The sequence below is a fragment of the Lepisma saccharinum genome, chromosome 12, assembly GCF_977018435.1.
Source record: "Lepisma saccharinum chromosome 12, izLepSacc3.1, whole genome shotgun sequence".
In the NCBI taxonomy this organism is placed as follows: Eukaryota; Metazoa; Arthropoda; class Insecta; order Zygentoma; family Lepismatidae; genus Lepisma; species Lepisma saccharinum.
The window spans coordinates 43,680,527-44,194,415 of NC_139240.1; the positions used below are offsets into that span (position 1 = coordinate 43,680,527).

Genomic DNA, 513,889 nt, shown 5'->3' on the forward strand with positions numbered 1-513,889 from the left:
GTGCAGAGGTGGTCTTGAGGTGTGAGGAACAGAGTCACGTGGTGACAACCAATGTCTGGTACGCTTGGGAGTGTCGTAGAGGACCCACTTTTCGTCACCAGTGAGCAAGCGATCAAATATGGATGTGTTCAGGTGCCGAGGGAGCAAGGACAAACAGGCTGTCACTCGTTCCTTGTTGGCTGTAGACAATGTGTGGGGTACCCACTTACTTAACTTGTATGACTTCTTCCCTACCCCATGCAGGTGCAGTCTGACTGTTTCAACGGAAACATGGAACCTTTCTACAAGTTCATCACACGTTAGACCACTGTCCTCCTCGATGGGTGCTTTCAGGGCCTCGTCATCCAACACATGTGGTCGTCCACTGCGAGGTTCATCCGAAAGGCTCACATCTCCCGAACGGAATTTCTGGAACCAATGCCTGGCATTGCGTTCGTTCACGGCATTCTCCCCAAATGGCTGGCAAATGCGGCGACTTGATGCGGCACCTGACAGGCCCACTTTAAAGCCATACAACAAACACACGTGAACAAGCTGCTTTGATACCTCCATTTCTCTTTGACACTGGACGAGTTATGACTGCTGTGTGTGCGCAACATGCCTGTATTACTGACAGTCGATGGTCAGACTAACTCCCGATCGCTTGGCAGGCACGTGCGTCATTTCGTTTCCTCTCTGTGAGCGCATGATTAATGGGACGTCTAAAACGGCAAGAACGTTTTTGATTTCCTTGTACCTCTTTAATTTAAGAGCTTTTACCATTCTTTTCATGCCATACTACTGCATGAAGCCCAGTGAAATATTAAACTTTTTAGACCAGATGTACCTTACTGCACGACCCAAGTTTTAGATTTTTCACAACCAATTTAAGACTCGTCATGTCATTCAAATATTCTTATGTCATCAAATGTGAGGGTTGACCTGTTAAGGCATTCAAATGCCATCCTCTTCCATGTAGTACACCCTGGAACACATTTTCGCAGGCCAACGAGGTTCTGGCCCACGGCCCACTATGAGGATAATCTCTCTTTCTGACTATACATTCACGGTTTTAATTTTTCTTGAGTCATTCTCCGTAATATTTGTTCATTTAAATTGCTGTTATATATATATATATAAAAGCGAGCTTTCAGGCCAAAAAGGACAGGCAGCCTGTCTTGCTTGCAAACATTTAGAAATAAATTCACCATTTCATACCAAATTAACAAGAACTGCAGATGTTTTATGCTGCCTTGGTCTGTTGCTTGCTTATGTGCAGTGATCTGGTTTTCTACAGATTGGAGGGGACTGTGTTGCTTGTGATTTGGTGTGAATGTTTCCATGTAAAGAGAAAAGTGCAAATATCCTTAGTGCTTATTCAGTCATCATTATTGTTAAATATCTGAAATTCCAGTGTAGGGCATGAAAAGAATGGTAAAAGCTCTTAAATTAAAGAGGTACAAGGAAATCAAAAAAGTTCTTGCCGTTTTAGACGTCCCATTAATCATGCGCTCACAGAGAGGAAACGAAATGACGCACGTGCCTGCCAAGCGATCGGGAGTTAGTCTGACCATCGACTGTCAGTAATACAGGCATGTTGCGCACACACAGCAGTCATAACTCGTCCAGTGTCAAAGAGAAATGGAGGTATCAAAGCAGCTTGTTCACGTGTGTTTGTTGTATGGCTTTAAAGTGGGCCTGTCAGGTGCCGCATCAAGTCGCCGCATTTGCCAGCCATTTGGGGAGAATGCCGTGAACGAACGCAATGCCAGGCATTGGTTCCAGAAATTCCGTTCGGGAGATGTGAGCCTTTCGGATGAACCTCGCAGTGGACGACCACATGTGTTGGATGACGAGGCCCTGAAAGCACCCATCGAGGAGGACAGTGGTCTAACGTGTGATGAACTTGTAGAAAGGTTCCATGTTTCCGTTGAAACAGTCAGACTGCACCTGCATGGGGTAGGGAAGAAGTCATACAAGTTAAGTAAGTGGGTACCCCACACATTGTCTACAGCCAACAAGGAACGAGTGACAGCCTGTTTGTCCTTGCTCCCTCGGCACCTGAACACATCCATATTTGATCGCTTGCTCACTGGTGACGAAAAGTGGGTCCTCTACGACACTCCCAAGCGTACCAGACATTGGTTGTCACCACGTGACTCTGTTCCTCACACCTCAAGACCACCTCTGCACCCATGAAAGGTTATGCTCTCTGTATGGTGGAATTGTTGGCAAGTGGTGCATTACGAGCTCCTTCCACCTGGTCAGACCATCACTGCTGACCTCTACTCTCAGCAGTTGCAAAGGGTACACTGTGCATTGCGGCAGAATGAGCCGGCATTGGTGAATCACAAGGGTGTGCTGTTCCTGCACGGCAATGCCAAGCCACATGTGGCAAAGAGGACCCGGGAGACCCTTCAGCAACTTGGCTGGGAGACACTGTGCCATCCACCATATTCACCGGACCTTGCACCAACAGATTACCACCTGTTTCATTCCCTCGACAACCACCTCCGTGGGAGATCCATGCCAGCAACCCACCCTCCCGCAGTAACGTAGACCTGCTTGCTCCACGTGCTTCCCAATTGTCAATACCAAACTAATTTTGCGGCAGGTTTACCTGGCAATGCACAGAGACTACCATCATGGTGGAGTGGTTGGTTAGCACTGTATGCTACAACACCAGAAGTCCTGGGTTCAAATCCCAGCCTGGGCAAGGTTGTTCTTTTTGAGTGTCCCATCAATTTCATACCAGTGGACCTCTTCATTGCGATTAACAAAAAGTGAAGTAAAATAAATGAAAGCAAAGTTCAGAGAATATTTGCATTTTTTAAGTACCATTCAGCTTTCCATATGCATTTTCTTTCGAGTAACGTAATATGCTTTTGTGATTTTTTTTTTCTGTTTTTAGAATGTTAGCCTGTTAATGAAGAAACTCGATGAAACACCACACCAAACAATGCTGCTATAAAAATGATGTATTTTGTATTACATTTTTTTGGAGATAAATTCATTGAGCTTGTCATATGTTGCATGACATTGTTTTTATGTAGCTCTCCTGTTCCACAAACATAAAAGCAGTGATATGTGTAGAGTAGGTTAAACACGAATAATAAACCAACCAGCCTCAGATCTCTACAGATATAACCTTTAGTGGATCACTGGTTTCAAATGAAGTCACTCAAATTATGTCTTTTGGACCAAAACCAGCATCATGTAGCAACAATTAACATGCCATTTATTGAAAACTAGATTATATGTCGGTTGTTTTTTTTTAATATACATACATATGAATGTATGACATACTGGAATGATAAAATATATTGAGGCTATTTTTAACAAACACATTCTAAAAATTTAAATTTTTTCTTCCAAAAAATTATGCAATGTTGGTTAAAACAACAAATGAATGGGGTATTACTTTCCAACCACCATTTCTTTCTCTTATGTTTACATGTAATAATGACAAAATGAAAAATAATAGTTGCATATTTTATTTTATTTTTTTTATTGGGGAACAGGGATTACATGTCATCAAAGAGTGGTGTTTTGTTGTGCTTCCTTACAAATTTGGTGCATCCAGTGTCCGTAAGGTCGATGCTAGAACCGATTTTCCAAAAAATTGTTCCAAAACATGCCAACTGCTTTTCTTACACATTATTTTTGCCTCCCAAGAAGTGTGTACCTATGACATGATTTCCATGCTACGTAGAACATCTTCTCGTTCAATTTGATCTATTGTGGTGGCCATAGGAAAATAAGAGTTGTGTCATTCTGCAATTGGTACATCACGGAAAGTTCGATAGCATGCACCTGAAAAGGTCCTGTCCTGAGAGGTTACAGTGGACATTGGAAAGAGGTCCTTGTCCACTAAGGTTAAACAATTATAACATCACATGTTACGACTTTAATCACTTACACAGAATGGTAAAGTTGATAATTAGGGCTAAGCTGATGCGGATGCTCGCTCTGATTCCCATTGATACTGATAATTGAAAATTGAAATAATTAAAATTTGGTCAAAATATTAGTTAATATTCGTGTGTAAGTGCTCCACTAATTATTTGCATCAATTTACTTTTGCTTTAAAATATTCAAGAACCATCAGAGTATTAATTTACATGTTATGTTATTACAAAATTTAATTTTTTCACACAAAATGGGTGCAAAATATATGAAAACAGAATTTGGCCTAATTTCCAGGATAGTGTAGCGCCTAATTTTTGCGGAGTCTGTCAAAATGCTGGAAAAGTATCAGCCGGTATTGGTAAATAAATTCCGACTGATACTTTTCAATACCGATCGGCTCAGCCCTAATGATAGTTTTTAGAAGGTGCCATTAAACCTAAATGCCTAACCTACTCACCATACGGATTCTCCACTGATAATTTTTTAGAGAGTCCCGGTAAAGGTAGTGGAAAAATGTGTGTTGCAAGGTACGTAACCTTCATGTAGCCTACTAGGTCATTCAGATATGACCGGGACTGATATTTTTTTTCAAACAACGTGTCATGCGAAGCAGTTGTGGGTCCTTGGGAGAAAAGAGCCACAATCCCCACTCTGAGTGGACTCTTGAGGAAAGTACTTTGAAGGGTGACATGTGCAAATAAGTATTTGACAAAGGATTTGGTAAAGAAAAATCAGTCCCGGTCATATTTGAATGACCTAGTAAAATAAACATTTAAAAAACACTAGGTTTGTAAGTGGGTAAAATGTAAGGTAAACTTGTGTATACTGTAACGTTTTCAACCTATTCATGTTTTTGGGAATGAAATATATGATAGTATAATAAATTCACAGAAGCAAATTACAAATTCGCATGTGGATAGTGGCAGTGCTGTAGAAATTAGTGGATCTTTCATGGGAAAAGTACTAATTTGCTTTTGTGTATTTATTATACAAGGTAACCAAAAAAGTTCTTGCCGTTCTAGAGCAGTGATAAACAAAGAGCAATACAGTGAACGGTATGTACCTTTAGGTTTCAAAGTAATCTCCATCAGCATCCAACACCTTTTGCCAACGTTCCTGCAGCTGCACAATACCCTGGTGATAAAACTCGGCGGGCTTGGATGCAAAGTCCGTGAGTGTGTTCCGCAGGTTCACAGGTTCCTTCATTTGCGAAGGATCTCCCACGGAGGTGGTTGTCGAGGGAATGAAACAGGTGGTAATCTGTTGGTGCAAGGTCCGGTGAATATGGTGGATGGCACAGTGTCTCCCAGCCAAGTTGCTGAAGGGTCTCCCGGGTCCTCTTTGCCACATGTGGCTTGGCATTGCCGTGCAGGAACAGCACACCCTTGTGATTCACCAATGCCGGCTCATTCTGCCGCAATGCACAGTGTACCCTTTGCAACTGCTGAGAGTAGAGGTCAGCAGTGATGGTCTGACCAGGTGGAAGGAGCTCGTAATGCACCACTTGCCAACAATTCCACCATACAGAGAGCATAACCTTTCATGGGTGCAGAGGTGGTCTTGAGGTGTGAGGAACAGAGTCACGTGGTGACAACCAATGTCTGGTACGCTTGGGAGTGTCGTAGAGGACCCACTTTTCGTCACCAGTGAGCAAGCGATCAAATATGGATGTGTTCAGGTGCCGAGGGAGCAAGGACAAACAGGCTGTCACTCGTTCCTTGTTGGCTGTAGACAATGTGTGGGGTACCCACTTACTTAACTTGTATGACTTCTTCCCTACCCCATGCAGGTGCAGTCTGACTGTTTCAACGGAAACATGGAACCTTTCTACAAGTTCATCACACGTTAGACCACTGTCCTCCTCGATGGGTGCTTTCAGGGCCTCGTCATCCAACACATGTGGTCGTCCACTGCGAGGTTCATCCGAAAGGCTCACATCTCCCGAACGGAATTTCTGGAACCAATGCCTGGCATTGCGTTCGTTCACGGCATTCTCCCCAAATGGCTGGCAAATGCGGCGACTTGATGCGGCACCTGACAGGCCCACTTTAAAGCCATACAACAAACACACGTGAACAAGCTGCTTTGATACCTCCATTTCTCTTTGACACTGGACGAGTTATGACTGCTGTGTGTGCGCAACATGCCTGTATTACTGACAGTCGATGGTCAGACTAACTCCCGATCGCTTGGCAGGCACGTGCGTCATTTCGTTTCCTCTCTGTGAGCGCATGATTAATGGGACGTCTAAAACGGCAAGAACTTTTTTGATTTCCTTGTACCTCTTTAATTTAAGAGCTTTTACCATTCTTTTCATGCCATACTACTGCATGAAGCCCAGTGAAATATTAAACTTTTTAGACCAGATGTACCTTACTGCACGACCCAAGTTTTAGATTTTTCACAACCAATTTAAGACTCGTCATGTCATTCAAATATTCTTATGTCATCAAATGTGAGGGTTGACCTGTTAAGGCATTCAAATGCCATCCTCTTCCATGTAGTACACCCTGGAACACATTTTCGCAGGCCAACGAGGTTCTGGCCCACGGCCCACTATGAGGATAATCTCTCTTTCTGACTATACATTCACGGTTTTAATTTTTCTTGAGTCATTCTCCGTAATATTTGTTCATTTAAATTGCTGTTATATATATATATATAAAAGCGAGCTTTCAGGCCAAAAAGGACAGGCAGCCTGTCTTGCTTGCAAACATTTAGAAATAAATTCACCATTTCATACCAAATTAACAAGAACTGCAGATGTTTTATGCTGCCTTGGTCTGTTGCTTGCTTATGTGCAGTGATCTGGTTTTCTACAGATTGGAGGGGACTGTGTTGCTTGTGATTTGGTGTGAATGTTTCCATGTAAAGAGAAAAGTGCAAATATCCTTAGTGCTTATTCAGTCATCATTATTGTTAAATATCTGAAATTCCAGTGTAGAAATTGAGTCTTCTGATATAAATCATTAATTATTTAACAATTTATTCAAGTCACCATTGATATTAATTGTTATGTATGGGAAGCGTAACAAGCATTCAGTACATCAATTTGTTACTGCATCATGAATCATAGGGTCAAGTGCCCATATTTCGGATACTTAATTTCAAATTAGATTTTCAGTACCTAAATGTAAACAAAATAAGCCATAAATGTGTTGATAAACATTGAACATATATTTATTAATGTTTCTGAAAGTTATATTAACATTTATAAGAAAGACTTGGTATATTTTATGAAACAAAGAATTGTATGCATATTTTTAGTCTGACAAAAAGGATGCCTAATGTCGGATAAGGTATTGCCTAATTTCGGATAGGGTTACTAATGAGTATTTGGAAAGGGTGCACAATTTCGGATAGTCGAAATTCGGTACCCGTGTACCATCCGAAATTAGGAAACCCAGTCGCATATTCAATATGGCGATTCTGTGCGTTCCCCCTCTGAAATAATGTGACTGAAACTACGTAATAATGTTTGCTGAATCTCTCAAGATTATATAAAATTTAGACAGAAGTGAGTAAATACTAAACTTCCAGTTGTAGGTCTTAAGTTTGGATGGTGAAATATTACATCAAAACTCCGGAAAAGTCAGAAATATCAGCCACACACTAAAGAAATATTGCTCAAGGTCACGCACAGGGGTGAAACTTTGGGACGAAGTAGCGTGTTAGTTGGCACTATCTACACTTCGGCGCTGATGTTCTAAGGTGGAAATTTCTTGGTATCCGAAATATGGGCACTTGACCCTATCATTGTAAAATATTCCATTTCAGCTTTTCGTTACCAAGCAACTAAAAATCTTGGTTGATCACAGAAGGATGGAATTCATGCATAACAAAAATATTATGGCTTCAAGAATGAAATGACCGCAATCTCAACTGAAAAAGGGGAAAAAAAGTGGAAAATATTAATCATTTCCAAATTCTGAAAGTATTAATGATGATGAGTGCTGCAAAACAACAAAGAAAGCATTAAATTCGAAATAAAAAAAATATACTTACGTTTTGGCACACACAGATGTATTACAGAAAATTCAGCAAGAAAGTTCAGGCTAGACCAGGACTCGAACCTGGCTACCTGACATACTATGTCATTTCTTTCCCAATGGAGCTACGGAGCCAGTCCTGCTTTCACCTGATTTTTCTCTTGTCCCTGTTTCACCTGGCATGGTTGGTATATTAAATACTGATTTAACAACTTATGCTTGGTTTCAGTTACGAAACTTTTCTTTGCAGGTTATTTTGTTTAATGTGTGACTAATTGTGTAAAACAATAACTCAAAATATTAATTCTGCACATCTGTAACGCTGAAGCATGGCCTGGGATTACACATTATGACAGTTGCAGGGTCGGGTACCCTATTCTACACCCTCGAATTTTCAATTTTTTTTTCTTTCATTATGAAGATTATGTGATCCTAATTGTGAATTTAAAAAAAAATAAACTTCCGCGCTATTTGCAAACACTGTTATGAGGAACTAAATATTTTCACGAAAATATTTGAAATGTGCCTGAAATCGAGGGTGTAGAAAGGGGTACCGGAGCCCAGCTGTTTACCAAAGACAATGTCAAAATGGATTATTGACAGGTGGTTGTTAATTCCAGCTGATGTAAAGTAAAGTATATTTTCTTTGTTTTTGAGCATTTAAGCACAGTGCTAAGCATAAATTTTCGCAGGTACTGTCAACACAAAGCTATCACAATCAGTGGCGTGCCCAGGGGAGGGGGTTGGTGAGGGGTTAACCCCCCAATTGGTTTCGTCATTTAAAAAAAATCAAAGCAAAAGTGAAATAAATTTTATTTCATAAATGTGTTTGAGTACCAAATCGCCAAAATTGTAAAATGTTTACATTTGGCAATGAGAAATGTCTTTGCTTCTTCAATTACTTTTGATAATATTGGAGTTGAGTTACAGCAATGCACAGGCATTCATTCATTCCTTAGTCACTGAAAAGGAAAGAGAATTTCCCTCTCAGTATGATCAAGAAAAGAGCTGTAACCCTTGGAATGCGAACTGAAGGAATCCCTCCTCCCCTTTCTTTCACCCATGATGACCCTCTTAGGAGAATGACCCTCCCTTTCCTGCAGGCGCGTGCCCAGGAATTTCGTAAGGGGGGGGGGGTTATGAATCCAACACATTTTCCAGTTCACAGGTCAAATTTCTTGTAATAAATTAGATAATTAATATACTTGAATTTTACCCCAATGAACGCAATCAATGTATTTGCTATGGATGCTTCATGTTTTTATAGCATCATATAAAAGCACCTGCTTGAATATTTCCAAATTATTAATATTTTATATTTAATTGCTCAAATATAATTTTTAAACAAAAAATATGTACACTCAACATTGTAACAACATTAAAGAGATTAAGACTACTTGATGTCTTAAAGACAGTAATAAATAAGGTACCACAGTTCAACAATTTAAATTCTGAAATTTAGGCATCAAGGTTTCTGTGCGAGTTCTGACAAGTAACATGTAAGTTCGTCACAAGTAACTTTTATATCCCGGTGAATGTTCAGAGCAGCTAACCCATTTAATCTTTCTTCGCAAATGGTATTTCGAAGAAGGTCTTCAACCGTATCAAAATTGAGAATGATTTCTCATTTAATGTTGTTGTTACCGGGATTGTACATAATATGCGAAACGTGTGTTTACCCAGGGAAATATTACTTCACTGCACATACCAATTGCTTCAAGAGCATTTACTGGACGTGTTTGCATTGCTGCAAGATGACGATACCAAAGTCTCATTTCAGTGGGACCGTCGTCGCCTTGTAATCAAGGTGTCCCGGGTTCGATACCCGGTGGAGGCACATAGTGGTTCGGATCTCACTTTAAACTTTAGGCCCAGTCCCGATTATCCTCACTGTGCATAAAGTGGATTTAAAACATCAATTTAATGAACATTGTACTTGTTGTGGAGATGATTTTGCTAAATATTGTGTACATTTTTGGCATTGTATTATTATATTATTGGTCAAAACATTTGTTTGACAGTCGACAAACAAATACAAACCCTTTCAGTAATTAACATTTTCTACTACAGTGTCATTAATATGTCATATTCATTTTCATATTAGGTCTATGGAGAGGAATTTTGTATGTTGTTAACGTTATGGAACTGCGAAACCAACTGTTGAAGGGGCCACTCCCCCCTTCCCCTCCGAAGCCCAGTACCGCACCGCAGGATCTGTCACTGAGCCCGAAAAATCTTGCCAGACAGTGCTCGAAATGGAAATTCCTAGCCGAAAAGGGAGGGGATATTTGATCGATTTTGGAGATACAAGGGGGTACATCCTTGTATGGATCAACATGGAGATGGAGACAATACAGTAGGTGGAGGATGCTCAATATGCAAATTATTCTAATTGGGGGTATGCTTTGTGAAACTTTCTTAACTGGAGGCAGCATCCCCTACTTCGACCACTGATGCCAGAAAAGATGCTTTCAGAAAATGAATTTATTACTGCACACACATATTACTTATTGTATTTGTTGCCTTTGTACAAGAGAAATATTCAGAAGATTTGTAAAGAATATTTACATTTAATAGGATGCCTACCTAGTCTATCCCGTGTCGTAATACAAATTGTATCCCTTTCCTACAATAAAACTGTCCATGGCAACCGTGATTTTATAATGTGGTTGCATACATATATAGTAGCACCAAGCTTTCTGGGACCTCGGAAAATACGTGAACCACAGGCTTCCCCGTGGCGTTAACTAGCGACACTAGTGCCACTGCTCCGACGCCAGGGTTTCAAATGCCTTGGTGGACCAAGACTATAAGATAGTAATATCGTTTTTCGAGGGTTCGTGAACAAAACAAAAAGTAAATGGTTTTAAAGTCAATTTTATATTCAGATACGTTAATCGGGACTGGACTTAAAGTTTAAATCGGGATACGTACCACTGTGCAATGCACCTTCACAGGGGATCAAACCCAGGACCTCTTTGATTACACCACCATCGGCGAGGCCCCTGAAATCATTGAGGAAACTTGTTCATCTTCATGTTCTCTCGCCCTGTGAAAGTTTATTGGTGATATAGGGTGACATCCTACACACGTCTTCCAGACATACACACGCGGGCACCCCCCCCCCTCCCCTGCGCACACACGTTTGTATGCTTACAGCACATGCTGTGCCCTCCCAGAAAAACAATTCTAAATCCGCCTATGGATATATGTGCTATTAAATAATGAACGTCACTTACCTCGAGAGTTCCTTGACATAATTTTGCAACAAGGTTTCCAATATCTTCTGTTATGCCTTCTTGTTGAATATCAGAGTCTGAAAGTTCGCACGTTTCACTCTTGCAATTCGGATGGAATTCCTCTGAACTTAAATCGACCTTTTCTGACGTTCTATTTGTGGAAGGTGAAGCTTCAACTTCCATTTTTTGTTTATTTTGGAAATAATCTAATAATGTATTTCTCCTCTTTTCTCTATCCATCTTTAGTTCCACGTCAAAAATCTATTACACACGCAGAAACGTAACACACAACACAACCACTTCGACTTGCTACCTTGCAGACTGCAACTCGCTACAACCCCAGTGAACACCAGGACTTGGGACAAAGATACGGGGCGAGTGTTGGTGGGTCCGGGAAGTCGAATGTCTGAACCATACATCCAGCTTGGTCCAGCTCAAATTACGTCACCAGTGTTGACAGCAACCAGTAGTGTTTACAACTGCTAAATTATTTACGCAGAAATTCAAGTGAGATCTTTCACAAATGGTACAAGAAAATTTAATAAACTGAAGGCTGGAAATTGGTTGAGAAAAAAAATATCTAATTTGTAAAGAGCACAAATGTAAATCGTATAATATTTTGGCATATTAATTGTTTTTATTTTGTTTATGAAACTGACTGGGCCAGTTGGGCTATATAACTCATCCCTCACCCCTCCCTTCCTCCCGGCAAGCTATTGTACAAAACATCGCTTGCCTCCTTCGTAAAACCATGCTTCGCTACTGCCTGCAACAATTATTATTATTATTATAATTATTGATATTTTGAAATAAATATTCATCCAGATGCGATATAAGATTTTGACTTACTTTGCCTACTAATTGTAGCGATTCAAATCTCACAGAACTTTGCTCAGCTGGCATAAATGGTATAAGAAGGGGAAAGAAAGAAATGGGAAGTTAGCAGCACTGTCATAACAGGAAAGGGAGGGTCATTCTCCTAAGAGGGTCATCGTGGGTGAAAGAAAGGGGAGGAGGGATTCCTTCAGTTCGCATTCCAAGGGGGGTACGGCTCTTTTCTTGACCATACTGAGAAGGAAATTCTCCTTCCTTTTCAGTGACTAAGGAATGAATGAATGCCTGTGCATTGCTGTAACTCAACTCCAATATTATCACAAGTAATTGAAGAAGCAAATACATTTCTAATTGCCAAATGTAAACATTTTACAATATTGGCGATTTGTTACACAACACATTTATGAAATAAAATTTATTTTTGCTTTGAATTTTTTTTAAATGACGAAACCAATAAATTTGACCTGTGATCTGGAAAATGTATTGGATTCATACCCCCCCCCCACGAAAATCCTGGGCACGCGCCTGATCACAATCTAATCTATACCTTTACTTAAGTTCTGCAGAAATGAATCTACTTCCTATTATACAACAGTAAACAATTAATTTGTTTAAATTTGGACTTTGTAAGTCTTTCGGGTGGGTTGTTCTGGAGCCTCTTTCTAAATACCTCATTAGACATCATGGTGGGAGATAATTGCCTTTTTTAGATTTTTCAGGGTGAGGTCGCGATTACTGTTTTACTTTTGTGACCATTGCCGACCTATTGTTACTTTTAGACTTCTTGGGGGCGGGGGGTTCCCCTCAACAAGCATCATACCCAGGATTTTTTTCAGAGGGGGCTGAATTATAAAGGTGAATATTATGTATCTGCCTTTTTTGGACCTTTGCAAAATATTTCGTTATTAGCATTTTTAACCTTCTTTTTTATAGCTTGAATTGTTAAGTCCACTTCTTGCACAGATAGGATAATCGGGTCGGGACTGAACCTACAGTTTAAAGTGGAATTTGAATCACTGTTCCACAGACTAGAAATGAATGGGCAATATATGCCTCCACAGGGTATCGGATCCGGGATTCCTTGATTACTACGCAATCGGGGAGGTCCCCTTTATAAGTTGTTCAAAGACAAGAATTGTAATCGGGGTTTATTTTATGGCACAGAGTTCTTTAATGCTTTCATTTCAAAATTTTAATTATCTCAAAAATTCCGGATGGGCTGTAGCCACATCAACTCCCTGCTGCGTACGACATTCTAGAAGAAAGAACGGTAAAACTCGTTGCATGTTAGTTTACGCTTAGTCTGTTAAAATTATTTCTAATGAATACGAGTGTGAAGTCACAGTGCAATTTTCCCAGAAATTCGAACTGCAAGGAGTTTTCAAAGCAGGGATGCTTGTTTTGTGAGGTAAGTCCAACTCCCCCCCCCCCCCCCCCCCCAGTTTTCCTTCCGCTTTGCCATAGAAGTGAATGAAAGAGAAGAAACAGGAAAGATAAAGCTGCGATATAAAAGGTAATACAATATATCGGTCTCTTTAAGTATTGCACCGTGTTTCGATGCACTTGTGGGTAGTCTTCAAGGTCAAAGGAGTGACGTTAGCTTTTTTGTCCTCTGCAGTTTATGAAACGAAAATCTTCCACTGCGTAGCGAGATTGGAAGAGACATTGCGCCCCCTTTTTCTACCTGGATTCTGCGCAAATGAGTCTTTTTACAAGTTCTTAAAGTTGTTTCTGATAATGGGCCTGGTCAAAGCAAACTATTGTAGGTGGCAGCACCCCTGTTGCGTCCCCACGCTTTTGATCGGCAATTGTTCTCCCATTTAAATACATGGGGAATTTGGATGCCGAGCGTGCTGCTATTACATTAAATTGCAAGTTTAATATCATCTTAACCTCAGAAATGATGTCTGAACATGATAGTTGAATAATAAGTGCTGTAAGAGTAAGACTTTTGAAAAGACGATCGTCAACATTAGAAAAGATATCGGAACTCAAAGAAGCCTTAAAATTTGCTAAGTCACTTGCGATTTTCACAATTCAAGTGATCTATTGTTGAGAATCCGGTCAAGAATAATGCATAATAATTCCCCGCGACTGTACTTTTATTTTTGTAGTTGTTTTTAATAACCGACCTTTTTTTCACGTCATATAATACTTTTCCACGTAGTTAGTAAATATGGTCCTTTGTTTTATATACACACATTTATCGTCAAGAATTGTTATTACATAAAATATGTTTTCTTCTGTTTCATGTCTCGCAACCTCTAGGGCTATCTTATTTACAGGTATTATAATTTTAAAACTGTTGTTACCAAGAAAAAGAAGGACGAAAATACGAGGGGAGAATATCTGCTTAATACAATGAAAACATACGTTAATATTAAATTATCGGATAGGGCATAATGTCAGTCATAGTGTATAATAATATATATCATGCATTTACGCACTTAATACATTTTTCTTTATAATGTTGGAAGTTTCTTCGATTCCTACCCGCCGTTGAATTACACATGCTCGCAACCAGAAAAAAAAAATGCAAAGCATAGGTGTAATAATCAACGGAAGATAAAGATGATAATACTAAAGATGATTTTTATACAGAGTTAGAAGAGGTCTTTGATAAATTTTCTCAGTATGATATGAAAATTCTGTTAGGTGACTGTAATGCACAGATTGGCAAAGAAGAGACATTTAAACCCACGATTGGTAAAGAAAGTCTTCATGAATTAAGTAATGATAATGGTATAAGATTGATTACTTTTGCAACCTCAAAGAATTTAATTGTGAAAAGTACCACTTTTAAACATAAAGATATCCATAAATATACCTGGTCTTCTCCAGATGGTAAAACTCATAATCAGATAGATCATATTCTCATTGATAAGAGAAGGCATACTAGTATAATTGACGTTAGTACACATAGAGGTGCTGACTGTGCCAGTGACCATTATTAAGTAATTGCTAAATTAAGAGAAAGACTCTCAGTGATAAATCATAAGCAACAAAATTTAAAAGTTCTAAAATTTGATACAGGAAAGTTTACTGATGAAAGAATTAAGAAAGATTACCAAATTAAACTGTCAAATAGATTTGATGTTTTGCAGGATTTAAATGATGATGAAAATATAAATGAAACTGACGTAAATAAGAATTGGGATCACATACGTAATGCAATAGAATCAGCAGCTAAAGAAAGTATAGGATACCATAAACCGAGAAAAAGTAAGCCATGGTTTGATAATGAATGTCATAATCTAATAGAAATAAGAAATCAGGCTAGACTTAGGTGGTTAAATAACTCTGATGATACAAATCTAAACAATTATAATAGAATAAAGCGAGAAGTTAACCGCACGTTTAGAAGTAAAAAAAGAGATTACTTGAAAAGCAAAATTAACGAAATTGAAACAAACAGCAAAAATAAAAATATCAGAGATTTATATAAAGGTGTAAATGAGTTTAGAAAGGGGTGGCAACCTAAAGTAAACTTGATAAAAGATAAAGACGGTGATTTTCTAGCTGACCCAAGCGATATTCTAAATAGATGGAAGAACTACTTTAATGACCTTTTAAATGTCCATGTAGGAGATAAATCAGAAGTAAATGAAGTACACACAGCAGAACCTTTAGTTCTAGAACCTAACTTGACTGAAGTTAAAGATGCTATTAAAAGGCTAAAGAATAACAAAGCACCTGGCATTGATTTAATACCAGCTGAGTTAATTAAATATGGTGGGAATTCATTCATATGTCAAATTCATAAATTAATTTGTTTAATATGGAATAAAGAAGAAATCCCTCAACAGTGGAAAGAATCCATAATTGTTCCTGTGTTTAAAAAAGGTGATAAAATGAACTGCAATAATTACCGTGGAATTTCTCTACTCTCAACAACATATAAAATATTATCTAACATTCTTTTAACAAGACTAACCCCATATGCTAATGAAATTATAGGTGATTATCAATGTGGATTTAAACGCAACAGATCAACTACAGATCAAATTTTTCACATCAGACAGACACTTGAAAAAAAGTGGGAATATAATCAAAATGTCCATCAGCTATTCGTTGATTTCAAAAAAGCATATGATTCGGTCAAAAGAGATAAATTATATAATATATTAGTAGAGTTTGGAATACCTAAGAAACTTGTTAGTATGATAAAAATATGCACCAGTGAAACAGAAAGTAAAATTCGTGTGGGTATTAATATGTCTGACAAATTTACAATTCATGATGGGTTAAAACAAGGAGATGCATTATCTCCATTGCTCTTTAATTTTGCCTTAGAATATGCTGTTAGGAAGGTAAACGAAACTAAAGAAGGACTAAAATTAAATGGTGTGACTCAGTTGTTAGCATATGCAGATGATGTAGACTTACTGGGGGATGATGTGAATACAATTAAGAATAATGCTAAAATATTTTTCAAAGCAGCTAAAGAGATAGGTTTGGAAGTTAACAAAGAGAAAACTAAATATATGCTTACAGGCCGAAACCAAGTGTTAGGTAATAATCAAAATCTAATTATTGATAACAACTCGTTTGAAACAGTTTCCAAATTCAAATACTTAGGAGTAATATTAACAAATGAAAATTATATTAAAGAGGAAATAAAAAGTAGGCTTAATTCAGGAAATGCATGTTACTTCTCTCTTCATAAACTTTTGTCTTCTCGTTTAATATCTAAGAAACTAAAAGTTAAAATATACAAAACAGTAATTTTGCCTGTAGTATTATATGGGTGTGAAACTTGGTCCCTTACATTGAAAGAGGAACATAAATTGAGAGTATTTGAAAATAGGATCCTTAGGAAAATATTTGGACCTAAAAGGGATGAGGAGACAGGTGAGTGGAGAAGGTTACATAATTTAGAACTACATAATTTGTATTCATGTCCAGACATTATTAGAATAATTAAATCAAGAAGACTTAGGTGGGCAGGCCATGTGGCACGAATGGGAGAGGAAAGAGGAGTTTACAGGATTCTTGTTGGGAAATCTGATGGTAAGAGACCAGTAGGAAGGCCAAGACGAAGATGGAGGGACAACGTTGAGATGGACCTAAGGGAAATCGGTAGGGATGGAAAAGAGTATATAGATCTTGCACAAGATAGGGACAGATGGAAGGCCTGTGTTGCTGCAGCCATGAACCTTCGGGTTTAAGAAGGCTAGAGAGTTAGTTAGTTAGTTAGGTGTAATAATCTAAATTTTTGTATTATCAACTCATGGCAGCTCTAGAAGACCCAAATGACGTCAGGTTTCGTGTTATTTGTGCATAAACGTACTATATTTAGCACGTTTTCGCAACCATTCCGTTGCGCTTTAATAAATTGATTCTTAGGTTCAGGGGAATGTAATTTTCGGAAACTTATGACTGGCTACATTATCTTAAAGCCTTGCTAAACCCATTTTTATTATCGATTTACACGAGAAATTCTTACCTTCATTGAAAATAACGTTTGAATAGTCATCCCATCGAGCTCCAATGTAAAGCTTAAGGTAACCAAATGACTAACGAAATTATTTAGGGACGCAACGGGGGTGGCGCCGCCACCGGAATAGTTTGGCAATGAACAGCCCCATTGCCTTGAGTTGCAACCACTGGCATACGCAGGGTTTCTTTTCCCGGGATGGTCTGGAATTGTAAAGGTGCATAACTGCTTTCTTGAGGGGGAGGTTACCAATAAGATATTTCGTATATTTAAAACTTTCCACTCTCAAAAATGGCAAATTTTAAGAGGGGTTTGCATTTACCCATAGGAGAGAGAAAGAGAGATAGAAAGCGAGAGGGAGAGAGAGAGAGAGAGAGAGAGAGAGAGAGAGAGAGAGAGAGAGAGAGAGAGAGGGGTAAGACATCTCTTCATTAGTTTTGGCTTAAATGCATGAAAAATTCTCTTGAGGAAAAGAAGCGAGCACATTTGAGAGACAATTTGCATAATTTTTGTTGCTGGTTTATTATGAGGTGGATGAATTGATTATGTAATATATTTAATGTAAATAATACGTATATGCTGAACATTAAAGAAACTTTGAATACGTACACAATTTAGTTCAAAAATACAGTTTGTGTGCTTGTTTTCCATTATTAGTTAATGTGAAATTGATCGTTTTGAAACAAATGTTTCTTGTAACAACAAAATATAAGCAATTAATATTTACTTCTTATGTACTTTACTATGGATAATATGGAAAACACACAGAATAGCGAGTTCAGAATGCTTTGTCTCTTTTTCAAGAGATTATTACTCTATCTACACCAATAACAATATACGTGCAATAAAAGAAGAATGCAAGTCAAACATAAATATAAATTATAATAGTTTTGTATTAATATAAAAACTAAACAAAAGCTTCTAAGTAGTATAAAAGTATATACAACCAGGACAACAAATGATGAGCCCCCCTCAGGCAGAATTGGCCACACTTAAAACAAGCTCAACATGCCCATATGAGCTTTTTGCTTAAGTGTAGCACCCCGTCTAACCCAAGACTTTTGTAAAAATGCCCTCGGGAATTTCCCGAAGCTACAGTGTACAAATGATGAGCCCCCTCAGATTGATTTGTCCATACTTACAAAAGGCACTTCTGTCAGATTGTTGTCCATAAATTTGTTAAAAATATGCCCCTCTTGATATTTTTTTTGCCCACACCTAAAACTAAGCCAAACGTATTAACACACACACACCCACACCCACCCACACCCACCCACATACACACCTACACCCACCCACATACACACCCACACCCACCCACACCCACCCACATACACACCCACACCCACCCACACCCACCCACACACACCCACACCCACTCACACCCACCCACATACACCCACACACACCCACACCCACCCACACATATTTACTTCCGGTCCACTTGTGGCCTATTTCTGGTTTATTTATATTGCATCATGTTTTGCAACAAATTATTACCCAATATTATGCATTAGACATGTGTTGTTTTCTGATTGGTTGGTTATGACATAATGTGATGATGTGTTATATTCTGATTGGCTTATTGTTTCAGATGTTTTCAATGCGGTCCGTGCTTAGGGTATATAAAGAGATTTTGCATTGCATATCAGCCAGTATTGTGAGAGTTGTTAAAGAGTGAGGGTGTGTTGTTGCAGTGCTGCTCATATTTTTTAAACACAAAAATATTGCAGATTTGTATAAATTGAATTACAATTCTATTTGATTTAATATATAGAATTTTTGACAACCTGTCATAGGTTTATTAAGTATAAAGTTTTGATTTGAACCCCAAGAAATTTTATATAAATACCAAAGCCAAAAATATTAACACACATACACACATACACACACACACAAAATATACAAATCACACTGCTGAACCCAACTGATATTTTTTATTAAGCATAGAATTTTGATTTGGACCCCAGGAAATCTTATATAATAAACAACAACAAAAATGCCAAATCAAAAATATTGTAATCAATGCAAAAAAAATATATCCAGCCCCAATTGGGCTAAGCATCAAAGGAATTGTAATCCAGACAAATGCAGAACTCCCACAAAAATATGCCCTAAATGCCATAGAGAATATAGCATGCAATACTTCACATATACACATAAAGGTACTTGCTCTGCACAGTCATCAACATTGCCCCCACAACCATCTACATCTGGTCTGAAAAGGAAGCATGAAGCACCTGTTAATGCTAGAGCAGCAAAGCAGCCACGCTATGAACCCATCCATAGCAGTTTTAATGGCCAATTAAGGGATCACTGTTTTGTATCAGAGCCAAGATGTGGTATTAAGAATTTTTTGAACAGTATAAATCCAGATGTGCAGGCAATTCTAAATGCACAAAATGGCTCTTATAAGCTGTCTCTCAAATTGTTTTCACAATATAAGAAGCCAAATGGCACAAAATTTACACAGCCCCACATAACAGAAACTGTACCGGTATATTCAAATGCAAATTCAGACAAAATAATAAGCAGTTTAATAGATCAATTGAATATTAAACACTCTGAATTTGCAGAAAAAGAGTCTGGATGGAGCCTATGCGGATCTCCACACAAGTTATATGTTAATATTTCTGAATTCAGCCCATTACAAGGATCTACATATCTGCCATTACCTGCCAATATCAAAAACAAAACAGCCGTGGTTAATATAGAAAATACCGACCAGAAATGCTTTTTGTGGTGTATTTTAGCTGCTTTGTATCCAGTTTTAAGGCATCCTGAGAGAATAACTTATTATAAACAATATGAGCATGATTTTGATGAAGCAATGGAGGGTTTAGAATATCCAATGTCTGTTCAGAATATTGATAAATTTGAAAAAAAGGCCAGGAATATCAATGGAAAACAATTATCTATTAATGTATTTATTTGTTCTACTGGCCGTGGCAATTGCTTGATAGCACCTCTCAGAATCAGTACATTTGATGATGATTCTGCTGTTCCGATTGATCTGCTCTTAATTGAAAAGGATGGCTCATATCATTACACTCTAATACATAATCTTGAAGCTTTAGTCAGAACACAACTAGACAAAACTCATAGAATATTCAAGTTGTGCAGAAGATGTTTGTCTGTATTTGATGGTAGAAAAATGGTGAATGGGGTTCGTGAAAAAAATGCAGAAATTGCTAAAAACAAGTTAATTGAGCATCTGAAATACTGTGGCAACCATAAACCTGTTCATATGGTGATGCCAAAGCCAAGTGAAAATGCAAAATTCAAAACATTTGAAGCCCTGTTGGAACACCCAGCATATATAGTCTGTGATTTTGAATCAAATCTCAAACCCCTTGCATTCTGCAGCCCAGACCCTGAGGAATCTTCAATTACACCATACCAGTTACATGAACCTTCCAGTTTTTATTATGTGGTTGTACAGGATGGTGTTGTTTGTAAAGAATATTTATACATGGGACCAGATGCCATCAAAGAATTTGCACATAGAATAGAAAATGAGTGCCATGACATAGCATCTAATATTTTATTAAAATCAAAACCCATGTTGCCTTTAACAGAGGAACAGATTGAAGATTTCAACAAAGCAGAAAAATGCCCGGTATGTGATTCTGAATTTTCAGATACAAATATCAAGGTACATCACCATTCCCATACAGATGGTAAATTCTTAATGGCCCTGTGTAATAGCTGTAATATTAAGATCCAGAGACCAAAATTTGTCCCTATATTTTGCCACGGTGCATCCAATTATGATTTTCATCATTTGATCAGGTACGAGGGGTTTGACAAGCAGAATTTAAATATTTTAGCAGAAAATGATGAGAAATATATTGCCATTAGCAAAATAATTAAAGTTAATGGTGTTTCTATTCACTTAAGATTTCTTGATTCATACAGAATTTTATCGGCTAGCCTGGCTACACTGGCCACTCAATTATCTGATGATCAATTCAAAATCACATGTGCTTTGTTTCCAAATCAGGACCTGAAATTAATTAGGCGGAAGGGTGTATATCCATATGATTATGTTACAGATTTTTCTAAATTTGATGAGTGTTCTCTGCCACCACAACAAGAGTTTTACAGCAAAATCAGAGGATCTGGAATCACTGATGAAGATTATCACCATGCCCAATTGATGTGGAACAATTTAAAATGCCAGACATTTGGTGATTATCACAAGGCATATTTAAAACTTGATGTCACTCTCTTAGCTGATATACTGCAGGCATTCAGAAAATCTTCCATGCAAAATTATAAGCTGGATCCAATGTATTTTTACAGTGCTCCGGGCCTAGCATGGTCTGCAATGTTTTTAAACACTAAAATGCAATTGGATCTGATCCAGGATCAGGACATGTATCTGTTTATGGAGCAATGTATAAGAGGAGGCATGGTGCAATGTTCTCAGAGATATGCCAGAGCAAATAACAAATATATTCCTGATTATGATCCAGCACTGCCATCAAATTATATACTGTATGTAGATGCAAACAGCCTCTATGGTTATGCCATGATGAAAAAACTGCCATATACAGGGCTTGAATGGGTTGAAGATTTCAATATTGAGGATCTTAAGAATTTTGATGACAGTAACTATGGCCTGTTCTTAGAGGTTGATCTGACAATTCCTGATAATTTACACAACACATTTTCTGATCTGCCCCCAATTCCCGAGGTTAAGTGTTCACCTGGCTCTAAACAGAAGAAATTGATGATGACTCTAGAGCCGAAACAGGATTATGTCATATATTACAAAAACCTCCAGTTCCTGATGAATCATGGTGTTCAAGTGACCAAAGTTGGAAAAGTTTTGAGGTTCAGGCACTCAAGATGGTTGAAGCCATATATTGATACAAACACAGAGCTTCGAACATCTGCAATGAGCCAATTTGATAAGACCTTGTTTAAATTGATGGTCAATTCTGTGTATGGCAAAACAATTGAAAATGTCAGAAAACATATTGATGTTAAAATAATTACTGACCCCAGCCGGAGCAAAAAATTGATTGCAAAGCCCAACTTCAATTATAGAAGAATTTATGATGAAAATATGGCACTCTTCAACATGAAAAAAACAAATATTAAGTTTGATAAGCCTATTTATGTAGGGGCTGTGATATTGGAATTGGCCAAATTACACATGTTAAAATTGTATTATGATGTGTTGAAACCTTTTTATGGTGATTGTGTTAAATTGATGTACATGGACACGGATAGTTTTGTTCTTGATATTCAAACAGAAGATGTTTATCAAGATATGGCACAGCCTGAATTGTTTAAATACTTTGATACCAGTGAACATACAAAAATTAAACACCACAACAAAAAGGTGCCTGGCAAGTTAAAAGATGAGACACTTGGTGATGTTATTGTGGCATTTGCTGGGTTAAGGGCCAAGATGTATAGTTTTGAAACATGTAGTGGTGTTGTTGCCAAAAAAGCCAAGGGCATTGGCAGAGTGATTGTGGAAAAAGAGCTCCAATTTGAAGATTACAAAAATTGCCTCAAATCATGTAGCACAATCAGAACATCAGAATCCAGAATTCAGAGTGTGGATCACTTATTGACTAGCAATATTGTAAGAAAAGTGGCTCTGGACCCACATGATGATAAGAGATGCATTTTATCATGCGGCATACATACTCTACCATGGGGTCATTGTGATTTGAAAAATGGCAATCAATGCCCAATTACAGAGCATGATTTGAAATAAATAAACATGCCTATGAACTTATTTGGGTTCAAAAAACAGGCTATTATGGAGCTGCCAACACCACAACCCTCTTCTGATATAATATCTAAACTAAGTGGCTTGTTAATTATTCATCTGAACAGCATACTTACAGATGTTGATGATGAAACAGGTAAAACATTGTACATATTTAACAATAATTTAAATCATTACCAATTACCTGTAGGTGGGCAATTACAATTTATTACAACCCCTGAGGGTGATGTCAAGATTTCAGTAGGGAGAAATATTTATAGCACTCAAACATGATTTCTGGCACTGTATATACTGTTTCTGCTGGTGACTGCTTATATATTGAGGTCCCTGGGTCATATGACAAGCTTATACCTTTTTTTATAGAATTAAGAATCAGATATTCAATAATAAATAACCACTAAAACAAAAATGCCTAATGATATTTTTGGCCATACAAGGCATGAAGATCACAGTGATGAGATTCTGATGCTTGATGTCAGAGTCAAGAAATTAAGAAGTGATTTACAAGCTTTACAAACCACACTCAATGCCAGTCTTCAATTAGAAATTACAAATTTGCAATCACAATGCATGGACCCTCTTCTTAAAATTGATTCTGAACTCAAAGTGCTGCTTCAGAAATATACTGACCTGGCAACATTGGATAATTTTCAAAGTTTAGAAGAAGCTGTAGCAGCTCTTCAAGCCAAATTTAAGACCCAGGCCACCAACTCTGAGCAATTGAAACAGCAATTGGAAGAGCAGATAAATAATGTCCAGGCACAGCTCCAAACAATTGTCAAAAGAATAAAATCACAAGAAGATTTTGATCTAGTGATTTCCACTCTAAAGGAACAGATTCAATCACTCCAAATACCTAATCTGGACCCCTTGAACAATGCCATAGCCGAGGTTAAAGAAAAAATTGAGACACTTGAAAATTTTATGAACAACTTGCCATCTTCTGATGCTTTGAGTGCAATAACTCGGAGTGTTGCAAACATCAAGCTGCAACTTGAAACATATGAAGATTTTGGAAAAATTCAAAGTACCATAACCCATCTGGAGGGTACAATAGCAGCAGTGCCAAGTGATTTGACAAATGTACAAGAATCTCTAGAATCCCGCCTGCCCGGTATTGTAGATACCCTTGTTAGTATCCAGCAACAGATCACAAAACTTGAAAACCTCAACACTGAATCTGAGCTTTCACATTTTCATCACTTGATCGATGATATCCAAACAAAACTTGAAATTTTACAACAATCAACACCCACTCAGGCAGATATAGCTCTGCTCCAAAATGCTATGCAAAATGTGGCTGATGCTTCTGAATTAAATAATGTGAAATTGGCACTTGAATCTTTGCAAAATACTGTAACAAATCTGCCTACATCACAGGAACTTAAAAATATTAAGAGAGCTGTGAATCGCATATTGAAATCAGAAGATATCAAGAATATCCAGACAGAGATCAAACAACTCACTCAGACAGTGGCCACTCTACCAACTAATCAACATATTAATGAACTGCATGCCCTGTTTGAGGATATCAGAAGACAGGTCCATGATCTTACTGCTCAAAATTCAAAATTGGCAGTTATTGAAATTTGCAACAAATTGTAGCTGATATCAAGCAAGAGCTAGGGACCATGGAATCCAATCAAGCAAATGCTCTGTCTGTTTTTGCCACCCAGCTTCAAGAGATTGTGCAACAATACAAGAAACTTATTGTGGACATAAAGATCAAGCCAGGCCATGATGATGTTGTTAGGACCATCAATGAGCACCTTGAATCTGTAACAAGTAGATTGCTTACAGCAGAAAAAGAAATAACAGGCATAATCGAGAATCCAAAACATACAGTAATTCTTGAATTGTACAGCATCCCCAACAAAGAATATGATTCACCATTTACACCAGGTGGCAAAATATATATGCTGTCCCCTGCACAATTTTATTACCAGTTTTTTGTTGGGGGCACACTGAGACCAATCAAGATCAAATATTGGCTTCAACCACAGGCACATCACTACCCCACCTTATCAATAACAAATGCTGACAACAAACCAAAAATCACCAGTGTAGAGTTAGAGGATTTTACAGACCCCGATACATTAGAAACATCTTATGCTGAAGATGATGGATCTCTGGAATTTAAAATACAAATAGGGGACAAATTATATTTAGAAAATCCTGTAGTATCAGCTGCTGAACACCCCATACTTGCAATATTCTTGTTTTCATATTATGTCTAGACAAATTATTGTTGATGAATTACACAGACAAGCCAGACATAATTATAAGAGACTGCCAGTAGTCACAAAAGGCATAGATGATTTATGGCAAGGGGACCTGATTGAGCTGGCAAGTGGACAGTTGAAAAACTTAGACAAAATCAACAAGGGCTACAAGTATCTACTCACTGTAATAGACACATTTTCAAAATTTGCCTGGGCTGTGCCACTCAAATCCAAGACTGGAAAATGTGTTACAGAAGCCTTCAGGACAATCATCAATCAGAGTGGAAGATCACCGCACTATTTGCAAACAGATAATGGCAAAGAATTTTATAATTCTGTGTTCCAACAATTTATTAAAAGCCAGTCAATAAAACATTACTCGAGTTACAGTGATCTCAAAGCCTCAATTGTAGAGAGATTCAACAAAACCCTAAAAAATCTTATGTATAAACAATTTACACTTCAAGGTAATTATAAATGGCTTAATATTCTTCCAGAACTTCTACATAAATATAACAACTCGGTCCATTCCACAATCAACATGAAACCCTCTGAAGTAACTTCATCTGATGAGCAAAAATTGATCAGGACTGTTTATTATCCTAGATACCAGCCAACAACAAGAAAGGCCAAATACAGGGTGGGTGATCAAGTAAGAATCAGCAAATATAAGCACTTATTCAAAAGAGGCTTTACAAGAAACTGGAGCACTGAATTATTTACAGTGGTTCAAGTTAAACCTGGGACCCTTAACACATATATAATAAAAGATCACCGAGGAGAAATTCTCAAAGGCAGATTCTATGAAGAAGAACTCAGCAAAACTAAACAGCCTGACACATATCTCATAGAAAAAATCATCCGCAGAAAAGGCAACAAGTTATTTGTCAAATGGCTAGGACTTCCAGAACACAGCTGGATCGATGCAGACAAAGTGATCATATGAGCACCTGGGATGTTATAAAAAGGCTGCCAGAACCTGAACAGCAGATTAAGAGAAATGGCAAGTTGCTGCCTGAAAATATTAGATGTCTTATTGTTGGGCCATCAGCTTGTGGTAAAACTACACTAATGGTTGATAATTTTTTATTGGCACCCAACTGGTTAGACTGGAAAAACAGGCACTTGTATGTCTTTTCTAAGAGCTTGGAACAATTAAAATATCAGCAGCTGATGAAGCTATATGATGGATTGGATATAGCCACTTTTGATTCAGATGTTAAGCCACTTCATGAATGTCTCGATAATTCTGTTGTTGTGTTTGATGACATTATACTGGATAATCAAAACAAGGTTAGAAATTTCTTTACACAGGGCCGACACAAAAACATTGATTGCTTCTACCTGGTACAGACTTTTTCTAAAATACCGAAGCAGCTGATCCGAGACAACAGCAATTTTATATGTGTGTTTCATCAAGATCATACCAACCTCAAACACATACATGATGAATATGTAGGTGGGGACTTGAGCTACAATGATTTTTCCAAGTTTTGCAGTAGGTGCTGGAATCAAGACAGTTATGGGTTTGTCACAATTGATATGACAAGAAAACCCAATATTGGCAAATACAGAAATAAAATCAACAATTTTCTAGACATTGAAACATATATAAATAACCATGAAAAGGCCAATCATTGATGATCTTAAATTAAAAGATTATCTTGTAAAAAGATTTAAGGGATGGAAATCACAGAACCGAGGAATTTATGAACAACACAAACAAACAGAACAGCCTATCATTGATGCTATTAGTGAATTAGGTAAAAATATCAAAACTGTTACAGAGCAAAATCAAAATTTGATCACAGAGCTTGTACCTGTAGCTGCAAGGAACATATTAGATTATCCAATCACCCCACTTTCCAGTATTCATACACCTAGTCCTGTTGCTCCTCGAAGAATTGAAGCTACTCTGGATCCTATTGAATTGGGTCTTCTTGCTCAAAAATATTTAAGCACACCTAAAGACAACAAAGATGAGGTCTTTGGCTTATATGCTGACACAGAGCGTGATGGTAGCATCATACATAGAATTGGCAATTTCAGAGTAACATTTATGGGAGATGATCTCATTGTATATTCAGAATCTCATCTTGGACAAAGAGGTGGTTTTGTTAAATATCCCGGCACACCTGGGTTGTGGGAACTGATGACTAGGAAAAGGCCTGGCAGCTATACAGATCAAGACTATGAGCACTACAAAGAAATATTAATAAAATCAGATGCTCTATACCAGAACAGTGATCCCACACAAAAAAGAGTCAAGTCTAGCAGTGGAGCAAAATATAACAACTTAATCAAGCCCATATGGTCACAAATTAAGACTGGCAGTGGAATCAAACAATACAAGACCCTGCCTAAAGAATTTGTCTGGGTTGATGATGTCAGGAAACTTGTAGATAGGTTATTGGTGATAGCTGGGGAGGAAAATGCTGGCAACCACAATTTTTACAATGAAAAGGTTGGAATTATGGACATGATAAGCACAAAATTGTCTAATTTTATAGTGAATGACACTAAGGGGATTGGATATCTTATAAAAATTATTAATACTCTACCACCTAAATTTTGGAATATTTCTGAGGGCCGGGGGTTGGTTAATGACATTATAAACAAGCTGCCATTTGAACTACATATTCCAGGCTATCAGTATTGTGGTCCCGGTACAAAATTGGACCATAGATTAAACAGAGGTGATCCTGGTGTTAATCCCCTAGATGCTGCTTGTAGAGACCATGACATAGCATACAACACACATTCTGATCTTGACAAGAGACATGTTGCAGACAAGAAATTAGAAGAGGCTGCATTTGGTAGATTTGTAAGCAAAGATGCTTCTTTGAGTGAGAGAATAGCAGCATTGGGGACCACCATAGCTATGAACACCAAACAAAAACTGGGGTGGGGGCTGTGAATATGTATATAATAAACCTAGAATGAAGGCCAAGGGTGTTATGTATCAAATACCTTATGCAGGTCTTAAATCTCTTAAAACTATTGATAGTTTTTTAACCAAAAAGCAGCGCAAGAAAAAAAGCTCTTGTATTGCCAAGGGCCATGGTATGAAATTGTTGCTTAGTACCCCCCAATTAAAAAAATTACAACAATCCAGAAAAAAATCACATGTGGGGGGTTTCATATTTACTATCCCGGCCATCTTAGCAGCACTTGGGGCTGTTGGGAGCTTGGCTGGGGGATCAGCTGCCATAGCAAAAACAGTAATAGATGCCAAGAAAAATAGGGCAGAATTAGATGAATTGAAGCGCCATAACCTGGGCATGGAGAAACAAGGCAAAGGTGTTAAGAGAGCCATGAATAAGTTTAAAAAAAACAAGAGCCGCTTACAAACCAAGATATTGAAGCTTTAATCAAGCCACTGGGCATCAAAAATTTTAGAGGAGTGTACATGTCTGATTCTTTACCAGAACAACCACTCAACAAAGAGTGTGGCATTGTTAATTTGGATAAGTACAAAAATCAGGGCACACACTGGATCTGTTATCTTAAATATTTAAACAATGAGGCATTTGTGTTTGATTCATTTGGAGGTGTTCCACCTGAAAATTTAATAAAATATCTAAAATCAGCTAATCTTTATTACAATAATGCCCGTGTTCAAAACTTCAAAGATGTTAATTGTGGACATTTGTGTTTATCTGTTCTTAGATATATGTCTCAAATAAATAAACCATCAATTGAAGATTTTCAAAAAGCCTTGTGGTATTTAAAACATCATGGGGGTATTCCATCTCACCAGCCAAAATTCAATATTGAAACTCAAATTACATGATGATATAGTATATTCCAAAACAATAGCTCTCAGAGCATTTTATGGCATGTACTTGATCCCTAATATTACACACCACAACAACAAAATTGCAGTTGGTGATCAAAAAATTGTCATCACTCCAGGGCAATATAATCTGTCCACTCTAAATGCTCAATTACCCAGAGGTATAGTATTAACTCAAAATTCTGTCACTCACAGAGTAGAGATTGTATCTGCTACAGAAACAGTGGATCTGGGTACTATAGGAGAGCTATTAGGATTTGAGAACAACACAAAACTTGAACCGGCCATCAAACACACTGCTATTAATATACCTAAATTCTTAGCCATAGAGACTCTGAATATTCACTGTAATGTGGCCGAGGGTATGATCACCAAATCAAATGGCATAGGCACTCACAAACAAACTGGGATCATTGCAACATTTAAACCTAATTCTGAATTGATGGAGCCAATCATCTACACTCCATCCCCAACATTATATTTTCCTGTGTGCCATAATAGAATAGATAACATTGAATTGATGGTCACTAATGAAAAAGAAGAATTAGTTGATTTTGCTGGAGCCACAACAACTGCTGTCATAGAGATTAATATTTAAATAAAATTACATACAAGAAAAAATGGAAAATATTGAGAGTTATGAGCTACAATCATTCCCCCCAAACAGGAGGACATTTGCAAATTTAAATCAACCCAACACAGAAATTGAGGTTGATCTTGATGTAGGGGATGGCTTTATACACCCCCACAGAGCAGATCTATACATCAAATTTGATGTTGTAAAGCTCGATGGAACAGATTATCCGGCAAATTCAAATATAAGATTGGTAGATAATTTTGTGCCGCATCTGTTCTCTGAAATTGAGATCAGAAAGCATGGTGTTGTTATAAACAGAGTGGATTATCCCGGCATTACCTCCACAGCTTTGGCCACACTAAAATTATCCAAAACCGAGGCTTCTTACTACAAAATAGGTGGATTTGAGGCTGGTGATAAAATATTATCCAAGAGCCACACAGTGCTGTTCCCTATGCGCCTGTTGCCAGGATTCTTCTCAGATTACAAAGATATTATGTGGAAGGGTGGTTTAAGAATCACATTTAGAAGAGCTGCAAATGATAATAATGCTTTGATGAGGTACAGCACATTAAACTCTACAGGGGAAGCTCTGCCCAATACCCTACCTGATGAAGGCAAATGCATTATTCAGACTATGGAGCCAAGAATCCCAGTTGTTGAATATGAGGCCAGTTATGCTCTTAAATACAAAGCTGATATAATAAAAAATCCACAAGTACCTTTACAATTTTATACATATCAATGTGTACAGAAGCCTGCCGCTGGTACTTATTATGAGTTTGATGCTACAAATTCATTCTCCAGTATACAATATGACATGCCGGATTTTGTGGTGGTTCTGTTTCAGACTGGAAGACACAATAATCAGGAAAAAATTTCAAGTAGATTTGATAACTGCAACATCAAGAACATATATCTTAAAAATGGCAGAAATGAGGTATTCCCTAGAGAAAATTATAATTTAGACATTTCCAAGGATGATTTTCTTAAATTATATGAAGCATTTACAGCATACAAAAGGGTCACTACTGGCAATACTGACATGTATTACACACCAGATGAATTCAAAGCACAGAGACCCATGTTTGTAATCAACACTTCAAAAAGGAAACAAGTTGTGGTTAATGACAGGACAAACATTAAAATTATCTGTGAATTCCATGAGGCATTACCTGATGACACCATATGTAGTGTTATTCTCATAGGGGAAAAATCATATGTTTATGATGTAAGAAATGAGAGAGTCACAGAGCAATTCTAGAAAAATTACATTATCTTAATACTAGATATACAAGTTGAGCCTGGTGCCCAATTGAACTTAAACCGGAAGTAAATATGTGTGTGTGTGTGCGTGTGTGTGTGTGTGTGTGTGTTAATACGTTTGGCGTAGTTTTAGGTGTGGCCAAAAAAAATATGAAGAGGGGCATATTTTTGACAGGATTATGGACAACAATCTCACAGAAGTGCCTTTTATAAGTGTGGGCAAATCAATCTGAGGGGGCTCATCATTTGTACACTGTAGCTTCGGGAAATTCCCGAGGGCATTTTTACAAAAATCTTGGATTAGACGGGGTGCTACACTTGAGCAAAAAACTCATATGAGCATGTTGAGCTTGTTTTAAGTGTGGCCAATTCTGCCCGAGGGGGGCTCATCATTTGTTGTCCTGGTTGTGGTACCAAACACACTACTCTTCTACATAACACAACTATTTCGTAATTTATTGACATCTTTAACCAGTTAGTAAAGGAATTAATTTGCTACTTTACACATATCTAATGGAGCTAATTAATTACTTAGTATATTTAAAATGACCCCCTTTGCCATTTTTGAGAGTGGAAAGTTCTAAATATACGAAATATCGCACCCTGTACGAGGATAATAACGTCTTTGATACTACTACTACTAATAATAATAATGGCATTATTATTATTATTATTATTATTGGTATGTTTATCCTGTTATTTCCCCCCCCCCGGACAAAAATTCGTGGTTGCGCCTCTGACGTCAGCAAAGGTATTATGCAATTTAAATACCGTATTTCTTCGAATTCGAGGCGCACCCTTTTCTCGGGTTTTTGATCTTCAAAATTTAGGTGCGTCTTGGATTCGATGGCGTATTTATCCGAGTATATATTTGTATAAACAGGGGTAGGAAAATACAGGTCGCCATGTCGGCTGAATTTTCAAATTCAACGCTAAAAATACATGTTTTTTTTTAAATATTTCGAGTTTGCTTATGGAAATTTCCATTACCTTTTAAAAATAACGAGCACAGTATGTGTTTTTTAATGTTTGTGCATTTTCTCTATCACGTGTATAATTAAATCATGATAATAAACATGCCATTATAAATTTTTTCACTGTTGCTGGCCGAATTTTAAAATCCGCGGCGATATGGTAGAGTTGGCCATATATTAAAACTATTGCATAATTTTTCATGTTTCCAGCAGTTGAGCCTTGTTTAGGAAGGCCACTCTGGCGCAAGAATTGATTACTTTTAATCTAATCCAATTAATAAATTAAATGTTTTAAGATCAAATTTCAAAATGTGTAGCTTTATCTTAGTTAGATTCACGGCTTCCTTAGACCATATTTGAGAAAAAAAATAAAAGAAAACTGGCTCCTGAGAAAGAGGAGCTGGCGCCTGAATTAGTTTTAGATTTTTTCCAACCCTGAACATAAATATACCATGGTAGAAGTGTCATATGAAATGAAGTATTTGCAAATTTCAATAATCAAGTTTTCTCCTCGATGTTTTACCGAAGTACAGGTATTGGTAAAGAATAGTGTTGCCCACGAGACGAGACGAGACGAGACTTTGGTCTGTCCCGTCCCGTCTCGTGAAATTGCTGTCTCGTCTCGAAAATATTCGTTTGTCCCGTCTCGAAGGATTCCGTCCCGTCTCGTCTCGTCCCGTCTCGTTTTGTCTCGTCTCGTCTCGTAAAAGTGATCCGGGATATCATGCCAACAAAAGTCAAAAGTAGCAGAAACACGAAATATTTTTCCGGAAAGTGGGATAAAGCTCCAAATATTTTGTGAATCAAGTGGACTTAAAACCCAATATGAACCTTAAGAATATTAGAACCCACTAATTCACCCGCAGCTAAGTCAAATTTCACATATCCCTCTTCATCCTCGTTCATAGACTTCCTGCAATACTCTTTTGCATGTGGGTTGCATCCCACCAGGTGCGAGAAATGTGAAGAGTTATTCTTTCCCTGTACTGCGTTATTTCTGTTCATAAGAGTAAGGCTAAATTCTCGTTTTATCTGAACTTTTAAAAAATGTGCAAAATACGTCTCTATCTTTAAACAACCACCCTTTCTCATGTATGTGTAAAATAATCCCACTCTGTCTCAGAAAACCTCTTCCTACGATCAAATGAAGGAAACAACTCTCAAGTCTCAACAATTATAATTTTTTGCTTAAATTTCCTATAATTTATACAAACAGTAGCACACATCACGTCCTTTGGTGCAACACTGTCAACAGTTAATGTTACTTTCCTCATCCTAATAAATTTACTTCCAACCAGTGACGGCGCCAGGGAAATGTGACTGGGGGCGGGGGGCGGAAGGCTGGCAACAAAATATTGTAAGGGGCCAGTCACATTAAAACGCCAGAAAACACTACACATATATATACATATATAATATTACTTATAATAATAATTATTATTATAATTATAATTATTATTATTATATTCATGTATGGTGTTTTGTGTTTGTCTTTTATTTAGAGTGGACGTTTACTGCCTAAATTTACTTCTTGATTACGAGTTTATCTCCACATGATTCGTTTTAATAAACACATTAACTCTTTTTTATTGATAAGTTGCGTTGTCTCTAGTGGCCTATTTCAATATTGTGTAGAGATATGGAGATTATTAAACCGAGAAAACCTCGTCATGTTAATATTCACACTTGCTTATTTCCTGGACTTGTCCGACCAGCGAGCGATCCCAAGAATGCGCTAACTTGTAACTTTCGTAAAACAATGAACTGGAAAGGCAAACGCGTGGATCTAAACAGGATCTACCACGTTTGAAAGGTTTAACAACCTTTCGACGCCTAGAATGATAAAAGCAAGCTCCTACCCGGAGCTCGCTCTTTTTTGATTCTGACACTCATCGACGCTACATGGATAATTAGTCCGATACTTTACAACACATTACACTGCTGAACTACGACGAGTTACCGCTGCCTAGCATGCTACAAGGCGCAAGGGATCGCTTGGTTTGGTGAGCTGAGGGTCGCTGGATAGAACCTTGGAACTGTCACGATTCGGTCTGCGAGAAGCATCAGGACAAGACATCACACACATCTACCAGGTATGAACAAGCGTGAATAACCTTACACCAACTTTCCATATCTCTACCCTCCTAACGGAGCAGGTTCAGCCATCAAATATTATTAAGCTCTACCTAAATGTTTAAATGAAACTTCCCTGTGACCTCTCAGAGCCCAAGGAAAACGGGCTTACAACATGGTGGAGGTGCGGGACATTCATAATTTTATAATTCATCGTCTTTCTTGAGATGAAACTACTGATATAAATATTTTAGTTATAAGATAATAATATAAATGACGAAAAATGCTTCGAAGAGTTTAATTTTCTTGCAAAATAAACGTGACGTTGGAAGAAATGAATCTTCTTAAGTATTAGAAACAATGTGAGGAGGCACTTCTTCTGTAGGAGAATTCTGCTCTATGTGCTTTGGAGAACACATTGCCCACCTTTGGTACGTCCAGGACTTGACATTTCTTCTCAATGGCAAGAACAGCCAAATGAGGCAGTTTGCATCCAGCATCCTGTTTCGAGCAAGCCTTTTCAAAGATTTTAAGGACAACCATCTTCGTAATGCTGAAGAGTTTTGGGCAAAATGTGTGTTTCACCTTTCTGGGAAATGTTATCACAGGATAAAAAAATCAGACAAAGGTTACAGTTATCTCATAATTCAAGAAATATTCTGACCCTTACTCTACCACTCCAACGTATGTCTGTGTTACACAATTACAGGCACCTATGGGGTTCGTGGGAAGAAGTTCTTCGATTTTAATATGTACGAGAAAGAGCGAACCTGCATCCAATGATTGAAGAGTGGCAAATCCTAATAAGCGTTCTTTTACCTGCCCGCGATATGTTTTGAATCGAATTTTAAGTGTAATTTGCATTTTAAGGTTTATGTTCAATACATTTCCAAATAATATCCCCTCATTAACTTCAAGAGTATCGAAGAAATCCCCTTTGTTAAGGTTTCCTCAGACTCATCATCTCGAAATTCAAGTCCCTGAATAGTAAGAAACCGCGATGAATCCACAACAACTGACATGTAGTGTCGGGTTTTCTTCGATCACCTTTGGTCCTGAGTTCGATACCCAGTGGTAAAGCCGATTCGCTTTTCTGTGCATAAAGTGGACTTAAAACGTCAAATCAACCAACCAACCAAATCTTGAATCAACTTTGAATGTCTTTTAATAAGTAGCGTTGTCACTAACGACCACGATTAGAATAATTTGCCCGTACTACAGATGAGGTCTTGTGGTCCTGAAAATATTCGTGATGTTTTAAAACCATCCACATTCAACACTTTTTCCCAGTTCTCAAGACTGGTTAAAACTTAGGTTAATCTCGGCTATTACAGGACATAAATGAATGAGAAATCACCTATGCCCAGGTCGGCGCTCGATTCTTGAACGAAAGTCACATACACATAGCTATATATATACTAAACAAATTAATATTTGTTAATCAAGTTCGTATTATAAGCAGGAAAGTGATATCATGCAGAATACACCACTTTGAAAAGGTGAAAATCGTCATACTCTTATAAATGAACTCTCTTATTATTCGATATTTAATTAACTTCAGTTGGAGGGCCCGGGGGGGGTGGTGGCGAAGTGTCTGACATGGGGCGTCCCCCTGCCTCCTCTGGCGTCGTCACTGCTTCCAAGCCTCTAATAACTTCGCTGCTGATAGCCTCACCTTCGAAATGGAAGCTTGTGTGTCGGCGAATAATACAAAGAACTTGTGTTCACTGTCCCTCTTTCATTCAAAGTCTGCCGTTTTCCTTTTCAGCTTTTTCTGCAAAACTTTGTTACGTTCCCCGGAATATACTCAAAGGATCAACTTACGTTTATTCCTCGACGGCTAGCCTGAGACTTATAAGCCTACTATGAAGCCCTCAGGTTGTGGGAAATCAGATAAGGATATGTTAATGTTAATATATTACACTAGAACTCACAATTAAACTTCTTATTACAAACAAAAGTGTATTTCGATCATAATACTTCTCCACTACACAAATTAAAACATTCACATTTCCAAAATCACTTCCATTATTCCAGAAACATCCATAATATCTCTCTCTTCACAATTTACAGTTAAATGTTTTCAGGTTAGTCCATAACCATAAAAGTCTACCCAATTGAACAAAACAAATTACGTCATAATAGACAATTAACATTTTAAACATATTAAACACCTAAAATGATACCATAAGTGGGTGCGTATCATGGCATCCTCCCACAAACAAAAAGAAAATTAACAAAATGAAAATGGAGTAAATTTTCTTTTTCAAAACTCTAGGGCCATCCACTCAACTCAAAACTGCTTCTCAGTTTCTTGGAGTGTAGGACGGGGCAGACGTATTCCAAGTGGTAACATCTAATTGTTTAACACTAGTTTCTCCACTATCGAAATCTTCCGTCTGTGTAGCACTTTCTTTCCTCCTCCAATTGTAGTTACCTCTATACCGGTTATAGCGATGTGGGGAGAAATTATTATTACCATATGAACTTCTTCGGAATGGCGTTCTTCTTTCTTCTCCAGAAGATGGCTGTGATCCCTCGCAGTTCCTTCTTCTGTAGAACCTGCCTCTATTTTCTTCTCCTGAAGTATTGTTAGTTTGTCGAGCGCTACCACTAAAGTTCTCATTATCAGATCTTCCGTTACCAGCAGGCACCTTCGCTGAATCGGGTTGATTTCTGGAGAACGTCAATTGCCTAACTCTAGCTTGGTTGGTTCTTCTGTCCTCGAATCTCGGGTTTTCTGTCCTCCATCCGTCGAGTTGCTCCGAGGCTTCATATCTTCCCAAGAAACTGGTAAGTTGGTCCATGTTGCGTGGATCGCGAGTAAGTACCAACTGACGCACTCGCAGCGGTAGTTGACTAATAACCAAGTTCAGCGCTTCGCTTTGGTCAACACTATCCACAAGATTACAATAAGAGCCATATGTGTCCCAGCAATATTCTTCAAGTGAGAGGCCACAGCTCCTCGTATACCGTTTGTTTCTCAGAGTCTGCATTTCCCTTTGTTTGGCATCAGCAGAGGCATATTGTTTTCTAAAGGCAGAACAAAAGTGTTCAAAAGTCTTCCACTTCTTCTCATTTGCAACAAACCACGCCTTAGCCTTTCCTACCATAAGAGAGGGCAATAACTTCAATCTAAAAATCATAGGGACATTCATTAGATCCAGGTATGTTATTAGCTCTTTTAAATACCTCTCAGCAGAGACAGTATTAATCTCTCCAGCAAACTTTGAAAGAGCGTTAACATCAGACATGCGAAAAGATTTGTAGGAACTATTCTTATAGGCATTGTCACGAGATATCTCATCCTGTCCCCATCTCTCAGACTTTCCATTATTATGTCTCTTCCTGGGCTTTGTAATTTTCCTAGTTTCAGTTTCCTCAGAACTAGAGGAAACTGCAGAGCAAGAACTTGACGAGTAACGATTTCTTTTCCTCATCTTCCTCTTGGAATCACCTCTCGTTGTTGAACCGTTCATTCCCGGTTGAAATACAGCTTCACCATTTTGAGAAGGTTCTAGAACCCGACAGCCTGCCATTAACATCTGTAGTTGATCGACCTGCCTATCTACAGATGCGACTTTCTCCGTAACTTCTTCAAGTTTCTTTTCTTGCCTTCTCTGATTTAGCTCTAAATTATCAAGTAATTCTGAGGAACCTTGTGTTCCTTCAGGCCTTGCAATTATTTCAACACTCTCTATTCGTCCCCTCAATTTCTCAATTTCATTTTCCATTTCCTTTTCTTTAGCTTCTCTAGATGTTTTCTCCTGTGTCAAGTCTAAGTTCCACTTGTCATAATCCTCCTTTTGTTTTTCTTCCAGCTTTAGAATTAATTCAGCTACTTGCTGCCTCTCACACGCAATTTCCTTCCTCAGTGTCTCCTTAATTTCTCTACATTCCTTTCGCCCCTCTTCTATTCTAAATAATAATTCTTCCTTATCTTGACTGAGCAGCTTCATCAATTCTCCTCTTTCTTCATTCCTTTTTCTTTCTTGTTCATTTCTTATCCTTTCCTGTTCCTCTTTATCTTCTCTTCTGATTCTTTCTTGTTCATCTTTATCTTCATTTCTTTTTCTATCTTGTTCATTTCTTATCCTTTCCTGTTCCTCTTTATCTTCTTTTCTTATCCTTTCCTGTTCCTCTTTATCTTCTCTTCTGATTCTTTCTTGTTCATTTCTTATCCTTTCCTGTTCCTCTTTATCTTCTTTTCTTATCCTTTCCTGTTCCTCTTTATCTTCTCTTCTTATTCTTTCTTGTTCATCTTTATCTTCATTTCTTTTTCTATCTTGTTCATTTCTTATCCTTTCCTGTTCCTCTTTATCTTCTTTTCTTATCCTTTCCTGTTCCTCTTTATCTTCTCTTCTGATTCTTTCTTGTTCATTTCTTATCCTTTCCTGTTCCTCTTTATCTTCTTTTCTTATCCTTTCCTGTTCCTCTTTATCTTCTCTTCTTCCCATTTCCATTTTCTCCATCAGGGTTTGAAACAACTGTTCCAAACAAGGACTTCCTTTGTTACCCTTCTCTTTACAAATTAGACATTTCAATTCTTCCCCCTTATACTGCGATTTTGGCAAAGGATAACCAGCACAACGTAAGTGGAAGCTTCTTTTGCAATCATTGCACTCGACCTCTTCATCATCAGCTTTCCCTTTATCGGAACAGCAACTTAAAGTATCCATTTTTAACTTACGACGATCACTTCTTAAATTACGCTTCTGCATACCCTACTCAAACACATTTATCGAGTCCCGCGTTGCGGCGCCAAAAAGTTTAAACCTGTTACGTTCCCCGGAATATACTCAAAGGATCAACTTACGTTTATTCCTCGACGGCGAGCCTGAGACTTATAAGCCTACTATGAAGCCCTCAGGTTGTGGGAAATCAGATAAGGATATGTTAATGTTAATATATTACACTAGAACTCACAATTAAACTTCTTATTACAAACAAAAGTGTATTTCGATCATAATACTTCTCCACTACACAAATTAAAATATTCACATTTCCAAAATCACTTCCATTATTCCAGAAACATCCATAATATCTCTCTCTTCACAATTTACAGTTAAATGTTTTCAGGTTAGTCCATAACCATAAAAGTCTACCCAATTGAACAAAACAAATTACGTCATAATAGACAATTAACATTTTAAACATATTAAACACCTAAAATGATACCATAAGTGGGTGCGTATCAACTTCCTGTCAGCAAGCAAACCAAATTACAGAATTTTTATTACCCCTCCCTTGCATCAACCTTCATTCCTACTTTAGGCCTGGATTTATGGCACTTACCCGCTACTGCAGGTCAACCTCGCCCCTATGTTTGGTGTTTATCCCCTGAAGCAACGGTGTCCATTGTTCAAAGCGAAACCTCTGTCAGTGAGGAACGGCGAAAAATAGTCTCGGAATACACCCTGGCCGTAAACAGGCTCCCGCCACCCTGACATTGGTGTCAGCTTCCCTCTGAAGTTTGTTAAAACTACTTTGTGAAATTTGTTTAGTAACGATTGAAAATGTAGACAGTAGTTACTACATGTATTTTGCTCATAAACTTGAAGGCTAAATTCACAGAATAAAAAGAACAGCTACAACATTCCTTCATCTGATTACAGAAAGGCTAATGGGACTGGACCCACAGTTTAAAGTGGGATTCAAATCACCATGTTCCTTCACCGGGTATCGAACCCGGCACCCCTTGATTACAAGGTGACGACGCTACCACTGTTCCATCGGGGAGTCCCCATAGAACAACGTTTCCTTCTACGACGTTTATACAGAACTTAGTGCACTTCCTTCATTTGAAATCTATTTTATATCAGGCTCAGTATTTCGTTATTACAATCCAAGGAATAGTATTCTCCTTAAATAAGAAATAAATAAATGAAAAAAAGCATTGGAAATAATCTTCAAACGGACGTAAAAAAATCGAATCCAACCACCTGTAGAATGCCTGGGGGAAACAACAAGAATTTTCTCAACAAAGACATTTCCGAAATTTCCATAACATTCTAAAAATTTCGCAACCCGTGCAAATAATCACGTGGTAAAATCTTGTCATGGTTCCCTGTAAACACTAAAATCACCAAATTACTTCTTTCCATAACACCCGTATTTTCTCCTCCTCTTTAGCTCTCAGCTGTTCGGAGTGGGATAATGCAAGATTATTTGTCCCTAATTATCTCTTTCTCTTAGTCTTGCTTATATCTTGGACTTCTTAATAACTTTCTCAACAACTCCTTATCAATTTGTACTGCTATGTTTCTCACAATGTTTTTCCTACTTCCTAATAACATTCACTTCTGTACATCCTTTGATGTAAAAATTAAATAATAATAATAATAAACCCTATCCGTCGGTCCGTTTATCTTTCCAACCTATAGAGCTGAGACTATGTTTACAAGATGAATCTCGGACTCAGATACTCCACGATCTTTTGGCCCCTCCTTCCACCTTCTCTACCTTCCCTTTTACTTGATGTTATTCAGAATTGTATTAGTATCTGGAGTACTATCGTAACATAAAATTATTAACCTGGAATGAATTGAAAAATAAAAATGGGGAGTAACCCTGTGTTTCGAAAGAGTGTTGAAAATAAGTTTAGGTATTCAATTCATTCATTACTCTCTCTAGAATAGCCTTTTTTGACTTAACACGCGCTTATCAACGTTTCTAATTGAAATAACTTTTTCCAAGCAAACAAGTATTTGCAACTGATTAAATATTTTGCTTTTTTTTTTTTCGAGACATTCGAGACGAGACGAGACTTTTCAAAAGCCGTCCCGTCCCGTGAGCAACACTAGTAAAGAATCACCCATAACGAAATTTTATTTCCTTTAAATTTGTTTATTGTTTTTGTTTCACTTAAATTTGTTGAATTTTATTACAACAAATCAACATTTTTCACAACAATGAGTCAATCTCTTTTTAGCAGTGAATCACGAAAAGGAGGGAGAAAGAGGGTTTGTTCTTATGCTGTTTGCAGTGTATAGGTGGTCAGTGAGTCAGATTTTGTAAGGTGCACATTAAACGGACATTAAAAAAGGAGAGACAGAAGTATCCCTCATATGATGCAGAATTTAAACATAAAGTTATTTTTGTGAAATTTGGAAACCGTGAATCTGGTCGACGATTTACAGTAAGTCCATTTGCCATTCGTCGTTGGAGAGGTGCAATCTGTCACACAAGTCCTCGAGAGAGTTTATATCATAACCTGGACTATTCTTGTGACTCTTTTATTGAATTACCTTCTATTTCAATTATTACGTCATCTGCATAGTCTATTGTGCTTTTTGATTTCTGAAATATTTCCTAAGTTTTCGATAGGTGGCTCCAAGTTTAGATTCCACAATTCGGAACATAGTGTGGATTTGTGTTGTTGATTTTGAGGCCGTGAAGTTAGGACATCTGATATTCTTTCCTGTCGGCGCAATAGCTCTTCATAATTCTATCGATGGTTCTCTGGCAATCTAAGGTCTCTTAAGGTCCTGAAAATATGGGGCCAAGCATTGTTGGTACAAGTAGATGTTGGTGGAAAGCCTCACAACGCCGTCAACGTCTCTACCCTCTGTGAGGGCCTCTTTTTTTCAGTTGGAAGAGGGATGCAAGGCCATTTGTACCTTACAGCCTTGCGCCAGAGAACCAACTGCAACCGACTTGATATATCGATTGCAAATACACTCGATATAAATGTCAATTGCATCTGTGTATAACAAGATCTCGCTTTCTAGCGATCTCGTTCTTCCGTTTGAGTCTGCAAATACTGACATACCTAAATCTAAGGTAATAAAAATTGCATAAAGCACTTGAAATACAAATCACTCAACCTAACCTACAAGCTTCTCAGACCCAAAAGAAACAACCGTTAGTGATCTTACGTTACATACCTACTGTCTTCATACCTACATACTGGCTATCAAGACTTATTTCATTACTTGCCTACATTTGGCTGAAGTGACATTGGAAGATCTCAGGGATTACTGTTATTACTGTAATTGTACCGTGGTAAGCTGGTCAAGTTTACCCAAGCATAACAACAGTGGATGCTGACCAAACGTAGATCCTTCCCGAACCAGCAATATTCCAGAGCTGACGAACTCGTACAGCTCGGAAAACGTCATGTACTATCACACCTAGTATAGGGCAGCATCGCAGAGGGAGGCCCGTTGACCTAGGTGGAACTTCCACGACGTCTCCTACCAAACGGTAGGGAAAACCTTATCGGGAGAGGTTCTTCAGTTTTACTTGCCATCCAAATAACAGGAATCCATAAGATACAGGGTGGATACGTAACGTGTAAAGTGCTTTTAATTTTTAATAAAACTGCCTTGGTCAGCAACTGTAGTGTAGCTATTTAAGGTTTAATCGTGTTACCGCGAGACTCCAAGTTACTTCAGACAAATCCTGTGTGTTATATTTTGTACACTATACAATAAGCTACTGTCAACGATGAAAATAGCAGATAAAGAGATTAACTAGCATTCATCCTGTAATCTAATCTAGCAAGCTAGGCAGCAGCGGTAATGAGTTTTTGAGTTCACTAGGCGTCATCTCTGGTTGACTTGGCAGGCCTTGGCACTATAAGACTTGTTGGCTACAGGGTGTGTGTATTTTACAGACAAAAGCCCTTGAACATATATAGCACTAATCAGGGTCCCGGGTTCGAATGCCGGCCTGGGAATGGGTGTTCTTTGTGAATGTCCCATCGTCTTTATCTTCGCGAGTAGCCAAAAGCGAAGTAAAATAAGCCAAATCAGTAAATAAATGTAGCATTAATAACTTAAACATGCAGGCTCGGTGGCCGAGTGTGTTTAGTGGCTGGCTTTCGATCTTGCCACCGAAGTTCCCGGGTTCGAATCTCGATCTGGGCATGGGTGTACTTGTAAGTGTCGTTTCATTAATTTAATCACATCAATATCATCACTCATCCGCATCGTCGCTATTACCCAGAAATTGCAGAAAAGCGATTGAAAATAATAAAATTAAAAAACTTACGTACTATCCTGCACTGCCAGCATCTATCCACTTTTGAATGGAAATCCGATGTTAAGAACTTTTACCTTAAGTAAAAGTAGAATATATTTCTTTTTCGCGTCGGGCCGTCAGTTTTTGAATGTAGTTTCATAGCTACTGTAACGAGCTTCAACAATGAACAATTACTATCGAATGTTAAACATTGTTGTGTTTCAAATATAAAATTCTTAGGTCATACTTTTTCTGACACAGCAATCTTCAGCAACAGTGTTAACTTTCGAATGTGTACCTTCAAGTTACAAAATTATTTGCGGGATTTCCAGAGATGGAGGATGAAGATCAATCCTAACAAGAGTGTGTCTGTATTATTTACAAAGAAAAGTAAACTTGGACTTCTGAATCTCAGACAATATACCCAGGAAAGCAAGGCTAGGTACCTTGGAGTCCTCATGGACGAAGGTTTAACATTCAGGGAACGTCTCACAGATACCGCTAACAAAGGAAATGCTAGAATCGGACAATTGTATCCACTTTGGAAAATCACTGACAATTAAAAACCTAATTACATCGTTCAATGTATTAAAACGATCAATCCTTACGTATGCTTGTGTAGTGTGACAACATGGCGCAACAACGTATATAAATCGCATCCAAAGTGTACAAAACAAAACACTGCGAATAATAACAGCCGCAGATAGATATATTTCCAATATTCAGATTCGAGAAATGCTAGATCAAAAACTCTATTCGACTTCATGCAAAGATAATAATCAAATTTTCGACGAAGCAGCCTCAGCACCCAAATCCTACAATTCACAACATAGGACGAAGGGACCAAAGAAGACATACACGCGTCGCCGCGGTAGCTCAGTCGTAGTCGACCTCCGAGGCGGAGTGGTTAGCACAGCGCGCTACGAAACCGGGGGTTCCGGGTTCGAATCCCGGCTAGGACATGAATGTTTGCGTTGTCCGTAATGAGAAAACTGAGAATAAGAAAAAAATGATATGTATGAATATTGAGAAAAAGTGTGAATGGCGGGGGATCCCACCGTATAGCGTCTATCGTGCGAGGGGCCCGGGTTCGATCCCCGGCGGGATTTTTCCACCTGTTCAAACGTCCCCGGCTCCCACCCAGCGTCGTATGAAGTGGGTACCTGGGGGACACTCTGGGGGTAAAGGCGGCCAGGGGTGTGGTGCTGATCACATCACCCCCCACCCACTTCGGCCATGATGAAGAAAGTGTGGGGTCCTAACTCCACACCACCTATACATCTTCATGCACAGGGGTATACTTAAATGTAACATCACATAAAGTCAACCAGCATCTCTCCAGTATCGATGGATGGCTGACAATCAAGAATCAATATATCATGTTAAAGATTCTGTATACTATCAATTTATTATCTCAGTCTAAATGTAGCATAAATTGATTGGGTCTACACCTGTGTGTATCTGACTGTATCGCTTAATATCCTGGCCATATACTATACGGAAAAAGTTCCTAGTTCATTGAAAGGAGGGACTCATCAAGAATTTCTACGCAGCAAGCATATGGATGAAAGGCCAAAATTCATAACTCGAAATCAGGGCATCAAAGATGCTGAAACTTCAACCAAAATTAAAACGCCATGATAGTCTTGGTACTTGTTTAAGAAACACATGATTGATTGAGTTGGTGTTTTAAGTCCACTTTATGCACAGTAAGGCTAATCGGGACTGGACCTACAGTTTAAAGTGGGGTCCGAATCACTAAGTGCCTCCACCGAGTATCGTACCCTTGATTACAAGGCGATGACGCTACCACTGCGCCATCGTGGAGGCCCGGTTTAAGGAACACATGAAAAAGTTAGCATATAAGGGAAACAAGCGTTTTGGACAGCTATACCCATTATTTAAGAATGCCACAAATCACATTTTTCAAAATAATCTCGATGGGACGCGGGCCCCAGGCGCTCGGCCGCTTTGCCCACCCTTTTCTACGCCTCAGCATTACCACCCTGGTTTTTCTCGAGTTCTTCATTGCTTTTCTTTGAAAATGTTGATTTTCTCAATTTCGGATGGGGCTGTAAATCCAACATCCCCCCTCCTCGTACGCCAGTGGTTGCAAAGCTAAGAGATCGTTCAGAAAGTGGGCGTTCCAGGCTGACCATGAGGCAGGGTTTCCGTGTTTCCCCATAGTCATATCAAGTGAATGTGGTTATGGTACCTTTAGGCAGCTTTCAGACCGAAACAACAAGTGACACGTGACTCCTGTCGCTTGGAAACGAGCCAATGCACAGCATCGTCTTACACCGTAGCTGCATGACAAGCCATACAAGCCTGAGTTGGATTGGTGAAATATTTTTACGCTCGTACGCTTGTCGTTTCAGTATAAAATCTCTCTTAAATACCACCACAGACATTTCAGTGTCTCTGCATGTAGGCCAGTGACCAGTATTTATACATGTAACTTGCATGTCAACATAGGCACACCGAACAGGGTGTTAGAGGGTAGGAACGGCTTGCAGGATACCCTTTGGACTAAGAAACAAAAATCTCTGATTTTTTTCAGACGTGTGAGAAAAATTATGTTTCACGCCCCCTACTACTAAAGAAGGAAATATATGCTTGGAGTCAATAAATTAATTTATAACGTATTGTATCAGGTATGCTTATTATTTACTTTTTCGGTACAGTACACTTTCTTGTCCACAGTAGAAGACAGTTGAAAACAGTAGAATTTGTCTAGCAGTAGAAATTTTCAGCAGATTGTAGAGACTCAAATTGAGAGAGAAATACTGAAACAGTTTTGTATAATATTTGTCTTGCATTGCAACATTTGTTTCCGAAACGATAGCATGTGTTAAGGCATCTTCTAGATAAGCAAGATTGAGAGGTGGCCAAAATACAACTGTGATTCACATTCGAGGAATTTGGCACAACACGATAAGGCAACATGGTTTACTAATTCTTTGTTTACAGTGTGCGAAGTCTTGCTGAGAAGTGTGTTTTAGATATCTTGTGAAGGAGAACTTATTTCCGATTACAAGCGTCCGGATTACAGTAGCTACGCGAATTTCAGTAGAGTCATTCCATGCGAAATCAACACAGCCTTTGACCTGACCATCTCCGATTTTCATGAAATTTGGGGAATTGAAACTATGCATGGAACTTAGTAAGTATAAAAATTTTTAGTTTCGTGCGTCTTGTAATTGTTAAATTATTCAAGGTCAAAGTTAGCATAAATTGCCCTTTTTGAGCCCGCTTAGCTATACTAAATCTGCTGTAACTCCTCCCCTATTTCGCCTAGGAAGCTCAAATAAAGCTTATTGTACAGGGAATTGAACAAGCTTTCCAGTGATATATAACAAGCATACCTTTGGATAAAAATATAATTTTGTCACGTGACCTTGACATTTGACCTTGAATATTTCAAAACATGTCATCACCAAAAATCGTGAAAAAAATATATTTGGTCCCTCATACCATACTCTAAAACATACCAAAAAATCATTCTGGGACTGCAATGGGATCAGAAGATACAAAATAATATGTGTAACTATGTGACTGATAAAAGCCCCATTACATGAACTATAAAGAGTCAAATGTCCCTTAACACTCCCTACAAAATGTGAAGGAGTTATCCTGGGTATAATTGGTCATGAAAGAAATAGGTTAGGCACAGGGAGATACCTAGCCGTGTGTGTCAAGCGCAGGTCCGGCATATTGTTGACCGCCATATTGAATTCAACTCAAACATTTCGAAGGAAAGGGGGTGATGTGATATATCAAATGAGGCTAGAATTTCACGAGAAATGAAGTGACGAAGGATTTTCCAACGTATCTTACGCCAGCAAATAGTTATACACATATCTTTCACTTACGATATATGCACATTATAATGTTGTCAATGTTCCTGCGAGCACACTCGTTGACGTCTCTCACACTCGCATAGAACATTTGGTAATGTAGCATGTGCAACAACATCGCAAGCAGCAACTATGCCTTCTCTCAGATGGTCAATATCAGGGACTTTTAGTGCATGCACCATTCTCTTCAAATGTTTCTGAAGGTAAAAGTAATCCTAAGATGTTAGATCTGGGGAATGTTCAGGCCTTTTAATAGATCCCCGTGTGCCCATCAATCTACCTAGAAAATTACCATGAAGAAATTGCGAAAATGTCTACATAGTGTGGTCACACTCTGTCCTGTTTCAAAACTTTCGAAAAGTGCCATATCCCGTAAGCAAGGGTGAAAAAACCTGTTCACTTAACAAATCCAAGAAGCCCTCACCATTTAAGGTTCCGTTGTTGAATATGGACCAACCATTTCCGTTCGCCATACATTATTCCACATTATTAGCTTACCAGCAACAACCATTCGACTGAGCAAATCACAGGTATTGCATATTATTTTTATTAACTTCACCGTGAACATAAAAATTTGCATCGTCACTGAAGAATTTTTCATTCCAAAGGAAGTGTCACGTAATTGTTTGAGATACTTTTCCCAATATTCTTCACTATTCAACTATTTGGTGAATGTAGCTGATTAAAATCATATGCAATGGTGCGTATACTTCTTTCTCTCCCAAGATGTCAGCGTGATCTCGATGAGTTCCTAACACGTTAGGAGCATTCCAATGCTTTGTTTTTAACACAAAAGAAGAAAATGGTTACAAGCATGCAGTAATAAATTTTTGCTGGTTAAATATATGTTGGAAAATCCTTCGTCACTTCATTTCTCATGAAATTCTAGCCTGATTTGATATATCACATCACCCCCTTTCCTTTGAAATGTTTGCGTTGAATTCAATATGGCGGTCAACAATATGCCGGATCTGCGATTGACACACACGGCTAGGGATCTCCCTGTGCCTAACCTATTTCTTTCATGACCAATTATACCCAGGATAACTCCTTCACATTTTGTAGGGAGTGTTAAGGGACATTTGACTCTTTATAGTTCATGTAATGGGGCTTTTATCAGTCACATAGTTACACATATTATTTTGTATCTTCTGATCCCATTGCAGTCCCAGAATGATTTTTTGGTATGTTTTAGAGTATGGTATGAGGGACCAAATATATTTTTTTCACGATTTTTGGTGATGACATGTTTTGAGATATTCAAGGTCAAAAGTCAAGGTCACGTGACAAAATTATATTTTTATCCAAAGGTATGCTTGTTATATATCACTGGAAAGCTTGTTCAATTCCCTGTACAATAAGCTTTATTTGAGCTTCCTAGGCGAAATAGGGGAGGAGTTACAGCAGATTTAGTATAGCTAAGCGGGCTCAAAAAAGGCAATTTCTGCAAACTTTGACCTTGAATAATTTAACAATTACAAGACGCAGGAGACTAAAAATTTTCATAGTTACTAAGTTCTATGCATTTCATGAAAATCGGAGATGGTCAGGTTAAAAATTGCACATATCTGTGTTGATTTGGCATGGAATGACTCAGTAGCTACATACATAAACTTGAATGTACAGGGTGCCCCGGTAACCGAAACATAAGGTAAATTATTCGGTTACCTTTTTCTGGGCCACACTGTATAAATAACAATACAGGGTGACCATAAAGTCTATCCAACATTACAAAGCTTTATCACACTTTGTCACATTAATTCTTGTAAACAATAGATGAAGAAAAAATAAAGTTCTTGAACTTATAGAAGAAATAAATTCGTTTAGGATATAACTGAAAACCAAATTTCCTGAAATGACAGATTGATAGATCTTGTGTTTATATATTTATTTTTGATGCAATAATTATAATAATAACAATCAATGTTTTTTTCTCTGGCGATACGCAAAGATATGCTGTTTGATATACTTCGCTTTTCTGCCACTTTTGGCTAATCGCAAAGATGAAGATGAGTGACGATATGGTGGAAGTTATAAGGGAACACTCACAAAGAACACACATGTCCAGATCGGGATTCGAACCCACAACTCTGGCGTCGTAGCCCGCTGTGCTAAACACTCTGCCACGGAAGTATGTACAATGCTATACCGTATCGGCATATTTTTATGGGTGAGAATAAAATTAAAATAATTTTATTTAAACGAAAGGAGTGTGTGTGTGTCTACATAATCATTTATGAGCATAGCACAGCATTTACATTAGTTCTTACGATGAACACAATAATAAATAGTAATGAAAAACCAACTTCAAGAGTACGGAAACCTTCCTTCCAAGAAAATAAAACACTGATAATAACAATTAATAATTATAAGTACTGCTATTTTAATATATATTTCTGGCTGTTATTAGTGCTACCATTATGATTCATTCATTGACTTGGTGTTTTAGTCCACTTTATGCACAGTAAGGGTAACCGGGACTGGACCTACAGTTTAAAATGGGATCCGAACCTCTATGTACCTCCACCGGGTATCGATCCCGGGATCCCTTGATTACAAGGCGCCAACGCTACCACTACGCCATCGGGAAGGCCCTTATTATGATTATTATTATTACGAGGGTCACTATTTATATTTTGAGCCTTGGCAACACTGATTGAAGTTAGGCGCGATTTGACGTTTGCACGGAATCGTCTGGCATTATTGACCATAACGTACTTCAAATGTTTTGTCAATAGCTTCATTTGTGTTGTTTATATTGCCTTCGAGATTGCGCGACAACAATAAAATGGAATTAACTCGTGAACATTTTCGTGCGATGATTTTTTACGATTTTCGACGTGGATTATCAAGACATCAATCAACTTACTTCCACATTTGGCGATGAAGCCCCATCCTTTGCCACTGTGAAACGCTGGTATAACGAATTTAATCGTGGCCGCCATTCGGTCACGGACGAGATTCGCGAAGGTCGTCCAAAATCAGTTGTTGTTCAAGAAAACATTGATGCTGTGCAAAACCTAATACTGCAAGATCGTCATGTGACATACTGTGAGATTGAGGCAACCATAGGCATTAGTTCCACCAGCATATATAAAATATTACATGATCATTTAGCTGTGAGAAAGGTATGTTCTCGTTGGATCCCACACAATTTGACAAAAACTCAAAAAGACCTCGCGTCAATTGGTGCAAACAAATGCTCAATAAATACAATCTTGGTGCTTCAAAAGACGTATATAAGATTGTAACAGGTGACGAATCATGGATATATGCATATGAGCCGGAACGTAAACAGCAGTCGACTGTATGGGTGTTTCAAGATGAACCCAATCCAACAAAAGTTGTTCGCGCTCGAAGCACATCGAAACAAATGGTCGCCTGTTTTTTCGGGAAAACTGGTCATGTGGCAACTGTGCCTTTAGAGGAACGTAGAACGGTCAACTCTGAATGGTACACAACAATTTGTTTGACAGAGGTCTTCGGTCAAATACGGAAAACAAACAAACGCCGTTGGATCATTCTTCATCAAGACAAAGCCAGCTGTCACACATCTCGTCTAACAACCGACTTTATGAACAGTCAAAAAATGGAATTGATGGGTCATCCGCCGTACAGTCCTGATTTAGCACCCAATTAGTTCTTCTTGTTCCCGAATGTCAAGAATAAATTGCGTGGACAACGATTTTCGTCGGCGGAAGACGCCGTTGATGCGTTCAAAAACCATATTATGGAGGTGTCTCAAGAAGATTGGAAAAACTGCTTTGACAAATGGTTCGAACGAATGCAAAAGTGTATTGACCATAAAGGAGAATACTTCGAAAAACAATAAAGCAGTTTTCAATGCCAAATTCCTGTTTTTTCATTGTTAGGCTCAAAATATAAATAGTGACCCTCGTATTTATTTATTTATTTATTATTTATACATACTCCCCATAACAGAGCTATTGCTCCACTTACAACGGGGGCTTACAAGTAAATAAACTATGGTACATAATATCCATATACATAAACATAATATTAACATATACATAAACACAAATATTAACATATACAAACACATAAACCAATTGCATATACACAAATAATTAAATGATATTAATGCCTATTTTCAGTTTGTGTTATATTATATTGTATTATAAAATTATATTTAGCATTAATAAAATAACTAAAAATATAAAATTACAATTTTTTAGACAAAATACTAATTATGAATAAATTGTTTAATGACAGATAAATATCTCTCGTAGGACATAGCAAAATCAATATTAACATTATTTTGTATTAGTACATTATGAGCTTTACATATTTGAACCATTACTGAATTCTGATGTACAATATTTTTAGAATTAACCAAAGAAAATGGCAAATAAGAACGCAACGTTCTAGGTTTAATTGTGAATCCTATCAACTGAAGACAATCTTGAGCATCAATTAAGTTATTTATAAATTTATAAAGTAAAATATGTTTGGCTAGTTCTCTTCTTGATTGTAATGAAGAGAACCCAAATTCAGATAAAATAGTATTATAGGATATTCTTTCTAAATATGAAGATCTTTTAAATTTTTTGTAATATAAATATCTTACGAACTTATTCTGAACATTTTCAATTAAATCACGGTAGCATTGAAAATAAGGATCCCAGATGACACTAACATACTCTAACTTACTTCTTAATATCGAATTGTATATTGAAGCAATAGCTTGAATATTATTAATTTCTCTGGTAGTTCTAAATATAAAGCCTAAAATTCTAAATGCATCCGATACTAATGTTTGTACGTGCTCTCTGTAAGTAAGCCTTGAGTCGAGTAAAAGTCCCAAATCCTTTATAAGTTTAACTCTATTTAAAACTATTCCATTCATAGTATTATTATTATTATTATTATTATCATTATTATTAGCAGTAGTGGTGGTTATAGTACTAGCAGTAGTACTTCTTTCTATTTGTTTATGGTTTCGGTTATATACCGATTGAAATTAAAATTTTGGGTGCGTCATCACTTAGGCTATTTTGCATCCTTCACATTATACGGGGTCCAGCCCCTTACCACAACTATAATAAAACACGTTTCTGAGGATTAAAATATTCTTACCTGTAAACAGGCACTCAACACATATAAAGACGAAACAGGCACTCGGCACATATAAAGACAAAACACAGGACAACACACACACACACAGTCCTACGAAAATTATGCTGGCCATAGCTTCAGACGCCAGAGCCTCGCTAGTCTCCAAAATACAGTCATGGGTGTATGTACTACGTGGAAGTGAGGTTGACAATTGGATGTACTATGTGGAAGTGAGGTTGACAATTGGGTGTACTACGTGGAAGTGAGGTTGATAATTGGGTGTACTACGTGGAAGTGAGGTTGACAATTGGGTGTAGTACGTGGAAGTGAGGTTGACAATTGGGTGTACTACGTGCAAGTGAGGTTGACAATTGGGTGTACTACGTGGAAGTGAGGTTGACAATTGGGTGTACTATGTGGAAGTGAGGTTGACAATTGGGTGTACTACGTTGAGGCATCGCCCTTTACACCCCGGCTATGAACTAAAATCACTTTAAGCACTGAGCCTGCCCACTGCCATATTGTAGAGATCCACCGTGCAATTTCTCTTCCCTCTATATAATAGGTTGAAGTTCAGAGTAGAAGGGAACGCGAAAAAAGCGAGAAAGAAAGGTGAAAGCGACCACGTGAGCCATCACTCAAGGAAGCCCTTGGTGAAAGTTCTGACGGGCAAGAAAAGCAAATGGAAGGGGTTAAATCATGCTATCGATTTCATCTCGATTCGGAGAAAGAGTTCTCTGTGAAGCACCAGCTTGGACAAACAAGAGGAGATGAGGAGTGGTCCAACGGAGCCTCCAAGAAGATGTCAAAGTTTCTTCTACTTCGTTTATTAAGGATCATTTTGATTGATTGATTGATTTACTTGATTCGCGAGAATGAGCACGAGTGATCATATTATGAAAGTGATGAAGGGGCACTCACAAGGAACACATATACCCAGGCCGGGATTCGAACCCGGGAACCATGGAATCGTAGCGCGTTGTGCCAACCACTCCGCCACGGAGGTAGGTTAAAGGTCATTTTGGAATCTGAGTCTCATTATAGGTCGTCCGCAGGATTTTTCCGGGAGGGGGGGGAAACACTAAATATGTTTGCAAAGCAGGCTATATTTCAGTAAAAAACGCACTTGACATCTGACGTTTCAACCCTATATCAGGATTTTCTCAGACTCAGAACCCTGGATTTTTACTGAAATATAGACTGCCTTGGTCACCATTTTTTTTGGTGCTTTTATTTTCTCTCATGGAAACAAGGCTTAATCGTGTTTCTAAAGAATTGAGCGCAAAAATGCAAGAGCCAGGTCAGAATTCCATGTTTTGATATTGTGCCACTTAATCCAAAGAATAAATGGTATGAATTTTCCAAATTCCAGAAATGAGAATTTTATGGTAGAGGTCGCAGAACTTAATCACTAAAACTTCTCCCTAACATCCAAATACTTTTCTTGAACGAAGTGGGTAAGAGTTAATAAAATATAATAATAATGAAGTATAGAAAGTGAAGAAAGAGAGTCAGTCCGATGCATATTTACTACTCTAATCTGGTGTAGCGAGGGGGGGGGGGGTCGGTGGAATAACCGTGAAAGGGATTAAGCGCGAAACGTAATAAGCGCGAGAGAGCACAACCGCGAAACATAGCACAGGATTATACGCGAAATGAACAAAATCGGAACGGATTAAGTGCGAAGGAACAAGCGCGAAAAGTTTAACCGCGGAACGGAATAAACGCAAAGGAATAAGCGCGAAACGGAATAAGCGCGAACATGATAACCGGAATAAGCGCGAAAGGAATAACATCGAAACGGATTAAGCGCGAAACCCAAATTGAACACCAAATAAGAGCGAAAGGAACAGCCACGAAACGGACTAAGCGCGAAACCAAAATTGAACGCCGGAATAGGCGCGAAAGGAACAACCGCGAAAAGGATTAAGCGCGAAACCAAAATTGAAAACCGCAACAAGCGCGAAAAAAACAACCGCGAGATGGATTAATCGCTAAACCAAAATTGAAAACCGGAATAAGCGCGAAAGGAACAACCGCGAAACGGATTAACCGCGAGAATTTCACTTTCGCGCTTAATTCCTCTCGCGGTTGTTCTGGCCACCCGTATCGAGTAGATATCCCCAATATTATAATAATAACATTAATGATCGTTTGGCACCAAAATTATTTATAGTTATTAAAAGTTTATAACAATTATTATAGTTATTAATTTTTAATAATAACAATGATCAATTTTATTTTAACGGCCTAACCTTCTCTAGAAAAATTTCTGGTGACGGCCATGAGTACAATTGCTAAGTGCTCTCCGTGTTAAGAAGTCTTTGAGAAACTTTCAGAGCCTTGTCCAGAAATCAGAACCTGAATGAATAGATTATTTCTGTTTCTTCTTCTTCTTTCTCTGACCCTGCCAAACAACACACTGTCGACCTTTCTGTTTTAAAAAACTCAGCCTCGAAGTGCCTTTCGCATAAATGATGAAACGGAAATCGTTTTTCATTTTTTCCCAACTTCAGCTTTGTCCACAGAGGTCTCTGCACTCCACAAGTGGAAATTTAATTTAGCATGGAAAGAGAACGAAGCAACATAACGCCAAACTCCAGCCACAATTTCAATTGCCTGACTTTAATTTGATTTGGAAGCCACTCATTCATTTGCACCAAAGTAAAACCGGAAATAAGGCTATGAAACTCTCAGATATTTCCGAGAATTGTTGGAAGCGAAGAGGTGAAGAGTAGTGTTCCGTATTTATATCAAAGGAAAGTGATCAGTACGAACCTGCTTTCTTTCTCATTTGCAGCTCTATGAGAAATTACGAAACCATTAGGAATCTTCTAGTGCGAGAAGAAACTTTCTCTCTCTATGTAAACATTTATTAGTCTGTGTGTATAGGTTATCCTGTAATCATGATCATATTTGTTCAATCAATGTTACAGTGTTAACTGCAGTGCAGAAATATTGTATGATAAGTAAAACATTGCATCTTTTCGTGTTGGCAACACTGTTTGTTTTCAGTTGTGCATGCTGAAACATGACACCGCGGGAGTATACATTGTAAGCGTTATCGTCTTCATAAGATGCCGGTGATCTTGTGATTTTGTGCATGTGCAACAGTGGGTGAGCATTACCCGATACAGTGTGTTGGTGTGTTGAAATCAGAAACGTTTCAAGAAAAGTTATACAGGCAAGTTCGTGAATTAAGCAAACAATCTGGAGCACGATGCTGAAAGGTAAGCAATATATTACATATTACATATCCTCTTAATATAACTTCAAGAAAGTACTGAAAAGTTAGGCTAGGCTAAATGGTAGTGCCTTGCTCATCTAATCTGTATATGTTTACGCATAATAGCATACCAATGGGTGCCGGTTCAGCTCCATCCCCAAATGAAGAGTATGGAAAATATGAAGTGGCGACGTTAAGGTGGGGCTAAGGGAGCGCGGCCCCAAGAAATTTGACAGACTCCCATGGCCAGTTGGTCCCTTCAGGTTCAGATGCATGATGTCAATACGTAAGGAAGGACATTAATTCAAAAATATTATTACCATGTACACGTTCGGCATTTTAACGTTTGAATTTCGAAGTTATAAGTTTCCATTGAAGTTTACCAACTATTTTTTTTTTTTTTTTGTGCATATAAGTGCTACTGAAGATTAATTTCCTTCATGTATGACTTGTTTATTTCTTCTAACAATAAGGCATATTTTATAGATGCGTAAAATTGTTGTAAAGGGATACAGAGAAGCATGGCATGTAAGGGGGGTTCAACTATTGGTATGATTAAGGTTGCTGTATTTCATAAGTGAAAATCCTGGGCACTGCTGACCGAAAGCTTGTTGGGGAGCGGTGGGGGAGGGGTGCTGGATCCGACAAAGTTGTGTGTATGTACATATCCATTGTCATATTCTTTACACTTGTTAAAAAGAAACAGAAATCCACTTCGAAGTATATCATTAACCTTGAAATTCATTTTCCCTGCCATAATGAACTAAGCTGCTATCTCATAATTAAACCTTGGATTTTTAGGTTCTAAAAATCCGAAAATAGGTTCTAAAATCCTAAAATAGGTTCTAAAAACCTTAAGTAAGTTAGGCTCGAAAAATCCTGAAAAAGGTTGCAAAAAGACTTGATTTGGTACAAAATTCCTGAAAAATACTGATTAGATACAATCGTTAAAAACAAAATTTCACATGACCCGTAATAACCAAATATTAATTTTCTAAACAAATTTTCATTTCTTTATATCATTTTCAAAATTATCTACAAATTATTATAATGCTGCACTTGTGCTGTTAGAAAAAGTTGCTTGTTGATATGAAAAATGAATTACGTATAATTTGCTGCACAATATCAGGGTGCCTACTCATTTGGAATTCCTTGAATTCCGGGAATTATTGGCGCCGGAAATTATTCATGAATTTTGGCAAGACATGAAATAAGGTACAAGCGGATGTTTTCTCTATTACATTTTTTTTCTCCGTAGACGTGAAAAATTGCAACTTTTATTAATCCAAATCCCATTAAATTTATACAAGTTTATAAATTCCCTGAGGCAAGTTTCTCTCAGTTTAACTTTTATTTCATTCAATTTTTTGAGGATGAAAAAGAAAGCTACACAGAAAATAAAACAAAATTTTCTCAATCCCTTTACTTTGTTAGTGTCTTTTACAGAACAATCTATCTGACAAACGGAAGATTATTACAAAATAATATATCTTGAAGTTGGTTAGGTAAATTTTTTGTTACATTGGAATCATACAAACCCTTTATATTGTCAATATTTTTGTGTATGGAAGGGAGGGTGAGAGTCGGTAATACGTAGGGACATTGAATTTTCGCGATGCGCGAAATCGCGAAATGTGAAAAAAGATGCAATTTTGAACATTCTGCACGTAGCTGCACCCCCAATTATGAAATATGCATGAGTTTTTTTCGCGAAGTAATGCGAAATGTGTGCTTTTCCACGAAATGAACGCTTTTTCGCGAAATAACCGTGAACTATCATCAAATTAAGTAGAAAACACGCAAAAACCTGCAATCGAGGTTGTGCGCGCAAACTGTCGATTTGTAACGAAACGTTTGCCTAAAGTTTCCTACCACTTACAGCTGAAGAACGTTTTATCTTCCATCACATCAGGAAGACGCTGCAAATTGGGATTTCCCATGCACATAATCTCAGTTCGAAAACTTCGCCCCCTGTCAAGCTGCATTCTTTTCTTCCCCCGAATTTCTACTCAACTTCCAGTTTCATTGAACTTGCTAGCTGTAGCAGCGATAAGATTAGTCTGTTCCCGCACATCAGGGGAAACAATGGTGCCATTGGTGTTCAGTCATGAATGAATTTTGTTTATCATCATGTGATTTTCAACATGTGTTTGTGTATGTGCAGTAGTGATTATTTTATTTGTTGGACAGCAAGGATATCCTTTAAATACATACAATGAATAAATCACTTGAGATATGCAATTTAGAAATGAAGTGATTTTGTGCTGATGTTTTCTTTTTGGTTGGACAGCTAAGTACTTGTGTATGTGTACAGTATATAAAAATGAAGTAGTTTATCAATTTATAGCTCTTTTGTATGTTGTTTCCTCTCATAATGAAAAAGTGTGTGCCAATTTTATTTCCACCGCTGGTATATACCGTTGATCTAACATTTTATTTACCGCTCTCCTCAGTTTTTATTTACCATAAATTTGTCTCCCTAGTAATACGTAAGGTTGGAATAGCGAAAACATCTGCTTGTATCCTTGAATTTTTGGAAAGTTCACTTTGAAAACCAGGACTTATACTTGAATTTTATCATGGTCCTAGTGACTACCATGAATCTTTTTGCGATATCCACACTCAAACTCCACCTTTTGTCTGTGAGGATAATTTTATGTGCTGAATATTAGTATCTTTCAACAGAAACATAGTCAGTAGTGCTAATTTGAATGCTGAAATATTTCTTCGCAAGGCGTAAATGCCAAAAAGAACCAAACTGACGCGAAAGGGAGCAAGGACACACAGATCAGAAGTTTGAACTTGGGACTGTGCAGGCAGTAGAGACGATTGGGAGCCAAAACCGAGAATGGGGAGGAGGTGGGGGGGGGGGGCAATGACAGTTTACTTTATCTTAGTAGGCAAGGCTTAACATTATGAGTCTATAGTGCAGGGGTAAAAGTAGGGGGAACTGTCCCCTTTCGCCTCCACTGTCTGCAGATAACAATGTCGTCAGACATTTTTGTTTTGTTTAAAGCTTTGATAAACAACATATACTTGGAGGGAAGGAAATTGACAGAAAACATGTTTCAAACACGTCAGTCAGTGGCGGCGATTGGGTCCCAAAACCAGGGGGGCAAGGTGCCAAAACTAGGGGGAGGGGCAAAGACAGCACATTTCCCTTCGTAGATAAGATTTAGCATAGTCGGGGGCAAAAGTGTCGAAAACTGAGGGGCAACTGACGCCAGTCATTGAATTATTTCGCCACCAAACCTAGTAAATACCTCTGCGAGATATAAAAATCCTGTGAAACCTAAAAAAATATATAAAAACCTAAAAAAAGGTTTAATTTAGGCACATAAACCTAAATTCTAACAAGCAAAATAGGTTATTTTAGGCACTATAAAACTTAAGTCAGTTGTTTCATTTTTTTATGAAACGCCGATGTAACTTATTTCTTATTTACCTGCAAGGGAAAAAAATAGGTTAAAAACCTAAAAACCGACGTCTACTCATAATGTCGAAACTCTGTTTGAAAACTGCAGGCACCCAAGCACTGACTGTTACAGTAGGCAGTTTACTATGCAATGGAAGAGATTTGCAACTGAAATTTAGTGCTGCTAGCAGACGGCGGCGCTATCGCGAAGTCAAATATCTTTGCAGCATCTTCTTGTAACTCTATAACTCTTGTATTATCGAGAGGGAGCGGTTCAATGTACAGTTAGATTGTTTAGTAAAATGAGCATTTTAACATTACGCATTTAAATATAAATAATGTTGAGGAAAGTATAGTCTTAATCATTTCTTCTTTCCCACCCGATTGCAGGATATTTGTGCATCCCGAAGAAATTATTCGGGACACCAGGACAAATTATATCATTCCGGGATTGCCTATCAAAATCCAATCTATCAACCAGCCCATCCAACATTTTGACACACTGTTCCAATGAATGAGGGATAGCACTTTCAAATTTTTGGAATAAGTTGTTGCAATTTTGCAATGTGTTGACTGTGTTCAGAGAAACGTGAGTTCAATTCTACTACAAAATGATCCAAAAATGGACAACGAAGGTTTACTTTGTAATATTCTTTTGTGCTTTCCGCTGGTGAATTGTTCCCTCAGATTTAACGGCTGGGTGTTCTAGGTCTCTTCATTTCTTCATCATAGTTTCTATGCTTTGGAACAAATTTCATTAAAGTTCTCAGAACTCTCTCTTATTTTGTTTTATATAAATATCTATATTAGAATACTGACATCTTCACAGTACTGAAGAGTCCACCTTTTGACTGCACTGCATGAAAACAACTTGGTTAGAACAAGTGGAGATGTTTCAAACTCCCCACAGGTTACACAGCAAAGACCTTGCTGAAATATTTCTCTTCTACTAAAGGTCATTCCTACTGTTACGGTGGGCGCCCTACAGCTGGGAAGGGAAGTGGGGAGCAGGTAATATACGCAGAAGGCCAACCAGACAACAGCGGTGGCGCAGAGAATTACGACGTCGAGTGGAGAAAGTTCTGCCCACACCTCGTTCTACAGGCTGCTGCGTTTTTTATCGCGCTGGATTGGTCGCTTCCCCTTTCCAGCATGTAGGGCGCCCGCCGGAAGACTGGAAAAGAGTTATAGTAAATTGTAGTCTGTAAAGTTTCTACAATTAGTGAATATAACTCCACGTCACGCTACTTAGTATTGATACTTTTCTGTTCATCTTGTGTCAAACAAGTTGCGAATATTACGGCGTTTCCTTGGTTTTCTTGCACTGCGTTTTAAAAAACCAAATTCCTTTAAGAAGGCTCGAAGGAAAACAATTATAACTAATTTGACAGTCCCATTACAGTTTCTTATCGCATAAATTCCGAAAGTATCAGGAAATTGCAGACATTTGGTCTGCAGTCCCATCTGGTGTGTGGAATTACGTATTTTTCTTCCCATCCGTACCCCGTCCTATACGTCTGGAATTTAAGAGAATGAAATAAGTCCGAAGAATTTTTTATGAACAAGTGGATAGAACAGGGAATCTGGTATTTTTTCTGAACCAAAATGGGTGGGGGTGGGGTGCTTGGACCCGTTGAATCCCCCCCCTTAAATACGCCCATGCAAAGAAACATTATTAGAGTTATTTCAGTGCATTTCCAATTATTCCACTGTGCTTGTGTTTTTCTAATCTTCACTCCTAAGACCGTGATATACAGGGTGTATCAGAAGTCCCTTACCACCCCTTGTAAAATCCGCAGTGATGTATTTTCATGGAATTTTGTATGGGTGATACAAAATGGGCCTAGGGGACACCTTTTGCAGTATGTCACGGGTACGGCCGCCATTTTGGTTCCGCCATCTTGAATTCAACTTTTTTATTTAAAATGATAGGTGGGTCATGTGATACATGACCATAGGCTAGAATTTCGTCAGGATGTAAAATCTGAGATCAGATTTTATGTAACTTCATTTGGTGAAAGGTTATTGGCAACTGTAGTGCCAATAACAGAATGTGCTCCACATGTTGTCCGTGCTGGGCAATGCACGTGTGCAGACGCTTCTCCCAATGTCTGTGGACACCGAGCAAGGTATCTGGTGAAATTTGCTCAAAGGCAGCCTCGATACGTTGTTCCAGATGACGAAGGTAATGAATTTTCACACCATACACCATACCCTTAACGTGTCCCCAAAGGTAGAAGTCCATTGGAGTTAGGTGTGGTGATCGGGCAGGCCATTCAACTGGCCCACGTCGACCAATCCATGCCCCAGGAAGTTGTTCATCCAGGTACTGACGCACCTGGACGCCATAATGGGGAAATGTACCATCTTCCGACATCAGAGCTGGCAGTATCTGTTCCTGTAGTATCTCCAGGTATTGTTCCGCATTTAAATTTCCTTGAATGAAAAAAGGACCGATTATCCGTGTTCCCCATATGCCTGCCCACACCATACTTTTGCCTGCACCGGTCATTTTGGAGGGATCTGTGTGCTTCGCTGCGGTGACGTCGAGAAGGAGCCCAACACTCCCGTAGCTGTTGTTTCATCTGTTACTGTCCGCTTTCTGTCCAAGACCGTGCCCGTCTCCTCGAATTTGGTTAATAACTGTGCCACTGCAACATGTGACACAGGGTGACGTTCTGGATGACGCAGGTTTGAAATCGGCAGCCACTGCACGGGCACTTCTCCTACCCCACAGTGTGACGATCTGGATGCGTTCTTCAGATGTTAACGGCATGGTTCAACACCTGCAACAAACAGGTAAACATCACTTTCAGTTGCCAATAACTTTTCACCAAATGAAGTTACAAGAAATCTGATCTCAGATTTGACATCCTGACGAAATTCTAGCCTATGGTCATGTTTCACATAACCCACCTATCATTTTAAATAAAAAAGTTGTATTCAAGATGGCGTAACCAATATGGCGGCCGTCCCCGTGACATACTCCAAAAGGTGTCCCCCTAGGCCTATTTTGTATCGCCCATATCAAATTCCATGGAAATACATCACTGCGGATTTTACAAGGGGTGGTAAGGGATTTCTGATACACCCTGTATAATTGCTTAAGCGTGTCGCTATTTTGAAATCGGGTTAAGAGTGGGCAAAGTAGCGAATGTAATTGCAAGTATTCAAGTGCTACATACAAACAACACCCCACACATATATATAGTTATATAAATGTATACATAGTCAAAAACTGCTATGTAATATTTTTTTTATACAGGGTGTCCGAAAAATCACGCAACCGAGATTTTGAACGTGCGTGCCGTTTGTACAAAATGCGATAGAGGCAAGATACAAAGTACAAAAGATGGTAAAATGGAAAACTAACTAGAAAACATGTTACTGTTTAGAGAGGGATGGAACTGTAAATATGGGTGTTATAGGCTATAGGCACGTTCTGGGGGAGGGTGGATACACAATAAAATATTTAATAATACCATTTTTGACCTTCGTTTTAATAGTTGTTCAAAGACAAATGTGGTAATCCGGAGTCATTTTAAAGCCTGGTTTACATTGGAGCCAGTACTCGCTCCAGTAGTCAGGACAGTCGAGTGGCTGTCCACGGAGGACAACGACTCGACCGAGTAAACGCTTTCTGAGGGCAGTATAGAGTCTGTGTCAGGGGCGCCGACTTGTCAAAATTATTGGGGGGGGGGGGCTCTGATCACTGAAATAAATTAATGAATGACTCACTCTCTCCCTTTTATAACTTTGGCCTCAGTGTTCGGAATCTCATAAAAGCTAGAGGTGTGCGGGATCCCGAAGTCGGGACCGGGATCGGCAAAAAAATTTCCCGTCCCGATCCAGACTTCGGGAAATGATTTCCAGACTTTTCGGGAACCCGAGCAGTCGGGAAATGCCGAATGCTCATTTTAAAAAGTCGTTATTTCTCGACGTTTTCTGCATTGTCAATTTCTGGAACTTATCGTAAATTGTTAGTTTTTAATCCAGAAATCACTTAAAGTGAAAATGACGTGTAGAATTCGAGATTTTCAGAGCTTCGGGAAATTTCGAACATTTCCCGTCCCGAAAATTTCCCGACTTAGTCGGGAAATTGAAAATTTTTCCCGTCCCGATCTCGTCCCGCACACCCCTAATAAAAACCCATGAATTCCTCAAAAATATCAATTTTTTTATTCACAGTTCGAATGCAGAATATTAATTGTCCACGGATGGATATGTCGCAAGTTTCGTCAACCATAATAGCAAAATATTCCCGACTTTTAATATCTGCTACCACGGAGCGCAAAACAGATCTCCCTAATATATCAATGATCTCGTTCTGAATGTCATATGAGAGCCATTTGTAGCCCGAACGTCCCATCCACTACCCTAGTTCATGCACATCGTCTTTTGAAACTCTTTTTAGTAAAAATTTTAACAATACTCCTAATTACATACTTAGTACACTAGTGTCCAAAATTAAAGCAACAAACAGAAATCCTTTCCTCGTGTGATTTTTTTTGTTGTTGATAAATTTGCAAAGTTTAACCTGTTGTTATCGTGGTGCCCACAGGGGGGTTTTATGGCGCAGGCTGCGCCATCGAGATTTTTTTTGTCCCTTCAAATAATATAAAATTCAACATTTATATCTTTTCCAAATATATGTAAAAAGTTTACACCTTAAATGCACCACATTTAATCCATTAGATGAAGAAATGAAAGTGTTTAGTGCATTATCGAAGGGGGGCGGGTATCGAACTCCTATATATTAGGCCTTGATTGACACGTGGGTTCTGAGGAGGATTCTGAATTTTGGTGGGACAGTATCCAACTCTAGGTCTTAGATTATGGCGAGTGCTTTAGTTAGAGGGGGATTGAGCATTAAATTAAAGGGGGTATACAATTCTTGTGTATTACTTTGTCTTAGACTGTTGCGGAAATTCTGGTGTGGAGACTGAGAATAATTTTTTTGGAGGAGGCAATATCTACTCTTTAATATTAACAGTAAGTCTAAAATTGGCATGGAAATTTTGGTGGTTGGATTGAGTATGAAATTTAAAGGGGGAGATAGAAAGCTCTTGATAAAATGTTAAATGTTAGATTGTCAAGGGATATCTGTAGTTGAGAGAGAGTTCGAACATTACATTTTGGATACTGTATTTAGCGATAAGGCATCCACACGTTTTCGACCCCGAATGTGCCAAAGGAAAAGATGGAAAAGGAAAAGACTAAATATCTCGGGATCTTAAGAAGTATTGACACCCCATTAAATTAATATTCTTAAAAGCCTGCAAAGAAATGAATGCAAAAATTTTCTTGCTCGCTTCGCTTGCAATAATTTGTTGCTACAATGTGTGCTTGGTGCTTTAATGAGATGAATATGAAGTTCTTATACTAAAGCTGCATTTCAAGACAGGCGATATTCTCGATTGGGTTTTTTAAGTCCACTTTATGCACTCTAAGGCTAATCGGGTCTGAACCTACATTTTAAAGTGAGATCCACGCGATATTCTCGATTAAGATGAATGATTTTAGGGGTGGTCTTGAGTGATGGGCTCCCTGTTTAGGGAGGAGGGGCAGATAAATTATAATGTTCAGTAAAGCTAAGAAAAAGTTAATTTCGGTAGACACGCTGTCGTAATTAAATATTTTGTAGGGATTACGATATGGTTTAATGGCGCGAATGATATGATTTGGGGGAAACGCATGACATGATTTTGGGGGGGATGCGCCATTGGCCTTGGGGGGGATGGGCACCTCTGAATCCTGGCACATTAAGGTTAGTTTATTTTCTATTTTAAACCAGTTGTCTATGACATCATAAATATTACTATCACCTGACCGTATTATGTGGTCAAATGGAAAGAATTTCCGTTTGTTGCTTTAATTTTGGACATTAGTATATATAGTAATAAGTCATGTGTTTTGCTGTCTCTGGTCATAGCCTCCCCAAAGTTCATGGTTTATCGGTCTCAGCCCCCCAAAGTTGATGGTCTAGAAAATGTTAAATGTGTATTTAAAGTTAAAAATGTTAAATGTGTATTTAAAGTTAAGTTCATGTGGCACAATTCAGAGTAAAACTTTACAAGAGAAGCAAAATAATACATTAGATCCTCTTGAGCAAAATTATTTGAGGGACTATGCCCCCACATCGTTAATATTGGGGGGTGCTCGAGCCCCCCAAGCCCCATTGAGTCGGCGCCTATGGTCTGTGTTGTGTTGTGTCTGTGAGTGTCCATGGAATTTGTGTCGATTATAGCCTATAGGAACAAACATAATAAACTACGGGTGTATGGCGCAGGAGAAATGAAATTAAAAATAAGGAATTTACGTTCAACCAAGAATGATCGAAAATAGAAAAATCAAAGAAATTAGTTGTTTTTTTCCAAACATGTCCTTGTGCATATTGTATTCATTTCTCGTGCAAAAAAAAAGTGTGTAAACCGTTTCAGAACTTTTCTTTTTAAATCGACAACGACGTCGATGGGTTCATTCTGTGAAAAGAGCACCAAACAGCTGCAGCTACTATCCCACTTTGCTAGAGTTGAGTAGAAAGTGTGTAAACAGCTACTCGCCATAGAAGGGTCGAGTGGAGCAGACAGGCCAGTAACTCGTCCCAGTAACTCTCCCGCTCACTCGACCAATGCAAACCAGCCATAAGGGAGGGTATGTACAGTGCCGTACGAAAGTTTTTCGAAAGAGGGGTACGTGCACTTTTTTAGTAGCCGGTCCTCATTTTGCCATCTTATTGTGCCTTTGACGTTCTTTTATTTAGGAATATTGAGCCAAAGGGGGGGCTAATTCGTTCAATGTGACTTAAATGAAAGTAACATAATATCGCACTTTGTAACTTGCGTACGTTTTCCAGAACACCCTAGATTTATGATGCTAGAAAGAAGAATGTATGTACTTGTGTCATGTATTTATTTTATGTGAAGAGATCTTGTGTCCCTTGTCCTACCAGCCTCGAATTCATTCACAGGCAGGAATTTTCCATGACCTGAAGTGGCTACGTGCGTGCGTGTGACCCCCCGAACGCATTAGAATATCCCAATCTTTCATGCGTGCTGCAATATGTCAGGTTCAAACTCCCCTTCTCTCTTCCACAAAGAGCACAGCGCGCGCACCTGCCCAGCCTTAGAAATGTAAATAGTTTTTCAAAACAGCTTCTCCCCAGTTCTGCTTTCTTATTATTCCTATTATTCCTACATGAAACATTTAATGAATAAATTCCTCCCCCTACAATAGATCCGCCTCCCAATAAATATCTACTCGTAGAAACATTTGTAAAAATATAACCAACCTCCGTGGTTGAGTGGTTATCTATCACAGCTCAATACGACGCCAAGGTTCTCGGGTTCGAATCCAGGCCTGGACCTGGATGTTCCTTGTGAGTGTCTGTTCATGAATTTAATCATATTACCATTCATCTTCATCGTCGCGATTAGCCAAAAGTGGCAGAAAAGCGACGCTAAAGATCAATAATAACAACAAAAGTTTATATATACTATCACCATCACGTTTTAAAACTTAGCCTTTAAGAAGGGAATTTTGAGATGCATGGAATTTATATTTCTAGCTGTTATCTACATCCGTTAGAGGCTTAAAAATTGTTCACATATCCTGATTTTTGTCCATTTTGTTTTTTTATAAATGGCCGCCATCTTGAATGTTTATCAAGTCACCAATCGAAAAAAATTTTCGAGAGTATATTAGCGTTACAGTGCGCTATGAACTGACAAATATTTCAGGAACTGGCGAATGTGACCCTAACTTCTGTGGGCTGCAGATAACAAAATTACACATTGTGTCAATTAATGCATTAAAAGTGAAATTTTGTTATCTTTGAAATGATCTTGTCTGATATTCCAAATTGATGCATTTTTAGTGCATCACACGGAACACCAGCTGATAAAAATGCCCTTCTATGCATTTCTGTGTGTAATTTGACACACCAAACAGAGTACCATTTGCAGTTTATGCACGTTAATGTGTTATTGGAGTCAACATGTGTCAGACTGAATGGTATCTTATAACCAAAAAAATAGTAATTTAACAACTATACTTCTGATGAAGAAGTTAGTTGCTGGATCTCTTCTTCAAAACTTATAGTTTTTCCTCGCAATGACCTCCTGTCAGACTTGTATTAGATATATCACATTTTTCAAGCATAAAATACTGTATATTATAATTTTAAAAAATGAAGAATTTTCAACACGTATTGGGTTCTGTGTGTGGAAATGTCAATGTTGCCAAATAATATAAACTTTATATAACTTTGTACATTTAAAATGTAAAACATACATGATTGAGATACTTTAATTTACAAGAAGAACATAAGAAGCGTCGACTTTGCTGTAATTCCTAACAATGAGAAGTTTTTGGCAAAACCGGGCCCCATCTCATCAACCATAAAGAACAAAGTTTATTAATGGTTGTTTGTTCACCTACATCAAAATAAGTTCATAAATCTTTCTTATTGTCACAATTTCCCCAAAGACCTATGAAAGGCACGTAAAATAACTATATTGCAAATGAGTTGACTACTAACTTCTCATTTCAAGAACCTGCAAATAGCAAGAACACGCTTGGTCTGCCATCTACAGGATCGATCTGAAAGCTAACTGAACGACGAAGTTGTATTGCTGCAGGTCTTTGGCTGAAAATCAAAGCAATTAGCGCTCCTTCACCCAAAGAGAATTGCGGATCCTCATCCGAGTACGTTGCCAAGCAACTCACTAGGAGGGGAAGAAGTCTCTTTAATTGCGTTTTCCACCACAAGTTTTATTTCCCATTGACATTTCTTACTCCTGTCCCCTGGTAAACCATATTAAAATTGTCCTCAATATATTCATAGTTTTGAACTTGCAAGATATTTTGTCACAGGTGAGTTTGTGTGGTGGCGGGGGGAGGGTGAGAGGGTAAGTGCTGCGCCCCTTTCCGAACCCTCAATGTATTGTGATTAATTCACTTGTTATTTATAATGCTGCTCACAACAGGCATCTGCCCTTGTACAGTGCAAAGTCAATTTACTACATTTGGAAATGTATGTAAAAATGTAAAGATTTATAAAAAAAACATAAAAGTTACAGGTAATACAGAAGTTGTGCATACACACATATTGTGTGTGTGTTTAAATAATTCACATATAGACTAAGAAAGAAGTCGAATCCGATACTTCTTGATTACAAGAAGAGGCCGAGGCGTTGTCACCGCGTGGGCTGGGATGGGCTCAACCCCACCGTAAAATAAATTTAACCCGTCGAAATAGATGAGATATTATCAGAAAATGTTTACAGTAGAATTTCATGCAGAGAGAAGAATAAAAAGAGGGAGGACGAGAGACTGAAATAAAGGAATAAAATTAAGAGATAAAGAAAGATAAGAAGATGGAGAATTAGGAGTAAAAAGAGAAGGTAGAAATACATAGGAAGACAAGCGAAGAAAGAGAGAGAAATAAGATTGGGAAGGAAATAAAGAAATATAGAAAGAGGAAAGGATAGAGGAAGAAGGAGAGAACGGAAGAAAGAAATATACAAAAGAGAAAATATAGAAGAACGGAGGAAGAAAGAGAGAAAGAAATATGCAGAGAAATGGATGATGGAAGAAAGAGAAAGAAGGAAAATACAGAGAAATATGGAAAGATAATGGAACAGAGGAAGGAAGAGAAAAAGAAGGAAGACAAGGAGAGAAGAATATAAGGAGAAAATCTTAATAGATATGACAATCACACATGAGATGGCCTATATGAGATTATCTGTACCGGCAGGGGCACTTCATTCCCTTCAGATTACACACTTTTGATTGACCCATCAGTAAAAGTAATTCAATAAGGCTCCCCTGCTTGACATTTGCGCTCATCATAGATGAAAAATAATTCCAATAATTACAGTTGCTGGAGGTTGAAGAAATCTATATTTAGCTCTCCCTTCCAATTTTCTTTTGCACGCGGCACTTAAACCGAAAGCGCATTAAAGAAAGCCATAAAAGAATATGGCGACTCGTCGCTATGGTTACCGCTCATTCAATGCAAAAGACCTTTTTCTTTTGAGTTACCTTCTCGGAAACCACGCAGTTGTTCAATTGACCTCTACTTGCCTGGTTCTGTAACGTGTGACGAAGGTATGTGATATTTGCTCTCGCTCTTTTGCAATGCATTCATCTATTGCTACCACACGGTGTGTAAAACTGCGTTTGGTCCAAGCTGTTACCTTTCCCGCGCTAGAAGCGCCAAGATATGTGCTTGGGAAATGTGAGAACTACAGGTTTCCACGTAACACACCACCGCCACTAACTACAACTTGGCAATGGAGCTATTCACTGCGCAACTTTTCCGGTGGCGGCGCCACCCTAGAGAATTTCGTTCGTCATTTGTTCGCCCTAAACTTTACATTGAAGCGCGATAGAGAGTGGCTATTAAACTGTTATTTTCACCGAAATGAAGAGTATGTTTGTGCACTAGAGATCTTTAAAATTCACGTCATTTGAGTCTTTCCCAGCTGCCGTTCACTGACAATACAAGAAAATGAGTCTACACTACTTTTTACGTTTTTCTTTTCTGGTTGCGAGCATGCGCAATTCGACGGCGGGTGTCAGAATGGGAAAATGTTTCCAAATAATCTAGAAAAAATGTACACTATGCTCTCTCCAATAATTTAATTTTCACCTATGTTTTGCTTGTATTGAGCAGACATTTTCCTCTTGTACATTCGTTCTTTTTTGCTTTCAATATTTTCATAATTACAAATACTGTAAAAAAAAAGAACGTCCTAGAGGTTGAAAGCCGTAAAACAGAAGAACATATGACTTTTAATTACTATTCTTCTCGATAAATGTATATATAAAACAAAGGGTCATTTTTACTAATATATCGAAAAGTGTGATATCAAGTAATAAAAACCAGTTATTAACAGCAATTCTCCACTAGGTACATTTGCTTGAGAAAGTTCTTCATAAAAGTTTTTCAGACAATTTATTTGAGACCACGTCTTAGGAATAGTATTTTAGAATAACATTTAGAACGTTTCCTTATGCACTCCCTTGAGAACAATTCTTGACGTCAGTTCTTGAAAAACGGTTCCTGAGAACACCACCTTGAAAGTATGCAAGCAGATGTAGTAACGTTAAAGACGTTGATTTCTCTGTTTGTGCACCTTATCTCTTGGAAGAAGCCGTAATCGTTGACGCAAGTCTAGCTGACATTCGGGTAGAATAAACTAATTAGAACAGTCACATACCTTGGCGACGCGAAAAAGCTGTGAGCAATTGAAGGGGACGCCGACTTGTAAACTATGTTCTAAAGTTAGAAACAAGTCTCAGATGGGTTGATACGTCGTTTCGGAGTTGTTGTAAAATATTTCAACTGATCTCATGAGGTTAACTTTCGACTTGTGACGAGCACAAAAGTTCCAATGTTGAGTAATGATGAATTTACAATGGGAATTTCTGAACGTGCATGTCTAAAAAAAAAACTTACGATCGTAAAACGTTATGAACAGAACATGTATAATATACAAGTGATGAACAGTGGAGCCAACTTTTGAAAAACATTGGGTAGGTTGAACTCGGAGATTATTTTATAATTTTATGCAATAATATAATAATATATGTCATGAGTATGATTAGGATTTCCTTGGATAGAAAACGTAGGTTGTTACGTTTAAAACCCGTTACAGGCCATTTCTGAGAGGAATACATGAATTTTATAGTGACTCAAGAATTGAATTGGTGTTTTAAGTCCACTTTAGGCACAGTAAGGCTACTCGGGACTGGACCTACGATTTAAAGTGGGATCCGAACCGCTGTGCCATGTGCCTCCACCGGGTATCGAACCCGGGACCCCTTGATTACAAGCCGACGACGGTACAACTGCGCCAAATGGGAGGCCCTATAGTGACTCAAGAGTCTTACCAAAGATAACTGCGTTTTGAGTGCCTAATCAGCGAGAATTTTAGTACATATTTTGTATTTTTCGGTGCTTTTGCCTGCCTATTTTGAGTTATTTTATTTCCTATCGATCCATATCCTGGTTATAAGCTCATTATTAATAACGATGTGACCACGTATAGTATAAATAATATAGGACGTTAGAAAGTATTATATTGGATTGATTGATTTTGATTGATTGATTTGCTATATTTTACTCGCTTTTGTGCCACTTTTAGCTAATTGTAAAGATGAAGATGAGTTATGACATAATGAAATAGATGAATGGACACTCACAAACAGCCATTCTCAGGCCGGGATTCGAACCCGAGAGTATCATATTGGAGATGTAACAAATTATTATGATATATTATGTTGACACTCAGTGAGTAATTAAGTAGCGAGAATTCTTTAAGTGTATAATTGGCATAAAAGAGGCATTATGCAATAGAGAAGGCATTTCTAATATGAAAGAAAATATGAAACAATGACAATTTTAAAGGCTACATTAGTATTTTGTAGCCTACAGTACAGCATGTTTTTTTGTTTATTTTATTATTAATATTCTTTTGTAAATTGTCAGTTTGTGTACTGTTAATAACTTTAATAATGCTGCTAAAAACACTAAAAATGAAAAACCGGGGGAAATACTTTCAAGACCACTCTACTTAGCATTAAGCAATAAATTCTTAATCTTGAGATGATTCTACCTGTTTACTCGAAAACACTCCAAAGTCCCTCCTTTGATCCTTCACCACACGCGTCATTATAGCCCAGTAAACGAAGAATTTTTGTCAGAACAAATTAGGGGAAAGCGTGCGCGCTCAAACTTTACTTGCTACAGAGCAAATTTTAGTAGCAAGATTGTCGTTATTGGTAACAAATGAAAGATAATTATATACTCTACAACTTTTGTTCGGATAATTTTCCAATATTATCATTCTTGAACCTCTCTGTAAACTTGTTGGTTTTGGGCCTGAAGTGCTGAACCATTTTGTCGTGAATGACAGCATATGTTAGATTACATGTCATTTCAGGAGCCGTAATATAAAATACAGTGCCAATAAGAAAAAAGTAAGTATAAAAATTTACATTTTTCATTTTGTCTTAAAATTGTTCAAAAACCATTGGGAATTTTAAAAACATGAAGAGGACCAAATTTATAGAGAGTAATGTTGGCACTGAAATTAAGAAAAGAGCGTCCCGTTCAGAGATATAGACGTTTTCCTAAAACACTGCATATTGAATGTTCAGGAAGCCGTAGGGGGAAAGCTACGGGGGGATGGGTGGAGGATTTTGGGAAAATACATATCTTATGATGGTCCTAACAATACACTAAATTTCAGCTTTCCCTAATTATTTCCGACAACCCCCCCCCCCCCCATTGTTTGCCTTCGTTTCCTGGATTAGAACGTTTTGCAGAAACTATTGAATTATTGTCATTTGCAGCATGGTTCATATATTCACATATTTCTGAAGCTGATACTAGTCCACTAGTTGCCCTTCTAAACATTATATCCCTTTTATGAGAAATCATAGTATTTGGCCGTAATAAGCTCACTGGAGTGATGGCTAAATTATATAAATATAAACGAAATGATAGTGGAATGCATACCCATTGTAGCAAAAGGTATACTCTGATAAGTAAACTATACCAGAGGGTATAAGGCATATACCGCCGTATACTCTTCACTGCAGCCTTGGGTGGGTGTGTATACAGTGCTTTTCTCCTGCACTGCAAGGAACTGACTGGTGAAATGGCTGTCTACCGTCCAACTACGGTAAAAATGACGCTGTCCGTTTTTAAAATCATTTACATAGTAAACCTAATTAATGGTTGAGTTTTAAAATATATAGGGTGGTCCAAAAAAGGTAACCGAAATATAGAACCATTCCTTTGTTCGGTTACCTTTTTTGGGCCACCCTGTATATTTATGGATGTATAAAACTATAATTTACAATCACTATCTACACAAAAAAATATATTTAAATTTAAAAGAAGTTACGTCGCTGCGATGTATTCTAGATTTTACGGTAACAGTGTGGCGGTGTGCAATGGTACATCGTACCGGCACCATTTTCCCCAGAAATGTTCGTCTTTATTTTTAACTCGCACCAATCGTTGTCACTTATTGTCTCCTGCGTTCATTTTCGTTCGATATTTTAAATGAAGCTTCACGAGTCGCAGCTTCTGGCAAACTCAAAGTAAGATGATTAATGAAAAGGTTCTAAGATTTCAAAAGCCAACTTCTCATTTATCATTAGGGAGCTGAGGTGCATGCAAATATCTTCTGGCTGTTTGCCGAAAGCTACTTCTGCGAGGTGATATACTTGTATTCCATAAAGCTTCATCCCGTGCTTCTTCATGTTGCACAAATGCAGGCAGTGGCAATGGATGCAAGATGGGACATTGCCATGACATTTCATGTCTTGGCGCTGCCCAGTGCTCTCACTGATGAATAGAATGCTGTCAATTCTACAGAAGTTCCGGTCCGCTCTCGGAGACGCTTAAAAATCTGGACGAGACCAAGGCACATCTACAATATCTAGACAGCTCGTCCCGTTGGAAACATTTTCGATTCTCGAAAACTGCACAGTCGTTCGGATTTCACTTTCAATCGGTCCCGATTAGCATATCTGAGCATAAAGTGTCCTAAACTTTATCTTTGGAGATATTAGTACATTGGGATGTAAAGCATACTGTTTAGCTGCCTTAGCTGAAACCACGGAAGTGCGCATGCGTCAACTGGGCGTGTTTATTGGCAAAATAGGGGTGACGGCACTTTGGTCAAAAAGCGGGTACCGTGAAAATGGTCTGCTGTGGAAACAACAATGAAGTTTTAAACGTAGTAACATCGCCGCCAAAATACGAAGAGGTCTTTACGAATTATGTCAGGGTAGAGAATAAAAAAAATAGCCATACATATAGCCTACTATGTATATAAGCAAACAGAATATATCAGGAAAGTATTCATCACGTCACAGTAGTAGATAAACTTGTTTGTAAACCAGTAACTTTTTTTGGATCATTCAATTAAATTGATCTTCTTAGTAAATATTATAATTTAACACAAATGTACACAGCAGTAAGTGTACTTACAATTCATGATGGGTTAAAACAAGGAGATGCATTATCTCCATTGATCTTTAATTTTGCCTTAGAATATGCTGTTAGGAAGGTAAAAGAAACTAAAGAAGGACTAAATTAAATGGTGTGACTCAGTTGTTAGCATATGCAGATGATGTAGACTTATTAGGGGATGATATAAATACAATTAAGAATAATGCTAAAATATTTTTCAAAACTGCTAAAGAGATAGGTTTGGAAGTTAACAAAGAGAAAACTAAATATATGCTTACAGGCCGAAACCAAGTGTTAGGTAATAATCAAAATCTAATTATTGATAACAACTCGTTTGAACCAGTTTCCAAATTCAAATACTTAGGAGTAATATTAACAAATGAAAATGATATTAAAGAGGAAATAAAAAGTAGGCTTAATTCAGGAAATGCATGTTACTTCTCTCTTCATAAACTTTTGTCTTCTCGTTTAATATCTAAGAAACTAAAAGTTAAAATATACAAAACAGTAATTTTGCCTGTAGTATTATATGGATGTGAAACTTGGTCCCTTACATTGAAAGAGGAACGTAAATTGAGAGTATTTGAAAATAAGATCCTTAGGAAAATCTTTGGACCTAAAAGGGATGAGGATACAGGTGAGTGGAGAAGGTTACATAATTTAGAAGTACATAATTTGTATTCATGTCCAGATATTATTAAAATAATTAAATCAAGAAGACTTAGGTGGGCAGGCCATGTGGCACGAATGGGAGAGGAACGAGGAGTTTACAGGATTCTTGTTGGGAAACCTGATGGTAAGAGACCTGTAGGAAGGCCAAGACGAAGATGGAGGGACAACGTTGAGATGGACCTAAGGGAAATCGGTAGGGATGGAAAAGAGAATGTAGTACTTGCTCAAGATAGGGAAAGATGGAAGGCCTGTGTTGCTGCAGCCATGAACCTTCGGGTTTAAGAAGGCTAGGGAGTTAGTTAGTTAGTACACAGCAGTAATCAGGACAGTATTCACCAATAATAGTATTATAAATATAATAAAGAAAATGTAGTAACTGAATGGTTGTGGCATTGTGTATTATATCGAGGGTATTTTGTAGAATGTGCAACAGAGACAAAAACGTCACAGTTTTCTTTGTTCCACTTCGAATCAGTTTGTTACGAATTGGAAGAGATATCATAAACACAACACAGCAAGCAGTAATAAACACAACAAGCGGACCCATGCAAGCAAAATGCTACAGGGTGGTTTGGTGGGCGTTTTACCTGCTTTCCCCCCTCGCGTTTGGAATGGTATTTTCAAGCTAGTTTCGTTGCCTTGGGCGGACTGTACATGAACATTTCGCCTACGCTCTGTCCGTGGTGTCTGTGGAGCAAACGAAATAATTTCGTAGCTAGTGTCTCGAAAGGACTTGACCAATGAACGCTTAAAAATGGAGATGGATTGCTTTGGAGGGAGGGGTGCAACGTGGCTGCAGCTACCAGTCGTTTGCAGCAGCACGTACGGCTTTGCTCCGCCCACTCAATTTCTCCCCTTCTCTACCATTAGGCGCGGCGTTGCTCCACAGACTACTAGGACAGACTGTAGATCAGAAGTGTTTTGCTGTGGGACTTACTCAAACTTATTATTACTACAATAATTATCATTTCGCTACAGTCCATTGCTGAATCATGGTCGACTCCATGATCTCTTACCACCAGTCTTTTCTTTACCTTCTTAGTTTGTTTTAATAAGCAGTTTTGTCTGTTTTGTATATCGATTATTTCCAGACTCGATTCGAGATCGAGACCCAGCGAGAGCGAGGTATGTTTCCCTTTCGCTAGACGAGACGAGATTGCAACAAAACCAATTCCTTAAGCTTATTAAAAGTCAAAGTTTGTTTTGAGTCCACTGTATGAACAGAAGGTCTAATCGGGACTGGACCTACAGTTTAAAGTGTGATCTGAACCACTGTGTGCCTGCACCTGGTATTGGACCCGGGGTGCCTTGATTACATGCTGACAGCTTTACCATAACACCATTGGGGAGTCCCCTTTAAGCTGAAAGTAGATGGTTTACGCACACATCTCTTTGACAATCCGATGCCGTCCCCCTATTGTGACGCGGAAAGATTTCGCTTGCATCAAAACCCTTGATTAATTTCTTACTTTTTCTTTTACTATGACTAATCGCGAAGATCAGGATGTATGATGATAAGACGAACCTTTAAATTTCGGCCGCCAGACAGTAAGTCGAAAATTCCCACGTCTCAGACCTGGATCACCCACTCCTGAATTCGTTTAGTTTTATGTAGAAACACACGTGCACATGCACGCACAGACATTTCTCATATGCGTAGTGGTAACGTCGTTTCCTTGTAATCGTGGTGTCCCTAGTTCGTAAACCGGTGGGGGCACAAGTGGTTCGGATCCCACTTTAAACTGTAGGCCCAGTCCCGATTAACCTTCCTTTTCATAAAGTGAAATTAAAAACCAAAACTCAAAAATCATTTCTCACATGTGAGGAATCAAGTTGCATTTCAGGAAATTAACTTGCCAGTTCTCAATTAGGCAAACCCGAAGTAACAATCTTTAATTTTGCAATTATGTATATAGTTTCTGTAACGCTGCACAGAACTTCCAGGATGCAACGAAAAATAATGAAAACACATTCCCGTTCCATTCCCTTATCTTCCTTCTTCAATGTCATAATCATCATTAAGTTATTTGTCCATCAACGAACTTCGAATCAACAAAGGTTTATAACTCATTGTCTGTAATTTGGGTTGCCTAGGCATCAGGCGTCACCTAGCATCAGTGCTTCTCAGTTCCCCGGGATTTCACCTTCCTGAACGTCTTATCAGCGAACGATTCGGTTCTGTGCCATATTGAAGGAAGCATGGACTATCATTTGGAAAACCATCTCAATGAAAGTTTCGGGGAGGGATGTTGGATACGGTTAAACAATTGAGTTCATACACCCGAAGCAGACAAACTTTTTCTTGTTAAAATAACAGCATAAAATCTACATACAGCACATTAAACACATCAACATTTCTTAACAAATTGAAATTGATTTTATGTGGAAAATATACCTGACTGATTCCACGTCAAATCACCCAGGCCGTGCAACCTTTCAACATACCGATCCAGATTTCATGAAACTTCGTGTATTTGTTAATACTAACATGGTATGAACACATGCAAAATTCTTCTTCTCTAGATCTCATAGTTACCGAGAAACAGGAGACTAAAGTTTGAGAATTTTGCACGGATCCGTCATTGGAATCCTTCCTATTGCCCCTTGAAATCACACGCTACATTAAAATGAATAGATGCATGTTTTTTCGCTACTTTCAAATGACAAAATTCTGATTTTCCGTTTCATCACATTCCAATTGAGCTCGAAACGAGGTCTAGAGCTTTATATGGTTTGGAATTATCTGTTTTAAAATTAACCTTAAATTCTATAATAATAATAATAATAATAATAATAAATGTATTTGTGTAAAAAACAGGAAATCCGTGTGTGCTCTTTTAAAATGGAATTTTCCATGCCCAACATTACCGTATGTATACTGTATATATGTATGTGTATATACCTATGGAGGACGAATTTTGTACCTCGCAGATGAAAAATGTTCCTGCGCCACTGTTTATGCACCATCCAAGTTCACAAGTCCCCCCCCCCCCGAAAAAATCCTTCGTAATCCAGTGTTGATACTGTGCTTTAATGACAATCACTAGAGTGGAATTTCCATCACTCATCCCCATCTTCGCAAATTAGCCAAAAGTGGCACAAAAGGCGAAGTAAAATAAAGCAAATCAAATCAAATCAAAGCAATATTGTATCCTCACGTTCTGGCAACACTGGCTGCAATTCAAAGTGAAATTTGGTTCTGCAACCTGTAATATTCTCTGCTTTTTGTTACTTGTGACATGTTATATTTGCATTCAGTATTATTGTACTTTGTGTTACGACAATGCAAACTTATGTTATTGCGTGTTGTTTGCTTAAAACGTGCGTAATGACAAAATGCGAAGTAAAATTGCAATTAGATCTTTTCTAAGTGAACGAGAAATTACACTGTTTGTTCTTCAATGAAACTTCGTAAGGTATGTAACATATCCTGTGTTTTCGTCCAAAATACGTTAAAGCACGAAATAGTTAAGTGAAAGTGAATATTTATTGAAATGTTTCAGGTTAAGCAATTTCAGCCTTTGCTAGTACACGAATTACAGGATAGTAATCAGTCGAAGTGACTTCGATAACATTTATTTAGATAAAGAGCTTGCAGCGCCTTCTTTGATTCTTCATCACGTCATCACTGTTTACCTACAACTGATTCACATCTGGCCTGGGAATACTAACACAGGACAAAATCTAACTTATTCATTTGCTTATTTATGCTATTTGATGCATACATGTGTCGGTTAGGCAGATCAGATTTGGTGCTGTTAGCATAATATATGTGTGAGTGTTCAAATTGCTATAGGTGTCGTTAGCCGCTCGACACTTGGCAGCATGTAGTTCGCATACTTTCCGAGGGCATAATATCGTAGCGCTACAGTCTACTCGCAGTTTTGTTTCAATGAGGGCCGCGTCCGAATCGGCAGCAGATGTCACCTACAGCACCGTTCCATCCGGGGACTCAGCCAACCTCCGTTGTCCGAATTCGCGGCAGACGTAGAGTCGGAGGAGAGAGCAGCGAGGAGCGACAGATGCACGCTTGAACTCGCTGTGACGCTGCGCTTGGCAGCCATATTCTAACTTTCACTTTGTACAGACAACATTTACTGATTAGATGATGTAAAACTCAGTTATACTTTAACATTTTATCGATAATACTGAATGCAGAAAAATTGTAAATGATGAAATAGCGTGTTACATTTTTAATATGAGTAGTAAATAGTTGGAAATCATTGTGATGTTTGTTTGGCGTCTGCCTTCTGCTTCCGTGCGATGCGCCTGCGCCCCAGAGCGCGGTGGGTGAAGTTCGAGCTGACACCTGGCGGGAAAAGTGACAACCGTACTACAAGGGGACATGCAGATTCGGACGACTTGGACGTGACTTCGACGGCACGCGAGAGCAACGGGAGAGAACTGGACGGAGCGCTTGCCAATCCGGACACGGCCCAAGGATCCTAACCTCTTTCCCGTAAGAATAACGTTGATTTGACTTGTACCCCCTTTCAAAGAATTTCTAGGGTTAAAGGGGCAAGATTGAAATTAACTTCGCACATTAATTCGAACAAGCAAAATGCAATGAAAAACATTCTTATGGGTTTTAAGATATAGTAACTATAACAATAACCTTTGCTTCAAAAATATGTTCTCTGAAAGAATATAACTTTATTTACTCATTTGTTGAGACGGAGTCGTCTTTTTGCGGTATGCTGTTCTAAACAACTTAACCTTTTTACAACTTTGGATATGTAATTGCATTGGGATTAGGTACTAATGTAATAGATGGTTTAGAGCAGTGGTTCTCAACCTTCATTATCCATCACGGCCACTGTCCCGAAAGCATTTTTTGTTATCGCAGTGAAAACCCAAACGAAGGGCCATCTTTCCTGGTGGTTACCAGCTCGGGCTGCAAGTCGCAAAGTTCAGGAAAACCTCTTGCTACCCGGTATAACTGATGCCAGAGCCCTCTACCGGGCCGCGTCCCGGCTGTTGTCAAAGATTGATTTAGAGGAAGAAAACTTACTAACGTTTCTATAGGCTTTATTATTTCTCTCTACTTAAAATATTTTTTAAAAAATGTTAAATGAGAATGTGTATTTGGAGTGCCAAAACCATACTCGGCCTACTCCCTTGAAAGATATTGGGAGGGGGAAAAGCACTTCGCATCCCCCCCTCCCCCAAAGTCCTAGTGTAATGCAACTAAAGATCCACCAGCATACTTACTTGACCTGAGAGCGGTGGCGCTAGTGTCGAATATTTCAGGCACAGATCCAATAGTAGTTTTCCTTAGAAATTGTAAGGCCGTGTCCGAAATGCACAAGACCGTAATTGAAGCGAGCATCCTCCGAGTATGGTCTTGCAGTGCGGTCTTGAAGTCGTGGACTGGAAGTGAAAGTCTTTCGAATTGCACTTCGACTGCAGCGCCAAATACGATCAGTAGATAAAACTCTGTGTTTCTCTGAATATGTATTATTTCACCAGCAAGGATGCACATTCATTGGAATAATAAGACCTTAGAACAAGTAGAACAGTTTGAATATTTAGGAACCATACTAACTGCGGACGGGAAAATGGACTCTGAAATTAATCACAGAATTCAGAAAGCAAATAATCTGTACTATAATATTAGTAACACCATTATAGGTAAAAAGGAGATTAGTAAAGAAACAAAAATGAAAATATATAAAACAGTCTATCTCCCCACGCTATTATATGGATCAGAAAGCTGGATAATGCAAACTAAATTGGAGAGCAGACTTACTGCTACAGAAATGAAATTCTTAAGAAAAACTGTAGGAAAGACAAGGAGAGATATGATACGAAACACAACAATAAGAAGAGAATGCCTGAATCAGGAACCACTGATTGAAATCATCGAGAAGAGGGAATTAGGCTGGCTGGGACATCTTATTAGGATGGAGGAAGAGCGTAAACCGAAACAAATATTTGAGGCCCGACCAGAAGGAAAGAGAGGAAGGGAGTAGTTGTATTTACGGTACTATAAACCCGAGAAAGTATGAACCCCCCCTCAAGCAGATTTGCTATACTTAAAACAAGCTTAACATGAGCATATGAGCTTTTTGTTCAAGTGTGGAATCTTGTCTAATCTAAGATTTTTGTGAAAATGCCCTCGGGAATTTCCTCAGAAAGTATGACCCTCTCAGATTGATTTGTTTATACTTACAAAAGGCACTTCTGTGAGATTGTTATCCATAAATTTGTTAAAAATATGCCCTTCTTGTGGCCACACTTAAAACTGGCCATCCACACACATACACACACATACACACACACACACACACACACATACATACACACATACACACACACATACATACATATTTACTTCTGGTTTAAGTTCAATTGGGCACCAGCCTCAATTTGTTTATCTAATATTAAAACAATGTAATTCTTCTAGAATTGCTCCGTGACAACAGACCCATCTATGTGCAAATGCCTGAACTCGGTGAATACTTGGGAACAAGTCTATTTTTTTCATTATGTCAACATTTTTAACTTCTTTTGCCAGTAATAGGGAAATGGTAGCAAGCATTAGACAAAGTACTTTGGAGCTGAATATTCCTTTTCTTAGACGTCGTATATTACTAAAATATTTTCAATTCACATATTTCTCATACCGCTGTATCTTGTTCTATTAGGCCTCTTCGAGAACATTGCCTATTAGGACTCTTCGAGAACATTGCCTATTAGTGAAATAATAGGGCAAGCATATGGCGGTATGGGGATATGTGAATTGTTGGTTTCTTCAATTCAGATAAAAGGATTGAATAGAAACTAGGATATTTTGCATTTGTTATATTCAGTTTCTTTGTTGTAATCTGTTCATATATAAAATCAAGCCCCGAGAAAGTATAAGATCAATACTTGAACAATATGTGCGCATGACGGCCCCAAAGCGGTGGGATCGATACTTTCTGCACAGCGATCAGTTCATTTCGAGCCCAGCACCGGCGTGTCGATCAATATTTGGAGCAGCGATCCTTTACAAATTAGTTCCAGACAATTCCGCTCCCCTAAGCGTGGAGGCGCTGCGGTACGGATTGCATGTATGCTCAGCAGAAAAACGGGAGGTGCATTCAGAAGAAAGTACTTCGGCAAAAATGTTAGAGAATAGCTCATGTTTCTGAATGCACCCCCACAGTGTTTCTATTGGTTCTGTAAAACTATAAAAGCCAGGGCACAGTGCAGATTCTTCACCATTGCTGGATTGGAGACTTGATGCATATAATTTGGCGGAATAATCCAAGTAAGGTCATATATACATACACATACAAAGCACAGTGCTGAACCCAACTGATCCAGTATAGAGCTTTGAATTTGAACCCCAAGAAATTGTATATAAATACCAAAACCAAAAATATTAATACACATACACACATACACACACACACAAAGCACAGTGCTGAACTCAACTGATCCAGCATAAAGTTTTGAATTGAATCCCAAGAAATTGTATATAAATACCAAAGCCAAAAATATTAAGTGTATACACACATATATACATACACACATACGAAGCACAGTGCTGAACCCAACTGATATTTTTTATTCAGTATAAAGTTTTGAATTGAAACCCAGGAAATTGTATATAATAAACAACAACAAAAATGCCGAATCAAAAATATTGTAATCAATGCAATAAGAATATATCCAGCCCCAATTGGGCAAAGCACCAAAAGATTTGTAACCCGGACAAATACAGAACTCCCACAATAATTTGCCCCAAATGCAATAGAAAATACAACATGGAATATTTCACATATAAACATAAAGATACTTGCTCTGCACAGTCATCAGCATTGCCCTCTCAACCATCTACATCTGGTCTGAAAAGAAGGCACGAAGCACCTCTTAATGCCAGAGCAGCAAAGCAGCCACGCCATGAACCCATCCGTAGCAGTTTTAACGGCCAATTAAGAGATCACCGGTTTGTATCAGAGCCAAGATGTGGCATTGAGAATTTCTTAAACAGTATAAATCCTAATCTGCAGGCAATTCTTAATACACAAAATGGCTCTTATAAGCTCTCCCTCAAATTGTTTGTACAATATAAGAAACCAAACGGCACAAAATTTACACATCCCCACTTAACAGAAACTGTACCTGTATACTCAAATACAAATTCAGACAAAATAATAAGCAGGTTGATTGATCAATTAAATATCAAACACTCTGAATTTGCGGCAAAAGAGTCAGGATGGAGCCTATGCGGTTCATCACACAAGTTATATGTTAATATTTCTGAATTCAGCCCATTACAAGGTTCCACTTATCTGCTATTACCTGCCAATATTAAAAACAGAAGAGCCGTGGTTAATATAGAAAATACCGACCAGAAATGTTTTCTGTGGTGTATATTAGCTGCTTTGTTTCTAGTTTCAAGGCATCCTGAGAGAATAAGTTATTACAAACAGCATGAACATATTTTTGACGATGCAATGAAGGGTTTAGAATATCCAATGTCAGTTCAGAATATTGATAAATTTGAAAAAAGGGCCAGGCACATCAATGGCAAACAATTATCTATTAATGTTTTTATTTGTTCTACTGGACGTGGCAATTCTTTGATAGAACCTCTCAGAATCAGTACAATTGATGATGAATCTGCTATTCCGATTGATCTGCTCTTAATTGAAGGGAATAGCACATATCATTATACTCTGATACATAATCTTGAAGCTTTAGTCAGAAAACAACTAGACAAAACTCATAGAATATTCAAGTTGTGCAGAAGATGTTTAACTGTATTTGATGGTCAAAAAATGGTGAAGGGGGTTCGGGAAGAGAGTGCAGAAATTGCAAAAAACAAGTTAATTGAGCATCTGAAATACTGTGGGAACCATAAACCTGTTCATATGGTGATGCCTAATCCAAGTGAAAAAGCAGAATTCAAAAAGTATGAAGCCTTGTTGGAACACCCAGCATATATTGTCTGTGATTTCGAATCGAATCTCAAATCTCTTGCATTCTGTAGCCCAGATCCAGAAGAATCATCAATTACACCGTACCAGCAACATGAACCTTCCAGTTTTTGTTATGTAGTTGTACGGGATGGTGTAGCTAGTGAGCCATACTCATACATGGGACCAAATGCCATCAAAGAATTTGCACATAGAATAGAAAATGTGTGCCGTGACATAGCATCTAATGTCTTATTAAAATCAAAACCCATGTTGCCTTTAACAGAGGAACAGATTGAGGATTTCAACAAAGCAGAAAAATGCCCGGTATGTGATTCTGAATTTTCAGATACAATTATCAAGGTGAAACACCATTCTCATACAGATGGTCGATATATACAGGCCCTGTGTAATAGCTGTAATATTAAGATCAAGAGACCAAGATTTGTCCCCATATTTTGCCATGGAGCATCCAATTATGATTTTCATCATTTGATCAGGTACGAGGGGTTTGACAAGCAGAATTTAAACATTTTAGCTGAAAATGATGAAAAATATATATCTATTAGCAAGATAATTAAAGTTGATGGTGTTCCTATTCACATAAGATTTCTTGATTCTTACAGATTTTTATCTGCTAGCCTGGCCACACTGGCCTCTCAATTATCTGATGATGACTTGAAAATCACACGTGCATTGTTTCCAAATCAGGACCTGAAATTAATTAGGCGGAAGGGTGTATATCCATATGACTATGTTACAGATTTTTCTAAATTTGATGAGTGTTCCCTGCCACCACAAGAAGCATTTTACAGTAAAATCAGAGGATCTGGAATCACTGATGAAGATTATCACCATGCTCAGTTGATGTGGAACAATTTAAAATGCAAGACATTTGGTGATTATCACATGGCATATTTAAAACTTGATGTCACTCTCTTAGCTGATATATTGCAAGCATTCAGAAAATCTTCTATGCAAAATTATGGACTGGACCCAGTGTATTTTTACAGTGCCCCGGGCCTAGCATGGGCTGCAATGTTTTTCAACACCAAAAAGCCATTGGATCTAATCCAAGATCAAGATATGTATCTGTTTATGGAGAAATGTATAAGAGGAGGGATGGTGCAATGTTCCCAGAGATATGCCAGAGCAAATAACAAGCATATGCCTGATTATGATGCAACACGGCCATCAAATTATATACTTTATGTAGATGCAAACAACCTCTATGGTCACGCCATGAAGCAAAAACTGGCATATGCAGAGCTTGAATGGGTTGAAAATTTCAAGATTGAAGATCTTAAGGACTTTGATGACAGTGAATATGGCCTCTTCTTAGAGACTGATGTGACAATTCCAGATCATTTGCACAACAAATTTTCTGATCTGCCCCCAATTCCCGAGGTTCAGTGCTTGCCTGGCTCTAAACAGAAGAAGCTCATGATGACTCTGGAGCCAAAACAGGGTTATGTCATATATTATAAAAACCTCCAGTTCCTGATGAAACATGGTGTTCAAGTAACCAAAGTTGGTAAAGTCTTAAGGTTCAGGCACTCAGAATGGTTGAAACCTTATATTGATACAAATACAGAGCTTCGAACATCTGCAAAGAGCCAATTTGATAAGGGCTTGTTTAAATTGATGGTGAATTCAGTGTATGGCAAAACAATTGAAAATGTCAGGAAACATACCGATGTTAAAATAATTACTGACCCCAGCCGGAGCAAAAAATTGGTTGCAAAGCCCAACTTCAATTACAGAAGAATTTATGATGAGCACATGGCTCTTTTCAACATGATGAAAACAAAGATCAAGTTTGATAAACCTATTTATGAAGGGGCTGCAATATTGGAATTGTCCAAATTACATATGTTAACATTGTATTATGATGTGCTGAAACCTTATTATGAGGATCGTGTAAAATTATTGTACATGGACACGGATAGTTTTATTCTTGATATTCAAACAGAAGATGTTTATCAAGATATGTCACAGCCTGAATTGTTTCAATATTTTGATACCAGTGAACATACAAGAATTCAACCCCACAACAAAAAGGTGCCTGGCAAGTTAAAAGATGAGACACTTGGTGATGTTATTGTGGAATTTGCTGGGTTAAGTGCCAAGATGTACAGTTTTAAAACATGTAGTGCGGTTGTCAAAAAAGCCAAGGGAATTGGCAGAGTAACTGTTGAAAAAGAGCTTGTATTTGAAGATTATAAAAATTGCATCAAATCCCAGAATTCAATCAGAACATCAGAAAATAGAATTCAGAGTGAGAATCACTTGCTGACTAGCAATATTGTAAGAAAAGTGGCCCTGGACCCACATGATGACAAGAGATGCATTTTATCATGCGGCATGCATACTTTACCTTGGGGGCATTGTGATTTGAAAAATGGAAATCAATGCCCAATTACAGAGCATGATTTGAAATAAATAAACATGCCTATGAACTTATTTGGGTTCAAAAAACAGGCTATTATGGACCTGCCGACACCACAAGCCTCTCCTGATTTACAATCTGTAATGTCTAAACTGAGTGGCTTGTTAATTATTCATCTGAACAGCATACTTACAGATAATAATGATGAAACAGGCAAAATATTGTACATATTTAACAATAATTTAAATCATTACCAATTACCTGTAGGTGGGCAATTGCAATTTATTACAACCCCTGAGGGTGATGTCAAGATTTCAGTAGGGAGAAATATTTATAGAATTAAGCACTCAAACATGATTTCTGGCACTGTATATACTGTTTCTGCTGGTGACTGCTTATATATTGAGGTCCCGGGATCATATGACAAGCTTATACCCTTTTTCATAGAATTAAGAATCAGATACTCTATAATAAATAACCATTAAAACAAAATGCCTAATGATATATTTGGCCATACAAGGCATGAAGATCACAGTGATGAGATTCTGATGCTTGATGTCAGAGTCAAGAAATTAAGAAGTGATTTACAAGCTTTACAAACCACACTCAATGCCAGTCTTCAACTAGAAATTACAAATTTACAATCACAATGCATGGACCCTCTTCTTAAAATTGATTCCGAACTCAAATTATTGCTTCAGAAATATACTGATCTGGCAACATTAGAGAATTTTCAAAGTTTAGAGGAGGCTGTAGCAGCTCTTCAAGCCAAATTTAAGACCCAGGCCACCAACTCCGAGCAATTGAAACAACAATTGGAAGAGCAGATTAATAATGTCCAGGCACAGCTCCAAACAATTGTCAAAAGCATAAAATCACAAGAAGATTTTGATCTAGTCATTTCCACTCTGAAAGAACAGATTCAATCACTCCAGATACCTAATCTGGATCCTCTGCACAATGCCATAGCCGAGGTTAAAGAAAAAATTGAGACACTTGAAAATTTTATGAACAACTTGCCATCTTCTGATGCTTTGAATGCAATAACTCGGAGTGTAGCAAACATCAAGCTGCAACTTGAAACATATGAAGATTTTGGAAAAATTCAAAGTACCATAACCCATCTTGAAGGTACAATAGCAGCAGTGCAAAGTGATTTGGCAAATGCACTAGAAACTCGCCTGCCCGGGATTGTAGATACACTTGTCAGTGTCCAGCAACAAATCACAAAGCTTGAAAACCTCAACACTGAATCTGAACTATCTCATTTTCATCACTTGATAGATGATATCCAAACAAAGCTTGAAATTTTACAACGATCAACACCCTCTCAGGCAGATATAGCCCTGCTCCAAAATGCTATGCAAAATGTGGCTGATGCATCTGAATTAAACAATGTGAAATTGGCACTTGAATCTTTGCAAAATACAGTATCAAATCTTCCCACATCACAGGAACTTAAAAATATTAAGAGGGCTGTGAATCGCATATTGAAATCAGAAGATATCAAGAATATCCAAGCAGAGATCAAACATCTCACTCAGACAGTGGCCACTCTTCCAACCAATCAACATATTAATGAACTGCATGCCCTGTTTGAGGATATCAGAAGACAGGTCCATGATCTTACTGCTCAAAATTCTAAATTGGCAGTTGTTGAAAATTTGCAGCAAATTGTAGCTAATATCAAGCAACAGCTAGGGACCATGGAATCCAATCAAGCAAATGCTCTGTCTGTTTTTGCCACCCAGCTTCAAGAGATTGTGCAACAATACAAGAAACTCATTGTGGACATAAAAATCAAGCCAGGCCATGATGATGTTGTTAGGACCATCAATGAGCACCTTGAATCTGTAACAAGCAGATTGCTCACAGCAGAAAAGGAAATAACAGGCATAATCGAGAATCCAAAACATACAGTAATTCTTGAATTGTACAGTATCCCCAACAAAGAATATGATTCTCCATTTACACCAGGTGGCAAAATATATATGCTGTCCCCTGCACAATTTTATTACCAGTTTTTTGTTGGGGGCACATTGAGACCAATCAAGATCAAATATTGGCATCAGCCACAGGCACACCACTACCCTACCTTATCAATAACAAATGCTGATAACAAACCAAAAATCACCAGTGTAGAGTTGGAGGATTTTACAGACCCCAATACATTAGAAACAGCCTATGCTGAAGATGATGGCACTTTGGAATTTAAAATACAAATAGGGGACAAATTATATTTAGAAAATCCTGCAGTATCAGCTGCTGAACACCCGATAGTTGCAATATTCCTGTTTACATATTATGTCTAGACAAATTATTGTTGATGAATTACACAGACAAGCCAGACATCATTATAAGAGACTCCCAGTAGTCACAAAAGGCATAGATGATTTATGGCAGAGCGACTTGATTGAAATGTCAACTGGACAGTTGAAAAACTTAGACAAAATCAACAAGGGCTACAAGTATCTACTCACTGTAATAGACACATTTTCAAAATTTGCCTGGGCTCTGCCACTCAAATCCAAGACTGGAAAATGTGTTACAGAAGCCTTCAGGACAATCATCAATCATTCAGGAAGATCACCGCGCTATTTGCAAACAGATAATGGCAAAGAATTTTATAATTCAGTGTTTCAACAATTTATTAAAAGCCGGGCAATAAAACATTACTCGAGTTACAGTGACCTCAAGGCCTCAATTGTAGAGAGATTCAACAGAACCTTAAAAAATCTTATGTATAAACAATTTACCCTCCAAGGTAATTATAAATGGCTTAATATTCTTCCAGAACTTCTACGTAAATATAACAACTCGGTCCATTCCACAATCAACATGAAACCCTCTGAGGTAACTTCATCTGATGAGCAAAAATTGATCAGGACTGTTTATTATCCTAGATACCAGCCAACAACAAGAAAAGCCAAATACAGGGTGGGTGATCAAGTAAGAATCAGCAAATATAAGCACTTATTCAAAAGAGGCTTTACAAGAAACTGGAGCACTGAATTATTTACAGTGGTTCAAGTTAAACCTGGGACCCTTAACACATATATAATAAAAGATCATCGAGGAGAAATTCTCAAAGGCAGGTTCTATGAACAAGAACTCAGCAAAACTAAACAGCCTGACACATATCTCATAGAAAAAATCATCCGCAGAAAAGGCAACAAGTTATTTGTCAAATGGCTGGGTCATCCGGAAAACAGCTGGATCGAGGCAGACAAAGTGATAATATGAGCACCTGGGATGTTATAAAGAGGCTGCCAGAACCTGAACAACAGAATAAGATAAATGGAGTGCTGCTGCCTGATAATATTAGGTGTCTTATTGTTGGGCCATCTGCTTGTGGTAAAACTACACTAATGGTTGATAATTTTTTATTGGCCCCCAACTGGTTAGGCTGGAAAAACAGGCACTTGTATGTCTTCTCTAAGAGCTTGGAACAATTAAAATATCAGCAGCTGATGAAGCTATATGATGGATTGGATATTGCCACTTTTGAACCAGATGTTAAGCCACTTGATGAATGTCTCGATAATTCTGTTGTTGTGTTTGATGACGTTATACTGGATAATCAAAACAAGGTTAGAAATTTCTTTACACAGGGGCGACACAAAAACATTGATTGCTTCTACCTGGCACAGACTTTTTCTAAAATACCGAAGCAGCTGATCCGGGACAACAGCAATTTTATATGTGTGTTTCATCAAGATCATACCAACCTCAAACACATACATGATGAATATGTAGGTGGGGACTTGAGCTACAATGATTTTTCCAAGTTTTGCAGTAGGTGCTGGAACCAGGACAGTTATGGCTTTGTCACAATTGATATGACAAGAAAACCCAATAGCGGCAAATACAGAAATAAAATCAACGATTTTCTAGACGTTGAAACATATATAAATAACCATGAAACGACCAGTCATTGATGATCTTAAGTTAAGAGATTACCTTGTAAAAAGATTTAAGGGATGGAAATCAGAGAACCGGGGAATTTATGAAAAACACAAACAAACAGAACAGCCTGTAATTGATGCTATTAATAATTTAGGTAAGAATATCAAAACTGTTACAGAGCAGAATCAAGATTTGATCACGGAGCTTGTGCCTGTAGCTGCTAGGAACATATTAGATTATCCATTCACCCCACTTTCCAGTATTCATACACCTAGTCCTGTTGCTCCTAGAAGAATTGAGGCTAGTCAGGATCCTATTGAATTGGGTCTTCTTGCTCAAAAATATTTAACCACACCTAAAGACAACAAAGATGAGGTCTTTGGCTTATATGCTGACACAGAGCTTGACGGGAGCATCATACATAGAATTGGCAATTTCAGAGTAACATTTATGGGGGATGATCTGATTGTTTATTCAGAATCTCGTCTCGGAGAAAAAGGCGGTTTTGTTAAGTACCCCGGCACGCCTGGATTGTGGGAATTGATGACTAAGAAAAGGCCTGGCAGCTATACAGATCAAGATTATGAACATTACAAAGAAATATTAATAAAATCAGATGCTCTATACCAGAACAATGATCCCACACAAAAAAGGGTTAAGTCGAGCAGTGGGGCAAAATACAACAATTTAATCAAGCCCATATGGTCACAGATCAAGACTGGCAGTGGAATCAAACAATACAACACCCTGCCTAAAGAATTTGTCTGGGTTGATGATGTCAGGAAACTTGTAGATAGGTTGCTGGTGATAGCTGGGGAGGAAAATGCTGGCAACCACAATTTTTACAATGAAAAGATTGGAATTATGGACATGATAAGCACCAAATTGTCTAATTTTATAGTGAATGACCCTAAGGGGATTGGATATCTCATAAAAATTATTAATACTCTACCACCTAAATTTTGGAATATTTCTGAGGGTCGGGGGTTGGTTAATGACATTATAAACAAGCTGCCATTTGAACTACACATTCCAGGCTATCAGTATTGTGGTCCAGGCACAAAATTGGATCATAGATTAAACAGAGGTGATCCTGGTGTAAATCCCCTAGATGCTGCTTGTAGAGACCATGACATAGCATACAACACACATTCTGATCTTGACAAGAGACATGTTGCAGACAAGAAATTAGAAGAGGCTGCATTTGGCAGATTTGTAAGCAAAGATGCTTCTTTAAGTGAGAGAATATCAGCATTGGGAACCACCATAGCTATGAGCACCAAACAAAAACTGGGGTGGGGGTTGTGAACATGTATATAATAAACCTACAATGAAGGCCAAGGGTGTTATGTATCAAATACCTTATGCAGGTCTCAAATCTCTTAAAACTATTGACAGTCTCTTGACCAAAAAGCAGCGGAAGAAAAAAAGCTCTTGTCTTGCAAAGGGACATGGTATGAAATTGTTGCTTAGCACCCCCCAATTAAAAAAATTACAGCAATCAAGAAAAAAATTGCATACAGGGGGTTTCATATTTACCATCCCTGCCATCTTAGCTGCTCTCGGGGCTGTTGGGAGCTTGGCTGGGGGATCAGCTGCCATAGCAAAAACAGTAATAGATGCCAAGAAAAATAGGGCAGAATTAGATGAGCAGAGGCGCCATAACCTGGCCATGGAGAAAAAAGGCAAAGGTGTTAAGAGAGCCATGAGTAAGTTTAAAAAAAACAAGAGCCGCTTACAAACCAAGATATTGAAGCTTTAATCAAGCCACTGGGCATCAAAAATTTTAGAGGTGTGTACATGTCTGATTCTTTACCAGAACAACCACTCAACAAAGAGTGTGGCATTGTTAATTTGGATGAGTACAAAAATCAGGGCACTCACTGGATCTGTTATCTTAAATATTTAAACAATGAGGCATTTGTGTTTGATTCATTTGGAGGTGTTCCACCTGAGAATTTAATAAAATATCTAAAATCAGCTAATCTTTATTACAATAATGCCCGTGTTCAAAACTTCAAAGATGTTAATTGCGGACATTTGTGTTTATCTGTTCTCAGATATATGTCTCAAATAAATAAACCATCAATTGAAGATTTTCAAAAGGCCTTGTGGTATTTGAAACATCATGGGGGTATTCCATCTCACCAGCCAAAATTCAATATTGAAACTCAAATTGCATGATGACATAGTGTATCCCAAAACAATAGCTCTCAGAGCATTTTACGGCATGTACTTGATACCTAATATTACACACCACAACAATACAATTGCAGTAGGGGATCAAAAAATTGTCATCACTCCAGGGCAGTATAATCTGTCCACTCTAAATGCTCAATTACCCAGAGGTGTAGTGTTAAGTCAAAATTCTGTCACTCACAGAGTAGAGATTGTGTCTGCTACAGAAACAGTGCATCTGGGTACTATAGGAGAGCTGTTGGGCTTTGAGAACAACACAAAACTTGAAGCGGCCATCAAACACACTGCTATGAATATACCTAAATTCTTAGCCATAGAGACTCTGAATATTCACTGTAATGTGGCCGAGGGTATGATCACCAAATCAAATGGCATAGGGACTCACAAACAAACAGGCATCATTGCAACATTCAAACCTAATTCCGAATTCATGGAGCCCATCATCTACAATCCATCCCCAACGTTATATTTTCCTGTGTGCCATAATAGAATAGATTATATTGAATTGATGGTCACTAATGAAAAAGAAGAATTAGTTGATTTTGCTGGAGCCACAACAACTGCTATCATAGAGATTAATATTTAAATAAAAATACATACAATGGAAAATATTGAGAGTTATGAGCTACAATCATTCCCTCCAAACAGGAGGACATTTGCAAATTTAAATCAACCCAACACGGAGGTTGAGGTTGATCTTGATGTAGGGGACGGTTTTATACACCCCCACAGAGCAGATCTATACATCAAATTTGATGTTGTAAAGCTCGATGGAACAGATTACCCGGCAAATTCAAATATAAGATTGGTAGACAATTTTGTGCCCCATCTGTTCTCTGAAATTGAGATCAGAAAGCATGGAGTTGTTATAAACAGAATAGATTATCCCGGCATTACCTCCACAGCTTTGGCTACATTAAAATTATCCAAAACCGAGGCTTCTTACTACAAAATCGGTGGATTTGAGGCTGGTGATAAGATATTATCTAAGAACCACACTGTGCTGTTCCCCATGCGCCTGTTGCCAGGATTCTTCTCAGATTACAAAGATATTATGTGGAAGGGTGGTTTAAGAATCACATTTAGAAGAGCTGCCAATGATAATAATGCTTTGATGAGGTACAGCACATTAAACACTACAGGAGAAGCTATGCCTAATACCCTACCTGATGAGGGCAAATGCATTATTCAGACTATGGAGCTAAGAATCCCAGTTGTTGAATATGAATCCAGTTATGCTCTTAAATACAAAGCAGATATAATAAAAAATCCACAGATTCCTTTACAATTTTATACATATCAATGTGTACAGAAACCTGCCGCTGGTACTTATTATGAGTTTGATGCTACAAATTCATTCTCCAGTATTCAATTTGACATGCCTGATTTTGTAGTGGTACTGTTTCAGACTGGAAGACACAACAATCAGGAAAAAAATTCAAGTAGATTTGATAACTGCAACATCAAGAACATATATCTTAAAAATGGGAGAAATGAGGTGTTTCCTAGAGAAAATTACAATTTAGACATTTCCAAGGATGATTTTCTCAAATTATATGAAGCTTTTTCGGCTTTCAAGAGGGTCACTACTGGCAGTACTGATATGTATTACTCACCAGATGAATTCAAAGCACGGAGACCCATGTTTGTAATTAACACTTCAAAAAGAAAACAGGTTGTGGTAAATGACAGGACAAACATTAAAATTATCTGTGAATTCCACGAGGCTTTACCTGAAGACACCATATGTAGTGTTATTCTCATAGGGGAAAAATCATATGTTTATGATGTAAGAAATGAGAGAGTCACGGAGCAATTCTAGAAGAATTACATTGTTTTAATATTAGATAAACAAATTGAGGCTGGTGCCCAATTGAACTTAAACCGGAAGTAAATATGTATGTGTATGTGTGTGTGTGTGTGTGTGTGTGTGTGTGTGTATGTGTGTGTGTATGTGTGTGGATGGCCAGTTTTAAGTGTGGCCACAAGAAGAGCATATTTTTAACAAATTTATGGATAACAATCTCACAGAAGTGCCTTTTGTAAGTATAAACAAATCAATCTGAGAGGGTCATACTTTCTGAGGAAATTCCCGAGGGCATTTTCACAAAAATCTTAGATTAGACAAGATTCCACACTTGAACAAAAAGCTCATATGCTCATGTTAAGCTTGTTTTAAGTATAGCAAATCTGCTTGAGGGGGGGTTCATACTTTCTCGGGTTTATAGTACCGTAAATACAACTACTGAAGGGGACGACCCAGGTTGAACTGGAACCAGTACATTTATGGACTGGCACAGAAGAGAGGGAAGACACCGGACGGAGTGAAAAGACTGGCACAGGATAGAACTTCTTTCAAGAAGTGGCTGAAAGGACCCGACGCCTAAGTGGGCATAAGGGAAAAGAAGAAGAAGAAGAAGATAAAACTGAGGGCACGTTGCTTTCCCCGCGTTTAAACACTAGTTTTTCACCATAGAAATCACATAGCATTTTAAAATGTTCTTAGAAGAACTTTAACCAACAACTTGCTGGCCCATAAAGTATATTTAACCTGCGTTGCTGGCTTTCTTCCTCCGTGATTTTAAACAAATGAAAAACAAGTGCGGAAATCAAGTGACCTAGTTAGCAATGATCTGTGCTGCTAGCTGTGCACTTGTGTACTTCTGTACTTGACGCATTCGAACTGTACTAGGTGACGTCATTTCCGTCAAGACCATACTTCAAGTCTGTACTTTGTACCTTTCGGACAGAGCCAATATATCGAGACCAGAATTTCTCGCAGCTTTATGAAACAGGAATGAAACCCTCTTGCGTGCATGGGCTGTATTCAGAATCAGATTAGTCTTCTAGTGCAATGCACTTTCTTCAATCAGTGTTGCCATCCACAATTTCTTTTCCATGTTTTGTCTGGCATTTTGGCGTGAGAATAGCCATATTTTATTATCTGTCACTATGTCTATGTACATTCAAAATATATTATTAGTCACAGAAAGACAGATAACTTTTACACGTCTAAGGAATGGAGAGGCGCTCCTATTCATACTCTTGCTTTAGTTGAAGATTTAATGTAAATGTTGTGCGTCAAGGCGGGTGCTATTATATTGAGCAGCATGTTGTCGATAAACGCTAGGAATTTACAGTGGCATGCACAAGTATTGCTTGGCAAATTGTCCGTAACTATTATCTACACTTTTCCTCTTGCATACTGTATGATTTGAAGGAACGGTAGAAGTTGTTAAAAGCTTGTTTGGCATTTTGTTTCAATTTTTGAAGCTCTCATTGTGTAAAACTAAGAGAATAAACATGATACTGTACAATTTGTTTGGTAATATTTATAGCTACACCCCCAATCTACTCCTAAGATCAGGTCCGAATTTATATATGTGGAGACCTGGGCTAGCAACTAGCTAACTTAGAATGTACGCTTCTGATATATATATATATATATATATATATATATATATATATATATATATATATATACTTGGTGCATACTGAAAGTCGTGATCAACTTTTTTATTTCAGACGTAAATGTTCACGTAGAGTGAAGCGCAGCATAAGACAGTTAGAGCCATCTATTGTGACAACATACACTTGAAGGTGGGATGATCGGCGCAGTACGTATGCGAAGTAGCGAGTAGCGAGTAATGGCTACGTTTGGCACGTCGTTTCGCCAGCGTGCAGTGATTAAATTCCTGTTTAAGGGAGGTGCATCGGCATCAGATATCCACAGCCGATTGCAGGAAGTGTATGGTGATAGGGTTATCCTCCAACACGACAACGCCAAGCCGCACACAGCACAGCTAACGAGGTATGAAGTTGCCAGATTTAGGTGGGAACTCTTTCGACACCCTCCCTACAGTCCAGATCTGGCTCCTTCTGATCTTCACTTGTTTTCTTTTCTGAAAGAACACATGCGGGGAAACAGATATGACACCAACAAGGAAGTGGAACTTGCCGTTAGGAGAATTCTCAGAAGTGCCCGAACTTCCAGAACGTTGGCAAAAATGTGTCCATATGTGTGTGTGGGGGGGGGGGGGTAGGGGTACACACACACGCGGATGAAATACCTGATGAGACGATCATATATGAATCGCTCACTGCAGAAAGGCAACTAGTCCAATATTTACACATTTCCTTTTGTGTGACGATAATGGTTTGTAATAATTCAATAATTCAATGGATCGTTTACCGCAGAAATCACACCTGTCCGCTCGATAACAATGTGCATGGCAACGCCTTCAATTTTCCGTTTACTACAGAAAGGGAACTTGTCCCGGACTAGTTCCCTGTCTGCAGTAAATGAGATTTCGTAGTGGCGCTAAGGTGGCCAGTTTACGAACTACGCTCTGTTCTTTGACAGTACAGCTCAAACCCTCGGTGTGGACGTTGATTGCAGTGTTTTCTCTTCGTTGATTGTGAATCATATTGTGATTTCAGAAAATGAGCACCTCTGCTGACGAAGGAAAAGTAGTTAAGAAAAGGAAAGGAGTCTTGAACTTAGAAATGTACAGAAGGAATGTAATTAAAAAAGCAAATGCTTCAGGGAAAGAGCACGTCAACTGGAAAGGGCAAATCGTATCGGCTAAAACACCAGGGTCAAATGACTACAGTTCCTGGTGGCCTGAATTTTACAAAAAAAACTGTCTGAGCGATGACTCTTATGGTAAAAATGTCCCTAAATACCTGAAAAATACTTTCAGTATTTCAAAATACCGTGAGATGACCTCATCTCAAACTCCGCATAGTCTTAAGTGTAACATGAATATTGGTGACTTCATAGTGGACACTTTTCGGCTGAGGAAGTCTGCTGAACATTTTGAACTGCCTTCCAGACAAGCCTATAACTCTGTACTGCCCATAGACAACAACAAAATGGATGACATCACAAAAACTTTGGTCTACATACCTGCTGTTTTGGAGTTCAATAACATCATGGCCTATCAAAACGGAAACACATGCTGAAGACAAAGATGACTGAGTAATTTGCAGTTTTACAGCGTCAAATATTATTAAGGAATGTTTAAGAAATAATTTTTCTTACAATAAAGTAAGTTTATAAATTTCATTGTGTTTTTCTTTAATCGATTCAATCCAAAATTCGTTTGAACACTCAATTTACTGCAGAAAGGGAACATGTCCAAAACACAAAACAAACTCCCCCTCTATCCCCTTACTTCATACACAAATTTTGCATTCGTATTTTCATCACGTATACTTCTATTAAGAAAGGAAAAATACATGTCATGATGGAAATATCATAAAGATAGTTTTATGTAGTTTTTTGCCTCTCCTGAAAAATTGTGAAATGTGGACATGTTGCCTTTCTGCAGTGAGCGATTCATATATCCATGCCTTACTCGGGAGTCGAACCGTGCATATGGAACTCGTGTCTAACTCTGTTGTCAATGGACACCTCTGCTCAGTCCGCGAAACATTTCCGCTTCTAGGTTAAAGGAAGTTGTATCAGAAGTTCCTTGACGCTTTGTGAAGATGTTCGTTGACGTCACTTACAACCATCAATCACGGAGTGTCAAGTCGATTGGCTCACGTGTGGGCAGGGGACGCTGGCGGAATTTCGCTGTTCCTTACATCCTGAAAGCTCGATTTTGAAACAAAACCTGCAATTCTGAAATCTCACCAATAATTGTCAACAACGACATCCTCGTTTTTCATCCTTCCCGATATTTACGTTCTACTTCTCCTTCTATTATTTCTCCTTTCTTTCTCTTCTCTTCCCCTTGCATCCTATTTCCCATTTCTTCTATTTTCTTTTGACATTAACCCATTTCTCTCTCATTTGCTCCCTTTCTCCTCTTTTCTTCCATTTTCTCTTCAATATTATTCTGCCTTCTCTTTTATTTCTTTTCTTTTCTTTACTACATTATTTTTGTCTCATTCATTGTATTTCCCTCTTCGTGTCTTGCCTGCTTTTTTAATTTTCCCTTTTATTTTGCTCCCAGCCCTACTATTCTTACCTTTCTTCTCTTCCGTTGTGACGAAACCTTCCGAAATCCTAAACATATCTAATTTAGAAAGTGTACCATGGCGGTAATTAATTTTTCTACCTTAGCAGGATTAAACATATTGTACAATAAGTTGTAACTTCAGAAAAATCCATCTTCAGGGCTTCTACCCACCCACATCTTCGCCTTTAGATGTCAGCTGCTGATTAGGGTGGAGCCCCCTCCGAAATAAAATTCTTGCTACGTGCCTGCTGCTTACCTAAATTTATTTCTCAATCAATTTTTTGTTCTTGAAAACCAGTGTGTGTATGAAACTGGACAATGGTGATTTAGGAAACTAAGGCTTGAGAATCGCACACGCATCAACGGTGTGTGATCTATTTCTAGTTCATTTCCCCATAGTGAGTTTGTGAGTGAAAACACGCACTCCACTGGTGCATTGGTGCCGGGAAGAGCGAGGTGGAATTCTACTACAGAAGAAAAGGTCGAAACTTCTATTCCTTCTGCGCTAAATTCCGTAAATATCCGGATCCACTTTTTTCCGATAAGGAACAGTTGAAGATTTGTAAAAATGGTGGTAAGCTTTTCCGAAGTAAAGAGCAGCTTCAAGAACTGCAGAAATGATCCATTATAATTTTCTTTACGTTTCTTAATAAAGTGAAATTCACTTCGAGGTGTATATCATTAAGCAAGCACCTCCTTGTCGGTGCCATAATGAAGTGACCTGCTATCTCACAATGTCGAAACTATTTGAAAACTGCGGACAAGCCCCGTCCTACAATATTTTCTTCTTATGACATGGTTTGTGATATTTACATCCAGTGCCCCCACTCTAAGGCCCCTTACTGCTAAGCCTTCTCTACCAAGAAAGGTAAACTGTCCTTGCATCATTTCATCATATTATCATCGTCGTCGCGATTAGCCAAACAGTGGAGTGGATAAACCAAGCCAATTAATGTACCCGGTGGAGGCACATTGCACAGTGGTTCGGACCATGTCGATGTAACAAGCCACGTGACCTGGAAGAGATCCCATTGGTTGATTTCAACGACAACTGTTCCACATGAACGATAAGTAAAGCTATGGATGACGTGATTTGAGGATCAACGAATGAGGAAGCTTACAAGTCACTTGCACCGACTTTGCTCTTGCTCTGGACGGAGAATAGTAGCATCTATGTTAAAATTTGATAGGGAGGTAGACTGCTGCCTAACAAGAGGTGAAATGTAATACTGTACTTGGATATGTGGGTACATGGTATTATTCTGGGGACACCAATTTACTGTTATTCGCTGTTTTCCTCTTCCCACGGTGGAAAGAAGAAAATTGAAGGTTGTAGCTGCATCACGCGCGTCAATTGTAAATGAGAAGACTGGTATTTCCCACCATGCCAATGTGTCTATTTTTAAGCGGTATATTTTAGCATTTTTTTTTCTCCGTAAAGCAGTTAACCTACCCCACCACTTTTTGATTCGATTTTTTAATTTTTTTTATTAGTCTTCTCTGGGATGATCACTTTTTCGAAGTGGACTTGTAGTTGAGAGTTGGTGAATTCAAGTCCACGGCTGACACATTGCTTCAGCCACTACAGACGAATGCTTATCCAACAGCATACGCAAGATTTTTTTTTTTGAGGAATCTGGAATTGTAAAGGTGGATACACTGTAAAAAAATACGTAACTATCACTTTTAACCTTAGTTTAAAAAAGTTGTTCAAAGATAAAAATGGTAATCGGGGGGTAATTTTGTGGGGAGTTTGCATGTATCACCTGGGCTTTACCAGTGTTTATTACTGGTTTCGTTCAGTGGCGTGCACAGGATTTCCGAAAGGGGGATTACGTATACTTCTTTTTAGTAGTCAGCCCTCGTTTTGCCATCTTTCTTGCCTTTGATATTGTTTTTTTTAGAAATACTGGACCAATGGGGGTATGATCCCAATCCCCCCTTGGGCACGCCAGTCCTTTCGTTTAAAATTGTAGATTTTCTCAAATTTCCGGAAGGGCTGTAGTCCCATCAGCTCTCTCCTTACGTACGCCAATGGCCTTCACCGCAATTGAGTTAATGGTACAAATAAGCGACTTTAATTAAATTAACCAACCCAAATCAATAGGTGTGACGTCACAAACTTGCATTGTGGTTTCGAGCAGTCATGAGGCCAGTTCTTGTGAACATACGGATTTCAAACGGGAGTTTTGAGCCTTGTTGATGATGGTACATTGTGCAGTGTTCGTTTGTTCAAACAGAAACTCATGTTATTTCACGATATTTCACACGACAAACAAAATTGGTCGCGAACATGGCGGCTGTACGAATCCTGACGTCACATGAAACTCACTTACATTTATTTACAGTTTGATGCATGATAGGTTCATACCTATTCAGAGTAGAGGCACAAAGGTACGAATTAATTAAAAATATTGTAAAACTTAGTAGCTATTTTGGACAATTGTTTTCTGTCTTGAATCTAACGAGATTTTTCGTGGATCCTTATCTAAAATAGTTCGTATTAGCTCGTTGTTTCAAGGTGAACATCTTCCAAATTATAATGCAAAACGCATAGTTCTAGCTCTTCTCTCTGTTGACTCAGATATCAGAACATCATGCAATTTAACAATACGAAGTTGGTTTCCTTACTACTACAATATCAGTCAGATTTGAAAAGGGGCTTCATAATATTGTTGTTTTTCCTCATATCCCCCAGCGGCATCGCCAGAAATTTGTTCGGGTAAGCAAGCACAGGACATATTTTCTTGTAAGCCTTGTTTCGTTTATCAACAGTTTATCTCTTTATCTTCTTTATCTAACTTTCTTTGTTCATCTCTGTTCCTTTCTACCTCTTTCTTCATTCCTCTGTCTCTATTTCTTTATTTCATCTTTACTGTTATTCTCTCTCCTTTTCTCTTCTTTCTTTTCCCAATTTGTCTATTTTCTTTCACCCTTCTTCTCTTTTTCTTCTTTTTTCTGTTTCTACTTCATTCTTTTTATCTTTCTTTGGCTCCCGTAGAGGAGTGGTTAGTACATCGCGCTACAACGCCAGGGGTCCCGGGTTTGAATCCCGACCTGGGCATGGATGTTTGTGAATGACCATTCATCATATCCATCACTCATCCCCATCTTCGCAATTAGCCAAAAGTGGCAGAAAAGCGAAGTAAAATAAGGCAATTAATCATCTTTCTTTGCTGTTATTTCTCTCTTCTTTTTCCATTCCCTATTTGTCTCTTTTTCTTTCATTCTACTTCTCTCTTTCTTATTTTCTCTGTCTGTACGTCTTTCTTTTCACTTTTCTTTATTGTTAAGCCTCTGTCTCTTTGTCTTTCCTTATCCTGTATCACATTTTTCCTCCGTTTAATCTCTTTCTCTTTTCTCCCGTGCTCTGTTCGTCTCTTTTTCTTTCATCCGACCTTTTCCCCTTCTTCTTTTCTCTGCCTCCCCTTCTCTCTTTTCATCTTTCTTCACTGTCATGTTTCTCTCTTTTTCTCTTTCCGCTTCCTACTTCTCTGTCTCTTTTCCTCCGTTTATCTCTTTGTCTTCTTTCTCATACTTCTGTCTTTCTCTTTTGTTTCTATTCTTCCTTCTCCACCCTTCTCTGTTTCTTGTTTCCTCTGTCTCTTCCCTTCCACTTTTTTCTCCCTTGTCTCTTCCACTGTTCCTCACTTCTCCAACTCATTACCTTCCTCTCAGTTACCCCTACGTGTTACCTATACATGTTTACGCGATCTTTCTCTTTCCTGGTTCATTCCCTTTTCAGCTCTTTCTCTTGTTGTCATTTACTCCTCATTTAAATAAATATCTTTTTATTTTCTGACCAAGGCAATACACAAACAGTATATACTACTGCATGTGTGTGTGTGTGTGTGGGCGCTGTATGACAGCCATCTCGAATAAATGGGTGCAATGGGTCAATCCTTGGGGGGGGGGGGAGTAAAAGTGCAAGGAGCGTGGTGCTGAGCGTATCACCTTCATATATATGGCCGAAATCGAGAGTGTACGAGGGTCACTATTTATATTTTGAGCCTAACAATGAAAAAACAGGAATTTGGCATTGAAAACTGCTTTATTGTTTTTCGAAGTATTCTCCTTTATGGTCAATACACTTTTGCATTCGTTCGAACCATTTGTCAAAGCAGTTTTTCCAATCTTCTTGAGACACCTCCATAATATGGATTTTGAATGCATCAACGGCGTCTTCCGCCGACGAAAATCGTTGTCCACGCAATTTATTCTTGACATTCGGGAACAAGAAGAAGTCATTGGGTGCCAAATCAGGACTGTGTACCATTCAGAGTTGACCGTTCTACGTTCCTCTAAAGGCACAGTTGCCACATGACCAGTTTTCCCGAAAAAAACAGGCGACCATTTGTTTCGATGTGCTTCGAGCACGAACAACTTTTGTTGGATTGGGTTCATCTTGAAACACCCATACAGTCGACTGCTGTTTACGTTCCGGCTCATAGGCATGTATCCATGATTCGTCACCTGTTACAATCTTATATACGTCTTTTGAAGCACCAAGATTGTATTTATTGAGCATTTGTTTGCACCAATTGACGCGAGGTCTTTTTGAGTTTTTGTCAAATTGTGTGGGATCCAACGAGAACATACCTTTCTCACAGCTAAATGATCATGTAATATTTTATATATGCTGGTGGAACTAATGCCCATGGTTGCCTCAATCTCACAGTATGTCACATGACGATCTTGCAGTATTAGGTTTTGCACAGCATCAATGTTTTCTTGAACAACAACTGATTTTGGACGACCTTCGCGAATCTCGTCGGTGAGCGAATGGCGGCCACGATTAAATTCGTTATACCAGCGTTTCACAGTGGCAAAGGATGGGGCTTCATCGCCAAATGTGGAAGTAAGTTGATCGATGCACTCTTGTCTTGATAATCAACGTCGAAAATCGTAAAAATCATCGCACGAAAATGTTCACGAGTTAATTCCATTTTATTGTTGTCGCGCAATCTCCAAGGCAACGTAAACAACACAAATGAAGCTATTGACAAAACATTTGAAGTACGTTATGGTCAATGCCAGACGATTCCGTGCAAACGTCAAATCGCGCCTAACTTCAATCAGTGTTGCCAAGGCTCAAAATATAAATAGTGACCCTCGTATGTGGGGACCTACCCTTTACACCCCCTCATGGCAAGGTGCAATGCACAGGGCATTCATATGCCTTTATGTACGTTTGTGGGTAAGTGTGTGTGTGGCAGTTGAGTGTAATCTTATTGGGATCATGAGCTGAACGAATAAGTACTTTAGAAAGAAAGGGCAAAAAGATATCTCCTGAAATATGGACTGTAGGAAGTATCTTGCTCCCACCGTATGAAATTTGCTTGGATTTTTTTATGACGTCATTTTCTTTTTTAAATTCTGGAGTGTTTCTCCGTGCATAAAACATATGTGTAACTTTGGAACATGATGACGCTGGATTTATTGATAACATAAATGCATATGTTTACCACTATTTGCCTCAAAGTTATATTTTGACCAAAACATGGTATAGAAGCACATTTAGAATGTTTAAAATATTTCAACGGATATATTTCATAGAATTAAGCTTCTGTCGGTAACGTAAAAGAATTTCGATTGTCCTTGTTTTTTTTTTGCTTTTCTTAGAAATATGTTACGATTAAATGAAGGCAAATAACGAGATATACCAGAGATGTTTGTGCAAAAATATGAAAGCGGATGGTTGGTTTTTCTCTTTCTTCACCTAACGACTACAATCGGGCACAAATAGATTGGATATTTTATTGTTAAGAGAGTTTCCATGGTAACTAAGCATGAATATTACACATGGATTAAAATTTTTCGGATAAGCTGACAAAGAGCGTTAACCTGGTTCCATTGAGTGTAACATCACTTCTGTATTTTCAATACTAACGGAGATATGCGCGTTTGAAATTTTATAGAATCCTAGCGTAAGATGTGAGGCATCCGTTTGTATTACAATGTTTCAACAATCAAAATGGATATTTCAAATATTCAGGACGACGATTACAATCGGGCACAAATAGATTGGATATTTTATTGTGAAGAGAGTTTCCATGGTAACTAAGCATGAATATTACACATGGATTAAAATTTTTCGGATAAGCTGATAAAGAGCGTTGACCTGATTCCATTGAGTGTAACATCACTTCTGTATCTTCAATACTAACGGAGATATGCGCGTTTGAAATTTTATAGAACATTTGAACATAGGGCGATTAGTGTGTTGTGAAAGAAAAATAATGATTTTGTAAATTGATTAAGGAAGGCATGCTTTGATTTTCTTTGCAATATTTTTCAGGATATATTTTCAGTTTATAGATCATATTTTGGTGATGTTTATATGGGTAGCTCAATATATAAAATAAATCAAACTTGCAAATTTTAAATGTGTCCAGTTTTCGTTACGAGTAATGGAACTTTAATTGTCACGAAGTTATCTTACAACGGTCACATTCGTAAAGTTGTCGAAAAGTTTTTGAAAATTTGGGGTTTGCAAGTTCATTTCCGCAGAGAGGGAGAGGGGGAGGGAGACAGAGAGGATGAGAGAGAGATAGGGGAGAGAGCAAGAGAGAAAAATATATGGAGAGAGAGAGAGAGAGAGAGAGAGAGGGAGAGAGAGAGAGAGAGAGAGAGAGGCAGGCTTACAAATTCTACCCGGATAAGCCAAAAAGCCTTAACCCATTTTGAGAAAATGTCGAGAAAAATGAACAAAATGCGATTCACTTCTTGCTGTACCTTTAAACCCTCAGACATAACCCTATGATGTGTATGTGTTTTTCTAAATATTATTTAAAGGCGCAACCAAGGACGAGACGTACTGTGCTAATTTTCTCGAGATTTTCTGATATGAAGTTACTGTTTTTTTGTCTTGGCAGGACAGAAATGCACTTCCATACATAACTGAAATTCCATTGGCAAAAGGCATGTGGCTCCCAACACGTGAGCCCGTCAACCATTTGTCATTGGTTGCATCTCTATTTACCCGTTGACGTGCTTTAAGGTTTAGCTTAGCTTTGAAGATGGTTAAGAACAACGACCTTAAGGACGAATTTTTCGCCCACATGGGTTTAGTAGTTTTTGGCAAAGGCTGAGGAAAACGTATGCAAATTATTTTCCGGTAAAAACTTGGCCCTTTTTTAGGTTGTTTTTACCTCAGCGCGAGCCTTCCCAATTAATAATTACCGTCTGTATGCGCCAGTGTCTGGTAAGTGAAGGCACACCGGCCCGAGCGTACTAAAAAGTGTGTGCGCACGCGCGTATCAACTCAGTTCGCCTTTGGAGATCGGCCCATCCTCGCGCGCGAGCGAAGGGACGGTCAATGCACACGCCAGTTTTGTGTGAACCGTTGTGTCGTGGTGTTCGGTGCTCCCAGAGTCAAGGGGGAGAAAAGGTGCGATGTTCACGTTTGTGATGGAGAACTGACGGTGCACATCTCTGCGGCCTGCTTTTTCGGTGCCAGTCGGGAAACGAACTTTTCTCTTCTCCACCCGAGAAAAGCAGCCCCTTTCAATCAAACGACAGGCTTGAGATGATTATTTCGAAGGATCTGTTTCTCCTGGGTGACCAAGATTACCTGCGTCTCCCAAAGGACGATAAACAAGCTATGATTCGTCCGACAAAGAGGTAAGTGTATTTTCTTTCTTTCTTTGCAAGTTCTGTGCTCACCGTTACAACTATTTACACGCGTAAAAGTCCCACTGCCTTCAAACCCTGCTGCCTCAAAGCGCCAGTGACACACTACCCGAAGCGCGAGAAGCCGTTAGCAACAATGAGGCTCGATTGTCCATTGTTTCAGCAACAAACAAGCTTTTTTGAATTTATTTTCGCTGCTCGTGCTGTTACGAAATAATCTTGACAGGATTGTGAGCTGTTATCAGTAAGGGTTTATTTTTCTTATCAGTGTCGTTCGTGGTCTACCAGTCATTGACACCGGTACTAAATAAAGAATTAGTGTTTGTTGCAAACTGATGACTAATTTACGACGATAGTGTTTATATGTTTTAATCTTTTGTTGCTGCATCAACACTGACTATTTATTACAGTGCACAAAGAAATTGGAATTCTCCTTATCTACGTTAACGTCACTTTTAGTTACTAATTTCCTAGTGCAATTTTGTTCTCAGAAGTATCAATGCAACGCGAGTCAGTTGTTATGAATTGCCTGGCAAATACTATGTTCTTTCCATGGTTATTTCTCTACTCTTTCCATTGAACTCCAAATCGTAGTAGCCATTGCCACAGAAAGTCTGGCAGAAAATATGCACTTCTGGTTATAGCCGAAATAATAATAAATCTAGTAATTAATATCACATGAAAATCGGAAATTAATCGTAAATTATAAATATATTTTGATCCACCATAATTCTACGTTATATCTTACCGTTTTCATTTTCACTTTTCTCGTGGATTCTCTTTCTACATTTCTCTACTTACCGTTTTGTCTCCTTTTGTTTTCTAGTCTGCTTTATATCTTCTCGCCTACCTCCGTGGTGGAGTAGTTAGCACATCGCGGTACGACGTCAGGGGTCGTGGGTTCCAATACCGACCTGGGTATGGGGGTGTTCTTTGTGAGTGCCCCTTCATCAATTTCATCACTCATCCTCATCTTCGTGATTAGGCAAAGGTGGCAGAAAGCGAAGTAAAATAAACCAAACCAAATCAATAAATCATATCTCCTCTTGTCTTTATCTTGATGTTCTCTTCTTTTCTTTTATTACTTTTGTGTTCGTGTTCTGCGGCTCTTTGACGACATCGATTCCATTGCCGTATGTTTCAAAGGCTCTTGATTTGCCAGAAGTAATATAGAGAAAATTCACCTAATTGAAATGAAATCATTGAAAACAAGAGAGATACAAGATATATATAATAAATAACCTCGAATTTCTGTCGCCTTAGAAACATGTCCCACGGGCACCCACAGTTATTTTTCTCTCATTTTGCATAATGGCGAAAAACACCATTAGATTTCTCTCTCCCTCTTTCTCTGTTACTCCCATTATCATAGAGCACAGAATGGCAGTTAAAAATTAGGGCCAGACATGGCCCATTCAGAATAGAACCCTTTACAGCAGGGGTCTTTAACTCGTCAGATAGTGCGGGCCATATTAACAATTTCATGACGCTCGTGGGCCACGAAGCTACACTACGGTATTGAGAACTGTAAGATTCTGCCATCTACTACTTAATCCGGTTTTTATGTTAAGTACTTAATTCTTGAAACGGGCACGGGCCACGGCGAAGGTCTCTGCGGGCCACTTCTGGCCCGCTGGCCATTGGTTGAAGAGCCCTGCTCTACAGCTTCACCAACGCTTATAAAGTAGTATTCATACTGAGACAGAAAATGTAGAGCCTGCCCTAACTTTAATCGAAGTAAGCGAGCTTCAACATCCTTGAATGTAACAAAGAAGGCGCCTCCACCTAAAACTAGCCGAAATTCCCGTTTTTTTTTTGATGATTTGTGTAGTACTTATGATCGCAGGTCGTTGCATATAATCTTTGCTGAAGTATTCCTAATTAAAAGCGTTGCTTTATATCTCTGTGCATAATTTTTGATTGATGTGCTCCGTTTGAAAGAATCGAAAAGGCAAGATTATTACTGCAGTTTGCACGTTCGCCATTTTGCCCTTGCACAACGTCAACTTTTCATCTTTTGATTCCTTCCGTTGCACAAAAAAGTAAACATTTTATTGTTGATTGCGAGAGAAATGACATAAAGATCTTCATGCTGTCATAAATTGGCACATCCTTTACTTTATCTCTTGAAAAGTAAAAGTTCAGTAGCAGTGCTCAGCGTATGAATACTTGAAAGATTAACGAGATAATCGAACGAGGTGGACGAACATAAAATGCTTGATCAGTGTGTGCTGTGCAGTGGCAAGTTAAAAGACTATCGCTAAAGACACAGGTTTGTCTGCAAGTGTATCCTAATATCGAGTAACTTAACATGATTGATGACCTATAAAAGCATGCCATTATATCCAAGCAAGTGCAGCTGCAATTTTAAGCCGCAGCAGGGAGCATGGTTACTTGAGAGCGTGAGGTGGAAGTTATATTGCATCACTTGAACTTGGACTTGAAAGAAAATAGCACAAAAGGAAGGAAGCTAGATTAGCGCTTCAGGCCTTGTGCTTTTTCTTCCATTTGGAGGAGATAAGGGCTTCAAGCGATTTGGATGTCTGGCTCAGGGACTAAAATGTGCAAGGGCAAAAATGTACTTGAGAATGAGAGACTTTGCGTTCAAACCATTGATTTTCCTAAAAGGAACTCGCTTACGAATATTCACTGTAAAGAAACGTGCACAGATATTTAAGTAGTTGTTCAGATCACAACTGTCAACAGTTCAATTCAGTGGAGTTTAGTTTCAAAACATCAAAATGTAGTGTAATAAATTTATGTAAATATCGCAATCGGTCCTGCATGATATTAAAATTGAGGTTAAAATTGTCGATTTAAAAACTGGCGCCTATATATACAAAAAGTAAACTTTGTATCAGATATAAGATATGAAATTAAAAAGGCACCTAGTAGAACTGACATAAATCTGGGAGAGAATAAAGTTAAACTTCTTTTTTTGACTTTATCATTTCGTAATAATTGATAAGTTGATTAATGCAGTTCAGCGTCTCTGTACAAACGTTGTTCATATTTAATTTTGAACCGAAATGCTGACACCAGACTGATGTTTGTAACAACTATCTTTCTTTCAAACAAAAAATTAGCCAAATAAAGTTCAAAGGATGATCTCTAACCTAATGTTGATAAAGTGTAATTTCCGGATGTAAATCAAAATACATTGCTCATACATTGATGTTCCATTGCGAAGATACAATAATTGTACACAGATAAAGGGACTGTAGGTGTTTTAGTTCAGCGCTGTATATTGATCTAGATGTAAAAATGTATGTCCAGTTTACAAATAATACATTTCATTATATTCGTCCAGTGTCATGTCATGTTGTACGTGTCTTATTTGTGTATCTACTGACGTTTAGCATAAGGTCTAAAACACCGTAAGACCCGCGTATAAAGCGGATTAGAAAAACATTCCCACACGATTTTCCTCGACGATAAATTGATGCCATTGCAGAAAGATTAAAGCTCAGCGATTTTACTTCTAATTCTTATAGTAATTTAATTATTTTACGGCAAGCTGCATTATTGTTGCGTATGTGGTAGTTTAGATTATGCAAGTGCGCTCAAACTTCATAAGAAGAGAGACCTTGAGATACTGTATTCTGCACCCAACTCGCAAGTTATTCTGTGATGGACCCTCATCAAACAAATTTCTTCACACACTCAAGGCCTACTTATCTGATTAATGCACAAAATGCTTCCAAGAACGCAATCTTAACCACTAACACATGCGTGCCTCACACGGAATGCATGTTGATTCGCTTCAGGCACATCAGGGAACATGACATAGCGTCTACTACACAATTGGTTTTCAAAGGGGTAGTTCCTCCCTCTCCCACCTACCCTAGATCTGAACTTCACGTGCTGGGGGGAGAAGTGGACCCTGGAACTCACGAATACACTGCCAACACGCAATTACTCCTTTATCATTTGAACCGTCTTTTTTTTTTGTCACTGGAAGAAATGAGCCATTGATAGTGTATGTCGTTGGTTGCTGCAAATGTAGAACTGATGGCGACCTATTGGTAATATTTGCTGTTGTTGTTCTGTCAGTTTTCAAGTTCTGATAACTTTTCAAGTTCTGATAACTTTTCAAGGCCGCTGTCTGCATCTTTCTTGATAAGGCGTCACAGCGCGAACATCAAAAATAGTCAAAAGACAAAAATATGGTTTTTCGAACACAAGGTACAAAAACACGTTCCTCTTTTGTTCCTGATTGTGTTTGTGATTGAAAGCTGTTAATGGGCCCACACCCTGCGCAAGTGAAACGGAAAGAATGGTTCTTTGTCCTTATCATAGTACCTCAATTTGAAACTAAATATAGCTTAATAGAAATTACGATATTTTTACGATTTCACTTTCACAATGCAAAGTCCAAGTGCAATGTTCATTGGTTAGTTTATACTGAGATTGTTGAACTCAGCTGTTGACACATCTAAGCATGGGCGTCGCTAGAATATAGTAGAAGGGGTCGGGCAAATGATTAACGTTGAATAGTAGAAAAATAATTACCACGGTTATAAATGTTATTATACAATAATAAATATTATAAAACAAAAATACATTTTATTCGAAATAATAATAATAATATAAATTGGAAGAGAGGATCCACCAATCGAGTCAACACCAACACAACTATTTTCCATTATTTATTTTGCATTTTATGCAGTTAGTATCTGAAATGCATTTTGATATTAACTTTTGCACGTCTCGTTCAAGAAAAGGCTTTAAATGTTTTTTTCATAAAGTTTGTTGTGTGGCCTCTCACTTACAAATGTAATTATTAGAATTTTGAAAACTGTGGAACCATTTGTTCTTTGGATGAAATGGTAGAATATAACCTTGTTGCTGTATTTTTCACTCAATGTTTTCCATCCAATGCATTTTTACTTTGATTATTCTGTTCTAATACTAACTAAATGAACTTTATTTCTGTTCTTAACAATAAGAGTAACAAACTTTCGACTTTCTTGTATTTTTAAATGACCGATGTCAATTTCCAGGGGGGGGGTCCCCTGGACCCGACGCCCATGCATCTAAGATGAACTTAAGAACTGTTCTATATGCTTACTTGTTTCAATTATTTCCGTATGTATTTGCTTGTAACTGGTCCGTTCTGGTGTATTTTGACGTTACTTAATAATAAAGTACAACAACAGCAATAATAATAATAATAATAATAGAAAATCCAGAACTATGTTTACGTAGTGAACACATTTCTAAAAAAAAAATGTTTATATACTTCAAAATTACTCAATATTCAGATGATCGTGGGTTTAAATCATGGTTTTTAAACGTTCTACGTGCTTTGTTTCCTTTTATAATTGCCCTTTAATTCTAATGCGGCACGATTTCTCTGTCCATACTACAATTTCAACCAAAGTCTGTATCAAGCCGTCAGTGCATACATAGAAAAATTGTCCATTATTATATGCATCTAGGGCTCGGATAATTATGCATTTTGCATATTGCATATGCAAATGCATATTTAAGGATTTTTAACTAAAAATGCATATTTTATATGCAGGTGCATATTTGTATGAGGAAATAAGTTGATATTGTGCATATGTTTATACCCACAACCAATACCGAGCACATACTGTATTTATTTTTCTTCTCCTCGCTTTTCTCTTTTCTCTGTCTTTCTTCTTTCCTTGTATGAAATGTGGCAAGTACGTCATTCTCACCTCAACAATCGACTAAGCTGCCAATGCCGCGTGCAAAGGGTTATAACTTCAAACAAGCATCAACATTATAGAAGACATTAAAGAGGCCCTCGCCCAGGTTGAAGACTCTTTAGGCCTTGTAATTAAGGGGTCCCGGGTTCGATACTGTAAAGGGGCACTCAGCACATATATAAGAACAAAACACAGGACAATATACACACAGACTTAAAACACCAAATAATTGGATGCAGTATTGAAAAAGAGTTTTTTTCTGAGCCTTGAACCATATTAATTGAAAAAATCTGTGTAGCGAATGAGCATTCAGAATAATGCATATTTATTGCCTGGCATGTAATATTTCATAGTTTGTAATATACAGCATTTATAAATTAAACGGGTTTTAAAGTGCATATTTTACACTTTTTAGTGCATATTTTGCATTTTTTTAGTGCATAACTATTCGAGCCCTACATATAACTATACAGTTATTTTTCATAATTCTTGCAACAGAAATACTGAAGTTGAAGTTTTTCTACAGATAGTGGTTCTAAATTAGGCGAAGAGCTAGTAGGAGAAAAGGGTGTAATAGAGAAAGTTACACATATTGTTAGAAAATGGGGTTTCTAACAAAACACACACTCAATTTTAGTGTTTGTGCGTCTATGTCTAACTATTGATCAAATTTTCTATAATATACCAATTTCCTCCTACTAGCTCTTCACCTAATTCAGAGCCACCAGCCGCCGCTGTTTCATGCTTTATAGAGTCAGATCTTTTTCCCAATCAGTTACAATTCCAAAGTGAATAAGGTTTTGTGTAGAAGTGCTACTTGACTCGCCTTCATCTCAAACCTGGCAACATATACGGGCGTCACTGTACTTGGGGTGTTTTCTTACATAACAAAGGTGATATTTTAATAGAACAACCTGTAGATCATTCTAGGTTAATCTCGACGATGAAAATGTGATTGAACAAGCAGAGGCTTGTCCAGAGTTGGAACCTAGAACACTGTTTTCATAGTGCGTTAACATACAATTCAGCAATAGAAGGTATATATTGATGCCAAAAGTACTGAAGGGGAACACATAGGAAATGATGCCTCGTTTTCCTCCAATAAGAAATTCTTCAGTACGCTAATAGGTGAAAAGGAATTCATACGTTCGAAATCTTATAATGAGTCAAATACACTCTACTTGTATAACTTTATGGCTGTTAACAACGTTTGTGCATGGGCGCGTATGATTTGTTCTTCACCGTTACACAGTTATTTGGCAGAGAACTGTATTTTTGAAGTTACCCTGGTGGGTATTTCCCTCCATTTATGTTCCACTCCTTGCCTATGTGTGCATCATCATGCTAGTAGAGTAATTAATGATGCCACAATATCATTGGTAAATAAGTATGTGTTTAACAAATCAATTAACACACAACGATTCCCTTTATGTGAAAATAAGAGTAGGAAATATGTCTACAATACATTTATACGTTCGACCCAGGGTTGTAGTTGTGTGTATACGGCAGAATGCGCCGTATACACTCTGGCTAACCTTACTAGGCCGGATCTTTAGGTGAAAAAAAAAGGCCATAAGTACATTCATGTGTATTATAGATTTTTTTTCATTTTAAACATTACAAAGTCTTCTGAGAAATGAAGATATACCGGGTGTCCCAGAAGTCTTTCCCTGATTACAAACATTATTCATATCCGCTATACAATGTAGAGATGTGAAAGTGGTGCCAAAATGTTGGAAAACTTACCAAGTTTATTTGTTGCAGGTTTCAGTAATGTGGCTGTAGTGTAGCAGTGTCAGTGCCAAGGAATCCGGAATTAATGCTCTTGACATCGGGTGGCATCTTTCCATACAATGTTTCTTGGACTTGACAGGATTTGGGAATGGAGATAAATTCCATTTTTTAAATACCAACTTATTGATGGCAGATATTCTAGACGAAAGAATTCTGTACATTTGAAAGTTCCTCTGCACTGTTATTGGTGACTGAGTCTCGTGATACCAGAAGACACACTGAGCTTTTTCCTGATTTGTGAACATTTCCGGTTTTCTGGTCACTGACACTGCCACGTTACTCAAACCTGCAACAAAAAAACTTGGTAAGTTTTCCAACATTTTGGCACCACTTTCACATCTCTACCTTGCATATAGCGGATATGAATAAAGTTTGTAATCAGGGAAAGACTTCTGGGACACCTGGTACTTCGATTACATATACACTAACCAGTAGAGAAACCTTGAGTCTTTACCTTCACTCATCCCTGGCACTGGTTTCTGAATACAAAAGGAATGAGTTGTACTGAATTATGCTGTACCTTTCTATGTTGGTAAACTCAAATCTTCATCGTTTATTGGTCAGGAAGAAATTTCCTTTTTGTAGAATTATTGTAAATTTTCTGTATTGTTAATGCTTGAGCAAGAAACGTTAAAAAATGCACAATAAAGCGTAATTTATTTAAGGAAGATGTCGCATAATTTGCGTAAACGTATTTTTTTTTAGCTTTAAATTTCAATTTACATACAGTTTTACCAAATTTTTGCTTTCTGTAGTTTTTTTCGCAATGACACATTTAGAGAGATTGAAAAACCAAACTTTCTGTTCACATTTTTGAAGCACCACAATACACTAGACTGGAACAAGTTTAGAGAGAAATTTCGAATATCAAGAGAAAAAAGTTTTAGGAATTTAGAATTCTATTTTTTTTTAAATTCCTTACGAACTTTTGTCAATAGTTCTCAAAATAAGTATACAATACAACAGGGTGGGTCAAAGTCACGATCAGGTATTCATGGAATATTGTTGTGAAAAAGAGACATAAGGCAGGAACCAAATACATGAGTAACGCATATCGCCACAGAGTCGCTTTTAACTGCAGCATTACGACGGACCTGTATCCGAAAACCTGACTTCTTAACCACAGTTAATAACTTATCTCCATCAAAAAACATAGGTCTACACAAACTATAACTTTTTCCCGTCAATTTCGCTTGAGAATAATACGTTCTTGCACAGTAAAGAGTATCCGATCATGACTTTTTGACCTTTGGCTCACGGTGTACACCTCTACAAAAAAAGGGAGGGATACAATGATTGAAAGTTTGAATATTGAATTATGTGATAGATTCGCGTTTTGTCGTTTTATGGGAAATTATTAACTTATGTTGCTTAATAAGGAAAAATCGTTCCTTTAATAATGCGGGCTGTTCTGTTGAATGGTACAGAGCAGTGATTCTCAACCGGGGTGCCGGGGGAGAAGTGCCAAGGGGTACGAAAGATATTGAAGGGATAAACGAAAAAATATTTTAAAAAATGTATTTTTATTAAAGTATATTATCTTTCAATAAATTAATAGCATTAGTGCTGAAGTAGGTATTTATTGCAAACAAATTTAACTATCTCCTGATAACATATTTCACTTCGATTTAATATTAAAAATTGATAAAAATGTAACAGGGGTGCCCCAAGTTTTTAATCTCATTCCCAAGGGTGCCGGGAACGTTAAGAGTTTGGGAATCCCCGTAGTAGAGTATAGTGCAATTACGCACCTCAACCTAGTGATGTAACAACATGGCGATATTAAAAGTTAGATAAACTCTTGGAACCAGGATCACTGGAAATTGACCCTCCCTCTTTCCCCCTCAATCATCACGCGATTTATTGTCTAGGCTAGGAAAATTCTCGCTACAGCCATTCCACCGTCGCCATCTTAAATATTTTATGGCATCGAACTTTCCGACCAAACCCACTTCACAGAAATACTTTATACGGGCGGCGTGCATTCGTGCAAGTTGCATCGAACGCTAAAGATCCGGAATCCGCTATGAATCTGGCGGTTTCGAAATCCATTTCCTAGACACCGAACACGAACACCACAAGCACATTTCACGATAAAAGTTTTCCTCCCAAGGTCATCCTACACCCACACTTTCTTGACCTTAACGGCGCTTCAACCTTGCACGCTGAACAGAGACATTAGATTACGCGTCTGAGTGGGGTGGCGCTAGTGCATGCGATGCAATAATAGCGATTAAGAAAATAAAGAGTAACAGTTTCTTAACTTGAAACTTGAAACGATAAAAGAAAGAAGAAGAATGGTTCATTGATCTATTACTTACACGAGCTGTTTAGACTGCAGTACCACGATGTAGTTGAGTAGAGAGGCTAATTTTATTGACCTATAAGTCTAATAGCACTTCCCGCAAAATCATTACCAATTCAAACGCAACGTTTCATTCCCGAGAAAATTAGGTTCGTGCAATTTGCTTCGTTGAATGGAAGACGTCATTATTTGGCCTGCACGGATATGCTAATCTTCGGTCTTGTCCACACACTAACTAGCATTGTATGCAAATATACTGTGTGCAATTTTTTTATCATTCGTGTACAATTGTGTACGCTGATTGTACAACAGCAACGTGATAGAAAATCAAGCAAAAATGGTATTTGTTTCATGGCAAAAACAGTTCTCAAAATTCGAAAAAGTGGGGGAAATTATAATACAATTGTCAATTTCAACAACAAAAGAACTTGGTTCTTACATTTAAATGGTTCAAGACATCATTTTACTATTGCGTATGAGAACTAGTAGTTACAAGGGCACAAGATTTACACAAACTAAATATACATCAGTTTACATTATTTTCATGTGGACAAGCTGACGAAGGATAACTTTATGTAGTGTTTATTCTTTACAAAGAGAGAACTTAACAAAAATAGGCCATATACAATAAAACAAGCATAGAAAATTTATTACAGCATACGAACAAAACATCCAAGAGGAGAGGATAAATAAATTAATTAGGTTCTTAACTATTTCTTCTTTATTACAGTTCATGCAATTATGATAATTCAAATATTAATTTTATACCATGTTATTAGCTGTGTGATAAAATAGCTGCAGTTGTAATTCGAAGCATAAATAGTAATTATAATGATATTATTATTATTACTATTATGCCTTGATTTGTATGTCCCTATCTCAATTCTGGTACGTTCAGTTCGCTTTTTTACGCATCTAAATGAAAGATGGTGTGTAAGCCCATGATGGGAAAAGCGCAATGACACAGCCATGTCACAGCCTGGCCAACCTCCGTGGTTTAGTGCTTAGCACACCGCGCTACGGGACGCCAAGGGTCCCGGGTTCGAATCCCGGCCATGAAATGGGCGCTGTTCAATTTCATCATATCATTCCTGTTCACGATTAGCCAAAAGCGACAGAAAAGCGAAGAAAAATAACATGGAATTCGTAACTATAGCTCTCGCCACGAAAACAGTCCAGTCAAGGTCACGCCATCCACCTACAGTGTTGCCAATATGCAACAATTTCAACTTTCGTAATCAACCGCATACATACAACGCGCGAAGTGTCAATTGAGCAGCTTAGAAGAAGTGTTGCAGCCCTGGAGGGCGAGGGGTGTGGAGGAGGCAAGGGGAAGCTTCGACCTTGACTGGACTGTTTTCGTGGCGAGAGCTATGGTAGCCCTAGTTTCGTGCCGGGCAACACTAACCACTTCGTTACAGATATCAGCCTTCATGTGAATGTAGCGAATGATTATTCCCTATTATAGTGTGGATAAATATCTAGAGAGCCCTGAATTATGTGAGATGGAGCGGATTATATATTATTTTACATACACACGGAACGGAAATAGGGTAGACCAGGGCATTAGGATCAATTTTTCTTTACAACAGTTTTTATTGGCCAAGGAATTATGCTAGCAACAAAAAACTCTACCAAAAAATTAAATATAGTTTCTACTGCATGTGCTGCATTGAAAGAACCAGAAGTTGAAAATACAATTCAGAAAAAAATATTTTGTGAGACACTCTAATTGATCCGTATTGCCCTGATTTGCATATGCTCGACATATGTCCATTTAAATAATAACAAATAGGGTTAGTCATATCAAATACTGGCACATCGCAAAAACACACCCTACCTTATCACATGTTAAATTGTAGAGCACTTAAACCCCTACATTCTACAATGCAACCTTACCAAACGTCGAACAAAACTTACAATGGGTACTTTTCCTGCACTGTCTCCACCAACTTGCTTACAACAATCACTTGTCACAGACGCGTGCCAACTGCCACAGCGAACAAAGACAGGAAGCGAGTAAGCGGACAGATGGCAGCATGATCGGCTATATTTTTCAAGTTCGTGCCTGCAACAGTTTTCTTTGTAGGTCACGTGAACCTTACATTGATCCATAATGCCCTGTGATCCGTAATGCCCTGGTCTACCCTATAAGGTACAAGTATTGTAGAGCCCGGATCTGGACCTACAAAAAGATAATGGACGCTTCCATATATGGAGTCTCGCATCTTCTATATCGCTATGTAGACCCATTCCGTGGTACATTATTCCCCGCAATTTGCACCTAAAACACGCCTCTCCACCTAAAGATGAATTTTGCACCTATTCTGCCCTTAAAACATGGTTCCAGGGAGCGAATTAAAGTAAAAATGTACGATTTATATGTGACATTCTGTAAATCGAGTGAATTTTGGGAAGAAATGGGTAATTCTTGCCTTGTGACAGTTTTAGGCATGAAAATTCATCCTTATGAAGTAATCTTAATAAAGAAATAGAAATATATTTTTTTAAAATTTATAATTGACACATTAACTGAATTCAAGACAAGCTAATGACTCAGGTGGCATTTAACGAATATTCCATACATATATTCAGTCCTAATGGAGTGTCTGAGTACCTTGTTCTCATTCAATTAAGTCTGAAGATACATGTTGGTTATTTTTGAAGTTTCTACCAATTAAGTTGCCCTTTGCTCTTGTGAAATGTCTGATTATTTTGAATCAAACTAGGTGCAAATAACATTTGAATACAAACATGTTCTAATTGAGCTAATATCGCCCTTTTAAATACAATTTCCAAGGAATTATGCATTAACTTTCGAAATTATTTTATTATTTACTTAAAAATGTACATTTTTCTATCACAAATCACGGAGATTCATGTTAAATCTGTAAAATCACCAAAAAGAAAAAAAGAAAACGGAATTGTCAGTCATGCATCTTGTTCTTTCCATACGTTGTCCATTCATCTTACCGTCATGCTATCATAAATGAAGCTCTTAAAACCAGGGGCGACTCAAGATAAAATTAGTTTTAAAGAAACTGTTTATTTTAGGTGTGTTTATTTAATATGAGATCAAAATAACAGTAATCTTTTAGCTTAAATTAGTACATTATTTTGCAAAATACATGTTATTATGAAGCAGTGGCATTAATTAATTCTTGTGAACACTAAATCCAACTCTTTTTAAAACAGTTAGCCACTCACCCGATGGAGGCACCTAGTAGTTCGGATCCCACTTTAAACTGTAGGTCCAGTTCCGATTAGCCTTTCTGTGCATAAATTGGACTTAAAAGTAAACTTAATGAAACGAAACAAATAGTCACGCTTATGTAATCAGAAATAAGGTTTGGTGCTAATCAAGAGAGACGTAATCTCCCCGACGTAAGCCGCACCTGCTTAAAATCCTTTTTCATCTACAAAAAAATATATCTAGCCGAGTAGCAGGTCACGCCCTAATACAGTCATTGGATTTTGTACACAACGTCGTAATCGCCGTTCATCCACAAAGGCTGGACTTTTCTTCTAAGTCGAAATGTGCAGAACGAATTCACTAAGTTTGGGCCAATTTTGCATTGACGTTTATCTTTTTATTTACTTGGTAGAGAATTTTTATCTTTCAGCATGTCGCGAGGAAAGATAAAAAAAATATGTACAACTGTTATGACATTTAAAAGTCAAAGGTTCGGTGACTTTAATGTTTATTTAATGTGTTTCAAAGGCAGTCTCTTGCCGTCAAAGGAGACTGGAAGTTCGTTTGTTCAAGTTCAAACACTGAGCAGTATGAACGCGGTAATAAAGCACCTTATCTTATTCTCGAATTATAGGCCTTTCTATATTTGTCACCGGAGTTCATTACCTGATATGCTACATATTTGTCTGTTAATCTGATCGAAAGAAACCCGCCCCCCCAAAAAAAATTAAAAAACAAAAAGCATGTACAGCGTTAAACTTGCGTAACATTTTCTGAAAAAAAATTGTAGCGAATTTGAAAGATTTCTAACCGAGTCTCAAATGTACTTGATTACCATATAGGAAAAATATGAACATGCATCTCTTCACTTGAGATGAACGCTTTCGGCATTCGGATATCTTCACAAATCAAGATTTATATATCTTCAGAAACCAGGATCCGGACATCTGATCCAGATTTCGGCATTCGAACATTGGATCCAGAATTCGGATTTTTCCAGAATTCATAATTCGGACATCGGATCCATATTTCGGTATTTGGACGTCGGACCCGGAATTCGAAATTTGTATGCTTGTCCCAGCATGCTCATCCCTCGCTTGTACCAACACAACATGTGTATAAATGTGTAAAAAGTAATTGTACTGGGACAGTATTGTCGCGAGTAACTTTAATTCAAAAATGAAAAATGCCAGCCTCTGTGCCAGTGGTGGCGTGGTCCGTTACGAAGCTATGGGAAACGTTGAAAATCTTAGCTTACCATGGGCTTTTCGCTGCATATGGTTCCTGTTCGTTTTCATATCTTCGTTATGCCTCAACATACCATTACCCTAGGAAGGTAGAAACTACATAAAGTTACCGAAAATTGAACAAACTAAAAAGATCTTTACGACAATGAACTAAGCTCGTAACCCCTTAAGTGTTTGCAACTGGGGCATACAAAGAAGTCAAGTGGGTTGACGAGCTATCAGGCGGTAACGAGTCAGTCCTGACTCCTGAACGGGGTGCAGTAAGGTACGATTAGGAAAACAGAGAAGGATGGAAAGAAGCAGGACCATTTTTGGTCCACCATTGAGTCCAAGGGTATGCCGCGAAGGGGATTTTGGGGGTTTCAGTCTCCCCCGATACATCTTAGAAACAATAGTAAAATACGTATTAACAAAAATAAATCCGGCAAAATGTAGACATCAAACAAGCATCGCCATTTTGTTGCTACTGCCTGCCACTGAAAATGGGCGCCCACATGGCCGTATGTAAGGGGAGGGTTTAATGGGTCCAAACCCATTATTGATTTAGTAAACATTTTGCATTAATTGAATAATCGCGAGAACATTTGATCAAAACACTAATATTTGAAATCAAAACTTATAGTTCAGATGTGATCCACCGACATAATGAATATTGATTGATTGAGTTGGTGTTTTAAGCCAACTTTGTGCACAGTAAGGCTAATCGGGACTGGACCTACCGTTTAAAGTGGGATCCGACCACTATGTGTCTCCACCGAGTATCGAACCCGGTACCTCTTGATTACAAGCCGACGACGCTACCACTGCACCATCGGGGAGGCTAACATAATAATAGTCTTATATTCTTCATGTACAAAAAAATATTTAATCATATGTTCAATAAGCAATAATTAGTATGTTTAAATAAACTGTCATATGGCAGTAACTCGCAATATTTTTTTTAAAAAATAATAAAAAAACATATTTTGATATATAATTTTAAACATTTCAAAGTAAAAATCTAAATGTACATAATGAAAAATAATATTGTAATTGTTCTAATAACGTAGATATGTACACTGAAATATTTAGAAATATTAATTCTAGTTTGTTTAAAGACAGTAATTATGTAATTATTAACCAGTCACCATTAGTGAATAACATCCACAATCAATAGTTATCAATATTACAGGTATTTAAATTTTAGTATCCTCAGTCTACTGAATGTTGAATACCTTCCATTATTTCACTATAAATACAGCCGTGGGCGCCAAAAAAACTATTTTTGAGAATTTCTTCTCGCTGTAAGACGAGATAGAAACAGGGCTTTGCATTTTTTGACGGGTAACATTACCTACCTAACTCTAGCATTTTTAAACCCGAAGGTTTATGGCTGCAGCAACACAATCCTCCTAGCCTGACCTAGACTCACATTTGTGAAAATTTTACCTGTGGGTCTGGGAAACGCAAAGCGAAGTAATACCTCAAGGCCGGACTGACACAAAATAGCTGATATCTCTGAAAATTCAGAGCATTTTAAAGAGAAGAACGATCAGAGAGTGAAGAAGCGGATTAACTCAAATCAGGGACATTGATGTACGACTTACAGCAGGACCCATGCGCTCGTTAATTCGTTATTTACTCCCCGAGGACGCTCTTGGACTCTTGCAGCTATGGAAAATCTCCACTTGCTCATACTGACATGTCTGCAAGCGGCGGAAGGCCGTGCTTTTGAAGTTTTTGGCCTCGGCTTATCAGCAGAGCGGCTAGAAATTGAGGCCACCTCCTGCCACCGAGAGTCACGCACAGGTGTTGAATGACCTCTACCTTGGGCTTGGGGTGGAAATAGATACATGAGATTTACGTTCCGCAATACCGTTCTTACTCTTCGAAACGAAGCCGCTTTTTGGTTATCAAAGTTCCATGTTGATGGTATTGTAACAATTGAAAGTCGCTTCGTGTCCTTTTGTGGCATAAAATTATGTAATCTAATTACATGTTTCTATGTTAACATTTTTAGTTCAAGTCATTGAAATGTTGGCGTTTATTGTCAAATTGAGTCTAAAAGCATGCATTTTTAAAGTTGATTCAATTACATATTTTTATATTTAATACTTTAACACGCATATTTCCTGACATATTCGTATTTAATACGCATATATACCCGGCGGAATGTTTGACTGATTGAAATAGTTTATTTTCTTTCCTTTTCTGCCATATTTGGCTAATCGCGACGATGGAGATGAATGGTGATACGATGCGATGGATGAAGGAACAATCACAAAGACATAATTGGGACTGGACCTACAGTTTAAAGTGGGATCCGAACCACACCGGGAATCGAACCCGGCACACTTTGAGAATCACTGCTTTAAGTAAATAAATAAAGATAAAATTTGATGAATAAAGTGATAAATAGTATCCTAGTGCAACTTAACTAAATCGGCCTCTTTTTCTGGGTGCCGATATCCTTGGCGAAGTGGTTAGCACAGCGTTCTACGACGCCGCGGGTTCTGGGTTCGAATTCCGGTCTGGGCATGTGTATTCTTTGTGAGAGTCCATTCATCGTAGCCAAAAGTGGAAGAAATGCGACGCTAAACAACAAAATCAAGTAAAATCTTTTTCTTTACTTGGGTAAAAATCAGTTTATTCTGATTATTTGATCTCAGAAAGTTGACATCGTGAAGATTTAAAATTTTCTAAAGTTCAGGATCTTGCAAGTAGAAGTTGAGCTAGACATTGATGATTTCCATTCCCACGTGAGTTTGTCCATTGGAATTAATAATTACATTAAGTCTTAAAGTTTCTTTACAATGAACCAAGAAACTGTCACAAAATTTCAATCTGCCCGTGGTAACTGAGCATTATTAAAAATCTGGAAATTAACCCCATCTCTCGAGGAGTTTGGAGATGAAAAATTTAGTCAGCTCATAAACAAGTCAGTTTGTCTACCAGCATGCAACACCTGGTAAAGTCAGGGAATTAATTTTTTTCTGGAAATGCCTCAGAAATTTACTGTTATTCTGGAAAAATCAATATTTTTGTAGTAGTGAGATAAAACTAGGTTTTTGACCCCCAAAAAAGTAGAACAAGCAAGACATTTTAAATTTGTTGTGGGCAAACTGTTCTTCAGTTTGACACAATTGGTATTTCTGGTGTAGTTAATAGAAGTGTACATTAAATACTCCAGGAAGGATTATCATTTAGAAACCTACCACAATAAGTAGATGTTGGTTTTACTACTTTCTTGTTGCAAGTTTTAAAGGGTTGCAGCAGATAGGACTAGGACGACGTTTACAAACAATGAAGTCAGTGGCGGCTTGTAATCACACAGTGGCGATTATATCGAAAACGGCTCGTTTGCAGACCCATGTTTACTGAGACTCTTTTGCTTATATTATCGTGTACTTTCACCTGTCAGTGTGCGCTATTACTTTTGAGACACCCTGTATATACTAATTGCCCAAAAGTTTTGGTCTGGAATTTTGCTTTTACAAAATTGTAAACCTCGTGGCAAGTATGAAAAGCGCTTTCTTGTTGAAAAGCGAACAGAAGATGACAGCACCTTTCTTGTATGCGAGCCACAACTGTATCTTTATGCAGGTTCCACCTGTAGACACACCCCTTTATGCGAATTCTTTTTCTTCTTTTCAACCCGACCAGGTCCACATATCGAATGAATGGAAACTGGGTAGCAGTAAACGAAAGTAGATTAAATGGCTGCCGTCCCATGACAGCTTTATTCTCTAACGGTGACAAAACTGGTTAATGCTGCATAGAGGCGTGCGGTTAATAAAATTCTAACGAATATGTGGTCGTAAATTGCACAGGTCTTAAATAGCACTTCTTCCTAGAAGAAACTGAAGGTTATGTGGCGGTGGGAAATAATGAGGCAGAAATGAAATATTTCGATTGCTGGTATCCCAACGAGACAGGACGAGGTAGAGTAGCGTAATGTGAAGTCAGAGGTGCAAGGTTCGAATCCCGAGTAAGTAGTGTTTGTTTGATCGTCCATTTAATCAGTTCGATATTCATCCTCAACGATTGACCCAAGATGTAAGAAAGCAATAAATAAAGCAAAATAATACAGATTAGTTTCGGTTTGATTTCGTTATATTTGTGCTTTACCCTTGCGTTGAAAAACTATATCATGGCAGTATATAAGAGAGGGGTTTAACGGTTTAGTAAACATTTTGCACTAATTGTGTGATCAAATAAACAATGTCATAAAACTATGTTCGTTGAAAGATTAATATCACACGCACACATGCGCTCGCGCACACACACACAAAAGTTGTTTTTTTATGAGATTAAAGTCTTACTATAGTATAGTTAGAAATATGAGAGACAATATTGTAATGGTTAATTTAATTAATGTAGGCTCATAACAACCTAATATTTGTTACATTTATAGAAAAATGTATTGATTCTAAATTTAAGTCATTCGTTAATAATAATAAATATTATTAATAATAAATATTAACAATTAATTGTACCAATTAAAACAACCATCCTTGGTCTGTGTTAAGTTGATTCCCTCCCATTATTTCTGTATTGATTGATTTGATTTATTTTACTTCGCTTTCTGCCACTTTTGGATAATCGCGAAGATGAGGATGGGTGAAGATATGATGAAATTAATGGAAGTACATTCACAAAGACCAATCATGCCCAGGCCAGGATTCGAAACCGGGACCCCTGTCGTCTGCTAACTAGTCCGCCACGGAGGTCGACATTACTTCTCTACGGTTATGAATAGAGCCCGGAAGTTCAGGCATTTATTTTCGTTAAAATAGGCAGGCAAAAAGGCATTTATAATGTGGAAAATAGGCACTAAAAATGAAAAAAAGGCAAAATAAACCGAAAAAATTGCACATTTGGAAGTCGCTTACTTTTATATATAATTTCTGGCAACATGTTAAAATCTACATTGGGAAGAGCATTTCAATTTTCTCCGTCTTGATTGACATAACTACAAGGTGTTTTTTTAAGTTCTCAACATTCATTGATAGTCGTCTGTCAGAGAGAATGTTTTTCATAATAGAAAATGATCTTTCTACTTCGACAGAAGTTATTGGAGCATACATAGAACAAGCTAATGTAGCTGGACTCATTTTGGTAACAGCATTTTCATCTTTTAGAATATCACAAATTGTTTTCAATTGTTTCAAGTCCTTATTTGCACTCACTACCCGTTTGCACTTTTCCGCAACAGCTGACCCCTTTTCTCCTGGCACTTCCATCATCTACTGCATAGATTCCTCGAAGATTTTCATGGATGCTACAAGAGTCTCACCTCATTTTTCTAGCTTTGTAATTGTCTCTGGCAATGCACCATAATGTGCAAAAATAAACGACAGTTCATTCTTCAGTTCTGAATAGCACAGGAGTTTTTCACTTCACGAATTGAAGTCGCTTCATTTTCTGGATGAGCATCGATCACCTCACTGATTTTTTCAATGTTGTTAGCATAATATATTGCTTCTGATATCCAGGTTCCCCATCTTGTCAAGACCGGTTGCGGAGGGAAACTAAGCTCAGGCGTAACTTCCTGAAATTTTCGGGTTCGAGAGGGAGATTTCAGAAATATCTTCTTTGTGTTCGAAATCAACCTCTCCACTTCAGCAGTCAATCATGCACAAGGAAATGTTAACCGAAAGGCAATATCCTAACTCAGCATGAAATACTTTTTTCTCACACTTTTCTCCTTCAGCAATGTTGAAACATGTGTGAGTTCAATATTACTTAAATAAGGCGAAAATTATTCATGTAATGAACGGAAGAAAAATAAATGCCAACATTTTTTTTTAAAAAAAATGGTCAAATTTCATTGAAAAAGGCAGAAAAAGGCATTATAATTAAAAATAGGCAGTGGGGTCCCAAATAGGCAAAATAGGCAAAATGAAAAGGCTTCTAAAACATTCGAAACAACATAAAAAACGTATATCCGGAAAATTTTTATCAATATATGCAGTATATAAAAAGAGGCATTTTGCCAAACTTCCGGGCTCTAGTTATGAACTATATTAGTGACTTTTAGTAATACGATTTTCAGCTACTTATGTTCATCTGAAAGTTTGCATTAATTGCAAAGAGCATTACTATTAGACGATTTTGCACTAATTAATAATTTTTCATTAACATTTCGTACTTCTTTTATAAATAACACAATTTTTAACACTATTCTCTGTCCTCTGTAAGAACGAAGCCAATATATACAGATACACTTCTGAGAAATTCTGTTGGTAGTTCCAATGGCAGCTGTGCAAGATTCTTCCGCGTATGAATTATAGTGCATGTGAAAAAGTCATACCATGGCTGCTGCGTTGAAGTGGGAACTTATTACGAGCCGTACAGCAACATTCAATATAATCTTGGGCAAAATAACATTAGAACTTACACACAGGAAAGGAACTATTTGCATCAACTTCATTCTTGCGGTGGATGGACAATAAATAGTAGTTGCCAATAATAAAAAAATATGCTTGTCTTTGTAACATCATTTTGTAATGAATGAGTTCCATTTTTAAAATGTATCGCGAATTAACGTTACCGCATTATTATAGTTTCTTTTTTATTTCGCGACCGTATGAGTTTTTTAATGTGTAACTTATACTTGCACATCACCGATGGCGTTCCAGTTGTCTCTTGTAATCATAGGTTCATGGGTTCGATTCCCGAGGGGAGGGGGTGGAGGTGAGTTTCATTAGTTCGTACTGAACTTCAAACCACCATTCCAGTTCCGTTTAGCTCTGTATATAGCTACATAAAAATGGTCCCAAATGTTGACAAAATATCATACTTCAACTGGCAAAACTGCTATTTTACACAGCAAGACAAACCTTTTACAGGACAGTATCTGGTTCATTGTTCGAGCAATATTTTGCAAAACTTATTCCTACAGTTGCGACTTTCACGTACGTGATGTATCGACGCTATTAAAAATCATCACAAAAGGATTCGGGTTCGACGACCCGAGGTGTATACAAAACTATTAAGTTCCTACGCATTGTTTGGTTCATTGAACCCTGAAGTTGTGTCACTCAAACAAATGCCTTGAAAGCACAAAACAGTTCTGTTCACAGAGCAGCATATCTTAGTCCCCCGTCCTTTTTCTTTTATCTTGTTTATAAGAGCAGAGATGTCACATGACGTAATAACATGCACCGAAAGCGCATACTGTGCGAAAGGGAGTAGACACAATTGGAATATATTCATTATAATGGCTACTATATAGCTCTCGCTTTACACCTGAATGAGCAAGAATTAGCTGAGGCCGCAATGTCGTTCTTGTAAGACGGAAAATCTGTATAGTGCGGAAGATTATTGATCTAATCAAGTGCTACGGTGCATCTTTGAGTGCATTTACTTGCATATGTGCATATCTAGGTGTTGGGGGAAAAGGCACATAAGTAAAAAATTGCTATTTTCTTTTCCTTTCATTTAAGTCACACTGAATCAATTAAAGAAAATATTGTAAGCATAATTTTATATTTAGCATGTCTAACGATTCTAAACAGTGATGATCGAACATTTGTATCATGTCTGTAATGTTTGCTTTAAAATGATTAAACAAAGTTCTAAAACACCAACATGGAGTTTGAAACATTTTGTATTAATTTTATGCACACAAACTACAAATAATTAGTTATCGACTTAAACTTCTGTCAGCGCAACAGTCTATGAAAAACAGTTGCCCCATTCCCCATGCTAACATCTACAAAGCATTGTTAGAGGATTGTTTAGTGCACTAAAAAGAAAATAAATAATCTTGAATATCCAATAAGAAGAGAAAGGACATGTAAGTGTACTAAAAGAGGCATTTGAGCGCACTGGAATGAGAAAAAGAGGAACTTAAATGAACGAAAATATGCACTTATACAGAACTTAGAAGGCAATACAGTGAACCTTACAACAATTGCAGACAGAAATTAGCCACTTACATAGGTGAAATTGTCACTTAAGTGTACTCAAACATGCACTTAAAATGAACTGAGGAAGGACAACGCACGCTGCAAACTACATAGTCTCTAAGTATTTTCCTACATAGCAACAAGTTTAATGTAATGACAGGGAATCGGTTGGGAGATAATTGCAATGATTACATCATTCCAATGTCAGTTTCATGTTTGGTACGACGAGTCAAATTAAATTTGCCTTCGGGTACGCTTGTCAAAGACATATTGTAATTACTAGCGTGGCGATTATTATAGCGTTCACTTATTACAGTAGATGACAGGCCCATTCGGGACACTTAGCTTACAGAACATTAACGGATACACTACCACAGCGTATTTAAAAAACGTAGGTCTGGTGCAGTGCAACAAACCAATCCTAAGAGCTCTAAACCAGGCCCTCCTAATCTAACAATTCTGCTTAGGTCTAATAATGCATATGTGCCAGGTTTAGAGCCCTTCGCATTTAGTTTTGGTGTTTGTTGTAAGGTGGGTGTGCCCCGCACCAGACCTATATCAAAGCATGGTAGTACATAAGGGAAGGGTTTAAGGGGCCCGTAACCCATCCCATTGGTTTAGTAAAGGTTTTTAATTAATTACACAATCAAATTGACAATTAATCATTTCATTATAGCCTATTAGTTCGAAGAATTAAAAAAAAAAATGTTTATGTTGTAATGAAACCTCACATATTCTTCAATTCCAATTCTTCATAAACTAAGAATGTTTCAGGATTTGTTGTGGAAAAAATTACTGCAAATTGGACTTAATTACCGTAACTCAGCTTTTGATTACCTCAATTTCTGGCAATTTTCTCTGTTCTGAGATAGACTATTCCTTTTTTGCTTCCTTGCGGTGTGTGACGAAGAAGACAAAAATGTATTATTTTCTAGTTAGATTAGGTAAGTTTTTTGTTGATATTACTTTATATTAGAAATACTGTAAATTAATTATGAATTCAGTGATACAGTTTTTTCCTCAAAAATGTGTTCAAAAATGTCTTATGCGCCGGCATGTACGGTAATTGCATGTACTCTTGAAAAGTTAAAATTCAGACATATTACGATAGATTTTTCAAAAAATGAAAATAGAAATGGCGGCTATTAGGGGGGCGTAGGCGGCAGTTGCCCTCACTTCTAGTCACTTTTGCCCTCGCGCCATGGCTTCTTAATGCTATACCTTCTCAAGTAAAATAAAATGTCCTTAACCCCCCGTCTCCCAGTTTTGGCATCCAATCATTCTTACTGTTTTTACAATATAATCGTTAACATCAAGCAATGAGACGCTGCCATGTCGCGACTCTCAGCATATACAGTGCCAACGGTTCTTCTGCGCGGTGGAGTAATGATTCCTGTCAAAAGGTTATATTCCCATCGTTGACAAAATAAACCCAAAAGGCTACATGAATATGAGAGAAACGTAGCGTAAGAGTAGGTAAGAGTGAACTAGACAATGGAAATTGTACAATTAAATTTCTGTGCTGATCATACAATTGTTTAGTTATAATTAAATGACCGCCTTCGAGTATCTTGTCACTGCTGCAAACCTTATGGTATTCGCACAATAGGCTTAAGGCATTCGTCATTGTTTTGTCTTATTTTAGAGCAGCCTCTTTAGCATTTCTCATTGTCTCCAAGGAACAAATGAGCTTGCAAAAGCTGTACAAAATGCCAAATAGTACATTGACAGAAAAGTGAAATGAATTATTTATATTGCTATGTTCTTGCATTTGTAAGGCAAATTACTACTAGTTGTGACACGGAAAATGATGTACCCATTAGAGAAGCACTCGCAAAGTTAATTGATGTAGTTTCGGAGATTGATTCAATTGTATAGGGTCTACCAATTAAAATTAGAATGAAACCACAAGTGATAATGACATTTTTTTAAAAAAAATGGAAGAGCAAACAATGGCATTATGTTTTGAACAATATGTCGTTCAAATAGCCTCCTCTGCTTCGGTGGGTGGAATGGATTCTGAATGTCCAATTTTCCAGAACGTCTGCACACATATTGAGCGGTATAGCCTCAATGGTTCGTTCGATGTTCCGTTTCAGGTCACGAACTGTGCGTGGCTTAGTCTCATAGACCTTAGATTTGACATAACCCCATAGAAAATAATCCAGGGGGTTAGGTCACATGATCTTGGTGGCCAGTTCACATCACCCTTTCTGGACAGAACTCGTCCGGGGAGCTTTTCCTGCAATAATTCCATTGTTTGGCGAGCTGTGTGGCAAGTTGCACCGTCCTGTTGGAAAAACACATTGTTCATGTGAAGATTTGCCAGTTTAGGCCACAAAAACTGCACCACCATATTCCTGTATCGCTCCCCATTGACAGTCACGTGATTTTCATGTTGGTCCTCAAGAAAATAAGGCCCGGCCCGATCACGCCATTCCATTGGCCCAAAAACCACACCACACAGTCACTTTCTTAGGATGAAGGGGTACGTCCAGAATCACTTGCGGATTTTCATCTGCCCAAATCCTACAGTTTTGTTTCTTCTGTCGGTCGATTATGTTGACCATAAATTCCTCTCAATGCACGAAATGTCTGCCGAACTGAACACGAATTTTGATAATAAATGCGAATAATTTCTATGCGTTGTTGCATTCTGTATCTCTCCATGATAACTTGACACAGACTACTGCACACATATGTCACAGTTCCATCTCGTCATTCCAGTCAGTGTTGCCGTAACACTCTTTCAAAGTACTGACGTTCAAATTGGTAGACCCTATAGAATATAAATTTGTAAAATTAAACTACAAATATCAGCAAATCAAACAACGCTACAAGGTCGTGTATATATTATCCCATTTGATCCTTTTCACACTTCATTTATGAAATAAACATTTACATGGACACCATTGCTTCACAAACCATACCAACAACTACTTTTGTGAAAACGTTTAGGACAAGGATTCCCAAACTTTTTCCTTTCACGGCGCACTTAGTGTTTGAAGATTTTTCCGCGCCGACCAAATCAGAATGTATGCCTATCTAAAGCCTGAATCACACGGAACTGGATTTCCAGTAGGAATGCCCTAGTTGGCGCTGGACTGGCTACCCATTTGCTAGTTTTCGCCTCACACGATACTTGTTATAGACTTTTGTTCCCATAAGACATTGCGCAGAGTAGACAATCTGTAAAGATGGATGAGCAATTTGAAGAATGTTGTAGGAGAATTACTGTTTTGTGCTTTTATTAAAAATTAAAAAAAGAATAGTATGGACTAGAGATTGGCTCGAAAAAAATATGGTGTTCAATGCGTACCGAACAAGCTTTTTAATTAACTCGGGTATGCATATTTATAGATGAGATTCCAGGATTCATTCACAATTTTTTTTTAAAAAATCAAACATTTAATTTAATACACTTGTAATAATAAGGATTTTCATTTTCGGCTAATCATATTTGTCACGTACACATCTCATCGCTTTGCATAAATACCTAAATATTTCTGAACTGAACATCAATGCACTGCACGTCATCTTTTTCCTTATTTTTTATCAAGAAACTAACAAAAACAGCCAACACTCGGAAACCACAGACAGAAAACTCCCCTTTGCAAACTCACAGATTATCTTCACATGGCCAAACTTTGCTCTGATTGGCTGTTCCACAGAATCCAGTCGAGGAAAGCCAGTAGCAATTAGAACATGTCCTATTCCTCCAAACGAGCCAAGCAGTCAGTCAGGCAGCCATCACATCAGGGCAGGTAGCCAGTTCAGCGCCAACTAACTGGATATCCAGTTGCGTGTGATACGGGCTTAACATTTGCAATGATCAGTTAGTGTGGTTAGGTTGCTTGCCTTGAGTTACAAAATAAACACATATTTCAAATTCAGAAACATTTTATGTGTAATAAGTACTAAAACCATAACAAACAAGTGTCATTTCAGTGAAAATATTGAAACATTTCGCGGCGTCCCTGTAAGCCAGCCACAGCGCACACTTTGGGAATCACTGTTTTATGAGAATGTCGCGAAGAATTTTGGTGTTGGGATTATTGTGAATGCGTTCCACTTAAAATTTTGCATTAATTAATTGATTGATTGATTGATTTGGGTTATTTTATTTCGCTTTTCTGCCAATTTTGGCTAATCGCGAATGTACACTCACAAATAACATCCGTCGAACCCGAGACCACTGCCGTCGTAGCGCGGTGTGCCAGAATTTTTGGGTCAATAATTGTATGCCTACGTAGCTACTTAGGAAGGTAGCAAAGGGAAACTTCGTGCCGAATTTACCACACTTCAAATCTTAGAAAAATTAGGTGGGACGTTAGCGATCACGTTAATAAATTACTGGTCTTCATGGACGTGATCTCTTCAGTTTGTTTACAAGTTTTGTTCTGAGCTTCAGAAGGAACTCCTCTGACAAACAAGGTTTGGAACGATTCTGAAACATCCCACTGGATGTAAAGCTTATTGGAAACTTCTTGGGACGCCCCCACGTCTTGCCTTGATTGGTACTCACGCCATCGCGTTTAATGGCCGCTTCCATCAATCAAGAAAGTTTTGGCGGAAACTTTACTTTTCCCTTGCTTTGTTTGCTCGAACGGTACGATCGAATCTACTCCTTTGATTTTTTGTTTCCTTCACTTTTATCTCCGAGAGTTAGGCATAGAATCGAGACGATGCGAGACTTGTATGTGAGCAGATCCGTCTTGCCTCGTCTTCGTCTCGAAGATGAAATCTCGTTACGGTGTCACAGTGTACAATTACGCAGGATGTCACCAGATACGTATGTATAGCTCATTAAAGAAAAAAACTGTCCTTCATAACGTTTCTTCTGTTTGACGCATCGTCTTGACGCTGCGAACCCTCGAAAAAACGTGATTCTATAATGAAGGCATGGAATTAGGTTAGCAGTTGATACCATGGGTGTACCAAGACTGCCCCTCTCAATTCATCTTTACGCTCTTCAAACGGAACAATTCCGAATAAACGAAGGTTGCAAAAACTATTAGACGGTGAGGTGTTTGAATTTTTGTTAATTGGCGTCACTTTTCTTAAACAAAATACGCAAAAATTTATAATCTTTCTCCATAACAGTATACTCTTGGGAGAGACGTAAAGGTAAATACATAGGTAAAATTATCCCCTATCCGTTACACTGTGTAATAAAAGTAGATAGTGAAGGTGAGGTAGAACCTTACACATTCTCGATGTAAACCATGATGTAATCTATACCACGCTCATTCCGGCTTTACTCCCCCGGTAGAAACTAAGGTCCCACATGAGATCATCCATCCCGGGAATTGAACCCATGGCACGTGTATGGCTATCAGACACGCTTTGACTTAGAGACATACTATCAATATTTGATTGTTAATAGGAAGTTATATAAGAGATGAGATCACCAGGTTGAAAACAGTGAAAGTTTCAATATGTTAAGCAATGTTAACTTGGCCTTAAATTCAAGTTAGTGGTGTGTGAAGTCTTCCTCTCCATAACTGAACAACTAACTTCTCGTTACTTCACGCAGAAATTAGAATATGTGAATAATTCATATTTTCAACACGATTTTCGAGATTTCTTCTTTTCTATGGACGTTCCAGATAGTTCGTTGACACCAAAATCTGGTATTTCAAAAACAGAAACTAATCTCAGAATATTTTAAATACAAAATTTGCCTTAAGGATACGTACTTGTAAACTCCCGGTTTTTTCTTGTTTGTTTTTTTCCATTTAATGCCAAGTGCAATTAGCAAAGGTACATTTAGACGTTTTGAAAAATAAACTAACTGTATTCCTATTATTTGCATTTCTGTCTCAGTGTTAAATACATTCTGTCTCTCTTTTTTTTTTGTAAAAAAAAGGGTGTTTAATTACCATCCCTACATTTCGAAAAGTTCGAAGTGAAAGGTAAAAAAATGCACAGCTAAAAAAGACAGAGTTAAAATGCGGGGGATGGGGTGGAAACATTGTAAAGTGCTGTGGGATTTTTCGGTCGAGTTAACGCCACAGGATTACCCACCGTTATGAACCGAATTCTCGTGATGTCACAGTTCGTTGACTAATCGTTGAAGCTCTAAGTTCAAGGCCGCAGTGCAAACAATCTTTTTTATCTCACAACACGGCGAGAGGGTATTCATCCCACAAACGCTCAGGCAAATTACACACATTGCAAGAGGTTGCAGTATTTATTAGATAATGCACAATTACGATTTTTATTTTCGCCTAAGGTTTTGACACACTAGGCTCCATTAAACACTTTTCTGAACGTCTGAAATTCTGTTGAAAAATCGTCTTTTGAACACTGACACAGTAACATAAATTTAAGATTCCACTGGACGTTGGTGTTTGTAAGAATCTGAACACGTTAGTGTTTTAATTTCTGAATTAAATATATAAAACCGCCCCCATACATTGCACGGTGTGGAAATATAGCCGAAAACATAACACATCGGCCATACAGGAGATGCCACGTTTAACCTCCAAACCCAGAGTTCCCTATAGATGTTCTTTGATTAGAGGCTAGGTGAACCCCAGAACCGCTTGAGATCACTCCTACCTCACTAATTTTCAGCATTTTAAACTTCTTTCTCATGTACAACTTCAAACATGAGCAGAACTAAGCGCCTGAGATGGTACCATTCTATACAGCTATGTTTTTCAGCATGAAATTGCTCCCGCCAAAAGGAATATTTAAAGATTTCAGTGTGAAATTCTTAGCGCACGATCTGGCATCACTGTCTGGATTCGTGGTTGGTGCGCGTCCGAGCTCGCAAGCCTGACTGCAACCTTCAAAAAGTAAATATGCATAATCACGAACGATGTTTCGAGAACAATTTTCTTTCCCAGACCAAGGTAAGCCACAATACATTTATACCACAAAAGTTTATGAACATGCACATGAACATACAACTACAGTTGTATTTGTAAAAATGCATCACACATGATCTAGTTCTATGTGCATCATACTTACAGTACATTGATATTTGTTCTAGCAACGTTATACTTTTTTCGGTCAACATGCCCAGAACTGTTGAGCTTGTTTTTTTGGTGCTTTAACTAAGCTAGAAGACGTCCATTACTAAGTTAAGTTCTTCGTAGAATAGAGACATATTTCAACTATTTTTTTCAATAGCTGCTACCGCAATCATCCTTGCAGAGAAGTAAATATGCAACTTTTTGATATTTTTTTCAACATACACGTAAAAAAAAGGCGGGCGTATTATAAGTAGCTTGATATCGTAATTCTTTGTTCATGTACAGAAATGTGATGTTGTATTTATACTAAATACATACATTTTGCAACTTGGGTAATGACTACATATTTATTTAGTTTTTAGATATTGTACTCTTGTGTTTGCTTTTATGCAGAATTCCGAAACGTTCATCATATTTCCATTTTTCTTCTCGGAATACTGAAAGAGTACAGTTTACCAAGACGATATCCTTGATTCCTTATCAAACCTATTTTCCCTGACTAATGTTAAACGACACGCAGTCTGATACACAGAAACGCACAGGGAACTCGAAACGTTTATAAAGCGAGAAAATATTCGCTGAGAGAGTATTATATAAGTTCGGAATTCTTAAGGTTGGAAATACCGGATGTTACAAATTGTCGACTGTGGAAGTGACATAATAAGTAATGTTAGCACTTGTTTCCGTGAGATTACTTGTTGTAGGGTGCCAAGTTATAGTTATCTTGTTTGTTTGGTTTGTATGTTGCCATGTCACTCTGTTCATATTATTTCCCTTGCACATTCGACTCATTTCGCTTCTGTATACGTTTTTGTCCAAGGCGCAGTTTGACAATCATTGGACAAAAATGCTGTATAAAGGAAGGGATCACGGCACTGCCGAGGCAAATGTGCTTTATACAACATCTTTGTCCAAGGTGCACGGCACTGGACAAACATGCTATATAAAGGAGGGAATTACGGCACTACTAGCGAGGCGAGTGTAGTACTCGGGGTCATAAAACGAACTCCAAAATTAATATTATTTATATCCCTTATGTTAATATCAAGAGGTAATACATGATGAAAGGTTATTCTTCAGAATAGAATATAAGTTGTAGGACCATAAACGTCATTTCGGCCTTTCGTCCTTGTGATCAACTGTTGATATACATGCCTACCGCCACATCTTCAGGAGGAGAGGGCATTGTCCCCCGAAACCTTCACGTGCTCCCTAATGTGTCTCTTGCAGGGATTCGAAAAAGGTCAGTGTGTGATCTTTTATGTCATGAAAAGATTGACCCATAACCCACACTTCGATGTGCATGTTATGTTTTGTTGAAACCATTTGTTTGAAAGCTCTTGTTGTTCGTGTATATATTAGGTAAGAATGCATTTTAGATTCCTATTTTGGAAATTCCATATTACTCTATATTCTTCATATTAATAAGATTTCATATGGCACCTAAAATATATGTTTAATATATTATGTAATGAATGTCGTAATTATAAGCCATGTTAAGTTACGTATAAATTTGCCACCCACTCAATATTTCAGTCTAGTCCCTGGACTATTATATAAAAGGTAAGGAAAAGTTCCCCGTGTCATGAAGGCACATTTTATTCTCGATCTCGGCCATTTTTGTGTGTGATGTGATCAACACCACTTTCCGTCCGCTCTTTATTCCTCAAAGTTGCTCCCAGGTACCTATTAATTTGAGGCTGGATGAACCTCAGAGCCTCTTTATGCAGGGACAAGGCCGAGAAAATTCCGACCTATTCAGGGAACTGAACCCGTGTCCCCCGTGTGAGAGTCAGCCCTGCCACCTGTACCACCGCTATTAGAATCCTACTAATTCATTATTTAGAAAGCAGAAAGCCTATCTGTTCGTAACATTCGACAAGAGTAGAAAGCAACATCGGGAAGGAGATTTAGATTGATGTAAACAAGTGCATTGTCAGGCAGACGGAGTACAGCCCCTGATCCCTGGCTATTTACGGATCTGCTTGCATCTGAATGATTTTTTTCCCGCCCAAACAGCTCCATTACAGTCATAGAAGTGACCAGTAATCTGGTTCGCCTCAAATCAGCTGTTCGATCACAATAACACAACCTGGCGTGTCACTTGTCTTGAGAAAGCGGCAGGTTTCTTTCTCCATATTTCTAAAAGGGGGCGACGGCCCCCCTTGCGTAAAATGCAGCCCAGGATTTTCCAACAGCAAGATCCAAGGTTTTCGGTCAGTTGCCAAAATTCGCAGCGATCTGAAGACTTATCTTGTGTACTCGTACACGTGCTGAAGGGTTGTGCAATCTCGAAGATGCCTTGGGTCGAGCCAGGCTCTTCGTCACCGCGAGGGGAGGCAGCGAAGGGGGATACCGAGGGAGAGTGGGGGGACAGACAGGCCGGCGATGACGTGATAGAAATTGTAGCGGGGTCGTTGACCGAGTTGAATCTCTGTACTGGGAAATGTGTGTCATTCCCAAAGTTTCGAACGCTTACTGTGGTGTACACAGAGAGAGGGGAAAGAGAGAGGGGAGGGATAAAAGCGCTAAAATCGATAAGCTTACTTCACGTCGGCACATGCGCTCGGCAATCTTCGTGAACGATCGGCTCTCGGAGCTCGGTCGCTCGACCAGAACCCGTCTGCTTGCCCTCCCCCCTTCGCCCTCGGTATTTTCCGAGGTGAATAACCTCGAGCGGCAAGATGGCGGCGAGCCGAAGTTGTCGAGCACCGAACGTAGCCGATGATGGACGAAGACTTTTCGGGGCAGGCATGAATTTTCTTCTGCATAATTAAACTCATCCCCATGTCAAGTTAATTTGAACATTATTTGTAACGTTGCTTTATGGAAGTACTGTTTACTTGTTTTGAAGCAACTGTAACTAAAATAAGATTTACTTACTTCGCAATCATGAAATGTATGTTTAATCGATTTACTAGGGAGAACAAGGTTGATACATATTAAGGTGCAGCAATTACTTCGCTGAAATTCCGTCATAGAGAGTAAACAGTTTTTTCTGCACCGTTTATTGCGTTTATCGTCCGTTTTCTGCTCATTTGCGTAGTTGATTGGCATAAAATAATCATTGAGATGCAAGCAAGCCCGTAAATAAGCATACATCAGAGAGCTGACACCTCCTAACTTGTACTTGAATATTGTTGATAATACATTTTACATACAAATTAAGTTATACACGCGTGTCATATATTTCTTACAATCAGGGACTATAGATTAAAAAAAAAACTCATTCGATAATGTACAATGTCCAAGTACCTTCAAGCTTATAAAATCAATACGTACGAGAGCGACCTAAAATTACCGAAATGGAAGTAAAGGAAATAGAATTGATGCGATAAATTGGACCAAAAAATTATATTGTGGAAGACAAACGCAAATGAATGACATATTAGCTACCTGAAGGAAACATTTACATTCCAAAAGTTCAAAAAGAGTCTGAGTTTTCGCTTTAAGTCCACTTTATGCACAGATAGGCTAATCGGGACTAAATCTACAGTTGAAAATGGGATCTCCATCAGGTATCAAACCAACGACCCATTGATTACAAGGCGACGAAGTTACCACGACGCCACCGGAAGGCCAAATGTTCAGAAAGAAAAGTTAAAGCTTATGATTATAATAAAAACACTAAAATACACTTCCCCGTTCTCTCTCTCTCTCTCTCTCTCTCTCTCTCTCTCTCTCTCTTTCTCCACACACTACATATGTATGTAACATGACCGTGACAGGGCCGGGACCACTTGGGCAAATAATATACGCGAGGCGTATAACCAATATTTTTTTCATAGATTTTCCTTAGTCTAAATTACAGCCCTGTGTCACATATAATCATATTATAAACATTATTACAATTAGTAAACAATTAATTTATATATTTCGTATTATTACCTAAGAGCAAGAAGCAGAACATGTTAAAGGAGCCTAATAAAAGTTTCTGAATGAATGTTCCATATTTAATTACAAAACTGGGTATGTTCAATATCAAACTATAATTTTTACCTTTCAAAGTAATTTTTAATTATATCCAATAACATTCGCTCAATTGTTTAGTTTTTCATTAAATCTTGACGCTGCACTGTAATGAATTTAAATTATTTAAAATAAAATAGTATTTTCACTCCATGGTTTCATTCTGTGATTAAACGAATTAACTATTTGAACACAATTTTTATGTGGTACTTCGTTTACAGTATGATTCAGTACATTAAATTTTTGTTACTTTTAATTATGTCAGAATAATCCACGAAGTCAGGAAAAATCAAATTAGCTGCTTAATTGGAAGCCCCAGCGTTTCATAAATTCATAATATCTGCCGCGGGGCCTAAGGCGAGTGTCCTAGTTGCCTCTCCCTAGAGCTTGTTCTGGACCGTGGAGAGAATGAGGATAATGAATAAAAAGGAAGCGGAAAAACCTCGGAAAATGTCCAATGATAACACCATTAAGCCTTGTCTCCATGATAACCAAAAACTCTATATGCTGACCAAGGCAGGAATTTATTTTATTCTAAAACATAAACTAAACGTTTAGTTTATGGAAAAACTTTACTAATAAATCAAGCCAGCGACATTTAGTTTCTATTCCAGCTACAATATAACTCAGGCCCGTAGCTAGAATTGATCTCCAGGGGGGGGCTCACGGGTTATCAGGGAGGGCTTTGTAAAGGAAGCCCCTTTTTCAAAAGTTTACTAAATTAAGGTAAATTTAGTGCGAGGGGGGCATTAAGTTACATAGATTTAGAAATATCATACAAATACTATATCTATATCTTTTAAAACATCGGTTCAAGTGTTAATTGACTGCTACTGAAATCATCCCTTACTGCACACTCCATACTACTTTTGATGATACAGATATTTATATCACACAAAAGAAAATGCACAATATTCAATCATAGTGCCTATAAGTACATTCAACCACCGGCCGAAGCAATGAAACTCCCTTTAGTTTCCAAACCTTTGACGTAGATGTGGAAGGAATATGGATGATGACGTCAAAGTCACAGATTTCTGTCTAACCGGGAGGCCGCAACAAGGGCAGCGAAGGTACAGATAAAGAAGCTCCCGTGTGAAATAACTTTCTAAAGTCTAGAGAAGAGAATCTCCTAAATACTTGCCCCTACTTACACTCCTCTTTATAAATAATGAATGTAATAGCTGCTTCTTCATTTCCTGGGAATTTATCCTTCACCAAAAATATGAGCAAAATTATATCTGCTGTCTACATGTTCACTCTTCACTGCAGACAAATTATACAAAATAGTTTTACCTAATGCCAAGGGGGCTGACGGCACTGACAAGGGGACTGACGGCAGTTACAGCGGACTCAGCCCCCCTGACCCCTACCTGGCTACGGACCTGCCCGTAACTCTTAGTTCACCGGAGGAAGGGAAGGGGGTGGTTCTTAGTCTCCATACTGTGGCACATCTGCACACACATTCGCAATTTACACCTCTTAACCTTGACGGACATTCTGTTAGGAGGAGGATGTCGCAGGAATAATCAACCACATTGAAGGTCGCGTGAATGGTTTAAAGGGTGAGAGAGGAGGGAGGGAGGGGATAATCATCCCTTTCGGTGGCAATGCACTCTCTATCCCCTCCCCTTCATAATTGGAGGGTCGCAGGGCACATAATTGCAGCTTGTTCTTCCGTTCCAGGAAAAATAAAATAATGAAAATTTGCATTTTACGTTGCGGGAAAGGGTCATTCCCAGTTTATATTACACATATGCCATTCAGCTGTTCGGCTGGAAACTCAGCAGCGTGAAAAACTGAAACTTCATTGCTTCCTTCCTCCCCCTACCACTCGACTGTCATTGCTTTGGAAGGGAACGTGGATCATAGGGTGAGGCAAAAGTCATGTTACGTATGAAAACAAACGCTTGCATGAAAACCTACACATGATTGATATGTAATTGGTGACAGTTACAGTACATGTTCAATATGCGCGTCATCTGCTTGAATCCATGCCTCAATTCAACGCTCCCAGTTGCGTGAGGAGTTTGCTGGTTTGGTGGGGGTGGTTTTGGGAGATGACGCCTGTGATCCTTACTTTGAGGTGGTCCAAGTTCTTAAACGTCATTTACGTTTAAGTGAACAGATTTCATCTCAGCTCTGTCCCCACGTGTTACAGTGCTGCCGTGCTAAACTGTTATTTCGACAAAATTCTGTTTCCCTGCTGGCTGCTTCGGGGAGGAGGGTTCAAAGGTTGTAGCTTGTTGCCCAAGGAGGGGGCCAGCGGTAGGTCTAATTGGCTGTTTGACCGCAAGTTCCTTCGTAGGTAAACGCGGCAAAAGAGCGTTACTGCCATAAAGGCGGGTCCCGTGCCGGGAGATACGTCGGTTTCACTATAGATCTGGCTGCCGTGGTGGCCATTCACTTATGTAACCTGACTTTAGCATCACCCTGTGTATATTTGTTTGTGTGTGTATGTATGTATATACTGGGGTGTAAGGGGTGATGCTTCCACATAGCACACCCTGGACTACAGTTGCAGACTAACGAGGCTATGGCGTCTGGACCTACGGCCAGTATAATCTTCGTAGGACTGTGTGTGTGTGTTGTCCTATGTTTTTTCTCTATATGTGCCTAGTGCCCTTTTACAGCCTCAGCTTTTAACCAAGGTAATAATATTTTAATCCTCAGAAACGTGTTTTATTTTTGTTATGATAAGAGCCTGGACCCCGTATAGTGTGACGGGCGGAAAGTAGCCTAAGAGCTGACGCACCCAAAATTTTAAATTCAAATTCAAATGTATATACTATTTGTGTGTGTGTTTGTGTACTGGGAATATACTTGAATGAATATGGTGTGATCATTGTTTGCATAGCAAACATAATTGCACACGTAGATTGCACATGTTAGCGCATAATTCCTAACATTAACGATAACATTGATTATTACTCAACAATGCTACCCCAAAGAAAGCTGATTATAAGTGTATAAATGCATTGTTAGACACTTTTTCTGGCGCCCGCGTAGCCAAATTGTTAGTGGTTAGTGTTCTCGAATTTGGTGCGAACGATCCTGGCTTCCATGCCCGATGGGAGCCACCAATATTTCGGCGTTGACCCATCGTCGTCAGGACAACTGGAAAGCTGCTTGAAAATAAGAAGTAGCGGAGTCCGGTCACGAAGCCAGAAAACAGCGGCGATGGGACTCGATGCGCTGACCCACCCAATGACAAAGCTACTCTGGAATCTGGCACACCTTGGCCCTTATCGAGCTGCTAAGCATGAAGTTTAGTTAGACATTTTTTCATGACGAGAGACTCGGCCCTCTCGATGTTGAATGGTGAGCGAAATCTGCAAAATGGCCAAAATATGCAACATAAATATGCATCTCATTTCCTTACGTTGTTGTCAAAACATTCAAAAAAATCAATTATTTTTTTTTAAATATGCATTTGCATAGAAATACTCAGTTTAATCATTACACAGCCCTTGTGACGTAGAGCTCGCTTCTCATTGGTTGCAATACGGGAGATGCTAAGAAAAATATTTGACCCATTGTATCTGCGAAGTGCTAAAGATTTCTTCACTTTACACGGGTAGAATTCTCTCGTAGCAGAAATGCTAAGGGAAATACATTCGTCAAAAGCGAGACTAAGTGCGAGTCGAGCTCTGTAGCGACAGAACTGAGTGCGGTTATGCATTGTTCCTTTAGTTGCTAACTGCACTGTGATATTGCCCATCAGCAGCACTCAGCAAACAGTGGCAGATGCTGATTGGTGAATAAGAGATTACCGAGGTCTTTACCTCTTTAAGCCTTCTCTTTATCTCCAAAGGTACGATGCTCTTTGGGGCGTGCAGTCTTATCAGTCTGTGACTTGTTAGACACACTGTTCTTTGTGTACAATTGAATTAATCCGAAAATAATATTTTGTAATCTTCCGCTCTTTGGTAGTAAAAGATTAGCGGGAAGGTTAGTCACTTCCTGGGGCGAATTCTGGGAAAAAGGAGAAAGCTCTTGTTAGCTTAACCTTGTACGGTCTTCTGGGTTGTAACAATGCCATTATCATTCAGTGGAATCGTTACAAACCAGAATCTCATTTGGTATATCACCTAGTTTTAACGAAATAAACATATCATGGTTGTCATAAGAAAGGCTGTAAATGCTTGTAATATAACATACGAAGGCAATATTTCTGTTTCGGTTATGTTACGTCGCTTTTTTGGCCACTTTGCAACGGGGAGGATGATTGATTAACTGATGGAAGGGTGATGTTACGAACAGAATGATACTTTCATGCCTGACTAAGGTTCAAACCTGCTACCTTTAACTTGGTAATGCGTTTCACTGGCTACTCAGCCACGGAGGACCCCCCCCCCCCCCACACACACACACTGATAGGTTCGAGTGAAGGACATGGTAATGCAGGTTAATACTAAGTAGTTACACAAGTTAAAACCTGTGAACGAACAACATATTTTATTGAAACTCGACGTTATGTCCGAAACATTCATGTACAATGAATCACGACACAGAAAAGCTATACACAGAATATATGTTTATGGTTTCTCTTCCTCTAGCCCTGAAGGCCAAACCTAGTAATCATGGACTAATGCCTGAATAAGAGCTTTCCTAGGATTATTAATGATCCCCACTCCCTTCTGATTAATACAATCACCGACTTCTTTTATATGTAATATAATAATATCATAATTAGATAATGAATTCAAAACATTTCTAGGGGTATTTAACCATCAAGGAAGAACATTAATATTCATTAGCATATTTTCAATAATTCTATTTAATAATTTGAATTTGAATTTAAAATTTTGGGTGCGTCAGCACTTAGGCTATTTTGAACCCGTCACATTATACAGGGGCCAGCCCCTTATCATTACAAATGACAATTCTAACGTTGCATAACTAAAAATCTTAAAATCTTCTGACTTCTGTTAAAAGCTGAGGCTCTAAACGGGCACTCAGCACACACAAGGACAAAAAACAGGACAACACACACAAAATTATACTGGCTATGGGGCCAGTCGCCAGAGCCTCGTTAGTCTGCAGTCCAGGGTGTACTACGTGGAAGTGAGGTTGACTTTTGGGCGCCTACGTGGAAGGTCACCCCTTACACCCCAATTCTATTTAATAATTCAATAGGATCAGTATTTACTTTAACACCACTAGCCTTACCAATATGATTATCCTTTATATTATTTGGATGAATTAATAACACAAAACATATACCCACACTTAGTACCTATTATAGTATGTATTGAAATAATTTGAATTTAATTCGTCCCATAACCCTATCTGTACGACTAGCAGCAAACACACACACACACACACACACACATTTTGATTGAATTGGGTTAGTTTACGTCGCTTTTTGCCACCTTTGGCTAATCGCAACGATGAGGATGAAAGTACAACCACAAACACATATGGACGACACAAGACAATTCCTGTAGATGATCCTTGCTGCATGTTCAGACGCCAGAGCCTCGTTAGTCTGCAAAATACAGTCCAGAGTCCACTTCGTGGAGTGAGTTTGGTATTTGGGTGTCTTCTTCACAAAGGGCCACTTCTTAAACCCTCCCTCCCGATTTTGACGTGTCATGGAAAAAAGTACTTTCCCCATAGAGCCTTAATACCAGTAGTCTTATGGGGGAAGTATTTCTTTCCACGACTATAGTCCGATTAGTTTCGGAACATCTCCAGCTGACTGTGTGGATCTAGCTAGCGAGTCTACCAACAGTTCAGAGCGGGAGAAAGAGGTGTAGCGATAGGTGTTGCATTGAGATGGCGTCAGCGGCTCGCTTCTTGATTGGAGGCTTCAGGAGTTGAGACTCGCTTCCAAGCTGCAAATGCATAACAGCCAGAGATGTTACGGAAGTAATCTTACTCTACAGTAACGTATTTTGGAACCTATTGGGCGTTACCTTCCAGAAAATCTCCTGAAAACATAACGTTTATACCTAGGTATTATGTTGATAGTCAGTTTTTTTATTTTATATGAACCCCACCCCGTGAATTGAAATCGTAAATACGCCACTGTTAAGTTACTCACTACAAGTTCTGACGGGGGTAAGAAAACTTAAAATATGGCTAACGTGGCTGAGCACGCGTACAATATTTTATGTATCTGGGACTCCAGGTACCCTTAATGAGGGAATGACGTGTGAAGAGGTGACTTCAAAATGAAAATTTCGTACCAGGATATCACAACGACTCGCACATGCGAACACCGGAATATAATTTACGTACTTTTAAATTATGTAGAAGATAGCTGGATGAGTGTAGATTTGACTGGTGGAAAAATCGACAATATAAACAGAATGTAGACAGAAGTATAAGACTCTCATCACATATGCTGTTGGTCTGTTGCAGGGCACATCCAGATGCTAACAGTAAAAGCTAAATTCCCCCATGCATGAAGGCACATTTTAAGGAATGTGGGGTTAGGGCCCCATACATTCTCGATCTTGGCCATTTTGGAGGTGATGTGATCAGCACCACGCTCCGGCTACCTTTTAAAAAATAACCTATAAGTAAAAAGGGCCGGAAAATGCAAAAAAAAAAAAAAAGGTTTTCTGGTTCTAAATAAAGATAAAGGGACTACTATTAGCTTGAGGATTGTCTTCAAAGTTCAGAAAGATGACTATTCATCAACTACAGACCCCTGCTGATTATATTTAGCAAATATTGATGTAAGAAAAGATATCACATTTCTTGTTGGATGGAGATGGACACGTCAGTCACAGATGAAAGAACTCTCCTGGTCTATTGGATCTCGCCCGTTCCAAAAACTCCGCAGGTAACAATGCCATTATAATCCGCTGAACCCGTTAGGAGAAATTCCGTTACGCAGGGACTAACGCAACGCGGACGCGCTCGTTCCTAATTTTTTCTTCTTTTTACGTGCGTTCAATCTAACGGAAAAATGGTCTTCCGTTTGGGCGTGAACTGGTAGGGAAAAGAGAGGAGGTTTAAAAGTGCAAAGTAGAGATAAGCTACCAAAGGCCTGGTAGGATTCAAGGTAGGGCATACCAACGGGATTAGTTCAAACGCTCAAGTAAGGCTGTGTCGAAAAGTAGCTCGCATTTCATTTTATAGAAGTGTGTCTCTGCTGACATCCTGTTGCTCAGTTTTTGATGTTGCTAGTTGTACAGGGTGTACCAAAAGTCCCATTACCCCCCTTTGAAACCTGCAAAATGTTATTTTAACAGCATGCGTATGATGAGAGGATGCCATACCATTAAATCAGACCAATGACCACCATTTACTCCAGAGGATCTGTGTGCAAACCGCCATTTTAATGGCACAGTATTATTCGCCTCCAGGTGCGATGTGAAATCCTCCGTAACATGGCTGGCGTGAGGGAAGCAAACGCACTGTGAACAGCTTCTTGTTTTTCACCAGTTGTCTGATAACGATTATAGGCGACTTTCTGTTTGATGTGTCCCCATAGCGCATTATCACAAGATGTCAGATTTGGACTTTGGGGTGGCCATTTTAGAGGTGCCGGGAAATTTGGCGATCCTCGTCCAATCCATTTGTCTCTGAACACATCATTGAGGTATTCTCTTAAAATGGCCACCTGAAATCCAGATCTGACATCTTATGTTTTCACATCGCACCTGGAGGCGAATAATACTGTGCCATGAAAATGGCGGTGTGCGCACAGATCCGTTGGAGTAAATGGTGGTCATTGGTCTGATTTAATGGTATACCATCCTCTCATCATACGCATGCTGTTAAAATAACATTTTGGAGGTTTGTCTACAATTCAAAGGGGGTGGGGGTAATGGGACTTTTGGTACACCCTGTACAAGAAGAATATGTATGCGATGTATATTTGTGACTAGAAAATACAGGCAGAAGAATTTTAATTCACAAGTCTTTAAAAATGCAAGAGTGATAGGAAATCATGTGTTTTAGATATGTTCACAATATGCTCTCTCTTGCTTCGTCTGTGTGTGTGCCCCTTTTCTCTCTAGTCCACACTAGGCGAGTACCCCTTTACCACAATATCCTCCAAACCTCCACCAGTCGCCAATCTTTACATAGCTATTCCTCTGCCTTTCCATTCTCTGTATCCAGTGTTCGACGTGAGGGGGATGTGTGTGTGGGGGTATCGCCCCAGCTAGCAAAATTTTCACATCCCCCTAGATGCCTCATTGCCAAAACATAGGATCAACCCCCCACCTCGACCCAAGGCTCGATCAAACATCTCCCCAACTAGCAATTTCCGCTTGAAGCACTGTCTGCACCTCTCTCTCTCTCTCTCTCTCTCTCTCTATTTTTCTCTCTTTCTCTGCCTCTTTCTCATATTCTCTCTTTCTACCTATTTTCACTCCTCTCATTTTTTTGTATATATACATTCTCTCTTTCTCAATATGTGCGTGCGTGTGTTCATTTCTCTCGCAAGTTCTTCCATGGCGAGGCAGCCCTCCACTACAATCTCTCCCCCCCCCCCACCGTTTCTCTGATCCTCTCTCGGTTCCATACTTTACATACCCCTCTCCAATTTCCAAACTTTACAAGTCCTCTCTAGTTTTTAAGAGAGAGAGAGAGAGTGAGAGTGAGTGAGTGTGTGTGTGTGTCGTCGATTATATAGTCCTATGATAGTTGTTAGTTTTCGATTTCGCAAGGGGATGCATTTATTAAGATGTATAAGAAACTATTAGCAAATGTTAAGTGTAAAATGTCAATCCAAATTATTTTTTCACAATTGTTATTTTTCACTTTGAAATTTTTGGAAAATTTTCTCTGAAAATTTGGAATTATACCTGAATTTTATATACATATATAAGTACTCTCAACAGGTTGCCGTGAATCAATATATACCAATGTTAAAAATGTTACCATTTTACAGATGTATCAATATGTGACAATTGGATACTAATAACGTCTTTGTCCTTATTTCCTTACAGGTATGTACCATGGTTTATTGCTGTTTCAAATTCTGGTTCAAGAATGGTGAGTATCAAGTATACGAGACGAGATTTCGATGAGTTTCTTCTCGTTCCAGCTATCTTGGTTTCTCTCTTCTCTAGATTTTCGATTAGGAGCTAGCGAGATATCACAATTCGAGATCGCGGGTTACAGTAAGATATCAAAATATTATAACATAAAGCATTAATTTACCGTCCGGTTGACTCAGACATCCCAAAGTAGCTTGTTTGCTGATCACTTATACATTGCTTACGTGTGTTTTTAGTTTCTTTAATTATTGTTTTACATTTTTGTATGAATTATTTTGAGACTCTAGGGCAGATCCAGACTTGCTCGTGTTGAAATAAGTGACATTGGGTATGTTGGGAAAGGTATTCTGCCTCACTTGTGTGATTTGGGGGCGAGGAATAGAATCCCCCACCCCTTCAAAGTGGGCACATTTGCTTCAACATACTTAAAGCTTGTAGCTTCGACGCTACATGTTAAAAGTACAAATGCATTCTCCAAGAGAAAAGGGTCTGAAGCTGCCAGTGATCATTGGGTTACCATGGAAACGAGAACTTACCTGACGCCGTAGTGGTAGTCACCTTGTAATTAAGGACCGTCCTGGGTTCGATCACAGTTGTTCGAATCACACTTTAAATTGTAGGTCCAGTCTCGATTAGCCTATTTGACATTGTCCAACTCGACAGCTGCAACGAAGGGCCAATAGGGAGGGTTGGTAAAGCCAGCCTTACAAGGTGAAACCCTTTTCGGAACTCCCTTTGCACGAAGATTGGCAAATACTTTTCCACAATGAACACACGATGCTCCCTTTCGTACTTGGTCGCCATCTTGAATTGACGTCTTGCCCACATGTGTTTTCGAGCTTACCTGTACAGAAAACAAACAAATTAAATGGAGAGTTATTGTTCATTACTAAACAAACGATATAGTCTTTAAGGTCATTTATTAAAACCTTATAGCATCCCAAAACTGCTTACTTAATTCTGCCCCACCCTGTTCCTTTTTGGTGAAGCCCCGAAAAATTGCAGTTATATTTATGCTAAGAGGACTAAAACTAACAAGGGGGGCATTCCACGAAAAAGTGCCCCCGAACCTTCTTTTTTAAAATTAAATTCAATGCTGAAACTTTATCCTATCTTGTGAGTGAACAATATCAATTTGTATTTTGGATAAAAATTCAAGTATTATGAACAATTAAGTTACATATTTATTTTTACATTTTGATTTGCTTGTGTTTTCTATTGTGTCCCACCCGTGGCACCAAAAAGCAATTAATTTCTCTTTTAACTGTTTCATTTCCCCCTCAACTCCACTAGAATATTCAAAGGTCAATTACCTTCTCTCTTCGTCTTAAATAATTTATTTTTCATCATTTGATGATTTACAGAAATTAAAATAAATTTGATATTAAGTGAAGAGGCAGTGTTTCGTCTGTCCCACCCCTGACAAAAATTGTTCACTTTTAGCTACACATGTGGGAAAGTATTTTAAAAGTAATAAACAGTGATGAGTTTCTTATATTTCATTGCACAGAAACTGTGAGAAAAATGTTGCTTAACTATTAATAGAATAGTTACTTTAATATAAAAAAAACGTAGTCCGCGTGTCCAGTGGCGTGCCCAGGATTTTCGAAAGGGAGGGGTTATGTATACTTTTTGTTGGTAGTCAGCACTCATTTTGTCATATTTTCCTACCTTTGACGTCCTTTTTTTTATGGAATACTGGGCGAAAGGGGGGCTATAACCCCCTCAACCCCTCTTGGGCACGCCACTGCGCGTGTCCCACCCGTGACAATGGAATGCCTCGAGGGTTACCTGAAACAAAGACATTTCGCAATTACGTCAGAAGACGAAGGACGGGGCCTGACCAAATAGTTGCGCGTGTCTTGTGCGATCAGTTTTTCGCTCGCAGCCGAGAAGTCTCGTTCTGTTCTTTCGACGCATGCATTAGTCTCGTTCTGTTCTTTCGACGCATGCACTATAGCTGCTTACAGGACAGGGTAGTCCTCTTGCTACAAGCTACTGACCCGAAGCGAAAGTTCCATTCAGACTTACCCTAGAATTCAGAAATCGTCTACGTCCTCTTTTCTCAGAGCAAGAGATCGTGTTTCGCGAGAGAACATAACCTGTTCCCCATTCAAGGATATTAAAAGTATAAAAGAAGAAGAAGACGCTGAAAGTGCAAGTGAAAGCAACGACAAACAAGTAAGAAGAGAAACTACCAAAAGATCATATGAAGTACTTCCCCATATTCAACGCGAAAATACAGCTTGAAGTGGAGTACTGGACTCGCTCGTGTTTTAATATCCATGAATTCCAGCTTCAGTTGCATGTTCTTCCTTATGGCGCACGTTCACACTTGACGAAGAGCTTCGTATCATTTTGTTGGGAATTAAAACAACGGTTGTAATGAGATAACTGTAAAAGCTTATTTGAAAGAAGAAAAAAAAGGGCAAGAAAAGGATTTCGTGTTACATTTCGAGGAGAGAAAGTTGTTGTGGACGAGTCCTCTTCATTTGGTGATCTTCACTTTCGGTACACTGTTGCCAGATGTCTCAAGATCACCGGTCTAGTGTTTTTTACACAGCACGTTCGTGTTTGAAATCCACAGAGATTGTAGACACTATTCTCCGTCTACTGCAAGGATGAAGTTAACATGAACAAGTAGTTCCTTTCCTGTGTATTAGTTCTGGTGTCATTTTGCCCACGGATATATTGGTCGTAGACATGGACGTCCGCAGGATTTTTTCCAGGGAGGGGCAAGGAAAGTATTTTTTCCAAAGGGGGCAAACAAGGCACATTTTCCTCAATAATAGCGTTGTTCCCTCAAAAGAATAGCTTAAATTTGAATTTATGGTATTCATGCAATAATTAACACATATTATTGTGGATGAAATGAAATTATGTTTGGTTGACTTTCATTTTCAAGGGAGGGGGCACGGCCTCCCCTTGCCCCCCTTTCCGGACACCCATGGTCGTAGATGTTTACATGATTGTACTGGCCATTGGTCTAGACGCCAGAGTCTCGTTGGCGTGCAACATTGCAGTTACACAGGTGTACTACGTGGAAAGGGGGTTGAGATTTGGGTGTCTTCGGAAAGGGTCACCCCTCACAACCCCAACATAGCAACTATGTTCACAGTGGTATGGCTCAGAGAACAAGATTGATTGATTTGGTTTATTTTACTGTGCTTTTCTGACACTTTTGGTTAATCGCGAAGATGAGGTTGAGTGGTGATATGCAATTGATGAAGGGACACTCACAAATAACACTCATGCCCAGGCCGGGATTCGAACCCGGGACCCCTAACGTCGTAACGCGCTGCGCTAAACATTCCGCAACGGAGGTCGGCTCTGAGAGAAAGAGGAAAAAAGCAAGACATAGAGAGAGAAAGAGGAAAAAAGCAAGACATAGAGAGAGACTGGGGAAGAAAGAGAGAGAGAGATATATATGTGAAACAATTTTAGAAGGAGTAAAAAAGAGAGGATGAAATACGGATTGAGAGTGAGAGAAAAATAGTGAAAGAGAGGAGGAAAGAGAGAGTTAAGTTGGTGTTTGAAGTCCACTTTATGCACAGTAAAGCTAATCGGGACTGGACCTACAGTTTAAAGTGGGATCCGAACCACTATGTGCCTCCACCGGGTATCGAACCCTGGACCCCTTGATTACAAGGCGACGAAGATACCACTGCGCCATCGGGGAGGCCCAGAAGGAAAGAGAGAAGCAGGCCAAGAAGGAAGTAGAGAAAAATGAGAAGAAATGGAGAGAGAGAGAGAGAGAGAGAGATAGATAGTAAAACAGAGTAAGAGCCGCTTTAGACGAAAGTATTTTCCTTAGAATTTTTCTTAACATTTATGCCATGACCAAAATGCTACCATGTAAAGTTAAATCTTTTATGGCTTTTTCGATGCCATGGCATATTTCATGGCATTTCTCAAGGATAGGCTTGGTCCGTAGCATTTTTCGTAGCGTAACCAATCAGACGCGACCTGTAGGTCACGAGAGCAGTTGTAATGGCGGCCGAGTGAGATGTGAACAACGTATCACTTCACATTTTTAAAACACGATAATTATTCAACCGAGAGGAATTACGCTTCGTATTAAATGGTTTTGGGTAGAGAAGCATGGCACTGATTAAATATATACTTTACAACGTTTACTGTGCACGTGTGGAATAATATTTCAGTTTTTTCAATTGTAAATACTGTGCACTCGCCGCATATGGTGTAACTCGACATGCCTTTCATGCTGTATATGCATTGTAATCGCAAAAGCTAGCCGAAAAGTTACATGAAATGCTTGCGTGTAAAGTACTATCTCCTATAAGATTTTTGGAGGCTTTTACATAGCATTTATGCTAGCAAAAATGCTAAAGGAAATGCTTTCGTCTAAAGCCGGCCTTAGAAGGTATTAAACAGAGGAAGAAATTGGAAAAATTGGGGGAAAGTAGAAGGAAGGAGAAACATTGCAACCAAAGTCAAGCTCTACTGAAAATCTTTCGTCCACCCTTGAACCAATGGTAATCTCTATGGACACCATGTATTTTTGCCCTTCCAATTTTTCGGCTCGAAAATAAAAGAAAATACATTGTCGCTCCCGACAAGGGATTTTCCCCACTAGGTGTCTGTGCTGTCATATTGACACTGCACCAGAGTAAACTCTACTCTTTCTATTTGCTTATGCAGCCTTTATCAAACCCAGTCACCTTTTCGTTATCAGTTTCCCTGGTCATCGTGGATAAGGTGAGCAGATTTTGAAAACAACAAAGCTGGACATTTTCATATTTTCCTGAAGAAAAAAGGGACGGATAAATGTACACGTTTTAAACTGTTTCGTCACAAATTCTTATGTTTGAAAACGAATTAATTAAATAAATAAGTATTGTGTAAATAAGTTATATAATATGCACTGCACTCCAGCCAAGCGGTCCTTTAGAATTAGAAATCATTCATTGATATCTTGCCGATGAATGAATAATCTTCAGTACAGTCTTCTTTTCAAATAATATTTTGTAAAATTTATACATGTGTGATTAACGTTCACGTTATTAACCAACATAGCTTTCAAAGTTTGCACTGAAATATCGTTCTTGTCACTTGCCCACAAATAATTCATGTACGTAAACACTCGTTAGTGGGGGAATTAGTTCCAGGTGAACAGAGAAGAAACTCCAATGTTTTAAGAAAATTGGAATGTGGCCAGTGATGTGACGAAGACTATAAGTTTACGTCTACATGCGTTGTCTACACGTAATCTACGCGTAGATTACATTGGGTTGTAGTTTACATAGACTACGTACACAATCTAAATTGCATTAAAATTAATATTCAAGGCTTTCAACTATATTGGTTCCTAGGGAACTGAAGATAATCCAATTTTCAACAAAATTTCTCTTCTCTTCTATCATCAACTATGGAAGAAGATAAATGGTATGCAGAAAAGAACAACAGATGGTAGTCGTGAGGCAAAATTAGTCTTTTTCCCATAAAACACTAGAATATTTCCTATGTTAGGTTTTTCCTAGGTGAGAAATTGTTCGAATTTGGAAGGGAGGGTATGAAAAGTTCTCCTCACACATCAGCAACTGATACGTAGTATAATTTTGTTACTTCCACGGCGCCCTTTGCTAATTTATCAACTTTCGCCATGTTGTTTACGTAGATTACGTCATCTACGTGTATAAAAAGTCTACGTGTAGAATATAGACTATCGTTGTTTACGCGTAAACGCACAACACTGAATGTGGCACATTGTTGACATTGAAATGTGAACTAATTTCTACAACAATGAATGAGTTCATAATAATAGTAGAAGAGATGTATGTTTTCAAATAATTCTATGACGATAAGTCATTATCACAACAAATAGATATTCTGGCTTCCCGTTTTACATTTAAAAGGGGATATCAAGAAAATTATCCAAATTTTAAGAGGTCTAAGAATTTTTTCGAGCCAAAACTCTCCACTCTCATATTTCTAATTATATATTTGGGATGACTACTGCTATGAAACGAGTCGGTTTTTTTTATTGTTGTTGAATTAGGTTATATTACGTCACTTTTCTGCCGTGAGTTTGGTTACATGTAAATCTTTCAGGGGAACATAGCTGCATTTGCAATGAAGTGGGTAACGTTTTTGGGCGTTCCCTTGAACACAATAAGCACTACAAGCGTGAATTCTACATACACTACATAGCCAGAAGTCACCGAACACCCAGCTAAAGCTGAAAAGATGTCGGACCTCCCTTCGCTATTATTACAGCATTTACTCTTCGAGTAAGTTCTGGTATATTGCTGGTGGATTTTTCCCCCCTTCGTCCTGTAGCCTCGTGAATAGTTCGTGGGTGGTTTTCTGTCGAGTGTGTCTGGCACGCAATCGACGCTACAATTCATCCGAAAGATGTTCTATAGGGTTCAAGTCGGAGCTTCGAGCGGGCCAGCTAAGCACAACTACCTGATTGTCCTCAAACCACTATGCAATGGACACTGCTTTATGGACAAGTGGATGACGTGCTGATAGAGAAAATGGCCTACAACAGTGTGGGCAACATGCTATTGTCTAAAATGCCCTCATAAACACCACTGTTCATGTTGCCATTGACCAAAACTAATGGCCCGAGCCCCAGACCATGACACTACCGCCACGTTCACTTGGTAACCGGTGACTTTTGGCTACATAGTGTAGGTTTCTGGCCCACATCTACCTCCGACAGCAAGTTATACTGGATGTCGTTACGCACACGACTGAAATTGAAGTTTTGGCTCAATTCGTAGAGTACTAAGCAAATGTTTACCCTATTAAAAGTTCCATTACGATGCAAGTTAGAGCCTACAATGCATTGGAAACGTGTAACTGTCTTAACTGGTTGGTGCGCTTTCGCGGTGTTATCTTCCGAGTGGGTTGCCGGGAGAGTCAGAGTTGCCAGGTCCAACTCCTAAACATCGTTACGTTTTCCAAACTAGTTTCTCACCGTGAACACCATACAACGACTTTGATATTTGTGACATGCGCCGGACATTTTTGCAAGGAGTCAGACCATTGATAAAACTCGAATAGTATAAATAATAATATCAACCAGCTTTATTCCAAATTTATTATTATTATTAGTATATCCATCCTTGGGAAGAATCTTCCATTCGATCCACTACATGAGTAAACATCTGGCACAACTGTTTTTCAAAAAGTGCTTAGCACAGAGGAATTGGCGTTGGTTAGCACCAAGTTTGGTGCCCTTTAACATTCGATTAAGTGTTGTGTTACACCACTTTCGTTGTATCTAAGTTACTTCTTTAGATTTTCATATTTTAATCTTTGATATTTTACGTCGTATTTCTACCATTTTGGGCTAATCGCGACGATGAGGAGGAGTGATGATGTGATGAAATTGATGAAGGGAAACTCACAAAGAACACCGATATCCAGGCGGGGGATTCGAACCAGGGACCGCTGGAGTGTGTTAACCAGTCCACCACGCAGGCCGGCACTTATTTAGAATGTAAATCCAGCACCGTACTCCCACCCAAACTCACTTATGCGCACATTAATAGTTCTGCTGAAGGCAGATACCAATTAACATTACTTCTGTGGCTGCTAAAAAGTCTGTCGCCTCCACCTGGAGAACTATGAGTTATATTACCAATTAAAATTCAGAAGTACAGTCACGGACACTTATGGGTTGTAACAATCCAATTGATTTTCAATGGGATCATTAACAATCTAGAAGTGTCCGTGACTGTACAAACCCAACAGAAGCTGAGAAATCAATTCCCGACCGCCTCCAAACGGTAAGTTTTCCAAAGCGTTTTCCCATATCAAACCGGATTTCCTACGTTTAAACGCCAAACTTGATTCCCTTCATACGCGTTCAGCTCTCATACGTTATACTTGACACTGTATAAACTTGTAGTTACGTAAACAGAGGACATAAATATTTTTTGCTTCATTTTATCGAGCAGTCGAAACAAGTTCTATAATTAGCTCTGATGTACGTTGTTCGTTGATACTGTCACAATTCTCAGCTATCAAGAACGCTACCTTTTCTTTGATAGGGTTATATAACATTGTGTATATACACACAGTAGAGTCTTGCATGGGACCATTTTGGGTCGCTCGTAATCGTTTGTGTCTCCCACCCCCGAGCGTATACAATGGAATATCATTTTAATGTGACAATAGTCGTAGACACGTATGTGTAAAATATCCGTCTTGGTAGTTTCAGCCCACAATCATTGTGTATTGGTAAGATAGACTAAACTACATTTTAGAATCGAGATGTAAGTTTCAATTTCACTGCGTCTATCACTTCACGATCCATACTCGAGGGCCTACTACCACAGACAAATTACGGTTACACGTCTACTTCGAGTGCATACCGCTCGTTTTTGCCTATTCGGGGGTTATTCCTTCGAGCGAGGAAGCTCTCAATACCGTACGCTTTTTAGCGCCGTCCGTGCGAACTATTTGGCGCTGGAGCGAAACCCTCTCGCTGTAGCACTCCAATACACACACAACTTAGGTACTTGTTGAATGGCGTGGAGGCCTTCCTAACTAGGACCCTATCCTGAGCAACCCTTCATCATGTATTGCCAGTGACAGCGATTAGGCGGGGCCCCCGTACTTTTCGCGCCTTTGCCCCCGCACTATGCTAAACCTTATCTACGAAGGGAAATATACTGTCTTTGCCCCCCCTCCCCCCGGTTTTGGAACCCAATCGCCGCCACTGTGCATTGCCTTTGATTTTAATTGAAGGTGTGTAGTTTCTCTTGATAGTACAGGTTGTTTAATGTCGATGATAAAGAATCTATTACGTTGGTCGTTCTGTAGAAGCCACTTTCAAAGCATTCCCTGACATTCGCTACGAGACTCGGCGGCAAGCTGCCCGGCATCAGGGCTTGTCTTTCCCGGCGAACGGGTCAGCGACAGTCGCTAAAGTCGGCTATTAAAATTAGAGTTTTCATATTGTGTACTAACCTTGACTGCAGAAGGTGTTGACAATGATGTCCCTCTGCTGCAACACATTCCTGGCATATCCGAAGGAAATTGGCATTTACACGTGCAAGTTCGTCTACTGTAATTCTCCCGATTTTTCGTACAATACTCTCTTTTAACTCGCGGATGGTGTGCGGATTGTCTTTGTATACTTTATTTCCCCATTTTTCTTTCCACTTTTATTCAGAACTGACCCTGTTACTCTAAACTTTTTTTACGAGGTTTAATATAAGCGACTGTCGCAGACCCGTTCACCGGGAAAGACAAGCGCTGATGCCGGGCCCGTTGCCGCCGAATCTCGTAGCGAATGTCAGGGAATGCTCTGTAGTATGACAGGGTAAAATACGGTTCTAAATCGGTCACTTTGCCTAACATAGAATCCATTGCAGAATTTTTCGTAACCTGTACCTGGTGATAACATATTCAATTTATATTTCCTCTACATACAGACGTGCACTTGTAGCACATGCGTTGCCCCTGATGCAGCAAAAGAAGAACATATGCGTAACTGATTCAAGATGTAAACTCCATCTCCTAATATGCTCGGTTTTAATGAAATTCCGAAGAATTCCCAATGTATGACGGCCACAAATCATCAGTATCCTGTTATTTTTCAGATTTGAACCAAATTGTAATAGATAAAGATTTTTCAGTGCCTCGGGGCTTAAACGTGATTTGTTGTTGTTGTTTTAAGTCCACTTTATGCACAGTAAGGCTAATCGGGACTGGACCCACAGTTTAAAGTGGGATCCGAACCACTATGTGCCTTCACCGGGAATCGAACCCGGGATCCCTTGATTACAAGGCGACGACGCTACCACTGCGCCATCGGGAAGGCCAGGGGCTTAAACGTACATTAGCATATACGTACTTCTGAATTGAGCAGGCGAACGATTATTGAACGTATTTCAGAAATATGTTCACTTGCAATATGCACTTTGCTATTTCAAGGATGCTGCAATAACTATTAAACAACACCTAGTAGCTTATCACCGCGATTAACATCAAAACGTAAAAGGAGAAGTGTCAAAATAAGGATTCGCAGAAAGCAGCAAGCGTCTATCACGAAGTGACGGACCTAGATTTTTGTTAGGGGAGTTACGTATTTTGTAGTAGTCACTCCTATACTCTTGTTATCTTTTTGGGAGCGAAAAATAATTCCCAGTTCCGGAACAGGGTGGGGAATTTCCAGGTTTGCGCTGAAACACAGTTCCTTTTCGTGACCACTCGCTCGGACGTTATCGTCAAAGCGACCAGAAAAACCTCTGGAGACTCCAGCAGCGAGCAAAACACCGGCCTGCGAACGAACACTCGCGTTGCATGACAACGCAGGTCATGTGACACCGTCCACACTCACGCTTTCTAGAGCATTGACTCCGAACATGTCTAATAATAATTATTAAATCGCGGTTTTATAAATCGTGCTTTTTTTTTTTCCTTTCTTCGTTTTCGAACGCTGGCCGGGATGTTAGGTTGGGCAAACGCTTCCTACCAGGACTTTCAATAACAACGTACCAACCGTTTTCGTCGCACTGCCGATATAGATCATGTTGGAAATAGCGTGACTTAGGCTTGTCTTGCATGTGAAAGTTGTACTTCTTGAAGAGTAGTGTATAAGACGTTTGCAACAAGTACTTCGGTGTTACTTTTCATGACAATCTGCATCTTATATTGTTTATGGGAGTTTGAATTGTTGTTTTAAGTCCACTTTATGCACAGAAAGGCTAATCGGGACTGGACCTACAGTTTAAAGTGGGATCCGAACCACTATATACCTTCACCGAGTGTCGGACCCCTTACTTACAAGGCGACGACGCTACCACTGCGCCATCGGGGAGGCTCCATAGATTGTTTATGTTCATAGAAAAAGTGCCGCGGTGGTCCAGGCGTCCGACTGCCACGCGGGAGACCCGGGTTCTATTCCAGCTATGCTCCCTGCATGGAGCCTCTACTAAATGGGTACATGTGGCTAAAGTCGGCTGGAGCGCACTTGTATGATTGCGAATATATGGGGGCTCTGCCTCCATATCCTTCCACATGCCTTCACTGTAGGGGGTACATCATAGAAAACGCAAATTTAGAACTCTCACTTGTGCATTGAAACTGTACCATGAATGCACAGAAAGTGTGGAGATGTGCTCCACACATTCTCGACATTGGCCATGCATGTCATTAGCAGCACTCCCCCCCCCCACCCCAGGGTAAGTTTTGAGTAGAGACTAGGTTAGCCTCATAACTGTAGAGAGAATTTCGGGAAATTGCCACCCTATACAATGTAATTTCCCTTCAGTTCCCGTCACAGCTATCGTGGTCAGCGCATCGATTCCCATTGCCGCTGTTTTACATCTCTCTCTGTCGAGACAAGATACCGCTGCTTCTTTTCAAAGTTAAGTCAAAATTTGATTTAAGTCTGCTTTATGCACATACAGGCTAAACAGAAGTGGACCTACAGTTTAACGTGGGATCCTAACCGCTATGTGCCTCCACCTGGAACTGAATCCTAGACTCCTTGCTTACAAGGCGTTAGAGTTACGAGTGCGTCTTCGGGGAGGCCCCACTACTTCTCTACAAGTACAGGGTCAACGAAGTTAGTAGTAACGTGTGTTTTACACAGCGTATATTGATTTGTATACAGGTACATATTTGCAAATATGTATAAGGAAACAAACTACAGGAGTACTAATTGAGGTGAGTGTACAGTTTGACTAAAATAAAAAGGCTCCTGTGGCGCTGTAGTCGAATTTTCAACCACAAGCGAGCGGAGAGAGAGTCGGCGATGCAATCAGATGCTTGCATTGCTCCCGTGTTCCTACGTTGCCAAATTGTGCAACATTTCCAAAAAGCAGGAGAGAAAGGGATGCGAGAGGAGAAAACAAATGACTTTACGCTTTACTTCGCTAGTTTTCTAGGGGTATTCCTGTCTTGCTATTGGACCGCTAGCATCATGGGAAAACCGCAAACGATCTCACCCTGTTAACACTAGAAACAAAGCTGTCTTTTGGAAACTTATCTTCTCCGAAACGCTCGAACGCTCAACGGCGACCTTCTGGAGCTCTTCCAGTGCAATCGTCAACAGGTCCTCCGTCAAATTGTGCTAGCCAATGCAATTGACCCAGTGGCGGAGGGGAAAACCCTTTGATTTTTTCCTTTGAAGTCTAAATTTAGTGGGCGTTTTTCAAGTTCACGGTCGAACGGTTTTGGACGTGGACCGAAAGGAGAAGACAGCAGCGACCTGTGTTCCATTTCCTCACAGGCTGTGTTGCAACCTCGGATCGAAGGGGGCCAAAGAATTTGTCACATTAGGAAAGAGGAGTATTTTATAAAACGTGACACCTCACACGCAACCTGAAACATTGACGACATGGTAGCTCCAGAAATGTTACGTCACAGTTTTCGCCAGTTTGGAGCACGACTGGCCAATCCCGTCTTCACTGAGAGTGATCGAAAGGGACGGAGATGATTTTTTTTCTTCTCTTCTTGCTCTGATAGCTATTCGGCACTGCGATTGCAGTTAAAACAAGGTGTCTACCAGTGAAGAAAGTAATGAAAGCCCAGAGAAAGTAAAGAAATGAACAAGAAGTCAATAAAAAGTCAATAAATTACACAAATTACAATGACTGATTGATTTAGTTATTTTACTTAACTTTTCTGCCCCTTTGACTAATTGCGAATATGAGGATGAATGGTGGTAAGATAAGATAGATAAAGGGACAGCCACAAATATATAGGGACGACAACACGAGCCCCACATGAGATCATACTGGCTGTAAATCCAGACGCCAGAGCCTCGCTAGTCTGCAAAATGCAGTCCAGGATACATAGATAAAGCAAGTCTAACTCTCTTGTTAAATACAGCTTCAGTTGTCATCTTAACTGACCTTTTGGTAGGCGATTTTCATTGCTAATTTCCAACTTTACCTAAGTAGGGGTCGTATAAATAAAGGTTAAGAAAAACTAAAAGAATGTCATGATAAAGTCAAGAATTTTAGATTTATTTTGGTTGACACCCTGTAGAAGTGAGATAGGAACCACTGTGAATTGTGTTTCCAGCGGGTATCGAACCCGGGACCTCTTGATCGTAAGGCGACAGCGTTACCACTATATCATTGGCAAAGCCAGGAGAGAGGATAAACACAGTATGGAGAGTGGTAGTGTAGAGGAACTCATTTATGACGTGATGTAGACTTGAAACAAAACACGTGACTAATGCAAGGTCTGACATTGGCTAGACTTCTGAGCTGGATGAGCAAAGAGTTTGGCGTGGGAGAAGCCAGTGTTGCCACATGAAGGGAAATTTCCCTTTTTGAAGGGAAATTCTAACCGAATTTTGAGCCAGAAGGGAAAAGGGAATTTCGATGAAAAATACGAAAATTTCAGGGAAATTTCAAGATATCAGACTGAATAAAACACATTATATTAAGATCTACTTCCACATTCACAATTTTTTTTGCGTCACTTCTTATTTCCACTACATTGAGTTTAAGCCTTTATGGGCCTGGCCTGATTATGTAAGATTTCAGGATTGTTTAACGTTTTTCGTTTATACGAACATGGACCAATGAAAATGCTAGCCACTACTTATTATTATTATTTATTATTATTATTAAACATGATTTCTTAGTTGAAAGGAAAAATAAGTCGAAAAAGGGAAATTTTACCCCTTGCAGAGGGAAATTGTGCCAAGAGATTGTGGCAACACTGGGAGACACGAAGGACCCACCTGACTTAGGCTGAGTAGGCTGTAGCTTCGTATTCTTCCTTTTTGGCCTGCATGGCCTGTTTGTTCCTAGTATTTGTATATACCTTTAATAGATATTCTACTGGTTTAAAATTTGAAAATTAAATAAGGGTAGATTGCTCCGGATCATTTGGGCGGCGGGTTTGCAGTGCACTCGATATAGCCTCTATACGTACCGACTAATGGACTTACTGACTGTTTAATTGGACTGACTTCGTTATGTGTTATCCCTGTTAAACGAATGGATACGGTATTTAATGTCATGAATGAAAGGGGAGATTTCTTCTTGCTAATTAAATATCTAATGGGTCTTGGATGTTAGTTTTTGGAAATTATAGTTAAACAAGGATTTGTTAATGAAATTTGAGAGTGTATATTATGTTTTAAATTGACCAGCATAACTGTCTAGAGTATCCACTGCGTAGATTAGATAATCCCGTCTCACTCCTTAGTTTAATACAGGGTGTCCGGCTTAGAGCTATAAAAAAAGAAACGGTCCCAAAATCTGTTTGACCAATTTGGAATGAAGGTGTATCCTGATGCACAATACCTTGCCATTAGACATCACAAAATGAGAGACATTGGCTCCGTCCCTGTCACTAAGAACGTCTGCACTAGAGTCACGGACTTCAATTCGACAAATGATAACACACAGAGCACCTTCTGCTGTGGAGTCCACTCCGCCATGTTTGTTGATTGTGCCCATGTGCATGTGCGCGACACCGTTTCGTGTTTTTCATAAATGGCAACAGATGGCAGTACCGTACATACACAGGTTTTGACTGTGGCAGGTATTCTTAAACCATAGCGCATGTTTCTTTCATTATAGCTATAAGCCGGACACGGTATTCTAAGGAGAAATAAGAGTTGTAAGGGATTACAACACGCACACAGAGAAAGAGAGGAGTGAGAAACAGGCAGACAGAGAGAAATAATGAGAATAAGCGAAGCAAAGAGTGAAATATAAACACACATTCACAATCACAGAAAGATGGAGACAGAGGGGAAGGATGTTTAAAGAGAGAGAGAAAGGAACATACAAAGAAAAAGAAAAACCCACACTAAGAGGAAGAGAAACAGTGATAGAGAAAGAAGGAAAATATGAACAGAGAGGTGGGGGAGAGACGGGCAGCAGAATTAAAACACAGAGAGAAAGATAAAACTCCAACAGACAGACACAAGACTGAAAAAGAACTACAGATACCCGGTGGAGGCACATAGAGGTTCGGATCCCAGTTTAAAGGTAGATCCAGTCCCGATTAGCCTATTTGTGAAAGTGGACTTAAAAACTAAAATGGCCACAAGATGAAGGAAAGTGATATTTGAAAAGTGGTCTGTATATATTAAAGCGTTTCCCTTCACATTGCAAAAATCCATGGAGGCTTATAGGGGCACGATTGGGAGTAGGTAGAAGAGTTTCCAGGATTCTTGTTGGGAAACCTGATGGTAAGAGACCTGTAGGAAGGTCAAGACGAAGTTGGAGGGGTAATGTTGAGAAGGACCTAAAGGAAATCGGTAAGGATGGAAAGATTGGATTGATCTTGCCCAGGATAGGGACAGATGGAAGGCTTGTGTTGCTGCAGCCATAAACCTTCGGGTTTAAGAAGCCTAGAGAGTTAGTTAGTTACTTCTAATTCGTAGATATTGGAGGATTTTTTGTGCAAAAATAAATCTAGAAAAACAGACGGTCGGTTTATAATCATAATACATTTGTTTTGCTCTGTCTAAAAATTATGCGAACGGCGAGCATAGCATACTCGTGTTCAGATGGTCGTGGTTCAAATCCCCTGCGGCTTAACCACCGACTATGTCTATCTTGTTGCACTTTGCAGCGTTCATGAATCCTAATAAGCACGCAAATCATTGCTGCACATGCAACTCGACTGTTGCATCTTCCAAGTGCATTGACAGCGACACTTCAATTATGGCGTGACCTTCAGTCTCTCCACCTTCGCTCTGAATGGGGAGGCGTGTGCGTTCATTTGACGACCAGTTCATATTGTCTGCTTCCCTCCCCCCCCCACCCCCCGCCATCTACATGCTCCCTGGAGATCCGAACGTAATACACGCGCAGATTACTTGCAAATCACTATATTCCCCCTTGCATTCCCTCGGGAAATTAAATGGCGAAAAGGGGCGGATTCGCTGTTTGTTTACTACGTGTAGTTGCGAAAGCTCCTCCATCTAGCTGTCTAATTCCATGTATTGCCCACAGCTCCGGCTGTAAATAAAAGGAGAGAAACAAAAGAGAATCGCATACCTCAACAGAGCCTCTACATCATGGTTTGCAAACTTTTTTACATCATTGTTTATATAGCTACAAACATGAATAGTTTACAGAACGTATAAGTATTGGAACATTGCGAGATTCTGTGCTTAGCCCCGTCTAGTTCGCTGCACTGTTTGACACTAGGTGTAGTGCGGGTGTATCCCGGTGTCAGGCTGGGGCAAGGAAATGCTCAACCAAGTAGACGAAAAGCGGTGTTCAAGTTCAGAAGACTCAACCAATGCCTGTCTTCTGCTTTAAACGTTCATTTGATTAGTTAGCACGCACCACGTGATCCTGCACCACACGCTACACCGTTCCAGAGCGTAGTGCAGACACCAAGAACACCACTTGACACCAAATCAGTGTTGCACTTTGAAATCAACTAGACGCGACAGTGCAAACAGAGTCAAAATGTGCAGCGTACTGGACGGAGCTGTCGTTTCCACTTTAGACCGTTTGAGATACATGGTATAAACAGTCACGTTTCCATCAAACATTGTACTGTATATTGTGTGGGGCCATGAGCGTACCATGGGACCTAACTTGCTGGATGGGGGAGGAGGCAGAATCGAATTTGTGTCTTAACTTAATGCGAACATTTGCGGGAGGCAGTACCAAAAAATTTTCTAGCCCTTAAAATGGCGTCCAGAACTATTTGCCAAACAACTGTTAAACCTGCGAAATCATAACAAATTACTCGTTACTCTGTTTCTCAGGTCCGAGGGGATAGGGGCGGAAGTGCTCCCTTTGCAAGCGTCGAGTTACGCCTATGGTGTCAGCTATTAACCATACAATTGATATTGTTCTTTTCAGGGTAATATTAAAAATCAGGTAATAGACACACATTTTGGTTGAAAGCACTGCGCTGATAGACGATATATTTTGGCGAGGCACATATTTAGAAACGCCCAAAATTTCCGGGGACCATTACATGTAGTCAGTCGATGTTCATTCGTGTCCACCTATACACATTTGGTGATCTTTTTCTATCATATAGTCTTGGATTTGTTGGAACTATACCATGTACTAGCGAGATGAGGCGAGACTTAGCACTGCATCGTCTCGTTTTGTTGTCTCGTATTCAACCTCGTCCTCAATTGCCAATTCTTCTCATTCTCGTATCGAATCAATAGTTACACGAATGTAAAAAATGTATTAAACAAATTAAAAACATAAGTTTTGACACATTAATCATCACGTAGGCATCTATAAATATATAGATCTCCCACATGGCGTAATGGCGACGTCGTCGCCTTGTAATCAATAAGTCCCTGGTTCGATATCCGGTGGAGGCCCATAGTGGCACGGATCCCACTTTAAACTGTAGGTGCAGTCCATATTAACTGCTCTGTGCAAAACCGTCTGTGCACCGCTCCTCTGCCATGTGAAGCAACTGTGGATCGTGTTTGACAAGGTGGACGCATACAGCATGTGTGATGCGTGTACAAAATACTTAGAAAGTTTATCGTGTAGGCATCAGAATTACCACTGTCAGTTGTGTCGTTGTAGTTAATTTCGAATATGTTTCACAGACATAACTCACTCTGTAGCCGGCCGGCCTCCATGCCGCAGGTGTTAGCACAAAGACGCCTAAGGTCATTGGTTCGAATCCCGGGCTGGGCTTTGGTGTTCTTTGTGTGTTCATCATATCATCCTCATCTTCGCGATTTGCCAAAAGTGGCAGAAAAGCGAAGTAAAATAAGCCAATGCAATCAAAATAATCAACCAACTCACTCTGTCGCATTTTAACGGAATTTCATTGGTTGATTTATTTCGTTTATTTTACTTCGCTCTTCTGCGACTTTTGGCAAAGATGAGTATAAGTGACGAAACTGATGATAGGACAGTCACAATGAACATCCATGCCCATGCCGGGAATCGAACCCGGGACTCCTGACGTCATAGCGCGCTGTGATAACCACTCCGCCGCGGAGATCAGCTACAAAATTACACTTTTTCGGATATTTCCCTATTTTCACGTTATGGGTGCGTCTGATGCATCCAATCTGCCACGTCATCCTTAAAAAGAAATAAGAAAAAGAAATAGTTTCCGAAGGCCAGAGATACCGATCCAAGCTCTATCACTCGACGTTCGATTGACCTTCAGTAGGGAAGCAGCAGTCTACGATCCGTCTGGCTTCTGCCTGGTTAATAAGCACGTCCCAGGCGGTGAGTGTATGACTTCAATTAAGGATTGCAGCAGCGAATGTTACGTGTTCGAGTGCACATTGTTTACGTCACGACCAGACGGAACATGTTCGATACCGCTTGCAGATTATCTCGCTGTTACGGCATTGTTCATTGCAAATCGATTTTAGGCAATGCAGGACTGGTTTTGTTTTACCAGACGCAGACCTCCCCCTTTAGCTTCAGAAGGATATTTTAGATCGGTGACTGAAATAAGTTAGCAATGTGAGCGGAGCTCTTTGTTGTTTCTCTTTTAAGTCGTGCGTATTGGGTTTGTTTCTGTGCGCTGTTTCCAAACTGATTGATATAAAACCATGGAAACTCCCCGAACGGTGTTTAATGGGTGCCGCTTGGATATTCGTGTCAGACGTTATGAACATCCGCTGGACGTACATCGGGATATTTCTTGGATATTCGTTGATTGATTTGGTATCGAACCACCATGTGCCTCCACCGGGTATCGCACCCGAGATCCATCGATTACAAGCCGACAACTTTACCACCTTGGAGGACCTGATTTCTGCCTTCGGATATTCGTTTGAGATGTGTTTTAAGTCCTCTTTTATGCACATACAGGCTTTTCTGGACTGGGTTTACAGTTTATTGGGATCCGAACTATTGTGCAATGTGCCTCCACCGGGTATCGAACCAGGGACTACGTGATTACAAGGCGACAGCGTTACCACTACGCCATCGGGGAGGCCCATTCGGATATTCGTGTCAAAAGTTCTGTACATCCAGTAACCATACATTGGATGCTTCTAGGGTAATCATGTCAGATGTTCCGGATATCCATTAGATTTTCGTTGGATATCTATTTTTCCGTCCAATATGTCTTTTCTGGATCTGTAATAGATAGGCTATTTATAGATCTTCGCAAATTAGCCAAAAGTGTCAGAAACGCGAAGTAACATAAATCAAATCATTCAAATTTGTTTTTGTTTTTGCAAGCAGAGGCTAATCGGGACTGTGCGTATGGTCGAAAGTGGTATCCGAACCAGTGTGTTCCTCTACCGGTTAGCAGACCATTCGTGGATATGTTCTCGACATTAGTAAATGTTCACACGTTTCTGTTGGATTCAGATACGTTGTAGATACATTCTGAACAGAATTGGACACGAAAGAGTCATTCTCAGGTCTAGATTGGGACTTCAATTGCTCCACTTCGGCCATTTTCTGGATATTTTTTCATGCACAATAATAAAACATTCCTGGATCTATATTTAGGTATATCAATGAGATATCAGACTGCCTATTTGCGTGTGCGAGAAAACGAATAGATATCAACCACGGGTGTCGCCAATGACGGAACAGAGGTGACAATGGCTAACCCTATCATAATGTAATAGGCAAATTTCGTGATAAAAATAAAATAAAAGCGTACAGAAAATGATGGATCAGATGGGAAACCTCTGAAGATTCGAACCCGGGATCTCTGGTTTCGTTTGACACTCTGCTACCCCCTTGACCATGGAGGTCCACACTTCCTACTAATACACTAGACTGTTAATTAGCTTATATATTTTTTTAAATTATTATGCTGTTAAGTGCGATGGAACCTAATCTTTCAATTTGCACAATTTACGTATTTTTGTTTGAGTATTTAAACTTCCTGTTACTGGGTAATAAGTTCTTGTTTGGATTACGTAATACCAGTGCGAATATTTTTATTTGAAGATTTTTTTTTTAAATATGATGCCCTCCCAAATCTCTGACACGTGCCGTAAACACGGCTCCAACATGAAAATGTTCTACCCGTATCAGTGGCCTCGCCGCTGTGAATCTCTAATGAGCTTTTCAATGCTGATAACTTCTTTGGACTTCCCATATGCGAATTCCTCATACTCACTCGTAACATTTAAGTATGTAAGTAATCTCTCCCGCTTTCACTTCCATGTATGCTCCATATGGTTTTCCCTGCACGTTACCTAACAGTTCGTTAATCTTGTATATCTACTCCACTCTCTTCTTGGAAAATTATATTTGCCGATTCTGTTTTTTTTTGCACTGATATGCAAGCGTTGTTTCGGCAATAAAATTTGCATTTATTGTGGTCGTGTTACATTTATTACGCCGTGTATACCTTCGTAATTGCTGTAAATCTTTAAGGAATGTACTCGACGGGGTTTTGGTAATGTTCATCTACCATGCTGGTGTATGAAGACGGTCGCATCATGCAGGTCTTACCGATTCCTCGTCTTTGCGTTGTCTCTTTAAATTGAATTGAATTAAATTGTTGTTTTAAGTTCACTTCAAGCACAGGTAGGCTAATCGGCACTGGACCTACAGTTTAAATTGGGATCCGAACCACTGTGCAATGTGCCTCCACCGGGTATCGAACCCGGGACCTCTTGATTAAAAGGCTATGATGTTATCACTACGCCATCGGGAGGTTTCCGTTGTCTCTTTCAAATGTCCATTGTATGTGCCAAGGTCTGTCTTGTTATCGGCCTGGTCCCGAGTCTCGAAATACGTATACAGGGTATCCACAAAGGTCTGACGCATTGCAATAGCAGATAAAACATAAAACATGGAGTTGCAACGAATCTGATGGTACGAATGGATAAATTACGGACCTGGATAACACCCATGAACAAGTTTGAGGCCTACAAATAAATAAACTTTTCGATTCTATCTATAGCCTACATCCATTCCACTAGTTTCTTTGTATCTACATCCTTTTCTGTTTTATTCACGGTTAAATGTGTCAAACGTTTTGTAGACACCCTGTATATTACTGTAAGCAACCTATTACAGCGTGTCAGCTCACAAAGAGTATGGAGGCCGTTAAGGCAAACAACTGTTCTTAACTACCTTTCTGTTTAACGCCAAGTTTCGACGCTAGGAACCCTCTAATAGTTGATTTTTCTGAAAGTATGCAACTACGCTGCACAGAGTTGTTGCCATTGCAATTGCGATAAACGAAATCAGGTATATACATCCGCTGGGTATTTCTGAGTAAGGCTCATAGAATAATTTTGGTTTATGTAACATTTTAAGGGGTATTCTTGCATGGACCTGGTGATGAACTGTTTAAGGAGACCATCAAGAAATAGCCTATGATATCAAGATCCCAGACTTCACACTGCGCTGCGCTAACCACCACAGCGAACAGATTAGCTATCGGGGGTCTTGCGTTCTATTCACAGTCAGTTAGCCGACCTGCGTGGCTATCACAGCGAGTGTCCCTTCATAAGTTCCATATCATCATTCATCCTTAATCTTTGCGATTAGCCAAAAGTGGGAGAAAAGTTCGTAGAGATCAAATCTCTAGAGAAATCATCTTCGACCATCGGAGAAACGCGATCTGGTGCGTAAATTAGTGCACGTAGGCATTTGCATTGTCTCGTGCCTGCTGGCAAGGACAAGAATGATGTTGCAGCTCCCGTTCGGGTTTCCCGAACGCTCAGCTCACATGTTACCCTCCTTCACACACACACGATACCAAGACTCAAAAAGTCGACCTTGAAACTCGGTTTAAAGTGACGAAGTAGTTACGCAGTTTCGATTCAGTTTTCCAACCCCTGCCTCAATGCTGGGGGAAAGAGGCTAAGAGAGAGTTAAGGGAGAGATAGAAACAAATAGAGAGAGAGAGAGTTAAGGGAGAGATAGAGACAAATTGAGAGAGAGAATTAAGGGAGAGATAGAAACAAATTGAGAGAGAGAGTTAAGGGAGAGATAGAAACAAATTGAGAGAGAGAGTTAAGGGAGAGATAGAAACAAATTGAGAGAGAGAATTAAGGGAGAGATAGAAACAAATTGAGAGAGAGAATTAAGGGAGAGATAGAAACAAATTGAGAGAGAATTAAGGGAGAGATAGAAACAAATTGAGAGAGTTAAGGGAGAGATAGAAACAAATTGAGAGAGAGAGAGTTAAGGGAGAGATAGAAACAAATTGAGAGAGAGTTACGGGAGAGATAGAAACAAATAAAGAGAGAGAGTTAAGGGAAAGACAGAAACAAATAGAGACAGAGAGAGAGAGAGAGTTAAGGGAGAGATAAAAACAGAGAGAGAGTTAAGGGTGAGAGATAGAAACAAATAGAGAGAAAGAGAGAGTTAAGGGAGAGATAGGAACAAATAGAGAGAGAGAGTTCAGGGAGAGAGAAACAAATAGAGAATTAAGGGAGAGATAGAAAATAGAAACAGAGAGAGAGAGTTAAGGGAGAGATAGAAACAAATAGAGAGAGAGTTAAGGGGAGATATAAAAAATTGAGAGAGAGAGAGAGAGAGAGAGAGAGAGAGAGAGAGAGAGAGAGAGAGAGAGAGAGAGAGAGAGAGAGAGAGAGAGAGAGTTAAGGGAGAGATATAAAAAATTGAGATAGAGTTAAGGGAAAGGTAGAAACAAATAGAGACAGAGAGGGAGTTAAGGGAGAGATATAAAAAATTGAGAGAGAGTTAAGGGAAAGATAGAAACAAATAGAGAGAGAGAGAGAGTTAAGGGAGATATAGAAACAAATATAGAGAGAGTTATGGGAGAGATAGAAACAAATAGAGAGAGTTAAGGGAGAGATAAAACAAATAGAGAGAGTTAAGGGAGAGATAGAAGGAGAGAGAGAGAGAGAGAGAGAGAGAGAGAGAGAGAGAGAGAGAGAGAGAGAGAGAGAGAGAGAGAGAGAGAGAGAGAGAGATCAATGAAGAGGTAGGGAAGAAATGGTACCTATGAAAATAGAGAGGAAAGGAAGATATAGAAACAAATAGAGAGAGAGAGAAGGGAGATATAGAAACAAATATAGAGAGAGTTAAGGGAGATATAGAAACAAATAGAGAGAGAGTTAAGGGAAAGATAGAAACAAATAGAGACAGAGATAGTTAAGGGAGAGATAGAAGCAAATAGATAGAGAGAGAGAGTTAAGGGAGAGATAGAAGCTAAGAGAGAGAGAGAGAGAGAGAGAGAGAGAGAGAGAGAGAGAGAGAGAGAGAGAGAGAGAGAGAGAGAGAGAGAGAGAGAGAGAGAGAGAGAAGGGAGATATAGAAACAAATATAGAGAGAGTTAAGGGAGATATAGAAACAAATAGAGAGAGAGTTAAGGGAAAGATAGAAACAAATAGAGACAGAGAGAGAGTTAAGGGAGAGATAGAAGCAAATAGATAGAGAGAGTTAAGGGAGAGATAGAAGCAAATAGAGAGAGAGAGGGAGAGAAACAAATAGAGAGAGTTAAGGGAGAGATAAAACAAATAGAGAGAGTTAAGGGAGAGATAGAAGGAGAGAGAGAGAGAGAGAGAGAGAGAGAGAGAGAGAGAGAGAGAGAGATAAATGAAGAGGTAGAGAAGAAATGGTACCTATGAAAATAGAGAGGAAAGGAAGATATAGAAACAAATAGAGAGAGAGTTAAGAGAGAGATGACAAGGTAAAGAAGAAATGGGACGTATGAAAATAGAGAAGAAAGGAATAGATAGAAATTGACGTAGAGGAAGCAAAGAAAGAGAGAGAATGAGGGGAGACTGTGTGAGAGAGAGCGGGCAACGAGGTATTCCCTTTTTTCTCTCATAATGCAACTTGTTGGGGAATTTACATTATGTAACAAGGCAACTGGGCCACGAAGTTGTACGTGACTATGCCCTCCCCTCCAAGTCGAAGATTACGATGATACTTGGACAAACCGCCGCGAGGTGTCATTACTTGTCTTCCCCGTCCTCCCACTTGGAATCCGGTGAGGAGCGGTAAATGGGAACCGGCCTTGACCTTTTCCAAGGTGGAATAATAGGTCGCGTCGGTTCATCATTCGCGCTTGACGATCGAGCAGGACGTTAACTCGATTGATCGTAAACCGATATGATAAAAGGGCTATCAGTTGGTGGGATGGATCGCCTGGAAATTACACCCTGGTTGCTGCCATGTCCTGTTGTAGATTTCTTCGTGGAAGTCGTGTTATCATAACATACTCTAAACGAGTCCGTTTTCTCTGTTTCTCTCCCTCCCTTGACTCTGCCTCAAATTCTGTCTCTTTTCCACTTTTCCTGTTTCTCTTTCCTCCTTATTTTCTCTCTCGCTCCATTTTCCTCTATATTTTCTCTCCTTATCTTTGTCCTCTCTTCCTCAATTTCTATCTCTCCTTTTTCATACTTTTTGTTTCTACTTACCTCTTATTCCTCTCTCTCTGTTTTCTCCCTCTCTTTGCTCCTTCTTCCTCAATTTATCTCTCCTTTTCCTCTCCTTCTGTTTCTATTTCCCATTATTTCTCTCTCTGTTTCTCTCCCTCATCTGGCTCTACCTCAATTTCTATCTCTTTCCCTCTTTTTGTTTTTTATTTTCCCCTTATTTCTCTCTCTCTCTCCATCTCCCCCTTCCCTTTGCTCTCTCCCCAATTTCTGTTTCCCTTTCCTCCCTTTTCCCTTATTTCTCTCCATCGCGCTCCCTTTTCCTCTATCGGTTTCTCTCTCTCCCTTTGTTCTCACTTTCTGTTTTTATTTTCGTCTTTATTTATATCTCTCTCGCTCCATTTTTTTTAGAACGGGTAATTTTTCGCATGCTATGAGAGCTTTCAGACAGAAGCGACAAGCGGCACGTGTCCTTTGGATTGATTGATTTAAGTTTATTTTACTTCGCTTTTCTGCTACTTTTGGCTAATCGCGATGATGGAGATGAGTGATGATATGAAATTGATGAAGAAACACTCACGAAATAAACACCCATTCCCAGGCCGGCATTCGAACCCGGTTCCCCCCTCCCAATATACCGCCACGGCATTACAAAAAGCACTGTCAAGTTCTGAATGGCACTTTTAACTTCAACACAACTTCAACATCATGTCAATATTTGCTTTGACCTTGGATGAAGCTACTCGCAGACAGTTTCCTTTATTTTATTACAGTCGCCGATCTCTGTCGTGGAGTGTTTAGCACAGCGCGCCACGACGCTAGCTATCCTGGGTTCGAATCCAGTACTGAGGATGGGTGTTCTTTGCGAGTGTCGAAGGTGGTATGATGAAAGGACTCTCACAAAGAACACCCATGCTCAATCCTGGATTCGAACCCGGGACAGCTAGCGTCGTAGCGCACTGTGCTGTAGTGGGAACCGCAGGCAAAAGAGCCTGCGCAGACCCGCGACTCCTGTACTCGCGCGTGGAGGGGAGGGGCAGAATGGAGCATGATTCGTTATGGCCCGAGTTGAACGGATGAAGGAGAAGGTGCCCGAAGGTTCTTTGTTTGTAGTCGCTCTATAACCACTCCACCACCGAGAGGTCGGCTTAGAGCCATACATAACACAGCGGAAGAATTCTTATGTCACCTGGTTCCGTACGTGTGGATTTTCTCTCATGCTCCTGTGTCTGCAACTTGGCGCAAAAGTAGTCCACCCCCTCCCCCCTCGAATTAGCCAGGGGAAATCCGTTTTCCATCGCACAACAACATTCCCCTACCCAGCTTTACGACTTCTTCCCTGGAAACTTCCTGTCAGAAAATTTTTACCCGTCTGAGTATTCAAGTGTAACGGGTACGTTTAATGGCATTTGCCGCGCTTTCGGAGTTTTTTCCCCCACCTGTGTTTGGAACGCTTGTCTTGAGAGTGGAGTGAAAGCAACGTCCTGACCCCATTGCTCGCTATGCAACGACTGACGAGTCTTGCATTGCTTCCTCACATAAATCTCGTAATGGAGGCCATCTTCTTTTTCCCAGAATTCCCAGTTTTTGTGGAAGCCATGTTGAGTCACAACGTCTCGTTTTATACCACACTCTTCCGCTGTGAACATGGGCGTCACCAGAATTTTTTTGTGGGCCGATTGATAAAACTGGATTAGTAGAAATAATAACAACAATAATTATTACTACCACTGTTATATATGTTATTTTACAGTAATAACTATTGAAAACTATTACAATTGAAACCAGTTTTATCGAGATTCATTATTATTAATACTATTATTATTAGCTTGGATGCCCTAGAAGAACTGGAAACAGATATAATTATTCAGAATTTCGAACATTCAGAGCCGGCCCTAGGGGCAACTTGGGCACTCGTTCGAGGCCTCGCGCTTCAAGGGACCCCGCGTCAAATGTAAATAATTGTTTGTGTACTGTTTATTGTGAGTTTATAGGACGCTGGTGCTTACAATTAAGCAACTAATGTAATTTTTCCTGACTTCACGGATTGTTTTACATACTCTTGAAACACCCTGTATTACTGAAATCATATTCTCAACAAGGTACTACATACATAAAAATAATATTATAATATTTCAATTTAAAATATTTGGATTGATCTACTCGTTTAATTATAGAATGAAACCATGAAGTAAAAATATTCATTTATATGAAACATGTAAATTTACTACAACGTTAAAATTCATTGAAATGTAAACAAGAGAGATTTATGACAGAATGTTGTTGGGTATGATTAAAGATTGCCACTTTGAAAGGTAAAATAGTTTGATATTGAACATGCACAGTTTTGTAATTCAGTTTTGTAATTAAATATAATGATCGTCGCACCAGTGGCACATGGAAATGAAAAGTAACAATAGTTTATAAAGTTTTCTTAAACTCCCATAATTGGTTTTAACCATAAACATGTTCTTATTTCTCTTAAACAATACTACATATACAAAGTAATCGTAACAATGTTTGTACTATGGTTATAGAAGGACACCTGTACTATAGTGGAACCACACGGAAAAAAAGCCTGCGCAGAACCGCATCGCGCTCGCGGGTGTGGGGGAAGAGTAAGGAGGGACCTTCACGCGTGCAAGTCAGTGTTGCCAGGGCTATTGATTTCTCGGAAAGTACGACAATGAGGATGAATATATGTGTGTGTGTGTGTGATTTTGTATGTATATATACTGTATATAAATGCAGCAACATAGAGTCAGTATAACTGACGAAGAAGGCATGTGAGAGTTTTATCGGCTTGAAAATACTTAATTTTCTCTTTAATATACTAGTCTATACTTAAATATTTAATTTCCTACAAAATTACATGGGCAAGGACGTCCAGATGGAGGTGCGACGATGGCAGCCACGCCCCCCCCCCGGAAAATGAATGTTGACCTAAAAGTACCTATTATTTCAGACATATAAGTTGATTTCAGTCACAGTAATTTACATCCATTATTACAATGGGGATGCAGGAACGTGATAATTTCAAACTCAAGTGGTGTTTTCTGAGGGGACAACACTATTACAGGGTAATATGCCTAGTTTACTCCCCTGATAAATTTACCTTCCTTCCCCCACCCTGGTAAAAATCAGCGGACGTCCAAGATTAGAGGGCAATAGCCCCCTTGCCCCCACAGATCGTCGTTCATCCGCTACTATTAGGCCGGCTTTAGACGGAAGCATTTCCTTTAACATTTTGCTTGCATAAATGCTATGTAAATGCTTCCAAATATCTTGTAGCAGATAATACTTTACACGGGGGCATTTCTTGTAACTTTGCGGTTAGTTTTTGCGATTACAATGTATAACATATACAGCATGAAAGGCACGTTGAGTTACACCATCTATGCTGAGTTCACGGTGTTTATAATTGAAACAACTAAAATATTCTTCCATACGTGTACAGTAAACGTTGTAAAGTATGTATTTAAGCAGCGCAATTATTTTATACCTAATAACATTTTTATATGAAACGTTATTCCTCTCGGTTCAATAGTTATCGGCTTTTTAAAATGTGAGGTGTTTACATCATCAAAAATCTGATTTTTTTTCACATTTTATTATGCCAACACATCGTACTTTCATTTGAAATTCGGAACTTTTAATGTATTCCTAACTAATTTTAAACCGAATAATATCCACTTAAATGGGGATGTCACAAATTACTTAGAAACCTCATCACTCCTATGCTAATTAGACATAAATAAGACATTCTGTGAGTCAAAAAAGACAGATCTCTGAAAAATTGTGGACCGGCTCTGGGAATATCATAGCGGTATTTCGAAATTTATTTATTTATTGAGAAAATTTCAGATACAGCACAGGTGGCCATTTTACACTGCAATTGTCAACAATGAGAAAGCAATAATTATAATAAGCATAAAAATAAAAAAAATAAAAAAACATAAAAATATAAGAAATAATTAAGAGTAACAAAACAACATAAAAGTGAATAGCAAATGAACAAAAAAATAAGTAAGAGATGGCACTATGTGATATTAATTACAAGTATTTCTTCTGATAGAAGACCGAAAGGCAAACTCGGAGGAAAATATATTAATACTTGAGGGGAGATCATTGTATTGTGCTGCAAGTCTATAAAAGAGAAATCTTCTTTGAATTTCTAGTCTAGGTTTTTTTGTATAAAATAACCTTGTATTGCGAGTTGTGCACATAGGTACTCTAAAGTGGAATTCCTCAAGAAGTGTGTTGCAGCAGATTTTGCCATTCACAATTCTGTATAAATAACTGAAATCATTCTGCAAACGTCGCCGATAAGCAGTTTGTAAGTTTAGAAAAGACAAGAGATGCGGAGATGAAAAATTGCTTAATGAGGGAACCCTGTGACGGACTATAGCTAGGAAGAAGTGAAAGACTGAATCGATTCTGGAGAGGTGACTGGGACATGCCATGGACCAGACGGGAGAGTAGTATTCTATTATTGGGGAGATGAATGATTTGAAGTACAAAGTGAGGGCTGAGATGTCACTAATTTCAGTGAAACGGTAGAGTAAACCTAAGAGTTTTGCGGATGTAAATTCCATCTTACCAGAATGAGTAAGCCACAATATCACCCCGTGAGCGTTGCAGAATCCCCGAACAACGCTCTTTTACTTATCACCTTTCATAATGTGTCCTGCGCGAATATGCCGCGAGGTACGGCAGCACACGTGATTCCCAATGCCTCTGACAGCGCAACGTAAAGATGCTTCTGAGGACATGGACTGGAAGAGAAAGGGGGGGGGGGATAGACGGCGGATCCTGTTTGGAGAGGCCTTGAAATCCTCATGTTTGCCTCGGGCTGCTGCATCCTTCAAGTTTGATTGATCGAGGAATAGGACACGCTGGAGAAAGTACGACTCTGATAAAGGTTGCTAGCTACTCTATAAAAGTTGTGAAGGTCGTTCAAATGCACATAATATTGCTTTGCAAGGGTTGCTAGTAGCTACTGCCTTACTGCCAGATACAGCACTTTGTAGACTTTACATTTCTTGAACCCTGATGCACATGGCCGTATTTAGAGAGGGCGGCTTAGGGTTGAACCCCCCCCCCCGAAACTTCTGGCATATTGGATTAATGAAAGTTTAGAAACCAAAATTTGTAACACATTTTCAAAAAAATTATTCGCAGTTTCACAAAAATACAACAGTGAGACAATTCTGAAATGATCGAGCTGGAATTTTCACACATTCTGAATTCGTATATTTGAACGAAACGGGTTTAATTCTCAGAATCGCAGCCCACCCGCGGCCCCTTCATTTTCACTTCTGCTGTCCTCTTTCCAGTGCTGTTCCTGGATCAGATTGAAAATTCCCGTGTGATTTTCCCTATATTCCCGTTCCAACTTTTAAATTTCCTCTTCGATAAGGGTTTAAAACCCCCTTTATAAGAGTTCAAACCTAGGATATCCAGCTTCGTAGCGCATTACATTCACTACCCTCACCCAGCGATCGATATATGTATAGGTAGTAGTACATACATTTAACCTATTTGCGGTCTTATAAAGCATATACTTGTATAGTGCGTAGTAGTTGTATATAATGCTGTTTGGTAAGTATAGGAACAATATGAGCGTCAAAAAGTGGGATCGAACTGGTCCATAGAATCCCCATAGGCGTGTGCAAGGGGGGCATGGACGTCCGCAGATTTTATCCACGGAGGGACAAGCAAGGTATTTTTCCATGGGGCATATTACCCCGATTACAATGTTGCCCCCTCAAAAAACACCTCTTTTATTTGAAATTATTGCATTCCAGCATCCCCATTATAATAATTAATGTAAATTACTGTGACGGAAATCAAATTAAAGGTGTGAAATATATACTTTTAGATTGACATTCGTGTTTAAAGTGATGTGGCCGGCCATTCTTGCCTCCTTCCAGACGTCCATGCCCCTATGTTATTATATTTTCACCCACCTAGAAATTTGGGATAGAGGAATCTTATCGCCGTTATTAAACGATATTATACTCTTAAAGAAAATGAAGTATTTTCAAGCCGATGAAAGTTCAAAGCAACTAAGGGGGGAGGCGTGCAGTGGTGCGGAGGGCATTGCCCCTCAACCATGGACGGAAATCAATGTTTTCATGTCTTTCTTGCATTATGTCTTCCAAACGGCCAAGAGCACCTGTAGGGGGCACAGAACTGCAATTGCCCCCTCGATTATTATTATTATATTTTAAAAAATTACATTTTGTAAAATTTTCTTGCTCGCTTCGCTCGCAATGCCTGCTTTTCTTGCAGTCTTGTCAAGTTCAGAGCCATAGCTAGTGGTTGGCGGGAGTTGGCGCTAGACGCCGTAACGGTCCACAATAAAAAAGAATGCCATGGCACTCCATGAAAAATTTTACACTATGTTAAATCAATACTATTTTCATCTTGCAAAAGTTTGGATCTGAAAATTTTCTTCCTCGCTTTGCTCGCATTTTATTTTCTCTTTCTCTTAAATGCATGAACAATTGTTTAGAGGAAAAGGAGCGCACATATTTCAGAGACAATTTATAACATTTTTGCTGTTGGTTTGTTATGGGGCGTATGAATTGATTATGTATGTATGTATGCATATGTATGTAGCCTATGTGTGTGGGGGGGGTGTATACATACACACAATCATCAATGCAATAAAACTAAAACAGTGAGATAAAATTAGTTTTTCTTTCCCAACTGAACTTTCATCAATGCTTTTGCCCCCCTAATCAGAGGGTCTGCGCACGCCTATGGAACCACCCCTCCCCGAATTGACATCGTTTATTGCAAGTTACAAAATAGCAGAACGTTTGTTAGTTTTATTGTTAATAACGAAAATAAAGTCAAGTTAGTTAGTATTCGAACAGAATAACCAAAGAAAAATGGCGTTAGATCTAAAAATTGAGGTTACAATACAGGCACCAGGTTATGCTTTACCATTTAATCCAAAGAATAACTGGTTCAACAGTTTCCAAAATTCCACATATTAAGTTTTATGTAAATGGTCAAACAACATAAACTTTATGACTAAAATTTATCTACACGTATTACTTCTAAAGCTTTTTCTTGAGGTATCTAAAATTTAATAACAAAATATAATAGCTGTGCATTTCAGTACAAAATACATGAAACGTAAAAAGAAGAAGAAAAAAACAGAAAAAAGAACACTTGTGCTGCATATTCACACTTCTGATGGATAGAGGAGAAAAGTCTCCTCAAGGATATAAGGACAGCAATAATAATAATAATAATAATACGTTTGGTATCAATTAGTTATTTATTATGAATTTTTAGTTATTATTATTAATTGATGTTTATTATTGTTATTATTTCTATTATTCAAATTTCTTGCAATGCCATGGGAACAATTATGAGTAACCCCCCCCCCCCAAAAAAAAAATCCTGCCTACGGCCATGCTGATGCAGGATGGTAAGCAATATCCTGAGACATAGGCGGTATCAAAACTAAGTTTAGAAAGTTTAATACCCCCACCTCCCTGGGGGTTTAAATTTCGGCAACTCCCTTCTTGCTGGCTGCTTACGTTATAAGAAGAAGACACTCATAAATAGGAATAGGTTTCTAGGTCCAGGGGTTTGGGCTGTGCATTGAAGCCAGTGACTGAAGACAAACCTATCTTTCACTCACCCACTGGAAGAAAGTAACTTGTGGGCGTCTTTTCCATTCAGTGGCTCTTGAGTGACAATTAAATTACGGTCTGAAAAACATCAAGCTTTTATTTTCTTCCACAGATGGCAGCACAGGATAGTTATTTTTTGTTGGTTACAGAGAAATCGCATAGAGGTAGAAAGATTATCATATTAAGTGTCATTAATTTAATAATATTATTCGTAATTTAAATTTCAACTCTTCTAAATGAACATTTTTTCTGCGAATCTTCGAGCAAAGTTATGAAGTGAGAAGCTCACCAGTAAATTAGTGCTAAGAGAAGCTAAGGATAACTTGCTTCATTGTAGGTTTGTCCAGGGTTAATGCCCAAGGATAAAGGAAACCCTCCATGTATCCTTCCTGTCCGTATTATCCCTAGACCATTTATTTTAGGGTGGCGGGCTATTTTACTGAAGGGAACTCTAGTCGACCCCCCCGTGGAGGAATGGTAGCACAGCGCGCTACATGTCAGGGGTCCCGGGTTAGAATCCCGGCCTGGTCATAGGTGTTCTTCGAGTATCCCTGAATTTCATATCGTCACTGAACCTCATCGTCGCGATTAGCCAAAAGTGGCAGAAAAGCGATTCTAAATAAAAATCAAATCAAATGAGGGGCGTCAACTATTAAAATTAACCCGTCCTATTGGTGTTTCCGGTACCACCTTGCCGACCCTCCCAATCCCAAATTTGTGGCAGATGCTACCATTTAAGTACTCTCTATAATAGTGACCACTAAGTAACGAGTTTCGTGCTTTCTGAACACCACTTTTCATTCTACAAGTACATTCCTTCTGACGAGCAACATCTATGCCAGCCGAATGTGATCCATGCTAAGCGACATAAACAAGCAGACACCTTGGTTAAACTGGGGCACATGATGGAAAAGAACTGTCTACGATTTAGAAAGAGAAAAAAAAATATCTGATGATTCTGTGAAAAGTGATATTACGGAGTCACCGAGTACGGTTGTGAGCGCTATTGTGTAAATATGTTGTAATTGACACTGTTTCTCCTGTTCCCTCCTCCCCTCTCTTCTCTCCCTTATTATAAACATGGTGAGACGCATTCCTAGACCGTTTCTCGTTCTCTTGAAGAGACGTCAAACGCTGATGGTGAGCATCAAAGGCAACTATTTCTGAAACTTGCTTACCTTAAACATGACAGATTTTGATTTACCGCCTACCAATATGTACCAAGGGACTTATTTGTTCTTAATGCCCTAAATGCAGGGGCGTTCCAAGATTTACCCAGACTTCTGCGACAAGAATGACGACCATGTACGACTTGTCAGTACAGAAAATGCATAAATCACCAAAGTGGGCTCTGACAATAACTTCTGGTTCGTCAAAAGAAGGAAAAATGCACAGGCATCAACTGCTGGCTAGGTAGAATTGTGATTTTTGCGCACTGCCTAGGAAGATCTCAAGTCCAAAAATAAGAGATTTTCTGCGTGTTATGATAAACAGAGAGTCTCCTCAGTGAATAATGAATACTGCTCTACAATTGTAGAATACAATGTGAGGATACGCGGAAGGATACACATAAAGTTCCTTGATTTGAAATATGTCACAAGTGGATCACTTGAATTTTGTAAAACAATCCCGTGAAGAATATATATCTCTAAAAAAAACAGGCATTAAGTTTCCAAACTAAGGTAGTACTAAGGGAAAGTAAACAAATATTTTCTGTCCCATTTTACTATGTGCTAACATATCTAATTGGGACAGCAAGAAGATGCGCCAGTGTGGTAAAATGATGGAAGCCAAAATAATCTTATTTCAAGATTTAGTGAGAGAAGGGGTTTATTTTGCGAAAGTGAATGGTAAACCGCACTCTCCGTGTCTTATAGAGTTAGGTTTCAGATTAATATATTCTCTCGTCTCGTGTCGATTCTTCGAGGAGGACTCATTCGCCATCAACGCTGGACTGAGACAATCTTCATCCACCATTAGTGGCAAATAGCTAGGGCTGTCCAAGTTACCCATCACCAGCACTTTGAGGTGGAAATTGTTAGGGATGTTGACTCGAATCTTAAGAACAGGTGTGAGGGATGTTTGCTCGAGCCTTGGGAATATGTGTAGCTGAGATTTACTCAAGCCTTGGGGATATATATGTTTACTCGAGCCGGGGGGAGATGTGTGGGTGTTGTTTACAGCCTTGGGAATATGATGGGAGATGTTTTCTCGAGACTTGGTGATATATGTGGGTTATGTTTACTCGAGCTTAGGGGATATAGTGGGGAAATGTTTTCTCGCGACTTGGGGATATGTGTGCGTGATGTTTGTTGGAGCCTTGGGGATGTAGTGGAGATGTGTTCTCGACACTGGGGGATATATGTTTTCTCGAGCATCGAAGATATGTGTGGGTGATGTTTACTGGAGCCTTGGGGATATGTTGGGAGACGTTTGCTCGAGCCATGGGGATAAGTGTGTGTGTGGGGATGTTTGCTCGAGCCTTGGTGATAAGTGTGGGGGATGCTTTTTCGATAGGGTAAAAGAAGGTATGTTCGCCATGCTGGGTTGTGGTTTTTGTAATCGTAGATAGAAACTATAGGTTGGAAACACTCACTGATGCCTGTAGAAAATCAAGTAACATGTGCCTTGTTTCCACTGAAAACTACAGTGTGATGAGCGAACTAGCAAGCAAGCAGTACAGTTTGGAATACGCAGTTGCGTCTACACAGAAGACAAAGAAAGGTCCCGAATTTCAATACTACGTTGGAGATTGTCATTTTGTGGCAGATAAGAATTATTTTCCTTCCTTTTAATTATTGATATCGTAACCTCAAACCTCCTTTTAATTATTGATATCGTAACCTCAAACCTCCTTTTAATTATTGATATCGTAACCTCAAACCTTTAGAATGTCGTGAAAAGATTTGCTTTGGAGAGCGTGCATGTACAAGTAAACATAAGTTGTTTTCTTTCGACTATGCATTAGCTGGCAAATTCGCCAGAGTAACATAAAATGTGTCGAATTTCCCTTCTTACAGGCGATCTTTCACACACAACTTGTTCACAATGCATATGAACATTTGGGCCTATGTTTCCATGTTTGTGCTGTATCTTTTTAAGCAGTTTTATATTGTCATTTGTAGGTCTTTTAAACTTTGTTGTCTGACTTATTGGCAACAACTTGGTATTTCATACACTTAAACTGACGATAAAATGATAAATACTGGCGAATTTCCCAGCATGTAGCGGGAATTTCGCCACTTTTTCTAATTTGAGTATTTTTAATATTACGTCATAAGTATAAGTAACACAGTATTTATGTTACATTCCTCATAATTCACAATGACTACTTTTTGTATCGTATAAATTTTGTCCTTCTCCCCCAATTCGTTTAGAAGGAAAAAAATTAAAAGCATTTTGGTGGTGAACTTCCCCTCCTTTACCCTACTTGGGAATAGTTGTAGCGTCGCTTTCTGCCAGTTCTGGATAATCGGGGCGATGAGGATGAGTGATGATTAGATTAAATTAAATTGATGAATGACGGCGGCGAGATCGAAATTCGACCACTTAACACTCAATCATTGGCGTTAGATGTAGGGAATTCTAGTGTAGTTCAACATGGCGACAGTGAAATACGTAAAAAGTGAAGGAATTTTACGTTAATTTATCTAGCACTTCGAACACTACGCCAGGAATTGTCCCTTTGATGATGAGTGTAACTGTTTTTATGCTTGATTCGGAGTGAAGCTGATCAGGAAATAGCTATTGTCTTCCAAGTATGGAGCTTCCTGGTTTGTGATATACTCTTGCTGCTATTGGAGGATTTATATTTTCTTGTTCTTGTCCTCGATTGATGACACATACCCAAGTTTGTGTTAGATTGATAATGGATCGTCGAGGAAAAATGCAGAATTTTTCTTGGAGTCTTGTAATTTCTTGGTACTGGTGATGCTACAATGCGACATACCTTTGTGCAGGAAGGATACGTTGTACACACATGTATGCCTTGACTTTCAAGGTCGTGCACTGGTCCAAAAAAAGAAAAAGTGCGCATCGCGTCAGAACTCACCCATTCGTGCTTCGAACCTAGAGTCGGCACCATGGGAAAGACGAGATCTGTTGTGCGTACAGGTGGCGTGAGGCAACCGACCGTATTTGCTGACGCACCAGGGGAGAATCTAGGGCGCTGGTGGAATTTTATAGTGCGTGTGGCATGGTGGAAGAGGCAGCTTGCGTTGCTATTCCTGTTGGGAATCGAAGCAGGAAACGGGAGGCGAGGAGATGGATTGAGGCAATACATGCGTGCCGGGCGAGGATGGGACGTCGACTTCTGGAGTGCCCGGAGAACGTCGTGGGATACCTCGGCATGACGGTCCTCGAGTTCCACACCTTTTGGGAGATCCTGCGCCCGCCTGCGGTGCTGGGGCAGGGGACCCTGGTGAAGTGTGCCGTTGCGGAGGATAGGCTTACGTTAGGGTAAGTGTTCGGAAAGTTTCCTTTTTTTAAAGTAACCGAGTTAAAGTTGCAGTTACTTCATTGGGAAAGTAACTCAGTTACAGTTACTTCATTCTTAAAGTAACTCATTTACAGTTACTTCATTCTTAAAGTAACTCAGTTACAGTTAAAGTTACTTCATTCTTAAAGTAACTCAGTTAAAGTTAAAGTTACTTCATTCTTAAAGTAACTCAGTTACAGTTAAAGTTACTTCATTCTAAAAGTAACTCAGTTACAGTTAGTTACTTCATTCTAAAAGTAACTCAGAGTTACGTAGAGTTACTTCATTCTTAAAATAACTCAGTTACAGTTAAAGTTACTTCATTCTTAAAGTAACTCAGTTACAGTTAAAGTTACTTCATTCTTAAAGTAACTCAGTTACAGTTAAAGTTACTTCATTCTTAAAGTAACTCAGTTACAGTTAAAGTTACTTCATTGTAAAAGCAACTCAGTTACAGTTAAAGTTACTTCATTCTAAAAGTAACTCAGTTACAGTTAAAGTTACTTCATTCTAAAAGTAACTCAGAGTTAAAGTTACTTCATTCTTAAAGTAAATCAGTTACAGTTAAAGTTACTTCATTCTAAAAGTAACTCAGTTACAGTTAAAGTTAATTCATTCTAAAAGTAAATCAGTTACAGTTAAAGTTAATTCATTCTAAAAGTAACTCAGTTACAGTTAAAGTTACTTCATTCTAAAAGTAACTCAGAGTTACTTTATTAATAAAGAAACTGAGTTTCCGTTACAGTTAGTTACTTCAAATTATATACGTCAGGTATAGCTACAGATCCTTGAGAAGTAACTGTAAATTACTTTTACAGTTATATTCTGCTGGAAATTACAAATTGCAAACAAATTACACATCATTAATTGTAATAAAATAAAGACATGAAGACTTTGATATGTTTATTTATGTGTGTGGTAGGTATGCATATTCCTGTTCAGATAAATTGGCACATACTTCAAATGTTCAACCATAAAAAGAATGCCACTTGTGTGAACATAATCAACATAAGTCTTCACATATTCCGGGGAATGGTGGGAAAGCGCGCTACGACGCCAGCGGTCCCGGGTTCAAACCACGGCCTGGGCATGGGTGTTCTTTGTGAGTGTTTCTTCAATTTCATCATATCATCACTCGTCATCATCGCCGCGATTAGCCAAAAGTTGCATAAAAGCGACGCTAATAAAAATCATATCAAGGTTGATGTGCTTTTGGTGCGTCACTTGACGAATAAACGTTCAATTTTGCTTTCTCTTGAATTATTAAACTTCTCAGTTGATGCATTTTAGTGCATGACATGTAACAGTAGGTAAAAAGAAGTAGCATGTGATGCATTTCTGTATGTATTTTGATCAGGGTGCGAAATCATTGAAGACTGGTGGAAGAGAAAGATCTTAATCTACAACCTATCTCGATTAACCTATCTGTGCATGAAGTGGACTTAAAACAAAAAAAAAAGAACTTTATTACACCCGCAGTGTTTGTTAACTATCCTCTGTGTCGGAACGTGCAGAACAATATCTTTCACTGAAAGTACCCTGTTTTTATTAACATGATCAATTGTGGAGTGCCTTCAAAAGAAGAAAAAAGCAATTTCTTCCTCCTATTACCCAAATACCAATTTGCATATCGGGTTGAAATCGCATTCACTAGTGACAAGGACGAAAAGCAAGGAGTGTTTTCCTCAAGGTTTTACCTTTGCATTCCATCCACAATCTATTTTGCTATTCCAGCTCCCGCTTAGGCGAAAATTCTTAGTCTCTCGCCTATGGCACTAGCATTCCAATAGAATCTCCAAAATGTCGGCCTTGAACTAGCATCGTGAGGACAATTAGGGAGCTACTTGAAGGCAAGTCTGGTCTCGAAAGCTAGAGATGACTTGCCCTTGCCCTCGAAGGGCTGTTTCGCTAAGGAGTTTAATTTTTGTTTTGCTACTCCAATCCTAATTCAGATCATGCACGTTCCTAATTTTTTAACTGCCTATTTCTGCACGTAACAGTGCATTTATTGCCTCTCTATGGTACACGTTTTCAGTGCATCATAGGCACCATTGTGCAGCTAAAACTTCCCCGTAGAGGTGCATAGGGAAGTTTTCAACGTCAGATCTTCACTCACCATAGGACGAGAAACTCACTCCAAAGAATGGGAATTCCCGGTGCTCTGTCTTACGAAGCCATCGGAAGAGGGGAACACTCCCCAAACATACTTTTTTTGTTCTGTGCACGAGTCCATGCTTTACCGATACAACAGCCTTACTTTTAAAGTAATTCACACATTCTGCGTAAGTTTAGAAATGTTCATGAATAATGTCGACGCTTTGGCGACTGTGCTGTTACAATGTAATGAATCCGTTTTCGGACGAACTTTTACTCTGCGTGTTTGACTGAAGGACAGTTGTTCGATGTGGTGGTCACATCGGATCAGGATAATCGTCAGTATGCTGGTAATGTTCAACAGTGTTCGGAAAGTGATATCCGAATCGTGAATCCTCGATCCCATATCCAAGTCTTGAGTCTTGATCCGATATCCGAATCTTGAATCCTGGATTCGATATCCGAATCTTGAATCCTGGATCGGATATCCGAAACCCGAAAGTTGGATCTTTTCGAATTGTGAAAATTTCAGGTCCACTGCTACCTAGTGTGATTTCTCCATTGTTAACTCACCTTTTATCGTGTGTTGCTTAAGGGTTAGGATGCAATGACGGAATCAGCACGTTTACATTTGACAGCACCTCCATTTCGTTTTTTGGAAGTACTTTTTATAGTCAATAATAAACTCATGCATAATGTTACAATATAGTTCGATACCATAACTAATGCTTTGCTTTTTCCTTCCAGGTATGTACCATGGTTCATTGCTTCTTCAGTTTTTGACTCAAGTATGGTAAGTCCATCTTTTAATATCGTGCCTAGGTGAAATGAAAGTTTTTGTAGATATAGCCTAACGTGATATAGAAAATATGTCAATGGTCTTATTCTTCATTATTGTAACTCACGCAGATATTCATAATGGAGATTTATTTTCAATCCCATTTTGGAGAAAATGTTCTCCGGGACGTACCATCATATTGTGGTACCACAGTTTAACTTTGAGAAAAAGTAATGTTGCCATGACTTATGGCCCAGCCCTCGTATATAATGGAATTATCTGCGATAACAGAAATTTCAAGGTCAATTTTCTTTCTCACCAGATGCTCGGGTTTTTCTGTATGCAAGGTATCCAAGGAAAAGTGGACAACCACATTTCCTTGGATACCTTAAGCATAATCCTTTTAAGGATTTTGCTCTCACAAACGAGGGACGCTTTGTAGCAGGAAGGAAAGGTAGACAACGGTGAAAGGCATACTGGGGTTGTAGAATCGTGTTGCCAGATCTTATCAAGACCAGCTCCAAACGGCGAGATTGTGTGTCCAGGTTGGCGGGATTTTTTCTCTAAGATAAAGAGGGCGTTGTACCCTGTCACTAATGTCTGAAAGCCGCTGAAATTCTGGTACAGCTCGCTCAGCAAATCGACACCTCTTATCTTGCACACCGCAATTGCTTTAACTCGTATGAAGGCAGTCGATTTCCAGCTAGCTTGCTCCACGGAGCCTGTCTCTCCTGATTTTAAGTATCTCGATGCTCTTTCCAGTATTTCTGTAGATCCGTCACCACTATTATTGTTCTCTGTTACGCCACTGGCTTCGGTAAAACTGATATTATACCATGGCCGCTAAGGGGCGAACTGAGTCGTCGAACGCCCCTGGAAATTTTCACCGTTCATTTCAAGTTGTGAACGCTTTGATTTAGAGTGAAGGGGCTCGTGTCGCTTGCCGCTTAGGTGTGAAATCCGTTTGTCGCTTCGGTCTGAAAGTTTCCTATCCGTCTATGCGAGATTTCAGACCAGAGCAGCAAGCGACACTTGACACATGTAGCTTAGCAACAAGCTAATCAACAGCAACGTTTACAGCGTAGCGGCATGGCAAGCCGCAAAAGGGTTCGATTGACGAAATCCTGAAGCGACACGTGTTGCTTGTCGCTTCGGTGTGAAATCTCTCTGTAAGCAAGCCTTTACCGGGCATGCGCGAAAGAACAGACTGAGGCGACACGATGCATTTTGACGACCCAGTCCTTGTGACACGCAAGCGGTAAGCGACACTTGCAGCTTGTCATGTTCCGGTATAATATTATTGTTTGACTTGCTTTATTTTACTTCGCTTTTCTTCCACTTTCGGCTAATCGCGAAGATGAGGATGAGTGATGATATGATGAAATTGATGAAGGGACACTCACAAAGAACACTCATGCCCAGGCCGGGATTATATTGATGAGTTTTAGCGTAACGAATGCTGGTCAACCCAAGCCCTTTTGCGCGAAAATACCGCAACGTACACCAGCTTAACTTTGCATACAGCAGACATGTTGGCAAGAACATTGTTTTACCGCCATGCCTGATAACCAGCTGATTTCATTACAACGCTCATTTATCCCTTCGCGTATGCCCTAATCTCTAGTTCGCGTGACGAAACTAGTCGCAGTTACAGAAAGCGACGCCCACGCGAGCATAATGTATCAGTAGTGTGTCTGTGTACGTATGTATTGTATGTAAATTGAAACATCACTTGCAAATGTTTATGAACATGAGCCGTGCTTTTCCTCCAATAAGTGTTCCAGTGTTATTGCGTTGCTTCACTACACTATACAGACGTAACGGTCAGTTTAACGGTGGAAGTCAGTGAAGTAAGATGGAGCTCCAGCCACGGCACCTGGTTTCCAGCAAGCCAGTCGGTCAGTGATGGTGTGACAACTTCCTAAATACCGCTTTAGACGAAAGCATTTTCCTTAGCATTTTTCTTAACATTTACGCCATGATCAAAATGCTACCATGTAAAGTGAAATTTTTTATGGCATATTTCATGGCATTTCTCAAGGATAGGATCGATCCTGTTTCCGTAGCATAACCAATCAGAAGCGACCTCTCGGTCACGAGTGCAGGTGTAATGGCGGCCGCGCGAGATGTAAACAATGTATCACTTCACATTTTTAAAACCCGATAACTATTCAACATAGAGGAATAACGTTTCATATAAAACAATATTAGGTACAAAACAATGGCGTTCGATAAATATATACTTTACAACATTTACTGTGTACGTATGGAAGAATACTTTAGTTGTTTCAATTGTAAACACCCTGCACTCAGCATAGATGGTGTAACTCGACGTGTCTCTCGTGTTGTATATGTTATATATTGTAATCGCAAAAGCTTTCCGAAATTTTACATGAAATGCTTCCGTGTAAAGTACTGTCTGCTATAAAACTTTTGGAAGCATTTACGTAGCATTTATGCTAGCAAAAATGTTAAAGGAAATGCTTTCGTCTGAAGCGGGCCAAACGAGGCCTTGCGGCTTATTTTTTATTTGGTCGCTGCTATATTTTACCATCTTTTCACGCTCTGGGGTATATTTAAAGAGAATTTGGGTCCAAAGAGATGGAATCAAATGTTTGAGCAATACTCACTGATCAGACTGATAATTTACTTAATGGCTTTATTGTGTTTTGCTCATTGACCTTGGTGGCAGAGTGGTTAGCGTAACGGACTTTGGCACCAACGGCCTTAAGCCGACCTTCGTGGCTGAGTGGTTAGCACTAGTGATGGGCACCATCGACTAATTTCCACCATCGACTAATTAGTCGTTAGTCGAAACAAAATATCGACTAATTAGTCGAAAAAATTAGTCGACTACTTTTTCGACTAATATTAGTCGAATTAGTCGTTCGACTAATATTAGTCGAATTAGTCGTTCGACTAATATTAGTCGAATTAGTCGTTCGACTAATATTAGTCGAATTAGTCGTTTGACTAATATTAGTCGAATTAGTCGTTCGACTAATATTAGTCGAAAAAGTAGTCGACTAATTTTTTCGACTAATTAGTCGTTCGACTAATATTAGTCGAATTAGTCGTTTGACTAATATTAGTCGAATTAGTCGTTCGACTAATATTAGTCGAATTAGTCTTTCGACTAATATTAGTCGAATTAGTCTTTCGACTAATATTAGTCGAATCAGTCGTTAACGACAAATATTAGTCAAAGTGGAACTATATATTTTTCTTATTATTTTCAAATTCCTCCACTCTTGTGCTGAGCTGAGCCAGGCTAAATTGGACTGTTTATAAACGAATGTTTATAATATGTATGTATGTATGTATGTATGTATGTATGTATGTATGTGTATGTGTGTGTGTGTGTGTGTGTGGGCGCACAGAGAATAGACCCGGGATCTCTTCATTACAAGGTCACGCATGAGAACATTGAGAACAGTCTCTGTGGCCCGAAACGTTGAGTTGTGTACTCACGATGTCAGTCACCATCAAGGTTCCGGCTTCAAATAAAGACGTAAAGAAGACATAGGCAGGCCCATAGACGGGAATTATCATGTGTCTTGGGTGGGGGGGGGGGGGGGGCAAATCCTAATTGGAACAAAGAAAATATAATTAGTGTTCATTTTTATTAAAACTAATTTTCCCTTGCCTTGCGTGAGAACTGGTTGATTTTAAACTATATTCTTAAGTTTGACATTAGTTTTAAGTTTAAGAATATTTTCATTACGGTACAATGCTTTTAAGATAAGATCTCTAGTTCACATGAAGGCCATACATTGAGATTTAAATATTGCGATATCTTTCTTGCACCACTAATGATACCTGGGGATGGTTAGGTCTTTGAATTCCAAGAAATTCTCCAAGTCCTGAATGCGTATCTCTTGAGAAAAGACACCATTGTAAACAACAAATAGCCACATGAATGACTACAGCAGGGGCACCTTTCGCTTTCAATTTGGCATGCTGTGAGGCGGTACCGGAATTTTCCAGTCACTCACCTTTCCAAGAAATTAAATACACCTAGGCCATTCTCCCTCGCATCACTTCTTAGCGATAAGCCCTCTCTACTTCAGTGGTCTACGCTTCGTCTGGAAACGGAATCAGAATCAGTTGTGTTCGATTTCCACTGATATTAGTCGGAAATAAAGTCGATTTCGACTGAAATTAATCGTGTGACTATTTCGACTAATATTAAATGTGAGAAAATTTACTAATGTTGCGAAGTACTTACTTAAAAAAATAATTCTCTGCATCCAAAGATCATGTGTCGCCCTAACTGGTTTCGTGATCTGATGCGTCAATGCGTTAATGCGACGATTGCGAGATGAAATATTATGCTTTCATAGTGTTAAGCCTTGTCAATCAAGATAGAATCCTCCCCCTCCCCTCAAGTTTTGGCACCCAATCCCATCTATGTTTGAGGGCCTCCCCGATGGCGCAGTGGTAGCGTCTTTGCCTTGTAATCAAGGTTCAATACCCGGTTGAGGCACAAGTGGTTCCGATTCCACTGTAAACTGTAGGTCCAGTCCCGATTAGCCTTTCTGTGCATAAAGTGGACTTAAAACATCAATCAATCAATCAATCAAAACCATCTATGTTTGACTATCAATTAACCAATCATGATAATTAGATGTATAGAAAATGATATATTTTTAAATTAAGTATGTGATAGCAATGATACTTATAATGAAGAGCATGTCTGAACTCCACGAACTCTCCCTCAGAGTGCCCAGACATAAAACACGGAGCAAGGAAACTTTCCACACTGCAACGCCCAGACTCTCGCTCATACAGCGTTCAATATTCCAAAGGCTACCGAAACAATTCAACAACATCTCAAACCAAGTAGATATATTCACTGCATATTCCTCTTTTATCACCAACTTGAAAAACATTGTACATAAGTAATGCATTGTGTAAATAATCTGTTTACCTTGGTACTGTCTTGTCTTGTTTATTATTTATATTTTGTTTATTTTCTTTTCTTTATTATAATTTTTTAATTTTTTGGTCTTGTTTAGTGTTTAATGTGTTCGTTTTAACACCAGTGTACTTTTTACTGTTGTTTCTTTCCGGTTTAAAATGGCTTCTGCTGTACTGGAAATTTCAATAAATAATTAAATGAAAAAAAAGACATTTTTTCATCGTGAATGCAGTTCGAAGAAAGTCGGGACGGGGATTTAAAACAAGGACACTCTGGGCTGAATCCGGGCGTCTGATAGATATGCATCAATTAAACCTTTAAAGGTTATAATACTAAAATTATAAAATAACCAAATATTGTAGACTGCAGAGTCCTGGAGCCTATCTCGCTTCGCGAACAACCCATTCATTTATGTAAGAATAAAATCGAATTTCTTGCAAAATCTGAAAAATCGTCAATGTTATTTTCGTAGGTTTTACAGCTTCATATTAAAACATTTCATAGTTGGAGGGGGTAAATAACCCCATTGCCCCACCCCTTGAGTATTAGGCTGGACATGGATGTTCTTTTTGATCAATTCATCCTCATCGTCGTGGTTACCCAAAGTGACATACATCCTCTATCTTTCTTTATTATTATCCTCATTTTACATCGCTTTTATGCCTCTTTAGGCTAATCGGGATGATGAGAATGAATTGTGATTACAGGAAATGGATGAGTGGAAACTTACAAGAAACACCCATGTCCACCACAGGATTCGAACCCGGAGCCGTAAAAGGCGTGAATGTGAATGAACCACCCTGCGCGCTCTGCCACCGATGTTGCTGGCAAATTTGTACCCCATAAGGGGCAGAAAGGTAAATTAACATCTAGCGACTGCAGCAAGTTTGAGATCGTTCTGGACAGCGTATATTTTAGTATTTGCCCCACGAACATAATTAATGTTTATTTTTAATTAAATTAATATTACCTTACCTTCCATCAGAGCTGGTGGATTGTAAACTCGTCTCTTATATTCGACCGTTTTTTTAAGTTTAAGAATATTTCCATTCCAGTAAAATGCATTTATCATAAACCCTCTAATCCATCTGAAGGTCAGAAATGGATAGTTTTGCTTTTAAAATGTTGCGGTGTCTTTCTTGCACCAACAATGTGCACTGGCCTGTGAATACCAAGAAACTCTCGGAACTATGAATGTGTATCCCTTCAGAGAAAACAAAAATAGCGACATGAATGACGGTAGGCATCGCCCCCTGGAGATAGGGGGGGATAGAGCTACAGCAGGGTCAGCTTTCCCTTTGCATACCAGCTCTGTCGCGGCATCAAGGGATAAAATATTCCAGTCACTGACCTTTCCAAGAAATACCTACCTGCTTTGCTTCCCTTCTTGACAATAAGCCCTCTGCTCAAGTAGTCGATTGTTCGTCTGGAAATGAGACATGTTCGGTCATTTCGACTAATATTAGTCGGAATGTTCCCGACTGAAATCAGTCGAAATGTTTCCGACTAATATTAGTCGAAATGTTTCCGACTAATATTAGTCGAACGACTAATCCGACTAATATTAGTCGAACGACTAATCCGACTAATATTAGTCGAACGACTAATTCGACTAATATTAGTCGAACGACTAATTCGACTAATATTAGTCGAACGACTAATTCGACTAATATTAGTCGAACGACTAATTCGACTAATATTAGTCGACTAATTTTTTCAGTCGACTAATTTTCATTAGTCGATAATTTTTTCGATGGTTTTAATAATCGACTAATCGACTAATATTAGTCGACTAATGCCCATCACTAGTTAGCACAGGGCGTTATGACGCTAGGGATCCTGCTTTGGAACCCCAGCCTCGGCATGCATGACCTTTGTGAGTGCCCCTTCATCAATTTCGTCACTCATCCTCATCTTCGCGATTAACCAAAAGTGGCAGAAAAGCGAGGTAAAATAAACCAAATCAATCAAGAACCTTACGAACAGAATATGCGTTTCTTTTCTTTCATTCCTCGTCTATTAAATCTTATCATCTGTTTTCACCGTTACGGTTAACCGAAAAAAGTGTTTTATCATCGGTGACATGAGGTTATCGTTTCGGATCTCAACATGTTTTCTGTCTTTCGAGATAGCCATTATTGATTGCAAGCAGGTCCATAAATTGTCCTCACGATGTTGAGCCAACACCGCAAGTTTTTGGAGAAATCTAGGAACAAAGGCAATAAGGTAACAGTTTGGCTACCTATGCACAGTTAGGCCAGGCGGATATACTCCCAATGTTGAAATTATAGATGCTACTCGTATATACAGGGTGGTGCACGGTATGATCCCCCATTTTGTTCTTGGATGAAAACTATATTATAAAGAAGCTTTCAATGAAATACATATCACATAAAAGGCTAAACTTTGAAAAAAATGTACTACTGCAATACATGCTCAATATGACCACCGTTGTTATTTGTAACCTCAATCAAGCGAACACCAATGTTATCAGTTACCATACGGAAAATGAGTTCCGTAATTTCACTGCAAGCTTCGCTAACTTTTTCATGAAGACTCATGGAATTTCAGTTGCCCAAAAGTGCACATTTTGTTCATTAACCACACCATCCAAATGAAACTGTGCCTCAACAGTGTTGTGTTGTTATGCTCAGCCTAATGAACGAAGGCCCATTCTCTGCTGTTTGTGTTCATTTGTGAGTTTTTGCACCACGGTAATCTTGTACGGATAAATATGGAGATCATTTTTAAGAATGTGTTGAACAGAGCATCTTGATATCCCTAGTTGTATTTCTGCTTTTCTATCCGATTTGGCGGGATTCACCGGTATAGCAACTCGAACAGCTTCAATATTCTCAGGCGAACACACAGGATTGGGACGATCATGCTTCGATTCCAATACTGTTCCTTCCAATCGAAACTTTTCATGCAGTTTGTGGATCGTTTTTCTAGAGGAGGCCCACCGAGTATGGAAATGTGCACGAAAACGCCTCTGAGTCACAACAATGCTTTTTGTTTCAGCCAAAAATAGCACAATTACTGATTGCTGTTGCATCATAAGCAGTGATGTGCCGTAGACTATAAGTTTACGTCTACATGCGTTGTCTACACGTAATCTACGCGTAGATTACAATGGGTTGTAGTTTACATAGACTACGTATAAAGTGCATTAAAATTAATTTTCAAGGGTTTCATGAATGGAAAGTGACATTTGCAACTATATTTGTTCCTAACGAAATGAAAAGAATCCTATTTACAACAAAATTTATCTTCTCTTCTATTATCAACTATGGAAGTAGATAAAATAGTATGCAAAAAAAAACAGATGGCAGTCGTGAGGCAAGAGTGGTCTTTTTGCCATAAAACACTAGAATGTTTCCTATATTAGGTTTCTTCCTAGGTGAGAAATTGTTCGAATTTGGAAGAAAGAGTATGAAAAGTTCTCCTCACACATCAGCAACTGATACGCAGTATAATTTTATTTTAATTCCACGGCGCCCTTTGCTAAGTTATCACCTTTCGCCATGTTGTTTACATAGATTACGTCATCTACGTGTATAAAATAGTCTGCGTGTAGAATGTAGACTATTGTTGTTTACGCGTAGACGCACATCACTGATGATAAGTCTTCCTTTGTCTGCCATGTCTGCTCTAGCCCCTTAGCGACAGCATCATGATTTACGCTTCACATTTTATCACGAGACTTTTCCAATGACTACTGCAACTGCTGTTGACACACATGGCGTGATTCCTGATCTCGGACCCGAAAAAAATTTAAAAAAACAAATGGGGGATCATATCGTGTGCCACCCTGTAGAAGAGGAAATACTCTTCGATTTCATGCGTCTAATCAAACTAAAGTTCTGGACACTTCAGCCACACCATCCAAACCTAATCATTACTGAAATTGGATTGCAAAATCCACGGCGACACATATATAAACTGCCAAGGATGGACGACTATCTAGAACTGCTACAGCTTATCCTGCCATGAGAAGAAAAATAAGGAATTCCAAACCGCGACAGTTGCGGAGAGGACTAGAACATAAAGAAAATCATGCCATGCCATCAGCACAATGAAAATAATGAGTCAGAACCCAACAAACACAACTCGCTAAGATACTGACTTGACACTACGTGTCTCCACTTGGTATCAAACCCGGGACCTCTTGGTTACAAGGTGCCGATGTTACCACTACGGGGAGGCCCATAACCTTTTGATGAGCGAAGGAAAAGTTCGCTCAGTGAGCGAATACAACCACTAAGGGTTCAGGTACTTGACACACCTCAGACTTATTGATCTCGGGGCGACAGTATCACGCCGGTGGAGCGTGAACGTTCCCTGACTGGTGATAAGGTTTAATACCACGCCGTCTCCTTAGAGATCAACGTACTCGGCAGTCGTTGTGAAGTCGAGTGAAGATCTCCCTCAGTGCGAGTGAAAGTCCCGGTGAAAGTAATGCCACCTCTTCTCTAGAGATATCGTCTTCGCGATGCGAAGAAATGTGGCACATCTGAGTGTGCGATCTTCAGTTCAGATCGCTTGACGATACGCCCAGGCGAACACAACCCGTCAGGGCATCGAAACCGAAACTGATCTTGTTGCTGCATTACACGACTCAGAAAACATGTTTAGTTCTGAAGTTGATTGTTTATGCTTGTAATGTCTGCTAGAAGTCTGTCTCTCGCCTCGAAATTAGCTTACTGTCAGATGGAGTTTGTGTTTTAAGTTCACTTGATGCACAGATAGGCTAAACGGGACTGGACGTACAGTTTAAAGTGGAATCTGAACCTCTATGTGACTCCACAGGGTATCGAATCTGGGAACTCTTGATTACAAGGAGACGACGTTACCACTGATGCTTAGTGTCAGAGACTGATAAACTATAATGAGGGACATTTGGACACAAAAATTACTTTGCTGCGGATACTCGCCGGGCTCCGTGACGGGGTGGTTACCACAGCGCGCTACGATGCCAGGGGTCCCGGGTTCGAATCCCGGCCTGGGCATGGGTGTTCTTTGTGAGTGCCCCTTCATCAATTTCATCGTATCGTCACTCATTCTCATCTGCGCGATTAGACAAGAGTGGCAGAAATGTGAAGTAAAATAAACCAAATCAATTAGTCGATCGATTCCAAGCGGGTGTCTACCTGATTACAGAGAGAGGAGAGAGAGATGGAGAATTTGGAAGGAAGTGAAAAGTTGGAGAAAGTGAGAGGGAGAGAAAAAGAGGGAGAAAATGAAAAGGGGTGATAAAGTACGAGAAAGTGAAAGAAATAAGAGAAGAGAGGGAGCAGTGAAAGAGAAACTGAGAGGAAGGAAAAGAGAAAGAGGGAAGTATGGAAAAAGAGAGAGAGAGAAAGAGGGAAGTAGGGAGAGAGAGAGAGATAAAAAGAGGGAAGTAGGGAAAGAGTGAGAAAAAGATGGAGAAAGAATAGAGGGAGAAAATGAAAAAGGAAATTGAAACAATAGACGAAGGGAGAGAACGAATGAAAGAGGGAAAAGGTGGGGACAGAAAAGAGGGAGAAATGGAGGGGAAGAGAGATAGAGAAAAGTGTGAGAGGGAATCCTACTTTATTCTATTTTATACAATTTTGGAAATGTGTGGCTTTGGCATATATGAAGACAAACAAGATCTCCGCCTGCATGAAGATCTCCAGAGCTTTGGCAACAAGCTCAAACAGTCGTGTCAACCAGAGCCCACTTGGAACAACCAGGACCCTGGGGACATCCATTAGGCTGCCATTCCTTTTGTTTTGTTATCGCCTCAGACGTATACTTCAAGGACTCGGGTGTGTGTTTGGGAATTGGGAATTGGGAACTCGAAAACACGATTATTATTGAAATTACGGATTCATGTGACATTTTTTTCAACGGCCGTGGCCTGATTGGATAGACGGTCTCCCGAAGTCGTTCGACCGTAATGTTACGGTAAGGTTGTTCATTACGGTTGACTTTGTTTCTTGCCAAAGGTCCTCTCATATTTACAGCAGAGACGCTCTTCCTTGCTCCCAGGGGGTGGGGGTGAAATAGTCGTTGCTATGGAAACATTGTATTGTTGTTGCCAGATGCCGCAGTGAAGATGGATACACTTCTAAACTTGTGTATGTAAAGTACACTGGGGAAGTATGCACTACATTGATCTATTTGATTACCCTTGGGGGTAAAGGCGGCCTGAGCGTGGTCACATCGCTTACAAAATGACCGAAATAGAGAATATGTGGAGTTCCCCTGCATGGCACGGTGCTACGTGAACTTTACCTTACATGGACTGCACACAACACACGTTAGTCTACAAACTGTAGTCCAGGGTGTACTACACCCTCTGGAAGAGAGGGTGGTATTTGGGTGTTTTCAGAAACGGTGGTCCTTTTCACCCGAACAAGCACAACAGAGAACAGATGTGTGACTTGTATAAACAGTATCCTTATTGTTACACTTTACGTTTGGATCTGCAGTGATTATTGAACTGCAGACACCATGGAGGGAGACATTTAGGGGAGGGTGACGATATTGCCATTTACTTGTATGCTAATTGACCATTAATTACAAGTTTTAGACGTCCCAGTGACGTCACTTCTTCCACCCTCCTCTTTAATGTGCTCATGGATGTTGGTGGTTTTTTTCGGCCAAGTTCGGGTGTATTATCAAAATAATCTCTATAAACACATTTCTGAGACTTGAAACATGTCATATTGAACTTTTTCCAAATAGGAAAGTTGTTTTATCTAAAAAGATCGACAACAATCAAAACTTCTTTCGTTTTCAGTTCCAGTGCTTCCCCGATGACGTACTGCCTTGTAATGAAGTGGTTCCGGGTTCGATCCGTGGTGTAGGCACATAAGTTGATTCGGATCCCGGTTTGAACTGTAGATCCAGTACCGATTAGACAGCATAAAGTTGACTTAAACAATGCTTGATGTTTCCATTGTATTTACGCAGTTCAAAAGCTGAGTTGTATAAAATAGTTTGTACAAGCATGTTTAAGCATAAATGAACTGAAATAATTGTGCAGGACATATTTTTCTCTCACTTAAACTACAAGAAAATACAAGGCGGATACCTTAAGCGAGCAAGCCAAGCGCATAAAAGTGGGCGCTAACAACTCTCCATTTAACCTTCGGCGAGAGGCATGGTTTGAAGGTCAAACACAATTCCATTGCGATATTTCGCCCAAGGACGAAGTCATGCATGTTAACGGGAAGTCAACCACACACAGCCGAAGATAAGAGGAGATAAAAGATACCAGGACATCCCCCTGTCGCCTGACACAAAATTACCAGAAAAATATTTCAAGGCATATTTCATTCTCTGCAAAATCTCTACGGTCGTGTAAAAGAAATTGCAGAGTTCATTTACTGTGACAGCCATTATGAGATTTACGACACCACCTCTAATAAAAATTATTTTCTCTTAACAAAAAAAAGGGGATAGATAGCGCAGTGTTGTCAGATCTGATCGATAAATATTCTGTTGACGATCCGGTTTCACTTGAACCGTAATCACTGTTTTTTTAGTGAATATTTTATCGTTATAAAATAATCTTGTGGATTTTGTGGAGCGAAACGCTCAGTACTTGATGTGATCTGACAATTTTCCTAATTACGACGTAAGTTGATGAAATATAGATTTTGCAGGGGCGAGACGAGATCATTGTGAATATACGGAGGCCTCAGCCTGTAAAGCTGAAACAGCTGACGTCACCTATTACTCACTCTTCTGTGTACGTGTATTGCTGAGCAAATTGTCCATGACTACTATATTAATTTTTCTCTTGTATCTTACCTGTTTTTAAGGAATGAATTTTTACATATGGTGGTGCAGGGGTTGTTGTCATCAGCTTGTTTGGCGTTTTGTTTCAATTCTTTCAGCTCTCGTTGTATTAAACAAAGATAATAAAAATCTTGAGGGCAATTTGTTTGGTAAAACTTATGCACCCCACTCTACAACTAAGCTAAGAATTGTTTACAAACTGGCAGTATTTTTCAATCCCAGATTAACATTCTGCCAAACGACATGGGAAAAAAATGTATATTATCCAGAACGGTACAAATTTGATTTTATATTTGTTCATGTTATTGAAAATCTACGATGTTTTATTATTTTAAAAAAGAATTTGGAAATGAGTGCATGTTCTGAATAATTGGAAGGGGAAATTGAATTGGAAGATTGAATTGTTTTTGTCGAATGCTGAAAATGTATGAAAACAGACCAGTCATATCACACAAGCTGGTGCGAGGCGCATAGTTACGAAGGCCCTGGTTTAGAATGGGGAATTCAACAGAGAATAGTCTTGTTGTTATTTCTGAGTCTTGTATTGTACAGTCAACGGCAAAGATAATGGTAAGCAAATTGTCCACCGCTATTTTCATTACTTTTTTATTCTACATCCTGTGTTGTTTTAAGGAATGAAACTATGTTGGTTCAAAGCAGGCATTGTTCTCAGCTTATTGACGTCTTTATGTCAATTCATTGTCAAAACATTGTGTAATTCAGATCGAATGAAAATGGTGGTGGACAATTCGCCTACTGTTTCTTTCGCCGATGGATGTACAATTCCACATACACTTGGATTTTTTTAAAAGCTGTGATATGCAAGTGTAAGGTCCCAGCTTTAGTGTAAACTTGGACCAAATGTTTTGTTGCAAAAATTGAAACTGTACCGAATGGTAAATTCATAAATAAACTCTAACTCTGAATTATGTGAAAACAGAACTATAGATTGCAGTTTTTTCAGGACAATATGTTGAGCCTTGTTACATATTATGTGCATGTTCATATTTATTAATACACTTAGATATTATATTTGTATTACTGTAGTTGTATTTTAGTTCTTACGCGATCGATTATGACTACTTTGAAAGTACTTTCTTGGACATCTTCTACTGTAATCGCAATAGTATATGGCAGAAGTTCCCAAACTTTTTCGTTTCACGGCGCTCCTATTGTTTCAAGAATTTTCCGCGGCGGCCTAGTCAGAATGTGTGCCTATCTAACACTTGCAACGCTCAGTTAGTTTGCTTAGGTTGCTCTCCTTAGTTAACAAATATACACATATTTCAAATACAGAAACATTTTACTTGTACAAAAGTACTAAATAAGCAAATATTTGGAACAATCATATCATTTCAGTGAAGATATTGGAACATTTCAAACTTTTCGCGGCGCTCCTGTGAGCCAGCTACGGCGCACCATTTGGGAACCACAGGTGTATGGTAATCTCAAGGTTTCCTCGAGTTATAAGTTCAATTGAAATAAAGAACGGTGTTTCTTGGAAGATGCCATGCTCTGTGACGTAGAGAAAATTTAATTAAATTTCAAACTAATTCCATACAAGCATACAGTCAGAGAACTAAATGCATCATATCGATTGATGCACTAAAGTATGTTTTATGGTTTCTTCAAAGAATCAGATTCACATTTGATGCATTTGGGTGCATTTTTTGTATGTCGTGAAAGAAACACCAAAGTGCATCACTTGATTCAAGTGAGGATTTATTTCAGTCGAGATGCACTTCAATGCATCAGTTGATGCGTTTTGATGCACCTTGATGGATTTTGATACACCAGAATGCATCTTTTTTGATGAGGCACTTAAACATTTCGCCTGAGCTACATAAACTCGGAACATCAACTGATGCATTGAAGTGCATCTAGACTGAAATCAATACTCACTTGAATCAAATGATGCACTTTGGTGTTTCTTTCACGACATACAAAAATCCACCCAAGTGCATCAAATGTGAATCTGATTCTTTGAAGAAACCATAAAACACACTTTAGTGCATCAATCGATGCATTCTGGTGCATCAATCGATATGATGCATTTAGTTTTCTGTGTGTATGCGTCAGGAGAGGGCTCGAACCGCTCTGTCAGTCCTCTGGAAGTTGTCATCGTTCATTTTTAAGTTCCAAAGAGGAGAAAGCTTTTTACTTTACTTCTATTGTTAATAGCAGAAATATAGTTCAGTCAGTTAGTATTCGAACAGAATAACCAAAGTAAAAACCGAGCTAAAGTAACTAATTAAGTGGAAAATAGAAGAACCAGGTTATGTTATATCATTTAATCCAAAGAATAAATAAATCGTCGTATGAAAACCGGAGGAACGGAACTCCAAAAATACGATTTTCAGTTATGTTTGGAATAAACTCATTTGAAGAGTTCTGTTTGGAGTCACGGTAAGGTGAAGTCACGCACCTCAAACGTCCTGACTCTTTTTAAGAGTCAGACATATTCCTAAGAATGTATTATTTCCTCTCTCCTGTGAATTTGATCAATTGGAGTTACGTTCGAAATGATTCAACAGTTTTCAAAAAAATAAAAAATAGGCGTTTATGTGAAAGGTCACACAAAATAAACTTCATGATAATACCTTTTCTTGATCGAAGAGTGTAAAGGTTAAAAACAAAATTAAATAACTATGCATGTGAGTTCACTAACTGGTTGGCATGTAAAGAATAACGAAAAGCAGTTCTTCTGGATACTGGATGGAGTGGAAGAGTCTTCCACGGATATAATATTAATAATAATAATAATAAATTGGAATAAATGTGTTTATTTATATTGGTGTATAATAGTTATTACCGCATAATAATAATCACAACCATGATAATAATAATTATTAGTATTGTTATTATTTCTACAATTCAAATTTATCAATGGCCTAACTTCCTACAAAAAATTCTGGGGACTTCCATCACACACAACAGAGCTTATTTTCTGTCCGTACGCAACGGTATGCCATACCGGCAACTTTTTATAAGTGAGAATAATACTAATATGATTTTATTTTAATGAAAGAAACGTGTGTGTGTGTGTGTGTGTGTGAGTGTAAACTACATGGATGCATGATAATTTATGAACATATCTGGAACATTTCTTCTCGGAAATAAAGCACTGTGTATGTAGTATGTATATACCGTCGCGATTAGACAAGTAGTAAAAATAAATAAATAAATGTATATATCTATACTGTAACATGGACAATCTTCTAAAAGCAATTTTATTTGTTACATACATGTATGTCATATTAGCTAAAAACCTGAGCAATTATTCCACACTGACATGTGAAACATTGGAAATCGTTCTCATGTTGACGTCTAATCTTGCTCCAAAACAAATAGTTTTTATATTTTAGTATTTTGGCATCATGGTATGTATTCACCTTACTGCCTGTGAAGATATAACATTACACAGGCTTAGGGAAGAGTTCAAAATTTGAATGGAAGCTCTGCATTTCTCGGTTTTTGACATCAAGGAATGAGTTGGCATAAAGAGTAATGTTATGGGACTTTTTTTTGTGTGGTGTTTCGTAGATCGGTCATAAAAATGACGACGTTATATCGAATTAAATTGTATATCTTTTTTTCATATCGGGGTTTAGCATATGAACTGGCAACAGTGCAGTTGGTTTTACTAGCATTTGGTGGAAGAATACAACATGGCGCCTGCGTCAGTCGAGCTATTTCCGGCGCACTATTTACTCCGGCGCACACAGCCAGCCAACTTGACCTTCGCGTTGAACAGGCTGTTCACCCCTATCTGTGGTTTACTTTATCGCGAAACCGACCAGCTGGCTACAGCTCACAAATTACAGTGCACCGATGCAAGGGTAGATGGCGGGAGCGTAGTGCAGGCAAAGTTCGGGGGGGGGGGGTACGATAATGATGGAAGAAGGATTGGCGAAAAGACGGAATCGAAACTCTGGATGCAGACTTGGCTGAAGAAAGCCACCGTTAGGACACGACAACTTTCGATTTCACATTTTCACTTGACAAGGTAGAAATTACAACCCAGTGTTGTCAACTTCGTAAATTTATCCCTGAGATTGATACAAAAAAAAATACACACATACGTTATGCAGTTCTTAGTCCATCGATGGGTTTAGATATCCAAGAGAAGACACTTTATTATTATCTTCCTTTAACCATTCTAAACTGAAATCTTGTATATCTTAACTTGTTTTAGTAACAGTTACAACTAGTAAAATAAAGTACCCTCATACTTTATGACCACCCTGTATTTTTAGTTGTTAAAGTCTATTTTTTCCTACAAACGTAATTTTTAGCATTGTCGAAATACTGGAATGTGTAGATTAACCTTTGAGACTCTGCCTGATAGCCAATCTGTTTTATTGACGTACACCCTGCTGTGAATGTCTGATAGTCCTTTCCTTTAAGCAAACAATGCCCGTAAAGTTTCGTTATTCAGCAGGCTATACCAGTGTTGCAACATGAACGAAAATTTCGCTCGGCGCAGGGAATTTTATGGGGAAAGGGAAAAATAACATCAAGGGTCACTTGAGAGTCTAATTTTTGAGTTGGCTATTTTCGCACTTAGGGTTGGCAAGAAACAATGACGTAACAAGGAAATTCATAACTCAGAGTTATATTTCCATTTTTTGCAGTCAATTGTATAGTTTGTCTTAATATCTTGCATTTGACCTTTTTTTTTTAAGACAGAGACAAATTGATCTGAACATGTGTCACTGGGAATAATGAAATTAAAATATATAAATTAATTGATATAATTAAGACAATAATAATAATAATAATTATTATTATTATTCTGTACTAAAAATTTTCAATTTCCTAAGATGAAGGGAAAAAATTGAACAAAAGGGAAATTTTACACCTATTAAAGGGAAAATTGAAAGTGTGGCAACGCTGATCTCATTTTCATCGCTTTATAATATAATTGTGAGTAAAGTTAGAGCTCACGCTTAACCAAGTGATTAACGCTTCTGCCTTTGGTGTGAATGATTCCGAATTCGATCCACGGTGGAAGCTCCAATATTTCCGTGATGACCCAGCATGGTGAGGACAATCAAAAGCAGCGGGCTCCGGTCTCGAAAGCCAGAATACAGGGGCGATGGGACTCGATGTACGCGTCACCCAGTAAAAGGTCACTTGGCAAGCTTGGTCCTCAGAGGTTTATTGCACTGTGTAGTTTAGTTTCAATTTGATGTCTTTGCTATTTAGCGTCGCTTTTCTGTCAATTTTGGCTAATCGCGACGATGATGATGAGTGATGATATGATGAAATTGATGAAGAGACACTCATAAGGAACGGGACCCCTGACGTCGTAGCGCGCTGTGCTAACCATTCCGCTACTGAGGTCGGCATAGTTTTGTTTTAGTTGAGCAAGTGTTCGAATTGTAGAAGAAATTTCTCTAAAACTGGCTCTGGAGTTCGGAAAAAATAATTTTGCAAACATCCTTGTGGTCACCCTGCCGCGTTGCAGTTGGCAACACTTGCCACGAAACTTGCGTTGCATTCGTGACGCGTGAGGCACTCCCCCCACCCCCCTCTCTTTCGTTCCTTCCTTTTCTTCTTTTTATTCGCGTTTCGGATTATTTCCTGTGGCAGATTACGGTTTTGTTTCGCAGGTTCAAGGATCGGTCTCATGCATACTGCATTTCGCGGAAATGTGGAGCGTGTGTTATTTATTCTTTCTTTCTTTGCAACACAAATGTCCCACCCGCGTGCATTTGACACATGTTAGTTCATCGAAGGTTGGTAGCAGTGGAGCCAACTTTTGAAAAACACTGGCTGAACTCAACTGGGAGATTCGTTTTATAATGTTAGATTTGCCCTAAAATGCATTTTTTGTATCTTAGTCACAAAATCTAGGAGGCATTTATGTTTTAAAAACCATTTTAGGCTATTTCTGAGAGGAATACGTGAGTTTTATTTTTTTTGTATTTTAACTGGACGATATCGGAAATTTGATATCCCGATATATCGTCAAGGACGATACGATATTTTTTCCTATCGTGCTGTCGGCGATATATCGTCTCCATGATATGTATCGCCAAATATCGTGACGATATATCGCCGAAACCTCATATATAGCCACATATTGTGACGATCTATCGCCGACACGACATATACAGGGTGGCTCCGGGAATTATGCCTGAATTCTATGTGATTTTTTCTCCGTAGACGTGAAAAATTGCAACTGTCCTTGATCTAAATCCCATTGAATTTATACATATTTATAAATGGCCTGAGGCAAGATTTTCACAGTTTATTTTTATTTTTATCGAATAAGGAAAAGAGAAGAAAGCTGCGCGGAAAATGAATCTTATTTTCTCTCAATCCATTTACTTTGTTAGTGCCCATTGCAGAAATATCTATCTGACGGACGTAAAATTATTGAAGTTTGAAGTTTATTAGGTCAATTTGAGTGGAATTCTTATAGAATTAACACTTTTTCGTAGATTATATATATATATATATATATATATATATATATATATATATATATATATACACAAGGGTCGTTCAAGGTTGACCAGGACTTTCGTGCGTAAAATATTAATGAATCAATGTAGCGCTGCATTACTAGGGCAGGACAGACCATGATTCCTTGCGAGTAACCATGATCCTTTGCGACACATTTGGCGCATGCGCAGTAGTGTAAACAAAGATGGCGGCAAGTAGTGTATCTGTTGCTGTGGAACAGCGGTGTATAATAAAATTTCTCGTGAAGGAGAAGGTGAAACCTGCTCAAATTTGGCGTAGACTGCAAGCACAGTATGGTGAACAAACACTGTCACGGGCAAGAGTGCACGAATGTTGTCATAAAAGTTCCCCTCCACCCAAGAAAAGCAAAGCGCTGCCGTCTGCCGGTAAGATTTTGGGAACAGTCTTCTGGAACATGAAAGGTGTTATCCATGTGGATTTTGTGGAGAAGGGTGCCACAGTTAATGCCAACTATTACTCAACACTGCTTCACGGTGCTGTACGTGGGGCTGTTCGGAAGAAAAGACCTGGAATGTTGACAAAACACGTCATTCTTCTCCATGACAATGCCAGGCCCCACACGGTCCATTTGACTCAAACAACACTGGCCAGCTTGCACTGGGAGGTTTTACCACACAGTCCTTACAGTCCAGATTTATGCCTCAGTGATTTCCACTTGTTTGGGGCACTTAAAGAGCATTTGGGCGAGACGTACTTCCAGACAGATGAGGAACTCAAGAACGCTGTCCTGCTGTGGTTACGACACCAACCTACTTTTTTGTACGCCAAAGGCATCAAGGAACTTCCACAACGACGGCAACGGTGTCTGGACGTTCAGGGGGAATACTTTGAAAAACTGACATAGTTTGGTGCTTCTATGTATGTATATTTCCTGTCTAGAAATAAAAGTCCCGGTCAACCTTGAACGACCCTTGTATATATATATATATATATATATATATATATATATACACACACACACACACACACACACACACACACACACACACACACACACACACACACACACACACACACACACACACACGAACTGTTTAATTGTTTAATTGAATTGAAATAAAAGTTTTGATAAATTGGAATCTCACAGACCCTTTATATTGTTAATAGATTTATGTGGGTGGGTGGTGACAGGCTGAAATGGAGAAAACATCTGCTAGTACAATTGAATTTTTGGATATTTCGCCTTGAAAACCGGGAAATATACTTGAATTTTATCAAGGTCCTATAGAGTGGCCACCCTGATATATCGCCAAAATACCGTGACGATATTTTTTCAATATCGCGATATATGGTCGTCCAACTAATGTTAACCTATTTTAGTTATTCCTTAGGTAACGGATTTTTTAGTTCGTAACCAAGGGGCCCCGGTTTCGATACCCGGTCGAGGCACATCGCACAATGGTTCGGATCCTACTTTAAACTGTAGGTCGAGTTCAACCTGGACTGTGGAGCTTTTCTGTGCATAAAGTGTAAACATAAACAACAATTCAATACAATGATCAGTAATCACGTAGCAAAGAAGATGTTTCGCACAGAGCTCCTCTACAAACCGATCAGCATTTAGCATTGACTCGAGCACAGCCTCCATTGCTAATGGAACCTTCTTCAACTCACAAGGCTTATTTGTTTATTTACATTCATACACAATAAGAATGTTGCAGTAGCAATCGAAACCGCACCCACAAGAGAAGAAATTATAACCCATTTATGGAGGAGCTGTGTGCAGTTTATAAAGCGACAAATTGTGGTTTAACAACGGCAGATAGTAATTGAAAAAATACTCTTTTTGTCGAGTAAAATGAACAAAGGTTTCTTCTGACAATATAATATTAAAATTTCATAGTTTCTGTGAAAATGGACCGTGAAGTTTCGACAATTAGGCTAACATTGTCCTTGAGGTACGTACGTCCAAATAAATTAGTTTGCCCGCGCCTATGGTTGAATCATACAAGCACCCCCGCCTGCTTTTCTAATAATAATAATGTTACATACGTGAAAGATGCTATTCAATAATCAAGTCATAGCGCACTCCCTGAGAATTTTCTGCACAGGAGAAAAATATTTCTTTTCAACGACAACAACAACAACAAAAATAGTTTCTCGTGGCCAAATATTTGTTTAGGCAAACAATTGATTTTAGTAATCACACACATTTCCTTTTAATTAGCAAATAATTTAGTTAACATCATATTTGTAAAGGCTATCATTTTTTGTTTACGATTACCAATAAGCTCAACCAAGTATGCTCTTTTAATTCATAGCTACAAATGTTTTTTTTTTCCCTGTGTGTGTTTGTTACTGACATCTTACATACGTAAATCTGTTAATTTTGAGGAAAAAGAATGTCCTTTTCTCTCTTTCCCTCGTTCTCATTCTCTCTCAATTATCTTCTATACTCTTCCTCTATCCCGTTGCATAGTGCTCAAAGGGGTGACGTTAGCAGAGCAACCCGCTTTAGACGAAAACATTTTCCTGAGCATTTTTAATAACATTTATTGCATGACCAAATATGTAATCGTGTAAAGTAAAAAATCTTGTGGCACTTCAGATGCCATGGCAGGCATATTTCATGGCATTTCTCAAGAATAGAATCGGTCCTATTTCCATAACATTTTTCGTTGCATAACCAATCAGAAGCGACCTCTGGGTCACGAGTACAGACGTGATGGCGGCCGCGTGAGATGTAAATAATGTATCACTTCACGTTTTTAAAATCTGATAACTATTCAACCTAGGGGAATAACATGTCCAGGAGAAAGATTTTAGGTACAAAGCAATGGCACTGCTTAAATATATACTTTATAACATATACAGTACACGTATAGAAGAATATTTTAGTCGTTTCAAATGTAAACACCGTGCACTCACCATACATGCTGTAATTCGACGTGCCTTTCGTGCTGTATATATTGTACATTGTAATCGCAAAAGCTAACCGCAATATTACATGAAATGCTTCCGTGCAAAGTACTGTCTGCTACAATATTTTTTGGAAGCATTTATGCTAGCAAAAATGTTAAAGGAAATGCTTCCGTCTAAAGCGAGTGTAACATGTTAACTTTCCAACCTTCTCAAATACCATGCAAAAGTTAGAAAATATAGTAGCTGGTAAATGCTTTCATAAAATAAAAACTTTTCTTCAAAGCAAAGAAACAAATAACGAAACGCACTTATAGAGCAATGTGCGGACGTTTAAAGCCTCTTGTACCGCACAAAGGCGATTTGAGCCGTTGCCATGGGAACAGTCTGAAGCTAGTGACGTTGACCTGATGAATTCGCGAGCCTCACTCGCCTAGCCGGAGATATTCTATCATGACGCTAAGCCAACAAAGCGTCGTGTCAATCTTTTGTTCGTCTTTCGTATGACAACTGTGCAGCGGATGTATGTTGAGATCACTTAATTTTAGATGTTGAGATCGGGCGATCACACAATTTTATGGGTTCAGTTTGGGTTATCACTTAACTTTAGATGCCGAAGTGGACGTGGTCACTTGCAGATCTCGAGGTGATCACTTAATTTTAGACATCGAGGTGGGTGATGAAACATAGATATAGTTAAGAACTCGCGTAGCACTAGAGCCCCAATAGAATTTTACGTACAAACACACATAGAAAGTTAAATATCAATGTAAATGTAAAACTAAACATTAAACACATAGTAACTAGTGCTTAATAAAACTAAATCTTTATCTTCCTCTGTATGTATCTGACCTTATCTCGAACCTGTCTGAAAAAAATAATAATTGGAAATACCTTTATTTTTATCAAGATTCACAGAAGGAGTATTGTTATTTTAAGACGCAATCCATGAAGGTGATCGCTTTATTTTAGATGTCAACACTGGGTGATCACTTAATTTTAAATGTTGACACTGGGTGATCACTTAATTTTAAATGTCAACACTGGGTGATCACTTAATTTTAAATGTCAACATTGGGTAATCACTTAATTTTAAATGTCAACACTGGGTGATCACTTAATTTTAAATGTCAACACTGGGTGATCACTTAATTTTAAATTGCGATGTTGGGGAGATCACCCAATTTAAGATGTTGATGTGGTGTGATTATCTAATTTAGATGCTGATGTTTGGTGATCACTTACTTTTAGATGTCCAGGTGAAGTGATCACTTATACTCCGTCTCGGGTATTTCTAGAGCAAGCGAACGAAAGCAAGTCTCTGCGCAAGTTCTGACGCGAGATGGCTCCACCAATGAACACGTGAGAGGGAACGGGATTGCGTGGAGGTGGAAAAGCAACTGCGGTTACCAGCCTTCGGGCAGCGTGTACTGCTTCGCTCTCCCCACTCGATTTCCTTCCCTCCTCTGCCGGTATGCGCGGCCTTGCTCCCGGGGATAGAGTATAACGTTTAGGTGCCGAAGGGTGGGCTATCACTTAATTTTAGATGTCTAAATGAAGATGATCTTTTAATTTTAGAAGTCGAGTTGGTGTGATCGTTTTATTTCAAATCACTATTTACTTATATCAATTAACAATTTATTGTTTGCCTTAGATATCTCCACACAGGAGAGCCTTCACCCCTTTATCCACCCATGGTAAAATATTTATAGATACAGGTTTAATTCCATGCTTAGAGACACGATGCATGAATTTGCGGGTATCTCTTTCGTTCGTTCATACATCCCTGACCTTGTGTGATAATCTTTCCACGTGGTCGATCTGTGGAAGTAGATCACAAGGTACTCCCCTCCACTTCCGGTGCGCCATTATTGAGATCCAAGAATCTCCCAGCTGCATTCTCGATGGTTTCCAACGAACTTTGAGGTTTCGCTTCACGGCCGGTGAGCTGCGACCAAAATGACTTCGAGGAATTTCTCCTGTTCGCACACAATGTCAATAGATAGGATAAGGCCAAGTGACCTTCGTAACTGGAACAAACCGCAGTCGGTAGGGGTGGCTGCTCAAGAGGTGAATCTCCGTATCCGTTTCATTGGGAGTGAAGGGGGTGAATGAACTTCAGAAGGCTGCGTGAAGAAGTAGGTTCGACGAACATGTCGGAAACGAGAAGATAAAGGAAAGGTTATTGAGCGATAAAATTTCCATCATCTTTGTTCGCAAGGTGTCATTTCATCCTGATAAGGATTTGATGGCAGCTGCGTATGTGGGTTTCAAACGGTGGCGGATTTTTCCGATGACTGTGAGGACGAACCCCCTTTTTAAAATGGCGACATGGTGGTTGTTGTTTTAAATCAGAACGACACTATTTCAAAATTACGACGAGATCTGATTTTGCTTTTCAGTCCACTTTATGAACAGAAAGGCTACTCGGGACTGGACCTACAGTTTAAATTTAGATCCGAACCACTACGTGCCACCACCGAGTATCGAACCCGCGACCACTTGATTACAAGGCGACGACGTTACCACTGCGCCATCGGGGAGGCCGTTTCTATATATGTGATAAGAATGTTATTTTTCAAACTCGGGGTAGGCGACCAAGTAGTGTAATTGATGCTATTATAAAGCCGACAAATGAAGAGGTGTTTTGACTGTATAGAAATACTTAAAACTAAGGCAAAATGTCTATAAAATTTTATTGTTACTGTGTAAAACCTACGATTTTTGTAAAAAAATGCTTCCGAGAAAAGAAGACCCCCCCAAATTGATGTGACAAAACCTAAATTTGCTAAAATTGCTGTTTATAAATTTGTTAAAAATATGGCTTTTCTCAATATTGTTTTAACTACACTAAAAACTAATCCAAGATACTCATATGAGCCACACCTACACACATCTACCCACACACACACACATCTACCCACACCTATACTCACCCACACATACACACACACGTCTACTTCTGGTTACTTCTATTGCATCATGTTGTGCAAACAAATTATTATTCAATATTATGCAACAAATTATTAGACGTGTGTTGTTTTCTGATTGGTTGGTTATGACATCATGGGTGGTTCACTGTTTCAGATGCGATTTGCGCTTAGGCTATTTAAAGAGTTCTTGCACTACATATCAGTTAATATTGTGAGAATAGTTGAAGTGTATAGAGGTGTTGTTCCAGTGCTCTTCATATTTTAGCTCTGTTTGGTTTGATATACTGAATTTCTTATTATTTATATGAAACATATTTCTAGTATACTGAACAAGCATCTTATATTTTGTATAAAAAAGTCTGATATTTGTTACATCTAGTTGTAATTAGTTTATATTTAGAGTTTTGGCCTGCAGCTGTTGGAATCTGTTTCTGTGTGTTTTACAAGATCAATACATAGCACACGCTATTGGGTCACTGCCACCGACGTTCCTGTACTAACACGCAATTGAGGTAGGTCGCTGTTTTCCTGTGGATCAATACTTATTTCACCTTCGTGCACGTAAGCCATTGGCATTATAATATGTGATAGTTTTATTAAGTATAAAATTTTGATTTGAATCCCGAGAAATCTGATATAATAAACCTAGGATAAAAATTAATAATATTAACATATTAAATATATACAATAATTATACAAAGTACACTGCTGAACCCAATTCATATTTTATATTAAATATAGAGATTTAATTTGAAGCCCAAGAAATTTTATAACTAATAACAAAAATGCCAAATCAAAAATATTGTGATCAATGCAATACGAATATATTTAGCTCTAATTGGGCTAGGCACCAAAAAAATTGTAATCCCGACAAATGCAGAACTCCCACAAAAATTTGCCCTAAATGTCATAGAAAATATAGTCTGGAATATTTCTTATATAAACATAAAAATAATTGTTCTGCACAGTTTTCTACTTTATCACAGCCATCTACATCTTCATCTGGTCTAAAAAGAAAACTTGAAACCCCTATTAATTATAAACCACCAAAGCAGCTTCGCTATACACCTATTCATAGTAGTTTTAATAGCCAACTAAGTGATTACCGTTTTATATCAGCTCCAAAATGTGATATTGAGAATTTTTTGAATAATATCAATTCTGATGTGCAAGATATTCTAAATGTACAAAATGGCTCTTATAAACTGTCTTTCAAATTATTTGTACAATATAAGAAGCCAAATGGAACAAAATTTACACATCCCCACATAACAGAAACTGTAGTTATATATTCAAATACAAATTTAGACGAAATAATAAGTAGTTTGATAGATCAATTAATTATTAAACACTCTGAATTTGCCGCAAAAGAATCCGGATGGAGTTTATGTGGATCTCCACACAAGTTATATATTAATATTTCTAAATTTAACCCACTACAAGGTTCGACATATGTGCCATTACCTGCCAATATTAAAAACAAAAGAGCCGTGATTAACATAGAAAATAATGATGACAAATGTTTTCTGTGGTGTATTTTAGCTGCTTTGTATCCAGTTTTAAATCATCCAGAAAGAATAAGTTATTATAAAAAATATGAACACGATTTTGATGATGCAATGGAGGGCTTAGAATATCCAATGTATGTTCAGAATATTGATAAATTTGAAAAAAAAAGGCCAGAGATATTAATGGTAAACCATTATCTATTAATGTATTTATTTGTTCTACTGGTGCTGGGAATTGCTTGATAGAACCTCTGAGAATTAGTGCACTTGATGACGATTTTGCTGTTCCAATTGATTTGCTTTTAATTGAAGGAGATGGCACATACCATTATACTTTAATACGCAATCTTGAAGCTTTAGTAAGAAAACAAGTAGACAAATCTAATAGAATATTCAAGTTGTGCCGAAGATGTTTAACTGTATTTGATGGTCAAAAAATGGTAAATAGTGTTCGTGAAAAAAATGCAGAAATTGCTAAAAACAAGCTAGTTGAACATTTAAAATATTGTGGGAATCATAAATCTGTTCATATGGTAATGCCTATGCCAAGTGAAAATGCCAAATTCAAAAAATTTGAAGCTTTGTTGGAACACCCAGCATATATAGTTTGTGATTTTGAATCAAACCTCAAACCCCTTGCATTCTGCAACCCAGATCCTGATGAATCTTCGATTACATCATACCAGTTACATGAACCTTCTAGTTTTTGTTATATAGTTATACGGGATGGTGTAGCTAGTGAACCACAATTATATATGGGACCAAATGCTATCAAAGAATTTGCACATAGAATAGAAAATGAGTGCCATGACATAGCATTTAATATTTTATTAAAATCAAGACCTATGATGCCTTTAACAGAAGAACAAATTGAAAATTTTAAAAATGCAAAAAAATGTCTGGTATGTGATTGTGAATTTTCAGATACAAATATCAAGGTGAAACACCATTCCCATACAAGTGGTAAATTTTTAATGGCTCTGTGTAATAACTGTAATATTAAGATCCAGAGACCAAAATTTGTCCCGATATTTTGCCATGGTGCATCTAATTATGATTTTCATCATCTGATCAGGTACGAGGGGTTTGACAAGCAGAATTTAAATATTTTAGCAGAAAATTATGAGAAATATATAGCTATTAGCAAGATAATTAAAGTTAATGGTGTTCCTATTCACTTAAGATTTCTTGATTCATACAGAATTTTGTCGGCTAGCTTGGCTACTCTGGCCAGTCAATTATCTGATGATCAATTTAAAATTACTTGTGCCATGTTTCCAAATCAGGACTTGAAATTAATTAGGCGAAAAAGTGTATATCCATATGACTATGTTACTGATTTTTCTAAATTTGATGAGTGTTCTCTGCCACCACAAAAAGCATTCTATAGTAAACTCAGGGCATCCGAAATCACTGATGAAGATTATCACCATGCTCAGTTGATGTGGACCAACTTAAAATGCCAGACATTTGGTGATTATCACAAGGCATATTTAAAACTTGATGTAACTCTTTTAGCCGATATACTTCAGGCATTTAGAAAATCTTGAATAAAAAATTATAAGCTAGATCCAATTTATTTCTATAGTGCTCCAGGGCTAGCATGGTCTGCAATGTTTTTTAAAATTAAAATGGAATTGAATTTAATTCAAGATCAAGATATGTACTTGTTTATGGAACAGTGTATAAGAGGAGGGATGGTGCAATGTTCTCAGAGATATGCCAGAGCTAATAATAAATATATTTCTAATTATGATCCAGAATTGCCATCAAATTATATACTTTATGTGGATGCAAATAATTTGTATGGGTATGCTATGATGGGTAAATTGCCATATGCAGGACTTGAGTGGGTTGAAAATTTTAGTATTGGGGATCTTCAGGATTTTGATGACAGTCACTATGGTCTATTCTTAGAGGTTGATCTGATAATTCCTGAAGATTTACACAATAAGTTTTCTGATCTGCCCCCAATTTCTGAGGTTGAGTGTTCACCTAATTCTAAACAAAAAAAGCTAATGATGACTTTGAAAGCAAAACAGGATTATGTAATATATTACAAAAACCTTCAATTTTTGATGCATCACGGTGTTAAAGTAACTAAGGTTGGCAAAGTTTTGAGGTTCAGGCACTCAAGATGGTTGAAGCCATATATTGATACAAACACAGAGCTTCGAACATCTGCAGTAAGCCAATTTGATAAAACTTTGTTTAAATTAATGGTTAATTCAGTATATGGCAAAACTATAGAAAATGTTAGAAAGCATAGTGATGTTAAATTAGTTACCGACCCCAGCCGGAGCAAAAAAGTAGTGGCAAAGCCGAATTTTAATTATAGAAGAATTTATGATGAGAATATGGCACTCTTCAACATGAAAAAAACAAAAATTAAGTTTGATAAACCTATTTATGTAGGGGCGGTGATATTAGAATTGGCGAAATTACATATGTTAAAACTATATTATGATGTGTTGAAACCTTTTTATGGTGATAGTATAAAATTGATGTATATGGACACAGATAGTTTTATTCTTAATATTCAAACAGAAGATGTTTATAAAGATATATCACATCCTGAATTAATTAAATATTTTGATACTAGTGAATTGCCAGGCCATCTGAATATTCAACCCCACAACAAAAAGGTGCCTGGTAAGTTAAAAGATGAGACCCTTGGCGATGTTATTGTAGGATTTGCTGGGTTAAGAACTAAAATGTATAGTATTAAAACATGTAGTGGTGCTGTTGCTAAAAAAGCTAAGGGTATTGGTAGAGATACTGTAGATAAGGAGCTTGAATTTGAAGATTATAAAAATTGTCTCATGTCACAGAGGTTAATTAAAACATCAGAAAATAGAATTCAGAGTGTGGATCACTTGTTAACTAGTAATATTGTAAGAAAAGTAGCTCTAGACCCACATGATGATAAGAGATGTATTTTATCATGTGGCATACATACTCTACCGTGGGGGCATTGTGACTTGATAAGTGGTAATCAATGACCAATTACAGAGCATGATTTAAAATAAATAAAACATGCCAATGAATTTATTTGGATTTTAAAAAAAAGCTATTATGGACCTGCCGACACCAGCACCCTCTCCTGATATAATATCTAAACTAACTGGTTTGCTAATTATTCATCTCAATAGCATACTTACAGATGTTGATGATAAAACAGGTAAAATATTATACATATTTAACAATAATTTAAACCACTACCAATTACCTGTAGGTGGTCAATTACAATTTATTACAACTCCCGAGGTTGATGTCAAAATTTCAGTAGGGAGAAATATTTATAGAATTAAGCACTCAAACATGGTTTCTGGCACTGTATATACTGTTTCCGCTGGTGATTTGTTTATATATTGAGGTCGCGGGATATTATGACAAACTTATACCTTTTTTTATAGAATTAAGAATTAGATATTCAATAATAAATAACCCCTAAAACAAAATAAAAACAAAAATGCCTAATGATATATTTGGCCATACAAGACATGAAGATTACAGTGATGAGATTCTGATGCTTGATGTCAGAGTGAAAAAATTAAGAAGTGATTTACAAGTTTTACAAAGCACACTCAATGCCAGTCTTCAACTAGAAATTACAAATTTACAATCACAATGCATGGACCCTGTTCTTAAAATTGATTCAGAACTCAAATTATTGCTTCAAAAATATACTGATTTGGCAACATTGGATAATTTTCAAAGTTTAGAGGAAGCTGTAGCAACTCTTCAAGCCAAATTAAAAACTCAGAATACCAACTCTGAACAATTGAAACAACAACTAGAAGAGCAGATTAGTAGTGTCCAGGCACAGCTCCAAACAATTGTCAAAAGCATAAAATCACAAGAAGATTTTGATCTAGTAATTTCCACTCTAAAAGAACAAATTCAATCACTACAGATACCTAATCTGGACCCCTTGAACAATGCCATAGCCGAGGTTAAAGAAAAAATTGAGACACTTGAAACTTTTATGAACAACTTACCATCTTCTGATGCTCTAAGTGCTATAACTCGTAGTACCATAACCCACCTTGAGGGTACCATAGCAGCAGTACAAAGTGATCTGACAAATGTACAAGAAACTCTAGAATCCCGCTTGCCTGGTATTGTAGACACTCTTGTTAGTGTCCAGCAACAAATCACAAAACTTGAAAACCTCAACACCGAATCTGAGCTATCTCATTTTCATCACTTGATCGATGATATCCAAAAAAAACTTGAAATTTTACAACAATCGACACCTACTCAGGCAGACATAACCCTGCTCCAAGATGCTATGCGTAGTGTGGCTGACGCTAGTGAATTAAATAGTGTAAAATTAGCACTTGAATCTTTGCAGAATACTGTATCTAATCTGCCTACATCTCAGGAACTTAAAAATATTAAAAGAGCAGTGAATCGCATATTGAAATCAGAAGATATCAAAAATATCCAGACAGAGATCAAACAGATTACTCAGACAGTGGCCACTCTACCAACCAATCAACATATTAATGAACTGCATGCTTTATTTGAGGATATCAGAAGACAAGTCCATGATCTTACTGCTCAAAATTCAAAATTGGCAGTTGTTGAAAATCTACAGCAAATTGTAGCTAATATCAAGCAACAACTAGGGACCATGGAATCCAACCAAGCAAATATTCTGTCTGTTTTTGCTACCCAGCTTCAAGAAATTGTGCAACAATACAAAAAACTTGCTGTAGACATAAGAATAAAACCAGGCCACGATGAAATTGTTAGGACTATCAATGAGCATCTTGAATCTGTAATAAATAGATTGCTTACAGCAGAAAAAGAAATAACTGGCCTAATCGAGAATCCTAAGCATACAGTAATTCTTGAATTAAACAGTATCCCTAACAATGAATATAATTCACCATTTACACCAGGTTGGAAACTGTATAAGCTGTCCCCTGCACAATTTTATTACCAGTTTTTTGTTGGAGGTACACTTAGACCAATTAAGATCAAATATTGGCTACAACCACAAGCACACCACTACCCTACTTTATCAATAACTAATACTGACAACAAACCAAAGGTCACCAATATAGAGTTAGAGGATTTTACAGATCCCAATACATTAGAAACATCTTATGCTGAAGATGATGGATCTTTGGAATTTAAAATACAAATAGGAGACAAATTATATTTAGAAAATCCTGTAGTATCGGCTGCTGAACACCCTATAGTTGCAATATTCTTGTTTACATACTATGTCTAGACAAATTATTGTTGATGAATTACACAAACCAGCCAGACGTAACTATAAGCAACTGCCAGTGGTTACAAAGGGCATAGATGATTTATGGCAGTGTGACTTGGTGGAAATGGCCCCTCGCCTAAAGGCGGGACAGCTGAAAAACTTAGACAAGGTCAACAAAAGATACAAGTATATACTTACTGTCATAGATACATTTTCAAAATTTGCCTGGGCATTGCCGCTCAAATCTAAGACTGGAAAATGTGTTACAGAAGCTTTTAGGACAATTATTAATCAGAGTGGAAGATCACCCCGCTATCTACAAACAGATAATGGCAAATAATTCTATAATTTGGTGTTCCAACAATTTATTAAAAGCCAGTCAATAAAACATTACTCGAGTTACAGTGATCTCAAGGCCTCTATTGTAGAAAGATTCAACAGAACTCTTAAAAAATCATATGTATAAACAATTTACCCTTCAAGGTAATTATAAATGGGTTACTATTCTACCAGAACTTGTAGATAAATATAATAATTCAGTTCACACTACAATTAACATGAGGCCCTCTGAGGTAACTTCATCTGATGAGCAAAAATTGATCAGTACTGTTTACTATCCTACATACCAACCAACAACTAGAAAACCTAAATACAAAGTTGGTGATCAAGTAAGAATTAGCAAATATAAGCACTTATTCAAAAGAGGTTTTACAAGAAACTGGAGTACTGAATTATTTACAGTGGTTCAAGTTAAACCTGGGGCTCGTAATACATATATAATAAAAGATCACCGAGGTGAAATTCTCAAAGGCAGGTTTTATGAAGAAGAACTTAACAAAACTAAACAGCCAGACACATATCTCATAGAAAAAGTCATTCGCAAAAAAGGCAACAAAATACTGGTCAAATGGCTAGGACTTCCAGAACACAGTTGGATCGAGGCAGACAAAGTGATACTATGAACACCTGGGATGTTTTAAAAAGACTACCAGATCCTGAACAGCAGAATAAGAGAAATGGCAAACTGTTGCCTGATAATATTAGATGTCTTATTGTTGGGCCATCGGCCTGTGGTAAAACTACACTAATGATTGATAATTTTTATTGGCACCCAACTGGTTAGACTGGAAAAACAGACACTTGTATGTTTTTTCTAAGAGTTTAGAACAATTAAAATATCAGCAGTTGATGAATCTATATGATGGACTGGATATAGCCACTTTTGAATCAGATGTTAAACCACTTCATGAATGTCTCGATAACTCTGTTGTTGTATTTGATGATATTATATTAGAAAACCAAAACAATTTTAGAAATTTTTTTACACAGGGCCGACACAAAAACATAGATTGCTTCTACCTGGCACAGACTTTTTCTAAAATACCAAAACAGCTGATAAGAGACAACAGCAATTTTATATGTGTGTTTCATCAAGACCATACCAACCTCAAACACATACATGATGAATATGTAGGTGTTGACTTGAGCTACAATAATTTTTCAAAGTTTTGCAGTAGGTGCTGGAACCAGAATAGTTATGGTTTTGTCACAATTGATATGACAAGAAAACCTAATAGTGGTAAATATAGAAATAAAATTAACAATTTTCTAGACATTGAAACATATAAAAATAACCATGAAAAGACCAATTATTGATGATCTTAAATTAAGAGATTATCTTGTAAAAAGATTTAAGGGATGGAAAGTAGAGAACCGAGGTATCTATGAACAACACAAGCGCACAGAACAGCCGATTATTGATGCTATTAGTGAACTAGGTAAACATATTAAAACTGTTACAGAGCAGAATCAAAATTTGATCACAGAGCTTATACCAGTAGCTGCTAGGAACATATTAGATTATCCAATCACCCCACTTTCTAGTATTCATACACCTAGTCCTGTTGCTCCTCGAAGAATTGACGCTACTCAGGATCCTATTGAATTGGGTCTTCTTGCTCAAAAATATTTAAGCACACCTAAAGACAACAAAGATGAGGTTTTTGGTTTATATGCCGACACAGAACATGATGGTACCATCATACATAGAATTGGCAATTTTAGGGTAACATTTATGGGAGATGATCTAATTGTATATTCAGAATCTCATCTTGGAGAAAGAGGTGGTTTTGTTAAGTATCCTGGCACACCTGGATTGTGGGAACTGATGACTCGTAAGAGACCTGGTAGCTATACAGATCAAGACTATGAGCACTACAAAGAAATATTAATAAAATCAGATGCTCTATACCAGAACAATGATCCCACACAAAAAAGAGTCAAGTCTAGCAGTGGAGCAAAATACAACAACTTAATCAAACCCATATGGTCACAAATCAAAACAGGTAGTGGGATCAAACAGTGCAACACTCTGCCTAAAGAATTTGTCTGGGTTGACGATGTCAGGAAACTTGTAGATAGATTGCTGGTGATAGCTGGGGAGGAAAATGCTGGTAACCACAATTTTTACAATGAAAAAGTTGGAATTATGGACATGATAAGCACCAAATTGTCTAATTTTATAGTTAATGACACTAAGGGGATTGGATATCTTATAAAAATTATTAATACTCTACCACCTAAATTTTGGAATATCTCCGAGGGTCGGGGGCTAGTTAATGACATCATAAACAAGTTGCCATTTGAGCTACATATACCAGGATATCAGTATTGTGGTCCAGGTACCAAATTAGACCATAGATTAAACAGAGGTGACCCTGGTGTTAATCCTCTAGATGCTGCTTGCAGAGACCATGACATAGCATACAACACACATACCGACCTTGACAAGCGACATGTGGCAGACAAAAAATTAGAAGAAGCTGCTTTTGGTAGATTTGTAAGCAAAAATGCTTCTTTGGGTGAAAAAATAGCAGCGTTGGGGACCACCATAGCTATGAACACTAAACAAAAACTGGGGTGGGGGTTGTAATATATTAAGTAAATTAGTTACAATTTAATTGAACTAGTTAATCCCAGAATATGTATATAATAAACAAAAAAAATGAAGGCCGAAGGTGTTATGTATCAGATACTTTATGCAGGTCTTAAATCTCTTAAAACTATTGATAGTCTTCTAACCAAAAAACAGCGCAAGAAGAAAAGTTCTTGTCTTGCCAAGGGACATGGTATGAAATTATTACTTAGTACCCCACAATTAAAAAAATTACAGCAATCTAGAAAAAAATCACATATAGGTGGATTCATATTTAGTATCCCAGCTATTTTAGCAGCATTGGGGGCCGTAGGGAGCTTGGCTGGGGGATCAGCTGCCATAGCAAAAACAGTAATAGATGCCAAGAAAAATAAGGCAGAATTAGATGAACAAAAGCGCCATAATCTGGCCATAGAAAAACAAGGCAAAGGTGTTAAGAAAGTTATGAATAAGTTAAAAAAAAAAAAAACAAGTGCCGCTTACCAACCAAGATATTGAAGCTTTAATCAAACCACTGGGCATCAAAAATTTTAGAGGAGTGTACATGTCCGATTCTTTACCAGAACAACCACTCAAAAAAGAGTGTGGCATAGTTAATTTGGATAAGTATAAAAATCAGGGCACTCACTGGATCTGTTATCTTAAATATTTAAACAATGAGGCATTTGTGTTTGATTCATTTGGAGGTGTTCCACCTGAAAATTTAGTAAAATATCTAAAATCAACTAATCTTTATTATAATAATACCCGTGTTCAAAATTTCAAAGATATTAATTGTGGACATCTATGTTTATCTGTTCTTAGATATCTGTCTCAAATAAATAAACCATCAATTGAAAATTTTCAAAAAGCCTTGTGGTATCTGAAACATCATGGGAGTATTCCATCTCACCAGCCAAAATTCAATATTGAAACTCAAACTACATGATGATATAGCATATTCCAAAACAATAGCTCTTAGAGCATTCTAAGGCATGTACTTGATACCTAATATTACACACCACAACAATACAATCACAGTTGGTGACCAAAAAATTGTCATCACCCCAGGCCAGTATAATTTGTCTACTTTAAATGCTCAGTTACGCAGAGGTATATTGTTAACTCAAAATTCTGTCACTCACAGAGTAGAAATTGTGTCTGCTACAGAAACAGTAGATCTGGGTACTATAGGAGAGCTATTAGGAAAATATTCACTGTAATGTGGCCGATGGTATGATCACCAAATCAAATGGCATAGGCACTCACAAACAAACTGGCATTATTGCAACATTCAAACCTAACTCTGAATTTATGGAACCGATCATCTATACTCCATCGCCAACATTATATTTTCCTGTGTGCCATAATAGAATCGATTACACTGAGTTGATGGTCACTAATGAAAAAGAAGAATTAGTTGATTTTGCTGGAGCCACAACAACTGCTATCATAGAAATTAATATTTAAATAAAAATACATACAAAAAATAAATAAATAAAATAAAATGGAAAATATTGAGAGTTATGAGTTACAATCATTCCCCCCAAACCGGAGGACTTTTGCAAATTTAAATCAAGCCAACACAGAGATTGAGGTTGACCTTGATGTAGGAGATGGATTTATACACCCTCACAGAGCAGACCTATACATTAAATTTGATGTTGTAAAACTCGATGGTACTGATTATCCGGCTAACACAAATATAAGATTGGTAGACAATTTTGTGCCACATCTGTTCTCTGAAATTGAGATTAGAAAACATGGTGTTGTTATAAACAGAGTAGACTATCCTGGTATTACATCTACTGCTTTGGCCACACTAAAATTATCCAAAACTGAGGCCTCATACTACAAAATAGGTGAATTTGAAGCTGGTGATAAGATAATATCTAAGAACCACACAGTGCTGTTTCCTATGCGCCTGTTGCCAGGATTCTTCTCAGATTACAAAGATACTATGTGAAAGGGTGGTTTAAGAATTACATTTAGAAGAGCTGCCAATGATAATAATGCTTTGATGAGGTACAGTTCATTAAATTCTACTGGGGCAGCTCTGCCTAATACCCTACCTGATGAAGGCAAATGCCTTATTCAGACTATGAAGCTAAGAATTCCAGTAGTTGAATATGAAGCTAGTTATGCTCTTAAATACAAAGCAGATATACTAAAAAATCCACAGGTACCTTTACAATTTTATACATATCAATGTGTACAGAAGCCTGCCACTGGTAGCTATTATGAATTTGATGCTACAAACTCATTCTCCAGTATACAATATGACATGCCAGATTTTGTGGTGGTACTGTTTCAGACTGGAAGACACAATAATCAAGAAAAAAATTCAAGTAAATTTGATAACTGCAACATCAAAAACATATATCTTAAAAATGGCAGAAATGAGGTGTTCCCTAGAGAAAGTTATAATTTAAAGATGTCCAAGGATGATTTTCTTAAATTATATGAAGCATTTACAGCATTCAAAAGGGTTACAATTGGGAATACTGACATGTATTACTCACCAGATGAATTCAAAGCACAGAGACCCATGTTTGTCATCAACACCTCAAAAAGAAAACAAGTTGTGGTTAATGACAGGACAAACATTAAAATTATTTGTGAATTCCATGAAACACTCCCTGATGACACCATATGTAGTGTTATTCTTATAGGTGAAAAATCATATGTTTATGATGTAAGAAATGAGAGAGTCACAGAGCAATTCTAGAAGACTTTTGCATATTATATTGTGTTAAGTATTAGATAAACAAGTTGAGCCTGGTCTTGAATTAAAATATTTAGAATGTTACAAGTCAACATATTAATTCTCTGAACTTAAACCGGAAGTGGACTGGAAGTGGACCGGAAGTGGACCGGAAGTGGACCAAAAGTAAATATGTGTAAGTTAGTATAGGTGTGTGTGTGTGTGTGGGTAGATGTGTGTAGGTGTGGCTCATATGAGTATCTTGGATTAGTTTTTAGTGTAGTTAAAACAATATTGAGAAAAGCCATATTTTTAACAAATTTATAAACAGCAATTTTAGCAAATTTAGGTTTTGTCACATCAATTTGGGGGGCTCTTCTTTTCTCGGAAGCATTTTTTTACAAAAATCGTAGGTTTTACACAGTAACAATAAAATTTTATAGACATTTTGCCTTAGTTTTAAGTATTTCTATACAGTCAAACACCTCTTCATTTGTCGGCTTTATAATAGCATCAATTACACGTGAGATTTTTTTAAAAAATGTCATGACGCCATTTTTAAAAATTGAGGCCAGTACGAGTCTTTTTCAAAATTTTTCCTCGGACAATTTTCAAAATGGCGAAACAGTTGAACCCCTTAATACCACTGGCAAGGAACTGGCACGAGATTGATTGAAAGGATGTTGTTTGTTCGATAGCTCGAACCCATGCGACTTATCCATATTCCGTTTAGCTTTATCGACTTGTCTTTAAAACTAAACAGCATAATGCGGTTCAGGGATATAACTTGAACGAAAAGATAATCAAATTAAATTTCTTGTGATTTGTTCGTATCTCCCATCAAGTTAATGCAATCCATCCAGCACCACAACTATATATTTAATTAATTTAGGCGTGCAAATGGGTGAACCTTTCTGAAGACACTCAAATGTCAACCTATTTCCCACGTAGTACACCCTATACTGCATTTTGCAGACTAACGAGGTTGTGACGTCTGTATTCGCAGCCAGCATAATCCTATGTGGGACTTGTTTTGTATCCATGTGTCTTTGTGATTGCCCTTTCGTTCATTTCGTCTTATCAACATTCATTCTCATCGTCGTGATTAGCCAAAAGGGGGATAAAAGCGACGTAAAATAATAAAAGCATTACATTTTCTGCAGGTCCCGAATCACTTTATAAACGCTAGTTTATATGCTCAACTTCGGACGTTATGTACAGAGCCCTCTTCCCTGCCCTCCTCTCAACTTTGAAATAGTAACATTTTTAATTAACTAATGTGAAATATGCCTGACATACGGAAATTATAAGACTGCATTTGTGATTCAATTTTGATGTTCAAATTAATTGTTTGGAAATCAAAACATCTCGTAAACCCTTATATGTTCGCAACCTAGACGTACATAGAAGTCAGATTGGTTGTCTAGACTCCTGGATATAACGTAAGCCCCACAGAGCATTTTACTGACTGTGAGTCCACACGCCAGAGCCTCGTTAGTCTACAAAATGTTATTCATGGGTGTACTACGTGGAAGAGAGGCTGATATTTGGGTGTCTTTAGAAAGGTTCACCCCTTACACCCCAGTTCAAGAAATAAGGGGCTCTGTAAGTTTGGTGAAGTGTATCTCATTGTTCTTTTCTAGCCACAATTATACGTTTTTATCTGTTCCGGCAGAACTAACGTCCATTTTTAATTAGTGTATATTGATGCAATGCTTTAATTGTAACAGTGTTAGTAACCTTTGTGTTCCAAGTTTCGCCGGACCCTGTGGCCGAGTGGTTAGCACATCGCGCTGCGACGCCAAGGGTCCCGGGTTCGAATCCCGCTCGGGTTTTGTTGTTTGTGAATGTCCATTCATCAATTTCATCACTCATCCCCATCTTCGCAAATTAGCCAAGCCGCACAAAACGCGAAGTAAAATAAACTAAATCAATCAATCAATATGTTCCAAGTTTCCTGAAGTGGCCGGCTCTATCGCCAGATCAAAACTCCGCCCGATTTTTTTTAGGGTGTCCTTAAAGATCTTATACACAAGACCAAAACCCGCAACGTTATGAATTTGAAAAACAGCATTCGGGAAAAATTCGCAGACACCACTGTCAAATTATGTCGTAAGACTTGCTAGAGTGTGGTTGCTGGGGTGGGCACCATTTGGAACATTTAATCTAAAATGACGTATGGCGTGCTTCGGTGTGGTGGTGTGGTGTTATGTTCCATTATTACATGCTTATGATTTTCTGTAAGAAAGTTGTACAATCCTGGTCCTGTAATGCAAGATTTGGTGTAGATTAACAGCCCGTGAAAAAAACCATACACTTTTTGTTAGATGATATGCACCATGGAAGTGAATGAAACACAACCCTGTTGATTTCAAAGCAAGTTACACGAGCTTTCAGGGTCGTCTTACTTAACGTGTTACCCAACAAGATCTTGCCTCACACCCAATAGGTATCGGAAATTCTTGGAAACACTTCTCGTACGTAGATTGGTACCGTCAGCATCTCTCCCACGAGGAACAAACATCGTGAAAGCCTTGTAATTAACCCATCCCTTGGATGAATGCATCGCATTCGCACGCGCAAACCATTATGGTAGAGAACCACCCTGGCTCTTGCACAAATCGACCTTCTAGACTAATTGCTTCCTCCTGTGACACAATGTGAACTTTCCGTGGAATCCCTTAAGAGTAAACGGCTTGTTTACTGCCGACAGGATGGTTGTTAACGTGTAACTTTTCTGACCTTGTGAACGAAATCGTCGAGTGTCTCCTGCAGAAATCAGTCATCAGGTCGTCAAGTACATCTTGTTGTGACAGTCCCACCTTCGACACAGCTACCGTACTTATAATCTTCCTTGGAATCGCACCAAACCTTTCTTTTCTTCCTGGAATGTGTGATGAAATATTTGTTTTATTGCCTGTGGACGTACGTGGTTTCCAAGGGATGCATTACAAGGCGTCTTCCAGATCTACACGTATTTCCACGATTTTCTTGCGTGGAAAAATTCCGGGATTAGCTGTTACTTATCCAGAGAAATCTTCGAATTACAATTTCCGCAGTGGTTATTGGCGTCAGTACTTATGCATCACGTTCCGGTGTATGCTTGTTTGATTTGATTTGGTTTATATTGCTTCGCTTTCCTGCCACTTTTGGCCAATCCGAAGATGAGGATGAGTGATGAAATTGATGAAGGTCGGCAGTGGTAAGCCCTGACCCTCACGGCCTGTTGCCCCACGGTTTATTATTACACTTAATAAGAACAAACGGGACCCCTGACATCGTAGACCATGGAGACCGACGTATGTTTGTTTTGAGTCCACTTTATGCACAGATAGGCTAGTTGGGGAGTGAGCTTGCAGTTTAAGGTTGGATCCGAACCATTATATGCCTTCACCGGCTATCGAACCCGGGACCCCTTGATTACAAGTCGACGACACTACCACTACTTCATCGTGGAGGCCTGGCTCCAATGTAGCAGAGTGCTTAACACAATTGCACAGTAATGTATCAAGTGACACATGTTGTAATCAATGGTTGCCGGGTACGATACCCGGTGGAGGCTCATCCAACTTTAAACTGTAGATCAAGTCCTGATTAGCCTTACTGCATAAAGTAGACAAGCCCAAATGTGTTGACTCCAGTAATACATTAAAGAGCTTAAAATGCTAATGTTATTCTGGTGTGTCAAAATACAAATATATATTTTTTTAAACTTGTATTATTTAACTTCGCTATTCCTCCATTTTTGGCTAATCGCGAACATGAGAGTAAAGATGAAATTGTTGAATGGACCATCACAAACACACATGAATAAGAACACCACGTAAGGATTATACTGGCTGTAGGTTCAGAAGCCAGAATCTTGTTCGTCTGCAAGAATTCAGTCAAGAGTGTACTACGTTGATTGATTGATTGAGTTGGTGTTTTAAGTCCACTTTATGTACAGTAAGCCTAATTAGGACTGGACCTACAGTTTAAAGTGGAATCCGAACCACCATGTGACTCCACCGGGTATCGAACCCGGGGCCCCTTGATTACAAGGCAACGACGCCACCACTGCGCCATCGGGAGGCCGAGTGTACTACGTGAAAGAGAGGTTGACATTCTGGAGTTGTGTCCTAATTGCGAACAGTCCGAATTGCGAACACACAAAGGTGAGAAATAATTCTATGTCCTAATTGCGAACACATGGATCTGAAAACTCTGTTTTCAAAAACAAATAAGGATTGTGACTCAGAGAGACAGCTGTTTGGCTGCCAACAATAGCTAACCTGATTGACTTATAATGGTCTTATGCTTTGTGAATCTGTCGACGTAATGTGACTTTCATTCGAGTGCTGATGTCTCGAAAACCCCTCAGTGACAAATGAGATGTGGAACTGCTTCAACAGGAGACACCGGACAAATACAGCAATGGAGGGAAGGAACCACAAAATCAACAGTGAAGCTAGGTAGGCTACATGAAAAAGAATTTTCTATGTTCCAACAAAATACTGACCAGTCTCAAGTATGGAGCTGAGTCCCTTTAAAAAAATTGTTAAATGGACTCCGGAAGTGTGAGAGAAAGTTGTAGGTTCCAAGGTAGAATCCATATGTTCGCAATTAGGACACGTCACTTCGAGGTTATTCCTGTTGAGGCAGCATGTCTTCGCAAGAAAGACTGTTCGCAATTAGGACGACACCCATTCGGGTGCTTACGGGAAAGAAGATAACTGCTTTTTGAGTGTCTAATCCTGGAAAATTAGGAAATATCTGTCTATGTTAATAAATTTACATTTTTCAGTTCTTTTTCCCTGACTATTTTGACAGCTTTTAGTACTATCGTTCCTCATCCTGTTTATAAGTCCTTGTCCTTCTTTACTTTTATGATAACCAGGATGCGAAATCCCGGCGGGACGGGGGGAATTCCCCCCCACCAACAATCTTGTCCTGAAATTTCCCCCCCACCAAATTCTTCCGGGGGGAGAGTTTTTGTTTTAACAACAAACATAAACAATTAGTTTGGGATTGGAATATACTTGACTGGAATAATATCGAAAACAAACAAAAAGAAAAAACAGACAACAAAGAGCCTCATCTCTTAGGACACTGAACCCAGCAATCCCCAGAACACAGAAATTAGACCGATTTGTTATTTCTTCTCCATTTCTCATCGCCTTTCGTTAGCAACCACGAAGTATATAAACATATTAATAAAACACGTAATAGCATTTATATGTGAATTTGATACAGGAAACTATTATCTTCTTAATGTCTCTTAATTTTTTGCCCCTCCTCCCTTACGCAAATCATTGTTCATAGCATCAGTAGTACATTAAAATCTTCAATTTGCAATTACATTTTGAATGAAAGACAGTCGATATAATATATTGTATTATAATTTGATTATTTAATGATATATATTGTATGTGTGTGTTTGTGTGTCTGTCTGTCTGTCTTTCTGCTCCTTCCCTCCCCACCTATCTGCAAATCCGCAGTGATTTCGCAACCTGCGATATACATGGGACCACGGGTAGTGTAAAATAATATAGGACACTGAAAGGTATCATGTTGACGATGTAAAAGATTATTATAAAATATTTTGATAACAGTCAGTAATTAAGTTGTGCGAATTATTTAAGCGCATAATGATGGAATGTTTGGTTTTGTTAAGCGCGGGTACTTTATTTCAAATATAGAATATGAAAAGACAGGCAAATTTAGGGTGGATTCGGACACTACAGGCCCATATAAGTTGGTGTCACTGCATAACTGAGCCGATACCATTTGAACTGATACCAATGCTTGAAATTGTAAGAATTAAAAGGTGTTTAAAATATTGATTAATATTATAAGTATCAATTTACAAGAGTTTTGCTTCAAAATATTCCAAATATGCCTGTTGTGTAATAAAAAATATTGCTACAAAATCAGAGGAAACTTAGAATTTCACATAGCTTTCAGGATAATTATGATCAAGACGCCGGAAAATTTGATTTTGATTTGATTTAGTTTATTTTACTTCGCGTTTTGTGCCTCTTGGCTAATTTGCGAAGATGGGGATGAGTGATGAAATGATTAAATTGATGAATGGACATTCACAAACAACCAAGCCCGACCGGGATTCGAACCCGGGAAAGACGCCGGAAAAGTATCGGCTGGTCGATAAATAAAATGGATACTTTCGGATACCTATAGATCGACATCTGCATCGGCTCAGCACTAGAATATATGGGCTGTTTTATGTGCGTAACCACTGTGCAAATTCAGTGTTTTGCCCGGAAGAGGAAGGAGGGTGGGGGGGGGGGGTAGTGTGATTTAATTTTGGGAGGTAGGTTTTTTGGATATGCACATTTGTATATATGTTACCATTCAGCAAGGGGGGGGCAAGGACAGTTGCTCCCCATGATCCCCCTAATCGACGTCACTGCGAATGGTGCTAAGTACCTTAGAACATTGGTTCTAACCTACGTAATTTAGAAACACTTAGAATATTTATTTATTTCGTCTTCTTTTACATGGCGAAGTTAAGGCTGTGGAGCCTTTGCTTCCACTTGACCATGTTTACAAAAAAAAATTGAATGTGGAATATTGAAATATTGAAAAAGTAATACAAAGAAAAAATAAAATACATATAAGAATGGAAATCTAACCTATAGATACGGGCACACACACTCACACATACATATTCTTGCCCTTTCACATACACACATGTAAACATACGCACGTACAAGCAAATACATACCATTACACTTACTTAACCCATTAGTGCCCAGAATATTTTTTTTTCAGATATCTGTTTTATACTTGAATATAAGGCTATAGAGGGTCAGATATTATGCTTAACTTCAGTTTCGATATGATATCATTACTTGTTAAAGAGTGGAGGGGGGCCCACAAATGTGGGCACTGGGCACTAATGGGTGGGGTGTTTACTTGCCCACAAATGTGGGCACTGGGCACTAATGGATCTCCTGATATTTATTATGATAGAGCAATTATAATAAGTCACTCTTCTACAAGAGCTTTAAAGTAATTTATAATGCAAAGGTTCTAAATTTATGAAAGTACAGTTGGTCTGTTCAACATTTTATGCACTGAAGTATACTAGAATTTACATTATATCTCCTTGTATATATAATGGTAGATTTTTTTTCTTAGTAAATTACTCCCAAAATATTTCGTCTACATGAGCTTCAAATAAATTTATAATGCAAATTTCTGGATTTAGAAAAGTATCTCTTCGATTTTTCAAAAGTTTATTTTTGACTGTGAAACCGTTCAAAACATTTGATGTGACATCCCACGTTGCACTTTCTGCACTTTTTACAAGTATTCTTCTTGCACTCTCCACATCGTATTTGTGTTTTGTTGGTTTCTAAGATGTGAAGAGCACCATCTAGTCGAATATTATCGTCAACTCGTATCTTCCCAGTTGTGGATACTCGTGACTGCCTTGGACGCTCTTGTGTGTACCTAGACAAATAATTCTGAACTACAAAGCGGGTGAATGCGAGAAGATCTAGACCCTGCTGGTGTCCAATGGGTGTTTTTAATCTGTACAGCTGCCAAACATTATTCATTGTAACATTTAAAAAATAAGCAATGAGCTGCCAGTACCATTGTGATGCGGTAAGTAGATATGTTCTGATCCATTTGGTCTATTCCACTCATGTAAGTGTTGTACCTCGCAATGCAAGCTGGCTGATCTATAAAAATGTGCTTCTTTTCTGCTCGACACCATCTTTTATTTTTTCCCAATGGATGCACACCACAGCTCGTCAATGCTACAGTTACAACGTTGTTGTCATTGTATTGCACCAAAGTTATTGCAGATTTTGTGCCCGTGACCTGGTTATACGAACCACGGATTTCCTTCTTGAACACTTTGGAATTAATGAGAGGCGCCTTTTCAACTCGATTTACTCGATTGTACCAACTGCATCATGCCCTTTTTGAAGTAAGGAGTCAAACAATCTGAGGGACGTAAAGAAATTGTCCATGTACAGGCAATATGTAGTATCAGGTGGCATTTTGTTGACCAGTTTCGTAACAACAGAACCACCTACTCCAAGTTCAGGAATAGTATTACCTGCTGAGGCCCCCTGATATGGTTCCACATCGAAGCTGATTACCAGATAAATGTGTGATATCAAAATCTTCTTCAGAAGCGCTATCCTCATCACTGGCCAATGCATTTTCAGGTGGTTGAATATACACACCCGCATGAAGTACGTCGTCCTCTTCAAGAAGAGAGGGTCCCGGGTTCGAATCCCGGTCGGGCTTGGTTGTTTGTGAATGTCCATTCATCAATTTCATCAGTTCATCACTCATCCCCATCTTCACAAATTAGCCAAGAGGCACAAAATGCGAAGTAAAATAAACTAAATCAAATCAAATCAAATCTTCAAGAAGAGCTGCGATTTCTTCAACATTTACCCTGGAAAGAAAAATAAATGCTTGTATTTATCTGATACCATTAGATATAAACAAAATTTCATTCAACTTGAAAAGAACTAACGGCAAGGAGGCATTAAATGACAGTATTTCCAAGCCTACCTTTTATGCCCTTCCATTTAGAAAAAATCCGATGGCTATATAACAAAACATATACAAAGGAAATCCGTTTCCGCAATGAAGAAAACTCATAAACTTCAATCGTTTTGGTATATAATTTATAAATGCGATGTTGTAAATATTCTATGTTCCTCTTGCAACCAATGTTTTTTGTGTAAACTACAATTCATGTGAAATATAGGTCTACGGCTCAATGTTAAAAAAAAAAGCTACGAAAACTGCTGTAGAAGTTCACCCACCCTCTTGTGCCCAGTGCCAACAAAAGTGGGCAGTAAAAATTAAACCCTTACTGTTACTATGCTATGAAGTTCAAATAACCTTTTACTTTATAATAATAAACATAGATCATAGTAGTTTAAAATGACCCTAACAAATAATAGGTAGACCTGTTTGTAAAACTACTTGAACATTTGCAATTAAATCCGCTACTTTCAAAAAGCGAGTCTTCAGGAGAGCGAGAGAGAAATCTCTGCTAAATTCGCAACATCACAGGAGGAATCCCAACGCGTGCCAAAACGGACTTCCGACGTGCAGATTCAGCTCGCGAATGTTTTGTCAACAACCATCTCCACTTCCTACACGTTCCCATTGTTACAGAGACAATCTGCCATTGTGTTTCGTGCTACACTAAACAGAACAGGAATCCATTGTTTTAATCAGCGCCCGAAACCTCTTTGTTCGCAAAATGCTCTCCCTCCGACGAGAGAGAAAAAAAATGCTCATATTGCTTTCGACTCCACCTTTGGACACGCCGGACCCCGGTGTTCGTAGAATTCCCTTTTGATTATGGAAGCGAAAATATTAGTCTTTGCTGTGCTGCGAATATGTCGCTAAGTGATTGACGGTATCGCCTCGATGTGTGTGTGTGTTATCCCGTGCATTGGATTGCGCTAGTTTTTTTTTTATTGTGCCCCTTTGGCGGCGAAAAAGTGGACGAAGATGGTTCTGCTGAAGCACTTTCTGGAACGGGAAGCGTTTGCTCCCTGTATATGCATCAATAGGTAACGTAGATATATTTTTTGGTAGATATTTAACGTCAACAGTAACGTGGAAACTAAAATGATAAGGTAGAATAATGAAAGAATGGGAATTGGCAAAAGCGGTCACGTCCTACCTTTTTTACTTACTTGTAGATTTCCAGCTTCCTAGTAAAGTCTATGAATCTATATTTCTTCTTGCTTGCTCCTTTTCTTGATGATTTATTTTACTACTTTTCTCCCACCAGTTTTCTCTTAACTCTTTCCCTTTAATTTCTCTCTTTATCCGTTTTCTTCTCCTCTGTATCTCTATATCGCTTTTCTTCTCTTCTCTGACTCTCCACGTCGCTTTTCTTTCCCTCTCTGTCTCTCCATACCGCTTTTGTTTCCATCTCTGTCTCCCCAAATCTATTATTACCTTCTCTGTCTCTCCATATCGGTTTTCTTCCTCTCTGTCTCTGCATCTCGCTTAATCTTCCTCTTCTGTCTCTCCATATCGCTTTTCTTTCCTTCTCTGTTTCTCTATATTGCTCTTCTTCCCTTCTCTGTCTCCCCATATCGCTTTTATTCCTTTCTCTGTCTCTCCATATCGTTTTTCGTCCCCTATTTGTATCTTCTTATCGGTTTTTTCCCTTCTCTGTCTCTTCACATCGGTTTTCTTCTCCTCTCGTCTCTCCCTCTCCCTGTCTTTCCATATCGATTCTCTCCTCCTTCTCTGTCTCGTCTAATTCTAAAACAATCCTATTTTACTCTTACGCCAGGATAATGTGCCCTCGGAAGATATGCAAACTACGCGCTTTCAAACAATTTAAACGTGCACTGCTATAAATGTGGAGGTGGATCAACACGATGATGTTTCAATTTTGGGGTTAATTAGGTATAACAAATCAGTGGGTTTTTTTTTCTTCCCTGGATTGGACATTCAACTTCAGGAACAAATCTATATTATTAAAGTTCCAATGAGGCAGTATTTGGTTGGTGGTGTGAACAGGCTTTTCGTAAGCTGAATGTCACGTACAGGGGAAGAATACAGGCATCTTCTTTATAAATAAACGATCACAAGATACCTTTTTCACACAATGTTGATGCAATATAAATGGAATCTTCTAATTTTGCATAACTTCGAGGATAATTTGGTTCCGTGAAAGTGTTGCGTGGAATTTTTGCGGACCTGCGAGCGATCAAGACGCCGGAAGTGTATGGCCCGGTATTGGTAAACAAAATCCAATCGATGCTTTCCGGTAACTATATATATAAGCCGCGGGAAATTAGGAGGCACGTGGAACTTTCAGAAAGGGGCCAGTGCCCCCAGACCTCTTAATGATATCCCTGTTTTCGAACAATCCACAAAAGAAAAAAAAGAAGAAGATCCTTGACCTGTGCTAAGCTCTCTGGGCGCCATTTTGTTTTCAGCTTCACCGTTCGAAATCCCAAAATAAGCTGTATCGAACATTATTTCTCGTTAACTTGCTGGAGGCAGGCTTCGCTGCTGAAATAATGTTTACAAGAGCTGGCAATCGGCTGCCCTTGTTATGTTTATTTTATGGAAGGCATTCCTTGCAGAACGTCAATGCCAAGGGCAACGTGGTTTTAAACGAACACAGCGACATCTCTGTTCCTTTGGCAATGTTATTGTAACTCAGGTGACGTCATCGTGCGGCGAGGTCCGCCCACTTTGGCAACCGCGGATCGGGGTTGCCAAATTTAGACAGCCAGACCAGATATCGCAAACACAGCTGGTGGAACGCGATGTGTTATCAGTTATGGCCCATTGCAACAAGCAATTTCAGGACAAAATGTAAACAAACTCTTCTTATCTTTTTTTCTCTCTTGTCGGTCAGAAACTTCTTTGCCGGCGATAAGATATCTTGGCAGGAAGAATCTCGTATTTGCGCTCGGCATAGATCAAAATTCGACATGGACGACCTTGGGTCTCCATTGTTTGCCGTGATTCACGCATGGGGTCGAAATCGGCGAACATTCAGGAGGACCTTTCTGAAACGAAGTCTAAGAAGGCAGGCATGTATTAACAATATATTTTGGGGGGGTCCAAACCTAGTGCCTCAAAATAATAAAAATAAAATAATAATAATAATAATGTTTCAATTAAAATAATTATAATTAATAGTATTAATTAAAATATTTAAATTAATTAATATATTTTTATTACATGAATAGGTAAAGAGACCATAAGAATAGTGATATAACAGCACGTATTCATTATCTAGCTAAGTATAGCTAAGGCCGGCAAAATTGGTAAGAGAAAAAACCTTCCCTGAGAAGGAAATTAGTGTCAAATAGATAAAGAATTGAATATTTATTGAATATCAAAAAATGATGTTAGATCCCGTTGACGGAAAGTAAACTTCTTGGTAATATTTTATGCATGTTGTTACAAGCAGTAGCGTAACTAACACGCTCTGCGACCCCCCCCCCCCGCAACTTACAGTTGTGCGCCCTTAACTTAAAATTTATTTTCTAAAATATTAATCCTCTTCTGCATTTATATTAGGTATTTACAAATATGAAAATACATAATGTAATTTGAATCTATTTAAAAACTGGTACAAAAAGTTTTAAAAGACAAACTGTAAAAAAAAAAAGTGTAATTACAAATGAAAATGCACCGTTACTAAAAAAAAATACGATATTGTTAAATGCCCATTACCAGTCCTCTGCGTTTTTTTATGAAAGCAAATTCTTGTGCTAGTTTTCGTCAAGTCCAGTTTTCGAGCACGATCGCTTTCAATGCTCAGCAGCGTTCTTCTTTCGATTTCTGTTGACACTACATTCCGAAATGAAACAATTTCTGTAGCTATGGTGCAAGATCTTGTTTACATTTCTTCCAGAAATTTATAGCAATTCCCCTACAACGACTACGAAAGAAACAGCACAGTTTCATGAATCCTTGCTAAAACGTGCTTGTAAACTTAAACATAAATACTTCAGAATCACGTAGATACGTTGCAGATATGAAATTACTACATGAGATCATTAATGGAAACCTAAGATGTAGCATCCCACTCCACGAACTCTCCCTCAGAGTGCCCAAACATAAAACACTGAGCAACGAGACTTTCCACTCTGCAACTCCCAGACTATCACTCATACAACGTTCATTATTCCATAGACTACCGAACCAATTCAATATAATCTCAAACCAAGTAGATATTTTCAGTTCATATTCGTCTTTTATCACCAACTTAGAAAAATTGTACATAATGCATTGTGAAAGTAATCTGTTTACCTTGATACTGTCTTGGCTTGCTTATGTTTATATTTATGTTTATTTTATTTTATCTTGTTTCGTGTGTTCTTTTTAACACTAGGGTACTGTTTTACTGTTGTGTCTTTCCGGTTTAAAATGGCTTCTGCTGTACTGGAAATTGCAATAAATAAATAAATAAAAAAAAACATTTCTAGCACATTTCCTTGCCTGTCGTCTACCCTTCGGCGGCGACGTAATCTATGACTTGAACTATTCAGCTAAGGTTTTCTTCTGACCTGGAAATTCACTTTCTACTTTTCTAGAGATTAACATTTTCTGTTTGCAGTTTTAGGGCCATAAAGATATAAAAATATAATGTGTTCGGTTGAAGATATATTTTAACGCCGAAAGGAAAACTTTTGTGAACTATCGGTCTTCCTTAATTTTTCATTATTACTGCGCCCTCGCAGCTCGTGTTATTTACGCCTCTGGTTACAAGTAGTAATATGTCTTGCATAAATCTTCTTTGGTACTGTTATTCAAGTCATATGATCCCAATATAATCCTTGCCTTCCAATTATTTCGGAACAAATAAATAACCCTATATTAAACAAGTACATTTTCATTATTTAATTTTAGTACTTAGGAATTATTTCTGGGGGATCCCGACCTATTGGACCCCGCCGTCCTAAATACGTCCTTGTAACAAAGGTCAGTGAATTTATCAGTTTTTTTTTGTGTTATTTTATGTTATGAGTTTGTATTATTGTAAGATGGAACAATCCGTTATGCTGCGCCTCGCGCTTGAGGTAAGCAAGCAGTTGAGGTCTTGCTATTAACTGTGAAGGCGGTGCGCGGACTCTCGTGTTAAATAAGTTGCTTATCACTGCCTACGAGCGTGCATAACCCAACAAATTATAATTTTAACTTGTGCGAATCAGTATGTACGCGCGCGATTCGTGATCAAAGATTTTGGACATTTTAATTATAAAGTATTTGAATTTTATTTACTGTCAGGTGTCGCAATTCGGTGGTTTCCTTCCTGGAGGAAGGGTGGATCGTCTTAATCCCGATGCCTGGGTGAGAACTGGTGCTTCCAACTGACCAGCCGGAGCAAGGAGCGGTGTGTTGCCAATTCGGATCTCCATACCCTGAAGTTACGAGTGGTGGCACGTTGCACTCGAAAGGAATAAAAGAGAAATGGATTAAGCGTGAAAGGAATAACAGGGAAATGGTCTAAACTCGAAAAACATAACACCAAAACGGTTTAAGCTGGAAAGGAATAAACGAGAAATGGATTAAGTGTGAAAGGAATAACAGGGAAATGGTTTAAACTGGAAAGATATAAGAACAAAACTGTTTAAGCAAGGAAAGGAATAACAGCGAAAGGGTTCAAGCTCGAAAGGAATAAACGAATAATGGATTAAGCCGAGAGGGATTAGGGCATAGTGGATTAAACACGATAGGAATAACCGCAAATTTGGTTAAGGGAGAATGGAATAACGGTGAAATGATTTTAGCTCGATGTGAATAACCGAAAAATGAAGGAACGATGACAAAACGAACTCACAAAGGAACAACCACGAAACGTATTATGAGCGATTTGTTTTTTTCGATTCTTCCAGGAACTCTGAGCCAGAAAGAGCAGACGGGTTGGGGTGGGGGAGCGTTGGCAGGGAGGGCAATCTTTACCCGCCCCGTGTTAGCTGTGCGACCATTCATAGCACGTAAGGTACAGTTCAGGCATTCAAACATCATTGCACGCTGCACGCACCTCGTGAATTATGGAAAGGTTGTGAGCAGAAGGTGGTGGATGTTTCCTACTCTTACGATTCGTTACGAAGAGAGAAACCGGAAGCAGATCAGTCTATCGTGCGTATTCTCGTACAGAAAATGCTCTGCTTTGATCGCCAATAATCGTACACGTGAATGAAGAAAGAGGGTGACTGCTTTATCGCACAACGCGCTACCAACTTCGTGTTCTGACGTCAGACGATGATTGCCTACGTTGTTAGGTTAGGTCAGTTAGGTTTGGTTCTTTTAGCACAAATACACTACGAATGTGTTATTTATGCTAAGAGAACTAAACCCGAAAAAGCCTTCTGAACGCAAGGTTGGCAGCGCTTTGTGCGATAAGGGAAACCCTAATATCTCTCCAACAGAACGGAGTGAAAAAAGCGAAAAGATGGTAAGTAATTGAAGACTAAAATTGGTAAACGCTGTAAGTGCCACAATAATTCAAACACCGTTTTCCACGTTAGACTGTGAAATGTGCCATGCTTTATAATGTGGTAAACGTGAAATGTGGCTGGTAGCCCTCTAAGTAGTTCAAAGGGCGTGTACAGAGGTCGCTAGTGTGCACGTTCTTACGGGCTGATGTGCGGAACGATGTGATTTCCCAACACTTTCGCTTTTGGCACTTACAACGTTTACCACTTTTAGTCTTCAATTGATTAAACCGTTCGCAAATAAAGGTAGTTATCCCGAATGACATTACACCATGCCATGAAAGGACTTCGCGCAGATTCAGTCTCGCGACCGAAGTTCCCGGGTGTGAATCACTACCTGGGCGTGGGTGTTTGTTAGTGTCCCATCATCAATTTCATCATTACCCGTCCTTATCGTCGCGATTAGCAATAGGTGGCAGAAAAGCGACGTAAAATAATGAAAAGACCTCGCTGATGGCGTTGTGCTAAAACTATCCCCGGTTTTAAGTCTACTTTATGCATAGTAAGGCTAATCGGGACTAGAACTACAGTTTAAAGGGGGGTCCGAACCACTATGTGCCTCCACCGGGTATCGAACCCGAGACACATTGATTACAAGGCAACGACGCTTCCACTGCACCATCGGGGAGGCACAACTATCCCCGGTGGAGAACAATTTGCACAGTTGTCCGGTTTTCACTTTGAACTGTAGACCCAGTCTCCATTACCTTCTCTTAGAATGACGTAGACTTGCAGTAAAGGCACGTGAACATTATCCATCTCGACCATCGTGAAGGTGGTGTTGTCAACACCACGCTTTCACTCCCCCCTGATAAATATTGATGATAGTGTACTTAAGCACCAGAGCCGGTTATGCAAGGAGCCCCCCCCCAGAGACTCAGTCCCCTCCCCGCTCCAACAACTGGTCACATCGAAAAATATCACATGCACATCATCACGCATAAAGATTGATAATTAAATTGTATCTTCGTGCAACACAAATATATTTTTAAAAACTATTAAAAATGAGCCGCGTTGGTCTAGTCGGAGTCGGCCTCCGAGGCAGATTGATAAGCGCAGCGCCATACAATGCCAGAGGTCACGGGTTCGAATTCTGGTTAGGGCATGTATGTTTACGTTTGTCCCAGAGTTAAACAGAAAAATTTTTGAAAACTAATATACGTGAAAATTGGAAAGAATAGCGTGTAACGGGTGATATTACCGCTTAGGGTTATTCTTTCCATTAAATAAAAGGTCGTAAGGGCGTCTGACTGCCACACAGGAGACTCGGGTTCGATTCCCGGGTTGGTTGATGTAAGGTCGGAATTTCTCTGGGACTGTAAAGGTGACCGGAGCGTGGTGCTGTTTACATCATCTCCAAAATGGCCGAGATCGAGAATGTGTTTGGGTCCTATCCCCACATCACCTAAATGTGCCTTCAAGGTACGGTGAACTTTACATTTACTTTACCAACTATTAGTTATTAATTATTTTAGTATATTAATATATTAGTATATTAATTAGGTTAACTATGTAAGGACCTCTAATAAACGGTCTTGGTCATTTCTTACGGTGGTCGGATATGAGCGGAAACTGACGGTTTTAGACATTCATTTCTACGGTCAACTTTTTACAGTGTAGAGTGATATTAACTGGCCCATCCCTACGCAGTACTTCCACACATGACCGTAACGTTGTATAAATTGCATTGGCAGACTCTCTTATTTCTCACAAATAATAACTGCAATAACTAGTGGAAAAACAATAAGTGCCCTCCCAATTCATTTGCAACGTTAAGTCGCCTAGCCATAGTTACTATGCTCGTCCTCGGATGAGCGGATATCTTCTCAGCCTGGAGCGGATTTTATCACCTGGCATTTCCAGACGTGAAGCAATCGCGATGTAGCACAATTACTGCATGCTTCTAGTAGACATTGAAGGCCACAGCGCCCCCAAGTAATGACCTTTACTTTTGCAATGAGGGTCGGTGCAGTGTAGCGCCTTTTGTTTGCTTTTGTGCAAGTTTTATGCCCAGTGTACGAATGCTGAGTTTTATGGCTTTCAGAGTGTTCTCTGGGACTAATCGTTCTGCAGGAGGAATCCGCCGCTGGCAATAGCTGTCTCTAGTTTTATGTTGCTTTACTGTCTCTGCCATAACCGGGATTCCAACCCAGGATCTTTGGTGAGAAGAGCACTTAACGCCTTCGTGCTGAAGCCCAAGACATGTCCTAGAATTTCTCGGAACGCTCATGTAAAACTTTTCACAAAGACTCAACCTATAGTAAGTCTGGCGTTATAACTCAGAAAGTTTGTCCTGGTACCGCTTCCGACACTCGCTTGTCTGTAGTCTTCTGGAAGAACTTGGCAGACATCACGTGAATGCTTTTACCCAATAAGAGGAGCGCTGGAGGCAGCACATGCTTTGTTCTCAGCCAGGCAAAGCTCTCGGTTCGCTTTGCCAGGGGAATTTGAACACTTGGTTCACAGCGAAGGGGAGCGCCATGCACCAGATAAACAGGAAGTAGGTATTTCAGATTGCGACAGAGAAAGAATTTGCCCTCTAAGAACAAGATCAAAGAGCAAACCCAAAATTTTCGTCTCCAGATGTGGGAGTTTCCAAGTGCGAAAAGCGGTGTTGCCACACGTCTGATTTTTTTGTCCAGTCGTAAATGGCACCTTCTGCTGAGACACATTCCTTTGCTACCCTGCGGCAACCGTTAGCCTCAGTCGCCGTTTGTTGGAGGTGCCCTACCCGCTGTCAGGCATAGGATTGGCAACGCAGAATACTACAAGGATTTTCCCTCACCATGGCAACTGTACCAAGCCGATTAGTTCAAGGGTTCATGTGATCCTCCCGGCCTTTCGACCGAAAAGGAGAAATAAGTTGGTTTTTTGATCGCTTGGGCTTTATATTCTTGCCCCTTAGAAGAACTTGTGCAACAGTACGGCGCACCTAACTGGGGCCAGCGGCCAGCAGACGACAGGCCATTTCTTGATCCACGATGAACCTTTATGCCACCCTAGAGGGAGAATTCTGGATAATGGGGGAACCCCCGAATGTATCCTAACCTCCACCCGCATACATTCGAGGGTATGCGCATGTCCCAGTGCCTCTGATATAAACTGGGACGGCAGTTGCTCGTATTACGGTTCACCCATTATTGTTGCACACACTACCTTTATTTAAATTATCCTTTACTACAGTACACATATATATAAATATAAAACAAATATAAGAAGAGAAAGAAAAAAATATATATAAAACACATACATATACATGGTTCCCAATACAGTGATTTGATTATTGTATGTAAATTACAATTACAATTCTGGATAAACCCTCGGCTCAATATTTCTCCAAATATGTCACATTTCATTGAATATGAACCATAGTTCTATGTGACACCAAAGCATCTTCAGCGCCGGTAAATATGTACGTACAATAAAGGCCCGGTTGACATATTGTTGCTAATTTTACTCCTGTTTTTATTGCCCGCTAAGTTATATAGCATGGCCACGAGCAACAATTTTATTCTCGATAAGAATGCCGACCTCCGTGGCGGTGTGGTTAGCACAGCACGCTATGACGTCAGGGGTCCCGGGTTCGAATCCATCCTCATCTTCGCGATTAGTAAAAACTATCAGAAAAGCGAAGTAAAGTAAACCAAACCAATCAATCAATGAATCAATCAACCCAATAACAATGGCAGTACTATTGTGGTAACATGCCCACGCTAGATGTGGCAGCACAAGGGAGACACTAGGTGAACCAGCAGCCCCTTCCTCTGTCCTAAAACCATCGATGTAAGAATGGTATACCATTGTATAAATCGAGACGAGACCGAGATATTGCCAAATCTCCTCTCGATACCATTCCCGCATTGAGTTCTCCCTATCTGCGAGGGGTGTACATTCGACAAAGGAATGGCCACAAAACCCGAATTTCAAATTATCTTATATCCGTTTCGGATGCAACGGATAATCCAAATATCCGCAGAATTTGGATAATCCGAATAGCTGATACGGATATCCAGATAGAACAGATTTGATGAAGAATTTGTAAAAATTCCGTACAGCGAAATACGAAAATGACGATTAAAAAAAGTGGATAGCCCTTAAAACGTATAAACGACAAAACTGTTCATATAATGCACACATTCGGATATCCGGATAATTAGAACAATTGAGATAGAAAATTATCCGATATCTGGATTTAGCCATCCCTAATTCGACACTACTGCCACTGCGGCAAGGTAGGAGGAACTACAGATATGGTGGCAGCGCTACACTCTTAAGAACTTTTCGAAGTTACACCAGCGAGCTGAATCAAGTCTCCAGCCACTTTTATACCCTTGGACACCACCGGATGTGAGTGCACTCACCTTACGTGGAAACCCCCTCCCCCAGTCCCTTTCTTCCTCTACGTCACTGATGATTTGGACGGGTGTGTGCAGATGTGAGCGACGGCCGTGCAGAACCCTCATGATTCATGACCTTAGTTTAAGAATAGAAGGATTTAGCAGGTCCAGAGCCATAAAAAAGCAGTGTTGCACTGGATTTATTTTTACCCACTTGCAGTAGCGATCGGTAACTACACTCCGGTACATGTTGCGCTTTATCTTCCTTGGCTGGACGTTTAGAATAGCTCAGAAATAGCGTTGCCAAGAGAAAGGAATAAAATTGGTCCTAAGAGAAAAAAATCACTGACGTTAGAGATAGTTCTAACAATCAGGAAACACTGGAGTAAAATTTTCGCGCTTATGCAATGCTGTATATTTTTATATCATTTCTGTCTGTAAGAAATCAGCCTAGAAACATAGATGTGGAAAAGTCATTATCTATCTACAAATTATAAGCAGAATTGAAAAAATAAGAAAATATAGGCTACCCATTATTCATTTTTCAATAATAATAAATGTGTTTGTTTTGCTTACTTTTATGTGAATAGTAAGCAACTGTAAGAAAAAGTTATTTCGTTCGAATAAATCAAAGGGGTTAACGAAATTCTTTTGGTTACTTTAGACAAAAATTTGGTAATTTTTGACTAACTACTTTGGTAATTGTAAACAAATGTTTCCTGGTCAGAGGTATAAATTGATTCTGGCGAACAGTCGTTTGTTTGTTCTCTATAGATAAGCAAATGTTTGATTACCATCAACTATTTTTAGTTATGATAAAATATTTTCATCTGTGTATGTGGATATGGCAGTAGTTGAATACTCGTTTTGTTTATAAAACAACAGTTGTATCCTTGCTATGTGCATAAACAGGGCTTATATACTTGTATGTGCACAAAACAGTAGTTAAATACTTGGTTGATTGATTTGTTGTTTACGAGTCCACTTTATGCACAGAAAGGCTAATTGGGACTGGACCTACAGTTTAAAGTGGATCCGAACCACTATGTGCCTCCACCGGTATCGAATCCGGAACCCCTTGATTACAAGGCGACGGCGTTACCACTACGTCATGAGGGAGGCATTTAAATACTTGTCACGTACATAAAACTAGTTATAATACTTGTATGTGCATAAAACAATAGTTAAATATCTGTAATTTGCATAAAACAGAAGTTATATTACTTTTATATTCATAAGACAATAGTTGAATACTTCTTATGTGCATAAAACAATAGTTAGTCTAGTCCATGCATAAAACAATAGTTAAATACTTGTTATGTGCACAAATCAGGAGTTACATTACTTGTATATGCATAAGGCAGTGGTTCAACACTTCTTATGTGCATAAAACAAAAGTTAAATACTTGATATGTGCATAAAACAATAGTTATATACTTGCTATGTTCATGAAATAGTAGTTATATTACTTGTATGTACATAAAACATTAGGTAAACACTTGCTACGTGCATGCTTGTTTTGAGTAAATTGTGCGACAACATAAATAAAAATTCAGTCGTTAAAATACCGGGTGTCCCAGAAGTCTTTCCCTGATTACGAACTTTATTCATATCCGATATATGCAAGGTAGAGATGTGAAAGTGGTGCCAAAATGTTGGAAAACTAACCAAGTTTATTTGTTGCAGGTTTGAGTGACGTGTCTGTAGTGTAGCAGTGTCAGTGCCCAGAAAACCTGAAATGTTCACAAATCAGGAAAAGGCTCAGCATGTCCTCTGGTATCACGAGACCCGGTCACAAATAACAGTGCATAGGAATTTTCAAATGTACAGAATTCTTTCGTCTAGAATATCTGCCATCAATAAGTTGGTATTTATCTTCATTCCCAAATCCTGTCAAGTTCAAGAAACATTGTATGGAAAGATGCCACCCGATGTCAAGAGCATTAATTCCGGATTCCTTGGCACTGACACTGGTACACTACAGCCACATTACTGAAACCTGCAACAAACAAACTTGGTTAGTTTTCCAACATTTTGGCACCACTTTCACATCTCTACATTGCATATTGAGGATATGAATAATGTTAGTAATCAGGGAAAGACTTCTGGGACACCCGGTACATATAAGCCAGTCTGCATGTTTTTTCAATCGTAGTCTGCAATTCTCTGCACAAGTTTAGTTTCTTCTTGTGAAGGAATGGTGGTGGAGCATTCTTAGTAAAGAAGTTCGGATTTTCGGTACAATGGCGACAGACGTGAAATTGGCGGAGATATTATAACTTCGATCGGATGCGTTAATATGATACAATATTACCATGTCGTCCATTGAGAATGTAAATGATCTATCTCCAAATTGTAAACAGATCGATATATTTTGGCTATGGTTTATATAGGAAGCAATTGCATCATCTCTGCTATCGTCTGATGTCTACATACAACCAATATTGTAATTGAGAGTGTTATTGGTTTATCTACAAATTTTGGAAGCAGCCACGAGAATGAAAACTTCCACAACCAACGACAGCTTCCCTCAACCAACCACAAGCGCCATCGAGTATAAAGATAAACCATTCTGACCTCAGTCACTTGTGGGAGCTGCTTAGAAGTAGTAGTGAACTTCAGTTCTTACTTTTCTTGTTAACAGAAAGAAAAATTGTAAAATAGTGGAATCATAGTACCAGTTTACAACAACAGTCAACAACCTAATCTCATTTCTAAAATGCAGTGTTCTGTCTGGTTGGCAGAACATTGGCATTCACAAATTTAAGTTAGTGTTCCCTGCAGTTGTTTTTCTTAAAATTCAATGATTAATTAGATTAATTACAGTATAAATGCCTAACCAAACAACTGCCGTCTTTGCCGGCGTACACATTTTTGTGGAAAAAGCTTTATCCATTGAATTTATAATTAACTAGCTGATTAGCCGGCGTTGCCCGGGTATTTATTTATCCCAATCTTCTATTATACAGGAAAATAATGAATTCTAGCTATAGTGTAAAATGTAACTAATTTTATTTACAGGTATTTAAAAGTATAAGTACAGTATTCAAATTATAAAGTAAAATCTTTTACAAATTCACTATAATATTAATTTAACTCAAAACTTGATTATAAACAACATTTTTAGTTTCACCTCCAGGAGCAAGAATAAATAAATTGAACGGCATTGGGAGTGTCACTATTCATCTTAGCGACCCCGAAAGCTATGGATTCCACACTAACATCTTTTTTTAAATTATTTTTACATGTTATCCCCTTCCCACCCCCACCTCTAGGGGTACCAGGGGTGTCTTATCCCCACAGAATTTCTTTCCAGATTGTAAATCATAATTGTGTGTAACAAGTTTGGTTGAAATTGCTCCAGGCGTTCGAGAGTTAGGTCATTTTTGACATTTTACTTTTCACCCCCCATGCCGATAGGTGATGAGCTTGGAGTTGAAAGGCATTGGGAGTGTCACTATTCATCTTAGCGACCCCGAAAACTATGGATTCCACACTAATATAGGTCGTTTTTTATTATTTTTACGTCACCCCTTCCCACCCCATCCCTAGGGATATCTTACCCCCAGACTATTTCTTTCCAGATTGTAAGTCTTATGTGTACCAAGTTTGGTTGAAATTACTCCAGGCCTTCGAGAGTTATGCCGTAACAAACATACACACATTACACGTTACATTTTTATATATATAGATAGATTTACAGTATTTCAAATATAAAGTAATATATAGGTCTACTTTCAACAAATAACTTATCTAATCTAACTGGAAAAGAATGCAGTTTCAACTTCTTCGTCACACACCGCAAGGAAGAAAGAAAGAAATCGTCTAACTCAGAACAGAGTTTTCCAGAAATGAAGGAAATCAAAAACTGAGTTTTTCAGACCTATTTTTAAAGGACGTAAAGTGCGGCTTATACGCCGGCAAGTACGATACTTCTTTTTAGCGAAGCGTCAATATATCAGCCTTTGTAAGGATACAAACATTCAGCGCAATGGTGACAAAGTTTCAATAAATATATCATGTCAAACTTTAAAGGACGTCACCTGAAATAAATGAAAAATTGGATATAGAACATTTACATTCTCAGTGGACAATGTCTTCGTTTCCTTTTGTCCTGTTCCAGCGAAGATAGTCCGAATCTGCGGGCGACTGACCTCAGAGATACTTCCAACTAAATCATTATCCGTGTTCGTCGTTGTCCCCCAATTACGAGAACATTCAGTCCGTCCGAACGACCAATCCCCAAACAATTCTCACGTCGGTCTTCGTCAAGGTGTTCACTTTGCCGAGGTTATTGCCAGTCTAGACTTCCAATTTTTTTCTGCCCTCAATTTCGCTCGTGGTCCCTTTGTTATTTCGCTTCCTTTTTTTTTAACTTAAAAGTAACAGATGTTGCTAACCGCACGAGTTATTTGCCAACCCTGATCCTTTGTTTAACTTCAATCCGACATGTGAAAACACTCGGTGAGCACCCAGGTTATTCTGACAGATTATAGCAAGCGAATGTACGAAATGCGCCGTATGACGTTCTGCGCATGCTTCAACTTGCGTTGTTGCCATGTTTATCAGAACATCAGCGAATCGACAGTTCGCAACCACTCGATCGATATTCCTTTCGCCAATTTGACGTGCGGCATGACACAATAAATAAGGTCAGTGTTGCCAGCTTATTAACAGTAACACGAAACTATTTCAACTCCAATACACATATTATTTCGCTTAAGAGCATGTTATACTACCCTTTGCGCATGTACGATCAGCAAAATAATTTGCATTTCGCGATATTTTCCTCTATAATGCTAAATTCTTATCTTTTCGCGAGTCGGAAACTTGTAGCTGAGCTGGCTTCTTAACTTCCCTTTCGTTACATTCATGCCCTTTGTATTTTTTTTACTGGTTTTAGGGTTTACTTTGTAAACACGTATGGAAACACTGCCAAGAATTTTTCCTAAGCTGATTCCGCCCATCGTCAACTCTGATTTTTGTGGAAAGGCCCATTTTAACGGCGTAATAAATCCGAAGACCTCTGTGGTTACTTAGCCATATTTTCGGAAATGATGAACCAAGATTTTCAACGTTACTCGTTCTCAGGTGCGGAAAATAATGTGATTTTTTTCGTGTTTTTAGCTTGCAGGGAATTTTTTAACGATTTTCGTAGGTAACAACCTGTTAATTTTTTTTGTTGCCATTTTAATCCTTTAGCCCAGTTACCTTTTAGAGTCTTCACACAAGTTTCGAGCAAGTAAAATGTGTACAGACACTTTGAGACTTGTAGATAAAAGGGGGGGCTGATAAGTATTGAGCCTTACCTAGAAGAAATTGAACTATGAAGCTGTAACTGCTACCCTATTTTACATATTCCCCCAGGAAGTCAATGCACTTGCGACATCTGTCCTGCAGCTTCTTAAGTCCCTGCAAATAAAATTCTTCCGACACTCCCAAATCGTTGTCCCTTTAGGTTTTTTCAGGGGGGGGACAGATGATAGTCAGGTGAAGCCATTGTTTCCCTGCAGTGTGTGGCGAGGCATTGTCATGTAAGAACATGCTCTTCTGCATTGAACTTCTCTGGAGGTGCTGCCATTTTCAGTTTGTACCTGAGAAACAAAGGGAAGTTAAAATCATAGAAAGTCGATTTTTGCACCATTGCATGTAGAAGAATTGGCCAGTACACCCTACAAATTTCAGCCTCCTAGCTCATTTTTTTCTGGGTAAGGCTCGATACTTATCAACCTCCCCTCGTGTTTGAAAAAGTTATCTAAACCAGATTCTCTTCACTATACGACTACAGTAGGCATACCAAGCGGATACCAACTTGGTTATTTATTTATTGATAATGTAGACCACACCGTGGCCATACGGTTTAAGACGTCATGCTTTGGACTCTGGCTAAGGGACGCTCGCAGGTTCGAGTCTCCTAGGGGAAGCGTAACAACTTTCCTCCTGAGATTTCGGCCTGTGTCAGGGAACCGGTGGCCACCCACCATCCTGAGGAAATTCATGAATAGCGTAACCTAGTCATGGAAACTTATTGCAATGCGGTTGTGGATCGTCGTGCTGACCACACGTCATCCCATAACTGGTTGGATGATCTTCCACCTCTGTTGAGGCTTGTGGGAGTGAGGCTGGTAGTCGGTAGGTAGCCTTGGGGAAGTAGGTTAATAATAATAATGTTATTAAATAGATAAATTAATAATTATTGCTATTATTATTACAAAAACAGGTAAAAGGATGATATAAGCATGACAGCTTCTAGTTATGATCACTAAAATAACAGCTGTCCTATCAAATAAATTATATCAAAAACAATTTGAAGTGAATTATTTATTGAATAGAAGAATGGTTGTTAGGCCCAGCTGATCATTACTTTTATGCGTATTTTGTTTGTAGTAGTGGTACGCATAACTTTTCGCAGGCAATGTCAGCGCAAAGCTGTACAATCACAACCTACTTCTTATCTTTATGTAAGTTCTGCCGGAATAAATCAACCACATATTACACAACAGTAAACAAGTGTTTTGCTTATTTAATTTGGACTTGGTAAGTTTTTCGGGAGGTTGCACTTTATAAGAGGTGTGACCCTCACTTCTTACAGGCTAACGATGCTATGGCGTCTGGAACCACGGTGGAGTAACCCTTCTGTGGAGTCGTGTTGTATTGTGTTTGGCATTTTGTGTGCTGAGTGCCCCTGTACAGCCTCGGTCTTATGATAGGCGAGGAGATTTTATCCTCGGAAACTGTACAGTTTATTTTCTTGCTAAGCAATGAATGAATGAGTTTTAATAATGAATAGAGGATATCGTAATGGACATCAGTGGCGTATTCTAAATATTAGATCTGCAATACCGCAGCAATTCTTATTTATTGCATATTTATTATTACACCCGACCTAGATTAATTACATATAATGTGGAAATAAGGGGTGTCTCAGAAATATTTTCGTTTTTGAATCCGCCCTCTGGGGCAATTCGCACATTACGGAGAAATGAGATATATCGCAAACGCTTGGCAACATTGTTAATATTTAGTTGCCATGGAGCGCTTTACGGGGCAGCAACGTGCTTTTTGTGTTCGTGCGTTTTATAAAAATAATGATTCTTATGTTGTGCGTCGTTTGTACTGGTATCATTATAGCTTGGCAGGAATGAGAGACCTCCCAAGCTCAAATTTAATTAAATATTGGGTGAGAAAGTTTGAAAACACTGAAAGCACTATGACGAGTAAACCGCCGGGACGTCCAAGGCCATCAACATCGAACAGAAACGTTGACCGTGTGCGCCAGTCTGTTAGTGAGGATCCTCGCCAATTGTTAATAATCGAATGTAAAAACATGAACGGTCACCATTTGTCCGATACTCTTTTCCACAAATAAAAAAATAATGTTTAAGCTTTCTTTTGGCAATACATTTATCTTTATACAAAAAATTTAAGTATTTATTTTAATAGTTTTAAAAACGAGAATATTTCTGAAACACCCTTTACAACACCAATGTCGGTATGCAAATTTTCTGGCAATTTCTATAGAGGGTAGGATTCAAAAGTAATGAGCCTTCGTTCAAAAATACATATTTATTGAGCTGATCGGTATAACTGACTAATAGTCTTCAAAATAGGCACCTCCTGCATCAATGCACTTCTGTAGGCGGATTTTCCATGACTCAAAGGCGTCCCCGAAGTCCTGTTCTGGGATGGCTGCAAGGGCTGCCTTGACATATGCTTTGATGTCCTCGATGGAGTCGAAACGTTTTCCTTTCAGCACTGATTTTAAGCGTGGAAACAAGAAGAAGTCATGAGGCGACAAATCCGGACTGTAGGGAGGCTGGGGTACCACAGGAACGTTGACTCGGACCAGGTAGTCGTTGACGATGAAGGCTGGGGGCGTTATCGTGGTGAAGCTTCCAGTTATCCTTGATGTCCCTTCGCTTCCGCGCGACGCTTCTTTTCAGCCTTTTCAGGACTTCCTGGTAGTAAGCAGCGTTCACGGTCTCGGGACAAACGTCAGTTCGGGCCGACGACGGGCGTCCAGACCGGGGTTCGTCAGTCACCTCTTCCCGGCCCTCAGGAAAAGCCTTGTGCCACTTTTTGACTTGAGAAGAGGACAGACACTCAGTCCCAAACGCCTGTTGAAACATTGTGACCGTTTCGGAAGGAAACTTGCCCAACCGGACGCGAAATTTGATCGCGTAGCGTTGCTATAACGAACTTTCCATATCGCCGTGTCACGTACCACCGTATAGGGGCTACTGTTAAGGCCGATGCTACCGCTCCGAAAGCTGAGAGCCAACTGACACGCGTTGCGCTGCGAAGCCAACACCCACCACCACCGTTCATGTCAAGCGGAGTGCACTGCAGGGTGCGCACGCGTCAGTATAAAGTGAGGCTCATTACTTATGAATCCTACCCTGTATGTATGAAAAAGTTGGTTTACCTGCAGTAAACGCGATAACATGGGAGAACACGCCTTGTTATTTTCTTGTTAATGACTGACTTGTCCTCAATTTTGTTTTAGTCAAGGGGCTTATTACTAGGGAACGGAACTTTATGTACTAAAAAAACTCAGAAATATTTATTTTTATGTGTCATAAATGTTGAAAATATGTGACAAAAATTTAAAAAAAAATATTTGGTAACAAAAACAAAATATTACATGCATTTTGAACACCTGAAATCAGTTTCTAAATGCTTACCTCTTAGTGAGCTATTTTTTGGAAGAGTTGCAGTGGATCCCCATAGTCTTCTTTCCAAAGCCTCCATTGTAAATCTGTGACGATTATCTCTAAAAAGCATCTTATATTGTGAGAAAGAGGAAACAATTTTTGCATTTTTCAAGCACGAAATGCCACTAACGCTGAAGTTTTCGAAAGCTTCCACTTCCTCCACTTCACCTTCCAAGACACGTGCAATTTGGCACAAAGTTTGAAAACCTTGGTTTTCCCCAAAAATGTCTGTACATTTAGACATTAGCACTTGTGCGTTACATCCAGTGGGGGTAATATTTTCCCCCAATAGGATGGTAAGCGAGGCGCCAGAAGCCTGCCAGCGAGCGTGTTCAAAGACAAAACAAACCTAACACTCTCGATATGAAAGAGGTGCGGAGAATAAACATTTTTTCCTTCGAGGATTTCGAGGTAGCTGAAGTCAATGAGCGATTTTATGTATTTAAAATGAAAATTCGCAAAATATGTATTTACATACGGATAACTGGAAAATATGTGTTTTTATGTAAAATAAAATTTGCTGTGTTGACATATAAGGCTATGATCAGAATTTTGGCAAAACTGAGGGGGTCTATCTTATCGCAGAAAAAAAACATTTATTTACCTAACGTTTCGTTCCCTACTTATTACCGTATTGAGTGACGGGTAAAGGAGAAACCAATGTGCTGATATGCCCACAATATAAAAATCACTATTTCAGGGGATCGGACCCCTTCGAGCCCCCTCCAAATACGTCCTTGGATTCGGCAGGGCCATCGAAGATCTGTGAGCATCCCAAAAGCGAGCGAGACAACTGGCTTGTGGTTCCTGTTAGCTGCTTTCAAACACTTCCCATCCCGCGCAGGTGCGACTCATCAAATCGTTTTGTGTACTTCTTACAGTCGCCCGCAATATACAGTCTCCTGTCTCGGGGGGGACACAAAGGCTTTTGGTGGTGAATTGCGGCACACGTTTGGTTCATGTGACGTATCGTTGCCTAGACACACCCGTTGCGGAAGTTCAAGTTCTGGGAGAACTTCACTTGAGATTAAGTTTCTGCTTACTTATCACATTACAGCCAGGTTCGAGTCCTGGCGTTCTTTGTGATTGGCCTCCACCAATCCTACCTGATCGCCGTCGTCGCGATTAGCCCAGGTTCGAATCACGGTCTGGGCATGGATGTTTTTGTGAGTGTCTCTTGAATTTCATCACTTATTCCCATCTTCGCGATGGAAGAAAAGCGAAGTGAAAAACCAACGTATGAAAGCGATTGGCCAAAAGTGGTAGAAAGGCAACCTTTCTTCACTGAATAACAAGTGGTGTGAAATCAACCACACGAAGAGTGGTGAAACACATTGAAACTGTGTTGATGGCAACCACTTATACATCAAGTTGAAACCCAAGTTTTGCACAAAGTACAGACTTATGCACGGATAGGATAATCGCGACTGGAACTGTAGTTTAAAGTAGTGAGCGAAACCAATATGTGCCTTTACCGGGGACCGAACCCAGAACTGCCGGAAGCGAAAGTAAGAGAGAAAGAAACTGGCTTTACTTTTCTCCCTCTTTGCAAAATGAAGAGGAGAAGAAAGGCGAGAGAGGAAGAAAGACTAAGAAATGGAAAAGTTATTTTCTTCTCTTTCTCTTTTCTTTTTCTCTCTTTTTCTTCCTCATTTCTAACTTTTTCCAGAAGGCTAAGAGATGAAGTAGAGGAGGAGTTAGAAGAAGAACAAGCAGCTTTCAGAAGAGGAAGACAAACGCAAGATCACATTTTCACGCTACGACAAGCCATAGATAAATTTCTTAGCAGAGAAAAAGAACTGTTTGTAACCTTTCTGGATTTAAAGGCAGCCTTTGATACAGTACCACGACAGCAACTATGGTCAGCGTTACAGAAAATAGGAGCCTCAGAAAAATTAGTAAGAAGAATACGAAGTGTCTTCAAGACAGTTAAAGGAATAGTGAGAATAGGAGGGGAGAAATCAAAAGAATTTAACATGAACAAAGGAGTTAAACAAGGAGATAGCCTCAGCCCCTTACTATTTATAATACTAATGGATCAAATACATAAACAAAGTAGAAGAAGAACACGAAAATGTAAGGTTGGAAATAGGAAACTGAAACCAGTTTATGTACAATCACTTCTGTATGCTGATGACATAGCATTAATAACATCAACAAAACAGGAACTACAAAATACAGTAATAGAATGGGCCAGCTCAATACAAGATAGAGAAATGATAGTGAACCCAAAGAAGAGTAAAGTAATGCATATATCAAAGCATGGAAATGAAGATAGATTGGAAATATAAAAGGCAAGGAGAACAGCTAGAACAAGTGAATAGATATTGTATAGATATGGTAATACAATAAGTAATACAATAGTAGGAAAAAGGAGGTACAAGAAAATACTAAATTAAGGATTTACAAAACCATAATTATACCAACAATGCTCTATGGCATAGAAAGCTTAACACTCCAAAACAAGCATAAAAGTAGATTAACAGCAACAGAGATGAAATACCTCAGAAGAGTCGTAGGAAAAACCAGACGAGATAGAATCAGGAACGCTAAAATCAGAGAACAGCTACAAGTAGAATCAATTGAAGAGATAACAGAGAGAACACTGAGCTGGTATGGCCATGTCATGAGAATGGGAGAAGAAAGAAAACCGAAACAAGTAATGGAGGCGAGACCAGAAGGAAGGAGAGGAAGAGGAAGACCTCGGATAGAATGAGAGCAATACCTGTCAGAGATGGTTACTAAAAGAGCAAAGGCACTAATGGAAGTTAAGAGAATGGCACAAGATAGGAAGAGTTTTAGCAGATGGGATTCGAACCACTATGTGGCTCTGGGAGGCTTCTTGCCGTGGGATTCGAACCCGGTTCTATATACGCTGGCATGTCAGAATTTTAGCAGTTCCTTAGTGTCTTTGCTGGTAGACACCTATCCACGTTGGAGTGACAGGGAGAAAATTCATTGAGAGTACCATATTCCCATGTTTCGTAGTGGAGACCTGGATCCCTTGTGATTACGCATTCGTTGATAAATAGACGGAAGAGTGGGTAGTTGCCTAGTTTCCATATTTAGAACACATATTTGCATACAATGGTGTACGTTTAATCCTAACGGCCCACTGCTCGAGCCGTTCTGTCTCCTGTCATCGCCCACAAATACCAGACGCCTGCTTTGTGCGATTCTCCATGTATTCGGTGGGAATTTATCATCAGGCATCATATCGACTGATGCACAAGAATGCGTCGATGGATGCACAAAAGTGTGTTTTATGGCTTCTTCAAAGCATCAGATTCACTTTTGATGCATTTGGGTGCATCTTTGTATGTCGTGAAAGAAACACCAAAGTGCATGATTTGATTCAAGTGAGGATTCCTTTTAGTCGAGATGCACTTAAATGCATCAGTTGATGTTCCTTGATACACCTTCCTGCATATTTTTGGATGATGCATTCTGGTGCATCAAAACTGATGCATTGAAGTGCATCTCGACTGAAAGGAATCCTCACTTGAATCAAATGATGCACCCAAATGCATCAAAAGTTAATCTGATTCTTTGAAGAAGCCATAAAACACACTTTAGTGGATCAATCGATGCATTCTGGTGCATCAATCGATATGATGCATTTAGTTCTCTGAGTGCAGGGAAAATATTATTGTCAGCAGCAGAAATTGCTGGGAAATGACCAAGAGATTCTGAGGAATGATACCTATACATGGAAATGAATGCTAGTCGAGAGTTACTTTTTCAACCGTTAGTTTACAAAATTAACTTTGAGTTATTTTTAGAGTTACTTAATTTTTGTGTTTAAATGTAAAATATAGGTGAAAATATTTAGGTGACGCAAACAATTTGCTCGTAACGAATGTATAAATGAATGTTAAATATTTGTTTTGCACTGTTTGTTGTTTTATCGTTGCAACCCAGAAAGGCCCGTGATTGTACGGAAAGTAACTGTAATTGCCGCTGTTCCTTTAGTTACACGTCACCTAGAAGGATGTAATAGAGTTACAGTTACTTATTTTAAAAAGTAACCGAGTTATATTTACTCATTACAAAAAATAACGGGTTACGATTACTCGTTTCAAAATGTAACCAGTTAAGTTACTCATTTAAAAAAGTAACCATGTAAGTTACTCATTTCAAAAGTAACTAGTTACAGCTACTCATTTCAAAAAGTAACCGGTTACAATTATTCATTTCTAAAACATAATAGGTTGCAGTTACTGATTTCCTAAAAAAAAAAAATTAACTAGTTAGAGTTACTCATTTCAAAATTAACCGATTACAGTTATCTCCAAAAAGTAACTATTTACAGTTGCTCATTTCTCAAAATAACTTGTCACAGTTACTTATTTTTGAAAAAGTAACTATTTACGGTTACTAATTTTAAAAAGTAACCGCCCTATTGGTATTCATTTTAGAAGTGAATCTTGTTAGAGTAATCGTTTCCAAAAAGTAACTGCTTACAGTTACTCGAAAACTAAACTGCATTACAAGCAACTCGTTAGTTCAAAACGCTATCAGGGACTCAAAAGTCAAACTACCCTCCAGCGTTCTCCATTACCTGCTTTTGGAATACAAACAATATCGGATGGAAGCTTTGGGTGCGTAGACATCTCTTCTCCATTAGCATGTGTGCGTTTTCCCACTGCTCCGGGGAGGGTTACAGATCTTCTCCGTCGCTAAGTGCCTCATGAACCCGGTGACTTCAGAGTAGTTGTTAAATTTGACACCCGCGGCGCTCGAGTTTGGTATTTATGTGCCATGCGGATCTTCTGCTAATTGATCAAAAGATTTCAGCGTCCTCTTTTTTTTTTTTTGGTGGAAGGGGGCTTGATTTCCAGCCCCCTCTCCTTTCAGGATGGGAGGATTAAGTTCGTCTCTTAATTAAGGGCGGAGGGTTAAGTGGCGGTGTCATCTGCAAAGAGAACTTACCTTCAAATGAAGAGAAGTGGCTGAAAGAAGCATAGAAGGTCATGTCATTTCCGATAGAGTGCGTTCGAATCAGTGGAATCTCGTGTCTGTGATTTTATTGGGTGATTGATAAAAAAGGGGGTAAAAGGAAAAGCCATCTCCTGTGCATTGCACGGTGTCATGAAGCCACACAGCCCGTCCCACGGCACACACGAAGAACGCTTTGAATGGAACGAAAGCAGAACGTTTTTTATGAACATTCTATATGCTTAAAATCTCCCCACACGGCGCATCCAGAAAGTACGTTTCCCTGGGATCGTGCAAAAAAGGAAACATTGTTTCATTCAATGATTTATTGCCACAGATACAGCACATGCCCAGTTACTTATCAACATAATTCCCGCCGGAATTCAGGCACTTGTCACAGCGTGGTACCAACGTCTGTATACCTGCGTCGTAGAAGTCCGCCGCCTGGGCGCCGAATCACTGTGTGACAGCCGTCTGAACCTCTTCGTCACTGTGAAAATGTTGACCGGACAGGAACTTTTTCAGGTGCAAGAACAGGTGGTAATCACTGGGAGCAAGATCCGGGCTGTACGATGGATGATCGAACATCTCCCAACCGAACCTGTCCAGAAGGGCTGCAGTGCGCCTAGCCATATACGGCTTCGCATTGTCGTGCAGCAAGATCACCCGGCACTGAGCTTACCGCATCGCTTATTCTGAATGGCTCGTCACAATGTCCCCAGCGTTTCACAGTAACGGTTAGCGTTCACAGTCTCACCTCTGGGCAGAAACTCGATGAGCAGAATGCCTTGTCTGTCCCAGAACACCGTGCACATAAGTTTTCGCCGACACAGTCTGTTTGAACTTCGTCCTGCATAGAGATCCACTGTGAAGCCAATGCATGGACTGCTGCTTGCTTTTTGGTATGTTTTATTCAACCCACGTTTCATCCCCCGTCATGATCCGGTTGAGAAAATTGTCATCATCATGGTAACGCTGCAGAAATGTCAGCGCCGTGCCCATGCGTTTCCCTTTGTATTCGGGCGTCAGTTGTTTCGGCACCCACCGGCACACAATTTCCGGAACAAGAGGCGTTTGGTAACAATGTCGTGCAACAACGACCGAGAAATCCGCAGGAAATGGCTGCTGAGTTCCGTGATCGTGACGCGACGATCCTCCAATATGCGTTGCTGCACCTGCTCCACAAACTCTTCCATAACGGCCGATGGCCGCCTACTGCGCTCGTCGTCATGCACATTTTGCCGGCCTTCAGTAAATGTCCTGCACCAACGACGCACCATCTGCTTGCTCATGACGTCTGGCCCATACACCTGGCACAGCTGACGATGAATTTCGATCGGCTGTATGTTTTGTGCGTTCAAGAACTTGATCACTGAACGAACCTCGCACGCGGCGGGAGATGGAATAAGAGCCGCAATGTTTCATCGCTGCCGCGACGCTACTGTGGACTTTCGGGTTGCGTCTTCTAGGTCATTCACTAGCCAGGGCATGTGCCTCTCACGCATGCGCAAAACCGGTTTCAATACGCATAGCCTGCCACCTATGGGCGAGTGGGAAACTTACTTTCTGATGCGCCTAATAGAAGAGCACTTTAGATCCAGTCTGCTTTGAAAAGTAATAGTTTAATGTGCCGAGAAATTGATAGAACGAAAGCAGAACTTTTTTTGTGACCACCCTGTATGCTTCAAATGTCCCCACACGTCATATAAAGAGAACACTTTTGATGCACTCTGTTTTGAAAAATGACAGTTAATGTGCCCAGAAATCGATGGAACAGCAAGATCGTTTTTTTATGAACACCCTATGTGCTCCCAACACAGTATACAAGGAGAATACTTTAGATCCACTCTGTTTTGAAAAGTGATAGGTTATTACGCCGAGATATCGATGGAACGAAACCAGAATGTTTTTTTATGAACACCCGATATTCTTCAAATCTCCCTACACAGCATACAAAAGGAACACTTTAGATAAACTCTGTTTCGAAAAGTAATAATTTAATGTGCAGATGGAACTAAACCAGAACCTTTTTTTGTGAACACCCTATATGCTCTCCACACAGCGTACAAAGAGAACACTTTGTTTTGAAAAGTGATAGTTTAATGCGCCGAGAAATTGATGGAACCCCGTGTAAATTTATTCCCTACATTCTTTACCACCGTTGCAACATTTCATTACGAGACGTCTTGCGATTACGTCCGAAGCGAGCCTAATAAATCTCCCGCGATACGAATCACACCGTGTAATACACCAGTTAAGGAAAGTGCCCCCTCATTACCTCAACCTTACCGTGGTATTACCAGGCCACAAAGCTTGGGTATCTGGTGTTTACCTCCAACTGTTACGATCATTAAATTGCCCTTCGGCTGTTTGTCAGTGGGTGGAGGTGTTTTCTTACGATCATACCATGAATTCTTTTTGCGAAGAGAAGAACCTTGATGTTACCGTTAGCTACCTGTATGCTATAAAATTACCCGTCGGGGGGCAAAACTAGAGAATTCACTTTCAAGTCCTGACCGCGCGATGACTTTTTCAAACGCTCGGCACAGCAGTATTGCTTTTTGTAATGCTCATAAAACTCTGGTCATTGTCCTCTGCTCCAAGGACTTTTGCATACAAGCGTTACCGGCTTGGGAAAGAGGGGTGCCGTAGGGGTGAAACTCTTGCTTGCATATCTTTTTATGTCTTGGTGTAGGTAATGCACGGTTGAGTTCAGTGGCGTGCCAGCTATTTCACATGGGAGGGGCCAAGGCTTCTTCTCCATTTGCTGGACACTAACTTTATTTTGTACTTTCTGTTACTTTACGTCACTTTTCCATTTGTCTTCAAAACGTATTTTCAAACGAAAACACATTAACTTTTAGAGCTAATATGCGTTAGAGAATATGCAAATGTATAATGATCATAGACTTTCCTTTTCATTAGATGAACGTAACAATGTTTTTGGTATTCAGTAAATAATCAATTTTAAACATTTTTTGACGTTAATTTCTTTGGTAGAAAAGCTGTTTTTATACAAATTTTAGTCATCTAGATAATTTCGAATTTGAATTTAAAATTTTGGGTGCGTCAGCACGTGGGATATTTTGCACTCGTCACTTTATACCGGGTCAAGCCCCTTACCACAACTAAAATAACATAACTGTAATGTCGTGTCGTAACTAAAATATTAAAATATTCTTACCGGTAAAAAGCTGAGGATGTTAAGAGGCACTCAGCACACACAAGGACGACAACATACAGAATTATACTGGCCATAGGGCCAGTCGCCAGAGCCTCGTTCGTCTGCAAAATGCAGTCCAGGGTGTACTATGTGGAAGTGAAGTTGACAATTATGTGTACTAGTGGAAGGTCACCATACTTACACCCCAGTCATCTAGATAATGAATACATGCTGTTGTATCTATATTCTTATAATTATTATTAATAATAATGGACCCATTTTAATAACAGTATTATTAATATACATATTAACATTAATTATTAACTTTATTAGTATTATTATAGGGGCGATCACCCCTCCCAACTGCCATGCTCTTGGATATATATATAATGATGCCTCATATTTTTGAAGACTCAAGTGTTCTGTTCTTTATCACTAACTTAATCATTCTCGAGAATATTTGTGAACTTCGATGTTAGTCCACTTTATACTCATGATGGGATAATCGGACTGGACCTACAGTTTAAATTTGGATCCGAACCACTGTACTACAATATATCTCAAATAGATCAAATCCGAAACCCCTTGAGAATAGCTTTTTGGTTTCTGATTTCTTTGTTTATTCACTTTACACCTCGCATCAGTTTACCGTGCCAATGGAAAGAATTATGATAACGACATAGAATTATAACCATCTATTCCCGCTCTGGACCCCTATTTTTCCATAATAATAATCTAATCTTTAAAACATAGAAGTTAGTTTGGTTTCCGTTTATATAGACTTAACTTGGCGGGGGTCAAGGGGGGTGGGGGAGCACTTGCCCACCCAAAATTTTCAGGTTTATTAAAATTTACAAGTTAGGGGTCCTGAGGAGGAAAGTAATAAAGAGTAATATTTGTGATTTCGCAAACGTCACAGCTATTTAGCAAATAATCCTGGACGCTGTTTTTATCTTGTGGAAAACTTTTCGAGTCCCTTCCCCCAAAGTTAAGCCCCAGGTTTGATTCTATCCCCTCAAAATTAGACCCTAAATCTGATTCTGCCCCCTCAAAATTAGACCCTAAATCTGATTCTGCCCCCTCAAAATTAGACCCTAAATCTGATTCTGCCTCTTCAAAATTAGACCCTAAATCTGATTCTGCCCCCTCAAAATTAGACCCTAAATCTGATTCTGCCCCCTCAAAATTAGACCCTAAATCTGATTCTGCTCCCTCAAAATTAGACCCTAAATCTGATTCTGCCCCCTCAAAATTAGACCCTAAATCTGATTCTGCCTCTTCAAAATTAGACCCTAAATCTGATTCTGCCTCTTCAAAGTTAGACCCTAAATCTGATTCTGCCCCCTCAAAATTAGACCCTAAATCTGATTCTGCCCCCTCAAAATTAGACCCTAAATCTGATTCTGTCCCCTCAAAATTAGACCCTAAATCTGATTCTGCCCCCTCAAAATTAGACCCTAAATCTGATTCTGCCTCATCAAAATTAGACCCTAAATCTGATTCTGCCCCCTCAAAATTAGACCCTAAATCTGATTCTGCCCCCTCAAACTTAGACCCTAAATCTGATTCTGCCTCTTCAAAATTAGACCCTAAATCTGATTCTGCCCCCTCAAAATTAGACCCTAAATCTGATTCTGCCCCCTCAAAATTAGACCCTAAATCTGATTCTGCCCCCTCAAAATTAGACCCTAAATCTGATTCTGCCCCCTCAAAATTAGACCCTAAATCTGATTCTGCCTCTTCAAAATTAGACCCTAAATCTGATTCTGCTCCCTCAAAATGAGACCCTAAATCTGATTCTGTCTCTTCAAAATTAGACCCTAAATCTGATTCTGCTCCCTCAAAATTAGACCCTAAATCTGATTCTGCCTCTTCAAAATTAGACCTAAATCTGATTCTGCCCCCTCAAAATTAGACCCTAAATCTGATTCTGCCTCTTCAAAATTAGACCCTAAATCTGATTCTGCTCCCTCAAAATTAGACCCTAAATCTGATTCTGCCCCCTCAAAATTAGACCCTAAATCTGATTCTGCCCCCTCAAAATTAGACCCTAAATCTGATTCTGCTCCCTCAAAATTAGACCCTAAATCTGATTCTGTCCCCTCAAAATTAGGTCCCAAGTTACGCCCATGGTACATCACTATATATTGTGTGAGTTAAACTTTTTGCTTTGGGGGGATGCTCACTCAGCGGCGTATTTGTGGTTTCATTTTGGGAGGTACTTTTTGGAGGCAAATTTGTATTATGTTACTAGTTAGTAAACTAAACTATTGCCTTGTGGTTCTAAGTACCTTAGAACTTTGGTTCTAACTAGGGTCGCCAGATTTCTAAAATAAAAAAAAACGGGACATATGGATATAGTTAAATTTATTTTTATAACATTTTTAAACATTACGAAATCAATTGCAGTTTAAAGCAATGTTAATGCCGAATTTTTAACATTCTGACAAAATATAGTAATATTTGAGTGAACACTTTGCGTCCTTTAAGAGGACCTTTGTTTAGAATAATCATATCACTACTATAAAAACACTTTATTTTTGGCATGACGAAATAGAAAAAAAACTTTTTACATCACCTAAGCCCTGAATATTATCCACTCCACTCTAATTCCATTGACCAAGAAGAAAACAAGTGATAGCTGTATTAGAACCAGAACTGCCTTTGCCAGTCGCTTCTTATTCGACATATCGACAATCGATAATGAGCAGTTCTACGGCAATGTTAATATGAGGATTGAGTGGTGTACATGGTAATTGATATCCAATTAGGTTAGTTATAAATTGTTATTAATTTCTTGTTGTATAAAATGATTTTGAAATTTGAATTCGTTTTTTCTTTATCTAAATACAGGACAAATGGGCGTCCCGAGAATATTTTCCGGGACACCGGGACATTTCTTTATAGAAAGGGACAATCCCGTATATACGGGACGTCTGGCAACCCTAGTTCTAACCTAGGTAATTAAATCTTATGTAATATTTACACGTAATTTACGTAGAAACACTATTTTTACATTCTAAGAAGCACAAACTCATACACAAAATGAGTTACCCAAGTAATAACGCTGAAAACTTGATCAAATTTCTATCACCAAGTTCACTCTTAACGTCCATCTAGCCTACCTACGAATTTCTTGTGAACTCTTTTACAGTTGCAAAATATGAGTACTATGCCATGAAAACTTAAGTGTAAAACAGCCTGCTGTTGTCTTGCTTCGGTGACGTTGGGTAGTTGCAGAATGGCGTCTTTAATTCACAAGGCTGTCTTTACGACAGGAAAACCTTTGATGACTGGACCATTAATGGACACGAATAATTTTTCAATTTGGGTTTGTTACGTAATTAAGAAGTGATATACTACAGGGTGAACCAAAAGTCCCATTAGCCATTGTTTATTTTTCTCATATTGATTGAATAGGGCTAGGATTTTCATGACTTAGCATATTTTTTGGGGGGGGTAAGGGTGATGTGTTCCCTAAACATTATATTGTGAAGAAACTAATTAAATTAAGGTGCTTTATAAGGGCATATTTTGGCATATTTGACCATTTCTGCGTGGTAGAGCTTATTTTGATGGATTTTCAGTCATATTCAGCATATTTTCTGCATTTTCAAGAAATATATAGTCATTTTCGAAGTGGATTCGTTCTTACTCTCATGTTTACTAGAGTTTATTTCTTTTTTACTGCAGCAATATCTTTTTCATTTTAGTTGAAAATTTAGAGAAAGTATTCATTGTGCATTGTAACTCAGGGCCTATAAAGTGAACTAAAACAGTACGTATGTGAAAATATCTCAGCATATGTTAGATATTGATGTTTGAAACAGTCCAGTTATAAGGGCATATTTTTCAAATTATAGTGCATATTTTGTAAAATTTTAGGTCATATTTTGCATATTTTATTTTGCATATTTTGATGATTTTTAGGTCAAAAAAATCCTAACCCTATTGATGAATAATATTCATGGTCCAGTATAGCATGATAACAGGAGATACATTTGACCAGATGAGGCTATAGACAACAATTTATTCCATCCAAATGCATCAAATGTGAATCTGATTCTTTGAAGAAGCCATAAAATACACTTTCGTGCATCAATCGATGCATTTTGGTGCATCAGTTGATATGATGCATTTAGTTCTCTGAGTGTACTTGAAGGCGAATAATTCTCTGTTATGAAAATGATGGCGTACACACAGACACTCTGGAATAAGTTGTTGTCTGTAGCCTCATCTGATCAAATGTATCTTCTGTTATACTACTGTGTGTACGCCATCATTTTCATAACAGAGAATTATTCGCCTTCAAGTACAGTCTCGGACACTTCTGGGTTGTTACGATACCATTGGCATTCAATGGAATTGTTACAACCCAGCAGTGTCCATGACTGTACAATGAGAAATTCTCCTCAGCATTGCTGGAGTGATTGAAGCAAATGCATTAAGAGTGGTTTATTTAAGTTCGTCAGTTGTGTCGTAATGTTTGCTAGTCACCTTCTGTTTGATGTAACCCCACAATGCAATATCAGGAATATTATGCAGGAATAAGCCAGTCATGTAACATGGTGAGATTGTTAATTTGGTCCACAGTACGTTCAGCACCAAAGAGGGATGTGGTAGATATAGCAGCCCACATCATCACCTACACTCAGAGAACTAAATGCATCATAGCGATCGATGCACCAGAATGTATCGATTGATGCACTAAAGTGTGTTTTATGGCTTCTTCAAAGAATCAGATTCACATTTGATGCATTTGGGTGCATTTATGTATGTCGTGAAAGAAACACGAAAGTGCATCGTTTGATTCAAGTAAGGATTTAATTCAGTCGATATGCACTTCAGTGCATCAGTTGATGCGTTTTGATGCACCAGAATGCATCTTTTTTGATGATGCACTTAAATGTTTCCCCTGAGCTACATAAACTCTGTAGCTCAGACCAAACGTTTAAGTGCATCATCAAAAAAAGATGCAGGAAGATGCATCAAGGAACATCAACTGATTCATTAAAGTGCTTCTCGACTGAAATAAATCCTTACTTGAATCAAACGATGCACTTTCGTGTTTCACGACATACAAAAATGCACCCAAATGCATCAACTGTAAATCTGATTCTTTGAAGAAGCCATAAAATACACTTTAGTGCATCAATCGATATGATGCATTTAGTTCTCTGAGTGTACTTGAAGGCGAATAATTCTCTGTTATGAAAAGGATGGCGTACACACAGACACTCTGGAATAAGTTGTTGTCTATAGCCTCATCTGATCAAATGTATCTTCTGTTATACTATACTGGACCATGAATATTATACATAAATATGAAAATAATAAATAGTGGTAATGGGACTTTTGCCTCACCCTGTATTTCAGTTCCATTTTCTTTGAGGGATAGAAATAATTTTCTTTTGCCAGGGATAAATTATTTTGTGGGGGGATCCTCACCATCCCCCCATTAATTGCACAATGGTTGTTTTGTACAAAACAGTGCAAGTGTAGCTTAGAATTGATTCTGTTGATGCAAGGTACCCAACTTAAATTCGTCCTTCCCAACTGTAACTTCTGCATCCTCCATTGTCGTGTATCAGCCCTTATACACGTACAAACCATCGCCTACCTGCGCGGTTTACTCTCTTCTCAAGAAACCGCTGAGAACCAAACAAGATTTAATTCTTCTTAACGCGCAACTTGACCTAACGTTCTCGAGAAATCCGGCCTGTGATTGTCGCACGGGCTTATTTTTCTTCATTAACGCTTTCAGGCTTAACGAGAGAAGGTCTGAAGAGAGTCCTTCCAGGCTCGTAATTGATTTCCCGCCAATGACTGCCTCGGATTAGATTCGGAGGGAGAAAACCGAGAGAGAGAGAGAGTGTCGATTCATCTTACTCTGGCTGGCTGGAGAGGGTCGCACGATTGGTAGACTTTTCTGAATTATACGGTTGTTGTTTGAGTACTGATGCGTGGTTCCATGTCTCTCTGGTCTTGGCTGGGCTTTTTTCCCTGTCGTTGTCGTTTTTCTCCATTTAAACCTTTTTTCTTAACCCCCTCCTACCAGTTTCTGATAGGGTTTGATGGCACCTGTACCTCTCCTGGGAATGTCACAGTTGAAGGAGATCCCGTGGAGAGTTCTTTCTGAACGAACAATGCAGTGAAGATTGTTTTCTCTCTCTCTCTCTCTCTCTCTCTCTCTCTCTCTGGTGCTACCAAGGGCAGATTTAGGGTGGCGAGAGCAATTGTCCCCCGCAACCATCTAAAATTAACAATACAGGGTGATCCACATTTACGTTCCACTTTTTGTTTCACTGTGCTTGTCTATATTGCTCGCTTTTCCAGCTGGCGGCTGTGAAACAACGAATCAACGATCAGTTGGAATTATCTTCGACTGACATCGGGCATTTTCGTGACACAAGGCGCCTAACGTTTCTGGCTGGACAAAACAAATGAGCGTCGGATACACAGCATGTTGACAAACGTACTGTAAAACGGGGCAGGTAGAGAGTTAATCAACGCCGCCGATACTGGATAAAAGCACGGAAAGATAGTACACAAAACATCCAAACACTGTACAAGCAAGCTAATAAAAACAACCGACAGAAACAGACGTACGCTTGGCAACGTTGTAACGGGAGAGCGATGTTACACCTACAGCTTTTCCTTTGCAACTGAGGTTGTTGACACTCATCGAGTCACACATCCCCAAAGACGATTGGTGGACAGATTGGGCTGTGTAGTAGTCAGCTCCAGTTGGGCCTGCGATCAGGGTAAGTAGATAGGTCGGAAGACTTGTTACATTGCTGAAATACCCTATGCTCTTTGCCGTTTGTTACTTGTCTTCCCTCTTTAAGGCAACCAAAAATCTTATTTTACTAATTTACTTTTATATATACGGGGTGCTGATACAAACTTTCAGGGATGATGGAGAAGAGCACATGTATCAATTTGAGATAAGGAACACTGGTCCGGAAACGACTTAGTCGAAAGTTGCAAGCGAAAATCGGTGTATGAAGATGTAATATTTTTACCTGCACAAGTTTCACAAGCTGTTCCGTGGCCAGCTCGGTCACCTGATCTGACCCCACTTGATTTCTTCTTGTGGGGTCATGTGAAAAGTCTTGTGTACGAGACACCTGTCGAGACTGAAGAGGTTCTCCTGGCAAGAATTCTCGCTGCCTGTGACACTGTTCGAAGACCCCGGGGTTGTTCCAACGGGTACGCCAGAACTTTGTGCGACGATGTCATGCCTGTAGCGAGGATGGGGAACGCCACTTTGAACAACTGTTGTGAATGTAGCAGCTTGTGAAACTTGTGCAGGTAATGAAAGTATTGCATCTTCATGCACCGATTTTCGCGTATAACTTTCAACTAAAGTTTCCTTACCTCAAATTGATACATGTGCCCTTCTCCATCATCCCTGAAAGTTTGTATCAGCATCCCGGAAACACCCTGTATACTAACCTAATAAATATTATATACTGTAATTATTCATGTATGTGTCTGCAAGTATATTAAGATCTTCTCGCCCCCCCATCAGTCTTCAATGATTTCGCACTCTGGCAACCCTCGAGCCGAGATCGAAATCACCCCTCCCCCTCCCTTCCACTTTCCTGAAGCAAGAAGTTCAATTGACGACCTGGTAACAGGTGATCTGAATCAGAAGCTTTCCACGGAATCGATTCAGACAGAAAAGCCGAGCAGTGAGAAGCGAAGAGGGAAGTGAATAAGGAAATGTGGACGTCTGCACGAGCCGCGCATTTTTGATCCCCTGCCAGAGGAGCACTGCTTGGTGACACGGCCACCGGGTGCGTATGTGTGCGTGTCGCATCAGAGGTACGCAGATCGGAGCCAAATTTGTCGACGACCCTGCCCTACACGGCGTCTCCCCTTCGGAGCTCCCCCTACGGCAGGTCAGTGACTTCGAGAAAGACACTTCCTCATCAATAAATACTTCCCTCCCCCTCTCTCCTTTCCCCCCAGTCTTCGTTTCCCCCCACTTTTTTTACAGCCTTTACGCCGCGGTTCACATTTTCATACCCAGTTTCGGTGGCATTGACCTACGATTAGACGTTGTGCGAAAGTGTAGCATGCGAAAGTAAAAAAAAATGGTAGATCGAAAAGGGGGAGGGGGCGATAGCATGATAGCAGTGCAAAACATCGCGTTCTACCCCTTCGTGAGAGAGAGGGGGTGCGAGAGAGGGGGGATGAGAGAGAAGGGGTGCGAGATACACACACACAGACAGACAGACAGACAGAGAGAGAGAGAGAGAGAGAGAGAGAGATATTTGGTTTATTTTACTTCACTTTTCTACCACTTTTGATTAATTGCGAAGATGAGGATGAGTGATAATGGAATTTGTTTGTTTGAATCGTTGTTTGAAGTCCACCTTATGCACAGATAAGCTAATTGGGACTGGATCTACAATTTAAAGTGGGATCCGAACCACTGTGCAATGTGCCTCTAGCGGGTATCGAACCCGGGATCCCTTTGTTAGAAGGCGACGACGTTAATGATGAAATTGATGAAGGGACGCTCACGAAGAGCACTCATCCCAAGGCCGGGATTCGAATCCGGAGCCCTTAACGTCGTAGCGCGCTGTGCTAACCATTCTGCTACGGAGGTAGTTGCTAGAGAGAAGGGCTACCTCTACATCACAATGCAATGCAGATGTATACAGGGTGTTTCCGGGCTGATGATACAAACTTTCAGGGATGATGGAGAAGGGCACATTTATCAATTTGAGATAAGGAACTCTGGTCCGGAAACGACTTAATCGAAAGTTATAAGCGAAAATCGGTGTATGAAGATGTCATACTTTTATTACCTGCACAAGTTTCACAAGCTGCTACATTCACAACAGTTGTTCAAAGTGGCGTCCCCCTGCTTCACTGCAGGCAGGACATCGTCGCACAAAGTTCTGGCGTACCCGTTGGAACAACCTCGGGGTCGTTCGAACAATGTTACATTCAGCGAGAATTCTTGCCAGGAGATCCTCTTCAGTCTCGACAGGTGTCTGGACAAAACTTTGTGCGACGATGTCCTGCCTGCAGTGAAGCTGGGGGACGCCGCTGTGAACAACTGTTGTGAATGTAGCAGCTTGTGAAACTTGTGCATGTAATAAAAGTATTACATCTTCATACAATTATTTTCGCTTATAACTTTCGACTAAGTCGTTTCCGGACCAGTGTTCCTTATCTCAAATTGATACATGTGCCCTTCTCCATCATCCCTGAAAGTTTGTATCATCAGCCCGGAAACACCCTGTATGTATTTATGTGTGTGTGTTCGATTTAGCTGATAACATCTTAGAGGTGCATCCAACCTACAGCTAACGTCTGTCCTGAGATCGACACGGACAGATGCCTTTTCCTTCCAGATCTTCTAATTAGCCTAACAATGGTTGATTGCATCTCATTGCTCTTTGACTTGTGAGTCAAAGCACGTAAATAGTGCGACACCCAGAAATATTTGAGCTGAAATGGGAACAGGGTTGTTGCGCAGTTGGAAACCAAATGGCACACCTGTACCCGAGCCAGGAAACGAACTCTGCTCGTCTAGTTTTTCTCCCAGTTGATCCCAGAAGTTCCCATTCCGGTGGTCCATTCTTGGAGTTCGGAACTTTAAGTGGAGAGAGAGAGAGAGTAATGGAGATAGATTGATATATAGATGGAGAGAGAGACAGAGAAGGAAGGGGGAGAGAAAGAGTTAGCGAAAAGAGGGGCGAAAGAGAAATGAGGGGAAGGAGACTTGGTGTTTTAAGTCCACTTTACACACAGTAAAGCTAATCGGGACTGGACCTACGGTTTAAAGTGGGGTCCGAACCACAGTAAGTGCCTCCACCTGGTATCGAACCCGGGACCTTTTGATTACAAGGCGACGACGATAAAGAGGAAGGAGAAAGAGGGAGAGTAGAACATATAGACGGGGACAAGGGGATGGACAGAGCTAGAGAAGGGGAAGCAGATTGAGGTAGAAAGAGGAAAGGAAGAGGGGGAAAGATACAGAGAAAGGAGCTAAGGAGAGGGGGAGAGAGAAGAAGAAGATTGAGGTAGAGAGAACAGGTATAGAGAGCGGAAAGGGAGAGAGGGAAAGAGACAGAGAAAGGAGCGAAGGAGAGGGGAGGGAGAGAAAGCAGATTGAGATAGAGAGAGGAAAGGGAGGGAGGGGAAAGAGACAGAGATGGGAGCGAAGGAGGGGGAGAGGAAGCGACAAGAGGGATGAAATACTGAGAGACAAGGGAGACAAAGAGCAGTGGAAGGAGAAAGAGAAAGGGAGCGAGAGAACAGGTGTAGGGAGAAGAAGGCGACAGAGATAGAGAGAGAGATTTGAAAATAGACAGATGGAGAAGGGGAGAGAGATGGAGGGAAAGAGACGGAGAATAAAAGGAAGGGGGAAGAGAGATGGAAAGAAGCAGAGAGAGAGAGAGAGAGAGAGAGAGAAGACAGGAAGAGAGATAATTGACTGAACTCTTCTATATTATATTCCCACCTGGTTTGAGTGTATTTCTTATTATAGTAACTTAATTCGTAGTGCTTAATATTGTAAATCAGATGTTATATAATTTCTTATGTCTCTAATACAAGTTTCTTTTCTTGCAGGTATGTACACCTAAGTTTATTTCTGCTTGTGAGTTTTGACTTGTGGTAAGTTGCAGATTCTTATTTTCTATCGTGGCTTTCGCTGGTTTGGTGATCAGACAGAACGGAAGCTCTTCCTGAAAAACAACGTACAGTGCGATGCACAATTGTTCGGTCCATGGCTATTTGCATTATTTTTTTCTCTTGCATTCTACGTGTCTTTAAGGAATATATGTATATTTCAAGTGTTCTGCTGCAGAGGCTGGAAGATTGTTTTGAGTTTTGTTTCAGTTCGTGAATCTCTAATTTGGGCAAAACAAACTGAATAAGCAAAGTGGTGGATAACTTGTTGGCTGTACTTATGCATCCTACTGTACAGGCGTGAAATCTCAACTGAACTAAAATATGCATACTCTATATAAAAGATTTTAATTGCAACTTCCTTAATTCCGGATTTGTATTGTCATTTCATTCCAGTCCCGATTAGCCTTACTGTGCACAAAGTGGACTTAGAGCACCAACTCAACTCCAATCGTAAATATGTTACGTATCTTGTTGGGCCTTCCCTATTGGTTCTTTAGAGTTCTCAAGTTTCAAAAGGAGCCAATGAGATTGGAACTTCTAGCCACTGTGCGAATTAAGCTTTTTGTTTGCAGAGGGGGGGGGGGGGGTTATGCCCACTCAGTGGCGTATTTGTGATTTTATTTTTGGAAGCAATTTTTTGGGGGGGGGTATGCAAATTTGTATCAGTAAACTAAACTATTGCCTTTCGGTTCTAAGTGCTTTAACATTGGTTCTAACTCAATATTACGATAACATTTACGGGTAATTTAGAGACAGTATATTTACATCCTAAGTAAACCGAAAGTCATTCACAAAAAGAGCTGTCGAACTAATAACACCACAAACTTGACCAAATTTATATTGCCAAGTTCTAACTTAATGTTCATTTAACCTAACTACAAGTTTCTTGTGAACACCTTAACACATCTAACATATCAGCACCATGTCATGAAAAACTTACGTGGAGAACAGCCTGTTCCTCTACTTTACTCATCCAGTGTGGACTGAACCTGTCCTACATTTCATGCCTACCCTTGTTAGCCTTCACCATTTTGTACCCTTACTCTTTTTCCCTTTGGTTTGCCCAACAAAATTTACCACCCTGCAGACATCCGGTTTCTAAATGGAAATATAATGAACAACCATGCCCGCTTTATAAAAGTTTTAAAACGTCCATGAATGTTTAAAAGCCTCCGGTACCGCGGCCAGGTTTTTTATAATTGATGAGATTGCCGTGTGCAGTTCCCCCCCATCACTCCATCGTTATCATACATAGGGTCAACATTTCTCAGTTCTTTGTACAGTAGGCTGTTTCGATGGATAATTTTTCTTTCATGGTCAAATGTAAGGTGCAAAAGCTGCGTAATGGTACCAACCAGGGTTGTTAAGGATTCAGTAACCCATAAATTCTAATGGGTTCTATTGGGTTCCGCAACAGGACCGGAACTTTTTTCTTGCACAATTTAAATCGGTCCAAGTTGCGTGTTGTTTCGTTTCAATACGGAACTTGGACCGTATTTAAATTGATCCGGAAAATAGGTTCCTTTACAGATAAGATTATTTCCGGTCCAGAACCAATTTACGCTTGCTGATTTTTTGTCTCCTGGACCGGAATTGTATATATTTAAAATTCCTGGACCTTTAACAACCCTGGTACCAACACATCTCACTAATTTTTTTTTTAACCAATTTTAATAATTTCCAGCCAAGTCTCTTTTTCTTGTATCTGGGGTGTAAGGGGTAACCCTTTCTGAAGACACCCAATGTCAAACTCACTTTCACGTAGTACACCCTGGACTGCAAATTGCAGACTAGCGAGGCTCTGGCGTCTGGTCTCACGGCCAGTATAATCATCTGGGGATCGTTGTGTGTTGTCCATGTGTGTTTGTAATTGTCCCTTCATTCTATCATCATTCATCCTGATCTTCGCAATTAGCCAAAAGTGTCTTGTATCTGACGGACACATATTAAAATGCATGCGTTCGCTTAGGAATTAACATTATGGAGTCATTATGTACTCCCAACGGCGAAAGAAACGGTAGACGAATTGTCCACCATCATTTTCAATCGGTCTGTATTACACAACGTGAAAGCAATGAATTGAAATAAAGACGTCAACAAGCAGAGGGCAATACCCGCTTCGAACCAACATAGTTTCATGTCTTTCGCCCGAGCGCGACCGTCTCCCTCCCTTTCCCAGAAGGACGGAGTTTTCCCCATTTACTTGTAATGAAAAACAATCGATTCCACTCCTTCTCCGCAACTATTGGACTTGCGACCTTCAAATTTTTATGAGACATTATTCAAAGGTGTATTTCGTAATCTGTACATTCAAATTCTCTGTAACACAAAAGGTTTGATTATTGGTTTTAATTACATTAAGTTTGGCAACAGTGTTCAATTGCCTCGCTGAAATGGCCGGCTTCTCTCTTTCCAACACAGGATGTAGAATTAAAAAAAGTAATGAAAATAGCAATGGACAATTTGCCTACCATTATATCTGCCGTTGACTGTACATGGGTCATCCAGAAAGTAAGTTTCGTTGACCAATTAAAAAAACACAAGATGTAATGGAACAAAGCACTTTATTGTACGCGTATACTGAAGTACAGGCCTTGGACTATGTTTCAACCTAATTGCCATCCCTATTGAGGCACTTATCATAATGAGACACCATATTTTGTAAACAATATGGATAAAATGCACGAAATAATCGCGAAGGAGAAAATTCAGTTAAGAACTATAAAAAAAATATAAGAATACAATAAACAAACTACAAAAATAGTGAAAAATTACGAAATAAGCCAAGACGGCCAAATAATGCAAAATTGAACCAAGTTTTTTTTAAATTTTTTTACTAAAAGGCAACGTACTATCCTTGTGTTTAGTGTTGTCGCCTTCAAGATGCCGAAAAAAATATAATTTTTCCCATCCGCCGATTCTTTGATTTGCACAAATGACATGTACTATCAATAAGGAAACGAATAATAATAAGTGGATGAAAGTCGCTCTAAGAGGATACATTATAATCACTCTTTTTACCTGGTTTAAGTTTTAAGAAACGAAGCCATTAAGCTGCAACTTCCTACTGTTCCTGTACGACCTAGTTGTACCCTGTAGTCTCGGCACAGAAATGGCCTTTAACTGGAGATTTAATTATTATCATATCTATTTCGATTCCTGTTTGACTGCCGCTTGGAAACCATAAAGATATTACAAATGTGAGCATTTCTGTCGCCATTCTTACCTCGAACGCATATTTGTCTAGCTTATATGGTTGTATATGTATTTTGTAGTTAGCAATCAGTATGTTTCTCAGAATATGTTGACTGGATAGTTGATTTGGTTTATTTTACTTCGCTTTTCTGTTACTTTTGGCGTATCGCGAAGATGAGGATGAGTGATGATATGATAGGGTTGCTATATTTCATAAATGAAAATCCGAGACGACGCTGACCGGAAACGTGTTGAGAAGAAGGGGGCGGGGGGGAGAGCCTGAAATTAGCATGTATGTAGGTAAAGGTAAAGTTCCCCGTGCATATATCATCGTGCCATGAAGGCACATTTAGGGCATGTGGGGGTAGGGTCCCTCACATTCTCGATTTCGACCATTATGAAGGTGATGTGATCAGCACCACGGCCCTGGCCGCATTCACCTTCAAAAGTTTACTCCAGGTACCTACTTTACACGACGCCGGAACAGCTTTATGGGGTGGACAAGGCCGGAAAAATTCCGACCTTAGAGAATCCAACCCGGGAATCGAACCTGGGTCTCCCCCGTGGCAGTCAGACACACGCTGAAACTGTCGAAGGGTTTCGAAGATGGTACGGACGATTGTCAAGGTCACGCAGGAAGAAAAACAAAAACAAACTTGAAGCTTAATTTTAGAAGACACGGTTTTGCAACAGTCACAAATATTCATGACCTAAATAGAATTTTCAGAAAACCATTTTGTACCTTACATTGAAGATTCATGTGTAGGAGTAATAATAATAATAATAACCTGTGGCTCTACAGCCCTGGAAGGGCCTTGGCCTATCTCCCGACTGCCAGTCTCCCTTCCACAATCCTACCTAGAGGTGTGGAGTTCTTCAACCGGTAATCGGGTGATGTGAGGACAGCACATCGTACCCCCCGCCGTTATAGGAGATTTTTATGACCGGGTTACGCTACTCACTCGTAGCTCCACAGTTCCCTCACAATGGTGGGTTGCCACCGGCCAAGTGATCATTTCTGCTTTTCCACCCCATTCCGGGACATTAGTGGGTCACGAGGAAACTTTTGGGGCACCGAAACAGATTAAACCATTCCGGGTCTGTCAGGAAAAATCCGGGACATGTAGCAACCCTATATAATGAAGAAATTGAATCGGTGAGACCAAGAAGGGAAATTTTCCACTCAACCTTACTGTCGGGAAATCAAAAGAAAACCCCATAGCAACCAAACCTAAAATCCGAATGAAGAAACTTACAATTACAAACTTATTCATCATAACCATAGCAACAATAGGCTACTTCATAAGTGGTTTGTTTTTAAAACCTTTATTTTAGCTCTGATATGTATTCAAAGTATTCAGCCCATTTTGTTCAAAAAGTGGAATCTTTCCCTTCTTGGTCTCACCGGTTCAATTAATGAAGAGACATTCACAAAGATCAGCCATGCTCAGGCCGGGATTCGAACCCGGAACCTCCGGCGTCGTAGGGCTCTTTCCAGCCAAAATAGTTTTGCCTGACTGCAATGATTTATCCACACACACACACCCTACTCCTCAAAATGTCCTCAACACACCCGTAAATTGTTTGACAAAAGCCCAATTTATGGTCATTTTGGCTCTAAATTTACCCTATACCCACCTAAACACTAACGTACACTCCCCCGATGGACTTACAGATAAAGTTACTAATTCCAAAGAAGTAACCAGTGATAGTTATCGTTACTCGGACAGAAAGTAACTGCTAAGTAACCACCTTCTCAAACTGGGGCGAGCACGATTGCCTTAATTGAAAACTTTCACCCGCGCGTTGAAAAGCGAGAATATGTTATGCAGGGGGGAGAATATATGAGCGTCCATCAGTGCTGGCCTTGTGTTTCTTGTCCTGCCGCCACCTCCCCACTTTTCCCAATTTGTGAGGTGCTAATTTCGCCCTCGAACTGGGCTCCAGTTGCATAAGTGCGAGCAGAGGCTTCCTCGCGTCGCTGTTGTTTTTTCGCCTCCTCGAAGACGTTTTTTGTTTTTTTCTTTCCCGGATGTCGCAACGGAGTGAAGGATGGTGCGGTTCGAAATATCCTTGCGTCGTGTATATTCCCAACACTTTCATCTCCCCAACGGCAGGCGCGTCGCGTGATAATGTTCGCACGAGCAAGTGAACACTCATGCATGTGTCTTAAATTACGTACATATTAAATACACACACACACACACACACACACACACACATATTTAATCGAAAAAATACTATGTTTATTTTCCTGTAGTTTACGGTAATTACAAGCATAAGAAAACATTTTTTCGTTGTGACGTTTCAGGAGAACACACGCTCCCTTTATCAGACATTTAGTTTCATTTTGACTAAAGATACAGTTATAACAATGGTTAGCATTTTTTAAACAAAAAGAATCCGTTATATAATGGATGTTGTCAACGTTACATTGTTGTAATATAGCAACTAAACTGTGAGAAGAAGCAGTCTGTTTTATTTTGATTTCCTGAAACGTCACAACGAAAAACTGTTTTCTTTTGCATGTAATAACCGTAAACTACAGGAAAATAATTCTACAATGCAAGCAATGCGTACATACAAGAAAAATTAATACTAGGTTTGATGTACGATTATATACACACAATTTACTCTGACACGACTTCTTTCACGTCTGATAACTTCTCTAGATAGTTGGTAACACTGACTCCCATGGTGTTCCACGGAGGGCGTTGAACACAATTGCTGTGCGTGTTGCATAGAGCTGACAGCTAAGGGGCTGTTGGCCACTAAAATGTTCACTTCGCTGTGAGAACGCTGATGAAATCTGCAATACTTCTTACATTCGGCACCAGAGTGCAGCATATACAAAGTACAAGGCATGTCTAGGGGTACTCGAAAAGGTGTGTGCTACATAGTTGCAAACTTTAGCGAGAATTCGCTAAACCTGGCGGATTTTAAGTGGGCGAGGGACAATTTCCCCTAGGCCCTTCTTATATTACTTCAAATATAGCGTGGTTTTGGGGTAAAATTGTTGAAAAATGAATTGAACTGTTATTCTCACTTTTTCAATTGAAGATGAAGTTACAAGGGAGATGAGTAAATTTGCATTAAGTACAAAACATTATTGTGAACACTCGTATGCGAACCGAACGCGACGCCACTTCCCAACGGTTGCTTTTCTTACACTGCCTCCTGGTTTTCTTAGGACGTTCTCGTGATCATCCGCAGGGGGGTCAAGAAAGGTCGTTTGAACCTCCCGTCCCTCCCGGAGTAACGCCAGGGGTTCTAGGTTCGAATCCCGTCATGGGCATTGGAGTTCTTTGTGATTGTCCCTTCATCAATTTCAACATCGCCAAGGGTCCCGGGTTCGAATCCCGCTCGGGCATGGTTGTATGTGAATGTCCATTCATCAATTTCATCACACATCCCCATCTTCGCAAATTAGCGAAGAGGCACAAGACCGAAAGTAAAATAAAATAAATCAAATCAAATCAAAATCAATTTCATCATACGAGAGCACAACTGGTGTAACTCCATTCAGGATAGTTTTGAGAAAAAGGTACATTTAGATAGCCTAGTAGCTACTGTGTTTAGCTACTGGAGCAAGAACTTGAAACTTGGGAGATTTCTAGCACTAAAATGTTAATACTTCACAGTTCTAAGTTTTGCAGGTAACTCGATTTTCATGAAAAACGGAGTTACACCAGTTATCCCCCTCATAGCATCACGCATACTCATCGTCGCGATCAGTCAAATATTTCACAAAAGCAAAGTAAAATAACCAAATTAATCAATCAATTCTCTCGAAAAAATAAAAAATACCTACTTATTCTTATCTTTTACTTATATTTTTTTTTGTTCTTGTATCTTCATTAATTTTTTTCAGTTTTTCCTTTCAAGTCGCCGACCACCGTTATGACGCCACGGGGTCCCAGGTTCGAATCCAGGCCTGAGCGTGGTGTTCTTTTGGGCGTCCCATCATCACTCATCCTCATCGTCGCGGCTAGCCAAAAGTATGAAGAACGGCGATGTAAATTAACATAATTCAATCAATCAATCATTCTTTCTTTTTATTTGTGAATGGATGATTCTTTTTGTGCGTTTCTGTTACTTTTGGCTAATTGCGAAGGTGATGATGAATGGTGATAATATGAAATGAATGGACAGGACACAACATAAAATCCACATACTGCCTGCAGGTTCAGGCGCCAGAGCCTCGTTGGCCTGCAACAATGCAATCCAGGGTGTCCTTGGAGTGCTCCCTAAGATCATTCCTACAATAACTCACCCGGGAATCGAGCCTACGTCCCCCGTGTGGCAGTCGAACGCCGGACAAATTTGAAGAATGAGGCTTTAAATTATCAGACCCCACCTGGGTCGTCTCAGCCTCTCCATTCTTTCCTTATTTGCATATTCTTCTCGGCTCTCATGCCATCGTCTCCGCCAGACAGGAAAGTTAATTGCAATAAAGAGATCGAGACGATTGTTATTTCAGACATTCTTAAGTGCCTTTACCCTCCCTCTCTCATCTGCTCCTCCCCACCTGCCTCCCACGCTCGGAGTGTCTGTTTGAATTTTCGCGTTTTTAAGCAAAGCAAATGTTTAATATTAATCCATATTACCCTTCAAGGTTATTGCCCCACCTTGCCTTCTGATTGGCGAAGAAAACGTGACGGTTCTGAAGCAAACGCCTTGTTCCAGGTCGACTATGAATCATGAACCTCCAGCAATATTCGTAGACACTTATTGAAAAATGGCAAGAAACTTGAAGTAGGGATGATATAGGTACTCTCAGAGAATGTACTATCAAGTAATTTGAAGCAATTGCAAAATCCAAGACGGATATTTTGAAATTTGTAAAGCTGTAAATATACACGGAGCAATCAGAGAGTTGGATATTATCAAGAACTATTGTAATTCTAAAGAGGTAGGGTGTAATCGTATGAGAATAACACCAATCTGTAGTAGCTGTAAAATGTAGGGTGTAATCGTATGGGAATAACGTCAATCAGTAGTAGCTGCAAAATGTACGGTATGGGAATAACATCAATGTGTAGTAGCTGTAAAATGTAGGGCATGATCATATTGGGATAGTGTCAAGAAATTTGTTGTAGGTGTAAAATGCAGCGAATAATCAGATCGAAATAATATCAAGAAATTTGTCTGAGGTGAAAAATGTAGGGTACAATCAGATTGTGATGTCAAGGAATTTGCAGTATAACTACCTACCTAATTCTCTGGTAATGGCTGCAGCAATACAAGTCTTTCCATTTGTCCCTATCCTGAGCAAGATCTACCCACTCTTTTCCATCCCTACCGATTTCCTTTAGGTCCATCTCACCGTTATCTCTCCATCTTCGTCTTGGCCTTCCTACAGGTCTCTTACCATCAGGTTTTCCAACATGAATCTTGTAAACTCTTCTTTCCTCTTCCATTCGTGCCACATGGCCTGCCCACCTAAGTCTTCTTGATTTAATCATTCTAATAATAACAACGATGAAATAAGTCGATACGTACTATGAACCAGCTCAACATTTCAACGTAAATAACAAGAGGTCGTTGCACTTCATTGTGCATTGCAGATTTTCTTTGTAAATTAGTACAACGTTTAATTCTCCTCATTGACGTCACAAGTGAGATAAGAAGATAAGTGAGGATCCTATCTGGCTGATAATGTTGATTGCGTTTTTCCCGCATTAATCCAATGATTCCTCGATGAAACTTCAAAATGAATTTCTCGGAAATTTGCAAGGGGATAGGAAACTGGTATGCACACAATAATTGGTATTTTTATTCCAAATAATATTCGTAACATAAATTATCGTGGTGATTACACTATAGGTTATTCATAACTGATTGGAACCTCTAGATATAACGTCGTTAGTATTAAAACTTTTTTGCCTTTGTCGATTGATTGATTTGATTGATTTATTTTATTTTACTTCGCGTTTTATGCCTCTTGGCTAATTTCCGAAGATGTGGATGAGTGATGAAATGATGAAATTGATGAATGGGCATTCACAAACAACCAAGCCCGAGCGGGATTCGAACCCGGGACCCTTGGCGTCTCAGCGCAGTGTGCTAACCACACGGCCACAAGGATTTTCTTTGTCGAAAACATGTTGCTGTATTTCCGTAAAAGTAGAGAACCATTGTTAAATTTTTCATAGTAGTAGCGTGATTGTTCAATATATTTTAAACATACTATCGTTATATGATACAAATATAAGTAACAAAATTAATTTTTTCATCTATATATCCCCAATAAATGTTCTCCGTTAAGTACAATAAAACAGTTGATTTGCATTAATAAAAAAGGGAAAATTAAACGAAAATTTAAATACAATAAAACAGTTTAAAGTATTTTGAAATGTATTGACATTTTGAACGTATACATTTAAATATTTAGTAATTTACTTCTATGTGTAACATTATATTTGTATACATATATGCATACCTACATACACACACGCGCACACACACACTCATATATATATATATATATATATATATATATATATATATATATATATATATATATATATATATATATATATATATTTATATATGTGTGTGTGTGTGTGTGTGAGAGAGAGAGAGAGAGAGAGTGTAAATTAAAACCTTCCTCCCCCTCCCAGCAGTCTTCATTGATTTCGCACTCTGGATTTACTCATGACTTCATATCTCTTTATATTACCAGATTCTTTCATTGGTCACTTGCTACAACTTTCTATGAAATTAGATTTGGGTTCGAGACTATTTGTCCCGTATCAATCTCGCCGTTAGTGTTATAAGAATGTTTGGCCCAATAACTTTTCCCATAATCTCGTGGGAAGGTGTTGCGTTATAGCGCCTCTTCAAACCTCTGTAATTGTTGCTTGCCACACGCTACGCCTTCTGGAGGTGTTTGAACTTCTACTAGGCGCGATAAGCGACAGATTTCTTTTACCTGTACACGATGAACTTGAAGAAGAATGTTGCAGTTTTGCTCAGTGTGATAAGCGTTCGATAGGTTTGGCATTCTGCAGTTCGAACAAACAATTCATACAGGGGTTTCTGTAGACATTTTCAGCGAAAAATGCAGGACTCGAACCCGGGTCTCTGGCATACCGTGCCATTGCTCTAACCACTGAGCTACCGAGCCGGCCTGTCCTCACCTGATCCTTCACTATCGCTGTTTTACCTGCGTGGAATCTGTTGCCTTTGAAACACAGTAGACTTCGCCGTTGCCTGGTTCCTCCCAGCGTAGAGATGTTAATAATTGTAGATTAGGCACACACAGGAGTTGTACTACGTAGAAATTGTCAGCGAAAAAAACTTTAGCTCAGTGGTTAGAGCAATGGCACGGTATGCCAGAGATCCTGGTCGAACCTGCATTTTTCGCTGAAAATTTCTACGTAGTACAACTCCTGTGTGTGCCTAATCTACAATTATGGGTTTCTGTGTAAACTTGTCACTTTACGATGTTTTTTCTAACAATTTTTCCTTCCCATACATTTTTATGTCGTTTTCACTGGTAATGGCTGCAGCAATACAAGTCTTTCCATTTGTCCCTATCCTGAGCAAGATCTACCCACTCTTTTCCATCCCTACCGATTTCCTTTAGGTCCATCTCACCGTTATCTCTCCATCTTCGTCTTGGCCTTCCTACAGGTCTCTTACCATCAGGTTTTCCAACATGAATCTTGTAAACTCTTCTTTCCTCTTCCATTCGTGCCACATGGCCTGCCCACCTAAGTCTTCTTGATTTAATCATTCTAATAATAACAACGATGAAATAAGTCGATACGTACTATGAACCAGCTCAACATTTCAACGTAAATAACAAGAGGTCGTTGCACTTCATTGTGCATTGCAGATTTTCTTTGTAAATTAGTACAACGTTTAATTCTCCTCATTGACGTCACAAGTGAGATAAGAAGATAAGTGAGGATCCTATCTGGCTGATAATGTTGATTGCGTTTTTCCCGCATTAATCCAATGATTCCTCGATGAAACTTCAAAATGAATTTCTCGGAAATTTGCAAGGGGATAGGAAACTGGTATGCACACAATAATTGGTATTTTTATTCCAAATAATATTCGTAACATAAATTATCGTGGTGATTACACTATAGGTTATTCATAACTGATTGGAACCTCTAGATATAACGTCGTTAGTATTAAAACTTTTTTGCCTTTGTCGATTGATTGATTTGATTGATTTATTTTATTTTACTTCGCGTTTTATGCCTCTTGGCTAATTTCCGAAGATGTGGATGAGTGATGAAATGATGAAATTGATGAATGGGCATTCACAAACAACCAAGCCCGAGCGGGATTCGAACCCGGGACCCTTGGCGTCTCAGCGCAGTGTGCTAACCACACGGCCACAAGGATTTTCTTTGTCGAAAACATGTTGCTGTATTTCCGTAAAAGTAGAGAACCATTGTTAAATTTTTCATAGTAGTAGCGTGATTGTTCCCTATATTTTAAACATACTATCGTTATATGATACAAATATAAGTAACAAAATTAATTTTTTCATCTATATATCCCCAATAAATGTTCTCCGTTAAGTACAATAAAACAGTTGATTTGCATTAATAAAAAAGGGAAAATTAAACGAAAATTTAAATACAATAAAACAGTTTAAAGTATTTTGAAATGTATTGACATTTTGAACGTATACATTTAAATATTTAGTAATTTACTTCTATGTGTAACATTATATTTGTATACATATATGCATACCTACATACACACACGCGCACACACACACTCATATATATATATATATATATATATATATATATACACACACACACTATATATATATATATATATATATATATATTTATATATGTGTGTGTGTGTGTGTGAGAGAGAGAGAGAGAGAGAGTGTAAATTAAAACCTTCCTCCCCCTCCCAGCAGTCTTCATTGATTTCGCACTCTGGATTTACTCATGACTTCATATCTCTTTATATTACCAGATTCTTTCATTGGTCACTTGCTACAACTTTCTATGAAATTAGATTTGGGTTCGAGACTATTTGTCCCGTATCAATCTCGCCGTTAGTGTTATAAGAATGTTTGGCCCAATAACTTTTCCCATAATCTCGTGGGAAGGTGTTGCGTTATAGCGCCTCTTCAAACCTCTGTAATTGTTGCTTGCCACACGCTACGCCTTCTGGAGGTGTTTGAACTTCTACTAGGCGCGATAAGCGACAGATTTCTTTTACCTGTACACGATGAACTTGAAGAAGAATGTTGCAGTTTTGCTCAGTGTGATAAGCGTTCGATAGGTTTGGCATTCTGCAGTTCGAACAAACAATTCATACAGGGGTTTCTGTAGACATTTTCAGCGAAAAATGCAGGACTCGAACCCGGGTCTCTGGCATACCGTGCCATTGCTCTAACCACTGAGCTACCGAGCCGGCCTGTCCTCACCTGATCCTTCACTATCGCTGTTTTACCTGCGTGGAATCTGTTGCCTTTGAAACACAGTAGACTTCGCCGTTGCCTGGTTCCTCCCAGCGTAGAGATGTTAATAATTGTAGATTAGGCACACACAGGAGTTGTACTACGTAGAAATTGTCAGCGAAAAAAACTTTAGCTCAGTGGTTAGAGCAATGGCACGGTATGCCAGAGATCCTGGTCGAACCTGCATTTTTCGCTGAAAATTTCTACGTAGTACAACTCCTGTGTGTGCCTAATCTACAATTATGGGTTTCTGTGTAAACTTGTCACTTTACGATGTTTTTTCTAACAATTTTTCCTTCCCATACATTTTTATGTCGTTTTCACTGCACAACATGATTTTACATAGCGTTGTTTTAGAAAACGATTCTATTGAGAATGATATTGCACAAGATTCCCACTAACCTGGATGGCGCAGTGGTAGCGTCTTCGCCTTGTAATCAAGGGGTCCCGCTGGAGGCACAAGTGGTTCGGATCCAACTTTAAACTGTAGGTCCAGTCTCGATTAGCCTTGCTGTGCATAAAGTGGACTTAAAACAACAAATCAACCAAGCAATCACTAACCTGGAAATCATGGATAGTGAGGAAATTTTCAAAATACTGCTCTAAACCTGGAAAAGTGAAAATCAGATGATCTCACATTACAAGAGTCAGATGAAGACCCTAAATTCCTATAAGAATTGGAGGACAGACTGTATACAGCTCAAATTTACATGAGGTATCAACTGTTTGTTTTTCTTATTTTAAAGATGGCGCCTCCTGTTCACACTTGCACAAGTGAAGAAAAGTGGTTTCTTGCCCTCTGTCAGCCTAGAACTTACAGAAATTTCTCGGCAAATCTCTGAGCATGCTTACCACACCAGCAAGTTTACTAATAATGGAGGAGAAAGATCGCAGGCAGATTGGTGGAAAGGCCTTCGTAGTGGCTCATAAGTGACTGCACGTGGGCCCCAAAGACTTTAATCTTTTTAATGTATACAGGCACTAACTCAAAGTTTAAAATATATGTAGATCATAAATAGGTCTGTGCTGAAGTGCAGCAATCTTGTGGAACCATACATACAAAAATCTACTCTTCATTTGACTGTTCTGTGTTCTTGTCAGGATTTGGTAATGAAAGTAAATACAATTTTTTTTCTTGAATAAGCTTCTTGATGGGAGATACTCTACAAACAGAAAAGTAAATGCATTAAATGAAATTAGATTTTGACGTCATCATAAAGAGTAATAATTTCGATTATGTCTAGGTTTGTTGATAAATATAACATTAGGTTTAAATTATTTGTCAACCACTGAATCTGATGAACCTCACGCGGTTAGATGTAATTTATATCGGCGCACGGTACCGGTTGAGAAACACTAACTAACTAACTAACTCTCTAGCTTTCTTAAACCCGAAGATTTGTGGCTGCAGCAACACAAGCCTTCCACCTGTCCCTATCCTGGGCAAGGTCAATCCAAGCTTTTCCATCCTTATCAATTTCCTTTAGGTCCATCTCAACGTTATCCCTCCATCTTCATCTTGGCCTTTCTATAAGTTCCCAACAAGAATCCTGTAAACTCTTCCATCCTCTCCCATTCGTGCCACATGTCCTGCCTACCTAAGTCTTCTTGGTTTAATAGACACACCACTCTAGTGTTTCTATTCTGGAGTTGCCCTTGGATCATCCAGATTTTTTCATTATCCTTCGTTTATTGCATTTATTTCTTGTATCACACGACGTTCTCCATGCTCATTCCTGTACAATATGTTTTGTGAAGTTTCTCTTGGATAACCAATTCTTAAATCACGGTATTGATTCTGCTAAAAATTACTGTATTCCTTTTTTCCATAACTTAATTTCACTTATTTACAATGCTCTTTTTATTTTCTTTTTCTCCTAACTATTTACATACCAGTCAAGAAAGTCATTAAAGACAAGGAAAAGTAAAGAAATCAACTAGTAGGTCAAGAAGTCAATAAAAAGTCAATATATTTTTACTTATGGTCAAGAATTTTTGCTATCACAATGACCGATTGATTGATTTAGTTTATTTTACTTCACTTTTCTGCCACTTTGGCTAATCGCGAGCATGAGGATGAATGGTGTAAGATAGGATGGACAATCACAAATATATAGAGACGACAACACGAGCCTCACATATGATTATACTGGTTGTGAGTCCAGACGCCTGTGCCTCGCTAGTTTGCCAAATACAGTCCAGGATGGAAGATAAAGCTAGTCTAATTCTCTTGTTAAATACAGTTTCAGTTTTCATCTTCATCTGGTCTTTTTTTAGGATTATCAATTTCCCTGTTTTACTACTATTTTCTTAATCCACTAACTCACCTCTGACCAATATGACGCCATCTCACATCGAATACCCTAATCGACCAACCTGTATGTATCTACCTTGGTTATATTTACGCGGAGATCTGGCAACATGGCACTCGGTTGCCATGACAAATGGTGCTGCCATCTGTTATCGAAATGTTGCAGCAAAATCGGCTTTAGTCGCCCCTTAAATAAATATTTATGTTCTTAATTGCTAATTTCTAACGAGTAGGTTTCGTAAAAATAAACATTAAGAAGAACGAAAAAAAAGTAATTGAATAAAATTATCAATTTTTTAAAATTTCCAACTCTACCTAAGCGATGGTGATTAAATAAATGTTAAGAAAAAGATCAAGAAAAAGGAAAGGAAAGGTGAGGAAAAGTCAGGAATTTTGGATTTGTTATTTTGGTAGATACCCTGGAATGGAATATTTCGCCCATCTAGAGGTCGCTTCAGTTTTTTTTCCCACATCATACATTATGGAAGAGATACAGCCCAGCATCCGGTCACCTGGACGGGTCAATCGTGTCAGGAAATGCCCCAACTCCTGCTCTTTCTTTCAGGGTCAAGAGGTTCACATTGTGACAACAAGTTGCAAATTGCTGGCCGTTGTTTCTTTCATGTGGTCTCCTCTCCGTTGACCTCATCGGCTTCGGAGGAATTACAAATCGTGGCCTCGGCCCGGGCTGTCTCCTCCATGTTATCACCGTGTTTGACGACGTGAGTGACCTTAAAATGCAAAGATGGAATCGATACGTGTCATCCCGGAAGGACATGTTTGCGTGCAGGTGACAGGGTGATGCGAAACGCCGAGATAAGGCTTTCATCTCCATCCCTTTACGGGATGCAGGAGATGTGAGATTAGTTTTTATCCTCGGACACTGTCCTTTGGTTCTTAAGTTTTTATTTATTCCCCATCACTGTTCTTAATCTTTGGTTATTATTCGCCGACATTGTCCTTTATTTCTTTGGTTTTTATTCTTCGATACTCTCCTTAATGCTTGGTTATTATTCGCCAATATTATCCTTTATTTCTTTAGTTTTTATACTTCGATACTCTCCTTAATCTTTGGTTATTATTCGCCTTCATTCTCCTTTATTTCTTTGGTTTTTATTCTTTGATACTCTCCTTAATGTTTGGTTATTATTCGCCTTCATTCTCCTTTATTTCTTTGGTTTTTATTCTTTGATACTCTCCTTAATGTTTGGTTATTATTCGATATCATTGTCCTTTATTTCTTTGGTTTTTATTCTTTGATACTCTCCTTAATGTTTGGTTATTATTCGTCGACATTGTCCTTTATTTCTTTGGTTTTTATTATTCGATACTCTCCTTAATGTTTGGTTATTATTCGCTGACATTGTCCATTATTTCTTTGGTTTCTATTATTCGATACTCTCCTTAATGTTTGATTATTATTCGCCAATATTATCCTTTATTTCTTTAGTTTGTATACTTCGATACTCTCCTTAATGTTTGGTTATTATTCGCCGACATTTTCCTTTATTTCTTTGGTTTTTATTATTCGATACTCTCCTTAATGTTTTGTTATTATTCGCCAATATTATCCTTTATTTCTTTAGGTTTTATACTTCGATACTCTCCTTAATCTTTGGTTATTATTCGCCGACATTGTCCTTTATTTCTTTGGTTTTTATTCTTCGATACTCTCCTTATTGCTTGCTTATTATTCGCCAATATTATCCTTTATTTCTTTAGTTTTTATACTTCGATACTCTCCTTAATGTTTGGTTATTATTCGCCGACATTTTCCTTTATTTCTTTGGTTTTTATTATTCGATACTCTCCTTAATGTTGGGTTATTATTCGCCGACATTGTCCTTTATTTCTTTGGTTTTTATTCTTCGATATTCTCCTTAATGCTTTGTTATTATTCGCCGACATTTTCCTTTATTTTTTGGTTTTTATTATTCGATACTCTCCTTAATGTTTTGTTATTATTCGCCAATATTATCCTTTATTTCTTTAGTTTTTATACTTCGATACTCTCCTTAATATTTGGTTATTATTCGCCTTCATTCTCCTTTATTTCTTTGGTTTTTATTATTCGATACTCTCCTTAATGTTTGGTTATTATTCGCTGACATTGTCCTTTATTTCTTTGGTTTGTATATTTCGATACTCTCCTTAATGTTTGATTATTATTCTCCAATATTATCCTTTATTTCTTTAGTTTTTATACTTCGATACTCTCCTTAATGTTTGGTTATTATTCGCCGACATTTTCCTTTATTTCTTTGGTTTTTATTATTCGATACTCTCCTTAATGTTTGGTTATTATTCGCCGACATTGTCCTTTATTTCTTTGGTTGTTATTATTCGATACTCTCCTTAATGTTTGGTTATTATTCGCCAATATTATTCTTTATTTCTTTAGGTTTTATACTTCGATACTCTCCTTAATCTTTGGTTATTTTTCGCCGACATTTTCCTTTATTTCTTTAGTTTTTATTATTCCATACTCTCCTTAATGTTGGGTTATTATTGGTCGACATTGTTCTTTATTTCTTTGGTTTTTATTCTTCGATACTCTCCTTAATGCTTGGTTATTATTCGCCGACATTTTCCTTTATTTCTTTGGTTTTTATTATTCGATACTCTCCTTAATGTTTGGTTATTATTCGCCGACATTGTCCTTTATTTCTTTGGTTTTTATTATTCGATACTCTCCTTAATGTTTGGTTATTATTCGCCGACATTTTCCTTTATTTCTTTGGTTTTTATTCTTCAATACTGTCCTTTGTTTCTTTGTTTATTAACTCCGATAATACTTGGTTTCTTTTCGTTTTATTTTTCAGCAATATCCAGTGTTTCCTTTATTTTTATTCTTAGCTACTGTCTTCTGTTTCTTTGTTTCTTCATTATTCGACACTGTCCTTTGTTTCTTTGGCTGCTAAATTTTCACAACAAACCAAGGGAGGGAAGTTACACAGTGCGGCAATTTGAAATCGAGACTACTTTTTTTTCTCGGTAGGTGGCGCCACTGTGCAAGCTTTCTGTGTTGCGAACAAATAACGGATATCTCACGAACAATCCACGCAGAGCCTCTTGACCTTGAGCGGCATTGCCTCTTATGGCGTTGTCGGATGTGGGTACGTGTCGTGGAACTGCGTCGTGATTTCAACATGGAACAAAGACCAAACATCAAGTTTTGTGCGCTCTTGGGTAAAACTGCTGCGTTAACGTTTGACATGTTGTAGGAAGTCTATAGGGACAATTGTTTATCCTGTACACGTGTAATTGAATGGCTCAGGCGTTTCAGTAAAGGACGGGAATAATTTAACACGACGAGAATGCAGGTGTAGCAGGGACGGTGAGAACACCAAAATTGGTTGAGAAAGTGAGGACAATCATTACTGAAGACTGAAATTTCAGACGGACTGTTACTGGTGCATTTCACCTTGAGGTACTGAAACGTTTGGTGCAAGGAATAACACTGTTAGGCCCGAGTGTCGGGATGGTGGAAGCTGGCGTCTGCTTCATGACAGTGCCCCCAAGTCACAAGAACTTTTTGATCCTAAATCGACTCTGTGTGTTGTCACACCCTGCCTATTCACCGGTTCTGGCTCCGTGTGATTATTTTTTGTTTCCTAATCCAAAATCTGTGTTCCTACTTTTATGATGTACCAACAATCAAGAAGGCTGCGACATGAATTTTAAAAAGCGTTACTCAAAACGAATTCCAGCAATCCTTCTATGCACTGGTAGGCATTGCGCTACGATGTGTGGATGCAGGAGGGTCCTACTTTGAATGATCCAAGATAAGTAACTTTCTATGAAGACTTGTTTATTTTTTACAACACCAGTTTCGATTTCAAATTGCCGCACTGTGTATATAACACGGAGGTATTGGGGGGCAGGCGAAGGGGAAAACAAATGACTGTATACTATAGTTACCGAGTTTGTCGGGGTTTTTCTCATCTTCGTTAAACCGTCTCGGTGCCATTCCTATTCGAGTCACTCCCCCCATGCCTTTACTTTACTTATGAAATAATCAAGGACTTATCTTCTACGAGTACAGAAGGTCTGAGAAAGGCATTCCCCAACCCTGTACACTGGCGGCGCACAATGCCTTTGGGCAGAGCGTGCAGTATCTTACCAATCGGCATGAATACTAAATCAAGAAATATCAGGCTAGCATTAAAAAAAGAGCTCCGGGCAAGATTTTGTCGATATCGCCATCTGTGCCCGGCGAACCTAAAGAATTCCGTGCATTTCCGGTGATTTGCAAGCGTCCTTCACTGGGAAACATTGTGGAAACGTGCGTACGTATTCTATCCCATTACCTCCAAGTGTACATAAAAAGTGTTGAGGCTGTCCCGAGCCAAGGACGTGCAGGTATATGAACCCAAAGTTGTCACCGGTTACACATGAAAGGCAACGTCCCAGTCTGGCCGCATCAAAATCGAATCACAAAAGACAATGGCCGCTCTGTTCTGGCGTTTCAAAGGGATTTTCCTTGTTCATTACGAGAGGCCGGATTTCTAGGCACAAATAGGCACTAAGATATGAGGAAAAGGCACGATAATAGGCACTAGAATTTTTTTTATTATTCTCACGAAATTGGTTGCCAACTTCCCTTCGTTCGCCATTCGATTTTCGAACGTGATAACCTCGAACTGTTTCTCGTGGAATTCCAGCCCATTTTGATACGCCACATTGCCATTTTTCCATTTTAAGAAAAGATGTTGACTTCAAGGTGTGACCATCGTAGCATGGGTGCTACGATTTTCCCCCCTTGCCCAGGACATTCGATTGGTGTCCTTTAGTTCCAAATTTACCATACATCTCTCTAAATGCCAACTTACACCCTACCCTCCCTTTCTGGATAAACCAGACTGTCGCTGCTGTCACAATATTTTCACTAGACAAGTTCGTTTTTAAGACCAATTTATGTTTCCCTTTGCTTCGTCACTAGATAGTTTTTTTTTTAGACTCAGGTTAAACTGCTTGACATAACATCACTCAAATAGCTTCTCATGATGAACAGCTCATAACCAGATCACCACCACGTTGATACCTTTGCAATATGAGACTGAGCTACAGTCTCCCTTTTCCTCTCTCTCCCTCTCCCTCTTTCCTCTCTCTCTCTCTCTAACTCTCTCTTCTCTCCCTCTTTACTCTCTGCCTCTCTTCCCCCTCTCTTCCTCTCTTCCTCTCTCCCTCTCTTTCCTCTCTCTCCCTCTCTTTCCTCTCTCTCCCTCTTTACTCTCTGTCTCTCTTCCCTCTCTTCCTCTCTCTCCCTCTTTACTCTCTCCCTCTCTCCCTCTCTTTCCTCTCTCTCCCTCTTTACTCTCTGCCTCTCTTCCCTCTCTCTCTTCCTCTCTTCCCTCTCTCTTTGCCTCTCTTCCCTCTCTCTTCCTCTCTTCCCTCTCTCTTTGCCTCTCTTCCCTCTCTCTTTGCCTCTCTTCCCTCTCTCTCTCTCTTTCCTCTCTCCTTCTTTACTCTCTTCCCTCTCTCTTCCTCTCTTTCCTGTATCCCTCTCTTTCCCTCTTTCCTCTCTCTCTTCCTCTCTTTCCTCTCTCTCTCTCTCTCCCTCTTTCCTATTTTCCTCCTCTTGTTCTTCCCCCTCTCTTTCTTTCTTTCTATCTCTCCTATCTCTCCTCCTCTTTCCTTCCTCTCTTCCCTCTTTGGTGTGTAAGGGGTGACCCTTTCTCAAGACACTTGATGAACTGCATTTTGCCGACTAATGAGGCTCTGGCGTCTACACACATGACCAATATAATCCTCCGTATGCCTTGTGTTCTGTCCATACGTGTTTTTGGTTGCCCCTTCTTCTATTTCATCTCATCATCAATCATCCACATGTTCGCAATTAGCCAAAAGTGGCAGAAACCATGAACATAAAGTACATCAATCTCTTCCCTCTTTCTCTGTCGCAATACCGCTACGAATTCGTTTTTTAAGTTCATTTCATGAGAAGAAAGACTACTCCAGCCTGGGTTTAATTCGAACCGCTATGACCTCCCCGGGTGACGTAGTGGTAACGTCGTTGCATTCTAACCAAGGGGTCACGATTTCCGGTGGAGTCACATAGTGGTTCGGATCCCGCTTGAAAACTATATGTCCAGTCCCGTTTAACCTACGTACGTGTCTTTTCTGTAATGAATGGGGATGAGGCATTGGTCTTGGTTTTATTTCTGTAATAATGGTATTCTGAATTTGAATTTGAATTTAAAATTTTGGGTGCGTCAGCACTAAGGCTATTTTGCACATTATACGGGGTCCAGCCCCTTATCGTTACACATAACAACTCTAACGTTGCAGAACTAAAATCATAAAATATTAAAATCTTCTGACTTTTGTTAAAAGCTGAGGCTGTAAAGGAGCACGCAGCACAAATAAGGACAAAACACAGGACAACACAAACAAAATTATACTGGCTATGGGGCCAGTCGCCAGAGCCTCCTTAGTCTGCAGTCCAGGGTGTACTACATGGAAGTGAGGTTGACTATTGGGCGCACTACATAGAAGGAGCACCCCTTTGCAGTAATACATATAAAACCACATGCACAGCGCCCAGCACCCCCAGTAATAATGGTATTCTAATTATGTTTTTAGATTTAACTCTGTACCTTCAGTACATTAATTGTTTACATTATAAGTATGAATGTTTTATTTTTGTTTTATTTTTTTCATCTGCAACAGAGATTTTCAAGAAGTATAAAGTGTCAATTGTAATATTATATGTTGTTCTTGTCTCTCTCTCTCTCTCTCTCTCTCTCTCTCTCTCTCTCTCTCTCTCTATATATATATATATATATATATATATATATATATATATATATATATATATATATATGTATATGTATATATATATATATATATATATATATATATATATATATATATATACATGTGTGTGTGTGTATATATATATAGGGTGTGTTGTAAGAACGGCTCGCTAGGCCGAATCACGCCCCCTCAATAACGACGATATTATTATTATTATAATAAATAGATTGATTGATTGATGGATTTGGTGTTTTAAGTTCACTTTATGCACATTAAGGCTAATTGGGACTGGGCCTACAGTTTAAAGTGGGATCCGAACCACTATATGTGCCTCCACCGGGTATCGAAACCGGGACCCCTTGATTACAAGGCGACGACGCTACCACTGCGCCATCGGGGAGGCCTATGATAATAATAAAGTGGACTTACAAAAACTCAAACCAATCAACCGATCCGCTGCGTATCGAACCCGGTACCCCTTGACTACAAGGCGACGCCATCGGGAACCCATCGCTAGATGAACGCAAGAAGCTCCTGTTGAGGCAGACCAGCAAACTGGCGTTCTTCGTGTCCCTTACCTTACCCAGCCAGTTCCCAAGCTCCCGCCAACGTGAATGCACACTCGTGTGCACTTCTTGTTAGTACGACATTTTCTTAACCTCGCGCGGTCCATTATGGCTATCTTCGGTGATTTCGCGTTGTGTAACAATTAAGATTATTCACACCTGCGGAGCCGGGTTGAAGGCCGGTCGAGCTGCTCTCATGGACAAATCGCAGCGTCCTGGCACTTAAAACCCCCCGTTTGATGGGCAGAATTCGCAAGTGCTTTCGCATTCACGGACGACAAAGAAGCGAATAGCAAAAAAGCAGAATCGAGGGGAAGAATGGACGCGAAAGCACAGGAAGACGAGAGGGTTTGTCATCGAATTCTCCCCGTGACCTTGAGTGGCAGTTAATGGGCGCTCTAACTGGGGGAACACCCACGTCAGGAGTTTTCGTTGACGTCATCGTAACTTTGACAAATAATCGCGCAGTCAAGGCAGCCGCAATAATTTGTCATTAACAGAAAGTCCAGGTACGGGAGTGTAGTTCGAAGAACCGCCACCGCAGCGCACTGGTGCTCTCCCTTCTCTCCACGTGGGCTTGATGCTAATGAAATAAAGAACGCAGTAACAACAACAAAAGCTGAACAAAGGACGAAATGGCAGAATGCACTTTGTTCCACTTTGTTCTCCCGTTGTTTTCGCTTCAATAACCGAATTAGTTTGTTTTTAAGCATTTGAGTGCTTGTCGAAAGTACGGACATAGTAGCGCTTTTGTTACCTAAAATGCGTTTTCGCAGTGTTGCCATAGGAGGGGGGGGTGAACCAACCCGTCGACCTGCTCCCCCCCCGGAAATTTATTCGTTTAAAGTTACAAAAAACAGAATGCTTGTTAATTTTTTTTTATTGAAAATCGAACAGAAAAACAAAGTGAAAATTCCGTTCCATGGAAAACTAGTAGTGCATGTTTTTTTCATATTCTATCATTTAATCCAAAGTGCCGATTTCCATGGCGGAGTGGTTAGCACAACGCGCTACGACGGCAGGAGTTCGAAAAGCGACCTGTGCATGGGTGTCCTTTTTGTCCACCAATTTCATATCATGACTCGTCGCGAGCGGCAGAAAAGCGAAGTAAAATAAACGAAATCAACTACAACGTATCAATATAAAGATGATACCGACAATCAAACGAAGAAGTAAGATGTATGTTTAATGGAATGGATAGATAAGGAAGCAATATAAAGAAACATCTTCTAATTGAACTGGAACATTTTATGCATATTTTCTAATCAATATTTCTTCTGTATTTTACTCCTGGCTTCACTGATGGCCTAACTAGCCTAGATTGATTGATTTGTTTGATTTTCCTTCACTTTTCTGCCACTTTCGGCTAATTGCGAAGATGAAGATGAATGGTAAGATGAAATAAATGAAGGGATAATTAACAACACATAAAAACGCAACACAAGCCCGATAGAGGATTATATTGGCCATGGGTCTAGACGCCAGGACCTCGTTAGTCTGCAAAATGCAGTCCAGGGTGTATTACATGGAAGTGAGGTTGTCATATGGATGTGTGTAGAAAGGGTCACCCATTTCACCATCTCAGCTTACCTAGACTATACGCTCCTGACATATCTCTATTTCCATCCTTGTCTATCTCTATCTCTGGTCATTCTGTTTCCCTCTTTGATCTCTCTGGCACTGTTGACCTTGCTTAACGAAAGCATTTTCCTTAGAATTCTTCTTAACATCTTTGCCAGGACCAAAGTGCTACCGTGTAGAGTGAAAACTCTTATAGCATTTCAGATGCTATGGCATTTTTCATGGCATTTCTCAAGGATAGGATTGGTCCTATTTCCGTAGCATTTTTCGTAGCATAACCAATCAGAAGCGACCTCTAGGTCACGTGTGCAGATGTAATGGCGGCCACGTGAGATGTAAACAACGTACCACTTCACATTTTTAAGAGACGATAACTAGTCAACCGAGAGGAATAACGTTTCCAGTAAAAAGGTTTTAGGTACAAAGCAATGGCACTGCTTAAATACACACTTTGTAACGTATACAGTACACATACGGAAGAAAATTTTAGTTGTTTCAATTGTGAACACCGTGCACTCACCATAGATGTTGTAACGCGACGTTCCTTTCGTGCTGTATATATTATACATTGTAATCGCAAAATATAACTGAAATGTCACATGAAATGCTTCCGTATCTGCTATAAGATTTTTGGAAGCATTTACACAGCATTTATGATAGCAAAAATGTTAATAGAAATGCGTCCGTCTAAAACGGGCCTTTGCGTTGGCCTCCCACATAATCGGAGTCCAATCCACTCCACTTTGAATCCTCGTTCTCCAAGCTCTAATCTTCACCGCCCTCAAACCCTCAAGAGCACCATTTATTGGTGTCCTCTTGAGATAGACCCATTCAAGGCAAGTGCTTAGCTTCTACAACCTTTTACATCTCTTACAGTACGTGAGCGTACATCCTTATATATAATCACAACAACGAACATTTGAACCCCCCAACCATAACTGTGGATCATGAATCGAGTATGCCCTGCAGGAAGCCCTTGAAGGGAGAATTAAAAGAAAAAAATATGTCAGTTGGGAGGCTGGTATGTGCTGCCGAATGATCTTGTACCGACCGAAGGAACCGGTTTCACATCGATAGGCACGCACGGACGCCCACCAGCTAGCTCGGCGGCCATAAAAGAGGGTTGTAATCGTGAACGAGTGCACGACCTAACCCTCGCAACGGATACAAGATAAAAAGACGACCTGCCTAAACGTATTCCTCTGTGGCTTCGCACAGAAGCAACTGGAGCAGGATAAATCCACTACTTAAGAACTGGATGGTCGGTTCCGAGGCTTTCAGTTGCATAATAACTTAATATTACTTTACATATATTGTTTTCTTTGTATAATAATATTCATTATGTACAGGGTGTCCCAAAATAAGCTAATGAATTTGTTTTCTACGTAATTTTTTAAAATAAATAAGTTAAATGAACCATCTAAAAGGCAAATGAAACCTTTATTCTTGACTATATATTTCTTTCTCATTAAGAATGGAAAATCATGTTGACCAAATAACCTCCCCCATCTTGTTCGCAAATATGTGCTCTTTTCATGGTATTTTCCATGGCCCCTCTCAGAGTTTCAGGAGTTATTGTGGCTATTTCGTGCCTTCAGTTCGTCTATGGTTGGTGGGTTTTTCACATAAACATTGTCGTTTAGATATCCCCAAAGGAAAAATCTGAAATAGTTATACCCGGCGATCGCGGATTGCCACCTCACGTTCCCATTTTTAGATATGATGCGTTTGAGAAAATGCTGCCTGAGGAGGTACATTGTGCCTCTAGCCGTGTGAGCCATGGCCCCATCCTGCTGAAACCACTACGAGGTGTTCCAGTGTGCCTCATACAGTTCTCGTGTCTTCAAACTTTTTAGTAATTGTTTTCCTAGTCGGTACATCGCGAAAGTTATAAAATCGTTGCACCGACTAGGAAAAAAAACAGAGGGAGGTGGAGATACATCGAAAGAGAGTTATTTACCGTCGCTTTTTTGTGACTTTTGGCTAATCGCGACGATGTTTTTCCTTGGTTATCATGTGTAAGTTCTAACCCCAACTGTCAGGTGAATACTTTATACTTCTTTTTCATATCAAATCTTATATTACAAGGTGTACAACTTTGCTTCCGCCGTTTTCCGATAGGTGGCAACAACAGGAAGTAGCGGTCGAAAGAAGCAGATCGCAGACGTCACGCAGTTAGCTTGGACCTCTGTCAAGATAATCCCATTCAAACATTAGTCGAGTGGTGTGTGCATCGTGAAGTTGTTCACGATTGAAAATGTCAGTGTACGAGCCAAATTCTCGCCATTTGCGGGAGGTTCTACTTTTTTGTTTCAATATGAAGAAAACTGCGGCTGAGGCTCATCGAATGCTCTCCACTACGTATGGTGAGGACGCTATAAGTGAGAGAACCTGTCGTGAATGGTTTCAACGCTTCAAGAACGGTGACTTTAACGTCGAAGACCGGCATAGTGGTGGAAGACAGAAAGTTTTCGAAGATGCAGAATTGAAGACATTGCTGAGTGAAGACTCGCGTCAAACTAAAGAAGAATTGGCACGATCATTGGGAGTGACACAGCAAGCCATTTCAAAACGTCTGAAAGCCATGGGTATGATTCAGCATGACAACGCACGACCCCACGTTGCCAAAGTGGTGCAAACGTACTTGGAAACATTAAGATGGGACGTCCTATCCCACCCGCCTTATTCTCCAGACATCACTCCCTCTGATTATCACCTGTTTAGATCAATGGCTCATGAACTGGTTGACCAACACTTCCGATCTTATGAAGAAGTCAAAAAGTGGATCGATTCGTGGATCGCCTCCAAAGATGAACAATTTTTTAGACGCGGCATTCGTACGCTGCCCGAAAGATGGGAGAAAGTAGTGGATAGCGATGGACAATACTTTGAATAATGCCTGGGTAAGCAATGTTTTCATTCCAGCGTCATATTTTTGGGGGAAAACGGCGGAAGCAAAGTTGTACACCTTGTAATTTTTATATTACTGTAACACATATTATAATATTATCATAGTATTGTACCTTATGAATAGTGTTGCCCACGAGACGAGACTTTGGCCTGTCTCGTCTCGTAAAGTCTCGTGGAAATGCTGTCTCGTCTCGAAAATATTCGTTTGTCTTATGACACATGGTCAATCTCGTCTCGTCTCGAATTTTTAAAAGCCTGTCCCGTCTCGTCCCGTGGGCAACACTACTTATGAATTATTCTGATTGCATATTTTGTGTACCAAACAGTGTTATAATACAAGACACTGTAAGTGGGCATTTGCCTGTAGTGTCATGTCTTTAAATAAATAAATAAATAAATAAAATTGACGATGGAACACTCATAAAGAACACCCAGGCCGCGATTCGAATCCCGGACTCTTGGCGTTTTAGCACTCTGTGCTAACCACTCCGCCGAAGAGGTTGTCGAGAACTATAGAGAAATGAGAGATATGAGATGAGAAATGAGATAGAAGAAAACAGAGGGCAAGAAAAACAGAGAAAGGGAGATTGAGAAAGAAGGAAAACAGAGAGAGAGAGAGAGAGAGAGAGATAAATAGGGAGAAAACAGGAAAACAGCCGGGAGAGAGCGGAAGATTGGGGAGAAATAGAGAGTGGAGATAGAAATAAGAGAGATATTGAGAAGGAGGGAGACAGAGAAAAAAGGAAGTTTGAGAAAGACGGGAAGAATATATTAAACTGCATTAGAGAAATTGAATCATTCCTCGAAAAATATATTTGTCCTCAACCACGACGCTATCATTATGCATCTGTTATAATACATTTAATTCAACTATAAACACTGGAAATTGATCGTCCCACTTCGCCCCCTGTTTTTAGAATTTATTCGTTTTCCTTAGAAACCAAGACATTTACTAGGGACGTACAGCCGTATTCCAGTTTTGTCCAATGAATCCAGGGTGGTATCGAAATCCTATCTTCCACGTGATTGGCCGACGCCCCTAAATCAAATAGAACGTTTAAATCGCGCACTTTCGTCACTTGATTCCAAAGGATAGATTTTCCACGTTGCCTCAGTGTAACGAACGATATACGCACTTGGAGCCCTGACACACGCACGTGTGCGAGCGTGTTCGTTCCACTCACACTCACACGCGACTGCACGTTGGGCCGAAAAGCACAAAGGGAAATGCAGACCAGGAATACAAATCGTTCGGTTAACCGTCACTGTGCAATTGCACACTGTGCGTCACTTCCGGTAGTCTATTCTCTCCCCCTTCCCACCGTCGTACATTTATCTATATATTTTTTCTTTTTTTTGTTGAAGGCCGGAAGTTCGTCAATCGAATTTTCAATGTATGAACCCTTATCCGACACTGACGGAATTTATACCTTGGTTGCGTGTCCTTTGGAAGAATGGATTGTTGGATTCTAATAACGTTCTCCCCTCCCCTTCCCTCCCCTCCGCATTACATTAGGCCATTGACTTGTGCTATCTGCCGATAAGATAAAGGTACAGAAGGTTGTTTGGGCATCGTAACTACGAACGTATGCGCTTTTATCATTTAAAGCAATTTTAATGTAAGGTTCTTTAAGTTGAGAGATATACAGCGTGTTCCGCTTAGAGCAATCTAGAAATAATTAATATTTGAAGTGTAAGTAATGGTTTATTAACACACCTTTTTACATACCTTGATGTAGAAACTCTCCGAGTTTAGTTAAAATATACAAAACAGTAATATTGATTGATTGATTTGCTGTTTTAAGTCCACTCCACCGGGTATCGAACCCGAGACCCCTTGGTTACAAGGCGACGACGCTATCACTGCGCCATCGGGGAGGCTCAGAACAGTAATATTGCTTGTAATATTAATGGGTGTGAAACTTGGTCCCTTACATTATAAGAGGAACATAAATTAAGAGTATTTGAAAATAAATATTTCTACCTAAAAGGGATGAGGAGACAGGTGAGTGAAGAAGGTTACATACAGGGTGGCTCAATAAGTCACTTAACACCCTCAGTACAAGGCCACTGCGGCATGGAATTTGAAATTGGCGATGACCAATCATTGCCTGGCCAAGGGGGAACCACATTGACGCCACCCACACGGTCGGCGGCCATCTTGATGTACGCCATCTTGAATTCAACTTCAGAATTTTAAATGGGAAGGGGGTCGTGCGACATATCAAAATGGGCTAGAATTTCACGAGAAATGCAATGGTGAAGGTTTTTTCGACGTATCTTTAACCAGTAAAACGTTATGACTGAATTCTTGTACCAATTAGCTCCTTTTCGAGGTGTTAGAAAAATGCCTTAAAATTTGTTTAGCGCATCGGTATGCATCGAGATCAAAGTGACGTCTAGGGAGAGACGTTCGCATGCCATTGCAAAAGATTTTAATCGGATACATCCATGAAGAGCTGCTCATTATGAATGGTTGTCGCTAACAATTTACAGTGTGACGCTTCCATTGAATTAAAAGTCCTTCACAGTGACAAGGCTAATGTTTATGTTCAGAAGGAAGTTCATAAACAGAATATGTGACCCTTGTCATCTGATAACTAACTTTGGACAAAAACTGGTTCATAACGTTCCCATAAGTGTTCTGGTGTTCTTCCCTATTGAAAAAACTCTTTAAAAAGTACCTTCTTCCATAAGCAAGGATGAAAAAAACTGTTTATTTAACAAATCCAAGTAGCCCTAAGCATTTAAGGTTCCGTTGATGGAAAATTGACTAACCAATCGTGTTCCACACAGCACGCCACACCATTAACTTACCAACACTAACCATTCAGCTTTGATCTGTCAAAAATGGGTTATCAGATAAAAAGCATCGCTTCCTTCTGAACATAAACATTAGCCTTGTCACTGTGAAGGACTTTTAATTCAATGGAAGCGTCACACTGTAAATTGTTCGCGACAACCATTCATAATGAGCAGCTCTTCATGGATGTATCCGATTAAAATAATGTGCAATGGCATGCGAACGTCTCTCCCTAGACGTCACTTTGATCTCGATGCTTTACCGATGCGCTAAACACATTTTAAGGCATTTTTCTAACACCTCGAAAAGGAGCAAATTGGTACAAGAATTCAGTCATAACTTTTTACTGGTTAAAGATACGTCGAAAAAACCTTCACCATTGCATTTCTCGTGAAATTCTAGCCCATTTTGATATGTCGCACGACCCCCTTCCCATTTAAAATTCTGAAGTTGAATTCAAGATGGCGTACATCAAGATGGCCGCCGACCGTGCGGGTGTCGTCAATGTGGTTCCCCCTTGTCCTGGCAACGATTGGTCATCACCATTTCCATGTTGCATGCTGCACTGGCCTTGTACCGGGGGTGTTAAGTGACTTATTGAGCCACCCTGTATAATTTAGATCTGTATAATATGTATGCATGTCCACATATTATTGGAATAATTAAATCAAGAAGAATTAGGTGGGCAGGCCATGTTGCACTAATGGGATAGGAGGGAAGAGTTTACAGAATTCTTGTTGGGAAACTTGATGGTAAGAGACTTGTAGGAAGGCCAAGACGAAGATGGAGGGATTACGATGAGATGGACCTCAAGGAAATCTGTGAAGATGGCAAAGATTAGATTGGTCTTGTCCAGGATAGGGACATGTAGGTGGAAGGCTTGTGTTGCTGCAACCATAAACCTTTGGGTTTAAGAAGGCTAGAGAGTTAGTTATGGACACCGCAGTAGAGAAATGAGAGAACATAGGGGAATGTCCCTATTGCCCCTCCTTGGCAGATGTCAAGACTTGTTCTAGATTTTTGCACAGTTGAATACTTACTTAATTAAGTAAGTATTTAAGGGAACGGTTATTACAGAGTAAAGGGAGATTGTGCAGAAATCATCTCCTCCCTTAGATTGAGTGGCTAGTGGCGTGCTCGGATATCGAACCGGGGTCAGAACCAAGAGGAAGGGGGGACAAGTTGTCGGCTGACAGTTTGATGAATTACCTGAGGAGTTTCTTGGTTGGACACTATTCGTTGTTGTTACCGGATACACGCAGGTTAGGAAGGAAATCTTCAAGAAATATATGTTTCGTTGAAAGTTAACACTGCATAACTCAGTATTTGCTATTCTTCACACCCGCCGTTCTGACAAGCATGGCGATATCCTTATCGGGACATGTTTTTTCCTCCCTGTGTGCTTAGTCCACAACAGGGTGCCTTTGTTCGCTCGATCTCAACTCAAGCTTTACACGTTTTAACAGAGAAGTTAAGACGATTACATAGAAAAGAAAGAAGTGTATATTTATCAGTGAAGATATCAAGGAAACATTCAAAATGGCAAGAGGAAATGTAATAATATCAATTTAGATTGTGAGGTCACGGGACGGAAGAAACCAAGGAAATTATTATAAGCACTGGCGTATAGATTTTTTTTCTTCTGTGGGCTGGAATTTTTAAGGTGGATAGTACATAACTGCTTTCTCGGTGGACGGAATACACATTGGGAAATGTCGTTTATTTAGAACTTTCTGTTCTCAAAAGTGACAATCGAGGTCTCATTTTAAGGGGGGTAGCCTAATCAGCCCCCTTCTGCGTACGCCAGTGATTGTAAGAGACACAATGTTACTTCGACAAGGCGTCCACGTTTATAGCAGTGGCAAAATAACGAATATATCAATGTTCGGAAAGTTACCTTTTAAAAGTAACAGTTACAAGTAGAGTGGCACATTTTATAAAGTAGCCCAGTTACAGTTTACTGATACTTGAAACTTAACTCTACGTTACTTTACAGTTACTACGTTACTTTTACAGTTACTTTCTGCTGGAAATTTTCTTTCAAACAAATTACACACAATCAATGATCATTAATTGTAAGAAAATTAATATACGGAGACGTGCATATGTTTTACTTACAACTATGGTATATAACTAACTAACGAACTCTCTAGCCTTCTTAAACAAGAAGGTTCATGGCTGCAGCAACACAGACCTTCCATCTGTCCCTATCCTGAGCAAGATCTATATACTCCTTTCCATCCCTACCGATTTCCTTTAGGTCAATCTCAACGTTATCCCTCCATCTTCGTCTTGGCCTTCCTACAAGTCTCTTACCATCAGGTTTCCCAACAAGAATCCTGTAAACTCTTCTTTCCTCTCCCATTCGTGCCACATGGCCTGCTCACTAAGTCTTCTTGATTTAGTCATTCTAATAATATCTGGACATGAATACAAATTATGTAATCTTCTCCACTCACCTGTCTCCTCAACCCTTTTTAGGTCCAAATATTTTCTTAAGGATCTTATTTTCAAATACTCTCAATTTATGTTCCTCTTTCAATGTAAGGGACCACGTTTCGCATCCATATAATAATACAGGCAAAATTACTGTTTTTTATATTTTAACTTTTAGTTGCTTAGATATTAAACGAGAAGACAAAAGTTTATGTAGAGAGAAGTAACATGCATTTCCTGAATTAAGCCTGTTTTTCATTTCCTCTTTAATATCATTTTCATTTGTTAGTATTACTCCTAAGTACTTGAATTTGGAGACTGGTTCAAACGAGTTGTTATCAATAATTGGATTTTGATTATTACCCAACACTTGGTTTCGGCCTGTATACTATGGTATATAAGTCTTCATATATCAACTTCGCATGTGGTGGCACCAATTCCACTTGCACCTGTTTCTATCTCTTCCATTTAAAGTTCAACAAGACCCGTTCCCTTTACAATAACTTGCTTCTAACTCGAATGAATGTAGCAGTCTACCTAAGACATGAAAACGTTCGCGTGAAATTACAAATGACAAATTGCAGTAAAGCATGAGTGTTTTAAATTTGTAACGGAGGCTAGCTTCCACGGAAATCCTTTCACCTTTGCATCCAGAGAAGACATAGTAGAAAAGAGAGTTGCCAAATACAGCTTTTTCCCTCACATTGTATATTTTCGAATTAACATTTGTAGGGTGTTCGGGAAAAAGCACTTAAGTCACAATATGAAATTTTAGAGCAGACAGTTTTTATAGTTATTCTTTCAATAGCAAACTTTACACACATGATATAAATGTTGGATCATCACTGTTTAGAATCTTTACACAGGCCCAATATAAAATTATACTGACAATATTTTCTGTAATTGATTTAATGTGACTTAAAAGAATGCAACAGAAAATCGCGGTTTGTGACTTATGTGCCTTTTCCCCCAAAACACTATAGAATTTAACTGCTGTAAAGTAACTATGTAAGTAACTTTTCACAACGTTTCTTATGTTGTAAAAGTAAATGTTATAGTAGCTAGTTATAGTTAGAATTATGTATGTACATATGAGAAGAAAATTATTAATCCCACTTACTTAATCGCCATTGTGATAAAATCCTTTATAGTGTGAGACAATTCTTTGAATCTGAGTAAATAAACTCATCAATTATCACATATGTAAGTGATAACCACGTACTTCATTTTCCACACGTAAATATCGTAAGAGGTAAATGAGGAGATAATTTATTGTATTTAATTTTAAGCTAGTCCTTAGATTATAGGTATATGAACGGAATTCATGAATTGTCGTTATTAATCATGTGTTCTTTTCTTGCAGGTGAGGATTTTTCACTACCGACTTGAGTACGCTTCGTAGCTCGTAAGTAATTAATATTAGACACCACAACTGTAAATTAACATCATGTACACTTTGTAGTGTGTCCTGCTGGAACTAGAGTGTTATCTTACCATGTAATTAATTAATAAACTTTGACTCGTGGGGTTTGTATTAAACAGTTATATTAGCTGCAATACGTGAACAAGGAATACACAAATTCTACAGCCTCTCATTACCCTACTGTGAGGCAAAGTTACCGCCCGCTATACTCTAGCGGATGTAGCCTTGTACCCAAGGGGTGGAGGCACAGTGGTTCGGATCCTACTTGAAACTGTAGGTCCAGTCCTGATTAGCCTATCTGTGCATAAAGTGGACTTAAAACCCAACTCAATCAAACAAACTCTACTTGCTAGTTCGAGAAATAAACAACTGGTCCATCTCACCTTTAATGCATGTCGACAACATGTATGTAGATGATGCAAATTCAGTTCGAAAATGACTTGTTGATACGTACGGATCATTTCATCGGTAAGGATGGAATAGATTGGATTGATCTTGCCCAGGATAGGGACTGATGGAAGGCTTGTGTTGCTGCAGCTGGAGAGTTAGTAAGTAAGTATGGATCATTCCATGGATAGGACGGGCTTTGACTTTCAGTGACATGTTTTAATGAAAAATTTGCATACGAGTTGGCTTTGCGCCCAAACAATCACGATATACGAGGGATGTTCTAAAAGTGTTTTTACGATCAGGCAATTTCCAGTTGTGCATATCTCCGGACTGAATAGAGATATAGCTGTATTTGTGAGCTCGTTAGAAAGGAGGGAAACAACCATATTCTTTCATGTGTTCAAAATGTTTGGCTTTGTTCAAATCATCACAAATCTCCCAATTTTTTCCCTAATGTCCACTCGTACGTATTTAACCCTAACGACTCTCCTTTCCACTGTCTCTCGTTGGGTAGATTTTCCAAGTAAGGAAGAGAAATGCCAATGGTATATGACGTGCACCAGAAGCATATTGAATCACAAGGCGGCATGTTCAAAGGCATTTCCTCTGCCCAACCAGAAAGCAAGCGGGAAGCATCTTCATGCTTAGTTTTCCTGAAATTATAAAGTATTTATAGTATCTTTGCAAGTCTTCCCTTTTACCATGCTAATTGCTAATATCTTTATTTCCATGCAGCTGGTTGGAAGAAATATTTTTCAAAATAACCAGTTCTTGGAATTACTTTCTACCTAAAGAGCACAAAAAATGACAATTCAAGGAATTATAGCCTTTTTTTTATCATGCATTTAATATAGAATTTACTCCCAACTTGTTATTAGTAGATCCTGAAGAACTTGTTCGTAAAAGAAAACAAGCTTGTAGCAAAATCGTTCCTTCAGTGCCTATTGTTTTCGCCCTGGCCTGGCTTATGAGGAATGGGCAAATCGTCGGTAATAGAAATGCTGTTATTGTTAGAGGAAGAACTTCGCTTGGAATTTTTTTTCTCGGTGGGCACGAAAGATTTACTTTGTTGTAATTTAATGCTTACTCTTTCTTTCTCTCTCTCCCTCTTTACTTTCCCTATTCTCTTTCTTTCTCTTTTCTTTCAACAGGGAGAAAGGGAGAGAGAAAATTATCTTTTTTTTCTCTCCTTGATTTCTCTTTTCTCTTCTCTCTATCGCCTTCTTTTTTCTCACTCTGAAGGAAACAAAGAAACAAAGAGAAGAGGGGAAAGATATATGGATAGAAAGAGATAAGATCTCTTTTGTCTTTCTTTTCCTTCACTCTCTCTTTCTTCCCCTTTCCCTCACTTCTCTCTTCTATCTCTCTCTTTCTCTATCTCTGAAGAAATGGAAGGTTTCTTTCATGATCTCAAAACCAAGAGCCCATAACGCTTCTTACTGAAATCTTAAACTTGGAATAGCCTACAGTGAAGCAAATTTGGTTCATGTGTGTTTTCCCCACAGCAACCTTTTTATTTATTAAACAAATGACGCCACAGAACATTGTTCTATTACATAAATTGTTTTGGAGTCTCTAATTACTATACAGAGGAACCCCTCACTCCTTTCTCCTACGAACCAGTAAGGGGCTCTTTTTCAATGAATGCAGTGACATGCTGTTTATCAGGCCCTGATCATTTGCCACTACTTCATTATAAGTTTTGGCCATTCTGCCATTCTTTGAAATTTTGGCACATTAATCAACCCGTGTTTCGGTCTGGTTCTTATTTGAGGCATACGATATTGCATAGCAGATACTAACCCAATAGAGTCTATTTTGTTATTTATTATCTTATATAGCATGCTCATCAAATTTAGATTAAACTTTTCTTCCATTTTTGCGATGTTAAAATGCGATACAAGCTCAAGAGTACGGAGTGAATTTATAGTACCTTTGTCTTCTTTGTACTTTTGATACCTCAAGAATTTGGACTGAATCATCTCTCTTTCTCTCATATTCACTATCATACAAAAGTTTTAAACTAGACCGAAATATTTCCTTTAACATTTTTGCTAGCATAAATGCTACGAAAATGCTTCCAAAAATCTTATGGCAGATTGTGTTTTAAACGAAAGCATTTCATGGAACATTTCTTTTAGCTTTTGCGATTACAATGTATAATATATGCAGCACGAAAGGCACGCAAGTTACACCATCTATGGAGAGTGTACGGTGTTCACAATTGAAGCAACTAAAATACTCTTCCATATGTGTACTGTAAACGTTGCAAAGTATGCATTTAAGCAGCGCCATTGCTTTGTACCTAAAACCTTATTAAGGGAAACGTTATTTCCCTCGGTTGAAGAGTTATCGGATTTTGAAAATGTGAAGTGATACATTGTTTACAACTCAGTCGGCCGCCATTGCATCTGCACTCGTGACCTAGAGCTCGCTTCTGATTGGTTATGCTACGAAAATAGGACGGATCGTATCCTTGAGAAATGCCATGGCATCTGAAATGTCATAATGAACGGTAGCATTTTGTTCATGGCATAAATGTTAAGAAAAAATGTACTTTCGTCTAGATCCATCTCGGTCATCGGCATATCATCCCTACGAACTTGCATATATCTGCTGGTATGTACTGAGGTCACAGAAGATGTAATCACACACACACAGTGCAGGCGTGTCCTTGGACTGAACTCCATGTGATGTTCCCACTCCAGCACGATGACTTGACCGCTTTTAGCCCCGCGTTTCGGCACCTGAGTGTGATCGCATTAAATCCAACCAGTTTCCCCCAGTAAGTCAAACAGGTTTTTGAAGCGTCAAGGAGTTAAGAGAGGAAAGGAGAGGGGGTGAAGTGATATAGTGCGGCATTTCTTCGTATGTTTTCTTTTGGCCGAAAAGGTCATCGGATACGATTCAAACTACGTTTCACCCCTTTTAATTCTGAAATGAATGAAACTGGTAATTTGCTCAGCAAATCTTCATCTTTATTGTAGTTATATCACTTGCCCCTAGATTATATACGTATATTGCATCTTTCAAAAGCTATAACATGCTTTAGGAATCCCAGAGATGAAAGGCAAGGAAAGTAAAGTGGGGGGGGGGGGGCAGAGCAATTCTAATATTTCTAAGTGAAAATGAAAGAAATAAAAAAGAATTGGAGTTATAGAACAACGCAAGAGAACTCAAGGTTGCTGAATATTGAATTTGGTTGATTTTTTTTTAATTCTACCATTTTTGATGATGATATGATGAAATTGATGAAGGGATGCTTACACAAATAACACATGTCAAGGACGGGATTCGAACCCAAGACCCCTGACGTCGTTGCGACCATGTGCTACGCGGAGGTCGGCATACGTTGAAGGAAATTAATATATCTTGGATTTGCTGGTTAAAAGCAGATAGGAATATAAATGACCCTGTACATAGCAACAAGACATGCTCACTGGGGAAGGTAGAGGTACGACCTCGGCTCCTGTAGTGGAGGTCATGTGATGAGCACCACGCTCCTCCAGGGTACCTAATTTATTTAGAAGCTGGGTGAACCCCAGAGCAGCCTCATGCAGACATGTCTGAGAAGTTCACGCCTGAGATTAACTGCCGCGGGAAATCAAACCAAGGTCTCCCGACGCCCAAAAACACACATGGTTAAGAAGAGATATATGATGAGAGGGGAAGAGTGGTGGAGAAGGGAAGTGAAGAAATAGTAAGGCGAAAGAAGAAGCTAGGAAGTGTGAGAAAGAATGGGACAGACAAAGAAAGTGGCCGAGAGAGAGAGAGAGAGAGAGAGAGAGAGAGAGAGAGAGAGAGAGAGAGAGAGAGAAGACTGCCGTTCAGTGTATGTAATAGAATTAGTGAAATTGTAATGAATAAGAGCGTTAAGAACATTTAAGTAAAATAACCTTGAACGTGAACTTATGTAAAAACATCATGAACAATCTTGAAAGTTTTGAGTTACGTTCCCGTATGCCTTACAGAAAAAAAACAATTGAACACGAAGTCGGAAACAAATGTTTATTGTGTGAGTATACATCAGCTTTCAGTAAGGGTCACAGGGGACCGAAGGGGGTTGTTCTAAAGGATAATTGTGTATAATCGGTCATTAAAGAAAAGTTACATTTCAGCGTGAAATGATTTCCTTTCTTGCCGTGGCAGAGTGGCTATCGCGCTACGACGCCAGAGGTTCCGAGTTCCAATTCCGGCCTGCGCATGAGAGTATAGCTTCATCAATTTCATTGTATCATCACTCATCTACATCTTTGCGATTAGCCAAAAATGGCAGAAAAGCGAAGTAAAATAAACCAAACGAATCAATCAATCAACTCCCTGATGGCGCAGTGGTAGCGTCATCACCTTGTAATCAAGGAGCCCCGGGTTCGATACCCGATGGAGGCACATAGTGGTTCGGATTCCACTTTAAACTGTAGGTCCAGTTCCGATTAGCCTTTCTCTGCATGAAGTGGACTTAAAACAACAATTCAGTTCAATCAGTCAACGATTTCCGTTCCGAAGCTTCATCCTTATACTGTATGCAATTTGATGTGCCTACGTGTAACTCGGGTTGCATAACTTTAAGAATGCTGATTAAGAGCGCCGTGGGAATCGCATGAGTCTTCCGAGCAGAAACCTCGAGCTTACTCCATTATGAGGTCGGAGACCCTGGTTTTAAGGTAAAGGACGTCAGTCATCAGTGCTGATTGCTCTCGATCGATTCCGCCCCATCCAGAGGGCGCCTTAAAGCAGAAGGAGTGCTTGAGTAGGATTAGATTAGATTAATTTGGTTCATTTTACTTCACATTTCTGCCACTTTTGGCTAATCGCGAAAATGACTATGTGTGATGATATGATGAAATAGTTGAAGGAACACACAACGGATACCCATGCCCAGGCCGGGATTCGAACCCGGGACCCCTGGCGTCGTAGCTGTTCGTGAGTAGGGAAGAAGAGATCTGTCAGATAATAGAGAATTGTAAAATGTTTTTCGTTGTTTTTTATGCTCACTTACGGCCATACTGGAACTGGATTTCCTACTGGAATGCCCTTGTTGCTACCATGCTAGGAATGATGACTGGCAGACTGGTTTTGGTCATGTGAAGATAATCTGTGAGTTTGGCAAGAACAATAGGTTTTTGAAAACAGGTTTTTCGGTTCCACGTGTTCGCAATTAGGACATGGAATTATTTCTCACTTTCATGTGTTCGCAATTTGGACAATTTAGGAATTGTTCGCAATTAGGACACAACCACTCAGATCGAAAGTTTGGTCATGTAAAGATAATCTGCGAGTTTGGTAGGAAGAACTGTTTTTGTCTGTGGTTTTTCTTCGTTGCTGGATAACAAAGGAAGTTGCAGAAATGAGGTGCATTCGTGTATATTAATTTTTATGAATTTATGCATAGTAATGAATTTGTACACAACAGATGTGATTAGCCGATAAGGAAAAACCTAATTTTATCTCACTGTTTTAGTTTCATTGCATTGATGGGTATACATATATATATATATATATATATATATATATATATATATATATATATATATATATATGCAGAGGCACCATAACGAATAAATATATTGTCTCTGAAATGTGCCGCTCTCCAAACAATTGTGTTCATAAAATCAACACAAAACTGTTTAGCAAGAAGAGTCTGAAGTGCTTAGTAGTTATACTTTAAGGGTTGTTTAAGGTCCAGGAATTTTAATTAAATTGAATTCCGGTCCAGGAGAGAAAACCAGCAAGCGGAAATGGGTTACGGACCGTGAAGAACCTTTTATGTTTAAAGTATTTCAGTTCGGTCCCGGAACCTTTTTTAATGGAACAATACACTACTTGGACCGAGTTTAAATTGTGCGAGAAGTAAGGTTCCGGTCCTGTCGCGAATCCCCAATAAAACCCATTAGAATGTATGGGTTTCTGGAGCTTTAACAACCCTGATATAGAGCACACTGTAAAATTCACTACTAAAGACGAAGCCATAACCTCCCCCCGTTTCAAAACTCTTGCACACGCCACTGATCATCCGCACCCACAACCAAGAAACATGAATCCGCCCCTGGTCTTGATAAATCGTCGAGGCGTGCCGGACAGACCCCCTGCATCCCTGGACCAGAATCTTCCGACTGATCTGTCTCAGAGGAGCAGGTCTTTGAACGCTGGATCGTTGAGATCTGGAGGTGTAACTCGCTCAAGGACAGGGTGTGCGGCGACACTTAACGCTGACAAGTATATGCAAAGATATATCGTGGCCCGGCTAAATTTTGTCAGCCCAACGCGAGTAAGGTTAGCCACTTCTGTGGATGATGGATTCTATTCCCTCGGTGATCGATCTCTATTCGGTGGCTGTCAGGATTTAAGGTGTCATGGTGCCAAGTGCTGAGTGATGTAATTTCAAACGAAGTTTCCACCATATTTCCATGACGTGGTCGACTACGTTCGTTGTGTAAAGTTTTGTGCGCACACTTTTTACCAATATTAAATTTCATTACCAATCTATACGTACTTGAAATAAGGTGTGACGCGTTTGGATAATTAGAAAGACATCTAAGGGTCAATAATGTCAGAAAAAGTGAGTTTATTTATTTATTTCAGCTTCTTAACATGGCTATAATACCATTTCTTCCATTTAACGGTCTGCTTGCCGAGCTCCATAGCGGAGTGGTTGGCACACCGCGCTACTCATCCCCATCGTCACGATTAGCCAAAAGAGGCAGAAAGGCGAAGTAAAATAAACATAATCAATCAATAAGTTAACCATCTACTTCGATAATATCTTACATCTGTTTACTGATAAAATTGAAAAACACACAGGCACATTTACAGCCACCGACAATAAAATTGCGATACCTACATCCTTAAATATATTATCTTCCCTGCAAAGCGTTACGTGTGTTGTCTAACTTTACGGCTGTGATAGTACTTGCCATTAAAATTTGCTATTAAAATCTATTCATTGCGGGATACTGTACGTACAAACTGTACAAACAAATACTTACGCTTAAACATAATGCATGAAGATTAGAAAAGGAATAACAAAGATTGTAGGAGGGAAAATGAAGGAAATAGAACGAGGATATGAAGAGATAGAGAGGGAAACATTGAAAACAAGGGAGGGATAGAGATTGAAAGAAAGGGAGGGTTATAGAGTGAGTGAAAAGAAGAGAGAGAGAGAGAGAGAGAGGAGGGGAGAATGAGTGAGAAGGGGAGAGAATGAAGCTACGATATAATGCAAGAATGGTAGTGACAAGGAAAGAGATTAAGATGGAGTAACAAATAGTGCAGTAGGGGCAAATGAAAGGAATGGAATGAATAGAGAACGAGCATAAAAAGAAAGGGAGGTAGAGAGTATAAAAAGAAAGGGAGGGAATAGAGAAAGGATGTAAAACGAAAGATTTTTAAAAGGAAGAGAGAGAAGGAGAAAAGTGTAAAGAGAATGGGAGAGAAAGAGTGTATAAGGAAAGGTAACGAAAGTGAAAACAAAGAGAAGAGAATGAAAGTGGGGAGGAGGTAACAACAGAGAGTGGAAAAGAGAAAAGATAGAGAGAGAGAGAGAGAAGAAATGGAGAGAGAGATAGAAGCCGAAGTAAAGACTGCAATAGTGGGCGCGAAAAGTAGAAAGATGACAAGAAAGAGGAAAGTAAGAAGGAAAAAAGAATGCAAAAGTGAGGGAAAGCAACAAAAAAAGGGAAAATGTAAAATTCAGGACGATGCCACAAAGATTTCGCATAGGTGAAGGTCAGTAACAACATGGTCTGTGGCGGCAGCGTGACGTACTGGCAATATTAGAGCGTCAGTTCACGTGCATGGGCGTTTTCTAGTGGGCGGGGACACCATTTCTCAGCTGCCCGCTGGGTCACATAAGGCAACACGTATGGCATACCTTTGTCTGTTGAGGAATGATAGCTGCGTGTGCGAGAGAGAGCTGAAAAGAGAAACAACAGCGAAGAAGAAGAAGTGTACCTTGTAAACACCCTGTGCCAGACTTCAATACAAGGTTTTGCTTTAGCGGGCGTAAGAAATGTAGCGTGAAGGTCACTTGATTGTTATAACAGGCGCGGAAGGTTCTGACAGCCCGAAAGGTCGGCTGTAGTCGGCACCAAGCTTCACGGCCAAAATAATAATGTAAGCGTTCTTGTACATTCTGATTGTAAACTTCGAAGTGCTGCCCAATTTTGACTCGGATCGAATGGAGCTCGGGGTGTTGTTTCACTGTCGAGGTAATGCCAAGTCTGGCGAATACGACGGGTGAGATTGACGGTAGGCGCGTTGCAGGATGGAGGAGTATTATCGTGCTGCAGTCTTAACTTTCTTAGCTGGTCGTTTAAGTTTTTGTTTTTAAATCTAGTTTATGCACAGATACCCTAAACGGGATTGGACCTATAGTTTAACGTGGGATCCGAACCACTGCCTCCACGTGACCTCTTGATTAGAAGGCTAACTGGTCAATTTGTTTTCAGAAGTCTTAACCCTAGATTCACGAGCATTCGTTTCTCTTCAGGCCGGATATAATAATGCGACTTTTAAAGCATTTCTCCAATCCCATATATTCCTGCGTGCAGAAACCACAGCGCTTGTCACAGGTTACGATTGTAACTGATGACCCATCTTGTTCCCACATCTCTCACTGTCTTCGTTCCACCTTATGTCTCTCTAACAGTATCACCCCCTCAAATCTGTTTTCCTTCCTCTGAATGTCTGGATCTCTTTGTCTCTGTCTTCTTACTCTCCTCGTCCCCCCTTCTTTCTTCTCTCTCTTCATCTTTATCTTCCTTTCCTCTCTTCTCTCCCTCTTTGTCTTCCTTTCTCTCTCTCTCTCTTTTCCCCTTTATCATCCTTTCCCCCTCTTCTTTCCTGCCTGCATCTCTATCTCTATCTCTTTTTTCTTCCTTCCCCTATCTATCTTCCTCTTTATTTTCTTTCCCCCCTCTTCTTTCCTGCCTGCATATCTCTCTTTCTCTTCCTTACCCCTCTTTCTCCCTCTTTATCTTCCTTCCCCTCCTCTCTTACCTGCATCTCTCTCCCTCTCCCCATCTTTGTCTATACGCCTCTTTACCTTCCATTCCTTGTCTTTCTCATTTTCTGTCCTTCCCGTGTGTCTCTCATTCTCCCTGTCTTTGTCTCCCACCTCGCTTTCTATCTCCCTCTCTTATACTTTCTGTCTTCCCTTCCCGATTTACCTGTCTCCCATTTTGCTCGCCTCTTTCTCTCGTCTGTTTTTTCTGTCCCTTCCTTCCCCTTTCATGTTTGTCTCTCTATGTACATTTTCTTCCCTGTTTATCTAGCCCCTCTGTACGTGTCTTTATCTCCTACTATGTCTCCAATAACGTTGTCTCTTTCTCTCCCCTCTCTGTCTCTCCCTGCTCCATCTCTCTAGGTTCCCAGAGCACAGCGTGCGAAATACCTCAGCTGTGGCTCTATACACACTTCAAGGCCAGAAGGAACAGCTTAATCCTTAAATGCAGATAGACCCCAGCGATCAACATCTCCATCACGCCGCAGGACATTCAAAGTGCCACCGATGGGAGCTGCAATTACACCACAGTGCATTACGCAGACGTCTTGGGAGTTTTATGACTGTTTACGTGTCTCCACTGAAGATGGCAGCAAGATCACTCACCCCTCGGCGCTGGACGTTGCCACTTGGTTTGAAGGGGGCGGAGGGGGAGCAGGAGGAATGGGTTCGAAGGTTTTTTAACGACTACTACGAGGGAAACTGTAAATGTAGATCCCGGTGGGGCGATTCGAAATGTCCATGGTTGCGTGTGTTGAACGGAGATCCCTAGACGCTGGGCAGGGTTTATGGAGATATTAATCACCGTCCGCTTGCATTTCGCTTTCACTTTTCCTCATATCTCTCTCTCTCTATCTCTCTCTCTCTTTCTTGTCGGCTCGGTGGCAGAGTGGTTGAGGTGTGGGCTCTCGATTACACCAACGACATACACGTATCTAGAAATACATTTCCGACTAATTGTCTCAATAATAATAATAATAATATACCAATAATTATATTAAATCAAATTAAAATAATATGAATTAAATATACAAATGAATTAATATTGTATTGTTATTATTACATGAATAGGTAAAGAGATGGTAAAATAATATACTATATATATAACAGCATGCATTCTTTATCTACCATGGCCTCCCCGATGGCGCAGTGGTAGCGTCGTCTCATTCTAATCAAGGGGTTCCAGGTTCGATACCCGGTAGAGGCACAAGTGGTTCGGATTCCACTTTAAACTGTAGGTCCAGTCCCGATTAGCCTTACTGTGCATAAAGAGGACTTAAAACACCAACTCAACAACAACAACAACTCTTTATCTAGCTTACGTGTAGTTAAGATCACCAAAGTTTGCATAAAAATAACTGCCTTGGCAAGGATATTAATGTCAAGTAGAAAAAGCCTTGAATATTTATCGAATAACAAAAAACGTAATAGGCAAAAACAATTGTACAGTGATCACTTTTAATTGCCTATCACAATTGACGAAAAGTCTAGTTCCTGATTAATATGTTATGCATTTTATCATGAGTACAAATGCACAAATCTTTGGCACTTTCCTTCAAATCCGTACGATCGCAACACGTTGCCTTCCAATAAGTTCAGGAAAGATAAATAACCACGATTACATAACACATGCTAAGTAATTATATTTGGAGTATTTAATTTTAAGACTTCGTTAGTCTTTCAGTGGGGGTCAGGGACCCCCCCCTACAAATACGTCCTTGGCCAACGAGGTTTCCGGGTTCGAGTCCCGACCTGAGCGTCAGTGGGTGTCCCTTTACCAGTTTTATTCACTTTCGTTGTCGCGTTTGGACAAAAGTGGCACGAAAAGCGACGCAAATGTTTTAGATTTAGATTTTTTGTGCGAGCCATAAGCTGTACGCATTACATAGTTTTGTTTTTTTATACAATATTGTGTTACATTTAGTTTTCTTTTAAGCTGTCTCTTACTTTGTCCCCTATATACACATTCTTCCCCTCCCTCTTCTTCCAGTCTTTCTTCCTTCTTCCTCGCCCCACTTCTCTTTTCATGGACTCTCACCAAAAAACGCATACATTTTACTTTACACACACTTACACTATAAAGATGGCTCGTCTGGAGCATGATCACTCCTTTCGCTGCCTTCTCTAATAGCTTTCCCCCGCCGTTCTCTTACTTCTCCCAGGTATTTCCCCACTTGCTGCCCCGCTTCCTTTATCTTTTTTCTGTCGTCTACCACTTCTATCGTCTCCCTGCCTGTTTAGTTTTTCATCCATTTGTCCCTTAGGTCACGTGTTGAAGGGCAGTTCATTAGGATATGCTCGTCCGTCTCCTCCCCATCGCAAGAAGAACCCGTACATTGATGCAACATACAGTGCTCTTTTCTGGCGGTGTTCCTGAGAGTATATCCAATTTGCTTGCTCATGTCTTGCGATGAGAATATCTATCATGACCTATCATCTATAAAATAATTAAAATTCTTAGAAATATATTTGGAACTAAAAGGGATGAGAAGACATGTGAGTGGAGAAGATTACATAATTTAGAACTGCATAAATTGTATTCATGTCAAGATATCATTAGAATAATTAAATTAAGGAGACTTAGGTGGGTAGCCATATTGCACGAATCGTAGAGCAGAGAAGAGTTTACAGGATTCTTGTTGGGAAATCTGATGGTAAGAGACCTGTAGGAAGGCCAAGACGAGGATGGAGGGACAACGTTGAGATGGACCTAAAGGAAATCGATAAGGATGGAAAAGATTGAATTGATCTTGCCCAGAATAGGGACAGATGGAAGGCTTGTGTTGCTGCAGCCATAAACCTTCGGGTTTAAGAAGGCTAGAGAGTTATCTATCATGTATTCTACATAATCAACCTCGTACAATAAACTATTAGATGCTGGATGGCAAGCTTACCATTACACACACACACACACACACACACACACACACACACACACATTAATTATAAAATGAGTCGTCAGTATAGACTTCCATGTTACGGCGACAAGAACTTTTGGAACACCCTGTATTTCGAAACCAACCTTTCTTATTTATTTCTTCAAATGATATCATTTACCTACCATCAGACTCATACATTTACTGAACTAATATATGCTGTTGTGTACACACACACACACACACACACAGAGATATGTATGTATATATATATATATATATATATATATATATATATATATATATATATATATAATTTTATAAAGGCTCGTGCATTTCTGATTGATTGATTTGCTTTACTTCGCTTTTTGTGCCACTTTTGGCTAATTTGCGAAGATGGGGATGAGTAATGACATGATGAAATTAATTAATGGACACTCACAAACAGTCATGCCCAGGCCGGGATTCGAACCCGGGACCCATGGCGTCGTAGCGCGATGTTCTAATCACTCCGTCACGGGGGTCGGCTCGTGCACTTCTGAAATGTACCAGTTAAGAATGCCTGAACTGTTTCAAGATTGTATGTATTCCTCCGCCCTGCAAGCGTATTTCTTCGACAGCGAAGGGTTCCTGCTGCTAGCCACCCACCGTACTCGCCAGACTTGGAATTACCTGCCAATTACTTACATCATACGAGTGAATAGATTAATGGATGAATTTTGAACTGAAGCATCAAAATCTGCATATATATTACGGAGAGGGACTTTTAGAACACCCTGTACTTCGTAAAATGTATATGTCGAGCTGTTATCACCAGTTCTTGGGTAAAAATAGAGGGGGGAAGAGGTGGGGGAGTTGGATAAAGAGGAGAAAAAAATACATGTTTATACTTGAAAGATGCACTTCCGTGTGTTCCAGATGCAGTAACCGGGTTGCAAGTGTTTACAGCTTTCGATGAGAGACATCATAGATAACGAAAGCTTCGCAGATCTTTTCCCTTTGCAATCTCCCCCTTCCCCCTAAACTTGTTTGCAAGGTTGCCAGCGGCGGTCAAGTTTCTGTCCACTCACGTAAAAACGGCGGTCTCTCACCCCCCTAGACAATTGACCGACTTCTGTGTTTCCGAAGATGTGTAATCTTCATTCTCCCCTTGGTTCACGCTAGCAGCTACACACGTTGCCCATCACGGCGTAGTTACGGTGGAACGAACTGATCTATTCTCCGTCCGCTGTGGGAACGGAGTCAATGTAAACAAAGACACGTGGCTTCCGAGATATCCTATTGGCTGTTTCAATACCAGGAACCTTGCGCGTAGGAATATAGTGCATGTTAAAAGCTGCTACATTGAAGTTGTGGGATCTTATGAGCTGTGCAGCTAAGACCAATATATCTTGGGCAAAATAACACCAGAGCTAACACGTATATAGAAAAGGAACTACTTTTCGGAAGTCCCGTGGTTTTGATTACATTAACTTCGTTCTGTCTTTCTTACCCCTCTCTCTTTTTTATCCTCTCTCTTTTCATCTCTTCGTCTTTATTTATCTCCCTTTATCCTCCTCTTTCTTCATCTCTTCCTTTCTTTTCTCTCTATCTTCAGCTCTCTCTGTATCTCTTTCAATTTTTCTTTCCTTCTTTCTCGTCTCTGTCCTTTCCTATATATTTCTGTCCCTCTCCATCTCTATCTCTCTCCTCTCTCTAGAGACATTCTCTATTTCCGCTTGGCGCAGTGGTAGCGTCGTTTGCCTTGTAATCAAGGGGCCCCGGGTTCGATACCCGGTGGAGGCACATAGTGGATCGGATCCCACTTTAAACTGTAGGTCCAGTCCCGATTAGCCTTACTGTGCACAAAGTGGACTTAAAACACCAAATCAAACCAAACCAAATCCATTTCCGCTTATCTCTTTCTCCCTCCCTTCTATTTCTCTTTCCTTCTCTCTCTCTTCTTCATTTTCTCTCTTTTTATCTTTTCTCTGTAGATCTCTTCCTTCCCTCTCCCTTCCTTTGGCACAACGTCGTTCTTAAGCAGTTAAATTGCTTGTTTGAACTCCGCACTATCCTGGACTAACAGGATGTGTTTCCAGTCAGGAGTTTATTCAGAATTTCCCATGGGAAGAGGAGGGTCGGTTCGTATTTATAGGCTAAGGGTAAATTTAGAGCTAAAATGGCCATAAATTGGGTCTTTGTGAAATTTTTTATGGGTATTGAGGACATTTTAGGAGTGTGTTGATTGTGTGTGTGGATAAATACTAGGTGTCCAGTGGGAATCGAACCATTCGATTGCAAGTTAACAGCGTTAGCCAGTGCTCCATCCTTACATCTTCTGATGATACTGAATTTCATTATGTACAGTCACCGGCAATAAACATGGACACCTTAGATCGTGAAATGCTCGCTTCCCTGCAAGGCGTTATGTGTGTTGCTTTACTCTACGGCGCTTATTGAATGTTAGTATTGCACCACCTTCTTCCATTTATTTGAGGTTAGGTGAACTCCATGGCCGGTTTATGTAGGGATAAGATCATAAATATTCCGACCTTATATCACCCAACCCAGGAATCGAAACCGGTTTTCCCGCGCGGCAGTCAGACTCCCTACTGACTAGACCACCATGGCTCCCGAAGAAGATGTGGGTAGTACAAAAGTGGAAGAAGACACAGTAAGTGAGCAGGAAGAAGAGGAAAGATATAGTTCCGAAGTGGCAGAAGTCAAATAACCAACTGAGAGGGTAAAGAAAGAGGGAATGTGGCTCTGAAGTGGTACAAGGCAGAGATAACCAACGGACAGGAAGAAGAGGGAAGGCGGCTCCGAAGAGGTAGAAGTCAGAGATAACCAACGGACAGGAAGTAGAGGGAAGGTGGCTCCGAATAGGTAGAAGTCAGAGATAACCAACGGACAGGAAGAAGTATGGAAATGGAAGTGGCTCCGAAGAGGTAGAAGTCAGAGATAACCAACGGATAGGAAGAAGAATGGAAGTGGCTCCGAAGAGATAGAAGTCAGAGATAACCAACGGACAGGAAGAAGAGGGAAGGCGGCTCCGAAGAGGTAGAAGTCAGAGATAACCAACGGACAGGAAGTAGAGGGAAGGTGGCTCCGAATAGGTAGAAGTCAGAGATAACCTACGGACAGGAAGAGGAGGGAAGATGGCTCCGAAGAGGTAGAAGTCAGAGGAAACCAACGAAAACGGGAAGAAGAGGGAAGTTGTCTCCGAAGAGGTAGAAGTTTTAAGGAAGCAAATGTGAAGAAGAAAATGAGACGAATGAGAAGAAATTTATCTCCGAAACTGTAAAGTCATTGACAACACGCACGGCAGAGAAGAACTCTGACATGGTAAAAAACAGCTGAAGGAACCGATTGGGCCAAGAAAACAGCCGGAGGGAAGCTACCGATACCTATCATTACATAAGAACGTGGTAAAAATACATTTCTGCCGTAACTTCGGACTGGTACATGCGATTGCTACCTGTGGCAACACTGATAAATTTAGAAAGCTGTCCTGCAGGATACTTATAACGCTTGAGTGTTACGATGCGTTGGAAGTGCAACAGCCGAAGATGAAGATAATAAAAAAGCAAACGCGTGTGTTGGAGGAATGTCGGAGAATTTCCTGTCATTCTTCTTGATTACTGCATCACACTTTCACTCTCCGAAACATTGAACTCCCGGCGGTGCATCTGATGTCCTTTTTTTTGACAAGAAGTTACAATAGGGTAACTAATAGCCCACCCGCTGCTCGGGTGTATAATATTCCAAGGAGAAGATGGGTGCAGTCTTGGTACAAAAAACGCCATAGCTTTCTCCATGGTTTTGTGGATCTTCGTCCTCGTGCGTTGTCGTGAAACTTTTTACGACAGAGATGATTGTCGTGTTATGTGTTACATTTCTTGTTCGTAATGGAAGAAAGCGGAAGGGGTTCCTTGTAAAAGTTCTCCATTGTTAGTTGGTCTCTGAGAAGGTGTCCTAAGGTCTGGCTTGAAGCAAGTTAGGAGAATGGTTTCGGCTCATTCTGGTTGACCTCGAATTTCCAATGGTTTGGTATTCTTCAAAATGTCGGGCCTATATGGACTTGGGTACATTACATCTCTCTCTCTCTTTTTCTTTCTCTCCCTGCCTCTCCCTCTCCACCTATATTTTTCTTCTCTCCTCTCTCCTCTCTCCTCTTTCTCTATTTCTTCTCTCTCCCTCTCTTTCTCTTCCCTCTCTCCCCAACCCTTTCTTTCTTTCTCTGTCTCTCCCTCTCTTTCTTTATCTCTTTCTCTGTGTCTCTTCCTCTCTTTATCTCTCTTTTTGCCTCTCCATTTCTCTCTCTCTCTGTGTCTCTCCCTCTTTCTTTATCTCTCTCCGTCTCTTCCTCTCTCTTTATTTCTCTTTCTCTCCCTCTGTGTCTCTCCCTCTCTTTCTTTATCTCTATCTCTTCCTCTCTTTATTTCTCTTTCTCTCCCTCTCTTTCTTTATCTCTCTATGTCTCTCCCTATCTCTTTCTCTCTATGTCTCTCCCTCTCTTTATCGCTCTCTCTGTTTCTTCCTTTCTCTCTGTGTGTCTCTCTCTGTCTCTCCCTCTCTCTTTCTTTCTCTTTCTCTGTGTCTCTCCCTCTCTCTCTGTCTCTCTCCCTCTCTTTCTTTATATCTCTCTGTCACTCCCTCTCTTTTTTATCTCTCTCTGTCTCTCCCTCCCTCCCTTTCTTTCTCTTTCTCTCTCTCTCTCTCTCTCTCTCTCTCTGTCTCTCCCTCTCTTTATCTATCTCTCTCTGTCTCCCTCTCTCTTTTTTCTGTCTCTCCCTCTCTTTCTCTCCCTGTAGACACACACACACACACACACGCACAGAGAGAGAGAGAGAGAGAGAGAGAGAGAGAGAGAGAGAGAGAGAGGTAGTCGGAGCTACGAAACATCCACCCATCCCTTCCCATTTCAAGTATGTATGTATGGTCTTTCTTGCCATACTCACTATGTTGACAAAAATGTTCAATAGCGTCGACCACCCACCATCTACACAAGGATACTGCATTTGCTGCAAAATGCAAATAAAGTAAATGTCAATGCACAGTCTTAAAAATAGGTATAAGAAGTATTTCCGACGTTCGTGGCAGTCATTATCGTAGCGCGCTACGACGCCAGGGGTCCCTGGTTCGAAGTCCGGACCTGGCATGGATGTTCTTCGTGAGTTTCCCTTCATCAATTTCATCATGATCTCCCCCAATAATGCAGTAGTAACGTCGCCACCTTGTAATCAAGGGATCTAGGGTTCGATTTCCGGTGGAGGCACATTGCACAGTGGTTCGGATGCAACTTTAAACTGTAGGTCCAGCCCACATTATCCTATCTGTGCATAAAGTGGACTTAAAATAACAATTCAAATCAATTTCTTCATGTCATCCTCATCCAAAAATGGCAGAAAAGTGACGTAAAATAACCTAGTTCAATCAATTCATTCAATCAACGAAACTATGGCGTTGTGGTAATCAAGGGGCCCCGGGTTCGATATGTGGAGGAACATCGTATAGCAGATCCAGTCCCGATTAGCCTATCTGTGCATAAAGTGGACCTTCAAACGCACAACTTAGCGAACTTGAAAATGGAGAAAATACCCAGAACAAGACGCGTTTACACTCGCGCTCGGTTGCGAGGTGTTTAGCACAACGCGGTGCCTCGCAAGGGGTCTCGGATTCGAATCCCGGCCTGGGTATAAGTGTTCATTGTATGTGTCCCTTTATCAATTTCGTCACATCATCACTCATCGTCGCGATGAGCCAAAAGTTGCAGAAATGAAACGTAAAATAACCAAATCAATCATACACGCATTCACGACTGTGTCAGCCTTCTCCAAGTTACAATTTAAGACAATGATTTGACACGTAATCCCAACTCCAGCAGCAGTGAGACAACATAATCATTCTCCAGCTGTTTGTTTCACTGTGGATAACATTTCATGCCTCATTTCGGAACACCGTGGCATTAGGATTTCTAAGAAGTCCCTTCGCAACCTAAGAAAAAGCGTTCATCTTGCGTTTCCGTAATTTAACGCTGCCCTCGCAGCATATGGCTCTAGATGTTTGTTTCCTCTGGTATCGCTCACCATGACGTCAGCGCTCCGAGTTCATTCTCCTCAGGACGGGTAATCACTGTTTTATATTAAGCGGGAAAACAAGGATATCTTCCTCATCCATGCGTACCCTGGCGCGGTAAGTGATGTTTCTGCGGATCATGTGGCCTGAGTTCGATCTAGGGTCAGCACTGGATAAGCCAACCCACGGAAGATGAAACCTTGATCACCTCCAAAATAAGACCATACATGTACAGTCACCTACAATAAAAACAGGACACCTAGATCTTAAGATGCTCCTCCCCTGCAAGGCAACTTCTACGGACAGTTAAGCAACACACATACCGTCTTGCAGACAAGCGAGCATTTCGGGATCTAGGTGTCCCATTTTCATTGCAGGTGAGCGTACCTCACACGTAATTTAATGCGAAGTTATATTGTTTCAGAACGCGGAAATACAGGGTGTCGAAAAATAACCCGCACAACTTTAACACATATTGATTTGTTTTTTCCTTAGGTACGATTAAGTTTTTCACAAACTTGAGACGGGGACTGCCTAGGTCATGGTTCCTCAACCACTGGGCCGCGATAGATTTCCTGAAACAGGTTTTTCTTCCCCAACCAGAATTATTAAAATCAAATTAATAATGTACCGGGTGGCCAGAATTAAAGTCACACAACTCAGAGCCCTCTGTAGCCTGTTTGAGGCATCGTAGAACTCTGAAATTTGGTGAATCCACTATGCAGACCATGGGGAAGAGGATGGCGATAAAAAAAGTTCAATTTTCTACCACAAGGTTGAAATGTGGCACTGTACTTCCATGATGGGTTGTAATAATGACGTAAGCTGTTCAAATTGGTTATGGATTTGCCTTTACCTTGCTATCTTGCAATAAACGAGAGATTATTTTCTCGCAACTTCCAGCCACTAGCAAATGTCTTTCTAATTAATAACTCAGCTAAATCACTTAACGTGACTATTTGTACAACCCATCATGGAAGTACAGCGCCATATTTCAACCTGGTGGCGGAAAATTGAACTTATTTCTATCGCCATCCTCTTCCCCATGGTCTGCATAGTGGATTCACAAATTTTCAGAGTTCTACGATGCCTCAAACAGGCTACAGAGGGCTCTGAGTTGGGTAATTTTAATTCTGCCCACCTGGTAGTTATCGAGTGTAATACTAAAGTAATCAATTTCCCAATTAGTATTAATAGGAATTTCTGTCTTCAAAATGCAATGTGCGCAATATAAATCAGCATTTACCAAATTAATAATGATGTTGGCCTGATTATACTCATTAGATTCAGTGGTTGACAACTAATTTAAACTTAATCTTTTATTTGTCAACAAGTTGAGACGTAATCGAACTATGACTCTTTGTGATTATGCCTTAATATATTATTAAAATTTCATTTCAAGGGCACATATTAATTAATGCGTAGAGAGGTATTTGTAGGGCTTATAACTTTTTAATGGCGCGTTTCCGGACCGACCTTCCGTATCTCATATTGGTACTTGGGTGTCTCCATCCACGCGGTAATTTTGATTCAAGATCAGGGAAACACCCTGTATGATGCGCTCTTTAATATCTACAAATATGCACATTGTATTTCCAAAGTTACGTTTACATGCTTACAGCATATTCTGTTATGCTCAAATTAATGTTTTCGTTGTTTTAATAAGTAATTTATCATTTTTATATCTGTTATGCGAGACGAAGACGAGATCAGAATTTATCCTCCATTTCAGAGTTGTCTTCGGTTGATGCTCAATGTCCTCAGCCACTCCCCACAGCTGCTGGGTGTGCATGGTTATCCTTGGGAACAATTTGCCATCTTGGGAAAAACAAAAGAAGGCGGATCCTCCCCCTTCCTTCCTATGCTTCCATCCACAACGTGCTGTCTTTTGTTTCATTGTCTCCCCCTCCCCCCACCCGAGATGCATCAGCTGACTCCCATGGAAAATGCGGTCACATTCTTAAAAAGCTGATCCTTGAAGTAGGCCTGGAGGAGGGAGGCGAGGGGTCAATGAACCCGCTTCAAAACGAGAGAGAGACTACGTACAAGTACTTTTCAGGCTTATTTCGTGCCGGCATCGTTGAAGATGAAAGAATGCCAACGGTTGGAGGAAAAAGAGGGTCACCAGTGTCAGAACTTGGGAGCAGTGTTTCCAAACACAGGAGTAATTCTCCAAACATTTTTCCACGAAAGGGTTAAACGCAGTTTTACTGAGCACCTTCAGTACTTATTCTTGGTACTTGAAGGGGCGGACCAGTGAAGGTTCTCACGCTGCTTGTTTCTAAGTGCCAGAGCTTGCCCGATTTTAAGTCATTGTTATGGGGCTGTGTTTTCAAACGTAAATATTAATTTCTATCGTTTATAGCCATTTTTGCTTAATCACGACGATGAGGATGAGTAATCATTAGATGAATTTGATGAAAGGACATTCACAAACAACACTGATGCTCAGGTTGGGACTCGAACCCGGAAATCTCGAAAGTCAACCACTTAATCCGCTCATTTTATATTGATTGATTTGGTTTATTGTACTTTGCTTTTTTGCCACTTTGGCTAATCGCGAAGATGAGGATGATTGATGATATGATAGAATTCATGAAGGTAATCTTACGAAGAACATCCAGGCTATATTCGAACCTGGGATTCCTGGCGTCGTAGCGCGCTGTGATAACCAATACGCTACGGAGTTCGGCTCTTTAAAGTACAAGGGTAACTATATTTCTCTAATTTCATGGTTACTACTGTACTGAGCAATGTAAGTATATTATTCATAACAGTACTGTATAACCCATTTTTCACATACTGTAGTTTTTTGTTATGTTGTTTTTTCCTTCGTCTCTTCTTCCGATTTTCCAGTGCTAGCGTCGTCGCCTTGTAATCAAGGGGTCCCTGGTTCGATACCCGCTGGAGGCATATAATGGTTTGAATCCCACTTTAAACTGTAGGTCCAGTCCCAATTAGCCTTCCTGTGCATAAAGTGGACTTAAAACAATAACTCAAACCCTATTATATATATATATATATATATATATATATATATATATATATATATATATATATATATCATCACCACTCATTCTCATCTACGCGATTAGCCAAAAATGGAAGAAAGGTGAAATCAAATGAGCCAAATCAATCAGTCAAAACCTTGAATTACTCTAATATATGTAGTAATATATAATTACTATTATTAAGTGTAAGATTAATGCGCGAATTTGAAATTTAGAAATATTATTCTGATTTATTTTACACTGGTGTGAACTTGGAAACATAAGGTTTCCAACATTACGATTGTATCAGCTTCATGCATTGCAGGATTTCGCGAGATTACATGGGCTCTAAGCTACCACACTCACTGCCAGTTAGAGAATTAAAATTTCAGGATGCTTCCTTGAAATTAAGTAAGCTCGCCTCTCGCAGGCAGTTTTTGACATCACGGTGTTGCAACACTGCTCCGACAGACAATTGCAGGCAAGGAGGACTCTTGTACATCCACAGTATACATTCGCCAATTTCATGCACTTTCCAATCTCATGCGGGCATCTCCGAAACGAGAACGCCTTGAGGTACACGTACATGTAAACAGGAAGCAAGTGCAACCTGGTAACTCGTTTTTCCTCTTCGTAAGGAAACTGGGATGACGAGAGAACAAGCGTGCAATCGTTACTTCCGTCCCACTAAAGAATCATGTCCATCAAACGCGCAATGGAGTACATTATATAACTCTCACGCTGGTAATAGCCCCCCCCCCCCCGCCTGGTAGGCCTGACTGCGAAGAAGGTCGCTGCCTGGCACGTAAAAAGCTGAGAGGGGGGGCCTACTTTTAAAGTACAGGAAAGGGTGCAATCTTTTATTATGTGTACCGATAGTCGTGTTCTGTGTAACCTACAGCCAGTGGACATGTTTCTCTAGCTTGTTTATTTTTTTTGTTTGTTTTTTTACCACTTTCGTTGCAGTTTCTGTACGTGCAGTGAGCGCAAACGGAGTTCTCTTTGAAACTGCTTCTTGACTGGTTCTCGTGTTGTCGGAGCAGCTTTCCCGCCGTTGTTCTGGTTTTTCGGAAGTTTCTGGTCGAAGCTGAAGTCGACCATCTTCCTGTTCGTGGTGACCAACTCCCCTTCCTCCCAACTTCCTACTGTAGCAACAGAAGCCTTCCACCTGTCCCTATCTGGGCAAGATCAATCCAATCTTTTCCATCTTTACCGATTTCCTTTTAGGTCCATCACAACATCTTCGTTTTGGCCTTCCTACAGGTCTCTTACCATCAGGTTTCCCAACAAAAATCGTGTAAACTCTTCTTTCCACTCCCATTTGTGCCGTGTCTAAGTCTTCTTGATTTATTTATTCGAATAATATCTGGAGAGGAATACAAATTGTGCAGTACTAAATTATGTAACCTTCCCCACTCACCTGTCTCCTCATCCCTTTTAGGGGCAAATAGTTTCCTAAGGATTTTGTTTTCAAATAATCTTCCTCTGCAAACTCACACGTTTATTTTAACGTGCTGGTGGTTCCTGAATCCGATCAAAACACTCACGACCCAATATCGTAGTGGCCAACCCGGTTGCCTGATCAAGAGGTTCCAAGTTAGGAGAGGTAGTCACGAACACTCCTGGGTTTCAGAAGTTTGATTGGTTGTATTAGATGACTTCACATCGCTTCTGCCACTGTTAGCTAATCGCGACGATGAGAAAGAGTGATGATATGATGAAAATTGATGAAGGGACACTCACAAGAACACCCACGCCCAAGCTGCGATTCGAACTTGGGACTCCTGGCGTCGTAGCGCGCTGTGCTAACCATTGCGCCACAAAGGTCGGCTCCTGTGTTCCAGAAGTGTTCCTGGCTGTACGTGTGCAGTGTTTCGGATCCCCTTTAAGCTACCGATCCATTCCCGATTAGCCTTTGTGAACATAAAGTAGCTCACTTTACAGAAACGACACAAATCTTCCTCTTGCCTTTCCTACAGGTCTCTGACCGTCAAGACGTGTGCGAACTTTCCTGTCTTCTTCCATCTGTTTTATTATATTATCAATTAACATTAATATAATATATTGATATTTGTACTTATGTCCTCTTTAAATATTTTCAATATAAGCTATGTGAAATGTTTATGAAACCACACGGAAATGTCATGCGAGTATCTGTGTGAATATTAGTAACTGCGACCATTGAATTTTATTTACTCGTCACATTGAGGGTGCCAATTTCTGAAAAACATAGAGTGGGCTCGAACACTTGAGTTATAAGTTCACAAAAAATGTCATAAATCCTCCTTTCCATGTACTGTGAATTAATGCACATCAATGCTTCCTTACTTATTTTCTTAAATCTGTTGTTTACTGATTTCAACAAGTACCCCGCCCCCAGATATCACGATAACAAATATAATAATATTATAGGATCATCTCAGAAATAGATAAATTTTGGTGCAGTGGTAGTACCCGTGAAGTTGACGAAAACTGCCAGTTTTCAGATTTTTTCGGCTCTTAGTTATTGAGTTATTGACTTTCAAAAAATCAATAATCCCAAAATTTGACGACATTTTGAAATCTTAAAACAGTTGTAGATCAAAAACTATTTGACCTAGAGAGCTCAAATTGTAGTCATTCTCTTCTGCTTATAATGAGCTTTAATTTGAAATGCAACGCGACTGTGTTACTTTCCACCCATTCATACACTCTCCCCTGACTTAAACAATTTTGTCTCCGTAGAACCTTCATTCCGCTGTAGATTTCAAAAGGTTTCACTCCCTCTGACCACAAGGCACGAATAACACTTCGTTGCTCTTCTACGGTGCAAGTCAACAGTGTAGCGGCCATGCGCTACTGCGCAGGCGCATACTGCTCGATCGTCACGACACCTTTATTGTGTGTTGCTAAGGGACGGTTTTGAGTGCCGAAACACAAATTTTAGTTGTGCATAAATCTCCATGAAGTTTAGAATAAAATTACTGTCATATAATGACATCCTCATGTACATTTTTCAATTTGCTTACCTGATATTAAAAGTGATAAATTTTAGGTATTTTCATGTTATTCGTAGTTCAAAAATTATAAAATAGACTAACATGAAGACTTCAACATCAACAACTCAGCATATAGTTGTGGCTTTAATATGGAACAACAAACAACAAATTTAGCACACATTACAATATAAAAAAGTTTATTTCCATAAGAACCCATTGCCGGCCCATTATGAAATTTTGCACACAAATAGTCAGTTGATGTCTTCAAGACATATTTTTCATGTGTTTTTGAGATTTTCTAAAAAAAACTTTTTTCGAGTCTTTTAAAAATTACAAAATTCAAGTAATACAGTCGTGTTGCATTTCAAATTAAAGCTCATTATAAGCAGAAGGGAATGACACCAATTTGAGCTCTCTAGGTCAAATAGTTTTTGATCTACAGCTGTTTAAAGATTTCAAAATGTCGTCAAATTTTGGGATTTTTGCTTTTTTGAAAGCTAATAACTCAAAAACTAAGTGCCGAAAATATCTGAAACCTGGCAGCTTTTGTCCATGAGTTCAGGCCCCACGGGGTACATATAAGTTCGCGCCGCAGCACGTCGCCAACGTTCAGTCCTTTCTAGAAAACAATGCAAACCCATACACACAAATACTGCATTGTTGCAGATTACTGTACACATTATTGCAACCCATAGAGCAAAGTTATCATTACATTCACGAAATATGAAGAAAAATGGGGGAGAGAAAATGTTAATTTCTTTTTCTCACGCCCGCTCCACTTACGACCGAGATAAGGAGGTGAATTATAGACGGTGGTGAAGAAACATGAGTAAGCCAGGGTGCCTAATAAGGTGTTCATATTCATGAGCTCTCGCCCTAATTATGCGTAAGGATATGTAACCAGAACACACACACGCACATACACACACTTTTCTAATGTTCTTCCAAGCAGTTAAACAAATACAGGAGTGTTTTTTGAGAGTTGACATTGTTGAAAATCTACATTCTTATTAATTGTTGTTCTCAAGCTCACTGTAATCTTTTGTAATATTTTTGTTAATGTTTCTTTGTTACAAATGTTCATAAACTACAGTAAAACATCGTTAATCCGGACTAATGGGGGGTATAAGTTGACCGGTGTAAGAAAAGCCAGGATTAACTGAAATAACCTAAAAGAAAGTGCATTAAAACTCCGTTTATAGCAACAAAACACGTTTATTATGGTGTATTTAAAGGGCATAGGCCTAAATACACTATACAGTACAGTACAAAGTCTGCGGGAAAGAGAATTTCATTAGTGGTTGACTGCCTTTTCTTTGGGAAATTCTCTTGTTGACTTCTAGCCACATTTAAAACCTTGCATTTTTTTTTGCCTGTCCGGCTTATCGGGGTCCGAATTAACGAAGTTTTACTGTATATAAAATTTAAATTAGCAACTCCACAATGTGTTCGTGCTGACAGTCTGAGGGGAACCTCAATCATATTTTCTTCGGTCTAGTGCGAGACACACTTAGCTTGCAACAAACGCCAAAACTAAATGCTCTATCAAATCTAGCCCTCCTAACGTAACAATTCCACTTAGGTCTAATACGAGGGGGTGCTGATAAGTCCTTAGCTTTCCTAAGGGAAAGCATTTGTTGCTGCGGCCCTGCAGTTTGTTTAGGCCATCTACAAAACATTCTTTAGGTTGGGTGTCACACCATGCATTTACAGCTACAATAGCGTCAGAAGTGTTTTTGTCCCTTCAAGTGTTTCTTAAATATGGGAATAGGTGGTAGTCCGATGAGGCCAGGTCAGGTGAATAGGGTGGGTGATCCAAGTTTTCAAACCCTAACGTAGCCAATTTTTGCATTGCAACATTGCTCTTGTGAGAGGATGTGTTGTCGTGAAGGTAGACAACTTTTCGAGACAACTTTCCACGGAGTTTTTTCTTCAGCTCTGAGTGAAGGCTGTCCAGTAATAAAGCATAATAAGCCCTGGTAATGGTGTGACCTTGCTGTAGATAATCAACAAAGATTACCCCATCCCTATCCCAAAAAACACTGGCAAGAACCTTTGCACTTGATTTTTAAACACGAAACTTTTTTGGTCTCGGTGAACCACTGTGACGCCATTCTTTTGATTGGTATTTTGTCTCTGGATCATATAAATAGACCCATGTTTCATCCTCCGTGACCAAACTTTCCACAAAATTATTGCCGTCCTGCTCAAAACGGCTCAAAACGTCTCTGGAAGCAAGCACCCTTGCATGCTTTTGGTCGGCATGCAAATATTTCGGCACCCACTTGGCCGACATGTGAAGATGATCACGAATATTGACTCCAACGCGTTCACGGGATATGCCTAGGTCCTCTGCAGAAATTCGTCGATCTGCGAGAATCATTTCATGCACCTGTTCAATTGTTTCGGGCACAACCACTATGGAGGGTCTCCCACGGCGGGGTTCATTTTCAGTGACAAAATGTCCTGTCCTAAATTTGACAATCCAGTTCTTAACAGTAGCATAGCACGGGGCTTCGTCCCCCATTGATTGTAGCATCATCATCATCATATATGTTTTTTGCAGAGTTTTCCTGGAGGAAGAGGAACTTGATCACTGCTCTGCTCTCAACATCACTGAACTTCACTGACTGCCCCGCCATCTCAACTAATCACCATTAGCACCACTGATTTGATTTTTGGTAACAAACATATAGAAAAACATGTAGCTTTCAAACGAAAAAAGAATTCTTAAAATATGAAAATGGGAGGGGGCCAAAGCTAAGGACTTATCAGCACCCCCTCGTAATGCGCATGTGTTTAGGTTAGGAGGGCCTGGTTTAGAGCTCTTGACATTTAGTTTTGACGCTTGTTGCAAGCTGGGTGTGCTCCGCACCAGACCTTACTTTCTTTGAGTATTCTAACCATTTATGAGTGCTTAGAGCAGCCCGCTACGACGCCAGGGTTCGAATCCAGTCCTGGGTATGGGTGTTCTTTGTGAGTTTCCATTCATCATGTCATCACTCATCCTCATCTTCGCGATTGTGGCAGAAAGCGACACTAAGTGGCAGAAAAGCGACAATAAATAACAAAAATGAAACAATTGACTCTAACCATTTAGAGAAGTAGATAAACTTTACAAAAAAAAAAGACTAGCTGATTACCCGGGGTTGCCCGGGTATTTATTTATCCCAATTTTCTATTAGACAGGAAAATAATGAATTCTAACTATAGTGTAAAGTGAACTTGGAGTTGAACGGCATTGGGAGTGTCACTATTCATCTTAGCGACCCCGAAAACTATGGCAATTTCGCGCCTTCTGTGTAGGCAACCAAATTCGCCGTGCTGTGGAACGGGAAGCATAACTTTGTAACGAACCTGAGAGTTTAAGATTTTATATTTATAAGAAGTTAAGATTTTTAAAATGTTTGTTATTTCAAATAATGTTCAAGTTGTCACAGATAATTATACTTAGACTGATACAGTTGTAGTTGCAACTTTTATACATGTTTATAAATACGTCAAAATCTGTTCGTGTTGACGTCACTTTCTAATCTCAGCCGAGGAAGTGAACTAACCTGAATGTTTCTCACCTGACGACAGACTGAGTTTGAAAAACAATTGAAGGCGAAAAATAATAAGAACTTGAAAACGGAGAGAATTGAAGTATAGATTTTGGTTTTTCGAGTTTTCTTCTTGCCGATAAGTTGAAAGTAAACAATTAATTATGTTCTTTGACTTTCGCTTTATGTGAGGGAATATACCAACGTTAGTAGTGAATGTTCTAGTGTTGTACTGGTAAGTGATTATGAAATATACGCGTTTATAAAACTGCGTTTTAACTTTGAAAACAGTGTTGTGTTTCTTTTCTACCCAGCAAGCCCTGATGATTTGTAGATTCTCATGTTCCCGACTAAAGGAGTAGCGGAGTAACTTTCTGACGACTGGTGTCCAACTGGAGTACGTTGCAACTTGCAGGATATGACACACGAAAATGCCACGCAACAGAATACTATTTTATGTCCCCTTCCCACCCCAACCCCTAGGGGTGCCAGGGGTGTCTTACCCCGCAGTATTTCTTTCCAGATTGCAAGTGATACGTGTACCAAGTTTGGTTGAAATCGCTCCAGGCGTTCGAGAGTTATGCCGGAACAAACATACATATAAACATACATCCACTTATATATATATATATATATATATATATATATATATATATATATATATATTAATAGTCAAATTCAGTTACCTTTAAATTTAGATAAGTTTTTTTGTATTACCATAGATTGATTAATTTGCTTTTCTGCCACTTTTGGCTAATCGCGAATATGAGGTTGAGCGTTGATATGAAATTAATGAAGAGCCACAAATGTGGCAACCAAGCGCATGTGGGATTCGAACCCGGGACCCCTGACGTCGTAGCATGAGCATAGAATTTGTTTCCTAGGATACATACGTCCCTGAACAGAGCCGCTCTGGGGCACACCCAGTCTCTAATCAGTGGATACCTTGGGTCTGGAGCATGGTACTGATCGCCTCACCACAACCATGACCGAGATCGAGAATGTGTAGGGGTCCTACGTGCTTCCACGGTTACCTTTTAACCAGACTACGTCGTCATGCTTCAGAAAGAACGGACTGTTTGACCTTTTCTTATGGTAAATACCAGGCCTCACCTCTAGCACAACAAGGCAAAGTTCAAGAAACGTGCAAAAATCGCATGTTATGTAACCGGAGTCCATAGAATGGCAGAGAACGATTTGCAAATAAGAGCGCGGGAAAATAAAAGTGGCATGCGAAAAAAAAGTGCACGAGACCAAGTGCCTGCGTTGCAAAAATATCGTTTGCTACTGCCTTAAGAGCCACGCAAAATACCTACATACCCCTCCTTCTTCCCTTTGCAATTTCTCCGCGGCTCGTTTAAGCAAAGCCGAATCTCCCTAACCGGTAATATTGACAACTTTTACAGCATTTTTCGCCATTTCACAACCTGTCTCTATCTGCCCCAGGCACCTCATTCTGTGGATATTACTGGTTTCTCGAAGACGGAAATAATTACGTGCTCTGAATGAAACAAGGTTCCAAGATATACGACCTTCATCCCAGCTTGTATGCAATCTTTCTTAGTGATATATACAAGATTGTTTGTGTTCCTACTTATAAAGGGGTGGAGAACATGGGTGCCGAGATAAATTTTTGTAGGTGTTCACGTAGTATTGCCAACTTTAAAGAATGAAATTCCGGGAGATTTCTTTAGAGCCCTCAAACCCTTACTAATAGCATTCGTAAACCCGAAGGTTTATGGCTGCAGGAACATAAGCCTTCCATCTGTCCCTTTCCTGGGCAAGATCAATCCAATCTTTTCCATCCTTACAGATTTCCTTTAGGTCCATCCCAACGTTATCCCTCCATCTTCGTCATCTTCGCCTTACCATCAGGTTTCCCAACAAGAATTTTTGGACAGGAAACCCTTCAGATGAAAATATTCTGGAAGGCTAATGTACTGAATATCAGGTGTTATCTATGGTTTTCCTACCGTGAATACAAAATTGAATCAACTTGATTAAAGCAACATAGCAACCACAATTTGTAACTAAACAAAACAAACTCAATTTACAGATACACATTCCGCTTTAAATTCATTCTTTTTCTGTAACAAATGGAAACTTCATTTTCTCGCGACTCCGAACTGGATATGACAACACTGTCATACACTACGGACTATCTATGTAATTAAGCAAAATTGGGTGGAGGGATATAAAGAAGTCTCGAGATTTTGACGCAACAATGCATTTGTTTTCGCTTTGTGTAGACGTTTTGACATAACAATGTGTTTAAACTTTATATTACATTGAGAATTGTAGAAACTGGATGTGATGGTGTATCTTGCCATTTATGTGCTCAGTATTGTTTAAATATTAGAGGTAAAGTAGAAGATCTTGTCGAAAACAACAACTTGACATTTAATATTAGTCTCAATATACAGTATTATACATGTTATATACCGGGTGGCCAGAATTAAAGTTACCCAACTCAGCGCCCTCTGTAGCTTGTTTGAGGCATCGTACAACTCTGAAATTTGGTGAAGAGGATGGCGATAAACAAAAAAAAGTTCAATTTTTCGCCACCAGGTTGAAATGTGGCGCTGTAATAATGAATATTGAAAAACATAAGTGATTTAGCTGAGTTATTAATTAGAAAGACCTTTGTTAGTGGCTGGAAGTTGCGAGAAAATAATCTCTCGTTTATTGCAAGATTGCAAGGTAAAGGCAAATCCATAACCAATTGGAGCAGTTTACGTCATTATTCCAATCCATCATGGAAGTACAGCGCCACATTTCAACCTGGTGGCGGAAAATTGAACTATATTTTTTTTTTATCGCCATCCTCTTCCCCATGGTCTGCATAGTGGATTCCTCAATTTTCAGAGTTCTACGATGCCTCAAACAGGCTACAGAGGGATCTGAGTTGGGTAACTTTAATTCTGGCCACCCGATATTTTATCTCTGTAATTTTCTACTTTCTTATACTTGACTTAGGTTATATCTGTGCTCAGCATTTAAATAAACTTTCGATTCCCGGTGGCGGCAAATAGTGGTTCGGATTCCCTTTAAACTGTAGATCCAGACCCGATTAGCCTTACTGTGCATAAAGTGGACTTAAAACATCAACTCAATCAACTATTATATTATTAAAGTTTTGTCGATGGCCTGACCCCGTACAATTTTTTTTTTTTTTGCGATGTCCATGGACGATAATGAAATTTTTCGCCATCTGGGGGCTGATTGCGACATTCACTCTCATGGTATTGCAGTTAACGTAGCAATTTATCTCAACCGCTGGACAAATGAAAACGCCTGGGAAGTAGCCAGTACGTTGCTGCACTAAGCGTGGCATTGACATTGCTCGCTGCGAGAATCGAAAGGCAGCCGACGCCTCCACGCCTATAAGCACGCGAGGGCTACATTAGCGATTTGAACTCGTCGTGCGAGGAGGGAATGCACCGCAAATTGCATCCAGAACATACTTCATGTTTCCCTCGCTCGATTTTTCTCTTTTTTGTCTTTCTTGCTAAATATCTGTGGCGTTCGGAAACTTATTTTTATTATTTTAGTAGCAAAAATAACAGATATGTCGGATCATCACTGCTCAGAGTATTTACACATGCTCAATATAAAAATGTACTTATAATATATTCTTTAATTGATTCCACGTGACTTAAAAAATAAGCAACAGAAAATCGCAGTTTGTGACTTAGGTGCCTTTTCCCGAACACACTAGATGTCTTTCATTCCCCCCCCCCTCTCTCGTTGCGTTTCTCTCTCTACTTCTTTCATTCTATCTTATTATCTTGTTTTATTTTGAGTTTTTGTTTTACGATTACTTTATGCACAGTAAGGCTAATCGGGACTGGACCTACAGTTTAAAGTGGGTACCAAACTGCTATGTGTGCCTCCCCGATGGCGCAGTGGTAGCGTCGTCGCCTTGTAATGAAGGGGTCCCGGGTGGAGGCACATTGTGGTTCGGATTCCACTTTTAAACTGTAGGTCCAGTCCCGATTAGCCTTACTGTGCATAAAGTGGACTTAAAACACCAAATCAACCAACCAACCAACCAAACTGCTATGTGCCTCCACCGGGTATCGAAAGAGGAACCCCTTGATTACAAGGGGAAGACGTTACCATTACGCCATCGGGAGGCTTACCGTTCTCTTTTACACACACACACACACACACACACACACACACACACACACACACACACACACACACACACACACACACACACACACACACACACACACACACCCAAAGAAAATTGAAAGCATATTGTATACCATCTCATAACTATGTAACAAGCATTACTGAGTATGCAGCCTTGTGTATTAAACATTAAAGGAGAACACCATCTTCCAACTGGGCAACCTAGCCGAACATGTATTAAAATGTTCACAAGAAACTTGTAGGTTAAATGGAAATTATGTTCGAACTTGCCAATGTAAATTTTGTCAAGTTTTTGGTGTTACTAGTTCGATAATTCTTCCATATGATTAAAGTTTTTTTTTAAAAAAAATCTGACTTCACCACTGAATTCCTGGTGAAATTCTAGCCCTAAACCATACCCCACATGACCCCCTTCCCATTTAAAGAAATGAAGTTGAATCCAAGATGGCGGTCACCAAGATGGCGGACGTTGTCATGACATTCACCAAAGAGTTTCCCCCTAGGCCTAACATATTACTACCATGACCAATTGCTGCAATCTACACTCCCTTCATTTTATAAGGGGTGATCAGGAACTTTTGACTCACCCTGTAAATGTACTAAATAAGATTTAATGACGTTGTTTAGAAGCAATGTTCTAGGGTACTTAGATTCGCAATGCAATAGGTTACTTTACTGACTGGTAACATGAATACAAATTTGCGTACCCAAAATGAAATCACAAGTACGCCACTGAGTGAGCTCCCCCCCCTCCTTCCCAGAGCAAAAGGTTTAATTCGCACAGGCTACAACACAATATTCAAACTCAAGAATCACAATATTTTACAGTCCTTATCTACTCAAGAACAGCAGGAACATCACATTTCCCTCCCCCTTCCCTAAGGTTGTAACAATGAAGTTCCTGTAATTGTCTGTGCCTTTCAGACATGCAATTGTGACTGCTGGACTGTCTTATCTAGAAGGAAATCACCGAATCGGTCGGTTAGTTTAATAGCGTGTTTTAAGGTGAGACTCCGTTGAGGGTAATCGCTGCATCACGTGCGAGTGAAATGCATTTCGTGTCTAATGCACCAGTTGACGTTTTTCGATTTCAAGTTTTCAACCGCGGTTAATCCGAAAGATTAATTGTAGTAAATTGTATTGTTGCTGTGCACGTAAACGTATTGTTGTGTTTTGTTGCATTTCTGTTTGCGGGCGGCTGGGATGAAGGAAAGCACTGAATGTTTTCACAAGGTGTCTGAATTTTTTTTAATGAAGTTCTAGTTTTGTCTTTCCTTTTAAATATTTCGAGTTTGCTTACGAAATTTCCATTACCTTTTGTTTAAATAACTAGTACAGTAGTGTTTTTTTTTTACTGTTTTTGTGTTTTCTGTATCACATGCATCGTTAAAACAGAATAATAAACACGTGACTACAAGTTTTGGCAGTGTTGCTACCCGAATTTTAAAAATATGCCGCTATATGGTAGAATCGGCTATATATTAGAATGAATTGCACAGTTATTCATGCTGTTACCAGTTGAGCCTTCTTTAGTTTGAGTTTTTAAGTCCACTTTGTGCACAGATAGGCTAAACCTACAGTTTAAAGAGGATCAGAACATCTACGTATATGCCTCCACTGGGTATCAAGCCCGGGACCCAGCGGCGACGCCAGGATTATTTATTTAGGGGTGCTGAGGGGGTGCGATTCTGAAAATAAGGAAAAAATGAGACACGCATTCAACCTTTCAAAACTGGGGAGAGCGGTGCAAGGGCAGTTTACTTTCCCTTGGTAAATAAAGTTTAGCATGGTGCTGGGGAAAAAATAGCAAAAAGGGGGGGGGGCAACTGCATCCCTAATCGCCGCCACTGATTAACATAAATTACTGACAAATTAAAATATATGTGTGAAATATATAACTTTAGATTGACATTCATTTCCCAGGGATTCTGTGCCCCCCTGCTGTCCCCCTGGACGTCCATGATGATATGTATTAATGTATTAAGTCTAAAGTGTTCATACAGTATAAACATTCAGATACACTTTGCAGTCTTATAGGGGTGTAAGGGGTGCTCCTTCCACGTAGTGCACCCAATAGTCAACCTCACTTCCACTAACACACCCTGGACTGCAGACTAACGAGGCACTGGCGACTGGCCCCATGGCCAGTATAATTTTGTGTGTTCTGTGTTTTGCCCTTATTTGTGCTGAGTGCTCCTTTACAGCCTCAGCTTTTAACGAAAGTCAGAAGATTTTATGATTTTAGTTATGCAACGTTAGAGTTGTTATGTGTAACGATAAGGGGCTGGACCCCGTATAATGTGACGGGTGCAAAATAGCCTTAGTGCTGACGCACCAAAAATTTTAAATTCAAATTCAAATTCAAAATTCAAATTCTTATTGAACTATGTAGTGAAATAATAAATAAAATCATCCTACTCTCAAAAATACAATTTTTGAAGCTTTTCAATTTAACCAATGGAGGTACAAAATACATAGTACATTATACCTTCCGTCTGCCAGAAGACAAAACGCGAAGAGCACAGCAACTGTGTCATCTTTAAAATCCCTTCTGCCGCACTATCCCCAACAACGAACTGTAAACTTTCTTCGTGAACATTGGGCCTCTTCCCAACAGTTTTTGAGAAAGCTTGAAATGGTACGTTTACTAGACATGTTACGTGGAACAAATACATAGAACGTATTAAGAAGAAAACTACCCTTCATGTTACAACTCGCATTAAATAATTTCTCGAGTACGACCTGGTGATACCTTGAAAGCAGCTGAAATTCTTGCTCCAGTGCGAAAAAGAACAAGCAGGCGAAAAATAAACCGTTTATCAACAATGAAAAAAAGAAAAAGAACATAACTCACATTAAGCTATAGGCAGTTATCAAAAACCACGGACAAACCACTTGAAGAAGCAAGAGAAGAAAAAATCCATAACAACAATGCTGAGGAAAGGGAAAAAAAAGTCGCTGATCTTTATAGAGGTTGCCGCCAGTACAGCAAAGTATGTATATATATCGTATCGGCATCTCTTTCAGTGCTTGCCTGTTGCATACAAAAATAACGGTCTTACTTCAGTATCTAACATTCGGCGCTCAATATGACGACATGACATATAGACCAGTCAATAAGAGGGTCCAATAAGGAAAAAAATAGGGAAAGCTGGAACAAATTTTATCTTCAAAAAAGGGTTCTTAACAACATACTAATTTTGCACCCCTCTACCACCCCGGATTTGGCCGCTATCTTGGAAAAATTGCGCCCAAAATCAGTTTTTGCAAATATCTCGCTTGGAAAGTATTTTATAGCAAAAGAGGTTATGACAGAAAGCGAGATACGTTCAAGAAACTGATTTTGGGCGCCATTTTTCCAAGATGGCGGCCAAATCCGGGGTGGTAGAGGGGTGCAAAATTAGTATGTTGTCAAGAACCCTTTTATGAAGATAATAATATTTGTTCCAGCTTTCCCTAATTTTTTTCCTTGTTGGACCCCAAAATCATCCCTTGTTGACTGGCCTAATAATATTACATATTAATGCTAGTGTTTTCAGTTGAACGTAGGAGGTGCTGAAGGGGATGCGGAAGAAAGTTAAGGGACGCGCAAGCAAGGCCATTTCGGCGCAAAAATTAATTACTTTTTATCCAATCTTGTATTAATTAATAAATTAGAGTGTTAGATTACTTTCATTGTTTAAATTAATTGAATTCATGGCTTCCTTAGCTTGTATTTGTAAAAATAAAAGAAATACTGGTACCTGAGAAAGAAAAAGGGGCTGGTGCCTGAATTATTTTTGTCTACTCCTGGACATAAGTATAATTCACTGTATATAGCTAATATATACATATATATAAGGCGAGACAAGATTGAAATCCGAAATAATTGCATCACAAGCAAATGCACAGAAAATTCAATGAATACGTAACCGATTAAGTCACAAACACCCTCCCCCCCAAAAAAAAGAAACGACTAGGAAGTACAGAAGTGTAGAAATGGAGTTAAGTAGTGGAAGTGGATATTCTGTGTGTTCTCCTTTTTAGGAGAAACGTTTTCCATAATATAAACAGTTTCAGAGTTGTTGTTTTTTTTCCGAATCTTCAAGACATATTTCCTTAGTAAATTATCTTAACTTTAGCTGGTCCCAAGTCACTTTTGCTACCATCGGGAGGGGATGGGCACCCCTGCATAAAGTGAACCTTAAACTTTTTAATTTATTTATTCTTAATCTGACTGCAATCTCTTGCTATTGTTCAGCTATGCGCTGTAAAAATAAATCCTTTTGTCTGTTATCTCGCGTATTGTTTTTCCTGTTTTGTCTCATCATGTCTCCTGAGCAACAGACGGTCATTGCTTCCTATGGTTTTCATTATACAAAAAATTATCTTGTACACCCTTCATTCCTATCTTTAGTAAACTGGCTTCACTTCCTCGTGGCAAAGTTCATAAAGGAAGTGATATGGAGAGAGAGGCAGTGCAGATACAGGAGATAGGGAGATGCAGAGAAATAAGGAGTGTATTGGTGTGTGTGAGAGAGAGAGAGAGCGAGAGAGAGACAGGGTAGACGAAGTGAAAGAATGAGAGATGCAGAGAGAGAGAGAGAGAGAGAGAGAGAGAGAGAGAGAGAGAGAGAGAGAGATGCAGAGAGAGAGGGTGAGAGAGGGGGGTAGGCGAAGTGAAAGAATGAGAGATGCAGAGAGAGAGCTAGAGAGAGGGGGGTAGGCGAAGTGAAAGAATGAGAGATGCAGAGAGAAAGAGAGAGAGGGATGCAGAGAGAGAGGGGGGGTGTAGGCGAAGTGAAAGAATGAGAGATACAGAGAGAAAGAGAAAGAGAGATGCAGAGAGAGAGAGAGAGAGAGAGAGAGAGAGAGAGAGAGAGAGAGAGAGAGGGGGGGAAGGCGAAGTGAAAGAATGAGAGATACAGAGAGAGAGAGAGAGAGATGCAGAGAGAGAGGGGGGTAGGCGAAGTGAAAGAATGAGAGATGCAGAGAGAGAGAGAGAGAGAGAGAGAGAGAGAGAGAGAGAGAGATATGCAGAGAGAGAGGGGGGTAGGCGAAGTGAAAGAATGAGAGATGCAGAGAGAGAGAGAGAGAGAGAGAGAGAGAGGGTTAGGCGAAGTGAAAGAATGAGAGATTCGGAGAGAGAGAGAGAGAGAGAGAGAGAGAGAGAGAGAGGAAGGAACGCGTGCGATACTTAGGAAAAGGCAAGAGTAAGAGACAAAGCAAGATATTGATGAAAAGAGAGAGGCACGGGTGAGACCCTTAATGGGGAAAGAGAGATACAGATATGGAGAAAGAGAGAGAGAAAGGAAATAGGAAGGAGAAATGAAGAGAGAGGGACGAATAAGATCATTAATAGGCAGGCACGTATCTAGAAGTATGTTTCGTTTAGGGGGGGCGAGACAAGTGTCTCAAAATAATAAAAATGTTTAAACAAATATAATTAAATTAATTAAAATAGTATTAATTAAAATATTCAAATTAATTAATATATTTTTATTACATGAATAGGTAAATGGACGGTATGAGAATAGTGATATAAGAGCACATATTCATTATCTAGCTTACCTATAGCTAAGGTCGGCAAAATTTGTACAATGAAAACTGCCCTGGCAAGGAAATTAATGTCAAATAAATAAAGAGCTGAATATTTATTAAATGTAAAGAAAAGGTTGTTAGATCCAGTTAACGAAAAGTAAAGTTCCTGTTGAGATTTTATGAATGTTACGTTGTAAGCAGTAATAAATCTTGCATAAATCTACTTTGCAACTGTCATTCAAATGATTACAATATAATCCTTGGCTTCCAATAAGTTTAGCGGAAACAAATAAACATCGATGAAAGAACAAGTATATTTTCATTATTTAATTTTAGTTATTTAATTATTTTCATTATTTAATTTTTGTAATTAATAAGTCTTTCGGAGGGGTCCGGACCCCTTGGACCCCCTAAATACGTCCTTGTTAATAGGGAAATTAGCAATGGAGATACAGATGTGAAGAAAGAGAGAAATATTGATGCAGAGAAGGAAATTGAAAACTGAGGACCATACCTGAATATGTTGATGACATTGTATATGATACAAGGCTCAAGATAAAATTTTCACCCGGGGGTTGTGGAGTTTTGCCCCTCCCTAATTTCCATCTTACTCCCTCTATCTACCCTGGTCACCCTACCTTCCATCTTTCTGCAATAAAAAACAGAGCCATGTTGTATATTTACGGTTTTTATGACGAAAATTAATAGCCCAATTTTCTGTTAAAGAGCACGTCTATTGTAGTATGCATGTGCTTATTTAATGCATACATAATTGACATGAAAGTAACAGTAATGTCTTAGCTTAAATTCGTACATGATTTTGCAATGTACTTATTATGTTATGCAGCAGTAACATCAATTAATTCTTGCAAAGAATAAATCCAGCTCTTTTTAAAATAAGCCACGCACTCGGTGGAGGCACATGGTAGTCCCACTTTAAAGTGTAGGCCAAGTTCCGATTAGCCTTTCTGTGCATAGAGTGGATTTAAAAATACAAATACAAACGCTTATATGAACAGAAGTAAGGTATTGGCGCTAATCAAAAGGGGCCAATAAGCCGCCCGTGGTCAAATTATATTTTTCTTTCTAAAATAACTCGTGGGGAAGGGGGGGTAGGAGGCAGTTCTTTCTCTGGGGAAGCAGTAGTGGCGCTGAGATAAATAGAAAGGGATATAGATGTGGAAACATGTAGATTTAGACACACAAGCTGAGAGAGAAACAGGAAAAAGGACCCGTGGCGACTATCAAAACTCGAGATAATGAGAACTGCAACTTTCTTTTGTCTTCGCTTACACCGTGAGCGTAGAGGAAGAGGCGGGCGTTTCGGCCTTATTCGCAAGCGCGCCAGTGTGGCTGTCGGCCGTTGGTCAGCTAGCAGCTCCATCTGGCGTCAGGCTTTCCCTCCGCGACGGGCAGAGGGCGATGGTGTTCTCGGTGACCGTCTCGCGTGTTTATTTCCAAATGCTCATTTACAGCCGCGTCCCAAGGGTAGCAGTGTTCGTAATCGTCGCCTACAGAGGACAATGACAGTGTACACGTTCGTCGGACATCGGAGCGGCCCGGAGGACGTAATCCAGATGAGAAAATGCGGCGTGCTCTCCGTTAGGTAAGTCGGTCTCGGTGAGGACCCCGTCTGTATCTCGGGAACTGGGTTGGCTAGGGACCGGTGTTTTGGTGCCGCGGCGGGCCAGGCGTTAGGCACCTGACTATTACGGGCAACTTCATCACTGGCGTCATGTGCTCACCCTAGCCCCCCCGAAATTGTGCCAAATTACTATATTGATTTGACTAACTGTTAATTAATTGATTGATTAATTCGTTTTATTTTACTTCGCTTTTGGCTAATAGCGAAGATGGGGATGAGTCATGATTTGATGAAATTGATGAATGGACACTTAATAACAGGCCGGGATTCGAACCCGGGATCACTCGCGTCTTAGCGCGTTGTGCTTACCACTAACTGGGACTGGACCTACAGTTTAAAGTGGGATCCGAACCACTAGGTGTCTCCGCCGGGTATTGAACTCGGAATCCCCTGATTACAAGGCGACAACGTTACCACTACACCAAGGACATATTTAGGGGGTTCAGGGGTCCGGACCCCTCCGAAAGATTTAGCAAAGTACTAAAATTAAATAACATTAGCATGTGTTCTATAATAGATAGTTAATTTCATCTGTATTTATTGGAATGCAAGGATTATATTGGGATCTTACGGCTTTGAAAGACAACACCAAAGATTTAGGCTTTCACAGTATGATTTATGATAATATCCATGAAATATTAATCACGAGCTTTACTTTTCGCCAACTCGATCTAACATCCTTTTTTGTTATTCAATAAATATTCAATTCTTAATCAATTTGAAATTTCTTGTTTCTTTACAAACTATGCCGATCTTAACTACAAGTAATAAATATGTACTGTTATAGCTCTATTCTTACACCATCTTTGTTCTTATTCGTGTAATAATAACAATATAATATTAATTAATTTATACATTTCAGTTAGTATTTATTTAATTTAATATAATTATAACGTAATTGTATTAATTTTATATTATTATTTTTGAGTCATTTGATTCGAAAGGTGGAGGGCTTATGGAGCTGAAGCCCCCCTCCAGAAATCCTACAAATATGTAATGTATATAGTGTATAGTGGTAATTACCGGTATTTTTCTTCCGTAGCACGATTAAACAGCTGTATAATAAGTTGTAATATACTGTGAAATTAATCTTCGGGGCTTCTGCCCCTACCCAAACTTTCCCCTTGAGATGGCGGCTGCTGATAAGAGATGAGCCCCCTCAGAAATAAAATTTTGGCTACGGGCCTGGTTCACCCCACCTCCCTCCCCTCCGAAATATATTTCTAGATACGTACCCTCACTACGCCAAGGGGGACGTCGGCAAATTAATTTACTCTACAATGAAATATTTACAGGAACAAGAATTGAGTTTGAGATAGGTTAATCGGGACTGGACCTACAGTTTGAAGTGGGATCCGAATGTCCACTGGGTATCGAGTGGGGAACTCTTTGATAACAAGGAGACTACGTCATTACTATTATTTAAGTAGTATTAGTAATCGCCGTTATTTAAGACATTCAAAGTCAGCATATTTTTTCTCGTACACACACACACAGATAAAACAGTTATGAGCTGCGTTTCCTCACCACACTCGACACTAGCACCACTCATTCAAGGTCAAAGCTACAGATAAGAATGGACCTACATATATACATTTATCCACGTTGAAAGTTTGGACACCGTATGTGAGTGTGCTTTGGATTTGTATTGACTTACAATTATACATATATATTTCTAGAACATTTTATTTGCACTTGTTTAAATCGTTCTCTACCCCTCAAGGCTAATCACGGCGATAAGATGAATTCCGAATTGATTAAATGGATGAGTGAACAGCGACAAAGAAACTTTCATGCCTTGACCAAGATTGGAACCGAGAACAATGACTTATGCTATCCACAACAACACGAGCAATTTCAGTTTTTACTTGGAGCATTTTTTTCTGCCTGAGTTTTGGTAACATTTTGATCTCTTTGTTGGCAACACTGTCACAAACCCTTTAACTCTGCCCAGGTGGTGTCTTAGAATGGGAATGCTTCCATTGGTGGTTGGGAACGGCCTGCGGGTAGGAAAATGACGTAAGGGGAACTACGTTGGCGGTTTTGAAAAGGGGCTTTGGCTAGCGAATCCTCTTAACGATGCATCATCCGTCAATGCGATTGTCTGGTCGAATCCGCGAAGAATTACGTCATCCACCTTCAGGGAGAAAACCAGGAGGAAGAAACGCGATAAGCGCTTCCTTCGGCATCAAGGAGGGTGCATACAGGCGGGTCGAGCGTTGAGAGTGAACGTTCATTGGTTGGCGTGAAATGACGTCAAATGGAGGTATCGGTTTTGAGAAACTGGAACAGTTTCAACCAAACAATTATTTATAATAATATTTGTTAATAATTGTTCACCAGTATCAAGTACATTTGCTTGGAGTTGCCAAAGAATTTAGTCAAACTCACCACATTTAGTAATTGCTACTATTTTTTTTTTGTTTTCAGTTACAGTTGCCAAAAATTACGAGGCAATACACGATGCAAGGTAGTTTTTTTTTTTAAAAGATAGGAGTTAAGTTGCATGAATTTCAGCATGCTCAGTCTTTAACAAAACTATTTTTCTGGCTATACACTCGCCGGCAATAAAAATAGGACACATAAATCCTGATAATGGATTCTCTGAAATATGTTAAGTGTGTTGCCTAACTCTCTATTGAAGATATGGTATGAAACTTCGGTCATCGCCGTATTGTCCCACTTTTATTGGTAGTGACTGTACAAGGGAAGAGCGTGGAAGATGTGACTTTGCCTCACATACTTTTAGAAGAAGCTGCTTTTTATATTAGAAATGTGTATTGAAGCGTTTCAAGATACAAATAAAATCTTGAAAAAAGAGAAAAGAACTAAGAAAACCACAGCGCTTTATCATCAATCGGAAATGAATCACCGGTGACAGAAAAATCACAGTTCGCTCGGGCAGTGATGACTGATGACTTTTCTAATACTTCTTGGGTTAATCACGACCACGAGAATGAGAGATGTAGGAGGTGATGTACCCACGGTTCGAACTTGGCTCCATACCAATCTCCATGAGAAACTCAATATGCTGACCAAGGCAGTAATTTATTTTATTATAAAACATAAACTAAACTTAACGTTTCAACCTTCTAGCAAGGTCTTCTTCAGACTCTGTACCAAATACAAATGTACTTGTACGGAGGTAAATAGTGGTTCGGATCCCAGTTTAAACTGTAGGTCCAGTCCCGATTAGCCTTAATGTGCATAGAGTGGACTTAAAACACCAACTCAATCAATTCATATCAGCCATCATGGTCTTCGCGATTAGCCAGAAGTTGTAACTAAACGACATTAAATCAAATCGAATGAGAATCAACTCGGCTCCGTAGCGTGTCGCTCTGGCCACTGCGTCACGGAGGCTGGCACGTCCACGCGGTTTCCCCCACTTGACCTATCCCAGCACAAGGGTCACACGCGTAGGTCGTTCACATCGTCTCCCTCAAGAGTTGAGTGAGCTCTACTGATAGTCGGACGTGACCAAACCAATGCGTCACTTCGCATTCGTGATCGCAATACTACTTTGTTCAGCCCCTCCCCCCTTTCCATTTTTTTTACCCATTCAGACACTTGCGAACCAACCAGCCCTTCCTTGTTCGAACGTGCGCTGAAAATGTTGACGAAACTATCCCCTTGTTCTACGCATTGAGTACTGGAGTCACTGACGTACGCAGAGTTGTTGTTTTAAGTCCACTTTATGCACAGAAAGGCTAATCGGGACTGAACCTACAGTTTAGAGTGGGATCCGAACCACTGTGCCATGTGCCTCCCACGGGTATCGAACCCGGGACCCCTTAATTACAAGGCAACAACGCTACCACTGCGCTATCGGGGAGACTCCCGAAATTTTAAGAAAAATAAAATATTCAAATAAAAACAGTAAAAACTACGGTCGTAAAGATACCCCCCCTTAAAATTACCTCCGATTGCCATTTTTGAGAGCGATTTTTTTTTAAAAAAAATACATATATATATATAAATAATATATCTTCTTGTGTATGGCGTCCCTTAGAAAGAGACTATGTGCTGCCCATCTTTACAATTCCAGCCCCTCCCGAAAAGAGAATCCTGCGTACGTCAGTGACTGGAGTAGTAATATTTTAAGTCCAATTTTGTGCATAGATAGGCTAATCGGGACTGGACCTATAGTTTTAACTTGGATCCATCGGATACGAACCAGGGGAACCCCTGATTACAAGGCAATGACGTTACCAATACGCCAACTGGGAGACCCGCATTGAGTACCTGCAAATTATCATTGGGCCATTTTGTCATTTAAGTTTTTTTATTATTTTGCTTTAGATTTACTTTATGTTGCTATAGGGCTAATCGGGACTGAAGCTAGACTTTATACAGTATCCGGCTCCCGCTGTAAAGTGCCTTTTTCAGGACTTCCCAACTCTGAACTATGGACAAATGAAAACAGTACTATTTATGGAACTGGTCTCTACCAGTTGGATATTTCAGTATAATGTCTTCCCAATTCAGGACGTCCTATTAATTACTTCGGGAAGGATGAATTGACGTTTGAAATAGTTGACATTACGCATACCCGTGTAACTCCTAACTTAACCTACAAGCAAATGATCTGCAATATACTCATAATATATTAGAGAAAAGAAGAAACTCCTCGTAAAGTACAGTGCTTTTTCTGCAAATGGATATGGGGTATTTGTGGGTAATTTGCAGTAACGATAAGAACCTCTCAAAACCGGTCCTTACCTCTTCCCCTTTCCTCCCGAGGCAGCGCTTCCTGAGTTGGGAGCTTGCTTGCTTTATAGTGGCTCACACCGCCTATCCTTTGCGGTTTCTAGCCATCGGGACTCTACTTAAAGCATTTCATATTAGTTCTTGAATTGGTGTCGTGCGATGAGCGCACGTACTTCGACCGCACAAAGGAGATTTCGTACATTGAGCGCACACTCCCTGAATGACCTTTAAACGACAGTATATCGGACACATTTTTCTACCTTTATGATTAAATGTCAACCTTCTCTCACACTTTTTTCCAGACTTGGGACTGGACTCTTTTTTTATTATTATTATTATTCTAATACACAGTGTTATTTTTTTTTTCTAGAATGCCTTGTATGCATCTTTCCGTTTCAATGTACTTGCGTCTCCTCTTCCTGCTTTGAATGCCAAGTCTTGAGCCATTATCCTGCCGCTTATCTCTTCCACTTCTTCATTCATTTTCTGGAAGGGTAGGTAAACGTTCGGATTCGGTGCTCCAACGATCCTGTTGAACTTGTTGTACCATCCTTCAACCGGATTATTTGCCCGGTGTCTTTGGCCGGAAACATTCCATACATTTATTGGTATATTCACGTCGTTCAACCACTGCTCCACAAAATAGTCCAGGAATTTTGTTAATTTTAGATCCTGTGGTGCGCTCTCCATAATCCCGAGCAAGGCTTCGTCGACTTTTTCTGAAGGTATCAGCGCCAAAGCATTACACAACCTACATGTTTTCATAATCTTCTAGTTTTCTTTGTACTCCTTTGCTAAACCTAAACGTAAGTTGACGGCCAACACGGTTCCGTCGAGCAGAAGACCAGATTACTCTTGTAAAATTAAGCAGCGGATTTACGTCCGTATTTACACGTTAGTATTTGGGCCGCTTAAGTGGTGTTTACTTCAATTTTTTTTTTAAAAAAACTACACAAAACCAATGCGCTCTGAATCACGACTTTCTCACTACCCACTTTACAAATTCCAATCTCCTCCTTGCCTGCACCTTGGATATACAGGGTGACTCAGTTTTGTGACCGTCACGTGCGCTCGATAAATGGCTTCTCTTCTTTGTGCGCTCCAAATACCGTGCGCTCGACTCACGTAATCCCTGAATTGGCAACTTTCTTCATAGTTCCTGAATTGGGACATCACCCAATCGAACTTGAGACCCCTTAATTACAAGGCTACAGCGTTAGCCACTGCGCTATTTTTACTCTTAACACCACTGACTGTAAGAAATGTGGAGCAGTGCTGAGATATCAATACTACTTTACATGATGTGGCCTATCGCTATCGGAAACAGAATGGGATCCAGGAATTTCACCGGAGGGAGGGGGGCTTTATATTTTACTGTCGGTTCTAAGTACATTGTGAATATTGCAGGATATAACAACCACCAGCTGATTAATTTCTTAACATTAAGAAGAGACACATTTTTGTACTGTTATCTTGTAGGATAGTATGTTAAACTTACGGTGGAAGTTTGTACTAATAATATGTTTCTTTCTTTGTAGGTAAGTTGGCCAAATTGCGTCCTGTAACTATATTAAACTGCAAGGTAATAGTTCAGCAAGGGGTGAAAGGTAAGTGGCTGTTATTCGTTACTTGTGCGTTCATGGAGCAAGAAAATCACCACCAAGATCTTAAGAGTATGTAGCATTTTCCTTTTTCCATCTATAACGGATCGATATACATGTGTATTGTGGGTGAGGGTTCTGAATAAGAGTTGGTCGATAACGTTGATATATTGTGGCATACAGAGTTCTAGAAATAGGTGGAGCAGTTCCTTAATTCCTAGAGTTCTCAAAATTGTAGTTTGCCTGCTTCTTATTATTGTAACTGGATGTAGGTACGATTCATCGAAGCGCGATTCGCTAACCAGCACGCCACAGAGGCTGGCTATAGGATGATTGAAACACTGATTAAATGTTCCGTTGTAGTTAGTGATTGGGAAACTGTGATTTGTCGGTCACAGGTTAAACTGTGATTACTAATTGATTGTCACTGTGATTTCTGTAATCAAGTTAAGTTACAATGGTCTCAATAGACGCCTTGAAATACTGATTTCCGTGATTTTAAGTGGTTCGTGTGTAGTTTCTATTTGGGGTTTCGGTGATGTATGCGATTTTTTTGATTATTACTGCTTCTGTTGCCATTACAATGCACCTACAATGAGGTAACAGTTAAATCACTAGAACACTATGCTTGATTGATTTGGTTAATTTTACTTCGTATTTCTGCCACTTTTGGCTAATCGCGAAGATGAGGATGAATGAAGATGTGACGAAATTGATGAAGTGTCGTTTACAAAGAACACCCAGGCCGGGATTCTAACCCGAGACCTGGAATCGTATGCTGTCAAAATTTATATTCTAAACAAGATCTGGTGATTTGTCTTGATATATCTAAATTTAAAATCTGTTTATTTGACAATCACAGTTTGATGTTCATAATAAATCAAACGTGACTGTGATTCATTAATCACCGTGATAAAAATCACAATTATGTGATTTTCGTGAAAATCACTAGTTGTTATAGGAGCCAATTTCTTAAAAACATGAAAAGCTATTCGCTACACATAAACTGAGGGACTTTGAATTCTTGTACGTGCACGTGTAGAGAAATATCCATAAAAGGAAGATCCTTAGTTTCTACGCACTTTGTAATTCCATTTCTCTAGCACAAGGAAACTTATAACAAGAAAAATCCACGTAATGACCCGACCTAACCTGTTGCTTTAATTTTACTGCTGTTACGTTGTCTCGCTTAATGAGCTTTTCCCGCTGCCGTATTTCCCACTTCTTCACAGGAAATCCCAGTGTAAAAGGAACAAATGTTGTCCTTGCATTTTTTGTAATTGTTAAGTGCACTTCCATGCGTATACAACAATGTGTGTCAAAGCGGGCTGTCGCAGGTTCTTTAATAGGTCAGTTTGATTCGTTGGGAATCCGGAATCACCAGTCTTTAACATACCGTGGCTTTGTTAGTGCATAAGAACGACTGGCGGAGTGCTTTGGGTGTGGTAGTTGAAAGAATCGTTGGGAAACATTTATTACAAGCAATGCTTGGATTTCCACGATTCCAATAAAAACAGTTTAAAGACTTTTAACAACAATTTGGATTGTTTAAGTACTGTTTCTTTTGTTCAGATTGGAATATCTATGCTAATGATTTAATCATTGATTTTTTTATATCAAATTGGAAGAGCATACTTGTGGTTTAACCAGTGTTTTGTTCATTTTTATTTATGTATCGTGTTGAAAGATTTAACCACGGCTTGTTTCATTCAGAATGTAATGTCCGTTCTGACGATAGCAATCAACGATTTTTTTTGGTATTGGATTAGTACTGTTCTGATAATTTATATTACTTGTTTTGCTCGGATTTAAATTTTCATTCTGACAATTTACCCAATAAGTTTTAAAAATCGAATTGAAAAATCATTTATTTTGCGATTTAGCCACTACTTGTTTTCTTCAGATTGGAACATTCTTTATGAAAATTGAACCAATGTATCTTTTTTTCTTTTGTTTTACCAGCTTGTGTATTGATCAGTGCTTATAATAATAATATACAAATTCGATAACCAGATTGAGATTGTGGCCTCCCTGATGGCGCAATTGTAGCGTCGTTGCCTTGTAATTAAGGGGTTCCGGGTTCGATACCCGGTGGAGGCACATTCGGATCCCACCTTAAATTGTAGATCCAGTCCCGATTAGCCATTCTGTGCATACGTTGACTTAAAACAACAATTCCATTCAATTCAGATTCAGATTCTGCCAGTTTAAAAATATTTCCTTACATTCGCGGTTTTTCAGTGCTTTTCTTTAAGATCCATTCCGGAAGACTGGTCGTTTGTCTTCTTTCCTCGAAAGTGGAGCAATCAGTCTACTGCATGTTTATTTCCTTCAGGCTGGAAAACCAGTCCGGTGATTTAACCAGTGCCTGTGTTTTTGTTTCAATTGCAACAACCTTCTGATGATTCAACAATGGTTTTTTTTTCTTACATCAATGGAAAGTCAATAAAATATTTTTGCATCAAGATAATCACAATTTATTTCATTTGTATTTGAAGAATGCTTTTCAAATTGTAGTATATATTTCAAACTTAGGCATTTCGAACTTAAATTGATATCTAGGCGATAGAAAATTGAAAATGGAAAACCGGTCTGGTGATTTAACAAGTACATGTACTTGTATTTATTTTCAAATTGGAAGAACCGTTTGGATGGTTTAACATTTATTTATTTATTTATTTATTTATTTTTATACAACAATGGAGAGTCAGTAAGATTTTTTTTTTGCATCAAGATAATCAGAATTTATTTCGTTCATATTCGAAGAATACTTTTTACTTAGGCATCCAAGTCCAAGCTTGAATCGACGTCTTGGTAATAGAAAATTTTAAGTTGAAAAACAGTCTGATGATTTAACCAGACCATGGAAAGTCAATGAGCATATTTTGTATCAAGGTAGTTAGAATTTCTTTCGTTCATTCGACGGAATGATTTTAAAAAAATATCATTTCCAAACTTTGTTATTCAAGGTTAGGTTAAATTGATGTCTTTTGGAAGTAAATTTCTGACTAGGACCTAAGGAATTTCAGAAATGAGATAAATATGAAATTATATGTCAAAACTGAAATCACCAATTTAAACAAATTATATAAAATACATTTACTAGAGAACGAAACGTAATTTGGCGTACGATTTGCGATATATTCGTAATCATTTTTTCTCTCTTTCGCTTTAAAAAGTAGTCATTAGCCAATGCGTTACGTTATACGATCGTTGTTAATGTGATATCTTATCGTTACTTCCTAGCAACGTTTCAGTGTAAGAAGAGAGGGGCCCCAATTAAGGGTGTTCGTTCTTCATCAGGTCCTCGTCAACAACCAACGTAATTGTGTCAGTGTAGCCAACCTATGCACTGAAAAATTCACTAGTTCACTCGATTGATTGATTTTCTGCCACTTTAGCTAAATCGCGACGATGAGGATGAGTGATGATATGAAACTGAAGTGATATGAAATTGATGAAGACACAAGGTACACCCGTGCCCAGGCTGAGATTCGAACCCTAGACTCTTGACGTCGTAGCACGCTGCGCTAACAATTCCTTCACAGAGATCGGCAGCTCACTCAACTGAAGAAGTATTATAAAAAATGTCTTGTATACAGAGCGATTCATTCAAGTGTAGACCGCCGCGTCGCTGTCTGCGCTGTCGGCAAGCGAGGGGCTCGCGGCCGTATATCGGCACTGTAGACTGTCCGCGAATCAAGCGCTCAAGTTTCCGTAACTAGTTTAAAGAGTGATTTATTTACTTATCAATTTATGAAAGAAGGTGCTGAAACCTTAGTTGTCCACATATTTTTGTCACCTCTTGGTGAAGTTACCCATAACTCGCTGCAGTTCCCGTTGATTAATGTTAATAATTTCTTGGCAGATATCAGGTTTAAGTTCTTCCAGGGTGTGTGGATTTGACTTGTATACAGCATTTTTTAATGTACTTGAATTTTGAATAAAATTGTTAATTTCAAGAAATTTCAGACACTTACAATGCAGAGAATATCAAGAATTAATCTAAGAAAGTAATAATTCATAATCACGCCGTTTGAATTATCAAGATCAGATTCCGATTTCGAGCCGGCCCCTGTGGTGGAGTGGTTAGCACATCGCGCTACGACGCCATGGGTTCCAGGTTCGAATCCTGTCCTGGGCATGGATGTTTGTGGGTATCTATTCATCATGTCATCACTCATCCCCATCTTCGCAAATTAGCCAAAAGTGGCACAAAAAGCGAAGTAAAAAAAAACAAACTCAAAATAATAATAAAAAATATCAAAAGATCACGATTTCGGAAAATGGTTTTCCTACTTTTTGTAATCCCGAACACAAGGTTTTATTGAGAACCATTCCTAAGTAGAAATTGTTGGACGTTAGCCACGAATTCGAGAAGAAACCCGCGTGATGTGACGTCACTTCCTTTGAGCGTTGAATGCAGTGTGTTGTTCGTGTTTCATTTGATCGTGTACGGACAGTATAACGACCTCTATTCACGTCGTTTATTATCTGTATACTATATATTTCTAGACGAGACCGAGACACTGGCTCGTCTCGTCTCGACACCATAGCTATACTTCAGTGCTCCGTGACGATTATCTTTTAATCGTTTCCCAGGATTCATTTCTGCGCAATCATTTTGGTGGAAAAGACACTGAGTTGGCAACCTCGGCGCGCGTCGCCAAGGAAACCAATCCGAGAAACGTAAGAAAACCATTAGAAACAAGCCGGGCATTTACAATAAAACGAGGGGATTTCTTTTCGCTTTTGTTTCAGGAACAACGCTCCGAACAAATCGAGACCATTGTGCCCCGGCATGTATAAAATCTTTTGTTGAAGTGATGGAGGAAGTTTGTTACATATACGTAGGTCTCATTGTTGCTGAGTAGGAGCGCTTGTTCGGGATCCGAACCGCGGTAATTACGTTGCCTAACCAGCGTTACTAATGATTTGTTGTGGATGGCATGCGAAAGTCACCGTGAATCTGCACGATTTCTCGCAAAGAAGAGGTAAAAATAATCGCCTTTTGTTGTAGCTCTGATTTGCTATGGGAAGAGGGTTGTAATTCCCGCCTTGACATATTTATGTGGCGTGCTGCCTTGTTTTTTAAAAGTTTTATTGCTACAATAGGCACCTACTGATGAAGTTCTCACATCGGCTCGGTCTTCCGTAATTGATTCGTAAGCATATACTGTGTAATCTCGATAATACGCACTTCCATGTTTAGATTGTAGGCCAGAAGGTTTGTATTGGCACAATTCCCGCTACTAAGAGGAACGCTGGAGACAGCACGTGTTTGTTCTCGGCGAATCAGACCTCGCCGTTCAATTTGTGAGCGGTATTTGAACACTTGGTTTTGAATGATTGATTTTGGTTTGCTTTACTTCGCTTTTCTGCTGATTTTGGTTAATCGCGAAGATGAGGATGAGAAATGAAAGTGATGAACGCTACGATAACAGGTGACCCGGTTCGAATTCCGGCCAGGGTATGGATAGATGTAAGCGAGATGTAGGTAAAGGGTTTCTTCCACTCTCCCCGCGAACCATAGAATCCTTATCTGACCGGATGCCTTGAGATCCGACCTGACAATTCTGCACCGAGCTCTCTGAATTGATTCCGCGTGGGCAGATGAGGCGAGCAGAGAGACAATTTATGGGAGCTGTCGCATCTGATCGATTTGAAAGGTTGAGGACGACCTTCAGAAGTATTTCTCGTGGTGAGATGGTAAGTTTCAGACCGCCTACTGCAAGATTCGTTTCAGACTTGTGTATTATTACAGCGCTGTGCGAATGTTTTGTTCGTTTCAGGTGGTTGCATATTTTTTTCCCCAGTCAACAATGCTAATGGATCCATTAAAAATCTATTTGTTTTACCGTCACGTAAGCTGGTGAATCTGTATAGGATGTTGCAGGCGTAAACATAATAATTTCCTACCCCTGTCTATAGAGTGGGTGGTTAGAGTGCGTTGAGCATTTTGTCAACATAGTAAGTGTGAAAGGAAGGCTAAAGTATCATATGTATTCACATGTGATGTGTGAAGGCGTATTGTAGCTCCCGCTGCCCTTCTTTGGAGGGAGTATTCGCCATTGATAACATAAAATTATTTTGTCTCTAAAACTAAGTGTACAGCCAATTTTCCGGTAAAGCTGCGGACAACAGCGGTAATAGTTGCTTTCAACAAGGCCTTTTTTACATTCTATGTCATCTTGAGCGGTGCAAGGGTTGACCTTCTTTGAATGCACGGAATTCCAACTTCGCTTCCACGTAGCGCACCCAGGTAATTGCAAAAATTCAGGCTAGCGAGGCTCTGGCGTCTCGATTTGCAGCCAGCATAATCCTCTGTAGATCTTTTTTTGTGTTGTCCATATATTCGTGCGAATTGCACCTTCATCCATTTCATTCATATCATTCATATCCATCTTCGCGATGCCTCCCTGATGGTCTAGTGGTAACGAAGTGGCCTTCCAATCAAGGAGTCTCTGGTTCGATACCCGGTGGAGGCACATTTCAAGGTGGCTCAGATCCCAACTTAACCTTTTGATTACCCATTTTGCAGGTAAGCCCCCGGTGACCGGGCCGATTTTTTAGCAAAATGCAGAGTTTAATTTAGATGACTGTAGATCGGAGGCTAATTGCCTTAGACGGATGGATCAAGTACCGGTATACGCAGAATGAACCATAGATTCGGACTGTATACAATTTATGCACATTGAGTGTATCTATGGATGCGGGGGAGGGGAGAAGCCGGAAAATTCCAATATTCCTGAAGAAAAATTGGCCTTTATTGTGCACAAAAATCCCTTTTCTCCCCAAAGAAAGCGCCTTTTCCCCGTTTTTTATGGAATAACAATAAATTTCCTGGGACGTGCAACAAACGGTCCTTACGCCGAAATATAGGGTGTCCCATAAAGTGCGCAACTTTTGAATCTGGCGCCATTTTTTAAATGTTTTGTTGGCAGCCCTGTTCTTATCATTTCTAGTATCTACTATCACTCCGATTTGATTAGCAGTTGTTGTTTTCTTTATTGTTGCAGGTGTTGCCATGGAGCGGTTCACAAATGAACAGCCAAAAAACCACACCATACGGTCGTCCTTTGCGGGTGCATTTGATGTTCGTGGGCCACTCGTGGATTTTCAGTCCCCCCAAATCCTGCAGTTTTGTTTATTAACAAATCCACTGAGGTGGAAGTGGGCTTCGTCCCTGAAAATGATGTTTTTTGCGAAATTTTCATCCGCTGCCAGTCGCTCTTCAATCCATTCGCAAAATCGTCTTCTTTTTTGATGATCCGCCGGCTTGAGTTCCTGCACCAGTTGGATTTTGTATGCATGCATGTGTAGGTCTTTACTCAAAATTATTTGCAATGAACTGCGTGGAATGTTCAACTGCTGTGGCCGTCAGCGAATTGATTTCCTTGGACTTACTGTTACACTTTGTTGCACTACTGCGATTTGTTGAGCATTGCGTTGAATGCGATTTCGCTCAGGTGATTTCACAGTAGCAACAGAACCAGTTGTTTCGAACTTCTTTATCAGCCGCAGAACTGTAGACTTGTTGGGTGCTTCATTTCTTCCGAAAACCGCGCGAAGTCGTCTTACCGTCTCGGCCCCACTTTCAAGATTTTGGTAATAAGTTTTCACGATCAGAACGCGCTGTTCATTTGTGAACCGCTCCATGGCAACACCTGCAACAATAAAGAAAACAACAACTGCTAATCAAATCGGAGTGATAGTAGATACTAGAAATGATAAGAGCAGGGCTGCCAACAAAATATTTAAAAAATGGCGCCAGATTCAAAAGTTGCGCACTTTATGGGACACCCTTTATATGTGTTAGCAATAATATAAAAACAAATCGCAATTCTGGCGAATAATAGCGTCATTATGACGTAAATACATACGAACATGACAACGTATCTAAGATCATTCCCTGACATTCGCTACGAAACTCGACGGCAAGCGGCCCGACATCAGCGCTTGTCTTTCACGGTGAACGGGTCCGCGACAGTCGCTAGAGTCGGCTATTAAAATTAGTTTTCATATGGTGTACTAACCTTGACTACAGAAGGTGTTGAAAATGATGTCCCTCTGCTGCAACACATTCCTGGCATCTCCGAAGGAAATTGGCATTTACACGTGCAAGTTCGTCTACTGTAATTCTCCCGATTTTTCGTACAATACTCTCTTTTAACTCACGGATGGTGTGCGGATTGTCTGTATACTTTATTTTTTAGATTTCCCAATTTTTCTTTCCACTTTTATTCAGAACTGACCCTGTTACTCTAAACTTTTTTACGAGATTTAATATAGTGGTCGTATGTGGAACGGGAACATCGGGAAATTTCGTTGCAAAACGTCGTTGCACTTCTCCACAATTCCTTTCCTAAGTAACACTCCACAAGATAAATCCTTTGTTGTAACGTAAACTTTTGTGGTGCCATATTAAGCCACAATCTTCAACACACGGACACGACACAACACAACTTCCAAGGGAGGATTATACTGGTGAAGTCTGCAACGTCAACAGAAAGGGAAGGAGAGCGAAAAAACAGACTGTAGCGTGCGACTGTCGCGGACCCGTTCACCGGGAAAGTCAAGCTCTGATGCCGGGCCGCTTGCCGCCGAGTCTCGTAGCGAATGTCAAGGAATGATCTGTATTTATAGATACGTGGTCACCTGGGCTTTACAGAACAAATCTTTAGGTCCAGTCCCGATTAGCGTATATGTGCTTCCATCGTCGCGATTAGCCAAAAGTGTTAAAAATACGACGCTAGATAAATCAAATAAATAAATCTATCGTATCTCTATCTGTTGGCCTCGTTTTCGCTAGCGTCGTGTCTCCATGGCCATCGTTCTACCTCATTCATAGAACCTTTACTTCTATTGAGCCCTAACAAGTGGTGCGTTTGCCACATATTTCTGCAGTTTTGTGTACTGCAAAAACCATAATGTGGGGGGGGGAGGGGGTATTAATATTCCAAAGAGCGGAGCAAATGCACGCGCTGAATATCAAACGCAGTGAGGGTCCTTGGTTAACATTGGATTAACCTTGACTTTGTTTTGATGCAACGCGGATAAACGCTCTGTGGCCATTCACTGGAGCTCCCTCTGGTGGAGAATAGCCAACTCCATTTAACACCTTCGGGTTCTGCTCCCGTATGCGCTCTGTGTGTTTTTCCCAATGCAGGAAAAGCGCGGACAAATGTCTTGTGCAAGGCTCAATGCCGTTTGATTGGTCCATGTGGCGGCTCGTTAGACCGCATTGTAAACCGTTGTCACGTGACTCCTGTGCGGTACACAATGTTACTTTTGTTCAAGGTCGGTGTGTAAAACGTGATCTGGTTGCCATGAAGGCCTTCTGGATTCAACGATCTTCCCTCCTCCCGGACGGATTGCGGGACAAGTATTGTTCATTAGACGTCCGGGCGCTAGGATTCATACTTCTTTTTATTCGCTTCAGGAAGGGAAGGGTTTGTTCCGTGCGGCATTAGCTTCTTTTCAATGACTGACAAGTAGACTACCATGGATCAAGGTATTTTTGAATCGAGTCAGGTGGGAAGAAAGTAATTTTGATTCGAATCACGACAGACCTGGAAACAATTGCGAAAAGGACCCGGTTATTTGAAAACGTAAAGTGTTGTACATAGCACCACGCCATGAAGGCGTATGGTAATGCGCCACACTTTCTTGATCCGGTCGTGAGTGGAGGTGATGTGATCAGCATCACGCCCCTGACCACCTTTACCCCCCAGGTACCCCCATGTCATTCGACGCTGGGTAGGCGCCGGGGCCGCTTCCAATGTTAGAAAAGTTACCGGATTTGAACCGGCCGGTGATCGAACCCGGAACTTTTAGCATGGTAGTCAGACGCGTTACCGACTGAGCCACCGCGGCCACCCGGTTATTTGAGGGGTGTTTATTTCTACTAGTCGCTTTAAGCTATGGTTGTACCTCCCCTGAAGTCTTAGTCGCTTCCCCAATGGACTCTGCGATGAATTTTTCCTCCCTTCCCCAGTGTTCCTCCACCATGCTGTCACTCCAGATCCTGTATATAATCACACCAGGGATTCCTCATTTCATCCACCAACCTCCTCATATCATCTTCCAGTCTCTGGTTTCAGCCTTCCTCAAATGCTCGTCCACATTCTCACTCCAAAGCTCCCTCCGATCATCATCCACACTCTCGTCCCCAAAATTTTCCAGATCATCTCCATTCTCATCCCCAAAACTTCCTCGACACACTGGCTCCAAACCCTCCTCAGACCATCCACTACACTTTCACCCGAATGCTTCCTTAGATTATCGCCACTCTCACCACAAAGTTTCCTCAGAATATTCCTCGACACACACACACACAAACCACAAATCCTCCATACTCTCACCTAAATGCTTCCTCAGATCACCACTCTCACCCCAACATTCCCCGACACTATCACCCCAAAGTTTCCTCTAAATATCCCTCCACACCCACCACAAAGCATCCTCAGAATATCCCTCGATACTCTTACCCCGAAGCTTCCGTAGAATATTCCTCCACGCTTTCACCCCAAACTTTCCTCAGAATACACCTCGACACACCCGCCCCGAATTCTCCACACTATTACCCCAAAGCTTCCTCAGATTATCCACAATCTTACCCAAAAGCTTTCTCAGACCATCGACACTCACCACAAAGCTTCCTCAGATTATCGACAATCTTACCCAAAAGCTTTCTCAGACCATCGACACTCACACCACAAAGCTTCCTCAGATTATCGACAATCTTACCCAAAAGCTTTCTCAGACCATCGACACTCTCACCACAAAGCTTCCTCAGATTATCGACAATCTTACCCCAAAGCTTTCTCAGACCATCGACACTCTCACCACAAAGCTTCCTCAGATTATCGACAATCTTACCCCAAAGCTTTCTCAGACCATCGACACTCACCACAAAGCTTCCTCAGATTATCGACAATCTTACCCAAAAGCTTTCTCAGACCATCGACACTCTCACCACAAAGCTTCCTCAGATTATCGACAATCTTACCCCAAAGCTTTCTCAGACCATCGACACTCACCACAAAGCTTCCTCAGATTATCGACAATCTTACCCCAAAGCTTTCTCAGACCATCGACAATCTTACCCAACAGCTTCCTCAGATCATCGATGCTCGCGCCACAAAGTATCTTCAAGAAAATTCCTCTACACTCTCACTCTAAGATTTACGTCCTCCCAACGGCGGTCAGCACCTCTTTGCGATTGTGACTGAGGCGCAAAGAACCTATTTAGCTTCGACAATTTACAGACGCGATGAACACAACAAATCTGGTCCTGGTTTGAGATGTTACCATTGTCGACGTAAATATAACGCATCTCGTTTACCTTGTTCAACCTGCCAGTATCAGAGACCCACAATGCGTGGAGCGTCATCAAGCAGTCGACTTAGCAACAGCCGACCACGTGGTTCCCGAAATCCCAAGGAAGGAACTAACTGGACATGGTCGTTGAGCACTTTGACGAGCCAACGCCAGGAGATGCAATTAAAGAGTGCGATTGCTACCGTGCCATTTTCCCCAACGTCCTGCATCCTTTGTGCATTGTTAAAAGCAGACCATTCTCCCGCTTCTGGATCACGTGCATGCCGTAAAAACAACTTAACGGATGAAAAGTCAAAAGCGATGGCAATTTAGAAAAAAAAACAACCTTGCTGACTCACGCTTGCCACACTCCTGACCTCATAAAGGCTGCTTCCGGCCAAGACTTGTTTCTGGGTTTCCACGGTAACAGCCCCTGCCTTTGGGTCCTTTTGGGGAGAGACATGTGAACTTAAAGAGTCTCCTTCACTGCGGAGCCTCGAACTCACGTACTCCCGTCTCCAAAAGGGATGATAGTATAGGCGCTGCATTTGTGGGTGGACACTTTCTGCCCTTACCAGATTACCTCAAAGGGGAAGGAGCCCTTTTCACCCTTACCTTACTTGGTCAAGCTGTAGCTGGGGCATTCCATGAAAAGTGGTCCTACTGAATGTATTAGTGTTTTTAATTGCGTTAAGGTTTAAATGTTCGTGAATGCATGTAATTTGCATATTTTACCAACAGAGATTATTAATATCTGTCTGTCCAGATATTATTAGAATGATTAAATCAAGAAGACTTAGGTGGGCAAGCCATGTGGCACGAATGGGAGAGGAAAGAGGAGTTTACAGGATTCATGTTGTATAACCTGATGGTAAGAGACCTGTAGGAAGGCCAAGACGAAGATGGAGAGATAACGTTGAGATGGACCTAAAGGAAATCGGTAGGGATGGAAAAGAGTGGATAGATCTTGCTCAGGATAGGGACAGATGGAAGGCCTGTGCTGCTGCAGCCATGAACCTTCGGGTTTAGGAAGGCTAAAGAGCTAGTTAGTAGTCTATATGCTTCACAGTAGAATGAAATCCAACTGCTACATTTTTAAACTGTCACACACTTATAGCATTTTCGTTAACGCTTTTCATGCATTCAAGCTATGTAATCAAACTCCAGATACCACAAAAGTGGGAGACACTACAAAAGTACTTCACAGTTCTATGAAAATCGGTTCATTTTTAATATTTTAATCCAATGCATGTGTAGAACCTTAAATTTTGTGTGTGAAATGCCACGCACGTAACTCTGGGATGACCCAGCTGCATTCCTGAAAGAAAGGTAATGAGATGAGAAAGAAGAAGGGATTAAATAAGCCGGTCCTTTAAATCGGGTTTTCGCTTCTTCAAGTGCCAAAACTGGGAAAGGGGAGGGGGCAAGGACAGTTATTTTCTCTTGATAGACAAGCATTAAGAGGCCATAGTATGGAGGAAAAAGTGGCAAGAAAAAGTCGGGGGCCATTGCCCCAGGTTCCCCAAATAGCCCCCACTACTATGCATATATATGTGTATGTGTGTGTGTGTGTATTACCGGGTGTCCCAGAAGTCTTTCCCTGATTTCAAACTTTATTCATATCCGCTATATGCAATGTAGAGATGTGAAAGTGGTGCCAAAATGTTGGAAAACTAACCAAGTTTATTTGTTGCAGGTTTCAGTAATGTGGATGTAGTGTAGCAGTGTCAGTGCCAAGGAATCCGGAATTAATGCTCTTGACATCGGGTGGCATCTTTCCATACAATGTTTCTTGGACTTTACAGGATTTGGGGATGAAGATAAATACCAACTTATTGATGGCAGATATTCTAAACGAAAGAATTCTGTACATTTGAAAGTTCCTCCGCACTGTTATTGGTGACCGGGTCTCGTGATACCAGAGGACATGCTGAGCTTTTTCCTGATTTGTGAACATTTCCGGTTTTCTGGGCACTGACACTGCTACACTACTGCCACGTTACTCAAACCTGCGACAAAAAAACTTGGTTAGTTTTCCAACATTTTGGCACCACTTTCACATCTCTACATTGCATATAGCGGATATGAATAAAGTTTGTAATCAGGGAAAGACTTGTGGGACACTCGGTATATGAAACACGGATCTGGCCCCTCCCTCAAATAAAATCCTGTAGGAGAGGGTAGAAAGATAGAAAGGGAGAAAGAGGGGTGAACAAACAGAGAATGAAGAGTTGGGGATGGAACGAAAGGAAAAGGTAGGAGGAGAAAGTGAGATAACAGGAATGAGAGATGAAGAGAAAGAGTTGGAACAAAGAGGAAAGATAGATTGTGGAAGAAAGAGGGTGGAAAGGAAACTAAGAAAAATGGAGATAAACAGAGTGGAGAGATGCAATAGAGATTAGAGAGAGAAGGAACGAAAAAGGAAGGAGAGGAGAGCAGAGTATGTAGAGAGACGCATACAGCATCCCCAAGACCAGCTAGCTACACATGCATCGCTTGCATAAGCAATGCACTCACCAGGATGCATATTGTGACGTCATCATCTGCAGTCCCAGGGTTCGACTCCACCCTAGCCCGCTTTATGTTTGAGGTCAACGTCCTTTATCTGGCGCACACACACTCACACACACAAGCACAGTGACATACAATATTATTGGTGCAGGCGCCACGTGCACAGGAACTCAAGAGAGAAGTTCGTACGCTGCAGCATGTGTGTGTATGTGTAAACTCACCAGCAGGTAGTAAATATTTCCGGATAAACCCACACACTTCAGACACACACAGAGAGGGAAGGGGGGCATAATCTTGTCCAGTTTAACCTGGTTGCAGACAAACTGGATTTCCCAAACAGCACGATTTGGAAAAGTGCCCATTATGCATAGACGCTATAACTCATTGCCCCCCCCCCCGAACCCCCCTTTCCTTTTATAGCCCTACATTTCTTCACACGTCCATCTTGCCAAAACGGCCTACCTTGTAGACAAGCTGCATTTTTAACCGTGTTAAGCATCTCTTAACTCATCTTGATCGACAAGGGCGCAGACATTGATATGGTGGGAATATGTCGACCGGGCGAACCATCTATAGATGCCGATAATCAGGTGAGTTAAGTTCTTACATAACGTGAATGGAAGTATTGACGTGTGTAGGTTCATAACGGCGATTACGAAGATTAAGCAGTCGAGGTGGACTTGAGGCGTAGGCTCACTGTCTCGACACCAGAGGTTCCGGGTTCATGTCTTGCCCTAGTCGTTACTCTTACGTCATATCCATCTAACAGGGTTTCCAACTGGCTTGGAAATCCTGGAAACCTGAGTGAAAAAATCAGGGGATTTTGCAAATACATCCATATATATACAGGGTGTCTCAAAAGTAATAGCTCAAACTGACATAGGTGAAAGTACACGATAATAGAAGCAAAAAAGTCTCAGTAAACATGGGTCCGCAAACGAGCCGTTTTCGAGATAATCGCGAATGTGTGATTACGAGCCGCCACTGACTTCATTGTTTGTAAACGTCGTCCTAGTTGGTGAAATGATGACAATGTGTGCGAATGTGTGGGTACAAGCCGTCACTGACTTCAGTGTTTGTAAACGTCGTCCTAGTTGGTAAAATACCAATAATAATGTATGAAAAATCAGGAGATCTCACAGCACTACTTTATTAGTACGTATGTTCAACGTTACAATTACTGTACACTCGTACCTGTTAAAAGAGGTGTTCAAAGTGTCATCCTTCCATCTGGATGCAATACTGTACGAGATTCCGCATTGAGTTTCGAATCCTTTCGCCCCCCCCCCCCGATCATTTCGGAATTGGTCACGAGCATGTACAATTCTCTGTTTCAGTTCTTCAACCGTGCCAACATGAGTGTTGTACACTACGCTTTTGAGGTGACCCCAGACACAAAAATCCAAAGGATTTAGATCCGGTGACCTTGGAGGCCACGGTACAGGCCCGCCTCTACCTATCCATCTTTGATGATATCTGCGTGTTAGATGTCGTCTCACAGCAGCAGCAAAATGTGCCGGTGCTCCATCATGCATTTACAACATACTCTGACGTGGATCAAGGGGAACATCCTCAAGCAATCCTGGAAGATCATGCCGCAAAAACCGAAGGTACCTCGGTCCATTGAGTCTTCTTGGAAGAATGTGTGGGCCAATGAGACGATCACCTAGTACCCCTAACCACACATTCAATGAGAAACGTTGCTGATGTGGTGCCTCATGAACAGCATGTGGGTTTATTACACTCCAAACATTAGAATTATGAAAATTAAAAATACCATCGCGTGTGAACCCCGTTTCGTCTGAAAATAAAATGTTAATTGCAAAATGAGGGTTGAGTACAACCTGTTGTTGCATCCACTGACAAAACGTCACTCTAGGAACACAATCCGTATCACTGAGACACTGAACTCATTGGAGGTGGTAAGGGTACAGTGAATTGCGATGTAAAATTCTCCATACACTACTGCGGCTTACTGGCACTTGTGCGGTAATTCTCCTCGTCGAGGTTCCTGGAGAGTGTTCTACTGCTTCCAACACCATGTCCTCATCTTCAGGCGTAATGCGTGCAGGTCTACCTGCTCTCCTACCCTGTTCGAAGCTCCCATGTTCTTTGAGGCGCTGATGTACCCTAGTAAATGTGCGACTCTCGGGGTGCCTTCGAGCAGGGTATTTTTCCTGGTACAAGCGTGCAGCCTCCCGTGCATGGCCGTTAGCCAAACCATACACAAAATGCATATCCGCATACTCTTCGTTGCTGTACGGTTCCATTTTCACTATGCAGTCCAGCACAACTGACGTGACTCCCACAGTAAGATTAGACTGTGTACTGATTGTATCCATACAACGCCACCTCTCGGAAATGATCTGTTTGATTACAACGCCACCTCTCGGAAATGATCTGTTTGATTACAACGCCACCTCTCGGAAATGTTCTGTTTTGTAAACAAAGAGCAAACCTCGGACCGCTCAAGGAGTAAAGCACTCGGTGTTTACAAAATGTAATCAATGACGGCTTGTAACCACACATTCGCACACATTATTAGCATTTATACCAACTTGGATACATTATTTGTAGTTGAGAATTCATAATTATCGTGGCAAACTCTATTTACCTTTCTCATACACACGTGATTATAGAGGAAGCTTGCATTCCGCAATTGGCAACGTTGAGATAAAGACTTCCTTGGACATTAAATAACAGTTGTATACTGTGTCTGTATTGCTTTGTATAGTGTTCATTCCATGGCAACAATAACTAAGACACAAACAATCACGCATTGTCGAAACAAAGCAATAATTAAGTACCAAGTTCAATTGACAAATAAATTTACATTTCCAATGATTTTTTTCCTAAACAATGCATGTATTGAATAATCAGAATTGGCCTCTTGCATTATTTACCTTAATTGGATTAAGATTAAGCCAGAACGGAAGTAATATTTAAGTTCATACTTTTATATCCTCTACAGTGCTCTAGGTTTGATTTTACAAATGTTTGCTACTTGGAGAAACAATTGAGGATAGTGTATCCATATATCAGTCAATCAATGAGTTTCGGGTGTGACAACTGCGCACTTTAAATCTAAATATTTTGTAAACGAAGACATTGAGCTCTATCCATATCATGATTATAGTATTCAGAATGATGATACTGTTACTGTCCTGAAGATTGATCTCTGTGAACAACGTTGGTTTTGGAACCTTCTTCAATATTTTTCGAGCCTAATTTAAGATTTTTTAGGATCTATTTTAGGATTTTTAGAGCCTATTTCAGGAGACTAAAACACACTTTTTAGAACCCAAATATCCGGAATGGCAAGACAAATCTCACAAGTGTTCATATCCGTAAAACAACTTCGTTTTGTCAATTCCCCGCATGCACTGATTGGTAAATCTGTAACACAATTTGCGTCGATCTGGACACCTGCCTACTTACATGTGTATAATAATTGCAGCTATTTATTTGAGCATGGCAGAAAAAAAAAAGGTATAGGTTTGGGTCTTCGGTTTAGCGCACACGCTTCTCAACCAGTGTTGCAACATGAAGCGAAATATCCCTTTTGAAAGGAAATTTGGGAAATTTTAATGTAAAAGGAAAATTCGTTGAAACATACCACAATTTCAGGGACATTTGAAGACATCTGACTCTACATTATAACAGTTTATCAGTTTAATTAATAAATAAATAAATTTATTTTATTTGCTGTTCCTTTTTTCTGCTCTTTGAATATTTATATTGCTGTTAAGTTTATTGAATGCCGCTTTTCTGCATCTGCGGATAATGGTAATGATGAGGATTAACGTTTTAATGGATTCCTGACTTTGATTCAAACCTGGAACATTTGGCTAGGAAGCGATGACATGTATGTGAAAAAGTTGTTTAACGGAACTACTACTACTATTAATAATTAGTAGTAGACTAACTAACTCTCTAGCCTTCTTAAACCCGAAGGTTCATGGCTGCAGCAACACAGGCCTTCCATCTGCCCCTATCTTGAGCAAGATCTATATACTCTTTTCCATCCCTACCGATTTCCTTTAGGTCCATCTCAACGTTATTCCTCCATCTTCGTCTTGGCCTTCCTACAGGTCTCTTACCATCAGGTTTCCCAACAAGAATCCCCGTAAACTCCTCTTTCCTCTCCCATTCGTGCCACATGGCCTGCCCACCTAAGTCTTCTTGATTTAATCATTCTAATAATATCTGGACATGAATACAAATTATGTAGTTCTAAATTATGTAACCTTCTCCACTCACCTGGCCCCTCATCCCTTTTAGGTCCAAATATTATTATTATTATTTGTTTAGATTCAGGGGAAATTATGCCCCAGATTGTGGCAACACTTTTCGCAACCCTAGCGCACTCTGTATTCACTGAGCGTATACCTTCCCCACATCTGCCCGCTCTAATATTCCCTGCCTCATTAATCGTTATGGCGCAAATGCCTTCGCAAAAATTTTTTACTGCCAGCGTATCGTCTTACAGTGCGTGCCGTATCGCGTTAATCTTTTTCTTCTTCCTTTGGTCCTTTTCTGCGTCAGGCGCCTGTACTTCGCAGGTTCGGGTTTTGACGCACATGTAACCTGAAGAGCAAGGAGAAGAAAAAAGGCCTAGGTAACGGCCTGACACGAAAAAGAGCAACGAAATGAAAGCTCCTTTCTTAAGAGATTTTAACACTTTCGTGTTAAACGCTCGGGACGAGTTCCAAAGGCCATTCGTAATGGCTATGCCGTAGAGGCATGGCTGCAACATAGGTTGTGTTGCGTTACTCGTCTTGCGTCTCGTCCACTGTTTGAAGCGGGCAGAAAATAACACCAAACTCCTCCGCTGTGGCGCCGGGGATCTAGGGTTCGAATCCCGCCATGAGTGTTCTTTGTGATCATCACTCAACCTCATCGTCCCGATTAACCAAAAGTGGCAGAAAAGCACAGTAAATTGTGTAATAGAATTTTGGGGTGAATTCACCGGCAAGTTTAGAAGCATTTAGAAAACCAAAACAAGCCATTAGGATTATGGCAAGAATATAGAATAGGAAATCGTGCAAAATTTTGTTTAAGAAATTATAAAATATTAACCCTCCCTTCACGGTATATGAAATGTCATCATATGCGAGAAAAAATCATGTCACGAGGCTTAATAGAACACACAGCACGAGAAATAAACAGCTTTTAAAGCCACACTTCACTGATCTAACATTAGTTCAAAAAGGGCCCGAACAGATGGCAGTGAAAATATTCAATAACGTACCAAACGATATAAAAGCGGAAAATATGACAATTGAAAAAAAAACTATTATTAAATAAGGAACATTATGGTGTCAGTGAACATTTAAATTGTAAATTATAGAAATGTTGTAATTATGTTTGTTTGAACTGTACTGAACCCTCCAAATACCAATGTATATGGTTTATATGGAGTAATAAATTCAATGAACACAACTCTGTGATGCAGGTGGCTGTAGTCGGCGGATCCGCATTTCATATTTGTTTTTATTTTTAAAATTCCTTTCCTATTGTGCCAATTATAATTTTTGTAGAAGAAATGATTTCAGCAATACATTTAATGGATACATAATCTAAATTTATTGGAAGCCTTTGTTTACACTAAAACATTTCACGAAACTTGGCTTATACCCTCTGAATGAAACTTTTGGAATTACAGCATTGGTGGCGCAAGAGCCCTCTGAGGACCTGTCAAGGGACTTCCCATTGGGTGACGTGTAGTCAGCCCTTTTGGTCCTATCGCTACTCTGAATTTCGAGACCGTAGATTGTCCTCACGATACTGTGCCAACACCGACAATTTAAAACGCTTCGGTGGAAGTTGTAGAACGTCCTGATCGTCGACTGTCGTTGACTTATCCTGTCTCCTGGAACGTTTGGAAAAATTGTGCAACTGTCACATGCGACACTGGATCTCGTTGGGGGTGTCGTTGATTAAAATCATTTGCAATGGTCCGTGAACTTCACTCCCCAGACAGCAGTACGATCTCGATGCGTTCCTCACGCGTTAGGAACATTCTGGCACTGTTTTCTCACACCTGGAAAATGAGGTCGTAAATTTTTTACTGGTTAAAGATACGTCGAAGAAACCTTCACCATTGCATTTCTCGGGAAATTCTAGCCTGATTTGATATATCACATCATCCATTTCCCATTTTTTTTTAGTTGAATTCAATATGGCGGCCACCAATATGGCGGACGTCCGCTTGGAACACAACAATATGGTTCCCCCTAAGCCTGAATCAGCCTGTATATCTTCGATGTACACCGAAATAACCGCCATAAATTTTCGATCTTCATATCTCTTTCACTACAACCTTTGGGTATGTCTCGATTTGTAAAGGTTCATCTCGTTCTCGACCGCGCCACTGATAGACAATGTCCATCGTGACAATTTCGAAAAGGTTGCTTTCCGAAAAAAAAAAGTCACCTGTAATTGTCTCCACACAGGGATAGGTGTAAAAGAGTATGTAGGGAAGTAGGTTGGCATCTTGGAGTTCGATGTCCTGCCTCCCAATTGGTGCGTCGCCAGGTGCTTCTTCGTTTCCATTGGAGGAGAAAACTTCGCCGTTGCCATTGCAGAAATCGCTTCGCTTTTGTCCCCGTCTCTGCCGTTTCGACTTTGCGACTGTTTGCTTTCGTGTTTTTCTAGCGGAAGCGAACTTGACGTTTAATTACGGGGGCCAGAGCATCTCTAGGAAACCGAGGAAGGGAGATTAAGTTTTGTGAATGGAGATGAAAAAACAAAATCCAAAATATAGATTGTCTCCTGTCGGGGAAATAAGCCCATTACATCGTTACTTATTTATTTGTTATCGTTTTTATGATTATTTATATTATGTCTGGTGAAGATTATATATATAATGTTTATATAATTACCTTAGAAGTTAGAAGGTATTTTATATATCTTGTTGCTTTATTTTAACTTTTCGATTTACTTTTTGTTTTGTATTGTGTTCTACCAGTTACACCAAGAAACAATTTCTCCAATAACTGTTACATTTCACCTTCAGCTCCACTCTTTGTCTCAAGTAATTTATTTTTCCTCATTTGAAAATTCACAGAAATTAAAATAAATTTCTTATGAAGTAAAAAGTCTGTTTTTTTATCTGTCCCACCCATGACACAAAATTGTTCACTTGTAGCTATAAATTTAGTTTAATCAACAGTTTCGAGTTTCATAATTCATTGCACAGAAACTGTAAGAAAATTATTGCTTAACTTTCAGTACAATACTTACCTTAATATAAAAAATGTAGTCTATAGTTATGCCTTTGATACTTTTTTTTGTTGTTTTTTTTTTTACAAATACCGGGCCGAACGGGGTGTTATGCCCCCCCCCCCCCTCTTTGGACACGCCACTGCTTAAAGGTAAAACTTTTTCAACCTTAGAAACAGGGTGCGAAATCATTGAAAACTGGTGGGGGAAGAACATCTAATCTATACCCCCATATAGGGTACTTGTGTGTGTGTGTACACACACACACACACACACACACACATATACATACATAAATTATTATGATATGAATATTTATAATGTTATTAAATATAAAAGTCAATTAATTACTAAATTGTTTTAAAAAATATTATTATTAAATACGCATAAAATAATTAATTAGTTACTTTTTTATATATCAGATATCTGTAAAGTAGCAAATTAATTTCTTTACTAACTGATAAAAGATGTCAATAAATTACGAGATAGTTTTGTTATGTACAAGCTTTTGTTTAGTTTTTGTATTAATACAAAACTATTATAATTTATAATTATGTTTGACTTGCATTATTCTTTTATTGCACTCATATTGTTATTGGTGCAGACAGAGTATTTTGTCTGTTTTCGATATTATCCTTAGTAAAGTATGTACATAAAAAGTAAATACTAATTGCTTATATTTTGTTGTTACAAGAAGAACTCTCCCCCCGGGAAATTTTTGGTGGGAGGATTTTTGAGGTCAATATTGTTGGTGGGGGAGAAATCCTCCCCTGTCTCACCCAGGATTTCGCACCCTGCTTAGAAACAGTTATGTTACCGAGGCTGGACAAGTCTAATTCTGGTGTAGTTCTCGTCGGGACGAGACCGAGAATGAACGAAAAAGAAAATGGCGCCCACTCGCTCACTGCCATCAACGCCCTGACATGGCGGGCTCATAAGTCAAAGCCAATCAACAAAGCTTACGGCCAGTTAAGCGAACACCCTCGTAAAAGTCCGTTTCTGTCGTCAAACAGACGAAATAAAATACTACCCTGGGGTAGGTCGCTTTGACATTTCGCTGACAGATCCCGATGCCGACTTTGGACCGGGTCCAAAGTGCAGATTGCCGGCAAGGTCCGAAAATAGCAAACGGAAGGGAAAGATGGCGCCACATACACGGAAGCGTTCCTTCTTTTCCCGCCATTTTTCGCCAATATCATCTGATCGCTCGTTGGAAGTGGATTAGCGCGCTCCTACTACCAGTTTTAATTCCACCTGCCCCATCGTAGAGGTATGCGTGGTATTTTGACACACATACCACCTCACACCTTGGCTGCGAATTCGGATAGCTCGATTAATATGCACGGTTAACTTTGCAAGACTCGTGTAAGACTAAAATAACTCGCTCGGAGTTGCTCTGTTTGTCACTGGGACACTCATCTTGTTGGCTTTGAATTTTCCTTGCTGGAAAACGCCACCTGGTGTTAAGTGGAAAATAGAACATATTTACCTGCAGAAAACGCTTTTACACCCCTGTACAGCCGACCTTGGTGGCGGAATGGTTAGCACATCCCAGGGGTCCCGGGTTCTATTCCCGTTCTGGGCATGGATGTTTGTGAGTGTCCATCAATTTCATCATATCATCACTCATTCCCATATTCGCAAATTAGCCAAAAGTGGCACAAAAGGCGAGGGAAAATGAATGAAACCAATCAAGCTTAGTGGTAACGTTATCGCCTTGTAATCAAGGGGTCCTGGGTTCAATACTCGGTGGAGGCACATGGCACATTGATTCGGATCTCACTTTAAACTGTAGGTCCAGTCCTGATTAGCCTATCTGTGCGTAAAGTGGACTTAACAAATAAATCATCACTCGTCTTCATAGCCGCGATTAACCAAGCGTGACAGAAAAACATCGATAAATATAAAATGAAATCGCAGTTTCCTTTTAAAGTAACCAACTTATGTTTTCGAATTGTAGGCAATTTGATACGAGGGCCACTATTTATATTTTGAGCCTTGGCAACACTGATTGGAGTTAGGCGCGATTTGACGTTTGCACGGAATCGTCTGGCATTATTGACCATAACATACTTCAAATGTTTTGTCAATAGCTTGATTTGTGTTGTTTATGTTGCCTTGGAGATTGCGCGACAACAATAAAATAGAATTAACTCGTGAACATTTTCGTGCGATGATTTTTTACGATTTTCGACGTGGATTATCATGACAAGAGTGCATCGATCAACTTACTTCCACATTTGGCGATGAAGCCCCATCCTTTGCCACTGTGAAACGCTGGTATAACGAATTTAATCGTGGCCGCCATTCGCTCACCGACGAGATTCGCGAAGGTCGTCCAAAATCAGTTGTTGTTCAAGAAAACATTAATGCTGTGCAAAACCTAATAATGCAAGATCGTCATGTGACATACTGTGAGATTGAGGCAACCATAGGCATTAGTTCCACCAGCATATATAAAATATTGCATGATCATTTAGCTGTGAGAAAGGTATGTTCTCGTTGGATCGCACACAATTTGACAAAAGCTCAAAAAGACGCTCGCGTCAATTGGTGCAAACAAATGCTCAATAAATACAATCGTGGTGCTGCAAAAGACGTATATAAGATTGTAACAGGTGACGAATCATGGATATATGCATATGAGCCGGAACGTAAACAGCAGTCGACTGTATGGGTGTTTCAAGATGAACCCAATCCAACAAAAGTTGTTCGCGCTCGAAGCACATCGAAACAAATGGTCGCCTGTTTTTTCGGGAAAACTGGTCATGTGGCAACTGTGCCTTTAGAGGAACGTAGAACGGTCAACTCTGAATGGTACACAACAATTTGTTTGCCGGAGGTCTTCGGTCAAATACGGAAAACAAACAAACGCCGTCGGATCTTTCTTCATCAAGACAATGCCAGCTGTCACACATCTCGTCTAACAACCGACTTTATGAACAGTCAAAAAATCGAATTGATGGGTCATCCGCCGTACAGTCCTGATTTGGCACCCAATGACTTCTTTTTGTTCCCGAATGTCAAGAATAAATTGCGTGGACAACGATTTTCGTCGGCGGAAGACGCCGTTGATGCGTTCAAAAACTATATTATGGAGGTGTCTCAAGAAGATTGGAAAAACTGCTTTGACAAATGGTTCGAACGAATGCAAAAGTGTATTGACCATAAAGGAGAATACTTCGAAAAACAATAAAGCAGTTTTCAATGCCAAATTCCTGTTTTTTCATTGTTAGGCTCAAAATATAAATAGTGACCCTCGTATACTTGATTGTAATTTGGGTTACTCACCTATTAGGATGCGGGTGATGTTTTGCTTGTAAAGTTAAGTGTAACCACAGCCATTACAAGTTAAAAGAATTGTCTACGTACACTCGCCTGACTCAGTAGTACCGTAATTCAGTCACTTATACAGCAGTTTTGTCCAATGTGTTGTATAAAGGACAAACGGTACCTTGCACAAACATGCCGTATAAAGAAACGTTGCGTTTTCGGTTTTTGTGTGACGACATTACACCTCATGAAAGAGTGGCGTTTCTCGTGTCCTTTGATTCATTAATCCTAGTTAAAATTAATGAACTAATAAATTAACACTAAGTATATAAACATTTCTTTTTCAGGGGATGTTTAACCTTTTGATGAAGTACAACACCTTTTTGCATAATGTAATGCATCTCTGGAGACACTCAAATATCAATCTCTGTCTCTTACGTGAGCTGTGTTCTTGAAGGCTAACGAGGCCCTGACGCCCGGGCCCACAGCCTGTATAATTCTCTGTGGGTGGTTGTGTTGTGTCGTCCATTTGTACCGATCTTCGTGGCTGAGAGGTTAACAGAGCACGCTACGATGCCAGGGAACCCGGGTTCGAAACCCGGCCTAAGCATGGGTGTTCTTTGAGAGTGACCCTATCGTCACTCATCCTCATCGTTGCGATTAGTAAAATTGGCAGAAAAGCAACGTAAATTAAAGAAAATCCACATAAATCCATCTCCTATAACAATAATAAGAGTAAGCACTTTTATCTACATGCCTTCTCTGATAACCCAGTGTTTGATCGTACCGCTTTGAAATCGTGAATCCCAGGTTCGATTCCCTTACAATCTATAGGACCAATTACAATTAGCCTTACTTTAAGAGGATTCCCAACACAATCTCCTAATTACAAGTTTGTATTGCAAGGCAGATGTCGCTGCATGCTCCATAACAACATTTCGTTCTAGCTCTATGTTCAAGACGCAGTGTGCCATATCATGAATAAGGAAACCACCCATTGTCATTAAAATCCGGGCGCAGTGCGGAAGAACTTCGACGGAGAAGTGGAACAGAGTTCGACGTCTCTTGAGCAGCGGCATTTTATTGGAGGGGAGTCTATCCTGAAGGCACGAAACCAGGAATACTTAACTGTTGTACTGGTTGCATACGTTCCCGTTGGCGCCTTGGTGATACGAATGCAGTAATAATCTGGTGTTCTGATTAGGACTGTAATTTTAAAAAATGTTATATTTTATTTATTTACAATGATTTATTTCCAAAACATCTTACATACGCACGTAAATCAGAATATTTTTTTACATGCCTAGTACACTTGAACATGCCACCATTGGTGGCACGGCAAATGACTAAACGATATTCCATCTCAGCGCTCTAGCATTGTGGTGTCACATTGTTGATTGCAGCACTAATTCCTTCGCGTAAGTCTGGCTTATTACGCACATTTGTAACATACACCTGATCCTTAAAAACCAGACAAGAAAAAGTGGAGCACAGTAAGGTCCGGTGACCGTGGTGGCCACGTCATGAAGTGGTCATGGAAGAAACATCGGACTTCTTTGCCAAAATTGCATAGCTTTGTGGTTAAAGCTCTCGCCTTCGGTGCGAGCGGTCCCGGGTTCGATTCCTGGTCCGAGATTCAAATTATCGGTGTTGCCGCTCTTGAAAGTCATAACATAGCGGTGATTGAACTCGATGCCCTGACCAGCCATCCCCAATGAAACAGTACATGGCAAACCTTGAAATTGAATAGGCTGTTTGAGGAGGGGGGTTATTATTTTTGAAAATTCAGTTTATACACAGAGACTAATTGATTTTGAGTTTTAAAATCCACTTTTATGCAAAGATAGGCTAATCGGGACAGGGCCTACTGTTGAAAGTAGGATCCGAACCACTATGTGCCTCCACCAGGTATTGAATCCTTGATTAGAAGACGACCTTGGTTTATCTTACTTCGCTTTTCTGCCAATTTTGCCTAATCGCGAAGATGAGGATGAATAATGAAAATATGAAATTGATAAGAGGACAATCACACACACACTTTAACACAACACAAGTCCCGTATAGGCCCAGACGCCAGTGCCTCGTTAGTCTCAAAGCGGAGACCATAGCGTACTACGTAGAGAGAGGTTGACAGGTTGACATTTAGGTGTCTGCAGAAAGGGTCAACCTTTACACCCTCACACAATTTGCACCCCCATTTGGTTATCCTATAAGGGAGACTTTAGAATGGGCAGCCAGAGGGTAAGAAGATCGTGATAAATCAGTATAAGAAAGTAAGTTTATTCAATAAATAAATTAAAACTGGTAGTGTGTGGAAATTCAATGTGTTGAAAGAGCTGATTAGGATAGGGGAATCGGAGGGGTGGAAAAATGTCAATTTCTCTTTCAAGATCAAAGTATCGTTGATTAAAGTGTGGAACGTAATTAAGGAAAGGAAAGAAACTTTGTGCGAATGCTTTAGCAACGGCCCTGACTTGACTTCAGAATAGACCGTCCCTAAAGCACAACCTGCCTCAGATTTTCTTTTGTTTTCCCTGCGTGGATAACGACCTCTTCTCTGGCTGCACTCCGCTGATGCACTGAGTCAACTTTTCTCCCAGACGCAAAGTATAGCTCTAAGGTTGCTAAAATGAAAGGTAAACCGACGGGAATTTATGGCTCACATTGACCCTGACGATCTTCGCTGGGAAATTGTGTTGGCTTTTAATGATGATTCACGTCGAACCCTTTTTCTCTTCTTTGTCACGATTGGCCTCGGTTTGTATAAATCGTCTTCGACTGCTCCTCTCCTAACGAACCCAAGAAAAGCAACCGTGTGCAACTTTATAAGTTCACTTTATGCGACTGTTCTTGCAGCTTAAAGTGGGATTTCGAGCGCAGGAATCGTACCCTCGACCATCAGCATATAGGCTGTTTTGGCCTGTCACGCAATAAAGGAATAAGCCCAATAAAACAATATTGAGGACGATCGGATCCCATTTCGCCTAATCAACGCCTGTCAGTCAGATCTGATAGGTGTCCGCCATTTTAGGCAAAAGGAAATATCTCGTTTCGCCTAAAATGGCGGCCAGGTCATACATCACATTTTGCGCTGATAAGCAATTAGGCGAATCGGGACTACACGTTGAGGACAGATCCCTAACAATTAAATAAAATACGCCTGTTAAAAATTTCTCACTCAATTTTTAAAGCTAATTAATTCGTTCACTACTAAACAAGAACTAAAACTACACTATCCGAGAGGACTAAAATCTCCTTACTTAGCACTTAGCGGGGCCCAGACGGCAGAGCTTCTTTGGCCTGTAAGTAGGGAAGGCTTCGTGTGTCATTATTTATCACACTTTACAAAAGCATCCTCTTTGGAGGACTTTAACTAGTACGTTTAATGTCATGTTATGTATCTAATTTCATATCTTTGGGGAATTGGAAATATCCCTCCTCGACTATATATTCCCTCTTTACTGTCGTATGTTGCCTGAAGTCGGTCGGCATGTCAATGAACCACATGGCAAGTTGAAAAATTCCGTGAAAATGGAAAGCTGTTTATAGTAATTGATTGAGTTTTTTACAGTATGGAGCTTGTAATAGATGTTTTATGGCATTTTTATATCGAGAAATAAATAAATCCAGATTGTGTGGTGCTTGTTACTTTGAGGTAAACCGACCCCTTTATCGTGTGTTTAGATACACACCAGCTACTGCGCATCTAGCTGCGCATCCTCGGTATGACGTTGCAGAGAAAACTCATAAACACACACAACGGCTTTCATAGTGCGCAGGCGCAGTAGGACAAAGCGCAATTCGCTATCAGCAATATAGGCTCTGTTACTAGCTACTGCGCATCTTACCGCGCATCCTCGGTATGACGTTGTAGAGAAAACCTATAAACACACACTGATTTTCATTGTGCTCATGCCCAATTCGCTAACACCATTCTAGGATCTAAGACTAGCTTCAACATTAGACGCACGGGGCATGAATGATCGATTCTGACTCGTCCACATAGCAGACAGACTCCCCCCTCCCTCCCCTTAAGCACCGTGGATCGTAGTAATGTCGTAGTTTCAGACAAGAATCGAAATCTCTCGCTCTATAACGGACGCCGCGATACGTGCTCGACATGCTGGCGAGGAAAATCGTGAAGGAATTTCTGTATTTACATCAAATTCCTGTCTTTTACTCTCGTAGTCTGAGTGAGGGGGGAGGGGGCACTGTGCGAATTCACTGCATGTGTAAGGAAAGTTTGGTTGGTTGTTAGGGCCTAAAAAAAAACTGTTGCAGGTTCGATGGGCTCCAAGAACACCTGCACCCCCGTATCATGTTGCATGCCTTTAATGACCATTCTGCAATTCAACCTATAAAATCGAGCAAGTGACTGTTACGATGGGACTCTTGAAAACCGCAAGAAAAAAGGGTGGGGGAAAAGTGTTTAAAGCCAGCTAGGCTCAAATAGCTTCATTCGCTTTTTTGTTGAGCCAAAAAAATAAAAAAGAACTCATTGCGGTCAACGACCCGTTGGCTATCCAGATATGCAGGTGTAGGACTTGCGAGACGAAAAAAAAAGATGGGGGGAAGAAACAGCATCAAAAAATTCTTCAAGGTCATTACAACGGACGGTCTTCCAACAGCTAACACACTTACCCACAGTGTTGACAGCTTTACTAGAATTTCCTGCAAGCATCGACATGTGGAGAGGCGTATGTCATGAATGGGTAATATGCTATGTTCGCGCTGGTGTCTGGAGAGACCGAAACCAGATGACCAGGTGCTGACGTCAATTTCTGCTGATGCGTGATTTCGAGGAGGGAGTGTTCCGTTATCATGGCTACCCGAATGAGAATTGTGGAAGAAATTGTGTGATGAAACTGCCAGATGCTCGTAGTGGGGACTTTTGGAATGCTGATCACCTACCGTTAGATGAACAGCGAGGATTGGTACAGTCCATGAGGACCAATGGCGTACCACAAAGTGACCCTCCTCCCGAGATACATTCGAAGTAACAATATTGATAATGATAAATTACAATCTTAAAAGTAATACCAAGTGTGGTCTTATAAAGCCTTTTCGGGGAAGGAACAAACTTCAAAATTATATTTCTGTCTTTTCCGTCCAAAGCCAGGGAGGGTCACATGAACCGCTGAACCAATCGGCTTGGTCCAGTTGCCGTGGTGAGGGGAAATTCTCGTAACGTTGCCAAAATTTTCGTTTCGAGTCGTTTTCGAAACAGGTGGCGCCCTCAACAAGGCCAGGGACGGCGAATCCTAATGGTTGCCGCCGCGTAGCAAGCGGATGGGTCTCCGATTCCCAGCCTCTCCCTCAAATGCGAGCGAAGGTACACGTTGACAGCCAAAGGTGTCGTGTACGACTGGACAAAAATCAGGCATGTAACAACACCGCTTTCCCCTCCTTGAAACTCCCACAACTGGAGGCGAAAAGTCTGGGTTTTCTGAAGTTTTTTCTTTGGCCGGTCGCTTATTCCCTCCCGTGTCTGACGAGACCATTGGCTCTCAAGATATATAAAAGAAGATGCAGGGAGATTATATACATAGTAATCTACATCTACATCTATATATACCTAGGTATATATTAGTATCAATTAATTTATTTTAATAATATGCACAGCGTAATGTATACTTTACGCAATTGTCAATAAAGTTTCTTTTTTTCTTTCCTAATATTGCCTACGTTCTTCCTTCTTCTTTTTCTCTTCCTGGTATGTACCTCTCTGTACGCCTATTGGAGCAGGCTTCCCCGTTGGCGTATTGGTAACGACGTGGTCGTTGTAATGAAGGGGTTCCTAGTTTGATACGCGGTGGAGGTTCACAGTGTTTTCGGACTTTAAACTGTAGGTCCAGCCCCGATTAGCCTTTCTGTGCATAAAGTGGACTTAAGAACGAACTCCGTCAACCGTATTTAGAGCAAAAGCTTCCCATAAGGATAAGTAAATAAATAAAAGGGGAGATAGGTATAAAACAGAAAAGAAAAGAAGGTGTTAGAAAGGAAGAAGGCAGTGAGGTGAGGAGGAGGACAGAAAAGGGAGGAGAAAGAGTGAGAAGGAAAGAGACGAGGGAGAGAGAAAGCTATCTTCTCTATCTCTCTCTTTCTTTCTTTGTCTTTCTAGAGAAAAGAAAGAGAAGTCGTCGAGAAAGAGAGAGAAAGGGAGATAGGGAAACAGACATTGATATAGATTCTTTCTTTCTCTCTCTCTCTCTCTCTCTCTCTCTCTCTCTCTCTCTCTCTTTCTTTCTTTCTTTGTCTTTCTAGAGAAAAGAAAGAGAAGTCGTCGAGAAAGAGAGAGAAAGGGAGATAAGAAGATAGAGAAACAGACATTGATATAGATTCTTTCTTTTTTCTCTCTCTCTCTCTCTCTCTCTCTCTTTGTCTTTCTAGAGAAAAGAAAGAGAAGTCGTCGAGAAAGAGAGAGAAAGGGAGATAGAGAAACAGACATTGATATAGATTCTTTCTTTCTCTCTCTCTCTCTCTCTCTCTCTCTCTCTCTCTCTCTCTCTTTCTTTCTTTCTTTCTTTGTCTTTCTAGAGAAAAGAAAGAGAAGTCGTCGAGAAAGAGAGAGAAAGGGAGATAAGAAGATAGAGAAACAGACATTGATATAGATTCTTTCTTTTCTCTCTCTCTCTCTCTCTCTCTCTCTCTCTCTCTCTCTCTCTCTCTCTCTTTGTCTTTCTAGAGAAAAGAAAGAGAAGTCGTCGAGAAAGAGAGAGAAAGGGAGATAAGAAAATAGAGAAACAGAGATTGATATAGATTCTTTCTTTCTCTCTCTCTCTCTCTCTCTCTCTCTCTCTCTCTCTCTCTCTCTCTCTCTCTCTCTCTAGAAACATGATCTTAACTAGTGTTGGGCGATCCAGACGATACATAGCGATATTGAAAAAATATCGTCTGGGCGATATCAACTAGACGATATATCGTCACGATATTTTAGCGATATATATCGTGTTAGCGACATGATTTGGCTATATATATTGTAGAGACAATATATCGCCGATATCACACGATACGGAAAAAGTATCGTATCGTCTGTGACGATATTTTCTTGACGATATATCGCGATATCAAATTTCCGATATCGTCCATCCCTAGTCTTCACTTAACATTTCATGAAACAGCATATACCCTGTGGGTAATTTGGGACTACATCAACTACGTAAGATTCACAAAAACATGGTTAAACCAACTCCGGAGCTTTTTCGTTTCGCTAAGTAAACTCTCCCAGCTGCAGTTCATAATTCGTTGCGTGCATAGGTGGCGCTCGGGGGGACAATTATGACTGTAAAAGACTCCTGACGTTCTGCCTCGCTCATTGTTCCTTTTTCACCGTTTTATGTCCGTCTTGTTGCTCCGTATATAGAAGAAGGAGAGCGAAATTCTCGGTAGAAGGCAAGTTCCGCCCCAGACTCCTTCTGCTAAATGCACTCGCGACGAAGGATGCAGTATAACTGGTTTGGAACCACTGGCACTTCTGCTGAAATTTCAGTTTTTTTTATTATTTATTTTATTTTTTTTATTGTAGTAATCCTGTTACCTCTTGTTATGAGAAATAAGGGGAGGATTTTAGCTTCATGAGACTAAATTTCGTCACGTGAGACCAGAGAAACGCAACTCCAAAACTCGGTTTTTGTTTAACTTATCTCCTCTCAGGGTGTCTACCAGTCAGGAAAAAGTCAAGAAGTCAACAGGTAGGTCAAGAAAAAGTCAAGAAGTCAACAGGTAGTTCAAGAAACAGTCAAGAAGTCAACAGGTAGTTCAAGAAACAGTCAAGAAGTCAACAGGTAGTTCAAGAAACAGTCAAGAAGTCAACAGGTAGTTCAAGAAACAGTCAAGAAATCAACAGGTAGGTCAATAAAAAGTCAAGAAGTCAACAGGTAGGTCAAGAAACAGTCAAGGAAAAATCAAGAAATTATGCTTGTGGTCAAGAATATTTTGCCATTTTCTTTTACAGTATAGTGAATTTATATTGTTACGAACCTGTACTTGGATTTGATAAAATTGAATATTTAGAAAACTAAAATTGTATTGAGTTGTGGTTAAGATTTGTTAAATTCTTTTTCTTAAGAATTGAATTCTTGTATGCTTGGAGCTTTGTATAAATATTGAACAAAATATTGTGGCCATTCCCCATTCAGGATGAGGTCTGAAGCATACATTTTTACATGCATTAATGACAATTAAAATAAATAATAATTAAATACAAAATAATTAAACTCTTGTTAAAGTGCAGCTTCAGTTTTCATCTTAACTGGGCTTGTCGTAGCGGTTTTTCATTGAATAAAAATATATATATTTTCTTAATTCCCAACTATACCTAAGTACGGGATGATTAAATGAAAGTTAAAAAAGGAAGCAAAGGCGAAGAAAAGTAATGAATTTTGGATTTGTTATTAGAGTCACTTATCTCCATCACTAATGGAGTCACGTATCTTTTTTAGAGTTAGATTTATTCCTAAAAATACATTATTTCTTCTCTCCCGTAAATTTGATAAATTGACGTTACGTCCCTCTGCTTCTCACGCGAAAATCGAGCGTAAAGTTGAATTATTATTGTGTTTCTATAACTGAGGTCTACTGATAACCATACTGTTATTGAATGATAGAAATTACAAGTTTGGATGCGTCAACACTTGCGCTATTTACACCCATCACGACATAAAGGGTGAAGCCCCCTTACCATAGCTATCATCATGTTTCTCTGAGGACTAAACTCCTTAGCTAGCATAACAGGCTGTAAAGGGGCGTTCAGCACATACAGGATACTCGGCCCTACAAAGGATTATACTGAGTGTAGGTTCAGACACCAGAGCCTCGTTAGCCTGAAACACTCCATTTATCGGGGTATACTAGATGGAAGTGATTTTGATTTTGGGTTTCTTCCTCAAAGGGTTGTCCCTGTTATTATTTCAACATAATAATAATTATAATAATGTTTTATTTTAGTGCCATGAACACCCTACTTCCCAGATACTAACACGTGTTTATATATATATATATATATATATATATATATATATATATATATATATATATGTGTGTGTGTGTGTGTGTGTGTGTATGTATATATATGTGTATGTATATATATATATATAACTAACTAACTCTCTAGCCTTCTTAACCCGAAGGTTCATGGCTGCAGCAACACAGGCCTTCCATCTGTCCCTATCCTGAGCAAGATCTATATACTCTTTTCCATCCCTACCGATTTTCTTTAGGTCCATCTCAACGCTGTCCCTCCATCTTCGTCTTGGCCTTCCTACAGGTCTCTTACCATCAGGTTTCCCAACAAGAATCCTGTAAACTCCTCTTTCCTCTCCCATTCGTGCCACATGGCCTGCTCACCTAAGTCTTCTTGATTTAATCATTCTAATAATATCTGGACATGAATACAAATTATATATATTATATATATATATATATATATATCAATGCATTTAATTTAACAACTATTCATCATCACCCTCGCGATTAGCCAAGAGTAACGGAAAAGTAACACACAAATAATGCATAGAATTCAAATCAATATGTGTGCAAGAAAATTAAGTACAGTTCATGTTCATTTCACATTTCGGTGTCTGTAAAAATTTTACAGTGCCTATTTTCATTATTTTTGGTACCTACTTACATACCTATTTCATAAGTTTTACTGCCTCTAAATCCGCACCGTAGTTACAATTCATAAAGTTATCACCTACTCTAGCTAGCTGGAAGACAAAACTGGTGCCAAAAAATGTAGACGGCCATATTGTCTTCAACAAGAGCACATGGAATTATTCAAAATGGCCTGGCTAGTCTACAAAAATGTTTAAAGCCAGATATGCAGTAAGTGAATATTTTGTGTCACGTAAGATACTGTAACTACAAAACAGCCTGTAGAAAGCCATGTTGCAATATTGAGAACTCCAACCATAGACCTTATAAATGGCAACTCATTCCAGTCTTCGACCGCGTTCTGGAGCTAAGTTGACCTAATTCTGCTCCGGAAACCAGATCCCTGAGAAACGAACTCCTGAACTCCGAGTTTGCATCGGTTAATGATGATTCAGGCTGGCGGAAAGTTAATGGCAGGTCATTAGGACATGTTCTGACATCTCTTGTGACATGATCTAATTATTTTTATTATCAAGGGGGCGGTTTTTCAATGCTTGACCGGTAAGCACTTTGTGCCAATGCCCTGATGTTCCGTCTCTCCTGCCTGAAATTAAATTCACCGCTGCGCTTTTGTTAGTTCTATAGTTTACCACTAGATGACACTAGTTGTGCAATACGTCCTCTGTAGATTCATGTGCTTCTTTCAGATATTAAACGTTACTAAATAAAAACATGTATTGTAAGTAAATATTGTTGACACTCAAACCATGTTTCCAAAGACTTGACGCGGTACTGTTATTCATATTGTTGATTTGATCATGTAAGTATACACATTGTTTACGTTTGTAGTCGTTATTAAAATACGCACCAGCGTTAGAGCTCAATCGCTACGAATTAAGTCAGATTATGCTGTTGCCACATACGAGAAAAGGAATGCTAGTGGAGGCAAAGAATCGCTGGTTCCTGTACACGATATTAAAACGTCAACCGTGCAACGTTGCCTAGTCTAAACGTCTCTCCAAAGGTAAACAGATCGTTGTCATCGCTGATCATTACGTTAAATATTGAAGTAATTTATGCATCGCGTATATCACAAAGGTAGACTGATAAACAAGAATATATACATTGGGGCAAATCTCCGAAAAAATTCAGTTGTGAGCAGGTGATGAGATGAGTCATGATATGATGACGATGATGAAGGAACCAGCGATCCCTGTCGTCGTACCGCGATGCGCGATAAATGGCAGGAGATACATGATTGGAAAAAGGGTCTCAGCACAAGAGGACAAGGCGTTCATCAAACTGCAACAAATATTTTCTTCCAGGTCTGGCAACACTGCATATACCTTAAACGCATAACAAAAATCGAATAAATATGTTTTATTGTATGCATTCCTCTTCGTTGTCTCGTATCCTCCCTGCAGCTCCCTTCATTATTCATCAGCATCAGCCCCCAATGCGCTGCTTTACTTCCAAGAATCCCCACTCCCCTTGCCACCCCTCCTTTCATTACATGATTGAAAGTTAGTTTTCCTCGTATTGCCGCGGTTGACTGACCTTTATAATGCCTACTGATCCAGTGTTGCCACTGGAAACGTTTTTTTATGCCGTGGGGAAAAAGTTTAAAAAATCTCAGTGTTGCAGGGAATTTTTGAACTTTGGTAGTACGTCTAATTCTCTTAAGCCAGTGGTTCCCAAAATGTGCCCCGCGGCGCCTATGCTTACATCTGTTAACAAATAAAGTATAAAAGAAAGCAAATTAAAAATCCAACATTTTCACTGAAATGACACTTACTTGTTAGTCTTACATGGTTTTACTACTTTTTGCACATAAAATGTTTCTGAATTTGAAGTATGTGTTTATTTTTTAACTTAAGGCAAACAACCTGACCACTTTAACTAAGCGTTGGAAGTGTTAGAGAGGCCTGCCTACATTCAGACTTGGGCGCCGCGGAAACAAACACCTAGGGTGCCGTGAAACAAACAAGTTTGGGAACCAAAGCTATTATTCGAAGAAGTTTATTTTAAATTCCCTCACACAGACAAAGGAACCCGAAACTTGTTAATTATAAGTTTATAGTTTTAACTATTACTTTGTCATGGAGGACGAATTAATATTTCCAATTTAACGGCCTCCGTGGCTGAGTGTTTAGAGTAACGCGCTTTGAAGCATGGAGTTGATTTCCCATTAAGGTAAAAGGTAAAGTTCCCTGTGCATATAGCACCATTCCATGAAGGCACATGTAGGAGGTGTGGGGGTAGGGACCCACATATTCTCGATCTAGGTCACTTTGGAAGTGATGTGATCAACACCGCGCTCCGGCCGCCTGTACCCCCTAGGGTTGCCCCCAGGTACCCATTGATTTGAGGCTGGGTGAGCCCCGGAGCCGCTTTACGTCATTCATCACATCGCGACTGACCTTAAGCACTGGCGTACGCAAGGGGGAGCTGATGGGGCTACAGCCCCTCACGAAATTTTAAGAACAGCAAAATTTTCAAATGATAGAAAAAACTTTTAAAACGAAGGTTAAGAATAGTAATTACAAAATATTTTGTAGTGTATCTTATCCCCCTCCCCTCCCTATGTAATATCCGTCTTTACAATGCCAGCCCTCTTCGAAACAAATCTTGCGTACGTTACTGCCCTGAAGCAAGACTCCACGGCGGAGTGGTTAGCACAGCGCGCTACGACGCCAGGGGTCCCGAGTTTGAATCCCTGTCTGGGCATGGATGTTTGTGAGTGACCATTCATCAATTTCATCATGTCATCACTCATCCCCATTTTCGCAAATTAGCCCAAAGTAGGGGTGGCCAGATCCGGATCCTGGCGGATCCGAAATCCGGATCCGGTTGGTTCCGGATCCTAAAATTTTTCGGATCCGGAATTTTCGGATCCGGATCCGTTTTGCCATCCCACATGCGCTTCTTTGGAAAGTAAGAATGTGCTTATAACATATTGTTACCTGCTAATATACATATATATATAATATACATACACACACATATATATATAGTGTGTATGCTCGCTTGCGCGATTTGTAATTAATTAATACACTTACTTACTATACACCTGTCAAATTTCATGGGAATCGGAGGGGGACACAGGGGTCAGATGATTCCCACGGCAATTTGTCCTCATCTTGACATTTGAGGCGGGTTTTGCCCCCTAAAACAGTATTTTAGCCGAAACAAAAAAAACACGTATTTCTTCCTTTGGGCCCCTCTATACACCTGCGAAGTTTCATGAAAATCGGAGGGGAACACAGGGGTCAGATCCTTACTTCAATTTGTCCTCACCTTGACATTTGAGGGGATTTTGCCCCCTAGAACAAATTTTTTTCCGAAACAAAAAAACACGTATTTCTTCATTTGGGCCCGTTTATACACACACCTGCCAAGTTTCATGGAAATCTGAGGGGGACACAGGGGTCAGATCCCCACTTCAATTTGTCCTCATCTTGACAATTCAGTGGGTTTCGCACTGTAAAACCGTTTTTTAGCTTAAACAAAAAAAAACATGTATTTCTTCCTTTGGGGCCCACTATACACCTGCCAAGTTTCATGGAAATAGGAGGAGGACACACAAATCAAATGCCCACTTAAATTTGTCCTCATATTTACATTTGAGGGGGGGGGGGTTGCCCCCTAAAATCGTTTTTTAGCCGAAACAAAAAAAAACACGTATTTCTTCATTTGGGCCCGTTTATACACACACCTACCAAGTATCATGGAAATCGGAGGGGGACACAGGGGTCCGATCCTCACTTCAATTTGTCCTCATCTTGACATTTGAGGGGGTTTTGCCCTCAAACAAAACACAAAAAAAAAACACTTATATTTTCCATTGGGCCCCACTATACACCTGCCAAGTTTTATGAAAATGGGAGGGGCACAGGGGTCAGATCCTCACTTCAATTTGTCCTCATCTTGACATTTGAGGGGGTTTTGCCCCCTAAAACCGTTTTTTATCTGAAACAAAAAAACACGTATTTCTTCCATTGGGCCCCACTATACACCTGCCAAGTTTCATGGAAATCGGAAAGACACAGGGGTCAGATCCTCACTTCAATTTGTCCTCATCTTGACATTTGAGGGGGTTTTGCCCCCTAAAACAGTTTTTTAGCTGAAACAAAAAAACACGTAATTCTTCCTTTGGGCCCCACTATACTGCCAAGTTTCATGGAAATCGAAGGGGGACACTTAGATAACCTCCCTTGTTATTCTTACACTTTGTAATTATTTAACACTGCATATATTATAATGTTTTATTTTAATTTGTAAAACTGTAACTGTAGAACAATTGTATAATTTTTGTATAACATTTCTATCTTGTTATATGTGTTAAAGGTTTCATCCTGGAATGGAATGTCTCACATTTATGTGTGTTTTCATTTCCAATACATTCGAATGAATACATATTCGTTTCAATGGCATTTACAAAATCACTTCGGACATTTGTGCACGAGTGTGTTAGCCGATGCGTAGCCAAGTATTTTAGGAACAACACTTGAAAAAAATTCTTGTAGGACTAAGGTGTGGTAATATTATAATGGTATTGAGATACGAAACTCTCGGATCCGGATCCGTTTGGCCATCCCTAGCCCAAAGTTGCAGAAAAGCGAAGTAAAACGAAATCTATCAGGCTACTGACCTGAAGTGATCGAAAAGCGAAAAAACAAATTCCAAAATGAATCGAAGTTGCTCAAACTTCAAATCGCCAAGAGGTTAGTGAAAATGTCATCCTGCAAGTGTAATATAAAAATAGAAGCAGTATTAGAAACTACACTAAGAAAAAAGGGCGGGATGTAAAGTCAGCCTGGGCTCACGTAAACTATTGTACCAGGAAGAGTAGTGCACACATTATTTATTAAATAGCCATGTATGTGAGAAATGCAATATTGTGCAGGATATCATGAATGGAAGAAACGCAGATGCAAGTTTAATCAAACACAATAAATATTAATGTCCTTGTACTTTTGTTAGCCACAATGGCTCTTCTACACCCTTCCGTTCGATGTGTATGTAAAGTTGCCCAAGTGGGCTAGATGAAACTAATATTGGGCCAAAATCTAAATGTAATGGGAAAAATGGGCTAACAATTATTTTTCATTAGGCTAACACCGTTGTCGGGATATTCGGTTTCAAAAAATGGAGGACCAACTTGACGCCAGCCCTACAAATAAATGGGCTGTATTCTCTGTTGAATACAAGTAATGGGCTACCAATTATTTCTGGTTGGGCTAACACGGTTTTCGGGATAGGGTTTGAAAAAAGGGGGCCAGCTTGACGTCAGCGTCCCAAAATGAACGAGCTAACAGAAGTGACGAACGGGCAGGATTCAGTGTTTAATAGAAGGAATGGGCTACCAATTTATTCTGATTGGGATAACACGGCTTTGGTTTAGTTTTAGGTATTTTTTCTTTCATGGTCATGGCAACACTGCGGCCATCTTCTCCCTCTGGACCGGAGTTCCTAGCGCCCAAGTGCCCGTGACCACATCTTTAAAGAAGCGTGATGCTTCTCGTGGGAAGAGCGACCCACTCAGATGAAAAGAAAAAGGGAGGGGATATTTTGAGAAAAAAAAAAGAAACAAAAATCTGAACGCAGGTTACATCACCACATCCCACTTAGCGAATAATGTTACTGCATAATTTCCTACAACGGCGAGAGAATAGTTTGACTTGACCGTTACATAAACTACTGTACCTGCGGACGTGTAGGGTTTTCAGGGTTAAGGCTGGGGGCCCGCGCATCCGTCTTGGGAATTGAGTTTTCCAGAAAAGCGCCGATGATTTACGGGCTGTGTTAAATTCGGAATGCGGTCTTCTAGGACGTCACGCTGGATAAAGTGTGTTCAAGGAAGTGTTCTCGAACACTCCTGCCATCTATTGTTGATCAGCGCAATAAAAACCGTTATTTTTTTGGGTTTCATTTCGGTACAACAGTGGCGTGCCGGCAGTGGGTTCAGATCGCAATCTTCTACTAGTCACCAGTGATGTGCGTCTACCCGTAAACAACGATAGTCTACATTCTACACGTAGACTATTATATACACGTAGATTACGTAATCTATGTAAACAACATGGCAAAAGGTGATAACTTAGCAAAGGGCGTCGTTAAATTATAATAAAATTATACTGCGTATCAGTTGCTGATGTGCGAGGAGAACTTTTCATACGCCCCCTTCCAAATTCGAACAATTTCTCATCTAGGAAAAAACCTAACATAGGAAATATTCTAGTGTTTTATGGGGAAAAGACTAACTTTGCCTCACGACTGCCATCTGTTTTCTTTTTTGCATACTATTTATCTTCTACCATAGTTGATGATAGAAGAGAAGAGAAATTTTGTTGTAAATTGGATAACTTTCAGTTCGTTAGGAACCAATATAGTTGAAAGCCTTGAAAATTAATTTTAATGCAATTTAGATTGTGTACGTAGTCTATGTAAACTACAACCCAATGTAATCTACGTGTAGACAACGCATGTAGACGTAAACTTATAGTGTACGGCACATCACTGGTCACTATTCAAGGGGTCCCGGGTTCAGAGGCACACGGTGGTTCAGATCCTACTTTAAACTGTAGGTCCCATCCCTATTTGCCTATCTGTGCATAAGGTGGACTTAAAACAAACTCAGACTCAGATTATACTAGCCGGCTTGATAGCATCATGACCTCGCTGCTAGGTACGAGTCTCGGCTTGGCAATGGTTGTTGTTTATTTGTGAGTGCCCTTTCTTGAAATTTATGCAAGCACCATTTGATTGACTGATTGATTTTTTTTACTTGGCTTTTCTACCACTTTTGGATAATAGCGAAGATGAGGGTTGATTTGGTGAAATTGAACCCCTGGCGTCGTAGTGCGCTGTGCTAACCACTCCGCTACCGAAGTCGACGCAAGCACCATTTCATCCTCGTCGCCGCGATTACTGAGAAATGGTAGAAAGGCACCATCATACGATACAATTACTTGTACAATGCATCTTGTATAGCTCCACCAACATAACTGTTGGACTGATCTTGTAGCAGTAGTGCTAATGTCAATTGTGTAACTCTCGTGGCTGAAGTAAGATCACTGGATTTAGAACAAATAAGCTGCTGGAAGCCACTTCCTCTGTTTTCCTTTTTCGTTCCTTCATCTTGTATTTCTTTACGTCTCTCTCAGTTTCTTACTTCTTCTGTTTCTCTCCTATTACATTCTTTGTCTCATTCTCTGTCTCTCTCTCTGTTTCTCTTTCTTCTTTTCCTTTCCTATTACTTTCTCTGTCTCATACTCTCTCTCCCCCTCTCTCTCTCTTCCTATCCGTTTTCTGTTTCCCCATTCTTTCTTTTTTTCTCTCTCCCTTTCTTCTTCTGTTTCTCTCCTATTACTTTCTGTTTCATTCTCTCTCTCTCTCTCTCTCTCTCTCTCTCTCTCTCTCTCTCTCTCTGCCTTTCATTTCCCATTACTTAATCTGTCCCATTCTCTCCCTCTCTTCCTTTCTTTTTCGGTTTCTCCATTCTTTCTCTCCCTCTGTTTCTCCTCATGTGTGCATGTGCTTCTTTGCTTTACATAATTCTGAAAATTTCTCATGGGTACTCCTTGAGGCAGGAGAGTGACCTAACAATATTTTACGGTGGACTAGAGTCCCCTTGGCCCCGGATGGTGACGCTCTATCTGCCGCAATCATCAAGAAAACAATAGTAACAGAATTTTCATGTCACATAAACTGCTACACATTCTGTTTCCAGCAAGCGGGTTGGTGTCAGACACCATGCAGCTAAGAGTGACTGTCAAAGCACTGCTTGGCAAGTTGTGGCAACAGTGGTGCCTGATTGGTTCTTACCAGTTAGGAGAACTGCAGGTTTGGCGGGGAAGCCTCAAAGATAGGCCGCGGGAAATTCGGAGCAACTTATCCTGACGGGCAGGCAACCAAACACACATAGCGCATTGGCGTATTGCATAACATCAAGGGGTTATATTTTTTTCCAATGCTTTAAAAATATTTTAGTGCAGAGAAAACTAGCGTGGAAAAGAGTAAGCGTGGTTATCTCCAGACTCATGCTGAAGGTTGGTTGTTTTGTCAGTGTTTCCATCCTGGAGTTTCGAGAGCAACGGTTGTCCACAGAGTCATATACAATGTGCCAAATGGTTGTGCGATGCTGGCAGCCTGTCTTAAAGGGGTTTGGCGGTAGATTCAAATTCCACTACGTCTTTTCCTACTGTTTCTCTGGGGTCTCGGTTTCATTGATTGATTTGCTTTATTTTACTTCGCTTTTTGTGCTACTTTTGGCTAATTTGCGTTGAGTGATGATAGGATGAAATTGATGAATGGACACACACAAACATCCATGCCCAGGCCGGGATTCGAACCCGAGACCACTGGCGTCGTAGCGCGATGTGCTAACCACTCCACCACGGGGGCCTGCTCTGGCATCTCGGGTTCGAATCCTGGCATGCGTATGGGTGTTCTTTGCGGGTGTCCCTTGATCAATTTCATCATATCATTCATCGTCGCGATTGGCCAAAAGTGGCAGAAAAGCGAAGTAAGTAAATCAAATCATTCAATCCTACTGCTTCATTTCGAGACACTCGTCAACTTTCCCTCGCAGAAGAGCAAACCACAAACATCCCCACTTTCTTAAACGGTCCTTTAGTGTATGAATTTTACGTTTTTGCAAACCCGGTGACGTTGAAGGCCAAGACCTTCCGTTGGGATAATATTTAAGGGGTCTGTCAATGTAATCAAGCTGTTTCGTGTTCGCTGTGGGTTAAATGAAATTCCACAATTTCAAGAACACACTGAAGGCCAGAACCCATATCCTTTTGTACTTCATTTCCGTGAAGAACCGATCTCCGTGACGAAGTAGTTAGCACGGTGCGCTACGGGTTCGAATCCCGGCCTGGGTGTTCTTTGCGAGTGTTCGTTCATCAGTTTCATCACTCATCCTCATCGTCGCGATTAATCAAAAGTAGCAGTAAAGCCATGATTAATAACAAAGTCAAATCCGTGAAGAACTGAGGGCGTAGTCGTACCGCTGTAGCCTTGTAATTGAGGGATGCCGGATTCGAACCAGGCAGACACATTCCACGGTATTTCGCATCCCCCTTTTAAGCTGTAGATCCAGTACGGAGTCTCTGTGAGCATTAAGTGGATTTATAACAAGCGTATCATTTTCCTAAAGGAAAGAGAGAGAGATTGTGAACTCAATTTTTCTTTTCATAATGTTTTTCGGGAGTTGAACGCCCGTTTTTAAAGGTTGTGGGTGCAAAACTGCTGTGTTTGAGTTCTTTTAAGCCCACTTTATGAACAGGTAGGTTAATCGGGACTGGACCTACAGTTTATAGTGCGATCCGAACCACTATGTGCCTCCACCGGGTATCGAACCCGTAACCCTTTGCTTGCAAGACAACGAAGTTACCACAACGCAAAACTGCTGTGTAGTTAGACAAACTGTTACATTACTATACTGATCGCAACTCCAACTGGCGGTTGACCTTGATGGCTATTTCTGGCGCGTTCTGTCCCCCAATCATTTTCGGGGTGGGGTGTGGTCCAATGGGTGTCAACAAACTCAGTTGCGAAGTAAATGCTTAAGGCATCACATCGCTCTCCCGAAGCAACGTTGCCAAGCGTACTTCTGTTTTTGCCAGTTGTCTTTCTATGACTGTGTGTCCGCCTGCATTCCGATCTGTGGGTGGTCCTTCCGGAAACTTCATCGTTCAGGAGCGCGTGTCAGTGTTGCCATAATATGAGGACACAATTTCCCTTTCGAAGGGGCAAAATTTCCCTTTTTGAACCAATTTTTCCCTTCACCTAAGCAAATCATACAATAATAATGATAATAATAAGTATTAGTAGTGGTAGTAGCACTAGTTGTAATTATTATTATTATTAGTGGTGGTGGTGGTGGTGGAAACAGTAGTAGTATTTCCGTTGGTCCATGTCCGTGTGAATAAAAAAATGTTAAATTTTTTACATACATATCACCTCGCTTCCTGAGCAGATGTACCAGATTTGGATCCTGGTCAGCAATCCATTTAATCGTTAATCCTCATCGAAGGTGTAGAAAAGTGATATAAACACATACAGGCTATATTCAAGGGAGCAGACAAAAGAACAGAAAAAATGAAAATGTGAATTTGAAACTGGAACTTAACATAAACTGTAATAATGTAGTCAGATGTCTTAAAATTTCCCTGAAATTGTGATATTTTTCATCGAAATTCCCTTTTCCCTCTTGGCTAAAATTTCGGTCCGAATTTCCCTCCAAAAGGGAAATTCCCTTCATGTGGCAACACTGGCGCGTGTGCAATTGTACCATCAACCCCCACTGATTCTGGTCTGACAATACCGTTGCCCGAGAAGACTCTTTCTCCCTTTACGGTACGTTTGGCAATATGTGGTGTACCCAACGCTCATTTGTTTCCTCCCGCGAACAACGTTCGGTACCTTGTGATTCGAAAATGTCCGATCTTAGCCGATGAAAATTCAACTGATCGCTGATTCGCTGTTTCCCAGCCGCCAGTTGAGTTGCGTTCAGTGTTAAGAGCGATGAATGCATGAGATGTGTATTAAATCTGGAGCGTTAACATCTGTTTATATTGTTTTCTAGGCAGGACCTCTTATATGCATCCTGGCCTGCATTTACGGGCGTCTGGACTCAGGCCCGTATAACCCTCCTTTGGGCTCGTGTTGCGTTGGCCATATAAGTTTGCGATTGTCCTTTCATTCATCTCATCTTTACCATCCTCATCTTCGCGATTTTCCAAAAGTGCCAGAGAAGCGAAGTACAATAAACAACATCAATCAATCAATAAGTCAATAATGCACGCCCACTTTGATGTCATTGTACATTTAAGAACCAACTGATGCGACCTTGTAAACTCCAATGACGTAATATTCATGCCCTTTATAAAAGCTTTTTTTCGGACCGAGATATCGTTTTTGGAGGAGGAAGAAGCTAGAAGGGGGAGAGGGGGGCGCCGTAACGGTTCGCCAAAAACCTCAAAAGAAAAGAGCAGCGGGTCGCGCTAACGTCTGCCCCAGTTGTGCACGAGGAAGAACAGCCCAGGTCAGAGCTTATCCTCATCTCAATCCACCGAGTCCACACCCATAAAGAACCAGACACTGCCTCGACCACGTCCGCCTTCTGAGATGAACGTAACAGGGCCACGACAGAACAGACACCCACGCTGGAGAGAAAAATCTCGCATGCTGACCAGGCAAGGCGCTTTGGGTAGTACTACATGGTTCCATCGTCTCCTCTGTAGTATTAGTTATCAGTAGGGCTAGGAAGTTGAGGAAAAATCCTTTTTTTTCCCCTAGTGTCCGAAGACGAGGCCCAACATAATATATATTCATTTTGGATCATTGTAGGCCAGGAAAAGGTGGGTTTTATTTGTCCTTTTTTAGCCTTTTTTTAGGTCTTAACGGCATTTTTTTGCAACTTCACCTTCTTTCGACTACGTTTTTACTGCCCATTCTCAATTCGAATCATCATCAGTTCACCACCTCTTAAACATCCTTTCTATAGTAAGGAAATAGAAAGAAAGAAATATATTTGAACCATCCCTGAAACGAGAGAAAAACATTTTGGACGACTGAAGCAGGTACGGTACAACGACCTTTAACCGTAACTTGTCTGGAAGGTCGCGCTGTAAGTGGCAACTTTCTTTTGTTTTGAACCTTTCAGTTTTTTCGCACTGTGTGTTCCATACAGTGATGTGCCGCAGACTATATGTTTACGTCTACATGCGTTTTCTACACGTAATGTACGCGTAGATTACATTCGGTTGTAGTTTACATAGACTACGTAGACAATCTAAAGTGCATTAAAATTAATTTTCAAGGGTTTCATGAAAGGAAAGTGACATTTTCAACTATATTGGTTCCTAACGAAATGAAAAGAATCCTATTTACAACTTCTCTTTTATTACCAACTATGGAAGAAGATAAATAATATGCAAAAAACAACAACAGATGGCAGTCGTGAGGCAAGAGTGGTCTTTTTCCCATCAAACACTAGAATATTTCCTATATTAGGTTTCTTCCTAGATGAGAAATTGTTCGAATTTGTAAGAAAGAGTATGAAAAGTTCCTCTCGCACATCAGCAACTGATATGCAGTATAATTTTCTTTTACTTCCACGGCGCCCTTTGCTAAGTTATCACCTTTCGCCATGTTGTTTATATAGATTACGTAATCTACGTGTATGAAGTAGTCTACGTGTAGAATGTAGACTATCGTTGTTTACGCGTAGACGCACATCACTGGTTCCATACCACCAGAATTGTTTATTTTTTTTATTCATTAAATATGTAATTAAAATGAAGTTATTAATTAATTTGGATCACATTTATACGTCCTTTTTCCGTTTTTATGTCCTTTTTTGATATTTTTAGGTCTTTTTTTGGCAATGTATAGGTCTTCAACTTCCGAGCCATAGTTATCAGTCTGGTGTATTCCAGTTCGAAGCTGGAAGTCGAAACAAGAACAAGGCAGTCACTGCTAGCGACAAAACGCAACAATCATAACGAATAAGAGCGTTTGACAAATACAATGAACCAAATTGTTACTTCTGAGACATCAAAGATGTCACACAGATCCTTATCTCCAGAGACTATGTACTACGTTAGTTTAATATTAGACAGATATTTGAACAAAAGTACACTACCTATCAGTGCGCCATTTTACATTATAAGGTAATGATGCAGTTTGTCCACACGTTAAACAAATGTAAAATATCTCATGATTACATTTGTGCATGTGCTTCTTAAGTTATCAATACAAAATTCAAAGATAAAGAAGCCTATTATATGCTTTAAAACATGCAACTGTTATCTAAACATTGTTACACAAATGTAAAGTAAAACTATAAAACTCATTCTTGGAAACAGTGAAACCACCAGTTCCAGAATCAAGATGTATCTCATTATATGAGCGACATCTGCTACAGCTTTTCTTTTTCACCTCTTCACAGTATTCAGAAACTTACTCTTTAAAAGTGACTGGGTTATTTGGTTCAAAAAGTAACGCAGTCACAGTTAGAGTTACTCGTCAAAAAGTAACTCACAGTTGCTGGGACTTTGAAAAGTAACTGAAATTTACCATGTTGTAATTTGATATTAAAATATGACAATCACAGCAGACAAGACCTCCCCCAACGTGTAAAATCAGATTAATAAATGTAAGTAATAAGGGCTCTGGGACTCACCCAGCCTCAAAGCAATGGGTACCCGGGAGCAACCCTGGGGAGTAAAGGCGGTCGGAGCGTGGTTCTGATCACATCACATTCCAAAATGGCCGAGATTGAGAATGTGTGTGGCCTTACCCCCACATCTCCTAAATGTGACTTCATGGCACGGTGCTATATGCACCGGGAACTTTTACCTTTACCTTACCTAAACAATAATGGAATTAATATGTAATAATAATAATATTAAGTGAGGAGGATGTAGGTTTGGAAAAGCATCCCCCATGTTGATATATAGAAGCATCTCCCAGCTATCCCTAAGGCTCAAGCAAACATCTCCCCAGCTAGCAATTTTCACTTCGAGCACAAGTAGAACTTAAAAATTGAAACATAATCGTTGATAACGTGTATACTTTGGGGGAAACTCAGTGAAATAATTGTACAGCGTGTGCAACATCTTCCTTGTTGCAAGCATAATTAACATGTCAGACATGTGGTCAAGATAGCAAGGAGGAAAGAAATACGTCACAGTTCGGGACAACTTTTGAATGTGTAATAGCAAAGAGGACGAAATGTTGCAAAGAAATATATCACGGAACGGGATGACGGTGGCATTTATTTCGGCATAGTCTTTCTTGCCATAAAAGGATATTTCTCAATGATAAGCGCGCATTCTTAGAATCTAATTCATACCATATCCGCACGTGACGTCAGGAACGCACCATGTGACGTTACATTTAGATTACCTAGGACGTTACAGCAAACGCTTGCCTACTTTTTGCGTAATTGCAGTTACGCTGGGACGATAAGTTTCTGGCTCATTCCGCGAAGAGTACGTACTATCTCCGGAAACGAACCGAGTTACCTTCAAGGTTCAAGTACCTGCATCGTTAAAATTGCGCAGAGCACAGCTCAACATGAATCCCCTGTTGAAATACCAGGATGTGTAGAATGGGTCTTCATTGTCGCACAACACTTTTGCTACCTTGTGTTCTGACGTCAGACGAGGAATGCCTACGAGGTTAGGTTAGGTCTCTTAGGTTTGGTTCTATTAGCATAGCCTAAATTCACTGGAAAATGATTATTTAGGCTAAGAGAACCAAGCCTAGCTAGCCTAACCTGACGACGCAGGCATCTAGCCTAAAATTAAAAAGCTTACTCCCGTGACGTCAGAACACAAGGTTGCTAAAGTGTTGTGCGATAAGTAAGACCCGTGTAGAATCATATACAAAAGTATTACCTTCTTCATCTTCTTTTATTGGCTCACACCGCTTTTAAACGATTTCTAGCCAATGGTGATGAGTACTGATTTTATTGTCCTTGTTCCAAGCACAGTGATCTGTATGTTTATTCACTTTCCTCAAGAAATTATATTCTCCGCTGTCACTTTTGCAGAATTATAGACCATTCTGTTCCTAAGGTATAGTGAGATTTTGTGGTTTATCTTGGTATCGTTTATTCTTGGGGTTATGAATATTTACATTGTAATGTTATGTTTCCCGGCAAATCTATACAAGATCCACACAATTGTAGTTTTATATTCAGAAATTAGCGTTGATATGGATATCGGAAATGGGATTTTTGCGCGTTGCAAATTTTTATGTAAAATATCACGATGTTGTCGCCGAAAATAGCATTGAAGAAAGAAGTGATTAATGAACGCAAAGCTTTTCCGCATTGGCAGGAAGTTGAGGGCACAACTTGTTGATTAACTAAAACGTGGCAGGTTCATATTTTTGATAACATGGTCGATGAGTACCGACTTGAGCGTCAGCTGTACGCATTCTCACTAATTTGAGTGCAATTTCGAAACAAATGGTATTCGATTGTAAGTTTTTGCGTTAGCCAGTTTTGATGCAATACAGGAGTTAATTGAATTCTGTTGTCAGCAATCTAATAATTTTTTATGTAGTTGTCAGGTTCTTTTAAATCTGCCAGTGTTAATGTAGTATCAGATTTGATGGGTTTGAGTTGTCAGTGATTCTGATTACATCAGTTTTAACGTAATCGCACAGCTCGTGAGTTTCAAGTTGACAGTGATTTAATCAGTTTAAACGTATTAGCACAGTTAGTGATTGTATTCCACCAGTTTTATCGTAATTAATTATAAATTATAAGTTATAATTTTCAGCATCAACCAATTTTAAAGCAATAGCAAATTTAATAGAATTAAGGTGTTTGGGATTTCACTAGTTTTAATTCAGTTGTCAGTCCTTGCACTATGATAGATCTTTTTTGTTCTTTTATCATATATTGTCAACCAATATATCTAAACCACCAAGTTTCAGCATTTGTCTCTAGATCAGTGTTAAACTTTAATCTTCTTAAATAGTATTTCCAAGATGCAGATGGGGGCTTGCGGGGCTATAGTCCTGGGCCTTCATCTGGAAATTCGTCTAAAGGGGACATAAAGTAATGTGGTAAAAAGTGTCAGAAATATCTACCTATGTGACATAACAGTAATAAGTACAATTGTATACGGTCTAAACTGCTTGTATCGCAGGTACGAATCCACGAGGAGGGGCGATTGCGATTGAGAATACTTTTTAAAGTTGGATTTAAGCCCACTTTTGTTCCTGGTAGGCTAATCGAAACTGGACCTACAATTTGAATTTGGAACCGAATCACTCTGCAAGATGCCTTAAAAGAGGATCGAACCCGAGACCACTGCAGAGAATGGGTTTTTGTTTGTTTGCTTGTTCATTTTACTTCTCCTATCTGATCGTTCAGTTTACCGTGACAATGGGAGTAATTAGGATGATATCGACATACAACAATAACTATGAATTGGGCCTCCCCGATGGCGCAGTGGTAGCGTCGTCGCCTTGTAATCAAGAGGTCCCGGATTCGATACCCGGTGGAGCTACATAGTGGTTCGGATCCCACTTTAAACTGTAGGTCCAGTCCCGATTAGCCCTACTGTGCACAAAGTGGACTTAAACACCAAATCAATCAATCAATCAATAACCATGAATTCCGGCTCTGGACTCCCATTAAGAAAAAAACGCTGATCTCTATAATATAGTTATTTTGATTTGATTTAGTTTATTTTGCTTCGCTTTTTGTGCCGTTTTTTACCTAATTGGCGAAGATGGGGATGAATGATGATGTGATGAAATTGATGAATGGTCACTCACAAACACCCATGCCTAGGCCGGGATTCGAACACGGAACCCCTGTAGAATAGTTGTTTCCTGCTATAGTGTTTCATCGTTTTGGTTTGCTTGGTCCACTTTATGCATAGAAGGCTAATCGGGACTGGACCTACAATTTAAAGTGGGATCTGAACCACTATGTGCTTCCATCGGGTTTCGAAACCGGGACCATTTCATTACAAGGCGACGACGTTACCACTAAGCCATCGGGGAGGCATTAGTGACGTTTGGAATTGATTCTCGGTAAGGTGAGATACCCAACTGAAATCCTCTGTATGCGCCACTGCTGTAGTGATGTTTTAACCCTGGCCTCCACATATATAAAGCCGGGCCTGGTTGTCGGTATTCGCACTGATATAAATTTGACATGGCAACAGGCCTTCATCATTTGTAATGTGGAACAGTTCATTTTCTCAACTTGTCAATCTTTGCACCAATTCCTGAGCATTAGATCACTCAACAGAAGAGTTATGCACCGTCCTCAGAATAAATTACCTTGCGGTTGCCCACAGAATACTCTCGACTTGAAACAGGCTGTTTACGGGTCGTAAGTAGGACGGCTAGTTGACTGTGAGTTGCCACTTGAGCAAATGACAGGAGTCTGTTCCCAAACCTCGATGGAGTTACGTCGCTGACGTAACAGCTAAGATGCGAACAGAAACGTGTGGAGGGGGGAACAAGGACAAGAAAATAGGGCCTACAACCTCCCACGCCAAAGTAACTGTATCAATTAAGAACGAGAGAAGGAAAAAAGGAAATAAAAAAGAAGTGGAGCCACCTGAAAAATTCTGCCGTCACTAGGCCATTGACCCCAAAGGCCCAAGCGGATTTGGAATGTAGCCCACAACGTCGTCTCACCGACGCGGAAAAGACTGACTGTCTTGATGCGTCAGGCGGGGCAGTGTTTTCTGCTTTTCTGGGGGAAAACAATAACATACGATGCGCAGGAGGCTCACATGTGCTCCATAATGTGGGTCAAGGACATGTGCGGAGCAAGTATTGCGTGTTTTCTCGTAATGAGCTGAAGAACTGGTGGAAATAAAAGAAAACTGGAAACAGTGACTGTCATTGTAAATCCATCGCCATGTTGAATGTAAGTGCTAAAAAGCAACAACTCAGTGTTCAGGTTGCAGACATTTTTCACATGTTCCTTTATCTTTTAAATCACTTGAAATGTCATTAGTAAGGTGGGAATATTTGCGTCTTTTTTTCATTGCTACAGCGTTTTTATAATACCTGCAAAGGCATATTTTGATGTTTAGTGTCCATTTTGCATAGTCTTGTCTATATACGTATACATGTTGTTGATTTAAGTCCACTTTATGCACATGTAGGCTAACAGTTTAAAGTGGGATCCGAACCACTGTCTCCCTCCACCGGGTATCGAACCCGGGACTCCTCGATTACAAGCGACGATGTTTCCACTACACCACCAGGAAGGCTCTTGCACACACACACGTACAGAGTCAGGGTGGGCCAAAATATTAAACTAACTAAATGTCAATATCTGGGAAGAACCATGAATGAAATCTTCATAAAATCAATTTAAATGTTATAAATAAGAATGAAACACACCCATTATTTACTACTTTAATATCATTATTTATTACCATTATCTCATACTACATTCTTCATATCTACTTTGGACCCACCCTGTACATATGGTCATTACTGAAGATACCCGGGAATAATATTCAAGCGAATCTGCTTTATTTATTTAGAAGGGTTATTTATTGTTGACTTTTCTACCTCTGTAGGTTAATCACGACGATGAGGATGAATAATGATTACATGGACAGATGAAAGAAGAAGCACATTGGAACATTTTGCCCTGTGCCCTGGGAGAGACTCGAACACTGGAGTCGGCTAGGGGAATTGATTTGCGCCAATCTGTAGGCGTAACAGCGAAGGGGACATGCCACATTATGAGAAAAAACTGCCTTCAAGAAAGCTTCTGGGTTATTGTAACAAAAGAGCATCGCACTGCGTGAAGAGGGAACTGGCGATCGGCCCATATTATGTCGTATCATCTTTACTCAGAGAGTAGATTAGACAGAAACAGTACATATGATTGCTTACCTTTTGAAGGTATTTACTTTTGGTTCTTGTCACTTCTGTTCAGTGGCGTGCAGGTCAGGGGTTAACATGTCTCCCCTACTGATCCTGTTCACCTAGCTTGTGTACAAGTAGAAAAATTAGTCAAATATAGTAGCGACTACTAAAGAAACGGGAGCTATATTTTCCCTATGAAATACCTGTGCATTGCTTTTATAGTGTCGTCAATTCAATCTGAGGAAACGGAATTTAGGAGCGTCAACAAACGAAAATTTTGGGCTAATGTTTTACTTCAATTGCGACTCAAAATCCTAGCGCGAGGCTGGCTCCATCTATTGTTCGACCATTTTAATTCATTTCCCGGATTTGGAACTGAAGAATTCGTGTTGAAATCATGAGGGAAAAAGCACAACTGTGGAGCCGCGCTACGAAGCCAGGGGTCCTGGGTTCGAATCTTCAGCTAAGAAAAGATAAACAAAATCAATCAATCACAAGTGTTGAGATTAGTAAGGCAGTTTTCCTTACAAGAATCAATCCAGTCGGCTTCTTTACCGGAAAAATTGAAGTATCCCCGTCGCGGTAAAAGCCAGTGCAGAATGGAGCAGTGTTGCAGCTCCCCTCCCCCCCCCCCCAACTACTGCGACTGTCTTTTCCAGGTCCCATTGCGTTTTCTCTCGAATCGGTGTTACTGGTGAAAGGTTCGAGCCGAGCCTGCACACACACACACACACAGACCAGCCCGGTTGCAATCGTAGTGAAGGGGGGGGGAGGGGGAGACCGACTCAATGACGTATGTTCCGATCACGGGTTCCCTGGCAAGGGAAAGTGTTGTTGTTCATCTAACGGCGACTCTGGTATTAGTGCATAGTTTCTGCGCTAGCAATAGGATTGCGCAGGACATTGCACTCGCCTTTTCTCTCCCGCCCCGCTCTCCCCCCCCTTCCTCCCCCTCTCCCCCGGACCGCCAGGTCGTTAACATGTGCCCCACTTTTGCAAAAGCGTAGGGCTTAGTGTGTGTGACTGGTCGCAGTTCGACCATGGAAGCGAACATCAACTCCACAACCCAGCAGACGCCGTGCTGCGGCTGGTACCCTGGACATGTGCGTACACTATAGCAGTCAATTTTTATCTATTAGCTGTTCTATTAGCGAGACGTTACATATCTTCCCCCCCACCCTCTCACTTTTTCTTGCATTGTTCCTTCATCCTTAACCGCTCTGTGGGAAGCGTTTTATCCTAACATTTTACGGCTGCTATTAACCGCTTTGTAACTCTAGGGTAGTGTTATTACGTGAATCAAGGAGTCCCAGGTTCGATTCCCGGCGGAGGCGCAACGTGCAGTGGTTTGCCACGAAGTTAAAGTGCGATTTAGTTGTGTCGGGGCTGCGCGTACGTGTTCCGCGCCGTCGCGAAAACGGCACCAGTGCGTCAACGTGTAGGTTACCTGCACCATACAGCTGACATGACATAATGGTAGTGTTGGAGTCTCGGTATCGAAGATCGCGGGTTCAAGTCCCCGGTGGGTGTTCTTTGATGAGTGTTTATTTATCGTCGCGATTGGGAAAACGTGAGGACAAGGCCAAATCAGAAAGCATTGTACAGTCACGGACTCTTTTGGGTTGTGACAGTCCCATTAACTTCAATCGGATCGTTACAAGCCGTGACTGTACGAGTCTGCAACACGTCACAAGCTGTTATGTGGCTCTTTTCTCCCATTGCTTTCAAGATGATGGCAAGCAATGGCTTGCTCGAGAATTCTACATACGGATGCATCTAGAGTTTGTTCTTAAGCCCATTTTATTCACAGATAGGCTAATCGGGACTCGACCTACAGTTTAAAGTAGGATCCGAACCAATGTGTGCCCCACGGGCCATCGAACTGGGGACCCCTTAATTCCAAGGCGACGATGTTTCCACTGCGCCACCAGGGAGGTCCAAACTAGTGTAATCGATACAGGAACAAGCCGCAGCAGAGGTTCGAACCAAGGTAGCTGCGGAATGCAATAGAGCTCCACGTTTGTGCGTTTTGATCCTACAAGCAACACATTTCTTGTAACTCTCTTAGATTCTAGTTTTATTTATCTAATCTTTCTACAAACTGCCCCGCTCTTGAATTCACCTCCTCGAGATCCCTTAGTATTAAAATGCCACTTCCTTAATTTATTGTGGCACGTTACATGTACCTATAGTTACAAGTATGCGACAGCTATCCAGCGTATCCGTGTCAGCGTAACGTGTTACGAAAACAGGGGTCCCAGGTTCGAACCCTGGTCCATCGTCCGTTTAAGTCTGTCATCAGCATCACTATCCTTATCGTTGCGATTACAAGGCTTGGAAGGTGTCTGGTAGATTGCACAGCAACATTGCAACCACTAAATGTTCTGCTAAAACTTCACTTATAACCCAAGAGGTTGAAAAGCGACGTTAAATAACCCAGAGAAAATGTGTTGCGTAAGTAAAATAGGGATGGGAATTTTGGCATCACTGAGGTAGCAACACTGAGCGTACTTTTGAATGCGATTACCTTTCGAATAGGCTTGGTTTAAGACAGTAAAAATTTAAAGATGCTTGAAAATGCCGGAGTATCGACGAGAGCCTTCCCATCCCACCCGGACGTTAACATTAACATCCTCCATTTTTTAACCCAGTGAACTCCTCAAATGTTAAAAATATGGCGGTAAATGTTTTCACCAAAAATAGCCAATCCAGTAGCAAAACCAACTCCCACATTCAGTGTGCAAGCCACTCTCCCCCTCCCACCTCCCTCTATCACACAGTGATTTTGCGGGCGCATAGAAATTCGACTAGAACTCATCCATCGTGGATCCCAACCATTCAACTTGCTATAGGGGGTAGAGTGTTTTTCTAATAAACACGAGAAGTTTCTACGCATGCAAGCTGAGAATGCTTCTACGTTCAGTTGCAGCGCCTAAGAAAATATTTTACGTATATGCATATGCTGACCTTCGTGGCTGAGTGATTAGCACAGCGCTCTACGACGACGGGGTTCTGGGTTCGAATCCTGACCTTGGGTGTCCGTTGTAAGTGTCCCTTCAACAATTTAATAATTTAATAACTCATTCTCATCTTTTCGATTAGCAAAAAGTGACAGAAAAGCAAAGTAAACAAACCAAATTAGTCAGTCAGCTCAGATGTATATGTAAATCTTTTTTTTAAAAAAAGGATGTTCAAAAAAATCTTCAGAACACTGAAACTGAATAAAAAAAGTCTTGTAAGAGCAGATAAGCACACACACACACACGATTTTTCCGATTTCAACCATTGTGATGCGATTACCACGTTTAGACCACACACCCTTCCCAATGCGCAGATAGGCTAATCGAAACTGGACCTACAGTTTAAAGCGGGATTCGAAACACCGTGAATGAACCTCCACCTAGTATCGAACACGGAACGGAACCTTACCATTACGAGGTTACCGTCGGCGAGGTCAATTCTTCCTTCATGGTATGTGTGTGTGTATACACGTACATAATGTGCATCCCTCGTTAATATCTAGTTGTCAACCTCTCTTCTAGTCCTCCCCGATGGCGCAGTGGTAGCGTCGTCGCCCTTATAATCAAGGGGTCCTGGGTTCGATACCCGGTGGAGGCACATAGTGGTTCGGATCCCACTTTAAACTGTAGGTCCAGTCCCAGTTAGCCTTATTGTGTACAAAGTGGACTTAAAACACCAACTGAAACCTCTCTTTTACTTAGTAAACCCCGATAACTGCAGTGTTGCAACCCAACGTTGAAAAGTTACAGGCGGGCTCTTTCCCAGCTGTTGGGAATTTCTTGTGGAGCGTTGCAGTGAATCTTCGTGTGGTTTGCTCTGAGTGTTGTACTCAGGCCTGTGATATAAATAGGCTTTTGGTTTCAGTCCCACTTTATACACAGAAGGGCTAACTGGGTCTACAGTTTTAAAGTGGAATCCGAATCACCACGTACCTCTACCGGATATCAAACCCGAGATCCCTTGATTGCAAGGCGACGACGCTACCCCTTCGTCATAGAGTAGTCTCTAAATTATCATAAGGCACCACGAAACTATTGAAGACACCACACTTGAATGCTCCAGAATTTATTCCAGAAAGTTTTTGCCAGGGTTCCAGAAAAAGTCCGCAAATAAGCCGAACCTGTCATCTGAATGAATTTCTCGTTCATTTTCCTCAGTAGCTGCAAGAAAATGCCACAAATATTAACAGAGGTCATATAGGTTTGATCACCTAAGTCAGAGGAACGCAAATGTTACATAACTAACATTAACCTTTTACTGCATGTTGGTGAAGCTTGATTGTAGAAAATTACTGCTATTTTTTTTATTTGGGTCAGGAAATCCTGCTCCTGACCACATACAACATCGTACGCATTGAACCCAAACATAATCGTGAGTGTATTGCGATAGAAAGCAACTAATTTGTCGGAAAGTTATGGCAGATTGTGGATTTCCGATTATAATCAACAATGAAATTGTGATTTTTTTCCGGCCATTGTTACCTAAAATTAGACTAATTAAGGTAGATGAAATTAGGATTAATTAAGTCGGTGAATGTGATAAATCGTTTTTTTTTCTTTTACGGAAAAAGCTAATAAGTCGCGTTGCCTGGAATAAAATGTTTTGAACCTACACCATGGTCAGTGAGGCAGTTATTTGAGAGGAAATGACCAGTTTTACTAAGCTATGAAGGCTTAATAAAGGCAGGGAAACGGGCTGACTATGTCATGGAAGGGCAAGGAAACCTGGTTATGTCAGGAAAATGGGCTGACTATGCCACAGAAGGGCAATGTAACTTGGTTAAGTCAGATAAATTAACTGACTAAGCGATAGGAGGATAAGTTAACTTATTTATGTCAGAGAAGTGGATTGACTTAGCCGCAGAAAGGCAATGTAACTTGGTTAAGTCAGAGAAATTGACTGACTAAGCCATAGTTGCGCAAGGAAACTTGGTTAAGTCAGAGAAGTGGACTGACTAAGCCACAGAAAGGCAATGTAACGTGGTTAAGTCAGAGAAATTGACTGACTAAACCATAGTTGCGCAAGGAAACTTGGTTAAGTCAGAGAAATTGACTGACTAAGCGATAGGAGGAAAAGTTAACTTATTTATGTCAGAGAAGTGGACTGACTAAGCCACAGAAAGGCAATGTAACTTGGTTAAGTCAGAGAAATTGACCGACTAAGCCATAGTTGCGCAAGGAAACTTGGTTAAGTCAGAGAAATTGACTGTCTAAGCGATAGGAGGACAAGTTAACTTATTTAAGTCAGAGAAGTGGACTGACTAAGCCACAGAAAGGCAATGTAACGTGGTTAAGTCAGAGAAATTGACTGACTAAACCATAGTTGCGCAAGGAAACTTGGTTAAGTCAGAGAAATTGACTGACTAAGCGATAGGAGGAAAAGTTAACTTATTTATGTCAGAGAAGTGGACTGACTAAGCCACAGAAAGGCAATGTAACTTGGTTAAGTCAGAGAAATTGACCGACTAAGCCATAGTTGCGCAAGGAAACTTGGTTAAGTCAGAGAAATTGACTGTCTAAGCGATAGGAGGACAAGTTAACTTATTTAAGTCAGAGAAGTGGACTGACTAAGCCACAGAAAGGCAATGTAACGTGGTTAAGTCAGAGAAATGGTCTGACTAAGCCATAGTTGGGCAAGGAAACTTGGTTAAGTCAGAGAAATTGACCTACTAAGCCATGGTAGGGCTAGATAACTTGATTTAAGTCGAGGAAATATATAAATGAATTTGTAGAAGACTAGAAAACTGATATTGAATCATGGGAGTGAACCATTAGGAAAGAAGCGATGTGTAAAAGCACCTCAAGAAGATCCACAATTCATTTCCCTTATTACATTAGTATCGCTATTCAATATTAAATGCAACCTCTCATCCTGAATACACGTAATGTGAGCACAGTAATTGAAATTTATATAACAAGGCGGTACTTGATTTGTCATGTTGGAGAACAACTTACCCATAGTTCATTTCGCTCAACCATGCGGCATCGACTTGTGTTTTCCTTGCGTGTCGAATGACGTACCCCACTTATCAACGTTGCAACTCCTGTTTACTCTCGGGCTCAAGGTGATCTCAAGGACACGGCGACGGGGGAGGGAAAGAAACATTGTGCTACAAAAGTTACTAACTCTACCAGGCGGGGATAAATAGTGCTGCTGCTTGTGTTTCTTATTGTGCGTCGATTGTGTGCCAGTTGTGGTTAATCGCGACTGATGGAAGATGACTTATGAGCGGATACTCACAAATGGAGGCTCATGTCGGGATTCGAACCCAGAGTTACGCTTTCATACGAAGGGAATTGTACAGGTGATTTGTCAGCAGGCTGCATCTATGGTAGCTGGTCAGATGACTGGGCCAGTCGTGGTAACGTCGTCGCCTTGTAATTAAGGAGTCCCGGGTTCCATATCCAGTAGAGGCACGCAGTGGTTCAGATGCTGCATTAACCTATCTGTGCATAATGATTACATGAAATGAATCCCGACCTCCGTGGCGCTACAGTGGTGCCAGGTTCGAATCTCTGCCTGGCCATGTGTGTTCCTTGTGAGTGTTCATCATATCATCAGTCATCCTCATCGTCGCGATTTGCCAAACGTGAGAGCAAAGCGACGCTAAACAACAAAAATCAAATCAAATGAAACTGAAGGGGCACCTGTACGTATGCCGGACTCGAACCCGGAACCTTTTGTGGCGAGATCATGACTCAAGTAGACCATTGATTTGGTTCCCATGCAGGCGTGGTTCCAAGTGGGTTCCTACTGTCAGAACGTTTGATTCCCTACCTTGGTGATGTCCTTGTTCCTGTGGCATCTAAAGGCGAACTTGGTGGAGGAAGGGCTTAAAGCAGCAAGAGCACTGTGCTGTTCACACCACTTCTATTGTTGCTAAGCGCATTAAGTGGTCCACTTTCGATCGCGATTACTGGATTCGAGTCTTGACTTGGGCATATGTTGAATTGAATTGCTGTTTTAAGTCCACTTTATGCACAGATAGGTTAATCGGGACTGGGTCTACAGTTTAAAGTGGAATCCGAACCACTATGCAATGTGCCTCCACCGGGTATCGAACCCTTGATTACGAGGCGACGACGTTACCACTACGCCATCGGGGAGGTCTTTGGCCATCAATCATCATCTAATCATCATCCATACTCATCGTTGCAGCTACCAGAAGTGGCAGAAAAGCGACGCTAAATAAGAAAACCACAAATACAAATACAGGTTCGATACCCGGTGGAGGCATATAGTGCTTCGGATCTCACTTAAAAACTGTAGGTCCAGTCCCGATCAGTTTTTCTGTGGACTTAAAAAGGAAACTCGTCATCGCAAATAGAAATACAGAACTGTACTTTCGCACCCTCACAAAACGGTTCACTGGACACAGGGGTATCTTCCCTTTTAGTTTTTACAATGGAGAATGCGCCGCTGTTACTAACGGGACAATGAACTTAACGTCTATTTTAAATTCGCCTCGAAACCATACGTACATGTTAATGTTTGCTGTGAACCAGGAATCCACCACACACCGATAAACAAACCCGACAGCGTATTTGCTTCATCAAAAACCAGAAAGTTTCAACAATAAGGCAAGCAATTCGGATTTGCTGAGGTCAGACTGACGTCACGAGGAACAATGGCATGCTGGTGCCCCTTGCTGTTTTCAAAAATAAAGTTCCCAAATCTCAAGGTAGCCTCATCTCTCTTCGCCGATTGTTGTTCCAGTGAAGGTCTTCCGTGTTAACGGTCAGCGAAATGCAACATGCGGGTGGCGGTAATAGGTAAGTGTGCATTGTTATAAAGCGTTGTTGTCGGGAACCTACCAGACTTTAGGTAGCGATTCTGGAACACATGATCAGTCGGAACGCTCCTTGAATTGTGTAATCTGTGGAACAGTGATGTTTCCGATATTATGTTGCCAACTGTAGTGAGAATAGGGATTTGGACACTATGAATGGGCCATAGTGTGCCACGGCCCCCTGTCATACTGTAATAGGAATTTTTCGTGATAGATATTTTGGGTAACCTTTGTGAGCTCGAACTCAGGATCTTTTAGTTTCGTAGCGCACCATACTAATCCATAAAACATGGAGGTCCGCAGTATTAAAATTTACTGCTAATTCGTTCATAAATTGTAATTATTACTGCAGTATAACATGGTGCGAAATGTTATCGAACCTACAATTTAACGCATGTTTAATGCAACCTTTGAATTTGTATAATGGATTTTTACACCAATATTTATTTGGATCACGCAATAACAATGTAGATATTGAAATATATTTTTATTTCAAGATGTGGCACTGAAACTTGGTTAAGTCAGAGCAATGGACTAAGTCATAGAAGGGCAAGGAAACTTGGTTAAGTGAGAGAAGTGGGCTGACTAAACCATAGAAGCATAAGGAAACTTGGTTAAGTCAAAGTAATGGACTGACTAAGCCATAGAAGGGCAAGGAAACCTGTTTAAGTCAGGAAAATGAACTAATTCATATAGATGGTCAAGTCTTCTATGTTCCTTCGTGGTACTCTTACCAGATAGTATGACATCACCTCTGTTCACAACCACAGATTACTCTACTTCTCCCATCTCCCGTGGCACATGTCTTACAATACGTCCAGTACTGAAAACAGCAATCTAATTTCCATACTATTTTTGTGATTTGAAATACATTGTCGTGTATAGGCTATCCATTATATTATATACGACTATGTTCATAACCAGTTAGGTTATGATCAATGTTCCTTTACAGTCGAGTGATTATGTTTCGTTTACCAGCAACGAATGTGCGTACGGTATGGCACAATTTGAACAATGCTTTGTTCGCACAGATTACTTCCTGAAAGTTAACGCCCAGTTCCCTTAAATTTTCTACGCTCGGATGTTCAATTGTTCGTTCGACCAATCAGAGCCAGCAGCGCCCTCTAGTTTCCATTTGCAAGATCTATGGCGATTCTGGTAATGTTTTGTGCGTCTCGCTGGTCTGGAAGGTTTCTCATTTACCTAATCGTCCCTGTGTGGCCTTCGAAACTACTGTGGACTACGGGAAAATGTCCCTTTGGAGGATGTTGTCATAGGTTTGCATTAGTTTTGGGATTGCTCTTCACCGTGTGTCATCAGTGTTTGTGAGTTCGGCACTAAACGTTGATTGGTCCTGTGTGGTTCCCGTCAAGAATGGAAACGGTAGTTCACGTACCTGCTCGTGGAAGTAGGCATTTTCTAATACCAGTGGAGAGTTATTTTTTGTTCTTCTCTTGAACAGTCCATGCTCAGATAGCATGAGCGATGCAACTGAGTAGCCTCAAAAAGTGGCTTAACATCCATCATAATTGGTGTCGTTTGACAAGTGGTGTGACTGGACACCAAAGATGGTTCTAAATATCTCCAACACGAAAGGAGTGTCCTGTTGTCACTACTTTGGTATCAACTCAGTTGGATAGCTATTAGGGTGTGCACACAATGCATTTTTTCCGGATTTTAAGGGGGGTTGTTTCCTGTGCCCACCCCGTTAACAACGCGCGTGTTAAATAGTCTAATCGGGACTGAAATTACAGTTTAAAGTGGAATCTGAACCACTGTGCAATGTTTCCCCACCGGGATCGAACCCGGGACTCGTTGATTAGAAGCATGGGCAACCGAAAGGGGACCACACTCATCTGCAAAACATTTGATTGATTGATTGATTAAGTGTTTTAGATCCACTTTATGCACAGTCAGGGACTGGACCTACAGTTTAAAGTGGGATCCGAACCACTATGAGCCCGGGTATCGATTCGAGACCCCTTGATTACAAGGCGATGACGCTACCACTGCGCCATCTGGAAAACAAAAGTAAACCTAAAATATTACATATTTCACACATATTATTTCATTTGATTCGCATTAATTTATGTTAATTGTTATAAGGGTGTTGTAGCAACTTGATACATGCAAACTGAAGGAGTGTTTCTTCAAGGGGTAACACTATGAAAATATGACCCCCATGATTAGAAGGCGACAGTATTAGCCACCACACAATCGGGTTTCTTGTATTTGAACAAACCTTAACTAAGGGTCGAATATGGAGCACTGACCTCGTAGCGTGTTACGCTGACCACTAAGCTGCGGAAACCAGTGAATTACTTGACGTTGCGTTAACATTTGACATTTATTCTGCTTTGCTCTTCATTTGTAAAGAAAACATGCAATGGTTTGCAAGCACGTGAATATACAGGGTGAATCAAAATTATTTATGTGATTACAAATGAGCGTATTTTTGTATACAGCGATTACATTTGTAAGGTTTGTAAACAAAATTCTATATTCGTTTCTTTTTTCTATGTGCGTGTAATCTGTGCATCTTCATTTGTAACCAGATAGATTTTTTGAAACGCCCTGTATATAAAATGGATATAAATATGGTGGTGACAGAGAGATTTAAGGGGTAACAAGAAACGTGACGTGGAGATACCTGAAATCAGCGATAAAACATCTGGAGCGTCTGCAACTGGAGATATCCAGTCACACAAGTGCCACATCCTTCCAGCAAATGCATTAAGACCTTATATTTAGAAATACCTGCAGGTCTGTGTTTAAGATCTTGACAACATGAGCCTTTTTAAAAAAGTCTTGAGCGTGTGCCGTGCCGTAGGTATTAAAGACAGGCACGCCCGAACAATAAAATTCAATTAGTCCAACCGCTTCATTAACTGGGGATTCCGAACGTCGGGCTTCACTTGGGATATATTACCAGATGCACACGGCACGGGGAGCAGTTTTTATCTCTTATTTTTGAAAGAAAAAAATATTCCCGCAGGCAAATCGGCTGCATCCATGCAACCAGAAACCAGATCTGCACTATTAACTTGTCTCGGGAATTAACTTTCGTAAAACTTACGGATCTCGCTGTTAAAACATGTTTTCTTGTGCCATTCTTTAAGGTATCAGGATCGAGCTACCTGCAAACATAATGAACAGATTCACACACTTTCATCTTCCTTGACTGACATTGTTATTAATACTTTCTTTTTATTATTATTTTTCTGGAAAAGCAGAAAAAATGAGTTTGAAAACATTTTTTTTGGTAAACCGAAATTCATTTTGAAAACCGAAATCAATTTTGAACAGCAGTGATATGTGGCGCTAATATTATAAATGCTTTCTTAAAAAAGCAAATAGAACTTCAGCTTCAAAACCTTTTTTTTTTTTTTGGTAAACCGAAAATCTCTTTTTGAAAATATAAACCGAAACTCATTTTGAAAACCGAAATCAATTTTGAACAGCAGTGATATGTGGTCCTAATATTTTAAATGCTTTCTTAAAAAAGCAAACAAATAGAACTTGAAAACTTTTTTTGTAAACCGAAAATCTCTTTTTGAAAATATAAACCGAAACGCATTTTGAACAGCAGTGATATGTAGCCCTAATATTTTAAATGCTTTCTTAAAAAGCAAACAAATAGAACTTAAGCTTCGAAACTTTTTCTTTGTAAACAGAAAATCTCTTTTTGAAAATATAAACTGAAACGCATTTTGAAAACCGAAATCAATTTTGAACAACCGTGATGTGCAGCCCTAATATTTAAAATGCTCCTTCAAAAAGCTAAAAAAATAGAGTTCTTTACAACTTTTTGAAAACCTTTTTTTTTTTGTAAACCGAAAATCTCTTTTTGAAAATATAAACCGAGACGTATTTCGACAACCGAAACCAGTCTTGAAAAGGCTTCCACTGGCTAATCACAAAGATGAGAGTGAGTGATGAAACGGATGAAGGGAACACACAAGGAACACGCATGCTCGGGACCCCCGGCGTCATGGCTCGCTGTGCTAACCACTCCGCCACGCAGACCGGCCATCGTCGCGATGAGATTAAAGTGTCAGAAAATTGACGTAAAAATAAGCGATGTCTGATACGACATAAAGAAGTTACACCACTTATTCTCAAGTGCATATATCCTTGCGTGTGATCTAATCACAAACTGAAGTTCGCATGGGTTGAGTGCGTATTTTCTCCTGGGACAGAATTCCATGGGAGGCCACCGAAGCGACAACGCTTATTTGCATGTTAATCACATTTCGAGGTGTCTTTTTTTCTTTGCTAAAATCCGCCGTCGAAACTCAATCATTGGATTCGTTCGAAACTGGGGATAGAAATATGGTTTGTAAAAATCATGTCTACCTGATCTCACTATCGTGTCCTAAGGTCGCCCAAAGGTCAAGGCTATTGGTTTGTTTGTTTGTGTGTGTGCGAGCTTGAATTGATGGGGTTGCAAAACGGGGAAGGGGGGGGGGCAAGGTGTCCAAACTGGGGGGAGCAGGGACAGTTTACTTTCCCTTGGTACATAAGGTTTAGCATAGTGCGGGGGCAAAAGCAGCATAAAGAAGGGGGCAACTGCCCCTCCCCACGTCCATCTAATCGCCGCCACTGGATGGAGTGAAACAATTGAAACTCTGAAGACCCTTCGTGTCTAAATTCATTCCCAAGCCAAGATAGAAAATGTATTTCCTTCAGAGAATATATATACTATCATTGTTGGTTTTTATTACTCAACAGTCAGTTTCAGTACAAGAACGGTAAGTCTATTAGTGTAGTCCCTAATTTAGACACTAATTTAGAAACGTTTATGAGCCTCCCGAAATTATTGGATTAAACCTTCAATATGTTCTGTCTATTGCTCTTTGGCAACAATACGAAATATATAAATTAATTGTTTGGCCCTAACCGTCAATAAAGGTTAATGAGGCGTCATACAGCTGCGCATATGTCTCGAGTGCAAAGTTGGAATTTTTAGAACAAAAGGGTTTTGAACATCATGTTTTAAACCGTTAAACACATGCCTATTCCTTTTTTTACAATGTTTAAAACACTTTTATAATTAAATAGTATATGGATGAAATAGTTTTGCTGTTAAAGTCAATTTTTGTGTCGCATTCACAATAAAATGTGATATTTCGGAAAACTGAGTAACTGCTACGGGGATAGAGTGGGGATCTGGCAACCGTGGGTAAGTTTAACCTTCTCGAACAGCCTACATGCGAGATGTACAGTCAACGGCAAAGATAATGGTAGGCAAATTGTCCACCGCTATTTTGATTACTTCTTATTGTAATCCTGTGATCTTTTAAGGAATGAAACCATGTTAGTTGAAAGCAGGCATTACCCTCTGCTTATTTACATTATTATTTCAATTCATTATCATCACACTGTGTAATAGAGACCGAATTTCTTTTGCCGTTTCGTGTACAGTAACGTAAATAGTTATTTTAAGACGTTAATGATGTGTTTACTTTATAACTAGAAACAGCCTTTCCTAGGGCGATTAACTGATTCCTTATCTCATCAACCATTATCCTTAGACCTCCGTGGCGGAGTGGTTGGCACAGCGCGCTACGGCGCCATGGGTGCCGGGTTCGAATCCCGGTCTGGGTATGGGTGTTATTCATCAATTTCCTCATCATCACTCATCCTCATCGTTGCGATTAGGCAAAAGTGTAAGAAAAGTGACGTAAAAATTCAATCAAATAAATCTTCTTTAAACGTTAAAGTTTCTTGATTGAAACACTGTTTAGACAACACTATTTATTTGTTTCTTTAAAAAAAACAACAGAATTTGCAAACCGTGCTGGAGAGCACGTAAACAAACCCACAAGCAAGTGAGAGGGGGGGAGGTAGGACTACTTGCGGTTCGTTCGTACGTAACTATCCCGCAATTCGGACGTGATCTGTGTGTAGCAGTACCCTCATTTCGGACAAACCGGAGTGCTAAAATTGGGGAGAAAAAAAATGTGCACGTGCAGTTTTTTTGACGGTCGCATCCTAGTGGCTTTTAAGATTCGGTTCTTGCAACACTTTTGTGTTGTGGCTGGACGGCGCCGCTAGAAAGCTGCTTTCAGAGGTTATTCACCCCGTCCTGATCTAGGCCACTGTGGAAATTCTTATATGACAAGTTCTCAAGTGAAGTTGCTGTGAAATCTCTCAATAATCGTTCGGACAGCCCAGCCTTGCTGATTGGTTGCGTGTGAAGAGGCGCAGTTGCGGTGTTCCGGGTGTGTGTGTGTTGGGGGGAGCGATAAACTTCCTACATCTCCGAAGGGGCTTAATAAATCTACCGATTGACGGAGAAGTGGAACATGACAGCCTAGCTTAGGGAGCTCGTAAATGTTTACGAACGCTGCGCGCGTAAGGAAACATGTAGCTCGGTTTGAACTTTTGTGTTGTCTCCTGCAAAGCTCGAAGCTTAGGATGGGTCAACACTGTTTGAAATAGCCGTTGCGGAATTGGTCGACTCTTGATCTGGCCACCGAGCGTTCCGGGGTCGAGTCCTGGTCCAGATTAAGTGTGGGTTTGAGATGCTTCAATGGTCTCTCTCTCTCTCTCTCTCTCTCTCTCAGGTTGGGGGCCAGAGTCTCCGAGGACTTAAATCTCCTTACCTAGGTCAAAAGCTGAGGCTGTAAAGAAGCACTCAACACATGTATTGGCAAAACACAGGACAACACACAGCCATGCAGAGGATTATTCTGGCCATATTTCCAGACGCCACAGCCTCATCAGCCTGAAACATTACAGCTACCGGGATGTATTACGTGGAAGTGAGATTGATTGGGCGCCGAAAGGCTTCGAAAAGGGTTGCAATATGAGAAAAATGAGGTACTGGTGTGAATTATGTGACAAGCCAGAACTAAAAGTTATAACCAGAGGCATGACTAAATGTCATCCCTCAGTATATATGACTTGAATTCCACTGATGAGTCCTCCTCCGTGGCCATGCGGTTAAAGGCACCTTGCTTTGGACGGCGGTTGAGGGACGGCATGATTTCGATCCCGGTCCAGTCGCCGGGAATTTTCGGCCTATGTATAGGGCCGGTGGCAACCCACCATCGTGAGGAAATTGGGGAGCTACGAGTGAGTAGCGTAACCCCGTCACGGATATCTCCTACAACGGCTGGGGGTTCGACGTGCCAACCCCACGTCACCCCATTACCGGTTGAACTCCGCACCTCTAGGTAGGATTGTGGGAGGGAGACTGGCAGCCGGGAGATGGGCCAAGGCCCTTTCGAGGGCCGTCGAGCCATGGTTATTATTAGTATTATTATGAATTCCACTGATATTTCATGTATTTTACAAAACTTGACGCTGGCCCTTTTAGACACAAGAAACACGTGTTTGAGTGCTTGTTTTAGTCAACTTGACGTGACGGGACCTACAGTTTAAAGTGTGATCCGAACCACCATGTGCCTCGGGTATCGAACCTGGGCTCTTAGAATGTAACGCGACGTCGTTATTACTATACCACCGGGAAGCCCGCCACAGCTTTGTGTGCGTGTGTTTGAGTGTATGACGGCGCCTCATTACTGTTACAGGACAGTAGGACAGTGGCGTGCCCAAGGAGGGGTCGGTGGGGGCATAACCCCTCCCCCTTTAGCCCAGTCAGTATCCATATAAAAAAAGAACGTCAAAGCCAGGAAAATATGGCTAATGAGGGCTGACTTCTAAAGTAAAAGAGTAACCCCCTCCTTTCGACAATCCTGCTCACGCCACTGAGTAGGGACGTTAGAAAAAGTGTAGAAAAGAGGGGTGTAGAGGGGCATAAGTTGTACATAAAGATTCTCAGAAGTTTGAAACTTAGTAATGCCATTATGTATTGATAGTCAAAATATTTTTCTTCAAGCTGCGGTGGTAATTTTGTATAATATTGTATCGCACATAGCATAGTTTCAAATCTGTGCAAACAGTAACTGCAAATCATTTTTTTTAAAAAAGTTACAATGCAAAACCCCACTGAACTATTGATGGATAATGAAACAATTGATGTCATAACCACAGCCTGTACCGTTATCAACCGTTATTTTGAACTAGAGATATCGGTGCATAGATGGTCCTATCAGTGCAGTGTTTAGTTAGCCACTTGGTTAACTAGGTGTGGACGACCAATTACAAAACTCTCTTCTTTTTTTAAAGTCTCGAGCAGTTCACGAAAGGCAAACAATTGCCTACATGTTTGACTAAGGCGTTGGTTGGCTGTGTTTTTCCAGGGCGAAGTCGCTCTCCTGACCCACAGGCGTGCATGGGAGTCCTTTAACCGCAGAAGCGGGAGGGTAAAGAGAAAATACTACAGTCGACCCGGAAGTGAGCGCTCTCTCCTCCTCCCCCCCCCAACCCTACCCATCCAGTCATCGATAAATGCAGATGGAGGAAGGGGGAAAGATGGTGACTCTTCATGTCCTCTTAAAAAAAAAAAGGGACAAGTTTCTCGGTCCTTGATCCTTTTGTTAAAGCTTATGATATTCGACCCGAATATGTCAGTCGCCTTTTGTGCCGAGGAATCAATAAATTCATTAAAATGGATTCAGTCGTGGTGAAGAGAGGTGTTAGAAGATTAAAATCGCTTCTCAGTGTTATTGAGGGCAGGTTTCCTCACATGCTCCGTGGCGGAGTTGTTAGCACAACGCGCTACGATGCCAGAGGTCCCGGGTTCGAATCCCGGCCTGTGTGATCTATTGCTTCATCAATTTCATCTTATCATCCCTCATCCTCATCTTTATTATTAGCCAAAAGTGGCAGAAATTCGAGGTATCATCATCTGACCTAGTACTGAAGCCACCAATGTACAGAAGTCATTTCATTCCTGTAGTACCTACACTATCCCTACTCTTTCCACATCAAAATGCAAAATTCACCCGAACAAAAACCTCTAAAAATATCCAATATACTGAATAACGTATAGCACAAACTAATGTAAACCAACCGGTTTCTGAAAACTCAAGAAATGGGTTGGTATCTTTTCAAAATAAAACGGAGAACCGTATATCCTTTCGAAGAACTGACGCCCTGGTTTTAAATATTCATGCACCAGGGCATAAGCGCATATCCCTGAAAGTATACAAGTGGAGGCTGGGCATATTCGGAGGTTACCCCGTTAAGAAAAGAAAAGTATCATCAATTTAATCATATCATCCCTCATCCTCGCCTACGCGATTAGCCAAAAGTGACAGAAAAGCGAAGCAAAATAAACCTAATCCATCAATCCTCACATGTTTGTGTGTGTATATTCATTTCAGGCATGGGGAACCAGGCGAGAAGTAAAACGCTTGTAATTGAGTAACTAGGATTCCAGACACTAAAAGTGCAGAAGACGTTTGGAATTAAAGCTCCATAATAACTAATTTAGATTCATATTTAATATTTGTACCAGAAATAGCATGCTGAGCTGGGAGGGGGCAACACTTTGTAAATAATTCTCACAATACGAACAATGCTAGGATCTTTATGGCCAAAACATTGAAAATAAAAAAGAAATGACTAAGACTTATGATTTCTATAAATTTTGCGGGATAGGTAGAGAAACTGAAGAGGAAAATAGTAAAAAAATAATTCTCTCTCTTTTTCTCTCCTCTCTCCCTTTCCGTCGTCTCCAGATGAAAGAGAAAGAAGAGAGCGAGAGACAGGAAAGAGAGGTATAAGGAAAAATTAAGAATATAGAAGGAGGGAGGGGGAGAGAAAGAAATATATACACTCTGTATGTCGTACCGGCACCTTTATACAGGTGAGAATAAACCAATAACATTTTATTTTAACGAAATTTATGTGTAGCAGTGGCGTATTCTGAGTCCAAGATCTGGGCTATCTCACTATGTCACGTGGTCCTAGGCTATGAATAGAAATCAGTTTACCAACTCCTAAGAAATCAGGTTGCCAACTCATAAGAAATCAGGTTACCAACTCATAGGAAACCAGGTTGCCAACTCGTTGGAAATCAGGTTGCCATCTCATAAGAAATCAGGCTGCCATCTTGTAAGAAATCAGGTTGCCAACTCATAATAAATCAAGTTACCAACTCATAGGAAATCAGGTTACCAACTCATAAAAAATCAGGTAACCAACTTCAGAATCATCATCTCACTGATATGAATAATTTTATTTACAATTTCTGATCGATTTTTCCCTTGTATTTTATTCTCTAGACTTCAGGCTTCGCATATAGCCTTGCTAGCCTAGAATATACGCTCCTGGTGTGTAGTTACATGGATACACCACAATATATTCAGTAATTCTTATGATGAACTCAATAACAAAACTGCTGACCTTCTTGGCGTAGTGATTAGTCGCGGGTGCGAATCCCGGCCTGGCCATCAGTATTCTTCGTCAGTGTCCCTTCATCAGCTTCATTATGTCATCACTCATCCTCATCGACGCGATTAATCAAATGCGGCAGAAAAGCGACGCTAAATAACGAAACAATCAAATCAAACAATAACAAACCAACTTGAAAAGTACATAAACCTTCTATTCCAGAAAGAAGCACTATATAAGTTATATATATATGCAGGCAAACTCGTGAAAATCGTAGCTCTACTAATAGTGATAAGAGCCCATGTATATATCTGTGCTAATCGCGCCAAAACTGCAGATGTCGTTACAAGAGTGTGTTCTCGAAAGCCAATGAGGTCAGGGAATTGGTTGCCAGAGCTTGCTGAACCATTCCCTAACAGGGTCACTGACTGCTGCATGTGCACGGTTGTTCTCTGACGCCACCTCGATTGCTGAAAATAGATGCGTGTGACGTGAAAGTTCTGTTGTTATTGTTTTTCTTTAGTGTTGGTTGTGTATTCGCATTCGAGAAAGATAGTACTGAATGTATACAAACATAGAAGTTAACTTGATAAAAACTTATTGTAAAAATTCCTTGTTCTGGCTACACTGCCACGGCACTTTGGACTTGGCAACAGCGACCAAGTGACATCACACTGAATGGCGGGAAACGTAAAGTTACAGAGAGCGCACTATAATAATATTTAAATCGCGAACTTGCACACAATGTAATCATGTAAGAACTCACAGACTCTGGTGGACAGTGGCATTATATTTATGTTACATTATATTTGTGAAAAGATAGGGAAATATGTCGTATGGTGCAAATGGCATAACTTTGCTTCCCGCAAAGGGGCAGACGACGGTTTTCGGGCTGTGCCGACGAAAACCAACCACATCGGCGAACCGGCAACCGCTGTTGCCAAACCTTGCCGCACCAGAGCCTCTGTTGGTAAGCTCGATGGCCTCAGCACGTTGCGGCTTATTCTTTTCTCGCTTCGGTAAAGCAGATGACGCGAGTGTACTCGTATCAGCAAGAGCGTCCACGTGACTCAGCACGGAATGGCGGGAAACGGATAGAATTACTAACTACGCCCTACTGTTAGGAAGAAAAAACTCACCTTATGAATATTCCTGGGCACACAAAACTAACTAACTAACTCCCTAGCCTTCTTAAACCCGATGGTTCATGGCTGCAGCAACACAGGCCTTCCATCTTTCCCTACCTTGATCAAGTTCTATATACTCTTTTCCATCCATACTGATTTCCCTTAGGTCCATCTCAATGTTGTCCCTCCATCTTCGCCTTGTTCCTGGGCACACAACTGAACTAAATCTTATCATAATGCCTTTGCAGTTGTGACACAAGTAAGAGGCAATATGTTTCTAGATTTATTATTATTATTTTATTATATTATTATATATTACCTTAATATTTCTGTATAAAACGATAGTTCGTCCTATTCTTGAATATGAAAATGAATTTTGGTTTCTGACTGCAACCAGTCACCTTCAAAAAGTTGAATCAGTTCAAAAACCTTTTATCAGGTTATTATGCATAAAGTTTTAAAAAAATACTATGACCAACATTACTCTGAATGGTTAACACAGTTGAATATGTTTACCTTAGAAGAAAGGAGAAAAATGAAAAGGATAAATTTTGTAGAGAAGATATTAACTTTCCAAGTTGACAATGAATACTTTTTGAATAATATAGCTTATAAAATTCCCAGATATTCCCATAGGTATATCTCAATTCTCACATGCCTAAACAAGGCCAGAGGTTTAGTAGCTGATCTTGTTGAAACCTACAATTTGAATTTATGATGATGTATAAGATTGTAGGATCCACAGTTTTATTTTATAATTATGTATTCAATTTTTAAATTTTGTATAACCAATTTTGACATAGTGATATACCATGTTTAATCGTGATAAACACTTAAATAAATATGATTATTATTATTATTAGAACAATACACAGTTAATTGCACAATATTATATAACAACAAACAATTATTAGTATCAGAGATATATAGATCTTGTTGAAAACTGTGGAACTTGAAGTGTAAATATGCTAACTTGTTATGTTATATTATTCTTCGTGTAACTTGGTAGTTTTGTATTTGACTTAGTGCTGTATTAGGTTTCATACTGTGCTCAACACTTAAAATAAAGGATTATTATTTTGCCACAACCGATTCAGAAATTTTCGTATTGCACGGTAGTACGAACATCAAATAGCTTATTGTTAACACCTTAGATTCCGAATCTGATTGATTTGGCTTATTTGTACTTCGCTTTTCTGCCCTTTTTGATTAATCGTGAATGTGAGGACAATATGATGAAATTGACAGAGAAGACCCTGGCTGGGATACTAATCAGGGACCCTGAGTTCATAGATCCCCCACAGAGGTCAAAGATTCTGAGTTCGAGTTCCGGTATTGGGTGATCTGACTTTTCATCAGTGTCGTTAATCATCTCTATTAAACATATGTAAAATTACTATGCAAATAGCGAAATGAGAGTTATTGTAGGAATGGTTCTGCTCTTCTCGCAGTAACGAGTTACTCTAGGACAGCCATAAGCGTAACTTGGCGAAGGCATGGGGGGGGCACATACCCCCTCAGTTAAACTCTTGGGAAATGAAAAATAATTTGTATGATTACGCAAATATAGAAAAATTCGCCGGAATGCTTCTTTTCATGGGATGAAAAATATTTCGGTTCTTCCCCCCGCCCCGCAAAGTTACGCCCATGCAGGGCACCTTGTTGTTCTTCTGCATGATTCAGTATTGGCCGTTTACTTGACCTGACTTCCCCCCTTTACTTCGCCTCAATGCTGAGAGGCTCGTCTCATTGTGATACAGATCGAATGGGCGATTTGTTTTGATGCCACAGAGCGCCAGGAAAGATAAAAGCAGATTACCGCATTGTGATTCGACAGCTGAAGAGCAGATAGTAGCAGAAAAGAGACACGTCAGAGGGCAGAGGTGAGAGCTGCGGAATCTAGAATCCCGAGGTCCTTCACCCTTGGGCTATCACGTGTGATCTGGAAGTAGTCCACGCCGTGTTGAAAGGGAATGCAAACCTTATGTCTTGCACCCCTCCTCCTCCCCAGCAGCTTCAAAACAGTTCATTTTATTATCGGGTCAATTGAATGCGCAGAGAGCTGCGTCACCGAGGAATTAAAAGAGTACAGATTCAGGAAATGGACTGTCAGGAACACGCAAGCGTACGGTAGCCCTTGTGATTTTTATCATAGGAAGGGGAGTGTACACTTCCTTCTCGACCAATAGAATTATGCGACTCTTGCAAAGACGTAATGCTGTAGCATAGAAGCAAAAGAGCAGGATTATTGCCCCCCCCCCCTCCCTCCGCACTACAAAGCACCGGCATTTTATGTGCGTCTTTCGATATTTTCTTCTTATTTATGGTTTCTAATTTTTATTTTTTATACACTATAAATTTTGAAATAAGAAAGCAAAGTAAAACTCATTAAAAATAATATAGGTTTTATTTAAAGATTACCAGTTTGCATTTCCGATTTTAAAAAGTTTAGCATATTTAAGAATATTTCAGTTACACCTTACTGCCAATCTTATCACTAGGGATAGGATTTTTATGACCTGAAAATCACCAAAATATGCAAAATAAAATATGCTCATGACCTAAAATTTTGCAAAATATGCACTATAATTTGAAAAATATGCCCTTGTAACTGGACTGTTTCAAACATCAATATCTAACATATGCTGAAATATTTTCATATACGAACTATTTTTAGTTCACTTTATGGGCCCTGAGTTCCAATGCTCAATGAATACTTTCTCTAAATTTTCAAATAAAAATGAAAAAGATTTTGCTACAGTCCAAAATAAAAGAAAACTCCGGAGTAAACATGGGAGTAAGAACGAATGCACTTCGAAATTCATTTCTTGAAAATGCAAAAAATATGCTGAATTTGACCGAATATCCATCAAAATATGCTATATCACGCAAAAATGGCAAAATATCCCAAAATATGCCCTTAATTAGTTTCTTCATAATATATTTAGGGAACACATCACCCCTACCAAAAGAAATATGCTAAGTCATGAAAATCCTAGCCCTACTTATCATCATTCATCCTCATCACCAAAAGTGGCACAGCCTCCTTGGTGGTGTAATGGTAACATCGTAGCCTTGTAATCAAGGGTTCCCGGGTTCGATACTCGGTGGAGGCACATAGTGGTTCGAAGTCTAGTTCCGATTATCCTTTCTGTACTTAAAGTGGACTTTAAAACCAAACTCAAACCAGATGTGGAAGAAAAGCGAAGTAAAATAATCAATGAATTTCTCACTCTCTCTCCCTCCCCCCTAGAGAGGAAAAAGAGAGAGAGAAAAAAAGAAATTGCGATAGAGAGAGAGAGAAAAACTCTCTCCCTCCCTCCCTCTCTCTCTCTCTCCCTCTCTCCTCTTTCTACTATCTCTCTCCCTCTCTCTTTCTCTCTCCTCTTTCTACCCTCTTTCTCTCTCCCTCTCTCCTCTTTCTCTCTCCCTCTCTCCTCTTTCTATATCTCTCCCCCTTCTCTCTCTCCTCTTTCTACTATCTCTATCTCCCTCTCTCTCCTCTTCTATTCTATCTCTCTCCCTCTCTTTTGTGCGAAAGAGAAAACAGCAGAGAAAGGGAGAGAGAGAGAGAGAGCTCTCTTTCTCTTTTATACCGTTCCTCCTCTTCCTCTCTCTCTCTCTCCATCCCGATTAAAAAGAGAGAGAAAGAGGGAGATGAAAAGAGAAGAGGAAGAGAAAGGAAAAGAGAGGCGAGAGAGAGAGAGACAGACAGGGCCAAGGGGTCCCGAATTCGATTCCCTGTGGATCCACATAGTGGTTCAGATCCCACTTGAAACTGTAGGTCCAGTCCCGATTAGCCTTACTGTGCATAAATCAATCAATCAAATCAACCTCCTGTAAAAATTTCTTTCGACGCCCGTAGAAAGAGGCTTGATTCTTGTTCAAGAGAAGACAGTAAATATAGATCTCGAGCCAACATCTCGAGTGGATGCATGTTGTCACCAGTCAGCAAGTAAGGGACTTGGCACGCCATTCCGAAAACCTTACGTCAATGGAAGCTTAGGTGAGTAACGAAGAGATAAGGCAAGCAGGAAGTATAACAATAGCTGGCACATGACCTGGGTGTCAGATGTGTGTGTGCAAGAAATAAAACTGTTGTCCCCTTGCCTGTTGCTTATAAAGGGGAGAGAACTTCGGACGCGAAAAAAGGGGAAAAGTCCATTCGTGCTCGCTCATTACGTAACACAAGAGGTGAACAGCCTCGGTGCGAGTTCCTGTTTACCTGATACGAAGCGCCGGTTGCTGGCCATTATCGGGATTCCTTCGCTACTGCGCGTTCTATCTCATGCTCTCCTTGTTGCTGACATCACGTCACGAATTTAGGGTTTGGTTCTAGCAGCGAATGACTCGATTCCACTGCTGAGTGCTACGGCAGAAAATAGTGACACGTTCCCGTTTGACACGTTCTCTGGAATAAAGAAGAAATTGCCAACCTTTTCTTCCTATCTATCATTTTTCCGTCTCATTTTCTTCTTTCTGGATCCTCTCTTGTACTCTTCTCTCAGTTCGTCTATTTTTCTTACGTTCTCTCTCGGTCTGTCTTTACCTCGGATTCTGTTCTCTTTATTTTCCTTTCTCTCTTTCCGGTTGTTTCGGTCATTTATTGATCTATATTTATCTCTATCCTCCGTTCTCCCTTTTTATTTCTCTTCTTTTTCTATCTATTTACCTCTGTTTGGCTTCTTTAGTTATTTTGGTTAGGCCTCTCTCTCTCTTTCGTATGTTCTTCCTCTTTTTCCCTCTGATTTGCTTTTTTATTTTTGTTTCTCCACCATTCCTCCCTTTTATTTCACTATTTCTTTACCTCTGTTTCGCTTGTTTAGTTATCTTCGTTAGACCCCTCTCTCCTTCCTCTTTCAGTCTTTCTCTTTCCCTCTGATTCGTTTCTTTATTTCTGTTTCGTCCCTTTATCTTCTCCTTCTTCCTCTTCCCATTTGTTTGGTTCCTCTATTTTCCCCTTTCCTTCCCTCTTTCTTTCTCTATCTCATTCTTTCTCTCATTCCATGTCTACTTTTCCTTCTCGCTTACATTTATTTCACACAATAATGTTCTATTAATTGTTTCGTAAGCTGATGAATACTTGTATGGTGTTTCGATACCATGAAATGAGTGAAAATTTCACACTTATTCCTCTTCTATCTGCTTCATCTTTGTCTTTGCCCCTATCATTCTCTTCAGTTCTCTTTCGCTCGCTCTCTTTCTCTAATTTGCTTTCTCTCTCTTTCTCCCTCTCTATCTATCTTCATTTTTTCATCTTTCTCGCTTTGTTTCTCAAAGTTTCCACTTTCCTGATTTGTTTATGAGTTGATTTTCCTATCGTGATCTCTATTTCTCTCGCATCTATTCCCACCCTCTTTTGTATCTATGTCTTATTCTGCTTCGCTTTTATTCTTTTTTCTTCTAAATTGTTCACTTCCATTCTTCACTGGGCCTTGCTTTCGTTCTGTTCCCATTTGACAATATTTATTCTTTCGCTTTTAACTCTCACTTTATGCTTATTAATTCTGTTGGCTATTATTCCACTTGCACTTATTTTAGAGATAACCATTCTTGATGCTTCTTAGTCCCAGGATATTTATTTACGCAGCTGGCGTCGTAGCATAACAAACTCTGAGACACTAGAATCATTGCAAACAAGTCACCGATAACGACATCATTCTTCCTTTGGAACCACAGAACGTGATAGTGTGTCAGGTGTCTTGAACAGTTCGTAAACAGAATGCCTTTCATGTGGGTTTGTATACCATATAACCCACATATTAAGATTTTGCAACGTGTCAAAGAACTATACTTGAATTTGTAAAGCATGAATTATTATCAAGAGAGAGAAAAACTTGTGGGAGTGTGTGTCACGTTCGAAATTAGACTTCGATATTTAGGTGCTATTTGGCGCCTAATGCTTGGCATTTAGGCGCCAAAACAGGTAACTTAGTCGCAAATTACGATTAAACAACAAATAAAATATATACGAGAAACCTACATGTATGTGCAGCTTCCCAGTAAAGTCTGAATTTATTTAAACTATTCGTTCATATTTTTTAGTAAGAGGAAATTAGTTGTAATAAATATGATAGCCGTGTGTGGAAAGTTGAAACTGTCTATTGTAATACATCATAATATTATTATTCAGGTCATTTGGAGTGAAGCTAGATATCTGAATTATTGCCGTCTGTGTTAGAACTAAATCTATGTGGAGTAAAATAGTTCAAATATGGTGTAACGTTTTCAGCAATTACGTTAGTATTGCGTTACTGAAATTATATATATGTGTATACTTTCCTCGTTCACTTCATCCTCGTCGTTGCGATTCGCCTAAAGAGACAGAAAGATGACGTGAAACAAAATAAGTACAAATGCAAAATTACTATACCATCGTGTGCGTGTGTAAGGTAACAAACAGTAACTCATTACTTTTGGGAGAAACTAAAATTTCTTGTAACGCGCTGCCTTCTTTTTTTCAAGCAACTTCCCAACTCTGGGAAAGACGAAAGCTTTTACGAAATCTAGTAAGAAGAAGGGGAAAAGTAGTAATTAGAACTCGCTGTTAATGCATTCGTGGAATGTTTGGTTAAGAAATTGTTCAAGTTGTGCCAAACAGAAGACACATTTAGGAAACACCAAATTACGAACAATATTACTCTTGGATATTGTAGTAGAAGCTGCATATATTGATTCAGTCCCAATGGCCAATCTGATCAAAGCTTGTTTCTTCTTTTACCAGAACTATTGCATCAGTCAGTAATGATGACCCCATTGCTATAGGCTGTAGCTTTCAAAACTTATTTTTTTTTGTATAAAGTTTACTGCGCCTCACTTGAACATACACTGTAATTCGACCTATACAGCACGTGAACAGTACAGCTAACCGAGGCTATTCAAGGTCGTTGACATGCACACTCTCGATTTTGTACTCTGAAAAAGCACAAGCAATCGATATTAGACCAAGAATTGGCCTCTTTCTGGGTTTTGACCTTGCAGTTTCGGCCAGACGCTCGATAATGCACGAGGCCTATTCGTTGCACGCAATCTCGTCGCCACGTATCCCCTCCCCCTAATTCAACAGGTGCATTATCGAGAACTGGCGCTTCTGGGAAGACGACTACGCTTGGGCTTCGAAGCGAGTCTTTCAAAATATTGCCCTGAACACAGCAGGAATTATGACGTAAGAAGGTTCTTTTCGGAATACGTCTCCCGTAACCACCGTCCTGTCCATAAACAAACCTTGTAACTTTTGCCAGAAAACTGGGACTACCCTAGGACGTTTACCCCTTTCCGCGGAGAAAAATATAACAAGAAATTCCTGGAGACAGTTGGGAAATCGATTCGATTTCTGAAAGGTGTGTCGTAGTTTTTTTGCCACACGGTCGCTGAGCTAATGACCGTTCATCCAAAATAACAACACGGTTGAAGGCACTCGCAACTTACGTAAGGGGTAATAAAACTTGAAGCAGTGGGATGGTAGACACTCCCCAACAAGGTTTTATTACCCTACTGCCACAGAATGGTAAGACACCTAGGTTTGGATTAGGGGAATTGGATATATATTTCGCGTTAATGTGTGACGAACTCGAAAGGTCAAAGCCATTGCTAGAATCTTACCAAATACATTTCTTTGGAAAGGAAAGCTGCTGAACTTTTCACAAATCTGTTCGGAATTGCTTCAGCACGGACACTGGCCTTGCGCACAAGTTTTGAGGATAGAATGTTTATCCTTGACATTGAGAATTGTAGATTGATGTGCGCTGGCAGTATCTTAAACTTGTATGTACCATTTGCAGATTATGGATTGCCTTGAACACAGGTATAATGATTTTCTTTGTTTCTTGTATATCTAGCGTTAGCCACCACTTTAACTCTACTTTTCGACAAGTATGTACCTTGTCTGGAACATGGTTTTAGTATAAGGGCGTTGTCGTCGTTATTTTGTTGGCTCACACCGCCTACTTCTTAGCGATTTCTAGCCAAAGGTGCCGAGATCTAGTATCAACACATTGATATCGTTCACTTTCTTCATGAAGTTATGTCCTTCATTATATCTTTTTCAATATTCCAGTGCTTGTATAATTCCAAAAACTGTTTCCAAATAGCAGAAACAAAAGACAAACGTTTTGGCCCAGCGATTTTCGCACTGCGGAGTGTTGCCATTACTATCTAAACAGGAAGCTACTTGTTTCACGGTAGGATACTTTTGTTTGTAAATTTGTTTACGTCTTTATAACTTCCAAGAAATGGCATTGCCAACAGTTTTGAGTAAAATCTGTTCTTTTGTCAAAGCATTACGAATACCCCCTTCCCTTCTTGTTTATTTTGTTCCGGTAAGGTGATTGGATAGATTTTATTAGGAAAGTTTTTTCATCAACAACATGCTTGACCTTCATAGGGTTAATTGTCGCTTGCACAAATGTGCACGAATTTCTCATTGTTCGAAGGAATCATAAAGGATTTAGGCGTTTCAGCACTAAATCTAGGTTGTAATTTTCTCGTGCCTTATTTTTACAGTCTGAGAGGCATAGTCCTTATCTAATACTCGCTAGTTAAATATTGCAACACTGGCGCCTCTGCCGGTGATCATCTGACGGTCAGTGAACTTCTGTGAAAAACGATGTTGACATTAGGAAAAACTACTTGCAATGTTTGATGTAAGCCCAATAAACAAATGCGACAATACCTGGTACGTTCAGCTGAGCACCCTGGCTTTGATCTTGTGGCAATTTGTGCCATTGTTCGTTCTCATGGAGTGTACTTCAGATGTGATTCAGTCGAGACCTTTGTGTCAGAGAAGGTACCATTTAGCAGTTTTTGAGATGAACCATGAATTGTAAGTAGCAATACTGAGCATACACTGCATTAATAGATTGTAATTCAGTTCAGTTTAGTGTTCATCTTAGGTTCAGTGGCTTGTAGAAATGCATGCAAAAAATCAGGAAGAGAATAATATTTGCATGGTTGTTGATACTTGATTGTTCGATTTAGTGGTCAATAAAGCTACAGTGCAAATATCACTATTTTATTTATTGTATTGATTGATTTAGTTTATTTTACTTCGCGTTTTGTGCCTCTTGGCTAATTTGCGAAGATGGGGATGAGTGATGAAATGATGAAATTGGTGAATGGGCATTCACAAACAACCAAGCCCGAGCGGGATTCGAACCCGGACCCTTGGCGTCGCAGCACGATGTGCTAACCACTCGGCCACAGGGTCCGGCTTTAATTATTGTAGGTTGAGTGACTGGAACCACAATCAGGATAATATACGACGTTTATTTTTATAAATATTCTCTTCCACTATCGCTGCTTTCTGCCAACAACCAGAACCTATCACCCCAATCATATCTCTCAAACTTGCCTTGTCAAAAATAAATGGAACAGTACATTTTGTGCTTAATTTTTCGTATTCATGACAGGTGTTCACTTGCCCCCCCCCCCCCCGCCCGAGATATCTGGAAAGACTTCACATAATTCAAATTTTGAAATTGTAGCGTAAAAATATAAGACGAAGGGTGCCATGAAAGACAGCAGATTATGTGCCTATGCAAATTAGCCTACTACTGGGGATACTTCATTAGAATTCTCTTAACTTGGGGAAAACATCAGTACACATATTCCCCACTTTAAGCACTGCCCCTCCCCCCCTGAGATAAAATCCTGTGGGTGTCCTTGATGATTCGCTTTACACTAGATTTAATACGGCGACACGCTATCGTAATCGAGATGTATGGGACAATTGATAGATAATAATCAATTCTTGTTGGGAATGCCTGCTTATTGAAAAATAATGTGTGAATCGTTGAAAATTTTATTTGTATTAACACTGTATTAGTACGTCGATTTACTCATTTAAGACCACAAACATTTATAAAACATTGCTGTATAATGTCTGTGTGCATGATGGACCTCTTATAATTATCCATACGCTGTTTCTTGTATATTATCTTCAACATTATACGCTGAACAAATGAACAAATAAAATGAATCTAGATATGTTGTACAGACCATATTGCAGGGTATTTTCATGAGAAAACCATGTGAAAACAAGTTATTTATGTATTTGTTTCTAAATGTGTGTCTCAAGACTACATCCCAAGTTGTAAATCATCTGTGATATTGAAAGTAGATTTAAGATATTGGCCTTTTGTGTTTGTGTGTGCTTATATCACCACCATATGTAGAGAAGTGTCTTCACAATAGCCGTGAATCTACCAAATAAATAAACATTCTATGTCGAAATCTCAAGTTTAACTAATATTATCCAATTGTATGCTCGTGTTTTTTTTATGTGGCTGTGGCATTGATTACTGATAGTCACTATAGCGTACACAGTTTTTTTGGGGGGCTAGAATTGTAAAGGTGGATATTTCATAGCTACGTTTTATGGGGGTGGGCTATAGAGTAAAATATTTTGTAATTACCATTTTTAACCTTCGTTAAACTTCTGATTATCTCAAAATTTCGAAGGTGGTTTTAACCCCATCAGCTCCCCTCTTGTGTACGCCAGTGCTAGTAGTAATACCACTCCTTAATTTTATCTAGCTTATGAGAACCAGTTTAATTTTCTTATCTTGGAGTCCCTGTGATCTGGCTTCGTAAAAAATAATTTATAAAGGTAATTTGAGACCCATTTATGACATTTGAAGGTAGAAATGTTGTCTCGAAGTCATTCTAATGTTTCTCTTTTCTTTCTTCCAGGGTAGAAAGCACATCTATTCACTTTCCGTCCATACTGCAGCAGCAAAAGCCACTGGAACTTGTATTTCGCGGTGTATCTGTTACCTTAGACAAAAAACGGATCCTTCAAGATGTCAGCGGGGTCGTTCGACCAGGAGAAGTGCTCGCCGTAATGGGACCAAGTGGTGAGTCTTCTTTTTTTTGTGATGTTCACTCACTTTTGTTGCACCCAGGCGCGGCTCGTGCATTATTTACCCGGGGGTTCACTGAAGTCATGTGACATATATTCAGTTTCCTCAAAATAAACTTCCTTCGCCTAACAAAAGGATGGGGGCGGGCTTAAAAGATTTGTCCAGAATTTTTTTTATATGGGAGTATAAGGTTTTGTATTAGGGGTGTGCGAATAAATTTAGGGCTGAAACTACAATAAATTGTGCCTTTATGAAAAAAGTTGAGTTTTGTTGGAATGGACGTCCTCAAGTAGGGGCAAGTAATATATTTTTTCCTCAGGAGGAGCAAAAAACACTCCTTCAGTCTGAAGTTACTGCAACGCTTTTATAATAATTACCAAAAATTACTGTGACTGAAATTAAATTATATGCGTGTAATATATAATTTTTGGTTTACATTCAATTTCCATGGTGAGCGGCCCCCTATTCCCCTTCCGGACGTCCATGCTGACTAATCAGAACTGGTCCTACATTTGTTAAAGGGAAATGGCAACTAATGGCATGCGCATACTAGAAATCGAACCTGAGACCCTTTCATTGATACAAGATAGCTTTGTTCGAATTTGGGGCTGGTCGACCAGCACACGCTTTTTTTCAGTGGACAAGGAAGTTCGTTTACGTTAATTACGTGCATTTCTATCGGTCATTTCTTACCTGCGCGGACAGCAACGCCTACACTGCATCATGTGACATAACCTAGGTAAAGTCCATCCCTCGCTTCACTCGCAGCATCACTTAATACTTTCCAACAAGTATCCAAGCACTTCAAAAACTAACAAACTTGAGACGATTGACACCGAGCGACAGCGAGTCACGTCTTCGCGCCATTCTTTCTCTCTCGCGAACCCGAAGTGTTTCCACCTTTAAGGAAAAACCTCTGAATGCATGCACGAGCTATTTTGGTAATGTATCTCCTTTATTTTAATTCATCGCATCTAATTCCAGCTTTTATTTGTTTCCACTCATCCATCTCTGCCACAATTTTGCATTTATTCCAAGAAGTTCAGTACAAAAATGATACAAAGAGAATATTGAATATGTAATGTGTGCGCTTCAAACTTGAACCGCACATAGCAACACTGGAAGGGAGGAAGCAGCGAGATCGGAGCCTTGTCCCGCGCCTTCTGCGAGAGAACGAACTGCGCATGACCGTTGGGTTGAACATAGGTTCTGCAAATCTCACCTCCCATGTATTTTGTCCTATACCCTCCTCGAGCTTCTGCTCCCGCACGAAGCTTTCACAATGGCAAGAGCTGTCCTGTGGGGGTTCAACTGAGGGTCTGTATCAGGGCGACCGAATCGCGGTTTCTTCTTCTCAGCAAAAGAGTTCACCGTATTACGGGCACAAATACATGACTTATTGTGTAGAATTTTTAGCGAAATAATGTGAAAATGTAAAGACATTGTTTATTGTTCATTCTCGAGGTGATTATCGTATATTACTGGGGGGTTCACTGATCCTGTGCGCTATAGGGCCAACCGCGCCTGGTTGCACCACAGTTGTGTTAATAACGCCAGATTCTTAAAACTAGGACACTCCCATTTCACTGTTGCATTTTCTATCACTATTCGGCATCGTCGTCGCGGGGGTAATACACGCCCCCTTAATAATTCACAGATGAAGAGAAAAAGGAGACGTACACATGTTCCTTCACTGTTTTCGCCAGATAAACATAGATAGAGCATAGTGTTAACAATTTATATATATTTGAGTTTACGAAAACATGAAAAATATGGCATATGTGAAGTAAAGGGACAACGATAAAGAAGAAAAAGGTTCCGGGTTCGAATCCCGGTTGGCAATGGATGTTCTTTGCGTGTCCCTTCATCAATTCCATCATATCATTACTCATCCTCATCTTCGCGAATAGCCGTAAGTGGCAGAAAGGCAAAGTAAAATAAACCAATCCGAATCAAATCAAATTAAAAATAATACATTTTTGTAGCAAAGAGTAGCGTTACCGGAAGATTTTTTTATTGATTAGTCGCGATTAACCTTAATAGTTAGGAAAACGACGTTAAATAAAAAAAAACTCATACAGGATATTGGTATGTTAATAATTATAATAATAATGAAAGTTATATTTATAAAAATAATAACTCAAGGATATCCATATCCCCCTGCCTTTAAAGACAACAGATTTTCCACCTGTGATTGTTCCCCCCTTAATATTTGGAAGCTAGCGACGTCTATAAAATCGGCACAAATAAGCGGATGAGGTGGGACAACATCGATAAACAAGCAAGTCAATCAGATCAATACGACATAGACTTGTGTCAAGGTTGAGTTGTGGAAATCAGGTGACTTCCTACTCTGCGCTCTTAATTTCAGTATCGTAGATTTGTTTTGTCTCAATTTTTATATCGGGTGTCGCAGTACACTATCGATAATTTTTTACAGCGCGTAGAGAGAACGACATTTCTTAGTAACGTTCTGCTCGTTTCGATGAAACGGACCTTCAGAAGCGCCCATTTTTGTCTATCTATATGCAGCCATGCGGTCCAAATTCAAGATTTTATTTCTACTAAAAGACAGTGTGCTGTGGAAACATTATGCTGCCAGAAGAGATGCAGACAGGGGTGAAATCGCAGGTTTCAAACCCTCCTCTTACATAGTTGCATACATACGTTGCATATCCTATTTAATATTTTCACGTTAAAGAAGAGTTGTGAAACTTTTATGTAGAGGGCCACCGTTGCGTTGACTTGTTACATGCAGTGGTTCCGGCCAAAGAATGGACTTGAAAGTTCTATTTTTGTCTTTTCTGTCGAAAGCCATGGAGGGTCACATGAACCGTTGAACCAATCGGCTTTGTCCAGTTGCCGTGGTGAGGGGGGAATTCTCGTCGTATTCTGCGTTGCCAAATTTTTCGTTTTGGGTAGTCTTCGAAACAGGTGGCACCCTCAACAAAGCCATGCACGGCGAAGCCTAATAGTTGCCGCCACGTAGCAAGCGAATGGGTCTCCGATTCCCTGCCTCTCCCTGAAATGCGAGCGAAGGGGGGATTGTTGACAGGAAGAGGTGTCGTGTACGACTTGACAAAAATCAGGCGTGTAGCAACCGGTAGCAACACCGCTTTTCCCCCCTTGAACTGGAGGCGGAAAGTCTGGGTTTCCTCAAGTCCATTCTTTGGCCGGGCAGACTTTAGTTTGTCCTTGGGGCATTAAAAATTTTGTCGCTTTGCGACAGAAAAATTGACTAGGGAGAAGTATTGTAGATAGATAAATTGATTGATTCAACAGTGTTCACAAAGTTGCTTTTTAAAAGTAGGGCTAACTGAGTTACAGTCATTATTTTAAAAAGTAATTCAGTTTCAGTTACTGATACTTGAATAAGTAAGGTACTTTTACAGTTACTTTCTGCTGGAAATTTTCTTCCACACAAATTACATGCAATCAGTGATCATTAATTGTAATTAAATAAATACCTATATGTGTTTTATTTATGTTTCTGGTGCATAACATGAGTTGTCATATATTTATATAATATTGCAACAAATAAAAAATGATGGAACAACGAGTAAGCTTTGCTTAAATCATCATTAATTTTAATTTAATCTCTTTCTACATATAGAATTGTTTCAGATATCCAGAATTAGATATCCCTAAATGGATGTCCAATTGATATCAATGGATCTGATCTGCACATTGTGGATATCCAATAGATATCCCTTGGATATGGGTGTGTGCATAACACTTTCTCTTATTGTGCAAGAAAGTTCATTCACTTACAAATTAATATTTTTTATTAGAAAAGTAGATGGATAATATCCAATGCTTAAAGGTACATAAGGTACATAAATCAATTCCAAACTCAAGAAGATTCACTTCCTGAACAATGACTTTCAGTACAAATTTTGGCAGGCAATTTTTGTGGCAGTTTTGGCGGTAATGTTTTGTGAGGGGACAGCTACATTTAATGTACACATAAATACCATACAAACTGTGTATTGTAGCTAAAGAGTAGTTATCTGGTTGTTACTTGTTTGGTGAGGGGGTTGGACTGGCAACCTGTTCCCGCTGCCCTCTCCTGTGTGGGTTGTTCTTGGTCTTGAACATTTATTTATATGTATCGCCTGGCTATATACTTGCAGTTTGTTTGACTTGAACTGTATGTTTTTTTTTCCAGGTTGCGGAAAGACGACACTTCTGAATGCACTCTCGGGGAGGATAAAAACTGACTCAGGAACAATACGTCTCAACAGGGAAAACATATGTAAGAGGCTAAGGAAAAAGATTTGCTATGTGTTGCAGCAGGATATCTTTTTCCCTGCTCTTACATTACGCCAAACTCTAGTGGTATGTTTTATCCATTTTATGTTTCTTAAACAGGGTCATTGAAATGTTTGGAATTATGAAGTTATTCAATGTGGTTTTACCCAAAATAAAATCATTGGGGGATAGGGCAAATTCCAAAAACTACTATTGAAGCATCGGGATAAGGAATGTTTTTTCCCTAAAGAGTAAAATATTAGCAATCACAGGGCAATCCCCCCTCATCTTCTCTTCAAATATCACCCTGACCTTATTATACTACATTGTCAATGTCAATTAGAAATTTGTTAACTGTACAAGGCGAATGAATTAGATATGTAATTCCAACAGTTCTGTTACTGCAATGGGATCTGTTGCCTTTGACACACTGTTGATGTCAACATATCCCCTTGCAATGGCACTGACAGACAATTCTACATAGATAAAACAGCAGGGAGCTGCTGCACCATGGAGTTAGATTAGTATAGTTGGCTCCTATAAACTATTTGTGATAGGACTTTTTAAAACTTACGGATACTAAAATAGTGTCTTACACAGATGAGTGTAACAAAATCCAGTAGCAATAATCTTGTTAGCAAATCACACATCACAATAGCTGTTGTATATATATCAGGATATATTTCTCTCTCTCTCTCTAAGCCATGTATCACATCTCTGATGAATTTACGAGTATTGTTTGTAAGTTGAGTAAAACCGTTGCAAGTAAAAATAGTCTGTAATAAATTTAATAACTATTTTCTTCATTTTTTTCTTTCAGTATGCAGCTCTTTTAAGGTTACCTGACACGTTGTCATATGCTGAGAAGATTCAGCATGTTGACCATATCATAGATGTACTTGATCTAAGGAGATGTCAAAATACAAGTAAGTTTATTTATTGTGTTTTACTGCATTAAAATATTGATCAAGATTACTATATTTTGCAAAGTGAAAAAAGAGGACATCTTATTTTTTTTAAAGAAATCAGCAAAAAAGTTGTTTTTGAGTTTGTTTTTAAAGTCCATTTTATGCACAGAAAGACTAATCAGGACTGGACCCAACCACGTCCAGGAACCCATAAATTCTAATGGGTTCTATTGTGTTCTGTAACAGAACTGGAACTTTTTTCTTGCACAAGTAAGTTGCGTATTGTTTCATTTCAATACTGAACTTCAACGGTATTTAAATTGTTCCAGAAAAGAAGGTTCCGGGACCGAATTTTTTTTTTTTAATGACAAAAAAGGTACTTTATGGCACAGACCCATTTATGCTTGTGGATATTCTCTCCCGGACTGGAAATGAATTTATTTACACTTCCAGGACCTTGAACAACGCTGATCTGAACCACTTTGTAATGTGCCTCCACCAGGCCATTGTGCCACCAAGCAGGCCAGGAAAAAAGTAAATCAATCAAAATATTTTACATTTCTACATCAGCATGCTTGTTTATGTTTCATTACAACTTTGAAATAGGTTATCTTACAGTATTCTGGTAGTTTCATATAACTACTAATAAAAAGGAACTTAAAACATGATTTAGGACAGTGCTCAATCACTCAGTTTTTCATCCAGTCATATTTAATGAAATATTTAGAAAAACAACTGTGCTTCTTTCTAATTTTATCTGTAAAATGACATTTAAAAAACCTCTTATGTGCAGGCAACATTCTTGTGAAAAACCACACGAAGCACATACACATACGAGATACTTTAAAAGCTTTCGACTCCATCTTGGAGTGCCTGAAACTTCTTAGAATTGGCATGTGTGCACTTCCAGACAATTCAACACAAGTAAAACAGCTAAAGTGAAGAGCCAGGGCTGACTTGGTAGCTCACTTGGTATAGCGATGTCAAGTCCTGATTTTTTCACATAAATTTCTACATAATAAAAGACAAACCAATACATTGTTTCACATCCTACAATTTTTTGGGAAAAAATATATTTTTTTAATCTACTCCTTTTTGTTATATTTGAAGTGAATAAAACTAATCTGCATCTTCTCAAGTTAGGGAATTAATAATAATTTAATATGGAACTTAAAAGTACTGAAACTAACTGACATTTATCATTGTTTTTTGCATTTTTAGTAATTGGCGATGTTATGAAGAGAGGGTTGTCAGGTGGAGAGAAGAAGAGAACAAATATCGCTTGTGAGCTCCTAACAAATCCGTCACTAATGTTACTTGATGTAAGTACTTTTCGTATGCCACTAATATCTGTGTTTTTGGTGTGGGCCCCAGCTTATGTTCTATTACATGAAACTGGCTTGCAAAAGATGCACAATAATTGTTCCCAGTGAAGATTATTGTGCCATTATTCAGATCTGCGGTAGTCTAGTACATAGGGCAGCTGACTGTCATGCGGGAGATCTGAGTTTGACTCCAGGGGTGGCCGATTTAAGCTGGAAATTGTGCCAACAATGTCCAAGCATGACTCCAGTTGCTCTGGACTTCACTCAGCCTCTGATGAAAAAAGGGGGTAACCCTGGGTGGTAAAGGCAGCCAGAGCATAGTGCTGATGTGGTTAGCACAGTGCGCTATGATGCTAGGGTCATTGGGCTGGAATCCCGGCCTGGGCATGGATGTTCTTTGCGAGTGTTCAATTTCATCCTATCAACTCAACCTTGTCTTCGCGATTAGCCAGAGTGGCAGAAAAGCAAAGTCAAATGAACAAAATCAATCAATCAAGAATCTGAATTATAATATAAATTCGTTTTGTCATGTTCATACTATGGTAATTATTCTTACTTGGCTGTTGGTAGTATTTTCCTTCACAAAATTACAAATGCAATAATTTATGTTTTCCCAGAAAAAAATAAAATAAAAAAATGGCCTGTTTGTGATTTATAATTCAGAAAAATTACAAAGACATAGTTGCATTATTGATACTGTTATAATCTGTTTTTAAATATAACATTAGGTTGTGTGTCTCTCTGAGTATTTGTACTTACTACAAAGGTAGTAATTGCGGTTTCAACATTGCAGACAATACATTATATTGAAATGTGTTTTTTGCTTGATTGTTTTGTAAATTTGTTTCTTACATTACTATGTAGAAAAGTTAGAGCACATTCACTACTTTGATCCAGTTATTTGAGCAGATATTTAAATTTATAAACAGTTTCATAATTTTTCAGTTATTCGTATTTAAAAAGTAGTAGGGAGCATGTTTTGTAAACTTGATATTAATATGCGACCGTGTGCAATTATATTATATCGTGTTCTTATTTATTTTCTTTAGGAGCCCACGTCTGGTTTGGATTCCTACTCAGCATACAGTCTCATGTCAAAATTGAAAAAGTACGCTGAGAAAGAGCGGAAGACCGTGGTTGTGACAGTCCACCAACCTTCTTCACAAATCTTTTATATGTTCGATAAGCTGTTGCTTCTGTGCAATGGCCAGGTAAAGTGCACATGCGTGTTAACTATAGATGTTTTTAAATGTTTTAGGTCTTGTTTACGGAAGGAGGTTTGTTTGGTTTGGAGGCTATAATTGTCATGCTTATTTCATCCTGCTAGCAAATTCTTTCACTTTATGGCTTAGCTGAAATTTTGGCCAATGCCAGCCAATCTGTTTTCAAAATTTCCTTCCCTTTCGAAAAACTGCTATGAAATGCTGAAAAATTTCAACTGATTAGAATTCATTCTAGAGCATTCACATGAATCTTTGTGTGGCTTGCTTTTCACGGTTGACCACTTATCTGTGATGGAAAATAGGTTTACGTAACCGCAAAACTATTGCAAATATTTAGACAAAAGTAAAATCAAGAGACATGAAGATTCACGTGAATTCATAAAAAGGAACTCTAATTTTCCAGCGAATTTGGAATTTCATTTTTTTACAAATTGGCATAGGCAAATTAAAACATGCAGTAACTCACTACCAGTTGTGATATGGTTTAAACAGTAAGTTTATCAATTTCTCATCAGTCTGAATATGACATATCACACATATGTGTTAGTAGCAACTCTCATGCACTCTTTCAACCATTTAATTTTGAATCATTTGTTTCTTTGAATAAACCTCATTTTGTAAACATGAAAATAGGACATTATTGTTTGATGTGCTTAAGTCCCATTTCATTCCATATAAGACTGTAAATCTGTGAACAAATGACATGCTTATATTAAATCAAAAATTATGTGGCATGGTCCATTTTGCACCTACAAATGAGATATTAGTGTCAATAACAGTAGACATAAACAATGCTTGATATATTTTCTTCAAAACCTCATATTGTACCAAAAAATAAACTTTTTTGTATTGACTTCTCATACATTTGTCGTTCACACCTGAAGGTACAATATGATTAAACTATAAAATATATACCCTGTACCAGCTAACTGTAGACCAGGCGAACAAGAACAAGTCTGAGTTCAGATTTATCTATTGAATATACCATGAGTAAATGATAGATAATGCTACTTCTATTTTTTCTTATTCTTCTACAGTTTCCCCTAATATATTTTATTTTATTTATCTAGACTGCCTACTTCGGTGACGTGAGAAAGGTTGTGGATTTCTTTAGTAACATTGGACTTCCTGTAGCACCTCACTACAATCCTGCTGACTTCATTTGTAAGTACCATTTTATATTGCAGTGCATCCTTTTACATACAATGTACACATTGTTTACAGGAAATGCCTAGAGCAGCGACTCACTGATTCTCAGGTACCATCCTCCAGTTCTTTCTGTGAATTTTTACTTTTTTTTTTTTTTTTTTTTTGATTGTTCTGCTAGTAATACAAATAGATTCATCCATAATCTCAGTAGAACAAATTTTGTTCAAATTATATAGGGGTAAAATCTTAATAACAGGGTTGTTAAAGGTTCCGGAATTGTAAAAATAAAATCAATTCTGCTCTGGGACAGATAATCAGTACTGTAAATGGGTTCTGGACTAGGGATAGCCGAACGGATCCGGATCTGAAAAATCCGGATCTGAAAAATCCGGATCCAGGTCTGAAAGTTTCGGATCTGTATCCGGATCCGAAAGTTCCGGATCCGAGAGTTTCATATCTCAATCTCATTATAATAATACCACACCTTAATAGGTATTATGATCTTCGATTACAAAGACATTTTTCATTAGTTAGTCCTACAAGAATTTTTTTCAAGTGTTGTTCCTAAAATACTTTGCTACGCATCGGCTAACACACTCGTGCACAAAAATAATCTTACTTGTTTAACATAAAATATCAGAGGTGATTTTGTAAATTCCATTGAAACGAATATGTATTCATTCGAATGTATTGGAAATGAAAACACATAAATGTGAGACATTCCATTCCAGGATGAAACCTTTAACACATGTAACAAGATAGAAATGTTTTACAAAAATTATACAATTGTTCTACAGTTACAGTTTTACAAATTAAAATAAAACATTATAATATATGCAGTGTTATATAATTACAAAGTGTAAGACTAACAAGGGAGGTTATCTAAGTGTCCCCCTCCAATTTCCATGAAACTTGGCAGGTGTATAGTGGGGCCCAAAGGAAGAAATATGTGTTTTTTTCTTGTTTCAGCTAAAAAACGGTTTTACGGGGCAAAACCCCCTCAAATGTCAAGATGAGGACAAATTGAAGTGGGTATCTGACCCCTGTCTCCCCCTCCGATTTTCATGAAACTTCGCAGGTGTATAGAGGGGCCCAAAGGAAGAAATGCGTGTATTTTTTGTTTCGGCTAAAAAACTGTTTTAGTGGGCAAAACCCGCATCAATGTGAAGATGAGGACAAATTGACGTGGGGATCATCTGACCCCTGTGTCCCCCTCCGGTTTCCATGAAATTTGGCAGGTGTATAGAGAGACCCTATGCCCCCTGTTTCTTCCTATGCCATATTTACGTGGTTTCGGGGTCAGATCCCCACTTCAATTTCTCCTCATCTTGACATTTGCAGGGGGGAGGTCTATACACCTGCCAAGTTTCATGGAAATCGGAGGGGGAGACTTAGACCTCCCTTGTAAGTGTATTAATTAATTACAAATCGCGCACGCGCGCACACACACTATATATATATGTGTGTATGTATGTATATTATATATGTATATTAGCAGGTAACAATATGTTATAAACACATTCTTTATTTCCAAAGAAGCGCATGTGGGATGGCAAAAACGGAACCGGATCCGAAAAGTCCAGATCCGGATCTGGATTTCGGATCCGCCAGGATCTGGATCTGGCCATCCGTATTCTGGACTATAAAGAACCTTTTTATCTTTAAATGTCCTGGAACCTTTTCTCCAGATCAATTTGAATAAAGTCCAAGTTCAGTATTGAAATGAAACAATACACAACTTTGATCAAATTTAAATTGTGCCAAAATAAAGGGTCTGGCCTGGTTACGGAACCCAATAGAACCCATTACAATTTATGTGTTCCTGAACCTTTAGCAACCCTGCCAAATAACCAATACAGATTCTTGCTGATATCAAGGCCCGAACATTATCTATTATAATTCTTGAAGCTTTCCTGGCGGCAAATATTGAAGAGGTTTTCTCGGGCAATCAGCCAGGTGATATCAGGGAAGGCTTCCGAGCTTTCGAGAGCTAACGTCACTCTCATCTTCAGGGAATGAAGTGCAGAGATAAGTCAGGGTGATGTTATATGTATTTGGTGTGGAAGGGGTCCAGTGTAGGTGGCGGGCCAATCAGGTGATGTTTTTCCAACGTCCACGCTCCCAGTTGACTATCGCTAACCAGGCTGGGTCCAGTTCGAGTTCCGTGTGCCTGTTGAGGTTGTCCCTATACTAATTTTATCATATGGCTTAGCGAGAGATTCGTCAGAAATTTTTTTAAGGGGTAAAGGCCAGTAATAAAAGTAGAATAGTAGAAATGATAATAATTACAACTGTTATAAATGTTATACAATAAATAATTACTAAACTAAAGAAATAAACAAATTTTATCCAAAATTTATTATTATTATTTATTTATTAATGCTATTTGAGCGCATATCCAGCACAACAGTTACAATACTGAAATGTACAGTTATTGTATTTTATTATTAACTTTTGCAAGTGTCATTCAAGAAAAGACTTTATTTTATTAATAAAGTTTACATTGATTACATTAAATTATAAAATTATATTTTTTGGAATTCTGGATGATTATACACAATTTCAATTTTTAAATATCGTCAACACATTTGCGTTAGACTGTTATGATTTTTGAAACACGTAAAACGTTTTCATTTGAATTATTCCGGTGATGTAGCGTCGACTATAGAGCCGATTCCCTCATGTTTGTGTCCAATCTTTTCACTTTACTGCCTGAATTCACTGATTTTTCCGTATCGGATCTATCTGAAAAACTATGCATAAATACCCGAGAAAGAAATATTTGTTCCCAGCCTTGTGTTGTAACCACAAGCCACACAATGATTGTCGCCTTTCTTAAGACACTGCCTTTACGGAAAGTGGGATCGAACTGGTCTATAGACACCCCCCCCCCCCCACCTGAATTGATGTCGTTTATTGCAAGTTACAAAATAGCAGAACGTTTGTTAGTTTTATTGTTAATAACGCAAATAAAGTCCAGTTAGTTAGTATTCAAACAGAATAACCAAAGAAAAACCATGTTAGATCAAAAAATTGAGGTTACATTACAGGCACCTGTTATGTTTTACCATTTAATCCAAAGAATTACTGGTTTCCACAGTTTTCAAAATTCAAAAAAGTAAGTTTTATGTGAATGGTTAAACAACATAATCTTTATGACTAAAATGTCTCTCTCTTCCTTTTAAAGCTTTTTCTTGAGGTTTTCGTAAAATTTAAGAACAAAATATAATAGCTGTAATGCATGAAACGTAAAATAAATAAATAAAAAGAGTTGTGCTGCATATTCACACTTCTGATGGACAGAGTAGAAAAGTTTTCTCAAGGATATAAGGACAGCAATAATAATAATAATACGTTTGGAATCAATTAGTTATTTATTATGAAATTTTAATTATTATTAATAATTAATAATCATTAGGGTTATTATTTCTATTATTCAAATTTCTTGCGACCCCCATGAGAACAATTATGAGTGAACCTCCCTCCCCCCCAAAAAAATTCCTGCCTACGGCCATGCATGATTATGATTATGATCATTAATCCTCATCATCACAGTTAACCTAGATGTAAGAAAGTGATGTACAAGAAGCAAAATTCAATTACAGAAAATCTGTGGTGTACCATTCTGATATTAAATAAGCAATCATGTTGTAAAGTCTTTCCTGTTCAAAAATAATTTTATGTAGGAAGCTGGAGCGTATAAATTTTATCTTCTATATACAAGTTTTATAAGAATAGAAATACGAAGTTGCACACTAAGTTGGAGACTATTTATATCAACATCAAATTAAATTATCAGCTTGTTTTACGAACTGATGAGTAACAATATACTTTTTTATTTGCCAATACGAAAAAAATATGCTGATTAATCTACATTTTGTATTTGTTTCACAACTTCCAGCTATGTAAAAATCCTTGTGTATTGTTTCAGTGGAGCAAATCAAAGGAAGTGAAGAAGTTAAGGAGAAAATTCTGGCAGCTTCGAAAGATGCCAGGAAATTGCCTGACTACCCTGAAGAGCTCACCTCTGATTGCATGTCAGCTACAGTCTTGTGTGATAGATACATTAATAATTTTGATGACCACTGTCACACTAATGGTATGTAGGAATATTAATTACCATCTACTAATATTCAATATTGTATTTGTGCAATGTGCCTGTATCGGCTGATACCAATCGCGTAAATCTGACCTATCACAATTTTATAATTTCATATCATGTAATCATTTAATCACAATATCCATTTCTCCCCACAATGTTATTACAAAGAATAATGAGAATGCTGCATTTTGCATAATTTCCAGGATATTTAGACTCTGCGAAAGTGACACGGTGTCATTTTTGTGTACTACGTTAGACACACAGACTCTGGAAAAGTAACTGCAGGTATTGGTGATTAAATTTAACAAATACTTTCCGATACCGATACCTCTGATATCGGCTGATGCCGAAACATCTGCATTGGCTTAGCCCTACTATTTATATTAATTTATATCAATAACTACAAGAAATGTTGGTTAATGTTGATGGTTAAGGATATATTATACCTTTAAAGCTATGCTGTAGGTATCTCCTATCTGCCATTTTGCCAATAGGAGATGACTATGTTGACAGTAAGTAGCACGTGAAATTGTTACTGGCTGAAGCAGCAATTGCTATGTACCTTGCACCATCAAGGTAGCAAGTGCCTCCAGTGGTCTTCTTGCTCCAACGTTAAGAATTCCTGGAGGCAGTGAATCTTAAATATTAGTGACAACATTACATATGATTATATATGGCATACCTTATTTCAAACCTTTTGTCTAATCTTCATGCATTCAGCTTGCTTTCCATAGAGTAAAATTTCTAGTGTTACATCATTTCAATATTAGTTCAGCTTGACTGATAAATAAAATTTTGTCTGCTGTGAAACTAATATTTGGAATGTAAATGCATGCAACTGTAAGATAGACAGTATCTACAGAAAATTAATTATCTTCAAAAAATGTTTTCATTTAATTGCTTTTCTACTTAAGACTTGCACTTTTATGACTTTACGAGTGTTTGGTTGTGGTCAAAATCTAAGTGTAATTTTTCATTTAAGCATTGCATGGCCTTTATTTAAGTTGGATTGAAATAGACGAATTGCATATGATATTAATCAGCAAGGCTTTTTTAATATGTAGCATGTCCCAAAATGATTATCGGGGTTTCATAATGTTTACATTTCCCTTATATGTGAGGTACAAGGACAAAGCTTATGTGGGAGTAAACAACAACTTTACAAGTTTACATAGTGTACCTTATATATGTTCAATGTGTACACCTTTCGTGACATGGCACACAACCATCCGATAGTCCATTGCTTCTCGACACTTTCGTTCCACATGCTTGGACGTCCAGAAGTCTTCCCTTTGCAGGCACATCGAGTGGTTTGAAACTTATTGAACCATCGACGAATGTTGTTATTGGATGGAGGATCACTTCCAAATCGCCTACGAAAAGCTCGCTGAACTGAAACAGCAGAACCACACCTTGCAAATTCAATGACACAGAAAGACTTCTGTAAGGGAGTCGCCATCTTGTAATACACCTACGCCGCTGTGATTGATGGGAAACAAATGATAGGGTAGCAAACTTCTACAGCTGTTCTTATCGTACATAAACAATATAAACATCACCTTCGTCTGTTCTAATATATCAAGTACTTTAAACCACGATAATTATTTTGGGATACGGTGTATATATTTATGATATTCATATACCAGAAATAATAAACACATGGAAGTTGTTAACACTGCGCAGGAACAGTTTCAAATATGTAAATTACATTATTTTTTAACTTCACATGGTAGTTTTTGTATCCAAAACAGACTGGAAAAAAATGAAACCAGTAAATTCCGACACTTTTCGTATAGGAGGCATATTTAAAAGAAAACTAAATTGTTTCTGTACAGTGTTTCAGTTTTGGTGTGTTTACCGAGACAGGCAATGAATATCACTAGTGTTTGTTTTTAGGATTTTCTTTCTGTTAGGAATTTTGAATGTTGCTGCAAATTTTTGATTTCATTGGTATCTACTGTAGCATGTTTTGTGTAATCTTAATTCTGCTTCTGGTTTTGTATAACAGTGATATGTAATATTCTGCTGGGTAGAAATTGAACCTGTCGAAATAATGCTGACCAAACTTCAGTATTTTCTTAGTCGTTAGCATCTGTGTCTTTGTTGTCCAGATATTTTTAATAATTTCCTGATAATGTAAGTCTATTTATTATTACAAACAACTAGATAATGTTTCCCTAAATTCTACAGAAGGATATCTAGAAAGATCTAATGTAAAATTTAGAATTATCAACATGGTCCTTTGAAACAAAATATATTTTTAAAAGTTTTTCTGAGACATGTTCAAGATCCATAATGTTCATGGCTCCGTATTTTGTATTTGTTTGTATTACTTTTGTGCCACTTTTAGCTAATCGTAATGATGAAGATGAATGATGGCTAGATGAAATTTATGAAGGGACACTTTCAAATAACACCCATGTCCAGGCTTAAGACTTGAAGAGGTCAAAAGTAGAGCACTTAAGGCTCACGTGAACCTTTGGCCAATGCTAATGAAGCCATTTTCGAAATTTCCTCACCTTTGAAAAAAAAAAGCTGACATTCCAAAATCTGAAATGTTACACTTGAATTTTTATGTTGTGTCTTTTGCTGCTGTCTAAATATTCACATTAGTTTACTCTGAAATTTTGTTTTACGTCCACGTTATGCACAAATAGGCTAATAGGGGCACTATGTGCTTCAACCAGATATCAAACCTGGGATTCCTTGATTAGAAGGTGACGATCTTTCCACTGTGCCATCGGGGACATCCCAATACGTAAGCTATTGTGAAAATCCTGACAACAGTGAAAGCAAACCATACAGAGATTCATGTCAGAGCTCTAGAAGAGCCGCCCGCAGTGGTGTAGTCAGTAGGGCATCTGACTTCCACGTGGAGGACTCTGGTTCGATCCCCAGGTCGGAATGTTTCCGGCCTTGTTCAAGATTAAAGCAGCTCTGGGTCTCACCAAGCCTCAATCAATGGGTACCTGAGGGCAAATCTGGGGTTAAAGGTGGCAGACGTGTGGTGCTGATCACATCACCTCCAAAATAGCAGATCGAGAATATGTACGTCCCTACCCACACATCCCCTAAATATGCCTTCATGGTACGGTGCTATATGTACGGGGTACTTTACCTTTAACTTGTACCATCACTCTAGAAGGAATATTAGGCAATTTGATTTATCAGAATTTGGAACACCATTCTGGTTTTTTGAAAGGAGAGGAAAAAGACGAAAGGTCCAGCCAAATATTAACGCACTCAGCCACCTGATAGGTGGAATAGGAGCATTCCTTCGAATTGACCCAAGGTTCGAGAAAGATCCCCCCACCTAAAAGTTTATGGGAGAAAAAATACAGCCAGCATTACTTACATTTGATCCTCAGATCACCTGAAGCAGTATGGAGTTTGCATGAGCAAGATTGCATGTTTCTTTTTCATTTCACTGTTGCACAAATTAGCTGCTTTTCTCTGACATGGTCCACCATTGTGTGCTTGTATCGCAGGGCACATATGCTTGAAGAATTGCCAATGCCAAAGGGAACTATGGTGTGAAGACAGGAAACCCACTCCTACCTCTGTTCCTGCACCTTGCCACCAACTTGCGAGTCAAAAAGCATTACGAGTTGTTATGGATACCAAAAAAGAGCCAGTTGTATACAGCACAATAGGTAGGAATTTTGACTCAGTAGTTAACAAGATGTGAATAGAATAGAAGCTATTTGTAATTTGAGATATCTGGGGAAATTGAAGAATATCTTAATTAGGAGCTAGATTTTTTTTTCAGTAAGCATTTGTACAACAAGAAGGTAGAAAAACACAGTGAGTAGATTGTGTATTGTAAGAATGTGAGCAGAAAATTATGCTGACGATGTCTGAACTTAGACTTGCCAATAGTGAGTAATTAGTTGGCGTTGACATCATGTCAGTCAAAACTGTAACTAGTTGTCCCATTAGTATATTTTCCTTATAATAACACACTCTTTATATCTCTGTTAAGCCTATCTACTTACAACAGATACAAGATTATAGTACATGATTGATTGTTTGATTGCGTTGGTGTTTTAAGTCCATTTTATGCACAGTATGGCTTACCGGGACTGAACGTAAAGTTTAAAGTGGGATCCAAACCATTATATGCCTCCATTGGGATTGAATCCGGGACCCCTTGGTTTCAAGGCAACGATGCTACCACTGCGCCACCCTAGTAATAGTACAGTTTGGCTAATTATTATAAAGAAGGAAACCTGATAGCATTTGTAGCACCAACACGGTTACAATTCACATCCACATAAGTGCATGTAATTCATGAAAAAAAAAAAAAAAAATAGTTTATTCGCATCGAGTCTCTCAAATCCATTGGTGTTACAATTTTGGACGTGTCATATCAACAATAACAATAAAAATTGACACTTTGACCTACTGTATTGTGGTCTTTGTGTTAAATGTTAACGGCATGTTCACAAACGTGATCCAACTAGCAATTAATATCCAGAGAGAACTCAATGTTTTTTTACATATTATGGAGAGCTAATTTTTAATGTTCTTCACTACAAGTACAGTGACTATAAAGATAATTACCATAAACATTTGGAATAAGTTGCATGAGTAGAAATAACATTAATTTTGAATATGGAAGATTTGATTCAATTATGAGGAAAATAATTATGAATAGCCATTTTGTAATTTAACATAAAGATCTCTAAAATTATATCCAGATTGATAAATTATATTTTTTTATTATTGTCCTTGCGAAACCTACAGGTATATTACAGAAATTGCTTTGTTTTCGCTTTTTGTGCAACTTTTATTTTTAGCTTGTAGTGCTTGACTTGCTGTTTGGTTCCTTTGGTGAAGCACCCACTTTTATGTACTTGAAGAAACTTTTAGGCTTACTGACATTTATAATATTAATAATATTCACAACTTAAAAAATACTGGTGTTTACTCTATATGCTACTGTATGTATTAGCTGAAAAGCAAAATTAATTAATGTGTAATCAAATTTGACTTGTTTTTTTCTGTAAACAGCAAAAGATGAGGATGACAGTGGGAGATCGTCCTGGTCTGATGACACTCAAAGTCATGCATCGTCTACTGTTAGTGGTACAGAAGATGACGGAAGTTGGCAGTGGCCTACGTCTTTCTGGACCCAGTTCAAGGTAATGAACTAATTTTTAACAAGCATAGAGACTACAATTGCTTGATTTGGTTTGGTATTAGCATTGAAGCAGCTTCTTGAATCTTTGTGTAGGCGCAGTAAATAAATTTTAAAAAGAGGGGAAAAAACAGAAGTTAATTTGAGTTGAATTTCTTTTTCCCATGTTTTTGGATCTTCAAGTAAGATTGATTGATTTATTTATTAAATTTACGTCTCTTTTCTAACACTTTTGGCTAATTACGAAGATGAGGATGAGTGATGATATCATGAAGGGACTCTTCCAAAGAACATCCATCCTGTTTTCCCTGGCTCATTGGCTGAGCACAGAAGTGTCTCCCTTCATCAATTTCATCTAATGATCGCAATTAACCAAAGAAGTGATGCTAAATAACAAAAATATATATACAAAGGGACTGTTTTCACTTATTTTCTTCATTTATATGCCATTGCAGGTATTATCTCAGCGAAATTTCCAGGAAGCTCGACCTAGAATGTTGTCAAAACTGAACTGGGTGCAAACAATAGGCCTCGGCATACTGGCTGGACTGCTGTGGTTCCAACTGGAACGGAAGGAGGAATCACTACACGATATACAAGGATGGATGTTCTTCTCTACAACTTACTGGATGCTCTTCTCACTCTTTGGCGCACTGAGTTCTTGTGAGTATTAAATTAAAAATATTTCAGAGAAGTTACTATGCACTTAACAATTCAGCATATTTTGATGAATAATGTGACTCATTTATGAGTCATATCTAATCAGCACAGCAGTATTGTGTTTTGTTCGTGAACACTAGAAGAAATTAAATTTAAAATGGCAATATAACTCTCTACCTTTCTCACAAGTTTATTCCATTGTTATAACTGTAACATTCTTCAAACTGAAAATAAATGTCTGATGAAGGGAGCGTGTGTTCTCCCAAAACATTACACCAAACAGTGTGTTTAAATTCTTGTAACAAGCATAAATGACAAGAGGAATAGTTGTGTAACTTTTAGGCTGCTTCAGTGGTGAAAAGAAATAATTAAAAGTCAAGTCAAGTCAAGTCATGCTAGTTGCTGGATCTTGAAATTGTGCCCTTTGACTAGATTGATTGATTGATTGAGTTGGTCTTTATGCACAATAAGACTAATTGGGACTGTACCTACTTTAAAGTGGGATCCGAACCACTATGTGCCTCCACCCGGGACCTCTTGACTACAAGGCGAGGATACTACCATCAGGGAGGTCCCTCTTTGACTAGAATTTGAACACATGTATATAAATGTATGTGTGTGTGTATTTCCTATATATCATTAACCAGTGTTCAGTAAAGAAATAAACAGTTGATCAGAATGTATTTTTATTAGATATTTGGTAATGCAGAAAATGCAGAATTTTGAAGGAAAACTCTTTTTTCTTGCAGTTCCATCTGAACGAGAGGTGATAAATAAAGAGAGACTATCTGGTGCATACAGGTTGTCGGCATACTACTTGGCGAAGATGGTCGGAGAACTCCCGTTAACAATAACTCTTCCTTCAGTATATCTTGTGATCTCATATCCCATGCTTGGCTTTCACAGTCCTGTTGTGTTTCTGACACTACTGGGGTTCCTGCTGCTCAATACAGTCGTCGCACAAGTAAGTATATGGCTTTTTTTTTAATGTTAAGTTTTTTAAATACTTCTTCAAGCTTTGTTTAAGGCTCATCTGCACCTTTGGCCAATGGCAGTCGTTTTATCGAATTTTCCTCTCTTTTTGGCAAACCGCTACTATATTCCAAAATCTGGAACAGGCGTAGCTATGAAACTATGGAGATTATCTAGGCAACAGCGAAAGCAAACCACGCATAGATTCATGTGATTGTTCCACAAGGAATTCTAAGCAGATGTAAATTTTCAGATTTTGAAATACGAGGTGTGGCAATAAAGTTTCCGGATTGATTTTCTTATTAATTTCAGGTCACGTCAATAACAAACAGCTGGGTAGGATACTAACCAGTGGACTATCCTCTGCCTGCGCACAAATTTTATGCACATGCGTGGAACAGTCTGGCTGTAGCATTTGTTAGAAGCGGACTGTGCATCTGAGCTACGTTGGAATCATATTAAGTTTGATTGATGATTGATTGATTTAGTTTATTTTACTTCGCATTTTGTGCCTCTTGGCTAATTTGCGAAGATGGGGATGAGTGATGAAATGATGAAATTGATGAATGGACATTCACAAACAACCAAGCCCGACCGGGATTCGAACCCGGGACCCTTGGCATCGCAGCGCGATGTGCTAACCACTCGGCCACAGGTTCGGGCATATTAAGTTTGAAAGTGGAACAATGTGTTAATGTCACAAAACTTGGGAAATCCGCCACGGAAACTTACAATTAGTTGAACGAAATTTGTGGGGATCAGTGTTTACTTTGCACACGAGTTTTCAAGTAGTTGTAGAAGTTTAAAGAGGTTAGAGAAGGCGTCGGGGATGCTCCACGATCAGGCCGCCCTTGCTCTTCGGAAACTCAAGTCAGTATTGAGAAGGTCGCTAAAATTGATCGTTGATTGTGTGCCTGAAGGTCAGACTGTCAATCAGTTGGGTCATAAGAATGTTTTGGGGATCCTTCGTGAACGGGTAAGAAGGAGAACAGACATGTGGAAGAATGGCTCATCCATTCTTCATCAGGACAACGTGCCAATTCACAACTCGCTATCTGTGAAGAAGTTTTTGGTAATACACAACATTCCAGTGACCGTACTCGCCAGACCTAGCCACGTGTGACTTTTTCTCTTCCCAAAAGTCAAGTCTGCACTAAAAGGAATCCGGTTCGAGTCTGTGGACCCTGTGAACTCTTAAACAGCATATCAGAAAATGACCTGCAAAACTGCTTCTAACAATGGGAGATCCTCGTGGAGCGGAGTAGGAATCGGGGAGGGGGCTACATTGAAGGGTACAATAATTAGATTTTCTTATTTTTTTCAATAAAACAGTTACAGCATGAGTCCGGAAATGTTATTGCCACACCTTGTATCATAGTGGTTTTTAAAAACTAGGAGAAAATTTGAAGCAGCTGCCCTGCCAAGCCTTAAGGCATAACATTATCAAAGTTTTTTTTCACAATTTGCTAGGGAGGGGAAAAAGTTTCCATGGTGTATAATTCAAATTAAAAACACTACATAAGGAAAATATATTAATCTTAGAAAGTCAGGGGCCACTTTCACAAAGCTGACATTGGGTGGATGTTGGCTACTGTTTGTTTTATGTTTATTTATTATTAACGTTTTATATAATCATCGTGTATATACACATATTTACGTTTGTAATCACTGTGGGTGATAGAAGATAAATATTTAGTGTATTTTCCGCTATTCATTCAAATTATTATTCAAGGTAATCATACTCACACTCGCAGAGTACATTTGTGAACCATGTAGTACAGGTATTGTCTGTAGATATATTTATAATATGAAAAATATTATTTTTCTTCAAAGATCCTATTCAAGAGAAGGACATGTACATTCAGTGATATATTACAAACTTCATTCTCAAAGAGTTTTAATTGTAGCATTTGGAATAAATAGTATAGTATTTTTTCAAGCATGTTTTACGACTCTTGACTATTATGTGTTTTATTTCAGAGTGTTGGGTTCTTTGTGGGAGCCTCATGCATGGATCTGGAGGTTGCTATAACAATTAGCGCCCTCTACACATTAGCCACCCAGTTGTTTGGTGGTTACCTAGCAACAAATATTCCCTCCTGGTTACAGTGGATGCAGTACCTGAGTATGGTTCACTATGCATACCAAAATATGCAGATTGTGGAATTCAGCGAAGGATCCCCAATAGTGTAAGTACATATTTGTTTTACGAGGTGCATCCAGAAAGTAAGTTCCAAAAGTGTCCCAAGATGGCACGAATGGTCAGAGCGGGACATGCTTGCGCAGGAGTGGAGGAGGAACACGCAGCCATAACCTGACGCAAGCGCAGTTGTGTAGAGTCAGTGGTGAGAGAACTGTGGTACGGGAAACATGGCTGGGTGCATATAGTCTCCCACCGAGTGCGAGGTACGCACGGTAATCAGGTTTCTCCATGCTAAGAAGCTGTTGGTGTCAGAGATCCCCCAGCAGTTGTGTGAAGTGTATGGACAGAATTACATTACTGAAGGAATTGTCCAAAGATGTGTAGAAAATGCACAGCAGGCCGCACCAATGTCCACAACAAACCCATCATGCACACAACGTGAGAAACTGCAAACACTGGGTGACAGTCTCATGCAGCAGGGAACGACAGATATGCGGAAACTGACATGAGAGTTCGGACATTGTAATCGCGCGTACCTCGCACTCGGCGGGAGACTGTATGCATGCAACCATGTTTACTGTACCACAGTTCTCTCACCACTGACTCCACACAACTGTGCTTGTGCCAGGTTATGGCTACCTGTTCCTCCTCCACTCCTGCGCAAGCGCGTCCCGCTCTGACCACTCGTACCATCTTGGGGCACTTTTGGAACTTATTTTCAGGATGCACATCGTAAAATGATGCATGTTTTGTTTCGTGTCCATCAAGAATACATATTTTTACATAAAATGTGGTATTTCGTATAGTTTTCTAGATTGTCTTTGAGTAGTGGGGATACATTTGCAGAACAAGCACTCAAACGATTTTTTTTTAAAAAAAAGTCAGTTTTTAAATCTGATTACAGGAGGTTATTTTCTCATGCACAAATTTGTTCATATTAGCATTACATTGTCATGTAGTTTTCAATGCTATGTACCATATTACAATTTCATTATATCAAAATTACTTCTCATGATTAAAAATTTAGAAATTAATTTGGTGTAATTACTTTCCTTTGTGGATGAATTGCTCGGACTTTCAACCACTACACTTGATTTACTATACAGGGTTAGTCAAAAGTATCGGGACAGGCCAGTAATAACGAGATCCGTGAACGGAGGAAAATCACATGTTGCAAGTGGGTATTGGTGCGGAAACTGCATTGAATGGGGGTGTGGATATCATGGCAGCCATCTTGGATTCTGCCATTATTGGATATCACAAAATATTTTCAAATGGAAAGGGGTATGTATGACACATCAATTTAGGCTAGAATCGTCCCACAAACGACAATTCAAACTCATTTTGGACCTATCGCTATTCGTGGAAGAGATAGAGTATGCTACTTTTGACTGCAAAAAAAATGAGATTTGTCTGAAAGAGACGCGTGGACGGAGGACAATAACATATTGCAAGTGAGTATTGGTGCGGAAACTGCAATGAATGGTGGTGTGGCCATCATGATATTGGATATCAAAAAATATTTTCAAATGGAAAGGGGTATGTATGACACATCAATTTAGGCTAGAATCGTCCCACAAATGGCAATCCAAACTCATTTTGGACCTATCGCCATTCGTGGAAGAGATATGGTGTACTACGTTAGACTGCAAAAAATGAGATTTGTCTGAAAGAATTGTTTACTGTATTCTTGTGGGTAACTGTACACTGCAAATTACAGAGAGCATGAACAAGAAAACATGACATTGACTTACACAATGCCTCAAAGCAAGTGCTCACACTGCTTCCCATCGACTTCTGACAATACTATGTCAACCGATCGTAAAAACTGCAAGGTGTACATTATAGCATATCTCTAGAAGTCCTGTTGTTTCGTCCACAATGCGATTCTGTAGATCATTCAGGGAGTGTGGTTTGTTCTTCATGTGTCCCATAGGAAGTAATCCAGGGGTGATAGATCGGGAGAACTTGCAGGCCATTCGATCATACGTCGTCTTCCAATTCATCGTTGTGGAAAGGTTTCATGTAAGTATTGTCGAACACCCCATCCATAGTGTGGCGCCGCTCCGTCCTGTTGGAACTAAACACGATTAAAGTCCCGTGTCGATACTTGGATGGCAGGGACAAACTGCTCACGAAGCATTGTCAAATACTTCTCACCTGTCAGATTGCCGTCAATGAAGAAAGGGCCAAGAATGATGCCTCTCATCATTCCCACCCAAACATTCAGTTTCTGTGGATACTGGGTATGATGTACCATCATCCAATGCGGGTTTTCATCGCTCCAATAGTGGCAGTAATGTCGGTTCACATGTCCGTTTAATATAAATGTCACTTCATCAGAGAATGCAATGTCATTGAGGTGAACACTATCGTTATCGATATTTCGCATAATTTCTTCACAAAATTTAATACAGCGATCAAAGTCATCTTTCGTCCGTTCGTGCCTAAACTCACTTTGTAGGGTTTAAACTTACTGCGCACTTAAATTCGTTGCACTGAACTCTGGGAAATGTCCAGCATGTTGGCAACGCTGGTTGTCCATGTATGCGGATTTTCCACAGAAGATTGTAACACATCCAAAGAAACTGCCTCGTTGCTACACAATTTCGGCCTTCCTGATCGCACACGGTCTTTGACACTTCCACTTGCTGCAAAACGTCGAATGGTTCTTTCGACGGTTGACTTCGAAATTGGGTTACGTTCAGGGGATGTAGCATTAAATAACTTTCGCACCTCGGTATACGATCGCTTGCAATCTCCATGGCCATGCATCATAAATAACGTAATACGTCTCGTTCACTGAGCTCCATTTTGACCACTGACATGGACACAAATCTCCTTCCTTTGGCTCAACACACACCAACATGAGCGGCATGCAGAACGTTCGCAAAGATGATAACAAATGCAACTGACCTTCGAGGAAGTTGACTACAATCTACAAGGGATGTGTACAGGTAGAGTCCATTCAGACGAATACTGTTATTGCTGTCCGTGGAAGGGAAAGTAATGATGCTCTCAATTTGTCAAATAGGATTGTTAGCTACAAAAGAGTATGTTACTCTGTTGTAAGGAAGGATTGTTTAGACTGGCATTATTTAATTTGGTAATTTGCGATATTATGTTGTTTTCAACAAACTATCAAAGCAACCCGGGGAAAGGACTAGAGGCAGGAAAGGAAGAAACGAAGAAATGTAGAAGTCACAGCCTCGAAGTAAGGTACCATCCCGGCATTTGCCTGGGGGAACTGAGGAAAACCCATCTCCCGATATATCACCCCTGGATTACTTTATGGGGGAACATAAAGGACAAAGTGTATCGCACCAAACCACTCTCCCTCAATGATCTACCGAATCGTGTGGACGAAACAAGGGGACTTCTCGGGATATGATACAATGTGCACCTTGCAGTTTTTACGATCGGTTGACATAGTATTGTCAGAAGTCGGTGGGAAGCAGTGTGAGCACTTGCTTTGAGGCATTGTGTAAGTCAATGTCATGTTTTCTTGTTCATGCTCTCTGTAATTTGCAGTGTACAGTTACCCAAGAATACAGTAAACAATTCTTTCAGACAAATCTCATTTTTTGCAGTCTAACGTAGTACACCATATCTCTTCCACGAATGGCGATAGGTCCAAAATGAGTTTGGATTGCCATTTGTGGGACGATTCTAGCCTAAATTGATGTGTCATACATACCCCTTTCCATTTGAAAATATTGTTTGATATCCAATATGGCGGAATCCAAGATGGCTGTCATGATGGCCACACCACCATTCATTGCAGTTTCTGCACCAATATCCACTTGCAATATGTGATTGTCCTCCGTCCACGCGTCTCTTTCAGACAAATCTCATTTTTTTGCAGTCAAAAGTAGCATACACTATCTCTTCCACGAATGGCGATAGGTCCAAAATGAGTTTGGATTGTCATTGGTGGGACGATTCTAGCCTAAATTGATGTGTCATAATACCCCTTTCCATTTGAAAATATTGTGTGATATCCAATATGGCGGAATGCTAGAGACTGCCATGATATCCACACCCCCATTCGATGCAGTTTCCGCACCAATACCCACTTGCAACATGTGATTTTCCTCCTTCCACGGGTCTCGTTATTACTGGCCTGTCCCGATACTTTTGACTAACCCTGTATATACACGTCAGTGTTTCAGATCTTCCATCTCAGGGTAGTTTATTGCATGATGTGGTTATATGTGGGTAGTCGTATGTAGTGGTTACATCGTCGCCGTGCATCAAGGGGTCCTGGGTTTTGATACACATTGGAGACAGATAGTGATTCACATCCTACTTTAAACTGTAGATCCAGTCACTTGAACTTGAAGAGGAAGTACAGAATGAGAAGTGGGGTAAAATTTAGTTTCATTACCTGGGATCTGCAAAAATAAGACTTTATATTTGTAAGAACTATGCTAAAGAAAAAAAAATGATTTGTTTGGCCTAGAATTTATGGAAAACTTGTGCTGGAAAAGAAGAAATTGCACTAGCATATTCTCTTGTTGCTAGAATTTATGTGCTTTAATTACATACAGTCTGTCTCTGGAATCTGTGGAGCAAGTCTGAACATGACGGTAGAGAAGGGGAGAAAGCAAGTGGGTGAAGCAAGCACATGTTTGGTAGCTGCAGCTGCATTTTCTCCTCAATGCGCATTGGCCGAGTCCCCTCGAAGCCTACTTGCGCAGGTGTATTGTTTTCATTCACTTGCTTCGCAGATTCCCTGGACAGAGTGTAGTTTCCTGAGATCATCAACAACTAATGCAAAATGTTTCTTTCCTTACAGGTGTTCAGCGACATCAAAATTTTCAGCGTGCAAATCATCTTCTCACATTCCAGTTTCTGATATTCTGGAGGCCCAAGGAGCCAGTTTACCATTGTGGGCAAATACACTCATACTACTCGTGTTCCTGTTGGTGTTTCGTGTTTTAGGTTACGTTGTCCTTAGATATTTTCGGCGACCGAAGTGACGTTTGTGAAAGTGATGTGTGAATGCAAGTTTTAAGCGGACGACAGTTTTTTGTGCGGTTCACTGAATGTGCGGGAATCTTAATATGTGATTTTGCTCCCCTCCCCCTCCCCTTTGCAAAGGACATTCTCAGAAGGAGTAACGAAGTACTCTCATACAATGTGATAGGAAACTGTTACGAGGTGGAAAGCAAAACTGCAAAAAAATGGTAGCATTCCTGCGACATAGCTCCTTCGAAGTGAAAACGAAATACAAAACTTAGCACTTGGAAGTCACGCAGTGCCTTTTAGAAGTGAAATAAATTTTTATTTAATTAATATGTGCCAAGAGTCAAGCTGTTCGGTGGTGACGATGAAAGAGGTTGTACATTACGGTGGAATCATTCTTTTTTTTTTTACTGCAGGTGGACTGAGTCCTACAAACAGAACGATACAATTGTTGCTTGTTAACGAAGTGTTTTGTTTCCGGTAGAGAATGACCCACCTGAAAATGCAACTGCTGGACAAGCATAACACACTGTGTTTTACAATTTAGTAGATGTTATTATGAAGGAGAGCAAAAGTGCTTTTTGTTTATAATACATTTCAAATATGACATACAATAATTTCTCAAGGTCATTAAGTATGGCAGCATGACACTGTAAGCAGAAAAATAGTAGAGTTATTCTCTGGAACAACATGTATGAAAAAATATTCATTCAAAGTGGGTATCCATCATTTTATCATGTTAAGTTTGTATTCAGTTTTTTATTTGTATGAGCAAAATACAGATGTTAAACAATGCAACAGCTATCTTAAGTGTCAGTTCATAAAGAAGAACATTGTGATAAAGATTGTTTTGTAAGCAAAAAAAGGATATGTGATGTAAAAAAAACATTATTTGTATTTTGTTCTAAAGAACCTCTAATAGAGGGATTTTTAATTTTAAAGAAAAAACCTGGTTAATAAGTTATTAGATTCTTCTAGTCCTGAGGTATTGAAGTAACCTTCTTGAAAAAAGACATTCGTAACAACATAAAAGCATATGGCGTATTTAAAGAAGGAAGCACAAAAAGCTGTTAAATATCAGGTTTAAGAAAAAATACATGTGATCTGAGAATAAATTATAATTTTGGTAAAATATAATTATTCTCATGGCTTATTATAACTTTTTAAGTTTGCTATTTGTCTAGTGTGCTCAGCGCACCACAGTATTCATAATCAAAAGAGATGCTCAAGATTTTACTTATATTTTAATTTCAACGCCCAATATTCAATATACATGTAACTATATGGTCCAAAACATCACAGCTACAGCACGTTTAGTCCACTCCAGCGATTCATGTCTGTAAATGGCGTACATTGCTGATGCAAATGACAATCAATAAGTGTTACCACCACCATTACAGAAACTCTCCCAACGAAAACAAAAAGACCCATCTTGATGCCATACCCTGTGTATTTCCTGTGTGCCCAAAATCTTTTGTTTCACAGCTAACGAGTGAGCAGTGGATTTCTCTAGCAGTTATATTAGTTCCTGTATTTGTATTTTTTTTTTAAAATTTAGCATAACTTTTCTGCTACTCAAGGTTAATCATTATAATGAGGAGTGACGGTAATTAGATGAAATTGATAAAGGGACAATCACAAACAACCACTTAGGAAACCTCTGTGAGAAGATCAAAAATGATAACTGCACACTGACATGGCAGAATGGTTTGCACATTGTCCAACACCAGGGGTCCATAGTTTGAATCCTGGCCTGGGCATGGATGTTCATTGTGAGGGTCTCTTAATTTATTTAATCACATCATAACTCATCTTCATAGTCACAATCAAGCCAAAAGAGGTAAAACTGATGCTGTAGAACAAAACTCAAACTAATACGATGACTTTGATTGTATAATATTGCTATTTTCTCAAATGAATTCGAAGGTAGGTAAAAAAAAAAAAGAAGAATACGCTTAATTATGGCATCAAAAATCCTGATCCTTGTAATCAAGATGTCCTTGGTTTGATTTATTTTGAGAATGCATGTCATTGGTTCTACCATTTCGAACTCAAGCTCTGGCCACAATTATCCTCCTCTCATAAAGTGGTCCTAAAATTTTGATTTTCTGTCAGATTATTTTTCTAAAGCATGTGCTATCAGAACAGAGAGTTAAGATGGAGAAGTTTAAGACATTTAAATATTCATGAATATTCTTATTGTCCTGCAAAAAGAAGGCAAAAACATAGCTACATTTACAATTCATGTGTGACAGGGGTGCGTAAGTATTCCTTTTATTCAACCCCCCACCCTTTTCCACAACCTCAATTTTCATGCCATAGTAATAACAAAAATAATAAATGAACATGTATACATGAGAGCAAGTTTACTACCAGGTAACCAAGAAAGTTCATGCAGTTTTAGTACAAAGAAGAAAAGGTCCAAAACAAATGTGTTTACCTTATATTTATTCTGCAAAATATCCACCATCCGCTTCTACAACCTTCTCCCATCTTTGTACAGGCCTGTAGATGCCATGTTTGAAAAAGTCTTTGTGTAGGGCCTCAAAAAACTGCACCACCGCATTTTCAACCTCCTCGCGAGTTTGGAAATGTCGATTGCGCATATGGTTGTCCATAGACAAAAAAAGATGGTAGTCTGATGGAGCGATGTCGGGTGAATACGCTGGATGTGGCAGAAGTTCCCAGCCGAGAGAAGAAATCACCTCCAGGGTCATCTTTGCTGTATGCGGTTTAGCGTTGTCTTGGTGGAAAAGAACACGCTTCCTATTCACTAATGCAGGTTGTTTTTTTGCAAGCTGTTCGGCCACTCTTTGCAATTGCATGGAGTACACCTCTTTGTTGATGGTTTTACCACTTTCAAAGAACTCATAATGCACAATCCCAGCCGTAGTCCACCAGATACACAGCAGCACCTTCCGCTGATGAAGAGCAGGTTTTGCAGTAAAAGGTATGGTGTCATTTGACGATAGCCAATGGTATGAGCGTTTCTTGTTATCATACATTACCCACTTTTCATCACACGTCAAAATGCGGTAAAAAATTGGACAGTTGTTGTTCCTAATGAGCAAGGAAGCGCAAATGTTCAGTCGTTGGAGACGGTTCGCAGCAGTCAGCTCGTGCGGGACCCACTTACTCAGTTTCCATGATTTGCCAAGCTAATGCAAGTGCACACGAATTGTTTCAGCACTTACCGCAAATCGTTGAGCGAGTTCTTGACACGTTTGACTTGAATCCTCTTTAATTGCTGTCTTCAGTTGGTCCACATCGAGAGATTTCGGTCTGCCCGATCGAGGTTTGTCTTCCAGTGTCTCATCACCACTCGAGAAGGTCTGAAACCACTTTTGCGCTGTCCGTTCACTAATTGTACCTTCTCCAAACGCTGCACATATTTTTCTTGCTGCTTCCGCTCCTTTTGTGCCCAACTTGTACTCATACAGTAAATACGCCCTGATTACTGAATTCGACACAGCCATGGTTCGCTGCGAATACTTGCTCCCGAACTATCGACTGCGACCTGTTATCTACGTTAGCCGACGTGCCAAGGAATGAGCTTTCCGCCAATCACACATGCATGTACCCCTGGCGGCTGAACTGCGTACTACCCCACGGAAACTACGGGCAGTTGTAAAAACCGCATGAACTTTCTTGGTTACCTGGTACTACAGTACATATTGCAATAAAGTGATCTGCTTCTCTACCTCTGGTAACGATAGGCATGTTCAGATTGTAATCCAGTTCTGGTTATTCTCTTGCTATATACAGGGTGGACCAAAAGTCACAATCGGATATTGTTGTAAGAAAGTATTCATTGCAGAAACTGTAATGAACTGAACAAGATACATTAAAGAGTGAAACAGGATAAGAATGCCTATGACATTAATGTCAGTGCAACTGTCATTGGATGAACTGCTCGGTATGTCGACCTCTATCGGAAAACAAATTACTACCACACAACGTATGTGAGGAGTATAAGCATTCCTCTCAACTTACAACAACTTTTTATGTCAATTTCATATTTGAGTAACATGTTTTTGCGCTAGAATTAGTATCCAATCCTGACTTTTGGCCCATAGTGTAAAATATCATTTTTAATAACTATTCAAAAACAATCGATTTTAATGCAGTAACATGCAAATTTTATTATTGTTTCGCACAGTTAGTTCCTTATATATAGTGTCACCCAACACAAAATACCACATGAATGTTGCTCACGCCATTTAATCATGATAAAAGATGCAAGCTTGGTTTACCAGCCCATCTGGATACACTCTGGCATGGAATCTATCAACCTGCCACATTCCTCCACTGTTAACTGTTGCCAAAGTGTGGAAATAGCAAGCACTAGTTTGGCAACATTCATCACCTTCATTTCGGACAACCCATAGCATTCCTCAGGTTCTCAATTGCGTAAAGTCTGGACTTCTTGCATGCCAAAGCAACATGTCAACATTTTGTTATCACATGAACATCTTGAGCAACACATGCTTAAGTTAAACTTTACTGCAAACAATAATAATTGACACTCTGTGTCATAATTATATAAATCGCAATAATTTTCTATGATTTACGCACCATGCCCATAGAGTCGACAACCTGACACCACGTATGATTTGCAGTGTTAAAAAATAACTAAGTTCTTAAAGGTTTGCATAACCACTTTTTATAGATGCAAAATAATAAATGGTTATTTTAAGTTGTTTTTTTTTATTCCTTTGAAGTGTAGAGTGACTAAGTCATGTAACGTTGTGTGTGTTGTGTGTATAGTTACCTTGGTTTGAGAAAGTTATGGGAAACCAGAATGCCAGGGCAGCCAAAAGAAGAAAACCAGATGAAGAGACAGCAATAGTGCCACTGCCAGAAAGGACATCCCAGCAAAAGAGAGAAATTAATTCTCTTTTAGACCAAATATGCATTTTTGTAGAATATTTAGGAGTACATTAAATGTGACTGTTTCCCAGCAAACCCTCTGCCTACCCATTTTTCTGCTGCTGTCACTGGGAAGATGTAAACTTAACAGCAGAAAGCAATATCTGACAATGTAAATGCACAATCATGCACAGTGCTTGAAGTGGAGATTCTTAGCTGAGGGATGCTTTGCAAAAATTTTGCTAGCTTCGAGGATTAATTTCACCAATGGTCTCACAAGACAAACAGGAATATAGTGGGGGGAAGGGGGAAGAGAAACTCGTACAGAAACAGAGGAAGAAAAGGAAAGAATATCTGCATCCATGCCACAAAGCAGAGCCCAGCAGTAATGACTTCAACCACCCTTGAGTCCATCTTAACAAAATTATCTGGTGATGTCACTGAGACATGCATTTATTTGAAAGAAAATATTACAATTCCTTCAACTTGCATACAGTGCTTGGAACATATTTCTCATAAAGGTATGCAGTGACGTAATTGCTACATCTACAAGCCCCACAAATGCACTCCTGAAATTCAACAGATTGTGTTGCTTATGTGGAAAATTCGGGTAAGAAACGTGTTTGTGTGATTGTGAATGGAGTCATGCTGAACCTCCACTGGCAGAGTGACAGTGGCGTGCCCAAGGGGGGAGGGTTCATGGGGTTATAACCCCTCCTTTTACCCAGTATTCCTAAAGAAAAGAATGTCAAAGGTAGGAAAATATGACAAAATGAAGTCTGACTACCAAGAAAAAGTATGCATAACTCCTCCCTTTCGAAAATCCTGAGCACGCTACTGCAGAATGACATCCATCAAGTGAAAAATTGCTTTGAATTGATTGAGTTGGTGGACTGGACCTACAGTTTAAACTGAGATTCGAACCACTATATACCTCCCACAGGGTATTGAACCCGAGACTCCTTGATTACAAGGTGACAATGCTACCACTGTGCCATTGGGGAGACAAATTGCTTTGAAGAAAGTCACAGAATTGAGAAGTGACTATATTTGAAATGTAGTGAAAATATATTTTTAAATTGTAACTCTAGTTATATTTTTAACGTGACTTTGATAAAAAAAATGTTTCAACTAAAATTGTACATGTAGAAAATGACGGATATGTGTGTACAATGATATCAGAATTACACAATTGAAAATTGGGTCAAAGAAAGGTCCAACAATCATTGGCGTGCACAGGAAGGAGCTGATGGGGCTACAACAGTTCCCAGATTTTGAGAAAATCAGAATTTCCAGATGAAAGCTGTAAAGAACTTGAGAAAAACCAAAGTAGTAAATGTAAATTCAAGTTTTTTCTTATATAGCCGACTTCTGTTGTGGAGTGGTTAGCACAGGGTACTACGAGGCCAGGGGTACAGATTCGATTGAAGATTGAGTTGGTGTTTTAAGTCCACTTTATGCAAAGTATATATTTTCTCTGTGGTCTGATTTGAATCCCAGCGAGACAATGGGTTTGTCAGTGTTCCTTCATCACATCATCACTCATAGTCGCAATTAGCTCAAATCAGCAGAAAAACGACGTTAAATAACAAAAGTAAAAAAAAAAATCTTTAAATGACTCCGGAAGTTTAAGACGAAGGTTAAAAATGATAATTACGAAATATTTTGCATTTGATCTAGTATGCTATATCTATCTGGAATGGTAGGCACATTGTCCACTGCTATTTTCATTACTATTTTACTCTACATTCTATGTTGATTTAAGGAATGAAACTATGTTTGTTCGAAGCAGGCATTGCCCTCTCCTTATGGACGTCATTATTTCAATTCATTATCATCACATTGTGTAATACATTGATTGATTGATTTGGTGTTTTAAGTCCACTTTATGCACAGTAAGGCTAATCGGGACTGGACCTACCGTTTAAAGTGGGGTCCGAACCACTATGTGCCTCCACCGGGTATCAAACTCGGGACACCTTGATTACAAGGCGACGACGCTACCACTGCGCCATCGGGAGGCCCATACATTGTGTAATACAGATCAAATTAAAATAATGATGGACAATTCACCTACTGTTTTTTTTTTTTGCCATTGGGTATACATCTGGATGTATTCTGTCCAGTGGCGGCAGTGGCGTAGTGGCGTAATTTGTCGATTGTAGCGCCATGTATCACGAATCGAAAAAAATGTTTTGGACAAAACTTATGTATTTTTTTTCCATAAAATCCGAATCTGTAATAAAAAATAGGGGTTTCTATTTGAAATTTCAAAGTTGCCCCTGCTCCACCTACAATAGGGGAAGGGGGTGTTCTTTTGTTGCACCACTAAACTTCCCCCTCCAAACTATCAACTTTTTATTTGGAACATTTTTTTTTGTAGGATGATTTTTTTCCAAGATATTCAAATGATTGAGGTTAAAAAAATCACCCAGTGTGTGTGTGTGTGTGATGGTGTGTGTGTGTGTGTGTGTGTGTGTGTGTGTGTGTGTGTGTGTATTTTGATATATTGATATATATATATTGATTGATATATTGCCAGGGGCGATTACCCCTGCCATGAGTTAAAGGTGGCCATTATTTTGTGTAATTTTTTTTGTAGGTTCATTTTTCTTACATATTGAAATTTTGTAGACTAGCTAATCAGTGGCAATTCGTGGAATTTTTGGGGTGTAGGAAGTTATGGTAAACAGACCTAGGAAAGTTTTAGAAAATGCGTTCAATTACACAGTGACATGTATCGCCTGTACCTTGGATTACCAAAATAATACTGCTTAAGGAGGAGTGTTTGTGGTCCAATTGTCGCTGTTTAACACGTTCGCAAGTTACATTGTTCTACAAATTTTCACTTTTTTATGTTACAGAAAGGAAAGTAGCTCTTTCTTACTGAAATTGACCTCCTAAACACAAATACGAATTTCATTTTCTAAGATTGGCTCTTAATTTGAGTTACGGCATAATTCATGTTAGTCATTCCATGTGAAATCACCCAATTTTAAATCAATTGGTTGCTTGACCATTTTGTTAATTTTTTATATTTTCACCATAGATGGTCTTGCTAGTGACCTGCTCAAAAAGAATTTTTTTTAAAAAAATCTTCCGCCATCTTGGATTTCTGCTCATTTTTCATCACTGCGGGAAGCAAATATGAGTGTTTACAAGGGTTTTGAAAAAAGGTTGCTGTGTGATTTCTATTACAGATGGAATGTTCTAGTTTTCACTGCCTGAAAGAAGAGATTCTGGCCTTTCAGAAAATGTATATATATGTAAGGTAAGAATTAAGTAACTGGGACTTTAATGGGTTTCAATATAACCATCGTAATGGGAAATTTTGCCAATTTTAAAGGTCTGTAAAATCAAAAGGGCTTGAAACCACAGGATGGAATTATTTTTGCAAGAACTATGAGTGGAAGGCTTTTCAGCCATGGTGAAACAAATCCGGGGTTGTAAGCCCTTCTGTCCGATTTTTAGTTCCGAAATCCGAAAATTTCCAAAATTTGTGAATTTCAAGGTCAAATATCTCTAAAGGGGGACCTGCCAAAAATTAGAATTTTTGGCTATGGATACTCCTACTAGTACTTAGTAAAACCTGTGAATTTCATTTTGGGGTTCACACCGATGTTCATGTTACAGACTGTCAAATATCTCTAAAAATGACATCGTGAAAACATAATAATAAATAGGCTTAAAGTGACCTGATTTCCATTATTTTATAATCTAGTTATTTTATAAGGGTAAACAGAAATTAAAATAGATAAACTAGTTAGTTACTAGTTGATATATTTCAATATATACTTAGTGTGCTTTTGTTAATAAAAATCAAATCAAATCAAAATCACTTTTTGGATTGAGAAGACAAATGTTAGTAAACAAACAAGAGTACTATTATGTCAGTAAGTATATACAAGTTGCATGCACATTTTTCTTAAAGGTTTATGAATATCCAATACTATCAAACCTTACTCAATACATCCACTCTGGTACATAACAATTGTATGCAAAATATAACATACTATATACAACAATTGTCTGCGAAATATAACATAAGCTACATGTAAAATATGACAAGCATTTAAACACTTGAGAATATACGTATTCAAGTTCTTCCTCTATTTTTTGTATCCCAGTTACATATACCACTATGATATACACAGTTTGCAATTCAATATATTACATCACAATGACATTTACAATTCCATATATCACTACACATAATACAACATTACATCAATATATATATACACTATCTACACATGGACATCAAAGTTACAAGGGATCTTGTCTGTCTCTCAATCCATGGAGCCATGAAAAAAAGAAAGCATATCTGAGTGGTGCGTGGTCCCGAAAACACTGATTGGCACGGAGATGATTGATCAACGGACTATTTCTTCTTATGTGCTTGTAACTTTAGTGACAGTTCTGTGTTTTTCTGTTGAGTAAAATGTTGTATGTTGTCCCAGTAACAGTGGTGAAGTCACATGGTGTCAGAACATCAATTATATTGTTCAACTTCACCCAAGCAACATCATTTCTTTGTAAAGTAAAGCTTGTTGATGGACCACCAGGATTGAAGAACATCACTTTTACATCATTGATTTCTTTTGACATTTCAATTACTTTACCTACATACCACCTGGTATTGTAAATGCAAACGACATTGTCATTTTCAATTATTTCAATAAAATGAAATATTCGTGGTGAGTCATCAATTCTGAACTCTACATGATTAATTTGAAATGATGCAGGTATTCTACTGATGAGAAGAGTTGAAGAGTCCTTGGGTATGTAGCAGTGGTGATCTCTTGTTCCTTCAAATCTATGAGCTTCATTGAAGTGGTCATTCAGAAACCCTTGCTCATTTTTTGTCACTTTCAGTCACCATGATGAAGTTTATCCTTTAATATTTTCCACACAAAACTCATACATGTCCTTTGGTGTAAGAATATGGCCCTCAGTTGGTCGCTGCAGACTTGCCTTTGCCACAAGTCTTTTTACCGTCCCACCAATCCCATCACAAGGACCCTTGCCATGGCTTGTGGCAAAAAAATGCCACTCAGCAGCCACACCGAAGTCCTGTTTATGCTTACATAAGTTAGAAAAATTCTTTCTGTTATTATATTGGGCTCCTGAGCCATCTGAGAAATAATAAATTTTCTTTAGATTTGGGATGAACGTTTGAACAAATGGAATCAGCTGCTTTTGGAAAGCGTAAACAGCAGTTGTGTTGTGTACAATGCAGTCACTTATAATACAAAGACGTTTGATGCATAGATCATCTGAAGAATTAGTCTTAAAGTAGACACAAAAGGGGTGGACAGTAGCTTGAGCATTAATCCAGTGGTAACTCTGGATTTCATCTTGTACAACAAATGTGAAGTTTTCAGATAAATCACCAATCACTACACATTCATCCAGAGAAAGACTTTCTTTCGTTCTTTTGCAAAATTCTGATTGACTCTGAGCAATAAACTGGTGACTTTTTAATTGCAGTAACTTCGAAGCTAAATTTTCTTTAAACTCTGAAATTGTTTCTACAACAGTGATCAAATTGCAACGATCTGTTGTTATCCATTGTTTGTAAGTAATTTTTTTCTAGTCATCATCATCAGAATTGTCCAAATCAGGATTCAGTTCAAGTAATTTTAAGTCTTGTGTAATTGTAATTGTAAACTGTGTATATCACAGTGTATATGTTACTGGGATACAAAAAATAGAGGAAGAACTTGAATACGTATATTCTCAAGCGTTTAAATGCTTGTCTTATTTTACAGGTAGCTTATGTTATATTTCGCAGACAATTGTTGTATATAGTATGTTATATTTCGCATACAATTGTTATGTACCAGAGTGGATGTATTGAGTAAGGTTTGATAGTATTGGATATTCATAAACCTTTAAGAAAAATGTGCATGCAACTTGTATATACTTACTGACATAATAGTACTCTTGTTTGTTTACTAACATTTGTCTTCTCAATCCAAAAAGTGATTTTGATTTGATTTGATTTTTATTAACAAAAGCACACTAAGTATATATTGAAATATATCAACTAGTAACTAACTAGTTTATCTATTTTAATTTCTGTTTACCCTTATAAAATAACTAGATTATAAAATAATGGAAATCAGGTCACTTTAAGCCTATTTATTATTATGTTTTCACGATGTCATTTTTAGAGATATTTGACAGTCTGTAACATGAACATCGGTGTGAACCCCAAAATGAAATTCACAGGTTTTACTAAGTACTAGTAGGAGTATCCATGGCCAAAAATTCTAATTTTTGGCAGGTCCCCCTTTAGAGATATTTGACCTTGAAATTCACAAATTTTGGAAATTTTCGGATTTCGGAACTAAAAATCGGACAGAAGGGCTTACAACCCCGGATTTGTTTCACCATGGCTGAAAAGCCTTCCACTCATAGTTCTTGCAAAAATAATTCCATCCTGTGGTTTCAAGCCCTTTTGATTTTACAGACCTTTAAAATTGGCAAAATTTCCCATTACGATGGTTATATTGAAACCCATTAAAGTCCCAGTTACTTAATTCTTACCTTACATATATATACATTTTCTGAAAGGCCAGAATCTCTTCTTTCAGGCAGTGAAAACTAGAACATTCCATCTGTAATAGAAATCACACAGCAACCTTTTTTCAAAACCCTTGTAAACACTATTTTTGCTTCCCGCAGTGATGAAAAATGAGCAGAAATCCAAGATGGCGGAAGATTTTTTTAAAAAAAAATTCTTTTTGAGCAGGTCACTAGCAAGACCATCTATGGTGAAAATATAAAAAATTAACAAAATGGTCAAGCAACCACCTCTGGTTGATTTGACATGGAACGACTCGTTACCCATAAGCAATGCGTTGGCTCTTATTTTCAAGATAGCATAATTCATGTTACAAAACAATTAATCATAATCAATGTGGGCATAACTTAATAAATATATTAAGAGAGCCCTCAAAAGGAGGCCGGGGGGGGGGGGGGTTGCATTTGGGAAGAATATTAATACAATTCAAATTTTGAAATTAAAGCATGAAAACATAGATGAGAGATGCCATGAAAGACAGATGCAAATTAACTTAATGCTGGTGATGCTTTATGATAATTCTCTTAACTGAGGGGAAGCATAACTCTGTTTCCTCCAGTTTAAACACTTCCGTAATCAACATCCTCATATTAGTAGAGATTGGGTATTCTCATTTCTGTAACAAAACGTGTGTAGAACAGTGTTATTACTTCTCAAACCAGCGGTAGTGTCAGTCGTGCATCGCATGTCGTTGCAGTTCCAGTATCAGTGTGGACGGGCTTATTGGGAGTGAACAGTTAAAATGCCACCAGGTTCATTAATGCAATGGAAAATAATAAATTGTTTAATTTTATTTGAAATCACTATGAAGAAATCTTCTTTACATCATTTTGGGTAATTTTACACAAGGATTAGTCCACATTTAGCGGTTTTAGTCCATATGTATGTACTTATAAAGCCACTTGTTAGCACATATAAATCCCAGCCCTGGTTATAATGCATGGCGTTTAAAACTCAACGTTAGATAGGGCTGAGTTCTCAAATTTCTTTGTTCTACGAGCAGCTGTGCCTCGGCGCACTGTAGCGACTTTTCTATCGACCAGATTAGCAACACTGGTTCTCCCGTTGTTCTACTGCTCCGATCGCGGCAGAAATATCTGGGTTTGACTCTACGAGTACGTCCGTCCCACTCTGACATCATAATTATATTGTCACTAAGGGGGCTCTCCAATATTTTACTTGCAGGGGTCCCCCAGAGAACTGCGCTACGCCACTGAGTGGCGGCGATTAGGGGGACAGTTGCCCCCACTTTTTGCCACCTTTGCCCCGCACTATACTAAACTTTATCTACCAAGGGAAAGTAAACTGTCCTTGCCCCCTCAGTTTTGACACCTTTTTCCCCACTAGTTTTGGAAGCAAATCGCTGCCACTGACCTTTCACCAAGCCACAGAGAAAGCCTCTTTGGCCAAGCTATAAGCACATAAGTTCTTTCCTTGCTCCCAAGATACCATTTTTCGAGAGTGGTGAAAGATTACGTTCAGTCCCTTTCATTTTTAACGCTTTCGTCATTATTCCTCCCTCACAAACCTGCCACCGGCCAATGCGTGGCACGCGTTGCGGTTTCGGCAGGAAGAGGAGTGAAGGATTGAGATGAACGCGAAAGCGTTAGAACAGAATGTGAACATATCCATGTAAACTGACATGGAGGCCGTTTGGCAGTGTTTCACTTTGCATATAGACCGTGTTAAAAATGTAAACATAAACATTGGTACGGTCTTGCCCGGTCCCCCCGGAACTTCCGGTTTAGGCCAGTCCCCGTTGTTGCCAGTGCAGATTCACCGGCATACGAAGTAAGAAATGAGCGCTTGTTTTCATCAGTTATGCGACGATAGTCAAGAAAGGTATTTGTTAAAGTTCTACCAGAGCGTATAGAAGAAATAGTGTGCGCACTCCCTGAGTTGCCGTGGTCCACCGCCTAGATGGCAGTGGTGACCTTTGAGACGGCGCGGAAGATGCTCGCGTTGCTTACATAACTAACTACATAAGAAACAAAAATGCATGTTACTTACGTTTGGAGAAGAGCTCAGCAGCTGGATAGTTTGGAGAATTTCCGAGATGATTTTGCTGTCTTCGAGGCACTTAATTCCTTTCTTATCTCCTTGATGCGGAAGAAAAATCGACATTTCAGATAGTGAAATACGAGTTTATGTAACGTACGCAGCACATGATCTTTACAGCATCCTAATTGCGAAGTTTTTACAGCAATTATATTTAAATTGTCCAAACACTCAAAAAATATATCACCCCATAAACTATTAGCACATGATATTTTTTCTGCAACAAATTCTTCCACTCGTAACAGCAAATCATAAACACTTTTCGATGCATAGGTAAGGTATTTACAGCCGTCGCCCGAACCATAGTCTTGGATTAGCGTAAGTGAGGCAAGTACATTAGTTGGTTCCCCGTGCAGAAAAGTTGTACACAGTTTACAATCCGTCACTTTGGAAATATACCGCACTATGTATCCTGCCAAATGATACACCAAGTATTCTTTATCAACACTTTGTTCATTTTAAGTTCGGTATGTTGTTTTCCCAGTCCGGTATTTGAATTTCATCTTCAACAATGGAATTTTTTTCCCTTATTTTATTTTCAGCTTGCTTCTTCACCGAAAGATTTTTATTTTCGGTTGCTCTTGCCAGAGTTCGCATTTGATTAACAAAAGACGTCAGAGGAGATTCAGTCCTGCATTCACAGTTTCCGCCCGAAAATAAAGTAAGTTTTGCTGGTACGTAAATTGATTGCAGCATATGTAAGTGCAGAAAATCCACAGTGGAGGGATGATCATCACAAGTGAACGACCGCAATATACCAAAATGGCGATCTAGGGGATCTTGATTAAATTTTCCTTTCAAAACGTACTTGTAATTGTTCTTCCACAAATATTCGGACACTTCTAAAGTACTTTCTAAAGTCACTCTTAAGGACTCTAGAGTTTTTTATGAAGCGAAGGAATTTCGATTATCTGTAAGGACAGCATTCCATTTTATTAAAGTTGTATGTGCTTCTGGTCCTTTTTTCTTTAGCAATGCTATTGTATTGCTAGCATCCGCAGTGTGAAGCAAATCATCCTCTACTGATAAGCTTAATGATACATTGCGACGAGTCCTTACTTTATTATCATCTGTCCGCAAGGATTGCCTTTTCATGGGAGATTTTGGCTTCTTAACTGTCTTAGAGATGTATTTGGGCAAATTAGGAAATATATGAGGAACTGCTTCTGGTTTTAATTTCCACCTTTGTCGTGGAATTTCTATTGTATCGCCATCCACTATGAACGAATCCACTTTCATTAAAAGGTCAGTGGAAAAATGAATATCACACACATAGCAATTATGACTTAGTTTTTTATCTTTTCTAGGGATGGCACTCTCCCATTTTGAGAGACCATTACTGTCTTTAGGTGGCCTAAAAAATGTCTACTGCCTGAAGAACAGCGGTCATATCCGGATCTACAGCCGGGTACGAAACACGTAGGCATCTTGTAGTTTTCGCTCGCTGCTGTCTCAAACACAATAATAATGCGTTGAACACAACATAAACTAGTCACAACGGATCAATCACAAATCTAACGACACTAAACTCAATAACGTAACAATGTTGTCATTAATAAAAGTACACAATGTTATTCTAGCACAACAAAACACAACGCTCTACGTAAAGCGCGGCCGCACTGCAAGCAGAAGACGCTCGCAAGCGAAGGTGCTGCCAGCGTTTCGGTCGGGCACCGCTCTATTCACTTGGCTTACGGGAAGAAAACGAAGTGCACACACTTTCTCTTCTATACGCTCTGGTTCTACTATGAAGGAGTGGGCGTCTAGAATCCGTCGGATGATCAACTGCAGAGCAGATTATTAAAATATGACGTGTCTTTGTGGCCGCCAGTTGTATAGCACACTACGTACCACAGAATCTACGTACATACAAGTATCTCATGTACACACACGACGAACGTTTAGATATATTTAATTATTTTGTAAATGGAAAAGTGAGGGAAAGATAATTCTATAAAACAAGTGATATTATTATATTATAAAGTATGCTTAAGTGAATCTTTGCAAACAAATCTGCAGAAGTAATGAGACATAACAAATACTAGTAAATATCTATGCTTTCAACGTCGCCTTTCCGCCTGAGGGATTTACGGAAACCTATGATATGGCATGCCACTTTCACTTGCACGAATTTACTTCAAGCAACAAGGGAGTTTTCAGATTGAAGCGACAAGCGATATCGGGATTTCGCACAGAAGCATTCGATCTAAAGCAAACCATTCACCAGTCACGCTTGCGCAAATAACAGGCCGGGGCCACACAATGCACGGTATTGATAAAACGGGCCAGTCCGAGCGACAAGCGACACCTGCAATTTGTCGTTCGGAAGGTGTTGTTTATTTTTTAATATTGATTTCCAAGAGACACGTATCGCTGCAGTCTGAAAGCTTCCTTTCAAACCAATTCAGCACAAGAAAATGAACGTGTCGCTTGGACTGGACTGTTGTTTTCTCAGTACCATACATCGTGTCGCCTCGCTCTGTTGTATGCAAGGTGAATTGTTTCCTTTAGAGTAAAAGGGCTGTTGCTTGTCGCTTCGGTGTGTAATCTCTGTGCCACTTCAAATAAAGTGAATCCTCAGTGATCAACGAAATTTTTCGAACCGAAGCGACACGACAAAAACTGCATGTTTCAGATTCCCAATGGCGTGTATTGTGTCGCCTGAGACTTGATTTCCAATGAGTGGTGAATGCTTATTTATAGACTAAATGGACCTGTGTCGCTTGTCACTTCGGTACGAACCACTGCTGTCGCGTGTCGCTTTGGTTTGAAACCTCACTAAGAGGCGTGCTTTTCACCACAACACAATACGCAGATAAACGATCAACATGCTTGTAACAAAATGCAAGTCGTAAAAATCCTTTCCGGGTACCAATCCTTTCTCGTTCTGCTTGTATCAACAGGTTTCGTCTCTCTACGTCCTTCGGAAACCTACGAAGTGATACTTGACTCAATAAATTTTTTCCCGATCGAACTGTGCAACCATATGCTACACAGCTGACACCCTATTTCCTTGTAAAAGAATCTCCACTTTGCCCTTTCATATGAACGTAAGTAAGCGTAACCGGATGTTCGAGGGGGACCAGACGAGTGCGCATGCTCCGCAGTAGCTCCGCCTTTAACACCGTCTATATAAAAAAAATGTGACAACTATGCACAGGAAATTGTATATCAGAATGCTCATTTGTACAAAATCATTTAAAGTTTCTCACTGAAAATTTACTTCTGATTTTCATTTGTTCTTACGACATAACCACAAGCATGGACATTCGGTAGGCGGGTCACGCCCCCCGGAAAATAAATGTCCACACCAGGGGCGGCGCCAGGGGGGGCTTGCGCACCCCTTAATATTCTTCCGCACCCCCTACGTCCAACTGCAAACACTAACATTAATAAGTAATATTATGTTATGTCGTCATGTTGAGCGCCGAATGTTAAGTACTGAAGTAAGACCGTTAGTATTGTATGCAACAGGCAAGCACTGAAAGAGGTGCCGATATGCATACTTTTCTGCACTCTATAAACCTCAACCTCTATAAAGATAAGCGACCGGTTTTTTTCTCTCGTCAGCATTGTTGTTATGATTTTCTTCTTCTATTGTTTCTTCAAGTTGGTTTTTGATAATTGCCTATACAGTGGAACTTTGAAAACTCGAACTTGAGGGGAAAAATAAAAAATCGAGGTATCAAGGATTTCGACTTACCAAGGTTCGAGTTATTGAGGGCCAAAATCGCCGACTTCTAAAGCACATTGACAATGATGGTTAAATACACGGCAGGGTGGGGGAGTTCAAGTCCCGACACGATTGTTGATCACCTGACTCTGGGTGCTTTCCGAGAGTCTTAACGAAACGAACGCATTCAACGTCGAAAATAACTGGACTCGTGAATCTGGTGACACCAGTTATTTTACAGACTTATGGGACACACTAGGCGAAAGCGCAGGGGCAGCGTTTTGTTTAGAGAAAGTTTCCGCATGGCGTCAGCGGAAGGAATGTCCTTATGGCAAAAATAAACTCTACTGTGGACACTGTTACTCATTTTAATCACATTCTAAGAACGGTCAAGGCACGGTCTTGCCTCTTGCGCACGTTGCTTCATATCGTTCTCTGTTAAAATTATAATACATTTTCCGAACTAGTGCAGTTTGAATCCATTAGCACGCGCTTTGTCTGCAAGGAGCAGACGATTCTCACGGAACAAACCAGCCTCCTGGCCCGTGCGTTTGGTGAATCTCGTTCTTGCACGAAACGCACGGAATGCGACTTTTGGGACAGCATAATGAAACGCACGGAAGCACTTATCGGATAGCCAGTTACCATAACTCGTTTAACGCGTTAAACTCGTGCGACTTTCGGAACGGGCCCATTGTACGTACGCACCCTACACTTCGACTTATTGAGGTCCGTGCGACTAAAACTTCGAGTTATAGAGGTGATTAGAATTTAACTTCGACTCCTAGAGGTTTTTCATACTCTACCTTAGAGTTATTGAGCTCGAACGGCATCCCATAAACTGTACAAAAATTTGTCTTATCAAGGTTTTATTCGAGTTGTTGAGGTAAAATTAGTATTGAGTGTTATGGACAATTCAAGGGGATTACAAAAAATTCGACTTATCAAAGAATTCGAGATGTTGAAGTTAGAGTTATCAATGTTCCACTGTAGCTTAATGTGAGTTATGTTTTTTTTAAATATTTTTTGCATTGTTGATAAACTGTTTATTTTTCTCCTGCTTGTTCTTCCTCGCACTGGAGCAAGAATTTCGCTGTTTTCAAGGTATCACCAGATCGTACTCGGGAAATTATTTAATGGGAGTTGTAACATGAAGGGTACTTTTCTTCTTAAAACGTTCTAGGTATTTGTTCCACGTAACATGTCTAGTAAACGTACGTACCATTTCAAGCTTTTTCAAAAACTGTTAGGAAGAAACCCAATGTTCACGAAGAAATGTTACAGTTCGTTGTTGGGGATAAAGCGGCAGAAGGGATTTTAAAGATGACACGGTTGCTGTGCTCCTCGCGTTTTGTCTTGTGGCAGATGGAAGGTATAATGTACTATGTACGTATTTTGTACCTCCATTGGTTACATTGAAAAGGTTCAAAAATTATGTTTTTAAGGGCAGGATGATTTTGTTTTGTATTTCTCTACATAGTTCAATAAGACTGCAACGTATATCTGAATGTTTCCACTGTATGACCACTTTCTAAGACTTAATACATATATTCATGGACGTCCAGGGGGAGGGTAAGGGGGACAGCATCCCTGGAAAATGAATGTCAATCTAAAGTTATATATTTCACACATATATTTTACTATACGTATGTTAATAATATGTTAATCAGTGGCGGCGATTAGGGATGCAGTTGCCCCACCGCTTTTTGCTACTTTTGCCCCCGCACTATGCTAAACTGTAACGAGTGCACTCACGGTCCCCGAAATGACGTGTCAGTCATACCCCGGCACGGGGCCAAACGTCGTTATGTGTACGGGAGACCGGTCGTGACTCTTACGGTCCAGGTTTACAAGTTCGGTACTGAGACGGTCGTTTATTGTCGTACTATTGCGAGGCGGAGATAAATACCTTGAAACATTACACGGTTTTATTTACCTGAGATATGTAGATTCGAACAATCATAACACACTAATAGCATAATATCCGATACCTGAAAAACGTCAAATAACAACACTGACGAACGGTAACAAGTGAATATATAGTGTATCAACAGAAAAAAAAATATTGCAATAAACAACTGTTACATTGCCTCCTCAATCACTCACTCATTCTCTCTCTCTCTCTTTCACACATCACTTGCGTCGGGTGTACGTGGTCACGCGCCGATCCGGAATCTCTCTAGTGTCGGGCATCAATTGGACGTCGATTTGGAATCATCTCTCTCTGGTAACGGGCTTCGATTGGACGTCGATCTGGAGTCGTCCTTCTCTCTCTCTCTTTCTCTCTCTGGTAACGCGCTTCGATTGGAACGTCGAACCGGAAACGTCCTTCGGGCTTTGGGCAGTTGTTGGCTTTGGCGTTGTCTTTGGCGCTGGCTGGCTGGCTTCGCCGGATGATGGCGATGCATTGTTGCAGGCGTCAGGGAAGGCGACGGCCTCCCTTCTCTATCTCCTTTACCCCTCCATTATTATGTAGTCCACGGTTGTAAAAACAAATCACCGCGTAATGCTTCACCAAATAAGGCGCACACTGGTAACTCTCTATCTGCAATTCGCTCACGGTACGTAAGAAAACAAAGTCCACGGAGACAAGACAATGCTCTCTCTATGAAATCCGGGTAAAAACTGTGTCCGATTCGAGGTACTCTCGATTTTATATCACTTTCGAATTTGTCCGTTGAGAAGCACGCTAAAGTGGCTTGGCTTGGGTTTCCGAGGAGATGGAAATGACCTCTGTCCATTGTCTTGAAACGCGGTCACCAGGCGCGTCCTTGATTCTTGCAGGCTTGGACTCCAGCTGATTTTCCTGGTCATCCGTGAAAAATGGGTTCGCCCACCCGCTGCGACTCCTAGCCCGGTCCCGACGAAAATAATCCTTCCTTTTCTCCGTGACGCCCCGTGTTGGTGCAAATATGTCATGTTCTAAGCCGCAATGAGAGTTCGGCTGTCACTCAGGAAAAACCCGTCTCCCAACTCCCGACGTCTGGCTCGGATACACATTTATCCACAAAATAAATCAAACCTCACACTTTTATATTTGAACATAAAATGAATCAATAAACAAAAATAATTTATATCGAACTGCGTTTCACATGTCACTGGATACCGTGACAAAACCTTATCTGCAAAGGGAAAGTAAACTGTCCTTGCACCCCCCTGTTTTGAAAGGTTGCATGCGTGTTTCATGTTTTCCTTATTTTCAGAATAGCACCCCGTAAACTTCTTTCCACACCCCTAGATGAATGAATAATCCTGGCGCTGTCGCTGGTCCACACACAATAGACGCTGTTAAAAATGTAAACATAAACATTGGTGAGGTTTGCCCGGTCCCCCCGGAACTTGTATTAGGCCAGTCCCCGTTGTTGCCAGTGCAGATTCACCACCCTACGAAGTAAGAAATGAGCACTTGTTTTCATCAGTTATGCGACGATAGTCAAGAAAGGTATTTGTTAAACTTCTACTATGTAGGAGTGGACGTCTAGAATCCGTCGGATGATCAACTGCAGAGCAGATTATTAAAATATGACGTGTCTTTGTGGCCGCCAGTTGTATAACACACTACGTACTACTGAATCTACGTACATACAAGTATCTCATGTACACGCACGACGAACGTTTAAATATATTGAATTATTTTGTATATGGAAAAGTGAGAGAAAGATAATTCTATAAAACAAGTGATATTATTATATTATAAAGTATGCTTAAGGGGGTTCTAAAGCCATGTTAAAGCATAGGCCCAAATTTGGAAATATAATCGTACAACTAATATAGATTCGGTAAGGAAGAAATTTTCCGATATGAAAGATTGTTTTATTCACTAAAAAATGTGAGAATTATAATTTTGTTACGATTGAAGGTATATAAGTAAATAACAGAAAATAAAAGGTTTCCGTCATGTTCAAACTTCTACGTACAGATGGCGCTGAAGTGGTAGTTTTGTCAATACCAGTGCATCTTTTTCTTTTATGACTAGTATGGAAGATTTCATGGTGAAACAAATATCACATTTTCTTCCCACAAGCATCTGAAATACTATGTGAAAAAATGAAAACATTTTGTACCTTCAGAGAGTAGTGCTTATCATTAAAAGTTTTGAAAAGCGTTTCGTGGCAATATACTCCGTGGTGCAGATTTTAGCCAACACTGTTGCCGATATTTCACGCCATGTTTTCTAACGATATGATCAGGCCTCCCGCACTGGTGCAAAAATCCGAACAATGTTAATTTCGGAATTCATTTGTTCGTGCATGAATTAACCAGCTACCAGTCGGCACCACCATCGATGTTAAATCCTAATTTTCTCATTAAAAATTTAGTTTATGTATCTATTAATCAATGATGATTACTTGTACGTGATTTTGTATTTTATTAAATGCCTTTCCCTTCTTAAACATGTATAAGAAAAATCGTATTTTTAAAGTCAATACTTTTACATGACGTAACATCGTTCCATATGATCTGTCATGGACGTACACTAACTATTTTAATAAGGATGTAGAAGAACAAAAAATAAAAACAATGGCTTATTGTGCAGATTTTTATTGTAAAAACTGTCAGAAGAGGAATCCAGAGCTGTCTTTTTTTCGTGTTCCGTCATATCCTGAAAGGTTAGTTATTTATGAATTCTGTTTGCTCTTTATGTAAAAATAATTTCTATAAAGTTAGTTTCCACGGAGAATAATTCCTAGCATGTCTTCCTATTCTGTATTTTCCTTCATTTAAGTAAAAGGCCATGTGTTAAAAAAATGTCTGAAAGGGTAAAGGTTCGATTTTGTAGCTTAATGCTATTTATAAGTTACACAGGAGGATAGGAAGCCAACGAGAATAGTAGGAATGACTTGAAGTTTGTTTGAAGTTCAGAAAAGCTAATTTGCGCATGTTATAATGTAGAAAGTTGCAAGTTATCGCGCTCCTATTCGCTTCTGCATGAAGTTTATTTCATCTAGCATATAAAACTTTGTCAACATGTACAGGAGATCAAAAATAGCATGTAAATATTAAAGCGATGAAACCTAAGGTTCCTATCGTTCTATGATTTTTTAAAAAATTCTCTTAGCAGGAAGACTAATTATCGTAGAATTTTAGCAATCATTGTCACACGAAATTTGAACCTTTCTTAAAGCAATTAGCACTCTTTGAATTTTTTTTTAAAAAAATATTTATGTTGAAAAAACAACTTAAAAATTACCTTACGCAAGCTTGCACGCTTCCCAAGGACAATGTATTTTCCATTGACAAGGGACTGTAAGTATCGTAGACTAGTGGGAATTAATATAGAAGTAAATTCGAACCTTAGTAAAATGAATTTAGGGAATTTATTTATAATGCTAAGAGAACCAAACCTGGTCTATCTAACCTAACTACGAAAGCATACATTGAACCAAATCATAAGTAATCACTAGTTTTGGAAACAAAATGAGTGTAACTAACATACATGTGCAATATATGCAAAATATTTTACAAACATTTACACATGTGTTACTGTAAAAACAATCCTTTCTCACTGGTGCCACGGGAGGAAGATTTTGTGTTTCAAATCGCATTTTAATCTATGTGCTTTAATCCAACCCTACAGAATTATGGATGTTACTCCTATTATTAATAATAATATAATAATATATTATGTTGATGGAATCATCTAATTATACCTGTAGTTAATATTATTGCTGCAATAGCTCTTGTTGCTGGTCATGGACTTTGATCTACTAGATGGTGTGGGTGATTTTGATTTGTTGACATATTTCCTGTCCTGGTATCTTCTTCAGAAATATGTTGTGTCATAACATTTTTCTTGAAAGCACTCCCGGGAATAGATTCCATGATCCATTCAATGAGAAAAATTGCGTTGTTAGCCAGTTGTAGGTTAGGCAGTAAGCTTCAGGGACTCTTTCTAAAAGATAATGCGGTAAAACTTTGCTTCATATGTTAGGAAGTTTAGTGCAATATCTATAATATTTTTTTATTTGCATTGCCACACACTGCATGGAGCCATAAGAATTAGTTACGATGAGAAATAATGTGAAAATTGAGTAAAAATAAATCAATTGAATGGTGACAAGCTCATAAGATTTTCCGCACTAGTTGAAGGAGCTTTCATAGAATAAACCCTTATACATTTAACACTACTCTATTCAACAGATACAGATAGTGATCTAATGCATATTCATTTTCAGTAACTTTTCTTTGTGTTGACACGCTTTGACCTTAGCTCACAAACAACTCTTGCATCATGGAATTTATCTTTTTTGAGTGACATAAAATGCAGAATTCTTTGTCTTGCATAGTTATATGTTTCTAAAATAATTTTTCATCTTTTATTTTTCTCGTAGAGCTGAGATATAGTTGGAGAAAATATGGCGAAAGGACTTGAGGCACAAAACATACAAAAGTTACAGAGTTTGTGGAGACAATTTTTCAGATAAAATGTTTATGAATTCTAATAGAAATAAGTTAGTGCATGATGCATACCCAGAGTAGAACCAAGTAAGTATATTGCATTTCTTATGGAATAACATTGTCATCAGTTATGTGGCTCATGCATAAGAAATTGTATTTTCTCTTTTCTGCATTAAAAAAATATATGCTTTAGAGAAAAATTTTGCTTAAAGTATATAACACCTAACAACACAATACATTGCTTGAGGATGTTAGAAACAAATGTATTTAATGTTTCACTAAATATTCCACGCAGGGTGGATATATGATTTTCAGCTAAACAGCCCTGTAAAATATTCGAACAGTTTGATTAAAGGAAATAAAATGCAGACATTTTTCTGTTTGAGACTGTACATATGTGAACCTACTATGGAAATGTTTGTTGAGTGTGTTAATGATGCTTTAATAATTTCAGTAACTTTTATTCCAGTGAAAGTCTGTAGGACCTCAAAGAGATTATCATACCTTATGCAAAATATATTAATTACTAGTGATTCAATAAATATATATATCTGAATAACAATGTGTTTATTTTCCCTTACATTTGTTATTAGCAATAGAATATAATGTTTTACATTTCCACAATATGAGTACTAAATCATTAAGCATAATGTACTTACTCTGAAACTGTTATCTTCTCCTGGAGTATTTCAACATGTAAATTCATTCTTGGTGAAGTATAACATGTCACCATAGTGAGTGTCCGACCAAGAAACCTATCAGTATGACTATCAATGGTTTGTCTAATGGAATTTCATTAACAACATTATGATAATATTCAATACAGTGGAAATTAATTGATGTAGGGTTTTAAGGATTTCTTATAGTATTTTACTCTATATTCCATATGTTTAATGCTAACAATATAATTTATATATGTAATTGGAAGCAAGATGCTTGAAATAGATTTTGGGACTTGTAGGCATAATGACCATATTGGGCCATTCAATGTATGTGAGGAAGAATCATCTTGAGTTTGAACTGTTCTTTTAGGTCTACTTTATGCACAGAAAGGCTAATTGGGTTGAGCCTACAGTTTAAAGTGGGATCCGAAACACTATTTATCTCCACCAGGTATCGAACCCATACCTGAGTTTAAAAATGGGTGTGAAGAGCCTCTTGAGAAAGGTTGAAAGTGAAATGTTATAAAGACTTGCAAAGGATATACACAAAACTACGAACTTCCTCAGAGACAGTATAAGAGCCCCGCTCTTCTCAAAAAGGTAATGACATTTATTAAAGTGCTGTCATTATCTCCCAACCTGGTCAATAATTGGTAAAATCAAAAGTTTGAGGAAAGTATAATCTACACATTAGGTAGGAATAAGCCAATCACTTAACATTTAGACATGACACATTGGATGGTCTAGCCTTTGCAGCAAATCATCATGAGTGAGACACCTATGTTCGATACGAAGCCAAGTTAAATTTACTTCTTGATGGAAGGGATGGTATGAGAAATGCACCAATGATCGACCTGATAGTGTGAAGCTTGAAAGAATGATTATTTATTAATTCTTTATGTTCACTTTCTTTTAGACTGACTAAAAACATGTGTGATATTATTTAGAAGCTGATAATGAGTAGCAGGGATTTTGTCAGTATAGCATACACTATGGGTGAAACGTTGCTGTTCATTGATTCATTTCCAAGTGACATATGTCACATGTCACTTTGGTGTGAAATCTCTCTAAATTGCAAAAAATACTGTTGGTTTCTTTGTCATCAACTGGAAATTTGCACATTTCTTTGTTTTTTTATTAACTTTAAAATTCATGTGGAATATTTATTCTGAATGCATGGATAGTATCATCTTCAGTACTGTATTAAGTATATGAATATATAAAATACATATCTGTGCAGGATAAGATCTTTCAGTGGTGTATTTATAATTCCATTGTGTGTGTGTTTAGGAGTGGGGGCTGGGAGTGTGCTTATCTAGCTTGATCGTACATACTCCATGACTGCTTTGTTTTGTATTCTAAGATATTCATATTTCGAGTCCAGTTTTTTGTGTAACTATGAAATATGTAATGCCATATGATGAAATTGTAGTAAATATGTAGAGTGGTTCCAGTAAGTAACTTCGAACAAAACTTTCTTGCATGACATATTCCTACTCCTATTCTAGATTAAAAATTAGGGATGTTTGACAAATACTAAAATGAATAAGCATGCAGTGATTAGTTAATAATATATCTTACAAACATCCACACGTTTTTAGAAATGGGTTGATATTACTCTCATGCAAACCAGAAAAGTGAAATTTCATACAACTTCGATTGATTGATTGATTTGGTGTTATATGTCAATTTTATTCACAGTAAGGCCAATTGGGACTGGACCTACAGTTTAAAGTGGGATCCGAACCACTATGCGTCTCCATATAGGTACAACTTCGAGATGAGGTGGGCGCTATATAGGCATTCTAGGTTAACTTGTGTAAGGTGTGACCTGTTCTTACACTATTTTCCCATAACTATTCATTATCATCATCATAGTAGTTTTTACTGAGAAATAGACTGATAGAATTAAAACAATTACAATTTTATTCCAGAAATTATTCTGTTTGATAACTTCCCCAATGAGCTGTGTCACTCATTGCTATTATTTTATTCTATTCTCTCATGGCAGATGGCACTGAACTAGTTTCTATGTTGTATTTTCCAAAATATTATTTCATCTACAGAACACTGAATGTAAGTTGTGATAGAAATTAACTGTAGTGTAAAATATTTACTTTCATCTACAGCATAACATAACCCATGGTTCTACAGAATAGTTTATCAACATATAGGGTGCGACCCACTCCTGGGTCCTGAGGGGACATTTGGTGGGTCCGGAAGTTGGGCTCGAAACTTTGTTAACTGGGTCTTAAAAACCTATTACCTTAAATTACTTAGATATATTGTATTAACCATTTAAATTCAGGCCGTGTTGTTGTAAAAGAGCAAATATATGATTATAGACTAGGTGCACACCCCTACAAAGTAATTCCGCTGGTTCCCATCTTATGGTCCCATGAAGTGTAATATCCTTCAAGGTGGGTCTCCGACTGAAAAAGGTTGAGATCCACTGCTCTACAGCCCTGGAAGGGCCTTGGCCTATCGACTGACTGCCAGTCTGCCTCCCACAAGCCTACCTAGAGGTGTGGAGATCTTCAACCAGTAATGGGGTGACGTGGGGTCAGCACATCGAACCCTCAGCGGTTATAGGAGATTTCCCAGACTGGGTTACACTACTCACTTGTAGGTCCCCAATTTTCTTAGGATGGTGGTTAAGTTTGAAAACAAGTACTGACTACATGTATATATATATTTTATTCCAGTATTTCATACCTACAAGCCGCCAGTCGATTTGTAATGGTTTCGTTAGATGAATAGCGCTAATGTTCCATCAGTAGTTTTTAATATACGTTTTATGATTTATTCTTATTTCCTGAGACAAAACCTTCGAATCCTGTCTTTTGTATCCCTAGCATTTTCAGCATCAAATCTCCCCCCTCTCAGGGTACTCCACTGATATCAATTGCAGAGAAAGTGGATGCATTTGTCTTTCGTTTTATGAGGCCATAGACAGATGAATGGAATTTTCTACGTTGGTAAATCAGAAGTGTCTACATCTTGCGATTGAATATGGTAGGCCTACACAAGAGAGAAAATTACAGTGACGGCACCAGAAACAGTTGCTGATATTAAGTGTGCTGTATCCTGCAGATTGTCACCCACGTTAAACTGTGCAGCAATTGTTATGAAGAGAAAGAGACAATTTGGGAAATGTTGCAACATGGCTCGAGCGCCCTTTAGGACACTTTTGGTAGCGCAATGATCCGCTCACCCCACCCTTCCATTCCTGCTTTTATTTTCAGCTAATAATTCGGACATATCTCGTAAGGTCGCAGTATTTATTTTATTTTAGTGCATATAAATGTTCTACAAGGATAAATACCATTGTTCAGTTAATGCAGGGGTCCTGGGTTCGAATCCCTGTTAGAGCTTTCTTTGTGTCATCAATTTTTCATAGCATCGTCGCGATTAGCCTAAAATTGAAAAAATGCGCCGCTAAATAAACAACGACGAGGGAGGGGTAAAACGCATTGATCTACGAACAAAGTAATAGCCGTAGATAAAATCGCGATTTGCCCAAAATGTCAGAAAAGTAACGCATAATAGGGAGAATACGAAATAAAAATACTTATTACCACAGATAATACACGGACCATTTTTCATGCACAACGGAATGATTTACGTGTTGGAATTTCAGGAACTTGAAATTATTTTCCTATGTTGTGCTTCTGGGCTACTAATTCTGTATATCTCGTAACTTAGATGTAGAAATCATTCATACATAATATGCATTAACTGAACATGGTATTTATCCTTGTAGAACATTTTTATGCACTTAAATAAAATAATTAATTCGACCTTACGAGATATGTCCCGAATTATCAGCAGAAAATAAAAGCAGGAATGGAAGGGTGGGGTGAGCGGATCATTGCGCTGAGACGCATTCAACTGTCACTGCCAAGAGTAAGATATGATTGGCGGAGAGGTTGCTATGACAACGCTTTACGTTTCGAAACAGCCGTAGGGTGGCTCCACATGTCCAGTTTGGTATACGCACAGATTACAAAGGAGAGATAGGAAGTAAGCGATCTTATTAATCTGTGATATGATCAATCAAGTGCGTCGAAATCGTGAAAGTTAAACCAAGTTATCAGAGAATAACGAATCCAGTACATGTTGGAAGAAGGAAACATCGGAAAAAACTGAAAGGTAAGTCTTATATTTAAATGCTTGTTGCTTAATCCATCAAAAGTAAAACGTTTGCAATATGCAAGAGTGATGCAGAATGTATGATTTATTTATATGTTGAGGAAATACCTTCCGATATAATTTCTGTGAGAATATCGCTTCAACGTCTCAACCTTTACAACGCAGCACGCATTTTCCCTTACAAACGAAGTTCATAATTCTTTGCAATGGTAAAATTAGAAGAGAATGTTATATTAAATTAGGCATAATGCAGATATTACAGTTTTGTGATTATTACTAGAGCATGAAATACCTTGATATAGATTATATTCTGGCATTAAATCGATATTGCACAAAATGATCTACTATCGTTCCTGGGAGATTTTTTTCGTATTTCACTGGTGCTATTCAAATGTACGTACATCGAAATTTGTATTACAAATCAGTCGTTCATTATAGTTTCACTTTGCCCTTATACATGGTTGGAACGAGTCGTTTCTGGCCTGTTTTCAACAAGATTTTTCTCCTTTATATATATATAGCTCGCAAGTGTTAAATGCATTAATAGGGTGACCAGATATTTGTTGACCAAAAAGAGTATAGTCTATAGGTTGAAGGTGTGCATTCACAAAACATAAAACGGAAACGAAAATAAGGGTGGCTATTTGTTATTGCTTCTATTATAGCCCCTATAAAATAGGCCTACACTCTACAGATTCAAATTACTTATGGGTCTAATGTAATTAGCTAATTACAAATACTTACTCACCAATGGCACCATCGTTCATACTTCTGGGATGATTTTGCTTTCTTGAGTATGTTTAAATCGTCCTTTATTGCCAGTCCAAACTCTTCACAGGTCATGTCAACATTGAATTTCACTTTCATTACTTGTTCGAGTGTTGACACCATGAGTGTACTTTTTTTCCTCTCGCCAATTTAAGTTTTAATAACACTGAAGAGTCTTTCACAATCAACATTTGTACCAGGCAGAGTAAACAAGAATTTTATAAGAGGCACAATCACTTTTAAATTTGACCCAGCCTGTACTAAATCTTTGCACACTGACCTCCACCTCCACTTACCCATCATTGATTCTTTTCTTTTCTTTTCCACCAATCTTCAAGATGTTTTTCAACGGCTTTTGAAATTGCACAGTAAGTTTCAAAAATATCATTATTAGGGCTGAGCCGATAACGATGCCGATGTATCGGTATCTGAAAGTATCGGTTGGAATTCAGCTAACGATACCAGTCGATACTTTCCGGCATTTTGGTCTTTCACGGGGTCCGCAAAAATCCCGCGCGATTTCTTGACAGTCTAGTTATCCTGAAAATTATGCAAAATTAAAACTTCCTTTTTATTTTACACTAATTTTGCACGAACAACTATATTTTGTGACTACATAATATCTATTTTAATATTCTGATACAATTCTTGAATATTCTAAAGCAACTTTTTTTGGCATGTTGATGCATATAATTGGAGGAGAATATTTTCACACCAATATTCATCAATATTTTGAACAAATTTTAATTATTGCCATTTTTCAAGTATCGGTATCGGTATCGGTGGGAATCGGTAAGAGTATCGGCATCGGTATCGGTTCAAAGTGGTATCGCCTCAGCCCTAATCATTATCATTAAATTCCAATGAATTTGAAATATGTTTTGCTTGTTGATGGAATATGAAAATGACTCTTGAAATTGTTCATAGGAAATTCTTGAGTCAAGGAGTAAATACTTCAGTTTGTTGACATCTTGACGTTTTCCGTTCTGTGGATTTTAAGGCATTTTTACGCGTAAAATAATGAATGAAATTAAATAGCAAGGAAAAGAGTATATTTGGGAATTTTTGCAAATTGAAAAGAGTATAGAGTATATGAACCTCTAAAAGAGTATGTCTGGTCACCCTATGCATTAAGTAGGTTAAGCTGTTAGGTTGGATTGGAATAGATTTAATGTGAGATCCCCGAATTTTGTGCAAGTTCTGAACAACGTTCTCTTAGCTTCTATCACAGAATCAGATCAGAAAACCGGTTTCGTAAGCTGTATAAAACACTTCGGTTTTCTCGTTCTTTCATAATTTTGAACGCCTTGTAATGGTAGTGCAGCATTTCCAATAAGTTCAAGCTTTATGTATTTAAAGTGTAAAAGTACACCCTAACAGCTAAAAGAGTAAAGTCCTAACAGTCTACCAAACAATAGTTTGCGTGTTTACTGAGAATTTACAAATTAGTATAGATTAATAAATATTAGAAGTTCACATATTTTACAAGTGCAAGGCCAATCATTTATTTGTGGGTAAGATTGATTGATTTTCAGAGAAATCATAATTTGTCCAGATTATGTTACGAATATTTGATTCAATAACCTACTGAAGTCCAAGTCATATTCATAGGCGTGCGCACGGGGGGGGGGGGGGGGAAGTGGGGGGCTCACGGACGTTCGCAGATTTTTTCCACATAGGGACAAGCAAGATATTTTTCCGTGGGGCATATTACCCAGATAATAGTGCTGCCCCCTCAAAAACCACTTGAATTTGAAATTATCGCATACTTGCGTCCCTCCATTACATAATAATTAATGTAAATTACTATGACTGAAATCAAATTATAGGTGTGAAATATATACTTTTAGGTAGATATTCGTTTTCGAAGAGGGAGGTGTGGTAATCCTTGCCCCCCCCCCCATGCTTCTACTTTCAACTAGAAATTTAGTGTAGAGGAATCTTATGACTTATTAAACGATATTATTGGAGAAAATGAAGTATTTCAAACCGATGAAAATTCAAAGCAACTACGGGGAAGGGGTTGCAGTGGCGCAACCACATGGGGGCAGAGGGGCATTGCCTTATCACAACCTTGGACGGAAATCAATTCTAGGAGGGCAAACATTGAAGTAAGAGAAAGTAAAACTAGCAGAAATTAAGAGTAGCAGGACAATAGGATACTCAAAATGGAATTAGTTTTCACGTCTTTCTATCATTATTTTTTCCAGACGGCCAGGAGCACTTGTAGGGTGGCACAGAGGGGCAATTGCCCCCTCGACTTCAAATTTTATATACAAACAAAAATACATTTCGTAAAATTTTCTTGCTCGGTTTGCTCGCAATATCTGCTTTTCTTACAGTCTTGTCAAGTTCATAATCATAGCTAGGGGACGGGGTGAGTTGGCCCTGGACGCTGAGCAATCCGAATGAGGAAAATTGTAAAAGAGAACGCCATGGCGTCCCTTGAATTTTTTTGCGCCATATTAAATCAATACAGTTTTCACTTTGCAAAAATTTGGACCGTGAAATTTTCTTGCTCGGTTCGCTCTCAATTTATTTTCTGTAGTGCATTGTAAATTACCAGAGACAGTGTAAGAACAATTAAGTACTTCAGACAGTAGCTCCTGTAACAGCTTGGTTTGGAGGAAAAGGAGCGCGCATATTTCAGAGACAATTTATAACATTTTTGCTATTGGTTTGTTATGGGGCAGATGAATTGATTATGTAATGTATATAAATAATATGTCATATACACACACACACACACATATACACCCATCAATGCAACAGAACTAAAACAGTGAGATAAAGTGAAGTTTTTCTTTCCCGACTAAACTTTCAAGCCTTCCTCCCCCCCCCAATCAGAGAGTCTGCGCACGCCTATGGTCATATTTAACATGCACTGTAAAGATAGATCTGAGTCACTGAATTGAGCTGATACCGTGAATCAAACCTTTTATAATTCTGTTATAAAAGGACCACTTCGTTAAACATTATGGTGCAGTTTAGATCAGTTATATTCACATCCACTTACACAACATCTCTAAGTTGTTTTCATTTTATTATTAACTCAACTTGTCTGTGGTTGTAACAATGTAATGAAAATTATTTTTTTCATCTTTGTTCATAGTCTCATACAGCATATTAACAATATTTTTATTTGCTCCTTTTGCAGATGAACATTTGAGAATCTATTTGATGTGTCTTCTAAGAATACCTTGACATTTGTAAAAAGGTCAACAGATGTGACTAACAAAGGCAACCCAATACCGTGGAAGTTTGTGGATATGCTTCTATGGAATAAAAATCGTCTGTGTGGATTGTTTGAACTGTACACAATTTGCACATACGTGGTTGGATGGTGATGGTTTACAAGATATCAAGAATCCAAAATATACTCAAGAAATGATGTTGCAAGACTTCTTAATATCTGGTTGAAAGTAGTCAGCAATTGGGAACGGTATATTTGAGAAACTGAAAATAATTGGAATGGTATAACTTGTTTGTCTTGTCTGTCAAGTTATAGCACACATTCCTTGAAATTTTTGCTAGTTCCAATTTTGAAGGGTATTTGCCCAAACTCTTAGGGTATTCATTGCTTTCTGAATGGAATGGTGATTTCAAGACAGCAAGAAGCATACACATCTATGAGAGAACCACCTAATGTTGCAGGATGGGCAAGAAGGAGAATGAAGTTACATTGAAAGAAAAATGTTCATGTGAATTTATACGTATATCCCGAATATATAGTTTTAGTAGTCCCTTCATGCAATGATTTTTGAATGATATGAATTTTAGTCTAATGGTAATTATTACCATATCGTATCTTAGAATACTTCTCTCACAATTCTTATCTGAGTTATCTTATCTAAGATATCGACAGTGTTTGGAAAGTTACTTTTCAAAAGTAATTCAAAGTTAATCACTTGAGAAATTAATTCAGTTGTAATTACTGTAGCTTTAAAACGTATCTAATTTAGTTACTATTACAATTACTTTATTCTATATTAGTTATATCTTGTAAGACATGGTTCAGAACATGAAATGCAAGTGCACTATTCATTTCATCACAGATGACCACCAACAACTTAGCATTAAGTTCATATATAATTGAGGACTAAAAGTGGTAAACGTTGTACGTGCCAAAAGCGAAAGTGTTGGGAAATCGCATCGTTCCGCACATCAGCCCGTACGAACGTGCACACTAGTGACCTCTTTACACGCCCTTTGAACTACTTAAGAGGGCTACCAGCCACATTTCACATTTACCACATTATAAAGCATGGCACATATCACAGTTTAACGTGGAAAACGTTGTTTGAATTATTGTGGCACTTACAGCGTTTACCAATTTTAGTCTTCAATTATAACTGCTGGTGTCCGTGTTGGAGTGGTTAGAACAGCGCGTTACGACGCTAGGAGTCTCTGGTTCGAATCCCGGCATGGGTATGCTTTGTATGTGATCCTTCATAAGTTTCATTATTTATCACTCGTTCTCATCTTTGCGATTAGACAAAAATGGCAGAAAAGCGTAGTAAAATAAACTAAATCAATCAACCATATAATTATAACTAAGTTAATATGTTTTATATGTAAATACAGAGGCAATAAAATCCACATCTTTTACTTAAATATGAAAAAAATAATATTTTATTGTATTTTTGTTGAGCAAACAATATATTATTCAGAATTACTGTTGAACTGTGGTATACCAATGAGGATTCTTGGAGATTATATAGCCTTATGTCGAAATTATTCTAATTAGAATACACTTGGAATAGATACATTCTGGTTCTTGGCAATAAATGAGATTGTTCTCATGGTCTCACGATTTCAATAATCACTAATTCATCCATTCTTTCAGGCGAGGATATGATTCAACAAATTGTAAAAATGGAAGAGAAGAAAATTCCTTTCTACGCAAAAAAAAAAAAAATGGTAATTGTACACTTCTGTTCACATCAATTGGTACATACTTCAACTGTTTGACTCTATATAGAGTGACACTTTATGTGAACAGGGGTGTACAACTAACTTTGAACTTAGTTACTATTTAGGTGGAAAAATAACTGAATTCCAGGTACTAATTTCATAAAGTAAGTAGTTTACAGTTAATATTACTCGAAAATGTTATTGTTACTTCCAAAGACAGCTGCAGAACAAACCAGTATAATTCGAGAACTGTGAAACAGGACTTTGGACATTGTGCGGAGGCAACATGTGTAAAATTGTACTTAAGTATTTTGAAACGAACAAACAATCACTCTGCTGCTCGTTTACCTTTATTCCCGGTTATCAAATAAAGGCCTCCCCGATGGCGTGGTGGTAACGTCGTCGCCTTGTAGCTACTCAAGAGGTTCGATACATGGTGGAGGCGCATTGCACAGTGGTTCGGATCCCACTTTAAACGGTAGGTCCAGTCCTGATTAGCCTTTCTGTGCGTAAAAATGACTTAAAACATCAATTTAAGTTTTTCAAATAAATAATTTTCTTAAAGTATAGTAATTTCAGCTTTAATTTCCATTGTAACACTGTTAAGCCTTGTTTTCATGTCATTAAAATGTTGACGAAGGAAAGCTTTTATAGTATAAAAAATATACATAAAGACGTAACGTTTCCACCCTCTAACAGGATCTTCGTCAGACGAATATTCACAATTGACAATAAGCAAAGATTATTTGTTTTTATCGTCATCCTGAGAAAATGGAACACTCTTTTGTATCAATTGGAATTCTGCAAGAAAAATACATTAGGAAACTGTAATTTACGGCCTTGTGGAAAAATTAACATTAATACTTTTAAGCATTTTTCAACAATGTTTATAATTGAAAAAAATGAAAATGTGTTTTATCTTTAAATAATATCTTGCAAATGGCATTTCAACAATGAAAGCACGGTGCGTTGCGTTGCGTTCTACCCAAGAATATTTTGAACGGTCGCTCCATACACAAGAAAAGTACTTCGCTGGAGCAATCGAACGAAAGCAAGTCTCTGCGCAATAGTGACGCGAGACGGCTCTAGCAATGAACACGTGAGAGGGAACGGGATTGCGCGGAACGGCGGAAAGCTGCTGTAGTTACCAGCTTTCGCAGCATCGTGTACTGCTTCGCTCTGCCCACTCGATCCCCCATCCCCTTCTCTGCCGCTATGTGCAGCCTTGCTGCAGCAGAGACAGTTGGGACAGAGCATAAAGTCTCCAATCAAAAGTAGAAAGTACTGTCATACAAAATGAAGTGTACAGTCAACGCAGGCACGTATCCAGACATTCCTTTCGGGGGGACAATATATTTTTAAGGGGTATAGATAGAACCTCACAGGTGTATATTTAAGGGCAGTGGTGCTCTTTTGGTGGCAAAGCGGGGAGGGGGGGGGAGGCTAGGAAAGTTTACTTTCTCTTGGTAGACAAGGCCTAGCAATAAGAGGGCATAGTGCGGAGGCAAAAAAATGAGGAGCAACTGTCCCCTAAATAGTAGCCACCGTTTAAGGCTGCCATTTTTATCACGTGTTTGTCCGTTTCTTCTCATCAGGCATCAAAACATCTTTGGTGTATTTGAGTGTCTTCACGAATCTGTTACACAATGGATGGACAATCCACTCGACGATGCGAGATTCAAACTGTGGGATGTGAACTGGATGCACACAGTTCTCGAATATATCTCCCTGATTCGAGCCAGCCTGAACACCACTTAATGTGTCTTGTCTTCCCATGTATGCAGTTCTTATAAAAGCTGAAACCCACCAAATTGTTCATATTCAGGCCTAAGCACTCGCAAGTGTTCAAAATTGTCCGTCACAGCTACCACAGTCTTGTCATATATCGGCACGAAACAAAGGAAGTTTTCTCGAACACAGCTGGATCGAGAAACAATTAATGTACAGTGAAAACCCTTCCGTTCCCAACACATCTAATGTTTCGACTTCCAATATGATAAAATGCTCACTCATTTATCTCCAGTGGCGTGATGGGGGTCATAACCCTCCATTGGCCCAGTATTTCTAAAAAAAATGAACGTCAAAGGCAGAGAAAGATGGCAAACTGAAGACTGACCACCGAAAAAAAGTATACGTAACACCCCACCCCACCCCTTCGAAAATCCTGGGTATGCCAGTAGAGCAACGGCACGACATGCCAGAGACCCTGGTTCGGATCCTGGCAGAGCCTGAAAATTCCGCTAAAATATCTACATATGCAACATCTTCCTGCTTTCTCTTCTCGACATTCATATAATTTTCGGCTGTCCCTTTGTAGTGGTTAAGTGTTTGAGTGTGTGTCGAACCCAGTTGGCTTAAATAAAAGTCATTTTTATCCCATGAAAGTCTCGTACTGCATACACAAAATTTGGCCCGGGCACAAATAAAATTACAGTTGATCTGTGCAACTTATTTATGTCTTAATAAACCGCCCCAATATCCGGTACTACTCCTGAAATATTCACTTTAGACCTTCGATCTCTTCGGCTCATGCCCTGAAGTAGCACTACACTGAGGCTTCTAGAGTTCCACGGACGTCAATATCTTCAACTTTGGACACGAACTAGAAGTAGACTTCGGTAGTTTGCGGGAAATTGTCTCACTAGTCCTCTTCATTTTAGAATTACTAACAGATTCTGTTGTACTGATCAAACCGGGAAATTGAAGCCGGGATTTACGTCTTCATTATATTCTACAATGTTCCGCAGGTAAAACGTTTCGTTAATATTACCAGTGGTTCGACTCCACCTCTTATTTAAGAACGTTTTCTTTCCCGCTTTCCAATGAATAAATAATACAAAGAATCGTCCTACTCGTGGCACGCTTTGTTGTGCAGCTTCCAAATGATGAAAAATCTTTACACAATGATCGCGCTCGCTGCGACAACAATGAAAACGCAAGAAAAGTTTACGTGCAATATTGTGAATAAAAGGGTTATAGAACTTTCTCCGTCTTGCCTCGATAATTACTCTCCTTAAATTATCGTCACATTATTGAAGAAGCCAAAAAACTAATTTATCCAGTGTAAACTGATAAGATTTCCTGCGGGGGCTCGGCCCCCTGATCTCCACCTTGGATACGTGCTATGATCAATAATATGGTTATGGAACATTCTCTACCTTGCCCCGATAATTATTTCTCTCCTTAAATTATCGTCGCATCTTTCAAGAAACCAAAAACCTAATTTTATCTAGTGTAAACTGAAAGACTTCCCTTGGAAGGAGCTCGACCCCCCCTGATCCCCATCTTGGATACATGCTATTATCAATAACAGGGTTATATAACATTTTCTGTCTTGCCTAGATAATTATTACTCTCCTTAAATTATCGTCACATTATTCAAGAAGCTAAAAACCTACTTTATCTAGTGTACACTGAAACACTTCCTGGGGGGTCGACCCCCTTACCCCACATTGGACACGTGCTATTATCAATTACAGGGTTGTAGAAAAATTTACCTTGCCTCGATAATTATTTCTCTCCTTAAATTTTCGTCACATTATTTTATTTCACACACACAAGAAACCAAAAAGCCTCATTTTATCTAGTGTAAACCGAAAACTTTCGGGGGGCTCTAGCCCCCTGAGCTCCCCTTGGATACGTGCCTGAGTCAACGCAGCATTTGCTTCAAACTTATTCACAAAATTTTTCAATTATTTCAATTACTGTTTTCACTTGGTCCGTTTCGTGTTTGAATTAACTACACTTAATATTGTATTTTCTTCTCTGCGTTCTGAATATTAAAACAAATACTGAACATAAAACAACGAATTTTATATTAATATTTAGCTACACTCATTATTGCATTTTCTTCTCTGCGTTCTAAATATTAAAACAAATACTTAATATAAAACAACGGATGTTATATTAATATTTCGACTATTACTACCTTCCACTGATGATATATTGCTTATTTCTGTAAGAAGAACATATAACTAAAATCTCATGATTATCAATTTCCCTGATTTACTACTATTTTTTTAATTCACTAACTCACCTCTAACCAATATGGCGTCATCTCACATCGAGTACCCTATCGACCTACCTGTATGTATCTACCTTGGTTATATTTACGCAGAGATCTGGCAACATGACCCAACAACGGTGCTGCCATCTGTTATCGAAAAATTACAACAAAATTGCCTTTAGTACGGCCTTAAGTGAATCTTTGCCAGCAGATCTGCAGAAGTAATGACACATAACAAATGCTAGTAAATATATGTGCTTTCAACGTCGCCTTTCCGCCTGAGCGATTTAGGGAAAACCTATAATATGGCATGCCACTTTCACTTGCACGAATTTACTTCAAGCAACAAGGGAGTTTTCAGATTGAAGCGACAATCGATATCGGGGTTTCGCACAGAAACTTTCGATCTAAAGCAAACCATTCACAAGTCACGCTTGCGCAAATAACAGGCCGGGGCAACACAATGCACGGTATTGATAAAGCGGCCCAGTCCGAGCGACAAGCGACACCTGCAATTTGTCGTTCATATTGTTTTTTAATATTGATTTCCAAGAGACACGTATCGCTGCAGTCTGAAAGCTTCCTTACGTGTCGCTTGGACTGGACTGTTGTTTTCTCAGTACCATACATCGTGTCGCCTCGCTCTGTTGTACTCGTATGCAAGATGAAATGTTTCCTTTAGAGTAAAGGAGCTGTTGCTTGTCGCTTCGGTGTGTAATCTCCGTGCCACTTCAAATAAAGTGAATCCTCAGTGATCAATGAAATTTTTCGAACCGAAGCGACACGACAAAAACTGCATGTGTCGCTCAGATTCCCAATGGCGTGTATTGTGTCGTCTGAGACTTGATTTCCAATGAGTGGTAAATGCTTATTTATAGACTAAATGGGCCTGTGTCGCTTGTCACTTCGGTACGAACCACTGCTGTTGCGTGTCGCTTCGGTTTGAAACCTCACTAAGAGGCGTGCTTTTCACCGCAACACAATACGCAGATAAACGATCAACATGTTTGTAACAAAATGCAAGTCGTAAAAATCCTTTCCGGATACCAGTCCTTTCTCGTTCTGCTTGTATCAACAGGTTTCGTCTCTCTACGTCCTTCAGGCTCTGTCCGAAAGGTACAAAGTATAGTCTTGAAGTATGGTCTTGGCGGAAGTGACATGGCAATCTCACTCTAAAATTGAAGGATGGCACATTTTACTTTGTAACTCAAAAATACCAAAATGTCACTTACCATGTTTTCCACCCAAGCCCTTCAATTGATCATAGCTCTCTGAAACATTTTATTGTGACCATGGACTCTCACTTTGTTTCTATAGCCTATGGTACAGCGTAAATGAGCAAAGGCAGAGAGGCTGTGATTAGGGAGTGGGATAAATTAGTTTGGTAATGTTTGTGCATCTCCTCATATGTGAGAATCCCATAATCTTGTACCTTCTGTTTTATGATGGAATAAAAAACACACCCAGTGTATTGTTATACACTTTTGCATTAAACTTTGATACATCTCAGATATTCATTAAATGACAGTAGATTTATTTTGTCTTCGGTCAAAAGTTTAGCTCTTAACATATTCTGAATATTTGATGTCCTTTGCTATACACTCATTTTGTGCATAAATGCCAGGCTATAATCGCTCCGCATATCTTGTTCACGTGTATTGTAACCACCCATTTGAAATTCCAACTTCTAGATGTTACGCTTTCTTCGTTGATGAATTTTACTTGTACTTGTGTCGAATTATGTCATTTCATTTCGCTTATACTCTTGAGAATAGGAGTGAACAATTTATATGCACATTGTGGAAATTCATTATGAGGATTCCGCTTGGGATTTCGAATCCATAGAAGTAGTTTTGGTACTAATCTGATATTCCCCGGACAGATTTTTTCATTTTTACAGAAGAAACTAGTTAACGGTAATAAGTTCCTGTAGCATTGTTTAACATCTGGAAGGTGTTTTGTGTGATGTGGGAATGTTTCATAGCGGAAATTCAACCATTGACACACAGCCCCATGAACGATTCCCGATAAGGTTAGGTTAGGTAGGGTCACGTTTAGGTTACAATAGTTAAAAATTGGTTTCGAAAGAAATATGCGTAGCCCCACACACCATTCTCGCATAGCCCCACGAACCATCGACACACAGCCCCACAAACCATTTGCGGAAACGTACGTTCTTCAGTTACAAAAACACTTTTATTAAAAAAAATTACAATTACTTTGATCAAAAAAACGTGAATGAATTAAAGAATGTTCCGCGAAGCAGATAGGTAAATACAAATGTCAAAAATTGACAAAACGAAGAAGTTATAGGTGTCCGGGGAATATCAGATATTTACTGGTTTTTAGTTTCTTTCGTGATTTCTTCTATTTTATGTATGTGGAAAGAGGACATCCAGTAGATTTCAGGAAAAAAATTGTAAATATTAACAAAGTGAACAACATCTGTTCTATGGTTTTCTGAAAAGAACATGACAATGTGCAGGTAAGTTTGGACTAGATAGCCCTTTCTCATTTGTTGCAAATTGATACTTGGGTAGAAAATGGAGAAGCATCCCAGTATTAGACTGATGTAAGGAAATTATGTTCAAACAGATTGATGCTACAGTGAAAGAGTGGTAAGGTTGGTAACCTTCAAGTTCATAAGATTCTTCAAATGCATGCCTGCAGCTGTAAATGCCCATTTTGCTCAACTAAAACTTTTTTTTATCTTATGCTTATGGATATATATTCACAATGAATTGATTTTTCTAATATATAATGTATCAAATTTGTGTCCCAAAAAAGTTGAATTGAAATGGTTCTCGCACATATCAATGCAGCGATGTCCGTTGAACTATAGAAACTGCAGGCTCTTAGTGCTAACAGTGTTGGACACGTTCCATGTACATATTTACTCCAGGCTGTCTACCAGTCAAGATAGTCAAGAAATCATGCTTGTGGTCAAGAATGTTTGCTATTTTTTTTTTTTTTTTTTTACAGTGTAGCGAGTTAAATTGTTATATACCTGTACTGGGATTTAATAATATTGAATATTTGAAAATTTAAATTATATTGAGTTGTGTTTAAAATTTGTTTACTTTGGTTCTTAAGAATTACATTTTTGTATGCATAAAGTTTTGTAAAGATATTACATAACGTAATGTGGCCATTCCCCATCTAAGATGATATCTGGAGCATTAATTTTTACATGCATTATTAATTAAAGCAAGTCAAGCACAGCTTCAGTTTTCATCTTCACTGGCCTTCTGGTAAGGGTTTTTCATTGAATAAAAATATCTAAATTTGCAACTATGCCTAAGTAGTGAACGATTAAATAAGGTTAAGAAAAAGGGAAGAAAGATCAAGAATTTTGGATTTGTTATTTTGGTAGACACCCTGTACTCCGTTGATTAAAAATATGTTTTGCAACGTGAATTGACAATGATAATGGATTTGAAAAACAGATGCAAAGACCTTCAAAGCAAGACCAAAATTGTATTTGTAGGACTACAATACTATAAGATAAGTAGTTTCGCAAAAATTGATAAGAATAGTTTTTTGACAAATTTTAAAAATCTGAAAATTAAGAATTGTTTAAAACCTTCCTGGTTGCACCGTAATAAAATTTCATTAGAATCGGACCACCCATTTCTTTTATCGTATGCAAAAAAAAGGGGGGGGACACTTTTTTCTCAAGACAAAAAAAATTGCGTAGCATAGATTAACGCAGAATTGACTACGCTGAGTTTTGATGTAACTCGTTTCTATGTAGACTAATTACTGGTTAATTTTTAATTTGAATCCAAACTCGAGTATCTATAAGTTTTAATCCGTGAGTAGATAATTATTTTGTTGTTCTTGTTTCTCTTTCATCAACGTATATGAACAACAAAACATGAAGCTACAGCACAGCGCCTGCTGTGAATTTACGTCTTGACTGCACACCGATGCGTGATTTTATTTTGTTTTACTACCAACATACAACCCTATCGCTAACCCAAGAAAAACATACAAAGCCAGGAAAGTAATTCATCTTCTGTAACAAAATCATCACTTAGGGCCGGTTGCACCATCGCCACTTAATCTGCCACTTTACAAAGTGCTGGATAACGACAGGCGGGAGATTTAGGCGACGGTGGGTTGCACCAAGCATTTTTATCCTCGGCCTTGTAAGGTGGAACTTTCTCCTGCTTGCCGTACGACCTGGCAACAGAAACTGGAGAAAGTTGTGTTTTCGATTGTGTTTTGTTTGTTTATTACGTGCTAATATCTGCTTGTCAATTCCAAATGCATGCTTTTTCAACTGAAATATGTTTAAAAAAACTAAATATTTATTGCAATAAAATGAAACAGCTGATAGAAGTAGGTAATGCATGTGTCGTACTCTCATATAATATCAAATGTATGTTATATGATACAATATAACCCGTAATCTTTCGAAGTAGTGGGAAGCTTACAAAATTTTCAATTTATTTTTCACGTACTCCAATTAACATAATGCAAAAAAGAATATTCCTCGTCTTATCTTTCAGTAAGACATACGGTCACTTTTTAAAAAAATATTAAACACTACTAAACAGTGACCAAAATTTTACGAAGTCGTAACAAATGCAAGTTACATTTATTCAATTTTTAGTGCAAGGCTGACATATCTGAGTTTGTGCAAATATACGGAATGAGAAGAGCAATCTTCTATTCTGCTCTTACTAATTTATCATTCGTTTCTGTTAATAATTTATCAATCCGTAACCCCTTCTTTAGCGAATAGCGAGTATTAGTATTATCAACGTTGACCATCTTATAGGTTTCTTCTTTATTTATAATGTAGCTTTTGTGAAAGTTGGTTAACGATGCAGATGAAAATTAAATTTTTGTATTCAAAACAAATTCGAATAGCACAAAAAAATGGTTAATCAACGGTTCCATGTACAAGGTACATTTTGGGAATTACTATCATCTTAGCACAAAAGGAAGAATCAAATAGTAATATAAAGTACCGTAGTACTGTATGTACGCATGTTTTATTCTTATTAAGAAAAAAGAAGAAACTCCACGCTGTATATACTTTCAGATAGGTAGTTTCGTGCAATGTTATATGCTAGTGCAATGCAAGAACGTATATATTTCTTTACAAAAAACAGTAATATTCACCAGGAAAATATACATTGTACATACGTACAAGCTGTGGTCCTTTTTAGACGAGCTGATAGGGACAGTATTAGCACCTTGGGTAATACATGCTAACAACACTAAACATGGCCTGCCTAACCTATCCACGTATGTATATAATAGCTTAAATAAACAAATTATAATTTGCCAAACCTATTTACATCCTTATTTATGCTATTATATGCCTACGTGGATAGGTTAGGCAGGCCAGGTTTGGTGTTGTTAGCATGTATTTCCCAAGGTGCTAATGCTGCCCCTAGCCGCTAGTCTTTTTAGGCCAGTTATTTTGAAAAATCAAATACAAGATCATGTGTATTGCATATGAATGTTTAAAAAAAAAAACAGGAAAAACTTGAGTGCACGTTTTATGCATCTTCAAGCATGTAGATTCGTGCAAGGTTTATTACAATGGTGCATTTTCTTTGTATCTACGAAACGTAACACCATTCGGAAATTGTTCCTTGTATATACGTATCAACGCCGTAAAGATACTGCTGTACCTGTCTCTATTATTATTATTCTTTGCCAGTTTTAAAGTTAAAGTACAAAATCTCGCACAATGTAATTAAAAATATGTTACTTCGCATAAAACGTTTCCTCTAAGTTGTAAATACCGAAAAAAAACTTTGGCATTTACGTCTTATGCTCTCCCATGAATATTAGGGTAGGGTTGGTTAGGTTATGTACAAAACCAGTAGGAAATTGTTCCTTGTACATGCATGTCAACATCGTAAGGATGCTTGTTAACAGTAAACTTTTTTTTGCCAATTTTGGAAGTTAACATACAAAATCAAACATATACAATGTATACGTTTCTTAAAAGATTGGTATTACGTCTTATGTACTACTAGGTATGTAGTTTCTTGCAAGGTGTTTGTAAAAAACACACCACCATTCGGAAATTGTTCCTTGTACGTACATATGTATGAACTGGACGGTAAGAGTAGCTACTGCTAAATATTATACGTGTATTCTTTGCCAGTTGTTATTCGGAAACAACACATTACTTGTTTATTTGCAATGTTACATTCACACCAATGGCGACGGAAGTGACTCTAATAATATTACACGTGTTTTTATCTTAAAGATTACAAATTACCAGGATTGCGAAAAAGCAACTTATGCATGGTGTACATTTCGTGTATTGCGTTTGGTTGAAAAAAATTGTTACAGCAAACACACATTCATTTATTTGGAACGGCATTTTAATACAATTTTGTAAGCATCAAACGCATTACTTTAACCTGGTTTTATTTTCTGTACCCGCATGCACTCAAATCCTACATACGAAATTACAGTGAAACTGCTAATGTTAATAATAATATACAACATTTTCGGAACACACACGAAAATGACCATCTAATATTCATTTCTACACATATATTTACAAACGTTGCTTTATTTATTGCCGTTCCTGGGATAATTAACAAATCCGCCTTTTTTTGCTGTTATTTGATAATGCAAAACATGCAGCAAACTTTCGCAATTTGCAACAGCTGATCGAGACTTTGCCATTTTATCAACTATAAAAGTGTAAACACAGATTATACTAGGTGCTGCACGTATCTGTTGGCTGCACAGTGTACTGCTTTTCCATGTTTATCTGGCACTTAGGGCCGGTTGCACCATCGCCACTTAATCTGCCACTTTACAAAGTGTTGGATAACGACAGGCGGGAGATTTAGGCGGCGGTGGGTTGCACCAAGCATTTTTATCCTCGGCCTGGTAAGGTGGAACTTTCTCCTGCTTGCCGTACGACCTGGCAACAGAAACTGGAGAAAGTTGTGTTTTCGATTGTGTTTTGTTTGTTTATTACGTGCTAATATCTGCTTGTCAATTCCAAATGCATGCTTTTTCAACTGAAATATGTTTAAAAAACTAAATATTTATTGCAATAAAATGAAACAGCTGATAGAAGTAGGTAATGCATGTGTCGTACTCTCATATAATATCAAATGTATGTTATATGATACAATATAACCCGTAATCTTTCGAAGTAGTGGGAAGCTTACAAAATTTTCAATTTATTTTTCACGTACTCCAATTAACATAATGCAAAAAAGAATATTCCTCGTCTTATCTTTCAGTAAGACATACGGTCACTTTTTAAAAAATATTAAACACTACTAAGCAGTGACTAAAATTTTACGAAGTCGTAACAAATGCAAGTTACATTTATTCAATTTTTAGTGCAAGGCTGACATATCTGAGTTTGTGTAAATATACGGAATGAGAAGAGCAATCTTCTATTCTGCTCTTACTAATTTATCATTCGTTTCTGTAATAAGTTATCAATCCGTAACACCTTCTTTAGCGAATAGCGAGTATTAGTATTATGAACGTTGGCCATCTTATAGGTTTCTTCTTTATTTATAATGCAGCTTTTGTGAAAGTTGGTTAACGATGCAGATTAAAATTAAATTTTTGTATTCAAAACAAATTCGAATAGCACAAAAAAAAATCGTTAATCAACGGTTCCATGTACAAGGTACATTTTGGGAATTACTATCATCTTAGCACAAAAGGAAGAATCAAATAGTAATGTAAAGTACCGTAGTACTGTATGTACGCATGTTTTGTTCTTATTAAGAAAAAAGAAGAAACTCCAGGCTGTATATAGTTTCAGATAGGTAGTTTCGTGCAACGTTATATGCTAGTGCAATGCAAGAACGTATATATTTCTTTACAAAAAACAGTAATATTCACCAGGAAAATATACATTGTATATACGTACAAGCTGTGTTCCTTTTTAGACGAGCAGATAGGGACAGTATTAGCACCTTGGGTAATACATGCTAAGAACACCAAACATGGCCTGCCTAACCTATCCACGTATGTATATAATAGCTTAAATAAACAAATTATAATTTGCCAAACCTATTTACATGCTTATTTATGCTATTATATGCCTACGTGAATAGGTTAGGCAGGCCAGGTTTGGTGTTGTTAGCATGTATTTCCCAAGGTGCTAATGCTGCCCCTAGCCGCTCGTTTTTTTAGGCCAGTTATTTTGAAAAATCAAATACAAGATCATGTGTATTGCATATGAATGTTAAAAAAAAAACAGAAAAAACTTGAGTGCACGTTTTATGCATCTTCAGGCATGTAGATTCGTGCAAGGTTTATTACAATGGTGCATTTTCTTTGTATCTACGAAACGTAACACCATTCGGAAATTGTTCCTTGTATATACGTATCAACGCCGTAAAGATACTGCTGTACCTGTCTCTATTATTATTATTCTTTGCCAGTTTTAAAGTTAAAGTACAAAATCTCGCACAATGTAATGAAAAATATGTTACTTCGCATAAAACGTTTCCTCTAAGTAGTAAATACCGAAAAAAAAAACTTTGGCATTTACGTCTTATGCTCTCCCATGAATATTAGGGTAGGGTTGGTTAGGTTAGGTACAAAACCAGTAGGAAATTGTTCCTTGTACATGCATGTCACCATCGTAAGGATGCTTGTTAACAGTAAACTTTTTTTTGCCAATTTTGGAAGTTAACATACAAAATCACACATATACAATGTATACGTTTCTTAAAAGATTGGTATTACGTCTTATTTACTACTAGGTATGTAGTTTCTTGCAAGGTTATTATTGTAAATGTGTGTGTTTGTAAAAAACACACCACCATTCGCAAATTGTTCCTTGTACGTACATATGTATGAACTGGACGGTAAGAGTAGTTACTGCTAAATATTATACGTGCATTCTTTGCCAGTTGTTATTCGGAAACAACACATTACTTGTTTATTTGCAATGTTACATTCACACCAATGGCGACGGAAGTGACTCTAATAATATTACACGTGTTTTAATCTTAAAGATTACAAATTACCAGGATTGCGAAAAAGCAACTGATGCATGGTGTACATTTCGTGTATTGAGTTTGGTTGAAAAAAATTGTTACAGCAAACACACATTCATTTATTTGGAACGGCTTTTTAATACAATTTTGCAAGCATCAAACGCATTACTTTAACCTGGTTTTATTTTCTGTACCCGCATGCACTCAAATCCTACATACGAAATTACAGTGAAACTGCTAATGCTAATATCAATATACAACATTTTCGGAACACCCACGAAAATAACCATCTAATATTCATTTCTACACATATATTTACAAACGTTGCTTTATTTATTGCCGTTCCTGGGATAATTAACAAATCCGCCTTTTTTTGCTGTTATTTGGTAATGCAAAACATGCAGCAAACTTTCGCAATTTGCAACAGCTGATCGAGACTTTGCCATTTTATCAACTATAAAAGTGTAAACACAGATTATACTAGGTGTTGCACGTATCTGTTGGCTGCACAGTGTACTGCTTTTCCATGTTTACCTGGCACTTAACGCGTTAGGCGGAGCCCCGACAGCCACTTACGTTACACGGGACTTTAAGTGCTAGGTAACGTTAGGCGGACATTGAACAACCGCAAAATGGTGTTAAGTGGGGGATAAGACGTTAAGCGGAGATGGTGCAACCGGCCCTTAACGCGTTAGGCGGAGCCCCGACCGCCACTTACGTTACACGGGACTTTAAGTGCTAGGTAACGTTAGGCGGACATTGAACAACCGCAAAATGGTGTTAAGTGGGGGATAAGACGTTAAGCGGAGATGGTGCAACCGGCCCTTATCGAAATAAATGTACTTTTACGACTCTGTTCATAACTTCACGTAATTTATTAATGTATTTCAAAATGTGTTTTGTTGTTTCTTTTGACAATTTCTCTTGCAGTTCTTTTAAGTTGGTATCACTTCAGGCAATCGTATCTCAGGATCGTCGTCTTGGCGAAGAGAAAGTTTCTTTCCTTGGGAAGAGAGGCTCTTAGCCAAGAGTTTCTCAAGATACGACTATGAAACGACACTCAAGGAATATAGAAGTATTTTAGGAAGAGCATTCCGAGACACGGAGCTCTCCCATTGGCCAGAAGTCGCAACGAGCTCTGACGTGACCAAGGGGATGTGTCAAGGGGCGAGGCTCGCGTAGCAATGGAAGCTTACGGGAAATATTTTCATTTTTAATTGTCCATATCTTGGTTCTATTAACCATTTGCAGCAGAATAATAAGCAAAACGCAAGGAATAAGACCTAGGCAATAATATGAAGAAGTTTACAGCACGCAATTACAATAAATGGCGTTATACAAATCAAACAAAAAGTAATCACGACTATCTTCTTACATCGCCCCTACATTGAAATCTGAAGTTGCGTATGGGTAAATAAATACAATTTTACGTATTAAATATTTCGCTACCACACCAATGCTTATTATCCTTCATACCTTCAAATTTTCACAGATGTTTGTTATTAATAATTTGTTCATTATAATTTATATATCTAGTATACATAGGATGTCGCTGTCGCTGTTGTTATATGACGTCGCTTTTTTACGTATTTACGGTAACCGCAACAATAAAAATGAATGATGAAATGAAAAATTTGATGGGCTAGATGAGTGTGGCAAGCACTGGTGTACGCAGGGGGGGCTTAAGGGGCTGCAGCCCGCCGAAATTCTTAGAAAATAAAAAAAACAAATGAAGACAGTAATGAAGTAAAAAAAAACAACTTTCAAATTAACATAATCCTTGAGTGAGGTGGAAATGGGTTTTGGATATTTTTTTGGTAGATGTGAAAATCTTTAACAAGTGATGCAAACATTCTTTCGCTTACATTAAAGTTTACACTTTGGTAAAATTGCAGAAATATTCTACCTAAACTGATTTGTGTTTAAAAAACCGTAACATCAAAATATGTTTTTTTAGAAATTAATAAATAAATAATAAATGGATAAAATGCAATGTCATGGGAAACTCGTGCCAGCTAGATGGCGAATCTGGTCAACCGCGTGTTCGACTTTGAATCCCATCACTGAAGTTCGCGACTTGGAGTCACGTCGTGGGCATTGATGTTCTTTGTGCCTGCCCTTTCATCAATTTTATGTGATCAACACTCATCGCCGCGATTAACCAAAAGTTGTAAAAAAGCGACGTCAAATAACAAATACATGAACAATAGGCCTGGCCTCTGTCTTGGTTTAGCAATATGATTTGTTAATCACTATACGGTGGAGGCCGAGGCGGAAATAAATATCAGTAAGAATAAAAATTCATTGCAACTTACCCTTCCTGGAGACTTATGATTTTGAAGACGATGCTACCCACTGTCGTATTTTTCTCGCTGCACTTGCTTCCATGGACTTGAGTTTCATTAGTTTATTCAAATGTCGAATTCTAATAAAAGTTCTTGTTCTGACATACAGGGAAATAATCTTTTCGTTAACTTCAGGAAATTTTGACTGAAGTACTGTCTTTAGAGTGTCCATAACTTTATGTTGCTTGGAAGCAGTTGACCCATGGAAGGATGCAAACACAATCTCAAATTGAATAAATTTTTCCATATCCGAACCACTACGTGCCTTCACCGGGTACCGAACCGGAATCCCTCGATTATAAGGCGATGACGCCACCACTACGCCATCGGGGAGGCCCTCAAAATAGAAATAGATGTGGTGCCAGATTCCTTAAAGCCCCAATTGGTACACTCTGCAACAGCACAAGAATGTTTACCTTTGGCACGATTATTCATGGTACAGACACCGAATACACGTAATACGACCTAAAATTACTCACTTTAATATTCAAGACAAACAGCACAAGCACTTCTGTAAACGAATACCTGATCGCTACTACTGGACCTGCAGATTTTTCTGACATCTGGGAGAAATCTGTGCCTCGAAGTTGGCTTATACCGAACAATGAAAGCCATGTCGCTTTCGGAAACTGGAAGCAATTACTTTCCATTTGAATGTTCCCAACTGCAGGTATGAACCCCCTCGGTGTACGTCAAATCGTCTATCGTATATCCCTTAAATGGAGGAATCGCTAGCGTAACGCTCTATGAACTCAGAAGCGAACCTTGGTTGAGGCATGGGTGTGTATGATTGTGTGTCTTATCTATTTCATCTTTAATTTTCATTTCATTGCCCTAGTTTGCTCTATATGTCAAAAAGCGAAGTGAAATAATAAAACAGATTGATTGAATTGGCGTTTTAAGTCCAGTTTATGTACATTGAGGCTAATTGTACCTACAGTTTAAAGTGGGATCCGAACCACTACGTGCCTCCACCGGGTACCGAACCCGAGATCCCTCGATTATAAGGCGATGACGCCACCACTACGCCATCCGAGAGGCCCTCAAAATAGAAATAGATGAGAACGTTAATTGGTTCAGTAACGATCTCGCTACCCAGCGAAGGTTTAAGGCTCGAGTCCCGCCTGGACATTGTGTCCCTTTGCGGGTGTCCCATCTATTTCATCCATTCATTACTCATTCTCGCCTTCCAATTAGGTAAAAGTTACAGGAAAGCAACCCAAAAATAAGAAAAAAATATTTGCCTTGTAATGACGCAATTTGACAAGGACGACCGCAAGATTTTTTCACAGGAGAGGCAGCAGTGCTCAAGGAGGGAAAGGTTTTGGAATGTTATCTCTCTAGTTAAGAATATCCTCTTAAAGAAAATTCCCCCACTACGATAAATTGCATAGACATCCTCCACCCACTGCATTTTGTCTATGATTTTGCAATATACTCGTACTTATTATGTTATGCAGCAGTACCTTCAATTATTTCTTGTCAACAATAAGTCGCCCCTGCAAAGAAGTTGCTGAAATTCTACTGCTGGAAATTTTTAAAATACAACACTACCTGAATATATGTACAATATATTGACATAATTTGATGCATGTTTCTTCCGTATCAAAAAAAAAAAAAACACTACGTGTTAAATAAAAATTAAATAAGAAGGATACTGTTATAGACATTCGTATTATTGAAACTGATGGCAATATTTGCATTCATACGGCTTAGACGTTTATTATTGCGTAACTGTAACTTCATAATAATAATAATAGTTTTATTCACACGCACACAACACCGAAATTTTGGAGCTTCCCGTGGATTCAACTCGACAGGACTCATACCACTGCATTTTGCATACTAGTGACTAGCGAGGCTCTGGCGTCTGGACTCGTGGCCATTATAATCCTTGGTGGGGCTCGTATTGTGTTGTCCTAACATGTTTATGATTGTCCCTTCATCCGCCTCATCTTATCACGATTCATCCTCATCTTCGCGATTAGCCAGAAGTAGCAGAAAAACGAAATAATAATAAATCAATACGTATGTATTTGTCGTTCATTTAAAGACAAATTTCTACTGGGTTGATCGCTACTATGAGGATGAATGATGAACTAATGAGTGGAGAATGAGACAAACATTGCTATATGCCTTACTATGGTTCAAACTGGGGCCTCTGGCTTCCTAAAGCGTTATGCTGTCATGCAGACCGGTTATATACATGTAGAGAGACTTGCTTAATCCTTTCCGTCCAATCTTACTCTCTCGATCCTGTTGCAGTTATGTCCATGGTATAATTAATTAAGTTAGTAAACTATTTGCATGAAAATATGCGCACGAGACTCTACTCCCACCCCCCTCCAGCACACACAGGCATTTAAAATTGTTTCACTTTACGATTTTTCGGGTGTTCTATCTATTGTGCTCGTCTCAAGATGAGACTCATAATCATTTAACTTCATTGCTGTGTCTCGTAATCAAGGGGTCTCGGGGTCGATACCCGGTGAAGGCACATGGTGGTTCGGATTCCACTTTAATCTGTAGGTCCAGTCCCGATTAGCCTTACTGTGCATAAAGTGGACTTAAAACACCAAATCAACCAATCAACCAACCAACCAACTTTATTGCTGCGTGTAGAAGTGTAGACAAACAGTGTTAAAGAACCAAAGACATTGATTCCCTTTTTGCTGAATTCAGCATGAATTTGTTCGTTTGCCATCCTCAGTTAACTTGAGAAGGTACGGGAAAGCAGCGAAGAAGAACTACATGTTATAAACATTGCTTCCCAAGAGTTATAATCGCCTCTATGAGGCGATAAACTTGTATGATTTTACATGTTATTAAACGGCCCGCAGCTGAGGGATCCCCTTTTTGACGTCACTCTAGCAGAAGACTTTCACGTGCCGTCGTAGCGCGGGAAGCCGGAATAGCACCCCCTACGACACTGTCTCAAGACGAGATTACCTTCCCAAGATCGTCTTGGCTAAGAATCTCTTACACAGTGTCTTGAGATTTGACCACAGGGTAAAGCACACGAAATTGGAGGCTCGGTCACGTGACAAGTGGACTTGTTGTTCATTCGTTTGAAATCGCGGAGGTAGAAAGCCAACAAGTTGTTTGTTACAGTTCTTCTAATGTGTGAAAATGTATGTATTAGAGCATTTGCAAATGCTGTGTGATTTCTGTGGTGAAAAACAAGTGTTTAAAACGTGGAAAACCAACGTGTGGTCGGTTATATCTACTTATCGTATTTGGCGCTGCAGTCGAAGTGCAGTTCAAAAGATATTCACTTCCAGTCCACGACTTCAAGACCGCACTGCGAGACCATTTCAAGTACGGTCTTGCACCTTTCGGACACGGCCTCACTGGAGAAGAGAAGAAATTAACCACGCTACTCGATAGTGTTTTGTTACTGCTCAGCAAAGAAGAGAAAACCCCCGGAAAATATGCGAACTAAAAATCCACCCCCTCTTGTTTCTGACCCGGTGAACGGCGGAAGACGAGAATCTGGGGGAAATCCTTCCTTTCCTCTGCTCTCAAATGGCACGCTGTTGCCACGTTGCCTCACACCTGTTCTCTGATTGATGGAATTCTGGCGGACCTGCCGAAAAACGCGACGGTCAGGGTGGCGCGGTCAGTGGTTGAAGAAGAATGGATAGCGTTCGTGACGATTCCCGATTTAAATAATTAATAACAATAAAATATATTGTCATGGTTGTGATTCTTACTATGTGATAGTAAATATTACCATCTAAGAAACAGATTTTATCTTAATTTAATTATCAATTATAATTCTATCCTTAGAGACAGTGGCGGCGATTGGGAAGACCAGACCAGAGGCGCTAACTTAAGATAAATTTGTGGGGGCAAGGTTAGCATAAACAATATTTATGTCGAACCGTGCCACTGCCCAGAGCGGCAAATTTTCAGGGCGGCAAAAATTGAAGAAAAGAAAAAATAAGCCTATGGAAAACTTGAAAGTTATAATATTATTAATCAGTAGTCTCACTTTAAAACCAAGTGCCACAAATTGGAAAAGCAATTCGATGCCTTAACTTCGTTGAGATAAAGCGAAATGATTGGACACAAACACGAGGGAATAGGCTCTGTATATAGTCGACCCTAATCACCGGAGTAATTCAAATGAAAATATTTTACTTGTTTCGAAAATCATAATCGTCTAACGCACATTTGTTGACTATATTTAAAAATTGAAACTGTTTATAATCATCCAGAATTCCAAAAATTAAAATTTAATGTAATCGCTGTAAATTTTATTAGTAAAATAGTCTTTTTTTTTAACTACACGCAAAAGTTAATAATAAAATACAATAACTGTGCATTTCAGTATTTTAACTGTTGTGCTGGACATGCAATCGAATAGCATTAATAAATACATAATAATAATACATTTCGAATAAAATGTATTTATTTCATTAGTTTAGTAATTATTTATTGTATGACATATATAACAGTTGTAATAATTATTATTATTATTTTTACTATTCTACTCTTATTACTGGCCTTTACCCCTTACAAAAATAGTTTGATGTTTTACTTAGGAATATATCGATTTTCAATTTCCCGTTTGTGCGTAATGACGGGGGGGGGAGGGGGTCGAAACGGAGCGGCACCTGCCGCCACCGCCCAGTGCGGCAAGATGACTAGCGCCGGCCCTGACTCAATCACTTTTCGTCCATGTAAGTTTGGCAACATTGAAAGGATGTTAGAAATCGAGCAGTCCTTTCTACCCCCCACGTTTCACCCTACCCCACCTCCAACAAACAAGTTGCCCACAGGACAGCAACGCCAGAGAGACTTTGGGCGCCTCCAGGATCGCTCAACATGGTAGCAAATGTTGACCTGCTACGTCACACAGTTTTATGGCCTTTCCTGGATGCAGAGTTGAGAAGTAGCGACATTCCAGCCGAAAACAATTGAAAAACGCATTGCCTTGTGGCGTCTGCAGCGAAAATGGCAGGGCGTGTTGGGCTGTTGAATACGGTGTCACTATTAATGGATTATGAATCGATATGATGATATATATATGGATGCTATTTCAAATTAAAGTATGTGGTTAATCTCGAAGTAAAACATGAGTAGATCTAGATCTGTGTCTACTGTCTATAGAGATACAATTGGGGGAAATGTTATATTCCTAATTTGAGAGCTTTGGTTACAACAAATTCTCTGTGGTTACAATTTTATTTCTTCAAAATAATACGTAATAACCATGGAGGAGTGACATTGAGTGTAGAAAGGTTGTGGCCAGTTTTATTTAAGGATATATGTGTTTAAATTAAAGATTATTTTCGTATAGGAGTGCAAGTTTGACACAACACTCTACTTCTTGTGTGTTTGTTTGATTTGGTGTTTTAAGTCCACTTTATGCACAGTAAGGCTAATTGGGACTGGACCTACAGTTTAAAGTGGAATCCGAACCACCATGTGCCTACACCGGGTATCGAACCCGAAACGCTTTTTGTGTGTGTGTGACCTTATTGGTTGTAAACCTTTGTTAAAACACTTATAGTGTAGGGTATGCGTATGTTATAAGTGAAAGAAAGATAAATTTCGAGAATGTGCTTTGAAATGGGATCATTATTCCTCAATAGTTTCATGTCATTATTAATAGGTCGGCACCCGTGGTGGTGTGGTTCCCGGCCTGGAAATGAATGCTTGTGAGTGTCCTTTCATCAATTTCATCATATCATTACTCATTCCCATTTTCGCAAATTTGTCAAAAGTGGCACGAAAATGAAGTAAAATAAAACAAATCAATCAATCAAACTTGGTTGATAGGACAATAA

General features: G+C 39.2%; 1 protein-coding gene and 2 pseudogenes across 6 annotated transcripts; 1 reads left to right on the forward strand and 2 right to left on the reverse strand.

Annotated features, from left to right (window-relative positions):
* Nucleotides 1–104,908: 104,908 nt before the first annotated feature.
* Nucleotides 104,909–459,131, forward strand: E23 (ABC transporter G family member E23). 6 transcript variants are annotated; one of them, XM_083132230.1, is made up of 14 exons: nt 104,909–105,247; nt 431,686–431,849; nt 436,024–436,193; nt 436,927–437,032; nt 438,236–438,336; nt 439,389–439,550; nt 440,633–440,726; nt 444,643–444,810; nt 448,302–448,466; nt 449,827–449,957; nt 450,409–450,616; nt 451,363–451,577; nt 453,566–453,774; nt 458,527–459,131. In XM_083132230.1, exons 1-14 carry the CDS (start codon nt 105,153–105,155, stop codon nt 458,708–458,710), a joined length of 2,172 nt encoding a protein of 723 aa, XP_082988356.1. In that variant the 5' UTR covers nt 104,909–105,152; the 3' UTR covers nt 458,711–459,131. The 6 variants fall into 6 exon arrangements, with proteins under 6 accessions (XP_082988356.1, XP_082988361.1, XP_082988359.1 ...); XM_083132233.1 differs by lacking the exon at nt 104,909–105,247 and adding an exon at nt 342,928–343,153; XM_083132236.1 differs by lacking the exon at nt 104,909–105,247 and adding an exon at nt 349,441–349,509.
* Nucleotides 459,132–461,143: 2,012 nt separating this feature from the next.
* On the reverse strand, nt 461,144–461,701 carry LOC145996316 (histone-lysine N-methyltransferase SETMAR pseudogene; annotated as a pseudogene).
* Nucleotides 461,702–461,854: 153 nt separating this feature from the next.
* Nucleotides 461,855–462,172, reverse strand: LOC145996317 (histone-lysine N-methyltransferase SETMAR pseudogene; annotated as a pseudogene).
* Between the last annotated feature and the right edge of the window lie 51,717 nt (nt 462,173–513,889).

Excerpts from the sequence above, each read along its gene's own strand:
- E23 (XM_083132230.1), top strand. The coding sequence starts at position 105,153 with ATGATTATTTCGAAGGATCTGTTTCTCCTGGGTGACCAAGATTACCTG. Across the intron at positions 436,194-436,926 it reads CATTACGCCAAACTCTAGTG|TATGCAGCTCTTTTAAGGTT; the intron begins GTATGTTTTATC and ends TTTTTCTTTCAG. Across the intron at positions 437,033-438,235 it reads AAGGAGATGTCAAAATACAA|TAATTGGCGATGTTATGAAG; the intron begins GTAAGTTTATTT and ends TTGCATTTTTAG.